Genomic DNA, 526,564 nt, shown 5'->3' on the forward strand with positions numbered 1-526,564 from the left:
CTAAAGGGATAAAATCCAACAAGAGGATCTAACCCTTGGAAATGTATATGTACCCAAATAGGAGCACCTAAGTATATATAGAAAATCTTGGTGAATATAAAGGGAGAGATTGACAGTAATACAGTCATAGTAGGAAATCTTGACACCACACTGAAATCAATGGCTAGATCTTCCAGACAAAAAAATCAACAAGGCAACAGCAATCTTACACAACACACTGGACCTGATGGATTTAGTTGATATTTAGAGAATATTTCATCCCAAAGCAGCAGAATATATATTCTTTTCAAGAGCACATGGAACATTCTTTAGGATAGACCACATGTTAGGAAACAAAACAAGTCTTAATAAATTCAAGAAAATTGAAATCATATCAAGCATCTTCTCTGACCACAATAGTATAAAACTAGAAATCAATTACAATAAAAAAGATGAAAACACTCCAAACACATGGAGGCTAAACAGCATGTTATTAACCAATAAAAATGAACCCCAAATGTATGGGACACAATGAAAGCAGCTCTAAGAGGGAAATTCATAGCATTACAGGCCTACCTCAAGAAGCAAGAAAAATCTCAAATAAACTATCTGACCCTCCACCTAAGAGAACTAGAAAAAGAATAACAGCCTGTTCAAAATAGCTCAGTGGTTGACCATTGACCTATAAACCAGGAGGTCATGGTTCAATTCCTGATCAGGGCACATGCCCAATGTGGGTGTGTAGGAGGCAGCTGATCAATGATTCTCTCTCATCATTCATGTTTCTATCTTTCTCTCCCTCTCCTTTCCTCTCTGAAATCAATTTAAACAAAATTAAAAAGAAAAGAAAAGAATAACAAACAAAGCCCAGAATAAAGTGGGGTGATCAAGGGGTGCTCTGCAATTGTCCCAAAGAGGGAGGCCCAGGCTACCCAGCGGCAGTGCTGTGGTGGGTGGGCGGGGCCTCCTTCTACAGGGCTCCCAGACTGCGAGAAGGCACAGGCTGGGCTGAGGGACCCCCGCCCTTCCCCCCCTCAGTGCAAGAATTTCGTGCACTGGGCCTTTATTGTTGAATAAGAGTAGTGAAAGCAGACATTCCTATCTTGTTCTTGATCTTAAGAGGAACTAACAAACAAAATATAAACAAACTCATAGATACAGAGAATATACAGATAGCTCTCAGAGTGGGGAGGCTTAGGGGGCTAGGTGAAAAAGGTGAAGGGATTAAGGAAAAAAAAACAGGGGAGAAACCAAGATGGCGGCATAGGTAAACACCTGAACTTGCTAACTCTCACAACCACTTCAAAAATACAACTAAAAGACAAAACGGACATCATCCAGAACCACAAGAAGGCTGGTTGAGTGGAAATTCTACAACTAGAAGGAAAGAGAAAAGCACATTGAGACTCAAAAGAGCTGCGGAAGTAAAGTGCAGAGGTATGGAGGCACGCGCACGCGGAAAGGGCTGGCAACTGAGTGCGTGGTTGTCTTTCTCAATCGGGAGGGAGACACAAGCTCCCGACTGCTCTAAACTCCAGTTCCAGGCGAGACTCTGGGGACCCAGACTCATACTGGGAGAAACTGGACTGTCTGGCATCGGGCAAAACTCGAGGGCGGCTTTCTCTCAGAGGTGCCTGCAGGGATTACCAAGGGACACTGAGACCTGGGGCCTCTTAGGGCAGGGCTGATGGGAAGCCATTGCAGTTTGCTCTGCCCTTAGACCCTGCCCCACCCACGCTGAGCGCAGAGACTTTTGCATATGAAAGGCCTGGTCCTTTGAAATCTAAACTTACCTAACAAACTGCTGCTAAGTCAGAGAGAACCAGAACATCCAAAAGAAGGCCCAAGGCCCCACAGCAGCTTGCACTGATTCACAGCTGGGCCTCATCTGGACACCTCCAAAATCCAAACAAAGAAGAGGAATCTTAAGATCTCTCTGTAGCTCGTACTGGGTGGCTTCAGGCAGAGGCTAAATTAGCACCTCCTTGGAGATCCAGGAGCCAGTCTACCCAGGGGTCAGAGTGGGACCATCCAGATTACAACTCCTCAGATCCATAAGGGACACACTCAGAGGTCAGACTCAGTGAGCACCAAAGCCCCACTGAAGCAAGTCTTGTCTCATAAGGGTGTCTCCAGCACAGAAGTTCTCCCATCATAGACACAGCTGATCCTCACAGCCAATTGGCCTGGAGGTCAATTTCTCACAGTCATACCAACAACAATCAAGGCTTAACTACAACAAGACTGTGCACACAGCCCACAAAGGGGTGCACCAAGAGTGTCCACTCAGGTAACTGGGGAGGCTGAGCCACTGGGCCCTATAGGACACCTAGCACACAAAGCCACTCTATCAACACAGGGAAGCAGCCAATATGCAGAGACAAAGAAACAGGTCACAAATGAAAGAAATGGAGGAAAGCAAACTATTGGATATAGAGTTCAAAACCATGGTTATAAGGTTACTCAAGAATTTTCTAGAAACCGCCGATAAATTTAGTGAGACCCTTGAGGATATGAAAAAGGACCATCTAGAAATTAAGCATACACTGACTGAAATAAAGATTAATATACAGAGATCCAACAGCAGACTAGAAGATCGCAAGAATCAAGTCAAAGATTTGAAATACAAAGAAGCAAAAAGAAAAAAGAATCCAAAAATATGAAGATAGTGTAAAGAGCCTCTGGGACAACTTCAAGCGTAGTACCATCCAAATTATGGGGGTGCCAGAAGAAGGGAGAGAGCAAGATATTGAAAACCTATTTGAAGAAATAATGACTGAAAACTTCCCCCACCTGGTGAATGAAATAGACTTACAACTCCAGGAAGCACACTGAACCCCAAACAAGAGGAATCCAAAGAGTACCACACCAAGACACAACATAATTAAAATGCCAAGAGCAAAAGACAAAGAGAGAATATTAAAAGCAGCAAGAGAAAAACAGTTAGTTACCTACAAGGGAGCACCCATACGATTGTCAGCTGATTTCTCAACAGAAACTATGCAAGCCAGAAGGGAGTGGCAAGAAATATTCAAAGTGATGAATAGCAAGAACCTATCACCAAGATTACTCTACCCAGCAAAGCTATCATTCAGAATTGAAGGTCAGATAAAGAGCTTCACAGATAAGAAAAAGCTAAAGGAGTTCATCATCGCCATACCAGTATTATATGAAATGCTGAAAGGTATTCTTTAAGAAGAGGAAGAAGAATAAAAAGGTAAAGATAAAAATTATGAACAACAAATACATATCTATCAACAAGTGAATCTAAAAATCAAGTGAATAAAAAATCTGATGAACAGAATAAACTGGTGAATATAATAGAATCAGGGGCATAGAAAGGGAGTGGACTGACAATCCTTGGGGGGAAAGGGGTGTGGGGGGTGCGAGAAGAGACTGGACAAAAATCATATACCTACGGATGAGGACAGTAGTGGGGGGCGGTAAGGGCATGGGGTGGTGTGGGAACCGAGTGGAGGGGAGCTATGGGGGGGAGGGGAAGAAGAACAACTATAATAATCTGAACAATAAAGATTTATTTTTTTAAAAAAAAACAGACACAGACAACAGTATGATGATTGCCAGTGGGAAAGTGGGGTGGGGAGGAGAAAGAAGGCAAAGTGGGATAAATAGTGGCAAAGAGACTTGACTGAGAAGTGAGTGCACTATGCAGTGTGCAAATGATGTGCTACTGAGTTGTACCCTTGAAACCTGTATGGTTGTATTAACCTATGTCATCCCAATAAATTCAATTTTTAAAGAAGTGTAGTCCATGGAATTGTCACTGGCATGTGATAAAACCAATGCAAATCTTGAGAATAAACACTCAGAAATTTATATAAAAATTTCACAGAGTAATTTTATATCTATCACATCTAATAGTAAAAATTTTTGGCTGGTATTTTATTTTTCTATTAAATAGTTAACATTTCCTTGAAAAGTTTTTTTATTAATATTCCATTCCTCTCATTTTTGTCATATTTTTTTAAAATATCAGTCCACGGAAACCAAGATGGCGGCATAGGTAAGCACCTAAACTGCTGCCCCGCACAACAATTTCAAAACTACAACTAAAAGATAGAACAGACACCATCCAGAACCACAGGAAAGCTGGCTGAGTGGAAATTCTACAACTAGAAGGAAAGAGGAAAGCTCACGGAGAAGGAGCAGCAAAGAGCTGAGGTACGGAGACACGTGCACACAGAGAGGAAGGGCGGCGGAGTGCCTGGCTGGCTTTCTCTGGCAGGAGGGGGAAAGAAGCCCCTGACTGCACTGAACCCCAGTTCCAACTGCACTGAACCTCGGTTCCGGGTGAAACCCTGTGGACCCAGGCTCATACAGGGGGAGTTTGGATTGTCAGGTAGAGAGAAAGGCACCCGGAGACTCGGAAACTCGGAGACTCAGGGGAGCCGCGGCGGCAGGGGTCTGGAGGCGCGAGTGCGCACAAGGACTGACTGCGGAGGTTACCACAGGCTGTCCCTGGTGGAGGGGAGTCAGAGGCTTCTGACTGCACTGAACCGCAGTTCCAGGCGAGCCACTGGGGTCCCATGCTCTTACAGGAGAAATTTGGACTGTAAGGCGGAAACTTGGGAACCGCGGAAGGCAGAGGTCTGGAGACTCACGAGCAAGGGCAGGGCTGATGGGAAGCCAAGACTGTCTGCTCCGCCCTGAGACTCCGCCCCTTCCAAGCTGAGCACAGAGGCCTTTGCAATCTGGCAAGGCTAATCCTATAAGGCTGTCTCCAGCACCGAAAATCTCCCAGTGTAGACACAGCTGATCCTCACAGCCAACTGGCCTGCAGGTCAATTCCTCCCAGTGATACCAACAACAATCAAGACTTAACTACAACAAGGCTGTACACATAGTCCACAAAGGGGTGCACCAAGAGTGTCCACCTCAGGTTAACTGGGGAGGCCGACCCACTGGGCCATATAGGAAACCTAGCACACAAACCTACCCTACCAACTCAGGGAAGCAGTGAAAAATGGGGAGACGAAGAAACAGATCACAAACGAAAGAAATGGAGGAAAACAAATGACTGGATATAGAATTCAAACCCACAGTTATAAGGCTTTTCAAGAATATCCTAGAAAAGGCCAATAAATATAACGAGACCCTCGAAGATATGAAAAAGGACCAACTAGAAATTAAACATACACTGACTGAAATAAAAAATATTATACAGAGACCCAACAGCAGACTAGAGGAACGCAAGAATCAAGTCAAAGATTTGAAATACAAAGAAGCAAAAAACACTCAACCGGGAAAGCAAAAAGAAAAAAGAATCCAAAAAGTTGAAGATAGTATAAGAAGCCTCTGGGACAACTTCAAACGTACCAACATCAGAATTATGGGGGTGCCAGAAGAAGAGAGAGAGCAAGATACTGAAAACCTATTGGAAGACATAATGACAGAAAACTTCCCCCACCTGGTGAAAGAAATAGACTTACAAGTCCAGGAAGTGCACAGAAACCCAAACAAAAGGAATCCAAAGAGGACCACACCAACACACACCATAATTAAAATGCCAAGAGCAAAAGTCAAAGAGAGAATCTTAAAAGCAGCAAGAGAAAAACAGTTAATTACCTACAAGGGAGCACCCATACGATTGTCAGCTGATTTCTCAACAGAAACTATGCAGGCCAGATGGGAGTGGCAAGAAATATTCAAAGTGATGAATAGCAAGAACCTACAACCAAGACTTCTCTACCCAGCAAAGCTATTATTCAGAATGGAAGGTCAGATAAAGAGCTTCACAGATAAGAAAAAGCTAAAGGAGTTCATCACCACCAAACCAGTATTATATGAAATGCTGAAAGGTATTCTTAAAGAAGAGGAAGAAGAAAAAAAAGGTAAAGATAAAAATTATGAACAACAAATACATATCTATCAACAAGTGAACCTAAAAATCAAGTGAATTAAAAATCTGAGGAACAGAATAAACTTGTGAATATAATAGAATCAGGGGCATAGAAAGGGAGTGGACTGATAATTCTCAGGGGGAAAGGGGTTTGTGGGGGGTGCAAGAAGAGACGACAAAAATCGTACACCTATGGATGAGGACAATGTGGGGGGAGGTAAGGGCAAAGGGTGGGGTGGGAACCGGGTGGAGGGGAGCTATGGGGGGAAAAAGGAGAAACAATTGTAATAATCTGAACAATAAAGATTTATTAAATAAATAAATAAATAAATAAATAAATAAATAAATAAATAAAATAAAATAAAATATCAGTCCACAATACAGTGTGGGGAAAAAGTAGGTTTACAGTTGCTCATGTGAAAAATAATACAATGATTAATAATCCATAATATAAGAATAAATTACATCATGAAAAATGGTTAATGCTGTGCAAAAATTATGACCTAAGTAGAAAAAAAAGAATACAGGAAAAAAAATGTAAAGCATAACCCCTGAGTTCGCAAAATGGATTTTTGAATGGCAGGACATAGTTTATCTCTGAGTGGTGCCTAGAGTAGGAGAGTACCAGGTTAATCTCTGAAAAATACATGTTAGAACTATAGGAATTTATTTTCACTCTTTCAGCTTAACTATATTTTCTATAATGAACATGTAATATTTTGAAATGTGAAAATTTAATGAATAGTATCACTTTTTCTTTGGGGGTGGGAGAGGTTATAGGCTTATTGTAAGGAAGAATTAAGCCCATGTTTTGTTCTTTGTCTGCATTGTTCCATTCAGTTTGGATTGTTAGATAATCATTAACATTTCCATAAAGAAAAGGAATAATACATTTTAAAAATCATGTTTAAGTTTTTTTTTAATGTAACAGAATATTTTCATACATTTTACAAATAAAATATCTGAAAAATTTGCAGCAGAACCTCCACTTCTGGGTCATAAATGGTGTTCATTGTACACAGGCAAATTCTAAATAATTAAGTAGTACTAAATAATGAAAACAATAGAGAGAGGCTATACTTATGAGTGACAATGCTATCAGTCAAATTTTCATAATAACTAACATTTTACTGTGAGCTGTGTGCAAATGATGTGAACATAACATTTATGTCTGAAATAAAACTCTTCAATTGTTTTACTGGGGGGAAAAAAAAAAAAAGGCTGGAGGAAGAAAACATCTAATTTTAATGTAACACTAAATCCAAAGGCAGTACAGCTGTTTGGTTGTGGTTGTTTAGCTCAGCTGTTTTATTCTGAGAAAAGCACAGCTGCCTTTTGATGTCTGTTATTCAAGACTGTTCTTCAGAGGAATTAAATGGATGAGTGCTCATAGACCACTGGTGGGTTCAGCTTCCTCTCTTACTACAGTGCCATTTCTTAGTGTGGTTCTTCATGTTTCACCATCGGCTAATGCAAGTTCCTTCCCTTGTACCTTGCCTTTCCCTCCAGAATTCTGCTCCTAAGAGCAGCACTGTTGGTGGAAGAATAAATTCATATATATATATGAACTTATATATACATGTATATATATTTGAATTTATATATATAAATTTCATATATTTTTAAGGACAATTTTTGAAAAGCTATTCAGATTTAAAATGCTCTCTGGATGATATTAAGAAATTATTAATTTTGATGTATGAAATGACATTGCGTGTTTTCTTTTTAATAACTTTTAAGTGCTACGTACTGAAATAGTTACAAATGAAATGATACATCTCATATTTGCTTTAAAATAATCAAGGGGCCCTAGCTGGTTTGGCTCAGTGGATAGAGCGTTGGCCTGCGGACTGAAGGATCTCAGGTTCGATTCTGGTCTAGTGCATGTAACTTGATTGCAGGCACATCCCCAGTGGGAGGTGTGCTGGAGGCAGCTGATCGATGTTTCTCTCTCATCGATGTTTCTAACTCTCTGTACCTCTCAATTCCTCTCTGTAAAAAATCAATAAAGTATATTTTTTTTAAAATAAAAGAAATAATCAAGGGGATTATTCTTTCAAAGGGAGGACGACAGGAAAAGGGTGGGAGTATAGGTAAATTAAGGTTGGCTGTGAGTTGATAATTGTGAAAACTAGATAGAGGGTGAGGGAATGTTCATTACATTGTTCTCTCCACTTTTCTGTGTGTTGGAAAATTTCCATAATAAAAAGGTTTTTAATTTGATAAATTAAAATGACACAAATATAAGCATTAAATTAAATTAAATGACTCTTCAGTTCCACATCCACAGATCTATCCTACAAGAAACACTCGTCCACATGCACACATTTATGTGGAAAGATGTTTCCTTTGACACTGTTTGGAGTAACAAATAATTGGAAACTGCATTCATGTTCAACAATGAGGAATGGTTAAAATTAACTGTAATTTATTCCACTGTCTATTTTTATGCCCTCTTCCCCCAATGTAGAGTTAGTTAATATAGGGTAATGTTAATAAAAGAAGATCCTACTTCCAAGGACCCTGAATGACATTCCAAGGAGGAAATCCCAGATGAATGGAACACTGGCAGTTCCCTGAGTGAGAGTCGCTGAGCACAGTGCTAAGCCCCTAAAAGGGGAGCCTGTATCTACCTGGAAATCATATGGATAGCTATGCTAACAGCCTTGGTGACTCAGAACTAGAGAGTGCTGACGAACACATGGTGATGTCACCATTTCCTGCCTCAGGAAGTCTCCAAAAGGAGGAGTGGACAGCCAGGTAGACAAGATCAAAGGCTGGGAACATCCCCCACCTTCCCGTTATTCTTGTCTCCTTTTAGATATAATCTCAAGGAATGCACTTGTCATTCTGTTCCTACAGTGACCTGTATTCTCCAGCTTGGATGAGATTTTTTTTCAAGTCAGCAGACAAAGCGCTCCTTTGGGGCCTACCCAAGCTCTGGGGTCTGTTCCTACACATGACAGCTCTGATCCTCCACAGTTTTTTCCAAGGCACAGTCAGGATCTGTGCTTCTCTCTAAACAGATTAATCCACTTACCAGCTTCTTATCAGGGCTCACCTGCTGCTCTCAGCAGGCCCAGGCATGCTGCACCCGAAACCACTGACTCCTGCCCCAAGGGGAGGGTGGGAAGCCCTCTAGAAGAGCTGACAGTTACCTCATGTCCAGTTTCCCTAATTCTTTGATTCGGATAGGCTACCCTATGCTTAGAGTGAGTCTCCTGACTTGAGACAGGTATGCTATTGTGGAGTCAAGAACTGAAATCGGAACACCCATCCCTGTGTCTTGCTATGTTTCCATGAGGAAAAACAAGCCAGTTAACCTTCATTTTCCTCATGTAAAAACTGGTATAATAATAAGCACATTATAAGATTAACTAGAGGTGTGTGGGGTGTGTCCCTCAGCCCAGCCTGGGACCCCTTGAGGGATGTCCGACCACCCTCTCACAATACAGGACTGCTGGCTCCCAACCACTCGCCTGCCTGCCTTCCTGATTGCCCGTAACCGCTTCTGCTTGTCAGCCTGATCACCCCCTAACCACTCCCCTGACAGCCTGATCGACACCTAACTGCTCCCTGGGCAGCCCGATTGCCCCTAACTGTCCTCCCCTGACAGTCTGGTCACCCCTAACTGTCCTCCTTTGCAGGCCTGGTCGCCCCCAACTGCCCTCCACTGCTGACCTGGTCTCCCCCAACTGCCCCCTCTGCCAGCCCAGTCACCCCTAACTGCCCTCCCTGCTTGCCTGATTGCCCACAACTGCCATCCCCTACAGGCCTGGTCCCCTCCAACTGCCCTCCCCTGCAGGCCTGGTCGCCCCCAACTGCCCTCCCCTGCAGGCCTGGGTCCCCCCCAATTGCCTTCCCTTGCTGTCCTGATCTCCCCCAACTGCCCTCCCTTGCAGGCCTGGTCTCTCCCAACTGCCCTCCCCTGCTGGCCATCTTGTGGCAGCCATCTTGTGTCCACATGGGGGCATCCATCTTTGATTACATAGGGGTGGCCATCTTGTGTCTTGGAGTGACAGCCAATTTGCATATTACTCTTTTATTAGATAGGATGTGTGTTAAAGGACCGAGGGCAGTACCCTGGCACATAATATATGTTGGTTATGTATGACAAACTGCCTGGTTTTCAACACATTCCCTGGCTGTGGCTGTAACCATCAAACTTACAATATTGTGTCTAATCACCTGACCCCAGGTTAATTTGGGTTCAATTCCCAGTCAAGGGCACATACCTGGGTTGCAGGTTCAATCCCTCTTCAGTCAGGGCATGTATGGGAGGCAATCAATCGATGTTTTTTTCTCAGATGAATGCTTCTCACTCTCTCTCTCTCTCTCTCTCCCTCTCCCTCTCCTCCCTTCTATTTTCTCTTAAAAAATCAATGGAAAAATATTTTTGGGTGAAGATTGACAAAAAAAAAGGGAAAAATGTCTCCTTGTAGCTTCTCAGTCTGTTAACATTTGATGTAACAGTTGACAAGATAGATTTAGGTCCACCATTTTACTATTTGTGTTTTGTCTGTCTCCACTGTTTGTTGTTGTTCCTCTGTTCCTACTTTCCTGCCTTCTTTTTAATTATTTAGGAAAAAATGTTTAGAACTATACTTCAATTTACCTACCATTTTTTTGTTTGTTTTTTAGCTATAGCTCTATTTTCTTACTGGTTACTTTAGAGATTACAACATATATCTTTAACTTTTCACAATCCGAAGTTAATATTGCACTATTCATGTAAAATGCAGAAACCCTGCAGTCATATAAGTTCTTTTTGCTATAATTGTCAAATGTATTACAAGTCCCATAAGACAATGAAATCACCTTTGCTCTAAATACATGAAATTTAAAGGAATTAGCAGGGGGAAAATTACATTTGCAAAATACCTCTAATTTTCTTAAAAGAAAATCTCCTTAGTAAATTGCCTAGAAGATCTAAGCACTTTATACCTAACACTAGATGCTCAGTACACGAAATTCATGCACGGGGCAGGGGGTGTCCCTCAGCCTGGCCTGCACCCTCTCCAATCCAGGACCCCTCAGGGAATGTCTGACTGCTGGTTTAGGCCCGATCCCGGGGACATCCCTCTCACAATCTGGGACCGCTGGCTCCTAACTGCTCACTTGCCTGCCTGCCTGATAACCCCTAACCCCTCTGCCTGCCTGCCTGATCATCCCTAACTGCCTCTGCCTGCCAGCCTGATCGCCCCTAACCGCCCTCCCCTGCCGGCCTGATTGCCCCTAACTGCTTTGTCCGGAAGGAGGACTGGATGACCAGAAGATGTCCGGTCAACCCGGTCTAATTAGCATATTACCCTTTTATTAGTATAGATTATAATATTCAGTTCCTTTTTATTTTCCCCAATAAAGTGGCTTTACTTTTCATTTGGCTCATTTTTCATTTTCAAACCTAGCTTATCTGAAGCCATTCCAGAATTATAAGCAGTTTTTAAAAACATGCTATTAGCCCTAACTGGTTTGGCTTAGTGGGTAGAGCGTCGGCCTGTGAACTGAAAGGTCCCAGGTTCGATTCCAGTCAAGGGCATGTACCTTGGTTGCCGGCACATCCCCAATAGGAGGTGTGCAGGAGGCAGCTGATCGATGTTTCTCTCTAATCAATGTTTCTAACTCTCTATCTCTCTCTCTTCCTCTCTGTAAAAAATCAATAAAATATATATATTTTTAAAAAAAACATGCTATTAAACAAAATCTTTCCATTTGTTTAATGTTTTGGCCAAAACATTAGCATTGCCACTAATTTAATAAGAATCACATTGTCAAGGCAAGAAACTTAACACATCTTTCAACAAATAAATACCTCACATTCTGATATGTATGGGAGATGATCTTTGTGGTTCTATTGGCCCTTTTCATTTTGTAATAATCTGCTCATTTGGTAGATATTTTTATAATGACCAAAACAGCGTTTAAGACACCCAGCATGTATCTCCAAGAATGCTACAGTTATAAATGTAGGTAATTAAAACTTCTATTTCTGTAGAATTTGTGAAGTATTGTGGGGGAATCAGGTTAGTGAACTAGAGACCTTCCTGAGTCGCTATAACAGTGATGACCAAGGTAATCTGGTACTGCAATCCCATAAAACCTCTGGCTGTCCACCACCTCCTATAAGCCTTGTGAAAGGCGAAAGAAGACAGGTGGCTGAGGAACTCCTGGCTAATTCACCTGCAGAATGGTAAGTGCAAGGGAATTCAGAACCCAGAGGCAATTAAAACTCAGAGGAATTGCTAACATTTGCAACAATACTTACATTTGCAACAATACTTACATTTGCAACAATACTTACATTTGCAAAGCCTTTTGTGTTTGACAGAAAATCATTGTGGTTGTGTTAGTTTTTTGTTTATTGTTTTGTGTCATTTTAAAATATATATATTTTATTGATTTTTTACTGAGAGGAAGGGAGAGGGATAGAGAGAAATATCGATGAGAGAGAAACATCGATCAGCTGCAGTTTGATGCTCTATCCATTGAGCCAAACTGGTCAGGGCTGTTTTGTGTCATTTTTAAGAGAGCTCTATAAGCCGTAGAAAATAAAACAAAGACAGATAAAATATATCCACACACACCCTCAAGAATTTACAATATTAGTTATCATGTTTTGTATTTGTGAAAGTCATTTTTTTAAATTTTAAACCTTAAGGTTTGAACAGTGTTTTTAAACAAAAGGTAAATTTTTTTATTGCAATTCAATTGAGCATGCTTTTCTTTAAAAGCAAATTTCCCTATCCCTTTAGACACACAGAAAATTAGAAATACATATCATGTTTTTATTTCAGTGTCTCTACAGGTAGACATAGGACAAGATACTAATCTAATTCACAGTGGTACAGTGATGATGAATTATTGATTATTTTCAAAGAGTTGTGCCTTCTTAGGTAAAATTTCCTATGTAAACACAAAGTGTATTATTTTCTTTGCTCATTTTAAGATGAAAAAGAAATAAATATCACTTTACATTTTTTTAATCTTGTTTCTTTCAAGAACATAAGAAATTGATGTACTTAGCAAAGTAAGTTCCTTTAAATCCAAAAGATTTTGAAGGTGGCCTTGAATCCTATTATGTTGATCCCAGTATATCCATCTTTTTTTAGCAGAGCGATACTGTCAAATATTGCAATTTATAATATTGCAATTGTCAATATTGTAAAATCCTGCAATTTATAATAGCCAAATTTTAAAATGCTCTTATTCTGATTTTAAGACTTTTCCTACTATAACACAGAACAACAGCTTTTTAATAATTTCTGGTGAGAACTCATGACCAGTGTTTTTATTTTTTAATCAGAGTTAGATCATTCTAACTTTCTAACATACCTGAGATTTCTTCTATCTTTATGAGGTAGTTTTACATAGTTCTTTATTTAGTCAACACACATTTATGGAGCATTTGCTATGGCCAAGCCCAAAATTTAGAAACAGAGAAAAATGGTTCATTTGTGCCTTTTTAAAAGATAACATCTTGTTATCACCTTCCTTCTACTATTACAACATATTTCTGTACTATATAAACCATAGACCTTAATACAGCAGGCCAATGAATAAAGTTGTTTTGTTCAATGTCATTTCATTATAACGTTGATGGGGGGCAGGGGGGCAGGGAATTGATTCCCAGGGCCAGGGCCACTGTCTGTTTGCACATTCCTCCCAAGTTCGCTGGGTTTTCTCTGGCTCCTTCCGTTTACTCCCACATCTCAAAGATGTGCACGGTAAGTGAAATGGCTGTCTAACTTGTCCCAGGTTGATTGTGAGTGTGGGTGAGATGCACCCTGAGATGGAAGGGCATCCTGTCCAAGGTGGGTGCCCACCTTGTGCCCTGAGCTTATGGAATAGGCTTTGGCCACTCACAACAATGAACTGGAATAAGCGGGTTGGAAAATAAGGATCTTCTCTATCTTTAATGTCGACACATTTATAGAGTATTTAATAGCTCACATTTATTTCAATGTTTCCTATTAGAAGTGTTTGGGGTCCTTATTTAGAAGTTTTGTGACGATTTTGTGAACAGACATATGCTGCAGGAACTTACCTCTAGTTTGTATCAATTAGCCTCGGGTAAAAATGGTTTCATTGTACCTCATTTCGCTTTAAGTCTATAGAGAACTGTAACACTGAGGACTTACTGCATTAATTCCCAAAGTAGATTGCTTTTAAACCCTAAATATCATTGTACCTAACTCCCAAACCTACACTTCTCCAGTTTTCACTTGTGCTGTATGCTGGTCTTCATGTTAGAAACTGAGCCTGCTCTCAAACAAACTGTCAAAGGTGATATGATGCCAGGGGAGGTACAGAGTTGACCGTGGCAAATTATCCAGCAGTTTCCAAGAGAACTATGGGGATTGCATTTACCTCAAAGCTTATTGGCCTTCTTCCCCTCCTCTTCCTCCTTCTGTTTATTTTTTATTAAAATTATGGACATATGTGGTTTAAAAAGGTAAATACCTCTACAAGGCTTTTTAATGTAAAATCAATAATCTCTCCTTCCTTCTACTATTACTCTATCCCTAGAGACATCCACATTCAACTATTGTAGCTTTTCTTCAGTATTTACCTCCATATTTCTACATAACACCTAGCATTGTCATCTCTTCAGTTGTACAACTTTTTGTTTTACATGGAATAATTTTGAGTTTGTGTGTGTGTGTGTGCATGCACACGTGTGATTGATTTTTTTTGTTTTGGTTGGATTTCCATACATAAATCTATAACACCCCAATATTCACCAGTTGTCTAAATCAGGGGTCAGAAAATTTTTCTATAAAAGAGACAGATTGTGAATATTTTAGGCTTTGTGGGTCACATACAGTTTCTGCTGCATGTTTTTTTCCAACTTTTTAAAAATGTAAAAATCCCTCATAACTCACAAGCAGGAAGTTTCAGGCCTTGGGTTAGTTCTGGACTTTGGGCTACAGTTTGCCAAACTGCAGTCTAAATCGTCTTGAAAGACATTCAGATGTATCAGGTATTCCATCAATTTCATAATCTTAAAGAACATTCTTCTACAGATTAAAATATTTTTTTTTTAATTTCAGAGAGGAAGGGAGAGAGAGAGAGAGATAGAAACATCAATGATTAGAGAGAATCATAAGTTGGTTGCCTCCTGCATGACCTGTACTGGGGATTAAGCCAGCAACACGGGCATGTGCTCTGATGGGGAATCAAACCATGACCTCTTGATTCATAGGCCTATGCTCAACTATTGAGCAACCAGCCAGGCAAAATTCTTCTAGAGGTTTTTAATTTGTTCTTGCCTGAAAAGTTGCCCTTGATGCCTAGTGTACACTGTCTTCTTTATTCTGCTCTGACCATTATCCTGAAGATTCAGCTGTGCAGGGTTCCATCTCCATTAACCAATGTCTTTTTTCTTTTTTTAAAAAAAATATATTTTATTGATATTTTACAGAGAGGAAGAGAGAGGGATAGAGAGCTAGAAACATCGATGAGGGAGAAACATCAATCAGCTGCCTCCTGCACACCTCCCACTGGGGATGTGCCCGCAACCAAGGTACATGCCCTTGACCGGAATCGAACCTGGGACCTTTCAATCCACAGGCCGACGCTCTATCCACTGAGCCAAACCGGTTTCGGCTCAATGTCTTTTTCTTGACTTACTCTCTCATTCTGGTGAAGTGCAGGCTTCAGTAGCTTTCTGAGAGGTAAAAAAGTAAAAATATTGAGACCATGCATGTTAAAAAAAAAAGTCTTATTCTTTCCTCCTCACACTTGGTTGATATACTGTGGCTGGGTATAAAATTACAGATTAAAAGTCATTTTTCTTGAGAATCCTATAGGTATTTCTCCACTGTCTTCTAGATTTCAGTGTCACTGATGAAAAGTCTGAAGCAACTGAGCTTCCTTTATGTATGACTATTTTTTCTCTCTGGGAGTTATTTGAATTTCTTTCAGGTCCCAGGGTTTGAAATTTCATACTGACGTGGGTCTATTTACACTTTTGTGTTTGTTAGGACATCCCAAAACCTTTTTTGAAATTCATGTCCTTTGGTTTGAAAGAATTCTATAAATTATTTTCTTAATTTCTTTTTATACCATCATTTTTTCTATTTTCCTTTCTGGAACTTCTGTTTAAATAATGGACCTCTTCAACTGGAATACTAATTTTCTTTTCTTCTTTTGCACTTCTGTGTTTACTTTTGTTCTTTCATTTCTGCTCATATTTTCAATTTTAATTTTTTTTTGTTTTCTGCATATTTAAAGCATCTTGTTATACCTTTCTGTAATACCTTTCCTATATCTCTGAAGCTATTAATAGGTTAGTTTTGGCCTTGGGTTAATTCTGGACTTTTTACCCACCTTATGTAGTCTTTTTTCTCCAAGTTGCTTTTCTCTGTTTTCTCTGTTTCATTTTAGATGGTTTCCTCAGATATCTGGTAATTCTTGGTTACCTGTTAATATTTAATATTTAGGGGTCACAGACTGGAAGCTCAGAACATATGTGTGAGGTTAATCATCTGTGGGTTTCTATGAGTGTTCTGACTGGGCCATATTATTGGAGGACTTGGGATTTTCAGTATATTTAGATCTTTCCTCTTGGAATGGTCCATCCTGAAGACTTTTCCAGCCTCCCACCAGAATGGGGAACATTAGAGAAATGGGTTCCAGCAACTAATATGCACATTCATTCAATCCTTTTATTTTCTGTTTGGCACTACTGCCCTCAATTGAACCTGTCATCTACTAATTTAGAGACCCTCTGTCTTTACCCTTTCCAAAGAATAAGCGTATCAATTTTTATTCTTCTGTTGGAGTGGGGACTAGCTGATGATTCCCTATTCACAGTGTGTATGTGTTGGTGTGTGTTGGTGGGGTATGTGGCAGGGAGTGGGGGGGAGGAGGAAAACTAAGGTATTAAAAACTTCTTAGACAAATTGTTTTAAAAGATTGTAGTTTAGCTCCACTTCTAGAAGTACTTGATGCTACAAATTCTTGAGATCTTTTGGGATATCTGTGGGAGTTAAAATTAGGTTAGTTCCTGGTTTTCTCCGCTACTATTCTAGGGTTCTGCTTTTTCAGTTCTGCTCAGTTTGTTGCCTCGTCTATCCAGCTCTTTCCAGCTCCCACAAACCTGTTGGTGTTTCTATTTTTCTGTGCTCCTCACAGGTTTATTATGCCTTGGAAGTGGCGGGTGGGGGGGGGCGGGGGGAGAAATCCTTTCATTTCAGTTTGTTTTAGGAAGCTGCAAAATTAGATGCATGTAATCTAACATTTTTACCTAGAAGTTTATATGTGCTTCTTAGTTTTCCATTTTTTTCATATATATCATCATTCAAATGTCTTTGATTTTCAAATAGCATTAACCTTTTTACCTTTATATTCAAGAATATTACCATTTCTATAGCTCCAAATGCTTTCATGGGTGATATTCACTAAGAGGAATAGATAAAGATTGCTGGTTTACAAAAAAAAATTCTGTTTTCATGTAACAAACTCTTCCAATCACACATAGCTCTCATGCGATATATATAATATATCTATCTATATCTATATATATATATATATACACATATATTTTTAATAGTCACTGTGAAGATAATTATTCAATAATTGTCAGGTTTTGTCACCTGAATACTGGTATGAGTTAAAAAAAAAAAGGTTTCATGTTGATTAGTTTAACACTGCAGTGAAGAATCTAACCAAAGACAGAATTTAGTTAACTTCAAAGTAGAGACCAGATTTAGTAATGGAGAGTAAAGCCCTTCTTTGTTACGTTATGGCCCACAAGTTAATCCCAAAAGCTCTGGTGGGCTTAGTTGCAGATAGAAAAAGGAATCTAACTAGATTTTGAGGAACATTTTTATGTAGGCAGGCCAAGTCATGCTTATCTAGGATTCTCTAATTGAATGCCATGAAATGATGCACTTACCACAAGCTGCAACAGCAGAATTAAAATGACAAAATGAAGCAAAACAAAAAACAAGATAACTGGGAAGTGGAGATGAGAACTTAATTGAACGAAACTCAGAGCATTACTTACCTGAAATCAAGCCACAGGATTGCCTTCTGGCCAATTGGAACCTGATGTATTATCAATTTTCATCTAGTTGGAATAGCTTGTTTATCATGAGGCTGGTCAGAATGTGTTTGAAACCAAATATTCATTTAATGGATGTGCTAATAATCAGCAATTACATTATTTGCAGAGTTGAAGGGTATTAGTCATAGTTGTCTAAAATAATTTTCCCTTGAAAACACCCTAATAATGTTTAAAAATTCACAAGGCATTACCTGTTTGCTCACCTTATAATCTGTTTCACACACACCTTATCAACAATCTAACACCAACATTATAGCAACATGCTATAGTGTTGCTATAGCGAAAAGGAAAGTTGGCAATAATTAGGTTGATTCCATTCCTGCTGGGCTTAAGCCATTTCATACAGCACCATAGTTATTTTTTGACATCTACTTTATCAATAAGAGCAAGAAATACAAAGGCAATCTAAGAAGTGATGTTTCTTCCAAGGAGTTGACAATCTGAGGAAGAAAAACACATATATGCATAACCCATGGACACAGATAATAATGCAGTGAAGGTGGTGGGGGGGGGGGCAAAGTGGAGGGGATTAATGGGGGGAGAAGATATCTGTAATACTTTCAACAATAAAGATAAGTTAAAAAGAAGGGGAAAAAAACAAGAAAAACACTTATGGTAGAAAATAATTCAAATGCTAAATTATCATGTCTCCAAATATAAAAGAAGTTCTAATGAGTGTGGTTAATAAAGACAGAGGGTCTGAAGTGAGTTTGAGCAGACAAGGATTTAAGCAGGTAGCAGACAAGAGAGGAGAAAGGGAAGCCTACAAAAGAGAGGGAAAGAGGACTCAAAACATTTGTGCTCTGTAACCTGGAGTAAAATAGTATTTAAGTTTTAGGAAGATTAATACAATTAAGTGCTGGGAACCAAAATAAGAAAGTTTCTACTCACAAGAAAATTTTGTAATTCATAGAATTATCAGTTACAACTGAATACTGATACACCCCTGGTTTGTTACTGGACATATATACGGAGATGCTAAAAAAAAAACTATAGCCTCCTATTTCAATTTCTAGAAATAAATTCAAGCCAAAAAAAAAATTATAAAAATTTTTCTCCCAATGAGAAATTCTGGCTAGGGAGTGATTTGTATTATATTCTCGAGCTGGATAGTAACTTAAAATGACAGGGAAGAATGAGGATTCAAGAGGCTAGATACACAATAGCTAAGATTTGGAAACAGTGAAAGTGCCCATCAGCAGATGGATTTAAAAATTGTGGTACATCTACACAATGGAATACTATGCTCCTATAAAAAAGAAGGAACGCTTACCATTTGCAACAGCATGGATGGTCCTGGAGAGCATTATGCTAAGAGAAATAAGCCAGTTGGAGAAAGATAAATATCACATGATCTCACTCATTTGTGGAATATAATGAATAACATAAACTGATGAAATAAAATAGAGCCAGAGACAAAGAACATCAAACAGACCTTCCAACCTAAGAGGGAAGGTGGCGGGGGCCAGGAAGGAGTAAGAGATCAACCAAAGGACTTGTATGCATGCCTATGAGCATAACCAATGGACACAGACAGTAGGGGAATGAGGGCATGTGCTTGGGCAAGGGAGTGGCCAGGGAGAGGTCAATGGGGGAAAAAGAAGACATATGTACTACTTTAAACAATAAAGAATTTAAATTAAACAAAAAAAAAGAGTCTGGATAAACTTATGATGCCATATTACATAACTGATAATTTCACTTCAGCTCGAACATCAGAGATTTTCCCATTTATTGAAAATATATAAAATATATAATAGTCATACTGATTCTTTGCTTCTAAAAATAGTTCTTGCCCTAGCTGGTTTGGTTCAGTGGATAGAGTGTCGGCCTGGAAGGGTCCTGGGTTCGATTCTAGTCAAGGGCACATGCCTAGGTTTCAGGCTCGATCCCTAGTAGGGGGCATGCACTAGGCAGCCGATCAATGATTCTCTCTCATCACTGATGTTTCTATCTCTCTCTCCCTCTCCCTTCCTCTCTGAAATCAATAAAATATATTTTAAAAAAATAAAAATAAAGTTTATTCTAAAAGTTTAGACATATAGAATTACTGCAAAGATAAAATGGAATTCCTGTTATATCCCTCCCTATTCTCTATTATCTATAATAATAAAAGTGTAATAAGCTAATTAGACCGCCAAGCCGAACAACCTTCTGGATGTCCTTCTGGATGAAGCCGCGGCAGCAGGGGCTGAGGCAGAGGCAGTTAGGAGCAATCAGGCAGGCAGGTGAGCAGTAAGGGGCAATCAGGCAGGCAGGCAGGCAGGCAGAGGGGTTAGGGGTGATGAAGCAGGCAGGCAAGTGGGTAGGGGTGATGAGGCAGGCAGGCAGAGTGGTTAGGGGCGATCAGGCAGGCAGGCAGGTGAGCAGTTAGGAGCCAGTGGTCCTGGATTGCCAGAGGATGCAGGCCAGGCTGAAAGGCCCCCCTTCAGTGCACAAATTTTGTGCACTGGGCCTCTAGTTTGTATTAGTGTGACGCATTTGTCATAAGCAATAAACCAATTATTAAAACATTAAATTCCAGCCCTGGCCTGCATACAGAAGGGTCCTGGGTTCAATTCTAATTAAGGTGTGTACTTCAGTTCCCGGCCCTGGTTGGGCACATGCAGGAAGTAACCAATGTGTCTGTCTTTCCCCCTCCTTTCCACTCTCTAAAAATCAATGAAAAAATATCCTCAGGTGAGGATTAACAAAAAAAATTAAAAATAAACATTAAATTCCATTATTTTATTCAATTTCCTGTTTTTCCCTAAAGTGCTTTTTCTGTGCCAGAATCCCATATAATTTACACATTACATTTAGTTGTCATGTTTCCTTAAGCTTCTCCTGCTGACAGCTTCTTTGATTTTTCGTTTTTCAAGATACTGACAGTTGAGTACTGGGTAGGTTTTTTTTTTATTAAAGAGAGGAAACCTCAATGGTGGAGGGGGGGCACCCTAGGGATCAAACCTGCAAACCAGCCACTTGCTCTGATTGGGAATAGAACCAGACATTTTGGCTCATGGGAACTGAGCTGAAACCAACTGAGCCACACTGGCCAGAGACTGGGTATTTTGTAGAATGTCCCTTAATTGGGATTTGTCTTATGTGTTTCTCATCATTCAACTGGGACAGTGGTCGGCAAACTCATAAGTCAACAGAGCCAAATACCAACAGTACAATGATTGAAATTTCTTTTGAGAGCTGAAAACCGACTTCTGCGCATGGGCCACGAAGTTTCAATCGCATTGTACGTGCACGCCCGCACATGGTATTTTGTAGAAGAGCCACACTCAAGGGGCCAAAGAGCCGCATGTGGCTCGTGAGCTGCGGTTTGCAGACCACTGAACTGGGATTAAATGTTTTTAGGAGGAAGACCAAAGTTCCATTTTCCTCACATCAAATCGAGAGTACTAACAAGAAAAAAAAAATCAGCATTCATGAATTATGCCTCCCTTTATACCTCTAATTATAGATTAGATTTATAGAACAAATTCCTCTCTTTTGCCTTAAACAAAGGTAGGTATTTGTTCAACATAGAAACTTTTTTTATTAACTGCCCTGATAAACAACCCTTTAAACCAGTGGTCGCCAACCTTCCGGACCTCACAGACCACCAGTGGTCCGCGGACCATCGGTTGGCGACTTCTGCTTTAAATAGTTTTGGAAATGTAATTTGCTAGTTTTTGTTTTTCAAAATTTGCCAGTTTTGCTATTGTAGGTGAAGAAGGCACAACATGAATATTTTAGGCACTTTTTATTTTCCAAAAAAAATTGTCATTAATATATAAACATCTCATTCTCTCAAAAAAATTCTACAACTATACAGCTGTTTGCTCCATTATTTGCATAGGAAATGACCACAATACAAAAATAAGAGGGAAAAAGAAGCAAAACAGCAACTGATTTTAGCTTTTTATGTAGATATGTTCCACGTATAAACATTTTGAAGCCGCTTACAAAATATTTACACCACTTGTCATCTATTTACACGTTTTAAGAGCAACTTTTCTAACAAACAAAACTATAATTTAGCAAGTTATGAAAATTTTCTAAAAAAACTTACTATATTACCACAAAATAAATAAAGATAAACAATATTTTAAAAACAAAATTAAAAATTTCATTTCAATTAAGACCCCTTTTGGCATTTTGCTTATTTATTCTGCCCTTTGGTTAATAGCATCAGCATCACATTACTATTTTATATTGCATATATGCAGCACTTGCTTCCTTAAGTTTTCAACATGTCATTTGTAATTAAAGGTAGACACTGAGTCAATATGAACAATAGATTAACTAAACTGCACTGTAATTTAGGTAAAATTACTGTGTCACTGTATATTACATGCAAAATCCACTTAAACTGGCATTTAACCAACAGTACTGCATGAACAAATAACTCAGTATATGAAAACTGCATCATAAATTCAATATTTTCATACATGAAAACTGCATCATAAATTCAACATTGCCATGTGAAAACTATGTAAGTCCTCCTCCTGTAAAATGATACTGCTTAGCTTATTTCAAGAGGTTTAACTTTCATATATTGTAACTATCTTTAAGCTCTTGAGTTCACAATTCATATAAAACTCTTTCATATTTAAAATAAACCCCATTTTAATCAGTGCATTAAATCTGCTTTTTAAGTTCATTTGAATGATGATTATCTTTCCCCCTAAAGAAATGAATTTGATAAGGTTTTAAGAAGTATCTTACAACAAAATTCTAACTGTAAATGTATTCATGGTTATTTTAAAATTACTTATGATTTCTTCCCCCAAAGAATCTTAGAAAACTTGTAATAAACCTATAAAGCTGATTTGCATATTTACAAAATTTTGAATAGCAAATATAGGCAACTCATAAAAAACAAAACAAGACAAACACTTATTTGTTCAATGGCTATTTGTGAATTGCCAGGTACATTGTGTACCTCTAAGGAATTATTCTATTATTGAAAACAACTTGATGTCAAGTAAAATCTTGACATGTAATCCAGCCTTCTTCCTGTGCCTGCCAACTGACTTGTTTACTAAACACTGTCACATTAAATCATGGTGCTTAGGTAAAAACGCTGAAAACACATTGCACCCCCATCTCCCTACCCACGCTGAGATGAGCTGCCTGTCATGAGATGAAATCTGCTTGAGTAAAGCCATATACATTACAGCAAGCATTCCAGATTCCTAAAAGGACCAAACACTTTGGCATTAATACAATGTACTCCGTTTTCTCAAATATACAAAATATACATTTCCAGTTTTTTGCTTTTTCTTTTTATATATATATATAGTTAAGTTTGTAGTTAAAATTTTGCCAAGTGAACTGCAGACCATCAGTGTGATTGCATAGGCAGGCACGCAGGCCCTCGCAGTTCAGTTCTGGTGCCTCTTCATGTGCAAGGCCAGGTGGTCGGAGCGGGAGAAGCTGCGGTTGCACACCCCGCACTGGAACGGCTTGGCCCCGGTATGCTTCCGGTAGTGGCGCGTCAGCTCATCAGAGCGTGCGAACCTCCAGTCACAGCCTTCCCAGGTGCATTTGTATGGCTTCTCACCTGTGACAATGAACAAAGAGAAGAGATGAGGTGCCCTGCTTGTTAAGACAAACATCATAGATCCTGCCTGAAAAGAAATTAAAAAAAAAAAAAGTCATGGTCCAAAGAGAAGGAAAGTTCATGAATTTTGTTATGGAATCACTTCCCTCAAAGTCATCTAGTGAACAGTGTCAGTGCCTCGTAGAAAGCTACTTCACTTGATTATATAAAGAAAAAGTAAAGAATGAAAAACTTGCAATTTTAAATGTGCAAGTTGAATCAGTGCTCCTGTATATGTAAATCCATAAAAATAGCTAGATAGCTTAGGTGGCTTTATCATTACTATGGGAACACAATGTCTACAAACCCACATAAATGAGTATAGGACTAATGGCTATAAGTTGACCAAGAGAGGAAAAAATTAAAGACGGTACTTAAGAGGGAGGGTACTTCTCAGATCACCAATACAATGAATTTAAGGTCCCACAACTGCAACCCTTTACTTTATAGACTGGTCCTCAATGTTTCTCAATGAGCCAGACTAAAACTGCCAGCATATGCAACAGTTCCCTTGAACACAAAGCCTCCAAAATGGGGTATTAGGGCACTTGCTCTTAGAAATCCACAGTGGCACATACACAATGAAGCAGAACAAAGAGAAAAGTTTCAAGTTCAATGATGTTAAAGCTTTATGCAGCATTTGATATTTAATAAACTCCTCAACCAGATCAGTCTTGTACTGACCATTTCACTTAGGTAGTCATGAAACAACCATAATAATTCTAATACTTGCTGATTCATGCATTCTTCTTTCTTTGTAAAGCACTGCCCATTCTTATACATGATTTGCCAAGTTTCTACTATATGGTTGGCACTGCTCTGAATGCTTGGAATACCACAGCCAGCAAAACAAAAATGCCTGGCTTCATGGAGCTTACATGTGTTAATATATACTTTTAAAAGTCCCTAATCATTCAATCTAACTATTCTTTCACAGCTCTCTTTACTTTAATTGATAACTGAGCTGCCGCCCCATGGCAATTTGTGTTACTCTTAATGTTATCTGAAGTTTGCTAATCTTTCAAAACTATTTAGTATTTATAATGCAGTCTTAACTCCCAGTTTTAGAATTAATTAATCCTATTTGAGATTATGTAGTCCCCTAAATAAATCCTAAAACCTAAGAATCTCCCACTGAACATTAACTAGTAGTTCCCATATGGTATGCTTTATTATTATAATTTCCTATGAATGTTAGTTTAACATGAGAACTTGTGAGATAAACTTACATATTAAAGTATTGTTGGTTTATAGCTGAGTTGTATATAGATGCATTTTAAAACTCTGAATAGCCAAGCTCTGAAATTCCTTTTAAAATGTTTTCTTCTAAAAGAGAAGAACCTCAGAGTTGCCTTGAACACTGTCACCATGAAACTCAACCACCTTTCTGCCTGATTTAGCAGTATCATATTCAGGAAGTTGTAAAGATTACTCAACTGTGTCAAATTTTAAAAGACATTGCCCACATCAACTGAGATTTCTACTACAGCTTGTGCTTAATATGGTTTTGCTATTCTGATAACCAGTCTGGTTCTCAAACAAAATTCCATAAGGACAAGAAGAAAAGGCCAGCCTGGCTCTGTGAGATTTGTACCAATTATTTCCCATGAGGTTTCTCTTTCAACTCCTTATGGTATGTATCCCCAAGCCACCTTTCCTGTCTCCTCTCCTCTGGATCTGAACCAAGACACAATTATTTTTATTTTTTAAATTCTCTTTTTGGTTCCTATCACTCTATTTGTAAAATAGACATCACAATTCCTGGATTGTTTTTTCTTCTCATAGTAAATTCTAAGATTTTAAGCTAATACTCTCAAGCCTTTTAAGTAACATAAGAAATAAACTACTTTTCTTTCGTTTATAATCACATTTAATCTGTTTACTTCATAGATATGTTTTAATACTAGCAGTAAAGGGAGCTATCACTCTTGCAGATATAAATCAAATACAAAAAAAATTACCTTTTTGCACACATATTTTTGTTCTTCATGAAAAATAAAGTCACAAAAACAAACGTGTTGGTTAAATACCTTACTGTCATTTAATGGCAAATTATTGCTGCTGTCTGAGGCAAGGAAAAAAAATTCCTCAAGTGCCCCAATTTTAAAAATCATTCTGATTTTTCAGAGTTTAAGAAACAAGGGACACTAGACTCTTTTTGTTCACTATTTTTATTGGCTATAAAGCAATAAACTGTACCAATATTTTTTTTAAAGTTTACTTTACTGATTGGTTAGAAAACGGTAGCTATTAAACTTCCTAAAATATTTGGGATTTTGCTCCCAATTTATGCACATCTATAGGTTGTTCAGCCAAGAATACTACCAGTGTCTGGGACATTAGTTATGGGACCAAGTCTTGACTATAAAAGCAAGGACAACTGTTCCCCACTTGGGGCAATTTCTATGGGATTTGTTCAAGTGTCAACACTGCTCAAGTAAAACACTGTAGAGGAAGCTGGTACCCAATTTCTGGCCAAATAGCCAATTTGTGCCTTTCTTCCTCAGCCAGAAACACTATGCACAGTACTTCTGGGAAACCAAACTGACTTCCTTTAAGTTATTTCAACAGGATAGAACTTTCAAAAGTTTAATTGGATTTTTACAGAATCCTTTTCCAATACCACCAATTTAAAATATTTAGTTAAGCTCTTTCAACATCAATGTTATTTTTAAGTTCTCATGTTGTTAATGTGAAACTTTCCAAAGGCAAAGAGAAAAAAGTGACAAGTTTGTACAGCCTGGAAAACAAGCTCCCACTTTATCTCAAATAAAGTATGCATTCTCTCATTCTATTTTAAAATTACTAGGACTATTTTTTTTTTAAATCGTATAACCTTTTCTTTATTTTTTTATTTATTTTTTTAAAATATATTTTATTGATTTTTTACAGAGAGGAAGGGAGAGGGATAGAGAGTTAGAAACATCGATGAGAGAGAAACATCGATCACTGCCTCCTGCACACCCCCTACTGGGGATGTGCCCGCAGCCAAGGTACATGCCCTTGACAGGAATCGAACCCGGGACCCCTCAGTCCGCAGGCCGATGCTCTATCCACTGAGCCAAACTGGTTTCGGCTAAAATTACTAGGACTATTTTTGTTAGGAATCCCTAATCTTTTTTTTTTTAAGTACAAGTTAAACATATACACTATCCATACTGATAAAGTCAATCAATATATTTTATAAAAAAAGTTAAGCAAAAACAATTCCAGGCACAGGCACAAACATCCGTTGGGCACATATTCCAGAGTTAGGCACTTCTCATAGTTTCACTTAGTCCTCACTATAGCTCCAGAGTTAGAAGCAAAATGATGAGCTCCACATTAAGATTCCTAGCCTGCCACTTATCCCTAATGTCCTTCTTAAACCCTCCATTAGCAAACATTAATACTCTCTATATCAGTGGTTCTCAACCTTTCTAATGCCGCGACCCTTTAATACAGTTCCTCATGTTGTGGTGACTCCCAACCATAAAATTATTTTTGTTGCTACTTCGTAACTGTAATTTTGCTACTGTTAATGAATCGTAATGTAAATTACGGTCGCCTTAGACCATTGGAAAACACAGATATTTACATTACGATTCATTAACAGTAGCAAAATTACAGTTACGTAGCAATGAAAATAATTTTATGGTTGGGGGTCACCACAACATGAGGAACTGTATTAAAGGGTCACGGCATTAGAAAAGGTTGAGAACCACTGCTCTATATGAATGATTTAGAGAACATCTAGTGTTCAAATTTATTTAAAGATTTCAAAGCCACTTCTGAAGGTCGGTTAAGGAACAGTTTAGTTTAAGGGACTCAGAGTAGGCCTTAACCCAGACTATCTGAAGCACTGAGTCCTGAAAACTGACCTGTGCTGGCATTGACAATCCCAGTATTATCTAACAACTAGAGCCCCGGTGCACAAAATTCATGCACAGGGGTCCCCTCAGCCCAGTCTGCACCCTCTCCAATCCAGAACCCCTCAGGAGATGTCCGATTGGGCCTAAACCAGCAGTCGGACATCCCTCTCACAATCCGGGACCGCTGGCTCCTAACTGCTCACCTGCCTGCCGGCCTGATCGCTCCCCTAACTGCCCCCCTGCTGGCCTGGTCATCCCACGCAGCCTGTGTTCAGTCGTCCGTCCAGTTGTTTTGGTTGTGATGGCCCCTGGCTTTTTATATTAGGATGGTTCCCCTTTATCCCAGGCTAAGTGAATTTCAGTGGGTTAGCCACACAATGTTTGTGAAGTATTTGAAAAATCTTTAGTGATGAACTAAAAAATTCTTATTTTTTTCCCTCTGATGAACAGGTAAAAAATGACTTCTGAACCTAGCATAATAGAATGGGAGGTTTCTCTGCTCTGCTGAACATATTCAATAGACTCATACCAAAGCCTTTGCCTAGAATGTTCTACATAGATTCTTCTAACAAAAGAAAAATATCATAGATATTTTTAGTTATTTTGTGACTTTTTAAAGGTTTATTATACCAGCCCAGGTGGCGTGGCTCAGTGGTTGACCACTGACCTATGAACCAGGTGGTCATGGTTCGATTCCCAGTCAGAGCATGTGTCTGGGTTGTGGGCTCCACCCCCAGTGTGGGGCATACAGGAGGCAGTTGATCCATGATTATCTCTCATCATTGATGTTTCTATCTCTCCATCTCCCTTCCTCTCTGAAATCAATAGCATGTGTGTTTTTTTTTAAGTTTATTACAGCAAATCTACACATCTGGTTTTATTTCTGAAAGCTTAAAGATTATCCAAATCAATGACGTCTGATAAAAGCTAAAACCATCCAGAATTAAAGCCAATGTTTAGTAAATAAGAGTGTAACCTGTACTAAATGACTTGCAAAATACACAAATAAGACTTGGACTCCGGCTTTAAGGAACTTAAAATCCATATCCTATTTTGAGACTTAAAGCAAACTGTTAAAGTGGAATAAATCATTTTAATAATTAGTACTTAAAATTTGAGTCTCAAAACAAGCTCATATTTCAGAAGGAAAATATTTTCATGCAATTTAGTAATTAGATTTTTTCCAATAACTAGAAACTTAAGGAATTTTAGAGTCTGAAACAGTCTCTATAGGTTTAAATAAAAGGTAAAGGAATAAAAACCATTAATCCCCAAATTAAAGAAATTCAGAAATATTAGATATTAGATATCTAAAAAAAGATAAAGTAGGATGATTTAGGCTCATTAATTCCTAATTTTATATGTCAATGCCAGTAATTTAAAAAAATCTCTTTATTAATGCTCAATGTAATACATCTATACTTGGAACAGAAGAAGGGCAGGCAGTTCATTTTAAAGATTAGTATTATTATTATTTATAAAATGCATCTAATATTTAATAGATATAGTATCCCTATCAATAATGTCCCCAACTTTAAACAAACTGATTACTTTAAGAGATATATTAAGTAAGAAAATCCCTTCTTTCTCCCTGTTGGCCAATTTGTATTTACTTCTTTCTTTAAAATCTGATTCTCCTTTACCTCTTCAGAAAACCTCTGAACAGTCTAGCAAAGATCTCTTCTGGCCCCCAGCATCAGTTAAATTCTCTTTGAATGACTGATTTCACTTGCATCTATACTGCTCCATGAAGGCTTCAAATAGCTATATTTTGCCTCAACTGGCTTTGAACGTTCCTCAAGGACAAACACTGGCTTCTATTCCGGCTGTAAATGCCACACTTCTCTTAATACTTCTTTAGAACAATCACATATTTGGCTGAAGTCTGACCAACTCTGTTATTTTCATTAATGAAAAGAAGGGAAAGTGTAAGAGACAGGATAGCATCTAGTGTGAGTCTATTGGATTATCCTTTTTTTATGGCCCCACCTGCAATAGGGCTTTTTCTATACTGCCTCAGACCACCGAGGATAATCTGACTAAATGTGCGTTTATGTGAGAATCGTGCTTTTTGCCTCTTCAGGAGGCCATGTTCACAATCAGTTATTATTCATACAACAGTTGTAGAGGAATAAATAAACTCTACATAAACAAGTTTTCTTTTACAGTATTAGATACATTTGATGAAAACTAAGACATTCTCGAGGCCCTACTGCTGGTCAAAGGGAGTGAGGGGACTCCTCCTGGGAACAAAGAACAGTAATCTGCCAAACCTAAAGGGGGCTGGATACAGGGATAAGCTGTCAAAGGTCAGTCTATATCCCAGCAGAATGAATCTCTAGGCTCCTAAGCTACTGCTGCTTCTGAGGGTTCTCAACAAAAACAATGGAAAACAACCTCTATCATTAACAGTGTTCGAATGAAATACCAATTGTTGAGTCTAAAGACAACATTCAGATTCACTTTCTCATAATAAGGGTACAAACTAAAATTTTTTTCAAGTATCGAAATATTTTACCTTTACTTTTTTGACAAAATAGAAAAGTCCATGTTTTCATTTTCCCAGCACTGAATGAGTACTAAATATCCTGTTTTATTTTTTTCTATCACCATTTATCATCCCATCCCCTCCTCCACCTCCAACTATCCCTCTCCCTCCCCAATCACTACACTGTTGTCCATGTCCATGAGTATCTTTTTTTTTCTTTTTTGTCCAATCTCTCCCCTGCCCCACCGACCACACCCAGCAGAGCTGTCTGCCTGCTCTTCATTTAGAATCTGTTTTTATTTTGCTTGTTAGTTCCATTTGTTCACTAGATTCCACATATGAGTGAAATCATATGGTACTTGTCTCTCTCTGGTTTATTCCTTTCTCTCAATTTGAATTGACCAAGAGGATTCCTCCCAACTCAAAGGTTTGCATTCATAAAGTTATTAAAAAAGAAATGTATTCTTTTGCCTATATCAGTGGTTCTCAACCTTTCTAATGCCGAGACCGATGGTCTTAGGCGACCCTGCTAGCAGTTCTAATGTTTTCCAATGGTCTTAGGTGACCCTGCTAGTGGTTCTCAACCCACAGGTTGAGAACCGCTGCTGTAGAGCCTAAGACCATCGGAAAACACAGATATTTACATTACGATTCATTAACAGTAGCAAAATTACAGTTACGAAGTAGCAACGAAAATAATTTTATGGTTGGGGGTCACCACAACATGAGGAACTGTATTAAAGGGTCGCGGCATTAGAAAGGTTGAGAACCACTGGCCTAGATGTTTTTTAATGAATGTTAGTGACAGGGTACTTCTAAAACAATAAGTTACCCTTAATCAGAATTGCTGGAGATCCTTGAATATAAATAACACAGGCTGACAGAATAAGAATGCTGCTACAGAGATACTTTTACTAAAGTAGGACATTACTTTTGTTTCTAAGCTTTCACCAGAAAAGATGTAGGTCATCAAGTAAACAGCTACTACATTCTATAGAACTAAGAATATCTGGCAAAGTAAAAACCTTGGGTGATTAAACTACCTTTACAGCTGATTGTTTCTATTTCAACTTCAGCAATTCTATTTAATCTACTTAGAAATGATCTTCTCCCACTAATTTATAAGAGATCCACTGCAAGATTGGTAAAAAATGCAATCAAATTAAACTTCTTAACCTTTGACAAGCTTTATCATTGCAGGACAAAAATTCCCTATGTAAATGTTTTTCAGATGAAAGAACAAGTCCTAGAAGCAAGGTTTAATCTTCCCAGTGAGAGTCATTAAAAAGAAATTGTTTCTAAGCTTTCAAACTCATAATACCTTTCCAGAGGTCTGAGACCAGCAAGTCTCTTTAAACCACTAATTTTTTTTTTACATAAGCTTGAAATTGTCAATATATAAAGTAAAGCTACAAATGAAAATAATTTATGAGTATTTTAGTAACATCTAACACTATAAGCTAAATGATACTTTTTCCTGCATAGTTTTGAAATATAGACTCAAAAAATCATTGGGCACTAAATTTCAATCTGCAAAACTTTTAACCTCTACCAGTAACACAAATTACACATTTAACCAATATTGATCCCTATATCCAAATTGTATTATTCATCTCCATTAAGTCCAAATATATATATATATATATATATATATATATATATATCCTTATGCTGCTTTTAGTTCTAAATAATTTTCTAAGAAAGTGAAATCCTTTATATTTTTAAAAGCCATTCACACTCTTTTCCACATTTCCACACCAAAAAACTCATTTTCAGAACATTTTTAGTATTTCTTTTAGCGGGAAAATGGCAAAAATAAAAAATGTCTATTGTCAACACTGTCAATATTTTAAAATAAAAATTTATACCTAGCATGTTTAATAGGTAATAATGCAGAGCAAAGAATTATACAGAAACTTATACCTAAGGGTTTTTTAGTACCCAAACTGAGACTAAAATCAATGCTTAGCAACAAATCTCAAGCAGAGATTATGTATTTTAAAACACACAAATAGTAACATTTTAATATAAATGTCATTAGGAAATAGTGTCCTACATAATCATCAATAAGGCAGAACATGGGAATTTACCCGCTTCCCAACGAGGCTTAGGCTGAAAATCTTTCTAAGACTTCCTATGGAATCCCAAACACAGCTCACTGTGCAATACAGCACTGACAGTGAGTCCATTTTGTATTCCCATGTTATTTGTAGGTTTCCATTTTCTTTTGTGGGGTTGTTTCCAACTGTCCTTTCCTGTCAACCCTCAGCAAGCCATTTTGGGATCAGTGTACCTTAATAGCTCGTGCATAGGGATACTTGAGCCAAGTGTGCATGCTGCTCAAAGACTTTTTCTGTACAAGCGCTCATTTTCTGCCCTGTTCCAGATAGCCGAGACTGATAAGTGTTCTAAAAATGTTACTAGACCCTAATTCCCCAACTGCTTTAGGGTTAAGTGCATATTCACACATGTGACTAAAACCACTAGGTTTCAAACATCTGTATTCAGTTCACTATCTACTTTTTCAGAATTTTTTCTTTGGAAAGTACTTTTTTACTAATGTGTGAGCACAAGTTTCAAAGAAATTTCCACATTCAATGTAAAAAAAATATTTTAACTTATGGTACTCATAAGCATACAAAAAAAACCCAGTATAAGTGGTAAGAACAACTTTTCAATTTCTTCCAAATTTTTCTTTGTACTTATACTCTGAGTTATTTTAAATCTTCTTTATGAAATTAAAGATAGTCAGGTATATATGAACAAAAACAACTATATCACCGGTTGCAGTAGATTTTTCAATCTGATTCATGAATTGGTTTAACAGGCACAGTGATTTGCAAGGGCAAAATGGTATGTGAATTTTTAGAAAAAGAAAGGTGCTTGGGAGCAACTTTTAAACAGTGGCAATGAGTATAGTCCCTTGAATAATACATCATGAGGTACACACAAATTTCAATAATGTTCACATTTAAATGCTGTTAAAAGTACAAGTATTTTCATTTGGAAATTTACCACTTCTTGACACTTACCTAGAAGCAGCCAGGATTATGTCTAACCAGAGGCATGACATGGTGTTACAAGTAACACACACAACCACCCACACACCTCTATATAAAGGGGTACCTCTATAGGTCTATAAGTACGCCATCATGTACATAATAAAGACATAACATGCTTTTAAAAGTGAAATATCATTATTTCCTAAAATAAAGTCAGATATTTTGTCTAACCATACAAAGATAGAATTTGGTATTATTCATCTATTCTTGCTGAATAAAAAAAAAGCCTAAGGGTATGAACTTAGAAAAAAAACTTGAATGCTATGAGACTTCTGGTTCAAGAAAGTATCATCTACTCTTTCATCCAAAATTGTTTTTGAAACGTCTTGTTTTGAAAAGACTATTTCCTTATGTTCAATTTGCAAATCAAGTTAAGCATTTACAATCTGAAAATTCGGAATAAGCAATAGAACTCAGATGTAGGTTGTTTTAATTGCTTAAATCATTTTTAAAGCATAAGGTAACTTGACATTTTAAAGCATTTACAATTTCATTCCAAAGAAATGGTAGGGTGCTTCACATTCTGCCTGCAAAATGGCAGTCATTTAAAAAATAACTTTTATATTGTCAAATAGAAGATCAACATTTCCATATAGATTGGGCAGGGAGGACAGAGAGAGAACAAGAAAAGCTATTAAATGAGAGAAGTACTTTAGAAATGCCTGAGCCTTAAAAAGGAGGAGGAAAAAAAAACAAACCCAAACCTTTCTGGCTTCAGATACATTCATTAAAAAACAACAGGCAGGGTAGGGAGGATGCAATGCGAGAGGTAATTTTAAAAGGCATTGTCTAGAAACTAGAAATGAGGAGAAAACAACCTCAATGCTCTATGATTACCCAAGAACGGGTTTAGCCAGATGAACAAGTCTGTTACAAACCCTCCCCAAGGCATCTGAAAGACTATCAAACAAAACTTTATTAAACTGGATTAAATGGTTTCACTCATTACATGTCCATGGCCACACTGTTTACAATCACGTGAAAAAAAAAGTTGATGCAAGGGACCCAAACTAGGCTTCAGTCCTCTTTTCAGTTTGTTTTTATTAGTACAAGCTTTGTTAAGACAACCCACTATTAAATTTCCTTGCCAGCAGGTCAAGTTCCAGAATTGCAGGTATAAGCATTCAGAGCACTAAACCCTGACTTGCAGGGGTTGCAAGGCCATTTAGATATGCTCTGACTACATCCCTGCAATAGCACTTGATTACATCGCTAATATGCAATCGCACCCCTCTTTTATTAGGAGACTTTAACCTCATGAAAAACATGTTCCTCTCCTATCTCTCCTTTCAAGGACTTAAAAAAAAAAAAAACCCACAACACAATAGTTCGAATGTTTCATACTTCTACTTCCTTAATAAAAATTCAGGTAAAAACCCGTTTTCAATGTTTCCTTTCTTAACATATATTGTACACAAAAATATTATTTTAGCATTTCTATATGGAATGTGTTCTTGGCCTTGTCATTTGTATTTTGAAAACTTTAGACTGAGTTTATTCTACATTTAATGGGAGTTTGTTCAACTATAAATGTAATTTCTAGGATCTTTTCCTTTATACAATCTAATTGTTAATATCTGAAAATGGCAGACCAAAACAATCCATTTCATTGATTCATAAAAGAGATGTCTTTTCTTTAAAAGCAGTTTCTCAGAAAGCCCTGGAATCTACCACGTTGTTGCCAACACTATGTAGGTTTTAATAAGTATCAAGCAATACCTAACAGGCATACAAAATGTCTGCAGTCATATTCTTCTCAGTGAGTGCTAAGTCTCAGAACTGACCTTCATTCAAAGGCTTTTACTTTTTAATGCAGCAGTTAGAGATAACTACTTCATTTATCAAAACTCAATTTCCATAGTAACATCTAGCCTGGGGAGATTCAAGTCCTTACACTAATCCAACAACCCATTCAAAGGAACTGTTGAATACTTTGGTTTCCATAGCAATGATGGAATAAAACATTTTGCTAGGTCATTGCTTTTATTAGCAAGCTTATCCTCTGAACTTTAGGTTAGGCTTTGTTTAATGAGAGAAAATAAAACATAATCACTTTATATATAAGTTCTTTCCTTTAGTGCTATCCTTTTAACCAAAATCACAAATACTAACCACCTTTATGTTTGAAAATATTTTGGGTATTTGGAGGTTTGAAAGCATGCCACCTGGTTTCATCCTAAAATGGGTTTTGATATAAAGTTTTAAAATTAAGAAGCATTTAAGTGATTGTATACATCTGACAAAATAAAATGTTTATAAAATTTAAAAGCACATTTTGAAAAAGGATGAAATATAAGGTAGAATCAAGTCTCTCAAATGCATCACATGTGGGCTGGGGTAGGGTGTAGAAAAACTTCTAAACCACGACCCCATCTCTGTTTGATTTTAATACTCTGTAATTTCAGCCCTTCCTTTCATCAAGCACATAAAACATGCTCAACACTGATATTTTAGGCTAATGGTAAAACTAAAGATAATGTATTAAGCAGTTATGCTTTACATGCTAAATGGGCAAGTTTTTAATGTTTAATATAGCTTTATAGAAGCCAACGGATTTGTTAAAGAAAAAAATTAGTTCCATTTTTTCCCTTTATGATAAGAAATAGCAGTGCCATTATAAGCTTTAAAATCCATTAGTAAACATCATTGTTTACATTTTTGGGTAATTAATTCTATGTAAGGTGACAGGGCCAGGCCTTAGTGAGGGAACATCAGCCTTCCTGGAACCAGACTTTTTCACTGTCCTGAATTTTGAGTCAAGCCAGGGCTGAAAAGGTAGGCCATTAAAAAATAAAAGTTGACAGAAGAAAGAAGAGATCAAACAAGTGTTGGCTTTTAAAAGGATGAATACCACTTACACTATTTACACAACTCACGGAATTAACAAGAAAATTACATACCAGTATGAGTCCTCAGGTGAGCTTTTAAATGAGAAGACTTCGTATAAACTTTTGTGCAGCCTAAAATAAAGCAGGAGAGGAACAGCTTGTCATTTTGGAGATCCTTTGAAATCTTTACATTTGATGATTCAGTGTTTAAAATCTGGCTTTAAAGAAGAAATCTCTCATGCTAGATATCTGAAGCTTCAGTTTTTAAAAGCACTCCCCTATTACCTTATTAAAGTGATTTGCTTTATGTATGTATCACTTTAGCAGAAAGAGGATAATAAGCCAAGCTACAAATGGGAAATGTGTTTATATTCCAGTAGGTGCTTTATAGTAAGTAGTAACATATACTTCAGTGATTTAAAAATTTTAATGGCTTCAGAGCTGACAATGTTAATCATTATCCAAGATGACTGCCATTTTCTGTACCCCTAATGTTTCTTGTTTTTTCATTTAGTATGGCATGCCATATCATGTACCATAGCCAATAAGTTATACCTTGCTTTATTTATAAACTAGCTCATGCCAGCAACTTGCAAATATTTTCATTACTATCATCAGTTCATATTTTGGGTCATGTATATCATTCAAGAATGAGCATATATGAACTACCCTTAAATCTACTGTGTAGACAGTCTTCTTATAGCAGCCTTACTCAATCCCCACTTCATTACCACACCATATTTTCTCCTACCTTATTTAAGAAATCTTTTTTCAGGGTACTTAATTTAGAATTAAAAGCTCCAATTTATGATTGGAGATTGTTATGTTAAATAAAATAACTCTGGCATAACTAAAAATTCCAATTTTTATTTAATATTAAAGAAAAAAGTCTAAGTAACTGTTTTCTAGAATTTAGTCTAGCCTTTAAAACAAAACAACAACAACAACAAAAAAAAACCCTCAAATAAGCAGTAGACAACTAAACGGTACATACCAAGGAAAGGCACGGAGATTGGGATATGAAAAGAACAAAGTATGTGATTTTTATTGTCAAGCACTACTGTCCTATGTAATTTTAAAACCTGAGTTTGGAAAAAAGCACATACACACAAACATTAAATAGGTGATGCTTCAACCAGGTAAGATCACATACCAGGGTAATCGCAGTAGTGGATGCGTCGTTTCTCCAAATCGGGGTTACTCCTTCTGTTGTATCTGACAGGTTGGATGTTTTGCGAATTAACTGGTAGGGTGGCAGGTAAATTTGGATTGTGAATTGCCAGTTTAGAAGCAATTGTAGCAGCATAGGATGGAGGTGGGGTTAAATTCTGGAGCATCTCTGCTTGTCTATCTGGACTTCCAGGCTCTGAGCTTGGTGGTGACGGGGGAAAGTAAGTGGCCTGTTGTGGAAGAAACTGACTTGGCATTGTGTATGTGCAAGGGGGCATGCCCTGGAATTGTTTCATCGTAGTCTGCGGAACAGCAGAGGTGTGTGTGTTAAGGCCTGCCATGGCGGCTGACATAGAAACATTAAGAGTGTCCATTACTGCTGTCTGGTTTGTAGAACTGGGCATATCTAGATCCGGGTTATTCAGTAGCTGGTACAGGTGGCCCTGTGGGGGGACAGAGAGATGAAGATCTGGTGTAGGAAGTTCTTGTTTGATGAAAATATTGTTCACCTCTGGAGCTGCGGTCTGGTGTGAGCTGAATATACTGGTGAACTCAGGGAGGGCCTGGGTTGGGGCCGGAGGAGGGGCAGTCGTTTCACTCTGGTGGCTGAAAATGGTAACAGGTTCTGTCTTGATGTGTGTTACGCACGGTCTCTGCGATTTGTAGAGGCCAGTTCTCAGGTGAGTGATGTCAGGGAGGAAGACGTTCATGTTGATACTGTAAGGTAACCCTTCACTGTCAGTGAAGAACTGGTCTACGACTGAGGCACTGTCTCGTCTATACTTTTTATGCTCTGGAATTATAGAAACTGGAGGAAGCTGAGGTGTCAGATACTTCTCCATTTCACATCTTGTCTGAAAAAAAAAATACAAAAATGCATAATCCACCTAATTCATCATCTCAGAAAGGACAAACAAACGGTGCTTACTAAAATTCCCCAACAATCCCTGTGAAAAGTACTTGGGCAAACTCCTTCTAATGTTGCTTATAAACATATCAGGTTTATTTGTCAATTGTGTAATAACTGGTTCATCAAACCTTACGAAACTCTGTAAAACATGTATTTGGTAAAATCGCTCCCACAATCAACTGCGGACAAAAAGTGAATGAGGCAAATCAAGAAAAAAAGGAAGCAAACAACATACTCCTTTCTGATGCAAGAATATAGTACACCTTATCGCTCATATACAAGCAGGATTCCCTGCCCATCACACAGTTAAGTTTGCAACTATAGTACAGTATTGTATGTAATATTGCCAAACTACCTCAATTTTGTTCATATTATACAGGTCTTTAAAGTGTGTGTGCTTTTTAACTAAGCAAACCTTAAATATAATATTGCAAAGTTGTGAGGTTGTGTGGGTTTTTTGTTTGTTTGGATAGATATTGCTTAAATATCTAATATAAAATGTATTCCTTAGCTATTTCGGTGCCCTTTTTTTGGTTTACAATTCAATAGAAAACTAAATACAATGTTTTGATCAAAACACAGTATCCACTGAAAGAACAAGTTCACAGTCAACATTTGTTCTAAACGTTGATTTTAATCAGCAGATTCTGTAATTGGTTAATATGATAATGAAATGTTCCTATTCATATCCCTATCTGAAACAGATCTTTAATTACCTAGGGGAAAATCACTCCCTTGGTAGAGTGGTGCTAAGGCGCCCGTGGGTGGGGAGAGGCTGCTGTATGGCCAGCACAGTCATCAGCAAAACATTTATCATGTCCTCCTCAGTGGGACAACGCTACATTCCCCCTTACTCTGTAAAAAGCTCAGTCAAGCCTTATACTCTTGGTGTCTCCTATGCAAAAAAATTGATAACCTGAAATAACCAAATCGTTTTCAAATGGTGCTTTTTTTTAAGTATATAATCCAACTTGTAACAAGTCTTAAGCCTTTTTACAGCTATCTTCTCTCCTAGTATAACACATAAACTTAACTCCTCTTTCAACACCGAAAAGGAAATTTAAAAAATACATCCTAACTAGATGGCTCACAAAATTATTAGCCGTGACATCTTAATCGGTGAATAGTACAGTCATTTTTTGCTACTACTTAAGTTCAAAAGCATTTCATATCGGACCTCGTATCATTTCGGTGAGGATGCAGACTCGGTTTCCCGGATAAACACGATTTAAAAATAAAATTAACGCTCTAGTCATGTGAGTCATATCTCTGACAAATGCCACTGCCCATTCATAGCACGGCGACACTCGCAGACCCCCCCCCCCCACACCCCAAGTAGGAGCCGAGTAGCAAATATACAATGTAGCAAGGGGCTATTACATGAAGCGCCTCGAAATAAACCTAAGTAAACCCTTTCGTGCACTTCGCTCCCGTGGTGGTTAGTGGTTTCTGATTTTAGCTCTTCCAGCTGTTTGAGTGTGGGTATGTTTCCAATTTTTTTTTTCCTTGGGACAGTCTAAAAGTCCCGGGAAGTTTTTTCTGGGCTATATGACTCCCCTTGCGTGGGCGAAAGAAACAGGCGGTTGCTCTAATTCGGCTGCCGGGCAAGTGTAAAAGCCAACTGCCAGCTTTCAACGCGGCTCCGGGAGGAAATTTACGCGCACGCACATGAAGAAAACAACACCCCAGCTTTCTTTTTAGGTAAAAATAATAATAATAAGCACTCCAATACAACCTTTGCTTTTCCGGCCTCCCAAAGGCAGCTCCCCGATCGCGTCTACAGCAGGGTAAGCCAACAGATAAGAAAATAGGACCCCCCCCCCGGGAAGGGCCCCTCCCAGCACCCCGATGTGCGTTTCCACTTAACACCAGACGACGTGCGACAGGGGGGAACTTCCAAGGCCATTGCACTGAAAGGAGTGGCGGATGAAGGCGCAAGGCGGAATTCAATTTGGGCGTGAGGTACGAGGTCTGATCCTCCAAATGTAAGAAAAAAACAAAGGTGCCCGTGAGCACCCATTTCCCTTTGACCTTTCCCAGACGGACCGGCCAGGACCGATTCATCTAAGGACCCCCCCCCACCCCCCCGCCTCTTCAGATCGACTTTCTCCCTGCGAAATGGGGTGCCCTGGCTAGGAGGGCAGGGCGGGGCTGCCCACCCGGCTCTGGCTCCCGGGGAGCCCCGACGCACGTCCCAGCCTGGAGCGGCCCCTGTCGCCCGCGCGTCGCAGCGGCGGGACACGCCCGAACCCCGGGAGGGAGGGAAGCCGCTCTTCCTACCTGGACCAGCTCCTCGGGGGGCAGCCGCGGGCCCGGCGCGGGCGGCGGCGCGGGCTGCGGAGGCTGCGGGTGCGCGGGCTGCGCCTGCGGGTGGTGGTGCGGATGCTTCAGCTCCTCTCCAGAGAAGAGGGCCGCGTCGCGGGCCGGGTTCGCGGCGCCCAGCACTGGCTTGAGCTGCGCGAACACGGGCTCGTCCTGCGGGGCCGGTGGCTGAGGCACGGGTCCCAGGCGGGCGCTCATGGATAGCACCCGCGTAGCCATGGGCACTCGGGGGGCAGCTCCGGTCGCTGGGCGCGGGTCGAGCGCGCTTCCCACTTCGCGCACGCTGGCTCGGGCCGGCGAGCTCCGCTCGGGGCCGCGGGCAGAGGAGGGGAGGCTCCGGGCGGACCCCTCAGTCTACGGTAGGCAGGGTTTTCGAAGGCGCGCACGAAAAGCAGAACTCTTCCGCTCCGCCACGCGTAAACGCCAACGTCCTCCGGGCGGCCACTTTCTCCCGCCCCGCCCCACCGCGCTCTCACTCGCCGGAGCCCGCTCCCGCCACCGCCGGTCTACGCGAGCAAGCTACGAACGCGCGTACCTGCCCCGCGACTACTGACACTTGACGCCCGCGTCTATTTTACCCAACTCCTGGTGGGCGTGGCCCGCCAGCCAGACTGGCAGCGCGAAGACGAATCCTGAGGCCCCGAGGCCGGCCTGGCCAGAACGGCTAGCCTATGAGAAGGAAGAAGTTCTCCCAGAGCCCCGCCTCCGCCGCGCTGACCGCACCCCTCTCGAGCCACGAGCTTCGCGCTCAGGGCGGCCGCGCAGTTTGTACACAAGTTCTCTGACAGAGTGGGCTGGCGGAGCCGGGGCGGAGGGAAGGGGAGAAGCCGGTGGAATCTAGGAAGAGAGGGAATTAGGGTGGAGACGTGGAGGGAGATCTCTTAGGACTGTTCTCTGCCAGGAATAGGAAGAAAGAGAGTTTTGCACGTCTTAGGTGTTGTGCAAGGACCTGAAACTCAAAAGTTGAAACCCAGGAGGCAGCTGGGAGGGGGCGCTAAGGTTTTGAAAGACTTGTTTAATGAGTGTATATTTTTAAATATACAAAATGTACTTTTCTTTAGCGGAAAACTAGGAACGGTGTGATAAGCAAATTAAAAAGCAGGTCTTGTCTCTGTTTATCAGTGAATATATCCATTTAGCAAAGCAAATTAGAAATGTCCTCGATAAAAGGTTTAATGGCAGGTATTTTTTTAAAGCCCATGCATAAAAGCTTGTCTTTTCTTACAGTATTTAAGTGGTAAGAAGAAGTTTTCACACACATTTCTATCTCGTATCCGTGTATGAAGGAGAGGATGGACCATATAAATTTTTAAGTTTTTAATACACTGTTGATTCCAGCTTAGCATGGAATCTAATTTAAGCACTAACGACTAGATCAAATGTATTTAAATAGACATTACATATTTGACTTATTTTTGCTAGAACTGTATGTTCAAAAATTGGAGTTTAATATTTACAAAGAAGAAACGTAGCACATTTACCCAACACCGTGGCACCTTTTCTTACGAAAAAAGACAACCCAAGAAGCCACAAACATTAGACATGCAGCAGCTCTGAAAACTGGGAATCCAAATCTGTAGGAAAGTAGTAGCCAAATATGTTACTGTCCATTTACTGTTATAATGGGAAGGTGAATTTTTGCCAACAATCACCTAAGGAAACCACTTCCCTTAATCCTTAATGTTCTTGTACATGATTTTATCTGGCTTATTTGGAAGCCCGAACAATAAACTGCAATAAAAATGCCTGGAATATTACTACATATGCATACACACTGTACCAATAGACGATTTTATATATACAATTTTACATATACTGCTCATCACTTAACAGTAAAACAGCTTAAAAAAAAACAAGTTGTAGAAAAATGTTAACTTCAAAGAGTAAATCTATCAAAGGTATGGCTCTCACTGAAGTGTGTAGATTTAAAAAATTAATATACACATTAAGTATTAGAGGTATTTATTTATTATTAAAAAACAAAATTATGCTGTGAATTTTTTTCCTTTTCACTCCCTTTTATTACAGCTGGGATCACTGCCTTCATAGAATGCTGGATGACTATTTTCATGTTACCAAAGTATTATTTTATGTGTTTTTGCAAACATTTTTCTACGAAAACAATCCCATATTACTCACCTTCACCTCATAAAAGCTATCCTAATTTTCTCTAATATTGATCCCAATTATGTAATTACATAATTTAGAAGTTTATAGAATTGGTATGGGATTTAATATAACTTAAAAAAAAATCTTTGAAAGATTTTTAGTTATCTAATGCTGATGACATGATCAAGCCTGAGTGTCATATAGATAACTCTTAATAGAACTTCTGTATTCTTTTTAACTTTAATCTAAAATCTAACTTAGAATTAATACACTTTGGTATCCATTTATATTTTTAATTTGCATTTAAGCCTATCTAGACCTTTCCTTTTGTCTTTCTTTTTACCAATGTCAGTGGCCTGTTATTTCAACCTAAGTTTTCACTGCAATAAAATCCAGGTATTAAACTAGAAATGTTTCTACATCTTACACCATTTTAAAACATGATTTTATTTACAAAAGCTTTCCCAATGCAAACAAAAAACCCCCAGCTATTTGATAAATCTTTAATAAGATATTTTTATAGTCCTGTTCATTTTTTTTCCACATTTCCACTTACTTCCATTAAAGAATATAGATATTTGAACGTAGCTATGGTTGAGCTTGCAGCACATTTACAATAAAAAAGCTAACTACATTTTTTTTTTTGCTCAAATACAGTAGCATTTATTTAAATTTCATTTCTGACATAAGGATTCATGAAATAGGGCTGCTACTTTTAAGTAATGGTTTCTCTGAAATGCTCAGCTCCGCAATCTCACAGAAAATAACTAGCTTACACTGTACAATACTACGGAAATTGGAAAGTAATCCTTTTTTTGTGACATTTGCCATGTGATTCTGAACATATAAAGAACATGTTCAACCAAGCTTACTTGCTGTTGCTGTTAACACAAATGCTACAGCTGCAAACCTTCATCGACTTAGCAAAAAGGGTTAAAACTTGATAAATATTTTTCAAATGTTCCAGGTTCTACACTGGCCTGATGCCAGACAGTGTGAATGGACAGATCCTCAATTACTTTGAACTTTCTAGTTCTTTGCATTCCTTCCTGCTTAGTAGTGCTGTACCATTAAGGAAGATAGGAGAAAACAAAAAACAAATGTCAGGTTTCAGAAATCAATTAGTGGCCTGGCAGTGGTGTGTTAACTGAACTGTGCCAAAACAGAGAATGCTGAGGAAAAGAAATAAAAAAAAGTTGAGTAGTAAGTTAGGTAGGAGGGTAAGCATAGAAGCAGCATGCATACTTAAGTCCTTAGTCACTGGGCAACACAGATTTAGTCTTAGAATAAACCATAAGTGTCACTATCTTTACGGGAATAAGTACGCCTGAATGTGTGGGGGCTGAACAGGCATTCAACGATGGGGGTGGGGGGAGTTTGAAGGAGTGGAAAAAAAAATGGGTAAATAGCTTCTGAATGATGAGATGAGAAAAATATGGAGCTATCACTAGGGCAATGTTCACAGGAGGACAAGGGCAAAGGAAATATCTGTGTTCAGTTGTTTGGCCAAAATGCCAGGGCGAGTTTAAAATTAAAGAATCTAGAGTGTTTTAGATAACATTTTATTCACTTTGATTTGAAAATATTAATGGACTATCCCAGTTATGTAATATCACAATCAAATTACTGAGTGATTTTGGGCCACAGGAAAAACACAAGAATGGGTAAAAAAGAAATAATAATTTATAAGGGCGTAGATTTTTCAATTTAAAGTGACTTTTTAACCAATGTCACTCCAATGCATTTAATTTTAAAAAAAGGAAAAATAAAGTGACTTTTATGGTATTTATTACTTGTCTACCTAATGTTGGAATCTGTATCAATAAAAACATAAAATTATTGTTCACTAAAATATTTCACATTTTAATCTACTTATTTTGTTATTAATGGCAACTGCTTTAAGTTGCACATCCAAAAAAGTCATTGAGAAAAGAACACAATAAATAGAGGCTTAAATGAGATGAATAAAAACTTAAACCATTTTGAATCAGAAGATTGAGATATGAGAAAAGCTGCTCTGTTCATTCCTTTTGTGATGAAAAATTTAAATAGGATTATGTACTTCTTTTTTGTATACATTAATATTTTAAGGGAAAAATATCTATTTTTTCACTATCTTCCATCTCAGTTCTTACATTAAATTTTATATTTAAGTTTGGATTTAAATGTGTTCATGAACTATCTCATAAAACTCCCAATTTGTGCTTATTCCTACACGTAGTGGAGTTTACCTACCTTTCTTTTATTTTTTTTTAGATATATTTTTATTGATTTCAGAGAGGAAGGGAAAGAGAGATAGAAACTTCAATGTTGAGAAAGAATCATTGATCGTCTGCCTCCTGCACGTCCCCTGCTGGGGATCAAGCCCGCAACGTGGGCATGTGCCCTTGACCTGAATCAAACGGGGACCCTTCAGTCTGCAGGCCAATGTTCATCCACTGAGCCAAACCAGCTAAGGCCCTAACATATTTTTAAAACTCTATTAATATACCCCCAAAAAGTAGAGTTTTACCTTTCGGTGAAAGTAGGATTGCTTTTTTTCCACCTTGCTGGTATAATAAGCAGACAAAAATGATATGAATATAAATGCCTTGAGCCAAGTTTATAGGTCAGACATACTGTAGCTTAAACTGTACAGTATTTGAATTCTGACTCCAAACATCAAGGGAAAGGTTAAGAGAAAAATCCTGAACTTATTATACCAAACAGTCTTTTAGAACATTAAGGTGTACACATCAACAGCATCACAATGAGCTCTGTCATCATTGAAGAGGGAATTGCTGTTCGTATGATGGCAAAAGCACTAATGGTACTAGGCTGTGGAGCAAGCGCAGTGAATGCTCAAATGAAAAAGGGATACCCTTCTGGAGGTTGACTTGTAAATGAAATGTGTAAAAAGTAGTGCTAATACCGATGCTGACTCTTCGTGCCTTAATTTCTATCCACTGGTGATGGTTGTGTCAAGTTGTATAAAATTTGAGGAGGACAATTTGACAATAAGTATGAAGAAGGCTGAAAATGTAAACAACCTTTAAAGCAATAGATAATTTTCCCTCTAGAAAATATATATATTTGATATATATAAATTGGAAATAACCCAGGTGTCCAATAATAGAAAAGTAGTTAAATAATACATCTATGCAATGGATACTGTTTTACCACCAAAAATAATATTATTAAAGAATATTTAGTCACATGGGAAAATACTCATGGTATGTTTTCTTTTTAAATATATTTTGATTGATTTCAGAGAGGAAGGGAGAGGTTCATTGGAATAGTAGGTGATGATCAAATGATTTTCCATTTGAAACCAGCAAGTATAACCACAATTTGTCAACACCTGTTGTGGGTAAATTTGTAAATTTTCTTTTATTAATTTTTAAAATTTGTATTTACTGATTTTTATTTTATTCTATTTTTAAAATATTTTTATTGCTTCCATAAAAGGGAGAGGGAGAGAAAGTGAGAGAGAGTCATTGATTGGCTACATCCTGCACGCCCCCTATTAGGGATCGAGCCTGCAACCCGGGCATGTGCCCTGACCTGGAATTGAACCCGTGACCTCCTGGTTCATAGGTTGATGCCACCGAGCCATGCCAGCTGAGCTACTTATTGATTTTGAGAGAGAGAGAGAGAGAGAGAGAGAAACATAGATTTGTTGTTCCATTTATTTATGCATCCATTAGTTGATTCTTGTATGTGCCCTGACTGGTGATCAATCTTAGCATATTGGGATGATGCTCTAAACAACTGAGCTATCCTGCCAGGACTTATAAACTTCCTTAATCTAGCCACTAGATTTTCAGGATTTACTGCAGAGTAAACAAGTTGAAGAGAGAATACAAAATTTAAATAAAGTTGGAAAAGACAATCTGGCAAATGTTTTCAATATAAACATAAATATGCCTTAATTCATTTCCCAAGTAATCAGTGAGACTTCTTTTACAAAGTTTTTTTTTCTTAGTTATTTGGGCACTTTACTTTGTTGCTTTGTTTTTCTCTACTAAGTGACAGGTTATTTACAGTGTTTTGACAAAATGCATAGACTTTTAAAATATATATATATATATATATATATATATATATATATATATATATTAATTTCAGAGAGCAAGGGATAGGGGAGAGAGAGATAGAAACATCAATGATGAGAGAGAATCATTGATAGGCTGCTTCCTGCTCGACCCCTATTGGAGATTGAGCCTGCAACCCAGGCATGTGCCCTTGACTGGAACCTAACTCGGAACCCTTCAGTCCACAGGCCGACGCTCTATCCACTGAGCCAAACCAGCTAGGGCAACACATGGACTCTTAAAGCTAGATGAAGTTTATATGCATCTCTAAAGAGCTATTTGCATTCTTTTTGTTGTTGTTGTTTTTTAATTCTAAAGTATTCACAGGGAAGATATACAATGAAATAGTTTCTAATGGGACATCCACATTATCTTCCTCCTATGAGCCTTGTTCTTCCGGCACCCAAAATTGTTCAAAATTCCCAAACTTGCTTACTGGGGATTGAAAATAAAGTTAGGAATTGGGTTGGTCTAGGAACTTGATACTTAAAATGTTTTCTTTAACCCCATCCTCACCCCATCATGACCAGCACACACACACACACACACACACACACACACACGCACACACACACAAGTTACTATTCTAAATCATCCGGTACATTGGTGGCTCCAAACATTTATGTGCTGAGCACTGTTGCCTTAAAAATACAAAAAAAATGGCCCAGGCAGTGTGGCTCAGTGGTTGGGCATTGACCTATGAGCCAGAAAGAAGGTCATGGTTTGATTCCCAGGTTGCGGGCTCAATCCCCAATGTGGGGCATACAGGAGGCAGCTGATCAATGATTCTCTCTCATCATTGATGTTTCTATCTCTCCCTCCCTTTCCCTTCCTCTATGAAATCAATAAAAATATATTTTAAAAAAGAAATACAAAAATGAATAACAGGGGGGGAGGGGGGCTGTAAGAGATCAACCGAAGGACTTGTACGCATGCATATAAGCATAACCAATGGATAAAAGACACTGGGTGGGGGGGCAGGTAAAGGCATGTACTGTGGGGAAGGGGAGGGTGGGGGGAGGTCAATGGGGGAAAAAAAGAGACATATGTACTACTATTTTTAATACTTCAAACAATTAAAAAAATGTAAAATAAATAAATAAATAAATAAATGAGAAAAAAATAAAATAAATAAATAAATAAAATAAAATGAATGATGCATTCCAAAACAAAAAACAAAAAAAAACAAAAAAAAACAAAAATGAATAAGATATGGTTCCTGCCCTAAGCATTGTCTGATAGGTAGCCCACTCCTCAAATATGTTTCATTCCTTCCCTCAGGAAGTAGCTTGGAATCCACACTCTTTCACCTGGGACTTTGTCTGACTCCAACTAATCTTTCCAACCTGAAATCTCACTGTGCCTCCTGCTATTTCCCTAAGGAACCTTGGCTCTATCCATAGGGCTTATTTGTTATTTCTCAAATGCCCCTGCTGCTCCCTCTAAAATGGCCTTTCTTTGACCACACATACCATATGTTACAAGCCCAACTAAAATCCTACCTCTCTCCCAAGGTCACTCCATATCTCCCAGTAAGAATTACCTTCTCGGTTTCTTCTCCTTCACATTAGCTTTGGATCCCCAGGAAAACCCTTCTTACCATCTGCTTTAAGCCCATCCTGGCACACAGTAGGCAATTGATGTTTGGTGAGCTCAATTTTATTCATTACAGACATAAAGGTAAAATTAAGAATAAAAGTTTGATAGACTGCCATCTAAAAATGTAGAAGAAATAAGAGTTGGAAAATCCCCATTTTATAATCATCATGGTATTACTTGATTCAGGTAAGAATCAATGGAAGCTAAAATGATTGGGTAAAATTTGAATGCGAAACAGAATATTTACATAGTCTCAAAGTATTTCCCTACAGTTGAGGTATTAATTATAATGGGAAAATGGTAACTTACCAATGAAAGCACTTGGCAGACACTATGCAAATGATCAAAATTAACATCATCATAAATGGGACAAACTGACATTGTATCCTCCTTTCTGATGCAATGAACTGAGAAAGAATCAACATTATCATGTAGTCCTACCAAAAATGCATAACCTAAATTCAACCTTGAAGAAAGATCCGACCAATTCAAATTGAGGAAGTTTCTACAAACAACTAGCCTACACTCTTCAAAAATGTAAATGCCGTGAAAGACAAAGAAAGGCTAAGCAATTGTTTCTTTTTCAAGAAATAAATAATCCTGGCTTGATCTACATGAGGGATGGGGGACAGGGGGTGGGGAGAAAGATTGCTATTAATGAACATTAATCAGCAATATTTAAGTATGGACTGTAAATTAGCAAAATATGAGTATGGACTGTAAATAAAATGTTCATACACTTTGAAATTCCACTTTTAGAAATTTATTCCTCAAAATCACTTAAATGTGCACAAAGATAGACAGATGTGCCAGAATGTTTATGGTAACATTGTTTGTAATGAACATTATTGGGGTAATTAGCAAAATTTGAGTATGGACAATGCTACATTTCTGAATTCAATAATGTAGCTGTGGTTACATAAGAGAATATCCTTGTTCCTAAGATGTATACCCTAAATAATATTTATAAATAAAGGGTCATGATGTTTGTAACTAATTCTAGAATTAATCAAGGCCAAACAAGTGTATACTCGTGTGAGCGTGTGTGGAGAGAGAGACAGAGACAGGGAAAAAAGACATGGCAAAATGCTAATGATTGGTGAATCTGGGTAAAAAGTGTACAGAGAAAATTGTTTATTCGAGCTGGCCCTGGACAAGAAGACCAAGGATTCCCCCAAGATGGAAAAGAGATGGCTCCTGATGCCCCTAAGGGTGTGTAATTTTCAGCCCACACTCGAACCCCCACCTCAACACACTCACACACACACAAATCAGATATGAAAGGGAAGCAGATTTGCCCATTTCGGACCCAGCAATTCTTCTAGACCTCTAGCCTATGGAAATTCACACACAAGGTTTGAATGTTTGCTTCTAGGGGAACTCAAACGCAAGCGCAGAACTACCAGAACAAGTGAACTGTGAAAATGGGGCAGAAAACATTTCCAAATAAGTAATGTTTTTAAAATTCCAAGAAGATTGAGAGGGTTCCCTGAGGACATAACAATGGATGAAAATGACCTACACTTGAGGAGTTAATTATTTTCCCCCTGGATCTCTCCCATGTATATATGAAGTATACTTGTTAATAAACTGTGTGTTTTTAAAAAGTGTATGGAAATTCTGTATTTATTCTTGCTACTTTTTGTGTAAGTTTGAAATTATTTTGAAAAAAAAGAATAAAAGCAAAAGTTGGGAACCATTTGATTTACTTCAAAAGACAAGATCCTAGCCCTGGCTGGGTAGCTCAGTTGGTTAGAGTGTCGTCCCCATTTGCCAAGATTGAGGGTTCAGTCTCCCACAGGTTCAATCCCTGGTCAGGGTACCAACAAGAATCAACCAATGAATGTAAAAATAAGTGGAACAACAAACTGATGTGTTTCTCTGTCTCTAAAAATCAATTAAAAAAACCACGTGAATATTTGTCTAAGACAGAACAAAATTGAGGAGAACCCATCACAAACCCACAAATGCAATTCCATCTCAATTGAAAGACATCCCTTTCTTTAGCCTCATGAACCTATCATTTCTCTGTCATGATGGCCCCTGATGCCCTGGGTATCACTACCATTACTGCACTTATCACATTTATTTTTTATTATATTCCATGTTGCATTCATCTTTGTTTTCCCAGCACAGTCTCCACCATGCAGAATACTAAATGAAAATGTATGTTTAAATAAAGAAAATACACACACATATCAAGGACCTCTAGACTCCAGAGCTTTGAACTAAATGTCAGAAAGGACATTATTTTAGCAATGTCTTTCAAAGGTATTAGGAAAATGTTTAAGTATAAAATGATGTTGTTGTTTTGAGATTTGCATCAAAATAACCCAGAGGGGGTGAGCACTGGGTGAAGGTATAAACGCAATCACAATGCCATGATTTAATAGTGGTTGAAGCTGGATCATGAGTACATGAGGGTTCATTCTGACTATTTTTGTATCTTTTTGAAATGACCTATACTTTAAAAAAAGAAATGTTTTGAGGAAATGACCGTAGAAGCAGAAGTAATAACAAGCACAACTTGAACAATCAATGAAATATCAATTTTATTTTACTGTAGTTTAGATTAGGTTTTGACTTTCAACTCTGAAAAACAAACAAATCACCAAAAAGCTGCTATAAAGTCAGTCCATCTTCAGTAGGCCTGTGTTTACATCACAACACCAAGCAGCATTGTGATTGTGTCTGGGAAGACAGAGTTCAGGGAGCATGAAATGAAGACCTATGACAGGGAACAAGTTGAAATGTAGAGATGTGTCTTTCAAATTTGAAAAATACTAGATTCTTCTTTGAGCCGACAGATACTTTTGAGAAATCTGATCATTTACACCATTCACAACTTTATTTTTCAGGTTTAGAACCCCTATATTATTAGCAGGTGTGACCTAATGACAAATGGAAAAGACAAATTACACAGAAAAGATGATTGAAGATATGCAAAGGCAAATTGCCCATAGTGGGTATGTATGGGGGGAGGAGGAAGCTAAAAATTTCCCTATAAAAATAATTTTTTAAACAACAAATATTTACTAGATTGCTACTGTGTGTAAAACACTGGGAGGTAGGGCAATAGCAAGGTCCTTCAGTGGAGTAGCTTCCCATCTGGTTGAAGTTACAATATAGGCACACATAAAATACTAACTACCTTAATCATATGCAAACGAACAAGAACAAGGAAGAGAGATCACTGTGGACTTTGATTCTTAAATTGACCCTTAAGAAAACACTAGTTTCTTCAAAAGGGTAGATAGCAAGGAAAAGGAGAAAATTCCAGTCAAGAACTGGCATGGTGCTTAGTGATTTATCCAAATCACTCACTAATGAATGAATTGGTGAGAGCACTTGGTCCATGGATTGACCAAATCCAATTTTTATGTGCGTATAAAGAATTTATATAACACAGTCTAGTCTAACGCAATTGAGAGCCTCATAAATCAGTGTGACCATAAAGTTAAAAGACAGGTGACCCCTCACCCCTGACACAACAAATGGGTAAGTAACTATCTGGGAGAAATATTTGCAACAAAGTTTTAATATTCACAATCATATCAACTCAATTGTAAAAGAGATCTTTAAAAAAATCGGTAAGACAAAGAGAAACCAACAGAAAACGAGGCAATGGTGGTAAATAGGCAACTCACAAAAGAAGATAAAGTGGCTGATAAACACACGAAAAGATTCTCAACCTCACTACTATCAGGGAAGTGCAAATCAAAATAGCAATGGAATACCATTTGCTCAACTGATGTACAAAAATGAAAAAGATTCAGCAAAGCTGTGGGGAAACTAGAAGTCTCATAACATTAGTAAATATATAACTTTGTATGGACTTTGAAAAATACATATTTGTACAGAGGGCAATCTATAGCAGCTATGAAAAGGTAAAATATTCATACACTTTGAAATCCACTTTTAGGAATTCATTCCTCAAAATCACTTAGTTGTGCACAAAGACAGATGTATCAGAATGGTTATTGCAGGGTTGTTTGTAATAATGAAAAAATTAGAAACTGTCTAAATATCCATCAATAAATAATGTAATGATGAAGTAAATTATTAAAATAGATTCTAGAATACCCACATCATGGAATACTGTCTAGCAATTGTAACAGAATGAAGTAGATCTATCTGTACTAACATAAAATGATTTTGCAAGGCACGATAAGTGAAAAAAAATGTCACTGATTAATGCATAAATTTATGTAAATAATTTGTATGAAATATACATAGTCTAAAACTGTTAATAGTTTACTCTACAAAAGAAAGAGAGATGAGAGGGTTATGGACGGCAGGCAGGGAGGGAGGTTGCTACTTAACCTCAAGAGTAATTAACCTATCAGCATTGCTATTATTATTATTATTTTTTTAATCCTTGCCCAAGGATATATTTTCATTGATTTTAGAGAAAGAAAGGGAGAAACATCCATTGGCTGCCTCCTGTATGTGCCCTGACGGAGGATCAAACCTGCAACCTAGGTATATGCCCTGACTGGGAATTGAACCCACAACCTTTTGGTGTATGGGACGATGCTCCAACCAACTGAGCCACCAGGCCAGGGCATCAGCATTACTATTCTCAAGCCTGATGTTCAAGCTGGATTCAGAAAAGGAAAAGTCACTCGAGATCTAATTGTGAACATTCATTGGGTATTGGAGAGTTCCAAAGAATTTCAGAAAAAGGGCCCCTAGCTGGTTATATATATATCCCTTACTTTGAAAAAAAATAATTTCAGAAAAAGGTTAGTCTATGTTTTATGTAATTTAGTAAAGCTTTTGACTATCCAGATTAGGAAAAGCTGTGGGGTGCTTTGAATTAAATGGGCATGCCTCAACACTTGATTGACCTGATGTGTAACAGTACAGGGGACAGAAAGCCACTGTCAGGACAAAATAGAGAGAGACAATGGTTTCCTATAGGCTAGAGGTGTCAGGCAAGGGGTCATTTTATCTCCCTATTTCTTTAATCTGTGCACAGAACATGACATATGAAAAAACTGGGCTAGATTCAGAGGAAGGAGGCGTGAAAATTGGTGGAAGAAATATTAATAACTTAAGATATGCTTCTCGTTGGTGGGAACTAGGAATGATTTTAAATGACTTCTAAGGAAAGTGAAGGAAGAAAGTGTCAAAGCAGGAGTGTATTGAACATCAAGAAGACAACAATGACTACAGAAGAAATGCACACCTTAAACATAGACAGTAGAGACCCTGAAATTGTTAACTACTTTGCTTACCTTGGTTCAGTCATCAAGTCAAATTGAAACACAGCCAAAAAAAATCAAGAGAAGGCTGAGACACAGAAGGGCAGCAATTGAAGAACTAGGAAAAGATTATCAAGAGCAAAGATGTCTCATTAGAGACCAAGGTTAAGATCATCCACACCCTTGAATTCCTAATTACTAAGTACAGATGAGAAAGCTGAGCAGTGAATAAGGCTGATAGGAAAAAAAGAGATTCATTTGAAATATGGACTTGGAGGAGAGCTCTGTTGATACCCTGGACCACCAGAAAGATGGACAAATGGGTCCTAGAGCAAATTAAGTCTGAAACATTGCTGGAGGCAAAAACAATAAGATTGGAGCTATTCTATCTCGGGTACATCAGGAGAAGCCAGGATTCTTTGGAAAACACAATGATACTGGGAAAAATAGAAGGCAGCAGGAAAAGAGGAAGACCAAATATGAGATGGATTGACTTCAATACAGAAGTCATAGGCATGCGTCGACAGGAGCTGAGCAGGGCTGTTGAAGACAGGACTTTGTGAACATCACTCATTCATAGAGTCACCAGGAGTTGGAGCTGACTAAACGGCAGGTAACACACATATTCTTAAGCGTTTTGCAATTCTACGCACAAAGTAGCCTACTTTCACAAATGTCTACTACCAGGGAGGGAAGCTGGCATTCATGGAATTTATTGGTCTGAAAAGAACCAAAGAATTCATTTATTCTAATACCAGCCAGGGCAGTAAGAGGTAATTAAAAATAATCTCATATTCCTGGAAATAAGTCATTCATAAAAAGAGAAGCCTTGTGTCTACCAGTTACAAAAAATACTAGAGGACCAGTGCACGAAATTCATGCACAGGGGTGTGTGTGTTCTTCAGCCCAGCCTGCACCCTCTCCAATCTGAGACCCCTCGAGGGATGTCTGACTGCCTGTTTAGGCCCGATCTCACTGGGATCAAGCCTAAACGGGCAGTCGGACATCCCTCTCACAATCGAGGACTGGTGGCTCTCAACTGCTCGCCTGCCTGCCTGCCTGATTGCCCCTAACTGCTTCTGCCTACCAGCCTGATCACCCCCTAACCACTCCCCTGCCAGCCTGATCGACACCTAACTACTCCCCTGCTGGCCCGATTGCCTCTAACTGTCCTCCCCTGACAGCCTGGTTGCCCCCAGCTGCCCTCCCCTGCCGGCCTGGTCACCTCCTACTGTCCCCTGCAAGCCTGGTCATGCTCAACTGCCTCCCCTACCAGCCTGGTCACCCCCAACTGCCCTCCCCTGTAGGCCTGGTCGCCCTTACCTGTCCTCCCCTACAGGCCTGGTTGCCCCTAACTGCCCTCCCTGCCGGCCTGGTCACTCCCAACTGTCCTCCCCTGCAGGCCTGGTCACCCCCAACTGCTGTCCCCTGCTGGCCTGGTAACCCCTAGCTGTCCTCCTCTGCAGGCCTGATTGCCCCCAACTGCCCTCCCTTGCAAGCCTGGTCCCTCCCAAATGCCCTCCCCTGCTGGCCTGATCACCCACAACTGCCCTCCCCTGCAGGCCATCTTGTGGTGGTCATCTTGTGTCCACATGGGGTGGCCATCTTTGACCACATGGGGGCGGCCATCTTGTGTGTTGGAGTGATAGTCAATTTGCATATTACCTCTTTATTAGATAGAATTAGAAACTGCCCTAGCCTGTTTGGCTCAGTGGATACAGCGTTGGCCTGCGGACTGAAGGGTCCTGGGTTCTATTCCGGCCAAGGGCACATACCCAGGTTGTGGGCTTGATCCCCAGTGTGGGGCATGTAGGAGGCAGCCAGTCAATGATTCTTTCTCATCATTGATGTTTCTATCTCTCTTTTCCTCTCTGAAATCAATAAAAACACATTAAAAACAATATTAGAAACTTACAATGACTGAGTTTAGTTTCTCAATGTACTGTAAGATATAATGCTATTGGCAGTGGCTCCTGGATAGAAATCAGCAGAATCATCAGTACGATGCTTGCTATATAGCCTATTACTAAGACAGTTTAGGGGAGCCGATCTTTCAATGTTCCTGCCCAATTATTTTAGGTTAGTTATATCCCTGGAAAATCTCTTTTCCTTCTTATTACAGATATTTGATTATGTATAATTGCTTTTTCCCCCTGTAAAGCATTCTATTTTACACTTGTCCTTGTTTATTTGGTAAATTGGTTTAAAGTACTTAATTATATGCCTCTAGTAATATGTCATCATTGGAGTTATACTGTGTTAATTTTTAAGGAATTTACAAAAAATACAGAGGGAATAATGAATGGCAGTGCCACCTCAACCCTGTTACATTTAACATACAAACACACCAGCTATCCTGACATATAGCAGCATGTATGTTGCACTTTATGGGATTTTAAGCCCCAGTTTATTATGTTTAGGGAGGCAAGTCACTTCTTAGGGGCTCATGTTTTGCAAAGATGCAGCCATTTTTATGATAGCTTGGTAAATCTCTTAAAGAAAAGGGAGAGGTTTATGACAGAAACAGTGATAAAGCTTTAACTACATGTGTGTGGTTAACTCTGTTTCAGCCACTCAAGTTAACTTCTACTTATATTTATGGGCTTGATTGCATAATATACGAAGTTTGCAGGAAGTACCCGAAAGATAAGGTTACATAGACAAGTTATTTAAGTTTGAAAGTAAACCACAGCTCATGCTGAGAAACTAGTTTATAGCCAATTTTGTAACAAGTGATACGTCATTCATTTTCTTTTAATTTTTCCCCCTTATCTCCTGGTTAACATTAGGCAATTAATCATTGTTTGAATGTGCAGCATAGTAAGTTCACAAAAGAATGCTGCTTTGGGGATTGATTAGCAGAAAAGCCAGTAAATCACATTATAAAAGTGAAGATAAACATTTGATGATATTCAAACCACCCTAAGCAAATGGATGATTTGCACGTATCAGGTTGTCCTGCCAGACAATGGTTTCCTTCACGAGCTTCATTCAGTAATGAGACTCATTTCATCTGACAAATGTTACTTGATCAATAATCCTTGCATTTGCCACAAGAAATGGCCTCTCATGGTTAATGTGTAACTAATTATTGTTCTTCCTCTAATAGCCCACATTTTACAGTAGAGAAATACACTGTGTACACTAGTCACCCTAAAACACTAACGCATGTCAAATGCTGGCAGCAGATTTTCACAGTATTATTTCATTTGACATTGTACACTGGTTAGGACATGTTTGCATCGTGCTCACCCACCACTTCAGTTCCTGCTGAATACAATAAAACGTTTGTCACAATATTTAGGTACTTAGAAAAATCAAGGACATTCTTCTTATACAGTAAGAAAAAGAGGGAACAGCCCATAATAGTGACAACAGAGTTGTTGAATGATTATGTATGTGGAAGTGAAACTATTCCATTCTAACGAAGGCACAGTACCCTAAAACCTTTGCTGTGGAAAATTAAAACTAATGACATGTTCATGTTGTAAAGCAGATTCATCTGTAAGCTCATTTCCCTGTGTGAGATGAAGTTTATTTTCAAACTTAAATAACTTGTCCATTTTGTAGTTTGCTTTCCCCATTCCTGCAAAAGAGCCCTTCCAGCAGCCACCTCTCTATGCCAGTAGTTGTTACGAACAAGCTAGAGGAGTTCCATTATTTTCCCTGTGATAATTTAACAGATTAGACAATTTATAAGAAGTATTCCTACATCTGAGGGCTCTTTCTTTGAAATAAATGTAGATAAAATGTGCCACTATGCGAAGTCTGAAATGGCCTGTTACCTGTTTTTCCTTGACCTTGTAGAGGTTTTCAGTGACAACAGAGTTAACCAGTGAGGGAAGTTCGTTGAGGGGGTCCCATCGCACTCTATTGTGTGGGATGGCACCTAGCAGAGCGTTTAGATTAGGCTGTGGAGGGAACAAAGCTAGGTACACCCTCTCCAGCTGAGGGTAAACAAGATTATTGTTCTCCATCCCTGCTGCTTGGAATGAATGCAATGCTGCAAAGTTAATTGTCGCCGTAATTAGGTGGGGGGAAACACACGAAATGACTCCGAAGGTGCAAATTCAGTATGGTTTAAACCTCAGAGATATTTCCCTTGTATACAGGTGTGATGGGCTCTATTTATACCTTCTAAGTGATACGTTTAAATGTTAACATAACATTGAAAAACATCCTTATAAGTTGAAAGGTAGCAACCAGTGCCAGGTATAAATGCTTAATGGTCACTAGCATTCTGGCAGGGGAGGAGAAAGTCCCACCTGGAGATTTAATGCAATGCAAAACAAATGCAATCAATTGAAAGGTTCCCCTTCTTAGAGCAGGCCTTGCTTAGCACACAAGCTTTGCCCCACACCATTTCATAAAATGTGCAACTTCCAAACCACCTCCACAGAAGGAGATTTCACTCTGCTGTTGAGAAAGTTCCTTGTATCTAACTAAATCACCCGATCTGCAGTTTAGCAATCCCATTTCCTCATGTCTTCAGCAACATCTAACATGCTACGTTAACATAGTTTCTTACAACCTCAGCCGAATATCACACAATTAAAATAGGAGGAAATAAAAAGAATTTCCTTCTTTCCATACTGTACTCATAAACTCTAATTGGATTAGTTAGTTGGTTTCAAATTTAAAAACAAGCTTTAGGACCCAACCATTGTTTACGTTGTGGATTCCCAGTGATGCTTCTAACAGGAAAGTGTGGGGAAAACAGATTTCTGAACTGCCAGGAGCATTATGGTTAGCAGATTAGCAGATACATCTCATTTAGGGCTTTACCTTTTGTCCCATGCTTTAGAGGGAAACTATGACATCTTAAAGATTGAAATCTTATTCCTCAATAAGATAGTTATTTAGACTCATGTGAACATTAATGAAAACACAAGTAATTATAGCTTTTTGCTGCTTGGCCTAAAGTAATTTTTCTACTATAATTAGATTAAAAGAGGAACTAGAAAAGAGCCTCAATGAAATGCTGCCACAAATGCCCTCCAAAACCGCTTGCCTGTAATTAAGGTGCATTTACAGATCTGATATTCCTTAAAAAGGGCATTAACATTACAAAGACCAATTACGCATGGTCAAACAAAGGCGATCCAGATTCTCTGATCAAAGCAGTAATCTCATTTACAATTGTTATTTTTGAAGTATCTTCAAATAGAACAAACACACATTGACTATGTAAACAGGTATAGCTGTGGGCTAATTTGCTATTTCCAGGGTCCCATCATTTTCCCACAGGGTTCAAACTTAGTATGGCATACACTGGTTTCCACTCCAAACCCCAACCTGCTGATGCTTAGCAATAATAACTATTTATTTATTTATTTATTTAATTGATTTTAGAGAGAGGGGAAGGGAGAGGGAGAGAGAGAGAACATATTTATGTGAGAGAGAAACATCCATTGGTTGCCACCCGGGTGCCACCCCCAGTCTGGAGATTGAACCCACAACCTGGGTATGTGCCCTGAACAAGAATCGAACCCAAGACCTTTCAGAGTACAGGCCGACACTCCAACCAACTGCACTACACTAGCCATGGCAAGAATAAAAACTTTTTAAAAGGAAAAAATTCCAAATATCATCTTTAGTATTAAAACTTACATTTTTAACATAACCTTATTCAATTACCAAAGTTGCTTGCTTTTGAAAAGATCAACAAGCTTTTTGAATATCTCTTCTTGCCACTTCCTTCTATTCAAAGTGATAAATAGCAAGGAGCTACAACCAAGATTATTCTAGCCAGAAAAGCGCTCATTTAGAATTGAAGGTCAGATAAAGAGCATCACAAACAAGAAAAAGCTAAAGGAGCTCACACCACCAAACCAATATTACATGAAATGTTAAAGGGTCTTCTAGAGGAAGAAGAAGGAGGAGGAGGAGCAGGAGGAAGAGGAAGAAATATGAACAATAAAATGGCAACAAATACATATCTATCAACAACTGAATCTAAAAATCAAAATAAACAAACAAGAAATCTAATGAACAAAACAAACTGGTGAATAAAATCGAATCAGAGGCATGGAAGCATGGAACAGACTAATGAATCTCAAAGGGAAGGGGGAGGGGAGCAGGAAGAGATTAACCAAAGATCTTACCTATGGACACAGACAGTAGGATGGTGAAGGCCTGGGGCGGGTTGGGAACTGGGTGGAGGGAGGTAATGGGGGAAAAATGGGGACAGCTGTAATACTCTCAACAATAAAGATTTTTTAAAAAAAGAATCAGGTTATAAAAAGAATAAAATAAATAAATTTTAAAAAGATCAACAAGCTTTTTAAATGATCAAAGGAAAAAAAACAAAGATATTAGTTAGGAGAAAGAGTACTAATTGGGTTTAAGAAAATCTGAATTTGAGAAAAAACTCATGGACATGGACAACAGTGTGGTGATTGCGGTGGGAGGGTGTGGGTGGAGGAGGGTATGGGAGGATAAGTGGTGATGAAAAAAATATTTTTTTAAAATAATAAATAAATAAAAGTGTAAAAAAAAAAAACACAAGAAAAATCTGAATTTGAGTTTGACCTTCCTCTTACTGTAAGGCATTAAGCAAATTCCTTAAACATTCTAGACCTTTCTCTGAGTATGTAAGATAAGAATAGCAGCACATCCCTAAACCAGGTGGTGTTGAGGCCAAATTCACCTCAGGACAGAAAACAATCACAAGGTATGTTCATTTAAATAAGAATATATATTTTTTAACCCTCACTGTATCTCTGGTTAAATGTCCTTGGTGGTCCCAAGGAGTAAAAAGAAAAAAACCTTACTGTAACACCTATAACAACAGCTTATGCCAAATGTGCCTTGTGAAACTAGTTCTGTGGTTGGAAAAAGTTAAATGAGTTTTTTTTCTAAAGGGCTCCTCTGAACCATATGAATCTCCAAGAGAAGCATGGCAGTATGAAACCTATTTGACTGGAGAGCTGCTTTATCCTGAGGCCGTTGGGGGACTAGTGTTGTGAAAAAGTTGGGAATTGTTACCCTCTGATGTGCTAGTGATTTGGTTGGGTAGAGAGCATTTAGATGCTCAAGCAAATGTACTTTTTAGTCGATACTATTTGGTACAAATGAACAGTTATTGGCAGCTGTGCTCTAAAACAAATAATTTGCAAAATTTGCCACTTAGAGACAATATCTTTAGCAGCTTCATCACTTATAACCTGAGTGACATTAGGTAAGTGCCAAGTCTCAGCATTCCCATCTGTAAAACAGAGATAATATTTACTGCATAGGTTATGGTCAAAATAAAATAAATGTAGTTAGCACAGTGAGCTTAATAAATGATAGATTCAATCTTATACTTTTTTGGAAATGTCTAGGCTAAAAGAGTGACCTTCTCTAGGTCACATGGCAACTCTGTGACATTGTTAGAAAGGGACCGGAATATTGAAAACTACTGTTGTTTGAATTCACATCTATCAAAATTCTAGAACAGATTATTAGAGAGGATTTGTAGGAATAAAAGTAATAATTACTATGGACCAATATTTCAAAACGAATAAATTTAGCTAAACTAAAACAAGCCTTCCCCACACCCATCGTGCTAGCAGATTTGTAGTGAAGGGGCATGCCAGAGGCATGAGAAAAAGATGTCTTTAGTTGTTCTTGTGGATAAGATGGTTCTAGGTTAATTAGCTCATAATCCAGGAAGATTTATTTGTAGCTTTTGGGGGGAAAAACTGTCTAGATAGGAGTGATAGATTTCAACCTTCAAGGAAATGGTTAGCAGTTATCACAGGCTTCTCTCTTGAACAACATTGTAATCAATGACTTGGAGGAAGATATGGAGTCGTAAAAGATCCAAGTTGGGAGAAAATGCTAGTGGTAAAGTCAGGAATCCAGCAGGCTACAATGATGCACAGAAATTTAAAATGATACTTGAGGGAGAAAAAAAGACTTTTATTTATGTTGTGAAACCTCAGCTTAAGACTAAATTCCAGCTCTTTCACTTATATAAGTTCTTCTTTGAATCTGTTTTGTCATCTCAAAATGCAAATAATAACTAGCTCATGAAGGTGGGAGAATTATGTAATATAAAGGGCCCATCCAAGGAGGTGCTGAATGCAGAGCGTGGCAAATATAGTTGGTTAGGTCAATAAGTACTAGAACCAGTAATAATTATATCACTGCCACTAATAAAAACAGTTATGCAGAAAAAGCTTTAGAAGTTTTAACTGGGCCTGGACAGCGTGGCTCAGTGGTTAAGCGTTGAACTATGAACCAGGAGGTCACAGTTCGATTCCCAGTCAGGGCATATACCCAGGTTTCGGGTTTGATCCCCAGTGTGGGGCATGCAGGAGGTAGCCAATCAATGATTCTCATCATTGATGTTTCTATCTTCTCTCCCTCTCTCTTCCTCTCTGAAATCCATAAAAATAAATTTTTTAAAAAAGTTTTAACTGACTACAGGTTCAATGAGGCTGATGAGGCTGATAATTATTTAGGTGAGTTGTAAGTAGTTCTGGAACCCCATTTTTATTTTCATTTTTATTTTATTTATTGATTTTAGAAAGAGAGGAAGGGGAAGAGAGAGAGAAAGAAAGAGGGAGACATGGATTTGTTGTTCCACTTATTTATGCATTCATTGGTTGATTCTTTGTTGTTGTGTTTTTACAAATAAAAAGTAACTCTTTGACTATTAATTTTACCATGCAATGTATTGGCTGATTCTTGTATGTGCCTTGACCGGGGAACAAACCTGCAACCTTAGTGTACTGGACGACACTCTAACCAAATGAGCTACTGGGCCAGGGCTGGAACTCCATTTTTACAGACACATGTGCAGACTAGAATGCATTTATGTAAGGGTGGCCAGATGGTGAAGAGTTGAGAGACAAAATCATTTAAAAAGCAAACAACTGTGACATTTGTTGGGTAAATGCCTTTTTTCCCCCTAAACACACACACACACACACACACACACACACACACACACACACACACCACTTCATTGAGGTGTGGCTGACATACAAAACGCTGTGTATATTTCATGTACACAACTTGATGAATTTGGAGGGTAAATTCCTTTAAAATACATCACTTCTTTTAATCCTCTCTATAACTTCTTAGGTAGGTAAAATTACCCTAGTTTTAAAGATGAGGAACTAAGGCTGAGAGAGTTTAAGTGATCACACATCTAATAAGAGGTGGTGCTAGAATATGTAAATAGAATATGACATAGAATGAAAATGAATTGCTTTTATTCATTGTTGCTCCAAGGGACAAATGAATGCAAATGGAATATTTAACTAAAGTCTACAAAATAACTGACATGTATTCTTCAAAAATATCAATGTTATAAAGGACAGAACGATTGAGAAACTACTCTGGATTAAAGGAGAGTTAAAAGGTTCATTCCAACAGATTGGAATGAAGAATCTGGAGATTTTCTTGGCATGAAGGGAATTATGGGGACAATTGGTGAAATCTAAAAAGGAATTTTAGATTAGATAATAGTATTGTGTCAATGTTCATTTCCTGACTTTAATCATTGTACTGTGCTTATGCAAGAGAATGTACTTGTTCTTAGGAAATGCTCATTCAAGTTTGGCCATAGAAGAAAATCATATCTTCAAAGTACCCTCAAAAGGGTCAGAACAACAAGACAAAAAGAGAGGCAGGGAAAAGGATAAAGCAAATGTGATAAAATGTGAACATTTGGAGAATCTTGGTAAGGGCTAAACGAGAATTATTTGCATTAGTATTGCCACTTCTCTGTAAGTGTGCAATTGTGTCAAAATAAAAAGTTGCAAATAATTTAGAAATATATGGGGCAATTAAAAATAAAATTTAAGAAAGAATATTCTGGAGGCAATTGGTAACATAGGATTGGATATAGAAAAGACTAGAGATTATAAGGGCCACAGAGGAAGATTTGTCCTATGTGAAAATGGATAAGAGTAATTGTTTGACTTATTCCTTTCATTCATTTACTCAGAAAAAAAATGTTTTTCATCACAAAGAACTTTAGAAAAATCTGGTTGTATTAACTATTAGATTTTACAACACTTTTTCTCCCCAACGTGATAAAGAGTTTCTGGTGAAATAAATTAGTCTTCACTGACTCTTTTGAGTGGAATAAGTTCTGTATGTTTGAACAGAGATCAGAAGGTATCTCAAGAAGAGAAGGGGTAAAAGGCATTTTACACTATATCATGATATGAGTATCATATCTCTTAAAAAAAAATCTTAACTGTTCGAGAGATGTGAGGGGCTCAATAAATAGTATCTTTATTCCCAGGCAAGTTCTGAACAACTAGATCAGGAAGGCAAAAGTAGTGGGTAGAGATTTAAAATACTGTCCTTCTTATTAGTAAATGCAATATTGAAAGACATCTATAATATCTATAATATTAAAAGCATAATATGCTAGTTAGACCGGATGTTCTTCCGGATGACCTTCCGGACGAAGCTGGGGCTGCGAGGGAAGCCCGGGTCCTGGGTGCCAGAGGGAAGCGGTGCCGGCAGCCGGAGGAAGGAAGGCCTACTCTTGCCTGAATATCGTGCATCGGGCCTCTAGTAGTTTAATATCAAGGCCAAGTGGCCCTTAATCCTGCTCCTCTCCCCATACTGTGCCTTAGACCTACCCTTTCAGTCAAAAGGTGATGATTATGACTTAGAATGAGAGCAGCAAGGAACTGTCCCAGGAATAGAATAGGCTGGTTCTTTTGTAGGGAAAAAAAAAAAAAAGGAAAGGAAGAAGAAAGGCTATAGAAACACAGTTCCTAAATAAAGTGTATATCAACCAGATAGTCAAGAAGTAGAAAGAGGCAGAAGTATTTGGGAAAATCCCTCCTTGTGGAAAATATGGAGGGAGGTTTGGGGGGAGCCAAGGGGAATACATTTATTCCCCTGTAATATTTTCTATGCTTAACGAAAAATAGAGAGCCCAGCCCGTGTTGCTCAGTGGTTGAGCGTCAACCTATAAAACAGGAGGTCACAGTTCGATTCCAAGTCAGGGCACATACCCGGGTTGTGGGTTTGATTCCCGGTAGAAGGCGTGCAGGAAGCAGCTGATCAATGAATGATTCTTATTGATGTTTCTATCTCTCCCTCTCTCTTCCTTTCTGAAATTAATAAAAATGTGTTGTTGTTTTTTTTTTTTTTTTTTTTTAAAAAGAGAGAAAAACCAAACATGGGGCTTATGATTGAACACTGAGGAGTGACTTTTTGCAAGGGGCTAGAGAGAGAAGGGTGTTTATAGACAGGAAGTAGTGAGAAATGGAAGCTTAAATGTTCAGTACTAGAGGGTACATACAACAAGTGCCATTTGGGAGAAGAGTTTTAATTTGTTGGTTTTAGGCACAAACCAGATTGGGATACATGAGAGTGACAGAGGCTCTCCTTTTTTTTTTTTTGTTTGTTTGTTTGTTTGTTTTCTTCTTCCTTTCCACAAATGCTGGTATTTGTTGGGATTTTGGCTCTAGCCCCTTCATTTCTCACTCTCCACTCTTCCTGGATTGTCAATTATCCACCGTGGATTTCAATATAAAGGTAAGGAGTACAAGTCTAATGGGGTTATTCTTGGAAGGGATAAATACCTCTTTTTTGAGATGGGATGCAGAGATGAAAAATGACCTATTTTTTTCTGGGTAACATGGGAGAAAGGCTTATCTAATTAGTTATGAAAATGTTTTCTTTTATAGATTGAATATTTCTCCCCAAATTTGATTTTTTAAAATTTATTTTAGAAAGAGAGAGAGTAAGGGACAGAGAGACGTATTGGTTTGTTGTTCCATTTATGTGTGCATGCATAGCTTGATTCTTGTATGTATGTTGACTGGGGTCGAACTCAAATCTTTGGAATATCTAAACAACGCTCTAACCAACTGAGCTATCCAGCCAAGGCAAAATCCAGGTATTTAAGAAATAGATTTGCCCTAGTTGGTTTGGCTCAGTGGAGAGAGTGTTGGCCTGTGGACCAAAGGGTTCAATTCTGATCAAGGGCATGTACTTCAGTTACAGGCTCCTTCCTGGCCCAGACCCTGGTTGGGGTTCATGCAGGAGGCAACCAGTCTATATGTTTCTCTCACATTGGTATTTCTCTCTCTCTCTTCCACTTTCTTGAAAATCAATGGGAAATCTCCTCGGGTGAGGAGTAATAAAATAAATAAATAAATAAATAAATAAATAAATAAATAATAGTTTCAAGACTATATATGAGGTCAAAGAAAATAATATGAAAATCTGTATAAATCCTATTATTGAAAGACATTATTATAAGGTAATTAAAATGATTTTTTTTACATTTCAATTGTATTGAAATGGCTTAGGTAAAATAAAAGGTACAATCTTTTAAAGAGGGATGTTAAAACATTGGAAGTCTGTTACATTATAAGCAACATTGGAAACAAATAAAATATAATTTGTCTAGATGGTAGGAGTTAGGGCATTGTAACATGAAAGAATAAAGTAGTTCTCTGCCAGTGAAACTAAAATCACCATCTGCTGGATTAGAGCAGAGATGTGCAAAGTCACCTAAAAGGCAGGTTCACTGGTTTCCAGAATAGGACTAGAATGTAACCCTATAGAAAACAATTACAGGATTTAGTTGATGTTTTCAGAGCATTGCATCCCAAAGCAGCAGAATATACATTATTTTCAAATGCACATGGAACATTTTCTAGGATACACCTCATGATAGGAAACAAAACACGTCTCAATAAATTAAGAAGATTGAAATCATATCAAGCATCTTCTCCTACCACAATGGTATGAAACTAGAAACCAAATACAAGAAAAAGAAAAACAAACACATAGAAGTTAAATAACATGTTAATAAATAATGAATGGGTCAACAATGAAATCAAGGAGAGAATCAAAATTTACCTTGAGACAACTGAAAAAAGAACACAGGACAACCCCAACTTTATGGGACACAATGAAAGCAGTCCTAAGAGGAAATTCATAGCAATACAGGCCTACCTCAAGAAGCAAGAAAAATTCAAATAAACAATCTACCCTTACACCTAAAGAAACTAGAAAAAGAACAATAAACAAAGCTAAAAGTGAGTAGAAGGAAGGAAATAATAAAGATTAGAGCAGAAATAAAGGACATAGATACTAAAAAAACAATACAAAGAAATCAATGAAACAAAGAGCTCATTCTTTAAAAAGATAAACAAGATTAATGAAACTTTACCCAGATTCATCTAGAAATAAAGAGAGAGGACTCAAATAAATAAAATCAGAAATAAAAGAGAAGTAACAACCAACACCACAGACATACAAAGAATTGTAAGAAAATATTATGAACAACTATATGCCAACAAATTGGACAATCTGGACAAACTGGATAAATTCCTAGAAACATACAATTTCCCAAAACTCAATCAGGAAGAATCAGAAAAACTGAACAGCCTGCTTATAACTAATGAAATCTAAGTGGTAGTTAAAAAGCTCCCAGCAAAAATAAGTCCTGGACCAGATGGCTTCACAAATGAATTTTACCAACATTCAAAGAACTAACACCTACCATCCTCAAACTACAACAAAAATTTCAAGAGAAAGAAACACTCCCAAGCTCTTTTTACAAGGCCAGCATTACCCTAATTCCAAAATCAGATAAAAACACACAAAGAAATCTACACTAATAAAAGAGAAATATGCAAATTGACCGGCACTTTGTAACACCCACCAACCAATCAGGAGTGCATATGCAAATTAGTGGAACGAAGATGGAGGCAGCCACGGAGCCAGCCAGAGCGAGCAGGAAGCTTGGGTCGCCCCTGGCAATGGAGGAAGCCAAGCTTCCCGACCGCCTGGGCCGGCCGCCAAAGGAGGGGCCTGCGGGCGGCGGCCAAGGAGCTGGCCTGGGTGGGCCCATGGAAGGCTTGGGTCATCCCTGCCAGCCCTGGCCGCCACTGAAAAAGGGGCCTGTGGGCGGCAGCCACAGACCTAGCCTGGGTGTGCGGGAGGCTTGGGTCGCTGGCCCCCTGGGCCGGCCGCCGAGGGAGGGGCCTGCAAAGGGCCCTCAGCCCCAGGCTGGCCATGCCCCCATGGGGTGAGGGTCCCCGCTGGGGGGCGTGGCAAGCCTGCAAACAGCCATCAGCCCCTCACCCAGGCTGGCCAGGCACCCCCATGGGGACCTCCACCCTGAAAGGGGTGTGGCCAGCTTGAAAATGGCCCTCAGCCCTTTAACCAGGCTGGCCATGCCCCACAGCAGGGACCCTCACCCCATGGGGGCGTGGATGGCCTGAAAACTGCCCCAGCCCTTCACCCAGGCTAGCACCATCCCCAGTGGGGACCCCCACCCCAATGGGGGTGTGGCAGGCCTGCAAACCACCACAGGCCCCTTGCCCAGGCCACCCCACCCCCCAAGGGACACCCTTCAGGGCAAACCAGCTGACCCCCACCCATGCACCAGGCTTCTATTTATACTAATAAAAGGGTAATATGCTAATTAGACTGGGAGACCTTCCAGGAGACCTGGACATTCTTCTGGACAAAGCCATGGTGGCGGAGCCGAGGTAGAGGCGATTAGGGGCCAAGAGGGGAGGGCAGTTGTGGGTGATTAGGCCGGTGGTGGGGGGGGGGCTGTTGTGGGTGATCAGGCTGGCGGGGGGGGGCAGTTGGGGGTGAGGCCATTGGGGGGCCAGTTGGGGGAGAGCAGGCCGTCAGTGGGGGTCAATTGGGGGCAATCAGGCCAGCGGGGGGGGGCAGTTGGGGGGGGCAGTTGGGGGTGAGCAGGCCAGCAGGGGGGCAGTTGGGGGTGAGTAGGCCAGTGGGGAGGGCAGTTGGCAATGAGCAGGCTGGCAGGGGGGCAGTTGGGGGTGAGCAGGCCGGCGGGGGGGGGGCAGTTGGGGGCAAGCAGGCCAGCAGGCAGAATGGTTAGGGGCAATCAGGCAGGCAGGCAGGTGAGTGGTTAGAAGCCAGTAGTCCCAGATTGCTAGAGGGATCCCAGATTGGAGAGGGTACAGGCTGGGCTGAGGGCCCCCCCCCCCCCCCATGCATGAATTTTGTGCACCAGGCCACTAGTAAAAGTATAAGCCAATATCCCTTGGGAACATAGAAGCTAAAATCCTCAATAAAATATTAGCAAACCAGATCCAGCAATACATTAAAAGATCAAGTGGGATTTATATTGGGGATGCAAGGTTGGTACAATATTCTCAAATCAGTAAACATGATATACCACATAAACAAAACGAAGGATAAAAACCACATGATCAACCTGGCTGGTGTTGCTCAGTGGTTGAGCATTGAACCATGAACCAAGAGGTCACCATTTTGATTCCTGGTCAGGGCATATGCAGGAAAAGCATTTGATAAAATCCAGCACCCTTTTATGATAAAACTCTCAGGAAAGCAGGAATAGAGGGAACATACCTCAACATACAGTAATAAAGGCCATATAAAATAAATCCATAGCCAGCATCATACTCAATGAACAAAACTACAAGTGTTTTCCTTAAGATCAGGAACAAGACAGGGATGTGTGCTTTCACCACTCTTATTCAACGCAGTACTGGAAGCCACAGTAATTAGACAAAAAGAAGAAATAAAAGGCATTCAAATTGGAAAGGAAGATATAAAACTCATTATTTGCAGATGACATGATATTGTATATAGAGAACCCTAAAGATGCCACCAAAAAGCTACTAGAACTGGTAAGTTCAGTAAAGTACCGGGATACAAAATTAATATTTAGAAATTGGTTGCATTTTTATATGTCAATAACGAACTATCAAAAAGGGAAACTAAGCCCTAGCTGGTTTGGCTCAGTGGATGGAGCATCGGCCTGCGGACTGAAGGGTGACAGGTTCGATTCCAGTCAAGGGCACATGCCTGGGTTGCTGGCTGGGGCATGCAGGAGGCAGCTGATCAGTGATTCTCTCTCATTATTGATGTTTCTATCTTTCTCTCCCTCTCCCTTCTTCTCTGAAATCAATAAAAATATATTTAAAAAAAGGGAAACTAAGAAAATAATCCCATTTATAATTGCACCCCCCAAAATACCTGGGCATAAATTTAACTAAGGATGTAAAAGACCTGTACTTAGAAAATTGTAAGACACTGCAGAAAGAAATTGAAGAGGATACAAAAAAATGGAATATTCCATGCTCATGGATAGGAAGAATTAATATCATTAAAATGTCCATACCACCCAAAGCAACTATAGGTTCAATGCAATGCAATCCCTGTCAAAATACCAATGGCATATTTTTGAGAATTAGAACAAATAAAAAAAAAATTATATAAAACCACAAAAAAACCCGAATAGCCTCAGCAATCTTGAAGAAGAAAAACAAAGTTGGAGATACCATGCTACATGATATCAAACTATGTATACTACAAGGCCATAGTAATCAAAACAGCATGGTACTGGCATAAAAACAGACATATAGACCAATGGAACAGAATAGAGAGCTCAGAAATAAACCCACATCTATGTGGTCAGTTAGTATTTGACAAAGGAAACAAGAGCATACAATGGAGTAAAAACAGTCTCTGCAATAAATGGTGTTGGGAAATTTGGACAGGTACATGCAAAAAAAAAAAAATGCAACTAGACCACTTACTTGCACCATACATAAGAAAAAAACTCGAAATGGAGTAAAGACTTAAATGTCTCAAAACCATAAAAACCCCAGAAGAAAATATAGGCAGTTAAATCACTAACATTTTGAGCCTCCTAGCTAATGGAGAAAGAGAGGCCTCAGTTTCTCCAGCCCTGCCCTTCCACGGAAAGCCCCTCCTCTTGGCCATCTAAATACCACCCCTCAGAGGGCCCGTGCCCCCCTGCCCACCACCTCAGCCTGCCTCTGCTTGAGGTGGCCCCCTGGGGCTCCAGAGCTCTAATGCCAGTCCAAGTGGGTGCACCCCCCCCCCCCCCAATAAATTTACCACACAGGGTGTTAACAGGCCTGGCCCATTATGGTGATCTGGCTACCAGTGCCTGTGGCTGAGGAACCCGTGCAGATCAGTCCTGTCCCATTTGCTGCCACACTTCTTCACTGCCAAGATGTTGGTGGCTTTGGACATGTTATGTCTGCTGCTGGGTGAGCCTCCTTCCCCACAGCTTTGAGACACCCATGAGGCCGTGGAGGGGTCTGTCTGCCTGTCTTTATCCAAAGGTGGCTAGACTGGAGACTGTGGTGTGTCTTCACATCTGTGCATTCATCAGCCTCTTTCTGGGATGTCTGAGTCAACGTGTGTTTGTGTGAAAGGGAGAGAAAGGGATTCTACAGAAAAGTGACTTTTGAGTTTACCTGTCTTCCTGGGTCTGGATGCTGGGGTCAGCAGCTGGCGGTGCATTTTTTTTTCTTTTTTTCAGTCTTTCATGATTTTATCTTCTCCCTTCAACCATTTTTTTTTTTTTGTCTTTCATACTGTTTTATTTATTGTATGTCTTTTTATATTGAATGTATTGGGGTGACATCTATAATAATAAAAGTGTAATATATTAATTAGACCAGACAGCCAAACGACCTTCTGGACGTCATTTTAGCTGTCCTTCTGGACTAAGCCGCGCAGTAGGGGCCGAGGCAGAGGTGGTTAGGGGCGACCAGGCAGGCAGGCAGAGGGGTTAGGGACGATCAGGCAGGTAGGCAGGTGAGCAGTTAGGAGCCAGTGGTCCCGGATTGCGAGAGAGTGCAGGCCAGGCTAAGGGACAACCCCCCTCCTGTGCACGAATTTCATGCACCGGCCCTCTAGTTGGTTAATAACATTATACAGGATTCAGGTGTATAATTCTATAACACACACACATACAAATCACTAACATTTCTCTTAGCAGCATTTTTTTCTGACATACCTCCTCCGGCAAGGGAAACAAAGAAAAAAATAAACAAATGGGACTATATTAAAGGAAAAAGATTTTGCACAGCAAAGAAAACCATTAACAAAGCCGAAACCGGTTTGGCTCAGTGGATAGAGCATCGGCCTGCGGACTGAAGGGTCCTGGGTTCGATTCCAGTCAAGGGCATGTACCTTGGTTGCGGGCACATTCCCAGTGGGAGGTGTGCAGGAGGCAGCTGATCGATGTTTCTCTCTCATCGATGTTTCTAGCTCTCTATCCCTCTCCCTTCCTCTCTGTAAAATATCAATAAAATATATTTAAAAAAAAAAGAAAAAGAAAACCATTAACAAAACAGAGCGACAACCTCCTAAATGGGAGAACATTTTTACCAATGATACATCTGAGAAGGGATTACTATCCAAAACTTATAAAGAACTCATACTACTCAACACCAAAAAACAAAACAAAACAATCCAATTTAAAAATGGGCAGAGAATCCGAATTGACACTTCTTTAAAGAGGACATACAGAAGGTCAATAGACTATAAAAAAATGCTCAAAATCACTAACTGTCAGCGAAATGCAAATTAAAACCACCATGAGATATCACCTCACACCTGTCAGAATGGCTATCATCAATAAATCTACAAATGACAAGTGTTGGTGAGGATGTGGTGTAAAAGGAACCCTTGTGCGCTGTTGGTGGGACTGCAGACTGGTGCAGCTACTGTGGAAAACACTATGGAGTTTCCTCAAGAAACTAAAAATGAATCTGCCTTATGATCCAGCAATTCCACTTCTGGAGATTTACCTGAAGAAACCCAAAACACTAATTTGCAGTGTTATTTACAACAGCTAAGCTGTCGAAGCAACCCAAACGCCCATCAATAAATGAGTGGAAGCTGTGGTACAAATATACAATAGAGTATTAGCCATAAAAAAGAATGGAATATTACCATTTTCCACAGCATGACTGGGCATAGATGATATTATGCTCAGTGAAATAAGTCAGTCAGAGAAAAACAGATATCATATTATTTCACTTACATGTGGAATCTAAAGAACAAAATAAATGAACAAACAATTAAAACAGACTAATAGACACAGGGAATGAACTGGTGGTTTCCAGAGGAGAGGGTAGGTTGAGGCACTGGGTGAAAGTGGTAGTTACTACATAGTCACGGGAATGTAAGTACAGAATAGGGAAGATAGTCAGTAATATTGGGATAACTATGTATGGTGCCAGTGCGATTGTCTAACCACTAAGCTGTACACCTGAAACCAATACTAGAAAGATTGAAAGAAAATAATAATAAGAAATCACACAGGTAAAGACATTTGTAGTTAATGGCATGGATGGGGTCAAGATTGCCCATCTGAAACCTATAAAATAAGAGTCTGGATAGCAATGCCCGTTCTAGTATTGTCTATATGGCAGTGGTTTACCTCACTTTAGTAAAAAGCAAGACTCACCTATCTTCACTTCAAATGCTTGAATCACCCTGGCCAGGGAGCTCAGTTGGTTAGAGTGTCATCCCGATATGCCAAGGTTGTGGGATTGATCTCTGGTCAGAGCACATACAAGAATCAACAAAGCCCTAGCCGGTGTGGCTTAGTTGGTTGGGCATCATCCCGTGCGAGGAAAGGTTGCCGGTTTGATTCCCAGTTAGGGCACATGCCTGGGTTGTGGGCTTGATTCCCGGTAAGGGGCGTGCAAGAGGCAGACGATTGATGTTGCACTCAAATTAATGTTTCTCTCTTCCTCTTCCTTCCTCTTTCTATAAATATGAATAAACTATTTTTTAAAAAAGAATCAATCAATGAATGCATAAACAAGTGGAATAACAAATTGATGTTTCTCTCTCTCAAATCAATATAAAATTTTAAAAAATGTTTGAGTTAAATTTTTTGAAAGATAATATACTGGCATTCTTAGCTTATATCTCAACTAGAGGCTCCTCTCCTAACTGATCATAATAAAACATTCAAATTTCTCAGTTTCTTTTCCCCCTTAAATCCTTTTTCTGTTCTGTACTTATTCTCCTGATAATTTCTACTCCTTGGCTTCAGTTATTATATGCAGATACTCCCAAGTTGATATTAGTCCAAACTGTTCCTTTTAACACCTACCTACTTGACATACAAACTTGGATGTCCCATTGTGAACTGAAAATGTACGAGTTCATTCATCAATTCCTCTCCAGTGTTCTCAGGTTCAACCAATGGTACCTCACCTACTTAGTGGCTCCTAGTACAAACCTAGGAGTCATCCCAGACCCTTCTCTCATTAACCTCCATGCATTCAATCATCAAGCCCTGTTGATGATTTTTCCAAAAGTTAAAACTTTTGGTTATGAAAAGTTCTAAATATACGAAAGGGCAGAATGTCTTGGGGTGAGAGGTTCACTATCTTGATGATGGTGATGTTCTCTTGGGTGCATACATACATCAATGTTTATCAAACTGCACATTTTTTAAATGTCTGGTGTATTGTATGTCAATTGTACCTCAATAAAGATGTTTAAAAATAAGGAAGAGAAAAGAACCCCTAATGAAATCAATGATCCCAGGCATCAATCACCAGTGAATGCCAAAGCAATTAGATACAAGGATAATAGGGAACTTTATAACAGGACATAACTCCCTATATTCCCTAGTCAATTTTAGCTCTCTATTAAGATTGGGACAACCAGCAATCATGTGCCTCTTGACATGATATAACCTGAAGTATAAAACAACACCTATATGGTATCCTTGCCCCCAAAAATGTTAACTTTAATCAAATCAAGTTTTCAGATCTAACATCCAGTCTACAAGCAAAATATGAACTAGATAAAGCTGAATGACACCATGAAGAAGGAATCAACTAAATCCAGAATGTAGAAAATTCTAATTTAAGATTTTAAAAAGATTTCTACTTCTTTGCTTTTATACTTTATATTTTATTCCCTGTATGTGAATTTCTATCACCACCTTAGTTCAAGCCCTCAGGCCCTCTTCCCTAAATTATGTCAATAGTCTCTTCACTGATCTCCCTTCTAAATCACCTTATACCTCTCTCCAAACCATTGTCCATAGCAAAAACAGTCTTTTCTTTTTTACACTATAATTTTTAATCTCCAATTTATACAAGGTAGTTATAAGACATGAACTTGGAAAACAGATCAAAATGCAATCCTATATAATAAAGAGCTAATATGCTAATTAGACCGGACAGCAGAACGACCTTCCGGAATGACCAGTGGGCAGGGCAGCAAGGCAGTGGGGGGGTTGGGGGGATAATTGGGAGATAAGGACACATATGTAATACCTTAATTAATAAAGAAATTTCAAAAATAAATAAATAAAACACATAGATGCCATTTAGCTGGTTCTGAAAAATTAACCGTATACCATGAACATTGGAAGAACTACTAGAGTCACAGAACTCTTTATTTTTATTTTTTAAATTTCTTTATTGATTAAGGTATTACATATGTGTCCTTATCCCTCCATTACCCCCCCACATGCCCTCACCCCCCGGGTGTCTGTGTCCATTGGTTAGGCTTATGTGCATGCATACAAGTCCTTCGGTTGATCTCTTCCCCTTATCCCCACCCTCCCCTCTGAGGTTTGATGGTCTGATCATTGCTTCTCTGTCTCTGGATCTGTTTTTGTTCATCAGTTTATGTTATTCATTATATTCCATAAATGAGTGAGATCATGTGATATTTATATTTCTCCAACTGGCTTATTTCACTTAGCATAAGGCTCTCTCCAGTTCCATCCATGCTGTTGCAAATGGTAGGAGTTCCTTCTTTTTTACCGAAGCATAGTATCCCGTTGTGAGAACTCTTTAACTTTACAATCCTTTATCATTGTAATATTAAAATCTTTAGGAATAGATTTGATATTTATGAACTTATGTTGAACAAAAATTAAACTATGCTAAGTCCTCTCCCCGCCACCCCCTCGCAAGAAAAGCTGATAGAGCAAGATTTTTCCCTTCTTCTTTCCACCCCATGGAAGTGGGAGGTGGAGATATGGTGCACAGTTTGAGAAGCCTGTAGTGTCCTGCAAAAAGCATGGACATTGCAAATCAAACCACCTGAAGGATTCACATCCGTTTCTGCTATTTATCACATGACTGATCTTGGGCCATTAAGTTACTCTTTGAGTTTTTAAAAATGAAGATAATGCTTAATTGGCAAAGTTACTGTGAAGGTTAATTAAGGAGTAGAAAGCATGTAAGATCAACTGCAGAGAATTAGCTTGATAATCCTAGCTATTACTCTTACATTTGGGCATTTTTATTTTTGACATTTAGCAAGAAAAAAAGTGTTATGTTAATTTTGTTTTTACTTATTTATTTTTAAATAAGAAAGGCCAGGAGAGGATTCAGTAATAGATAAGAAGTAAGGCGATTCACAATAGCCAAGATGCCCATTGAGGGATAAATGAATGAATGAACAAAATATGGTGTTCACTTTATACATACAATGGACTATTTATTATTCAGCTTCAAAAAGGAAGGAAATTCTGACACATGTTATAACATCGATGGACCTTGAGGACGTTTCATTTCGTTATGCTAAGTGAAATAAGCTAGTCACAAAAAGACAAATAATCATTTATATGAGATAGAAAGAGAAAGTTCGGTTGCCAGGAACAGGGAAGGGGAAAATAATTGTTTAGTGGGTATAGAGTTTCATATTTGAAAGATTACAAAGTTCTGGAGGTCTGCTGCACAGCAATGTGAATACACTATTGAACTGTAAACTTAAAAATGGGAAAGAAGGTAAATTTTATGTTGTATTTTTTTTTACAGTGTTCAAAAAAAGGAAGGTCTGAAAATTTGGAGGAAAGGCAAGGGTTGTAGTGATATTAAGAAATGAGCTTGCCGTAGGTGGTTTGGCTCAATGGGTAGAGCGTCAGCCTGCGGACAAAGGGCCCCAGGTTCGATTCCAGTCGAGGGCACATGCCGGAGGGGTGGGGGTGGGGGGTTTGCAGGCTCCATCCCCAGTAGGAGGTGTGCAGGAGGCAGACAATCTGATTCTCTCTCATCATTGATGTTTCTATCTCTCTCTCTCCCTCTCCCTTCCTCTCTGAAATCAATAAAAAAATTTTTTTAAAAAAAGAGCTAGAATAGCTTCTATGTACTAGTAAGATACTAAAAAGCTCTTCTTTAATTTTGAAGACATAAGAAAAAGTGACATTGCTATATCTTATCTGCCCAAATTCATCAAATAAACACTTTTTTTTAAAGTTCAAGGCACGATGCTAAAAAACCAAGGGCCAAAAAAAGTATAAGAATTCTTTTCCTAAAGGAAAAGGAAAAGGAAAGTAAATAATTATTATAAAATACAGTATGCAGAATTAAAGAGATAGAGAGTACAGCAAGCATGTCAAACTCAAAGGCTAACATGAGCCAAATAAACAAGATTTAAGTTTATGTGGCCCGAAAAAAACCAAAAGCTTCAATTTTTATAGAAACATAGGTTTATTTCGATAGACATGCTGACTACAAAGGGCTGAAATAAATGAGTAATCGTTAACATAAAATAATAGAACATTTTAATTAAAATTAATATTTTTTTGAACATTAACTTACCAGACACTGAATAACTGCATAAATTAATAAGTGTAATGCAAATAAGCCTATTTTCCTTGTTCTCCAAAAGCAAAATATTTCCTGTTGCGCACACCAAATAAGTCAGTTCAAGACTAATGACATGGTAATCGGCTGCTAAAATACTCGCTGCTAGTATTAGTGGAGAGAAATGGCACGTAAGGTAAACGAATGCAACACCATTATAGTAATCAGTCATTAGTGAACGTTGTAGTTTGTTATTAATAATTATGTATAATAGCCCTGGCCGGTTTGGCTCAGTGGATAGAGCATTGGCCTGGGACTGTAGGATCCCGGTTCGGTTCCGGCGGGGGGGGGGGGGGGGGGGGGGGGCGCATGCCCAGTGGGGGGGGGGTGCAGGAGGCAGCTGATCCATGATTCTCTCTCATCATTGATGTTTCTATCTCTCTCTCCTTCTCCCTTCCTCTCTGAAATCAATAAAAGTGTATTTTTTTAAGTTATGTATAACAGGATATTGTAAAAATTAAGTTACAAAATTTTTATTAAAACGTCTCTTACATACTGTTATATTGGCTGGGCCTCAAAAATATTCATTGTAGGCCAGGAGTTTGACATGTTTGGAGTACAGAGTACATAGTTCAGATTATTATGGTGGAACAATGAAAACTTTTTGGAATGAGTGGCATCTGAATTGAAAATTCACAATGTCTTCCGAAAAGCCAGCTTTCCTTTTTTTTTTTTAAATAAAAAATCTTTATCATTGAAAGTATTACAAATGTCCTCTCCCCGCCCCCCCCCACTCCTTCTAGAGCCCCACCCCGTCCTCCAGGCCTTCACCACACAATCGTCTGTGTCCAGGGGTTACCAATATATGCAAATTCTTTGGTTGATCTCTTCCCACCAACCCACCCCTGCGTTCCCGCTGAGATTCCACAGTCTGTTCCATGCTTTTATTCTCTGGATCATGAAAAGCTTTCATATCATAATCTAACCCTGAGATTTATTAATAGTTATTATGTTAAGAAATATTAAAATAAGCTTTTTTGAAGAGTATTTCTAGAAATAAAAGAGGGAAAAATTAAGAATTTGGAGGAAGACTTCCTCAATTTATCATTGTACTTTCTATTTCTTAAATTAGCTCTATATTTTCCTACATCTATGCCTATCCACACCATTATTCTAACCTGGATAATCAATCATTATTCCCTTGTATTAAAATATATAGATATGACAAATGGGGTTGATTGAATTAACTTATAAAATGCTTTTAGATTAGTAGAGTTGAAAAAATGTTTTTCTTCTAGCATCTTAGGAGAAAATAAATTATGTCTGCAAATTAGATTTTTTAAAAAAGATTTTTTATTGCTTTTTAGAGAAAGAGGAAGGGAGAGGGAGAAACATTGATTGGCTGCTTCTAGCACATAGGGATTGAGCCCGAAATCCAGGCATGTGCCCTGACTAGGAATTGAACCAGCAACTTTTTGGTGCACAGGAGGATGCCCAGCCAACTGAGCCACACCAGCCAGGGCAAGTTAATTTAGTTTTAATGAAAGAATCAGGGTATCCTGGATTTAAGATGCATGCTGGACAAAGGCCATTTTCACAAATCTATGTTGCAGAAAGTCATTTATAGTGTTAGAAGATGTACCCAAATGAAATTGGGGGAAGGGGATTTGGGTTTTCAGGCCATCAACAGATATACAAGTATTTATTATCAAAGGCTTTTTCTGTTTTCTCACATTCACTAATAGCCTATGCTAATGTGACTTTCAAAGAACACATTGTACAGATAGTATTCTCTATTCAAATCTACCAAGATAATCATTGATATGCATATCAGTGGTTCTTCACTAGGTGGGGGTGTTTTGTCCCCAAGGGACAAAAGACATTTTTTAGTTATCACAACTGAGGAGGGGGTGCTACTGTCATCTAGTGGTGGAGGGCAGAGATGCTGCTACATATCCCACAATTCAAAGGACTGACCCCCATTCCCACCTGAATAAAGAATTATCCAGCCATTATGTCAGTAGTAATTGAAAAAAACCTGATAAATATCTCTCCCTCTTCTTCTAACCCTCTTTTCCTTTAAATTGTATCTCTTGGATGAGAAATGGAGCATGTTTTATGACAAGAGAGAAAATCATACTGAGATGTGAGAGAGAAACATCAATTGGTTGCCTTCCGTCTGTGCCTCATCTGGGGATCTAACCTGCAACCTAGATATGTGCCCTGACTGGGAATCAAACCCACAACCTTTGGTCTACGGACAATGGTTTAAGCAACTGAGCCACCCAGCCAGGACCTTTCCACTGAATTTTTATTTGACCAATGAAATAACAAACTTTTTCTTTCTTTAAAACATTTTTTAAATTGATTTTAGAGGAAGAGAGGGAGCAAGACAGAGAGAGAAACATTGATTAAAAAAATATGTATTTTATTGATTTTTTACAGAGAGGGAGAAGAATAGAGAGTTAGAAACATCGATCTGCCTCCTGCACACCCCCTACTGAGGATGTGCCCGGCAACCAAGGAACATGCCCTTGACCAGAATCGAACCTGGGACCCTTGAGTCCGCAGGCCCAGGCTCTATCCACTGAGCCAAACTGGTTAGGGCAAAACATTGATTTTTTTTTTGTTCCATTTATTTGTGCATTCATTGGTTGATTCTGTATGTGCCCTGACTGGAGATCGAATCGCAACCTTGGTGTATTGGGACATGCTCTAACCAGCTGAGCTACCTGACCTGGACAGGGGAAATAACAAAGTTTCTACCAGATTTTATTGGTTAATATAATATCAAATAAATGATATCTGACCACCATTACTGAGCACTTGAAGTGCTTTCCAATAGATTTCATAAGTAATACTTAACTTAAAAAAATGGAAGGTGTTTTGGTATTTGTGTTATGATATTTAAACTTGAAATTTATACTGTTAGAAAATATATTCACCAATATAACAGCTGTATATTTAAAAGCCACACAATTAAAAAACCTTAAAAATGATGAAAGGTACAAATTTTAATCAGTCTATAGTATATTTATTTTGTAACAAAATAGATAAAACCAAATATGAAAGTATACGATTGTTTGCATTTTATACATATTGATTATTATGTTGAAATCTGTTAATTTAACATTCGGTGAAAATAAATTTTATATTAATTATTTTAAAAATGCCAAGCACATGATTAAGATAAACTTCTTGTTCATCGGAAAAAGAACTTCAGGAGTAAATAGGGATATAGCAAGTCCATTCAAAACACTAGGTCTTCATCTTTTGTTTCTTAGACCACTCAGGTGCTTCCTTTTTGGTCTGTTAAAAAGAAAGAGAGAAAATTAAGTAAAATGCTTACTAGGAGGATAAGAAAGGCAATTCATAGAACTAAGAACCAATATACATTGGGGCTTCTTATGTAAGATTACAGTAAATAATCACTTTTCCTAATTCAGAAAGATACTTTAGGGACAAAGGTTTTATGTTTTGTGAGAAATAATCTCCCACCTGGTATGTCTGTAGAAAAAATACACATCTGTGTTTTCTGGCTCAAAGCCTGTATTTAACATATTTTACAGAAGTGAGTATCATATGAATTGTTTCTATTTTCAAAGAGAATTATAAAAAAAAAATCAAGGACACAGCTTCTTTTTTGTCAGTCTCATCTATCTATATATGGACATTCATTCACTCAATAAATATTTATTAAATAATGACTAGATCCAAATCACTGTGCTTTGGATCTCCTGAATTGCTAAGTATTTACCACAGTTCTTGGGTTCACTGCTCAATCATTTCAGTGTACAAAGAGCTTGGCTGTACAGAGTAGTAACAAAAAGGCAAGGGAGGTAGACTTACAGAACAAAGTACTCAGAACTCCTTATATAGGGCCCTACATAGGCAGTCAAAGCAGCCTATTTTATAGATGACAATATGTTAAATATGAAGCTTAATGCTTTTCCACTTCCTTCTGTTTAAAATTATAAAGGACTACATTCCTAAATATCTATATACATATATGTATATAGGCACATAGATAAGTATGATACTTATAAGTTTATGTTTTTCATAATTTTATATGCCATAGTTGATACATAAAATGTTGGAAGTGACATCAGTGGTCAGCTCCTCTTGACCTATCCATGCCCTTGGCCAGCTTCAATGACCACCAAATAAGCCAGCTTCAGTTACCACCAAATACCTCCCCTCCTTCCCGCATTGCCACCTTTATACCGTATCTCTAACCTGAGCTACAAATGCTTTTACATGGTGTTCCCCACAGGCAACTAAAATTCAGTATGTCAAAACGAACCCCCAATCATCCATATTCTCTTTCTTGGTAAAAGGTACTATACTTTGCTCAGTCACTTCAACCAGAAATGTTCTTTTCTTCATCTTAGATTATTCCTTCTTTTCACTTGCTACATCTATTTTAAATAGTCCCTACCTTTTACTGAGTATCTTTTAAAGTCATTCTGTTCCTATCTTGACCCCATTGGCTTACCTTGGGCTCCTATCATTTCTGGCTTAATTCCTGCCAGAGTTTCCTAACTCTGATTTGGCTTTCTCTTCTATTCTGTTCAACTCATAGTCCACGATCGGTCCAAGCTTATCTTTCTAAAATGCAAAACTGCATTAAAACACTTTAGAGTTCTTTCTGGAAAGAAAAGTCCAAAGTCCTTAGTATTAAAGGAGAAAGAAATTTCCATGATAGGGAAAGGCCAGGTGCTGTCTACCAAGAAAATTCAAAGGTGGCTGAGCTGAATGCTAGTTTATTAACGTGATGAGAAATGTAATTGTCCTTTGGCCAGGAATGCCTGTTACTTTTGCCAGTCTTATTTAAAAAAATTTTAAGCTAAGTCACAGATCATAAAGACAAATCACAGTAAAATTGGGAAGTTGCGTACTTGTCTTATAATCAGATTGAGAGGTTTGGGTGACTGAAGAAAGGTGAGTCAGCTGCAAATCTAAGATTCTCACAATCACAGTCACAGAAGAACCAGTGTTTGTGAAATTGTAGGTCTCTTGAATTATATCTCAATAAAACTGGAAGGAAAGAAAACTGTAGCTTTTCAATCCATGGGTAAGGAAATAAATTTAAGACCAGATTTGAGAAAGAAAAAAAATCACACAGACTGGAATACAAAATATCAGAGTATCTTGCCATTGTAGGGGTTAAGTTGTGCTCTGATAAACTGTGATCTTCACTAAGTCATGATGTAAAATGGTTTTCTTAACTGTGGCTCCTGGACAAAAAAAAATTCTAAAAGCCACTTCTACACACCAAGTTACAGATCGTCCAGCTTACAGCAAAGGGTATAGAATTTGTACATTTCCACTTTCTCAGTCAACTGATACTACAAGTATTATTACTACTATGTGTGTTTGGGAAGAAGCTAAATAAAACTTTTGACATTGAAAAGGAACCTTAAGACTCCAAAAGGGCAGTACAAGAATTCAATGGCAGACAGTTCTGATTCCTTTTATCTGTGTTGGTCCCTTGCAGACCACCCTCCCTCCATCCCTTTCCCTCCAGTACATTCTTTCTTCAGATGTGTTAATGAAGTAGATTTGCCACAAGTGTACCTGTGTCCTGAGGATTAACTGCTTTTCTACTTCCTAAATGGACTTTTCCGATCTGTAATTAATTTTATAGCCTGCTCCCACAGGCTAACGCATGCTCCTATCCCTAGGTTACTTCGGGGCACCTCACTTTCACTGTCATGTTCTAAGTACTTCAATTTAGAATACAGGGCCCTTAGCATCTGGCCCATACTTACTTCTCTAATCTTGTCTCCTGTCACTCTCCTACATAAATTAAATTATTTGTAGTTGAGATTAGCTTAATAGCACTTCATTGAGCACCTACTATGTGCCAGTTCCTTGTTTTAGGTGATGGGGATATAAAAATGAATTAAGACCTTGTGACAAAACCTGCTGGCTGCCTGGCCTATATCTACTTTCCCCTTCTTAATAAGAGAACTCTAATTTTATTATGAGAGTAAAGGGCTCACCCAGGTAAAAACTACATTAATCAACCTCCTTTGCTACTAAGTATGGGAGCACACTGACTACCAAGGGGGCAGCTCCTGCGTTGAGTGTCTGCCCCCGGTGGTCAGAGCGCATCATGTGACTAAGTTCTGGCCAATAGGATGTGAGTAGATGTTGGTTAGAACTTATGGAAACGCTTTTAGGAGGGAGATGGTATATTCCCCATTTCTGCTTCCTGCTTACAATGCAGATGTGATGGCTGAGGCTACAGCAAGCATATTGTGAATGTGAGGACAGAAGCCAGATACCAAGGATGGCTGAAGAGAAAGGCAGAAGTAACTTAGTTCCCTGATGACTCCAAAGGGCCAAATATTAGGCCTTTAATGCTTATCCGAGAGACTGAACAATTTGCTTAAGCCACTGAACTAGCAGTGAAAAGCAATTCCTGGATATTGATGCTTAACCTTTAAAAAGTTAGTGTTTATTTTGTTTCATCTTTATCTTAGCACTCAGGAAAGTGTCTGGCCCCAGTAGGTACCCCAATGCCACACTTCCTTTGATGTTTGTGGCTTGAGCACAGTTCAGCACAGTGGTTAAAGAACAAGTTCTGGGATGAAACAGGCTTCATCCATTCATTTGCAAACCTGGGAAAGTTGATGACTTCTCAGTTATCTCTTGTGTAATCTATAATAATAAAAGCATAATATGCTAATTAGACCAGATGTTCTTCTGGACTACCTTCCAGATGAAGCTGGGGCTGTGAGGGAAACCCGGTTCCGGGTGCCAGAGGGAAGCCGGTGCCGGCAGCTGAGGGAAGGAAGGCCTACTCTTGCATGAGTTCCGTGCATCAGGCCTCTAGAATGGAGATAATAAAAAACAACTGTGCTGGATATTCTGGGTACCCTCAGATCTATTCTCCATCCTTGTCCACCCGCTCTGTGCCCGGGAAGCTGTCAGTGGTGTCTTCTACTTTCTGAAGTAGGTTTAGTCAATGGGCTTGTAGGTGGGAGGAGAAAGAAATTGTGATATTTATTCCCGAGCTCCTTCTTTGCCTGGCTGCGGTTTGGTAGTGGCTAAATTCTTCTATAGGAGACCAAAGTTTCCATAAGAAGGCTCCGATCCCTCTCCCTGCGCCTTGAGACCTAGGAGTGACAAAAGCGTCAGCTACTAGTCCTGAAATGTTCCTCATCACTTGGTTTCCACATGCTTGTAAACAGTCCCTTCAGAATGTGACATCTATTTGGTACAAGGACCTTATCTGATACAGTAACCTACATCAGAGGGTGCTGAGGGAATAAAATAGACAATGTATGTAAAAAGCACTAGTCCCTAGTAAGTGCTAACTATGAACAGTATTTCCCACTTGATGTTCTCTCTGCCTGAAGAGCTCATTCCTATTTGTTTTTCAGGACTCAGCTCAAAAATCACCTCCTCTAAGAAGCTTGCCCTGATACATCCAGGCTTCTTTTGGTGTTCCTTTTAAGAACTTAAAGCCTTCGATACTTAACTTGTTATATCATTCTTACAATTGTTTATTTGAATCAGTAACTCAATAAACTGTGTATTCCTTAAAGTCATAAAATATTGTTCAATAAATGTTAGTTAAATCAGTAGATTTATTTTTATTGTCATTTTAAAATATATATTTTATTGATTTTTTACAGAGAGGAAGGGAGAGGGACAGAGAGTTAGAAACATCGATGAGAGAGGAACATCAATGAGAGAGAAACATTAATGAGAGAGAAACATGGATCAGCTGCCTCTTGCACACCCCCCACTGGGGATGTGCCCGCAACCAAAGGTACATGCCCTTGACGGGAATCGAACCTGGGACCTTTCAGTCCGCAGGCCGACGCTCTATCCACTGAGCCAAACCGGTCAGGGCTTTATTGTCATTTTAAAATCTAAATGCTTTATATATTAACTAGAGGCCCAGTGCACGAAATTCGTGCACTTGGGGTGGGGGTCCCTCAGCCTGGCCTGTGCCCTCTCGCAGTCTGGGAGCCCTGGGGGGATGTCAGACTGATGGCTTAGTGGGCCTAAGCCATCAGTCAGACATCCTTAGCATTGCCACAGAGGCAGGAGAGGCTCCCACCACTGCCGCTGTGCTCACCAGCTGTGAGCCCGGCTTCTGGCTGAGCGGCGCTCCCCCTGTGGGAGCACACTGACCACCAGGGGGCAGCTCCTGCGTTGAGTGTCTGCCCCCCTGGTGGTCAGTGTGCATCATAGTAACCGCTCATTCCACCATTCAGTCATTTGCATATTACTCTTTTATTAGATAGGGTACGCTGTAGATGAGGCCCCCTAGAACCATAAGAAATGCAAAAAATTCACTGTTAACTCATTCTCGAATTGCCCCCACTTAAAACCAATCCCCCGCCCCCGCCAGCTGTGGGGCGTGTGCAGCACCTTGGGAACCAGTCAGTGGGCTTGACACTTTTCCTCTCTGAGCTTCATTTCTGAATACATACACATATACCATGGGAACTGTAATCTCTTCTTTGCCTACCTCACTGGGTTGTCATGAGGAGGTTCTGAGCTAATAAACCTGGAACTGTTTCATCAATTTAGTGATGTCTAAACAGGAAGGGATTGTTATTCTTAAGCTCAAGGGTACCTTTGCAGGTAGTAGGTGCTGATTAGGGGAGGAGGGCATGATTGTTCCTGGGACTGTAGCTATGGAAGCTTTGCAGAGGGTTCCACAGGCCTCGGAGGGGCAGGCTCCGGCCAGCAGTCCTGTGGCGTTGGTGGTCCCTAGAGGCGCCGGCGGGGGGCGCGGGGGGGGGGGGGGGCAGGGCATTAGGGGGGAGCAATGGGGGCGGTGAGGCCGAAGGGGGAGTAACTGTCAAACCTTCCCGCTTGACTCCATTCTACATGGCTGATTCGCAGCTGTACCTGCTCACAGTGGGGCTCCAATCTCCTGGAGCGGGGTGGGGGCCGGGCCAGGGCGGAGCCAGGTGGGTTAGGAGGGTGGGTTTAGCCGCGCCCCCAGTGAGGTGTGGCACGGTCCCACTGTGGAGAAGGTACTGCTGCTGTGTGTCGGGGGGAGGGGAGCGGGGAAGGGTCTGACTCTGGGGGGCCGCTCAGGCCTGCCTCCACCCGGGACTGGAGTTGTAGGGATGAGAGGCATGCCTGGCCCCAGGTGCCTCAGGGGTGCTGACAAGTGGTCCCTGGCTATTGTTGTGGGCGGCCCTGGCGGGGATGGTGGGGGAAGAGATCGGGAGTCGGAGGTGCGGGCTGCAGCTACCCACAAGGCTGGGTCTTCTCCCCGTCTGGTCAGCCTCCCTGTCCCCCGGGGGTGGGGGGGGTGGGGGGGTGGGGTAGGGTGTCCATGCAGGGGGATTGGAAGAGCTCCCCGTGGCTGCTTCCTCTTCCTTTTTTGCAGTCCAGGCTCCTGTCAGGCACTCTCCTCAGACCCCTGGGAACTTGGCTCCAGCCTCCAGCCGCCCGCCCGCTGCTGCACGCGCAGCCTCCTGCTGGTCTGTCTATATGCAAATTGGTCGTTACTGGGACACCATAATGGACAATTAGCAAATTACCTCTTTATATGTATAGATGATATACAATAATGAAGTATTTAGTGGCAGATCCCTATATTATCCATAATTTTGACACTGAATACAATTACATTTTTGAATATTCAGTAATTCTTAGCCTTAAAATGTGAGAATGTGGCAGAAATCTTTATATCCTTAATGCCCAGAACAGTGCTTGGCACAAAGGAGGTGCTCGATAAACATTTTTTGAATAAATAAATGAATGAATGCTGTTTTGGTCTGCTATCACAGAAGCCTCTCAGTTCTATTTAAGTTTGGACATAAAGTCTCATGAGAGTCTACATTTAAGAGTTTCCCCTACATAATATGAAAGAAAATGCCTTTACAGTAACACAACAATACGGTTCCAATAATCGGACAACCACCACCCTGCATGGCAGGCAGGATTTACCATTTTCAGTAACACTGGGATTATTCAGTGGTAGTGACAACAACCAGTAAAACAGGGAAGTAGTATAGTCTGTTGTATGAATTAAAGTTCATTCATCTGTTCAATCTTTCTAGGTAAACTTCTGCCTTCAGTCATATGACTGCCTGAAATTCAGGTGACCTGTTAATAGACTATGTCACAGTGGTTTCTCATTTACATCAGTATCTATGTTTAATCACTACTAAATTCAAATATATTCCAATGCAGATAACAGTGATTCTGGAAAGATGATTTCTTATTCTCATGAGATGTATATCCCTCATTTCCAGATATTTTTATCAGTAAGGTACTATCTATCCTAAGTTTCAGATACTGGAAGCTTCTGAGCCTTTACCAGCTCTTGATTAGTACTGAGCAAGGAGCGTAAGTGAGATCACTGATTGGCAAATTATGGCCCCTGGTCTGTCTGTGTTGGGATTGCCTGCTAAGAATGGATTTGACATTTAAAAAAACAACAACAAAAAACAAAGAAACAAACAGGATATGCAACAGAGATTGTATGTAGCTACAAGCCTAAATAGTTACCGTCTAGATCTTTAAAGAAAAATTTGCGGACTCCGAATAGATGACTGTTTAATCAATTGGGCATAATAAATCAATTCATGTACACAATTAACTGGTTTTTATTTTGGTAACTCCACTCTTTAACCTATTTAAACACTAGTGTTTCTTTTATATTAGCATGTTAAAAAGATTATTTATCTTTCACACCCATAAGCTGACACTTCATGTAACAAATTTTGTTATTCCTCTTCAGTTATTTTTTTAGAGAGGGAAGGGAGAGGGATAGGAGAGATGGAAACATCAATGCTGAGAGAGAATCAATGATCAGCTGCCTCCTGCACGCCCCCTACTGGGGATTGAGCCGGCAACCCGGGCATGTGCCCTGATTGGGGAATCGAACCTGTGACCTCTTGGTTTCTGGGTTGACGCACAATCGCTGGGCCATACTGGCTGGGCTAATTTTGCATTATCACCACATAGTCTTGATTTGACAGTATTTTCTCTCAGTTTTCATAAGGACATAGCTGAATTCATACCTCTTTTAAAACTTTTTCTCTTATAAAAGAAAAGTTTATTGTAGAAAAATAGATAAGCACAAAGAAGGAAATAAAAACTACCCAATTAATACTTTATATTTTGAATCTTCTTCATTTCATTCTCACTGCATAACCTTATCTTGAGGTACTGGTGGAATCTTACTACTACTTATGTACCGGTTAGAGTCAGGATTTCAGGATATCATAATCAAGTTACAAAGCTAAAGTCAGAAATGTGGGAGGTCAGGGTCAGAAGGAATAATAGTTCACTGCTTAAAACAGAGAAGGGTCAGCAAAGCAGATCCCAGAGGGTGACAGGCTTTAGGTCTCTGGCCGTATCTTGTGGTTTTCATCCGACCCTATGTTTCCCATTAACATCTATGTGGTCTGTCTGCTTTCTTACTGTAGATTGTAATATAAGGGACACATCAGAGTGTCTGTCATAATCCCAGCCAACTTTCTAAGAAAAACTTGCCTGGCAATGATCCTTCTGAATAAACAGCCCTGGGCAGCTTTATTTGGTGCCATGTGACCCCTGCTCACTATAATGGCAGCCATTCAGTAGGCTGGCTAATACCCGTCACAAGTCTTGCCACAAAGGGTATCACCCAACAAGGATGAGCTGTGCCAATTAGATTCTTGCTCCAGGAAAATACAGGGAGGACTAGGTTTTAAGAGAGTAGATGTGGGAAGGTACACAGAAACATCTCAGGAGAAGGAGCTGTGAGCAAGTTAATGAGGAAGTGGAAAATACGAATAACTAGAAACTGAGAGAGAAGCAAAGAGAAGCTGATGTACCACCAGAGGAGAAGATCCACAGACTCAGCTGCAGAAATTCATATCCAGGCTGCCTTGTATCCAGGCTGGTAAACTGAGGCTTCCTGCTTCCTCCATCCTGTCAGCTTGGTCTCCCATTATTGCCATATAGATTCTCACAACAGTTACCCTTATTTACTCTAGATTGTAACTCTGCTACTTTTTAAAATTTTAATTAAAAAGCGTTTTTATTGATTTCAGAGAGGAAGAGATAGAAACATCAATGTTGAGAGAGAATCATTGATTTGCTGCCTCCTGCATGCCCCCTAAAGCAAACATGTCAAACTCGAGGCCCATGGGCCACATGTGGCCCACAATGAGTATTTTTGCAGCCCAGCCAAGATAATGGTAAGAAACGTTTTAATAAAAATTTCATAACTTAATTTTTACAATATCCTGTTATACTAGAGGCCCAGTGCAGGTATTTGTGCACCAGTGGGGTCCCTCGGCCTGGCCTGCAGGATAGGGCTGAAACCAGCTCTCCAACATCCCCTGAGGGGTCCCGGATTGCGAGAAGGTGCAGGCCAGGCAAAAGGACCCCACTGGTGCACAATCAGGGCTGGGGAGGGAGCGGGAGGTTGGCCAGCCAGGGAGGGACCAAGGGAGGATTCCAGGGCATGTCCAGCCCATCTCACTCAGTCCTGATCAGCCTGACCCCAGCAGCAAGCTAACCTACCAGTCAGAGCATCTGCCCCCTGGTGGTCAGTGCATGTCATAGTGAACGGTTGAGCGGCCTTAGGATATCATTAGCATGTTATGCTTTGATTGGTTGAACAGCCGACCGGACGACTGGACACTTAGCATATTAGGCTTTTATTATATAGGATTATTAATAACGAACTACAATGTTCGTTAACGACTGATTACTATAATCGTGTTGCATTCATTTCCCTTATGTGCCTTACTCTCAGGCACACCATTTCTCTCCACTAATACTGGCAGCGAATATTTTAGCAGCTGATTACCACATCATTAGTCTTGGACTGACTTGTTTGGTGTGTGCAACAGGAAATATGTTGCTTTCGGAGAACAAGAAAAATAGGTATATTTGCATTATGCTTATTAATTTGTGTAGCTTTTCAGTGTCTGGTAAGTTAATGTTTAAGAAAAAATATCAATTTTTATGAAAACGTTCTATTATTTTATGTTAACAATTACTCATTTATTTCAGCCCTTTGTAGTCAGCATGTCTCGAAATAAACCTATGTTTCTATGAAAATTGAAGCTTTTTTTTTTCAGCCCACATAAACTTAAACCTTGTTTATTGGCCTATAATCAGTGATCAGCAAACTCATTAGTCAACAGAGCCAATTATCAACAGTACAACGATTGAAATTTCTTCTAAGAGCCAAATTTTTTAAACTTAAACTTCTTTTAACGCCACTTTTTCAAAATAGACTCGCCCAGGCCGTGGTATTTTGTGGAAGAGCCACACTCAAGGGGCCAAAGAGCCACATGTGGCTCGTGAGCCACAGTTTGCCGACCACTGGCCTATGTTAGCCTTTGAGTTTGACATGCTCACTCTACAAGGATCAAGCCCGCAACCCAGACATATGCCCTGACCAGGAATTGAACCATGACCTCTTGGTTCATAGGTCTATGCTCAATTATTGAGCCACTGTGGCTGGCCACTTCTTTTTTACTTTAAAAGGCTGAACTCTGTAATCACCTCATTGATCTTGAGTAGCATTATCTGAATGTATAATGAAAGAGCTTAGATCAGAAGCTCCCATACTTGACTGATTATTATAATCATCTAGGGAGTTTAAAAATAATAAGATTCTGAGGACTCACTGAATCAGAATATCGCAGTTAAAATCTGGTTTCAAGTCTCTGTTCAGATGGTAAATATATTTCTTCTGAGAAATTAAAGCATGCATGGGAAACCATGTTGAAGTACAGTGAAATATTTAATAATGTTACTCCTATTTTGATTCTATTGCCTTTCTATCGCTATTCCTACTATTTGTTAAAACATCACTTTCAAATTGTTCTAATTTCTTATTCTTTAACTAATTTCTGTGCATACACATTTCTACCTAATATAAGCATTTCATTTAATGTTAATATGATTGATTTCATACTTTATGAGGAAACAGAGCAAACTATACTGTTTTAAAAATAAAAGGGGATGGATGATACTTTGCATCCCTTTTATTCTTTAAAAAATATGTATTTTTTTAAAAAAATTAATTTTAGAGAGTAAGGGAGAGAGAGAGATTAAAAACATCAATGATGAGAGAGAATCATTGATCGGCTGCCTCTTGCAGGTCCCACACTGGAGATGGAGCCCATAACCGGGCCATGTGCCCTGACTGGGAATCGAACTCTAACCTCCTGGTTCATAGGTCAACGCTCAACCACTGACCCACACTGGCTGGGCAATTCTTATATAAAATAAACATTTATAAACATGTCTTCCTGATTCCCCTATAAATTAGTCCCTGGAGACTTAAGGAGGTAAATTAGAGATTAAGGTTAATTTCTGGGCAAGTCCAACATATTAACTAGAAAAATAAAACCCAATTATCAGCTATAATATAGGATATATAAATATCTTACTGAAGCTTCCCTTTTCTGAGTATGTATACGGGGTATACAGATATTTCTAGGCCCTTTCATTAAACTACTAAAATTAGTTTAAAACCAATATGAATAAGAAGCAAAGAGATTTAAGTAAAATGTATTTAGTGAAAAACAGAGATTAAAATTTTAAGTTGTTTTTTCTTTTTGTACTTACAAAGAGTGTTGGTTTGGGTATAAATATATTATCTTCATGTTCTCTAGGCACATTCACAATCTTTGATTTTTGATTTTCTCTCACATTTTTTGATTCCATTTTAGTAAGAAGTAACCTGTCCTCAGAACGCTGACTGCGCATATTAGTGAGAATTTGCTTCATTGCTGCCAATTCCTGTTGATATATGAAAATAGAAGAAAACAGCAAGTAATAATAAAGGCATAATATGCTAATTAGATCAGACGTCCTGTCCTTCTGGACGTCCTTCCAGACGACCTTCCGGACGAAGCTGGGGCTGTGAGGGAAGCCCAGGTCCCAGGTGTCAGAGGAAAGCCACTGGTAACCGGGGGAAGGAAGGCCTACTCTTGCACGAATTTCATGCATCAGGCCTCTTGTAGAATAATAAGGATTGACATTAAACTTATTTTTATTCTTGGACTAGAAGAAACAGTTGAAGCAATTATACTATATAAAATAACATATTAATGAACAATAACAGACATGACACACATGGTCACAGACAGTTTTAGTATGATACACAATAAATGTCATCCCATAGTCTAATGGTTCCTAAGTTTTTCTGCACATTGGAGTCACCCGTGGAGCTTCAAAAACTACTGAACCTGTGTCTCACTCCCAGAGATTGTAAAATAATTGGGTTGGGGAGCGACCTCAGCACTGAACATTTTAAAAGATCTCTAGGTGATTCTAAGGACAGACAAATTTGGAAACCATTGGCATAGTTACATTCCACTATAATTTTTCTACTTGTTTGTTGAGTAAATTATTTAGGCATTTAATTTTTCTACTCGTAAACTATACCATTTCCTTCTGAAATCTTATATGAAGATGGGAGGGATTAAAAGAGTCCAAATTTTTTTTCTTGCTTACTAATCAGCAGCTCAAATAATAAGTTGAAAACATCTTCAGAATGTAACCATGTTATTCCCTATTGTCTTACAAATGAGAAATGGAGTTAACTTTATCCAGTTGCTGTTTGGACTAAGAATTATTATCTGAACTTGTTAAGGAACTCGGGTAAAAATTTTCACTCATTCCCTCTTCCAAGTCTATTTTGTCTTTTATTTTTCTCTATAGTCGAACTTCTAGCACCTAACATTACTTAGTGGATATTTATGATTAATCACTACATTGATTCAATCAAACACAAGCATATGGACAGAGGACAGAATAAACTCTCCTTTATTATATGTAGAACAGTGGGAGGCTGTTTATTTCATCTTCATGCCAAGACACAAACTTCCAGTGATAGAAAGATGTTCTGCTCCCTTTTACTAATCTGTTTATAGACATCAGCTCTGTGTCAGAGCAAGTTCCTACAGGCCTTTTTTTCTTTCTGGCTGTCATTAGTTCTATTTAGAACCATCTAGCTTGAGTGGGTATTTAAAAACAGAGCTGTTGAGTTTAAGCCACAGAGCTTAATAAATCTTAGGGCCAAGTGAGGAGTTGGAAGAAATGGCACTGGAATCTTCTTTCCCCTTTTGCAGTACTGGGGTTGGCTAGACCAATGCAAATGAGAATGGCTACATCTCAGACTTGGCCAATATTTGAGCCTTTTGAAGGTTCTTTTTGCTTTCAAGAGTATGTTATTTCATTTATATGCTCCCATAGAGTGAAGTAAATGACCAATGATTTAATGTTAAACATTCCTGGTATTATGGCAGCTTTCAGCCCCTGTTCTATTTACTACAAGAAGTAGAAGGGAAAGGGAGATGACAGTCTCTCAGCACATCTACCTGAAACCACCTCCCTTTAGTGGCCATAACTTTTTTATCTTGGTATGAAGGTTTAAAAAAAGGAAAAAAAAATGATTCCCCCCTCTACCTACCTCTAGTCCAGGGGTCCTCAAACTTTTTAAACAGGGGGCCAGTTCACTGTCCCTCAGACCGTTGGAGGGCTGGACTATAGTTAAAAAAAATCTATGAACAAATTCCTATGCGCACTGCGGGCCTGGGACGAATCGGCTGCTAAGCAGGACAGGCAGCGGCACCCGGTGGGCCGGATAAATGTCCTCGGCAGGCTGCATATGGCTCGCGGGCCGTGGTTTGAGGACGCCTGCTCTAGTCTATAGATAAATAAGGTAAAGGGGACCATACTTGCAGGGGGGAGGGGGGAGACAAGGAGCATGAGGAGGAAGAAAAGGAAGAAGTTGCATGTGTACTAGGCAAAGGGTTTGGCCCCAGAGGAGACCATTTTTTGTTTCTCTTTGGCTTCCCTCTGCTGCTGGTACAGGAGCAGTTATAGGAAACAGATGATCCCTGAAGTAGGAGACAGAAGAGAAATCAAATGTCTTTATCCAGACGAGGATCACCCAAACGTAGGGTGCTGTCAAAGCACTGCTTTTTTTGAATATATTTTTATTGATTTCAGAGAGGAAGGGAGAGGAAGAGAGAGATGTAAACATTAATGATGAGAGAGAATCATCGATTGGCTACCTTCCGCATGCCACCCACTGGGGATTAAGCCAACAACCTGGGCATGTGCCCTGACCAGGAATCGAACCCTGACCTCCTGGTTCATGGGTCTACGCTGAACCACCGAGCCACCCTAGCCAGGCTCAAGGCACTACTTTTGTTCATTGATAGTATTAAACAGTGTTAGTATGGTTTGTGAAACCCAGGTAAGAAACATTTCAAAAGCAACAAGTTTCTGTAAAATTCCTGTTAGGGTAATACAACGGGTAGGAAAATAAAATGTCAAATAATTTTGTTCAGTTTTACTATGTTTGACCATATAGATGATCCCTTTCATATTATTGGTAAATTTGAGAACAGAAAATTCCACTTTAACATCAAATAGATAAAATAGTATCCAAAATACCATCATCTACTGAACATACTATATATCCTATATAATAAAAGGCTAATATGCAAATTGTCCCCTCAACCATGAGTTCGACCAGCAGGCAGGCTGGCCAACCGCCCATGTCCCCTCCCCCGGCCAGGCTGGCTGGACCCCACCCATGCATGAATTCATGCACCAGGCCTCTAAAATATATATACACACATACTGGCTGTCATTAGTTCTATTTAGAACCATCTAGCACACACACACAAACTGAGTGGCCAGATTATTATGTGTTCAGAGATCATAATCTGGCCACTCAGTGTATTAGTACTAGGTGAGAAGTCAAAGACACAGCCATTCCTGACTCTATTATTAATTGTGTAAATACAGACAATCTACTCTGGTTCAATGAGCTTTAGTTTCCTAATTGCTAAAATGTATGCTTGTGTTACTTTTTTGGATTTTTGCCAATCTGATAAGTTTTTGGGTATGTTTGTTTTGCATTTCTTCTATGGTGAGGTTCAACAGCTTTTCATATATATATAAGGATATTTCCTTTTCTACTGGGTGATTGGTCATTTTCTTATACTTTTCAAGGAGCTCTTTATATGTTAGAGATATCAGCCCTTTGTAACATGAGTGGCACTTTTTTTCAATTAATTTTTATTTGACTTTATTTACACTTTTTGTTTTTTACTATGTACTTTCTGATTCTGATGTAGCTGAATATGTCAGTTTTCAACTTTATAGCCTTCTCCATGGTTCTTCTTTCATTTTCCTCAAGTTACTTTTATGGTTTCTTTTTCTTTTATTTTTCAAACATTTAGATCTTTGATCTGTTTCAAGTTTATCCTGGGCTCTGGTGATAAGTGTGGTGGATTGAACATCTTTTTTCCCATGGCTATTCTATAATAACAACATTATGTACTGCATAGACAAATTTTTCCTCATTGATTTGAGATGCTAACTTTACAATATAATAAACATCCATAAGTGTATGGTTTATTTCTGGACTTTTAAACTCTATTCCAATGGTCTTTTTATTCATTCATGTACCAATGTTCTACTATTTTAATATTTTATGATTAAAGTGTTTTCTGGATATATTCTTAGAGATAGGGGCTCAAAATCATACCATTTATTTTAGCTCCTATTTCAATCTTGACTTTCTTATAGTTATTCACCTTTCTTCTTTGAGTTCTGCCTTTTCCCCCCTTAATGGATAAAACAATATATGCCCTTTAAAAAATATTACCTAAGAATATCTAACTTCTTAATCATAATGTTTGCAGGAATCAATTTTGACTGACTGTTTTTAAGACCGATGCACAGTTGTTATTCTGAAATTTATTTTTATTGCACATCTTGGCAAGTTCCATTATTTCGTGCATCTCTCTTTTTGTTACTTGATGGCATACAGTCTAGTATGTTTTCAAGAGAGGGTACTGTGGAAGAAAGTATTGTGCTTTCTTTCAGAACTTGGATGGGATTACTTCTCTGTTCCAAAGTCAAATTTCTGAGAACTCTGATGTCAAGCTGATTCCTGTATCTTTTGACGTATATTTTTCTCTCTGAAATCTTCTATATTGTTTAGCTATTCCTTGACTTCCATCTTTTTACCTTTTCTAAGTCTTAGGGAGAATTCACTGACTTTTGTTCATATCCTTCTACTGGCATTTTTACTTAATACAATAACTTCATGATTTTTATTTTATCTTATGATTTTAGCAAATTTTTAAAATATCACAAATTTTTTCCCCCACTATTTGTTCATTATTTATTTACTAAAGGCCCGGTGCATGAAAATTCATGCACTGGAGGGGGGGTCCCTCAGCCCGGCCTGCCCCCTCTCACAGTCCAGGAGCCCTCAGGGGCGGGAGGCGACCTGGTGATCAGGAGAAGGCAACACCCCCATCACACCTCTGCTGCTGCCACTGCTGGCAGTGCAAGCCTTGGCTGGCCCTGGTTACCTGAGCCTCAGGCCGGCCCAGGCAGCTAGGCAGCCGCCATCTGAGGCTTGCCTGTGCCTCGGGCTGGCCCTGGGCGCCTGGGGGACTCTGGAGGCAGGCGCGCGGAGTGGCTGGACCCACCTTGGGGGCAGGCCTGGCCGTGCTGAGTGCCTGCCGCCCCAGCGGGGCTGAGGGGACTGGGCGCCACCATCTTGTGGCTGTGGGCACCACCATCTTTGAGGGTGTGGCAGTGAATTAGCATATTCCCTCCTTATTGGCTGTGGGTGCCGCCAGCTTTGTGAGGGTGTGACAGTCAATTAGCATATTCCCTCTTTATTACATAGGATTTCCTTTTTTTTTTTTTTTTTTTTTTTTAAACATGAATTGTGTTTTAATCTTGTTTGGTTATCTTTTGGGGGCTGATAATGCAGGCCTTTTTCTGACTTGACCCAGGGCTCTGAGCACTTCTCCAGATAGGGTTGAATGAAAAGACTGCAGCAACAGATATGATCAGCATCTCCATGAACTTGAGGCTCCTCTGGGGTAAAGCAGACTCTCTATAATCCCAAGTATTTGTAAAAGGGGAAATCACCACTAGCCTCTCCCCCCAAATCTGCATCCCAGCCAAGCCTAAACCTCCTGAAGCCAGAGTGAGCATAAGGCCATACCACCTTTGATACAGCCACTAAACCAACTCTGAGGTTGCTCAAAAGGGAGGTTGCCCAACCCAACCCACACCTCTGTGGTGGTACATCAGGGCTGGGTCCTGAGATATAACACCCCACTCCATCCCCACTAGCTGGAACCCACAGTGCCTAGTACCATTTGAGTCTCCCACTGTTTCTTGTTTTATGAAAAGACTACTTTCCCAAATCTTTCTGAAGAAACTAATTACAATACTTTGTAAGTTCTTTCCTGCTCCAGAATTTTCTTTTGTTTCCTTTGGGGAAGAGGTTCAGTTTCTCTGCATATTCTGATTTTTTTCTTTTGTGCTATTAATTTTCTTGCATTTTCTGATGGTCTTTGGTTGTGTCTTCCAACTTATGAACGAATGAGCAGATTAAATGTTTTCTTTCTGCTGTTATGGGCCATTCATCTGAATGAAAGAGTACAATTTCTGTACATGTGGACAAGCAAATCTGTCTAGCAGACTTTACTCTAGGGTCCTCAGGCAGAATATAGGTTCTCTTCTCCAAAAGGAAAAATGTGGAATGTCTTAATCTGGAGCCTCTTCATTTGGACAGTTCTAGCCTATCCCCAGCAAATCACTCACCAACTTTGAAGCCATTTCTCCAAATACATTTTAAAATTCCTGTGTGTTTTTTTAAATTATAAAGCATTATTTGTTCATTATAAAATTCAGATACTGAAAAAGCACCATGCCCAAGCCTCCTTTTTCTTTTTATCACTTGTTAGACACCTTTAAATACTATTCTATAACACAGTCTGATTTACAATAATATTCATTAATTATTTTTTTATACCATAATTGCCCTTTTATTTTAAAAAATTACAGGAAATAATTTTCAGAAAATCTTATTTTATAAAAGTACTGCTTATATCAAATATTTTATATCACTATCAATTCCATTGAAGAGCTGCCTTTTTTTTTTAAGGTACTAATTCTGATTGATGGGACACTTGCCCCTGAAATAGAAAGTTCCCATTACTTATTCAAATGTCAAAATTAAGATTATTGAGAAGTATATTGCTTTATGGCTGGCTAAAATGCTGCTAGCACATTTTAGGTAAATAATAATCTTTTTTAAAACTATGAGGTCATTCTGTTTAAAACTTTTAGGATAACTCAGAAAATAGATAATATTTATTCAAACTATACTCTAAAAAGCTGGGCTATTATAGACACTTATATGTGAAGCAGCTCTTTAAAGAAATAAGATGCCTATACAGGTCTGTCTGATGTAACACACATAACTGAAATCAATAAAACCTGGAAGACCAATAATGTTATGCTATGTTCTGATTGCCAATTAGACCTGAGAGACTCTGCCAGCTGCAAAGGAGAGTCTGGCTTTAGAAATATCTATGTATAAAACCTAATATGCAAATAGACCAAAAGGTGGAATAACCAAACAACAGGTTGCTATGACGTGCGCTGACCACCCGGGTGTGTTCGGAACATGGCAGGCATTGGCAGCAGGCGCAGAGTGTGGAACATGGCAGGCATCGGCCATGGCGGGGTAGTGGAGCAGGTGAGCGGGAGTGCCAGACCAAGGTGGGGTGCTGGTCACTGTCATGGGGCAAGCCTCTGGTGGTTACTGAAAATTCTTTGCTCCCATGTGCTCACACCTGCTGCTGGTGCTGGCCCCACTCGCACCTGATGCTGGCACCTGGTGCCGGCCCTGATTGCTTGGTGCCGTCAGTGGGTGCGAGCAGTGGCTGCCGGACCCAAATCGCCCGAGGGCTTCTCCATCTCCCCCTGCTCCTGAGGGGCGACTGGGGCCAGCAGCCACCTCTTGCACTGGGTACCGGCGACGGCCCCATTTGCACCCACTGCTGGCACCAGCCCCAATCGCTCTGCGCCAGTGAGTGTGAGAGGGGCTGGTGCCATCAGCGTGTGGGAGCGGTGGCGGCGGGAGTGGGGCTGCCAACAGACAAGGGACTGGGGGCCAGGCGGGAGGGGCTGGGCAGCGGCATGGAGGATAGGCCATGACTCATCCCTATGCCCACTGCAGCCTCATGGCCCACAGTTCCTTTCAAGGTGCACGCATTCGTGCAATGGGCCCTTAGTAACTTAAATAACAGTGAAAATTCAAAAAAATTTATTACTTCCTTTTCATCATCATGTACAGAGGTGTTTTATTTTTTAAGCTTCTCATGCATATGAATAGTTTAAGCACAAATGGTCTACTAAATGTTTGATTTAAAAAACAAATAATAATATTCATTAATTCTGACATGCTTTTATACTCATTTTGAAAAAGCTAATAGTATATGTGTTATAATTCTAGCATATAAATACAGAGGAAAATTACAGTAACTTCAATAATTAATGAACCACTCATTAAAATTAATAAATGTAGACTTACTTTTAATCATATAATTGAAACTTAGGCTAAAACTAAAACAAAACAATAAGAAACACACTGTAGTAAAATAATTACTCTTCAAAATTGAAGAAGTTGAGGAGTAATTATTTATTACAAGAACTTTCTTATGAAACGTCCAGATTATGATAATGATGATGATGATTGTTATTGTACAAATAATCTCCATGAAAGAGATATATTGCTGTCTTGAATCCAAAAGCACATAGCTTGGCCATTTATATAAACTATTTGCATAGAGTGGTGCTTATTAAAACAGCTCAACTGCAGAGCAGCTGCTTAACAGTATTGCATAGTTCATGCCAATAAATTGCTGAAAGTTGTAAACTCTGCAAAGATGTTGGCAAGGGGACACATAGATGGCATTTCTTGATGAAAATAGCTCTGACAAGTATAATGCAAACTATGTGCTCCACTGCAGGTTAAATGTAAGTGCTTTTATATAGCAATACCAAAGTTTCATGACTAACAAGTCAGGTAATTCTGTGTAGCACTTCTACTTGAGGCAACACGAGGTGAAAACTTACCATATTTAATTATTTTTATTTTTTAAAAAATATATTTTTATTGATTTCAGAGAGGAAGGGAGAGGGAGAGAGAAATAGAAACATCAATGATGAGAGTGAATCATTGATGGGCTGCCTCCGGCATGCCCCACACTGGGGATCAAGCCCACAACCTGGGCATGTACCCTGACTGGGAATTGAATGTGACCTCCTGGTTCATAGGTCGAGGAATGCTCAACCATTGAGCCATATTTAAAACAATACATACAACATTTAAACTTCACTTAAAAGGGTATTTGATAAACATTTTATTATGAACATTTTTATTTATTTATTTATTTATTTATTTATTTATTTTATTTTTTAAAATATATTTTATTGATTTTTTACAGAGAGGAAGGGAGAGGGACAGAGAGTTAGAAACATCGATGAGAGAGAAACATCAATCAGCTGCCTCCTGCACACCCCCCACTGGGGATGTGCCTGCAACCAAGGTACATGCCCTTGATTGGAATCGAACCTGGGACCCTTCAGTCCGCAGGCCGACGCTCTATCCACTGAGCCAAACCGGTTAGGGCATGAACATTTTTAAAGAATAAAAAAGGAGAGCCTAGCACGTTGACCCTTTAGTTCTGTTGTTCAACTTTGACAATTATCAACATTTTTCTAATTTTTTTTAAACAGCTTTATTGAGATATAATTAACATACCATACAGCCATCCATTTAAAGTATATCAATCCATGGTTTTTAGTAATGTGCAATCACTACTGTAGTCAATTTTTAAATATTTTATCTCCTCAAAAAAAATCCTGACTCCGGGAGGATCCAAGATGGCGGCGTAGGTAAACACCTAAACTGCTGCCTCACACAACAATTTCAAAACTACAACTAAAAGACAAAACGTCTATCACCCAGAACCACAGGAAAGCTGGCTGAGTGGAAGTTCTACAACTAGAAGGAAAGAGCAAACAGCATTGAGAGGTGCACAAGTGCTGAAAAGCTGAGGTACGGAGGCGCACGAATTGGGCTGGCGACAGGCGTCTGGGAGTGCTGCTTTTTTCAACCCGAAGGGAGACAAGCTCCCAATTACTCCAAACTCCAGTTTCTGGGGAGGCGCAGGGGACCCAAACTCCTACGGGGAGAAGCTGGACTGTCTGCCGTGGGGTCGGAAAGTGAGGGTGGCTTGCTTGCAGGACTGCGCGCAGGAATAATTGTTCACTGTGCTGGGGCACAAGATGCGGGGACACGGTCGGAGATGCAGAGCCGGCTAACTGGCAGCCATTGCTGTTTGCCACGCCTTAGCCTAGTCACGCCCTGAGACCCCGCCCCACACAATCTACAAACCCACCCAAGCTCCAAGCAGCGGCTTTAGCATATGAATGACCTGCCCTATCGCAGCTTAACCTAGCAAACTTGCAGCCCAGGTCAGACAGCTCCAAAACCTCCAAACCCCAAGCAAAGAGGAGAAAACTGTAGTTCTCGCTGTAGTGCCTGCTGGGTGGCCTCAGAGAGTAGCTGACCTACACCCCATTGGAGATCCAGAAGCCAGTGTACCTAGTGGTCAGTGTGAGACATCAGATTTCAACTCCTCACATCCATAAGTGACACATTCAAGAGGCAGACTCAGTGAGCACCAAAGCCCCACCATAAGCGTGTCTCCAGCGCAGCAGTTCTTCCATTATAGACACAGTGGGTCCTCACAGCCAATTGGCCTGTAGGTCAATTCCTCCCAGTGTACCAACAGCAATCAAGACTTAACTACACCAAGACTTTGCACTCAGCCGACAAAGCGGTGTACCAAGAGCGTCCACCTCAGGTGATTGGGGAGGCTGAGCTACTGGCCCCTATAGGTCACCTACCACACAAAGCCACTCCATCAACACAGGGAAGCAGCAAAATGAGGAGACAAAGAAACATGTCATGAATGAAAGAAATGGAGGAAAGCAAACTACTGGACGACATAGAGTTCAGAACCACATTTATAAGGTTACTCAAGAATCTTCTAAAAACTGCTGAGGAACTTAGTGAGACCTTTAAGGATCTTAATGAGAATGCCAAAAAAATGAAAAAGGACCAGTCAGAAATTAAGCATACACTGTCTGAAATAAAGAATATACAGAAACACAACTGTAGATCAATGTACCCCAAGAATCAAACCAAAGGTCTGAAATATGAGGAAACAAAAAACACCCAACCAGAAAAACAAAAAGAAAAAAGAATCCAAAAATACGAAGATAGTGTAAGGAGCCTCTGGGACAACTTTACGCATGCCAACATCCGAATTTTTGGGGTGCCAGAAGAAGAGAGAGAGCAAAATATTGAAAACCTATTAGAAGAAATAATGACAGAAAACTTTCCCTACCTGGTGAAAGAAATAGACTTACAAATTCAGGAAGCTCACAGAACCCCATATAAGAGGAATCCAAAGAGGACCACACCAAGACACATCATAATTAAAATGCCAAGGGCAAAAGACAAAGAGAGAATCTTGAAAGCAGCAAGAGAAAAATGGTTAGTTACCTACAAGGGAGCACCCATATGACTGTCAGCTGATTTCTCGGCAGAAACTAAGCAGGCCAGAAGGGAGTGGCAAGAAATATTCAAAGTGATGAACAGCAAGAACCTACAACCAAGATTACTCTACCCAGCAAAGCTATCATTCAGAGTTGAAGGTCAGATAAAGAGCTTCACAGACAAGAAAAAACTAAAGGAGTTCATCACCACCAAACCAGGATTACATGAAATGCTGAAGGGTATTCTTTAAGAAGAGGAAGAAGAAAAAGGTAAAGATAAAAATTATGAATAATAAAACGACATCAAATACATACCTACCAACAAGTGAATCTAAAAATCAAGTGAATAAAAAATCTGAAGAACAGAATGGACTGGTGAATATAATAGAATCAGGGACATAGAAAGGGAGTGGACTGACAATTCTCAGGGGGGAGGGGGTGTGAGGAGTGCGGGAAGAGATTGGACAAAAATCTTACACCTATGGATGAAGACAGTGGCGGGGGGTAAGGGCATGGGGTGGGGTGGGGAATCAGGTGGAGGGGAGCTATGGGGGGAAAAAAAAAGAGGAACACCTGTAATAATCTGAACAATAAAGATTTATTAAAAAAAAAATCCTGATTCCTTTAGCTATCACTCCTCTATTCCACCTTGCCCCCAACTTCCATGCCCTAAGTAACCACTAATCTACTTTCTGTCTCTGTAGACTTCCCTGTTGTAGTCACCTCATATGAATGGAATCATATAATATGTTGTCTTTTGTGACTGGCTTTGTTCACTTTGCATAATATTTTCCCAAAGTTCATCTATGTTGTAACATATATCAGTATTTCATTCCGTTTTTATGGTTGAGTACCATTCTACTGTATGGCTATCACACATTTTGTTTTCCATTCATCAAATGATGGATATTTGGGTTATATCTACCCTTTGGCTACTGTGAATAATGCTGCTTTAAACATTCGTGCACAAATTTTTGTGTGGATGTTGTCATTTCTCTTGGGTGTACACTTCAGAGTGGAATTGCTGGGTCACATGGCAACTCCATATTTAACTGTTTGAGGAATTGCCAGATTGTTTTGTCAACATTGTTTAATCTGTTTCCTTACCAGTATTTTGGAAAATATTTTAAAGCAGATTTCAGACCTCAGATCACTTCACTTATAAACACTTTGGTAGAGATTTTTAAGAGATAAAGATTTAAAATAATATGAAGATAGCATTATCATATCTAACACAGTGCACAGTTTAAAAGAAAATGTAAATTTAATTCAATCATCTATCCTATAGAGTACTCAATAAGAATTTTATATTATCAAAGCAAATTTCAGCACAGTGTTTAATGTATGATTTTTGATGAAATTAAAATTATACTTTGAATGCCAATGCACTATACTCTAAATACTAGACAAAATAGATTTTGCATGGCAAAACTGTTAGAGAATAGGTTGAGTACCTACAACTGTACACTGCTTTCCACAGTCCCTCAGTCTTTCCATCTAAATACCTGCTCCCATTTGTAGGCTAACCTCATCCTAGGATGTCTCTTTGCCTCAAGGGGAGGATATAAAGTTTTTAGGTGTGGAGAGAGGAATAGAAAGGATAAGAATGAACATTCACTGAGTACCTACTATGTTCCAGGCTTTGAGGTAAGTATTTTACATAATAACTTAAAACTCTCCTAAATACCCAGGAGGTAGATATTAACTCAAGTTTGAAGATGAGAAAACTAAGGTTTAGAAGATTTTTAGAAATTTATCCAAGTTCATTAGCTTAGGTGAAACTAGGATTCAAATGCAGGTCTCTGTGGGTTCAGATCTGTTATTTACACAACGCAGATACCTTCTATCAAGGCTTTTGATGTACACAATTTCAGGTTTAAAAGGGATCTTCAAGTTATTTAACCTAGCATCTATAAAAAACAAGGCAATATAACAACAGTGACAATAATAACAAAACGGAGCAAAATAAAACAAACAAAACAGGTCTTATAATGTTTAACATTAGCTGGCTTTTTTTTTGGGGGGGGTGTGCTAAAGAATTATACATTTATTAGGTCATCTGGAAAACCAGATGGCTGAGCCCCAAAATGGTGCCAGCCTACCATTAGGTTGTAATTCCAACCTTTGGAGACGTGGATACCAAGTCTATTATTGCCTCGTTCATATGCTTATTTTGAATTTCTTATATCTAAGTCTTCTCTCAACACCCCCAGTTCATTCATCTCTCTTGTGACTGAAAAGAATTCTTTCATCATCTTAATTGTTTTTCCTCAGATTACCTGCTAGTGATAAAAAATTTGGGCCTAGAACAGAATAAAGAAAGAAGTCTTGGGTAGAGCAAAGTGGAATAAGGCCAATCTACTCCTTAGTCTGAAACATTTCCGATGACATCAACATTTTTGGAGACATACCCTATGACTGAAAGCTTAGCGAGAGCTCAAGTGTTTAAACAAATGAGAAATAATTATGCTGTCATGGCTTAGGAGACTTAATTAATCACCTGAGACATTCTTCCCTGAACTTGGATATTATCTTAAGGTCATTCTCAACAGTGACCCAGGTAGAGGAAGCTAGTATTAACATGCTGAAGTAGGCCCCTGAGTTGAAATCTACTGCCATTGCAGATTAAAACAGAAGTGTGGGCACCTTGATTCTGTTCTGATTGGTTTGTGTGGACCCTTTAGATCACCTGCTTACTGAACAGTGCCTTAGACTTCTGACTGCTTTGTCTGCTGGTATTCATGTCCTTTTAGTGCCTGGCTTTCCCTTCTGTAACAGAATTCATCTAATTGCTCTCTATTTTCTGGCCTTCACTATTTCAGTATAATCTGGTAGGTTTTAAACTCTATCCTCTGTTTTGAGCACAGGATTCCAGAGTGTGACTCACTCCAGGGCCTATACTTTCTCCACGTTATTCCCCAGTCTTCTCTCAGTGACAACTCCTTGATATGTGATTAGTACCTTGTTAAGTTTATAGCAAAACATGCCAATATGGTACCCAACAGAATAATGGCCATAATTATCTCATATCATTGTCAATATTCTCTCCTGGCCACCACAAGTTCCAGAGACTCATTTTATAGCTCTGCAGTTTGTTTTGTGTCTCCTTATGTCCTAGAATTGTTTGGTTTGTTATAAACTGCTACTATACTAAGAGTCATAAAAACACAGGGTTAGAAATGATAGCAAGAGGTCATTTACTTGCTCGTAACTGATAAAAAAAAAAAAAGAGAAGTGTATTTAACTTTGTAAAAGAAAACATATTAAACTTCTAAAATGTAGTGGGAAAAATACACATTTCATTCTTTTCAAAAAAGAAAAGAAAATGACAGGTCTATACAATACGTAATAGATGTGAAAGAAGTTAAAAGGGCATATATACACAGATAAAATATTTTTATGATGAGACATTATATTGCTTCACACAACACAGAGAGTTACTTACAGTATACAACAAAGATATTTGTAAAGAAGATGATGAAAAGATTAAAGAAGAGCCAAGATACTTATGAAACTCAAAATAATGTGACCTAGTTCTACTAAGTTCTCTGTACAAGTCCATACAAACATAGAGGTCCACAGAGTACAATCTAAAAGAAATTCAAGAGGTTTTTTTTGCAACTCAAAATTGAGTAGTTATGCCCGGCTGGAATGGCTCAGTGGTTGAGCGTTGACCTATGAACCAAGAGGTCATGGTTCGATTCCTGGTCAGGGCACATGCCTGGGTTGCAGGCTTGATCCCCAGTGTGGGGCATGTAGGAGGCAGCCGATCAATAATTCTCTCTCATCATTAATGTTTCTATCTCTCTCTCCCTCTCCTTTCCTCTCTGAAATCAATAAAAATATATTTTTAAAAAATTGAGGAATTAACATTCCAAAGAATGGACAACTGAGATTCAGTTGCTGCTTCTGTGAAATGAGTATAGGACTATCATAAGGCTCTTGTGAGGTTTGAAATAAATGAATATAAAAAGAACTATAACAATATATAAATATTAAATATTCTTATTATGAACTGAACAATACCTATGTTGGGGAAAAGCTTAATGCCCTCGAGACTTCTAGAAGGCATAAGCCAAGGGTCACCTCTCTCATTATGAAGGATAACGTAAAACTTTTCCTTTCTCTGTCTGATTGCTTATTCCCAGACATATATGATTGAAAACAATCTATAACTGATCCTTAAGTGTGTATGGTAGCATAACATACTGATCTAAAAGTGTTTTCAACATTTTGGTAGAAAGAAGTTATATAATAGGTTTGGTTCTGTCTTATTTAAAGTACTAGAGGCCCGGTGCATAAAATTCGTGCACGGGGGTGTGTGTCCCTCAGCCCAGCCTGCACCCTCTCCAATATGGGACCCCTCGAGGGATGTCCGACTGCCCATTTAGGCCCGATCCTACCGGGATCAGGCCTAAATGGGCAGTCGGACATCCCTCTCACAATCCAGGACTGCTGGCTCCCAACCGCTCGCCTGCCTGCCTTCCTGATTGCCCCTAACCGCTTCTGCCTGCCAGTCTCATCACCCCCTAACCACTCCCCTGCCAGCCTGATTGATGCATAACTGCTCCCCTGCCAGCCTGATTGCCCCTAACTGCCCTCCCTGCAGGCCTGGTCACCCTTAACTGCCCTCCCCTGTAGGCCTGGTCACCCTCAACTGCCCTCCCCTGAAGGCCTGTTCCCTCCAACTGCTCTCCCCTGCAGGCCTGGTCACCCCTAACTGCCCTCCCTTGCAGGCCTGTTCCCTACCCCCCAACTGCTCTCCCCTGCAGGCCTGGGTCCCCCACAACTGCCCTTCCCTGCAGGCCCAGTTGCCCCCAACTTCCCTCCTCTGCTGGCCTGGTCACCCCTAACTGCCCTCCCCTGCTGGCCATCTTGTGGCAGCCATCTTGTGTCCACATGGGTGCAGGATCTTTGACCACATAGGGGCAGCCATCTTGTGTGTTGGAGTGATGGTCAATTTGCATATTACTCTTTTATTAGATAGGATAGAGACCTGGTGCACGGGTGGGGGCCGGCTGGTTTGCTCTAAAGGGTGTCCCGGATCAGGGTGGGGGCTCCCTTGGGGCATGGGCAGCCTGGGCGAGGGGCCTGTGGTGGTTTGCAGGCTGGCCACGCCCCCCAGTGACCCAAGAGGAGGCCCTGGGATCTGGGATTTATTTATCTTCTATAATTGAAACTTTGTAGCCTTAAGTGGAGGCCAAGGCAGGCCAGGGCTGGGGAAGCTTGGCTTCCTCCATCGCCGGGGGCAACTCAAGCCTCCTGCTCTCTCCAGCTCCGTGGCTGCCGCCATTTTTGTTGGAATTTATTTATCTTCTATAATTGAAACTTTGTAGCCTTGAGTGGAGGCCTGGGCCTGCCAGGGTGTGTGGAAAGCTTGGCTTCCTCCATTGCCGGAGATACCCAAGCCTCCTGCTCTCTCCGTGGCCACAGCTATCTTGGTTGGGTTAATTTGCATACTCGCTCCTGATTGGCTGGTGGGTGTGGCTTGTAGGTGCAGCGGAGTGATGGTTAATTTGCATATTACTCTTTTATTCGATAGGATATATAAAGTCAACATTTGCTAGAGTATTTTCTGCAATGGTTTTCTCCCTTACTTTCCTCAGACCTGAATACATACACCCTTGGATGAAAAAAAAAAAAAGCATTCTAAAACACTATCAGGAAAATATGACTTATGCTGTATGTGCGCTCTGGGTTTCACTACAGTAGCTGTCTTTCTTTTAAATACTCATTTATTTTCAATTAGAAATAAATTTTAATTTAAAGAGCACCATTATGATGAGAAATGTATGAATCTGAAAATAATTACATCCTCATTTTAAAAAAATTAACTTACCCACTTAGTGGAGTATTTTTTTCCCCCCTAGTCATGCTGACTATAAAATTTAACTACATAGGTGTATGAGAAAAACATGCAAAAAGGTATTCTTAAGAAAATCTCAGAACTGTTAAGTATGAACCAAAAAGAATGACACACATGTGGAAAAATGTAATTTGTTTGAACCATTTATGAAGTACATTGCCTAAGGACACTTGTGATGCTGAAATGTTCTTGAAACTTTCCGAGAAATCACAAAGAACATGTCAGTTAGAATGCTGGAACATAAACATACCATAAAAGAATGATAATTATACTGTGACTTCACTTTTAAGAAACCTGGCTAACTGCAGGGTTTATTTTCTTTTTGTTAAGGGACACACACTGCAGTAAGAGGCAAGTCATCTGGGATAATGGAAGTTAGTCCAACATTCAGGCAATTGTGGGGTCTTGCCCATTCTAGGCATTTAGCAAGCAGTGGTTGGTTATTATGCCTGTGTGGACCCTGAGAGATGTTACTGGAAGGAGTACTGAATGAAAGGGTAGAAGAGTCCCAGGACTTAGAAACATCTTTTATATTTATTTTTAAAAATATATTTTTATTGATTTCAGAAAGAAAGGGAGAGGGAGAGAGAGAAATATCACTGATGAGAATCATTGATCAGCTGCCTCTTGCACAACCCTTACTGAGGATCGAGCCCACAACCTGGGAATGTGCCCTGACAGGGAATCAAACCATGACTTCCTGGTTCATAGGTTGACATTCAACCACCAGGCCACACCAGCTGGGCTAGAAACTTCTTATATTCCACAAATATATATTATTCCTTAGAGGCTTGATACCCAGGTTGCTATGGCTACAACTACCATGTCCAGGGTTTTAGGAACAGCTGTATTCTAGGTAAACTTTTCTGATATGACTTCCTATTACTGCTTTCAGATAGTTCTCTAAAATTGTTCTTTGGTGTAGAAGAGCTTCTATACTTTGTCAGTTAAAATATCAGTTATCAGAGTGAATTTTAATTTTTGAGGGGAAGTGATAAGGATATATTAAAGGCTAGTTTCTAAAGCTTTGTTTGACTATTCTACTTGATAGTTTCAATATATATATTTTATTGATTTTTTACAGAGAGGAAGGGAGAGTGAGAGGGATAAAGAGTTAGAAACATTGATGGGAGAGAAGCATTGATTCAGCTAACCCTCCCGCACACTCCCCACTGGGGATGTGCCCGCAACCCAGGTACATGCCCTCGACTGGAATCGAACCTGGGATCCCTCAGTCTGCAGGCCGACACTCTATCCACTGAACCAAACCGGTCAGGGCTACTTGACAGTTTCTAGTGCACTTATTATTGAAGACTGGAAAGGACCACAATTAGTTTAACAAGCATTCTTGGACAATTTTCCTCAAAACTTTGATCCTATCATCTCTTGCCATTAGAAAAACAGCCATTGGATGGGACTCCCTAAATTCTTACCACCAAATCACAAACTTACTTGTATCTTAACTTAATCTTTATTTCTCCTTTTCAAAATGGAAAAGGTGTCCCTCGTATCTAAAGTTAAATCCCATTGTTTTGCTCTGGATTTCTCCCTTTCCCCACACTTTTGCTCAACTGATTATTCTCTCTCTTTTGTACTTTCAGTGTCTCTCTCTGTTTGGTTTCTTCCTATCACCATTTCAACTGGATACTCTCCAACGTTGAGAGAAAAAAGCTTTGGTCTAATGCACCCTCCCGATCATCCTATATTCTCTTATTCAAATACCTTAAAGGTTATCTATTTTTCCTATGACGTCTTTTCAATTTTTATTCATTCATCAATTCATTGCAATCTGTCTTTTAGCTCCACTGAAACTGCTTCAGCGTCTTGTTAAGTCCAAATCGCACTTTCTTTTTCATCTTTGACCTCTAACTCCATCCCTTCTGAATGGGTCTTTCTGGGTTTCCCTGACTCTGCTCTCTTCCTGACATGCCTGCCATCCATCCTTTTAACCCAATTATTTAAGTTTTATATTTTTAATATTTTATACTTTTACTCCTAAGAGGTCTTAGTATAAGTGAAGACATTTAAGGATAAAGAAAATTATGACCCACTTGAATAACACAGAAAAAGTTATTCTGAGGTATCAAAAGTAAAAGAGGAAAAAAAAAAAGAGATTATAACACCTGAATAAGAAATTCAACTCTGAGTTTTCTGGCAACTAAGTAATAAGGAAATACATAAAATTACATGGTTTTCATTTTCTGACAAAAAGGAAAAAGAAAAAGGATATAACTTCATCTACTCAGGCAAAAATTTTCCTGGAACTAGAGCAAGCTGTTTATCATGAGATTTTTGTCTAAATGGGACTAAGAAGAAAGAACACAAGCTTTTGTTTCAGGTAAAAAAAAAAAAAGTGTTTCTCCTGGTTTTGACTGTAAGTATGGTGGTTGAGTCACTTAACTCTTCCCAGCTTCAGTTTCATCAGTAAAAGTGGAGACGATATTTATCTCAGTGGGCTGTGGTTAAGACTAAATTATGTAACATAAATAGAAGTGCTTAGGAGACTGACTTAGTTTCACAAAACTAAGAGAGATGACACCAGATCTTGTTTTGAACTTTTAAAGGCAGAGGGCATGACATAAACTTGTACCTTAATGGGAGGAATTTTGTCAGGAGAGATATTTTGCCTCCTTCCCCTCTGCTTTATGAAGGTTTCACTGAATTCAGGGACAAAACTTAGAACATTTAACATGGAGAGATGTAAACAGGTACAGTGGTCGGCAAACTGCGGCTCGCGAACCACATGCGGCTCTTTGGCCCCTTGAGTGTGGTTCTTCCACAAAATACCACGGTCTGGGGGAGTCTATTTTGAAGAAGTGGCATTAGAATAAGTTTAAGTTTAAAAAATTTGGCTCTCAAAAGAAATTTCAATCGTTGTACTGTTGATATTTGGCTCTGTTGACTAATGAGTTTGCCGACCACTGAGGTAGGAGATCTCAAATCAATTAATGATCACATCTTTTAGTATTTGCTGTGCAGATCCTTTAAACTAATATATTTACCTATCCCAGTTGAGCTTTGTCGTCTGAAAAGACAACCTAAAAAATGCTATTTTTCTCCATTTTCTTCCCATTTTATTATTATTTTTTAATCCTCACCCGAGGATATTTTTCCATTGATTTTTAGAGAGAGTGGAAGAAAGTGGGAAAGACAGAGAGAAATACCGATGTGAGAAAAACACATTGATTGGCTGCCTTCTGCACAAGTCCCCACTGGGTCCTAGGCTGGGGAGGAGCCTGCAACCTAGGTTCGTGCCCTTGACTGGAATTGAACCCAGGACCCTTCAGTCTGCAGGCTGATGATCTATCCACTGAGCCAAATTGGCTGGGACCATTCTCTTCCCATCTTACCTAATAATAGACAAACATGTAAACTGACAGTACCTCCTCTATGCCACCAGCCAATCAGGAGTGATATGCAAATTAACCCAACAAAGATGGATGTTAATTTGCATACACAGGTGCCGAGTGACGGGGTGGGACGCAGGCATTCTGCCCCATCCCCGGTCTCTCAGGGCCTCTGGGCAGTGTGGGAAGGTGGGGCTGGAGTGGAAAGAGGTGGCTCCTGGAGCAGAAAGAGGCGGCTCCGGGGTCTGAGCAGAAAGAGCCTGGGCCGGAGTGGAAAGGCGGTGCCGGCAGCCAGGGAAAGGAAAGCCCATTATAGCATGAATCTTTGTGCATCGGGCTTCTAGTTTTAATATATTTTGTTATTAACTAGAGGCCTGGTGCACGGATTCGTGCACCAGTGGGGTCTCTTGGCCTGGCCTGTGCCCTCTTGCAATCTGGGACCCCTCAGGGGATGTTGGATTGTGGGTTTTGGCCTGATCCCCGCAGGCCAGGCTGAGAGACCCTACCAGTGCACGAATCTGTGCACCAAGACTCTAGTATGCATATAAGATCTTTGGTTAATCTCTTCCCACCCTTCTTCCTCCCCCTTCCCTCTGAGATTCATCAGTCTGTTCCATGTTTCCATGCCTGTGCGTTGAGCATCTGCCCCCTGGTGGTCAGTGCGTGGCATAGCTACCAGTCGAATGGTTGCTTAGGCTTTTATATATATAGATACATTTTCTCTAAGGAAAAGTTGAGAACAAAGATCACCTAATATGCTAATCATAATTCTAAATACCCACAACCATTTTTTGAAGGAATAAATGCTAAATAATTTGTAGAATTGGAGGCCAATGATAATTTTATCATTTTTAGAAATCTTTAGATCACAAGTGAACCTAACATTAGAGGAGTTACTTTGAAACTAATAATTTTGAGCTAACACTACTAATAAAGAAAATAAAACCCCTCTGTGGCCATGTTCCAAATGTCCTAATATTGTCAACCTAGAATTATCCCACCAGTATTCTTTTTTTAACACATACTTAATAGCTATGTGAATGAGCTGGTGATCATATTACATGACCACATACAGTCTTATAAGAACTAAGTGATACTGGTTAAAAAGTTAGAGCTGTCCAGTGCAAAAGAGAACAATAATTTTAAAATGTTCATTTGGTCTTTTTATGAACCATTAATTTAAACAGAGAAAATTTAGCTGATTAAAAAAATGACTCAGATAATTTTCCCAGGATCTTGACTAGGGCAAGCATGTCAAACTCAAAGGCTAACACGGGCCAAATAAACAAGGTTTAAGTTTATGTGGGCCGCAAAAAAACCAGAAGCTTCAATTTTCATAGAAACGTAGGTTTATTTCAATAGAGACATGCTGAAACAAATGGCTGAAATAAATGAGCAATCCTATATAATAAAGAGGTAATATGCAAATTGACCACCACTCCAACACACAAGATCCCTGCCTCCATGTGGACACAAGATGGCCAGCAGGGGAGGGCAGCTGTGGGTGATCAGGCCAGCAGGGGAGGGCAGTTGGGGGGACCAGGCCTGCAGGGGAGGGCAGCTGGGGGCAACCAGGCCAGCAGGGGAGGGCAGTTAGGGGTGACCAGGCCTGCAGGGGAGGGCAGTAGGGGGCAACAAGGCCTGCAGGGGAGGACAATTGGGGGCGACCAGGCCTTCAGGGGAGGGCAGATGGGGGCGACCAGGCCTGCAGGGGAGGGTAGTTGGGGGCGACCAGGCTTGCAGGGGAGAGCAGTTGGGGGGGGGGGACCAGGCCTTCAGGGGAGGGCTGTTGGGGGCAACCAGGCCAGCAGGGGAGGGCAGTTGGGGATGACCAGGCCTGCAGGGGAGGGCAGTTGGGGGCAACCAGGCTACAAGGGAGGGCAGTTAGGGGCAACCAGGCTGGCAAGGGAAGTTATGGGTTACCAGGCCAGCAGGGGAGGGCAGTTGGGGGGGACCAGGCCCACAGGGGAGGGCTGTTGGGAGCGACTAGGCTGGCAGGGGAGGGCAGTTAGAGGTGACCAGGCCAGCAGGGGAGGGCAGTTGGGGGCGACCAGGCCTGCAGGGGAGGACAGTTAGGGGCAACCAGCTCTTCAGGGGATGGCAGTTGGGGGTGACCAGGCTGGCAGTGGAGGGCAGTTAGGGGTGACCAGGCCAGAAGGGGAGAGCAGTTGGGGCGGGCGACCAGGCCTGCAGGGGAGGGCAGTTAGGGGTGACCAGCCCAGCAGAGGAGAGCAGTTGGGGGCCACCAGGCCTGCAGGGGAGGGCAGTTGGGAGGGACCAGGCCTGCAGGGGAGGGCAGTTGGGAGGGTTAAGGCCTGCAAGGGAGGGCAGTTGGGGGGACCAGGCCTGCAGGGGAGGGCAGTTGGGGGGGGGAAAACAGGCCTGAGAGGGAGGGCAATTGGGGACAACTAGGCCAGCAGGGGAGGGCAGTTAGGGGTGACCCGGCTGCAGAGGATAGTTGGGGGCAAGCAGGCTGCAGGGGAGGGCAGTTGGGGGGAACCAGTCCTGCAGGGGAGGGCAGTTGGGGGTGACCAGGCCTGCTGGGGAGGGCAGTTGGGGGCGACCAGGCCTGCTGGGCAGGGCAGTTAGGGGTGACCTGGCTGGCAAGGGAAGTTAGGGGAGACCAGGCCTTCAGGGGAGGGCAGATGGGGGCGACAAGGCCTGCAGGGGAGGGTAGTTGGGGGCGACCAGGCTTGCAGGGGAGAGCAGTTGGGGGGGGGGGACCAGGCCTTCAGGGGAGGGCTGTTGGGGGCAACCAGGCCAGCAGGGGAGGGCAGTTGGGGATGACCAGCCCAGCAGAGGAGAGCAGTTGGGGGCCACCAGGCCTGCAGGGGAGGGCAGTTGGGAGGGACCAGGCCTGCAGGGGAGGGCAGTTGGGAGGGATAAGGCCTGCAAGGGAGGGCAGTTGGGGGGACCAGGCCTGCAGGGGAGGGCAGTTGGGGGGGGGGAAACAGGCCTGAGAGGGAGGGCAATTGGGGACAACTAGGCCAGCAGGGGAGGGCAGTTAGGGGTGACCCGGCTGCAGAGGATAGTTGGGGGCAAGCAGGCTGCAGGGGAGGGCAGTTGGGGGGAACCAGTCCTGCAGGGGAGGGCAGTTGGGGGTGACCAGGCCTGCTGGGGAGGGCAGTTGGGGGCGACCAGGCCTGCTGGGCAGGGCAGTTAGGGGTGACCTGGCTGGCAAGGGAAGTTAGGGGAGACCAGGCCAGCAGGGGAGGGCACTTGGGGGCGACAAGGCCAGTGGGGTAGGGCGGTTACGGGTGACCAGGCCAGCTGGGGAGGGCAGTTAGGGGCAATGGACCGGCAGGGGAGCAGTTAGGCATTGATCAGGCTGGCAGGGGAATGTTTAGGGGGTGATCAGGATAGCAGGCAGAAGCGGTTAGGGGCAATCAGGCAGGCAGGCAGGCGAGCGGTTGGGAGCCATCAGTCCTGGATTTTGAGAGGGTGTCCCAAATTGGAAAGGGTGCAGGTTGGGCTGAGGGACACCCCCTCTCCCCTCCACCCTGTGCACAAATTTCGTGCACTTGGCCTCTAGTTGTTAACACAAAATAATAGAACATTTTAATTAAAAATTAATATTTTTTCTTGAACATTAATTTACCAGAGACTGAATAACTGCACAAATTAATAAGCGTAATGCAAATAAACCTATTTTTCTTGTTCTCTGAAAGTGAAATATTTCCTGTTGCACACACCAAACAAGTCAGTCCAAGACTAATGACGTGGCAATCGGTGCTAAAATATTTGCTGCTACGGTAGTATTAGTGGAGAGAAATGGTGCGCCTGCGCATAAGGCACGTAAAGGAAATGAATGCAACACGATTATAGTAATCAGTCATGAGCGAACGTTGTAGTTCATTATTAATAATTATGCATAACAGGATATTGTAAAAATTAAGTTAGAAATTTTTATTGAAATGTTTCTACATACCGTTATATTGGGTCGGTCACAAAATTATTTGTTGTGGGCCGCATGCAGCTCATGGGCCTCGAGTTTGACATGCTTGGAGTAAGGTAAGGCAAGCTGTCAGGTGCCAACTCTACATTGTGCACACCTCTGAGACTGGACTTCTTCTCTCTCTGGGGCCCTATTTGCCCTGCTTGCCTCACTTTGGTCTCAGCCCTGCTTTTCACTTTCAAACATTATATTTATCAGAGTTCTTCTTTATTTTTAAAATTTATTTATTTATTTTAAATTTCTCCATTTTAATTTAAATGGTTAACATCAATAAGAATAACATAAACAAAACCTCTTTGGGGTACTCAATAATTTTTAAGACTGTAATAAGGTCCAGAAACAAACACTGACTTAGAAGAATACTTAATGACAAGACAAAATTACCGGAAATACAACGTGAAGGTATTGGAGTTATTCTTATCCAACTGAACCTACTGGCTATTCTGAGCACTTGACCCTCAAGAGCTATGCGATGAATAAATCAATCCTGTAGGCTCTGTTTCAAGTAAACGGTCAAGTGAATAGTCAAGCACTTCCCTGGGTCAATGGCTGTTCTGTTTCCATAAAAGCAATTTGCACTTGCTTTTTGCATCTGCACACACTATGCATGCTGGTAGTTAAACTGTTTCTCAGAAAAAAAGACTGAAAACTTGTCTCAGACTTGTTTTTTTAAACTTTTATTTGCTTTATAAAGAAAAAAAGTGCTCTGACCCGTTTGGCTCAGTGGATAGAGCGTCGGCCTGTGGACTGAAGGGTCCTGGGTTCGATTCCAGTCAAGGGCATGGACCTTGGTTGTGGGCACATCCCCAGTAGGGGGTGTGCAGGAAACAGCTGATCGATGTTTCTCTCTCATTGATGTTTCTAACTCTCTATCCCTCTCCCTTCCTCTCTGTAAAAAATCAATAAAATATATTTTTTAAAAAAAGAAAAGAAAAAAAATGCTACTTTTTCTTTAGATGTCTGGCATTAAGAAAAGTCATAAAGTTGGATTATTAAAATATAATTGCCAAAGTGAAGATATTACTAAATGCATGAATATTAACTGACAATTATTAATTAGATATGTGTTCATGTGAATTTCACTGATTCCATGCCATAGTAGGCAGTTTATGTGAGTAGTTTCATCTTGCTATTATTTAATTTTCATGTTAAAACATTTTGTTCTATACCTACTCAATTTTCAACCCTGTGACTTGTTGAGGAGCATAGGAGACTTGGTTGAAAAGTTGTAAGGAGGACATTCTGATAAAAGGGAAGTGTGTGGAAGGCTGCTTGCCCTGTTTATCAGAATTCTGACTTAGGGGAGTCTTAAGGGAGTGTCAAAGGTGGTGCCCCTGATTATTCCTTGACCTTTCCAAACAAGTCTGTGTACGTGCAGACCCCCTGGTGTTTACTGGAATCCTTATGCTTAATCCCTGGATGCCCTTGCCTAGAGGACAATGTGAACACATGTGTCCTCCTAAGATTACTCACCCTACTGATTGTATCTAAAGACAAAGATTCCAATAAAAGCCTAACAAGACAGGCAATCGAGGCTGCCTGGCTTCTTCAGCCGGGCCGTCCCTTAGCCTCTCTTTCACAGTGAAACTGTGTTGGAGAAATCTGTTCATCCATTGTTCAGGGGCTGGTGGTCAGCCCAGGCAGTGAGTAAAACTTTTAGTATTTGTTTGGGCTCATGAATAATGTGATTTCAAGTGTGATGTACAAAATTTATAAATTAAAGCTGCTCATCTATTCTTCAGAGTCTAGCCTAATTCTCTAAAAATCACATGAGAATTGCCATTCTGAAAAACATACTCCTTATGCAAACTTTATGAAAAAAAAAAGTTGGTATGACTGAATGAAACCTATAGTTATTATCTCTTAAATATTCAATTTAAACACATTTGTGCAAATCCACATAGTGAATGAATCAGGTTTCCACAATGAAGAAACAATTATTTGAAGGCAGAATTCTAGGACATAAGTGACGGTAGATAAGGCCTGGTATGCTGGAGACAGAAAAAAGTATAAATATCTTCAAAGAAGCTTTTCCTAATCTGTAACCTGTATTCAGATCTACTTATCTACCTAAAAGTCATCTCTAAAATCTAGTCCAGAGACACCTTTTTAAAAAATAATATATTTTTATTGCTATCAGAGAGGAAGGGAGAGGGAGAGAGAGTATCACTGACCGACTGCCTCCTGCATGCCCTCTACTGGGAATGAGCCCGCAACCCAGGCATGAGTCCTGACCTGGAATTGAACCATGACCTTCTGGTTCATAGGTTGATGCTCAACCACTGAGCCATACTGGCCAGACTAGGAACACCTTCTTATCTCTTTACCCATTAAATAGAATATACCTCTAAGAGAGCTCACTTCCAAGGCCATTTCTAATATAGAGACAATCCCCCAATTCCCTGACACAATTTCTAAGATATGCACCTTTGAAGTGCTTCCAGTAATATTCACAACTTCATTTCTCTCAATAATATCCTTCCAATAATTTTTTCTCAAATATCTAATATATCTTTCCCAGAATGGAAAAATGTCTTCTGGATACTCATACACCAAAGATCTGTTTTGAGCATTTCTCTATTAGGATAACAAAATGGTAAAAACATGGCTAAAACAAGGCAGTGATAGCTCAGTGGAAAAAAATACATTGGTTTAAAAAATTCGGTTTCTCAATACTAACTGCTGGGGAGAATGCTGAGAAATTGGAACTCCCATTCACTGCTGGTGGGAATGCAAAAGGTACAGTCACTTTGGAAAATAGTTTGGCATTTCCTTATAAAGGTAAACATACAGTTTCCATATGACCCTGTAATTTTGCTCCTGGGTATTTACCAAGGGAAATAAAAACTTATTTTTACACAAACACACACACAATTGTTTACAACAGCGTTATTTACAGACTAGAGGCCTGGTGCATGAAATTCATGCACAAGGGGGATGTCCCTCAGAGACCAGCCTGCACCCTCTCCAATCTGGGACCCCTCGAGGAATGTCCGACTGCCCGTTTAGGCCCGATAGGATCGGGCCTAAACGGGCAGTCGGACATCTCTCTCACAATCCAGGACTGCTGGCTCCCAACTGCTCGCCTGCCTGCCTGCTTGATTGCCCCTAACCGCTTTTGCCTGCCAGCCTGATCACCCTCTAACCATTCCCCTGACAGCCTGATTGATACCTAATCAGCCTGCTTCCCTGCCAGGCTGATTGCCCCCCCTAACTGCCCTCCCCTACTGGCCTGGTCACCCCTAACTGCCCTCCCCTGCAGGCCTGGTGCCTCCCAACTGCTCTCCCCTGCAGGCCTGGGTCCCCCCCAACTGCCCTTCCCTGCAGGCCCAGTCACCCCCAACTTCCCTCCTCTGCCAGCCTGGTCACCCCTAACTGCTCTCCCCTGCAGGCTTGATCGCCCCCAACTGCCCTCCCTTGCAGGCCTGGTCCCTCCCAAATGCCCTCCCTTGCTGGCCATCTTGTGGCGGCCATCTTGTGTCCACATGGGGGCAGCCATCTTGTGTGTTGGAGTGACGGTCAATTTGCATATTACTCTTTTATTAGATAGGATGCCCTTAAATGTCCATCAACTGGTGAATGATTTAAAAACTTTGGTACATCCACACATTGGAATATTACTCAGTAAGGAAAAGGAACACATGACTAAAACAGAGCAGTGGTTACTAGGATTCTATTTGGGGAAAAGGGTAACTACAAAGGAGCATAAGGGAACTTTCTGGGGCGATCAAATTATTTTAAACACCAGTTGTGATAATGGCTGCACAACAACTGTGGGAGTTAGTAAAAAATGATAGAAATGTATGCTTAAAAGAGTAAATTTTATTGTATGTATATTATTCCGCAATAAATCTGACTTAAAAAACTGGGGTTATCTCATAGTTACTAACTGGCTTTGAGCAAGCCACCTAAAACTCATTTCTCCTTTTAAAAAATGGGGATTATATTAACTATAAAAGATTTTTGGTGAGGAACATACGAAAGAAAAAACTTTATAAAATTTAAAGTTCACACAAATATTGTGCACTAGGTTCTAGGCATACCAGGATGAATAAGACAGAGGTAAAGTAAAAAAAAAATTACAATTTAGTGAGAGAAATAAATAATTATTAAATAATGTGGAAATTTAATGACAGATATGAATAAGGCAATAAGGGGTTAAGAAGAAGGGGCATTCCAGGAATAAGACTTAACACATAAAAAAAACAACAAATTAAATCATAAAGAAAGAACTATCCCAAGTTAAATATAAAGGGCCAGATCACAGTGAGATGTAAATGTGAGAATTCATTAATGAATATGGAAAACTGGGATTCAATACTTTTAACCCAACATGAACTTTAAAAAAATCCTAAAGTGGGAAAAATTATAACAAAATGGAAAACGTACCTCACGATGATTTAGAAGTTGCTCTAAATCTAATGCCATTTGATTTTTCATTTGTAGTAAAGCTGACTTTTCTTTATTTAAATTGCTGAAAAAAACACACACCAAGGTTTAAAATCAGAGTATTTGTTTGCATTTAATTAACAAATAGTAAATAACAAAAGACTAAAAAATAATGTGATGTTTTGAATTAAAATAAAAATTTTTAAATTAAAAATATATGTACTTAAAATTATTTATTTTATCCTTTTTATTGAATTTACTGGGGTGATATTGGTTTACAAAATTATACAGATTTCAGGTGTTCAATTTTACAACACATCATCTGTACACCACCCCAAGTCAAGTCTCCTTCCAATAACATTTACCCCCGCTTTACTCCCCCCTGCCCCAATCACCACACTGTTATCTGTGACCATGATTTTTTTTTTCTCTTTTTTCTTTTTGGTCAATCCCTGTATCCATTCCTCAAAGATAAATTTATAACCCATAAAGATATCAGACCAGCCACTGTAATGTTTGATCTAATCAAATACCTAGTAATTTTGTACAAAGACTTTTTCTTTTATAAATATACTAGAGGCCTGGTGCATGACATTTGTGCATGGGGGGGGGGGCGTGTCCCTCAGCCTGGCCTGCACCCTCTCCAATCTGGGACCCGTCAAAGAATGTCCTACTGCCAGTTTACAGGGATAAGGCCTAAACCGGCAGTTGGACATCCCTCTCGCAATCCGGGACTGCTGGCTCCTAACCGCTCACCTGCCTGCCTGATTGCCCCTAACCACTCTGCATGCCAGCCTGCTTGCCCCCAACTGCCTCCCGCTGCCAGCCTGTTCACCCCCAAATGCCCCCCCCACCAGCCTGATCACCTCAAACTGCCCCCTGTGCCAGTGTGCTCGCCCCCAACTGCCCCGCCCTGCCGATCTGCTCACTCCCACTTTCCCTCCTCACTGGCCTGCTTGCCCCCAACTGCCCCCCTCCTGGCCTGCTCACTCTAAACTGCCTCCCCCCACCGCTGTCCTGATCACCTTCAACTGACCCCCACTGACTGCTTGCTTGCCCCAAATTGGCCCCCCTGCTGGTCTGCTTACCCCCAACAGCCCCGCTCCCCACCAACCTGATCACCCACAACTGCCGTACCATCCTGACCTGATCACCCACAACTGCCCTCCCCTCTTGGCCTCTAACCACCTCTACCTTGGCCACGCCACCATGGCTTTGTCCAGAAGAACGTCCGCAAGGTCTCCTGGAAGGTCTCCCAGTCTAATTAGCATATTACCCTTTTATTAGTATAGATAGAGGCCTGGTGTACAGGTGGGGGCCAGCTGGTTTGCCCTGAAGGGTGTCCCGGATCAGGGTGGGGGTTCCCTTGGGGGATGGGGTGACCTGGGCGAGGAGCCTGTGGTGATTTGCAGGCTGGCCACGTCCCCATAGGGTGAGGGTTCCTGCTGGGGGGGCATGGCCAGCCTGGGTGAGGAGCTGAGGGCTATTTTCAAGCTGGCCACAGCCCCTTCAGGGTGGGGGATCCCACTGGGGTGCCTAGCCAGCCTGGGTGAGGGGCCTGATGGCTGTTTGCAGGCTGGTCAAGCCCCCCAGTGGGGACCCTCACCCCATGGGAGTGTGGCCAGCCTGGGTGAGGAGCTGAGGGCTGTTTTCAGGCTGACCACACCCCCTGGCGATCCAGGCTCCCAGCTCCTCCTTTTTTTCTTTTCTTTTCTTTTTTTTTTTTCCAGCACCTCCTTGAGTGGAGGCCAGGGCTGGCTGGAAGCAGGTATCTGGGATTTATTTATCTTCCATAATTGAAACTTTGTAGCCTTGAGCAGAGGACAGGGCTGGCCAGGGCAGGTGGGAAGCTTGGCTTCCTCCATCACCAGGAGCAACCCAAGCCTCCTGCTGGCTCCAGCTCCGTGGCCCCCGCCATCTTTGTTGGGTTAATTTGCATACTTGCTCCTGATTGGCTGGTGGTTGTAGTGGAGTGGTGGTCAATTTGCATGTTTCTCTTTTATTAGTGTAGATTTTATTGATTTTAGAGAGGAAGGGAGAAGGAGATAGAAACATCAATGATGAGAGAGAATCATTGACCGGCTGCCTCCTGCCCACTCCCTACTGAGGAGTAAGCCTGCAACCTGGGCATGTGCCCTGACTGGAAATCCAACCATGAACTCCTGGTTCATAGGTAAATGCTCAACCACTGAACCACACTGGCAGGGTATGAATTTAATATTTTCAAAGATGACTATTTACTCACAAAATGTAAAAAGATGAAGTATGACTTATAGAAAAGGTAAAAAGAAAGTATGTATGGACAAATAGTAACAATCTATATGCCCAGCTGGAGTGGCTCAGTGGTTGAATACCGACCTCTGAACCAGGAGGTCATGGTTTGATTCCCAGTCAGGGCACATGCCCAGGTTACAGGTGCAATCCTCACTAGGGGGTGGGCAGGAGGCAGCCGATCAATGATTTTCATCACTGATGTTTATATCTCTCTCTTCTTCTCTGAAATAAAAAAAAAATACATATTTTAAAATATAAAAAAAACCTCTATAGACACTGGAAATCAAATTAAAACATTTATCCTTAAAACAGAAGTAGTATATATTTTATAATTTACCACATACTAAATTACTAAGTATATGACTGAGTTAGAGAATTGAATCAGATATTTGGTCTGCGGTAAACTTGGGAAAACAATTTTTGTCTCCAAATTCTTAGTTCAAACTTTAATTTCTAAGTCTGCATTGTGCATTTCCATTTGATGTGGCCTATTTTCTGATAGGAAAGGGTGAGGAGTCTAATTGTTAAGGATATACTATTTTAAAAGATAAATATTTGGGGCTTATCTTACACCGTCTGGAGTTTAATTATCTGACATATAAAAATTTATTAGAATCATTAAATAAAACATTATTTGAAAGCCACAGGAATGAATTTATTCAGCCAGCAGTATGAAAGAATTAAGAAAAACAATAATGAATTTAAGCTACATACTAGTAATTCTTTAAATGTCAAAACAATTCCATGAAGGTAAAATTAATGTGAATTGTTTTGCTGAACAGGTTAGATGTTTTAAGTTTAAGAAAATGGAAAGCTACAAATTTTTACAATGCCAGGCAGGAAGTTGTTCTTAAAATCTAAGGCATTAGAGTAGATATTCTGGAAAAACTGGTAATTCCAAGGACTTAAGAGGAAAAAACTCACATTCTTCTCCTTCCTAGTAATTGAGAACTTCTCCTCTGAGAAGAAAGACTAGATACAATTATGTCTCCAACTGTGTGTGCCACTGACTCAACTGTGTGCTATATATAAAGCACAATCCATTTCGCACCGAACCTCAGATTTTACATCTGTAAACGTGGAAAATAATACTGGTGCATGTCAAAGGGATATGTGAACTATCTAATGAATAATTATATAAAGCATTAAACACATAAAACTCTATATAAATGCTATATAGTATTACTAGTTTAGATGAAAAAAAAAACAGGCATCAGAGGAAAACAGTAATTAAATGCCAATAAAGGTAAATGTAGCTCAGTGGAAAAACAAACTGACTTTTGGAGTTAGGCGTCAGAAATCCTACTGAGCCATAGAACTGAAAAGAACTAAATAATATAAAGGAAACTGAGTGGCATGTTCTGGAGAGTCCCCCAAAGCATGGTAAAGATCGGATTATTTCTATAACTGGAATTCTAATCTATTTTTAGCTAGAATCACTTAAAAATATATTTTTTTATTGATTTCAGACAGAAAGGGAGAGAAATAGAAATATCAATAATGAGAGAGAGAGAATCACTGATCTGCTGCCTCCTGCACACCCCCCACTGGGGATTGAGCCACAACTCTGGCATGTGCCCTGATTGGAAATCGAACCATGACCTCCTGGTTTATAGGTCGATACTGGCTGGGCTAGAATCACTTAAAAAATTTTTTTGTTGTTGTTAATCCTCACCTGAGGATATTTTTCCATTGATTTTTAGAGAGAGTGGAAGGGAGGGGGAGAGACAGAGAGAGAAAAACATTGATACGAAAGAGACACATCAATTGGTAGCCTTCCGTATGTTCCCTGACCAGCGCCAGGGATCAAGCCTGTAACCTTTATGTGCCCTTGACCAGAATCAAACCTGGTACCTTTCAGTCCGCAACTGACACTCTATCCACTGAGCCTAACTGGCTAGGTGGATCACTTTTTCTATGGCCTAGTAATTATTTTCCATGGCCAAGTAAAACATTTTTTTTCCTCTAGAAAATATTTTTCAGAATTAAAATAATCCAGTAAATAGAAATAGGATTTTTCAAGGAACAGATATATGTTAATGTTCATATACATGTACACACACATACACACACACAGTACCTGTGTATATACTAGTACACTCACATGCAGTTTATATACACATACACATATGCACACACTTCCAACAATGCCATTAAATAAAATGTAGTGTAACAAAAAAAAATGTAGTGTAACAGGAATGGAATGTTGATGTAATTAAAGGATTTTAACTGGATAATTCATTAGAAATGCTTTATACATAGACTTTAATTTTTTCCAGAATAAATATTCCTTATTTAAATAGCGAAATAACCATGTAACATGGGACAAAAGGTGGGAGGATAAATTGATTTAGAAAGTAACTGTGTTCTATCTGTAGGACGCTAGTTTTATCACAAATAGTATGAACTCCACAGACAATACTTGAATATGTATTTTTAAAGTCTTAGCCTTCTCTATACGTAATATGCCCTTGAACCCAAGGGAGACCACCTTCCACATGTGGGTTTCTAAAACTAAATATGATGATGATTACACTGTGTTCTTTCAGTATGTATGTAATTACTCAAATAGAAGTTCAGTCTCTGTAAGACACATTTTATAACAGTGGCAACTAACATTTACAAATATAAAGCTTCTATGCGTGACTCATAAAGCAACTACAAAACAAATATCCTTGTAAGCACATTTATCATGAATAGTATATTACACCTGTAATTGTTCAATTCACTGTTAATTATTACTCAGGAATTCATGTTTATGGCTCTATTTCACCTGCTATATGAAAACATATTCCTGCTATCTTGTTCCTTAACTTCCTGGATCAATATACCCTGGCTTAGCCATACAAAAGAAGTTGACAATGTACTCTTTTCTTCCTTAAACTGCTAGCTATGAATAAACCAAAAACTGACGACAGGAAACAAAATTTATGCTAATTTTTGTTTCCATGCTTTCTTCAGTCTTGAACTACAAATCAAACCACATAATGCAGACTGTCTCTTGTAGCTTGCTGGAGGAGAATTAACAGTGTTACCTTTAGAACAAATTATTATGTTAGTGATGGGGAATTTAAAGTAGTTAAATGTTAGCTTTGGACATGCTTATGATTCATTTTAGTGTGTATTTACTCTAACCTTTCCGGACGTTGAATATATTGTATAATTAGCTAAATTTGCAAGTTGTGGTGTGGTATAGTGGTATTGTTTTATTTTCTACAAAAATGATAAAATTATTCATTTCTTTAAAGAGTTTTATTGTATAACCTAGAGAAACATTTTTAAAAACAATCAATTAATATAAATATTCTTTATTATTACAATCAACACCCAACAAAAGAGGAACAGAAATTTTCAAGAAACATCATGTCTTTTTTTTTTTTTTTTGGATGGGCCATCTAATGTTTAAATTTTGAATTAATGAAGGACAAATGGAAGTAACATTTACTGAGTTTCTTTCATGTGCCAGATGCTTTATATTTGTTGCTTCATTTAATTTTCACAACTATCCCTTGATGTTCGCATTAATATCTATATTTTACAGACACATTTACCCTGAAAAAAGAAACCAGGTTGATGTATATTAAAAGCCCAGGATAATTCCACTACATTTGAAATGTCATTAGCTCAGAGAAGGGGTGATCAGATAACACTAGGACCTATCTTGCTGTATCTCACTTGTTGACTGGGCTTTTTTATGGCATGACATCATTTCACATTCATGTCATCAGGGTACATATACAGCATCTCAAAGGCCATAATTAAACTATCAAAAGCAACTTAATTTTTCACTTCAGAAGATAGTTGCTTTGGTTAAGAGCAAGCTTTCATATCCTGTGAAATATTAGTTCAGAATCTACTAAAGTATTATATAATACTAGAGGCCTGGTGCACAAAATTCATGCATGGGGGGGGTGTCCCTCAGCCCAGCCTGCACCCTCTCCAATCCAGGACCCCTTGGGGGATGTCTGACTGCCGGGATCGGGCCTAAACCGGCAGTCAGACATCCCTCTCACAATCCTGAACCGCTGGTTCCTAATTGCTCACCTGCCTGCCTGCCTAGTCGCCCCTAACTGCCCCTCCTGCCGGCTTGATTGCCCCCAACTGCCCCCCCCACTGACCTAGTCGCCCCTCACTGCCCCCCCCCCCCCGCCAGCCTATTTGCCCCCAACTGCACCCCCTCTGCCGGCCTGGTTGCCCCCAACTTCCCTCCCTGCTGGCCTGGTCACCCCTCACAGCCCCTCCGCCAGCCTGGTCGCCCATGCAGCCTACTGTTCAGTCTTTTGGTTGTCCCTCACTAACCCCCCTGGCTGGCCTGGTTGCCCCACGCAGCCTGCTTGTTCAGTCCTTTGGTTGTCCCTCACTAATGCCCCTGCCAGCCTGGTCGTAGGCAGCCATCTTTTGAGGGTGTGAGGGTTAATTTGCATATTACCTCTTTATTATATAGGAAGTTTATGAAACACAGATAGCTCTAAAGGAATCAGATGTTTAGCAGAAATTGTTTTTGTAGTAGTAAATTCCATAATTGGCATAGATTTTATGATTACTCTTCCTGATATTAAAGGAGTCTTATCAACATATTTTGAGAAATATTATTTCTCACTTTATTTTTTTAATTTATTGATTTCAGAGAGAGAGCAAGGGAGAGGAAGAGAGATAGAAATATCAATGATGAGAGAAAATTATCGATTGGTTGCCTCCTGCATGCCTCCTACTGGGGATCGAGCCTGAACCCGGGATGTGCCCTGATTGGGAATTGAACCATGACTTCCTGGTTCATGGGTGAATGCTCAACCACTGAGCCACAAAAGCTGGGCTATTTTTCAATTTTAAGATAATTTCAACATGAAAATTTCAAAATAAGCCAGTCAGAGCAAGACAAATATCACATGACCTTGCTTGTATGTGGAATCTAATGAACACAATAAAATGATGAATAAAATATAAACAGAGGCTGGGCAAGGAGAAAAGGGGAGGACATCTGTAATACTCTCAATAATAAAGACTTTTAAAGAAATAAAAAAGTGGGTAATGAACATATAAAAATTTGTTAAATATAAGATAAATACTAACAATATCATACATTTGTGTATGTATAGGCACAGTGCTATTACAAACATTACATCATTTAATCTTCAGAATCATATAAGTTAGGTGCTGTTAGTACCTACCTCATTTTACAAATGAAAAAAAATGGGTGTACTGTCCAATACCATAGCTATTAGCTACAAGTGGAAATTAAAATCAATTTAATTTAAATAAAATAAAAAATTTAGTTTCTCATTAACACTAGCCACATTTCAAATGCTCAACAGCTAGTGGATATCATACTGTATAGCATAGATGTGATGTTTTTATCATTACACAAAGTTCTATTGACAACGGTTTAGAAAGTTCAGTTTACTTGTTCCAATTTAAAACTAAGTACTGGACTTGAGATCATGTAATTTACTTCCCTTTTAAAATCTGTTTTCTTTTAACTTCATTATGAAATATTTTGAAATAAGAGAGAAAATATAACCCAACATATCCATCACCCTTCAACAATTATCAATTCACTTAAGCCCTACTTTTAATAATTTTTCTACACTATTTTTTGGCTTCTCTTCTTTAATTATACTAGTCAATGAAAAATTATCCCTTATTCAGAATAGAACATAAGGAGGCAGTATAACATAATGATTAAGACTATAGAATTAGAAAGCAGACAGATCTGGATTCAAATTTTGGCCCTACAAAAAAATTGTTATGTTCTTGGAAGAAAAGTTGCTTCATTTCCTTAGAACTGAATTTGCTCATCTTTATAATTTTCTCATACAATCATTTATTACTTTTCTCTATAGTCAACATTTTCAGCTATTTTAATTCTTAAATTTTTATCTAAGATAAAAATTCAAATAAAATTATTTGAATGTAATTGTGAAAGGGGCAATATTTTTTCCACAGGCCTTTTATATATCCTCCTCCAAGATTACAAAGGTAAAATGACTCAATACAAAATTTCAACTATAACAGAAACATATAATATAGGAAGAAAAAGTTTTATTAGGGGTTCTTTTCTCAATTCCCCTAAGATAACCAGGTACTCTGTAAATGATAAAACAAAATCTATTGCCCCCAGTAACTATTTATAGAATAATTGTTTAATTAATTTGGTTAATTTATTAATGCTGGCTTATATATAATCTAAATATAATTTTTAACTAAGTTTAATCTAGAAAGAAATTATTATTTATGTTGATGTTTAAAGCATAAATGTGATTTTAAATTATTTCATCAAATCATCAAGAATTATATCAGGAGTAAAGTTCTGGACCAATTATTTTGGTTGGGGTAGAAACGAGAGAAGATAATTATGTGATTCAACAACAATAAAAACACTCATCCTTTGGAGTTAACCCAGAGTTTCATATTTTTGGTTGTATAAAACCAAACTTAGGAAACCTGGATTTAAAAACTATTTTCTCCTTACTGTTTTCCAATTCCTTAATTTAACAATTTCCATTTCCATCTTATTCTCTGCTTTAATATTTATTAATAGGTTAATAATTTGAATATTAGAATAATTAATTCTAATAAGCATAAAATCTATCAACAGGTCAATTAGCCAACCATTTACAAATTAAAACCTCTTTCTTTATGTATAGCATCATTCTTTTATTGCAATTTAAAAAGACTAAAATGATCTATAGATGAACATGTAAAGAATTTGGGTAATTATTAAATGGAGCAAGTCTTTTGGATAAGGTGTTATATAAGAAAACAACTTCAATCTAAGGAAGTGAAACAATTTTATTTACATTTAGGTAATTCATAGGTTACTTAAAGATTCAGAGGAAAAAAAGCCTAAATATTCCTTGGCAAAGTCAAAAGGAATCTAAGTAAATGTATACATTTTATGTTTAAAAAGTAATTTTGACTCTATAAATGGCATCTGGTTGTGTTCCCCTTCTCTCTTTGGTCAATCCACTAGAGATATCTAGGGATCGAAGATATCGAGGATAGTTGTCATGCCAGTAGAGTGCTTTGTTAAAAGTGTAGCATTGTTATGTCCAGGTTAAAACTTCCAACCATAATGTGGAATATGAACACCTAACGTGATATGACCTAGTTTTTCTAATAGAAATTCAATACTCATTACATTTAAGACCACTATCATTATTTAGTTTTTTTCTCCATAATATACAAATCAAATTCCTCTATAGCAGTATTATGTTATAATTCAAATAAAAGATTTATAGATGGTTTACCTGACATCTTTCTCAAGCCGTGTAATACACTCCTTTAGTGAATCAATCTTAGAATCTCTCTGACGTACTGATTCAATTAAATATCTGTAAGGTTGTTGAGCTTGATTTAACAGAGAATTGGCCCTGTCAAGCTAAAGAAAAATAGATTTCATTAAAACCTAAAACATTTTACAAGAAACTAAAAGTATTTAAAATGCTCTAGCACAGATACAGTATACCTATTCTCCCTTACAAGAATTACTCTGAAAAGCTTTCCCTGTATAAATTGTAAAGTTTTAAAAATTATTAATCAATATAGCTATTCTCAACAACAACAATGACTCTCTGTAAAAGTAAAGAAAAATTTAAATAAATTATTATTTCCAATTTTGGGGATGGATTGACTGTATTTTCTTACCATTTGTCAGTCTGAGAAGCTATGTGATGCAAAATTTCTCTTCTTTTAATGAATATCCATTAGCTAAAAAGGAAAATCTTTTATTTGAGCTTTATTTTTATTCAAAATAATATAATCATAAAATTTAGTAATTTTTCCAAACCTTCATATTTCCTTCCATCTCTATTTGTAAAATAGATAATTTATGTACCTAAATCACTATGTATAATTAACATTTTAAAAAACTATGGTTAAAATATTAACAAAATTTACTATTTTAACCATTTCAATAAGCATATTCACACTGTTGTGTAACCATTGTTAGTATCTATTTCCAGAACATTTTCCTCAGCCACAAAAGAAACTCTGTTCCCATTAAGACGGAAACCTCTATCCTACTTTGTGTCTTTGTGAACTTGCCTACTCTAGGTACTTCTTATAAATGAAATCACATAATATTTGACATTTTATATCTCCTTATTTCACTTAACGTAATGTTTTCAAGATTCATCTAGAGAAAACCAAGATGGCGGCATAGGTAAACACCTAAACTGCTGCCTCGCACAACAATTTCAAAACTACAACTAAAAGACAGAACGGACACCATCCAGAACCACAGGAAAGCAGGCTGAGTGAAAATTCTACAACTAGAAGGAAGGAGAAAAGCTCACAGAGAATTGGAGGTACGGCAAAGGGGCTTTGTGCGTGCAGAGAGGAAGGGCGGCTGAGAGCTTGGCTGACTTCCTCTGGCGGAAGGGGGAAGGAAGCCTTGGATCGCGAGCTGGGAAAGGCAGAAGTCTGAAGGCGCACACGGGCCAGTGCGCACAAAGGCTGCGGAGGTAGCCATAGGCTTTCCCTAGTGAAAGGGAGTCAGAGGATCCTGACTGAGCCCCAGTTCTGACTGCAGTGAACCCCGGTTCCAGGCGAGCCCCTGGGGACCCACGCTCTTGTAGGGGGAGTCTGGACTCTCGGGCGGAGACTCAGGAGCCGGGGAAGGCGGAGGACTGAAAGTGCGCACACGCGCCGCGCCGGTGCGCACAAAGGCTGCGGGGGTTGCCACAGGCTTTCCCTAGTGGAGGGGAGTCAGAGGATTCTGACTGCACCGAGCCCCAGTTCTGACTGCAGTGAACCCCAGTTCCAGGCGAGCCCCTGGGGACCCACGCTCTTGTGGGGGGAGTCTGGACTCTCAGGCGGAGACTCGAGCTGGGGAAGGCGGAGGACTGAAAGCGCACATGCGCGCAGGGGCGGGGCTGACAGGAAGCCAAGACTGAGACTCCACCCCATCCAAGCTGAGCACAGAGGCTATTGCAATTTGGCAAGTCTAATCCTATAAGGCTGTCTCCAGCACCGGGCTTCTCCCAGCATAGACACAGCTGATCCTTACAGCCAACTGGCCTGGAGGTCAATTCTTCCCAGTGATACCAACAACAATAAAGACTTAATTACAACAAGGCTGTACACACAGTCCACAAAGGGGTGCACCAAGAGTGTCCACCTCAGGTTAACTGGGGAAGCAGACCCACTGGGCCATATTGGAAACCTAGCACAAATATCTACCTTACCAACTCAGGGATTCAGTGAAAATGCGGGGTCAAAGAATCAGATCACAAACGAAAGAAATGGAGGAAAACAAACGACTGGATATAGAATTCAAAACCACCGTTATAAGACTTTTTAAGAATATCCTAGAAAAGGCCGATAAATATAACGAGACCCTCGAAGATATGAAAAAGGACCAACTAGAAATTAAGCATACACTGACTGAAATAAAAAATATTATACAGAGACCCAGAAACAGAATAGAGGAACACAAGAATCAAGTCAAAGAATTGAAATACAAAGAAGCAAAAAACACTCAACCGAAAAAGCAAAAAGCAAAAAAAAAAATCCAAAAAGTTGAAGATAATGTAAGAAGACTCTGGGACAACTTCAAGCGTACCAACATCAGAATTATGGGGGTGCCAGAAGAAGAGAGAGAGCAAGATACTGAAAACCTATTTGAAGAAATAATGACCGAAAACTTCCCCCACCTGGTGAAAGAAATAGACTTACAAGTCCAGGAAGCCCACAGAACCCCAAACAAAAGGAATCCAAAGAGGACCACACCAAGACACATCATAATTAAAATGCCAAGAGCAAAAGACAAAGAGAGAATATTAAAAGCAGCAAGAGAAAAACAGTTAATTACCTACAAGGGAGCACCCATACGACTGTCAGCTGACTTCTCAACAGAAACTATGCAGGCCAGACGGGAGTGGCAAGAAATTTTCAATGTGATGAATAGCAAGAACCTACAACCAAGATTACTCTACCCAGCAAAGCTATCATTCAGAATTGAAGGGCAGATAAAGAGCTTCACAGATAAGAAAAAGCTGAAGGAGTTCATCACCACCAAACCAGTACTATATGAAATGCTGAAAGGTATTCTTAAAGAAGAGGAAGAAGAAAAAAGTAAAGAGAAAAAATTATGAACAACAAATACATATCTATCAACAAGCCAACCTAAAAATCAAGTGAATTAAAAACCTGAGGAGCAGAATAATCTGGTGAATATAATAGAATCAGGGGCATAGAAAGGGAGTGGGCTGATAATTCTCAGGGGGAAAGGGGTATGGGGGGGTTCATGAAGAGAATGGACAAAAATCATACACCTATGGATGAGGACAGTGGGGGGGAGGTAAGGGCAGAAGGTGGGGTGGGAAAGGGGTGGAGGGGAGCTATGGAGGGAAAAAGGAGAAATAATTGTAATAATCTGAATAAAGATTTATTTAAAAAAAAAAAAAAGAATATATACCTACCAAAAAAAAAAAATACTATAAGGTATTATAGTAACATAATAAAATTTTTGTTTAAGCTTCAAAAAAAAAAAAAAAAGAAAAAAAAAAAAAAAAAAAAAAGAAAAAAAAAAAAAAGATTCATCTATGTTGTACCATGTATCAGAACTGTATTCCCTTCTATGGTTAAACTAGAGGCCCGGCGCACGAAATTTGTGCACGGGTACGGTCCCGTCGCCCTCTGTGTGTGGGGTGACCCATGGGGCAGGGGCCTTCGCCTGGTGCCACCTACGTACGCCACCACACACGCCCATTTCCCCGTTCCCCATTGGGCGACCGGGCCTGTGGGCTGGGGCAGCTCCTGTGTTGCACATCTGACCCCTGGTGGTAAGTGTGCGTCATAGTGACCGGTTGTTCCGCCAATCAGTCAATTTGCATATTACCCTTTTATTATCTTATATAATAAAAGGTTAATATGCAATTTGACCAAACAGCAGAAAAACCAGTCACTATGACACACACTGACCACCAGGGGCAGATGCTCAATGCAGAAGCTGTCCCCTGGTGGTCAGTGCACTCCCATAGGGGGAGTGCCGCTCAGCCAGAAGCCCTGAGCTGGGGTCACAGCTGGCGAGCGCAGCAGCGGTGGCGGGAGCCTCTCCTGCTTCCACAGCAGCACTAAGGATGTCTGACTGCTGGCTTAGGATGTCTAAGCCGGCAGTCGGACATCCCCCAAGGGCTTCTGGACTGTGAGAGGGCACAGACCAGGCTGAGGAACCCCCACGAGTGTACGAATTTCATGCACCGGGCCTCTAGTATAGGATAATATTCCATTGCATGTTTATAGCACATTTTCTTTATTCATTTATCTATTGATGGATATTTCAGTTGTTCCCACTTTTTGAATATTGTGTAAGGCTGCTATGAACAGCGGTGTATAAGTATCTGTTTGAGTACCTATCTTCAATTCCTTTGGATCTAGGTAGGAGTGAAGTGGAATTGCTGGGTCATATGGTAATTCTATAACTTTTTCAGGAACTGCCAATTGTTTTCCACAGTGGACGCATCCTACCAACAATGTACTTGGTTCCAATTTCTTGACTTCCTTGCTGAAATTGCTATTTCATGTGCTTATTGGCTATTTGTATGTCCTCTTTGGAGAAATGTCTTTTGCTCATATTTTAAGTAGGTTGTTTGTTGTTTTTTTGAGTTGTAGGTTTTCTTTATATATTCTGGATATTAAGCCCTTATTAGATATATTATTTGCAAATATTTCTCTGTTTTTGCGATGTCTTTTTCACTGTTTTTCTTTTGGTGCTTGTACTTTTGGTGTCATTTAAAAGAAAAAATTGGCAAATCCAAGGTCATGAAGATTTTCTCCTATGTTTTCTTGTATGGGTTTTATATCCTTAGCTCTGATATTTAGGTCTTCAGTCCATTAATTTTTATATACAGTATGCAATATGGTTCCAATTTCATTCTTTTACATGTAGATATGCAGTTTTACCAGCATCATTTGTTGACAAGACTATCTTTTCTCCATTGAATGGTTTTAGCAACCTTGTGGAGAAACCACTGACCATGTGTAAGGGTTTATTTCTGGGCTTTCTTTGCTGTTCCATCAGTCTATGTCTATCCTATGACAGTACAACACTGTTTTAACCATTGTAGCTTTGTAGTAAGTTTTATAATCACACTAGATGCCTCGTGCATGATATTCGTGCATGGGTGGAGGGGGTCCCTCAGCTCCGCCTGCACCCTTTCGCAATCTGGGACCCCTCGGGGGATGTCCGACTGCCAACTTAGGCAGTCGGACATCCCTCTCGCAATCTAGGACCACTGGCTCCTAACCGCTCACCTGCTTGCCTGCCTAATCGCCCTAACCACTTGCCTACCTGCCTGATCACCCCTAACCACTCTACCTGTCTGCCTGATCACCCCTAGCCCATCTGCCTGCCTGATTACCCCTAACCACTCTACCTGACTGCCTGATGCCCCTAACTGCTTGCCTGCCTGCCTGAACACCCCTAACCACTTGCCTGCCAGTCTGATCGCCCCTACCCACTCACCTGCCTGCCTGATCACCCCTAACCACTCGCCTGCCTGCCTGATCGCCCCTAAATGCTCGCCTGCCTGCCTGATCGACCCTAACCGCTCGCTTGCCTGCCTGATCGACCCTAACCACTATGCCTGCCTGCCTGATCGCCCCTAACCACTCGCCTGCCTGCCTGATCACCTCTAACTGCTCGCCTGCCTGCCTGATCGCCCCTAACTGCCTCTGCCGTGGCCACTGCCACAGCGGATTCATCCGGAAGGACATCTGGAAGGTCATTCAGCTGTCTGGTCTAATTAGCATATTACACTTTTATTATACTATCTAATAAAAGAGTAATATGCAAATTGACCGTACATCTGCCATAACCACAAGCCACAACCACAAGCCAATCAGGAGTGAATATGCAAATAAACCCAACCAAGATGGCTGTGGCCACAGAGAGCAGGAGGGAGGCTGGGTTTCCCCGGCAATGGAGGGAGCCAAGCTTTCCGCACACACTGGCAGGCCCAGGCCTCTGCTTAAGGCTACAAAGTTTCAATTATAGAAGATACATAAACCCAAACAGAAATGGCGGCAGCCACGGAGCTGGAAAGAGCAGGAGGCTAGGGTTGCCCCGGCGATGGAGGAAGCCAAGCTTTCCGCACACCCTGGCCTGCCTTGGCCTCCGCTTAAGGCTACAAAGTTTCAATTACAGAAGATAAATAAATCCCAACAAAAATGGCTGCCGCCACAGAGTGAGCAGAAGGCTTGGCTCTGCTCCAGGCTACAAAGTTTCAATTGTAGAAGATAAATAAATCCCAGATACTAGGGCCTCCGCATGGGTCGCCGGGGGGCATGGCTGGCATGCAAACCACCACAAGCTCCTTGCCCAGGCCACCCCATGCCCCAAGGGAACCCCCACCCTGATCCGGGACACCCTTCAAGGCAAACCAGCTGGCCCCCACCTGTGCGCCAGATCTCTATTCTATCTAATAAAAGAGTAATATGCAGATTGACCAACACACAAGATGGCTGCCCCTATGTGGTCAAAGATCCTGCCCCCATGTGGACACAAGATGGCCACCACAAGATGGCCAGCAGGGGAGGGCAGTTGGGAGGGACCAGGCCTGCAAGGCAGGGCAGTTGTGGGCGATCAGGCCAGCAGGGGAGGGCAGTTGGGAAGGACCAGGCCTCGAAAGGAGGACAGTTGGGGGCGATCAAGCCTACAGGGGAGGGCAGTTGGGGGGGACCCAGGCCTGTAGGGAAGAGCAGTGGGGGAGTACCAGGCCTGCAGGGGAGGGCAGTTAGGAGTGACCAGGCCTGCAGGGGAGGGAAATTAGGGGCAAACAGGCTGGCAGGGGAGCAGTTAGGCATCAATCAGGCTGGCAGGGGAGTGGTTAGGGGGTGATCAGGCTGGCAGGCAGAAGCGGTTAGGGGTAATCAGGAAGGCAGGCACGCGAGCAGTTGGGAGCCAGCAGTCCTGGATTGTGAGAGGGATCCCAGATTGGGGAGGATGCAGGCTGGGCTGAGGGACACACACCCCCGAGCACAAATTTTGTGCACCGGGCCTCTAGTTATAGATAGTTTGAGTCACCCAACTTTGTTTTTCCTTTTCAAGATTATTTTGGTCATTCAGGGTTCTTTGAAATTCCATATAAATTTTAGAATGGATTTTCTACTTCTGTAAACATTGTCATTGGGATTTTGAACGAAATCTGTAAATCACTTTGGGTAGTATTATCATCTTAACAATATTGTCTTCTATGAACATAGGATGTCTGTCCATTTATCAGGTCTTCTTCACTGTATTAATGTTTTGTAGTTTTCCTTGTACAAATCTTTCTCCTGTTTGATTAAATACACTTAAGTATTTTTATTCTTTTTGAGGCTATTGCAAAGGGAATTGTTTTCTTAATTTCCTTGTTGGATTATTCATTTTTTATCTATCTATCCATCTATCTATCATTTACCTACTTTTTAAATATATTTTATTGATTTTTTACAGAGAGGAAGGGAGAGGGAGAGAGAGTTAGAAACATTGATGAGAGAGAAACATCAATCATCTGCCTCCTGCACACCCCCTACTGGGGATGTGCCTGCAACCAAGGTACATGCCCTTGACCGGAATCAAACCTGGGACCCTTGAGTCTCCAGGCCGATGCTCTATCCACTGAGCCAAACCGATTAGGGCCTACCTATCTATTTTTAAAATATCTTTATTGTTAGAAGTATTACATATGTCCCTCCTTTCCCCTCACTGACCTCTTCTAATGGCTGCAAAATGGTCTAGTAAACTAATGTGCTATAATTTAGTTATACTACTTATAGTAATATTTAGGATGTTATCCAATTTTGACTAGTATAAAAAATGCTACAACAAACTTTTTTATATTATAGATGTTTTTTCTTAAATTAATATTTTTTTGTTCAATTTTTTTTTCTCAGAATATAAGATGTACCAGGTAAAGGGTTACAACTATTTAATGATCTTGACATATAGACCAACGTTCTTTTCTAAAGGATCTTATCAAATTATATACCCAAATCAACCTTAGTTTTTCTCCTAATTTGTATTTGCTCTTTTTTCCTAAGCAAATGTAAAGTATATGTCAGCATAGGGCTAAACATAGCACTGTCAGTATTAGCAGGACCCTACTTTGGTGCATAATGAGTCTCAAAAACTGTATTCAAATGTTAGATATGCAAAAACTGAACAATCACAATAAAACTGGTGGGTATAGGGAAGGAAGTATTTTATTATACAGAAAAAAAGATTCCAAACTACTATGACCATAAAATGTTATTTGACAATAAAACTCTAGCATTTCATAGGTTTAAACATTTTTTTTTTTCTTTTCTTCATAACCCTTAAGAAGTTCAATTGAGGCAAGAGACTTGTGGCCTTTCTGGAATAAGAAATGATTTATATATTTTTCTCAAAAGAAGTACATTTATAAGATCAACATTTTAAAAAATTAATATCTAAACATATTTATTTTAACATTGCAATTTTGGGTTTTCTGACCCCCCCCCCCCAAAAAAAAAAAGAGTGACTAGCAGCCTAGGACCTAAAAATGTAGAGAATAGCAGGATGGGTAGAGTGGAAGGTACAGTACAAAGCAGAGAGAATGAGGGGTGGAGGTGGGGAGGGGCGGAAATAATTATTTTAAAATGATCAATCATGAGGTCCAGCAGAAAAGTGAAGCCATGAGGGACAGACCAACTGCTAAGAGGAAATGTGCTTGCAGTATGGGAACTACTTTGTAAAAGTTATTTAAATTATTCATCTGCATTATATTAGCATATTTTCTTTTGGTTACATTAAGTATAGGCCAAGAAGAGATAACTCAAAGAAAAGGAAATGAATAGTGAACAAAAAGACTTTTTTTTTTTTTTGGACACAATTCATTCTACTGAAAGCAGAGCCACAAAGAAAAAAATACCATGAATATTTTCTATAGTTTGGGTTTTAGTGTCTTTTTACTTGCTTTGGTAATCATTCCTTAAAATCTATTACAATGTCACTGGAATTTTATTACTCTACTAAGTTACTTTTTGAACATTCAAATATGTAGCTGGACAAAAATAAAACTAAGTTCCACTTACCTGTATAACCAGTTTCACTAGTCATTTAAATCAAATAATTGCCTTGACGTTGTTTTCTCAGAACTGACCCTAACTGAATAAACTGAACTGACAAGTTGCTTTGTATTTCAAAGTGCAAAAAGACAGAGTGTGTGTGTGTGTGTGTGTGTGTGTGTGTGTGTGTGTGTGTGTATGTGTGTGTGTATGGAGGGGGCAGAGGGAGGTGGGGGAAGAGAAGACAGGTGGGGAAGGGCTAGGGCATTTACAGACTGTAGTTAGCTGTGGTCTAGAATGAGCTATGTTTAAAGTTTATCAAGTCTAATTTCAATTGCATAAAAATAAAAAAGCAGTCGTTAGCCTTAATTATTTTAGTTCAATTTTTTTCATTATAGCAATTACATATATTAGCTGTATTTTTAAAAGGTATCTTTAATATACAACCTACAAACACCTCCCTCTCTGAATAACAGAAACTACTGAAGTGCTGTCAGTTTTAATGATATGTTTCTTTATAAACTTGTTTGTAGGCTTCTAAATCCCCCAAATTTATCTTAATTCCTCAGGAAATTAAAAATATGTTTATGTTGCTCAATAAAAAGTGATAATTTCTATTTTTGAAATAAATATAATTGAATAATTTAATTCTGCCAAATATGGTTTTAAAGTCTTTCTGTAACTATAATTAGTATTAAAAAAGTTTTGTAATCACTCACTTGGCTTATTGTTAGTAATCTTTCCTTATAGGAAAGTTTTAGTAATTAGTGACTCAAGAATCATATACGTAATAAGTGACTCATGACACATTTTATAGAATTGTTATTCCTCCTTTGTTTCAACAAACTGTACCTATGATTCAGAGAAAAGCAATGCCCGATTATAACAAAACTAGAGGCCCGATGCATGAAATTCGTGAAAGGGGCTTGGCCCTCGCCATCCTGGCTGCCTTGCGGCCCCGCAGCCCTGCCCATTGGTTGTTCCAGAAGGTAGTTCTGGAAGGTAGTTCAGCTATCTGGTCTAATTAGCATATTAGCTCTTTATTATATAAAATTATGCATTTTGATTCAAATACTAATTTAACTTATCTATAAACATAAAAGCCTAAGTGACCATTATGACCAGTCAACCAAACAACCGGTCGCTATGACACACACTGACCACCAGGGGGCAGATGCTCAATACAGAAGCTGCCCCCGGTGATTAGTGCGCTCCCACAGCCAACCTCCCACAGCCGGCCAACCTCCCATGGTCCCTCCACCCGGCTGCCCTGATTGGCCGGGATTGGGACTGGGTGAAATGGCCCCGATCAGCCCTAGCTGGCTAGGCTGAGGGACCCCACCTGTGCATGAATTTGTGCACTGGGCCTCTACTTCTTTTATACTTTCTCTTAAAATCTAAAAAACAGAATGGTGACTATATTTTGTTGTGACATTTTTTTCTGCTGGAGTTTATTTTGAAAAAAACTCCTAGAAATAGAACTCTTTCTTGCCAAAGACAAAATACATTCTCTAGAGTGGAATTTAACACTGAGTTGCTTTCTGTGTATAAATATATGCATGTGACATTTTCTAGTAGTGGTGGTAGTTTGTGCTGCAAAATCCACATATCCTTGCCTAATCTTTGTGATTGTGGTGTGGTGTAGAATGAGCTATGTTTAAAGTTTATCAAGTCTAATTTCAATTGCATAAAAATAAAAAAGCAGTCATTATGAAATGTCAAACACCTACTGAGATCCAATATGGGGCAACACTTTGGTGCTACTTCTCTGTTCTCAATCTAAAGCACTAGTTCTCAGACCTAGCTAATCATCAGAACCACTGTGGAAAATGTTAAAAAACAACAACAGTGATTTCTGAGACGCCATCCCAGTCTTACTGAAACAAAATTTCTTAGCTTTCTTAGGTTCTGATGACCAATCAAACTTGGAAAACACAGCTTTTGTGATGTTGGATTGCTGCAGGTCACTTCAACTATTTTATTAAGTTTGACAGTATTGCACATAAATCATCTTATACCCTGAGGTGACCATCCTCCACATTGAAACTGGTTTCTTTCCTAGTGTCCTGTATGGTTAATAATATCATTATCTTTAACAGGGGTAATATTTAACTGATACAATTTAACCAATTAGGATGGCAGTCTTTGCACTGGAGCAGGATCCTGAGAAACTGTGGTGTCAAGTGTTACTTCTTTGTTGCTGGATGGTGGGGAGGTCCAGGGATTTTCAGAAGAGGGACCAGGACAGACAGGACTGTGGTGGGATGATGACACTTAGGGGCTTAGAGCAGCAGCTATTGACCAATATTTTTTGCAAATATTTTATTATTTTAATTACCAGAAGCAAGTGCATACTATGTTATTATCAGCCCTGCTCTGGGCCTCAGATTCTTAGTCTGGTCCAGATAATGAGAAATTAATGAAACTAGTATGTTAAGATAATTAAAAGGAATTAGCATGGCAGTGATGTGTAGATAGATCTGTAGAACTTAATTTTCTTTTTTAAATGTGGCTCTAGATCACGTTTATTAGAGCTTGATAAAAATCCAGATTCTTGGGCTTTCTTCTGGACCTACTTAATTGCAATCTCTGTGGGCTGGATCTAGTAACCTACATCTTGTAGGAACTTACAAGAATCTTAGGTAATTCTCATACTAACATTTGAGAATTACTACTGAGGTGTAAGGAGTAGACATGAGAGAGATATCTATTTTTGAGGGTTAAAGAGACATCTGGGGGAGAATGGGGATCATCATAAAGCAAAGAGAAGAAAGCATTTCTAGAATATCTATAATGCCATGCCACAGATAGAATAGGGGACTATGAAAAGAATACTGGCAATTACGAAGTCATCAGTGACCACTGAGAAGGGAACAGTGGACAAATGATGGGGAAGAGAGCAGAAGGAATTAAGTAAAAAGAGAGGGCTTACCTTCTGAAAAGTTACTTATGTCAATACACACACAGACTTTTAAAATTGAATTTGCTGGGGTGACACTGGTTATAACATTATACAGGTTTCAAGTGTACAATTCCATAACACATCATCTGTATAATGCACCCTGTGTTCACCACCCAAAGTCAAGTCTCCTTCCATTACCATTTATCCCGCCTATACCCTGTTCCCCCATTTCCCTCTGGAAATCACCATACTGTTGTTTGTGTCTGTGAGTTGTTGTTTTTTTTCTTAATCTTTTCACCTTTTCAACCAGCCCCCCAATTCCCTCTCCCCTCTGACAGCTGTCAGTCTCTTCTTGGAATCTATAAGCCTGTTTCTGTTTTGTTAGTTTATTTTGTTCATTAGATTCCACATATATGAGAGATCATATGGTATTTGTCTTTCTCTGACTGGCTTAGTTCACTTAGCATAAGTCCAGGTTCATCCATGCTGTCACAAAAGGTATGATTTCCTTCTTCTTTTCTTCTTCTCCTTCTTGTTTTTTTTTTTTTTACAACTGAGTAGTATTCCATTGTATAAATGTACCACAGCTTTTTTATCCACTCATCTACTAATGGGCACATGGTCTGTTCCCAGATTTTGGCTATTATGAATAATGCTGCAATGAACATAGGGATGCATATATTCTTTTGAATCAGTGTTTTGGGTTTCTTTGGATATATTCCCAGAAATGGAATTGCTGGGTCATAAAGCAGTTCCACTTGTAAGTTTTTGAGGGAATGCCATACTGTTTTCCACAGTGGCTGCACCAATCTGCATTTCCACCAACAGTGCATGAGGGTTCCTTTTTCTCCACATCCTCGCCAATACACACACACACACACACACACACACACACCACACCACACCACACCACACCACACCACACCACACCACACTTTTTTTTTTGAAGAGGAACCAAAAAGCGGGGAGTGGGAGGGTGAAGATTCTAAAAAAATCCTTGGGTGAAAAGGATTAAGGGAAATACATTTAGATGACATAATAAAGACAAGATATAGATGATGGACTGATGATTTTGGGGGTGTGGAAGTGTTCTGCAATATGAAAATGGGAAATATAATAGGTTTAGGAAAATAAAAACACCAGGCAACAGGAATAAGCACCTTGTTAATGTTCAACCACAACATGGATCTATAATGCTTCCAACCAGCAAAAGTAGGAGATTTCCATAAGAATTTTTAGCACATTACCAGAAAACTCAAGATTTTTCTCTCCCTCTTTCCTTCCTTCCATTAAATATTTATAGAGTAACTACCAGGCTGTAAGATGCTATATTAAAGGTGGGGAATTGTCAAAAAAAGCCTGCTGGATGAATCTGGTAACAAAGCAATCTAGAGTGCTAGTGACAGTGCTCCGACAGATAAGGCTCAGACTGGGAAGGAAGAAGAGTGGCTTGACAGAGGAGAAAAATACGAAGCGTTTATGAGTCTAGGGCTTGTAATAAGCCCTAATAAAGCACAAGTTTAGTGGGAATGAAAGAACTGGGAGAGCTGGAAGGACTGAGAAAGCTGGAAGGACAGGAGATAAAGCGTTAAGAATGTAATTTTCGAGTTCTAGTGTTTTAAATTTCTCTCCCCCTCAAAGATACCCTTGAGAAATTCATCTTAATGTGATTCAATTGTATAACAATGCTGATGGGGCGGGGAGTGGGATTTGCAGTGTGATTTATAATATCTCCTAAATGAAAAAATTTTAGACACAGATGCATTATTAAGGCACAATTAGGTAAAAAGTTTAAAAAATGATTTTATTTGTTTGACATGTACACAGGATATGATTTTTAAATAAGTCATTGTTGTACCTACTTCAGTGGTGGTTGGCATTTGGGGGACACACACACAAATATATATATTAAAACAAAATAGAGAAACACAATATATTTTTCTGTAACTTTCCTTTTTTTGAAAAATTATCAATATGGTATGAACCCCTTTTAAAGTTAGCACATATAGATGTACTTTTTTGTAACTATGCATCTTGAAGTCTTTCTTAAATTTAGCAACTTAACATTTGTAACAAATCACCTGGATTCAATTAAGTGCCTTCTACGTAAAAAATTCCAGGCAACTAAACCTTGCCATTTGGTCAGTTGAGATTGTGCATATGCCATTTTCTAGATAAGTTTTTGAAGTAAGTTAGCTGTAACAGATAAATCTGCAAGTGCTTACACTAGAAGACAAGGCCTTTGTGAACAAGGCTGTACATGTTAAGAGGGCAAGTCCATGCCTATTTTGCTATCAGTGGTTGAATATAGTGGGAGTTTGATAAATGTTTACTAAATGACTGGAAAGAACAAAAGCAAGAATCAAGGTTTAATAAAGCTAAGGAAGACCAATTCATGCTGGCAGTAATGTGGCATGCTTTATGATTTAGTCTAGATTTTCTGCTGTTTACTGGTAATAAAACCCACATCAACATTTTTTTTTTTTAAACTATCTCCGGCATCCTTGGCCTATACAAAGAAACTCTTTTTTTAAAAAAATATGTTTTTTATTGATTTCAGAGAGGAAGGGAGAGGGAGAAAGAGAGACAGAAACATCAATGATGAGAGAGAATCAGCGATTGTTGCCTCCTGCAGGCCCCCTACTAGGGATCGAGCCCACAACCTGGGCATGTGCCCTTGACTGGAATCGAACCCAGGACCCTTCAATCTGCAGGCCAACGCTCTATCCACTGAGCCAAACAAGCTAGGGCCACATCAACATTCTTAACTAACTTGGTGGCTTCTTGAAAATAAGGTGGGCAGACACACACAAAAAAGCCAATTCATTTTTTTCTCTTTTATACTGGACCAACTAATGAAGCAATGATCTGAAGACACTGGACATAAAGCAATGAAGGACAATGACGCCTAAGACACGGTTCATGTGGCAGAGTGCTGAAGGAAAGAGAGCTGCAAGAGAGAAAACTCTGAAATTTATAGACAGCCACCCTTGAGTATTTACCTAGGCATTGAACAGTATAGATGTGTAAAGAAACTACCAGAGGCTGAGATAGAACCACTGAACAACCCCTAATGATCACATAGGCCAGGAATAGTACCTATTCCACCAGACAATGTATAAAACCTACTAATTCATATGACATGAGGTAAATACTTAAAGGGCTTTGGTCTCAGTAGTAGTGGAAAAATTAGCCTTATGATAAACCCTTCTTTGCTTATATAAACTTAAAAGCAAGACTTGAAATGACCAAACTTTTTCCAAGAAACTTAGCCATGCTTGAAAACAAAACTCACACCGATGTATAAAAATCCAAAAATTATTTAGTTCTAAGATAAAATTCACAATGTCTGGCACCCAGTAAATAAATTAGTAGGCATGCAAAGAAGCAGGACAATATGATACATAATGAAGTCAATTTAATAGAAACCAATTACGAAATGACAAAATAATAGAATTAGTAGATAAGGATATCAAAGCAGTTGTTGAAACTCTATTTCATATGCTCAAGAAAAGCAAGTTTGAAAAGGTTAAGTAGAGACCTGGAAGATATCAGAAAGACCCAAAATGAACTTCTAGAAATGAAAATTACAATATCTGAGATGAAAAACATACTGAATTGAATTAACATTATATTATACACCAGAGGCCCGGTGCATGAAATTCGTGCATGGGGGTAGGAGGGGTCCTCTCAGCCCAGCCTGCACCCTCTCTAATCCGGGACCCCTTGGGGGACATCCCTTACACAATCCTGGACTGCTGGCTCCTAATCGCTCACCTGCCTGCCTGCCTGGTCACCCCTAACTGCCCCAACCCCGCTGGCCTGATCGCCCCTCACTGTCTTTACATGCCGGCCTGGTTGCCCCTAACTGCCCCCCATTGCAAGCCAGGTCACCCCCAACTGCCCCCTCCCTGCTGGCCTGGTCACTCCTAACTGCCCCTCCCTGCCGGCCTGGTCACCCCTTACTGCCTCCCCTGCCGGACTGGTCACCCCCAACTGCCTGGTTGCCCCCAACTGTACCCCCCTTGCTGGCCTGGTCGCCCCATGCAGTCTGCTGTTCAGTCGTTTGGTCATCCCTCACTAACCCCCCTGCCAGCCTGGTTGCCCCATGCAGCCTGCTGTTCAGTTGTTTGGTTGTCCCTCACTAACCCCCCTGCCGGCCTGGTCATAGGCAGTCATCTTGTGAGGGCAAGAAGGATTAATTTGCATATTACATCTTTATTATATAGGATTGGAAAAGAAAAGGTTAGTGGACTTGAAGACTCAGTAGAAGAATTTATACAAAAGAAAGTAAGAGAGAGAGAGAGAGAGAGAGAGAGAGAGAGAGAGAGAGAGAGAGAGAGAAAGAGACTTAAAAAAACAACAAACCCAAACATTTGAAGAAATAATGGATGAAAAATTTCCAAATTTGATGATATCACATATACAATAAGTTTGACAAAAATGAAGCACAGGAAACATCAAGAAAATCACACCAAGTCACATCATAATCAAATTGCTTAAAGCTAGTGAAAAAAAATCTTAAAAGCAGCTAGAGAAATAAGCTATTACTTATAGAGGAAAAAAGAAAGATGACAGCATATTTCTTGTCAGAAACAATGCAAACTAAAAAAGAAGTAACATCTTTCAAATACTAAAGAATTCTTTACACAGGGAAAATATATTTCAAAAACAAAGGTGAGCCCTGGCCAGTGTTGCTCAGTGGTTAAGAGCGTCAGCCCCAGAGGGTCATGGGCTCAATTCCCAGTCAAGGGCACATACTTGGGTTGTAGGTTCAATCCCCACTTGGGTTGGGGTGTTTGTGGGAGGCAACTGATTGATGTGTCTCACATAGATGTTTCTCTCTCTCTCTCTCTCTCTCCCTCCCTCCCTCCCTTTCACTCTCTCTAAAAGTCAATGGAAAAAATATTCTCGGGTGAGGATACCAAAAACAACAAGAAAGGTTAACTCAGCCCCTAGATGTATATTTAAAAGTATTAAAATAGGTAGTCAAACATATTCTGTACTTGAATGTTCACAACAGCGCTATCACAACAGCCAAAAGGTGGAAATAACCTAACTGTCCATCAGTGAATGCATGAGCTAAAGGTAATATATCTGGAAATCTGCTAAGCGAGTAGATTTCAGGTGCTCTCACGACACATACACAAAAGGTTAAATACTATGTGAGGAGACAGATACGTTGATTAGCTTGACTGCAGCAATCATTTAACTGTGATAAATATATATCAAATCTTCATGTTATCACCTTATATACATTTGTTATTAAAAATAAATAAATAACAAAAAATAAAATTCAAGCTGTAAAACAAAGGCCCTCAAAGGCAAAGCACAAGAAACATAAGAAAAAGACAGATAACTTGGACTTCATCAAAATTAACTTTTGTGATCAAAGGACATTAACAAGAAAACAAAAGACAACCCATAGAATGGGAAAAAATATTTGCATATCATATATCTGATAAAGGTCTATATTCAGAATAAAGAAAGAACTCTTATTTACAACTCAACAACAAAAAGACAGACACCCCAATTAAAAAACGGACAAATGACATGAATAGACATTTCTCCAAAGATAAACAAATGGCCAATAAGCACAGATAATAATGTTCAACATCATTAGTTACAAAGTTAATGCAAATCAAAATTACAATGAGATACTACTTCAAACCCACTAGAGTGGCTAGAATGAAAAAACAAAAACAAAAAACAGCCCTGGCTGGTGTTAGTTGGAGCATCGTCCTGTACACCAAGAGGTGTCGGGTCTGATTCCCAGTAAGGGCAAATACTCTGGTTGTGGGTTTGACACCAGGTTGGAACATTTGGGAAGGCAACTGATAGATGTTTCTCTCTCTCTCCTCCTCCCTTATGCTAAGTATCAGAGAAAGACTAGTACCATATGATTTCACTCATAGGTAGAATTTAATGAACAAACTGAACTAACAAGCAAAATAGAGTCAGACTCATAGATAGAGAGCAGGCAGACAGCTCTGGTGGCAGGAGTCGGGGAGAGAAGGTTATGGGGTGGGGTGGAGGGATTGAACAAAAAAGAAAAATAGAAAGAACTCAACAGTGTAGTGACTGTGGGGAAGGGTTGGGGAGGTGAAGGTAGAAGAGGGTATAGGGTTGATAAATAGTGATGGGCAAAATAAATTAATTAAAAACATTAAAAAAACAAACAAAAAATAAGCATTGGTGAGGATATAAGAAATTGAAACCCTTAACATTGCTGGTGGGAATGTAAAATGGTGAAATTGCTGTGGAAAACAGTTCTGTGGTTCCTCAAAAAGTTAAATACTGAATTACCATGTTACTTAGCAATTCTATTTCTTAGGTACACACCTGTAAGAATTGAAAATAGGTATTCAGACAAAAAACTTGTACACAAGTGTTCATAGCAGCACTATTCACAATAGCCAAATGATGGAAATAACCTAAACATCCATCAGCTGATGAGTAGATAAACAAAATGTGATATATCTGTACAATGGAATACTATTCAGTTATAAAAAGGAATTAAATACTGATAGATGGTGGAACATGAATGAACTTTTAAAATGTTAAGTGAAAAAGGCAAGGGACAAAAGTTCACATATTGCATAATTCCATTTATATGAAAAATCCATAGAGACAGACAGCACATTAGTGGTTGCCAAGGGCTAGAAGTAGGAGAGAATGAGAAGTGAATTCTTAATGGGAATAGGGTTTCCTTATGGGTGATTAAAATGTTCTATAACTTGATAGTGATAATGATTGTACATTATAAACATACCAAAGGCCACTGAATTAAATATTAAAAACATTTTTTTAAATGGTAAACCTTCAAACACATACAATTTATTTGGCCTTAGGGATATAACTGAGAAATACATTGTAATCTTGACTTTTGTTAAGAATATTCAGAAATATAGAAATAAATTTAAAAAAACACAAAAAAGGTGAAATAACTTTTTGTAATATACTGAAGTGAAAAGAATGTATCACCAGCAGACCTGCTCCATAAGTATGTGAGTTAAAGGAAGTACATCAACCAGAAGCAATATGATACCATATGGACATTTGTATCTATACAAAGGAATTAAGAACACCGGGCATGGTAACTATTTGGTTAAATATAATAGCTTTACCTCATATTATTATATCTTTTTAAAAGATTATCAACTGTTTAAAGTAAAAATAATGGCAATGCAGTGTGAGTTTTATTCACGTGTAAGTAAAATATATGACAACAGGAGCACGAATTCTGGGAGAAGTAAATGGAAGGATACTACTGTAAGGTTTTTACGCTATATAGTATACATATAGTATATAGTAAAAAGTCGCATAAATAGGTAGTCAAACATTTCCTGTACTTGAATGTTCACAAATTATATCTATATCTAATCTATATCTCTATACCTATAATTTAAAGTAATCACTGTATAAAGGGTTATAGCCAATAAGTCAACAATGAGATAAAATAGAATGGTAAAAAAATATTCAATTAATCCAAAAGAAGGCAAGAAAAAAGAAAAAAAAAGGAGAGATAGGATAAGTAAAAAACAAATAGCAAGATAGATTTAAAAATAATCATTTCAGTGAACACATTAAAATGTAAATTTTCTGAAAACCCAAAATAAAAGTCCCATTTTGTCAGAATAAATAAAAAAGCAAGATTTAACTGTGTATGTTATCTATAAGACGATTTAGCATAAACAGGTTAAAAGAAGAAAGGGTGGAAAAACATAGCATGTAACACCAGTCAAAAGATGTGAAGCCTCTACACTAAAAACTAAAAATTAAATAAATAAATAACACTGCTAAGAGGAATTAACATCTAAATGGATGGAAAGATATACTGGGTTTACGGGTCAGAATATTCAATATTATTAAGATGTTGATTATCCTCATTTCATCCACAAAGTCAATGTAATTGCAATCAAATCACAGCCAGCTCTTTTTTTTTTTAGTAGAAACATATAGAATTCATGTGGAAATGTAAAAAAGACACAGAATAGCCTAAGAGCTTTGAACTTGAACAGAGATGGATAACCAATACTCTCTAATTTCAAGACATTATGAAATATTGACATAAAGACAGACAGAGATAATTGGTATAGAACAGAGTTTAGAAACAGCCTTTCACATACATCTATATATATAAAACCCTAATATGCAAATAGACCAAACAGCGGAACTGGTCGCTATGACGTGTGCTAACCACCAAGGAGCGTGCACGGAACATGGCGGGCGTCGGCCACGGTGGGATGGTGGAGCAGATGAGTGGGGGCACCAGACCAAGGCTGTCATCAGGGTGAGCCTCTGGTGGTTACTGAAAATTCTTTGCTCCTGCGTGTCACGGTCCCGCCCGGCACTCACACCTGCTGCCGGCGCTGGCCCTGCTCGCACCTGCAGCCGGCACTGATCACTCGGGGCCATCAGCAGGTGTGAGCAGCAGCTGCTGGTCCCAATTACCCCTGAGGGCTTCTCCATCTTCCCCTGCTAGTGAGGGGCGATCAGGGCAGCAGCTGCTGCTCGCACCCGCTGCTGGCGCTGGCCCCAATTGCTCCGTGCTGTCAGCGGGCGCAAGCAAGGACAGTGCTGTCAGTGCATGGGAGCTGCGGTGGCGGGAGTGGGGCTGCCGGTAGACAGGGGGTCGGGGGCTGCGGCAGGAGATGCTGGGCGGGGGTGCAGAGGATGGGACGAGACCCGCCCCTGTGCCCACCACAGCCTCGCGCCCCACAGTTCCTTTCAATGTGCATGAATTCATGCACTGGGCCCCTAGTAACTAATATTCAAAAAGGGTCTTTCCAGCAAATGATCCTAGAATAATTTGGTTTCAATATGCAAATAAACGAATTTCAATCTATATCTTGCACAGTATACAAAAATTAACTAAAAATGAATCACAGGCTTAAACCTATGAGATTTAGAGGAAAACATAGACAAAAACCTTGCAATCCCGATTTAAAAAACGTATTTTAGATACAACACTCAAAACACAAGCCACAGAGAACAAACTGATAAGTGGGAGAAAATATTTGCAAATCATGTATCTGATAAGAGACTTGTATCTAAAATTTTATCTAATAAAAGGGTAATATGCAAATTAACCATCACTCTGTCACAAAGATGGTGGTGCCCAGAGCCACAAGATGGTGGCGCCCAGCTCTCTCAGCCCCACCGAGTCCCCCAGTCCTGGGGGTGGTGGTGGGGGGGGGAGGTAGGCAGCCGCTGAGAGCAGGCAGCGTGAGCGGCCTGGTGGAATACTTACCTCGTTGCCACATATTATCTATACTAATAAAAGGGTAATATGCTAACTAGAATGGACATCTTCCGGATGTCCTTGCAGACAAAGCCATGGTGGCAGGGGCTGAGGCAGAGGTGGTTAGGGGCGATCAGGCTGGCAGAGGAGAGCAGTTAGGGGACGATCAGGCTGGCAGGCAGAGGTGGTTAGGGGTGATCAGACCAGCAGGGGAGCAGTTAGGGGCATCAGGCTGGCAGGCAGAGGCAATTTGGGGCGATCAGGCAGGCAGGTAGGCGAGTGGTTAGGAGCCAGTGGTCCCGTATTGCGAGGGGGATGTCCAACTGCCGGTTTAGGCCTGATTCCTGCAGGCCAGGCTGAGGGACCCCACTGATGCATGAATTCATGCACTGGGCCTCTAGTTCATAATAAGCAAATATTGGAAATAACCCAAATGTCTATCAACAGGTGAATGGATGAAAAACTATGGTATATCTACACAATGGGATGTTACTCAGCAATGTAAAAGGATAAACTATGGACAAATCTTGAAGTATTATACAGAATAAAAGAAGACATAAAAGGTGTGTGTGTGTGTGTGTGTGTGTGTGTGTGTGTGTGTGTGTAAAAAGCACACAGTGATACCATTTATATAAAACTTTAAGAAATGTAAACAAATCTTCAATGACAGAATGGAAATCAGTGGTTACTTGGAGATCAGGATGTGAGGGGGGTCAGTTGGGAGGGGGATAGTCCGAAGGTGCACCAGAAAAAACTTTGGGGGAGATGCATGTGTTCATTATCTTCATTTTGGTGATGGTTTCATGGGTATACATGTGTCAAATGTTAGCCTATATAATTTAAATATGTGGAGTTTAGTGTATGCCCATTATGCCTCAATAAAGCTATTATAAATGGAATATTTGTTTTCATTTTGAGTACTTTTTAACATTTTCATTTTGGCTAGTCAATTATTTATAATCTCAGACATATTCTGAATAGCATATAACTTAATGGTAATTCTAACAAGTTAAATTTTACCTCTATTTTATTCTTAAAAACTCTACGCTGATTTAAATATTAACCTGCTCTAAAGAATACAGATCCTGAGAGCATTCCCTTGATTTTTTTTTTTAACATGTATCATGAATAGTCTATTGTTATAGAAGCAATCTAATACAGGCATATCTCAGAGATATTTTGAGTTTGGTTCCAGATCACCACAATAAAGCAGTTATTGCAATAAAGCAAGTTACACAATTTTTTGGTTTCTAGTGCACATAAAAGTTATGCTTACACTATATTGTACTCTATTAAGTGTGTGACAGCAATATGTCTAAAAAATACAACGCACAAATCTTAATTAAAAATACTTTATTGTGACCAGCCAGCCGGTGTAGCTCAGTGGTTGAGTGTCACCCTATGAACTAGGTCATGGTTCAATTCCCAGTTGGGGCACATGTTCAGGTTGTGAGCTCAATCCCCAGTGTGGGGTGTTTAGGAGGCAGCCAATCAATGATTCTCTCTCATCATTGATGTTTCTATCTCTCCTTTCCCTTCCTCTCTGAAATCAATAAAAATATATTTTAAAAAATACTTTATTGCTAAAAAATGCTAACCATGCCTAGCCAGTATGGCTTAGTGGTTGAGCATCAACCCATGGACCAGGAAGTCAGAGTTGGATTCACAGTTAGGGCACATGCCCGGGTTGTAAGCTCGATCCCCAGTAAAGGGTGTGCAGGAGGCAGCTGATGGATAATTCTCTCTTACCATTGATGTTTCTCTCTCTCTCCCTCTCCCTTTTTCTCTCTCTGAAATCAATAAAAACGTATTTTTAAAAAATGCTAACCACCATCTGAGTCATAATCCTTTTGTTGGTGGAGGGTCGTGCCTCAACTTTGGTGGCTGCTCACTCCTCCAGGTGGTGGCTGCTGTAGATTGGGTAACTATGATGATTTCTTAAAATAAGACACCATGAAGGTTGCCATATCAATGGACTCTTCCTTTCACAAATAATTTCTCTGTAGCATGTGATGCTGTTTGATAGCCTTTTACCCACAGCAGAACTTTTAAAATTGGAGTAAATTCTTTCAAACCCTGCCACTTCTTTATCAACGAAGTTTATATAATATTTTAAATTCCTTTGTCATTTCAACAATCTTCACAGCATCTTCATCAGAAGTAGATTCCATCTCAAGAAACCATTTTCCTTTCTTATCCCCAAAAGCAACTCTTCATCTGTTCAAGTTTCATCATTCAGCCACATCTTCAGGTTCTACTTCTAATTCTAGTTCTCTTGCTAATTTCTACCACATCTGTAGTTAGTTCCTCCAATGAATTCTTGAAACCCATCAAAGTGATCCATGAAAGGTGGAATCAATTTCCTCCAAATGGCTATTAACGTTGATATTTTGACCTCTTCCCAAGAATCACGAATGTTCTTAATGGCATCTAGAAGGTGACTCCTTTCCAGAAGGTTTTCAATTAACTTTGCCTAGATCCATCATAGGAATCACTATCTATGACAGTTACAGCCTTCTGAAATGTATTTCTTAAATATTAAGACTTGAAAGTTGAAATTACTCTGTGCTCCATGGGCTGCAGAAGGAATGTTGTGTTCACAGGCATGAAAACACATGGATCTACTTATACATCTCCATCAGAGCACTTGGGTGACTAGGTGCATTGTCAAGAGCAGTAATAGTTTGAAAGGAATCTTTTTTTCTGAGCAGTCAGTCTCAACAATGGGCTTAAAATATTCAGTCAACCATGTAAACAGATGTGCTGCCATTTAGGCTTTGATGTTCTATTTATAGAACACAGACAGAGGAGATTCAGCAGAATTCCTAAGGGCCTAGGATTTCTGGAATGTTAAATGAGCAATGGCTTCAACCTAAAGTTACCAGCTACATTAGCCCCTAACAAGAGAGTCAGCTTGTCCTTTGAAGCCAGGCAATGACTTCTTTCTAGCTATGAAAAGTCCTAGAAGTATCTTGTATTGCTGTTTCATCTACATTGAAAATCTGTTGTTTAGTGTAGTCACCTTCATTAGTGATCTTAGCTAGTCTTCTAGATAACTTGCTGTAACTTCTACATCAGCACTTGCTGCTTCACCTTGCACTTTTATGTCATGGAGATGGCTTCTTTTCTTACACCTAATGAACCAACTTTGCTAGCTTCAAACTTTCCTTCTGTAGCTTCCTCACCTCTCTTAGCCTTCCGAGAACTGAACAGAATTAGGGCCTTGCTCTGCATTAGGCTTTGGTTTAAGGGAATGCTGTGGCTGCTGTGTCTATCCAGATTACTAAAACTTTATCCACATCAGCAATAAGGCTGTTTCACTTTCTTATCATTTGTGTGTTCACTGAGTGGCACTTTAATTTCCTTCAAGAACTTTTCCTTTGAATTCACAACCTGGCAAACTTAGACACAAGAGGCCTAGCTTTCAATCTAGCTTTCTGGGCTTATGACATGCCTTTCTGACTAAGCTTAATCACTGTTTTTTAATTTAAAGTGAGAGACATGCGACTCCTCCTTTCACTTGAACATTTAGAGGCAATTGTAGGGTTATTAATGGGCCTACTTTCAACACTGGAGTGAATTGGGAGGCTCGGGGATATGGGGGAACTGTAGTAAGTGGAGCAGTCAGAATACACATATTTATCAATTAAGTTCATTGCCTCACATGGGCACGGTTCATGGAGGTCCAAAACAGTTACAATAGTAACATCAAAGATCACCCATCACAGATTACCATAACAGATATAACAATAAAAAAGTTTGAAATATTTCAAGCCCTAACTGGTTTGGCTCAGTGGATAGAGCATCAGCCTGTGGACTGAAGGGTCCCGGGTTTGATTCCAGTCAAGGGTATGTGCCCGGGTTGTGGGCTCGATCCCCAGTAGGGGTGTGCAGGAGGCAGCCAATCAATGATAATCTTTCATCTTTGATGTTTCTATCTCTCTCTCCCTCTCCCTTCCTCTCTGAAATCAGTAAAAATATGTATTTTTTTAAAAATATTTCAAAATTGCCAAAATGTCACAGAGACATAAAGTGAGCAAATGCGGAAAAATGATGCCAAGAAACTTTCTCAATGCAGGGTTGTTATAAACCGTTTATTTGTAAAAAGTGCAAAAGGAGCTATGTCTGTTCATTTTTATGGGGAAGAAAATAGTAAAATTCATGGACTATTTAAAATTATAATACTTTATTTTAAATCTTAAGGTAAGTTATACACTCTGCATACATCTTTTAATATAGGTTTACTGATTCTTTCTCCATATGTCGTACGAAAAATATTTCACTAAAGCACGAAACTGAATAATGACGTATATGTACTCATTACTCAGCTTCAAACATTATCCACATTTTGAGTTTTTTTTGTTAATCCTCACCCGAGGATATTTTTCCATTGATTTTTAGAAAGAGTGGAAAGGAGGGGAGAGATAGAGATAGAGAGAGAAACACTGATGTGAGACACATCTATGGGTTGCCTCCTACATGCACCCCAATTGGGATCAAGCCTGCAATAAAGGTATATGTCCTTGACCGGAATTAAACCATGGACCCTTCAATCCTTGGACCTTCCATCCACTGGGCCAAACTTGCTAGGGCTGTGGGTTTTTATTTTTTAAATCTATTGAACCCTTTCCCTCTCTTCCTTATAGAAAAAAAAATATATATGTATATATATATATGTAGTAATAAAAGTATAATATGCTAATTAGACCTACCATCCTTCTGGACGAAGCCAGGGCTGTGAGGGAAGCCCGGGTCCCAGGTGCCAGAGGGAAGCCAGTACCAGCAGCTGGGGGAAGGAAGGCCTACTCTTGCACGAATTTCGTGCATTAGGCTTCTAATATATATATACATATATATGTATGTATATATATATACACATATATATGTGTATATATATATATATATATTTCTTAATATATTTTTATTGATTTCAGAGAGAAAGGAAGAGGGACAGAGAGAGACAGAAACATCTGTGATGAGAGAAGAATCATTGATTGGTTGCCTCCAGCATGCCCCACACTGGGGATCGAAACTGCAACCTGGGCATGTGCCCAGGAATCGAACCAAGACCTCCTGGTTCATGGGTCAATACTCAACCACTGAGCCATACCATCCAGGCCTTCTGGAATATTTTAAAGCAAATTGCACACACCATACCATTTCAAATCACAAATATTTCAATACTTAAATCTTTTTCTGAATATTGAACAGTTTTTTAAAAAATTTGCTTCATGTAAAGTTGATTATATATATTTTTAATTTAATAAATCTATATTGTTCAGATTATTACAATTGCTCTTCTTCCCCCCCCCATAGCTCCCCTACACCCGGTTCCCACCCCACCCTCTGCCCTTAGCTCCCCCCAACTGCCCTCATCCATAGGTGTACGATTTTTGTCCAGTCTCTTCCCATACCCCCCACACCCCTTTCCCCCTGAGAATTGTCAGGCCACTCCCTTTCTATGCCCCTGATTCTATTATATTCACCAGTTTATTCTGTTCATCAGGTTTTTTATTCACTTGATTTTTAGATTCATTGTTGATAGATATGTATTTGTAGTTCATAATTTTTATCTTTACCTTTTTCTTCTTCTTCCTCTTCTTAAAGAGTACCTTTCAGCATTTCATATAATACTGGTTTGGTGTTGATGAACTCCTTTAGCTTTTTCTTGTCTGTGAAGCTCTTTATCTGACCTTCAATTCTGAATGATAGCTTTGCTGGGTAGAGTAATCTTGGTTGTAGGTTCTTGCTATTCATTGCTTTGAATATTTCTTGCCACTACCATCTGGCCTGCATAGTTTCTGTTGAGAAATCAGCTGACAATCGTATGGGTGCTCCCTTGTAGGTAATTAACTGTTTTTCTCTTGCTGCTTTTAATATTCTCTCTTTGTCTTTTGCTCTTGGCATTTTAATTATGATGTGTCTTGGTGTGGTCCTCTTTGGATTCCTCTTGTTTGGGGTTCTCTGCACTTCCTGGACTTGTAAGTCTATTTCTTTCACCAGGTGGGGGAAGTTTTCGGTCATTATTTCTTCAAATAGGTTTTCAGTATCTTGCTCTCTCTCTTCTTCTGGCACCCAATTAATTCTGATGTTGGCACTTGAAGTTGTCCCAGAGGTTCCTAACACTATCTTCAATTTTTTGGATTCTTTTTTTGCTTTTCTGGTTGAGTGTTTTTTGCTTCTTTGTATTTCAAATCTTTGACTTGATTCTTGCATTCCTCTAGTCTGCTGTTAGGTCTCTGTATAATATTTTTTATTTCAGTCAGTGTATGTTTAATTTCTAGTTGGTCCTTTTTCATATCTTTGAGGGTCTTGCTAAGTTTATCAGCCTTTTCTAGGAAATTCTTGAAAAACCTTATAACCGTGGTTTTGAACTCTATATCCAGTCGTTTGCTTTCCTCCATTTCTTTCGTTTGTGATCTGTTTCTTTGTCTCCATATTTTTGCTGCTTCCCTGAGTTGGTGGAGTAGCTTTGTGTGGTAGGTGTCCTATAGGGCCCAGTGGCTCAGCCTCCCCAGTTACCTGAGGTGGACACTCTTGGTGCACCCCTTTGTGGACTGTGTGTACAGCCTTGTTGTAGTTAAGCCTTGATTGTTGTTGGTATCACTGGGAGGAATTGACCTCCAGGCCAATTGGCTGTGAGGATCAGCTGTGTCTACACCAGAAAATCTTCTGTGCTGGAGACAGCCTTATGAGACAGGACTTGCAAAATTGCAAAAGCCTCTGTGCTCAGCTTGGATGGGGCTGAGTCTCAGGGCTGAGCAGACAGCCTTGGCTTCCCGTCAGCCCTGCCCTATGAGGCCCCTGGGTCTCAGTGTTCCTCGGTAATTGCTGCAAGCACCTCTGAGAGAAAGCCGCCCTCGAGTTTCGCCCACTGCCAGACAGTCCAGTTTCTCGCCCAATGAATCTGGATTCCCAGATTCTTGCCCAGAAATGGAGTTCAGCGCAGTCGGGAGCTTCCGTCTTCCCCCCACTAGAGAAAGCCAGCGGCACACTCAGCAGCCAGTCAGACCTCTGCCTTTCGTGGCTCCCCTGAGTTTCTGTGCACTCCTCTCTTTTCTCAACAGTCCAGACTCCCCCCATATGAGTCTGGGACCCCAGGGTCTCGCCCGGAACTGGGGTTCAGTGCAGTCGGAATTGGGGTTCAGTGCAGTCGGGAGCTTCCGTCTCTCTCCTGCTAGAGAAAGCTAGCCAGGCACTCAGCCGCCGCCCTCTCCCTGCATATGTCTCCATACCTCAGCCTTTTGCAGCTCCTCTGAGTCTCCGTGTGCCCCTCTCTTTCCTTCTAGTTGTAAAATTTCCACTCAGCCAGCTTTCCTGTGGTTCTGGATGATGTCCGTTCTGTCTTTTAGCTATAGTTTTGAAATTGTTGTGCGAGGCAGCAGTTTAGGTGTTCACCTATGCTGCCATCTTGGTTTCTCCTTAATTATATTTCATTGAAATTTAATTTCATTGCTTAATTTAATTTCCTCTATATTTTCCCCTTACAATTTGTATAGGAGTGTGTATCCATTTACAAATTCCTATTTAAATGAACTAAAGAGCTGTAAGGTAGTTTTTTTAAAATTAAAAAACAATTTAATGTTGCTCCAAGGTGTTAATTATATTACTTAAAAAAGTAATATAATGACATAAATACATACAAGTTTATATTAATTTTAATATTTTATTTTTTTAAGAAATGTTTTTGATAGGTTATTCTGAAAATAAAACAAAGATGAGGGATCTATACCATATTAGCAAGGAGAGATTCATTTAGTATTTTAGTCATTTATTTACATAGCCTTCCATGCTTTGACCCTGCAATGTGCTGCAGCTGGCTTGTAGTTTTTAAGAGCTGACTGGTAAATTTTGAGGAATTTGGTGAGCTGGTTGTTGAATGACACCATTGTTAAAACTTTATTTAGACTTAAAACAAAATAAATTTTATTTAAAAAGGAAACAGATACTGAAAAACTCATCAATGTTTAATTATTTTACTATTCTTTACTATTATCTCTGCTCTTGCACTTACATAAGTCCATTGTATTTTCATGGTGGAAGTATATGTAATGGTGTGCTACTGAGCATCTCTTCTCTACTCCATCCATGTTCAGTAACATGTTGGCAGCTTGAAGTTAGTCATGGTGAGAATACTTATACCACAGATATAACCAAATGCTACAAATCAGAGCCATCCCTCCCTCACACCTCTCTCTGGAGAGCTGGCTTTTAATATTTGCCAGCACAGTACTGCTTCCACACTGAACATTAACTATGTGTCCGGCACTGCACTATTATGTGACCTCCTGGTTCACAGGTTGACCCTCAACCACTGAGCCACACCAGCCGTGTTTTGTATTAATACTTTTTAATATACGACTTTAAAAGGGACACTAGTGAAGTGGCTTCTATGGCTTTATTATTTGAATTTCAAAAGTACAGAAAAATGTAATTAGATGTTGATTTAAGTAACAAGAGGATTGAAAATAGTATGTAAAACATATATATGAGCCTTGAACAACACGGGTTTGATGTGCCGGTTCACTTATATGAGGATTTTTTTTTTTCAATAAATATACAGTCAGCCCTCCGTTTCCCTGGGTTTCACATTACAGATTGGGAATCTGTGGTTCCAAGGGGCAACTATATGCATTGTTCTATGTCATTTCATATAGGGAGCTTGAGCACCCAGGGATTTTGGTATCTGCGTGTGCGCGCGCGTGTGTGTGTGTGTGTGTGTGTGTGTGTGTGTGCACGCGCGCGCGCGTGCACACGCTGGACCAAACCCCAGCAGCTACCAAGGGATAACTATCTATAGGAAAGTTCTAGGGGAGTCAAAAGTTACACGGGGATTTTCAACTGGGGTGGGGGGAGGGTGCGTGTGTCTGTACCCCTAACCTCTCCGCTGCTCAAGGTTCAACTATTTCAACTATATATTCTTTAAATGATACAATATAAGGCTAAGGAAAATAAAAATATATGATTTTAAAAATAAATAATTTGGGAACTATCATATACCAAAGAATGTGAGAAGTTAAGGTTATATGAAGTTAAGTATGTTTTTTTACATAAGTGATTTTTTTAATCAATTAAAGAAGCAAAAGAGCAAATCTATTTTAAAAATGAGGCTTTAGTTAAAAACTTTAAATGCCACTAAAATTTGTCAAACTTGTTTTGCCAGTTGATATTCCCAGAAATCAGAGCTCTGTCTGTCTAGCCTGCATTTATATTTAGTCTGGGCATTTAATCTCTCTTTTGATCTTAATTTTGCCATATAGTGTAAGTTGTTTTCTAAGGCTTTAACATTAAAAGTTAGTTTCATAAATTGCAAAACCATTTTGTACTATCAGACAACTTTTTTTTTAAACTTCTCAGAAAATACACAAAGGAATAACAAGGATTTAAAATGAACACTGTGATTCTTTATATATGTGTTTCTTTTAAGTTACTTACCTCTTGTGAAAGCTGTGTTACTTGGTCCTTTTGATGTTCCAGGTCTTTTAAAACCAATGAGTTTTGTTTTTCTAACTGAAGTACTCTTCTTGCCAAGTGGACACTAGGCAAATGAAATAAAAAAAATAATAATGCTTAGAAAAGGGAATGCTATCTAAAATATTCACGAAGTGTTTGTGCGCTTGAAAACCGACTTACCATTTCCTAATAATACTAAAATATTAACAGAAAAAAAAATGTAGTCAAATATTTTCAGATGTCAACAGTAAAGACCAATATTCCAATGCAGAATTTTTAAAGCAGCATTAAACTCTCCTTAATAACATAACTTTGATATATTGATTAGAACAGAGATGGAATGTACCCTTGTACATTATGATGCTTACTTGAAAAGACCACAAGATAGCAATTTACAGCTTTTCTCCATTTTTATAAAAATTCCCCATTTACAAACAAATTAGGTAATTAGTTGAAACAATAAGCTTGCACTTTGAAAAAAGTCAGTGTTTACCTCAGACAACATGATACATTTTATAATACAAAACACAACTAAATAGATTTTCTATTGAAAGTAGAGATGGAAAAGATGTGTAAAAAGTGAAAAATGTCTATTGTACTGAGTGTAACCTTTAAAGTTAGGTTATCTTTAGAATTTAAAATCACATTACATGTGAAATGTTCCAATTCCACTTTTTTAAGACACAATTTTTAAAAAAGTTCAACTATAAATCCTTTCTCCTAACTATTGGGGAGAAAAAGTGGCATAATTCTTTTAAGAATAACTAATTATGTTGAGAAGACATGTTGCTCCAAAGACCCTCTCTGTAGTTCCAAACACTTAAAAATTTCATATTTATCACATATTCATTTTCTGATTTGACCTACTAATGTAAAACCTCTTGGGATCCAAGAAGACAGAATGTTTTACCATGATAAGAAATAAAACGTTTTGTTTCTAAATAAAACTATAGAACAAAAACAATTCCATTGCATTTTTAAAAAATTATTGTTGAAAGTATTACAGATTACCCCCCCCCCCCACACCCCATTGATCCTCTCCTCTTATCCTTGCCCCCTCCCCAGGCCTTCACCACACTATAGTCTGTGCCCATGGAGTTATGCATATCTATAATAATCTATAATAATAAAAGTATAATATGCTAATTAGACCAGATGTCCTTCCAGACGACCTTCCGGATGAAGCCGGGGCTGTGAGGGAAGCCCAGGTCCTGGGTGCCAGAGGGAAGCTGGTGCCAGTAGCCGGGGGAAGGAAGGCCTACTCTTGCACAAATTTTGTGCATCGGGCCTCTAGTATGCATATAAATTCTTTGGTTAATTCCTCCCCACCTCCCACCCACCTTCCCTTTGAGATGTCAGTCTAATATTTTCTAACATCAGATAAAGAAATGCAGACAAACTCTAAAATAATGCTAAGTATCATCTTACACACCTATTTCTAAGAACTTGTTCTTGTTTTTCCAAATAAAAAAGATGAGGTCTGGTAAAAATTCATATAGTAAATTAGGTACATATTTAGATATGCTCACATCTAAGTTTCTATCTTTTCAACTGGCATAAGATTTTGCCTTAGTAATTAGCTGAATTTAGAGATGAAAAAGACATAGTCCCTGTTTTTTTTTAAAAAATCATTTTTTATAAAAAATAGCTTTACTGATATAAAGTTTTATTGATATGTAATTTATATGCCATGAAGTTAAACCATTTAAAGTGTACAGTTCAATGGCATTTAGTATATTTAGAATTGTTCAACTATCACTATAACCTAACTTTAGAACATTTTTATTAGCCCCCAAGAAAATGTGTTCCCATTAGCGTCACTCCCATCCTCCCTGCCCAGACCTAGGGAACCACTACTCTACTTTCTTTCTTTACAGATTTTTAAGGTATTTACAGTTGTTGGATACCCCATTTTCTATCCCCCAATCTAAAATATACCAAGTTCTGCCCTCACTGGTTTGGCTCAGTGGTTAGAGCGTCGGCCTGCTGACTGAAAGGTCTTGGGTGCAATTCTGGTCAACAGGATGTACCTCGGTTGCAGGCTTGCTCCCCGGCCCCAGGTAGGGGCGAGTGAAGGAGGCAACCAATCAATGTATCTTTCTCACATCAATGTTTCTCTCTCTCTGTCTCTCTCCTCCCTTGCACTCTCTCTAAAAGTCAATGGAAAATAACCTTGGGTGAGGATTAACAACATTACCATCACCAACAAAAAAAATACCAATTTCTCTAAAATTTGATCTAAAATAAGATCTCTATAAGCAAAATTAGTCTTAATACTAATTTTATACCACATCTACATTTTAAATCTGTTGATTAGATTATATGTCTGCAAATATCTGTATTTTCTATCATAAGCTTTGTGGGGTTTTTTTGGCTAATTTAAAACCTTGATGGTATCTTATTCATATTTTTATTATCTCTCATCCTTCACAAGTGTTAGGAATAAGTCTTTTCATCTTTGTCTCCCACAAAGCTCAGCATTAGGGTCTTTTTGTACATAGTAATTTCTCAATAAAGTTATCTTGAAGGTATAGACTATATATATATATATATATATATATATATATATATATATTTGTTAATCCTCACCAGAGGATATTTTTCCATTGATTTTTAGAGAGAGTGGAAAGGAGGGGGAGAGACATAAAGAGAGAAACATCAATGTGAGAGAGACACATCAATTGTTTGCCTCCCTGGGCCGGGGATCTAGCCTACAACTGAGGTATATGCCTTTGATTGGAATTGAACCCGGGGCCCTTCAGTCTGTGGCCAATGCTCTATCCACTGAGCAAAACTGGCTAGGGCTAGACCATATTTTTGTAATGTTCAGTACAGAAAAACGAACATAGTCAAATGTTCTTGCATAGAATCAGTTACAGATGAAATGGAAGAAAAGGGAATGCAAGAAAATAATGAGATGCAAAGGGCATTCATTACCAACATTCTGAACTTCTTCAATAACTTGGAGTCATCAAGTTTAAAAATATCAAGTAGCTCATAGGGTTTGGGTGCTTTTTGTTTTGTTTGGAAACTGCATAATGTTCTTATGCAAATATGGTGTGATACCACTTATCAATGCAAAATATCATTGTGACATAAACCACTGAATTCAAGAAATTCTTGGTATGTTGGTACTTAAGTCCTAACATCAGGGCTACCTCCTTCTAACTAAGAATTTCCCTGATTTTGGTTGGAGATTCTGAATGAGAAAAAATTAATTGTAAATAGCAGAAAGATAGCTGATGATTTTAAAAATGGCTTATATATGTGTTCCACAGTGTTCTGATTACTAGCTTATAGTACTATTTTATTGAGAAAAATTTCTAGTAACTGGTGTTGATGGGAATGACTGTTGACTGTGCCTATTGTTATGAATGTTGATGTTATTTATGATGCATAATGGTTATAATGTGAAAGACACTGGTACAATTGGTCTACAATTGATCCATTGATCATGTTTTAAAAATTCACTTCCAAGTCAGTTGTAAGACTAGCAAAACACATCTTATAGATATATCAGAAATGATATTAAGGTTTCAGGTTGCTCTAAATGACCCATTTAGCCCATAATGCTTGATTGGGGACAAAAAAGGAAAGAAAAAAAAAGAAAGAAAAAGAAAACAATAACAAGAATAAAAATTAATATTTTGAAAATTTTTCTTTAAAAATTATATATTTATGCACATAGAACACACAGGAAAAACAAGAAGTATAATTTTTGATCATTGTAATACTTACAATTAAACAAAAATGATAAAAATTAGCAATTTTTTTCTTGATCATGAATATCAATGACTACAGAAAGGCAGGTTGAATTAGAAGAAACATAGTCATTAATTCAATAAGATATTCACAAACACTTCCTTTTACAAACATTTACTAAAAGCCTGTAATCTATACAAGTACTAAGAATACACAATTTCGATCTGGAGGATCTAACATTCTATTGAGGAAGGGGGGCAAATAAAAAAATTATTGTAGTGTGCTAAATGGTTTGAAAGGGCACACAGAAATAAATACCAATGCTCATCAATCTGGTGAAGAAGCATAGAAATAGCATCCTGGGTAGAAGGAAAAGCATAAGTAAAGAATGATATGCTGGAGAAAACTGTAAGCAGTATAGTAGTGATGGATAAAACATATGGCACGTAGTGAGGGATATATGATGAAAGGCCTTGAATGACAAGCCGAGTTTAAATTTTATCCTTCAGTTGTTTAGTCATGACATGATCATCTCTGCACTTGAGAGAGTCCTTTATCAATATTACTAGAGGCCCGGTGCATGAAATTCGTGCACGGGGGGGGGGAGGGGTGTCCCTCAGCCCAGCCTGCACCCTCTCCAATCTGGGACCCCTCGAGGGATGTCCGACTGACTGTTTAGGCCCGATCCCACCGGTCAGTCGGACATCCCCCTCACAATCCAGGACTGCTGGCTTCCAACTGCTCGCCTGCCTGCCTTCCTGATTGCCCCTAACCTCTTCTGCCTGCCAGCCTGATCACCCCCTAACCACTCCCCTGCCAGCCTGATTGATGCCTAACTGCTCCCCTGCCAGCCTGTTTGCCCCTAACTGCCCTCCCATACAGGCCTGGTCACCCCTAACTGCCCTCTCCTGCAGGCCTGGCCACCCCTAACTGCCCTCCCCTGAAGGCCTGGTTCCCCCCAACTGCCCTCCCTGCAAGGCCTGGTCAACCCTAACTGCCCTCCCCTGCAGGCCTAATCCCCCCCAAACTGCTCTCCCCTGCAGGCATAATCTCCCCCAACTTCCCTCCTCAGCCGGCTTGGTCACCCCTAACCGCCCTCCCCTGCAGGCTTGATTGCCCCCAACTGCCCTCCCTTGCAGGCCTGGTCCCTCCCAACTGCCCTCCTCTGCTGGCCTGATCACCCACAACTGCCCTCCCTAGCAGACCTGGTCCCTCCCAAATGCCCTCCATTGCTGGCCATCTTGTGGTGGCCATCTTGTGTCCACATGGGGCAGGATCTTTGACCACATGGGGGCAGCCATCTTGTGTGTTGGAGTGATAGTCAATCTGCATATTACTCTTTTATTAGATAGGATAGAGGCCTGGTGCACAGGTGGGGGCCAGCTGGTTTGCCCTGAAGGGTGTCCCGGATCAGGGTGGGGGTTCCCTCGGGGCGTGGGGTGGCCTGGGCGAGGGCCTGTGGTGGTTTGCAGGCTGGCCACACCCCATGGCGACCCAAGCGGAGGCCCTGGTATCTGGGGTTTATTTATCTTCTACAACTGAAACTTTGAAGCCTGGAGCGGAGCCAAGCCCTCTGCTTGCTCCGTGGTGACAGACATTTTTGGGGGGATTTATGTATCTTCTATAATCGAAACTTTGTAGCCTTAAGCGGAGGCCTGGGCTGGCCAGGGTGTGCGGAAAGCTTGGCTTCCTCCATCGCGGGGCAACCCTAGCCTCCTGCTCTTTCCAGCTCTGTGGCTGCCACCATTTCTGTTTGGATTTATGTATCTTCTATCGTTGAAACTTTGTAGCCTTGAGTGGAGGCCTAGGCCGGCAAGGGCAGGCGGAAAGCTTGGCTTCCTCCATTGCCGGGGAAACCCAAGTCTCCCTCCTGCTCTCTGTGGCCATAGCCATCTTGGTTGGGTTTATTTGCATATTCGCTCCTGATTTGCTGGTGGGCATGGCTTGGGGCGTGGCTTGTGGGTGCAGCGGAGTGATGGTTAATTTGCATATTACTCTTTTATTAGATAGGATGGATGATGGCTTAGAGAAGGAAGAATTGAAGCAGTTAGACCAGTGGTCTCCAAAAGTAGTTATGTGAGAAATAACCCATTGAAGTGTGGAAAATATTATTTACATTTACTTTACTATTATGTATCTCTAAGTTTTAATTTTCTGTGTAGGTTTCATATTATAATGTACACAATATGTTAATTGTAATATATTAATAATTATATTAAGTATGTAATCTATAAATATATATTTATTGGCGGGGGCAATCTCAATTTTTTTCTCCAATAGGGATTCACATAAAAAAGTTTGGAGATCACTGGTCTAGGCCAATTTTGTCCAATAGAAATATAATGTAAGCCACACATATAATACAAAAATTTTCTAGTAGCTACATTAAAAGTAGTACAAAGGCTACAAGATATGAAAAAATTAACTCAAAAGCAAATCAAAGACCTAAATATAAGAGCTAAAACAGAGAAATAAATCCTCATTAACTTGCATTTGGCAGAGGATTCTCAGATATGGCACTAAAAGCACAAGCAACAAAAGAAAAATTAGATACACTGGATTGAATCAAAATTAAAGTTTTGTGCTTCAAAAGACACCATCAAAAAAGTGAAAAGACAACCCATAGAATGGGAGAAAAAATTTCAAAATATATTTCTTTTTTTTAAAAAATATATTTTATTGATATTTTACAGAGAGGAAGGGAGAGGGATAGAGAGCTAGAAACATCGATGAGAGAGAAACATCGATCAGCTGCCTCCTGCACACCCCCCACTGGGGATGTGCCTGCAACCACAGTACATGCCCTTGACCGGAATCGAACCTGGGACCCTTGAGTCCGCAGGCCGACGCTCTATCCACTGAGCCAAACCGGTTTCGGCTCAAAATATATTTCTTAATAAAGGATTTGTACCCATAAAATATAAAGAACTCATCAATGAAAAGACAAATTAGAGCATTCACAACAGTGGCTTGCCTATGGAAAGTTCTAAGTAAATGCATACATACAACTTTCCACTCCCTGTACTGTGATTTCCTCAGAAAGCATTATGACTGAGTTAAAACACATGTGCATTATAATTTTTCAAACATTCCTGTGGAAAGATTGTACAAATTTAAATTCTCATGAACTAGAATAAAATTCTCCAAGTACAGTAATTTTTACTTATTCTGTTCTCTAATGTATTCTAAATGCCTTGAATAATACTTGGTACAATAGTTCAGTAATACACTATTGAATGAATGAACTTTATATAAGACCTCTGTTTTCTTCATACCCTAACCAACACTGGACATCATCAATCTTTAACCCTATAAATAAACAATAGAATATTATTGAAGTTCTTTATTCATGAGGTTAAACATCTTCATATATGTTTGTCAAATATTTGTAATTCTTATTTAATGAGTTGATGTTTATATTCTTTCCCCACCCACTTCAAATCTTACCTACATGGTTAATGCTACTCTCCATCTAAATTATTTAAAAATATCTAGACCTTCTATAATCTCAACTGAGCCAACCTTATTTTCCACTAATGTCTGCTTTACTTAATGCCCCACAAATATGTTTTGTATGTTTCTTCCACTATACTTCTGCTGTTCCTGCAGTCTGAAAGAAGATAGGTTATTCAACTACTTGAAAGCCCACTGTTTCTTAAAGACTCCCTTTAAGTTCCACTTCCTCAATTTCTGACTAGCATCCACTGATCTCTATTCATCTCTGACATAGTGTAGCACTAAATGACATATTTTTGGACATTTCTTGATATTTTTTTCATGTGTGTTCATCTTTTCTCCCCCAATAGATGCAACTTACGTGAAGAGAAGGGTCCTGAAGTATGTAATGAACAGAGTGGACACTCAATACATCTTTCCTAATTGAATTTGTTTTAAGTAAATTTTGTTCAGATGAATATATTTCTAGAAAGCATATTCCAAGGTTACAGAGTGTCAATATTAAAGTACAACTAATGCTCAGCATCTAAGCATTGAACTAGTAATAAGTACCCAAAGTTATTAAGGGAAGGAGGCAAATGTCACAGATACCAATTCACCTCTTCCATGTTCCAACCTTCAAAATCTTTAAATGTGGCATATTGTTCTGGTGAGGGATTTGGTGGATTCTGTTTAGAAATCTTGGATATTAGAAGTTGGACGCGAGGAGGAGGAGTTTAGTTTAATTGAAATTCAAAGCAAGACAAATGAAGAATTGCTCAACTGGAGTTTACGTCTCCTTAACTACAATTCACATACAATAAAAACAAATCCTTTCCTCTTTATAATGCGTAACTATGGATACAGTCAGGGAAAATAAGTAAAGGTTATTTACTTATCTTTTTGTATAGAACTATTGAACTCCTCAAGAAATCACTGCTTTTACAGGCTATCTACTGAGACAATTAAGTAGGTACAACACACAATTCTTCTTTGCACTTATATTAATTACCATGTGATTTTTACCTGTAAAGATTAAGATTCACATAAACTGAATCTAGTACAATAGAGTATGTTTTTGTATATAAATATGAAACCAAAAGTTCACCTGTTATCTGGTAAAATTATTCTGCTAAGAGTTAACTCTTAGCTCTCTCATCACTTCTTAACATATAAGTTATTTTCTTGGATCTGTCAAAAACAGTCAGCACATCCAATTATTACATATAATTTCATAAAATGGCAGACCTCTATTTATATCTAAGATGCCAAAGCACAATGGAGGACTGATGGTCTGTCCCGAGTCCTTCTATGGTTCTTACTATTATCAAAACTCCAAATAAACAAGTATATGTATTTATATGCTTGCTAATTAGTTATATGGTCTGAAAGAACACTTGGCTTTTAAATCTTTTTCAGTTTTAGCAGGTCAGAGTTCTATCCCCATAAGCATGGCATGGATAGAAAGGGTGCATCTGTCTGGCCGGTGTGGCTCAGTGGTTGAACATCAACCTATGAACCAGGAGGTCACATGCTGATTATCTATGTTATATGAGACTTTCCCTAGTTTCTTCTGTAGGTTTGAACTTGCAAGTTGATCATGAATAGACTAGCATCAACTTTTTAAAGATTAGCCCTAAAACCAACTCATATGAAATAAGTGCAGCTTTCCCTAAAGATAAAAATGAAAATTCATACATATGAGAACAAAGGCGAAGAAAACAAATTTTTGTTATGCACCAAAGTTTGCTAGAGGAAATAAAAGTTTCCCAGAGGAAATAAAAGTTTCCCTGGCTTTATTTTTTCCTTTGTTGCAAAGCTCAGGCAACTGTGAAAATTTCAACTTAAAGCTCTTTATTAAATTAGATAGAAACCCAAATAAAATGTCTACAGTATGCATTAATCTTGAAATTCGAAAGGTTTAAAAACCTAAAGAGAAGTCTCCACATTCAGATCTGCGAAAACAAATAGAGAAGCACATACTAAGACCATGTTAGTGCCTGGGTGTTACCCAGGTTAAAGAGCATAACCAAAACATGTAACCAGAAAATCTTGTTTGCTATTTTCAAAGTAATCATGACCGAAACAAAAACATTATTCAGATTTTCAAGTTTAGTCAAGTCAAGAAGTGCCCATTTTATTTTAATCTTCTGTAATTGTATAAGCTCTTTTAACTTTCCACAACCTTGTTCAGAAGAGTTTAACATAATATTTATTGTTCAATCTCTATTGAAACTTCAAAATGCGATTAACCTTATTTACTAATTATGATGTGCTTAACAGACATTTTGGGTAGTTATTTTGCAAACGAATTTTGAAAAGCGAATTTTGCCACTTCTTTATTGCAGATTGGCATTACAGTATGTCTTAAGTTGGGAGGGCGAGGTAAGAGATCAACTGAAGGACTTGTATGCATGCATATAAGCATAACCAATGGATGCAAGAAATGGGGGGTGGGTAAAGGCATGTGCTGGGGAGTAGGGGAGGCCTGTGGAAGGTCAATGGGGAAAAAAAGGAGACATATGTACTACTATTTGTAATACTTTAAACAAGAAAAAAAAAAAAAAGAAACTGACTGATAGCAAAGAAAGTGAATTTCAAAACTAGTTTCATGTCCTGGGTGTGTCTCTACTAATTATTTCAAGAAGTCTCATTAACATTTTAAAACAAAATTGTTATATAAATAAAAACTCAAATTGTGCCTAGTTAACGCTTTTGAACACTGGCTCAAAAATCAACAATGCTATTTACTTTAAGAAACATTAATTGGCATAACAAACTAACATTTACTGAACTCTATGCCAGGCACTCTGTGAACTTTGCATCCATTTCTCATTTTAATTTCATAATATAGCTTGGGTAGCAATAGGCAACTAATGAAAAATTTCAATGGCTATCCAATTTATTAACAGCATATTTGAATAATATCTTTAGACCAGCCGTGGGCAAACTATGGCCCGATCCGGCCCGTTCGGCTGTTCTATCCAGCCCGCGGAGCCAAAAGAGCAGAGGGTTCTCTTGCTCTCCCCTCCGCTCCTTCACCAGCAGCAGTGTTAACATGGCAACGTCGGGAAACAGGGCCGCAGCTCCTTCTTCTGAGTGGGCGGATTTATATCCGCCCATTCAGTAGAAGGAACAACCTCTCAATCTTCCAGAGGCTCCTTGTAATGCCCGCAGACGCGTCCCCGGACATCACCCTGGGAATGCGTAGACACGTTATCGTGGTGATGTAGGGAGACACGCCCCTGGAGAGCACAGTATCAGAGCATTAGCTAAAAAGGAGACCAACAACACTGTTCCCACTGAAGTTGATGTTTTAAAGACCAAAAACCTTTCAACCCAGTCTACATTGCCATCTACATCTACGTCCCGGGCATAATTTGGAAGTTACACTAAAGAAAATGTTTAATTTACTGTTTACACATTTTGTTCTTTTCTATTTGTTTTAGTTTTAAATTATTTTATTATATTTAAGTTTAATTTGAAAGGCTTTTGTACCTTTCCTTTGTTAGGCAATTTTATTTTGCCTTTGCCATCTTCAATATAAGGTATGTTATTGTGCTATGATTCCTCCATTTTTTGAAGTTTCAAATTATAATAATTAGTGTTTACATTCTTCTTGTTAAAATGTTTGAAATGAATAAAACTATTGAAATAAAAAAAAAGACCATACCCTTTTATGTAATGATGTTTACTTTGAATTTATATTAGTTCACACAAACACTCCATCCATACTTTTGTTCCGGCCCTCCGGTCCAGTTTAAGAACCCATTGTGGCCCTTGAGTCAAAAAGTTTGCCCACCCCTGCTTTAGACAGTAGAATTACCAGGATTTTCCTGATTTTCTAAAATAAACATGTATTATTTTTATAATAAGTAATCCCCTCCAATTAGGTATGATACTAAAATACCTAAATTGGTTGTTGAATATATGAGATTGTAAATCCAATTTAGTATGAATAGACTATATTGTGTACTAGTCAGGAAATAAGTTCTTTTGAAATTTTAATATATTTTGGTATAAACTGAGGTATAATAAAAATCTTATTATGCAAATTTGCTGTTCTAACTAAGCTGTTTTATAATATACCTCAAGTTTCTATTGCTTTAATACCAAATGTGAAAAATATAGATTTTCTCAAAGGCTATATTGCTTTTACCTTAATTTAAACAGAGCACAAAGCTATTGACTTCTTCACAAATATCCATTAAGCAATCAAATATGGACTTTGCAAAATTAAAAAATGTACCAGACCCTAAACAGGATCTTCTGTGCCATTGGTCAATTTTGTGCATACAGTACGCACTCAATAAAAGTTGTTGAATGAATGGGCAAAGGAATGCATAAATGTCCTCATTGCATATCTAGACTTACTTTTCCTTCACTCAGTTTAGATGACCTGAGAAGCACTTCCTCAAAATAACCCTCTGGTTCACCATTAGAAGAATGTCTGGCACCAGCTGGTAGGAGATATTAATAGCATGCACATTAGGCACTTGTTCAAGGCACATAGATAGCTCAGTGATAAAATCTTTAGAAATATTTGGACAGTTAAGATTATTGGAATATGAATCAGTTGTGGTTCCTTAAGTCTTCACTCTAAATTTTAAGAAGTTAGTATCTGTTTTGGAAATTTTTAAGAAAATAAGCAATACTTGCTTTCAATTTTGGAGGAACTCAGTATTTGGGCTAAAGAAAGAAAGCTTACAATAGCAACATTTTCTTTTTTCTGTGACAAGATTCTTTTGGAGGATTCAGATGTTAAAATAGAGAAGAAAATGGACTTTTTCCTTCAAATTTCAATATTTAGTATTTTAGCGATCATTTACCACTGATAAAGAAATCACTTGTCCACAAACCTATGTTTTTATTTCTCCCTAGGTAACATAATGCTCAAAAAAGAGAGATATGCTGGAAATTACAAAATATACTAGGTTATCTTTAGTGATCTTTGGAGGGACTTGGGAAAGAAAGGGAATGTGATGGGACTATAACCCACTTTTCAAATAATACATAATTCAGAAATACTTGTATCTTTACCAGACAGAATGAACCAGTCCAGCTATTAATTGATACTTGCTAGTAATCTATACTTGATCTAAATTTTTCAGGTATTTAGTTTAACCAACAAGAGACACAAATTCTAAGCAACTCCTCTCATAAAATGGTCTGTATCTTACATCACTCTAGGTAGCCATAGAGACATTTTATTCTCTGAACCACCTTCAAAGTTTCTATAAAAGTACTGATATTAAGACAGATTGTTTTTCTTACTTAGTGTGTAATGTCTCTAAAGGTTTAAATCAATTCATCCTATATAATAAAAGCCCAGCGACCATAATGGCAGAATGACCAGAATGACTGCTTGACCAGTCACTTTGAGGTGCACTGACCACCTCTTGGTCTCTCCCCCGCAGCAGGCAGGCTCCGATTGCTGGATGGTGAACAGCGAACCGGGGTGGGTGGCGGGGGATGCAGGAGGTGCCAGGCCAAGGCCCCCACCCCACCGGTTGCCCTACACACAGGGGCCAACCCGCGGCAGACGTGGGAACGGCCGGCCTCTTGGTCCCTCCCCCTGGCCATCAGGTTCCCATTGCCTGATGGCGAATGGGGAACCAGGGTAGGTGGTGGCGGGGGGCAGAACTGGCGAGCGGCTAAACAGCTGACCTTTTGGTCCCTCCCCCCGGCCTGCAGGCTCTGATCGCCATATGGCGAATGGGGAACCGGGGTGGGTGGCAGGGGATGCAGGAGGTGCCAGGCCAAGGCCCCCACCCTGCTGGTCGCCCCACACACAGAGGGCAACTTGTGGCAGGGGTGGGGCCATGAGTAGATGGGACGGGCTGACCTCGTGGTCCCTCCCCCCTGGCCATCAGGCTCCCATCGCTCAATGGCAAACTGGGAACCTGGGTGGGTGGTGGCGGGGGGAGAGGCCGGCTGCCGGCAGCTGGGGAAGATGGCTTTGATCGCAGGCTAGGCCAAGGGACGGTACCTGCGCATGATTTTGTGTGCCGGGCCTCTAATATTAAAATAAAAGATAAACAAGCAGCTTTGAGTCCTCAAATACTCAGATGAAGAGACAATTCTACTAGGTATCTACAAGGCAGAGACATAATTAATTAATTTTAACTGAAAATTATTAGTACAAAAGCATTTGTAATTCACTTGAAATTAATGTGCAAATAAAGTTAAAATGGTGTCATTATCACTGAATATAATTATAGAGAAATTCTAGTATGCTTCTATTCTACTGACCATTAAATTCACTTATAAATACATAAAATGCATCATTATTATTTACTATTTATTATTATTTATTATTTAAAATATATTTTTATTGATTTCAGAGAGGAAGGGAGAGGGAGAGAGAGATAGAAATACCAGTGATGAGAGTGAATCATTGATCAGCTGCCTCCTGCATGCCCCCTACTGGGGATTGAGCCCACAACCCTGGCATGTGCCCTGACCAGAATGAAAGCAGGACCCTTCAGCTGCAGGCCAAAACTCTATCCACTGAGCCAAACCAGCTAGGGCATTACTTACTGTGTATTATTTTGTGAGGAATTTAATATTTATGTATACTAAGAATAAAGTAACTACTTTGTCATGCAACTCAGCACACTATCAAAAAGCATAATGTAATTACATTTAGCTCGAATAGGTAAGTAAAACAAATATATATTGATTTTACCTTTGTTTTAGTCGTCTTTTGGCTGTTGTGGGAACATTAGCACCATAGCCATAGGAAAAAAGAACCCTTTCAGCCTCATCTTCATTTTCAACTGGAAAACAGTAAAAGCATATAATGTGAAGTCGTTTTTTTTTCCTTAAGAAGGATGGCAAAATAAAAGAGGTCATAATAATGAATTAGGGAACCTAAGAAGATTTAAAAAGGGCTAATGTGTAATCTCAAACAGGCCATTTGTAAGCAGAAGCATATTTCTTAGAGCATATACTTGCTTAGATTTGTTCCATTTATTTTTAAAAGGTATAAGGGATTACATCATAGGCCATGTTAAGTTTTCTTGTTGTAAAACATAATAATACAGATGTTTTATTCTAAATGATTCAAAGCCTTTTTGCATGAAAATGTTATGTAATTATAAAAATAACATCAATCTTATTACTTCCCTTCTTTAAAAATAAATGACTATTTTTAATTAGAAAAAATGTTCATTATTTTATCAGTAGAACAACTTTACCTTAACTTGTAATAATGAAATTAAGCACTTAAATAGGATACTCTGTGAAGAAAATGTGCAGCACTAAGAATGTATTGATGGACTTTTTTTTTTTAATTATAAAAAAGTTTCAGCAAAACCATTTCCTTCTAAATTCTGCTATTGTCACACCACTTCCCAAAAGGAATTTTAAATAATAGGTTAATATTTTATAGTTAAAAAGTTTAAATGTAATGACAATTTTACTGTAAGTTGGCATTACACATTTAATATGCACTTATTTGTTGATTTGTCCTTCTGTAGTACAGTAAAAACTTCAGGAATACTCCTATGTGTTTTCCTTCAATTTTGTCCCTATTTTTCAAGGTGAACCAAAATTAGTTTTCAGAGGTAGAATTATTAGTTGTGAGGGACATGTGGAAGCAAGAGATGATATATGTCATTGGCAATATATCAGCTATCATGGCTTCAGATAAAAACTGAGCTCTATGCTGGCCAGTGTGACTCAACAGTTGAGCATCAACCCAGGAACCAAGAGGTCACTGGTTCGATTCCTGGACAGGGCAGGTGCCGAGGTTGCTCTCTCATCAATGTTTCTATCTCTATCCCTCTCTCTCTCTCAAAATCAATAAAAATATATTTAAAAAAAACTGAGTTCTCTAATTCAGCTCTATAGGAATTAGAGCTTGCAGTTAGATACCTATCTTATTCTTGTCTCTCGTAAATATGCAGTTCTAAATCCAAAAGGGAAAGGGTAAATTTAGTTAACATCTTAAAAAACCCATCAGCTAGATACTAATGGACATCTTAAATTGGATTTTAATACTTACTGGATTAATAACTTGTGGGATAACTATTCTAGTGATGATTTAATTACAAAAACAATGTACTATACAACATGGTAAATGGTAAAAAGTTATGACTGTAGCCTGGCTGGTGTGGGTCAGTGGTTGAGTGTCGTCCCATGCACCAAGAGGTCACCGGTTCAATTCCTAATCAGGGCACATGCCTGGGTTCCTGGCTCAATCCCCAGTGAAGGGGGTGCAAGAGGCAGCTGATCGATGTTTTTATCTGTCTTCCTTTCCCTTCCTCTCTCTCTAAATAAACACACACACACACACACACACACACACACACACACACACACACACATCTGTTGTTGTTAATTCTCACCCTTCACGAGCCCTGACCAGGGCCCAGGCCGGGGAGGAGCCTGCAACCAAAGTATATGCCCTTGACCAGAATCAAACCTGGGACCCTTTGGTCTGCAGGCCGACGCTCTATCCACTGTCAAACTGGCTAGGGCTAAAAATATATTTTTTGAAAGAGTTATAAGTGTCTTAGGAGATCAGTGCCACTATTTTCCCCATGCTAAAGGAATTAGAAAGGTGTGGGGAGACTGAAATTTGTAGAGAAAGTGCAGGAGGGAATTACATGTGTAAAGTCAGAGCAGTGAAGTTGTAGTAATTGTGAGAAAAGTGGCTGGAGTTAGTCTGGAGTACAAAGGTAGGTTTAGTTCTAATTGTGAACAGGATTTGTTTGCGAGGCTAAGGAGTCCGGAATTTACTTTACAGTCATTAAGAAATTAATACAGGTGGGTGATATGACCAATAGATTTTTGTTGTTGATGCTAACGTTGTAGAAGAAAAATTCCAATAATGGAGAAAAAGGTGGCCTAGATTGGTAGCACAAAGAACTCCTCATAATTTACACTAGTAACCTAGATAGAATAAGGGAGGAATCAAGACTGACAGAAACTAGTTGGAAAATTAGACAGCCTTTAACATTATCCTATCTAATAAAAGAGTAATATGCAAATTGACCATCACTCCAACACACAAGATGGCTGCCCCCATGTGGTCAAAGATGGCTGCCCCCATGTGGACACAAGATGGCCACCACAAGATGGCCAGCAGGGGAGGGCAGTTGGGAGGGACCAGGCCTGCAAGGGAGGGCAGTTGTGGGCGATCAGGCCACAGGGGAGGGCATTTGGGAGGGCAGTTGGGGGCGATCAAGCCTGCAGAGGAGGGTAGTTAGAGGTGACCAGGCCTGCAGGGGAGGGCAGTTGGGGGGGACCAGGCCTGCAGGGGAGGACAGTTAGGGACAATCAGGCTGTCAGGGGAGTGGTTAGAGGGTGATCAGGCTGGCAGGCAGAAGCGGTTAGGGGCAATCAGGAAGGCAGGCAGGCGAGCAGTTGGGAGCCAGCAGTCCTGGATTATGAGAGGGATGTCCTACCGGGATCGGGCCTAAATGGGCAGTCGGACATCCCTCGAGGGGTTCCAGATTGGAGAGGGTGCAGGCTGGGCTGAGGGACACACCCCCCCATGCACCAATTTCATGCACTGGGCTTCTAGTTAATAGAATAATAATACAAGAAAATTAGTAAGGTTCAAGGAGAAAAGAGAAAATATAAATAATAGAAGATATTTAATGACTACAGGAACTCCATACAGAACTGTGGCATCCCTAGCCTATAGACAGTAATTGAAATTGTAGAAAGAGATAAGATTTTCCAGCACTGAAGAAGATGAGGGGAAAAACCCCTGGGAACTATTAGAGTTAGATAGAAGAGGCAATAAAAGCAATGGAGTAGAAACAATTAGAGGCAAGTGAATCAAGAAGCAAAAAGGTTCTGAGAAATGTGACAAATGCCTAGAAAAGGTTTCAAGTAGGACAAGAATGGATAGAATGTCCCTGAATTTGACAACTAGAAATCTGATTTTCATTTTATTTTTGAGTTTACTTAGTTTCTAGACAATATTTGTATTTTTAATAACTCGATGAGATGTTGAAAACTAACCTCAACTATCCAAATAACAGACTTATTTGATTATAAAAAGCAATTTAAGTGTAAATGGGATACTGTAATTTGCCAAGTTTACACATTAATAAAGTCTAACCATCTTTATGTCAACTGAAATTAGCTGAATTAGATGGTAATCCCTTGAATATTGTACACATTGTTGTACTAAAAGAATGTTTTGCTTACATCTTTGAAATTTTGGTTAATCAATAAGAATTCATTAAACAAGGATAAAAATATTCTAACTTCCAATGTGAATGAATAGAGAAGAGCCTAGTTTCTTGATCTTCCAAGTACAAGTAAATATATTTTATTCTAAGATGGTTTAAAATTGGCTTATACAATATCATAGCAAAAAATAATTTCTATATTTCTTCTACAGATTTTATTTAGAATATTTACACAGATAGAAAAGTTGAAAAAGGTGTACAGTGTATACCCATATACACAATATCTGGATTCTAAATTAAAAATTGTACTATATTTATTTATCACACATCTTTTCATCCCCATATCGACCCAAGAATCCATCTTATTTTTTGGGTGCATTTCAAAGTATGTTGCAGACATCTGCCCTTCAAACATCAACAGTTCTACATGCAAATAATCAATTATACTTTAATATTTATGTATAGTTCTTTTGTTAAGAGCTCACCAATTCTTTTTTATTGTTGTTAATCCTCACCCAAGATTATTATAGTTCTTTTGTAAAAAGTGAAATTTGCAAATAGCAAAAGGTATAAATCTTAAGTATACCTATGAAATTTACTTATCAGTATACTGTGATTGTTTTGGAATTTAAAAATAGTTTTACTTTTTCTTTCTGATCTTTATACTTCTTTCTTCCTTGTCTTATATTTCTGTGTAGTAGCTCAATTAGAATGTCTAATATAAGTTATGAAAATATAAATCCTTGCCCTGATGTCTTCTTTAAAGGAAGGTTTAATATTTAATATTTAATTATTAGGTATGATATTAGCTATAGGATTATTTGTAGATATTCTTTTTGGATTGAGGAAGTTCCTTTTATTCCTAATTTGTTTCCACAGAAGGACATATGCAAAATTATAGAGCTAAGAAAGTATGGAACTTTCAAGATGATATGCTATGCTATAAAATGGTAAGGCATGAGAAGTAGAAAAATAAATGAGTCTAATCATACAAAAGTCATGCTGAAAAATTAAGACTTTAGATTGTCTTAAGGTGATAGAGGCATTAAAGCTGATGCATGGTATGATAAAACCTGTATTTTATAAAGATTACTCGGACAGTCTGGCCAGCGTAGCTCAGTGGTTGGGCATCGACCTATGAACCAGGAGGTCACAGTTCGATTCCTGGTCAGGGCACATGCCTGGGTTATGGGCTCCATCCCCAGTGTGGGGCGTGCAGGAGGCAGCTGATCAACTATTCTTTCTCATCACTGATGTTTCTATTTCTCTCTCCCTCTCCCTTCTTCTCTGAAGTCAATAAAGATATATATATGTATATGAAGATTACTTGGACTCCAGTGAAGAAACAGAAGATAAATTTGAAAACTATTGCAATTATCAGACCTTGGAAATGGAAAGCAGATAATGAAGGGAATGAAATAACAGTTTGTCTTAAATTTACCCATAAATATTACAGTCTTTACATAAATGTTCCCCAAATAGATTAAAATTTAATGTCAACTTCATTTGAAGTTTAAACCCATTTTTATAAGAAAGCCACAGTTCTTTCTCACCTTTGAACAAAAATAATGTACTGTAGTACACATTATACTCAATGGTGAAATGTTAATTTAAAATATTTCCTTAGAGTCAGGGACAACATAGGGAAAATAAATTAGAAATTAGGGTCAAAGATTATAACATAGTAGATTCAAAGAATTTCTATCTGCTGTTTAAGACTCATTCAAATGTTGTCTCCTCTCCGGTATTCCTCACCACCAAGATTGAATTAACTCAGGATCTCTTCTGTACTTTCACCAAGGACTGCCTATCTCTTGCTAATAGCACTTAGCTCACCACTTTAATTATCTGTTAATATGTTTGTCTCTCCCAGTAGACTAAACAAGGAACCCCTAACAAGCAAGCGTTATTGTATGAACTCCATATCCCCAGATCCAGGCATATGTAAGCACTTAATAATCGCTGAATGAGTAAACTAAATAAATGAAAAGATAATATCTACCACAGTAAACTTATTTTTTAAATCTCAACTACTAGAATTAAGACTAATTTCTAAAATGTAAAATATTCTTTAAAAAAGCCACCAATTATATTTGAAAGAAATAAAACAGTTTTAGGAACAATACCTGGTTCCTTGTGCTGCCAACAACAAAACAAAAACAAAAAAGCTGTGTGTGTGTGTGTTGGGGGGCGGGCAGGGAGGTGGGGGGGATGTGGGAGGCTTACTTTCTGCAGTTTGCATTATTATTTCATCAAGCTCTTTTTCCAGTTTCTCATAAATGTCTAGCCTCGCCTGATGCTCAGAGTTCTGTGTTTGGAGTTCAGTAATGCGTTTTTCAGAAGAGGACTGGAGACTATAAAATTCTTTAGTTAAAACCTATTAGTGAAAGAAAAAAAAAATTGCAAAGACAGATTAAGTAACAGTTGACAAAAACGCGATACAAAAATATTTTGTTTTTCCCCTTTTTAATGATTTGATATGAAGTGAAAGTAGCTCAATTGAGATGACTGAGTAAGTACAATTATTTCTACAGAAAATAATTCAGTTGTTTTTAACTGAAAATTACAAAGCACTTTATTACATAATTGAATAAAAAACAAATTTAAAAACTGAAATAGTTATAGGAGTAAGGCTAGCATTTGCTTGTTAGGATTAAAAATTGCAATAATGCCATACTTACTTGGAGGTCATTTATCTGGAGATCGCAGCCATTTGGGAAAGGCTTAAAAAGCCATGTGCAAAGTGATACACTCATAATGAGCCCTTCAGTTTTCCATCAGTGCTCATTTATCTACCCTTGCTATGCTTTCAGTACGATTTTTGGTTTCCTGAACAATCATAACTTGAAAGCAGCAAATCAAAATGTAAATGTGAAGTGCTACTTGGGGCAATATCAGGTAATATCTTTCTACAAAAAAGATAAAAACGATAAAAACAATACAAAAGGCATGGAAATGAAGTTATTTTGTTTAAGAACAAAAATCCAGTATTCTTCAGTAATAATTCATTGAAAGAATCACTATGATGATTATAATGAATTCACCAAAAAAGGAGACATTTCTAGTGACAAACGGATGTTTTAATGCTTAAATTAAATTCTAATTATCTAGAAAATTTACAGACTAGTACAAACTAAATAATGAAGTGGTATTACACTTGCTTCCCTTCACAGAATCAGATATATTTCCTGAGAAGCAATATAATAGGATTTGGATTTCAATCCTACCTTTGGCACTTATTAGTTGTGATCTTAGGCAATTACTTATTCTTTCTAGGTTTACCATAAAATCTTGTTGGAGGATTAAAGGAGATGGTAAATTCACAGAGTTTAGCGGAGTGCAGAGAACACAGTAAGCGTTGAAAAATACTATTATTATTGATAACAACTTGTATTAAATGGCTCACAGAAATAGAGGTGTATGAATTTAATTACCCTGAATTCTCTGTAATTAAAACAATTTTGAAAAAAACGTATTTTCTCTATTGACATAAAGTTCACCTTAACAAATGTATGTGATTGAGTGCTATCTATGGGGTGGAAAAAGAATATGCAGAAGACCCTACAGTTTCTAACAAGTAGAAATTACAACTTAATTTTCTTTAATCTATTCTATCTCATTTCCTTCAATGATTTCCATTAAAACTTCTCCCCAAAATAAATTAAACATTATCCCCTATCCTCCAAATATATTCCTTTGGAGGGTGTAGAAAGAATAACATGGGAATAATATTTTTTGGATGATTTCTAATGTCCCTGATTGGGTCAGCAAAAGAAAATTCAAGTTTTAGCATTATTTCTTCTTGCTTGCTGGAAATCTGTTTTTTAGAGACTTATTAACTCACTAGTGTCCCGGTACATGGATTCGTGCACATTGAAAGGAAATTAATTAGAAGGTGGCCGGTGGGGTGGGACTGGGCGAGATGGGGTGGACACACCCTGGAGCCAACCTCCCATGGTCCTGCCCCCGGCCAGCAGCACCTGGGTTGGTGCCAGGGCTCGAAGGGCGTCTGCAGAGTGAGCAGGGTTACTCTGGGAGGTGGGGTCCCTCGGCCTGGCCTGCGGGGATTGGGCCGAAACCAGCAGTCTGACATCCCCCAAAGGGTACCAGAGTGTGAGAGGGCACTCTGCAAAGTTGCTGTCACTCGGCAGCTCCTGCATTGAGCATCTGCCTCCTGGTGGTCAGTGCACATCATACCTACTGGCCGGTCGGCCAGGCACTTAGCCTTTTATATCTATACTAATAATAGCCTAGGTGGCGTCATGCCCTCACATCATCATAAGATGGCCGCATGCACAGCAGAGGTGGGGCCTGGCGGCTGCTCCACGTGGTGAGGCTTGGGGGTCCCACAGCTCTGCTCGGCACAGAGGAGGCTGGTCCTGGCGGAGGAGGTGGGTCGCAGCAGGGAGGGCAGTTGTGGGCAATCAGGCCGGCAGGGGAGGGCAGTTGTGGGTGATCAGGCTGGCAGGGGAGGGCAGTTGGGGGTGATCAGGCTGGCAGGGGAGGGCAGTTGGGGGCAATCAGGTGGGCATGGGAGCAGTAAGGTGTCAATCAGACTGGCAGGAGAGCAGTTAGGGAGTGATCAGGCAGGCAGGCAAGCGGTTAGGAGCCAGTGGTCCCGGATTGTTTAAGGGATGTATTTGGACATCCTCCAAGGGGCCCCAAATTGGAGAGGGTGTAGGCTGGGCTGAGGGACACCCGCCCCCGCCCCCCCCCCTTGCACGAATTTCGTGCACCAGGCCTCTAGTATATAGATAAAGAAATCACGACACAGTGAAACAATCTGGGGCTTTTACATATTTCATTATATTGGGATGTAATTCATTAAGAATCTGGTTGCTGATGGCACCTATTAACTCTACTGATAAATGAGAGGATTAGTAAAGACAGTGTTAAATGAATGTCCCCACAGAACAGCTGATATTTTTCATTTGTATCACACTTCCCCCAACCAAAACAACAAAAATCACACATGAAGAAAAGCTGCAGAAATAATATCTAAAGAGATAAAATAGTTGAAAATAGGATATTTCATAAAATATTATTTTAAGATGAGATTTTAAAAATAGTACTAAATTGAGAGATATAATTTAAAATTCTCTCTTTATGATATAGAGGAGAAATCCCCAGAAACTTCTGATCAGAGATATCTTCCAATACCTCTGTACCCCATGGGGGATAATTCCCTTTCAGTATGGATTTGTCTGAGTGACTGCTCTAAACAAATTCACAACTGTTTCTGAAAAGCTAAAGAACTTTATTATTAGATCTATGAAAGGCTATTCTATTAAAGTTTCTTCAGGAAAAAACAATATATACACATATGAGCTTAAACATTAGTATATAAAATAGGTCAACTGCTTTTAGGACTCCATTAAATACCAAACTCTCAGTGGATAGTTCCTCCCTTTAAATAACTTAATGATAATACAAAGTTACATAAAATTTATACACACACACACACATATATCTGTAATACAAAATTATAGGCCAAAAATTACTTTTAAAAAGATAAAATATAAAAAGCCAGTGTTTTGAGAGCCTTTACCAATTGATAACTAAGACAAAATAAATTGTCCGAAAGTTATAAATTCATGACAGTGTTGGGTAAAAGCCACAGAAAAGTACATAATAATTGTAATATGAAGGGTACTCTTTACCCTTCACAAAATATTTTTCTGTAAATTCATTTTAAATAAGAATTGTCTTAGAAACACCTTCTAGTATTTCAGAACAACAACAACAAAAGATTCAAACAATGGTACTATACTAGCATTTACCAAACCACTCATTCACTCATAAAATATTTGAGCATTCACCATGAGAAAGCACAGTTAGGCATTGGTAATACAATGATAAATGAACAGTCCCTGCCCTCTCAAGGCTCCTAGTTTAACAGAGGAGAAAATGCACAGAAGTTCCCCTAAAACCTCAGTTTTATCAACCAGAGACTTCAGGATCACAATATTTCTTACAAAGGTTTTTCTCCACATGAGACATTTACACAAAGAAACACCATAATTATTATTCAGCTGCACCCATAGACCGAATGGGTATATCTATGGGAGAGCAGTTTTCACACTGCAAGTTGCAACCATAACAAGGTCATGAAATCAATTTGGATTGCAACCAGCTATAAATAAAAAAAAAATACAATGGTTTAGAAAATATCAACACTGTATGTTGTAAAGTGTTGTTTAGTGAAATGTTTGTTTCAGAAGTATCCAGAGAAAAGAAGTATTTCTCTATTTTCCTATACACTCTTGCTCCAAGACACATCCTTAAGCACAGTCATGCAATATGAAAAGGAAAAGAAATTATGAAATTTAAAGCATGGAAAACATAACTTGCAAAAGATGAATTCCAAATCAGTTAGTCTAATACAGTCTTTTCAAAAATGTATGGAAGAATCTCCCATAGTAGATTATGACTGTGGCTTTTCCTGAAGAAGGTATCTGAAAAATGCTGAACACTGGTTTGCTTTAGCAGTGGACACAATCTACAATTTTTACTTATGTTTTCTTAAATATGTATGTATGTAATATTTCATGTTTTCCCTAAGGCTTTATTTTCTAATAAAACCTTTATTTTGTTAATCTTAGTTTTACTTAGCAAAGTACTTTTCAGAAATGTAATCTCTGAGATATTGTAATGAATACCTACACTGCTAGCTAATTAATCATGATAATGACATTACTGAATCTTTCTTTTAAAAAATATATTTTTATTAATTTCAGAGAGGAGGGGAGAGGGAGAGAGAGATAGAAACATCAATGATGAGAGAGAATCATTGATTGGCTGCCTCCTACACACGCTCTACTGGGGATCGAGCCTGCACCCTGGGCATATGCCATTGACTGGAAAAGAGCCCAGGACCCTTCAGTCCATAGGCCCATGCTTTATCCACTGAGTCATAGGGTGACATTACTGAATCTTTCATTCGATATTTTTAATGAGTGTTTCCCTCACATCTAAAATATTCAAAAACATGACTGCATGTAATCATACAATGCATGAATATAGCAAAATACAAACTTACACTAATTGAAAATCTTTTAATTATATATTATTAGACATTTATTTCCAATTTTTACTGTAATAAATAATACTGTGATATATATCATTAATATAAACCTTTAAAAGCACGGCTTATTATTAAATTCCTTTAACTTAAAATTACTGGATCAATTTTTTAAGGACATTAAACAGATTAGCATGTTGTTCTAGCTGCATGAGATTTCCCATTTAAGGATGCTCTTGCCAGCACTTTAAAAACAACAAACAGGCCTATATAAAGGTTAAAAAAAAGGTTAAATTTGCATTTCTTTAAATATTTCTTACCAATTTGCATTTCTTCTTTTGGAAACATTCCATTCCTTCTTTCCACCTATTTATCTAGAAGAGGAACGTAGGTCCTCTTCATAAGAACGCTTTTAAACATAAGGACAAATGCAGAGCAAAAGGAACCTTTGTGTATTGCTGGTAGGAATGGAGACTGGTGCAGCCACTGTGGAGAACAGTATGGAGTTTCCTCAAAAAACTAAAAATGGATCTCACATTTGACCCAATGATCCCACTTCTAAGTTATATCCCAAGAAACTAGAAACACCAATCAGAAAGGATATATGCACCCCTATGTTCATAGCAGCACAATTTACAATAGCTAAGATTTGGAAACAGCTTAAATGTCCATCAGCAGATAAATGGATTAGAAAACTGTGGTACATCTACACAATGGAATACTATGCTGCTATAAAAAGGAAGGAACTTCTACCATTTGCAACAGCATGGATGGACCTGGAGAGCATTATGCTAAGCGAAATAAGTCAGTCAGAGAAAGAAAAATATCACATGATCTCACTCATTTGTGGAAAATAAAGAACAACATAAACTGATGAACAAAAACAGATCTAGAGACTGAGAAGCATCGATTAGACCATCAAACCTCAGAGGGAAGGCAGGGGAGGGTGGGGTAAGGGGGAGAGATCAACCAAAGGACTTGTATGCATGCATATAAGCCTAACCAATGGACACAGACACTAGGGCAGCCGTGGGCAAACTACGGCCCGTGGGCCGGATGCGGCCCGTTCGGCTGTTCTATCCGGCCCGCGGAGCCGAAAGAGCGGAGGGTTCTCTTGCTCTCCCTCCGCTCCTTTACTTTGAATTTATATTAGTTCACACAAACACTCCATCCATGCTTTTGTTCCGGCCCTCCGGTCCAGTTTAAGAACCCGTTGTGGCTCTCGAGTCAAAAAGTTTGCCCACCCCTGCACTAGGGGGTTGAGGGCATGAGCGGGGGTGGGGACGGCAATTGGGGGATAAGGACACATATGTAATACCTTAATCAATAAAGAAAAAAAATAAAAATAAGGACAGGTCCTTTCTCCTACATAACACAAATATTATTTATAAAGCTCAATATGATATAGACCTTTACTTATGGAGCTCACCTGCTATGATAATGAAAGAAAAGTTTGTACATGTACCTCCAGTTTTTTCTGATATTTTTCACATTCCAACTGACACTGCGTGAGATTCCTTGCAGTTTCCTCTTGTATAAGCTGAACACGCTCACTTTCAAAAGATTTTAATTTACTTTGATGGAGAAATTCTGTTACTTTGCTTTCTGTACTAAGTTGTAGTTCTCTGTACCTGAAAGAAGGATGGCTATGAGACTTTAAAGAAATCTTGATGCTTTATGTAAACATAAACATTACTTCTATTTTCCACACCCCCATTTTATTATGCAGTTAATAACATTTGTTCAGCAAAGCTCTTGTAAATAATTTAGACAGGCATATGTATGAAAATATGCTAAATCCAGAGAATAAAATACACCAATTAAAACTTCCTCTAATGCCCCTTATTTTCATTCCTTCCATCCAAAAGTAACATTGCCAGTTTATTATTATTTTGTAAGATTTTAAAAATAAAAAATGGTAAGAGCAAGTTTCAGTTATATTGCTTAAAATGATTTAATTTCTATATATTTTAATGACCTTCTTAAAACTTCAGCATTGCATCCAAGCTTACTATTTCATTCTAAGTCTAATCACAGATGGAGAAGAATGGCATAAAATATGTACATTAAGCTAAAAATTCTTTTTTTTTTAAATGTATTTTATTAATTTATTTTACAGAGAGGAAAGGAGAGGGACAGAGAGCTAGAAACATCGATGAGAGAGAAACATCGATTCAGCTGCCTCCTGCACACTCCCCACTGGGGATGTGCCCGCAACCAAGGTACATGCCCCTGACCGGAATCGAACCTGGGACCCTTCAGTCCGCAGGCCGACGCTCTATCCACTGAGCCAAACCAGTCAGGGCAAAGCTGCAAATTCTTAAGACACTTATGAGATAAAATTTTAAATCAGTAAAGCATATATATATATATACACGTATATAAACATATATATATATACGTATATATGTGTGTGTGTGTGTGTATATATATATATATATTGGATATTATAAGAAAACATAATGTACGAATTACAAAGATAAATATACACATATACACTGAGTGGCCAGATTATTATGATCTTTGAACGCAAAATTATCTGGCCACTCAGTGTATATCCTATCTAATAAAAGAGTAATATGGAAATTAACCATTACTCCGCTACACCACAAGCCACACCCACCAGCCAATCAGGAGCGAGTATGCAAATTAACACACCCAAGATGGCTGCGGCCACGGAGTGAGCAGGAGGCTTGGGTTTCCCCAGCAATGGAGGAAGCCAAGCTTTCCTCACACCCTGGCAGGCCCAGGCCTCCACTCAAGGCTACAAAATTTCAATTATAGAAGATAAATAAATCCCAACAGAAATGGCGGCAGCCACAGAGCTGGAGAGAGCAGGAGGCTTGAGTTGCTCCCGGCAATGGAGGAAGCCAAGTTTCCGCAGACCCGGCCTGCCTTGGTCTTTGCTTAAGGCTACAAAGTTTCAATTATAGAAGATAAATAAATCCCAATAAAAATGGCTGTGGCCACAGAGCAAGCAGGAGGCTTGGCTCTGCTCAAGGCTACAAAGTTTCAATTATAGAAGATAAATAAATCCCAGATACCAGGGCCTCCGCAAAGGTTGCCGGGGGGGGCGTGGCCGGCCTGCAAACCACCACAGGCCCCTCGCCCAGGCCGCCCCACGCCCCAAGGGAACCCCCACCCTGATCCGGGACACCCTTCAAGGCAGACCAGCTGGCCCCCACCCGTGCACCAGGCCTCTATTCTATCTAATAAAAGAGTAATATGCAAATTGACCATCACTCCAACACACAAGATGGCTGCCCCCATGTGGACACAAGATGGCCACCACACAAGATGGTCAGTAGGGGAGGGCAGTTGGGAGGGACCAGGCCTGCAAGAGATGGCAGTTGGGGGTGATCAAGCCTGCAGGGGAGAGCAGGTAGGGGTGACCAGGCCTGCAGAGGAGTGAAGTTGGGAGTGACCAGGCCTGCATTGAAGGGCAGTTATGGGTGACCAGGCCTGCAGGGGAGGGCAGTTAGGGGCAAACAGGCTGGCAGGGGAACAGTTAGGCATCAATCAGGCTGGCAGGGGAGTGGTTAGGGGGTGATGAGGCTGGCAGGCAGAAGCGGTTAGGGGCAATCAGGAAGGCAGGCAGGTGAGCAGTTGGGAGCCAGGAGTCCTGGATTGTGAGAGGGGTCCCAGATTGGAGAGGGTGCAGGCTGGGCTGAGGGACACACACCCCCGTGCACAAATTTTGTGCACCGGGCCTCTAGTGTGTGTGTGTGTGTGTGTGTGTGTGTGTGTGTGTGTGTGTGTATGTATGTGTGTATATATATATATACATACACACACACACACACACACACACACTAGAGGCCCGGTGCATGAATTCGTGCATGGGTGGGTTTTGGCCATCCTGGGAGGGGGAGGGGACATGGGGGGTTGGCGGGCCTGCCTGCTGGTTGAACTCCTGGTCGAGGGGACAATTTGCATATTAGCCTTTTATTATATAGGCTATACACCGAGTGGCCAGATTATTATGCGTTGAGATCATAATAATCTGGCCACTCAGTGTATATGTACAAGTAGTCTACTACAGCACAGATAAGGAACATTCTTCATTTCATAGATAAAATTAGTAATAAAAATATTTCCACTTTACAATATAAATCACCACATATTGTAAATTTAAAAATGCTTTAGGTGAATTATGTTCTAACAGAAAGCAAAACACAGACACATTATACCTTTTTAGAGCTATTCTAACCCAGGATAAGCCTAAATATGTTACTAAAATTCATTTATTCAAATGTTTATTGAGCTAGTCCATATGCCAAGTAAATATGTATACAATGGTAGACAAAAATTTTGCCCCTTAAAGAATCTAGTTTGCTTGGCAAGACGGGCAAATAAACATGAAAATTCAACGGAATATATTAAGTGCTTCATGAAGGTAATTCCTGATTTCAATGGGAACATATAGGAAGGAGGCCTAAATTGGTGTGTATAGGTGTGTGTGTGTGTGTGTGCGTGTGTGTGTGACTGTGTGTGTAAGTCAGGAGGAGGTATGGGGTGGGAAGTATTCTAGGAAGAAACAAGAGAATGGGTATGGTAGGGAAGCAGAGAGCATACTGTTTAATTCATGGTATCTCGCTAAATCCTTACAGCAACAATATTAGGTTTTGCAGATGAGGAACCTGAGGCTCAGAGATATAAAATACTTCTTTAACAGGAAAAAACTGCTAGTATATTTTAGGTTGGGTTTCAAATCCAGCTATATTTGACTTTACAGCAATGACCTTTCCACTATTACATAATATATTTTTTCCTTAAAAAAAAATCTTTATTTTTGAAAATATTACATACTAGGAGCCCAGCGTGCGATTCAAAATCAAGTCACTGGTCCAGCCCTGCCTCGCCCCCCAGGCTCGGCAACAGCCGAGGCCACTGCTGGTCCCGGCCTGCCTCCCATCCCGGGCCCTGCAGCAGCCATGGCAGCTGCCGGTCTGGCCCTGCCTCCCTCTCTGGCCCTTGAAGCAGCTGCGGCTGCTGCTGATCAGGCCCTCCCCCAGCGCAGGCGCGCAGAGGCCCCTGCTGCCCCACCCCTGATGCTGTGTGCGCACCTCCTTCTGTCTGGTCGACCTGTTATGGCATCCTGGTTAATTAGCACATTTCTCTATTATATATATATAGATGTCCCACCTATTGACCCATTCTAGCCCAGAGGCTTCTTACACTATCTTCATATTTTTGGATTCTTTTTGCTCTTCTGATTGGGTGTTTTCTGCTTCCTCATATTCCATATTGTTGATTTGATTCTCAGAATCCTCTACTCTACTGATGAATCCCTATAAATTATTATTATTTCAGTTAGTGTATGCTTCATTTCTGACTGGTCCTTTTTCATATCTTTAATGTTTTCATTAAGGTTCATGAAATTCTAAGATCCTTAAAATTCTCACTACGTCCCCTGAAGCTCTCATTATGTCCTTTGAAGCTCTCATTAAAATCCTTATAACCATGGTTTTGAACTTTGTATCCAGTAGTTTGCTTGCTTCCATTTCATTTCGTTCTTTTCCTGGAGATTTCTCCTGTTCTTTTATTTGTGATATTTCTTTGTCTACGCATATTTGGCTGCTTCCCTGTGTTTGTTTCTATGTATTAGGGAGAGCTGTTGATGTCTCCTGGAATCGGTAGAGTGTCCTTTGTAGTTGGTGTCCTGCAGGGCCCAGTGGCTCAGCCTCTCCACTCACCTGAGCTGGGCATTCTAAGTGTGCCCGTGTGGGCTGTGTGCACTGTCCTGTTGTAGTTGAGCCTGGCTTGCTGTTGGCATCTCTTGGAGGGATTAACCCCCAGGCCAATTGGCTGTGAGGACCAACTGTGACTACAGTGAAAGAGCTGTTGTGCAGGAGATACCCCTATGGAGCAGGACTCTGGGGCTTTAGTGCTCTCTGAGTCTGCCCCTTGAGTGTGCCACTCATAGATGTGGTAGGGTTGTAATCTGGCATGGTCTGAAGCTGATCACAGGGTGCACTGGCTCTGGGGCCTCCAGGGAGGTGCAACGTCAGTTACTTGCTGTGCCCTGCTTGGGGCCACCCCTACAGAGTGATCTGCAGATGGCTGCTACTTGTGTTGGGCTTGGAGATACCCAGGAGAGGCCAGGCTGTGAATCAAGGCAGCCTTCTGCTAGTGCTGGGCCTGGGGCCTCTTATTGAAAGGTATGGGGCATGCTGAGGACAGCTGCTGCTTGTTTGAGAGATTTCAGAAAAGTCTGAAGCCTGAGCCAGGCTATTCACATAGAAAGACCACTGCAAACAGCTTGAGTGGGGATGCAAATTGGAGTCGCCAGAGCCAAGTGAACAGTGTGAGTCATGTTGATGGAAACTCGGATATGGTGCCTGTCAGACGGCTCTGTGGCGGGGGAGGTCTCAGCATAGGAATAATGACCTCTGCCAGAACTTTTGTCTGGGAGAAAGCTGCCTCCCAGTTCTTGCCCTGATGCCAGACAATTTAGTTCCACCCTGAATGTCCCTGAATCCTTTCAAGATGCCGCCCAAGCACTGGAGCTCAGAGGGAATGAATCAAAGTAAGTCCATGCACCGGCTCTTTAAGAGGAACACTTGGGACTCCAGCAGCCTTTATGTCACTCAGACACAATGCCTGCTAGTTTTTACAGCCCGAAGTTATGGGAATTCTCTTTCTGGTACTGGAACCCTGGGCTGGGGGACCTGGTGTGGAGCTGGGACATCTTGTTCCTCACGTAGACCTCTGCAGCCAAGATATCCCTCCTGATTAAGAAAACGCCATATGTGGGTATTGGACCAGCCTTTTCTGCACCTCCACCCTTCCTACCAGTCTCAATGTGGCTTCTTCTTTAAATCTCTAACTATAGGACTTCTGTTCAGCCAGATTTTAGGCATTTCTGAATGATGGTTATTCTGTGGTTTAGTTGTAATTTTGGTCATGAGTTTCCTCAGTTTCAAAGAATGCTCTCCAGGTCCATCCATGCTGTTGCAAATGGTAAGAACTCCTTCTTTTTTACCACAGCGTAGTATTTCATTGTGTAGATGTACCACAGTTTTTTAATACACTCATCTGCTGATGGGCACTTAGGCTGTTTCCAAATCTTAGCTATGGTAAATTGTGCTGCTATGAACATAGGCTTGCATATATCCTTTCTGATTCGTGTTTCTAGTTTCTTGGGATATATTCCTAGAAGCGGGATCACTGGGTCAAATTCAAGTTTCATTTTTAGTTTTTTGAGGAAACTCCATACTGTTCTCCACAGTGGCTGCACCAGTCTGCATTCCCACCAGCAGTGCACGAGGGTTCCTTTTTCTCCACATCCTCCCCAGCACTTGTCATTTGTTGATTTGTTGATAATAGCCATTCTGACAGGTGTGAGATGGTACCTCATTGTTGTTTTGATTTGCATCTCTCAGATGACTAGTGACTTTGAGCACATTTTCATATGCCTCCCCAGTGACCTTTAGTTGGTGAACTGCTAGGCTGTGGATCTTGTAGTATTGATTTGGGTCTAGGCCAGCCGTGGGCAAACTACGGCCTGCGGCTCTTGCTCTCCCCTCCGCTCCTTTACTTTGAATTTATATTAGTTCACACAAACACTCCATCCATGCTTTTGTTCCGGCCCTCCGGTCCAGTTTAAGAACCCATTGTGGCCCTCGAGTCAAAAAGTTTGCCCACCCCTGGTCTAGGCTCTCCTCCTCAGCACTCACATCTTTGTCAGTGGTGTGGTTGGTGGCAGCAGCACTGGCCTGGCTTAATTGTTTCTCACTGAGCTTCTTCTGCTTGGCCTCCTCTGCTTTCTTCTGAGCTTTCAGGCACCTCTTTAGCTCATTTTTGGCTCACTGCTGTCCACATTCACCTTAGACCCTTGCACGATAGCCATCTCTCTGGAGGCCCAAACTGAAAGCTCATTGTCCCATGGGCGAGAAGAAGTAAAAATTATTTCACTCAAAAAGTGTATTAATTCCATATTTTAACTGACAAGAAAATGTCCCTGTATTCTGAGAATAAGTTGTTTTATAAATGTATAAAATGTGTGAAATCAATACCTAATTTGTATGCTAAACTATAGAAAACATTAGACACATTACTAAAATAAATTCTGGATAAGTAATTTAGAATGTGATATTGACCTTTAAAATAATTTGTTTTAAAAAAATTAAACTGCAAAGTTTGCCTTCTTATGGATTCAGGACATTGTGAATAATTCTGAGATCAATGCAAACTCCAAATAAGAAATTAAAGATTTAGCTTTTAGATTCCATCTGTTATTATTCATTACTAGAGGCCCGGTGAATGAAATTCGTGCACAGGGGGTGTGTCCCTCAGCCCAGCCTGCACCCTCTCCAATCTTGGACCCCTACCGGGATCGAGCCTAAACTGGCAGTCGGACATCCCTCTCACAATCCAGGACTGCTGGCTCCCAACAGCTCGCCTGCCTGCCTTCCTGATTGCCCCTAACTGCTTCTGCCTGCCAGCGTGATCACCCCCTAACCACTCCCCTAACAGCCTGATTGATGCCTAACTGCTCCCCAGCCAGCCTGATTGCCCCTAACTGTCCTCCCCTGCAGGCCTGGTCCCCCCCAACTGCCCTTCCCTGCAGGCCCAGTCGCCCAAAACTTCCCTCCTCTGCCGGGTTGGTCACCCCTAACTGCCCTCCCCAGCAGGCCTGATCGCCCCCAACTGCCCTCCCCTGCTGGCCTGATCGCCCACAACTGCCCTCCCTTGCAGGCCTGGTCCCTCCCAACTGCCCTCCCCTGCTCGCCATCTTGTGGTGGCCATCTTGTGTCCACATGGGGGCAGCCATCTTTGACCACATGTGGGCAGCCATCTTGTGTGTTGGAGTGATGGTCAATTTGCATATCACTCTTTTATTAGATAGGATAGAGGCCTGGTGCATGGGTGGGGACCAGCTGGTTTGCCCTGAAGGGTGTCCCGGATCAGGGTGGGGGTTCCCTTGGGGCGTGGGGCGGCCTGGGCGAGGGGCCTGTGGTGGTTTGCAGGCTGGCCACGCCCCCAGGCGACACAAGTGGAGGCCCTGGTATCTGGGGTTTATTTATCTTCTATAATTGAAACTTTGTACTCTTGAGCGGAGCCAAGCCTCCTGCTTGCTCTGTGGCTGCAGCCATTTTTGTTGGGATTTATTTATCTTCTATAATTGAAACTTTGTAGCCTTGAGTGGAGTCCACGGCCAGCCAGGGTGTGAAGGAAACTTGGCTTCCTCCATTGCCTGGGAAACCCAAGCCTCCTGCTTGCTCCATGGCTGCAGCCATCTTGGTTGTGTTAATTTGCATACTCGCTCCTGATTGGCTGGTGGGTGTGGCTTGTGGGTGTAGCGGAGGTATGGTCAATTGCATATTACTCTTTTATTAGATAGGATATGGCACTTGAAAGTCACTTTTAGCACTATTATTTCCTTATATTAAAAAGTTAAGTAACAAAGTTATCATCTAGAAATCTCAGAATACTAAGTTTAATAAACTGAAAAATCTAATGTTAATTCTATAGATCAAATGAAATTTGAAAATACTAAGTTTAATAAATTGACAAAACAAATGACAATTCTATAAATCAAATGATAATTCTAAATGATTAACCTATTCCCACATTGTTTATACCATGAAAAAAATCTCCCGCATGTAATTATGCCTTTGTACTAATTATCATTTTAATTTGTTAAACTGAATTGTGAAAATGCTTAAGAAACATTAGAGCTGCAAAAACAGTTCCAGCAGCAAGGAGTGGACATCAGTAGCATAACTTGAGAGTTTAAAGTAACTCCCTCTTACTTGTTTTGCAAATATAACCAGTCACAGTTTACTGTGTTGACTCATCTTCTCATTTTATTCTCTTAATGTGAACATCTTATTTAAATTAAGTCAATATTATTTACATGTTAACAACTTTATGTTTGATACTGTAATTCACCACAGTAAGAGGTCAAATTTCCTATAAAGTTAAATTATAATCAGAATCTCCAATTATCCTCACAAGCATCTCATCCCAGGCCCCAAATTTGGCTAGATCATTCTTTATGCTACATTTGAAACTGGGTTCTTCTGGTTTTCTTAAGACTCACTCATATGTCACATACTACTGGAAAAATCTATATATACAAAATGCAAAGTGTCCCCTTAGGAGTTCGACCGGAAGACCGGGACTTCGATTGCTTGCTATGACGTGTGCTGACTACCAGGGCACAGAGCGGATTGAAGGAAGGCCCCGACCGGCAGCCAGCAGCCAGGGAAGGAAGGCCCTGGCTGGCAACTGGAAGGCCCCGATCGGCCCTGATTGCTGGCCAGGCCTAGGGACCTTATCCGTGCACAAATTTCTTGCACCAGGCCTCTAGTAGTGATATAAAATCCTAGAATTAAATGCTTGTTCTTAAGGAATATTCACTGCAACAGATTTGGGGGCTGGATGTATAAGAAGAAGACATGTTAAAAGATGAAAATCAGGTATTGGAGAGGGAGCTACAAAGATGTTAATCCTCAAGAAATGCTCGCAGGATATGGTGAATTCAATTTCAGGTAGTATGGCGTGTTTTATGACGCTGAGAAATAACCACAGGAGAGACATCTACATGGCACTGGAATCTCAGGTTTGGGAGAACTCATTCAAACAGAAGCAATAGATAAAACACTAAATAACAATAAGTTTTCATAACAATGTTTAATTCTTCAATCTTTACATATGTATTATGGCAAAGGCTTTGTTCATTAGACTCTAACGTATTAAACCAAGAAATGTATATAGTTTATTCCCAATATCAACTAATTCAGTGGTTGGCAAACTGCGGCTCATGAGCCACATGCAGCTCTTTGGCGCCTTGAGTGTACCTCAATCAGATTGAGGACGTTTTTAGCAAAGGCCAGCTTAGGAGTACCCTAATTAAGTTAATAACAATGTACCTACCTATATAGTTTAAGTTTAAAAAATTTGGCTCTCAAAAGAAATTTCAATCGTTGTACTGTTGATATTTGGCTCTGTTGACTAATGAGTTTGCCGACCACTGACCTAGGTTATCATTGAATAAGAAAGTGAAAGACCCACAGGATTATTAGCCTTTTATTTAATCTTAGTTTTTTATTCCAATGAGATACAATATCTGATCTTTCAATTTTGTCCACAAAATATTAATGGCTTCCCTGATATTAAAACTGGATATTTATTCTGAACCCACTTATTTAATCTCATCTGGTAGATAGGTATGCCAAAGCAAAATACTCAAAATGTATTATATTGAGTGGTGAGGTTCCTGTAATCACCAGGACCAGGAATTGCTCCTTTAGCAAGAAATTTTAAGAGCTGCTCCAGTTTGGAAGTAAGGAAGGGAATGAGGCAAGGCATTTGACTGTGTACAGGAGGACAAGTGTGTGCAGATAAAGAGTACAGAAAGTAAAATCTGGACAAGAAAGACTGGTAAGGGAAGCTAAGCAAAGTAATAGGATTCCAGTTACAGGTAAGGGTTCAGGAAAGGATTTTTCCAGTAGTCATGCATTAGGTAGATGAACTGAGCAGAAACTATTTTTTTTTTAAATTTCTTTATTGATTAAGGTATTACATATATGTCCTTATTCCCCCATTACCCCCCACCTCCCATTTATGCCCCCACCCCCCTATTGTCTCTGTCCATTGATTAGGCTTATATGCATGCATATAAGTCCTTTGGTTGATCTCTCCCTTACCCCCACCCTCCCCTACCTTCCCTGAGGTTTGACGTTCTGACTGATGTTTCTCTGTCTGTGGATCTATTTTTGTTCATTAGTTTATGTTGTTCATTATATTCCACAAATGAGTGAGATCATGTGATATTTATCTTTCTCTGCCTGGCTTATTTCACTTAGCATAATGCTCCCCATCTCCATCCATGTTGTTGCAAATGCTAAGAACTCCTTCTTTTTTACCGCAGCATAGTATTCCATTGTGTAGATGTACCACAGTTTTTTAATACACTCATCTGCTGATGGGCACTTAGGCTGTTTCCAAATCTTAGCTATGGTAAATTGTGCTGCTATGAACATAGGGGTGCATATATCCTTTCTGATTCGTGTTTCTAGTTTCTTGGGATATATTCCTAGAAGTGGGATCACTGGGTCAAATGGGAGTTCCATTTATAGTTTTTTGAGGAAACTCCATACTGTTCTCCACAGTGGCTGCACCAGTCTGCATTCCCACCAGCAGTGCACGAGGGTTCCTTTTTCTCCATATCCTCCCCAGCACTTGTCATTTGTTGATTTGTTGATAATAGCCATTCTGACAGGTGTGAGATGGTACCGCATTGTTGTTTTGATTTGCATCTCTCTGATGATTAGTGACTTTGAGCAGGTTTTCATATGTCTCTTGGCCTTCCTTCTGTCTTCTTTCAAAAAGTGTCTATTTAGATCAGTTTCCCATTTTTTGATTGGGTTGTTTATCTTCTTTTTGTTAAGCTGCATGAGTTCCCTATAAATGTTGGAGATTAAACCCTTATCATTGATATCATTGGCAAATATGTTCTCCCATGCAGTGGGCTTTCTTGTTGTTTTATTGATGGTTTCCTTTGCTGTGCAAAAGCTTTTTATTTTGATATAGTCCCATTTGTTTGTTTTCTCTTTAGATTCCATTGCCCTAGGAGCAATTATCAGTGAAGAAATTGCTTCGGCATATGTCAGAGATTTTTCTGCCTATGGATTCCTCAAGTATTTTTATGGTTTCCCGTCATATGTTTAAGTCCTTGATCCATTTTGAGTTTATTTTTGTGTATGGTGTAAGTTGGTGGTCTAGTTTCATTTTTTTGCATGTATCTGTCCAATTTTCCCAACACCATTTATTGAAGAGACTGTCTTGACTCCATTGTATGTTCATGCCTCCTTTGTCAAATATTAATTGAGCATAGTGATTTGGGTCGATTTCTGGATTCTCTATTCTATTCCATTGATCTATATGTCTGTTCTTGTGCCAATATCAGGCAGTTTTGAGAAAAGTGGCTTTGTAATACAGCTTAATATCGGGTATTGAGATCCCACCTACTTTGTTCTTCTTTCTCAGGGTTGCTGTAGCTATTCGGGGTCTTTTTTTTATTCCAGATGAATTTTTGGAAAGTTCGTTCTAGGTCTGTGAAATATTCTGTTGGTATTTTAATGTGAAGTGCATTGAATTTATAGATTGCTTTAGGTAGTATGGACATTTTGATGATGTTGATTCCACCAATCCATGAACATGGTATGTTTTTCCATCTGTTTATGTCTTCCTCTATCTCTTTTTTCAGCATCATGTAGTTTTCCGCATATAGGTCTTTAACTCCTTAGTTAAGTTTATTCCTAGGTATCTTAATTTTTTTGGTGCGATGGTAAATGGGATTGCTTTTTTTGTCTCTCTTTCTGAAAGTTCATTATTGATGTATAGAAATGCCATAGATTTCTTGGCATTAATTTTGTATCCTGCTACATTGACGAATTCATTTATTAAGTCAAATAATTTTTTGATGGAGTCTTTAGGGTTTTCTATGTACAGTATCATGTCATCTGTGAATAAGGACAGTTTTACTTCTTCTTTTCCAAATTGGATGCCTTTTATTTCTTCTTCTTGCCTGACTGCAATGGCTAGTACTTCCAGCACTATGTTGAACAGGAGTGGTGAGAGTGGGCATCCCTGTCTTGTTCCTGTTCTTAGGGAAAGTGGTTTTAGTTTTGGCCCATTGAGTATGATGTTGGCTGTAGGTTTGTCATATATGGCTTTTATTATGTTGAGGTATGATCCTTCTATTCCCACCTTGCTGAGAGTGTTTATCAAGAAAGGGTGTTGGCTTTTGTCAAACGCTTTTTCTGCATCAATTGATATGACTATGTGATTTTTATCTCTCAATTTGTTTATGTGATGTATCATGTTTATTGATTTGCGAATATTGTACCCTCCTTGCATCCCCAGGATAAATCCTACTTGGTCATGGTGTATGATCTTTCTGATGTACTTCTGGATCTGATTTGCTAGAATTTTGTTGGGATATTGGCCTGTAATTCTCTTTTATTGTGCTGTCTTTATCTGGTTTTGGTATTAGGGTGATGCTGGCTTCATAGAAGGAGCTTGGAAGTGTTCCTTCCTCTTGAATTTTTTGTAATAGTCTGAGGAGGATAGGTTTTAGTTCTTCCTTGAATGTTTGGTAAAACTCCCCTGTGAAGCCATCTGGTCCCGGGCTTTTGTTTGCTGGAAGCTTTTTGATGACTGCTTCAGTTTCTTCCATAGTTATCAGCCTATTGAGATTTTTAGTATCTTCATGAGTGAGTTTTGGAAGGTTGTATTTTTCTAGGAATGTGTCCATTTCCTCCAGGTTTTCTAGTTTGTTAGAATAGAGTTGTTCATAGTATTTTTTAACAATCCTTTGTATTTCGGTGGGTTCTGTAGTTATTTCACCTCTTTCATTTCTGATTTTGTTTATTTGGGTCTTCTCTCTTTGCTTCTTGGTGATCCTGGCTAGAGGTTCATCAATCTTATTTATCCTTTCGAAAACCAGCTCTTGTTTTCATTGATCTTTTGTATTATTTTTTTGGTCTCTATGTCATTCATTTCTGCTCTGATCTTTATTATGTCCTTCCTTCTGCTCACTGTGGGCTTTTCTTGTTGCTCTCTTTCTAATTCTTTGAGTTGTTGAGTTAGATGATTTATTACCATTTTTTCCTATTTTTTGAGGTAGGCCTGTTGAGCTATAAACTTCCCTCTCAGGACTGCTTTCATTTTGTCCCATAGTATTTGCATTGTTGTGTTTTTATTGTCATTAGTCTCCAGGATGTTTTTAATTTCTTCTTTGATCTCACTGATAACCCAATCATTGTTTAATAGCATGCTATTCAGCTTCCAAGTGTTTGAATTTTTTGGAATGTTTTTATTTTAGTTTATTTCTAATGTTATGCCATTGTGGTCTGAGAAAATGCTTGATATGATTTCAATCTTTTTGAATTTGGGGAGACTGTTTGTGACCCAATATGTGGTCTATTTTTGAAAATGTCCCATGTGCACTTGAGAAGAACATATATTCTGTGGCTTTGGGGTGAAATGCTCTGAAGATGTCAATTAGATCCATCTGATCTAGTGAGTCATTTAGAATTGTTGTTTCTTTGCTGATTTTTTGTCTAGAGGATTTATCCAGTGATGTCAGTGGTGTATTAAAGTCCCCTACTATGATTGTATTGTTGTCGATATCTCCCTTGAGATCTTCCAGGAGTTTTTTTTTTTTTATGTATTTGGGTGCTCCTGCATTGGGTGCATATATGTTTATCAGGGTTATATCCTCTTGTTGTATTGATCCCTTTATTATTATGAAGTGGCCTTCCTTATCTCTTAGTATGACCTTTACTTTGAGGTCTATTTTGTCAGAAATAAGTACTGCTACCCCAGCTTTCTTTTCATTTAGATTTTCCTGAAAGATGTTTTTCTATCCCTTCACTTTCAGTCTGTATGAGTCCCTTTTTCTGAGGTGGGTCTCTTGTAGACAGCATATATATGGGTCGTGTTTTTTTTTATCCATTCAGCCACTCTATGTGTTTTGATTGGAGCATTTAGTTCATTTACGTTTAAAGTTATTATTGAAAGGAACTTATCTGTAGCCATTTTTATTGTGTCTGTGTTTCTTCTTACCTTTTTATTTCTTCTTTTTACACCAGTCCCTTTAGCATTTCTTGCATTGAAGGGTTCTCTGGGTCAATACAGAGAAAATACTGTGATTTAGTAGAATACACGGGAGGAGGAAGTCATGGCTGAACCACTAAATCCTTTGTGTGAGGAGGGTAATTTAATTCTAAATTCTGAAGGAAATGGGACAGAGACTGCTGATAAACTTTCAACATGTAAAAAGAGTGCTTTGAAACAGAGTTGGGCCTGAATCTCCAGATGGAATACCTTGGGTGGATGGTGGATTTCGCTGTGGGACATTGGAGGTAACAAGGGCAGAGGATCACATGTCTAATCCACTGAGAATCAATCTTGCTGACAGGTGTTTTAGACTGCTCTTTCACCTTATTTTTTTAATGAGGCCTCCCTGAGTTTGATATTCAATTCCCCTAAATTATTCATTTTGGTTGAGCTAATAACTAATCCACACCTTAACTACTTTGTACCTGCTATTTTAATTTCAGGGGTATACATTCATTTTCATTCTGTTTACAGAATTTTGGTTTTATTTCTAGACCTGTACCACATATTCGAAATGAGTCATGGAATGATAGTTAACCAAATCCTAAGATTCACTTACTCCAATTAAGAACTGAGCAAAAGACTGTTGGTTTGAATTTTCTGCTCCTGTGGCTGAGGAAAGCCAATGGTCTTAGGTTAAAATACTAAAACACTGACTTTGCCAGTGTCTCTAAAGTTTTTTCTTGTTCTCAATAGTGTATCTATATCTATCTATCTACCTACCTATCTATCTTAGATCTACATCTAATATTATATTCACTAATATTCTACCAACTACATAACTGAAGTATAATGAGTATAAGGTACAAGACACAATACTTTTTATAAAAGTACCTAATTATTTCTTCTTAAAAACTACTATTTTATATAGGGCAAACTTTTCATTAATCAGGATATTTCATTACTCTAAAAAGATATCATGAGAGGGAACCAAGATGGCAGCATAGGTAAACGCCGATACTTGCACCTCCCACAACCACATCAAAATTACAACTAAAACACAGAACAACCATCATCCAGAACGGCCTAAAACCTGGCTGAATGAAAGTCCTACAACTAGAGAAGTAAAGAAGAAAGCACATTGAGACTAATAGGAGGGGTGGAGGCTTGGAATGGGCTGGACCGCTTTTTTAGTCACGAGGGAGATTATCTCTGCAGAGGCCTCCCATGAGGAGCAAGAGGTTCCATCCCTACACCAGACCCCCAGCCCAAGCTCCCAGAGCTGGGAAGAGAAGTCCCCACACTATGGGCTGTAAAAACACTGGAGCTCAGTGACCCAGAGGCTGCCAACAACCCAAGTGTCCCTTTTAAAGGGCTGGCAAATGAACTAAAATTATAAGGTCCCACTTCCTCTGAGCTCCAGCACCAGAAGATGTTGGGGGACCCAGACATATACCAGGAGGAACTGGATTGTCTAGCATCGGGCAGGAACTTGGGGGCAGCTTCTCCCAGACTGGGGTGCTCGCAAGGGTCATTGTTCTTGTGTTGGGACCTCCCCTGTTACATGGCTGACTGGCACCCATATCTGAATTTCCATCAGAGTGGCCCACACTGTTTGCTCTGCCCTGGTGACTCCCTGAGACCCCATCCCATCCAATTTCCAGCCCACCCTAGCTTTTTGCAGTGACTTTTCCATATGAATAGTCTGTCCTGGCTCAGGCTTCAGGCTTTGCTAAAATCTCTCAAACAAGCTGCAATTGGCATCAGTGTGCCCAAAACCTATCAATAAACGTCCCAAGACCCGGCACTAGCACCAGCCTGCTTTGCTTCACAGCTGGGCCATGCCTGGGTACCTCTAAGACCAAAACAAATAGCTCCTGCAGGGTGGCCCCAGGCTGACTTTACATCTCCCTGGAGTCCCCAGAACTAGTGTACCTGGTGGACAGTTTCAGACCATAGCAAATTACAACTCTACACATCTACAAGCACATACTCAAGGAGCAGACTCAGTGAGCATCAAAGCCCCACTGAAGCAAGTCCTGTTCCATATAGGTGTTTTCTGCACAACAGCTCTCCCACTGTAGTTTCAGTGGGTCCTCTTCACAACCAATTTGGCCTGGAGTTCAATTCCTCCTAGAGATACCAATAGCAATCAAGGTCCAAATACAAGACTATGCACACAGCCTACACGGGTCCACCTAGAGTTCCCAGCTCAGGTGACTGGAGAGGCTGAGCCTTTGGACCCTATAGAATACCTACTACACAAGGCCACTGTACCAATTCCAGGAGACACAGCAGCTCTACCTAATACGTGGAAAGAAATACAGGGAAGCAGACAAATATGCAGAGACAAAGAAACGTCTCAAATGAAAGAAATGAAACCAAGCAAACTACTGGATACAGAGTTGAAAATCATGGTTATAAGGTTACTCAAAGATCTTCATAAGAGATTCAAGGGACTTAGTGAGCCTTTCAAGGATCTTAGTGAGAATGTCAAAGATATGAAAAAGGACCAGCCAGAATTTAAGCATACAATAACTGAAATACATAATAATTTACAGGAATTCAACAGTAGAGTAGAAAATTGAATTTAGAATTGAAGGTCAGATAAAGATCTTCTTAATCAAGACAAAGCTAAAGCCATTCATCACTACCAAACCAGTATTACATGAAATGTTGAAGGGAGAAGAAGAAAGAAGAAGGAGAAGAAGAAGGAGAAGGATGAGGAGGAGGAGGAAGAGAAATAAAATATATGAACAATCAAATTGCAATAAATACATATCTATCTACAATTGATTCTAAAAATCAAAATAGGAGAGAGGATCCAAGATGGTGGCGTAGGTAAACACCTAAACTGCTACCTCGCACAACAATTTCAAAACTACAACTAAAAGACAAAACGTCTATCACCCAGAACCACAGGAAAGCTGGCTGAGTGGAAGTTCTACAACTAGAAGGAAAGAGCAAACAGCATTGAGAGGTGCACAAGCGCTGAAAAGCTGAGGTACGGAGGCACGCAAATCGGGCTGGCGATGAGCGACTCAAAGCACTGCTTTTTTTCAACCCAAAGGGAGACAAGCTCCAAATTACTCTGAACTCCAGTTTCTGGGGAGATGCGGGGGACCCAAACTCCTATGGGGAGAAGCTGGACTGTCTGCCATCGGGTCGGAAAGTGAGTGAGGCTTGCTAGCAGGGCTGCGCTCAGGAATAATTGTTGACTGTGCTGGGGCGAGGGACACAGAGATGCGGTCGGAGATGCAGAGCGGGCTTACTGGCAGCCATCGCTGTTTGCCACGCCCTAGCCTAGTGACGCCCTGACACCCCGCCCCCCAAAACCTACAAACCCACCCAAGCTCCAAGCATCGGCTTTAGCATATGAATGGCCTGCCCTATCGCAGCTTAACCTAGCAAACTAGCAGCCCAGGTCAGACAGCTCCAAAACCTCCAAACCCCAAGCAAAGAGGAGAAAACTGTAGTTCTCGCTGTAGCGCCTGCTGGGTGGCCTCAGACAGTAGCTGACCTGCACCCCATTGGAGATCCAGAAGCCAGTGTACCTAGTGGTCAGTGTGAGACACCATATTTCAACTCCTCACATCCATAAGTGACACATTCAAGAGGCAGACTCAGTGAGCACCAAAGCCCCACTGAAACAAGTCCTGCACCATAAGCATGTCTCCAGTGCAGCAGTTCTTCCATTATAGACACAGTGGGTCCTCACAGCCAATTGGCCTGTAGGTCAATTCCTCCCAGTGTACCAACAGCAATCAAGGCTTAACTACACCAAGACTTTGCACTCAGCCCACAAAGGGGTGTACCAAGAGCGTCCACCTCAGGTGATTGGGAGGCTGAGCTACTGGCCCCTATAGGTCACCTACCACACAAAGCCACTCCATCAACACAGGAAAAATGCCGAGACAAAGAAACATGTCACGAATGAAAGAAGTGGAGGAAAGCAAACTACTGGACAACATAGAGTTCAGAACCACATTTATAAGGTTACTCAAGAATCTTCTAAAAACCGCTGAGAAACTTGATGAGACCTTCAAGGACCTTAATGAGAATGCCAAAAAAATGGAAAAGGACCAGTCAGAAATTAAGCATACACTGTCTGAAATAAAGAATATACAGAACCTCAACTGCAGATCAACGTACCCCAAGAATCAAACCAAAGATCTGAAATATGAGAAAACATAAAACACCCAACCAGAAAAACAAAAAGAAAAAAGAATCCAAAAATATGAAGATAGTGTAAGGAGCCTCTGGGACAACTTTAAGCTTACCAACATCCGAATTTTTGGGGTGCCAGAAGAAGAGAGAGAGCAAAATATTGAAAACCTATTAGAAGAAATAATGACAGAAAACTTTCCCTACCTGGTGAAAGACATAGACTTACAAGTTCAGGAAGCGCACAGAACCCCGTACAAGAGGAATCCAAAGAGGACCACACCAAGACACATCATAATTAAAATGCCAAGGGCAAAAGACAAAGAGAGAATCTTGAAAGCAGCAAGAGAAAAACGGTTAGTTACCTACAAGGGAGCACCCATACGATTGTCAGCTGATTTCTCAACAGAAACTATGCAGGCCAGAAGGGAGTGGCAAGAAATACTCAAAGTGATGAACAGCAAGAACCTACAACCAAGATTACTCTACCCAGCAAAGCTATCATTCAGAGTTGAAGGTCAGATAAAGAGCTTCACAGACAAGAAAAAGCTAAAGGAGTTCATCACCACCAAACCAGGATTACATGAAATGCTGAAGGGTATTCTTTAAGAAGAGGAAGAAGAAGAAAAAGGTAAAGATAAAAATTATGAACAACAAAATGACATCAAATACATACCTAACAACAAGTGAATCTATAAATCAAGTGAATAAAAAATCTGAAGAACAGAAAGGACTGGTGAATATAATAGAATCAGGGACATAGAAATGAGTGGACTGACAAATCTCAGGGGGAAGGGGGTGTGAGGTGTGCGGGAAGAGACTGGACAAAAATCTTACACCTATGGATGAAGACAGTGGCGGGGGGTAAGGGTATGGGGTGGGGTGGGGAAACAGGTGGAGGGGAACTATGGGGGAAAAAAAAAGAGGAACACCTGTAATAATCTGAACAATAAAGATTTATTTAAAAAAATAAAAAATAAAAATAAACAAGAAATCTAATGAAAAAAATAAACTGATGAATAAAATATAATCAGAGGCATGGAAACATGGAGCAGACTGACGAGTCTCAGAGGGAAGGGGGGTTGGAGGGGGTGGGAAGAGATTAACCAAAGGCAGTACCCATCTGATGCAAAGGGGTATCCTATATAATAAAGAGGTAATATACAAATTGACCATCACGCCCTCGCACAAGATGGCTGCCCCCATGTGGTTCAAGATGGCCTCCACAAGATGGCCGGCAGGGGAGGGCAGTTAGGGGCAACCAGGCCGGCAGGGGAGGGCAGTTCGGCACGACTAGGCAGTCAGGGGAGGGCAGTTGGGGGCTATTGGGCTGGCAGACGAGGGCAGTGGGGGTGATCGGGCCGGCAGGGGAGAAAAGTTGGGGCGATTGGGCCGGCAAGGGAGCGACTGGGCCGGCAAAAGCAGTTGGGGGTGATTGGGCTGGCAGGTGAGGGCAGTTGGGGCGACTGGGCCGGCAAGGGAGCAGTTAGGCATCGATCAGGCTGGCAGGGGAGTGGTTAGGGGGTGATCAAGCTGGCAGGCAGAAGCGGTTAGGGGCAATCAGGCAGGCAGGTAGGTTGGGAGCCAGCACTCCCAGATTGTGAGAGGGATGTCCCAGGTATCGGCCTAAACTGGCAGTCGGACATCCCCTGAGGGGTCCCAGATTCGAGAGGGTGTAGGCTGGGCTGAGGGACACCCTCCTCCCCAAGTGCACGGATTTCGTGCACTGGGCCTCTAGTATTCTTAATAAAGTCAGAATTTCCAAAAAAAAAAAAAAAAATACATCTTTGAAGGAAGAAGACCATTATAATTAAAGGTTGCTCTAAGGAGTGAGATAAAGTAACCATACTGAGCACTGCTGGGATGTGTGTGGAAAAGCACAGAAGTACAACTGTGCCTATTTTGCTGAAAGATATTATTTATATCTCTATATTCTGATGTGTTTTCTTAAAAAAAACACAAAAAACTTGCCCTAACCGGTTTGGCTCAGTGGATAGAGTGTCGGCCTGTGGATTGAAAGGTCCCAGGTTCCATTCCGGTCAAGGGCATGTACCTTGGTTGCAGGCACCTCCCCAGTAGAAGATATGCAGGAGGCAGGTGATCGATGTTTCTCTCTCATCGATGTTTCTAACTCTCTATCCCTCTCCCTTCCTCTCTGTAAAAAATCAATAAAATATATTAAAAAATAAAATAAAATAAACTTGACTCATTACTTACATACATATTTAGTGATGCATCATTGATACATCAAAATCATATAAGGACATTTTCAGTTATATAAAAAGAAAAAAAAATCATACCCTGAAGAAATGATATCACTATAGGTAAAAATATCTGGGAGAAGGGAGATTGGAAAAAGAAGTTAGTTGTTTTTATATTACACAGTTTAACTTAAAAAAGTAATTTTACTAAAGGCAACCAAATTTTTTGATATGAGGAATTTTAAAAAATGAAAAATTAAGTAATTTCCACTTAAATAATTTTGGCTGAGATCTATTTTCCTTCTTACAACACTGTTATTAGCCAAGTAAGAGATGAAGTACTTATCATGACATCATCAATGTCTAGTAAATTAAGTCTTTGGTTGATTACTTTTGTAACATCCTGAAAACATTTAAAAAAAGATCTCTGAACCCAGAAATAAGCACTCCTGCTCTATCATACCCAAGTTATAATTTCTAATCTGTTACTTTAAAAGAGCAAAAAAAAAATTTTATGTAGTTTTAATATATTTCATAAAGTATCAAATTAAAGTACATTTATATAAATACAATTTACAACTGAACTTTGAAGGGTAGATTTGTGAAAATCTACTGATATTTCTTTAAAAAGAACTTTTCATATTGGTATACTGTATCTTTAATATTTAAATATGATGATTATATTATTAAATTATATCAATTTACTAGTATATATCAGTTGGAAAGGAGAGTAGATCAGAACCTTCTGGTATCTAGATAACATACCAGTTTTGTATATTGTAATATTTCCATCTAGGATGTATTTGTTTTCTTTCTAACAGAGAAGCACTGGATGTAATGAAAAAAACTGGTAGATGTATGATGAACATATGAAAGTTCTAAAGGTAGAAAACACATTAAGAACAACTGATGTATATTAGAAAAGACACTTAAAATTGCTTCCTTTCATTGACAAAAAGAGTTCTAGTAACTAGACTTTCTCTTTCAATTGTGAAATTTTCTAAACTGAAAAGAAAGCAGGTAGAGAAACTTATAAAATTACAATCAGTGTTACTACAATGATTACTACAGGACCAGCAAAAGGAATTTAAAAGGCATTTGGTTATTTGTCCAAATGTTTTGGCCATTTAGATGATTCCTTCAACCAGTTCACTTCTCAGCTGTAATACTACATCTGTCATTTTTGGCTTACAAGCAAATTCTTAAATGCATGTGAGAGATCTTTTTTTGCAGAGGTAAAAACGCTGAGTATGCTTAACAACTGTACCATGGATTTATAAGAATTTCAAGCATGTATTTAGAGTAATTCAATGCATCTATCATATCATGATCAAATAAAATATATATTATCAATAATAAAATAAATGATATGTAGTAATATTTGGCCATCCTATAAAGGCAAAAAATACATACTGCAGGTATGTGAAGATAAAATTACTTAAATGAAACAAATATAATGAAAGGAATGTTGCCTTAAAATAAATCAAAGCATGCATGAGATAAAATTAGAGTAAAATATTTTGACAGTGTTTGAATGAGTAGCTCTTTTCCCTTTTGTGGCAACATGACAACAAACACTTAAAATTCAACTTGAACTATCCTTTGAACCGAGAGTATTTATTATATCAGTGCTTCACAGAACTCAAAACTATTTCATGCTGCTTTTAATATATTCCTCAGAGTGTTGGTCTACATTAAAGAAAAAAATTAGAATATATATATAAGTGATTCTAAAAAATTCACAAGACCATTTTATTCCTTTCAATTTTGCTGTGAACCTAAAACTACTCTGAGAAAAATGAAGTCTTTAAAAAAGTCATAAGAAAAAGTATTTTTCTTGGGGGGGGGGGGATGCAGAATGAAGAATAATATTGGCTTTGTCCTATTTTTCTATATTATGTAGATTTTAAAACAGTCAATTTGCTACACACACAAAGTACTGTAAAGGCAAAAAAGGGATGTAAAAGTCATTTATTTAGACCAACTATTAACAGGCAAACACTATAGATCTTAGCTTATACAAATCAGTGTTCTGAAAATGAGTTTTAAAATTCCATGACTCTAGAAAACTCCTAAGTAGGAATATAGAAACCAGAGTCCTGAGTTCAAATTCATAACAGTTTGGTAGCAGAGCAAGACTTCTTTTCTTTGGCAAGGGGGAGGATGACTCCTGAGTTTGATTTTAGCCCAACCAGGGACAGCCATCAGGACCATTTGTGGAGCTTTTGAAAAGTACAGATGCCACGGCTCTACCTTAGATCTATTGAATTGAAATCATAGAAGATATACTTGGAAATGTTGAATTCTGGGTGATTAAATGAGCTAATATAAGTAAAATGCTCTCAAGAGTTTCTTCCATAAGTAAAATATAAGTTACTCAAGTGCATGGATGCCTCTTGGATTCTAGAACCTAGTATTTTACTTGATACATTATAACCTCTTAATAAATCTTTACTGAATGAAATGACTGGAGTCATATTAACCATTTATGGTATTATAAAATTAAAATTACTAAATATTTCAAGCTAAGATAGAAAACAATTAAAATCTTATAAACTAATCTGATGAGGAACACTCTTTTCTGAAAAATGAAAAAATCAGTGAATTAAGATGATTATTTCCAGGTTTATCTGTCAGTTTAAGATGAAAACAAATTACAGGGAATGAAATAAACAAAGAAAGAAACTGAAATGATTATAGGATAGGTATGACAGAGCTACTAGAAAGATTAAAGTTGCTAAAAATGTGCAGTTTGGCTAATGACTAAGATGAAAGAAGCAGACATGACAACATTCTAAATACATTTTAAAAATAGAAACACAAAAGAGGGAGCAAAGTTAGATATATCTTAGATATATCTAAGTTCTGTAATGAGTTAAAGTCATTGCAAAATATATAAACAATTTTAAGAATATAAGTGCAACTCACTAGCTGACCTACAAAACTATAATAAAGTCTATGATGAGGGTATGTAAAACAGAAGCAAAGAAGAAAAACATAATAATGAGAAGAACTAAATCACTTTGTTAGGTCCACTCCCCGATCTCTAAATTTCTCTCATTAGACTTAACAGACTAAATAACTGTTTATGAGGTTTTCTATAATATTAGAGGCCCGGTGCACGAAATTCGTGCACGGGGGAGGGGGGTTGTCCTTCAGCCCAGCCTGCACCGTCTCCAATCTGGGACCCCTAGAGGGCTGTCCGACTGCCCGTTTAGGCCCGATCCCAGTAGGATGGGGCCTAAATGGGCAGTCGGACATCCCTCTCACAATCGAGGACTGCTGGCTCCCAACTGCTCGCCTGCCTGCCTTCCTAAATGCCCCTAACCGCTTCTGCCTGCCAGCCTGATCACCCCCTAACCACTCCCCTGCCAGCCTGTTTGCCTCTAATTGCCCTCCCCTGCAGGCCTGGTCCCCCGCAACTGCTCTCCCCTGCAGGCTCGGTCGCCCCCAACTTCCCTCCTCTGCTGGCCTGGTCCCCCCCAACTGCCCTCCTCTGCCGGCCTGGTCACCCCTAAGTGCCCTCCCTTGCAGGCTTGATTGCCCCCAACTGCCCTCCCTTGCAGTCCTGGTCCCTCCCAACTGCCCTCCCCTGCTGGCCTGATCGCCCACAACTGCCCTCCCCTGCTGGCCTGATCGCCCACAACTGCCCTCCCCTGCTGGCCTGATCGCCCACAACTGTCCTCCCCTGCTGGCCATCTTGTGGTGGCCATCTTGTGTCCACATGGGGGCAGTCATCTTTGAACACATGGGGGCAGCCATCTTGTGTGTTGGGGTGATGGTCAATTTGCGTATTACTCTTTTATTAGATAGTATATTATTTTAGGATTTCTAAACAAGTGGATATAAAAATAATATTAGGCTGGTAGCACAGTGAGATAACACATATTATGATATTTTTATTTCTATAGCCATTTATCAAATGAGAAAGCTTATAAAATTCCAGAAGATATATCTACATACGTAGGTATCTATTTAACCATATATTTATGGCTACAAACATGACAAGATACAAATGAAATACTAAAGTACCCAATATAATAAAAAACTCAACAAACATTAAATGAATAAAAATTTTAAACATTTAAACATCCTACATTATTATTTTGAAGAAATGCCTTCTCTTCTTAAATACTTTCTTGGGCCTTACTTTTCTTCCCACACTTTCCCAAGCCTTCTCATCCTCCTCTAGGCTGGTGGAAAGTTGGCACTTTTGTTATTGCCCTGCTTCCTCCTCCTTTTCATTCACTTGCTACTGTAAACAAGACCCAAAGCAGTGGGTCATGACAGACTTGTGAACAAAGATCAGAGATGAATCATAAAGGCATTTTCTCAGAGAAAATCTGAATTGGCATGACTCTTTGTCAGTATGTGTAGAGATCAATACTAAAGAAAGGAGCCTAACATTTCAGTGCTTTATTTTTATACTAGAGGCCCGGTGCATGAAATTCGTGTGCGGGGGGGGGGGGGGTGTCCCTCAGCCCAGCCTGCACCCTCTCCAATCTGGGGGTTCCCCGCCCACTGGGATCGGGCCTAAATGGGCGGTTGGATATCCCTCTCACAATCCAGGACTGCTGGCTCCCAACTGCCCTCCCATGCAGGCCTGGTCCCCCCAAACTGTCCTCCCCTGCAGGCCTGGTCCCCCCGCAACTGCCCTCCCCTGCAGGCCTGGTCCCCCCCAACTGCCCTCCCCTGCAGGCCTGGTCCCCCCAACTGCCCTCCCCTGCAGACCTGGTCTCCCTCAATGCCCTCCTCTGCCGGCCTGGTCACCCCTAACTGCCCTCCCTGCTTGCCTGATCGTCAACAACTGCCCTCCCCTGCAGGCCTGGTCCCAACTGCCCTCCTCTGCTGGCCTGGTCACCCCTAACTTCCCACAACTGCCCTCCCCTACAGGCCATCTTGTGGTGGCCATCTTATGTCCACATGGGGGCAGCCATCTTTGACCACAAGGGGGCGGCCATCTTGTGTCTTGGTGTGATGGTCAATTTGCATATTACTATTTTATTAGATAGGATTTGCTTTCTGTGTTTGTGTGTGTATTCTTCATTTAATTATCTCTAAAACTCTACCAAAGAATATAGGATTGTTCTCTTTTAGAGGTAAAGAAACTGAAACTCAGAAAAGTTAGCAATTAAGTAGAAAAGCTGGAATTTTTACCCACGACTGCCTCAAATTTCTGGGCTCTTACACTGTAACATCCCATGTCCAAGAGAGAGAAAAATATTAAAAATATTTAAAGCATGTATTAAAAACACAAACACAATCTCTATCAACAACACCCCATGGCAGGTAAGAGCGTACAGACACAACCAAAGAAGAAGGCAGTACAGACAAAGGTCATGACTGAAAGATGAACAAAGAACACAGGTAAGGGGTCTCCACAAAAAGAGTCCAACACACAATGGCTCGGCAAGGGTAGAGGAGACCTGTGTTTTGGGTCAGAGGTTAAGGTGGTTCATGTCATCAGACGTTGTTAACGGATGTCCTAGAAGGAAGTCTAGAGAAAAGGTATTTTGTTTTCGACTAAGTTGGCTCTGTGTCCTACCAATACTTAGAGTATCGGTGTGACTATAAGATAAGGCCTGGGTCCTTTTGAGTACTTATGAAATCTCTCCCATTGAGTATCCTCTCAATTACTTTACTTTAAAATGTATAATACTGTTCAGGAAGACACATTGGCTTAGAAAGACCACAATCAATGAAAATTTTGAGTACTGTTATTGTTCACTGGAAGGAAACAAACATGGAAGCTAAGACATTTAATACAGATTTATAATGATTTCTGGAACGCAGCCACACAACTACACTGAAAACAGGTTTTACAGATTATTTTAATAAGAAATATAATTAATCACATTTTGAAGATCAAAAACACACCAGAAGAACAAATGGGAAAAAATTTTTTTTTAAATTTTAATGGAAGGAACTTGTGACTAAAGATGAAAATACAATGACAATGCCATGTAGGGATTCAAACAGTAAAAAAATAAAATAAAATAAAACAAAAATTTGTATATATATCAGGATGGTAATATGATTTGGAAAACTGTGTTAGACGATTCACAAAGTGCCTCAACTGGCTCAGCCGGTGTGGCTCAGTGGTTGAGCAATGACCTGTGAACCAGGAGGTCATGGTCAGGGCACATGCCTGGGTTGCGGGCTCAATCCCCAGAAGGGGCGTGCAGGAGGCAGCTGATCAATGATTCTCTCTCATTGATGTTTCTGTATCTCTATCCCTTTCCCTTCCTCTCTCTGAAATCAGTAAAAACATAAAAAAACAAGTGCCTCAACGGACCCTGAAGGTTCATGTGATGAGGCTAAAGTACTCTTTAACATAATGTAATTTAAAATATTTACATATAAATTAGGCAAAGATTCTGAAGTCAGACTTTGTCAGCTCAAATTCCATACCTACTCCTTACTATTTGTGTCTCAGTTTCAATAACAGTATTCAAAATGGGATTAATAATGGTAACAATCTAATCATATTATGAGGACTAAATACGTCAATGTTATTAAAATTCTTAAAATTGTGCTGGTACAGTAAGCACTATGTAAGTGTTTGCTGAATAAGATTACATATTCAAGGCAAAGCCTTTTTTTTTTTTTTTTTTAAGCCTGTCACGGGAAAAATAATAGGATACTTCATTTTCTTGGCCAAGCTATTACAAACAGTATTTTAAAAACATTTAATTTCCAATTTTTCAACTGCTTATATCCAGTATATAGAAATACAATTGACTGCCCCTGTATTCTGCAATCTTGGAAAAGTCAGTTATTAGTTTTATTAGGTCGTTTAGATTCCAGCTCTGCCATTTTTAGAAAACAACCTCCTTCAGCCTTTATATCCTCATTTAAATAAACAGCATTTGTTACCACCCTTTTGGTCTATTTCTATGAGTCTGCTTTTGCTTTGTTTTCTTTGTAGATTCCATATATAAGTGAAACCATACGGCACTTATCTTTGTCTGACTTATTTCATTTAGCATAATACCCTCTAGATTCAGAAGGGAGGGGGCGGGAGACAGTTGAAAAGAGGAAGGGGAATAGAGTCAATAATACTGTGATAAGTTTGTATGGTGACAGATGATTACTAGAATTAGTGGGGTGATCAAATTGTAAGGTATGAAAGTTTCAAATCACTGTATTGTACACCTGATGTATATAACTATACTTAAATAAAATTTCAATAGCATTTGTAAGAAATAAAAAATGATAAATCAATTAATGAGAGAAGGAAAGAAACCCTCATAACATTTAGCATAGTGTCTGACCCGCAGCACTTATTAAATCCCTTCGCAAATTTCAGAGTTTTTACTATAAGTTTCAGCAATGTTGATGTGTCCCAAATCTTTACCTCTAGGCCTGACCTTTCTCCTAGGATTGAGATCCTTATTCCCATTTATTTACTACTAGGGGCCCTATGCACGAAATTTGTGCAAGGGGCTCAGCCCTTGCAGCCCCAGCTGCCTCCATCGTTCACTGCCGTCCGGTCTAATTAGCATAACAGCTCTTTATTATGTAGGATATTTTACACATGATTGGTACTTTATTTAAAATTAATTTCTTTTCCAATTATAATTAAAATACAATATTATGTTAGTTTCAGGTATACAACTTAGTGATTAGACATTTATTTATCTTACAAAGTTATGTGATTGGTACTTTAGAAATTCAAGTACAAATCCTAAATCAAATAATAATATTTTGTAAGAATCACTGATAACTTTCCAAGATACTTTCAAATCTAGTCAGTTACTGAAACTTGTAATAAACACAGTAGCTAATATTTAACACTTACTTTTGTGACAAACACTATGTCAAACACTTAATACTCACAATTCTGTAAGTTACTATTATCTTTATTTTATAGACTAGAGGCCCGGTGCATGAAATTTGTGCACGGGGGGAGGTGGTGTCCCTCAGCCCAGCCTGCACCCTCTCCAATCTGGGATCCCTCTCACAATCCAGGACTCCTGGCTCCCAACCACTCGCCTGCCTGCCTGCCTGATGCCCTTAACCGCTTCTGCCTGCCAGCCTGATCACCGCCTAACCACTCCCTGCCAGCCTGATTGATGCCTAACTGCTTCCCTGTGGGCCCGATTGCCCTCCCCTGCTGACCTGGTCACCCCTAACGGCCCTCCCCTGCAGGTCTGGTACCCCCTAACTGCCTTCCCCTGAAGGTCTGGTCCCCCCCAACTGCCCTCCCCTGCAGGCCTGGTCCCCCCCAACTGCCCTCCTCTGCAGGCCTGGTCGCCCCCAACTGCCCTCCTCTGACAGCCCGGTCACCCCCAACTGCCCGCCCCTGCAGGCCTGGGTCCCCCGCAACTGCCCCCCCTGTTGGCCATCTTGTGGTGGCCATATTTGACCACATGGGGGCAGCCATCTTGTGTGTTGGAGTGATGGTCAATTTACATATTACCTCTTTATTATATAGGATTATTATATAGGATGAGGAAACTGAGACATAGAAGTTATATAACTTTCCCCAATAGTAACAATATCATAGCCAAGGCAATCTACTTCTAGAAACAGTACTCTTAAACATAAATTATATTGTCTCTAATGTGTGCAGACTGTAGGATCCACTTAATTGTGGAGAGTGTAGCACTGGATGCTATTAGATGATATGTGGGGAACCTAAGAAATGTCTAATGTTCCATTAAAATAAACATCCCACCCTATGATGTTCTTGAAAACGATAGCTGCAAAGAGGCCAGAGGAAAATGGCAAATAAAATTATGATTTTGTTATTAGCTGAGATAATATTGAACACCTAAATTCACAGGTCTCTGATAGAGAGGGATGAAGAATGTGATAGGTTTAAGGTTTAAGAGAAGCCGTTAAACCTCCAACCCACATTAACACTGGCTGACTCCCAGAGACTTAAACACATTAGAGTGTATACATTTCATTAGACTGAAAAGAAGTATAAGTGAGCTCTAACCCTGTGTTTTCTCGGTCACAGGAAAAGAGGAAGTGGAAGACCCAAGTTGTACTCATGACTGTGACCTTTTAGCTAGAGACCACCTAACTATAATTCCAAACATTAGACATTTATTTTCTTCGGGGAGGGGGTAGTGATGAGTAGAGAGCATGGTACAAAAATGTCCACCAACCACTACACTGCCTCCATTCTTTCTTTCTGTTTTGGGGGGGTTAAACCTCATCCGAGGATATTTTTCCTTTGAGTTTTAGAGAGAGATAAACAGTGATGTGAGAGAAACACATCAATTGGTTGCTTCCTGCACATGCCCTGACCAGGGCTGGGGATCAAGCTTGCAACCAAGGTATGTGCCCTTAACTGGAATCGAATCCGGGACCCTTCAGTCTGCAGGCTGATGCTCTATCCACTGAGTCAAATCCAGCTAGGGCTCCAATGTTATTTCTAAAACCAATTTCTCCATCTATTCCCTATGCCATTATACCATTTTCAGCCATTGTTACCTCTTACCTAGACTACTTCAAGCACGCCTATTCAGGGTATCTTGAGTTACCCTGAATAACTATATATATATTACTGCCAAGTTAATTACCTAAAATGTGGTTTCATCATGCCACCCCACATTGCTCGCTGAAGTAAACATAAGCTCTTTATTCTAACACTAAAGGCCCAGTACACGAAATCATGCACTCGGGGGGGGGGGGAGGGGGGGCGGGGCGGGGAGGGTTCCTCAGCCCAGCTTGCGTCCTCTCGCAATCCAGGAGCTCTCAGGGGATGTGGGCCTAAGCTGGCAGTTGGACATCCTTAGTGCTGCCACGGAGGCAGGAAACGCTCCCACCACCACTGCTGCGCTCCCCAGCCATGAGCCCAGTTTCTGGCTGAGCGGCACTCCCCCTGTGGGAGCGCACTGACCACCAAGGGGCAGCTTCTGCTTTGAGCGTCTGCCCGTTGGTGGTCAGTGCGTGTCATAGCGACTGGTTGTTCCACCATTGAGCTGAAACTGGCTCTCCGACATCCCCCAAGGGGTCCCGGATTGCGAGAGGGTGCAGGCCATGCCGAGGGACCCCACTGGTGCACCATAGGTGCCAGGGAAAGATGCAGGAGGTTGGCCAGCCAGGGAGGGACTGCAGGAGGGCTTCAGGGCTTCTCTGGCCTATCTTGCTCAGTCCCGATTGGCCAGACCCCAGCAGCAAGCTAACCTACCATCAGAGCATCTGTCCCCTGGTGGTCATAGCAAGTGGTTAAAGCGGCCTTAGCATATCGTTAGCATATTAAGCTTTGATTGGTTAAATGGCCGACTGGACGACCAGACACTTAGCATATTAGGCTTTTATTATATAGGATTCCAGGCCTACCAAAATATGAAACTATCTCCTATTACCTGTCCACTCCAAATCTGACTGACTTATCTAGTTTTCCTGAGAATCCTTAAAAAATTTCCCCTTCTATATTTAGAAAGGTTTATGAAATATCTGTAATGCCCTTCTCTCATATCTGCACATCCAAATACACACTTCAAATAAATGCGTGTTTCATATACTACCTCCTGTAAAAGGTTATTCTCAATTCTTTAAAATAGACAGGGACATTTATAAGCCACTATAGAATCCTTAAGATATGTAACATTTTGCTTTAAAATTTAAATATGTATACATATTTATTCTTTTTGCTCTTTGGAAACATAGTTTTACATTTTAAAAATTCTTCTACAGTGTCATGCACAAAGGTTCAATGAATATTGAGCTGAATAATTTCTAGCCCATCATAAGAAAAATTTTACAGATATTTTAGCTTTTTATTAGCCCACATTTTACCAAATAGAAATATGAGCACAACACATATTTTTCTCCACCCTCTCCCCTGAAACCAGGTGGAGAGATAGATTTCACTTTTGCCTTTCAATGTACACAGAGGTCATAATATTGATTCTCATTTAAAATATAAAGAAATAAGGCAAGCAATGTTAAACATTTGGAATTGACAGGAAGAAAAACAAAATACCCTAGGTTCATCCACACGTTAAAGAATTAGGGAAGCAGAAAACAGTTTACAGAATTGGGCTTAAACTTAAACTTCTTCTAACACCACTTCTTCAAAATAGACTCGCCCAGGCCATGATATTTTGTGGAAGAGCCACACTCAAGGGGCCAAAGAGCCGCATGTGGCTCGCGAGCCGTAGTTTGCCGACCACTACACTAACCCAAATCATCTAGAGCTTCATGAACTTTCAATACAAAGATTAGTAATTTAGGTGGTTCATTTGGGTTCATAGATTCAATTCTCACAGGGAAGAAGCACTCAGGGTGGTTAATTTCCATTAGGTTCTATTATGCAATGGTAAAGGAAAATGAGTTTAACTATATGGAATTTTACTTTATGTAAAATAGAGGCCTGGTGCATGAAATTCGTGCACGGGGGAGAGGGGTCCATGCTGCGCCCTCTCGTAATCCGGGACCCCTTGGGAGATGTCTGACCACCAGTTTAGGCCCGATCCCTGCAGTCAGACATCCGGCAGTTGGACATCCCTCTTGCAATCCAGGATCACTCTCCCCTAACCGCTCACCTGCCTGCCTGCCTGCTCACCCCTAACCCCTCGCCTGCCTGCCTGCCTGCCCACCCTTAACCGCTCACCTGCCTGCCTGTTCAGTGTGCATCATAGCAACCAGTCGTTCTGGTAGTTCCGCCGTAACGGTTGCTTAGGCTTTTATATATATAGATTATGTAGGTACAAATTTATAGCATTTATTTGATGGTATTTGCAATTAAAAATTCATAAAAGTGTGTATAAAATGAAATCATTTATTTTTTAAAATAGATTTTTATTGATTTCAGAGAGGAAGGGAGGATAGAGAGAGACAGAAACATCAATGATAAGCAAGAATCATTGCTTGGCTGCCTCCTGCACACCCCCTACTGGGGATTGAGTCTGCAACCCGGGCATGTGCCCTGACCAGGAATTGAACTGTGACCTTCTGGTTTATTGGTTGATGCTAAGCCACTGAGTCACACTGGCTGGGAGAAATCATTTAATTTTTATAAATTTCATAAAAAGAGAAAAAGCTAGATTTTTTTTAATATAGTTCTATCCAAATGAACCCCCTAAATTACTAATCTTTGTATTGAAAGTTCATGAAGCTCTAGATGATTTGGGTTAGTGTAGTGGTCGGCAAACCACGGCTCGCGAGCCACATGCGGCTCTTTGGCCCCTTGAGTGTGGCTCTTCCACAAAATATCATGGCCTGGGCGAGTCTATTTTGAAGAAGTGGTGTTAGAAGAAGTTTAAGTTTAAGAAATTCGGCTCTCAAAAGAAATTTCAATCGTTGTACTGTTGATATTTGGCACTGTTGACTAATGAGTTTGCCGACCACTGGTCTAACTTATTGTTTATAAATACAGTATTACCTAAAATTTGTGGAATGAAAACTGGTACATAAGCCTGCATAAAATCAGTCAGAGCTCACAAATTTCTTATATATGAATGCTTAATATTTATGGGAGCTATTGATAGTAACGGGGAAGAGGTAATTGCTATAATAAAAAGAGGCAGTATTGGCTATATTGGAGACTGAGTGGAAGTATACAGCAGTTAGCAACATGGAAAACTGGCTAACAAATCATTTGCTTTTAGAAACATTCAGTTCATCGTTTTAATTTTCAAAAATCAGAGATCAGCACTTCATTAAAAAACCAACTTAGATTTTATAAGTGCTATTACTTTGGGCTAAAAAATATCTCACAACATACATTTCTCGTTTAAACATCTGTTGACTTATTTCTGGATCAAATGCAGAGTTTAACTATTGGCAAACGATGACAAATAAGAATAGACATGTTTTGTGGCATCAACATACAGAACATTCCATTCTCATAGATGACAGGCTATTAACCATACCTTGATTTTCCTGTAAACTATTTTGAAAAACTATTTCAAAGCTAACATTTCATTGTCATTTACAGGTACATGAGTTGCTTTACAAGTTCATATATGGACAGCCTATCTGACTAGAATGATCTTGGTGCACATTTGCCCTGAGGCAGGGAGATGTATTCTTTTGAGTATATTCTATCTCTATGATTTTGGGCAAAAAGAATTTTAGAAATGCTAGGCATCGTTACATATGGAGTATCTATCAATAATCTAGCTAATAAAAATTTGTATTTGGGGTCCCAATTAATTAAAAGAAAACATCTGAATTGTAATAATAGATATGTGGGTGTCACTTAAGTTTTGCTGATTAAAGGCACACTAACTCATTTCCTACTTTTTACAAATACATAGATTTTTCACTTGTAAAATGAAAACACATGTATATATTTTTTAAAAATTATAAAAAATGCAAGGGAAAGCCCAAATCCCAATAATATAAATTATTAGTAATGAAAATAAATAGTAGGTTGAGGAAAGGGACCGTTTTAGAGCACTTTATAACAGTGAAAGTCATCCATTTACATGAAATAGTTTTACCAGATCTGATCAGAGATTTCTCCTAACCCTTTATCTTTATGGTACTGGAAAGAGAACACAGATATATATTAATTTAAAAATCAACTAATTGGATGATGATAACAGCTAACATGTATTGAGAACTTAAAATTGTGTAATAAATCTCATTTAACTCTATGAAACACATAATTATATATATTGGCTATGTTTCTTCTTTCATTTAGAGTAACACACTTTAATGGCTAAAAGGAATTGAGGATATCTTCACATCTGGTGATAATGACTTCTACCAAAGGAGAAACTAAATGACCACCTTTGTGGCAAATATCATAGGAATATACAGGTTACACAGAAACATTTATTAAGCCAGGAAGGGCTAAAAGTTAGCTCAATGAAAAGAAAAACTAGAATAAAAATAATACATAAAATAGTCATTATTGAAGCATTCAAGATCTTATTTAATGAATCTTAATTGCAGTAAAGAAAAATTTATATTAGCTTCATTCGTCTAAATGAAGCTAATGTAGCTTACTTTAAAGCTAAATATTTAGTGTCTTAAAAATGTCAAACTCTATTCCTTTAACCTTCATGTTACTGTTATGATGTTCTTATTACTAAAAGTCATGTAGGATGACTTTTAGTTCATAATAAATGTCATATGTCATATGATACAGAGTTTCGAATCTCTAAGGTGTCATTTGTTCAAGAGTAAGTAATGTGCTAAATGTCACATTAGTAGGTTGAAAAATAATCCAACTTTATAGAATTTTAATCACTCCTAAAATAGATGACACCTTATAAATTCAGGTTGGAAAATTTAAAAATAAAATGCCACTCTTATTGAAGGACCTGAATAAATACCAATTCAAATGACTTAAAAGGCCCTTCCCCAAAATACATTTCCACATCCTAATCCCTAGAACCTGTGAATATTACCTAATTTGAAAAAGGGTCTTTTGCAGATGTGGTTAAGTTAAACATCTTTAGAGGAAGAGCCTCTCCTGGATTATTTGGTTGGGCCTTACTAGTAAGCAATCACGAGTACCCTTATAAGAGCAAGGCAGAGGAGAAGGCAATGTGAAGCTAGGCAGAGACTGGTCTGGAGAGTGAAGAAGAGACAGAGTGATGTGGCCACAAGACAAGACAAACAATACCTGGATTCCCTATGGAAGAAGCAAGGAACAGACTGGTCCTAGAGCTTTTAAATGGTGTCTTGCCCTACAGACACCAGGGTTTCATACTTCTGGCCTTTAGAACTGTGAGATAATATAAATTTCTGTTGCTTTAAGCCAGTGGTCGGCAAACTCATTAGTCAACAAAGCCAAATATCAAGAGTACAATGATTGAAATTTCTTTTGAGAGCCAAATTTTTTAAACTTAAACTTCTTCTAATGCCACTTCTTCAAAATAGACTCGCCCAGGCCGTGGTATTTTGTGGAAGAGCCATACTCAAGGGGCCAAAGAGCCGCATGAGGCTCGCGAGCCGCAGTTTGCCGACCACTGCTTTAAGCCATCAAAGGTTGTGGTAATTTATTATGGCAACCACAGGAAATTAACATAGTACCATTCTGAATTTTGTTGTTGTTTTTAATATGTATATTGGAGAACAAAAATGTACTTATTGGTGTTAACATAACACCACACATATTGTGCTTCATCTACTGTTTACTAATAGTGTGATATAACTGGTGGCACAATGAACAACTGGGATGGGAACAAAGAGAACAGATGTGTACTTCTAGCTCTGTTCATAATCCTATATAATAAAGAGGTAATATGCAAATTAACCTTCACGCCCTTACAAGATGGCTGCCTATGACCAGGCCGGCAGGGGGGTTAGTGAGGGATGATCAAATGACTGAACAAGCAGGCTGCATGGGGCAACCAGGCTGGCAGGGGGGTTAGTGAGGGACGACCAGGTCGGCAGGGGGGTTAGTGAAGGACGACCAAACAACTGAACAAGCAGGCTGCGTGGGGCGACCAGGCCAGCAGGGGGGCAGTTGGGGGCGACCAGGCTGGCAAGGGAGTTAGTGAGGGATGACCAAATGACTGAACAGTAGGCTGTGTGGGGCGACCAGGACAGCAGGGGTGTTAGTGAGGGATGACCAAATGACTGAACAAGCAGGCTACGTGGGGCGACCAGACCAGCAGGGGGGCAGTAAGGGGTGACTAGGCCGGTACGGGGGAGGGCAGTTAGGAGTGACTAGGCCGGCAGGGAGGGGGCAGTTGGGGGTGACCTGGCCGGCAGCAGGGGGCAGTTAGGGGTGACCAGGCAGGCAAGCAGGTGAGTAATTAGGAGCCAGCGATCCAGGATTGTGAGAGGGATGTCTGACTGTCGGTTTAAGCCTGATCCCCAGGATTGGGCGTAAACCAGCAGTTGGACATCCCCCGAGGGGTCCTGCATTGGAGAGGCTGCAGGCTGGGCTGAGGCCCCCTCCCTCCCTCATGCAAGAATTTCATGCACTGGGCCTCTAGTAAGAGTATAACTGAGGACAAGTCATATAACCTCTTTAGATTTGTTTCCTCATTTGCAATATGAGTAGAATGTTTTCAGTGATATTTAAGTTCTGCCCAACTCTAAACTTTTAAAGTGTTAAAAATAATGAAGCACAGTGTAAAAATCATAATAAAAATAAGGAATATTAAAATTGTAGCAATGGACAGGTTGGCCAACTGAAATCTTCCAGAAAATTCAAGAATTGGCAATAAGTAAAATTCTGCATAAAGTCAATAGCTTTTAAAAACACCCATGTAGCTCTAACTGTATGTCCAGAAATGTGTGAGGCTCCATGTTTTATAATAGAAACAAAGCCGGTTTAATTTATAGAAAATAAACTACTACCTATTACGTGGGCATTAAAAAAGTTAATACATATAAATAGTTTAAATATTGCTAAGCATAGTACAAGATTACTAAATACTAACTTTATTATCTGAGATAAATCATCTTTTCTTCTTTTAAGTATCAGTAAAAATAGCTCATAACTATAGCTTTTTTAAAGATAATGTTAAGAGACTTATTTAGTAACAAAACTTTAAAAAGTGTAACTATCTGACTTTTATTCAGTGGTAACCATTTTTTTGCTCCACTAAAACATACACTTCCAATCAACCCTGTTTCCTTTTTACTGAAAGAACTTTTCATGACGACTGTAATACTGAAGTGTAATTTAGAAGCAGTCTCTAAAACTAGAAGTAATGTTCATCTAAATATGCCTGCCAAATTTAAAAATGTATTAGGAGTTAAATTGAAACATGTTGAAAATGACTCATTGTGGACCAGAATATACACTGTAGGAAATAAGAGCTCATTTACAAGTGGGAGAAATACACTCACACTTCATCTGTGGTAATTCTCTGGACTTTTCTTCCAGTAAACATCATATTTTAAAATAATTGTGGAAAATATCTTACTTTTAACTGAAATTTTTATGAGTTGACTTAATCAGCTGGAATTCCAATTTTTTATACATATCTTTTTTTGGACATGGGTATATTTACCAAATGTAAATCTATGAAAATTTCCCCAAAGCAACAGAACAACAGTTTATTAAAAAAGCTATATAAACACACACACACACATATAATCTCTCTCCCTCTCTTTCTCTGATTCAATTCACATGCAAACTGTCCAATGATGACTCTAGATTTCTAAGAAAGTATTCTAAAAAGTGTGTAGACATGTATGCTCGCCTTCATTTACAGACACGATGTTACTGAGAAGTCACCAGTAGGGCATGTACTTGAGTGTTTTTTCTAGTAATACTAGAAATTTGTACTGATTCTATCTACTCTCTCTACTTGTGACCCAAAATTACACTTATGAGGCTGCTGGCTAGACAGAAAAGACCATGGAACTCACCTGTCCTGTCCCCCTCCAACCCCCTAAAGGAGGTCTATAAGATGAATGAACCTGAAATCTTAGTGTTACTGCCAACATTCTCTCCAAACTAGTTAATGAGCCACACACTTAAATATATCTTGGATCATAACTTTAATGTGGCCTTAAGCTGGAATCAATCAAAAAGTGCTTTCAAATTCTAGTTTGCTTAAAATTTTTGAACTTTTTCTTATTTCATCAATTATTTTTTGATCAGGAACTGTAGTAAACAATTCATTGAAGTGTCTGTTCTGCTCCTCTTTACACAGAAATTTTTTTTGCATTGTGTGTCCACTACACAAAATGAAATTTTATCTAGAAACTATCCCTAACCCCAAACTGTATTTTATAAATGTGACCATCGCCTCTGACAACAATTGAGCAGTGTGGCTGTGGGCTTGTAATCCAAAATAGGACAATAGAACTTTCTGTCTCAAAAATTTGATACAGAAAAGCTCTTGAGCAAATCCTCTTAAAAAATGTGTGTGTATATGTATGTATGCATGTATGTATGTATATGTATTACATTTATTGCGGTAACAATGGTTATAAGTTTCAGGTGTATAACTTCATAACACAACATTTATATACTCCATTGTATGCTCATTGCCCGAAGTCTAGTCTCCTTTCATCACCATATACTTGACCCCCTTTACCCTCTTTGAACTCCCCTACTCCTCTTCTCCTTTAGCATCTCTTCATTGTATACCCATAGTTATTACAGAGGCAGTCTCAAGATTTTGAATTATTATATTATTTTTGTTAATCCTCACTGGAGGATTTTCCATTTATTTTTAGAGCAAGTAGAAGGGAGGGGAAGAAACACAGAGAGAGAAACATCAATATGAGAGAGACACATCGATTGGTTGCCTCCCACACAAGGCGGGGGATCGAGCCTGCAAATGAGGTACATGACCTCGACTGTAATTGAACCCGGGACCCTTCAATTCAAGGGTCTGAGCCAAACCGGCAAGGACCTGAATTATTATTTTAAAACAATTTTTAGTAAACTATTTATTGCAGAACAGTTTTGAATTTTATTTTAGCCTTTTTGTATTTTTCATCTTAAAACATCCTGAGTCACTTATTGATGTGAAAAGAATATAGTATTATTTTTGTCCCAAATATATTATGTATTTCTTTTTACACACACACACACACACACACACACACACACACACACACACTGTCAGAGAGGCCTCTCTTGACTATTTATCAAGGTTAATCCTGCCCAAGCCATTATTCTTTCTTACACAACCCAGTTCATAACAATCATCAAAACATATAATTATAATAATTATATATGTTTATTTATTTTGTCTCCCTCAACTGACTCTCAGCAGGGGCACCCTCCAGTTTATTTACTAATAGATATCAGCACCCAGCACAGTGATTGGCACATGGTAGGTGTCAATAATTATTTGTTGGTTGAATAAATGGGAAAGAGTGGGGAGGAGGAAAAGGTAGTTGTGAATCACATTTCTTGTTTAAGTGCCTGGGTAAATGATGTTAGTCAGAATGCAAAACTATGGGAGGAAGAACAGGTCTGGGCAAGAGGATTAACTGAGTGGGAAGAGATGGAACAACCAATTAAGAGGTATTGTACACAATTACAACATGATCCCAGTCAAGAAATAAGGAGAAGCTGATCCAGGATGATGGCAACAGGAGTGAAGTGGACTTTAGAGATATTATTGGGGTAGAATGTATACAATTTGATAAGTGATTACACATAGGAACAACAGGAAAGGATTATTATTCTAAAGATTCAAACAGAAATAGCTTAAAAATGGTAGTACAATTTATATAAGTGAAATCAGTTGAAGCAACTTTTTGTTTGGGGAGAGGTGATTATAGCAGGAAACAACTTTTGTTTTAGAAATACTGAGTTTAAAGTTCCAGAAAGACATCCACACAAAAATATCAATCCGGAAGCTGGAAATCTCAGTTTATAAGACATAAGAAAAGGTCTGGCTTGAGTTTACGAACACTGCTGGTCATCTCCTAAGCCTAAAGTAACAGTGGAAGTTTAGTAGAAGAGAAAGTCCCAGGGGGGAGATGAACACATACACACACACACACATACACACATGCATGCACATAGGACCAAATGTCACGAAAACAAAACAGAAAAGGAAAATGGAAGAACTGTTTCAGATTGAAAGAGACTGAAGAGGCATGAAAACTAAAAGTAATGCACGATTCTGGACTGGATCTTGTGCCAGAAGAAAAAGTGTTATAAAAAGGTATTGGGACAAATGACAAAATGGGTAAAAGCTCTGCTATCAATGTTGTCCTATTTGAAAGTGCACTGTGGTTACATAAGACAATATTCTTATTCCTAGGAAATAAACTGTTAAGAGGTAAAAGTATATGTATGGTGCATTCAATGTATTACCAGTGGTTGGCAAACTGTGGCTCTCGAGCCACATGCGGCTCTTTGGCCCTTTGAGTGTGGCTCTTCCACAAAATACCACGGCCTGGGCGAGTCTATTTTGAAGAAGTGGCATTAGAAGAAGTTTAAGATTAAAAAATTTGGCTCTCAAAAAGAAATTTCAACCGTTGTACTGTTGATATTTGGCTCTGCTAATGAGTTTGCCGACCACTGTATTATACTACTCAAGAAAAAATAACGTAATGTGTATATGAGTGAGAAAGGGAGGGAGACAATAAGAATAACAAAGTAAATGAAGCAAAACGTTAAAAAAGGGGTGAATATAGCTCTGGCTGGTATGACTCAGTTGGTTGGGCGTCATCCTATACACTAAAAGGTTGCTGGTTCAATTTCTGGTCAGGGCACATGCCCGGGTTACTGGCTCCATCCTGTCTGGGCATTCAAGAGGCCGCCAATAGATATTTCACTTTCACATCAATGTTTTCTCTCTCTCTCTCTCTCTCTCTCTCTCTCTCTCTCTCTCTCTCTCTCTCTTTCCCTCTCCCTTCCTCTCTCTAAAAAGCAATAAAAAATCTTTTAAAAAAAGTATGAATTTAGGTAAAAGATATATAGTACTTCTTTGAACCACTCTTGTAGTTTTTGTGCACATATTTGAAATAGAACTTAAGAATGTGGACCAAGATAGAATGAAAGAGCACAGCTTTGATTTTAGAAGGTAAAAGTGAATTAATCCCTTGAGAGCGACGAACATTCAGAGTAGTTTGGGATTGAGGAATGAAGAGGTTTATGTCAGTAAGTATGCAAAGATGCAAAGAGCACTTTTCCATACCATTTGTTCCATTTACACAACAAAATATGCACAATATATGCTGATAATATTAGTCCGTTTCTATTCTTGTTTTTTTTTCAATCCTCACCTGGGGATATGTTTATTGATTTTATGGAGAGAAGAAGGGGGAGAGACAGAGAGAGAATGTGTGTGTGTGAGAGAGAGGGAGGGAGTGGTGGAAGGAGAGAGAGAAAGAACGATGTGAAAGTGAAACATCAATATGAGAGAGAAATATCAATCAGTTGCCCCCTTCGATCAAACCCACAATGTAGGTTATATGCCCTGACCGGAATCAAATCCGCAACCTTTTGATTGCATGGGACAATGCTCCAACCAACTGAGCCACCCAGCCAGGGATCCATGTCTGTTCTTTTGAGGTGGAGAACAGGTGTATCATTTTAGAACCAGTACCACTTAAGCCCAATTATAAGGAATACATTATCCATGAATAGTTAAAGGACTCACTGGGCCCTTGTTCTTGGTGGGACAAGGAATTTCAGATCAGACCAATCCTATATAATAAAGAGGTAATATGCAAATTGACCTTCACTCCATCATGCCATCACATGAAGGCTACACCCACAGCGGAGGCAGGGTTCCCATAACACAAGATGACTGCACCCACAGCAGAGGCGGGGTTCCTGTAACGAGCCGTAACGAGCAATCAGCAGGGACCTGAGGCTGCGTGGCACCGGGCCGGGATGGGGAAGCTGTGCACCCCATCCTGAGGGGCTTGACAGAGGATCTCAGGGCGCCCCCCACCCCGGTGCTGGGGGACCTGAGGCTGTGCCCCCAACTCCGGCACCGGGCCAGGGGACCTGAGGCCATGCCCCCTGCCTGGCAGAGCTTGACGGGGGGTGGGGCTGGCCGGGTCTGGATCTCGCCCAATGGGAGTGGGGCTGGTTGGGTCTGGGTCTTGAGCGATTTCGAGGTGCATGCAGGTGGGCGGGGACTTGACTCTGGGTCCCGTGGTATGCCCCAGACTCTGACAGGAGAAAGATTTTCATATTCATTTTACTACTTTTCTTTCATCTCTGACACTTCTATTATAGAGAAAAGGCAAATAGCAATATTAAATTATTTCCTCTAATTAATTCCCTTTTAATGTGCATGAATTTTGTTCCCTGGGCAAGTAGTACTTAATAAAGAAAAAGGAGGGCCCAACCGTAGTGGTTCAACGGTTGAGCATCAACCTATGAACCAGGAGGTCACGGTTCAATCTCGTTAGGGCACATACCTGGGTTGTAGGCTCGATCCCCAGTGGGGGGCATGCAGGGGGCAGCCAATCAATGATTCTCTCTCATCATTGATGTTTCTATCTCTCTCTCCCTCTCTCTTCCTCTATGAAATAAAAATATATTAACAATTTTAAAAAAAGAAAAAGGAGGGTTGATGAGAGGTAACATAAAATAAAATCTATAAGCTGTGATCTGAATATTGGAGTTTCTTATTGGTTTCTTTCAGAGTCTTATGTTTAAACTTAAAATGAACAGATATTTTTCATATCAGCAATACATTTCTTAATGCTTTCATGTACATTATATTACTACTAATTCCAAAGCCTTTATTGGAGAAAGGAACGGAATTACTTGTGAGTAATTTAGGAAGTAATGAGTATAGCTTGAGATATAATCCTATACAAGTGAACACATTTACGTCAGATGGAGCAGTAGTTTAAAAGCCAAGAAAAAATTTTAGAATATGGAGTTATAGACTATTTCAATATAAACAAAGAAAACTTATGGAAGAACAGAACATTGCAAGGAATAAGAGAAATCAAATAACAAAGAAACTATAATTTTATAAACTGTGGACATTCATTAGAGTAGCCCATTAATGAGAGTATTTTATCAAACAAAAAATTCAGATACTAAAAGATTTCATCTAAAAAGTATAAATTTATTGTATATTCTTTCTTTCACAAAGGAATATGACAGAATAGTAACTTAATATAGAATTGAGAATTAGGAATTTATGCACTGAAATAACAATTATGATGTAAATTACATTTTGTAAGCATGAAATTTAGAAATACTATGAAAAAATTATCACAGAGTTAAGTAAAATAAAGTTTAAGTACAACACTGTAGCTTTTGTTTTAAATCTCAATATCCTTATTCCATTAAGTTTATAGAACGTTGTAAATGTAGAATATAACACTGTGAATGATGCAAACATTGACCTGCCAGCTGAAGTAACCAGGAGCAGATTGAGACAGATAAAGATAAAGCAATGTAAGACAATGAAAAAAGTGGCAGAATAAAGGCATGTTAAAACTGTTCTAATCTTGGGGATAAAGCACTGACTGGAAATTCAAGACAACTAGCTTCTATATCAAGCTTTAAACTAGCCCAGTATGACATAAAAATCACTTACTCTACTTCTTACTTTTGTCTTCTACATGTAAAAATGAGGACAAAATTCTACTATAATCAGAAAATTTGTAGGGATTGAAAATATAACATAAAATAATTATTTAAAAATATTTACAGACTGTAAAATATTCTAAATACATTTCAAAATATGGAATATATGTTTTAAAGCAGTTAAAACAATCGTAACAAAAAAAATACTATTAAAAATAATTCTAGATGGCAAGCATACTTTAGATTCATATACAGGCCTCTCAAGTAGGTTCCCACAGATGTAACAGTGTATTCACCTTATTCTATTATTCACACTGATCAAGTTTGAAATTTTCCCATTTGACAGAATCCTCAGAGTGCGTGCAGAGATTCAAAGCAACAGAACATGAGGTTCATTTCATGAAAGCTGTATTTGTTACTTATTATTAGATAAATCATTGAACTTGAACCTATGTAAACTTTTTATATGCCTGAGAAAAGTTCATTATTTTATAGAAAATAATTTGATTTGACTTTGGGTGATGGGTACACAATGTAATATACAGATCACGCATCATAGAAATGTACACTTGAAACCTATATGATCCTATTAACCAATGTCACCCCAATAAATTTAATTTAAAAAGTAAAGTCCTTGAGTAAAAAGCCTTTTTCATTCATATATATAAGTGGACTATTACTTTCTTACATTTCTCTTTATAAAAATACTGGTTGTTTAGTCATTAAATGAGGCATATGATAAAGAAAAACAACATCAATGAAAAAGTTGAGACTAATTACACCTGATTAGAAAATTGTGTATGGGCATGTCTGAGGCGGTATTTACTTAACGCATGATTCAGGGAAATCGTAATCCATGTAAAGATTCAAACATATTTGTTTATTCTGATTTTGATACCAAGGAAGCAGAATCACATATGTGAGTATTAAAAACTCAACCTCTAAAAAATAAAAATATTTTTCCTTGGGTTTCACTATATACAAAAGTACACATGATATTTCAAAAATATATGAATTCAAATATTTCTAGGCAATTTAAAGTCAAAAGAATTTCAGTGGATATTAAAAAAATATAGTGTCCTTTTCAAACAGTCCTAAGCACTAAGTTTTTACTTTGAAAACATAGGAAAAGTGAACTGCAGAGATTTAAAAAATAATACACTAAAAAATAGCTTGGGTTCACCATTCATTTTGCATGTTACCTTAGTGTATTAACTCTTCTGAGCTGTTGTCACAGATTATTTCAGTATTTAAAGGGACTTCACATGCATCAAGCTACCCACTTGATGCTTCAATCCTTACAAGCACATTCCTACTGAACACTTGGCCAGCTAATGCCCAGACACTTCTGATGGAGAATGCTAGATGATAAAGCATTCCCATTGGAAAGCCCCATTAGAAAGTTTATCTTTACTCTGTCTAGTAATGTTTACTCAGTGATCCCAGTTCTACTACTTCAAGTCTTACCAAATGAGAAAAACAGTTCATTCATATAGAACAAAAACAGTTCTCCAAATATTTGTTGACAGTTACAATCTAGCATTGTTAGGATATTTTGGAATCTTTCCACAGTTTAGGTCATTTTCCTTTTAAGACCTTGGGTTTAAAGCTTGGGTGCCCAGATCCCAGCATAATTCTATAGATAAGGGAATTACCAACCACATTCTAGACATAACTTCTATTACTGTAGGATAATATCTCCATATTGAAATCTTCCAAGTTCTTTTCACATTTAAATTCTAAGCATTTATTTTCACAGTAGAGACCCGGTGCATGAATCCGTGCAGGGGTGGGGTCCTGCGGCCAGCCCCGATAGGGCCTATGATTGGGCAGGCCAGCTGGGGGAGGGGCCATGAGCAGTTGGCCGGCCGGCCCTGCCCCTGGTCAAAGTCCCGGTCAAGAGGACAATTTGCATATTAGCCTTTTATTATATAGGATTTTAATTCCATTTCAACTCTATTATATTAATAATGCAGGTTTTGTGGAACCAAGTATATGATCTTATATTTATTCATTAGATTTCATTCAGCTCATTAATTCTGCCTAAAAAGATCTATTTGGATCCGCATTCCATAAATCAATTTCTTTATTCTTCTCTGTCTTATATTATATCAAATTTGTAATATAAGGTGTAATCATTTTTACTCAAATCACTGACAAAATGTAGAAATATACCTTTCTAAATGCACTAAATGTAGCAATATAACACTACAGAGTATTAATGATGGCCATTATAAACCTACCTTTTGATTATTAATGATTGTCTAAAATCATCTGGGTCAAACCCTTAAAAAGTTACCTAACCTTGAATTGTGCCCATATATTCCCCTCTTGTTTAGCTTTGTACTTATAATATTTTATTATATCTAAGCCTGAAAACAATGCTGAAAGAAAAGCTGTGTCACAAGTTTCAATAATTAAATAGGACAAAAGAATATATATTAAAAAAAATCTATATCCAACATCTGTCCCCAGCCACCTAATTTTTCGCTCCACAAGCAATAAGTGTTTATATATACATAAGCCAATACACACAAACCTCTCAGTGGTCGTTAGAGTGCTGGCCCTCATTCCAAAGGGTCACGGGTTCAATTCCAGGTCAAGGGCTCATACCTCAGTTGCAGTTTCAATCCCTGGCACAGGTTTAGGGCACGAGTGGGAAGCAACAAATTGATGTGTCTCTTTCACATCGATATTTCTCTCTTTCCCCCACCCCCTTCCCTTCCACTTTCTCTAAAAAAACCAATGGAAAAAATATCCTCACTCTTCAGGCGAGGATTAAAAAAAAAAGGCCAAACCTAATCCAGACAGAAACTTCAGGAGCACAGCCCATCTCACAGGGGATACAGGCCCGACTGTGGCAGTCCGACGCTTTTATCACCAGGGAAAAAAGCTGTAGGCACTCAAGAGAAGCTTTACAGCCCAATTTGATCTACATGTTAGTCTAAAGAGGTCATTTTTCATAACATTCTCACTTTATCCCCCTGCTTTCAGGCCAGCCTGATGAGGTCAAAACAAAGACCCAGACTCTTGAGTCCCCAATCAGATACCTTCCACAGGCCCTGTGGCCAGATGAGGGGCCAGAGCCTCAGAAACCAGAGCGCCCACACACAGCTGATGGAGCTGACCCTGTGCTTGCAGCAGACCACAGAGGACTACACTATGCAGCTGGAGACCAGGTGCCTGCAGCAGGACCTGGAGCAGGAGAAGCAGCAGCAGCAGGCAGACCACCAGGGAGCAGGAAGCCATCCTCGTCCAGATGGTCAACCTCTTACAGTCTGGGGCCACAAAGTCTGGAGCTCCACTGGACTCTAGGGGTGATGTTGGAGTGCACAGCAGGCCCAATGGAGGCAGCCTGACCACTAAGTCATCAACTGAGTGATTTGGAAGCTGCATTCATCAATCATGATCTAAGCAATCATGGGATTGACATCTCTGCCTTACACCACTCCAGCTTCCAGGACTACATGACCTACCAAGGAGACAAATACTACAAGGACAAGAGCATTTCAGGCTTCACTAATCTTGGTATCCGTGAGAACAAGCTCTGCATTGACCTGATGACTGAAAGGTTGAGTTGGAGTGCCGTGAACTACATGGATGATGCCCTTTTGCAATATTTTAACCAGAGAGGACAAGCATTCCTGCAAGAAGAAGTGGCCCAGTTCCTGACCTACTACAGCAAAATACCTGCCCAGCTTGATGCAGAAAATGTGATTGTTCTAAGTGGCTGCTGCTCTGTCTTCTCTGCACTGATCTTGGTTCTGTGTGATACAGGCGAGGCCTTTCCAACCCCCATCCCTTCTATGCTGGTTTCACCTATACTTCCCGCCTTTATGTGAAAGTTGAGCTGATTCACATCCACCTGGTCAGGGAGATCATTGAGGTGAACACCCATCTGTTCCAACTGACTGGACAAGTTGGAGAAAGCCATGCTTAAGGCTAGGCTTCAGGGGAGAAAGGACATAGGCCTGGTGCTTATCAAGGGAGACATCTACTCCAGGGACTCACTGAAGGAATACCTGCAATTTGCCAAGAGGTACAACTTACACGTGATTATAGATGAGATTTACATGCTGTCTGAGTTTGATGAATCCAACACATTCTCCAGTGTTCTGAACATGGAAAGTTGGCCTGACCCCAATAGGACACATGTGATCTGGGACACTGATAAAGATTTTGGGATCTCTGGCTTCCATTTTGGTGCTCTGTACACTCCCAACACAGAGGTGGCCTCTGCTGTGAGTGCTTTTGGCTTCCTCCACAGCATTTCTGGCATCAACCAGCACAAGCTGTGTTGACTGCTCCATGACAGAGAATGGACTGACAAAGTGTACCTGCCCACTAATCGCTCCCACCTCACAGGTACAACATTAACAGGTTGAATGTGTTGAAGATCCCTTTTCTCAATTGTTGTTCTGGCATCTAAGTCTGGACCAACCTGAGAGTACCTAGGCCCATGCACATTTGAGAAAGAGCTGCTCCTTTATTGCTGCTCCCTGGACAAAGAGCTGATACTGCCTCCTGGCAAGTTCTACACATGTAAGGAGCCTGGCTGGTTCCGCTGCCTCATTTTAGAGAAGCCCCTCTGCTTAAAAGTCACCACACATTGGTTCTCTCAGGCACTAGCAGAGCAATAGCAGGATTTGGCAGTGAAGCAACTGAAGGATGCACTGAGGGAGCAAGCAGTCTGTCTCTCAACCAGCAGCTCCAGCCAATCACATGCTCAGGGTGTCCTTGACATAAGCCTCAGGTTCCGAAGGCTGTAGTATTGACCTGCTGTTGTAACAGAGAAAACAGTGGCCTCCTCCAAAAATTGGCTCATCTGACCCAGTCAGCACGCTCAAGCTGAGCATCTGTCACTTTTGGAAGCTTTGCACATTTTAATTCTTTGTTAGCCATTTTGTGGCATGAAATGATTTTAGGAGGGTTTGGATGGGAAAGCCTGTAGGAATAAAGGGACCTCTAAATGGATTTTATTTTGTATCCTATATCTAATAATTTTCATATTACCTACACACGCATACACACACACACACAGACACACACACACACACACACACACACACACAGAAGGCCAACAATGCTTGGTTCCAGTAATGGGCACCTGCAACACATTCTTATCTCTCACCACACATGGTGATCAGGCACAGTAGATAATAAGAGTATTCATGGAAGCCACTGGTACTCAGAAATGGCTAGCAATAATTTAACTATAAAACAGAAATGACTACAAACCACTTATTCCAAATGCATCCCTAACTCACCCCCCTTCCAAAAAGGCCTGTGCTATACCACCCAACACAAGAGGAAATTAGAGTGCAGACTTAAAAAAAAAAATAAATCTTGCTGGTATATTTATATGGATCCCATTAAGTGTATAGTTTAAGTTAAAAAAACTGACATTTTCATTAAAAAGTATACCATTCTCTATGTACACCATTCTCCAAAATGAACTTTGGATGGATGGTAGGCATAATGTGAAAAATCTATATAAAAGCCCTGTGACCATTACAGCAGGACAACTGGAACAACCGGTCGCTGTGACACGCACTGACCGCAGGGGCAGATACTCAATGGAGGAGCTGCCCCCTGGTGGTCAGTGCACTCCCATAGTGGGAGCACCGCTCAGCCGGGCTCATGGCTGGCGAGCACAGGGGCGGTGGCAGGAGCCTCTCCTGCCTCTGCGGCAGTGCTAAGTAGTGGCGAGCCAAGTGGTAAGGAGCGAGCAGGTGGACGGTAAGGAGCGAGCAGGCAGGTGGTTAGGAGCGAGCAGGCGGGTGGTTAGGAACGAGGGGTCCGGATTGTGAGAGGGCCCAGGCCGGGCTGAGGAGACCCCCCCATGCACGAATTTCATGCATCGGGCCCCTAGTATAACTATAAAAACTCATATGGAAGGGTGAAGGTACTATATGCACAAGAATAGCCATAGCAATTCTGAAAAAGAATTTTAGTCAGTTTTCAAGTTTCAGTAAAATTTGAAATTTTTGACATAAATTTTATTGAATTTATAGATTAATTAAAGAATTAAATTGTGGAGACATCTACATCTTACTTTTTTGAAATCATCTAGCAATATTATAGACTTAAAGTAGAGGGATTGTCAATATTATAGCTAAAAAAAAATAGGAAAGTACTTTTAGCTGTTTTAAGCATTTTGTTAAAGCCTACATTTATTCTGAGTTTTAGATTCCCAGATACTACTCTCATTCAGTCATTCAATAAATGCTTGGTCCTATAATGTCCTTTACAGGTGTGAGCATGGATGCTACTTGCTGCTCATAGGTTATCTCTAGTGTGTCTAGAAACACTTTCTTTTTCTCCTATTTGTCTTGACTTAAACCTATCATAAGTATTTAAGGCTGGTTGAAAATCAGGCTCTGAATAAGCAAGGAATTAAGAATAAAGTTCCTGCCCAGCTAGTGTGGCTCAGTGGATTGAGAGCTATCCCATGAACCAAGAGGTCCTGGGTTTGATTCCCAGTCAGGGCACATGCTTGGGTTGTGAGCTTGATACCCAGTAGGGGGTGTGCAGGAGGCAGCCGGTCAATGATTCTCTCTCATCATTGATGTTTCTGTCTCTCCCTCTCTGTTCCTCTCTGAAATCAATAAAAAAATATTTTTTAAAAAAGAATAAAGTTCCTCTTATTCTGTCAATTTAAAAATGAGCTGTACCACTTTATTCAATACTAGAGACCTGGTGCACGAAATTCATGCACTTGTGGGGGGGTTCCTCAGGAGATGTCCAACTGATGGCTGAGGCCCGCTTCCCACGGGGGGCAGGCCTAAGCCTGCAGTCGGACATCCTTAGTACTGCTGAGGAGGTAAGAGAGGCTCCTGCCACTGCCGCTGTGCTAGCCAGCGGTGAGCCCAACTTCTGGCTGAGCGGTGCTCCCCCTGGGGGAGCGTACTGACCACCAGGGGGCAGCTCCTGCGTTGAGCATCTGCCCCCTGGTGGTCAGTGTGCGTCATAGCGACTGGTTGTTTCGCTGTTTGGTCATTTGCATATTAGCCTTTTATTATATAGGATTCTAGTAGAAAATGATTTGGAAATATATCAACTTTTGAATAGCAAAAATTCAGTTAGTAAAACTTAATAACAAAAATAGTTGACATTTCTATAACATTAGCAAATATTTCTAGCCCTGCCAATATGACTCAGTGGTTGAGAGTCGACCTATGAACCAGGAGGTCACAGTTTGATTCCTGGTTGGGGCACATGTCTGGGTTGCAGGCTGGATACCCAGTGTAGGGAATGCAGAAGGCAGCCAATCAATGATTCTCTCTCATCATTGATGTTTCTATCTCTCTCTCCCTCTCCCTTCATCCCTGAAATCAATAAAAATATTTTTAAAAATATTTCTATAGTACTACTTAGGTGCAAGACACCGTTCTCTGTGCTTTATAAACATTAAATAATTGAATTATCGTATTTCAGAAGATACTTCTAGGTACTAAAATATCCCATGGCCTTTAGGATAAATACCTGTCTTTGGATAAGTAGGACAAGAAGAATTTTTGATATCAAGAGTTTAGAAGATACAGAGTTTGGTATAAATATAAAGTAGCTCATTCTAAGGACTGATTTACTATTCTCTTCTCTCCAAATTCATAAAAACATATCAAACTAGCAAGTTATGAAATCCTGCTTGGTTTACTAGCTAAAATCTTATGCTTTCTTTCAGTTTGTTCATAAATATTATTCTAGAGTCATTACTAAATTTATCACGTTCAAAAAACATCAACAAAAAAGCCAAGTAACTCTTTAGTGGAAATCATATTGATTTATAAATAGAAGGATTATACATAATAAAAGATAGTTTAAAGATAGGTTGTAATAGCACTATAACAAAAACAGTTGATTTATAAATTTGTTTCATATTAAGATCTTTGGAATTAGACATACTTTCACATTATAGGAAAGATTTGTTCAACCTATGCTTATTAAAATTCCTCTATGGGTCAAGTTGATAAAGCTGATGTGTATTCACAAGTATAACAATTTGAGCCATTGTAAAAGATTTTGACATTCTAAAGAATTAAAGATAGGTTAATTATATGAAGACTTGCCCCAATTTTTAGTTTGATGTATTGCTAAACCACAAATAAAACTGCAAGTGTACATTTAATTAAAAGATCCATTCAACTTATTTTCAAAGTTTATCGGTATGTGAAGGGTAATGGAAACTTTTTGTACTATCGTTTTTTTTTATTGTTTAAAGTATTACATATGTCTCCTTTTTCCCTAATTGGTCTCCTACCCCCAGCCATTCCCACCCTGTACTATCTTAGCAACTTTTTGTCTGAAGTTATTTCCAAATAAAATGTTTTATGAAAAGGTTAAGCACTGTTTACATATAGTCAAACCATTGACAATTCTGTGTTCAGTGATTACCTAACATTCATTAGTGATTTTCCTTTTAGCTAGGCTATTAAATACCCTTCACTAGTGATAAATGAAAGATTCTCTCTTCTCCTCCCTCCTACACATGAATCAGAACATAAAGATTAAAAAAAAAAAAAAAATGCCCAGCCGGCGTGGCTCAGTGGTTAAGTGTCTACCTATGAACCAGGAGGTCATGGTTTGATTCTGGTCAAGACATGTGCCTGGGGTGTGGGCTTGATCCACAATAGGGGGCATATAAGAGGCAGCCGATCCATGATTCTCTCTCATCACTGATGTTTCTATCTCTCTCTCCCTCTCCCTTCCTCTCTGAAATGAATAAAAATATTTAAAAAATAAAATAAAGAAACAATTTAAAAAACGATTTTTAGAAAATGAATTGGGGGGTGTACAATGGTACAGCTACTTTGGAGTTAACCTTGGCAGCTTCTCTTAAAGTAAAACATTCATCTACTCTGTCATTAGCAAGTCCACTCCTAGGTATTTATCCAAGAGAAATAAAAACATATGCCCACAAAAAGAAGTGTATAAAAAATGTTCATAGCAGCTTTATTCATGATAGCTCCAAACTTGAAACAACCTAAGTGTCCATCAACGGGTGAGTGAATACACAAACTGTGGTATATTCATACTCAGCAATAGTAAGGAATGAACTACTGATAACAAAACAACTGAATGAAACATAAAAGGCTGAGTGAAAGGCTAGACACAAAAGAGTACATACTATAGGATTCCATTTAGTCCAGGAAGATAGAAATCAGTGTTTGTCTCTTGAGGAATAGTGATTGAGATGGACAAAAAGGTATTAGGAGACTCTCTAGGGTGACTGAATTACTCTGTATCTTGTTTTAATGTATGAAAAAGTTACACATTACAAAACCAATGTTTACATGTATATTATATTTCAATTGAAATGAAAATCATACTTCATTAAAAATGTACTTTCTAAGAGAAAAATAACAAGAACAAAAATTGAAGAGTTTTAATATTTCTATTTTCAGGATGCTTACCTGTCTAAGAGCTGATTATGTTTTTCTAAAGCATCTTTTTCAGCCATCACTGCTCGGTCCTTTTCAGCCAAAGCATTATCCCTTGCTTCTCGAAGATTTCTAAAATTTAAACATACATTCAGTTATTATAAATACATAAGTATCCATCTTTTAAAGATTCATAAATGAGCTTCTGTGGAGCTGGACAATCTGACAATCTTAAGGAGCCCTAAAGGATGGCAAACCAAACTGTATATTATCTAAATTTTCCTGGTCTGGTAAATTTCCTGGTCTGGCAGCAGCAGTGTAGATGCAAACATGGTCTATCTCTAAATGTCATGTTATCTTTCTTCACAACTTTTCTCCACATGGGTTGAAGGTAGACTAGAGAGTAACTTGTTTAATACCATAATGTAATGAGGCAGGTATAATTACTTACATGAGACAACTGAGGTTTTGATAGGTTAATAAATGTTCTATAAAATATTTTAAGTTAAAGACAATATAGAGGTCACAGAATCAAAATGGAAATGAAGTTTGGGATATGAGCAAGAGAACAACTGAAATGACAACAGACCTTGGGATCTCATGGCACATAGAAGGGCTGATAGATTAGGCAAAAGCAGAAGGGACAAAGGACATGAAATACTGATGAGGTGACAAACAGATTAAAGTGAAAGTAGTTGTACAAGCAAGATGGAAGACTAGAGATTATTGTTGGAGAATGGTGATTTGGAGATTGAACAGTACTTCCAGTGACAGAATTTTAGCTGTGACCACTGGAGTAGCTAAATGAAGTGGTGCTGAGATGAAGGTCAATATTCATGTAGGGCTCAAGGATGTCTGAGGTCAGAGCATCATTTTCAACCAGTGTGCTAAAAGAATTTTTAAATGTAATATCTGACTATATAGTCAGGGGCACTGACCACTTTTCCCTTAGACCCGTGGTCGGCAAACTGCGGCTCGCGAGCCACATGCGGCTCTTTGGCCCCTTGAGTGTGGCTCTTCCACAAAATACCACGGCCTGGGCGAGTCTGTTTTGAAGAAGTGGCGTTAGAAGAAGTTTAAGTTTAAAAAATTTGGCTCTCAAAAGAAATTTCAATCGTTGTACTGTTGATATTTGGCTCTGTTGACTAATGAGTTTGCCGACCACTGCCTTAGACTGTCAAATGAAAAATGACAACAGCCACCGGGCTGGTGTGACTCACTGATTGAGGATCGACCTATGAACCAGGAGGTCATGGTCCGATTGCTGGTTAAGGCACATGCCCAGGTTGCGTGGGGGGCATGCAGGAGGCAGCCAATCGATGATTCTCTCTCATCATTGATGCTTCTATTTCTCTCTCCCTCTCCCTTCCTCTCTGAAATCAATAAAAACGTATTTTTTTAAAAAAGGTAACAGCCAACACAACAATAGCTGTCTGGTGTGAATGAATCAAAATTATACCTATTTTTTGTTAGATTGGCAAAAAAATTATATTTTTTTGGGTGCCACAGAATTTTAGTAATTAATTTATGTGTACCATGAGATGGAAAAAGTTGAAAACCGCTGGGCCAGAATATTAGATAAACATCCACTGGCAGTACTGATGATAGTACTGTAATTGAAATTGAAGTTGATAGAAAGATACATTTAGTGAAAATTAAGGGAAATGTCCAAAAGTAGAAGATTACAACAGTGAGTAATTAGGAGATGATACAGCCAGACATGAGCCTTTAAACATCCAATCTTGTTTTTATTTTTTATTACAGTAGAATTTTGGATCAAAAATAAAAATACTAACAGTAAGCTTCTTTCAGAGTCAATTTTTTCAAAAATCCTGAAATAAAGATAGAGTGTAACATAAATGATTTTGTTCACTTAATCCTTAAAAATCCCTTATATTGTGTTTTCTAACCTATTTTATAGCTGAGTAACCTGAAATTTAGAGAGTTGAAGCACCTAGCCCCATCACACGGTCCAAGTGTTAAAGCCATAATTTGAGCCTGGCTATGTCTTGCCATAAAGTGAGTATTTTTTTACATCGTATTACCCTATCTCCCATAAAGAACTGGCTGGATATTAAAAGCTGGTTTTTATTATTTGAAGAGAATGTCAGTAGGGAGTCATGAAAACCCACACAATTTTAATAAATCTATCTAATAACAGTTAGAAATTTGTAGTGGTCATATGTGCTGTGCCAGTACTTAATGTCATCTTATGCATAGTGCAAAACATTCAATGAATTTAAAATTTAAAACATATCGAACAATAGAGATTCATCAAAGAAACAGTTTATGAGCCAGAAATGAAATAATTTAAAAGGAACTGGAGTAAAGATAACTCTCATTAAAAAGAAAATAAGTGCATTTAAAGTAGTTATCAGAAAATGGCATGCCATTTGCTGATATCATACTGATCGAAATGACCTTCAAAATATATTCTATTATCTAACTGAAACATGAAAATGTACTTTTATAGACAGAAGAAAAGTCTCGAAGTATATTAGACATTTATATATTTTTCATTCCTAGATGATCTATACATTTTAGTCAGTAAATCATCATAAATTGATTGTAATTTTCATTTTTCAAATAGTCTCATTATTCTATAAGTTATTTCAGTAGCAAAATTCCAAGTAGATCACATTTACAGTACTGATTACTCATGAATGCTTAGTTGGTAGGTACAGGAGCTTCAGTCCCTAGCTATATTACCTTTCCTGTAATAATGGGCATTAAAAATAAAAGTAAGTCACAGGGAACGAAATAAAACCCAGACTAAACTAACAGTAGGGCTTACGAGAGGAGATACAGAGGGTCCTAGAGCCCTCTCCATGCCACAATCTGTATCATCCAGCCAACTAGAATTTGTGCTATATGAAGGTATAAACAACATCCTATGGCCAACAAAGAGGAGGAGATGATTATTTTTTATTGGAGGAAGAGAGGTGATTGAATTAAAGGAACTCATGTAAGTTTGAAATAGAAGGACAAATAAGTAAAGACAATTCAAAAAAAGAAAACTGAAATGAATGAAAGTGCTAAAAGCTGAAGCTTCTACCACTAAGTCCCTCTTAAATGCTTGTGGGTAAGATTTCTGTGTAAACCCAGAAATTCTCCTACTAATCAGGCACCGCACCTTTGATAGCCCTGCTCACAACCTGCATATACCAATAAGAAGTTACATAATTCCTTTCAACATATAGAGCAGAGGTGGGGAATGTCCTGCCCTCAGGCTGTATAAGGACCGTGAAATCATTTGGTCTCGCCTTGCCAAGGCATTAGGGGTGAGTTAATTGAATATTTGGCCAAATATAGCAGGCTAATTTTTTTTTAATATATATTTTTTATTGATTTCAGAGAGGAAGGGGGAGGGAGAGAGATAGAAACATCAATGATGAGAATCTGGCTCATGGATCAGTGGCCTCCTGCACACCCCACACTGGGGATCGAGCCCACAACTCGGGCATATGCCCTGACTGGGAATCAAATCGAGACCTCCTGGTTCATATGTTGATATTCAAACACTGAACCACAACAACCGGGAAAACAGGCTAATTTTTAAGTTGATAATTTTGTATGATCCTAGAATGATGTTATAAATAAACAAATGGCCATTGGCAGAAAAAAGGTTCCCCACCTCTGATATAGAGATACTTCCTTTAATATTATCAATTGACTTTAATGTTTCAAATCATGTCTGAGAGAGGTAAACTGAATTACTCTTCTACTGACAATAATAGTAATAATAAACATACAGTGCTTACCATGCACCAGGAGCTATTCTAGGTACTTTACATATAATAACTCTTTGTAATAATATATTATATGTTATGATAACATTATAATTTAAACTTCACAACAACCCCACAAAGTGTAGGTTGTGTCATTACCTCCATCTTACAAAGGAAAAGACTGAAATACAGAGCAGTTAAGTACGTATTTGCCTCTGGTCCACACAGAAGTAAGCTATGGAGCCCAAATGTGAACCCAAACTGTCATGCTCTTCTTCATACTAACATTTCCTTTGTTTCACAGAAGTTTTCTCCTTGGGAAATTCTGTCATTATGAGATTTATAGGATATAATCATCTCATAGCACAGATAGATGTTAAATGATGACTGTATTCTGGCCATAGATAAAAGCATAACTGCTATATAACTAACAAATTATCCATTTTTAAATATAAAATGAATTGGAAAATATAACAAAATACAGTTAAAGAATATCAAGAATTTAAATGTTTTTCAAAAGACAAAGTTGAAAAATTGATAGAAACTATCTGTGTCATGTATGAGCTATAGAAGCTAAAGTTTGAAAGGTCCAAACTAAACATATATATTATATGTAATTGAAGTAATTATATAATTAATATATATATAATCTATGTATGTAATCAAATATATATATATACACATATATATAATTAAATATAATTATAATAATGAAGAAAGATTTTGGGAGTTGGTCAATTGGTTAACATTATATCAAATGTTTTAAAATACAAAAATTCAAATATTTCAGCCTTAAAAATGCTTTTAGAAAGATACCATTTAATTCCCAAACTGTTTTTCATGATTCTTTCATGTTGTTTCCTAAAAACTCCACCTGCTATACACATAACTTATCTCTCCCACCCATCCTATATTTGTGTGTGGGAGGTGGACTGTGAGGACAGATGACAGAAAAGGGAAATGAAAACTTATTAATCTTATGTAAAATGCAAAAGGAAGGCGAATATGCTAGTATTATAACTAGTGTCCAAATAATTTACTTTTCAATTCGAGTAAAAGAGGGTGCTCTTAATAATAATAATGCCAAAGAAACAGGCATAAACCAGAACTTTCTTGGATAAACAACTGAGAGAAAGCGTCACTCAAATTATAACATTCAAACAAGAATGTTATAATTATTTCTCTAAAAGAGGATTTTAATATTGCAATAAAATCTATGTGTTTCATATGTAATCTAGTATATTTATGCAGAGATGACTTCATACATCTAAGTTTATCCAGAAGTATGTCACAACCAAAGCCTGAAAACCTCAGTATGACACACACAACAGACGTCTGTACAGGATGGAATGCATTTTCTTACTAGAGAATAGATTTCAAGGTGCCAATATGCCAAATCTAAATTTACACTGGAAAAATGGTAAGAAAAGTGTTAGAAGACTGAAAAAAACTTTAGGAACCACCGAAATTCTAATAGGAACAAATCAGAGTTTGGCAATGCCAAGAAAGAGTATGTCTTAGCTTGAATAAATAATCACAAATGCCTCAGAATTTGAAATTTACCAAGAATAATAGTGAAAAAAAACATGGTTGTCAGAAGAACTCAGCTGGCACAACTAAGCAACCCATTCTTCTCCTTCTGCCTTCATGTACTAGTAAAATATTTTTGGTTAATAAAAATGAGGTTTTTCAAGTTGGAAAAAAATAGAATTGAAACAGGCTGCTTATATGAGATTATTTATAGGAAAAACATTTGAATTAGTCACTTCTACCTTCAGATTTTTCTTCCTAAATGAAATATAAAACTGTTCATTTCCATATCTGATGCTTTTGTTTTTAAGATGACATACACTAGAGCAGTGGTCGGCAAACTCATTAGTCATCAGAGCCAAATATCAACAGTACAACGATTGAAATTTCTTTTGAGAGCCAAATTTTTAAAACTTAAACTTCTTCAAAATAGACTCGCCCAGGCCGTGGTATTTTGTGGAAGAGCCACACTCAAGGGGCCAAAGAGCCGCACGTGGCTCGCGAGCCGCAATTTGCCGACCACTGCACTAGAGGGGTTATAAGTGAGCTGGGTCAGAAGGATGGCAGAGCAGGGCTGGATGGACAGAAGTTTGCTTCTGGACATATTAAATTTAAGAATCTTATTAGATACACACGTGGAAATAAGATAAAGGGGCTGCAAAAGATGCCAAGGACATATGTGTTTTCTGGAGTAGGAAGCAATCAACTGTATCAAATATTGCTGATAGGTCAAGTAAGATGAGAACTGAGAACCTGACCATTAGATTTTTGGCAACATGAAGGTCTCTGGGTGCTTATAAGAACAGCTTTATTGGAGAGGTATGGGAGTGGCAGTGGGGCAAAAGCTTGATAAAAAATTTTTAAAAATGGGGAGTGGTAGTAAAGAGTGAATATATAAAATTTTTTGCAGGAATTTGGCCACAAAGAGGAGCAAAGAAATGGGGCAGTGATCAGAGGTGAAAGTGGAAATAAAAAAAGGCTTTTTAATGATGGAAGAAATAACATGTTTGTACATAGTTGAAATTATAAGGTAGAAAGGGGAAAACTGCTAATATAGAAGACAAAGGAGAGGACTGCTGGAGTTGTGTCCTTGAGCAGGAGAGAGGGGACGGCTCTAGTTACAAGTACAGTGTTTGGGCCTTAGAAGAGCATGGTCAGAAAGCTAAGTCCTATCAAAAAATTATACCATTTTATAGAATAATAAAGGCCTTTTCACTAATTTTTCAAAATTAGAAATACTTTTATGAAGTTCTGATGATCCACACTCAGCCCTCAAGTGAAAAGGATAGTTTGCAAACTCTCTTAAGAGACCTTTCTCAGGAATTCTAAATAATTACCACCAAAATTAATTACAGTTTTGATAAGAAATTTTTTGTCAGTTTTTATAGCCTTGACTAGAAAAATGGGAGAGTGAGATTGCATTGCAGAGTGAGATGTATCTAGTTTAATGAAGTAAAAAGTCTGTAATCATAGGCAAATCACACTTTTTCAGTTTCCTCATTTTTAAATGGGGATGCTAACACCTACAACCTCATAAAGTGTCCCATTTAATCCTTTCTACATGTATGTTAAATATTGAGTACAACATGATGCACAATAGGTATTCATTGGGCACTAAATAGTAGCTATTGTTAGTATGCTATCTAAATATGAAAACCTAAAAAAATATAAAGGTATTCATTTAGAGAATAATAATTAGGGCAATGCTTCCCAAGATTTCTTATTGTATAAAAAGAAAATGATGATATTCGTAAGAATTCTACCTGGGAAAAACAGGGAAAGCTGCTGGTACTCTGAGGGCTTAGCAGGGGTGGGCAAACTTTTTGACTCGAGGGCCACAATGGGTTCTTAAACTGGACCGGAGGGCCGGAACAAAAGCATGGATGGAGTGTTTGTGTGAACTAATATAAATTCAAAGTAAAGGAGTGGAGGGGAGAGCAAGAGAACCCTCCACTCTTTCGGCTCCGCGGGCCGGATAGAACAGCCGAATGGGCCGGATCCGGCCCGCGGGCCATAGTTTGCCCACGGCTGGCTAGGGCATAGTGGAGAAGAATTTCCAGTAATAAACTATGTAATCTTAGACAAGTACTTTTGGGCTTGGTCATAGCTGCCAAACCTGTAAAAGATCAGAAATTAATTGTTATCTTCCTTTCTAAATCGTCTCTGCAGCCTTGAGTTAATGGCCATGCCTGATCATCTATGTCTCAGAGATTAGTTAATTAGAGAAGTTGGAGTTGTTCCTGATGTATACTTCCTGTCAATCTCTAGGTCTTCTCAATTCTACTACCTTTTCTTTAAATTCAGCTCTCCTCTTTTCCATTTCTTATCTTCACTTAATCTATCCAATTTGTTTTCTAACCAATCTCCTTGCCTCATTCCCTTTTCAACTATAATCTACCCCACATTAAAACCACAATTAAAAAAATATCTATAACACCTCCCCAAATCCCCAACTGACAATAGGGCCTTTTAAAATCAAATCCTTGCCCAGCCAGCATGGCTCAGTGGTTGAGCTTCAACCTATGAACCAAAAGGTCACGGTTCAATTCCCAGTCAGGGCACATGCCCCAGTTGTAGGCTCGATCCCCAGTGTGGGGTGTGCAGGAGGCAGTCGATCAATGATTCTCTCTTATCAGTGATGTTTGTATCTCTCTCTTCCTCTCTGAAATCAATAAAAATAAAAATATATTAAAATCTGATCCTTTCTTACTTTACCAGCCTCCCCACTACTCTCTATGAACTATTCAATATAGTTAATTCCAAGTTCTTACATAACCTGAACTCAACTTGCTTCATATCTGGAACACCCTATAAATCTTAAAATAATAAAATATTATTAATTAAGGAGTAAACATATGTGGTAATCACTTATAAAATAAAAAATACAGTTAACAATAAAAGACAGCCAACAAAGTTTCATTTACAATTATTTGACAAGTTAAGATATTGAAAGAGTTATACTTTCAGAATAGTCTAACTGAAAAGACAAAGTAAAATATTCTTAAGTTTTCCATTAAAAATTATAAATTTATCTGGTAAGACATGAATGAAAGAAATCTGTTTAAGCACTAATGAGGACATATACTTTTTAAATGATGAATGGAGCCTCTGTACACTAGAGTTCCAATTCACCTATTGTAATTATGTATACTCAACTAACTTTTGTAAATAAACTGAGATTTATGAATCAAAGGTGTTTAATATCACTCCCAGATTCTCCACAAATTTCATTCTTATGCCACTAAAGTTTCTTTTGAGTACAATGATAAATTGTGATCAAGATGGTTTTTATTGAAATGGTGGAAAATAAAAATCACTAAAGCAATACCAATTACACTTAAAAGCATATTTTTTATCTCCTTTTCTTTACTGCTTCTCCCCCTTACAAATAATTGTAAAGCAATGTGAATTTCCATATTCTGTGCAGCATCAAGAACATAATGAATACCTCTAACAAATTCATCATTACCCTTTTTACAGCATCACTATGAGAATAGTTCTATCTGTGTTTACAACAATGAGACTACCTTAGGTAAAGGTAGTTTTACTTTCGGGAAAAACTTAAATAATGAGCTGAATTTATCTCCCCTTACTTTACTATCTCACAATATTCATTAGGAACAGACAGTTAGATATTTTACGCAGAATTTTAGATTTTAAAAATGGCATGCAGACCCTCTATGTCTATGCTGTGTCATTAAAAATGATTCAAATGCTATGGAGACCAATACTTAAGAATAAATATATATTTTGTAATAGTAACTTTTAATGATGATAACTAGTTCCATAATGCTATAAGTTGGCCTTTATAATGCTCATTTTAGTTGTCAACATAATAATAAAAGAATTATTAAGTATTGCACATAGGCAAAAAGTATCAAAACAACTACTATTTATATGTAGCTTTATAATGTAAAATGTACTTTTCACATCTCATTTAGACCTTATAGGTCACCCTGTGAAGTAGTATTATTAGCTCATCTATATATATATATATATATATATATATATATAAAAGCCTAAGTGATCGTTATGACGGAACAACCAGAACAACTGATCGACCAGTCGCTGTGACATGCACTGACCACCAGAGGACAGACGCTCAATGCAGAAGCTGCCCCCTGATGGTCAGTGCACTCCCACAGGGGGAGCGCCGCTCAGCCAGAAGCCTGGGTCACAGCTGGCGAGTGCAGCTGCGGCGGCGGGAGCCTATCCACAGCAGCAGGTGCAGCGGGCCGGGATGAGCATGAGCAGTGTGGTGCCTGGCCCCAGCTTGGGCTCCTCCCTGGCTGCCTGCCGCTTGGTGCACTGCTACATCCCCCGAGGGGTCCCAGATTGCAAGAGGGCACAGGCCAGGCTGAGGGACTCTTTCCCTCCCACACTAATCCGTGCACCAGGCCTCTAGTTTCATATAAGAGGAAATTAAACTTCAGGGATATTAAGTGATATGTTCATTTAGCTAGTAAGTGGTAGAGCCAGAATTTAAGTTTAATCTTTTGCTCTAAATCTCTTTCATAATATACTCTCATTCAAGGAATAATTATTTTCCTCCAAATATCTAAGAGGGTCTGTATGTTCTCATTATATAATACCAATTAAGCAAGAAGTTATTTATGTATCTCACCACCAGAGTGACTTTCACTCATTTTTTCCACAGCTTCAAACTGGCATTTTAAATCAACTATAAAGTACAGAAAAAGACAAGAAATCTAATTCACAGATTGAGTCAAAGCATACATACACACTATAATCTCAATGACAGCAGTCCTTCCTTATCCATGGTTCAGTTACTCACAGTCAACTGTGGTCTGAAAATACTAAATGAAAAATTCCAGAAATAAACTGTTCATAAATTAATTGCATGCCACTCTAAGTAGCAAAATGAAATCTCATGCTGTCCTTCTCCATCTGGCCAGGGATGTAAATCATCCCTTTGTCCAGTGTATTGACACTGTCTATGCTCCCTGCCCATTAGTCACTTACTAGCACTCTTGGTTATCAGATTCACTGTTACAGTATAACAGTGCTTGTGTTCAAGTAACCCTTATTTTACTGACTCATGGCCCCAAAGCACAAGAGTAGTGATGCTGGCAATTTAAATATACCAAAGAAAAGTTGTAAAGTGCTTCCTTTAAGTGAAAAGATATGTATGTATAGAAAAAAAACACATGTATATACTGGGTTTGGCACTATTCATGGTTTCAATAGATCCTGGAGGTCATGGAACATATTCCCTGCGGATAAGGGAGGACTACTATATAGTATATTTACCATACACAAATACTCAAGTTTTTTCTTGGCTTATCTCTGCCCTCTCTAAGTTTTTATCTCTTCTACTTTCTTCCTCTTCCCCCTCAACCCCTTAATTTCACAACTATGATCGACTGCAGGGGCAAATAACAAGATTAGATGGCATGAATTTTATCTTTCCTTTCCACATGTAAGATAAAATGAAAGGCTCTCTCTTAATATCCCTCAATGTATAGACAGCAAACCAAAGGCAAAACATAGTGCTCTAATCTCATCATTTAACTTTCTTCTAAAGATATTTATTGGGGGAGAGGTAAGGAGATTAAGTATAAATATGCAAGATAAATATTTCATGCATTTAATTCATATTGTAATAGCACACTTTGAGAAGAGACAATTGACACAATTATACATCGAAGTCCAAAGCAAGTAATTAATTTGTCCAGATATGAAAATATCTAAATGCATAAACTGTGTTTTTTAAATCTTATGTTTTATAAGGAATACTAAGATCCTTTCCTTAATGATTTGTAAGTTGTAAGATTTCAAAAGAAATACTTTACAATTTATTTTAACCTTGTAAAAGACTAGTGAGACCTAAAATGTAACTATAGTTAAATCCTGCCAAAATAATGAAAATTTGATTCAAAAAGATTCAGCCACATAAAATATTGGGTTGGATTATTGTGACATTAATAAAATGGTAAAGGTGAGCTTATACAACTAGCTGGCTAGGAGTCCCTGTGCAATTCAAAGCCATTTGGACCAGGTTATAGTTTAGCACCACCTGGTGGCAACTATCTATAGTAGTTTTGAAATCCATGAGGTCACTGGTTCCTGTGGCTGACTAGGGTTTCCAGGAAAGCAGCCCCAGTCCCAGCAACCTCCTGATTGGGTAGTGTCCATTTTGACGTAGATATGGAGTCAAAACAGTGGGGAAAGGGAAACCTCCCAGCTTCCAGAAATGGTTCTGTCAGCTATTTCACAACTACCTCTACCAATTATCTTAGAGAAAAGGGGCTAATTTTTCTAAACTTGTATCACCATGGGATGCATTTTAAAGGATTTTAAAAAACCAACAAAAACTAAAAAAGAAGGAATTCTTACCCTTTGCAACAGCATGGATGGAACTGGAGAGCATTATGCTAAGCAAAATAAGCCAGTCAGAGAAAGATAAATATCACATGATCTCACTCATTTATGGAATATAATGAACAACATAAACTGATGAACAAAAACAGATGCAGAGATAGAGAAGCATCAATCAGACCGTCAAACCTCAGAGGGAAGGTAGGGTAGGAAGGGGGAAAGGGGAGGGATCAACCAAAGGACTTGTATGCATGCATATAAGCCCAACCAAAGACACAGACAACAGGGGGTGAGGGCATGAGTGCAGGGTGGGGGTGGGGGGCAATGGAGGGATAAGGACACATATGTAATACCTCAGTTCAACAAAGAAAAAAAAATTAAAAAAAAATACAAAACAACACAACCCCCCGCCCCCAAAAAAAAAGACACAACAAAAACTAAGAAATCAGAAAATTCTCAAAATGATTACATATCAAAGTTTATGTGTATTGTTTGGAAATAATCATGTATGTTATCATCAAAATAATTCCATAAATTTTAAGGTTAGTAAGGCAGTCAATAAAAGCCTACCTATATAATAAAACGTAAGCAACCGTTACGGTGGAACAACCAGAACTACAGGTCACTATGATGGGCACTGACCACCAAAGGGCAGATGCTCAACGCAGGAGCTGTCCCCTGGTGGTCAGTCCGCTCCCACAGGAGTGCTGCTCAGCCAGAAGCTGGGCTCATGGCTGGCGAATGCAGTGGTGGTGGCAGGAGCCTCTCCCACCTCTGTGGCAGTGCTAGGAGCAGCAAGCAGGCGGGTGGTAAGGAGTGAGAGGTCCCAGACTGCGAGAGGGTGCAGGCCAGGCTAAGGCCCCCCCCCCCCCCACGCAGTGCATGAATTTAGTGCACCGGGCCTCTAGTAAAATCCATAACAGAACTGAGCCACAGAACTAAAAGTATGTATTTGTAAAACAGAAATAATATCACCTGTGGATCTATCTCATGTCTAGATCTTTCTTCTGTAATTTAGAACTATATATAGTCAACTTTTCGATTTGCCTATTTCAGATACTTCAAATGAAACTAAGTTTATCCATGTTTATTGATTAAAACCGTGTCTTTTTCTAATGTTTTAAAAAGCACATCACTATCCATGCAGTAGTTCAATCAAGAAATCTGATGATGATAAATAGTAACTTTGTAGTACATACAACATGTCAAATTATGTTGTACACCTGAAACATCCTACATAATAAAAGCCTAGGTGGTGTCACATGCAACGTCATCACAAGATGGCTGCCACAAGATGGCCAGCAGGTGAGGACAGTTGGGGGCAAACAGGCCAGCAGGGGAGGGCAGTTGTGGGCGATCAGGCCGGCAGGGGAGGGCAGTTGTGGGTGAACAGGCTGGCAGAGGAGGGCAGTTGGGGACGATCAGGCTGGCAGGAGAGGGCAGTTGGGGGGGGACCAGGCCTGCAGGGGAGGGCAGTTAGGGGTGACCAGGCCTGCAGGGGAGGGCAGTTGGGGGGGACCAGGCCTGTAGGGGAGGGCAGTTAGGGGCGACCAGGCCGGCAGGCAGAAGCAGTTAGGGGCAATCAGGCAGGCAGGCAGGCAGGGGAGAGGTTAGGAGCTAGCAGTCCCAGATTGTGAGAGGGATGTCTGACTGCTGGTTTAGGCCCAATACCTATGGCAGTCAGATATCCCCCAAGGGGTCCCAGATTGGAGAGGGTGCAGGCCGGGCTGAGGGACATCCCACCCATGCACAAATTTTGTGCACTGGCCCTCTAGTATAAATATAAGAAAAGAACTGGAGAGCATCATGCTAAGCAAAATATGCCAGTAAGAGAAAGATAAATATCACATAATCTCACTCATTGTGAAATATAAAGATCATAAACTGGTGAACAAAAATAAATACAGAGACAAAGAAGCATCAAACAGACTGTCAAACTACAACGGGAAGGCAGGGGAGAGTTGCGGGGGGGCGGGGTAAGAGATCAACTGAAGGACTTGTATGCATGCATATAAGCATAACCAATTGACACAGACACTGAGGGGGAGGGGGTGAGGAATGTGCCGGGGTGTGGGGGAGGTCAATGGGGAAAAAAGAGGAGACATATATACTACTATTTGTAATACTTTAAATGATAAAATAATAATAATAGTAATAATTAAAAAAAGCAAGCAAGCAGCGAGAAACCTGGTGATAACTTTAACTTCTTATCACTCTCCAATCCAAGCCAGACACTGAATCTTGTTAGTTCCACCTCTTGAACATTTTTCCAATCTGGTCCATTTCTCTCCATCCTTGCTGCTACTAATCCAGTTCTATTATCACTTCTCATCTTGATAATGAAAAAAACCTCTAAAAGTGGCCTCTCTGTCTATAGCCTTATATAACACCAATCTATTCTCCACATTACAGAATGGTCTTTTAATATGAAATCAGATCATATCACGTATATTCTTAAAATTTATCAGTAGTTCCCCACTGGTTCCATTTCATCACTTGAAACTCCCTGCTCCTCATTCTATGTTCTAGCCCTACTGAATTATATTGTTTGCTCATAAAGTTTCATGTCTGTCTTGCCTCCAGGTTTTTATACATGCTATACATTCATCTCCCCAATTTCTTTCCCTGTACAGTCTTACTCTTGTCTTCATGTAGGTTGTTAGCCTGGTATTTCTCCCTCCACGAAGTCTTCCCCATTCCTGCCAAGGCCGGGTTAGATACACCTTGAATGCATGTGGTCTCATCCTGCTGTTTTCTCCATTATCATCATACTCATCACCTTTTCTTTATTTGTCTTACTCCTGCATTAGATGACCAGCTTTGTGAAGGCAGAGCCACCACTGTATCTATGGTATCTAGCATGTACCTGGCATATGGTGGGTCTCAATAAATACTGCTAAGTAAGTAAATGTGCTGCTCTGAGAGCATGAATGTAAACTTTCCTAACATCAACCTTAGTCTGATTTAAAGTCTTGCATGTTTGCAAAGAAAAAAATATCATACACCCACATTGTGCTGATAAACTAGTATAACAATTAAGTCAATTTCAAAATAATTTTCCCACTATAATATAAACTTTCAAAAGCCACATGAACTATAATGATGGTATGTAAAAACAACTGTCATTGAAATAAGAAGCATTTATTTTCTCCTAATACTGCCAATCACTAAGGAACCTACTATATACTGATCTGAAAGTAACTGCGTGAATAAAAAATCCTTCTTCAAGATTATTTTACACTAGTGGCCCGGTGCACGAAATTCGTGCACGGGGGGGAGGGGCGGGTTCCTGCAGCCCAGCCTGCACCCTCTGTAATCGGGGACATCCCTCTCGCAATCTGGGACCACTGGCTCCTAACTGCTCACCTGCCTGCCTGCCTTATCACCCCTAACTGCCTCTGCCTGCCTGCCTGATTGCCCCTAACCCCTCTGCCCTCCTGCCTGATTGCCCCTAACCTCTCTGCCTGCCTGCCTGATCACCCCTAATTGCCTCTGCCTGCCTGCCTGCTCGCCCCTGCCATCCCCTGCCGGCCTGAACTTGCCCCCAACTGCCTCTGCCTGCCTGCTCACCCCTAACTGCCCTCCCCTGCTGGCCTAATCTCACCCCCAACTGCCCTCCCCTGCTGGCCTGATCTCACCCCCAACTGCCCTCCCCTGCCAGCCTCATCACCCCTAACTGCCTCTGCCTCAACCCCAACCACCATGGCTTTGTCCAGAAGGAAGTGGGATGTTCAGAAGATGGCCAGTCGACCCAGTCTAATTAGCATATCACCCTTTTATTAGTATAGATAGATTATATAGGATAGGATTGCTTAAATGGGGTGGGGGGGGGGCTTTTTCAGCAGGAGGAGATGCTCTTGGCAGACAAAAATACATAATCCCTGTATCTGGACTGATAGCCAGCCATATGATCTATACTGCCAAACCGGTCATTAAAAAATTGAACCGCTTTCTTACACCTTATACCAAACAGCTGTTGCCCTTAAAACCCCTCCTTAGCCTCCACCTTAGGTTCTGCCTCGCAGTTCACCCAGATTAGGTTCTGATTAGTCAGTTTCTATGCCAGTCAGCATCAAAAGCTCTGCCTCCTAGGCAGACACTGGCTCCTCGTACTTCACCCAGATTTGTCGGTTTCTATGCCAGTCAGCATCTCTGGGCCTGATCAGAGAGGCGGGGCTGATCAGCAGCCCCCGTGGAGGCCCTGAGAGAAAGAGTGGCACGGCTGCTGGCCAGGCCCGGAGAGAAAGAGAGAGGCAAGGACTGATCCACAGTTGTCATGGAGGCTACGGATCAGACCCTGCTTCTCTCTCCAGACCTCTCTCCAGGCCTGACCCACAGCCCCTTGGCAGTCAGTGCTGGGTCGCCACGCCCACAGCAGTGGCAGTCACTGCTGGGTCGCCACGGCAACCCAGCACTGACTGCAGGACTGACTTCTGGTTGGTCGAGCCTTTGGTCGTTTTGGACGTTACAGACCCTAGGTTTTTATATATTAGGAGATGATGTCTTTTAGGACTAGCAGTTAAATGAGGCATATGCAGTATTTCATATTATTATTCTAGTTTTTTAATATTTCCTGAAGATTTTAGGCATGGTTACAAGAACTACTAGCATCTGTTAGTATGCTCTAATTTCCTTCCTTGCCTGTCCTCAATCTGAACTGAGGTAAGGGAAAAAAGAAAAGTTACCAGGGTAATAAAGGGATAAAGGGAATACCAGAGTAAGGAGGCCTAAGGTCTGATAAATCATGTTCTAAACTAGGGGCAAAGATCTTAGAACTTTAATGTTCCATTATATTTATACTTATAATATTTTATTAATGCATTTAAAAAGACATTATGTCACAGAAATAAAGCTTAATTTCAATAAATCTATGTTTCAAATAAAGAGAAAAAAATGTCACACAAATTTCCTACTTTTTTTTTTTTTACCTGTTTTCCCGTTCATACATTTCCTTAGAGGCATTTCGAAGTTGATCAATTTCTTGATTTGTTTTCAATTTGATTTGTTCTAGTTCATCATGTAGTTTATTTTCATATTCGGCTTTATAATGGTCTCTGCAAGAAATCAAAGGAATATCCATGAATTTATTTTTGTATAAGAAATAGGTTTGGCTCAGTGGATAAAGCGCTGGCCTGCGGACTGAAGGGTCCCAGGTTCGATTCTGATCAAGGGCACATGCTTGGGTTTTGGGCTTGATCCCCAGTAGGGGGCCTGCAGGAGGCAGCTAATCAATGATTCTCTTTCATCATTGATGTTTCTCTCTCTCCCTCTTCCTTCCTCTCTGATATCAATAAAAAATATATATATATATATATATGTATATATAAAAAGAAATAGGAATTTACCCTTCATGTAAGATTTTAATAAGTCAAATATGGTCTAAATATAATGTTGCTTGAAAAACATAGCTGTTACATATAAAATTTTATAATTCCTAAAAATATTGTTTCAACTAGTTCCATCTAAGATTTCCTTTTAAACATTCTGTCTTTAAGGCTTAGTTACTACATAAAATGTTAGTTAACTCATTTTGAATAATTCTTCCTCTTAAAGAGCATTTTACTAATAGTTTTTAATGTGCATAGCTAGAGATTTGAAAATGGATGCATATGGAATGTCCTTCATTTAGAAATAAGAACTGGTAAGAGACAAAATGGCGGCGGAATAGACAGACGTGTCCTGAGCCTTGTCCCGGAGCAAATAGAGGGAGCAGCTGAAACGAGTGGAATCCAGCCCGAATTGGCGAAGGAGGCGCAGCTGGTGAGACAGTTTGCAGCTGGGAAGGGCAGAGACCCCCCTGATAAAGGTAAAATCAAAGATATAGGCAGTAGAATCTGCCGGACCTCTGTGCCCAGAAGGTCAGGGAGAAACTACACAGCGCCAAACCACGTCCCTGAGGACAGGCAAAGCGTCTGACTGGAAAAAAAAAAAAAAAAAGGGTCCACGGGACTGCGGGAGGTAGGGGATTTTAGACCTTGGAGTCTGGATTTGGGATCTGAGCTCAAAGGCAGTCCTGAAGAGCTGCCAGACCACGCAGTGCCGGCGAGAGAGGAACTTGCAGAGACGCGGTCCCTCCTCGTGCTGGGGCCTGCGCCTTTCTCCACTGAACCTAGTTTGTAGGACCTTTCGGATACAGACACTTGCCTGTGGCTGAGGTGCAGAAGAAGGGGTGGGGTTGTGGAATCTGGGGAAAGCAGGCAGCAGACGGTCCAGGAGAGGTGGAAGGGAGTCTGGTGCTGAGTCATATCTAAGCCCTGGTCGCCATTTTCTCCTGAGAGATAGCCCCTCCCTCCAGTCTCCAGGCAACCAATATTGCCACATGCAGATCCCACCCTGAATAACATCATGGAATCTGAATACTCCCTGTGGCCATAGGATCTGCCCTAAAGAGAAATCTTTAGAAGCTAGGCACCTCAATTACACGGCTACACTGCCAGGGCCCTTCAGAGTGCTTCAGTGTGCCTCGCTGGCAAACTTACTGCGGGTGCTCCTGTGAGCCGCCACTGGGAGTAAGCACCTATCCACCACAGGTGCAGCAGCAAAAGCTGAGTCTGCCCACCCCATAACTACAGAACTCTGGGCATCACAGTCATACCTTTCCAGAGTGCAGGCCCCTTGAGCCACATCACCCTAACAGACAGTTCCTTGGTGCCACTGTGAGTCCCCACTGGGCAAATGCGATTTCAATTAAGGGTGCAAGACAGCAAAAACTGGGATACTCCCCTCCACGGCTGCTGACTTCTAGACACCGCAGTTGTGCCTCTCAAGCTCGCAGGCCTATATCAAGAGAACCCAAATAGCTCAAGTAGGGAGCTACACTAGATTACCAAGCCCAAAAGAACTGAGAGATTACACCAGTAGCACCATCACCAAAAGAACTTAGGTAGCAAAGCAATTGGATCTACAATTAAAACATTACAGGAAAACATGGGGAGACAAAAAAGCAACTCCCAAAGGAAAGAAAAAGAGGAATCACCAGAAAGGGAGTTAAATGAAATTGAGGCTAGCAGCTTAACAGAGAAAGAATTCAGAGTACTGGTTATAAGGATGTTTAAACGGATGGATGACAAATACACACAACTCAATGACAAATAGACACAACTCAATGAGAACTATAAGGAGCTGAATGAGAATGTCACCAACATGAAAAGAAACCAAGAGGAGATGAAGAACGACATAGCTGCAATAAAGAACATATTGGAAGGCTTAAACCAGGGATCCTCAAACTACGGCCCACGGGCCACATGCGGCCCACCGAGGACATTTATCCAGCCCGCCGGGTGCCGCTGCCTGTCCTGCTTAGCAGCCGACTCATCCTGGGCCCGCAGTGCACATAGGAATTTGTTCATAGTTTTTTTTTTTTAAACTATAGTCCGGCCCTCCAACGGTATGAGGGACAGGGAACTGGCCCCTTGTTTAAAAAGTTTGAGGACTGGAGAAGCCAAGATGGCGGCATAGGTAAGCACCTAAACTGCTGCCTCGCACAACAATTTCAAAACTACAACTAAAAGACAGAACGTCTATCACCCAGAACCACGGGAAAGCTGGCTGAGTGGAAGTTCTACAACTAGAAGGAAAGAGCAAACAGCATTGAGGAGTGCACAAGCGCTGAAAAGCTGAGGTACGGAGACGCGCGAATCGGGCTGGCGACGGGTGACTGAAAGCGCTGCTGTTTTCAACCTGAAGGGAGATAAGCGCCCGATTACTCCGAACTCGTTTCTGGGGAGACACGGGGGACCCAAACTCCTACGGGGAGAAGCTGGACTGTCTGCCGTGGGGTCGGAAAGTGAGGGAGGCTTGCTTGCAGGGCTGCGTGCAGGAACAATTGTTTATTGTGCTGGGGCGCGGGACGCGGGGACACGGTCTGAGATGCAGAGCTGCAGAGCCGGCTTACTGGCAGCCATCGCTGTTTGCCACGCCCTAGCCTAGTCACGCCCTGAGACCCCGCCCTGCACAATCTACGAACCCACCCAAGCTCCAAGCAGCGGCTTTAGCATATGAATGGTCTGCCCTATTGCAGCTTAACGTAGCAAACTTGCAGCCCGCGTCAGACAGCTCCAAAACCTCCAAACCCCAAGCAAAGAGGAGAAAACTGTAGTTCTTGCTGTAGCTCCTGCTGGGTGGCCTCAGAGAGTAGCTGACCTGCACCCCACTGGAGATCCAGAAGCCAGTGTACCTAGTGGTCAGTGTGAGACACCAGATTTCAACTCCTCACATCCATAAGTGATACATTCAAGAGGCAGACTCAGTGAGCACCAAAGCCTCACTGAAACAAGTCCTGCACCATAAGCGTGTCTCCAGCGCAGCAGTTCTTCCATTATAGACACAGTGGGTCCTCACAGCCAATTGGCCTGGAGGTCGATTCCTCCCAGTGTACCAACAGCAATCAAGGCTTAACTACACCAAGACTTTGCACTCAGGCCACAAAGGGGTGTACCAAAGGCGTCCACCTCAGGTGATTGGGGAGGCTGAGCTACTGGCCCCTATAGGTCACCTACCACACAAAGGCACTCCATCAACATAAGGAAGCAGCAAAATGCGGAGACAAAGAAACATGTCACGAATGAGAGAAATGGAGGAAAGCAAACTACTGGACGACATAGAGTTCAGAACCACATTTATAAGGTTACTCAAGAATCTTCTAAAAACCGCTGAGAAACTTGATGAGACCTCCGAGGAGCTTAGTGAGACCTTCAAGGACCTTAATGAGAATGCCAAAAAAATGGAAAAGGACCAGTCAGAAATTAAGCATACACTGTCTGAAATAAAGAATATACAGAAACTCAACTGCAGATCAACGTACCCCAAGAATCAAACAAAGATCTGAAATATGAGGAAACAAAAAACACACAACCAGAAAAACAAAAAGAAAAAATCCAAAAATATGAAGATAGTGTAAGGAGCCTCTGGGACAACTTTAAGCGTGCCAACATCCAAATTTTTGGGGTGCCAGAACAAGAGAGAGAGCAAGATACTCAAAACCTATTGGAAGAAATAATGACAGAAAACTTTCCCTACCTGGTGAAAGAAATAAACTTACAAGTTCAGGAAGCACACAGAACCCCATACAAGAGGAATCCAAAGAGGACCACACCAAGACACATCATAATTAAAATGCCAAAGGCAAAAGACAAAGAGAGAATCTTGAAAGCAGCAAGAGAAAAACGGTTAGTTACCTACAAGGGAGCACCCATATGACTGTCAGCTGATTTCTCAACAGAAACTATGCAGGCCAGAAGGGAGTGGCAAGAAATATTCAAAGTGATGAACAGCAAGAACCTACAACCAAGATTACTCTACCCAGCAAAGCTATCATTCAGAGTTGAGGGTCAGATAAAGAGCTTCACAGACAAGAAAAAGCTAAAGGAGTTCATCACCACCAAACCAGGATTACATGAAATGCTGAAGGGTGTTCTTTAAGAAGAGGAAGAAGAAGAAAAAGGTAAAGATAAAAATTATGAACAACAAAATGACATCAAATACATACCTACCAACAAGTGAATCTAAAAATCAAGTGAATAAAAAATCTGAAGAACAGAATGGACTGGTGAATATAATAGAATCAGGGACATAGAAAGGGAGTGGACTGACAATTCTCAGGGGGGAGGGGGTGTGAGGGGTTCAGGAAGAGACTGGACAAAAAGCTTACACCTATGGATGAAGACAGTTGCGGGGGGTAAGGGCATGGGGTGGGGTGGGGAATCAGGTGGAGGGGAGCTAGGGGGGAAAAAAGAGGAACACCTGTAATAATCTGAACAATAAAGATTTATTAAAAAAATAAATAAATAAATAAAAAGTTTGAGGACTCCTGGCTTAAACAGTAGATTAGAAGAGGCTGAGGACCACATCAGCGAATTAGAAGACAAGGTAGGAAAAAACACACAAACACAGCAGCAACTGGAAAGAAGACTTAAAAAGCAAGAGGAGAGCCTAAGGGAGCTTTGGGACAACACAAAACAAAACAATATTAGAATTATAGGGATACCGGAAGGAGAGGAAGAGAAGCAAGGAATAGAAAACCTGTTTGAAGAAATAATGACAGAAAACTTCCCTGATATTGGCAAGAAAAAAACTATGCAAATCCAGTAAGTACATAGAGTCCCAAACAAGTTGAACCCCAAAAGACCAACACCAAGACACATCATAATTAAATGGGCGAACACTAACGACAAAGTAAGAATCTTAAAGGCTGCCAGAGAGAGACAGAAAGTTACCTACAAGGGATCTCCTATTAGAATATCAACTGATTTCTCAACAGAAACACACCAGGCCAGAAGGGAATGGAATGAAATATACAAAGTGATGCAAAGCAAGGATCTGAATCCAAGAATACTATACCCAGTAAGTCTATCATTCAAAATTGAAGGTGGAATCAGGAGCTTCACAGACAAAAAAGGGCTAGGTGAGTTTATCACTACCAAACCAGCAATGCAAGAAATGCTAAAGGGACTGCTGTAAAAAGAAGAGAAAGGCAAGAAGAAACACTAAGGAAAAATATGACAACAAACATGTACTTGTCAATAATAACATTAAATGTAAATGGATTAAATGCGCCAATCAAAAGACATAGGGTAGCTAAATGGATAAGAAAACATGACCCATATATTTGCTGTCTACAAGAGACCCACCTCAGAACAAAGGATTCACAGAGACTGAGAGTGAAGGGATGGAAAAACATTTTTCAGGCAAATGGAAATGAGAAAAAAGCTGGGGTTGCGATACTTATCTCTGATAAAATAGACCTCAAAGTAAAGGCCATAACAAGAGATAAGGAAGGCCACTACATAATACTAAAGGGAGCAATTCAACAAGATATAACTCTGGTAAACATATATGTACCCAGTGCAGGAGCACCCAAATACATAAAAAAAACTCCTGGAAAATATCAAGGGAGAGATCGACAACAATACAATCATAGTAGGAGACATTAATACACCACTGACATCACTGGATAAATCCTCTAGACAAAAAATCAGCAAAGAAACAACAATTCTAAATGACGCACTAGATCAAATGGACCTAATTGACATCTTCAGAGCATTTCACCCCAAAGCCACGGAATATACGTTCTTCTCAAGTGCACATGGGACATTTTCAAAAATAGACCACATACTGGGTCAAAGCAAAGTCTCCCCAAATTCAAAAAGACTGAAATCATATCAAGCATTTTCTCAGACCACAATGGCATATTAGAAATAAACTATAATAAAAACATTCCAAAAAATTCAAACACTTGGAAGCTGAATAGCATGCTATTAAACAATGATTGGGTGAGCAACGAGATCAAAGAAGAAATTAAAAACATCCTGGAGACGAATGACAATAAAAACACAAAACTGCAAATGCTATGGGACACAATGAAAGCAGTCCTGAGAGGGAAGTTTATAGCTCTACAGGCCTACCTCAAAAAACAGGAAAAAATGGTAATAAATCATCTAACTCAACAACTCAAAGAATTAGAAAGAGAGCAACAAGAAAAGCCCACAGTGAGCAGAAGGAAGGACATAATAAAGATCAGAGCAGAAATGAATGACATAGAGACCAAAAAAACATTACAAAAGATCAACAAAACCAAGAGCTGGTTCTTCGAAAGGATAAACAAGATTGATGAACCTCTAGCCAGGATCACCAAGAAGCAAAGAGAGAGGACCCAAATAAACAAAATCAGAAATGAAAGAGGTGAAATAACAACAGACCCCACCGAAATACAAAGGATTGTTAAAAAATACTATGAACAACTCTATTCTAACAAACTAGACAACTTGGAGGAAATGGACACATTACTAGAAAAATACAACCTTCCAAAACTCACTCAGGAAGATTCTAAAAATCTCAACTGGCTGATAACTATGGAAGAAATTGAAGCAGTCATCAAAAAGCTTCCAGTAAACAAAAGCCCGGGGCCAGATGGCTTCACAGGGGAGTTTTACCAAACATTCCAGGAAGAACTAAAACCTATCATCCTCAAACTATTCCAGAAAATTCAAGAGAAAGGAACACTTCCAAGCTCCTTCTATGAAGCCAGCATCACCCTAATACCAAAACCAGATAAAGATAACACAATGAAAGAGAATTACAGGCCAATATCCCTCATGAATATAGACGCCAAAATCCTCAACAAAATTCTAGCAAATCGAATCCAGCAGTACATCAGAAAGATCATACACCATGACCAAGTAGGATTTATCCCGGGGATGCAAGGATGGTACAATATTCACAAATCAATAAACGTGATACATCACATAAACAAATTTAGAGATAAAAACCACATAGTCATATCAATTGATGCAGAAAAAGCATTTGACAAAATCCAACACCCTTCTTGATAAAAACTCTCAGCAAGGTGGGAATAGAAGGATCATACCTCAACATAATAAAAGCCATATATGACAAACCCACAGCCAACATCATACTCAATGGGTAAAAACTAAAACTATTTCCCCTAAGAACAGGAACAAGACAGGGATGTCCACTCTCACCACTCCTGTTCAATATAGTGCTGGAAGTACTAGCCATTGCAGTCAGGCAAGAAGAAGAAATAAAAGGCATCCAAATTGGAAAAGAAGAAGTAAAACTGTCCTTATTCGCAGATGACATGATACTGTACATAGAAAACCCTAAAGACTCCATCAAATAATTACTAGACTTAATAAATGAATTCAGCAATATAGCAGGATACAAAATTAATGCCAAGAAATCTATGGCATTTCTATACACCAATAATGAACTTACAGAGAGACTAAAAAAGCAATTCCATTTACCATCGCACCAAAAAAATTAAGATACCTAGGAATAAACTTAACTAAGGAGGTAAAAGACCTATATGTGGAAAACTACACGACACTGAAAAGAGAGATAGAGGAAGACATAAACAGATGGAAGAACATACCATGTTCATGGATTGGTAATCAACATCATCAAAATGTCCATACTACCCAAAGCAATCTATGAATTCAATGCACTTCCTATTAAAATACCAACGACATATTTCACAGACCTAGAACGAACTTTCCAAAAATTTGTCTGGAATAAAAAAAGACCCTGAATAGCTGCAGCGATTCTGAGAAAGAAGAACAAAGTAGGTGGGATCTCAATACCAGATATCAAGCTGTATTACAAAGCCACTGTTCTTTGGTACTGGCACAAGAACAGACATATAGATCAATGGAATAGAATAGAGAACCCAGAAATTGACCAAAATCACTATGTTCAATTAATATTTGACAAAGGAGGCAGGAACATACAATGGAGTCAAGACAGTCTCTTCAACAAATGGTGTTGGGAAAATTGGACAGATACATGCAAAAAAATGAAGCTAGATCACCAACTTACACCATACACAAAAATAAACTCAAAATGGATAAAGGACTTAAACATAAGATGGGAAACCATAAAAATACTAGAGGAATCCACAGGCAGAAAAATCTCAGACATATGCTGAAGGAACTTCTTCACTGATACTGCGCCTAGGGCAATGGAAACTAAAGAGAAAATAAACAAATGGGACTACATGAAAATAAAAAGCTTTTGCACAGCAAAGGAAACCATCAATAAAACAACAAGAAAGCCCACTGCATGGGAGAACATATTTGCCAATGATATCAACAGTAAGGGTTTAATCTCCCAACATTTACAGGGATCTCATGCAGCTTAACAAAAAGAAGATAAACAACCCAATCAAAAAATGGGAAACTGATCTAAATAGACACTTTTTGAAACAAGACAGAAGGAAGGCCAAGAGACATATGAAAACCTGCTCAATGTCACTAATCATCAGAGAGATGCAAATCAAAACAACAATGCGGTACCATCTCACACCTGTCAGAATGGCTATTATCAACAAATCAACAAATGACAAGTGCTGGGGAGGATGTGGAGAAAAAGGAACCCTTGTGCACTGCTGGTGGGAATGCAGACTGGTGCAGTCACTGTGGAGAACAGTATGGAGTTTCCTCAAAAAACTAAAAATGTAACTCCCATTTGACCCAGTGATCCCACTTCTAGGAATATATCCCAAGAAACTAGAAACACCAATCAGAAAGGATATATGAATCCCTATGTTTATAGCAGAACAATTCACCATAGCTAAGATTTGGAAACAGCCTAAGTGCCCATCAGCAGATGAGTGAATTAAAAAACTGTGGTATCTACACAATGGAATACTACGCTGCGGTAAAAAAGGAGATCCTACCATTTGCAACAACGTGGATGGAGATGGAGAGTATTATGTTAAGTGAAATAAGCCAGGCAGAGAAAGATAAATATCACATGATCTCACTCATTTGTGGAATATAATGAACGGCATAGACTGATGAACAAGAACAGATCCAGAGACTGAGAAACGTTGAACAGCACGTCATACCTCAGGGCAGGTAGGGGAGGGTGGTGGTAAGGTGGAGATATCAACGAAGGGACTTGTGTGCATGCATATGAGCCTAATCAATGGACACAGACAACAAGGGGGTGGGGCATAAATGGGGGTTGGGGGGTTATGGGGGAATAAGGACACATATGTAAAAAATAACAATTTAAAAAAAATTAAAAAATTATAAAAAAAAAATAAAATAAAATATTAAATCTAATCCATACTAATGGTCACCATAACCTTAAGAGAAATTGTTTCATGTGACAAATATTTTTAAATGAAACTCTCTGTAGCCCGAAAATTATTTTGGAAGGAAACAAAGAGAAGTTTCCTTCAAAAGTCGTAAGGATTGTAATTGAAAGTCAATATCTTTGGCCTCTTGAACTAAAGTAAGTAATTTGTGTTTTTGCCTCCCTGACAAAGTTTATATAAAGTTACAAAAAGAAATTGACAGCCAGTTTGAAATTGAATTGCCATGGCCTAGAGCAAAGAATATCCTTACATGATATTATTCTACAATGTCATTATAATTTTAGATATTTTACAAGAGCATATTGTACAATTATCCCAAACAAACTTACAAACTAATTCTTTGAATGTTTGGCAGCAATTTAAAAAAAAAGGACATGAAAGGTTTAATCCCTTTCAGAAGGAATTAAGGCGCTGGGAAGGCACTTGAGCATTCTATATTGGCCCCTCTTGCCTTTTGTGCCAAGAGGGACCCTCTTCTCACAATCCAATTGCCCTCAGCTGTTGCCTGAGCTTTCTGTTCATGCTGAGCTTGAAGCCTTGTGGTGGCTGGTACCATGGATCTCTCGCCCAATCGTGTGAGTTGGGCCCTCCCTGGAGAAGAAACCTGAGTTCCCCGAGATATGTGATCAGTGCTGGGGCCCCGCCAGCAGGCCAGGGGATCCCAAGGCAGGTACTGGGCGTGGAGGCCATGGGGGCATAGGCTACCAAGGAGACAGAACTGAACCTCACATCACCCTGCTTGGCCCTGGAGGATGACTGGTTAGCCAGAGACGGGTAAGATTCCTCAGGGAAGAAACAACCTAAGACAGGCATAGTCACAGAGGGGCCATCAGGAGAGAACTTGGGGGTCAACAGAGGTGGGGCACAGACCCTCACCCCCCGCAATCTTGCAGGGGCCTGAACCCTCACCCCATCTGAGGGAGGTCTCCTGCCCCCATGGCTGCTTTGCTTCCCACGTCCAGCTCAGATTGGGACACAGGTGACAGACAGTGACTTGGCCCAGCTCAGATTGGGACCCAGGTAACAGACAGAGACTTGGCCGACAGCAGCTGCCCTATATCTAAATCCAGCCTAGCACCAGGAATGCTCAGGGCCTACTCAAGAATGCAAATAATCCTTTCCACTAATATTTACAGGGTAAACTAAGATTGTTGGTAGAGTATTAAATTTGACAGTAAAATAATAATCAAGTTTTCAGATTAATTTAAATAGGCTAATTGAAATAAGTGAATAGTCAAGAAAATTTAATTGTACTGGACAAAAAGCTGTTCCTAAAGTGGTAACTAAAATTTCTATTGGTAGTTCATCTCATGGTAAAATTCCTAAACATGCAATGAAACTAAAGCAGTCATATTTTTGTGCAAAAAATTAAAATTTAAAGTTATCAAGACTGCATTATAAAATTTACAAAAGCCTCCATTAATCAAAAAAAGGGAGGATAGTAGGGTAATATCATGTAAGGAAAAATATCCTATAAGTAAATTACATATAGAAAATTTTTACTTTACAAAATTAATTTTCATTTGTAATGCTAACAGCAAAGCACCCATGAAAAACATACATGGTGTCTAAACAAGACAAAGGAAAATCGTTTGGGCAAAAATGAAAAGGATCCCAAATCAATTATATAGAAAAGATTCCTTTATTAACTTTTGGTCGAGAATATGTTTGTATATTTTCAGAAAACAACTCCAAGACCATGTGGATTCCTGCAACAGAGAGGAATTGACAGGCCTGCTCCAGCCACGAAGACAAAAGGAGGAACAGTCCAAAGATGGAAGACGCTGACGACGCCTTGCCATGCTAGCAGTCAGCAGCTGTGTGTCCCAGCAGGTTGCCTAGGACCAAACCAGAGAGGGTCGGACCTCCATTGCCACCATGTGCCCACCATCCAGATATCATAGCTGACATGTACACATAAGGAACTGTTTGACATTGAAACGGGGACTCAGAACTGTTGGACATTGAAATTGGGACTCAAACATTTTGTTATTATATGTTTATTTCTAGTCTGCAGAGGCAAGATTTTTTAAAGGAAAGAAATGGGGGAAAAATAGATACAGAGGCAAAGAAGCATTGAACAGACTGTCAAACTAGAGTGGGAAGGCAGGGGAGGTTGGCGGGGGCGGGGGGGGGGGGGCTGTAAGAGATCAATCGAAGGACTTGTACGCATGCATATAAGCATAACCAATGGATACAAGACAATGGGGGGGGCCAGGTAAAGGCATGTACTGGGGGGTAGAGGAGGCCAGGGGGGAGGTCAATGGGGGAAAAAAAAAAAGGAGACATATGTACTACTATTTGTAATACTTCAAACAATAAAAAAAAAGAAAAAAAAAAAAAAGAAATAAGAACTGGCATGGTACAGGCTGACAGACAAATAATACAGTGTGGGGCAAAAGTAGGTTTACAGTTGTGTTTATGAAGCACAGTTTATCGTTGAATTATTTATTATTATATTATTTTCCATAAGAACTGTAAATCTACTTTTGCCCCACCCTGTATTAAAAAAAACACCATATAAACAAAATGACTCTGACTCTTTAGAAAACTCTTCCTTCAAAGCACAACTATAGCCACTGTGATCTCTTAGCAAAGTCACAAAGCATTACATAGGGGATTAGCAGGAGTATACACATGAAAAGCAGCACAGGCTACGGGAAAAGGTATGAATGTGTGAAGTCTTAAAGGATAAAACTGAGAATTATTTTAGTTTTTGATGTGCTAAAAACAAATAACTCAAGGATTATAAGGGCTATTGGTACAAAGGAACTCTAATAGCTTGTACATCTAGTTGAAGAGAGAGGACAGATTGAAATAGAGGGGGTCTGAGTCCAGAGCCTGTATCTTCAAACAGTATGCAGTGCTGTCTTCTTGTTCTTTTTGTTTCAGTTAGGAAAGGTCAGCCTAGTTAGATTTTCTTCAAAAAGATATCTCAGTAGAGATACTTATGTGCTTTCTTTCAAAAATACTTATATAGAGATCTTAGTCATAGGGAATCAGAAAGGTTATGTTGTAAGAAATAAAATAAATAAAAGTGGCTACAGTATATGTATACACCTCTACATAAAAGAAATTCGGTGGTTGAAAAAGCCAAAACGTCTTAAGAAAAAAAATCTTTTAAGGAAACAAAATGAACTATTATCTTAACATCATTCTATAGACCTTAAAAAAGATCACTATTCTTCCCTAAGGCAAGAGTTCCCTCCAAGAAGCTGGTGTTACTTTATATCTATTTATATGTGAAGTAATGTAAACCTTGCCTGGATGTTACATATTTTTCATACATCTCTTCTCTAGCTTTTTTGGTTTCTTCCAGTTGAGCTTGAAGTCTTTCAAGGCGGTCCTCTTCATGGGCACAGCGAACACTGAGCTCCATGTTTTGGCGATTGAGATATTCTTTATCCTTCTGCAGTAAAGTAACAGTTTGCTGCAAGGTGGCTACCTACACATACGTAGAGACAGACAGTGTTCAGAGCAATGTCTTACTTTTCAAGGTTTACTGTATTATTTTCTTTCATTTGTGCTTTCACTAACCACATAAAAAGGGCTAATTCTTGCCTTGCCATTTTTCATCCAAACACATCTACTACAGTCCCTTCTTTCTGGCAACTACATCAAAAAGGAAAAATGTCCCTCCCACAATTCTGCCCTATGCCCACATCTCTGTACAATAAATACAAATGACTCTATAAGCTTACCTCTTTTGATAATTCACTTCTTTCTTTAGCTTGAATTGTATGAGAGGCTTCAAGTATTTCATGTTTTCTCCTTATTTCAATTACTTCCTGTTCAAGTGCATCACGTTCACTGAAAAATTCAAATACACATATAAATTTTACATCCCTTTTTATAATGGATATTTTTAAAGTTCTGGAAACTGAACAGAGACGTTAGCAGTGGTGCTTCAGTGTCATTCGATAAACAACAGAGTATCTGCTTTTCATATTTAGAAGGACTCTGTTCAAGACCTTGTTCAGATACATACATATCAATTTATCGTCTTAAAAAATATATAAATTACACCAGTCAGTAAAATAAATAATAGAACTTCCTAAGGTACATTCTGGTATCTTTTCACTATCATCTTCAATCTTACCTTGAAGCCAAAATTAAAAAAAAAAAAATATATATATATATATATATATATATATATATATATATATTTTTTTTTTATTGATTTTAGAGAGAAAGGGAGAGAGAGAGAGAAACATCAATGATGAGAGAGAATCATCGATTGGCTGCCTCCTGCACACTCCCAACTGGGGCTCGAGACTGCAACCTGGGCATGTGCCCTGAAAGGGAATCAAACTGTGACCTCCCGGTTCATATGTGATGCTCAACCACTGAGCACACTGGCCGGGCAAAACCAAAAAAAAATTTTAAATTCTTTATTGTTTAAAGTATTACACAGGTCTCCTTTTTCCCCCATTGACCTTTCCCTAGCCATTCCCTCCTCCCCGCCCAAAGCCAAAATTTTTAAAGAATTTGTACATGGCTACAAGCTTTCAGTTCAGGGTCAAAAAGGCCTTAACTCATCACTCAGATTGCATAGCAAATCCACAGGCAGGTTTCTTATGACGCTTTTATTCACATGTTCTTTATAATTACCCAGAGGTTTTAATTTTCATATTCAGACCACCTCTTTCTCACCAACAGTAAGAGCAAAAATTTGAACTACACCTATAATAGATTTAAAAAAAACGAGCAGAGCCCTAGCTGGTTTGGCTCAGTGGATAGAGCATTGGCCTGTGGACTGAAGGGTCCCAGGTTTGATTCCGGCCAACGGCACATGCCCAGGTTGTAGGCTCGATCCCCAGTAGGGGGTGTGCAGAAGGTAGCTGATCAATGATTCTCTCTCATCATTGATGTTTCTATCTATCCCTCTCCCTTCCTCTCTGAAATCAATAAAAATATTTTTTTTAAAAATGAGCAGAGAAATAAATGTCATACTCTTAACTTACCTTCTCCAGTAAGAATCAGTTCCTTTACACTTTATTTCATCTACCCACCTGGTGTTTTCATGGAGAGGGCTATTAAGAATTGTTTTATTTTTCACTAGATTTTCAATAACTCATTTAGAAAGATTTTTTTCTTCTAGTTAACAAAGTATTATGTTTTTTGAGAAAAGTGAGCAAAGCACAAGTTAAAAAATAACTATCATCCATAAACCCACTAACTAGAGATGGCTATCAGTATTATATTTTGGTACATATTACTTTAAGTATTTTGTGCTTTTACATGTAAATGTTTTTACTGTCACAAGGTATTAAGCATGCTTCCTCTGCTATGTTTTTTTTATGCACAATTATAAAATCATGATATAGTAAAACACCCATGAACTTGCCATCCACAGTTGACAACAGTTAATATCTGTCTATATTTGGATTAAAGGTTTTTTTAAAATATTTTTTTTATTGATTTCAGAGAAGAAGGGAGAGGTAGAGATAGAATCATCAATGATGATTGGCTGCCTCCCACAAGCCCCACATTGGGGATCAAGCCTGAAACCCGGGCATGTGCCCCAATCGGGAATCAAACCTCAACATCCTGGTTCATAGGTCGACGCTCAACCACTGAGCCACGCCTGCTGGGCAGATTAAAGTTTTTTGTTTTTTTAAAAAGATAGAACACTATGAGTAAACTTGAAGTTACCTATATTTTCCTCACTGTTCTTATATCATTCCCTAGATACAATGATGAATTTAGTATTTCTTTGTTTTTTTTCTTAATTCCCTGATATGACAAAACAAAACACAGCTTTAATTACTTTACAGATAACTTTTTTTTATTGTTGACACTATTACAGATGTCCCCCATTTTCTCCCCCTTTGACCACCACCCCCGCCCCTTCACCACACTGTTGTCTGTGTCCATGGGCTATGCATTATGTTCTTTGGCTAATCTCTTCACCTTCTTTTATCAAGTCCCCTCCAACCCCCCCCCATGCTTTTTACATACTTTTACTCAATAATTGGTAACATTTTGTCATTTACTTTGTATTATTTACTAAATATTTGTCATACTTATTCTCTGTTGTTCATATATATGAATAAATGTATACACATCTACATATAAACACGTTTATACATCTACATACGAACACATACATGTGCACCCCCCTCAACTATTTAAGAGTTATATGCAGACGTTAGGTCCCTTTATCCCTAAATAATTCACTGAATTACCTACGATTAACAATATTCTCTTATATAATCAGAATATCATATCAAATTCAGGAGATTTAGAGCTAACATAATTATCTAAATATACAATCCAGTTTCAAATTCTGTCACTTGTCCCAAAAATATCCTCTACGGCAAATTCTCCCTGGTCCAGGATCCAACGTATTACCATGCATTTCATTTGGGTGCCATCGGCCTTTAGTTTCCTTTAACCTTGATCAGTTCCTTAGCCCATCTTTGCCTTTTACAACATTGATTAGATTCACATTAAGCACTTTGGGCGGGAATACTATGTAAGTGATAGATACTGTGTTTTCAGTAGATCACATAAAGAGGCACATGATGTTACTCTATCCATTGATTGGTGATAGTAGCTTTCATCATTTGCCCAAGATGGTATCTGCTAAAGTTCTAAATATAAAGGTACCTTTTTGCCCTTTGCAATGAATACGTAATCTGTGGGAACATACTTTGAAACTGTGTATTCTGTTCCCTAACATACTTTTTTTTTACCCAATGGTTTTAGCTTCCAATATTTCATAGTAGTATTATGAAGCTAGAAAATAGTAATTCTAATACACATATATAATTATTGTTTAGCACTCATCTGTAAGATCCTCTTTATTATTAGCATGTAGTCAGGGATTCTTATTCTATTCAATGACTATTGCTAATATCCATTTTTATATTTAATATTTGACCAGTTGGAGCCTCTTTAAACTAGCTACTGTGGTGTTGAATTGGAAGTAGAGATATCAGTAAGATCTTTCCATAGTGTGGTAAGCCATCCTTCCTATTCTCTCTCCATTGCCTCTGTTTAGTGAAAGGGCCTAGAAACAATGACCAATGTAGCAATGACCAGCACCCAAATCTTAATTTTTGAATAGTAATCCCCACTAAAAGGAACCAGGACTCCTTAGAGAAAGAGCTGAGGCAATGAAATTACAAAATAAAACTGAGAACATTATTTTATGCCAGAAAGTAGGAAACTGCTTTTTGTTTCTTAAAAAAAAAAAAAAAGATAGGCACATGCATTTTGCTTTTCAAAATTCAATAGTTTGTATTTAATTTACCCATATAGATACAGTAAGGTCTTATTTAATGATTTCAACTGCTAGACAGAATTACATTGTAGAAATAAATCACAATTCATTTTCCATTCCACTACTGAAAAGCATTTTAATTCTTTCTAGTAATGATGCAATTAACATCCATATACTGTTTTCTTTTGCACATATGTGAGAATTTATAAAGAACATAAAAGTGATTTTTTACCCCAAAACATTTTTTAAATTTAAATTCTTTATTGTTTATCACCCCAAAAACATTTAAAAAAATTAATTCTTTCTATTGAGTGAACCAAAGGGTTTACAGTTTGAGGCCCTCTTGCTTGTTTTTCTGTTCCATTTTTAGCACATGAATATGTTTATCATATTTTTGTTATACATATGATATAATCACCCCCATGCACATCATCAACCTTCAATAATTATCAACGCAGTTCACTTATCCTTCATTCATATCCAATAGATTATTCTGATGATCATGCTTTTTAATATTCTCTTCCCATATTTTATCTATTATTGCTATCCTATATAATAAAAGCCTAGATGGCATCACGCCCTCAGGCGAAATCCCTTGTGCGATGTCGTCACAAGATGGCCGTGCACACAGCGGAGGCAGGGCCTTGCAGCCGCTCCACACAGTGAGGTGTGGGGGTCCCACGGCTCTGAGTGGCACAGAGAAGGCCAGTCCCAGAGTCTCTGCCACCTCGCGCAGAAGAGGGGGGTCCTGGTGGAGGAGATGGGTTGTGGCAGAGGAGGGCAGTTGTGGGTGATCAGGCTGGCAGGGGAGGGCAGTTGTGGGCAATCAGGCTGGCAGGGGAGGGCAGTTGTGGGCGATCAGGCCGGCAGGGGAGCAGTTAGGCATCAATCAGGCCGGCAGGGGAGCAGTTAGGGGGCGATCAGGCTGGCAGGCAGAAGTGGTTAGGGGCAATCGGGCAGGCAGGCAGGCAGGCGAGCGGTTAGGAGCCAGTGGTCCCGGATTGTGAGAGGGATGTCTGACTGCCAGCAGGTGTAGGCCGGGTTGAGGGACACCCCGCCCCCCACGAATTTCATGCACCGGGCCTCTAGCCTATAATAATAAAAGTGTAATATGATTAACAGACAGCCGAACGACCTTTTGGACCAAGCCAGGGCTGCAAGGGCTGAGGCAAGCTGCTATAGCTGCAAGGGCCAAGCCCCTTGCATGAATTTCATGCATCGGGCCTCTAGTAGATTATATAATAGCTGAGAGGATATCAAAACACCAACTCAAAGTATCATTTTACCATCATAATCTATTTTATTTTTAAATTATTCTTTTGAAATCCAGCTTTATTCAAGAGCCGACTGAGTATAACGCTCATAGATTTCATGTTCCAATAATTACTGTATTTTGACATAACAATACCTACATAATAATACATACTGATGTTAGTCATGGTAGGAGAAGGAGAATCAATGTTATATCCCAAAATCCTTGCAGATTTATTTATGGTGCTATACAATTTATAAAACATTCATTCATTTAAAAAATACTCATTGAGTGACTACTGTATTTCAAGAATTATTTTACCTTCAGGTAGATACAGCAGAAAACAATTAGAATCATCTCTCTCTTTATATATACAAATACTTTCATAAATATTCCTTTATTTGATCTTCTTAGTTTAAATAGCAGATATTTGTATTAGCATCATCTCAGAGATGATAAATCTTTGGCTTAGAATGATAAGAGATTTTCCTAAGGGACATATAGCTAAGTAGTAGTTCATTAATGGACAAACAACAGAAAAGCATATTCCAGTAAAAGGCAAATTATGTGCCAGAGCTACTTAGTAGCAATACATTGGGAAATATATTCACAGAAAACATTATTTTCTGAAAAAAAGAATGCCTTTTGTCTGAAAAAACTTCAAATAAAACTATAAAGTATTTAAATTGATTTTATAAAATGAAAGTAATCAAGTAAAAATTCAAACATGGGATTTTACTGAGTTTCTATCTTCTAAGATATTATATTTAAAAAACAACAACACAGCAGCAACTTCTAAACAAAATAAAAACAACTGATATAAAAATACAATTTAAACCCATCAAACTGCCAAAATGACATGCTTTTAAAATGCAATGAAGAATAAGGTACATGTCAGGAGAATAAAAAGATAAGCCACACTCTGGAAGAAAATATTTGCCAAAGACATATCTGATAAAGAACTGTAATTCAAAACATACAAAGAACTCTTAAAACTCAACAGTATGAAAACAAACAACCCAATTAAAAAATGAGCCAACAACCTTAACAGACAGACACCTCACCAGAGAAGATATACAGATGACAAATAAGCACATGAAAAGATGTTCCAAATCATGTCATCAGAGAAATGCAAATTAAAATAACAATGAGTAACACCTAAAAACCTATTAGAATGGTCAAAATCTAGAATACTGATAACACCAAATACTGACAAAGATGTGGAGCAACAGGAATTCCCATTCATTGTTCACAGAAATGCAAAATGGTATAGCCACTTGGGGACAGACAGTCTGGAAGTTTCTTACAAAACTAAACATACTCTTACCATATGATTGTGTTCCTTGGTTTTTACCCAAAGAAGATGAAAACTGTATCCATGCAAAATCTGGCTCATGGATGTTTATAGCAGTTTTCTTCACAACTGCCACAACTTGGAAGCAACCAAGATGTCCTTCAGTAGGTGAGTGGATAAATAAACTGTGCGATGTCTAGACAATGGAATATTATTCAATGGTATAAGGAAATAGGCTATTAAGCTATGAAAAGATATGGAGGAAATTTAAATGTATCCTATATAATAAAAGCCTAATATGCAAATTGTCCCCTTGGGCGGTCTTTCGACCGGGAGACCAGGAGTTTGCTCGCTATGATGTGTGCTGACTACCAGGGGGTGGCGCAGAACATGGCGGGCTTCGGTGACGCGCTGCGACCTCTCACCGGCTACCTGGGGAAGGGGGTGAAGAGGACGGAGGTGCGGTAAGAATGCAGGATGTCCACCGAGCTTGCTCTCATCCCCCCTGCTACCCTCCCCTGGGACGCCAGGGCTCGCGCCTCTTCTGGGTGAGCCAGGCCATAGCCACTGGGACCGCAGGGGCCAGTCTGGCTCCCCATGGGTTCACACAGGAGCCGGTCTGCAAGGCTAGCTGGGAGAGGGCATGCTGCCAGCCTGGCTTCCATGCGGCACTGCTAGGCAGCCCAGAGGCCCACGCTGTGCCTTGGCCTGTGGTGTCTGGCCGTGCTCACCGCATCTCTGCATGGGGACTTGGGAGCTGTGACTCAGGCAGAGGGGGATGCATGGGGGCCTGGGGGCCCAGGTGCTGCCCAGGGCCCAGAGGTCAGCTGGGACCCGCTCTTCCACGCCAGACGCTTGCGCTCCGATCACTGACCAGACCTAGGGACCGCACCTGTGAATGAATTGCATGCACCGGGCCTCTAGTATTACTATAAGAAGACAATCTGAAAAGGCTCTATACTGCATGATTCCAACTATATTACATTCTGAAAGAGTCAAAACTATGGAGACAGAAAAAGAATAAAGTATAGTCATATGCCACATAATGACTTTTGGTCAAAGATGGACTGCATATATGATGGTGGTCCCACAAGATTATAATGGAGCTGAGAAATTTCTATTGTCTAATGACATCATAGTCACACATCACAGAGCAAGGCATCACATGTTTGTGGTGATACTGATGTAAAAAACCTATTGCACTGCCAGCTGAATGAAAGTAGAGCACACATAATTACAGTAGTAGGCTATACCATCTAGGTTTGTGTAAGTACACTCTAAGATCTTCGCACAATGACTAAATTGCCTAATGATCCAATTCTCCAGAACGTATCCCCATTGTTAAGCAGCACATGACTATACAAAGCAGAATTAACAATGTCAATGGTAAAAATTCAGGCGACTCAAGATCTTGCTCCCCAGTATACATTGTCAGTTTGGCTCAAATAAACTCTTGTAAAAATTGAAAAAGTAAAAAATAAAAAAAATTCAATTGACTTTGAATTCAGGTGCATGCTAAAAATGAGAAAAACTACTGTACCCATCTTCACTCCTTACCTCTTGACTTTGTCATAGTTCTCTTGACGGTAGTCACCTTGCTGAATTAACTGTTTTGTGTCTGCTAATTCTAAAGCCAAACGTTGACATCTATTTTGAAGCTCAGAGTAGTTTCTTCGATCTTCCTCATAAGTCTATAAACCAAAACAATAATAAAACATTTCAAACTAAACACAGTTGACGGAATTCTGTACTGAATTCTTCTGTTAAGTTGTGAATGTCCTTGTAATTTAAAAAATCCTTTATTTTCCTATTTAGTAATTTTTCTCTACTCAAAGACAGGTAATCTTAAACTCACAGAGTAGTTTGTAAGTCCATCTGTTTAAAACTTCAGCTCTATTTTTTTTAAAAAAATAGCACGCCTATGTCTTGGTTACTAGAATAATACATACAATGACTATAAATGTTAAGTGACATCTTTCAAAATTTACCAAGTTACTATTAGATCCTTTAGACAAGGAAATGAATAAAACAGAGCCCCTGTTCTTAAGTTCACAATTTAGAGATGAAGAGCCACATGAATATAAAATATCTACAATGAAATATTGTTACTGAAGAGATTAATATGCAGTTTCAGTGGCAGTATTTAGCAAAAAAGGAATTTTGTGGCACTTGGAATATACTTCTCCCCTAATCTTCCCTCCACTCACCAGACCAGCAGAAATGAACTGTGGAGCTATGGGAGAAAGGTGGAAGTAAAAACCTTAAAGCCATAACCTGGCCCTGCTTACTATGAGCCTCATTTCTCATGATCACACTTCATCTTTCAACTCTAATGAAGATCTGAAGTTCTCTCAATGCACCAAGCTCCTTCTAATGTGTTGTCAATGCCTGAATAACTGCACAGTACTTGAATATTTGCCTCCTACAGAACACCTATCTCACTGTACCATCAAATTAGCATTCTATATACCTCACCAGAATGTAAACATCTTAAGGGTAGAAACTGAGCCTCTATCATTATACACAATACTTGGTATACAGTAAAAGTGAAATAAATGCTTCTGAACAAATTAATTAAGAGTTAAATAAATATGGGAAATGGGAGAAGCATGACACAGGGACAGAGTTCCTACTTATTTTCCCTCTCTGAACTTACAAGGTTTTGCAAGCCACTGTCAACTCTACCCCAGAATCTGTTATGTTAAACACAACTTGTCCCAAGTCACTTCTTAAGTAGCTGACCACCTAAGTGTGGTCACATTCATTCCTCAAATACTGAGTTGTTTCTATGCAAATGGTCCTGGGCGAGACACTGTAGATACAAAGATGAGTAAGATACTGTGTCTTTTTAAAAGTATTTATATATAATTTTAAAATGTCATAACTGCCCCCCCAAAAGAAAATAAAATGTCATCCCCCAAATTTCTATTGAAGGGTTGTTTGAAAATGTAATTATGGGAAAACTATATTCAATGTGTTTTGCTTGGTGTAGTATTAGGATCTTCTCCTACACTGATGTTCCCCATGAGGAAGGAAATTTACTATGGTATCTATCTAATAATAGGATAATATGCAAATTGGTCGGGATGCCGTCACATAACGACTGATCAGCAGGCGCCTCCCTTGGTACATTTCCATCAGAGTTCTTGGTTGATCAAGTACATTGTCAATGAGTAGTAATATTTTCCAAGGAATCTTTCTTTCCTAAGCTGCGAGGCCCGAGGTAGGTAGGATAGGATACATTAGGAGGGGATACGAAAGGAGAGGGAGAGGCCTGCATGCAGACAGGCCGAGAGGAGAAACGGAAATTCAGAAAGGGAACAAGAAAAAGACACAGGAATAGAAAAGGAAAGGAAATGCAGGGTTGAACGCGGGAGAGGGTGGCGACCGTGGGGGGGGGCGAAGCAGGTGCGCCCGGCGAGGGGCAGGGCACAGGCGGTGCAAAGTGGGAAGCCCCGCCCAGACACGGGAGGAGGGCAATGGCCCCCAGCACGGGCCATTGGCAGGGATGCGCCTGTGGGTCCCGGGATGGAGGGAGGGGTGGACGGTCCGAGGCCTTCCGAGCAGAGGTGCTCCTGCTTCGCGGCAGAAGCACCCGGGCCACGTGGGCCTCGGCCACCCTCACTGGGCCCGGCGTCCTGTGATGGGAGGGGTCTGTGTAGCTTAGTTGGGGCAGAATCGGACACTAAGGAGGGTACCCCTTTTGTCCCCGAGGGCTGGACCCCAAAGACACTGGCCAGGGTTGGGTTGGTAGCACATTAAGTATACTTTGTTGACTAGAAGTTGGGGCAGCCTGGGCAGGGAATGGGAGGAGGATGGCGGCGGGGAGGCCGGGGAAGGGGGGGCGGTGAAGGCCTGGACGGGCTGGGCCCTGGACTGGGGGTTAATGCCCCCTGAATGGAAGCTTTAATATTAAAGTGTGCTCAGGTGGGGCTGGAAGCAAGTCCCAGAGAAAAAAGCGGAAAGTTTAAAAGAGAAATAAGTGAACATGGCGGGGGGGTAATAATAGGGAAGGAGGGAGGGAGGCAGGGTTCAGGCTCACAAGGGAAAGGCGAATGGGAGGGGAGGGTGGGAGGAGTAAGAAGGAGACAGACATGGGAATAAAGGGAGAGAAGGGAGGAGGGAGGGAGGGAGAGGGGCCACGGGAGGTTCAAAGGAAGGGAGGGAAAGAAAGCAGGAAAGGGAAGGATGCTAAAATCAGGTGAGGCCAAGAAAATAGTTAAATAAAAAGAAGAAACAGAATGTGAGAGTGAGGGGAGTTTAAAAGGAGTAGTAAGAAAATTAAGTATAGGGTGATTTTTTTAAAATGTAGTCAGACATCCCCTGAGGGCTCCTGGACTGTGAAAGGAGCTCCCCCTCCCCCAGCGTGCACAAATTTCATGCACCAGGCCTCTAGTCTATATAATAAAAGCCTAAGCAACCATTACAGTGGAACGACTGGTCGCTATGATGCGCACTGACCACCAGGTGGCAGACGCTCAACACAAGAGCTGCCCCCTGGTGGTCAATGTGCTCCCACAGGGGGAGCGCCGCTCAGCCAGAAGCCAGGCTCACAGCTGGTGAGCGCAGTGGTGGTGGCAGGAGCCTCTCCTACCTCCACGGCAGCACTAAGGAGCAGTGAGCCGAGCACTAAGGAGCAGCTAGCAGGCGGGCGGTAAGGAGCAAGGCATCCTGGACTGCAAGATGGATCCCGGACTGCGAGAGGGTGAAGGCTGGGCTGAGGGGACTTCCCCTCCCCCAGTGCACTAGACCTCTAGTTTATTATAGGATCACAGCTGAGGATACTCCATCATCATCATCATCATCATCATCTCAAGAAACCATTTTCTTTGCTCATTCATGAGAAGCAGTACCTCATGAGATAGCAGCAATTCAGTCACATCTTTAGGCTTTACTTCTAATTTTAGTTCTCTTGCTATTTCCACATCTGCAATTACTTCCTCCACTGAAGTCTTCCTCCACAAAGTCATCCCTTAGGGTTGGAATAAGCTTCTTCCAAACTCCTGTTATTGTTTGATATTTTAACCTCTTCCTATGAATCACAAATGTTCTTTAAGGGAAAAAAAAAAAAAAAAAAAATATATATATATATATATATATATATATATATATATATATAGACTAGAGGCCTGGTACATGAAATATATATATTGATTTCTGAGAGGAAGGGACACGGAGAGAGAGATACAGCATCCATGATGAGAGAGAATCTTTGATCAGCTGCCTCCTGCATGCCTCACCCTGGGGATTGAACCAACAACCCGGGAATATGCCCTAACCAGGAATCAAACCATGACCTTCTGGTTCATAGGTCAGTGCTCAACTACTGAGCCACACAAGCCGGGCATGAATGTTTTTAATGACATCTAGAATAATGAATCCTTCCCAGGTTTAAAATTTACTTTGTCCAGATCTATCACAGGAATCACTATTTATGGCACCTATAGCCTTAAGAAATGTATATCTTAAATAAAATGAGGCTTGAAAATCGAAATTTCTCCTAGTTCCATGGGCTGCAGAATGAATGTTGTGCTCACAGACATGAAAACAACATTGATCTAGTTGTACATTTCCATCAGAGCTCTTGGTTGATCAAGTACATTGTCAATGAGTAGTAATATTTTCCAAGAAATCTTTCTTTTCTAAGCAATAGGTGTCAATCATGGGCTTACAACACTAGTAAACCATGTTGTAGACAGATATGCTGTCATCCAGGCTTTGTTTTTCCATTTGTAGAGCATATGCAGAGTAGATTTAACATAATTCTTAAGGGCTCTAGGATTTCTGGAATGGTAAATAAGAACTGGTTTCAACTTAAAGTCACCAGCTGCATTAGCCCCTAACAAGAGAGTCAGCCTTTGTTTGTAGCTTTGAAGCCAGGCACTGACTTCTCTATAACTATAAAAATCCTAGATGACATCTTCTTCCAATATAATGCTGTTCCTCCTACATTGAAAATCTGTTTAGTACAGCCACCTTCATTAATTATCTTAGCTATATCTTCTGGATATCTTGCTGCAGCTTCTACATCAGCACTTGCTGATTTACCTTGCACTTTTATTATAGAGGTGGCTTCTTTTCTTAAACCTCATGAACTAGCCTTTTCCAGCTTCAAACACTTTCTTCTGCAGCTTCCTCACCCCTCTCAGCCTTCATACTGAAGAGAGTTAGGGCCTTGCTCTGGATTAGGCTTTGGCTTAAGGGAATGTTGTGGCTGGTTTGATCTTCTAAACTTTATACACGTCTGTGATAAGGCTGTTTCGCTTTCTTATCATTCATATGTTCAGTGAGTGGCACTTTTAATTCCTTCAAGAACTTTTCCTTTGCATTTACAACTTGACTAACTGTTTGATGCATGAGGTCTAGCTTTTGACCTAGCTTTCTTGGCCTATGACATGGTTTCCTGACTAAGTTTAATCATTTCCAGCTTTTGTTTTAAAGTAAGAGACATGAGACTGTTCGTTTCCTTGAAAATTTAGAGGCCGTTGTAGGATTATTAATTGGCCTAATTTCAATATTGTTGCGTCAGGGAAAAGGAGAGAGGCAAGGGACAGAGAGAGAGAAAGAAATGAGAGAGAGAGAGATGAGAGAGATGAGAGAGATGAGAGAGAGAGAGAGAGAGAGAGAGAGAGAGAGAGAGAGAGAGAGAGAGAGAGAGAGAGAGAAACAGGTTGGTGAAGCAGCCAGAACATACATGTTTATCTGTTAAGTTCACTGTCTTATATGGGAGTGGTTCATGGCACCCAAAACAATTACAACAGTAACATCAAAAAGCACTGATCACAGATCACCATAAGAAATATCATATATGAAAAAGTTTGAAATATTGTGAGACTTACCAAAATGTGACAGACACAAAGTGAGCAAATGCTATTGGAAAAATGGCGCCAATAGGCTTGCTCGATACGGGGTTGCCACAAACCAATTTATGAAAAACACAGTATCTACAAAGCATACAGCAAAGCACAATAAAGTGAAGTATTCTGTATTAAAAACAATTTTGAAGCCCTTAGCGTTTACAGAACTACTCCTTACCCTATTGCTTCACACATTTATACTACCCACTTGATTTCTAAAGACATATGATTTTTCCATTCCTTGAAAGCAAACTCTTCCCAGTATAAATAATTATAACAAACAAAACAGAATGAGTACAGATATAAAAATGTTAGTAGGCTTGTGGTAGGCAATTGTGGGAGTTTCATTTGAGGATTTCTATGTTCTCTATGAAATGGAATACTACCAAAATCATCATCTGAGTGAGAAAGTGGTGAATGCTTAAAATAACCTCTGTGAGAAATAAGAGGACTAAAAAAAAAAAAAAAAAAAAAAAGAATTCCAGCACAATTTTGTGGGCCCATTTGAAGTTGGTTACAATAAACTTATAGTGCTTGTTACTACCTAACTGATTCTCTCTAGTAGTGCTTAGTCAGAAAAATGAAGAATAAGGTTTTATCAGGCAGGGTTTGATAAAAACACAGCTGGGGAGGAATTATAGAACACTGGTAAGAGAAAGGTTTAAGATTGATAACATGATGAAGAGGGATGTAAATAAATTTAGGAAGAGACTGATAAATAAATCACATGGACTGTTTCTATTCTGTTAACTATAAATTGGAAGCAGATGACTGAGAAACATGGATATATTGAAAGTAATATGTTTAATGATCAACCTGAATAGATAACTTCAGAAGTAAATCAGTCTGGGTGACAAGGAACAGACTTGTGGGCCAAAAGACTAAGTGCTGAAGTAGAGAAGAGGCAATCACTAAATTTGAGAAAATCAATAAAATGCATGGCCCAGGTTGTGGATGAGTCATAGAAGTAACCAAGGCAGGAATAAGATGAAAAGGAAGACTTAAATCTAGAGCAAGGCTTCCACTTTAAATAAAGAAGAATGTCCCCGTGGTCTGCAAATGAGTAAAGTTATAAGGTAGGGTATCTAGAGGACATGAATGCCCAAGAAACAGGGGTTTTCTAAGTGTGCAAGTGCCAAGATCTAAAATGTAAAGATCTAAGAGGACATCAGAATCTGGTCCTGAAATATAAGGGATATAAAATCCTGGTCCAGAGAGCCACTCTTCAGGAGGTATGACTACACACACACACACACACACACACACACACACACAATACATACATGTTTTCTTTAAATATGAACACCATATAACCAAACATAAGCAGGCACTCAGTATAGGAAGGTATATATATTCTACCAACACTTTCTTTTAGAACTTATTAGGTGAAGAAAAATTTTCCTTAAGTAAAATTACTACTTTTATATTTTGAAAAGATCTACTATTAGCAACTATAATAGATTAAAGCATAACATTGGAAAATAAAAAAAGTAGCATCTTTCTTCAAAATGAACTAAATCCAATGATTGTGGAGAATTTTGAGGTTAAGGCTAAAGAGAGGAGAAAAGGCTATTTTTCTATTATCCTTATGTATTCTTTCCTGTCTTAAACTCAACATCAACTTCTATGGGAAGACTCCAAGCCCCAAATCTGAGTTAGATGTCTGTCTTATATTTTTACACAGTACCTGCTTTTTACTTCTGTCAGAAAATGTATCACATGTGCTGTGAGCAGTCAATACTTGCCTCTCACATCATAAGGAAAGTTTTAAGAAAGTTTTCTATAATCTTAGTACCTATTACTCTCCCTTTTTATTATATAGAAGATTTGCAATTAATATAATTGCAAATCTTCTATATAATACATTTGTTAATAGAATAATATTATTCTATTAATGTAATAATAAATGTATTATATAGAAGCAAAAGAGGACATTAAATAGACTAAAACAAAAGAAGTAAACAACCTTTCAAACATTAAAAAAGGAATACACAAAATTTCCAGTCACCAGCCCTTCCCAATAGAACATTTCTATAAAATAATAAATGGGTTAACAGAAAATCTCCATTTCCTTCTATGATAATAAAAATAAAAATACGCAGAAAAAATAAGGACAATCCAAGTCCAAGAAAAGATTTCAATTGTTCGCCAATTTTCTATATATCTAGAATGGAACTGATTTTGACTGCCAAGGTTAATGTTATCTTTTCCATCTCCTAAATTATTCACACACAAAAATAATAGAAGGCTATCTCTAGCCTAAAAAAGGTAAATCTGTTATTGTAATTGCATGTTTTCTTGTCTTGCACATGACCCTTACCTTTTCTACATTCATCTGAGACCTGGAGTTCCTTGAAGACCTGCTTTATCTTTATATACCCAGTAATATTTGTACAGTAGTTACACTAGAAATGTTTGTAGAATGAACTAATATTAAAATTTCAATGGGCTTTGTGCATTTAAAATAACTAGCTCAAGATGTAGAAAAAGTGACTTTAAAATTAATAATTATCTATAATAATAAAAGAGTAATATGCTAATTAGACCAGACATCCTTTCAGATGACCTTCTGGACGAAGCCGGGACTGCAAAGGAAGCCTGGGTTCCGGGTGCCCGCTTGTGGCCGGAGGGAAGCCCGGGTCCCAGGTGCCAGAGGGAAGCCGGTGCTGGCAGGTGGGGAAGGAAGGCCTACTCTTGCACAAATTTTGTGCATCAGGCCTCTAGTATATTTATATGCAGAAAATTTTGAATATTTCAAGAAAGACAGCATAAAAGGAACTTCCATGGGGGTGGAAGTTAACTTGATGGTGGTGGTGGTGAACTGGGTGTATTCACTTTGTGAAAATTCAATTAAGATTTCTTCTGTATGTAACAAACATTTTTATTTTTTATTTTTTATTTATTTATTTATTTATTTTAAATAAATCTTTATTCAGATTATTGCAATTATTTCTCCTTTTCCCCCCCATAGCTCCCCTCCACCCATTTCCCACCCCACCTTCTGCCCTTACCTCCCCCCCACTGTCCTCATCCATAGGTGTATGATTTTTGTCCATTCTCTTCATGAACCCCCCATACCCCTTTCCCCCTGAGAATTATCAGTCCACTCCCTTTCTATGCCCCTGATTCTATTATATTCACCAGATTATTCTGTTCCTCAGGTTTTTAATTCACTTGATTTTTAGGTTTGCTTGTTGATAGATATGTATTTGTTGTTCATAATTTTTCTCTTTACGTTTTTCTTCTTCCTCTTCTTTAAGAATACCTTTCAGCATTTCATATAATACTGGTTTGGTGGTGATGAACTCCTTCAGCTTTTTCTTATCTGTGAAGCTCTTTATCTGCCCTTCAATTCTGAATGATAGCTTTGCTGGGTAGAGTAATCTTGGTTGTAGGTTCTTGCTATTCATCACATTGAAAATTTCTTGCCACTCCCGTCTGGCCTGCATAGTTTCTGTTGAAAAGTCAGCTGACAGTCGTATGGGTGCTCCCTTGTAGGTAATTAACTGTTTTTCTCTTGCTGCTTTTAAGATTCTCTCTTTGTCTTTTGCTCTTGGCATTTTAATTATGATGTGTCTTGGTGTGGTCCTCTTTGGATTCCTTTTGTTTGGGGTTCTGTGGGCTTCCTGGACTTGTAAGTCTATTTCTTTCACCAGGTGGGGGAAGTTTTCGGTCATTATTTCTTCAAACAGGTTTTCAGTATCTTGCTCTCTCTCTTTTTCTGGCACCCCCATAATTCTGATGTTGGTACGCTTGAAGTTGTCCCAGAGTCTTCTTACATTATCTTCAACTTTTTGGATTTTTTTTTGCTTTTTGCTTTTTCGGTTGAGTGTTTTTTGCTTCTTTGTATTTCAATTCTTTAACTTGATTCTTGTGTTCCTCTATTCTGTTTTTGGGTCTCTGTATAATATTTTTTTATTTCAGTCAGTGTATGTTTAATTTCTAGTTGGTCCTTTTTCATATCTTCGAGGGTCTCGTTATATTTATCGGCCTTTTCTAGGATATTCTTAAAAAGTCTTATAACCGTGGTTTTGAATTCTATATCCAGTCGTTTGTTTTCCTCCATTTCTTTCGTTTGTGATCTGATTCTATGACCCCGCATTTTCACTGATTCCCTGAGTTGGTAAGGTAGATATTTGTGCTAGGTTTCCAATATGGCCCAGTGGGTCTGCTTCCCCAGTTAACCTGAGGTGGACACTCTTGGTGCACCCCTTTGTGGACTGTGTGTACAGCCTTGTTGTAATTAAGTCTTTATTGTTGTTGGGATCACTGGGAAGAATTGACCTCCGGGCCAGTTGGCTGTAAGGATCAGCTGTGTCTATGCTGGGAGAAGTTCGGTGCTGGAGACAGCCTTATAGGATTAGACTTGCCAAATTGCAATAGCCTCTCTGCTCAGCTTGGATGGGGTGGAGTCTCAGTCTTGGCTTCCTGTCAGCCTTGCCCTTGCGCGCATGTGCGCTTTCAGTCCTCCGCCTTCCCCAGCTCGAGTCTCCGCCTGAGAGTCCAGACTCCCCCCACAAGAGCATGGGTCCCCAGGGGCTCGCCTGGAACTGGGGTTCACTGCAGTCAGAACTGGGGCTCAGTGCCGTCAGGAGCCTCTGACTCCCTTCCACTAGGGAAAGCCTGTGGCAACCTCCGCAGCCTTTGTGCGCACTGGCACGCGCACGTGCTTTCGGTCCTCCGCCTTCCCTGGCTCCCGAGTCTCCGCCCGAGAGTCCAGACTCCCCCCACAAGAGCGTGGGTCCCCAGGGGCTCGCCTGGAACTGGGGTTCACTGCAGTCAGAACTGGGGCTCAGTGCAGTCAGGATCCTCTGACTCCCTTCCACTAGGGAAAGCCTGTGGCAACCTCCGCAGCCTTTGTGCGCACTGGCCCGCGTGCGCCTTCAGACTTCTGCCTTTCGCAGCTCGAGTCTCCGCCCGAGAGTCCAGACTCCCCCCGTAAGAGCGTGGGTCCCCAGGGGTTTGCCCGGAACTGGGGTTCAGTGCAGTCAGAACTGGGGTTCAGTGCGGTCGGAGGCTTCCTTCCCCCTTCCGCCAAAGAAAGTCAGCCAGGCTCTCAGCCGCCCTTCCTCTCTGCGCGCACAAAGCCCCTTTGCCGTACCTCCAATTCTCTGTGAGCTTTTCTTTTTCCTTCTAGTTGTAGAATTTTCACTCAGCCAGCTTTCCTGTGGTTCTGGATGGTGTCCGTTCTGTCTTTTAGTTGTAGTTTTGAAATTGTTGTGCGAGGCAGCAGTTTAGGTGTTTACCTATGCCGCCATCTTGGTTTCTCCCCGTAACAAACATTTTTAAAGCAGTGAAATAAGTTCTGCAAGGAGGCTTGTATATGTCCTGGAGAGGAGGACATGTGAGAGTCACATATCAAAGGGGAAAGGGAGCAGGAAGGTGGTAGTGAATAGGTCCTCACTTTTTTTACTTGTAATGTCTCTACTGTTTGACTGTTTGGCTGACACAAAATACTGAAAATTTTATATTATAGTGTTTTGGTTAAGTTATCAACTATTAGACCTTTCATATTTATAATGAGACTAGAGGCCCAGTGCATGAAAATCGTGCACAGGTAGGGTCCCTAGGCCTGGCCGGCGATCAGGGCCAATCTGTGGGACAACTGGTGGGGCGATCGGGAGGCCCCCGCTGGCATCCACCTTGGCTGGCCTGGGGCCTGCGGGCTGGAGACAGCTCCTGCATTGAGCATCTGCTCCCTGGTGGTCAGTGCATGTCATAGTGACTGGTCATTCCACCGGTCGTTCTGCCTTTCCATCAATTTGCATATTAGGCTTTTATTATATAGGATGTCTTTCCGTCCCAAACCTCTGGTTTCTAAACATCAGCAGCTAAGCATTTTAGATTTATAGCATTAGTATTGCAGAGGTAAAAGATACCCTGGAGATAATCTACTACCATCTTCTTATTTTCAAGATAAGAACATTAAGGCCTAGAGGAGTTAAATGATTCATCCAGAATTCCAGAGCTAGCAGAAATAGAACTAGAATATAGTTTTTCGTGAGTTCATGCATAGTTTTTTCTTTTCTTAATTTCAAGTTCCTATTTATTGAGGAATCTGTTCTGTGGAAACTATAAAACTATTGACTAGAAGTAATGTTACTGCTCAAATCCAGGGTGTTAGAGAACTTTAGTTGCAAACTGTATGGGTTCAAATATGGTACATGCATAAATCATACTGATTTTGAACTCCTTTTAAAACAATTACTACAAATATTCCTTAAATACATATTTAAAAATCATTTGGCAAAACAACATCAAGCCTAAAAGTTTTCTACAAAATGTAAAACATTATTCAAATATGCAATTATATAGGTTCATTTTAAACAGTTAGCTGTGTAAACCAAAAGGCACTTACTTTAGATATAATATATTTCTTTAAATCTTTTGTCTCACCCTATGTAAATTGAAAAGAGAGTGGTAACCTATGTGTCAAAATAAATCTTTGATAAATGAAGTGATCTCCTGCCTGCGGGGTGATAGAAACAGCTAAGGCAATCAAACGAGATATAGTGACATTTACCTTAAGGTCAATGGTTCAAATCAGAATTAGTTTACAGTGGTTAGCAGTTGAGTAAATGAGAAGAAATGGTTTGATTAACTATTTTGGGAAAGTGAGAATTCACTCCTCAGAATTCTCACAAGTTGGGCAGGATAAAAAAGAAACTTCAGAAAACAGCTAACATTCCCTGAAATATGAAAACCTGAATAACAAGTATGATTAATGAAATATATCATTTTCATACACAAAGAATTAACTGGATTACTCACATATGACTACTTAAAATGAGACTCAAGGTAATCTTGCAGAATTTTTCTCAATAAATGTAACTATGTTTCTAAACAAGGAAGTTATCTTGAACAAAACACTCTTTTTGCTTCCTAGTTACCAAAGTTCTCATAAAAGAAAATTATTTCACCATTTCCTCATGAAACTTAATAGCTTTATTAAGTACAGACTCATCAATGCCCTCCTTACATAGTATTAATATTTTTTAAATGAAAGAAGCATGATGAAATGAATCTACAATACAAAACAACTGCACATAATTTAACTACATGTACAGATTCAAAATTGTGACTTGTTATAAAGAGATCTCATAATTAGGAAGTAAAAATATAGCACTTATGAAAACACTAAGTATCATACACAAGCACATGTACATTATACAGCTCAAAATATGCTAGAGACTCCTATTGACACTTATAACCAAACTCTAAACTTGAAGTAAAAGATAAACCCTATTTTCCAGTGTTAGTATCTAGCTATTATTTCCAAATGATGAGGGAATAAATTATGAAAGAGGATTTCAGAAATCCAATAACATTGGCATTTCAGGAGGACTGACTTCTTCTTCAAAGGTCAAAAATAACATTCTTGCCCTACCTGGTTTGGCTCAGTGGATAGAGCGTACGCCTGGGGACTCAAGGATCCTAGGTTCGATTCCAGTCAAGGGCACATGCCATGGCTGTGGGCTCGATCCCCTAGTGGGGGCATGCAGGAGGCAGCCAAGCAATGACTCTCTCATCACTGATGTTTCTATCTCTCCCTCTCCCTTTCTCTTTGAAATCAATAAAAATATATTTTTAAAAATCACATTCTATTAAATTTCTAAAACAGTTTCACCTCCTACCTGCCATGAACCAGCAGGTTATATGAACAAAAGCAGAATTAACTGTACTTGGGCTTTCTGTTAGGCATAATTATAAATTCAATGTAATAATTGAGATACCTTTAATCTGAAGAGTACATGTTATGCCAGAAAGGTTTCAGTTTTTATAATACTTTCTCCCAGTTATAAGTCTACTGAATTATATTAGTTTGGTTTAGATAGTTGATATGAAATTTGGGCTCTAAATAAAAATAAGGTAACCTAATGTAATACTTGGGCCTCTAGGTAAAAAGTGGCAAGATTTTCTGAGTAGCTGAAAGCAGCTGAAGAAATAGGTGGATACATGCTGCCACCGTGTGGTAAGAGAGAACTGAGGTCATTTTGGAAAAAGATAATCCAGAAAAAGTGGCAAATTTGTTTTCCTAATCCCCAGTCTCAAAACTCAGAGACCCAGCTAACAAGATCTTAGTTTCTCTTAGTAAACCACTATGGATTTGTGATAGTGGAGCAAATAAAATGGAATGAACAATGCGAAGAAAGTCACTTAAAATAAGAGTCAGGAGGCTACTAAGGAGTGATGCCCATGTTCTGCTCAAAACATCCTGGAGCCATAAACATTCTAGAACTGCTCCATGGACACACATGGACTCTACTTCCTTCCCTGTAGTTTTCACCTCCTCCATTTGCATATTGGGATTAACCAATCCCTGTTAACATAACCAGCAATCCTTCATTTGTAAGAAAGAATTACCTTTTGCGATTTTGCCTTTATAAACCCTGCCTGTCTTTGTTCTCCCAAGAGTAGTTAGTACCTAGGTTTGCATCTCTGGGATTGAAATCCTTTTATTCAGAAAATGCTTCTGACTCTGTATGACAGCCTAAACTTTTTTTCCGGTTGACAGTTGTCATTATCAGGTCATTTTTCAGGCAACTTTATTTGTTGGCTATTGTGCCCTCTTTTAAGTTTCTATTAATTTTGTTCTATGAAATAGTAGTAGTACCTTCTTATATTTGTCTTGAATTTATCCTCTTGCAAGTCAATCCTTAACTCATCTGTACTGTTTATGAACTTCAATTGCTTTTTTCCAGCTGTTGGTTTTTTTCTTTTTTCCTTTGCAGGTATCACCTTTCACCATAGTATGTGATATGCTTATTTACACTTTGTTTCCCTGCATTCCTTTTAAAATATAAACTCATCGTCTTGTTCACTGATGTAGCCCAAGCAGCTAGAACAATGCTTGCCACATAGATATAATAACTATTTAATGAATGATTTTCATTCTCATAATAAATGACCATGTGAGGCAGGTGTTACATATTATCATCCCAATTTTACAGATGGAGAAGTTTTAAGGTTTGGGGAAGAGGAGAGTAGAGAAGACTAAGTTTTTTGTTTTTTAATCTAAGGTCATCATGCCATTGTCAAGTTGCAGCAATGAAACTTGAACGAATATCTTTGAATTCTCCAAATATTATAGCAGTAATTTAATAAACCATTAAAAAAATCAACACAACATATAATTAAGCTAAAATTATTTTAGTATTAAATATTAATATTTATTGTTCATGATCCTATATAATAAAGAGGTAATATGCAAATTGACCATCACTCCAACACACAAGATGGCCACCACAAAATGGCCAGCAGGGGAGGGCAGTTGTGGATAATCAGGCCAGCAGGGGAGGGCAGTTGGGGGCGACGAGGCTGGCAATGGGAGGGCAGTTAGGGGCGACCAGGCCTGCAGGGGAGGGCAGTTGGGGGCGACCAGGCCTGCAGGAGAGGACAGTAAGGGGTGACCAGGCCAGCAGGGGAGGGCAGTTAGGGGTGTCCAGGCCAGCAGGAGAGGGCAGTTGGGGGCAATCGGGCTGGCAGGCAGAAGCAGTTAGGCGTTGATCAGGCTGGCAGGGGAGTGGTTAGGGGGTGATCAGGCTGGCAGGCAGAAGTGGTTAGGGGCAATCAGGCAGACAGGCAGGCAAGCGGTTGGGAGCCAGCAGTCCTGGATTGTGAGAGGGATGTCCAACTGCCCTTGAGTGCTCCCAGATTGGAGAGGGTGCAGGCTGGGCTGAGGGACGGCCCCCCTCCCAATGCACAAATTTTGTGCACCGGGCCTCTAGTATCCTTACAAAAAAGTCTTCACTCGTGAGACTTTAATTTTAAAATAATTATTTTTTTCTCAGTGTTGGGCAAGTTGACCTGTACTAGGCCTTTGACAGAATACAAGAACCAAACTTTAAGGGTGGCTTTAATATAAAAATAATTCTATTGTGTCTAAATCATATTCCCTGAATTTCTAAGACCTTTTATTAAATAGATAAGATAGTACTTAATTATTTTTTTCTAATTGTGATTCAATTCTGTTTATATTATTATTAAATTTAGGAAAAGGATTACATTTTTAGCTGTGAGGTGGTAAACCTTTAACAAACATGCACAAAGAAGAAGTCTGATGGTTAATTTTATGTGTGCTCTGACTACGCCACGGTACCCAAATATTTGGTCAAACATTATTTTAGATGTTTCTGTGAGGTATTATGTAATGAGATTAACATTTAAATTAGCAGACTCTGAATAAAGCAGATTATCCTCCATAATGTGGTGGTCCTAACCCAATCAGCTGAGAGCCTTACTAGAATAAAGACTGACCTCCCCTCAGCAAGAAGGAATTCTGTCAGAAGACTGTTTTTGGATTTGAACTACAACTTTTCCCTGAATCACCACCAGACTATCCTGTCAGATTTTGGACTTGGCAAGCCTCCAAAATGATGTGAACCAATTACTTAAAATCAGTATCTATCTATCTATCTATCTATCTATCTATAGATATCTATACAAACATATATACATATACACTGAGCGGCCAGATTATTATGATCTCTGAACACATAATAATCTGGCCACTCAGTGTATATCCTATATAATAAAAGGCTAATATGCAAATTGTCTCCTCGACCAGGAGTTCGACCAGCAGGCAGGCCGGCCAACAGCCCATGTCCCCTCCCCCTGGCCAGGCTGGCCGGACCCCACCCACGAATTCATGCACTGGGCCTCTAATCTACACTAATAAAAGAGAAACATGCAAATTGACCATACCTCCGCTACACCCACAAGCCATGCCCACCAGCCAATCAGGAGTGAGTATGCAAATTAACCCAACCAAGATGGCTGCAGCCATGGAGCGAGCAGGTTTGGGTTTCCCCGGCAATGGAGGAAGCCAAGCTTCCCACCCTGGCTGGGCCTGGCCTCCGCTCAAGGCTACAAAGTTTCAATTATAGAAGATAAATAAATCCCAACAAAAAATGGCAGCAGCCACGGAGCTGGAGAGAGCAGGAAGCTTGGGTTGCCCCTGGCAATGGAGGAAGCCAAGCTTCCCACCCAGCCTTGCCTGCCCTGGCCTCCCCTCAATGCTGCAAAGTTTCAATTGTAGAAGATAAATAAACCCCAGATACCAGGGCCTCCGCTTGGGTTGCCAGGGGGCGTGGCCGGCCTGCAAACCACCACAGGCCCCTCGCCCAGGCTGCCCCATGCCCCAAGGGAACCCCCACCCTGATCTGGGACACCCTTCAGAGCAAACCAGCCGGCCCCCACCTGTGCACCAGGCCACTATCCTATCTAATAAAAGAGTAATATGCAAATTGACCATCACTCCAACACACAAGATGGCTGCCCCCATGTGGTCAAAGATGGCTGCCCCCATGTGGATACAAGATGGCCACCACAAGATGGCGAGCAGGGGAGGGCAGTTGGGAGGGACCAGGCCTGCAAGGGAGGGCAGTTGTGGGTGATCAGGCCAGCAGGAGAGGGCAGTTGGGAGGGACCAGGCCTGCAGGGAAGGGCAGTTAGGGGTGACCAGGCCTGCAGGGGAGGGCAGTTAGGGGTGACCAGGCTGGCAGGGGAACAGTTAGGCATCAATCAGGCTGGCAGGGGAGTGGTTAGGGGTGATCAGGCTGGCAGGCAGAAGCGGTGCAATCAGGAAGGCAGGCAGGTGAGCAGTTGGGAGCCAGCAGTCCTGGATTGTGAGAGGGATGTCCGACTGCCCGTTTAGGCCCCATCCCGGTAGGATCGGGCCTAAACGGGCAGTCGGACATCCCTCGAGGGATCCCAGATTGGAGAGGGTGCAGGCTGGGCTGAGGGACATACCCACCCCGTGCATGAATTTCATGCACCGGGCCTCTAGTATATATATATATATATATATATATATATATATATATATATATTCAGAGATCATAATAATCTGGCCACTCAGTGTATATATCCTGCTAGTTGTTTCTCTGGGGAACCCTGACTAATACAGGTTCACAAACAAAATTGCTCCTAAGTTCAAGAGTTATTTGTGCATTAAAAACACTCAGAAACACTAAGTGTTAATAATATTTTCTTTCCTTATCAATAAAATACTGAAAGTGTTAGCAAAGTTGAAACAAACTAAAATCTGGGATACAATGTTATTAATGACCCTTAAGAGTAGAGAGACTTGCTTCACCACAAAGTAAAGAAAAAAGATATCACATGCTAACGATAATTCTAGAATTTAAGCCTTTTTGTGTGTGTGTGTCGCCAGGAATCCTTTGTTCAAGAGAAACCACTTTTAGAATCCCCAAATGTTAAAGTGATTAAAAAAGAGACCTGATATAAAAAAGAACAGAAAACTCCTCCAGCTTTTAAAACTAAGAAGTCCTTAGTTATGCTGAGGTACCACAAGGTGTTGCAGAACCAAGTCTGAAAGTTTGTCTAACTGTCTTGTCTCTAAAAAATCCTGTACTGCAAACACCACCACCATCCTGGACATTTTACAGAAATAATAGAGATTAAATGATTTGTCAAGGCCGTAATATTAGTTAGCCAAACTGAGGCCTTCTAACTTTGTTCTTTATTACTTTGACTATACAAGCAAATTTTTTTTTAAATGTAAAAGCTATCTTCTAAATACACAGAATAGTTTACTGCACAATGTGGCAGGTTAGCAGAAGGAAAACAACAACAATATATAGAACCTTATAGTTGTGCTCATAGACACATCTGCCTCTCGGGCATTGCTCCTGAGGACTTCATCACTTCTATAAGAGGAGGAAGCTAGGTCTTTATTTTGCCTGTAATATTGGCTCTATATTAATGACATAAGTCTATTCTGTCCAGCACTAATAGTGCAGCAAATTACAGCATCATAATATAAATTAAATTATAGCTATTTACTTATGAATAATAGATCTTTGGTAAAAGCTGTCCTTGAAGTAAAATACAAAGTAAATATTTATATGCAACTTTGCTAAAAATCACATTTATACTTTGAAACAGAAACACTGGCAATTCAATAAAATAAACAAACAAACAATATTATTTTTTCCATTTGACAGAGCAGGAAACATTAAATAACTTGTTCAAGTCCACACAGAAAATGAGAGTGCCAAGAACATTCCAAATATTAAGGTTCTAACCCTAATCTACTAAAATTTGAACTCTCAAAGGGCAAATCCTTCTCTTTTGTGTTCACTGCTGCCAGCACAGCACAGCACCATGCTCATCACTGGGGCCAATATCTGGGCTCATCACTGGGCTAGTATCAGTCCACATGCTCTGAACAAGTATTAGCAGAGCTAATTGTATTTGATGTAGAGGTAAAGTGACCGATAAGTGGATAGTAGCTCCTTTCATATATTGCAAACAAGGCTAATCTATAATGAAGAACTGAGAATAAAATGAGTTTACAACAAAATGTTCAACCATGATTACAGGTCAATATCATGGACTTATCTTGTCAATCATTAAGATGACTACTTCTTAATGACTTAAATTGCTCCCACCATTTATGAAGAATCACAGCAGTCAGCATCCCCATGTCCTATTTTTCTATCATTGACTTTTCCATTTCTATCATAAATCTTGAGGAATTCCTTATAGAAAAACTTGGTGCCTCTTGTCACCAGTGATCAAAATCATACAAACCTCTGTCAGTTGTTTCAGTTGGCTTTTGTTTTCAGTTAATTCTTCTGATAGGTAATTCTTTTTCACTTGTAGTTCAGAGATTTCCTTCTTTAATGGATCCATTAGTTCATAGAACCGAATCTTTACAAAAAATTAAATAAGCAGGTTTTAAACCCAAAATGAAATTAAAATGTGCTAATTTACAGTACTTTCAATCATTAGTAATAAAAGTAAAATATTAAGATCATAAAAGTAAAGTGTTAAGGAGTTTCAGATTAAGAGCCTGTGTAAAAAAATTTTTATTTGTACAAAACTAACACTTATTTGACTACTAATACTTAAAATCTCAATGTTCAATTCAGTTCTAATCTTATGTTACCACTTACTCCTCATCTCCAATCACTCTTCACTCTATACCAAGCATGTCAAACTCAAAGGCTAACACAGGCCAAATTAAACGAGGCATGCAGCCCGCAGGCCACAAGTTTGACATGCTTGCTCTACACCAGCAGTCGCCAACCTTTCGGACCTCATGGACCACCAGTGTTCTGCAGACCACCGGTTGGCGACTGCTGCTACACTACATGCTTATTATTTCCCGAACACATCAAGTATTCAAGACTTTTGCTCTTGCTGTTTCCTCTGACAAAAAAAGTTTTGTTTTCCCCACATATAAATGCAAGACTCATGCTTTCTTTCCATTCAGGGCTCTGATCAAATGTCACCCTATCAGTAAAGCTCTCCCTGGTTCCCCCAACGTGATTTCAAATAGTATGCCCACCTGGCGGCTGTCCTTAATCTTCACTCTTGCTCTTTTCTCTATAGCATGTATGACAAACATTCCAAATATTTTAATTTATTGCCTGTGTTGCTCCACTAACATGTAAGCTCCATGAGGGCAGACATATTTGTCTGCTTTGGACATTGCTCTATCTCCAATGCCTAAATATACGATAAGCCCACATCTAGGTTCTTGGTGAAACTCTACATACTGCTACCACGGCAATAAAAGGATAATCACAATGAATCAGAAGGTATCTTACAGATCACTACTTCCATTCAGTTCAGACCTTTCTTCCCACTCATAATTCTCTTAGGAGAGTTTGCCTGACATCAATTATGGATAAGGCCTCAAGAACAGCACTTAAGATATTTGTTTTGGATAGTACATGTTGGGCAGAAACATTATATATAAGTTGTTTCAATAAAAAGCTAGACAAAAAAGTAATACATTTTGTAGGATATCATTAATCTAGAAGCCTTATCCAAATGAGAACCAAGAGTAGCAATCACCACTACAGCAAAATAATAGGTAATATTTTATTGTTTACTATGTTCTAAGGACTAAGCTAAGCATTTTACATAATCACAGTTAATCTCCATAATTACCTCAATAGAAAGATGTTATTATTATAATTAACCCTTTTATAAATGAAAAAATTCAAGCCTATTACGGTGAAATGACATCCATCCATCTATCTATCTATCTATCTATCTATCTATCTATCTATCTATCTATCTATCATAAACCAGCAGTTCTCAACGTGTAGTGTGGGGACCGCTGCCCTTACCCCACCACTGTGAGACCCTTTCGGGGAATTTATAAGATCAAATCTATTTTCCTAGTAATACTAAAATTTTTTGCCTGTTTTGCTCTCATTCTCATGCTTGTTCAATGGCATCTGCCAGTGGCTACATGATGTGTGAAGATATCAACGTCCTTAAGTCAAACGTGCTTAAATAGTCTTGAGTTTTAAAATGTCTCCTTTAATTTCTAATATGGTAAATAGTAACAGATATAGCTCATGTAAACAAAAGCTCATTGGTGTATTCAGTAATTTTTAGAGTGTAAAGGGATACCGACACCAAAATATTGAGACTATTGACATAGATCAGTCCTATGTGTAGATTTGTGTAACCAACGCTGTAGTCAAAATCCTGAATTAGATCCACAAAGATCTCCCTCATTCGACCCCTTTATAATCATATGAACTCCCCTCTTCTCTACTATCCCTAACCCCCACAACCACTTATAACTGTTATGTCTATAATTTTTCATGCTGAGAATGTTACAAACCACCAATTTATGATAAAATAATTCATTTCTATAGATGATGCAGCCATTAACTTCAGAGCTCTATTTATTGCTTGCCTTTGGAGATCAATGATCAAGACCCTTTAAAATTTGGTGATCTGAAATGAACACCATTCACCATCTTCAGATCAGGGCCATAAAATAATTGGGTACTTCAGAAGTTATAGCTAACATAAATGGCAAATGTTAGTCTGAAAATACGTGCAGTTCTTTTTTTAAAAAAAAAAATGATATAAGACACTTACAGATACATATTCAGGAATAGAGAGCTGATCTTCAGGAAAACCTTTTAGTTTCATATATTGTTCTTCTGTCAATTCAAAGTCACGCAGGTTTCGACGAATATCTCCAGCTTTCTCTCTTAGCTGATGGTTTGTCTCTTCTAGCTGTTTCTGTCTCAATAAAATAGTTTCCATTTCTTGTTTCATTAGTTCTTGATATTTTCTGTTAAGAGATAATTTTTGGCAAGCTTAAAAAACTTCTCAAGATTTACTTTCTATAGTGACATAAGATTAGAAAATGAGAAGCTCAAATAGTATATTTCGCCCTAGCTAGAATATTATTTACTTAATCAGTTAAACATAAAATGACAATTCTATATCAATTACTAAATGTGTACCCACATTGCCGAGAGGAGATGGAGTGGAGAAAGGTGTACGGAGGATACCAGTAAATGGTGATGGACAGAGACTTGTCTTGGAGTGGTGAACACACAATACAGCATACAGATAATGTGTCGTAGAATTGTGCACCTGAAACCTGTATAATTTTGTTAACCAGTGTCACCCTAAGACAGTGGTCGGCAAACTCATTAGTCAACAGAGTGGCAAACCGCGGCTAGCGAGCCGCATGTGGCTCACGAGCCGCAGTTTGCCGACCACTGCCCTAAGACATTCATTAAAAAGGATAAAAAATGTGTAGCCACATAAATGATTAAATAGAGAATTAATATTCTAATTTCAGCCCTGGCCAGTATGGCTCAGTTGGTTAGTGTCATCCCACGCACAGAAGGGTCGCAGGTTCGATCCCTAGTCAGGGCGCTTACTTGAGGCAACCAATGTTTCTCTTTCACACTGATGTTTCTCTTTCTTTCTCCCTTTCTCCTCCCTCTCTCAAATTTTTTTTCAATAAAAATATTTTTTAAAAAGAATAATTTCAAAAATTCAAATAATAAAACTATAAATCTCTTCTGCTTAAGGTTTAAGTCTTATACATTGGTTTTGAATCCTACTCATTAAAGTATAGTCAAACCTTGGCTCTCGAAAGAATTCTATCTTGAATAATTCAGTTCTTGACCAAGCTGTTCCTAGAAAAAATGTCTTGGCTGTTGAACAAAACTTTGGTTTTCCACCTGACAACCATGTCATGCTGATATATCAGGCTACAAAGGAGAGAATTCAGATCAGTTTACTGCTAAACCCCATGTTGTTAACATCTCAGGAAATTGTGCTGTAAATATTTTTGTGGGTTTTTTTTTTCTTTTGCTTTTGTTGCTGGCAAAATGGATGATTAGCACAATTTTAAAACATAAAGAGGCCATCAAGAGTGCAATGTTGTGAAATTTCTTTCACAAATGATCACAGGCAACTGAAGAGGTAGAAAAATTGTTGTTGATAAACAAAAAGCAGTTAGGTAGTGACAGCATTTCGGAGGCAGTGACATATGAACAAGCAAAGATGCTGTACACTGACCTGAAAGACACTCCTGAAACAAGTACTGAAAGTGATTCATTTAAGGCTACTAGCGGGTGGTTTGATAAATTTAAGAAGTGTTTACAGATTAAACAGTACATTAGACATATACTGTATACAAGAAAGGTTAAAACAGGGAAACATTTGGGGGTCTGGAATGAATTCATTAAATTTACATGATTTCTAATGGGAAGAAATGATCCATTTTGAATTGTTTCTTGAACAGTTTTTCAAAACAAATTAAGTTTGAGAACTGAGGTTCCAAAGTAATTTTCATTTCTCTTTGTCCAGGTACTAAAAGGTATACCTCTTTAAGATGGTAACACAGAACCACCATAAGGTAATAATTCAAACATTATGAGGTAATGAAAACAGTAATCTGTACATAATCATCATTCTCAAAGAATACATGTAGTAGACACTGCTACTGTTAGTTGCCTACCCAAAGATTTTGAGCAGGAAGGGACCATCTGATTTGTTTCCCTCCCTAATACATCACTCCCACCAACTTCAAATATGCTGTTATTTCTGTCTTAAAACAAATGAACAAACAAAACCCACAACTTTTGACCTCATTTCAATGCCCTCTTTGTTTGCTCCCTCATGGAAAAAAACTTCTCAAAAGTTGTATATACTCATTGCCTATGATGCTTTTCTTTTTTCTTTTCTTGACATACTAAAATCACAGATTATTTTATTAAGTTCATATTTTGGAAAAATTCAAAACTACATTTTGTACTACTTTCCATTTTAAACATAAAATTATAACTTGCTCATAACACCAGGCCTCTGGTTATTATTTTTCATATTGTATTTTTAAAATATATTTTTATTGATTTCAGAGAAAGGAAAGGAGGAGGAGAAATAGAAAGATCAATGATGTGAGAGAATCATTGATTGGCTGCTTCCTCCATGCCCCACATTGGGGATCGAGCCTGCAACCTGGGTATGTGCCCTGACTGGGAATTGAACCGTGACCTCCTGGTTCATAGGTCAATGCTCAACCATTGAGCCATGCTGACTGGGCTATATTTTTTCTTTTAAAAAAATATTTTTTAATTTTTCAATTACAGTTGACATAAAATACTGTATTAGTTTCAGGTAGACAACAGTGATTAGACATTTGTATAACTTAGGAGTGATCATCCTGATAAGCCTAGTAGCCAACTTACACCATACATGCTTGTTACAATACTAGAGGCCCGGTGCACAAAATTCATGCACAGGTAGGGTCCCTAGGCCTGGTCGGCAATCAGGGCCAATCGGGGCCTTCCGGCTGCTGGCTAGGGCCTTCCTTTCCCCACTGCTGGCTGCTGGCCGGGGCCTTCCTTCATTCCACGCCGCCCTCTGGTGGTCAGCACATGTCATAGTGAGCGATCGAACGCCCAGTCTCCCGGTCGAACTCCCAAGGGGACACTTTGCATATTAACCTTTTATATATAGATTATTGACTATATTCCCTACATGGTACTTTATATCCCCATGACTGTTTTTATATCGGGGTGGGGTCCCCGCTGGGGGGCGGGGCCAGCCTGGGCGAGGGGCCGTGGGCAGTTTGCAGGATGGCCATGCCCCCGGCTTTGTCAGGAAAGACGTCCAGAATAATGTCTGGAAGACGTCCGGTATATCTGGTCCAAGTAGCATATTACCCTTTTATTAGTATAGATCAGTGGTCGGCAAACTACGGCTCGTGAGCCACGGTTTGCCGCTCTGTTGACTGAGTTTGCCGACCACTGGTATAGATTATTGACTATATTCCCTACGTGGTACTTTACATCCCCATGACTGTTTTTATAACTGGCAATTTTCACATCTTAATCCCTTCCCCCTTTTCACCCATCTATGCCACTTGGCTGAGGACCAGATGTGTCTACAATGGAAGAACAGCTGTGCAGAAGATACCTCTATGGAGCAGGACTTGCTTCAGGGGGGCTTTGGTACTCACTGAGTCTGCCCCTTGAGTGTGTTGCCCATGGATGTGTAAAGTTATAATCTGGTATGGTCTGAAACTGCCCACCAGGTGCACTAGTTCTGGGGCCTCCTGAGAGGTGCAAAGTCAGCCACTGCCTGGGGCCACAGTGCAGGAGCTACAAAGTGATTTGCAGATGGCTATTACTTGTGCTGGGCTTGGAAGTACCCAGGCAAGGCCAAGCTATCTTGGGCCTCTTATTGATAGGTATGGGGCGTGCTGATGCCAGCCACAGTTTATTTGAGAGATTTTAGAAAAGTCTGAAGAAGCCTGAGCCAGGACAGGTCATTCATAAGTAAAAGCTGCTGCAAACAGGTTGGGTGGGGCTGCAAATTGGATGGGGTGGGGTCTCAGGGATCACCAGGGCAGAGCCAAACTCACACATGGCTGCCCATCAGCTCTGTGACTGTGGAGGTCTCAGCATATGAATAATGACTTCTGTGAGCACCCCTATTTGGGAGAAAGCCACCCCTGAGTGCTTGCACCGATGCCAGACAATCCAGTTTTTTCCATATGTCCCTGTATCCTCCTCAAGCCGTTGCCCTAGCATTGGAGCTCAGAGAGAGCTAGTTTGAGTAAGTCCATGCACTGGCCCTTTAAGAGAAACTGCCAGGGTTTCCAGCAGCCTCTGTGTCACTCAGCCACAATCCCTGCTGGTTTTTACAGCCTGATGTTACGGGGGCTTCTCTCCTCAGCACTAGAACCTGGACTGGAGATCTGGTGTGGGGCTTGGACCCCTTGTTCCTCACAGGAGGCTTCTGCAGCCTAGATATCACTCCTGATTAAAAACATGCCCCAAAGAAGAAACCAAGATGGTGGGATAGGTAAACACCTAAATTGCTGCCTTGCACAACAATTTCAAAACTACAACTAAAAGACAAAACGGACATCATCCAGAACCACAGTAAGGCTGGCTGAGTGGAAATTCTACAACTAGAAGGAAAGAGAAAAGCACAAAGACTCTCAGGAGCTGCAGAAGGCAGAGGTACAGAGGCGCGCGCATGCGCGTGCGCATGGAGAGGATTGGCAACTGAGTACGCGGCTGGCTTTCTCAATTGGGAGGGAGACAAAAGTTCCTGACTGCTCTGAACTCCAGTTCCGGGCGAGACTCTGGGGACCCAGACTCATTTGGGGAGAAACTGGACTGTCTGGCAGCGGGCGAAACTCGAGGGCGGCTTTCTCTCAGAGGTACTTGCAGCGATTACCACGGGACACTGAGACCCAGGGGCCTCTTAGGGCAGGGCTGACAGGAAGCCATTGCTGTCTGCTTTGCCCTGAGACTCCGCCCCATCCAAGCTGAGCACAGAGGCTTTTGCAAGTCTTCTCTCATAAGGGTGTCTCCAGCACAGAAGTTCTCCCAGCATAGACACAGCTGATCCTCACAGCCAATTGGCCTGGAGGTCAATTCCTCCCAGAGATACCAACAAAAATCAAGGCTTAACTACAACAAGACTGTGCACACAGCCCACAAAGGGGTGGACCAAGAGTGTCCACCTCAGGTAACTGGGGAGGCTGAGCCACTGGGCCCTATAGGACACCTAGCACACAAAGCCACTCTATCAACTCAGGGAAGCAGCCAAAATGCAGAGACAAAGAAACAGGTCACAAATGAAAGAAATGGAGGAAAGCAAACGACTGGATATAGAGTTCAAAACCACGGTTAAAAGGTTTTTCAAGAATTTTCTAGAAAAGGCCGATAAATTTAGCGAAACCCTCGAGGATATGAAAAAGGACCAACTAAAAATTAAGCATACACTGACTAAAATAAAAAATAATATACAGAGATCCAACAGCAGACTAGAGGATCCCAAGAATCAAGTCAAAGATATGAAATACAAAGGAGTAAAAAACACCCAACTGGAAAAGCAAAAAGAAAAAAGAATCCAAAAATATGAAGATAGTGTAAGGAGCCTTGGGACAACTTCAAGCGTACCAACATCCGAATTATGGGGGTGCGAGAAGAAGAGAGAGAGCAAGATACTGAAACCTATTTGAAGAAATAATGACCGAAAACTTCACCCACCTGGTGAAAGAAATAGACTTATAAGTCCAGGAAGCGCACAGAACCCCAAACCAAAGGAATCCAAAGAGGACCACACCAAGACACATCATAATTAAAATGCCAAGAGCAAAAGACAAAGAGAGAATATTAAAAGCTGCAAGAGAAAAACAGTTAATTACCTACAAGGGAGCCCCCATACGACTGTCAGCTAATTTCTCAACAGAAACTATGCAGGCCAGAAGGGAGTGGCAAGAAATATTCAAAGTGATGAATAGCAAGAACCTACAACCAAGATTACTCTACCCAGCAAAGCTATCATTCAGAATTGAAGGGAAGATAAAGAGCTTCACAGATAAGAAAAAGCTAAAGGAGTTCATCACTGCCAAACCAGTATTATATGAAATGCTGAAAGGTATTCTTTAAGAGGAAGAAGGAGAAAAAGGTAAAGATAAAAATAATGAACTACAAATACGTATCTATCAACAAGTGAATCTAAAAATCAAGTGAATAAAAAATCTGATCAACAGAATAAACTGGTGAATATAATAGAATCAGGGATATAGAAAGGGAGTGGACTGACAATTCTCGGGGGGAAAGGGGTGTCGGGGGTGAGGGAAGAGACTGGACAAAAATCGTACACCTATGGATGTGGACAGTGGTCGGGGGGAAGTAAGGGCAGAGGGTGGGGTGGGCACTGGGTGGAGGGGAGCTATGGGAGGAAAAAAGAGGAACAATTGTAATAATCTGAACAATAAAGATTTATTTAAATAATACAAAAAACATGCCCCACATGGGCGTTTGACCAGTCTGCTCTGTGCCTCTGTTCCTCCTACCAGTTTCAGTGTGCTTTCTTCTTTATTTCTCTAGTTGTAGGACTTTCATTCAGCCAGATTTCAGGTGGTTCTAAATGATGGTTCTTCGGTATTTTAGTTGTAATTTTGATGTGGCTGTGGGAGGCAGCAAGTACCCAAGTTTACCTATGTCGCCATCTTGGTCCTCCTCACCTTTTAGTTATGATGTGTGTTGGTGTGGGCTGCTTTGGGTTCACCATGTTTGGGACTTTCTGTGCTTCCTGGAGTTGTATGTCTGTTTACTTCACCAGGTTAGGTGGGTTTTCTATCATTATTTCTTCAAATAGGTTTTCAATTCTTTGTTCACTCTCTTTTTTCTGATACCCCTATGATGTGAATGTTGGTATGCTTGATGTTGTCCCATAGGCCTCTTAAATTATCCTAAATTTTTTGGATTCTTTTTTCTTTCTGCTGTTTTAATTGGGTGTTTTCTGTTGCCTTACCTTCCAAATTGCTGATTTGATCCTTTGTTTCAGCTAATCTACTGTTGTTTCCCTCTCCTGTATTCTTCATTTCTGACCTGTTATTTTTTATGTTTTCTATCTCCTTTTTTATGTTTCTTACCTCTTTGTTAAAGTTCTCACTCAGTTCATTGAGCATTCTTATAACCAGTGTTTTGAACTCTGCATCTGGCAGATTGCTTGTCTCCATTTTGTTTAGTTATTTTTCTGGAGTTCTGTCTTGTTCTTTCATTTAGTAACATGTGTCTTTGTTTCCTTATTCTGGCTGCCCCCCCCCCCTTTTTTTTTTAAATGTATTAGGTAGAGCTGCTAAGTCTCTTGTCTTGGTTAAAGTGGCCTTATGTAGTAGGTCTCCTGTGGGTGCCAGATGCTCCTGGTGTGTCCCTTGTGTGGGTTGTATGTTCCCTCCTATTCTAGTTGAGCCTTGATTGCTATTGGCATGTCAATGGGAGGGATTGACCTTTAGGCTGATTGGCTGTAAGACTGGCTGTGACTATAGCAGAGGAGCTGTTGTGCAGATGTTAACCCCATGGATTTGCCTTGGCGGGACTCTAGTGCCTGCTAAGTCTGCCCTTTGTGTGTGTTGTGTGGTGGTGGTATGGTGGTGTTCTTATATGGTAAGATCTGAAGCTGGCCACGGGTGTGTTAGTTCTGGAGCCTTGTGGGAGTGCTCTGGTGCAAACCAACATCAACCCCTGCCTTTGCTCTGCCTTGAGACACTTGGTATGAGCTACAAAGTGATCTAGAGATGCTGCTTGTGCTGGGCTTGGAGGTACCTGGGAGAGGCTAAGATGTGAACTGAAACTAGCAGCCACTAGTGTCAGGTTTGCACGCACTGAGCAAGAGGCAGTATCCAACACTTTTCTTATTAAATCCATGCCAATCAGGTTTTCAACTCCCTCCTTCACTCACACCAAAATTTCAATATCATCTACATTACTAATGGTCAATTTTCAGTTCTTTTCATCCCTAACCTAATGATAACACAATACAACTAATCCCTCTTTCCTTATACCCTTTCTATCCCTAACTTCTTAATTTTTCTATTTTACTGATGGTGTTTTCTCAGTCTTCTTGTTTGGTTTGTATTAATTCTGGAGTATCCGGTCCTCCCTTGGGGAATTAATCCAGTCTCATGACTAAAATACTGTCTATATACAAATGACTCCGAGATTTTTACGTCCAGACCAGACTTTTCATACAATTCCAATGGATTTTCTAATTAGGTAATTCTAACTTAACATGTCCAAAATGATCTCCTGCTCTTCACTCACAAACCTATTCCACTGTGGTTTTTTGTTTTTGTTTTTGATCATAACTGATAGCTACTCCATTCTTTCATTTATTGAGGCTAAAGATGTTGGCACAATCCTTGGCTCCATATTTTCTCTTAAATCCTACATCTAATCCATTAGGATATTATATCAGCTTTACCTTCAATATATTCAGAATCCACATACTTTTTATTCTCATCAGTGATCAAGAGGATTATCACAATAGCCTCCTAACTACACTCTCAGCATCATTCAATCTGATAAATTTCTAAAGAATTAGAATAGAAACCCTATTACTGAATGCAGTGGTTTTCAAAGTGTTACCCTGAACCAGCAGCATCACCTGGGAACTTAGCAGAAATGGAAATTTGCTGGATGTCAACCCAAATCAGAACCTGAGGATGGGACCCAACAATGTTTCCTAACAAGACTTCCAGATGGTTCTGATTCATGCTAAAGTTTGAGAGCCACTGATATAACATGATAGTGGCTAATAATTAAGTCAGATAACTTTTTTAAAAGTCAGCTAAAGAGTGAAATGTTATAAAGGGAAAAAACACCTAATTTACACATTTACCTCTAATTAAAATATAGAAATAAACATTCACCTTCAAATTTTTTACATAAATTCCAGATTTTTAAAAATATAGATGTATGTTTTTTGTATGTATGTGTGTAAATCATTGTTCATAATTTCCTAGTTCAATTTCTTTATAGTGGCAAGAGACCTTAAAAGACACTTGGGAAGAAACTGAGAGGATACTTTTTATGGATTTAATTTTTGCCTCCCAATCTCTAAATCTGTTTTTTTACTCTTACTTTGATGATTTTTTTGTTAGTCACATCTTTTTATTGAATCTTTCCAAAGAATTAATTATAGTTTTTATAAAAAAGAAACATCTTTTTTTGTACTCATATTTGTTTACATAATTATAATTAAGTTACATAAGTATAATAAATACAACTGGCATAGGCATATTTCTGAGTAAACACAATGGATTCTTGATAAGTAGATAACTGAGCTGGAGAGAGTATGCAGGCAAAAAGAGACACTATGCCAGAAGAGTTGAAAGGGCCATGAAAATCAATCAGTATGTTTTGCAGAGCAAATGAAAAAAGACAGCAGGTTAAGTGGTGATCAGTTTAGAGAGCTTCCATTGTCACTTATGGTTCACTTACATTGGCAATGTTTGTTGAATAAATGTTGAATTTTTACTTTTTTATTTTGTGGACTGTATCAAATAACCTACTTTTTTGTTGTTCTGGATGTAAAACTGTTATCAATCTTGTTTTAAAAGTTCTCTATTTTAGCTTATAATCACATGCATGAACAGGTAATGACATTACTTTCAACTGCTAAGTAGGTATTGATGCATTTTAAAAACTTACCTGGCATCCTTCTGCTGAAATGTCAATTGGTTGTCTAATCTCAAAGTTAGTAGCTGCTTCTGGTGAAGTGCATCATTAAGTTTCTCCTCCAATTCTTCAATCTTAATAAAGAAGAAAAGGTAAATTATTTGGTAATCTTTCAAATTATTAAAAAGCACTTAAAAGAAAAACGTTTTTAAATAAATAGAGGGTGTTTTTGCAATAGTTGTGTCCATAAACTGTAGTCTGTTCATACAAATTATTTTTAAACTGTGGTTTAAAACTGCTGCCATAAATGTTACTTTTTGCCAGGTGTCATTAAGACTATTTTTCCCCCTTAACCCACTCTGAATAGAAGCCTATTGACAACTGGGATTTTATGTTGATTTCTCACCCAGGTAATTATTTCCAAGTCAGACCCTTCTTTTGTACTTTATATTCATACCAGTGGCCCAGTACACGGATTCGTGCACATTGAAAGGGAATTAATTAGAAGAAATATTTTAACATTGCTATTCACCCTTTCTCTATAATAGAAGTGTCAGAGAAGAAAATTAGTAAAATGTATATGAAAATAATATAGAAATTGATTAATAAACAGTAACATGATATAACATGATATAGAAACATGATATAAAAACAAAAACATGATATAAAAACATTGATAAAAACAATGACTGATAAATTGATTAAACTTATTCTAATATCTCCTTGTATACCACATTAAGAGTAAAAACACTTTCAGAGTGCTTGACTAATTTCTCTTGTGATGTAGTATTTACAACTTTAACATCACACGCTCTTCGAACTCGAGAGAAAGCAACATATAACTGATCATGTCCGAAAACGGGTTCAGGCAGGAATATTCCTACTCTGTCTAGAGTTTGTCCTTGTGATTTATTAAGTCATCACAAATGCTGGCATTATGGGAAACTATCTTCGAATTAATTTAAACGGGAGGCCAGTGTCCGATGGGGACAGTTGTGCCAATAGTTGGTGTTCAGACATATTCTGTCGATGATGCCACTTTCTTTCAGCTTCAGAATGTTAACAAAAACAACCAAATTCACGATCGACAATGACAGATCAAAACACACGTGTGCAATTGGTGCCAGTGAGAGCTTTACTAGATGTACTGGTTAATAATGTGGATTTTGTAATAAAAGAAAACACAATAATTTCAAGAGAAACATCAAAAGTGCTTTATTCAAAGTAATGTCCATCGCTAGCTACACATTTCCACCATCTTTCAGGTAATTTGTGAATACCGTCCCAACAGAACTTTTCTTGTTTTGAGGCAAACCATTCAGAGACCCAATTTTCCACTTCTTCTTACATTTTGAAGTGCTGCTCAGAAAGTGCGTGTGCTATCGAGCGGAACAAGTGGTGCTCTGAAGGAGCAAGGTCTGGTGAGTATGGCAGGTGGGTTAATACTTCTCAGGCAAGATCTTTTAACGTTTTGAAGTATGTGATGGTGCGTTATCATGAAGCAAACTTACTTAGCCGTGTCTTCTGGCCCATTCTGGTGGTTCAAATTGACCTGGACATTCTTTGTCTTTCACATAAAAATCATTACTTTTAAAGCGTTTAAACCAGCATTACAAGTATCTTGAGATGGAGCATGTTCACCATAAGCTTCCCGAAGTATATGATAACTTTCAGCAGCACTTTTCTTTAAAATAAAGTAATGAATTAAAACTTCCCGCAAATGCTCTTTTTTTGGCACGAAATTCGACATTTTTAAGCGTAAAAATATCTATGATGTTAACACCTTCAGAAAATTTGACATATGAAGTTTTGAAGCTTGCTGTCAATTATACAAAATAGCATATATATCAAATCGCATGTATATCAACATATGTGTAACTCAATCTGTTGAAAAAAATCCGCATTATTAACCAGTACACTCAGTATATGTATTGCGCATGCGCCAGTCAACGTTTATTTTTAAATTACCAGTGCGTGTTATATGTACTGGCCGGTTGGTCAGTCGGACAGTCAGATGGACAGACGGTCAGTCACTTAGCCTTTTATATATGTAGATATAGATATATGATTACTACCCATCTTCAATTGACTACTCTAAGCATCCAAAATGAAACTAGTCATTAACCTTACCTAGTCTTATATCCCTCTTGCATTTCCTTAATCTCCAAAGCAAAAAAACATGAGCCACATTTGAAATGGCAAGTTCTCCCTCACTGCTTTTTGTCCCATATTATTCCAGTAAAACTATTCTTGTCAAAATTAGGAATCCCCTCCATAATGCCCAGTCCAATGACTATTTCTACATATTTATCTTTCCTGACAGCATGATTTGACAGAGCTGACTGCTCCATCCTCTTTTGGCTTCTTTGTTAATCCTCTTTGGTTTTCCTCCTAACTCTGTACACTTTCAAGTTTCTCAAGTTCCTTTGCTGCATTTGGAGCCCTTGGCTCTCCCTAGGAAATGTCATCCAATTCCATGACTTTAAGTGTGATCTATATGCTAATGCATACTACATGCATGCATACACACACTCCTAGTCATGGACATTTTCCTAAACTCCAATTGACAATTCCATTTAGGAGTCTAACTGGAATCTAAAGTTTAACATGCTCAAAACAGAACTTATATTTTACCTCCCAGATCCATTTTCTCCCAGGCTTCGATTTCTCAGTAAATGGCATCAGGTGATGAAACCAAAAACTTAGGAGTCTTACATAAGGCAACAGCCTAATTAATTACTATCTTTTGCTTCTATGTTATCTGCCCTTAGTTTATTTATTCAGTGCCATTTTGAATATAAAATCAGGATATGTAACTCCAATTGCCTAAAATCTGCCAATGGCTTCTCTGACTACATAATCTAAAATAAAGCAAGGGCTAAACAATGGTAATGGGCTCATATCCAGTCCATGTCCTGTTTTTGTATAGCCCATGAGCTAAGAATGGGTTTTTAATTTGTAAAGGGTTGTTTAAAAAAAAACAAGAAAAATATGTAATAGACCATATGTGGCATGCAAAGCATAAAATATTTAATTTCTGGCCTTAGCTGGTTTGGCTCAGTGGATAGAGTGTTGGCCCTCGGACTGAAGGGTCCCAGGTTTGAGTCCAGTCAAGGGAACGTGCCTACTTTCAGGTTTGATCCCCTGCCCTGGTCAAGGTGTGTGTGGGAGGCAACCAAACAATGTGTCTCTCTCATATCAATGTTTCTCTCTGTCTCTACCCTTCCCTTCCACTCTCTCTAAAAATCAATGAAAAAATATCCTCGGGTGAGGATTAACAACAACAATTTTATTTGTATACACACACACAGACTTTCTGGTCTTTTACAGAATAGGTTTGTGACTCCTATCTAAAGTAGACATTGCTGCCTTAGCCAGTTTAACTCAATGGTTAGAGCGTCAGCCCTCAGATTGAAGGGTCCCAGGTTTGATTCCCGGTCAAGGGCATATACCTTCTTATTTGGCAAACACCACTTGTTAAAGTCTATGGTAACTAAATTTACACTTGCTACTATAATATAGTAACTATCAAATTAAAAGACAAATGTAGTAGCTATCAAGTAGAACAATACCAAAGAAACCAAATCTCCTCAGTAGAGAACTATATAGAGCCAATAATAATTATGATCTTGATTCTTCCCTACCAAACTAGTCACATCAGGGTTAGTTCTCAATAAAGCAGAAACTTGGCTAGAAAAAAAAACACGTTAGAAAACATATCTCACACATGCTAGATTTAAAAAATGGAGTCTATAGAAGCAATTCATCCCTGCCCACCTTTAAGTCACCACTTCTTTCAGTAGTTTTTGATACACAGAAATATTCACACACACTCCCTTCTAAAACCAGTGATTTATGACAAATTTATAATTTCAAATTCTGAGCATATATATAAAAATTTAATTCTTATTTACCTGCAGCTTGAAAACAACACAAAATTTACACCTGATCTTACCTTTGTGAGATAATCTACTTTCAAATTGTCAATCATCATATTTTTTTGGGATAGCTCTATTTTCAGTAACTGAATATTATGAAGTAGTTCTTTTCGTTCAATTAGTTGCCTGGTGATTTTGATTTTACCATCTCGCTCTTCTGATGAGGAAATGTCATCTGTAGGAACTGTTGTTTCTAAACTAATATCTTCAGATTCCAGAGAGCTAGAAACATTCACTGTTTTTGATGCCTTGGCAATTTTTCGAGACATTATTATGGGTCAGTTTTCTTCTCCAATTCTATTTCAGTTTTCTGTAGGTTAAAAATATTAAGTTAAATGTACTCAAACATTCTCTGTGGAAAGCATAAAGCATATTACAGAGACACGAAGGCATTCTGAGGACCCCAAATCTAGGACACATTAGTAAATTATTGCTCAGATCAAACACATTAAATCAAACTCATTAAATCCTATTATGAACTCAGGCACTTGGATGAATAAGAAACCCAGTTCCTGGGTGCAGGAATACTTGGAGGAGACAAAGAAATATGTATGAGATAAAGGATAAAGCTCTAATGCTACCAATAAAAGCAGCACACGTTCAGTATTAGAGAGATCACTTCTGAGTTGGTCAGGGGAAGGTTATACAAGGATAGAAGATAGAATCTTGGAGGATTTGGGGAGGAGTAGTAACAAGGGAAAAGCATGCAGGTGTTAAGATTGGTGCAGAGGTGGTGAAAGTGTAAAGACAACGGAAGAGAGTGGTGTCAGGCTGGGGCCAAGTCTTTGTGAATCAGAGTAGTTAGTGACTCCCCTTACCCACCAAACACACACACACCCTTAATAATCCAGGCTGTGGAGAGCCTTGAATGTCAAATGTGTTAAAAATATATTCTGCAGGCAATGAGGCATCACTGAAGATTTTTTAAAAGGGGAAGCAGTGACATAAAAGCATTTTTTTATAGGCTTGCAGATAGCAGATGAGAACAAGAGGGTATAAGAGAAAAACTCAAGAATTCTAAATCGAACTTCTTACCCTTCCAAAAGAATTTAACAACTCCTTTATTTTAATACCACACGATATAATGAATTGTTTACGGTATTGCTGATAACAGTTTTTCTAAACCCAAGGATGTGTATGGAGGGGAAATGGCAAGAACTTTGGCTGAATCGGCTTCCCTCCTTTTTTAAAGGGCAAAGGGTAAGAATTGGATGAAATCAAAACAGGCAACACCACCTGGGGATCAGGGCCTGATACTGCCCACACATGCGGGGCAAAGAAAACCCAAACTTAGCAGCATCGGAGGATTCCTTGCCCCACGCGGGAAAGGGACAGCCGAGAGCTACCTCGAAAGCTTCAATTACTCCACGTCGAAGGCTGGACCAGCCGCCCACTGCCAGGAGCTGAAGGTGTCTTCAATCAGCAGCTCAGGTTGCAGCAACTCAAAAATGAATTTCAGGTGGGGGACCGTTGGGACCCGTAACCAAGACAACCATTTGGGTGCCCATAGGAGGACCTTGGAAGCGGCAGTCTGCAAACGCCCAAGCCGCCGGAACTTGGCCGGGATCCGCCCAGGCGCGGGAAGCAACGCATGCTGGGAGCTGGAGTCCAGAAGCGGGCCACGCCCACATCGTGGGCGGAAAAGGCTCCGAGATCCGCCCATCCTCCTTGGCTCCTCGCTTTTGCCCAATCCTCGCAACCCTCGGAGAGCCAACCAGCATCAATATCGACGTTTTCCCGCGAGAAGTGTTTGCTAGTATCTTGGAGCGAGAAGGGCGAACCTCCGGGTAAAGTATAGTTGTGCGACAGGGCTCTGAGCTGACTCTTTTCGCCGGAAGAGCGCGATAGCAGTAGGGTTTCCGCGCCGCGCGGCAAGATGCTGAAGTCTAAGACTTTCTTAAAGAAGACCCGGGCGGGCGGCGTGATGAAGATCGTGCGCGAGCACTACCTGCGGGATGATATCGGCTGCGGGGCGCCGGGGTGCGAGGCCTGCGGCGTGGCGCACGAGGGGCCAGTCCTCGAGCCGCAGCCCCTGGACCCCGCGAGCAGCCTCTGCCCGCAGCCTCACTACCTGCTGCCTGACACCAACGTGCTGCTGCACCAGGTGCGTCGGCGGGCGAACCTGGGTCCACACGGCCGTCAGGAAAAGGGGTGTGACAGATAGGGAAACTGAGCCTAAGGAGGCTGGCCTTGGGCAACATCACGCGCTTGGGGAGAGGCAAACAATTAGGACCCATGCCTCTGACCCCCAGGACGAGTTTCTTGTCCTTGTATGTGGTGTTCTTGAATTCTTGGAATCATAAGGACTTTAGATACGTTATTTTTCTAACTCCTGGTGTCTCTTCTGCCTTAGATTGTAGAGGTCGGGGACGTGGCTTCTGTGGCCTCCAGCCTGCGACCCCCCCCAGGCAGCTTGTAAGTGCCTACTAACGAAAATATGTGGGCCGACGTATTTCTTTATTAATGGACTTAATTCTGCGAAGTTTTAGAATTAGTCTGTTCACATGTGCTTTACATGTCTAAGGGTTTTCTATAGCAAAATATCTCCTTACCTGTATAGTGTGTGTGTGTGTGTGTTAATCCTCACCCGAGGATATGTTTCATTTATTTTTAGAGAAAAAGGGAGAGAGAGAAAGAGGGAAACATTGATGTGAGAGAGAAACATCCATCGGTTGCCTCGCACACGCGCCCGACCAGGATCGAACCGGCAACCTTAGGTATGTTCCCTGACCGGAAATCAGAAACGCAACTTTTTGGTGTACCCGGAGGCTCCAACCAACTGAGCCACCCGGCCAGGCTGTATTTACTGTTTTTTAAACTGATTGCGTTTTATGTTCGACAGAAACAATTTACAAATGAACATAGGAAAATTAATTTTTCTGCTTCTTTTCTTTAAGATTGATGTTCTTGAGGACCCTGCCATCAGGAATGTAATTGTACTACAAACAGTTATGCAAGAAGTGAGAAATCGGAGTGCCCCGGTATATAAACGAATCCGAGATTTGACTAATAACCAGGAGAAGCATTTCTATACGTTCACCAACGAGCACCATAGGTAGGAAGAAAATTAGGATAATTACCAGAAAACCACAGAATTATCTAAATGTAGAGGAGGGCTCCTGTCAGTAATGTGTGATGTCAAGAGCTATCTGATAGGTTTCATACTTACAGGACTTTTACTTGGTTCTCACACAGTTTTACAGAAGATAATGCTAAGTAGACCTAATTAAGGTCACCTAAGCATTGATTGGATCAAACCTAGAACCAAGGTCTCCTGACTCCTTAGTAGGTACTTTTATTTCTAAAATGTTTTCATTTTGAATCGATTTTAGTATGAGTCCAGCAATAGAATCATGGTAAATAAAATTTGCCTAGGTTCCTGGAATACCATATTATATGAATAGACAGCATAGCTTAGAAAAAGTAAGTCTGTGAAGGAGGTTTTAAATATAAAGCAGATTTATTCTTAATGGGCTTTTAAAAGTTAAACTAATACCTTATAACTGATCACATTGAAGAAGATAATGGTTCAAGTATAGAATTCTTTGTTATGTTTCAAATTCATGACCTGTGTTTGAACATAACGTGTGATCTTCGAAAATAGATGTCACGATTTATGTTACATAAATCTATGATTCGTCTTAGTATGCTTCTATTAGATTAGATTAGGGCTTCTGAACCTTGGCATTGCTGACATTTTGAGCTAGATAATTCTTTGCTGTGGGTGGGCTGTTGTCCTGTGTTAGCCTCTACCCATTAGAAGCCAGTAGCAACCTTCCCCCTCATCCACAGAATTGTAACAACCCAAATATTTCCAGACAATGTCAAACGTTCACAGGGGGCAAAATCACCCCCATTTGGACCATTGGATTAGCTGGTATATTTGGTAATGAAATCCCATTGGACTATACAAATTAAAAATGTTAGTTTCTCAATTTTTTCTTTATCCTTATATCCCAAGCTTTAAAAAAAAAAATTGTTCTTGTAAAGAACATCTGCCCAGCCAATGTTCAGTGGTTGAGCTTAGACTCATGAACCTGGAGGTCATGGTTCAATTCCCCGTCAGAGCACAAGTCCAGGTTGCACAAGTCCAGGTTGCAGGCTCAATTCCCAGTAGGGGGCATGCAGGAGGCAGCCGATCAGTGATCTTTTTCATTATTGATGTTTCTATCCCTTTCTCCCTCTCCCTTCCTCTCTCTGAAATCAATTAAAAAATATTTTTAAAAAAGTCAAAATTTCTAAAAAAGAACATCAGTAAAGCACTTGTAGCCATCTTATTCCTAGCTTGAAATCTAGAAGTAGAAATGTTCCTTGGTTTTCAGTGCAGAAAGACCAAGTTTCTGTGGAGCATGGTCATCAGATTCCTAATCAGAGGTTATTTTGTTAGCTTAAGTGCAGTGGATAGAGTTTAGCAATACTGGGGTTAACAGGAAAAATCTTAGATCTTAGGACACTTAGGTAAATATCATCTAAGATTCTTTTCCTCAAATCATGCTAAAACCAGTTCAAAAATTTACGACAGTGTCTTTGATAGTTACATTGAAAGCATTAGTAGGTGTAAATGGTAAAGAATAAAATAATTCTAAAAACTATTATAAATAAGTCTAAAATTTTTAAATTGAATCTATTATCTTTAAGCACTAGAAGTTACTGTACTGAGTTTTGTTATTGTACTTAAATTTGGCTTGTAAAATAGATTCAAGTAAATGATGAGTATGCTGACAAATTTGGGAGTTCCGAGTACATAGTCTTAGAAAGGAGTATGCAGTCATATCTGTATCTGGTCTTTTAGTCTCTAGTTAGCCTCTGGCATTTATAGTGTGTTTACCATAGATAACTTACATGCATTATATATTTATAGAATGATATGATCATAAATTATCTAATTATACTATTTATAGCTTTTAGGAATTACTGTTAACCTACAGTTCAAATGAAATCCACTATCAGACCTGCAAAGTTTTATTATAGTTTTTTCCAACAAACCATTACTTATTTGATGTTCCAGCCTGAGTATAAATTCTGATCTTGATTTTCCTTCTGGTGAAATAAAATTAGCCGTTTTATCGTTCCATTAATAATATGATTTTCTTTTTCTAAGCAAATTGTTGTCTTAGAAACTTAACTGTAAGGATCCTATTTATTTTCTCTCTGAGTTATAAATCTGAATTACATTCAAGAGAAAAAGATATACTCTTGACTTTTAAGTTTAGTACTTATTAAGCATTTATATCCTAAGAGTTTTTACATGTGCTTATTTTTATTGATTTTCATTTCTCTTTTTAAAATAATTTTTCTTTCCTTTACATTTAGAGAAACTTACATAGAACAAAAACAGGGAGAAAATTCTAATGACAGGAATGATAGAGCCATCAGAGTAGCAGCAAAATGGTACAATGAACATTTGAAGAAAATGTCAGCAGAAAATCAGCTACAAGTCATCTTAATAACAAATGATAGGAAAAACAAAGAGAAAGCCATAGAAGAAGGAATACCAGCTTTCACTTGTAAGTCTAAATGTAGAAACTGTTAATTCATGTTTCAAATGTATAAAAAAGTTATCATCAGGCCCATGGTCAGAAATTCACTTGGTTATATTGTATTTTCACTAGTGGCCCGGTGCACAGATTTGTGTACATTGAAAGGAAATTAATTAGAAACCATATTCGGGGCTGACAGTGCCCCAGCAATAACAGCCGAAGGTGGAATCACATGCCCCTGCGAGGAATTGGGCTCCCTCCTCTCTGGTTCCAGGGTGCATCACCTGAGAACCGCCACTGCCAAGTCAACACAGCTCGGCAGCTCCTGCGTTGAGCGTCTGCCCCCTGGTGGTCAGTGCACGTCATATGTCCTGGCCGGTTAGATGGTTGGCCGGTCAGATGGTCACTTAGCCTTATATATATATAGATAGATAGTCTTTAGCACCTCATGTGATATTTTTGCATTTTTAAATTTCTCTGCATTTTTAAGCTCTGTGTTGTGGTGCCCAGGGGCTAATTTCCCCATCACTGTTTGGAATTGGCTTAGCAATAAAAGCTCATAGATAGGCTTGACCCATTGTCTACACTCACCGATGTGGGCATGATCACATCAACAGATATGGACTTGCCCCCCTCAACCCCCCAAAAGATGATTGATGTTCTTTCATATCTAAGAAAAAACAAGCAAAAAACAGTTGAATTTATCAAGAACTATAACTTATTTTTCAGGTGAAGAATATGTAAAGAGCCTAACTGCTAACCCTGAACTCATAGATCGTCTTGCTTGTTTGTCTGAAGAAGGGGTATGTTTGAGTTTGTTTTATTTTGTTTCTGAAAAGTAAAAATATTAAAATAGCCATTTTGTTTATGAAATATAAAAATTGGAATGTTGGTGGGAATTGGAATAGGAGTTGGGGTATAGACAGTAAGAAGGTCTGTACTAGTCTTATGAAAATACCATTTCTAAAAGGCATGACACTTAAAAATAGCATTGTTTGCCAATATATCCTCAGCAACCTGAGTAGGGCCCGGCACTTGTTAGCACTGTTTGATGAATAAATAAAGGAATCTATGGCTGGTTTGTGAATAGGAGTAGCTGTTTGACAAGGAAATGGCAGGCACTGAAGACAGAGCATACTGTAGTGGTAATCCCGAAGGAGGAGAGAAGGGAGTCATAAGAGGTAGAATAGGAAGGGCAGGGGTCTGATAATGAGGCCCTGAATGTCAGTAATTTTTATATAGCCTTACAAAGATCTCCCTAAAGGGCTGCTATGAGGAGACTAGAGACCCAGTGCATGAAATTCGTGCACGGGTAGGGTCCCCAGGCCTGGCCAGCGATCAGGGCCGATCTGTGGGGCGACTGGCGGGGCGATTGAGGGTGGAGGGGCCCACTGGCATCCACCTTGGCTGCTCTGATGCCTCCCACTTGCCGGCCCTGCCCACTGCCACCACCACCGGTTGCCTCCCTCTGTGGGGTGACTGGCGGGATGGTCAGGGGCTCCCGCTGGCACCCACCTTGGCTGGTGACCTGGCACCACCTGCTCGCCAGGCCTGCCCTCCACCACCACCCGCTGGTCGGGGCCTGCGGGCTGGGGGCAGCTCCTGCGTTGAGCGTCTGCCCCTGTGTGGTCAGTGAGCGTCATAGCAACCAGTCGTTCCACCAGTCTTTCTGCGGTTCAGTCAGTTTGCATATTAGGGTTTTATTATATAAGATTATACCATATAGCAGTGGTCGGCAAACTGGCTCGCGAGCCACATGCGGCTCTTTGGCCCCTTGAGTGTGGCTCTTCCACAAAATACCACGGCCTGGGTGAATCTATTTTGAAGAAGTGGCGTTAGAAGAAGTTTAAGTTTAAAAAATTTGGCTCTCAAAAGAAATTTTAATCGTACTGTTGATATTTGGCTCTGTTGATTAATGAGTTTGCTGACCACTGCCATATAGGATTCTGGGCTCCCTACCTTATACTGGGTGGCTAAAAGAAATTAGGGTATATAAGAGTGTGCCTGGGAGGGATGGGGGAGAATGATCAGAAATGTTATTTATTTGAAAGAACACTCTAATATTGTTATGTAAAATGATGCACTGTATCAAGGGCAAGATTAGAGGTAGAGGAATCACTGTAATAGCAGATGTGAGAGGGCATGCTACGGGAATGATTAAACTTCGTGAGACCTCATTTCCTTACATGTAAAGTGTGTTTAGCAATAGTCACTTGATAATGTTGTTATGAGGATTGAATGAGAGAATAACGGTAGTATTAAAATTCTTATCTTAGTGCCTAGCACAGAGTAAGTGTATAAATGGTAGCTATTGTTATTATAGAAATGGGTTTTAATAGAACATTATACATATATCCAGTCTTTACAGTACTTTTCCCATCTCTGTTTGCCTTCAACCAGGTACTTTAGAAAACTAAATGTGAGAAAATAAAAGCTGGGCTTGATTTTTGGAATACAGATTTAGAATTGCCCTGTTTAATATGTAGCCACTAGTTGCATGTAGCTGTTTAAATTTAATTAAAAATTCATTTTCTCAGTTGCAGTATCCACTTCAAATTCTCAAGAGCCACTTGTGCATAGTGGCTTCCATTTTGGACATCACAAAAAGAATATTCCCTTCATCACAAAGTTGTTTTGAATAGCACTGATCTAGGAGAAGAAACAAGTAATCTAACATTGGGAATACATAATATTTGATTAAGTATTATGGTACTAAATGTTGGGTATGGTGAAATTATAGTGAGTTCTGCTGTAATGTAACATGTGTGTTCCTCAAATTCACTGTGCTGTGTAACATCATGTAATAACCACAGAGCTTTTGGGAAAATGTGGTTAGTGGCACATACTCAAAAACTTCAGGAAGTGGTGGAAAGAGGATTATCTAAATTCATACAGGAAGTTGTTAACAGTAGACGAAGATGGTGGGGCTCAGAACATATGGTGATCTGAGGTCATTGTTAAGATGTTTGGGAGGTATGTGTGTGTTCTGTGGATTCCTATGCAGCTTGGTTCACCTGGTACAGTTTTGTTCATTCACCTAGTATTTTCTAATATATCAGTCACATTGGAATAATTTGTGTTTTCAAAACAAGCAGTATAGTAGAATGGACTGTACTTAACAAGGGCACCTACCCCAGATTTGGGATGTCAGGGCTTCTCCATAGAACAATGTCTACGCTGAGATGTGAAGAGTGTTAACTAAGCAAATTTGCTTTGACACAGGGTTACTTTAGCTCAGTTATGTAAAGTTAGCCATGGTGATAACTAGGGGAAGAGCATTTCATGCAGAGGAAACAGCAAGTTCAAAGATTAAAATAAGTTGGTAAGATCAAGAAAGAGAAAATGGGATGGAGTGGGCAAGGGAGAAAATTAGTAATGAAGTTAGAACGGTAGGTGGGGCAAAGTAGTATATAAAACAGTCATGGGGGAAAATATTAGTCTTCTACTGTTGGATAGCTGTTGAGCAGGGGAATAATATGACTTATCCATCTGTTCTAAGAATATATTAGAAACAAGGGTTTCCAGGTAGAAGAATATTTTAGTACTTTTGGGGAGAGAACAAAATTGGACCAAGGTAATAGCAGTTAAGGTAGTGAGAAGTACTCAGATATTGGGTGTATTTTATAGATAAGTATCTTAGGACTTGGTGATGGATTAGATGGGGCAATGAGGGAATATGGATGACTTGAGGTGTTTCACCTAAGCAACTACATAATTAGTATCATTTTATTTACTAGGTGTACTGGTTAATAATGCGGATTTTTTTTCAAAGGATGGAGTTACACATATGTTGATATATATGCGATTTGATATGTATGCTATTTTGTTGTATTGACAAGCTTCAAAACTTCATATGTCAAATTTGCTGAAGGTGTTAACATCATAGATATTTTTACACTTAAAAATATCGAATTTCGCCCTAGCCAGTTTGGCTCAGTGGATAGAGCATCAGCCTGCAGACTGAGGGGTCCCGGGTTCGATTCCGGCCAAGGGCACATGCCTGGGTTGCGGGCTCGATCCCCAGTATAGGGGGGCGTGCAGGAGGCAGCCAATCAGTGATTCTCTCTCATCATTGATGTTTCTATCTCTCTCTCCCTATCCCTTCCTCTCTAAAATCAATAAAAATATATATTTTTAAAAAATGTCGAATTTCATGCTAAAAATAGAGCATTTGTGGGAATTTTTAATTCATTATTTGAAGAAAACTGCTGCTGAATACTTTGGGAGGCTTAAGGTCAACATGCTCCATCTCAAGATACTTGTGAACGCTGGTTTAAACACTTTGAAAGTGATGATTTCGATGTGAAAGACAAAGAACGTCCAGGTCAACCGAAAAAGTTTGAAGACCAATAACTACAAGCATTATTGGATAAAGATGCCTGTCAAACTCAAAAACAACTTGCAGAAAGATTAAACATTGCTCAGCAAACAATTTCTGAGCAATGGGAAAGATTTTAAAGGAAGTAAATGGGTGCCACATCAACTGAACAAAAGACAAATGGAAAACTGAAAAGTCATCAATAAAATATTGCTTCAACAGCATGAAAGAAAGTCTTTTTGGCATCGAATTGTGAGTGGTGATGAAAAGTGGATTTATTTTGAGAATCCCAAATGCACAAAATCATGGTTTGATCTAGCTCAACCATCAACATCGACTGTAAGGCCAAATCACTTCGGAAAGAAGACAATGCTCTGTGTCTGGTGGGATCAGGAAGGTGTGGTGTGTATGAGCTTCTAAAACCCAGTGAAATGGTTAATACTGATTGCTACTGACAACAAATAATCAATTTGAACCAAGCTTTGATCGTGAATCGACCAGAATGTGCCAGAAGACATGGCAAAGTAATTTTGCTTCATGATGACGCACCATCACACACTTCAAAACCGGTTAAAGACAAGTTAAAAGATCTTGCCTGGGAAGTATTAACCCACCCGCCATATTCACCAGACCTTGCTCCTTCAGATTACCACTTGTTCTGATCGATGGCACATGCACTTTCTAAGCAGCACTTCAAAACATACAAAGAAGTAGAAAATTGGGTCTCTGAATGGTTTGCCTCAAAACAAGACAAGTTCTATTGGGACGGTATCCACAGATTACCTGAAAAATGGGGGAAATGTGTAGCTAGCGATGGACATTACCTTGAATAAAGCACTTTTGATGTTTCTCTTGAAATTATTGTGTTTTCTTTGATTACAAAATCCACATTATTAACCGCTACACCTAGTATATAAGATGGAGGAAGCAGGATTAGGTAGAAAATCACAAATATAATTTTAGACATTTTAAGTTTGAGATACCTATCAGAGCTCCAAGTACCTTTATGATATATATATAGTTGGATATACAAATCTGTAGTTCACAAGGGAGGGAAGGTTAGGACTAGACCAGCCCTGGGCAAACTACAGCCCGTGGGCCGGATCCAGCCCCGTCGGCTGTTCTATCCGGCCCGCGGAGCCGAAAGAGCGGAGGGTTCTCTTGCTCTCCCCTCCGCTCCTTTACTTTGAATTTATATTAGTTCACACAAACACTCCATCCATGCTTTTGTTCCGGCCCTCCGGTCCAGTTTAAGAACCCATTGTGGCCCTCGAGTCAAAAAGTTTGCCCACCCCTGGACTAGACAAATTTGGAAGTCATCAATATATAGGTAGCATATAAAGTGTTAAGACCAAATGAGATTATCTAGGGCAGGAATTAGTAGACTTTTTTTTTTAATAAATCTTTATTCAGATTATTACAGTTGTTCCTCTTTTTTTCCCCCTTAGCTCCCCTCCACCAGGTTCCCACCTCACCCCATGCCCTTACCCCTCCCCCCCATTGTCCTCATCCATAGGTGTAAGATTTTTGTCCAGTCTCTTCCCGCACCCCCCACACTCCCTTCTCCCCATGAATTGTCAGTCCACTCCCTTTCTATGCCCCTGATTCTATTATATTCACCAGTTTATTCTGTTTATCAGATTTTTTTATTCACTTGATTTTTAGATGCACTTGTTGATAGATACGTATTGTCACTTTGTTCATAATTTTTATCTTTACCTTTTTCTTCCTTTTCTTAGAGAATACCCTTGAGTATTTCATATAATACTGGTTTGGTGGTGATAAACCCCTTTAGTTTTTTCTTATCTGTGAAGCTCTTTATCTGACCTTCAATTCTGAATGATAGCTTTGCTGAGTAGAGTAATCTTGGTTGTAGGTTCTTGCTATTCATCACTTTGAATATTTCTTGCCACTCCCATCTGGCCTGCATAGTTTCTGTTGAGAAATCAGCTGACAGTTGTATGGGAGTTCCCTTGTAGGTAACTAACTGTTTTTCTCTTGCTGCTTTTAATATTCTCTCTTTGTCTTTTGCCCTTGGCATTTTAATTATGATATGTCTTGGTGTAGTCCTCTTTGGATTCCTTTTGTTTGGGGTTCTGTGCTTCTTGGACTTGTAAGTCTATTTCTTTCACCAGGTAGGGGAAGTTTTCTGTCATTATTTCTTCAAATAGGTTTTCAATATCTTGCTCTCTCTCTCTCTTCTGGCACCTCCATAATTCGGATGTTGGTACGCTTGAAGTTGTCCCAGAGGCTCCTTATACTAGCTTCAAATTTTTGGATTCTATTTTCTTTTTGCTTTTCCGTTTGGGTGGTTTTTGCTCCCTCTTATTTCAAATCTTTGACTTGATTCTTGGGATCCTCTAGTCTGTTGTTGGATCTCTGTATATTATTCTTTATTTCAGTCAGTGTATGCTTAATTTCTGATTGGTCCTTTTTCATATCCTTGAGGGTCTCAGTAAATTTCTTGGAGGTTTCTAAAAGGTTCTTGAGTAACCTTATAACTGTGGTTTTGAACTCTATATCCAGTATTTTGCTTTCATCCATTTCTTTCATTTGTTACTTGTTTCTTTGTCTCGCATTTTAGCTGCTTCCCTGTGTTTGTTTCTATGTACTGGGTAGCTGCTAAGTGTCCTTGAGTTGATAGAGTGGCCTTGTGTGGTTGGTGTCCTATAGGGCCCAGTGGCTCAGTCTCCCCAGTCACCTGAGGTGGATGCTCTTGGTGCACCACTTTGTAGGCTGTTTGCACAGTCTTGTTGTAGTTAACCTTTGATTGCTGTTGGTATCACTGGGAAAAATTGACCTCCAGGCCAATTGGCTGTGATGACCAGCTGTGTCTACACTGGAATATCTGTTGCGCAGGAGACACCTCATGGATCAGGACTTGCTTCAGTAGGGCTCTGGTGCTCACTAAGTCTGCCCCTGGAGTGTGTCTCTTATGGATATGAAGAGTTGTAATCCGGTATGGTCTCACACTGACCACTGGGTACACTAGCTCTTGGATCTCTAAGGAGGAGCAAGGTCAGCCACTGTCTGGGGCCGCCCATCCGTAGCTACAGAGACATCTGCAGATTCCTCCTCTTTGTATGGGGTTTGGAAGTGCCCAGACAAGGCCCAGCTGTGAAGCAAGGCAGGCGCTGCTGCCAGACAGTGGGCCTTCTTTTGGAATATCTGGGGCTCTCTGACCCAGCTGCAGTTTGTTTTAGGTGAAAGGACAGGCCATTCATATGCAAAAGCCGATGCGGACAGCTTGGGTGGGGTTGTAAATTGGGTGGGGCGGGGTCTCTGTGAATCACCAGGGCTGAGCAAACAACAATGGCTGCCCTACACCTGAGAGGTCTTCCCGTCTCTGCTTCCCGCCCCCCCCCCCCCCCCCCCCCCCGTCCAGGAGCAATAATCTCTGCGAGCACCTCTAAGAGTAAGGCGCCCTCGTGTTCCTGTCCTGATGCTAGACAGTCCAGTTTCTCCCCAAATGTGTCTTGCCCAGAGTCTTGCCCGGAACTGGAGTTCAGATCAAGCGGGCGCTTGTATCTCCTTCCCAGTTTAAAAAGCAGCACAGCCCTAACCAGTTTGTGCAGGCGTCCTCAAAGTACGGCCCGTGGGCCACATGTGGCCCGCCGAGGACATTTATCCGGCCCAGGTGCTGCTGCCTGTCCTGCTTAGCAGCCGACTTGTCCCAGGCCCACAGTGCACATCAGAATTTGTTCATAGTTTTTTTTTAAAACTATAGTCCTGCCCTTCAACGGTCCGAGGGACAGTGAACTGGCCCCCTGTTTAAAAAGTTTGAGGACCCCTGGGATAGAGCATTAGCCTGCGGACTCAAGAGTCCCAGGTTCGATTCCGGTCAAGGGCATTTACCTTGGTTGCGGGCACATACCCAGTAAGGAGTGTGCAGGAGGCAGCTGATCAATATTTCTCTCTTATCGATGTTTCTAACTCTCTATCCCTTCCCTTCCTCTCTGTAAAAAATCAATAAAATATATTAAAAAATAAAATAAAATAAAGATAAAAACAGCACATCCAGGTGCCAGCACTTTCTGCACCTCCACACCTCTCACTGATCTCAATGAGCTTTCTTCACCTCTCTAGTTGTGGAACTTCCACTCAGCCAGCTTTCCTGTGGTTCTGGGTGGTAGTTATTCTGCCATTTAGTTGTGGTTTTGATGTGGTTGTGAGAGGCAGCAAGTATAGGTGATTACCTATGTCACCATCTTGGTTTCTCCCTCTCAGTAGACCTTTTTTTTAAAAAAAATGTATTCACAGAATTCTGTAACCAGCACCTCAATCTAATTTTAGAATGTTTTCTTCCTCTGTCAAAGAAACTCCACACCCATTACCACTCTATTCCAGTCTCCTGCTGAAATTTTCATGCTCTTGCTCCAGCCCGAAGCAACCACTGATTTTTCTGTCTATAACTTTATTCTGGACATTTCACATAAATGAAATAATGCAGTATGTGGTCTTTAGTGACTGCCTTTTTTCCCTCTTAGCCTAATATTTTCAGTTTTCTTGTGTTATAGCATATATCAATACTTCATTTATTTTTATTGCCAAATAACATTTTATTTATTCATTTTCCAGTTGATAGATACTGGTATTTTAGTTGTTTTCACTCATTGGCTATTAATGAAGGATGCTGCCATGAACATTTGTGTACAAGTTTTTGTATGGACATGTGTTTTCATTTCTCTTCGATACATACAAGTGGGTTTGCTGGGTCATAGGACAATTTTATGTTTAACTTTTTGAGAGACTGCCAAACTGCTTTTCAAATATTTCAGATATATTTGTGTTTTCCAAAGTGCATTCCCAAAGCAATGTATGAGGTTTCCAATTTATCCATTTTCTCACCAATACATGTTATTGTCTGTGTTTTTTATTATAGCCATTCTAATGGGTTTCAAGTGATACCGAATTGTGGTTTTGATTACATTTTCCTAATGATTGGTGATGAGCATTTTTTCATGAGCTTGTTGGTGTCTGTGTATGTTCATAGATGTGTGTATATACACCTATATACACACCATGTATATGAGTGTCTTTTTGAGAAAATGTTTATTAAAATCCTTTACCGGTTTTGTAGTTGTGTTATTCCTCTTTTTATTGAGTTGTAAGGGTTCTCTACATATTCTTGATACAATTTCTTTATCATAAGATATGCAAATATTTTCTCCCAGGCAAACTTTTTTTTTAAAGGATAAATAGTACTTTTTTTTATAGCCTTGCAAGCTATGATCTCTGTTGTAAGTACTCAACTTACACTATTGTAGTGCAGAAACAGCCATCAACAATCCTATCTAATAAAAGAGTAATATGCAGATTGACTGTCACTCCAACACACAAGATGGCTGCCCCCATGTGGTCAAAGATCCTGCCCCCATGTGGACACAAGATGGCCGCCACAAGATTGCCAGCAGGGGAGGGCAGTTGGGAGGGACCAGGCCTGCAAGGGAGGGCAGTTGGGGCTATCAAGCCTGGAGGGGAGGGCAGTTGGGAGGGACCAGGCCTGCAAGGGAGGCAGTTGGGGCTATCAAGCCTGGAGGGAAGGGCAGATAGGGGTGACCAGGCCGGCAGAGGAGGGAAGTTGGGGTCGACTGGGCCTGCAGGGGAGAGCAGTTGTGGGGGACCAGGCCTACTGGGATCGGGCCTAAACGGGCAGTCAGACATCCCTCGAGGGGTCCCAGATTGGAGAGGGTGCAGGCTGGGCTGAGGGACACACCCCGCGCACCGGGCCTCTAGTAGATAAATAATGGAGCATTGATGTGCTCCAATAAAATTTTATTTGGTGCATGAACTTAGTTTGCTTAGCTCTGATCTAGGGGAATAAGTATGGATAGACAAGAGAAAAGGTCCAAGTGCGGAGTTCTTTGGCATTCTAATGTTTACAAGTCAGAAACATGAGAACCAAACCAGCAAAAGTGATATAAGAGGAAAACCAGGTGAGTGAAATCTGTGGAATCTGAGTACAGAAAATGTTTCAAGGACAAGGGAGTGATCATCTGTGTCAAAGGTTGCTGATAAATCAAATTAATGAGGACTGATGATTGGATTTAGCATTATGACCGTTTGGGGGACCTGTCCAGAGTAGTTTTGATGGGTGGGAGGCAGATGTCTGACTAGTATAGGCGAAAAAATGAGAAAAGAGAAATAACAGTATTGTTAACACTTTCAGTGCTGTAATCGAATGAGAGAAGTATGGTATTTGCAGAGCAAGTGGGATCAAGAGGGGTTTTTTACTATTGTTGTGTTTCTTTTTTTAAGACGGGAGGAAATAAGGGAATAAATGTAGATAAAGAAAGAAAATGGCCTATTGCTGAGCCTTGGGATATGACAACATTTAGAGATCAGGAACAGAAGAATTGACAGAAGAAACTAATCAGTGAAGGAGTACAGAAACCAAAGGAATAATGATTTGGATGCTGATGTGTCTTAGGGAAGACAAAATCTTTTTAAAAAATTTTCATAGGACTGAGAACGGAGCATTTAAGTTGCTAAGATCATATACTAGTGACCTTGGCAGTATAGTTTCAGTTGACTGAGGATGACACTTGATTGTAGTGGATTTGGGAGAAAGTGCAGGTGAGTAAGTAGATACACAGCTATTCTAGAGAATACTGTTGTAGTATTTTGGTATGAAGTGGAACAGATGATCAGGCAAGTATCTGGAAGGAGACCAAAATTTTATGTATGTATGTATGTATGTATGTATGTATGTATTTATTAATATGTTTTTATTGATTTCAGAGAGAGAAAGTTTGAGGGAGATAGAAATATCAAATGAGAGAGAATCATTGATCAGCTGCCTCCAGCACGCCGCCTTCTGGGGATCGAGCTCACAACCTGGGCCCTGACCAGGAGTTGAACCATGACCTCTTGGTTCACTGGTTGATGCTCAGCCATTGAGCCACACTGGCCTGGCTATTTATTTTTAATAGATTATCTTATGTTTATATGATAGTGAAAATGTTTGATTCTAAAGGCAGAAGATAAAGGACTAAGTTCTTGAATAGAGGAGAGGAGATTGTTTGTAGTGTTCAATTGAAAGAACAGAAACAGTCAGTGTAGCTAGCCAGTGTGGTTCAGTTCTTTGGGTGTCATCCTGTGCACCAAAAGGTTGCCGTTTCAACTCCTGGTCAGGGCACATGCCAAGTTATGGGATTGATCCCTGGTAGGGGGCGTGCAGGAGGAAGCTGATTGATGTTTTGCTCTCACATCAATGTTTCTCTCTTCCTTCCTCTCTAAAGAAAAAAAATCAGTAAAAAATGTTTTTAAAAAATGAAAGAACAAATATTGTATTCATTTATACAGGAGAGAAAGCTGAGATTTTGGTGTTGATGCAAGTAAATAGGCAGATTCAGTGGTGGGAAGATGAAGTAGGTCTCTACTGACTGCTTCTGATTCTCAGTATTAATATTGAGGTCCCCCATCTGAGAGTGGGGAAGAAAGATGGGAAGTTACAGAGTTAAGCAAAAAAGAGAAGGTATAAAGTATTTTCCTTGGAAGGTGAAAAATTGTGGGAAATAGAGAAGGAAATGAAAGGAGCCAAGCAGTTAGGATTTTGGATATTGAAGTTGCTAAGAATCTTAATAGGTGTTGTGGTATATCTAAGGCAGTTCCCAACTTAACCTCTATCTGATATCCTTAGCTATTTAAAATAGCCAAAATAAAAATAGCATTTATTATTATTATTTTTTTGCTTTATGGAAATTTATTAATATTATGACTGTGCTATGGATGTGCCATTTACTATGAATGTGTTCTTTTTTTTTATTTTTTTATTTTTATTTTTTTAATTGTTTGAAGTATTACAACTAGTAGTACATATGTCTCCTTTTTTTTTTTTCCTTCCCCACATTTATTATTTTTTAATAGCCATAGCCTTTTCATGAAATTGATGGTTCAGTTTAGCCTCTACATATCTACCCAGCCACTTAAGTATTCACACCTTTGTTTTGGGAGGCCTGGGCTGGGCAGTGGTTTCTTAGTGACATACATCTGTGGATAAAAACCTTAAATGTAATTAAATTGAAATATTTTTGTAAGTTGCCTATGAACTGAAAGCATTTTTTTCTCTCACTGTACTATATTATATTCTCATTCATGGAGTTGTATATACCATGATGTGGAAGGAATTTAAAAGAAATTACTTGATAATGATAATAATTATATACTTAGTGTACAGAAGACTTACATACTAACTGCATTTTTTGGTTTGCTTATTTCACAGAACGAAATAGAAAGTGGAAAAATAATATTTTCAGAGCATCTTCCCTTAAGTAAGTTACAACAAGGCATAAAATCTGGTACATACCTACAAGGAACATTTAGAGCCAGCAGGGAAAATTACTTAGAAGCTACAGTATGGGTTCATGGAGACGCTGAAGAAAATAAAGAGGCAAGTGTGTTAATATATTCCTTATATACTAAAATACTTTTTGTTCATTGTTTTCTTTTATAAGTGTTTAAAATTCTATATGAGAATTTAAATTTGCTTTGTACTCCCAGTTTATCAGCTTGAAAGCAGTTTGTGGGAGGTATAGATACTAGAATTAATCAATTTTTTAGAAAACTACTTATTGAAGAAAATAACTTTCTATTAACCTACTTTTATTGTTTAGTCAATCAAATACTAATGAATAGGATGACTCTTTTTTATATATTAAGACCAGTTATGGGAAATATTATTTACATAACATGTAATTGCTTCAGAGGACTTTATATACTTTAAAGTGAATAGCAATTATTTTGGGATATTTACTGTTTGCCATATACTCTGCTAACTGCTTTGCATGCTGCATTTCATTTAATTTTCAACCCAGCCTATAAAAGTAGGTACTCCTTGTATTTTACCAATCAGGACCCTGAGGTTTAGAGAGGTTAAGAAATTTCCCTAAGGTCTCTTGATACTAATGTAAGAGTTATGGCAGAGCCAGGAACACAACCCATGTTTTCTGGCCATGTTTTTTTCTACTTGATATTGAGAAATTAAGAGGGTGTAGTAAAGGGACACGATAAAGAAGAAAAACATAAAGGAGGACAAATAGAAATACATAGTGACATTCAGAGTATATCTAAACTTCTTTTAGGTAACCTTCCAATTATTGCCATTAAAATATCTGGACACATGCCATTTACTGTTTTACACAGATTATCTTACAAGGGCTTAAAAATTTAAATCGAGCTATTCATGAAGACATTGTGGCTGTGGAGCTACTCCCCAAAAATCAGTGGGTAGCACCATCTTCTGTGGTTTTACATGATGAAGGTCAAAATGAAGATGATGTGGAGAAAGAAGAGGAAACAGAACGCATGGTATGAAACCAAGCAAGTTTTAATTTTTCTCTGTGTAGTTTTGTATAATTAGTCAATGTGTTAATTTGGGAGAATATTACACAAATCTCATTGCTTTTAGATTTATTGAACAAAAGTATAGTTCTACACAGAGTTGATTTTTTCCCCCTATAACTATTTTACTAGTCTTCTTTTAAATAAATATCTTATTTGGCTCAAGTAAATAGGTTTAAGTGCAAAAAGACTGTTAACTTGAGTATGAAACTTGAACCTGTATGACCTGCATAACATGATCTGTCTGAAATTAGTGAGTTTTAAGTAAATAAAATTAAAATTTTTCTGAAATGCTTTTATGTAATGTTAAAATTCCCTTAGTATAATAGATGTTCTACTGGGCCCTTATATTTGGATCTGTTTAATAAGCCCTTCTCTATTACCGTATTTATTATGGAGGAGAATACTTTCGGTTGTTTCTTAGGAGCCAAAGTCTACCTGATATGATCAATTTATTTCCCTATTTTAGAATTACAGGAATAATGTAATTATTCATACATTAGTAGTTCTTTTTCCATGATTTATATTCTGGAGTCTTACTATGACATTGTGCCTGTAGAGTCTAGGCCAGGGGTGGGCAAACTTTTTGACTCGAGAGCCACAATGGGTTCTTAAACTGGACCGGAGGGCCAGAACAAAAGCATGGATGGAGTGTTTGTGTGAACTAATATAAATTCAAAGTAAAGGAGCAGAGGGGAGAGCAAGAGAACCCTCTGCTCTTTCGGCTCCGCGGGCCGGATAGAACAGCTGAACGGGCCGGATCCGGCCTGCGGGCCGTAGTTTGCCCACGGCTGGTCTAGGCCATAGAGGAGTTTTAGAAGTGAAGTACCATAAGGTTCTTCACTGTTTCCAATAAGAAATATTCTTTGGATTTTTATTTTGGATAAAAAAGAACCGTTAAAGATATATCTCTTTTTTTAAGGATTTAATAAATGCCATGCAGCTAATTAGTGCATACTACTACTAAAATCCTAGTCTATTAATTCCTAGACCTCTGTATGTGTTAATAAATGCTGATATTAAAATTGAAAGAGTTGAATTCTGACATACTTATTCAGTTATATTAATTTTTTTCAATTATCTCTTTGTAGTCCCTTATTATTATGGAAAATATCCATGCTTTGGTTTGGCATGCCCTTGCCTAGAATTTTGAAACATCAAGATTCTGTACTTTTATGACATAATTTAGGGCCTGAAAATATTAGTATCCATATTTGTAGTCTAATTATGAAGGGAAATTGTGTCATTGTACTTAAAGGAAAAATAACAATATTTTTATTTTTAAATCCCAGCTTAAGACTGCTGTAAGTGAAAAAATGTTAAAGCCTACAGGTAGAGTTGTAGGAATAATAAAAAGGAATTGGAGACCATATTGTGGCATGCTTTCCAAGTCTGATATTAAGGAGGTGAGTAGAGAGTATATTGCTGTGTAATAAAAAATGGTACAATTTAATAGAACTTAGAGCCTTCATCCTGTGATTTTCTGTGTGTATGTGAAATATTTTTTTCTAATTTTCTCTAGTCAAGAAGACATCTCTTTACACCTGCGGAGAAGAGAATTCCTCGAATTCGGATAGAAACCAGACAGGCGTCTGCATTGGAAGGACGGAGAATTATCGTTGCTATTGATGGATGGCCCAGAAATTCCAGATATCCGAATGTAAGTTTGAATTAGTAATTTTGTTTTAGAATAATTTATTTAAAATTTGGGAATAAAATTGCTTCACTTAGTGAAATTAGAATACAGGCAGTCCTCGGGTTACATCGGACTCGATGTACATCATTTTGTGGTTATGTTGCCATTTATTTATAAAAAATTCATAAATTTTTATTAAAAAAAAAGTTCCATCATTTCGACGTATATACATATGTGCTTTATGTTTTTTATTATTTATTTACCACAAGTAAAGGTCAGGAATTGTTATCTTTCTTTTAAAGTTCTTTTACTGATTCACTTCATTACTGCTGTGTATATGCTCCATGTGAGTGACATAGGTGCTTATGTAGGTGGGTTCTGACTTACAGCGAAAATTGCATTACGTCGCGCCATAGGAACGGATCTCCGACATAACCTGAGGACCTACTGTATGCTTGTTTATAAACTTCATACTGAAATTTAGGAATATTTCACAAAATTACTTGATAAGTAGTGCATCCAATTTGAAAATTAATCTTATGAAATTCCAATGTAAATCATTTGGTTACTTTTTCTCAATTTTTCAAACAAATAGTTTTTGATAGTGACTACAAAAATGGTGTTTAAGACCTAAGTAGATGCCAATAAACAGATTTTAAAGCTACTCTATTTGAAGCACATTTTAAACTGAATGATTATAGTAAATAATCTAGGCCTATGGTCAGCAAATCGTGGCTCATGAGCCACATTCGGCTCTTTGGCCCCTTGAGTGTGGCTCTTCCACAAAATACCACAGCCTGGGCGAGTCTATTTTGAAGAAGTGGCATTAGAAGAAGTTTAAGTTTAAAAAATTTGGCTCTCAAAAGAAATTTCAATCGTTGTACTGTTGATATTTGGCTCTGTTGACTAATGAGTTTGCCGACCACTGATCTAAGCTATCACTAAGTCTCCATCATAAACACTTGAGAATTGTAATCTTTATCAGCTTTAATTTATCAAGGAGTCATTTCTAAGAAGTGGTTATGGGTACATTTAGAAATACTAAGGTTACATATAAATGCTAAAGAGCTCAATGTGATAATCCTATATAATAAACAGCTAATATGCAAATGATCGTCACTCCCTCGCGCCCTTGTGCTGGAACTGTTCAGACACTCAACACTGGGGAGAGAGGAATGGGTACCAGCCAGGTACAAATGAGCTCGTGAGAAAGGAATGGGGACCAGCCAGGCTGCGGCCCAGGAGAGGGACAAGCCGCCCGCCCCGCGGTCCTGGGGCGCCAGTGCCTGCACCTGTGGCCCGGAAGAGGGACAAGCCACCTGCCCCACGGTCCCGGATGCCAGTGCTTGCGGCTGGGACCCGGGAGAGGGACAAGACACCCGCCCTGCGGTCCCAGGCACTATGGCTGTGGCCCGGGCAAAGCCGCCTCCCATGGGTCCCTGCAGCTGCGGCTGGCCCAGGCAAAGCTGGCCTAGGTTCTGGGTGCCTGCGGCCGGCCAGAGGGAGGGAAGCCCGGCTCCTAGGTGCTTGCGACTGGCCGGAGGAGGGAATCCTGGGTCCTGGGTGTGGGGTGAGGCAGAGGCAGTTAGGGGCGATCAGGCAGTAGGGGAGCAGTTAGGGGCGATCAAGCAGGCAGGCAGAGGTGGTTAGGGGTGATCAGGCAGGCAGGTGAGCAGTTAGGAGCCAGCGGTCCTGGATTGCGAGAGGCAGTTGGACATCCCCCGAGGGGTCCCGGATTGGAGAGGGTGCAGGCCAGGCTGAGGGACCTTCCCCCTCCCGTGCATGAATTTCGTGCACCAGGCCTCTAGTAAAATACAAACTACCTAATAAAAAGTGTTAAGATATACTTTTCTAATAATAACTTTTGGTTTTAGGGACACTTTGTGAAAAATTTAGGTGAAGTTGGAGATAAAGAGACTGAAACAGAAGTTTTGTTACTTGAGCATGATGTTCCCCATCAGCCTTTTTCACAGGCTGTCCTTAGCTTTCTACCAAAGATGCCCTGGAGCATTACTGAAAAGGTAAGTTGATAAGAATTTTTAGTGACTTTATAAGTGACTACATCTGGTTTAATTTTGTTTGAATTCTGTATGTGTTTTTAAATATGCAGAAACTGTGGTTTCCCCCTCCCCCACATCTAGTTAGTTAAAGGACTCTTAGTTATTACAGAAATCACTTGCTTTACTAAAAGATAATTTTTCTAGAGGACCCACACAACCTTATGTCAAATTTTTCAAAGGCAAGGAAACCACAAGTTGCAAATCATGTCTGTTAATCATAAAGTCATAAGATGAAGTTATTGGTTTGTTTGTTTTAAATACAGGTGTCCCCTTGTATATTGTTGATTTTATAAGAGCTGTGCTGCATTTGTACTACCAAAACAGTTTTTTATTTCTTAATCATGTGGCATCTTGTAGGACATGAAAAACCGAGAAGACCTGAGACATCTATGTGTTTGTAGTGTGGACCCACCAGGATGTACTGATATAGATGATGCTCTGCATTGTAGAGAGCTTGAAAATGGAAATTTGGAGGTATTCACTTTGTAATTACATTCTTATTTAAATATAGTTTTGTTTTTGAGTTCATTTTCTTTTCACCCATCATAGAATTTATTTGTCAATTATTTGTGCCAAGTATAGTTGTTTGTAGCTGCAGAAACTAATGGGCATGTATCAAAAATTGAAATGGTTAATGTGACAGTCTTTTTTCAATTTAACCAAATTTAGCTAAATTTATTAAAACTCTGTCTAATTAGGCATGTTGATTCCTTTTTATTTTTATCTTTTTAAGGTTGGTGTTCATATTGCTGATGTTAGCCATTTTATTAGGCCAGGAAATGCTTTGGATCAGGAATCAGCCAGAAGGGGAACAACTGTGTATCTTTGTGAAAAGGTAACATCATCTGTTTCTTTTTTTTTTTTTTTTTGGTATTGATTTCAGGGAGGAAGGAAGAAGGAAAGACATAGGAACATCAGTGATGAGAGAGAATAATTGATCAGCTGCCTCCTGCACATCCCCTACTGGGTATCAAGCCTGCAACCAGGCATGTGCCCTGACCAGGAATCAAACTGTAACCTCCTGGTTCATAGGTCGATGCTCAACCACTGAGCCTCACCAGCCAGGCATGTTTCATTCTTAATAATAAAATCATCTGAAGTGTTTGCTTAGGAAAAGTCAGCCGCAGTATTTAGTGAAATTTGATGAATAACTATTATACTAATTGTCCAGTTAATTCTTGAGTAGTCGAAGTTTGGATTAGTACATGAATTAGCTAAAAGACTAATAATATATAGAATAAGGTAACATTAAATCAATGAAAATATTGCAATGTTTTTTGTTATTGAGTGGTCCAAATAACAAGTATGTATAGCTGATGTAATTGTTCAGTAGTATAGATTTTAATTTATACTATTTATGGGTAACTAATTAAAATGTATATTTGTTTTTTATAAAGTCATGAATTTACTCTGTAACAGTTTACTGTTTATTCTTCTTTATGTATAGTCTCATAAAGTTACAGAGAAAAATTGTGATAGCAGAGGGGAAAATTAAGCTTAGTCTGTTATGAATTCATTGTCAAAGTTCTATGTAGTTTTTTTACATAAAAATTTAGTGTGATCGTTTTTAGTATTTTAAGAACACCATATAGTTTGTGGAAAGCCTTAGAGAAAGGTCCAGTCATAGAGCTAGGAGGTCTTGTATCAGTTACCTAATATACATTTCATATCCAGACTAGAGATTTCAGACTCCCAGAGGACAACTAGGTGTTTAGTGTAGAGGACTTACCTTAGATCCACTGATAAGAAGTCTACTTTTCTTTCATTGCTTTCACTTTATAACAATTTTTGTAAGTACTTTTCTAGAAATAGACTTTTTATTTCATGTTTTCTTAATTCTATTCACAGAGATCAGAATATTCCTCCCCTCTTGTTAAATTAATGCTATTTGAGAATAGAACTTCAAATAAATAAATGTAATCTGCAACTCTCTTTTATCTGTTCCAGAGGATTGACATGGTTCCAGAGTTGCTTAGTTCTAACTTATGCTCCTTAAGATGTAATGTTGACAGGTATTTATGCTTGTTTTTTCATAAGAACATAGTAGTTACTACTTTAACTGATTCCCATGAACAATTATTGTCTATTTTCCCCCATAGGCTGGCATTTTCATGTATTTGGGAAATGAATCACAATGCTGAAATCTTAAAAACGAGGTTTACCAAAAGTGCCATTAATTCAAAGGTTAGTTTCATTGTTAATATTTATTGTTTAAAATCTTTGATACTTTTAACAGTGTTCTAGAATGTTTTGAAAAAGTTTAGGCTTATTAAGAATTTTTTCTCCAGTGTTACAACAAAATCTAGATTTTTGAAGTTACCTGCTTAATTCTTGATGTTATTTAGAAATGAGTTTTATGTAGCTACTAGAGGCCTGGTGCACAAAATTCATGCACAGTTAGGGTCCCTAGGCCTGACTGGCAATCAGGGGCTATCGGGGCCTTCCGGCTGTTGGCTGGGGCCTCCCTTCATTCCACACCGCCCCCTGGTGGTCAGCGCACATCATAGCAAACGATTGAACTCCTGGTCGAACTCCTGAGGGGACACTTGGCATGTTAGCCTTTTATATATATAGATTTTTCTGTATTCAGACACTAATAAAGCCTGTATACTTAACATATTGCGGACCAGTAGTTTTATTGCTAGCTTTATCCAGTGGCCAGATAAGTTTCTATTGAACGAGTACAAAAAACGTTTTACATAAATGTTCAAGTCACGCTTTAATATTAAATGCCCATAGCATTTTGAAGTTATTTATTACATGTTCTTACAAGATGATATCTTTGTAAAGTATGATACTCTGTAAAACACTATGTAATAGGAAGTGAGAATTCTCGTGATCTGTCCGCAATGTGTTAAAAAGACCCAATAGATGATTTTTGCCCTGACTTAGGAATCCCATTAATTATCTGAAGCAGTCCCAACTCATGACTGGTTAGCATTTTCAGAGTTGGCCTGTTGGATAGTATCTTCTTATTCCTCATATTTATTCATAGAGATTATCTTATAAATCAGTGTTGGATTGCAGCAGACCTAGCCTGAGATTTGTTTTTTTTTTTTTTTTTTTTTTTTTTTTGTTTGTTTGTTTTTCTTTTTTTTTTTTTTCTTTTTTTTTTTTCAAATTTTTATTAAGGTATTATATGTGTACATATCTTATCATTGCCCCCGACCCCCACCCCACTCCCATATATGCCCTCACCCCCCAATGTTTTGCATCCGTTGGTTACTCTTATATACATGCATATAAGTCCTTCAGTTGATCTCTTATTTCCCCCACCTCTCCCTAACCTTACCACTGTAATTTGACAGTCTGTTTGATGCTTTACTGCCTCTGTAACTATCTTTTTGTTCATCAGTTTATAATGTTTTTCATTATCCCCAAATGAGTGGGATCATGTGGTATTTTTCTTTCATTGACTGGCTTATTTCACTTAGCATAATGTTCTCTAATTCCATCCAAGTGCCTACAAATGGTAGTAATTCCTTCTTTTTTACGGCAGCATAGTATTCCATTGTGTAGATGTACCATAGTTTTCTGATCCAGTCATCTGCTGATGGGCTCCTAGGCTGTTTCCAAATCTTAGCTATTGTAAATTGTGCTGCTATGAACATAGGGGTGCATATATCCTTTCTGATTGGTGTTTCTGGTTTCTTAGGATATATTCCTAGGAGTGGGATTACTGGGTCAAATGGGAGTTCCATTTTCAGTTTTTTGAGGAAACTCCATACTGTTCTCCACAGTGGCTGCACCAGTCTGCATTCCCACCAGCAGTGCACGAGGGTTCCTTTTTCTCCGCATCCTCGCCAACACTTGTCGTTTGTTGATTTGTTGATGATAGCCATTCTGACAGGTGTGAGATGGTATCGCATTGTTGTTTTGATTTGCATCTCTCGGATAATTAGTGACTTTGAGCATGTTTTCATGTGTCTCTTGGCCTTCCTTCTGTCTTCTTTCGAAAAGATTCTATTTAGGTCCGTTGCCCATTTTTTTATTGGATCATTTATCTTCCTTTTATTAAGTTGTATAAGCTGCCTGTAGATGTTGGAAATTAAACCTTTATCAGTGATACCATTTGCAAATATGTTCTCCCATACAGTGGGGTTTCTTGTTGTTTTGTTGATGGTTTCTTTTGCTGTGCAAAAGCTTTTTATTTTGATGTAGTCCCATTTGTTTATTTTCTGTTTGGCTTCCATTACCCTAGGGGCAGTATCACTGAAAAAGTTCTTTTGGCATATGTCTGAGATTTTGCTGCCTGTGGATTCCTCTAGTATTTTTATGGTTTCCCGTCTTATATTTAAGTCCTGTACCCATTTTGAGTTTATTTTTGTGTATGGTGTAAGTTGGTGATCTAGTTTCATTTTTTTGCATGTATCTGTCCAATTTTCCCAACACCATTTATTAAAGAGACTGTCTTGACTCCATTGTATGCTCATGCCTCCTTTGTCAAATATTAAATGCGCATATTGGTTTGGGTCGATATCTGGATTCTCTATTCTGTTCCATTGATCTATATGTCTGTTCTTGTGCCAGTACCAGGCTGTTTTGATGACAGTGGCTTTGTAATACAGCTTGAAATCTGGTATTGAGATCCCTCCTACTTTATTCTTCTTTCTCAGGATTGCTGTGGCTATTCGGGGTCTTTTTTTATTCCAGATGAATTTTTGGAGAGTTCTTTCTAGGTCTGTGAAATACGCCGTTGGTATTTTAATGGGGAGTGCATTGAATCTATAGATTGCTTTGGGTAGTATGGACATTTTAATGATGTTGATTCTACCAATCCATGAACATGGTATGTTCTTCCATCTGTTTACATCTTCCTCTATCTCTTTTTTCAGTGTCCTGTAGTTTTCCGCATATAGGTCTTTTACCTCCTTGGTTAGGTTTATTCCTAAGTATCTTAATTTTTTTGGTGCGATGGAAAATGGGATTGCTTTTTTAGTCTCTCTTTCTGTAAGTTCATTGTTGGTGTATAGAAATGCCATAGATTTCTTGGTGTTAATTTTGTATCCTGCTACATTGCCGAATTCATTTATTAAGTCTGTTAGTTTTTTGATGGAGTCTTTCGGGTTTTTTATGTACAATATCATGTCATCTGCAAATAAGGACAGCTTTACTTCTTCTTTTCCAATTTGGATGCCTTTTATTTCTTCTTCTTGTCTAATTGCAGTGGCTAATACTTCCAGTACTATGTCAAACAGGAGTGGTGAGAGTGGGCATCCCTGTCTTGTTCCTGTTCTTAGGGGGAATGGTTTTAGTTTTTGCCCATTGAGTATGATGTTAGCTGTGGGTTTATCATATATAGCTTTTATGATGTTGAGGTATGATCCTTCTATTCCCACCTTGTTGAGAGTTTTTATCAAGAAAGGGTGTTGGATTTTGTCAAATGCTTTTTCTGCATCAATTGATATGACTATGTGATTTTTATCTCTCAATTTGTTTATGTGATGTATCACATTTATTGATTTGCGGATATTGAACCATCCTTGCATTCCTGGGATAAATCCTACTTGGTCATGGTGTATGATCTTTCTGATGTACTGCTGGATCCTATTTGCTAGAATTTTATTGAGGATTTTGGCATCTACATTCATGAGGGATATTGGCCTGTAATTCTCCTTCATTGTGTTGTCTTTATCTGGTTTTTGTATTAGGGTGATGTTGGCTTCATAGAAGGAGCTGGGAAGTGTTCCTTCCTCTTGAATTTTTTGGAATAGTCTGAGGAGGATAGGTTTTAGTTCTTCCTTGAATGTTTGGTAGAACTCTCCTGTGAAGCCGTCTGGCCCCGGGCTTTTGTTTGCCGGAAGCTCTTTGATGACTGCTTCAATTTCTTCCATAGTTACTGGCATGTTGAGCTGTTTAGATTCTTCCTGATTGAGTTTTGGAAGGTTATATTTTTCTAGGAATATGTCCATTTCCTCCAGGTTGTCCAGTTTGTTGGAATAGAGTTGTTCGTAGTATTTTTTAACAATCCTTTGTATTTCGGCGGGATCTGTTGTTATTTCACCTCTTTCATTTCTGATCTTGTTTATTTGGGTCCTCTCCCTTTGCTTCTTGGTGAGCCTGGCTAGAGGTTCATCAATCTTGTTTATCCTTTCAAAGAACCAGCTCTTGGTTTTGTTGATCTTTTGTATTGTTTCTTTGGTCTCTATGTCGTTTATCTGTGCTCTGATCTTTATTATTTCCTTCCTTCTGCTTACACTGGGCTTTTCTTGTTGCTCTTTTTCTAACTCTTTGAGTTGTTGGGTTAGGTAATTTATTACCCCTGTTTCTTGTTTTTTGCAGTAGGCTTGTAGAGCTATGAACTTCCCTCTCAAGACTGCTTTCGCTGTGTCCCATAGATTTTGGATTGTAGTGTTTTCATTGTCATTTGTTGTCATGATGTTTTTTATTTCTTCTTTGATCTCTCTGGTAACCCAGTCATGGTTTAATAGCATGCTGTTTAGTCTCCATGTGTTTGATTTCTTTGGGTTGTTTTTATTGTAGTTGATTTCCAGTTTTATGCCACTGTGGTCTGAGAAGATGCTTGATATGATTTCTATCTTCTTGAATTTGAAGAGACTTTGCCTATGTCCCAACATATGGTCTATCTTTGAAAATGACCCATGTGCGCTTGAGAAGAATGTATATTCTGTGGCTTTGGGGTGAAATGTTCTGAAGATGTCAATTAATTCCATCTGGTCTAGTGAGTCATTTAGGATTGATGTTTCTTTGCTGATGTTTTGTTTAGAGGATTTGTCCAATGGTGATAGTGGGGTATTAAAGTCTCCTACTATGATTGTATTGCTGTCAATGTCTCCCTTAATATCCTCCAGGAGTTTTTTTATGTATTTGGGTGCTCCTGTATTGGGTGCATATATGTTTACCAGAGTTATTTCTTCTTGTTGGATTGCTCCCTTTAGTATTATGAAATGGCCTTCCTTATCTCTTGTTATGTCCTTCATTTTGAGATCTAATTTGTCAGAAATAAGTATTGCTACCCCAGCTTTTTTTTCAGTTCCATTTGCCTGGAAAACCTTTTTCCATCCCTTCACCCTCAGTCTGTGTGCGTCTTTTTTTCTGAGGTGGGTTTCTTGTAGACAGCAGATATATGGGTCGTGTTTTCTTATCCAATCTGTTACCCTATGTCTTTTGATTGGGGCATTTAATCCATTTACATTTAAAGTTATTATTGATAGGTACTTATTTGTCGCCATTCCTATTCTTTACCCCTGTGTTACTTCTTCGCTTCCTGTTTCTTTCTTTCTTTTTTTTTTTTTTTTTTACAGTAGACCCTTTAGCATTTCTTGCATTGCTGGTTTGGTGGTAATAAATTCCCTTAGTCCTTTTTTGTCTGTGAAGCTCCTGATTTCACCTTCAATTTTGATTGACAGCCTTGCTGGGTACAGTATTCTTGGATTCAGCCCCTTCCTTTGCATGACTTTGTATATTTCATTCCATTCCCTTCTGGCCTGATGAGTTTCTGTTGAGAAATCAGTTGCTAGTCTGATGGGGGTTCCTTTGTATGTAACTTTCTGTCTCTCTCTTGCTGCTTTTAAGATTCTTACTTTGTCGTTGGTGTTTGCCAATTTAATTATAATGTGCCTTGGCGTCGGTCTTTTGGGGTTCATTTTGCTTGGGACTCTGTGAGCTTCTTGGATTTGTGTGGGTTTTTTCTTCCCTATATCTGGGAAATTTTCTGTCATTATTTCTTCAAAGAGGTTTTCTATTCCTTGCTCAGCTTCCTTTCCTTCTGGAACCCCTATTATGCGGATGTTGTTTTGTTTCGTGTTGTCCCAAAGTTCCCTTAGACTCTCCTCCTGCCTTTTAATTTTTTTTTCTAGGAGTTGCTTTTCTTGGGTATTTTTTTCCATCTTGTCTTCTAGCTCACTGATGCGGTCCTCTGCTTCTTCTAGTCTACTCTTGATGCTTTCTATTGAGTTCTTTACAGCAGCGATGTCATTTTTCATTTCTTCTTGGTTCTTCTTCATTTCCTCTTGGTTCTTGCTCATATTGTCGAATTTGTCTTCCATTCTTTTCAGCCACCTTATGACCATTTCTCTGAATTCTTTTTCTGGAAGGTTGCTTGCCTCCATTTCGTTTACTTCCTTTTCTGGTGATGCCTGCTTTTCTTTCATATGCGGGCTGCTTCTTTGTCTCCCCATGGTCTCTCTTCTCTGGGTGTCTGGTTATGTAGTTCTCTCTCTCCTGGGTTGATTTAAAGGCACAAAATACAGCACTACCAGGTACAACTCACAAGGCACTGAACAGGAATGTATTCACGATATTAATAACCTCCAATAAAGGTGACCACCAGAGAAAGGCAAATTAGGTGATAGGAGAGAAAGAAGAAGAGGAAAAAAGAAAGAAAGAAAGAAAAAAAGAAAAAAGGAGTGTGAAAATGGAATTGGGAAAAGGGAAAGTAAAGAGAAAAAAAAAGTAAGAGAGACAAGAAAGTGACTAAGAGAGAAAGGGGAACAGACTATATATATTGGGGATAAAACTCCAATAGAACAATCACTAATCCCAGCAAATGCCAGCAACAAGTGCCTGGGGATTAATACAAACTACAACACCAACTAATATGGATTGAGGCAAGGGAAAGCTGAAGCACAAAACAAACAAAAAAATAAACAAAAGAAGAATAAGCAAAACAATCTCACAAAAACAGCATAAAAATTGGATATAATCTACATTCAAGCAAACAACAACAAAAGGACAGAGAGAAGGACAAGTTTATGGATAGCTCAGACAGCGAAGGGAGAGGTGTATGTGGACTTGGAGCAGGGGATTAGAGATTAGATATGTAAGTAGGGTGAAATTTTAACAAGGGGTAAACAGAAAGAATAGGGAAAATCTAAAGCAGTAAAAGGGTAAGACAAACAGGACACTGAAAAGGGGGAGGTTGGGAAGAGAGTGATGGCCTAAAGGTAGAGTTGAGATAGAGTAAAACGAGGCTAAAGGAAAGATAAAAAATAGAATGTAGAACCCTAATCCCAAAATAAAATGAAGAGAAAATAAAATGACACTTTTAAAAAAAAAAAAGATAAAATAGCAGTAGTAATAATACGGATTGAAAATAAAAATGTAATCATTAAAAAGGTAAAATCAAGTGATGAAAAAAGAAAAAAAAGTTTCTTGATTAAAAGATGCAAAAAATGAAAATAAAAAAAATAAAAAAATAAAAAAATAAAAGGTAAAAATAAAATGTGAAGTAGTGAAGGTCATTCACTTCCTCTGTTTTTCTGTTTGGCACGCCTGTTTCTCAGTCCAGACAGTATTGCAGTTCCCTGCGATCCACTGCTCTTCGGTGTTGTAAGCCAGTCCTGATTTTAAGCAGGCGGTGTGTCTTAATTTCTCGTATTCCTTTATTTTTGATTACACAAGAGTCAATTTGTGATTCAGCCCCTGGGTGGCAGTGTTTCTGGATTGACTTCCGGGTCTATCTATGGCCTCTCTAGGCAGTGTTAGAGCCTTCTTTCCCTGTGGCACTGCCACCGGCCTGTGGGCGTGGTCTGCCTCAGAGCTGACTCTCTGATGGTCACTCCCCGCTCCGATCCCCAGGTTCCAGAAAAACAACTTTCCCCTGCAGTCTCCCAGGGTGTCCCCAACTGGGTGATCCTATGTATTGGGCTTAGTAATCAGAAGCAAGGATTTGAAGAGGAAAAAGCCCAAGTGTGCGAACTCCAGGACTGCGAGTAAACCCAGGCACAAAGGGAGCGCACGGGCTGCGCGTAAGTCTGGACAGCCTGAAATTCTTAGGGTGTCCCTGCACTTCAGATCAAAATGGGTTGCTTTTTAGAGTGCCCTTCTCTTAGCAGCTCTGAGGACCCCTTTCCACAATCACAGATCACGCCAGCCCCTACAGCCACGGACTTTTCTAGGCACAGACTTCCCTGGTCCTCCAGCTCCCGCAAAACGCGCGTTCCTCTCTCCCGACGGGGACCAGAGACCTCACCTTATCCCAGGCGAAATCTGACCTTTCCGTGGTGGAGTGTAGAGCTCCTCTGAACCCGTGTGCTTGCGCCAGTTGGGGAGCGTTGTTCTGGGGCTCGCAGCTGTTCCTGGGGTGCCGCAGTTGTGGATTCTCAGGCTTCAGATAAGCTCCACTTTCCGGATCAAGATGGCGCAGACTCCGCGTCCAAGCCCGCAGCTCCGGGAGGGGACCCAGCCGCAGTTGGTGCTGCCAGGTCAGGGGAACCCCGTTCAGCAGTCCCCCACCTCCTTCTGGAATTCAGCTGTCTCCCAACCAGCCAACAAACACTCCTTGTGCGTCCCTCAGCTGTTCTTTCTTTCTGCTCCGGGACAAGGCTCGGAGCACGTCTGTCTATTCCGCCGCCATTATTCCCTCCGGTCTAGCCTGAGATTTGTATTCAGACAGAATGGAGCCAGATTGTCTTCCTCATCTTTTTCCCTTTTTTGGACTTCTCCCCAATTCTCTTTATTTTTATTTTCCCCTGAGTCTTCCCCTAAGGTTTGCCAAACCCCTTTCCTTCCATTGATCCATTTTTAAAATTTACTTGCTTTTTCTCTGCCTTTAACATCATTCTTTCGGTTGTGATGAACTAGCAGTTGGAAAGAAAGCTGTTTTAGACTGACAGTGCTATGTGAATGATTTCAATCTTCTAGATTTTATATTTAAACTAGAGGCCCGATGCACAAAAATCGTGCAAGAGTAGGCCTGCCTTCCCCCAACTGCTGGTACCGGCTTCCCTCTGGCACCCGGGACCTGGGCTTCCCTTGCAGCCCGGCTTCATCTGGCAGATCACCCAGAAGGACGTCCGGTCTAATTAGCATATTATGCTTTTATTATTATAACTAGAGGTCCGGTGCATGAAATTCATGCACGGGTACAGTCTGTAGGCCTGGCTGGCTATCGAAGCGCAAGCTTCTGGCGTGGAAGGGCAGGTCCCAGCTGACCTCTGGGCCCTGGGCAGCACCTGGGCTTCCAGGCCCCCATGCACCCCCCTCTGCCTGAGTCACCGGGCCCCCGCCCAACTTCCTCAGCACCTGGGAGCTGGGCGGCAGCCCCGTCCCTGCCACTGCTACTGGTCGCACCCGCCTTGGCCTGGCACCACCCGCTCACCTGCTCCACCATCCCGCAGCGATCCGCTCTCCTCAGGGCACATTGGGGCCGGCATTGCCTCCACTGCCGCCCGCTGCCAGCACCCCGTCACCTATGCCCTCCATATTCTGCGCTGCCCCTGATGGTCAGCGCACATTATAGTGAGCAGTCGAACTCCCAGTTGAGGGGACAATTTGCACATTAGGCTTTTATTATATAGGATAGCAATGAACTTACTTTTCTTCCAGACTTTGAAAAAAAAAAAATTAGTGAACATGTAACAGAAAACAGTTTTAGAAGGGGAACTCTTAGCTCCTAGTTGAGTAGTTGGCTATCCTCACAATCTGACCTGGATTGTATCATCTAACACTTATGCTGTTCCTGATTTTTACTTGTGAAATTACAATATGTTTATTGATTTTAGAGAGAGAAGAAGGGGGAGAGAGAGAGAAATACATCCATATGAGAGAGAAACATCAGTGGCTGCCTCCTGTTAATGCCCGTAACTTAGGTATGTGCCCTGAGTGGGAATCAAATCCACAACTTTTTTGGGGTGGGGAGTTGCACGGGACAACGCTCCAACCATCTGACGGGACATGAAGTTATCTTCAAAAAAAGAAAAACAGCTGAAAAATAGTAGTTTTCCATGAGGAGTGAAATAGAAACAGAAGCGGCTATTTGTATATTGGGTTGATATTGGAAATTAAATCTTTTTCTACTATGATTTGTCTCATTTTTAGATACTTAATTTTTGGTATTTTGTAGATTTCTTGCAAAACCTGATGTAGATTACTAAAGTTTTCTTTAATTGTTCGCCATTGTGCAGGGGATTAATAATCTTGTAGAAAGTATTTCACTCCACGGTTATCAAATCAAACCTTCTTATTTCCTCATTACCTCAGTATTTATACATTATTTATATGAAAGTAAGGTGAGTTAAGCAATTTATATAGTAATAGTACTACCATATTACTTTAAGTTTATGTAGCATAATGCATCAGATAAGTTAATGAACCAGAAATCATAGATGTGGAATATAAATATTACACTTAGGAATGTCTCTTTTGTTAATGATATTTAGTTTTTTCAAAATCATGGATTTTATGTAGTGGAAATATAAGAATGTAATAAACTAGTTTTTATAATTTAAAAGGGTTATATTAACATATGGTTTCTTCTTTAGGCTTCCCTTACATATGCTGAAGCTCAGATGAGAATTGATTCAGCAGCCATGAATGATGACATTACCATTAGTCTCCGTGGACTAAATAAGCTAGCTAAAATTTTGAAAAGAAGAAGAATTGAAAAAGGGTATATTTCAAAAATACCTATTAAGATAGTGCTTAATTAATTTATCTTAAGATAACCTGCGAACTCTTCAAAGTGTTTTATCATGGATAATGATGATTCATTTAATAGGATGAATAAGGTCTATTTTGTAGAGCAAGCATATCAAACTGGCGGCCCGCAGCTGCATGCCTCGTTTATTTGACCCCTGTTAGCCTTTGAGTTTGACATGCTCAATGTAGAGACATCCTATTTCTACCTATCTTTTTTTTAAAATATATTTTTATATCAGAGAGGGAGAGGGAGATAGAAACATCAATGATGAGAGAGAATCATTGATCGATTGCTTCCTGCAGGCCCCTTCTGGGGATTGAGCCACAACCAGGGCACGTGCCCTTGACCAGAGTTAAACCTGGGACCCTTCAGTCCCTAGGCCAATGCTCTATCCACTGAGCTAAACCAGCCAGAGCTATTTTCACGGGATATTTTTTTTTTTTTGGCTTTTAAAAAATATATATATTTTTATTGATTTCAGAGAGGAAGGGAGAGAGAGAACATCAATGATGAGAGAGAATCATTGACTGGCTAACTCCTGCAGGCCCCCTACTGGGGAACAAGCCCACAACCCGGGCATGTGCCCTTGACCTGAACCGAACCCAGGACCCTTCAGTCTGGAGGCTGACACTATCCACTGAGCCAAACCAGCTAGGGCTATTTTCATGGTTTTAAAGTAAGATGTAAACTTGGCATTTGTAACATAGCTTCTTAAAATTAGGGTAGAAAAGATATTTTTTAACTTATAAATGGTCTTTAATTTTGTAAATAGAAGGTCATTTATTGGTAGAAGCTGTCATTGAATCTTCTCAGTCTTAGGCAGAATTGATAAAACAATCATTAAAAACAAAATCACATCCTTTGCCTTAAAGGAGAAGTTCTGTCTTACCTTAAATTTTGTCTTAAAAGAATAAATGTTATGTCCTAGAAAGTGGTCTATGAAGAAAAAAGTGATCAAAATATGATTGGTATACCTTGCTTTTTTAAGTAAAGGTATATTAATAAACACATAATAAATTGGATGAAGAATCTTGTAAATACTGCAGGGAAAGAAAGGAATATTTATTGAGATTTTATTGCTAGTATTCCTTTTGTACTTCCTCTAATAAAGGTGAGGAGTTAAGGAAGAAAAAGAATTTGGATCTCATCTCTTACTATTTTTTCCCTTTTCCATGATTGTACAAGGTAACTCAGCCTCATTAAAATTCTCAGTTTTAGGTTGATTTGTAGCTGACCTGATGAAAGTAGTTTCAAGGGACAAAGAAACATTAGACTTACCTGGCTTGTGGGAATTTACTCTTCAGAGGAGAAATTGCCAAGTCATTAAATGAACCAAGCATGTAGAGCATTTAGCATAATGTGTTACCTGACACATAGCACTCTAATATTAATAGCCATCAGTGTTTATAACATAATTAGTAGTTGTAGTTTATCAGTCTCTTTTCCGTTGGTTGAGTTTATGGGGGAAGATACTTTTGAACTGTGGATCTTCTAATGTCAGTGTTCTACCTATAGCAGCTTCCTTTTTGCCTCTCTTCATCATCCCTCACCCCAATATATGGTTTTCCATGGTAAATAATATGCTGCCAATAACTTTCTTTATTTGTAAAGTGATTACAAACCCGTGTAACTAAAATCTCATAGTTTGGGGACAAGAAGATATGGAAAGCCTCAGAAGCACAGGGACTCTTATTTTATTGTGTTGCTATTGCTTTCTTATTAAGTGCATTGTAGATCTGTAAAACTTAACAGGTGGTCCAAAGCCGTCAGAAGAATAACTTGCATGCTTGCTATAATCATTTTCTGTTTTAAAAGAATCACTTCCAGAACTATGTCTGTTATTGGTTCACTTGAGTAATTTACCTCTTTAATTTTTATTTAGGGCTTTAACTCTATCTTCTCCAGAAGTTCGATTTCACATGGACAGTGAAACTCATGATCCTATAGATCTGCAGACCAAGGAACTTAGGTATGCAATTTATTTTGATGGCCACTAGATAAGATTTTGATTTTAAATGTAATGTCTGGTTTGTTAGTAAATAAAACATAATTTAGACCCAAATTAGTATTTGACTAGTAATAGTTATAGTAAGTAAAAGAGGATTGCTCTGATTAATTTCCTAAGTATTTAGTATAGAATGTACTGTGGTTGGATGGAATAGTGGTCACAAGGCTTAGAAGCCAGACTGCCGTGGTTTGGATGCCACTTCTGCCTATACAATGCTGGACAAGTTATTTGACCTCTCAGTGCCTCAGACTAATAATGCTACATAACTCAGAAGGTATTGTCAAGAGTTCTCAGATATTATACTCAGCTACTGTTGTTACTGTTTTACTACAGGCCCGGTGCATGACATTCGTGCATTGTGGGGAGGGAGGGAAGGGCCCTCAGCCCGACCTGTGCCCTTTCACAGTTCAGGAGCCCTTGGGGGATGTCCGACTGACAGTCTGACATCCTTAGTGCCAGCCGTCAGCCCGGCTTCTGGCTGAGCGGCACTCCCCCTGTGGGAGAGCACTGACCACCAGGGGGCAGCTCCTGTGTTGAGCGTCTGCCCCCTGGTGGTCAGTGCACATCATAGCGACTGGTCATTCAGCTCTTCGGTCGATTTGCATATTACCCTTTTATTATATAGGATTGATTTAGTTACGATTTAGGAAGCAGGGAAATTGTTGGTTAAATCAGAATTAAGCCTCTTTTTCATGCCTCTTATATAAGGTAATTCTGAGATTAATTTTGCATTTATACTTTTCTTAGTAGATGACTGAGAATTGAAATGGGAGTATACTTCTTTGTTAGTTAGAATCAGTATGTGCCTCATAGCATTAGAACTAAAATTAAAAAAATACCTTAGTGGGGGGGATCTTCTGTGCAAATAAGTTTTAATGTTAGTATGAACAGTGAGCCCAACACTAGGAGCTTTTTTGAAGGGGAAAATTGAATCTAATGCCAAAATAGAACATTATCCATTTCTTCCTACCAATTAAAAGAAAAGATTTCTAAGAGATTGTCCCCCTAAGTTATAAAGGTATAGGAGATGTTAGTAATATTTTTAAAATTAATAAACTTTAGCAATCTTGTCAAGAAGTTATGCTATTTAAATGGAATCAGGAATGAAAGATTAATAATGAATGTTGAGTGACTTGGGAGAAATAAACTATGTAAACAGAAGGCAGATAATTTATTAAACTAAGTTTTAAGTGGACATAGACTAACTATTTATATTAAAAGGCAATATCAGATTGCTTACCAGTAAGAGTTTTGATGTAACTTATGTGGACTTAGATCCTGTTACTATTTTTTTTTAAATGTATTTTTATTGATTTCAGAGAGGAAGGGAGAGGGGAGAGAGAGATAAAAACATCAATGATGAAAATCATTCATTGGCTGCCTCCTGCACACCTCCTACTGGGGATTGAGCCCACTACCCCAGCATGTGCCCTTGACCGGAATCAAACCCGGGACCCTTTAGTCCACAGGCCGACACTCTATCCACTGAGCCAAACCACCTAGGGCGGATCCTGTTACTATAATAACTTTGACCTTGAGCAGAGAAAAATACTCAAGTCGTCTTATCTGCAGAAGAATAAATTATATATATATATGTGTATGTATATACACATATATATGACACAATACATACAGCACTTATAGCACAATGTCTGACTCATAATAAGCATCCAGAGTAGCTATTGTAAATATGATTTCTTCATTTTGCTGATTAATCAGTGAAAGTTTAAATTTTTAAACCAAAATTTGCATGATTTAAACTGAATTTTTTTTAGTAAACTTTATTTTTATGAATTTATAGTTAAATAAAAATCTACTTTAATTTGGGCTCAGTAAAAGGAGGTAAAATGTTTAAGATTTAGATTTTATATATTACTTAGAGTTAGCAAAACTTTTTTTTAATGCAATTTGTAAAGTCTTCTCTAGCATGAGATTTTCTCACACAGTAGATGCATAGTAAAATATGGTTAGCATAATAGGAGAGAAATGAAAGAGCCCTAAGTTATAAAAATACACATGTGCACACACGTATAAATGTTTATATAGGAAATTTTATTATCTTGTAGGTAGGAAAGGTATCCTGTAAATAAATATGATATATAGAAGTCTCAGATTCTCTTTCTTTATTTAATGATTTTTTTCATCGGTAGAGAAACAAATTCCATGGTGGAAGAATTTATGTTACTTGCCAATATCTCTGTTGCAAAAAAAATTCATGAAGAGTTTTCTGAACATGCTCTGCTTCGAAAACATCCTGCTCCTCCTCCATCAAATTATGAAATTCTTGTTAAGGCAGCTAAATCCAAGGTAAAGTCCTGTAGTTTAAAAAGTTATCTATACTTGTGTTGTGATCTATCCATTATACTGAACAATCTACTTAAATCTCCATAAAAATGTTCTTGTTTCTTAATGCAAAAATATACCAGTAGTTCTTAGTTTTTAATTACTGAAATATACTTCACAAAACACATTGTATACATTTAAGATGTACAACATATTAAATTGATTCATTTATGTAGAATTAAGTTATTTGCAGTACCCTAAACATAATATGCTCTTCCATATCTCTGTGCCGTTATACATGTTCTTCATGCCTGTGTTATTTCATGCCTCCTCTGAACTGCTTAACTTCAGAGACTTACAAATAATTTCTTTCTCTTTAACTCAGTTAAACCCCCTTTATATCATGTCCCTAAGAAGGAAGTCCACTTATTGCATACATCGAAAAAGGAAAAATATAGAAAGGGCAGCATTTCCTCAGCCACATATACTCCCACTGCCTCTAGTTAGTAGATTTTCATTTAAGCATAAATACCCTTAACCCTTGGGGTGACTATGGCTTTTACATTGATTTTCTATCACTTGTTCAGGTCTCATCTTTCCTGTCCAGAAAAGAGCTGGAAGGAGTTGTTTTGAATTATTCTAACAGGATGGCATTGGTTTCTGAATTTTTAGTAGTTTGTCTCTGGCCTTTAATTCTACTTTGAATGGAAGGAAAATGTCTGCAAAGAAAATCCAGACATACAGATCTGTTTTGATTTTTTTTTTCTACCCAGCAATGATTAGGAAGGCACAAATTGGTCTTTGAGAAACAGCACTACTGCTCCCACCATCCTTTCTTGAGAATGTTGATACGTCAGTATATTTAAATGCATTTAGAAAATGTTAAGCTTTGATGTTGCACAGAACAATTACTGCTTTTTATAAATTTACTAGAGGCCCGATACACGAAATTTGTACAAGAAGAGGTCTTCCTTCCCCTGGCTGCCAGCACCGGCTTCCCTCCGGTACCCGGGACCCGGCGCACCCAGGACCCGGACTTCCCTCCGGCTGCTATCAGGCAACCGGGACCTGGGCTTCCCTCTGGCCGCCAGCAGGCACCCAGGACCTGGGCTTCCCTCACAGCCCCAGCGTCATCCGGAAGGATGTCCGGGAGGACATCCGGTCTAATTAGCATATTACATTTTTTATAAATTTATTTTTAGTTTCCTAGGTGAAGGATAAAAGGTATAAACATGTATCTGATCAGAAACAAACACTTATCTGTTCAATTTGTTATATTATGGATACTTGATGGTACTGATTTTAAAATATAGTGCTCTTTCCCTCCTCTTTTTCACAGAATTTGGAAGTTAAAACTGATACTGCCAAGGCTTTGGCTGACTCTTTGGATCGGGCTGATTCTGCTACTTTCCCATATCTAAACACTCTGTTAAGAATATTAGCCACTCGCTGCATGATGCAAGCTGTGTACTTCTGCTCTGGAATGGATAATGATTTTCATCACTACGGCTTAGCATCCCCAATATACACACATTTTACTTCACCCATCAGAAGGTACTTTTTCTCTTTGAAATGAAAGGAAATAGAAAATAGTTAATTTTGACAAGACATTTTAATGCTAATGTCGCATAATTCTTGTTTCTCCTTTATATATCTAGATATGCGGACATCATTGTTCATCGGCTGTTGGCTGTGGCTATCGGGGCTGACTGTACTTATCCAGAGTTGACAGACAAACATAAGCTTGCAGATTTATGTAAAAATCTCAATTTTCGGCACAAAATGGCTCAATATGCCCAACGTGCATCAGTGGCTTTTCATACCCAGGTATTCCCTTCTCTTGATAATAGGAGAGATGAAGTTTTGTTTATTTTTAATTTATTTTCAGAATTGTTTTGTTCACTTAAAAATATTTAAGACAATTCTTAATAAGGTTGTATGTTATTTTATAGCTATTTTTCAAAAGCAAAGGAATAGTAAGTGAAGAGGCCTATATTCTTTTTGTGAAAAAAAATGCTATTGTGGTGTTAATTCCAAAATATGGATTAGAAGGCACAGTCTTTTTTGAAGAAAAGGACAAACCCAAGTCACGGCTTATTTATGATGATGAGGTATAGTATTTCTAATGTTTTTATTTATTTTTTTGATAGGTTACACATGGTACCTATAAAGGGTAAAATTATTTTTTGTACCCTGCAGAATTTAATTGTGCCAAACACTTATACTCAGTTTCTCAATATATTGTCCAGCATACACATGTTGGCCATGGTTTCTTTTATACCATGTAAAGTTTCCCTCTCTAAAGAAAACTTGAATTACACTTTTCCTTAGGTGCAGAGACAGATTAAAGTGAAGGAATAAATAAATGACTGCTTAGAGCTCAGCGAAGGGAATTTTTTAACTTGTTTCCAATGTCGCTTATCTGACACATTCCCTACTTCCCTAACCTTGGTAGAATTACAAAACAATAATCTCTGCCATCAGTACCTTTGTGTATTATTCTCTACAATTTGCTGGTGAGACTCCTGAGAGTAATGAATATATATTGGGACCATTTTTTTTATTCTTTATTTATATTGGGACCATCTTAATGAAAGGAGGAAGTATGGTAGCTTACATTTATGTGAGGTTACTAGATTAGTGTTTTGTTATATTGAACATGTTATTAAATATTGAAGTAAAATTTTTAATTAATATGAAAGGTAAACTATAAAGAAGTGGAAGAAATCCTAAAGTGTATAAAAGTAATTAAACATTGCAAAATGTCTCTTGTTTAGATACCTTCACTTAAAATAGAAAATACTGTGTTCCATATATTTGATAAAGTTAAAGTGAAAATCATGTTAGACTCGTCAAATCTTCAGCATCAGAAAATTCGAATGTCCCTGGTTGAACCACAGGTAAAACGAACTTATACTGCCTATGTTGTAATGGAATATACACTGAGTGGCCAGATTATTATGATCTCTGAACGCATAACTATCTGTTCACTCAGTGTGTGTGCGTGTGTGTGTGTGTGTGTGTGTGTGTGTGTGTGTATATGTATATATATATATATAATATATATTAATTAGAGACCTGGTGCATGGGTGGGGTCTGGCCAGCCTGGCCAGAGGGAGGGGACATGGGCAGTTGGCCGGCCTGCCTGCGGATCGAACTCCTGGTCGAGGGGACAATTTGCATATTAGCCTTTTATTATAATGGCCTAGAGGCCCGATGCATGAAATTCGTGCACGGGGGGGGGGGGGGTGTCCCTCAGCCCAGCCTGCACCCTCTCCAATCTGGGACCCCTCTCACAATCCAGGACTGCTGGCTCCCAACTGCTCGCCTGCCTGCCTTCCTGATTGCCCCTAACCGCTTCTGCCTGCCAGCCTGATCACCTCCTAACCACTCCCCTGCCAGCCTGATTGATGTCTAACTGCTCCCCGCCAGCCTGTTTGCCCCCAACTTCCCTCCTCTGCCAGCCTGGTCACCCCTAACTGCCCTCCCCTGCAGGCTTGATCGCCCCCAACTGCCCTCCCCTGCTGGCCATCTTGTGGTGGCCATCTTGTGTCCACATGGGGGCAGAATCTTTGACCACATGGGGGCAGCCATCTTGTATGTTGGAGTGATGGTCAATCTACATATTACTCTTTTATTAGATAGGATAGAGGCCTGGTGCACGGGTGGGGGCCAGCTGGTTTGCCCTGAAGTGTGTCCCAGATCAGGGTGGGGGTTCCCTTGGGGTGTGGGGTGGCCTGGGCAGGGGTCCTGTGGTGGTTTGCAGGCCGGCCATGCCCCCTGGCGACCCAAGCGGAGGCCCTGGTATCTGGGGTTTATCTTCCTTCTACAATTGAAACTTTGTAGACTGGAGCAGAGCCAAGTCTTCTGCTCCCTTCGTGGCAGCAGCCATTTCTGTTGGGCTTTATTTAACTTCTATAATTGAAACTATGTAGTCTTAAGTGGAGGCCTGGGCCGGACAGGGTGTGCGGAAAGCTTGGCTTCCTCCATTGCTGGGGAAACTCAAGCCTCCCTCCTGCTCTCTCCGTGGCCGCAGCCATCTTGGTTGGGGTTAATTTGCATACTCGCTCTTGATTGGCTAGTGGGCGTGGATGGTGGGTGTAGTGGAGTGGTTAATTTGCATATTACTCTTTTATTAGATAGGATATACACTGAGTGGCCAGATTATTATGCTCAGAGATCATAATAATCTGGCCACTCAGTGTATTTTGTGAAAGACAGATATAGTCATAAGTTATTTCTGTTTAGTGATAGAGGGAATTCTTTAAATGTGGAGGACAAATATTTGCATAGCAATTCCTATTTTCTCACTGATCTCCCTAGGCCATAAGGTCCTAGTTACTTAGGATTCTTCTGAGGTTGTTGGTACCAAAATCAGAGCTCTTTGAGATCTCTCGCCTAGCCAATTTTCAGTTTTATCAGTTTTGAAGTTGCATTTTTGAAGACAAGACATTGATTCTTAACTTTTGTTTTGCCCCAACACACCTGCTCTGATGCTGACAGTCATGGTGGCTCAGCTAGGATAATTGGACGTGTTAAACACACACTTCCCAAATGACTTATTTCTCATGTGTTAACATGTCTAACATTTTTGAACTACTGTTACCTTGTGTGTGAAATATATACTTTGTATGGAAAACCTTTTCCCCCCTCTATCCCTATATCCTTTTGAAATTGAAAGTAGCAGTCGGGAAAGGGGAAATGAGAATGAGATTTATTCCTTATTTTATACTTTTACTCAACCTAATTTTCCCCCATTTGTATTACTTTAGATACCAGGAATAAGTATTCCTACTGATACTTCAAACATGGACATCAGTGAACCAGAGAAAAAGAAGAAGAAGCTTGAAAAGTAGCTATAGCCAGCAAAAAAATTTCAAGGGTTGGTTTCCTTTTAAGAAAATTAAAAACAACAACAAAAAACTTGAGAAGACATTTCTTATCCTAAGAAGTGTGTGAAACAATTTATTATTTTTATAAAGTACATTTTAATTTTAAAAATTTACATTTTTATTGAACTGTTGTCTGTGTCTGTCCCATCATACTATTTTACTTCTGGACTGAACAAAGCTATTTATGCAGGAAAATTCAGTTGAATATCCATCACTTAAACAGTGAGGATAGCAAATTCAGGGATCTGTAAAGATCATTTAAAGGGAGCATTCATCCTCTCATTGAAGAGCAGATTAACTTTGCAAAAGTGATTTAACTATTTAATATTGATAGAAAAAAACTACCATTTCCCTATGGAGAAAAATAGAATGTTTTTAGAAGTAAAGAACAATCTATCTAAATCTTGAAAGCTGTATTGCTTAGTATGGCAGTGTTTGGATTTCAAGACAATTAAGATCTGTTGGGAATTCAGTAATCTATGCTGTCTTTAATTTACCTAACTTACATTATGTGCTGTTAGAAAGCCTCCTGCAGTTCCTAAATGATGCTTGAACAGCTATATGTGTTTGGGAGTTGGATATTGTAGGAAGGCAAGACTGGAAAAATAGTTGCTTCATACTAGGTCAGTGGTCGGCAAACTCATTAGTCAACAGAGCCGCAGTTTGCCGACCACTGTACTAGGTAATAAGAGTGTTCATCATTCTTGACCTTCACCTCAGATATCTCCCCCAAATAAGGTATTGGGAACCAAAGAAAGACTGAAGAGTATTTTAAATGTCACATCATGTTACTTATAAAATAAAAAGTAGGTAATGAATGGCTTTTAAACTATGTATCAGATTACATTGGAAAGGGGGGATTGTGTAAATAAATATTAAAGGGAACAAATTGAAGTTTTACAATTTGATGTGTCAGAGTGACTACTTCCCTTGTTAACCACAAAAATTAGTAATGATAAATTGGTGTTTTCAAAAATATTTTGAGATAGTTACCTTAAAACATTTTACTTGGCTTATTCAATCTCTAAAGTACCTACAATGTACCAGGCTTATCACCAGTTAACTGCCTGTGCCTTGAAGGAACTTGTGGCACAATGAGAGGATTGGCATATATGTCAGAGGTATACTAAGTGGGAATAATTACAGTGTGTACTTTTAAGCACTCAGAAATTGTTAAATGATTTGTTCCAGTGTCCTGTTACTGAGGAAAACATCCATTCACTGAGGCAGAAATTGTTTCAGTTGAAGGAAGATAGCTTTGAGTTGTCTTGGGTCCAAGTAATGGACAAAGACAAGAGCAGAAGTCAACAGCTTTATTGTAAAGGCCAGACATTTAAGGATCTGCTAGCGTGTAGTCTGTTACAACCTTAGTACTCAACTCTTCTGCTCTTAAAATGTGAAAGCAGCCATTGACTATGTAAACAAACGAGCATGGCTATGTTCCAACAAAACCCTATAGACACAAATTTAAATTTCATAATTTTCATGTGTCATCAAATATCCATTTGATTTCTCCCTCCCCAAACTACTTTAAAATTCTTGGCCAATGGACCATAGTTTACCTGCAATAGAGGAAAAGGGAGGCTTCTTGGTAAAGCAAGGAGGCTATAACTGACCTTATGTCCATCTTTCCAAGTTTGTTCTCTTACGTCTCATTTATGAGGAAGGCCTAATTCAGGCATTAGTCCCTATTGAGTAGTTCAAGATGTCCAGAAACCTTTTCAACCTTTCAAAGCCTTTGCCGTGGTTATCTAAAATGCTACTCGTGCCAGTTCTTATGCTAAGTAGCTTACTTGGAATATTTTACTTAAGAAGCCCTGTTAGGTAGGACTATTATCTCTTTAACAGATTAGAAGATTGAGGTTTTTGTGGCCTAGTTCAAGTAGTTAAGTGACAGAGGTGGTATTTGAATCCAAGTTATAGTCACTACTTTGTTCACTGTTTCTTCACTTGTGCTATTAAAAAAACTCACACAAAAACATAGCCAGGGAAGCTCCTACCCCTAGAATTTAGAACTCTTAAGAATAGCAATAGTCTTAAGTTGATATCAATTTAAAACCTATGTGATTAAGGACTCAACTTCCAAATGCAGTATCTTAGCAATGGACCTAGTGGCTAATGACTTTAATGGTTAGTGTGCTGGGTGACAGGAGGAGCTAAGTACTCAGTAAGAATATTTTTTGTTCCTGGGAGCATGTCCATGCAGCATCCACTTACTCTGCTGCCGTTTTTAATTTCCTCAAGAAATATTTTTTGGAAGGTTGTGATAAAAGGTGCAAAAAAAAAAAAATTAAGGCAAAATGACACAAAGTTACTAGGTCTTTATTTCCTAGGGCTGCACATGAATTATTACTCATTTATGAATCAGATAATTTTTAAAAGGCGATTTGTAAATGTGAGTATACATTCTCAAAAGGTAAAGAATATTCCCTGATATAGCCAGTCTACTTCCACTATGAATACAAATTTTTTACAAGTTAGTTAAATATATCTGCCCAGCTATTACTTCCTAGGTCTAAAGCCCTAACAGGAATGCCATTGTCACCCAGTTCCTACCGTTGATCCTGGTTCTACCATGTTCCTATTCCTCTCCCTAGCCAAATTGACTTGGGAAAGGATGTCTTTACCCTAGGGATGGAGAATATTCTGCGCATCCACATTTATCCACTAAAGAAAATAGTAATATATAATATGAAGATGCTGGTAGTTCTACCTTTCTAGTATTTACACTTTTTAAAGTAGTCACTAGGCCAGTTATCACTGGAACTAAGAATTTCTACAAAGAAATGAACAGAGTCCAAAAATGAGAAATTTTAGAAACCTGCCTAACCTCCTTCCTACCTCTTGGATAAATTTGTTTTGTATCTAAATCAGATTTACTTCTTTCACATAGGTTATAAATTTAAATTCATCTGTACTTGCATAGTTCCACATGTTCTCAGAACTAAGTGCAGTAAGTAAGGCTTACTAATAAGCAGTTCATTAACCCTGTAGTGATACCGTTGTAATTAGCTAGTTATTAATGACTAGAGACCCAGTGCATGAAAATTCGTGCACTAGGGGGGAGGGGGTCTCTCAGCCTGGCCTGCACCCTCTCACAGTGGATCCCTTGGGGGGAAATCCTACTGATGGCATAGGCCCGCTCCCCGGGGGAACAGGCCTAAGCTGGCAGTCAGCCCTGTGGCAGCCCAGGAGCCCTCGGGATGTCTGACTAAGGAGAGCAGGCCTAAGCTGTTAGTCGGACATCCTTAGCACTGCCGTGGAGGTGGGAAAGGTTCCTGCCACCGCCACTGCGCTGGCCAGCCATGAGCTGGCTTTTGGCTGAGCGGCGCTCCCCCTGTGGGAGAGCACTGACCATCAGGGGGCAGCTCCTGCGTTGAGCGTCTGCCCCCTGGGGTCAGTGCACGTCATAGCTACCGGTCGTTCTTGGTTCATCTGCCATTAGAGTCAATTTGCATATTACCCTTTTATTATATAAGATAGGAAAGGAGCCAAGGGAAGTCAAGACATTGTAGGCATGTCATTTGCACAGCTTTACCAGGAAGCTGCAGCTTTCACTCCCCAGAAACCACCAGCTTATTTCCTGCAAAACATTGGGGGAAGGGACTGGACAAAGAGAAGATAGCCGCATGTCCAGTAAAGTTGGGTGACACAGGGAAGGTGCTTATCTGTTCATTACACCTGGGAACAGAAATTAACCAGAATGGGTGTGGCCACTGCAAGTGCCTGAAAATTTGGGAATACATAATGGCCTAAACAGGAGTTCTCTCTCTTCTTGCTCTTGGCACATTCTCTTGGCTCCCCTGCATTCGCCTCTATGGCCCAGGGCCATGGGGAGCCCATATACAATGGACAGTGGGGAAATAAGCTAAGCTAGGCAGTTGCTGGGCTGCACCTAGCTCCATCATAGAAAGGACATTGACACTGGCTCTGATTTTAGCTCTACTGAAGTCCTAGCTACACTTCTTTTATGACTGGACTAAGGGAAAGGGGACTTAGGAAACCCAAGGGTGTAATTCCACGGAAATAAAGCTTTCTATCGTATCTCATCCTCCTGTGGGGGCCTCTGGGAATTCTTACTCCAGCAGTACCCCAAGAACCCCACTTCCACAAGCACCAGGAGAGACGAGGCCTTCCCTCCTCCCCGTTATGAGAGTAGGATAGAGCAGTCAACGTTCTTAAGTTTTTTATTGTAAACACGTCACTCAAGGTTAGTACAAAAATATTTATTGACAAAAAATAAACTTGTACTTCAGCAACTTGTTGAAAGCTCCAGGTGCTTTTCTGATGTTCTAGGTCACTAAATTAAGTCCTTGATTTGTCACATTGAGGAGGGAAAGAAAAAAAGCTATGCTTGTTAGTTGAAGCAATTTTCCCCAATAATGATCATAAATAATAAGCGAGAAAAAAAATAAGCAAGGAGCTATTCAACGATAGTCTTTGGTTCTGAGAGAGGTGCTCTGTGGACTGCTGCATTGAGGATTTGCTGCTTTCATCCAACACCTCTGTGTCTTATGGTCTTGCTGTGAATGAAGAAAATACCTTATTTTCAGTTTAAATAGGACTGTTTGAGGATGCAGCTATTAAGAGAACTTTTAAAAACCCAAATGTAGATTCTAAAGGGACAGTGAAGATAGGGTTTTTTACTAATCAATATTTAGTATCAAAAAGTACTTCCTGTATCTCATTTTTAAACGGACTACAATCCCATTGTAGTTGTGGCTCCATGTTAAGTCTTAACTCTCATTTGGAAAGTTCTCTTCAGTAGCACACTTGCTGATATTTACTGTGTTTATTAAACTGGCATACAAAAATTTAAAGATTCTCCTGATAATGCCTGAAATTACGATGGGTTTCTTCAAATGTGAACATACAGTTACAACCATCCTATCTAGAAGGTTCAGTAAATGTCATCAAGGGTATATTTTTGTATAAATTGTAAGTACTTAGAATATATGATACATGTTCTCATTTAGCATCCAAAATCTATATAGGCTTTTGAATTTGAAGAGCCTTTACCTTTGAATGTTCTTAATTTGATGCATAGTCTCTCAATTGTACTATTTCCCTCTCATAATAAAAATTCTTTTTTACATATGGCTTTAAGACAATATTAGAGGCAAAAACCTCTGAGTTTCCTCCTCTTTGGCACCTTCTACTCCTATTCCCAATTAGTTTTAAGGAACTGATTTCAAGGACCAATTCCAAAGTAGGACTAATTCTCCCTTTCCAACCTCTTCTTTAACACTAACAAGCAGAGTTAGGAAAACGAAGTGTTTCCATTTAAAAATCATCTTCACCTGCTATTAAATGACCTGAAGGATTAGGTATAAACATGATAGTCAACAAAATTTTAAGCAAAATAGAGGAGAAAAAGTAGAAAAAAGTCGCATTTAGTGAAAACTTAGGACCTACAACCACATTAAGCTTTCTGTTTTTTTCCATACCTTTATATTAAAAACTTGAGGTCTGGTCTCGACTTCCAAAGTTTGTGCATCGTTTTCTTTGTAGTAACTTTCTGCCCCAACCGTATCTATAATATTGCTTCCATAATTCTGTGTATTATAGCCACTATCCATCTGACAGGAATGAGGAAGGGGAAAAACACACATTAAGAATAACATTGCAAACTAATTCACTTATCCACAAAATTTACTTTGAGGAGCTTTTATGTTTAAGTAAATTTATTTAAAAATATTTAAGTGAATAGTTACACTATCACAACTGTAATAGTTGATCATAGTGAATGAAACCTAAAAGTAATATATAAACATAAAAGATAGTTCTACATAGAACTGGTTCTCCAAAGTAGTCACTTTACTATTTTGCAATTTTCTTTAGAATCAGTGAATACGCCACTAAACATGCTTTCCTGTTACCTTGTGATTACACTCAGTAGACGAAAGTGAGGATTACAATCAATTTCACCTCCAACTCATTTACCAAGCTTGTCTCCAAATGGCTTGGTTGCATCTCTAAATACAATCTACTTTTATGAGTATTTAAACTTCAGTTTTGGTACATATATTTTTATTGAGTGCCTAAAAAAATGCGAGGGCTTCTATATGGCACTCCATATCATACCATTCTTATTTTCTCCTTACTACAACCCTCTTACAGATGAGGAAGCTAAGACTCAGAAAGGTTAACTTTCACAATGTCAGGGAAAATGAGGTAATAAAGACAGGCTCCCAAGTTCCTGTCTACTACACACACTGCATTTACCTGCTGAGCACCAAACAACACAAAACCCCACAAGGATTCACCTTGCACTTAAGCCCGTTTTTGCAAATTAGGATCAGAGGGAAGGGAAAAGTGGGTACTTTCACCCCCATCACAAGCATTAGACTACCTGAGAAAGTGCATTCTATCTTAAGAAAAATGTTTCCAGTTTTCAGGGATGGATGTGTATGTGTTCACTACGGAGTCACGTTCCATTTGAACAAAACCCTTGTGATGTGTAAAATAAAAATCTTGTACTACATCCCAGGGGAAACACCCTGTTCTGCTATCTTCTGCATCTATTTGGTCAAAAATGTAATTATCAGATTGCCACCAGAGACTCTGCCAATAACTCTTCCTTTTATTCATCAGTGCCAAGTAAATAGCTTATAAACTAAAAACTGAATACATAACTGAATATATGAAGGAAAAAGTTAATTGTCCAGTAGAGAGCAACTACGGCACACCAGAGTTTGTCCCACCCTGGAGGAAGGATTAATGATACCCATAAGATGGTGGCTGACCACTGCTCTCATCAAGACTTCTGCTACTGTCATGCCTACTATGCATCAACTAGATCACACAGATCATCTCCTTACTCACCAGACAAAAAGGTAGGCATCAGCATCATCTTAAAGCTCAGAAGATGAGGTGCTCAAAAAAGGTTAACAAGTCATGCTCTACTCATTGTCAAGTGGATCTTGCCTTAAGATCCCACCGGCCATAAATAACTTCCGTTCAAATTTAGTTCTGATTGTAATATTTATATTCTTCCAGTTGGACTGTGCTGCCTATACATGGTGTCTCTACTACCAGTCATGCTACACATTGTTACTAAATTTATTTTTCTCCCACATAAATCAGATGTGGTTTTCTATAAACCTTCAAGGCTCATAACTAACAATAGTTGTGGCTTACCAAGTGTTCCTTGAAATCTGGCCTCAGCACTCTAGCCCTTTCCTCCTCATTCTCATCATTGTCTGTCCCTCTTGCTTGCTTGCTACCTTTCAGGGAGGACTCAGTCTCTCATTACTTATTGAAAACTAATGCTCACATTAAACACAATGATCACAGCATTATCCTATAATCCTACTACCATCCCCATCGATATATATATATAAAGAAGTAATATGCAAATTAGCGGGGATGTCATAACAGTCACGACCAGCTCAGGAAGAGGTTGTACTTGCAGATGGGAGGGAGGGGACTGCTTGCGCTGTGAGGCAAGTCATGGATGGCACAACCCCGGAGTGGAGAGGCAGGGGGGGCGTGCCCAAGCTGCTGCCGCCTGGCCCCAGCAGCCCCGGGAGTGGAGAGGCAAGATGGCGTGCCCAGGCCACCAGCCCCAGAAGCCCCGGGAGCAGGAGCCGAGAGGCAGGGGGGTGTGCCCAGGCTGCCACTGCCGCCAAGCCCCAGCAGGCCCACCTCTGCATGTGAGCTGTAGAGGAAACATCTTTTCTGACCGCTCATTGGCTAAGCTCTCGCAGTGTTCTTGATAACTTGGGGAATAAGAATCCAAGAAGGTGATCTAGGGTTTTTCCACCACACTCCTGGAGGGAAAAACGAAGGTCCACTGCTGGAGGGGCTAAGAAATGTCATACCCTGCCCTAGCCAGTTTGGCTCAGTGGATAGAGCCTCGGCCTGTGAACCACAGGGTCCGGGTTCGATTGTGATCAAGGTCATGTACCTAGGTTGCAGGCTCCTCCCTGGCCGGGGCTCAGCTCAGGATTCATGCAGGAGGCAACCGATCAAAGTGTCCCTCTCACATTGATGTTTCTCTCTATCTTACCCTCTCTCTTCTACACTCTCTAAAAATCAATGGAAGAATATCCTCAAGTGAGAATAAAAAAGAAAGAAAAAGAAATGTCATATCCTATGAAAGACACATCTTGAAAACGCCTAAAGAAAGTTGTCATTTTTTTTGTGGTGAAGGGACTGGAGTCTGTGTTGATGAAAACACCTTGGCGGCCAGCAGTGGCAGCAGCAACGGGGTGATGGGGGTGGCGCCTTACCCTGATCAGCCCACAGAGGGAGGCCAGACTGCGGTTTAGGCCCGCTACCCACTCCAGTAGGACATCCCCTGAGGGCTCCTGGACTGTGAGAGGAGGTAGGGTGGGCTGAGGGACTCCCCCCCACAGTGCACAAATTTCATGCACCAGGCCTCTAGTCCTATATAATAAAAGCCTAATATGCAAATTGTCCCCTCAACCAGGAGTTCAACTGGGAGTTTAGTTTTTTAAATAAGAGGGAACAAGCTCAAAGAAGTTACTTTCTGAAATTGACAGAATAGCTGGGAAAGAAACTGAAATCTGCCATCTGGGTTCCCCAAGCTCATGTTCCCCATGTTCTTTAAAGTCATGTGAACTCTCCCAGCCCCTAGCTCCAAATACTTGCAGTCACACCCATCCTTGCTCTCTGCCCTCTTCCTATAAAAGTGGAAGGTTTACCTCTGCTAATCCTGCTACCAGAGCTCTAGATTCTATCCCATCTTATGCTTCAGCTCCCTCATATATAAAATGATCACTGTTTTACAGATGACATCTATTACATCTGCTGTAAATTATCATGAGGAATAGATTCTGACCATAAAATACTTGAAAAGGACACATAACCGATACCTATTATTAATTATCCTGCCAATTCCTAGTTTTCTTTGTTCTTTTCACTCTTACCATCTCTCATTCATATAAATATGCTAGTTTCTCCCATCTAAAGTAAAAGTGACAAAAAAGAAAAACTACAAAAATGTAGTTTTGGAGTGTAATATTCTCCCTAGCTATCATAACTCTAAGGTCTTCACAGAAGTTATCGACACATATTTTTCATTACCTTCCTTCCATTTACCTTTTACCTCCGACCTTGAGGTTGCTTACTCACCAAATTACTTTTATTAATCCAACAGCCACTTTTCAAGCCTTACAACCCTTGCTTTTGTTTTGAAGGTACAGGTATACCTCAGAAATATTGCAGGTTTGGTTCCAGACCACTGCATAAAAGTGAGTATCACAATAAAGCGATTGTCATCTTTTTGCTGATAGAGGGTCTGGCCTTCAATTTGTAAAAAAATGCAATATCTGAGAAACACAATAAAATGAAGTAGGACCTACTAAGTATTCTTTCCTCCATAAAATATTCCATCACACTTTGCTTTCCTAGAATCCCCCACTTACTCTCTGGCTGGTCTTCAGTCTCTTTCAGGGGCTCTGCTTCCTTTATCCATTCCCTCAATTTTTTCTCAGGATTCTAAACCTTGGCCCATTGTTCTCACTTTATATGTCCTTCTGGTTGAACTTATATATGCACTCATTAGGCTTTCATTCCACAAATATTTAATGAGCAGCTATTACATGCCAAGTTACATGCCAAGTTTTTTTTTTGTTTTGTTTTGTTTTTAGTAACTTCTGGGATAAAGAGAAACACATGATTACTGGATTAATAGTCTGATTGCAAAGAATGCAAAATGTCCATGGAATTAGGAAAGCACATTATGAGACATGGGTCGGCTAGTGTGACCAGGGAAGGCTATTCTGATGACATGACCGTTAAGTTGTAAATTAAAAAATAAATAGGAGTTAAGTAGGTAAAGTGAGATAGGAACAAATTCTATATTGCATGCAAAGGTTCTTCAACAAGAAGGAACATGACTATTCAAAACTCTGGAAAGCCACTGGGACTGAAACAAAGAGACTGAAGGAAACAAAATGAGGCTGGAAAATAAGGCCAAGGCCAGACCATGCACCGCTCTGCTAGCCATGCCATACATTTTAAAAACAATACCAAAACTAAACAACTCCCTCTTTCCCCCCGCCGCCCCAATTCAGAAGGATTATTATATAAAATTGAGGAAACTTCCCAAAAGTTAGAAAATGAGATAAAAAATATAATGAAAAATTTTTCAAAAATTGAAGAATCAATAGGAGTTCCAGAGATAACAGTGACAATAACAGAGAAGAAATCTAAGATATTACAAGAAAAAAGCCAATAAGTGAAGGGCATGAATTTACCATTAAGAGCCCTCTGAGTACCTAGGATAACTGATGAAAAGAAACCCACACCAAAAAATCACTAGAATTTCAGAACACTGGACAAAGTAAAGATCCTATGTTCTAGGGGGTGGTGGGAGGGGGTGGGGGTTGAAAAGATATACTAGTATACAAAAGATAAAAGCATTACAGTGGTTTCAGATCTCTCACCAGCAATACCGAACAGAATCAATGAAACCATGCCTTCAAAGTCTAAAGGACAATTATTTACAAACTAGTGACCCGGTGCACGAAATTCGTGCATGTTAAAAAGGAATTAGAGAAAACATTTTAATATTGCTATTTGCCCTTTCTCTATAATAGAAGTGTCAGATATGAAAGAAAATTAGTAAAGTGTATATGAAAATCTTCCTCCTGTCAGAGTCTGTGGCGCGCCATGGGAACCAGAGTCAAGTCCCCACCCACCCATGTGTGCCTTGAAATTGTGCGAGACCCAGACCCGGCCGGCCCGGGGGGTATGCCTTGAGGTCCCCTGTCAAGCCCTGCAAGGTGGGGGGCACAGCCTCAGGTCCCCCAGACTGGCGTTGGGGCAGGGGGTGCAGCCTCAGATCCTCCAGCCCGGCGCTGGGGTTGGGGGGCGGCCTAAGGTCCCCCAGCCCAGCACAGGGACGGGGGCCACAGCCTGAGGTCCCCTGTCAAACCCTGCTGGGGAGGGGGCACGACCTGAGGTCCCGGCATGGCCTCAGGTCCCACGGCCCGGCACCAGGGGTGGGAGGCGAGGCCTAAGGTTCCCCGGCCTGGCGCTGGGGCAAGGGGTGCAGCCTAAAGTCCCCCGTCAAGCCCTGCCAGGCGGGGGGCATGGCCTGAGGTCCCCTGTCAAGCCCCACCAGGGGCGGGGTGCAGCCTCAGGTCCCCTGCCTCAGCCCAGTGCCATACAGCCTTAGGTCCCTGATGATTGCTCGATAAGGCTTGTTAAGGGAACTCGGCCTCCACTGTGGGTGCAGCCATCTCGTGTTACAGAATCCCTGCCTCTGCTGTGGGCACAGCCATCTTGTTACGGTGTAACAGTCAATTTGCATATTCCCTCTTTATTAGATAGGATTCTCAAATGTGAGACAACAAAGAATACATGATCAGACATGCAATTTAGTATCTTGGAAAATGTACTTTGTCTTTGGAAAGCTACCAGAAAAATGTGTTCCAATAAAGTGAGAAATAAACTAGGAAGGAGAATAGAGGAAAATAGAAAACAGAATACAGAACACAGGAGAGGTTAAGGGGATTCCCAGCATGGTGAAGGGATTTTCCAGGATGGTAGCAGTGTACAATACATGGATGCCAACCTATGCACAATAAAGCAAGTCAAAAGACCCTGGGAAAATATGTCTGTCTTCACATTTGAAAGCTACTCTTTCGTAGGAAAATAAGAATGTATGAAAACATTTTAAAATTACAAAATGATTGATATGGAATAAAGGGTAAAATTGAAACTGTCAACAAAGAACCATATTTTTGCTCAATACAGGAAGAAGCTTATGATGGTACTAGAGGCCCAGTGCACAGGGGCAGGGGTGGGGGGGGGCCCTCAGACCAGCCTGCACCCTCTCCAATCCATGACCCCTTGGGGGATGTCCGACTGTCTCTCACAATCTGGGACCACTGGCTCCTAACCGCTCGCCTGCCTGCCTGCCTGATTGCCCCTAACCACCTCTGCCTCGCCCCACACCTGGGACCCAGGATTCCCTCCACTAGCTGGCCACAGGAACCCAGGACCCAGACGGGCTTCATCCAGGCTGGCCGTAGCCGCAGGCAACTGTGGGCAGACGGCTTTGCCCAGGCCACAACCGCAGGCATCTGGGACCGCGGGCAAGACGGCTTGTTTCTCTCCTGGGCTGCAGCCACAGGCACTGGCACCTGGGACCATGGAGTGGGCAGCTTGTCCCTCTCCTGGGCGCAGTCACAGGCACTGGTGCCCAGGACTGCAGGGCGGGTGGCTTGTCCCTCTCCCAGGCTGCAGGGACAGGTGCAGCCATTGGCTCCCGCGACTGCGGGGCGGGTGGCTTGTCCCTCTCCTGGGCCACAGATGCAAACGCTGGCACCTGGGACTGTGGGGCGGGCGGCTTGTCCCTCTCCCGGGCCACAGCCTGGCTGGTCCCCATTCCTCTCTCCTGAGCTCATTTGTGCCTGGCTGGTCCCCATTCCTCTCTTCCCAGTGTTGAGTGTCTGAGCTGTGAACGTGTGATGGCGTGAGGGCATGACAACCATTTGCATATTAGCTCTTTATTATATAGGATGAGAAGTCCCAAAACGAACTGAAGTATCCCTGCAGGTATTCATCCTCTTCCTAGAGTGGATGAAAATTTAGCAGAGAGAGGCTTCCAATGGCTAGGATGGTATATTTCATGAAAGTATTTTATAATCCTATCTAATAAAGAGGGAATATGCTAATTGACCCTCCAGCATCACAAAGATGGAAGCACCCAAAGCCAATAAGGAGGGAAAATGCTAATTGACTGCCCCGTCCTCAAAGATGGTGGTGCCCACAGCCAACAAGAAAGGAATATACTAATTGACTGCCCCGCCCTCAAAGATGGCAGTGCCCACAGCCAATAAGGAGGGAATATGCTAATTGACTGCCACACCCTCAAAGATGGCAGTGCCCACAGCCACAGGGTGGTGGTGCCCAGTCCCCTCAGCCCCCAAGGGCCGGCCCGAGGTGCAGGCTAGCCTCTGATGGCGGCTACCCAGGCACCCAGGGCCGCCTGGGGCTCAGGTAAACAGGGCCAGCCAAGACTTGTGCTGCCGGCAGTGGCAGCAGCAGAGGTGTGATGGGGCATCTCCTAAAAATAAGGCCAATGGCGGCATAGGTGAACACCTAAACTGCTGCCTCGCGCAACAATTTCAAAACTACAGCTAAAAGACAGCACGGACATCATCCCGGACAACAGGAAAGCTGGCTGAGTGGAAATTCTACAACTAGAAGGAAAGAGAGGAGCACACGGAGACTCAGAGAAGCTGCAAAAGGCTGAGGTATGGAGATACGTGTGCGGAGAGGACAGGCAGCTGAGTGCCTGGCTAGCTTTCTCTAGTGGGAAAGAGACAGAAGCTCCCAACTGCACTGCACCCCAGTTCCGGGCGAGACCCTGGGGACCCAGACTTATACAGGTGGAGTCTGGACTGTCGGGAAAAGAGAGGAGCGCACAGACACTCAGGGGAGCTGTGAAAGGCAGAGGTCTGGAGGCGCGTGCGCAACTGCATGCAGAGAGGACTGACTGCTGAGTGTGCCACTGGCTTTCTCTAGCAGGGGGAAGACGGAAGCTCCCAACTACATTGAACTCCAGTTCTGGGCGAGAATCTGGGAATCCAAATTCATTGGGGGAGAAACTGGACTGTTTGGCAGCTGGCGAAACTCGAGGGCGGCTTTCTCTCAGAGGTGCTTGCAGCAATTACAGAGGGACACTGAGACCCAGGGGCCTCATAGGGCAGGGCTGACAGGAAACCAAGGCTGTCTGCTCAGCCCTGAGACTCCGCCCAATCCAAGCTGAGCACAGAGGCTTTTGCAATTTTGCAAATCTTGTCTCATAAGGCTGTCTCCAGCACAGAAGTTCTCCCGGCGTAGACACAGCTGATCCTCACAGCCAATTGGCCTGGAGGTCAATTCCTCCCAGTGATACCAACAACAATCAAGGCTTAACTACAACAAGTCTGTGCACACAGTCCACAAAGGGGTGCACCAAGAGTGTCCACCTCAGGTAACTGGGGAGGCTGAGCCACTGGGCCCTATAGGACACCTACCACACAAAGTTACTCTACCAACTCAGGGAAGCAGCGAAAATGCAGATACAAAGAAACAGATCACAAATGAAAGAAATGGAGGAAAGCAAATGACTGGATATAGAGTTAAAAACCATGGTTATAAGGTTTTTCAAGAATTTTCTAGAAAAGGCCGATAAATTTAGCGAAACCCTCGAGGATATGAAAAAGAACCAACTAGAAATTAAACATACACTGACTGAAATAAAAAATATTATACAGAGACCTACAGCAGACTAGAGGATCGCAAGAATCAAGTCAAAGATTTGAAATACAAAGAAGCAAAAAACACTCAACCGGAAAAGCTAAAAGAAAAAAGAATCCAAGAATATGAAGATAGTGTAAGGAGCCTCTGGGACAACTTCAAGCGTACCAACATTGGAATTATGGGGGTGCCAGAAGAGAGAGAGCAAGATACTGAAAACCTATTTGAAGAAATAATGACTGAAAACTTCCCCCACTTGGTGAAAGAAAAAGACTTCAAGTCCAGGAAGTGCACAGAACCCCAAACAAAAGGAATCCAAAGAGGACCACACCAAGACACATCATAAGTAAAATGCCAAGAGCAAAAGACAAAGAGAGAATATTAAAATCAGCAAGAGAAAAACAGTTAATTACCTACAAGGGAGCACCCATACGATTGTCAGCTGATTTCTCAACAGAAACTATGAAGGCAAGAAATATTCAAAGTGATGAATAGCAAGAACCTACAACCAAGATTACACTACCCAGCAAAACTATCATTCAGAATTGAAGGTCAGATAAAGAGCTTCACAGATAAGAAAAAACTAAAGGAGTTCATCACCACCAAACCTGTATTATATGAAATGCTGAAAGGTATTCTTTAAGAAGAGGAAGAAGAAGAAAAAGGTAAAGATAAAAATTATGAACTACAAATACAAGATATCAACAAGTGAATCTAAAAATCAAGTGAATAAAAAATCTGATGAACAGAATAAACTGGTGAATATAATAGAATCAGGGGCACAGAAAGGGAGTGGACTGACAATTCTCAGGGGGAAAGGGGTGTGGGGGGTGCGGAAAGAGACTGGACAAAAATCATACACCTATGGATGAGGACAGTGGTGGGGAGGTAAGGGCAGAGGGTGGGGTGGAAACCAGGTGGAGGGGAGCTATGGGGGGGGAAAAAGAGGAACAATTGTAATAATCTGAACAATAAAGATTTATTAAATTAAAAATAAATAAATAAAATTTAAAAAAAAAGAGAAAAATAAGCTCACAATACTTTTAAAACCAGGTTTGTATTTGCTTTTTCATTTAAGAACCAACTTTAGAAGCTAAATTGGTAGAAGTAATTCTAGTGCATTTTATTTTATTTTTTTTAGCAATGATCCTATAAGTCAGGATATATAGTTTAGGCACAAAAATATGAGCAAAAGATTATATTTAATTTGGGGTCATTTAGAATCCCTCCATGAGTTTTAAATTTTAGCATGCCAAAACTGACAGCACTAAAGCATTATAGGGTTGTTGTGAAAATTAAATGAGAGTGCCTGGCATACTGAAACACAGCGTAAGTAGTAGTTATTGCTATGAGTCAGTATAAACTTGGATTAAACTATATGAACTCTAAAGCCAGCGTGTAAGGATTCAAATCTTGGCTCTACCACTTACTAGCTATATGGCAATTTATTTAACCTCCCTGACCCTCTGTTTCCTCATCTGTAAAATGGGGATAATTTTTCACCTATTTCACAAGATTGTTGTGAACATTATAAACAAACTAGAGGCCCGGTGCATGAAATTCGTGCACGGGAGGTGTGTGTCCCTCAGCCCAGCCCAGCCTGCACCCTCTCCAATCTGGGATCCCTCTCACAATCGAGGACTGCTGGCTCCCAACTGCTCGCCTGCCTGCCTTCCTGATTGCCCCTAACTGCTTCTGCCTGCCAGCCTGATCACTCCCTAACCACTCCTCTGACAGCCTGATTGATGCCTAACTGCTCCCCTGCCAGCCTAATTGCCCCTAACTGCCCTCCCCTGCAGGCCTGGTCACCCCTAACAGCCCTCCCCTGCAGGCCTGTGTCCCCCCTGACTGCCCTTCCCTGCAGGCCTGGTCGCCCCCAACTTCCCTCCCTTGCAGGCCTGGTTCCCTCCCAACTGCCCTGCCCTGCTGACCATCTTGTGTGGCGGCCATCTTCTGTCCACATGGGGGCAGCCAACTTGTGTGTTGGAGTGATGTTCAATTTGCATATTACTCTTTTATTAGATAGGATTAGCATATGCAAAGTGCTCAGAATTATATTAGGCATATAGTAAGAATTACCTAAGCATTATTACTATGAAAAGGCAGGTAATAATTGCCTTTCTGATTATTTTAAAGTTCTTTCAAAATTTTTAGCTCAAAGAATATGGCAATTAATGCAACAAGTGGCTTTCTGAAAGTAAGTGCTGGCTATGAAGTCAAATGAATCATATTTTCCTGTTATCAGATATTATAAAATTAAAAATGTTGGTTATGAAATCACATTTTTTTAAAAAGTACCAAAAAATACATAAAAGTGCTCTAAGCTCAACTTTTTTCTCACTAAATAATACAAAGGAAATCCACAACTGCATTTTCAAAATACAAAAATGCTATATAGGAAATTGAAATCCACATGACAGATTAATCCTGAGAAGGTGCCTGACTCCTGCTTCTTTAAAAAAACAGAGCTGCTTGATTTCTTCTCTGCTCTCATCCTTTCCTACTCCAAATAAATGCTATAGTCCTCACATTTAATGCATTTTCTTTCTTACCACAGTCTTAGAAAGGCTTAAAGAACACCAAGGGAGCAAGTAAAGAACTACAAAATATGAATATACTTTACCTGAATATTACTGTTTTCACAAGGAATTACACTGCTTTCTGCAAGAGGTGACATACACATATGAGAGTTTTCAATACTGAAGGCGATCCCACTCAAGGAATCAGTCATGGGTGAACTCCCATTATCCACCGGCTCCTTTATCCAAGTGTTCTCATCTGCTGTCTCTATAGGATCAACCATATCCACAGTGTTATTCTCCCTCTCACTTTCAACATCCTGCATCAGTGCTAGGACTTTTGCAGAAGCACTGGACTGATTTTGTGTAACAGACATCGAAGTCACTACTAAACGTGTGCCATGAGGAGAAGCATCGCTATCCAACTGCCGCAGGTGGATGCCAGTAGTGTCCATGGCAGGTGATGAGGCATCTGTGGAAGGAACATTTGCTTTATCTTCTTCATCTTCATTGTGAGCCTCAAGGGTAAAAGGTATTTGAAGCAGTGAGGTCCGATATTGAGTACCATCTCTATACATCTCAAGTCTCATAGGAGACCAATTTTTAATTGGTGAGCAGCCATCTATGTAAGGACTTCTGATACATGGATTACTAATCCCATTAGAATTTATTCCAGATGAAGCATCAGGAGAATGAAAGGTAAGCTTCCTTTGTTCTAAAAGATTGGGAGGGAAAAATTATATCATAAAATCATAAAAATGGAAAAGCCATTCCTAAATGGTAATCAGGTTTCATGACAGAAAAAATAGATTCCTATTAACAGTTGTGTTGTTTACTGAAGTAAAATTCTGTTGTTAGAAACAGCACATGGCTTGCTTCCATATCTTGGCTATTGTAAATAACACTGCAATGAACACAGGAGTGCATATACACTTTCAAATTAGTATTTGGGGTTTCTTTGGATATAGACCCAGAAGTAGAATTGCTGGGTCATAAGGCAGTTATATTTTTAATTTTTTTGAAGAACTTCCATAGTCACTGTACCAATCTGCATTCCTAGCAACAGTGTTTGTTGATTTATAGCTGATAGCCATTCTGACAGGTGTAAGGTGATATCTCATTATGGTTTTAATTCGTATTTCTCTGATGGTTAGTGATGTGGAGCATATTTTCATATGTCTATTAGTCACCTATAAGGCCTCTTTGGAAAAGTGTCTATTCAGGTCCTTTGCCCATATATTAATTGGATAAAAACATCATCTTTTTGGTGTTGAGTTGTATGAGTTCTTCATAAATTTAGGATATTAACCACTTATTGGATGTATCATTGGCAAATATCTTCTCCCATTAAGTAGGTTATCTTTTTGTTTTGTTATTTACAATAGCTAAGATATAGAAGAAACCCAGGTGCCTATCAACAGACGAGTAAATATATACAGCCATAAACAAAAATGAAACCTTACCATTTGTGACAGCATGGATGGACTTAGAGGGTATTATGCTAAGTGAAGTAAGTCAGACAAATACCATGTGATTTCACTTATATATGGAATGTAGAGAACAATATGAACAAAGAAACATAAAGAACAGTGTGATGGTTACCAGAGGAGAAGGGGTTTGGGGAACTACGTGAAAAAGTGAAGGAATTGATAAGTACAGATTTGTAGTAACAAAATAGTCATGGGGATATAAAGCACACATAGGGAAAGTAGTAATTAATATCTCAATAATGTAATTACTATGTATGGTGCCAGGTGGGTACTGACAATATTGGGGGAAACACTTTTTAAAGTATATGATTGCCTAACCACTATGATATATATCTGAAACTAATATTGAATGTTAACTGTAATTGAAAAACAAACAAACCCAATAGCACAAATGAATGTGTCTCAATAAGACAAGGTTCTACCTGTGGCACTCTCTCTTTTTAAATTAAAGAGTACTCCCTGAGAATTATTTCCTCACAAGCATATTGCTATTATAACAATACTAGTGGCCCAGTGCACAAAATTCGTGCACATTAAAAGGGAATTAAAGGAAATATTTAATATTGCTATTTGCCCTTTCTCTATGATAGAAGTGTCAGAGATGAAAGAAAATTAGTAAAATGTATATGAAAATAATATATAAATTTATTAATAAATAAACAATTACAGCGTCACATCCCTGGCCGGTGCCGGGCAGAGGATGCAGCCTCACATCCCCCGCCATGCACGCAGCCCTGCCCACCCGCACCTGCTGCGCATCCAAACTCCTGCTGATTGGTCATTACGGTGTGAGGGCGTCACCACGATTTGCATATTACCCTTTTATTAGTATAGATAGATTGTCCATATACAAAGAAGGTACTGGACAAATCATGTGACAGCTACAAATTAACAGCTGAATCTGATAAATGAAATACAGTAACCTCTCTTATCCACAGTTTTGCTTTCTGTGCTTTCAGTCACCGGTTGTCAACTGAGGTCCAAAAACATTGACTGGGAAATTTACTAAAATAATAATCTCCTACCCCAAAATTAGTGACCAATAACATTCAGAAAGAATTCAAAGTCATAATAATCAGAGATTAAAAAATTAAAGCAGTAAGGGTACTTTTTGTAATTTACCAAATTAGGAAACTTCAAAAAGAAAGTGCTGCCCTGACCGGTTTGGCTCAGTGGATAGAGCGTCGGCCTGCGGACTGAAAGGTCCCGGGTTCGATTCCAGTTAAGGGCATGTACCTGGGTTGCGGGCACATCCCCAGTGGGAGGTGTGCAGGAGGCAGCTGATCGATGTTTCTCTCTCATCGATGTTTCTAACTATCTATCCCTTCCCTTTCCACTCTGTAAGAAATCAATAAAATATTTAAAAAAAAAAAAAAAAAAAAAAAAAAAAAGAAAGTGCTAGCCAGTTCGGATAAGTGGGTAGCTTGTAGGGCCCCGGGTTCAATTCTGGTCAAGGGCACATATCTCGGTTGCAGGCTCCTCCCTGACCATGCCCTGGTTGGGGCTCGTGCAGGAGGCAACCAATCAATGTGTTTCTCTCACTTCGATATTTCTCTCTCTCTTTCCCTCTCTCTTCCACTCTCTCTAAAAATCAATGGAAAAATATCTTTGGGTGAGGATTTTTTAAAAAAGAATGTTAATGCCAGTGTTTCTGGATGGTGAGAAACTGACTTTCTTATACACTATTGATGAAAATTTCAACTGATGCAACCTTTTATGAAGTAAATTTGATGAAATTCATCAAGCCTTAAAAATATTCAACCCTTTTGACCAAATGACTCCACTTTTGAGAATTAACTAAGGATATAAATATGTACAACATGATGTATAAACAAAGATAATCAATAGTTATGTTATTTAAAAATATTAGAAACAATTTAAATGTTTACCAACAGTTGAAAACAAATACCACATCCATGAAATGGAGTATTACACAGTGATTCAAATTCATGGTTTCAGACAATAAATGACCTATGAAAAAATTCATAATAAAATGCTTTGCAAAGAAAGCAAGATAGAGAATTGTGCATGTGTGACTCTTCACATGGGTACACGCACGCACACGCACACACACAATGGAAAAACTAACAAAATACATCATTTTCAGTTTTCCAATTTTCTTTACTATGAATAGGCTTTTTCTATTGTGAATAATTTTCAAAAAGTGCTATCATCTTTTCCAGAGAAACTGACAAACTGCAAAGAGAAATATTTTCTCTGAAATTTTCCATACTATATTTTCTTTAAAAACCTTACTCAAATATATGTTTGCAAAATATGAATATCCGGTTAACAAAGTGTGAAGCTATATATCAGAAGCAAAATCAAACCCACTTGTATCTGAAACTGCCATCTTTCTTTGATTCCCTTTATAGGAATGTTTGATATAAATACTATTAATCAAATTATCTGAATTTACCAGTTAGAGAAGAACTTTGCCAAGACACTGTTTTGGAAGTTAAATTGTTCTTTTTGTAAAAAAAAAAAAAAAAAAAAAAAAGTTTCTAAATTTTAAAAGCTTAGCAGTCATTTAGAGCCCTATAGTTAGAACAAGCTAAACAGAGCCTCTACAATAACAAAAATTGACAATATAAAAATTTAAATTGCTATTATGAGACATACCTGAGAGTGGTGTCTTTCCTATCTGAAATGTAATTGGTGAGAAAGTGGGTGAAGAAATAGTTGAAGGACTGGTTATACTTCCCAAACTGTATTTTTTTGCACTACCCTGAATAGGGCTGGAAGAAAACTGCCCCTATGATAAAAACAAAAAATTATATGGTTCTCTTCCTCAATTCTATTATGCCATATGCATCTTCATCTTCAAAACACATTTATAAAGTAGATCATGCAAACTCTGGTCATTCCCCAAAGTACAGATACCAAAATCAAGGCATCTTGTAGCAAGGACAGCTAAGAAGATAGCTAGAAAAGTTTTGAAACAGAATATGCTAGTCAAAAAATATAAATATGCCCTGACTGGTTTGGCTCAGTGGATAGAGCGTCAGCCTGCGGACTCAAGGGTCCTGGGTTCGATTCCAGTAGGGGGTGTGCAGGAGGTAGCTGACTGATGTTTCTCTCTCATCGATGTTTCTAACTCTCTATCCCTCTCCCTTCCTCTCTGTAAAAAATAAAAAAATATATTAAAAATATATAATATATAATATATAATATATAATATATAATACACACACACACACACACACACACACACACACACACACACTGGGCTCAAAAAAACCACTATATTTCATACTAATCAGCTGTTTATGAAAAATTTAAATTCAATTACTCCATTAATGCCAATCCAGTTGTGTTGTACTAAAAATCTTACATAATTGAGAAAAAAAGTTACATTGAAATTCTTTGAGATGCATGATAAATTTGGTTATCCTATATACCTCTAAATGCAAAATTTGAAAGTATGACCAAAAACATTCCTGACTAATGACAAAATGTGAACATAATCCTTATGAAATATAGAACCCAAATGGCCATTTTTCAAGTGCAATACAGGCAACCAAGATCCAAGTATATCTATAGCAAAGTTAGCCAACCACATTTTAATACACTTCTTACCGAACTTGGTGTCTGCACAGGGCTCCTACGCTGTACAGGAGATAAATCTATTGAATAAAAAACTTCAAGTGATGTTTGAGCACTACTGTGACGACTTCTGGGAGAAGCTGGAGGTAAGCAGTCAGAGATACTCCCATTGCCATCTAAAAATAGCTTTCTTCTGAGGGATGAAGAACTGAGGTTTCCAGGAGATTGATCTGCAAATTCATCAGCTCTAAAATAGTCACCTACATTTAAGGTTAACAGAATAAAAGGCAAAGCTATAGTTACTTTGAAGAGCAATTAGACTTCAGTTATCTGATTTTTTAAAAACCACCATGTACTACTATATATTTGAATTGTTTTCAAAAAATAGGACAAAGTTTAATGGCATATGTAATGTTTAAAATCTGAAATTATTTCTTCTTTTTTGAGTGCTTATTATTAGTATAAGTAGTACCAATAAGATGCGTCCATAAATAGTTTATGTCTATAGTAAAATTCACTTATTCAGGGCAGGTTAAAAAAAAAAAGAAATTTTAGTATGATTTCCCCACTTCTTTTGAAAGAGGCACTGCCACATATTTCCATTTATAATAACCCATCAAAACAAAACCTTTTGTTCAAGTTATTAAAGGTTTAAATAAGAACAATACATACCTAATACATTTTCTAAATTAAAATCCACAGGAAGAGACAGCAATGTCTGACAAGCAGCTGGAAACAAGCAGATACAAAAATACAAACATGGATAAATCATGCAAGCATATTATATACAATTTACCATGTGGTTCCCAATCAACCATCTCCCCATGATGTTCCAGCTAAACTCAATTCATTTATGCATTCTTTTATGTAATATGTCATTTTCTTGTAAGTGGCTTTCCATACTTGCTAGCACTGATATAAACCTGTTAATAGATCAAGTTAACTCCTGGTTGTTCTCCTGGCATTTGAATAAAAAAGTAAGCCAGCCTATATCTGTGGATAAGTCTCCCAATATTAACAAATTAAAAAAACACAAAGATTTTCAAAATCAGAACTCAATTCCTATGCTTTGAACAAAAAAACAACAACATACTTGCTATTTCTAAAACATGACTGGATGTATCTATTCTGATTAATTTTAAAAGACAGCTCTCATATAGCTCATTCATAAAAAAAATAAGCAATTTCAATGCCAGTGTATTGTTATCAAATGAACTGAATTTAAAATTAAATGTAGCTTAATGTGCAAGGTACTTCTTTTCAGAATATATTCATACTCACCATTGCTTTTCTCAGAATAGATGGTCAGCTTTCTTCCAATTGGAGATTCATTAGTTATGTTAATACCTGTAAAACATTTTAAGTGAAAAATCCTACATTTTATATTCTTCATTTACTTAGTGTTACATTTTCTGGAGTAAAAAAATGAACAAAGTGGAAACTTAAAAAAAAAAAATTTTATTTGTTGCGCAGCAGTTGTGGCTCAGTTGGCTGAGTATCATCCCATGCACCAAGAGGTCACTGGTTTGATTTCGGGTCAAGGCACGATCCCTGGTGGGGGGCATGCAGGAGGCAGCCAATCAATGACTTGCTCATGGATGTTTCTATGTCTCCCTCTCCCTTCCTCTTTCTACATAATCAATAAAAAAATTTTTTTTTTGACTTATTGATTTTTCAGAGAGAGAGAGAGAAAAAAAGAGGAGAGAAACATCACTTTGTTATTTCACCACTTACGCGTTCTTGGCTGATTTATGTATGTGCCCTGACTGGAGATTGAAGCCGCAATCTTGGTGTAGTGGGATGATGCTCCAACCAACTGAGCTACCTGGACAGGGCTATGGAAACTTCTATTTCACATTTAAAAAATAAATGTCTGCATATATAAGTACATACTTTGGTATTTTTGTTATGTTTATCTTTTTTTAATTTTGAGGGAGCACAAGGATAAAACTTGACGGATTATTACTATATAGCAAATAAGGAGGCACCAAGTAATACTTTTTAAGGAAAATGTGGTTGCTCTCCATGATGTCAATCTTAAACGGTTGGGATGTGTGTTAGTCATCCTCAAACAGATCCTCTGTTGCCTAATGTTTCTGAACAATGGGTTTAGATAAATTGTCTGAATTAAAATGTTAGATCATCTTGACAAAACCTAAAATTTGATAAATAAAACCATGCTCAGTTTTTTTCACAGTAGAAGTAAAAAATACGGCTGCAAATAATTTTAAAAAAATTAAAAGTTAATTACTAAATATAAAGTTTCATAATCTGAAAATCACCAGGTAAAAAAAAACTAAAATATTTAATGATAAAAATGACTAATATAAGCAAAAGTAAAAAGCAAGGAGACCAAAAAAACGAACAAAAAAACCTCAGAAAACTTAAAATATAGTAACAGAATAAAGCCCAGTAAAATAACAAACCTAAATAAATGGGTGAATGAGTAAGTGGGTGGGATGGGTGAATAAGTTAAAGCCTCTGATTAAATATTATCAGAATGGGTAAAAAGTAAAATCCTAGATTCAAATGCCTTCTTTACTGTAGGCTGTGTGACCTTCTATAAGGCACATGTGAACAAGGCACTCCATGGAAATCCTATTATGTCCTTGGTCTTTAGGCTACAAACCAAACACTTTAAACATGAAATGTGAATAATGTGACTAGGAATCTAAATTTTTAATTTAAATGTATTTAATTTTAAAAAGCCACATTTGGCTAGGGGCTACCATGTCAAGAACTGTGAAAGGGCTGAGATTGTACCCTACTTGCACAAGTTAACGTGTCAACGTTCCATGGATGCTGGAAGACATGAGGCTTCTGCGTCCAGACACAGAATTTAACTATTCCCAGTACCCAGGCAGCAGAAGCTTCTAGTTCACATCAGTTCCCTTTGCCCCTAAGTCCCAAGCATGAGACCTGAAACACCCAAGGTGGATATGGCACACACTGGATTTTCATCACAGCTGAGGAAAACTGAATTTGGGAAATCACATTCTTTTTTTATTTTTCAATTACAGTTGACATTCAATATTATTAGTATATTAGTTTCAGGTGCACAGCACAGTGGTTAGACATTTATACAGCTTACAAAGTGATCCCCCTGATAAGTCTAGTACCCCCTGATACAACACACAGTTATTACAATATTGTTGACTATATTCCCTATGCTGTACTTTACATCCCCCATGACTATTTTCTAACTGCCAATTTGTGGGAAGTCCCATTCTTTTAAAATAAGCTTCAAGTAAACCTACTCCAGATGAAGATACAAAATCTACTCTATGCTCTGGAGGGACTCACTATCTCTATATTCAACACCAACTATTTCTGCATCTGTGGATCATCTATGACCATCATTATATAACTGATTTTCACAATGGTCATGAGAAAAAGTTAAATTCAGAATACAATGGCCAAAAAAACCAAATTCAGTGAATTTCAGTCAAATTTTGAATTCTAACCCTTAAGTAGTTAAATCCTCAGAAATTTAATTTATAGCAAGTTCCTTACCAAGGCAGGTAAACTAGCACTTCACTATATTTTGTTTTACATTCACTGATTTTTATAATTTTATGCTTTTTATTCATATGATTTTTAGTACACTCACATTTACTGGAATGATATTCTGAAAGCTGTTTCCCTTCATGATCAGTCCAAGGAGAGGGCACAATAACATCCTTAGTGAAAAACTAGTAGGATAAAAGTCATATAATTAGACATAAATTCCCCCCAAAATATAAAAAGGTCCCCATGTTATCCTATCTAATAAAAGAGCAATATGCAAATTGACCCTACCTCTGCTACAACCAAAAGCCACGCCCACCAGCCAATCAGGAGCAAGTATGCAAATTAACCCAACCAAGATGGCTGCAGCCACAGAGCGAGCAGGAGGCTTGGGTTTCCCTGGCAATGGAGGAAGACAAGCTTCCCACACACCCTGGCTGGCCCTGGACTCCACTCAAGGCTACAAAATTTCAATTATAGAAGATAAATAAATCACCAAAAAATGGCAGCAGCCACAGAAATGGAGAGAGCAGGAGGCTTGGGTTGCCCCCGGCGATGGAGGAAGCCAAGCTTTCTGGCCTGCCCTGGCCTCCGCTAAAGGCTACAAAGTTTCAATTATAGAAGATAAATAAATCCCAGATACCAGGGCCACTGCTTGGGTCGCTGGGGGCCATGGCTGGCCTGCAAATCACCACAGGCTCCTCACCCAGGCTGCCCCAAGCCCCAAGGGAGCCCCCACCCTGATCTGGGACACCCTTCAGGGCAAACCAGCCAGCCCCCACCCGTGCACCAGGCCTCTATCCTATCTAATAAAAGAGTAATATGCAAATTGACCATCACTCCAACACACAAGATGGCTGCCCCCATGTGGACACAAGATGGCTGCCACAAGATGTTGAGCAGGGGAGGGCAGTTGGGAGGGACCGGGTCTGCAAGGGAGGGCAGTTGTGGGCGATCAGGCCAGCTGGGAGGGACCAGGCCTGCAAGGGAGGGCAGTTGGGGGTGACCAGGCCGGCAGAGGAGGGAAGTTGGGGGCAAACAGGCTGGCAGGGGAGCACTTAGGCATCAATCAGGCTGTCAGGGGAGTGGTTAGGGGGTGATCAGGCTGGCAGGCAGAAACAGTTAGGGGCAATCAGGAAGGCAGGCAGGCGAGTAGTTGGGAGCCAGCAGTCCTAGATTGTAAGAGGGATGTCCGTCTGCCCATTTAGGCCCGATCCTACCGGGCAGTTGGACATCCCTCAAGGGGTCCCAGATTGGAGAGGGTGCAGGGTGGGCTGAGGGACACACCCCCCCCCCGTGCACAAATTTCATGCACCAGGCCTCCAGTTTTCAAACAATCATAAAAAATATTACATACTGACTTAATAGTTATAATTTAAAAAATTAAGATTTAAAAGCACAAATGACCAAAGGTGAAATGGAAGAAATTTAAAGTATAATAAAAAAAAATCTTATTACTGTAAATCAACCACTTAAATTTGAAACTTGCATATTAAGCTTAAGTATTAAATATAGAAAAAATATTTTTAATTTCTTCCACAACTGTTTTTGGTGGAGAATGTTTACAAAAGTGAGGATAAGAAGAGGAAGGAATAAATGGAGATAGTCATATACAAGTAAGCCAGTATGAGTGGTGTGCTGGAGCTAGTATCTACTGGCTCTCAAAATCTAATTATTAAATTTTCAGGAATTTTGGCAAAGTTAATATTAAAAATAAAATAAGCTGCAAGCAAACCTGAGTTATAGAAATGTACACTTGAAACCTATGTGATCTTATTAACCAACTAGAGGCCCAGTGCATGAAATTCATGCACGGGGGTGTGTGTCCCTCAGCCCACCCTGCACCCTCTCCAATCTGGGACCCCTCGAGGGATGTTCAACTGCCCGTTTAAGCCCTATCTCGGTAGGATCGGGCCTAAACGGGCAGTCACACATCCCTCTCACAATCCAGGACTGCTGGCTCTCAACTGCTCGCCTGCTTGCCTTCCTGATTGCCCTTAACGGCTTCTGCCTGCCAGCCTGATCACCCTGTAACCATTCCCCTGACAGCCTGATTGATGCCTAACTGCTCCCCTGCCAGGCTGATTGCCCATAACTGCCCTCCCCTGCTGGCCTGGTCACCCCTAACTGCCCTCCCCTGCAGACCTGGTCCTCCCCAACTGCTCTCCTCTGCAGAACTGGTCCTCCCCAACTGCTCTCCCCTGCAGGCCTGGGTCCCCCCCAACTGCCCTTCCTTGCAGGCCTGGTCCCTCCCAACTGCCCTCTGCTGCTGGCCATCTTGTGTCCACATGGGGGCAGCCATCTTTCACCACATGGGGGCAGCCATCTTGTGTGTTGGAGTGATGGTCAATTTGCATAGTAGTCTTTTATTAGATAGGCTGTCACCCTAATAAATTTAATTTAAAAAATATTAAATATTACAAAAGAAATCAGGACCAATGTTAATATCCTTGTCATTGGCTAACTCTGGATGGTAATATTTGCTATTAATTTCAGGAGTTTGTCATGTTTTTTTTCCCTAAAATAAAAGAAAATCAAATTGTTATTAAATATTATCAAATTTTAAAAATGGTATAAATTCATAAATTATATTAAATAAATTATGTTAAAGGTAAAGATAATAAATACTCAAAATCATCACTTGCTATTTTACTATATTACCAATATCTATGTCCAAGGTTATGTTTTTTGATCTGTCTGGTGGAACTCCTACATATAATGGTATATCATTGCAATTCTTTTCCCATTCAGTGATACAACATCAGTAACTTAAAATTGGCCGCAGTTGGAACATTTACATCATAATAGCAGCAACCACTAAAACTCATACTCTTCCCATAACCAAATGGCCAGTTGTTACACCAGCACTCCACTGGCTAGTATAATCAAATGGAGATAGAGTATTTGGATATATGTCTTTCCTTTGCCATTCAAGAAATTAAATTAAGCCTAATACTGTATTCCTTTTTCTCTGTTTCTGCAGCAACTCTTTGTATTTTGCTATACCTATAAAAAAGGCCAAGTTTGCTAAACTACCTATAATGCATGAGCAAAAGATGTAAAGGGGAGTGGGGGGAGAATGGGCAGAGATTATGATATAGTTAATTCCCAGAAGAAAAAAAAAATAAAGGACCCCCAAAATTATGAAGCAATGCATAAGTCCACTCAAAATAAAAGACATACAAATCCAAATAACAAGACAAAATTTTAAAGTTATAAGAGTAGCACAAATTAAAAGGTTGGTAATAACCACTATTGCAGATACAAGAAAACAGAAAGTATCATAATATAGTTGGAATGAAAATTGGTACAACCTTTTTGGAGGGCAAGACGGCAAAATATACTGAAAGCGAAAACTCAAAAGCCTTTGATTTAGAAAGTCCATTTCAACTACACAAATATATATATATATATACTAGAGGCCCGGTACACGAAATTTGTGCATGGGGAGGAAGGGTGTCCTTCAGCCCAGCCTACACCCTCTCCAATCTGTGACCCCAGTAGGATCGGGCCTAAACGGGCAGTCAGACATCCCTCTCACAATCCAGGACTGCTGGTTCCCAACTGCTTGCCTGCCTACCTTCCTGATTGCCCCTAACCGCTTCTGCCTGCCAGCCTGATCACCCCCTAACCACTCCCCTGACAGCCTGATTGATGCCTAACTGCTCCCCTGCCAGCCTGTTTGCCCCTAACTGCCCTTCCCCACAGGCCTGGTCCCCCCCAACTGCTCTCCCCTGCAGGGCTGATCCCCGCCAACTGCCCTTCCCTGCAGGCCCGGTCGCCTCCAACTTCCCTCCTCTGCCGGCCTGGTAACCCCTAACTGCCCTCCCCTGCAGGCTTGATCGCCCACAACTGCCCTCTTGCAGGCCTGGTCCCTCCCAACTGCCCTCCCCTGCTGGCCATCTTGTGGCGGCCATCTTGTGTCCAAATGGGGGCAGCCATCTTGTGTGTTGGAGTGACAGTCAATTTGCATATTACTCTTTTACTAGATAGGATAGAGGCCTGGTGCATGGGTGGGGGCCAGCTGGTTTGCCCTGAAGGGTGTCCCAGATCAGGGTGGCGGTTCCCTTGGGGTGTGGGGCAGCCTGGGCGAGGGGCCTGAGGTGGTTTGCAGGCCGGCCACGCCCCGTAGCAACCCAAGCAGTGGCCCTGGTATCTGGGGTTTATTTATCTTCTATAATTGAAACTTTGTAGTCTTGAGCGGAGCCAAGCCTCCTGCTCTCTCCAGCTCTGTGGCCACAGCCATTTTTGCTGGGACTTATTTATCTTCTATAATTGAAACTTTGTAGCCTTAAGCGGAGGCCTGGGCCCGCCAGGGTGTGCAGAAAGCTTGGCTTCCTCCATTGCCAGGGGCAACCCTAGCCTCCTGCTCTCTCCAGCTCCGTGGCTGCCGCCATTTTTGTTGGGATTTATCTATCTTCTATAATTGAAACTTTGTAGCCTTGAGTGGAGTAGCAAGGAAGCCAAGTGGAAAGCTTGGCTTCCTCCATTGCTGGAAAAACCCAAGTCTCCTGCTCTCTCCATGGCCGCAGCCATCTTGGTTAGGTTAATTTGCATACTCGCTCCTGATTGGCTGGTGGGTGTGGCTTGTGGGCATGGCTTGTGGGTGTAGCAGAGTGGTAGTTAATTTGCATATTACTCTTTTATTAGATAGGACAAGGGTGTTCACTGAAGCATTATTTATGATAGAAAAAACACTGAACACAACCTAAATAAATATCAATAGAGGCTGGGTTATGTTATGATACATTCATACAATGGAATACTATGGTATTACTAAAAATTGGTATATGCTGATAATCAAAAAATCTACATTAAGAAAAGAGAAAGAAGCAAATTGACTGTACCTTCGTGATGCCTACCAGCCAATCAGGAGTGAGTGTGCAAATTAACCCAACAAAGATGGCGGGTTAATTTGCATACGTAGGCAATGAGCGGCTGGGGGCCTCTGGGCAGCGTGGAAAGGCGGAAAGGCGGCTCCCGGCCAGAGCAAAGGCAGAAAGTGGTTCCAGGTCGGAGCAAAGGCAGTGCCGGCAGCCAGGGGAAGGATGGCCCATTCTTACACGAATCTTCGTGCATTGGGCCTCTAGTCGCTAATAAAAATTATTAAGAAAAGATGCAAAAAAATATAAGGATGATCCTATATGTGTAAAATACTTAAAGACTACAATCTATTGCATACTAAAATTAATGTGTAAGTATAAATGTTCCAGTAGTTACTTTTTAGGAGGTGGGATGAAAACCTGGTTTTCATCTGGTATTTTTTATTTGCAGTCTGAACTTTATTTTTTTTACAATATGTGTGTATTTATTCTATTTCAAATATGATATATATATATATATATATATATATATATATATATATATATATGAAAAAATTTAAGCTGTTTGATACATTGACCCAATCTTTACTATGACTTTATTTTCTTAAGTCTTCTGATGAATTTCCTTTTAAAGTTGAGGGTTCTAAAAAGAATGCTTATTTTCCAAAATGTTGGGAAATGGGAAAGAATCTGAGAATATTCAACTGGGGAGGAATCAAGGGATTGGATCAGAATGAAAATTTTGAATTACTAGGTAGATTACAAAATAGATATTTTTTGGAGTAAAGCATGTGCAATTATCCTATCTAATAAAAGGGTAATATGCAAATTAACCATTACTCCATCACAAAGATGGCAGCACCCATAGACACAAGATGGCGGTGCCCAGTCCTTTCAGCCCCGCCGGAGTCCCCCAGTCCCCGGGGTGGGGGGGCAGCCACTGAGAGCAGGCAGCGTGAGCAGCCTGGTGGAATGCTTGCTTCATCGCCGTGGTGACGAAGCAAGTGTTCCACCCCAGACGCAGTGAGCCTCTGGGCAGCAGGCACGGAGTGGCTGGGGGTGAGGAGGAACGCTTGTGTCATTGCACCGGTGACAAGGCAAGCATTCTGCGCCTGGCCATGCATGGGCCTGTGGGCTGCGGAGAGCCTCTGGGCAGTGGGTGCAGAGCGGCCAGACCCTGCAGAGAGCTACTAGTGTACGGATTCATGCACAGGGCTACTACTCCTATCTAATAAAAGAGTAATATGCAAATTGACCATCACTCCAAGACACAAGATGGCCGCCCCCATGTGGTCAAAGATGGCTGCCCCCATGTGGACACAAGATGGCCGTCACATGATGGCCTGCAGGGGAGGGCAGTTGTTGGCAGTTAGGGGTGACCAGGCCAGCAGAGGAGGGCAGTTGGGGGTGACCAGGCTGGCAGAGGAGGGCAGTTGTGGGGGGACCAGGTCAGCAGGGGAGGGCAGTTGGGGGAGACCAGGCCTGCAGGGTAGGGCAGTTAGGGGGAACCAGGCCTGCAGGGGAGGGCAGTTGTGGGTGATCAGGCCAGCAGGGAGGGCAGTTAGGAGTGACCAGGCCAGCAGAGGAGGGCAGTTGGCGGGGGGACCAGGCCTGTAGGGGAGGGCAGTTGTGGGCGATCAGGCCAGCAGGGAGGGCAGTTAGGGGTGACCGGGCTGTCAGAGGAAGGCAGTTGGGGGAGACCAGGCCTGCAGGGGAGGGCAGTTGCAGGGGACCAGGCCTGCAGGGGAGGACAGTTAGTGGCAACCAGACTGGCAGGGGAGGGCAGTTAGGGGCAATCGGGCCGAACAGGGAGAAGTTAGGTGTCAATCAGGCTGGCAGGGGAGTGGTTAGGGGGTGATCAGGCTGGCAGGCAGAAGTGGTTAGGGGCAATCAGGCAGAGGCAGGCGAGCGGTTGGGAGCCAGCAGTCCTGGATTGTGAGAGGGATGTCCAACAGGCGGTCGGACATCCCTCAAGGGGTCCCAGATTGGAGAGGGTGCAGGCTGGGCTGAGGGATACCCCCCCATGCACGAATTTTGTGCACTGGGCCTCTAGTTTTTTAATTACAGGCTATATCTGAAATACAAGATGACAACACTGACACTGCAAAAATAAATGCAGGAGGGGCCTGATCTCTGAACAGACCATAGCTGAAGTTTTCTAGGGTACAGAAGAGCCAAGTATAGCCAAGGAATACAAGTGGGTAGAGGAGGCTAACAAGGGGAAAAGGAAAAATAAGAGATGTTGCCATAATATAAAGACTTTGAGGAAATAACTAGATAAATAGCCCTTACTTGCACTCTAAAAGTTTAGCAAACAAGCACAAGTGAAAAACTCATTATTTTTATTTTAAAATACTCTATTAGTAAAACACCTTTTCTACTTATCAGCAAGACATTTTACTTCATTAAATATATTGCCTTAAAAATCCAAGTATTGCCCTGACCGGTTTGGCTCAGTGGATAGAGCGTCGGCCTGCAGACTGAAGGGTCCCGGGTTCGATTCTGGTCAAGGGCATGTACCTTGGTTGCGGGCACATCCCCAGTGGGGGGCGTGTAGGAGGCAGCTGATCGATGTTTCTCTCTCATGGATGTTTCTAACTATCCCTCTCCCTTCCTCTCTGTAAAAAATCAATAAAATATATTAAAAAAAAAAATCCAAGTATTAACAACAACAAAAGATAAAACCAATGCCAATCTAGATTTTCACGGCCTAAAACTTCCTCTATATAAACTCCAACTTGAAACAGAAGTTTGTGCTACTCAATATTCTGAAGGCACAAGGAAGGCACAAACTGTGCTATACTCTGAGAAAGAAAAGATGAATGAACCACAATCTAAGGCAAAATAGAATTCATTCTAGCGGATGAAAGCACTAAATCAACCATCACAATAGCATAGGTAAGTATGAGGTGTTGAAATAGCTGAAAAACATTGGTTTTAGGGGAGAATAGAGGGGCACTAATACAGCTGGGGATGGGCAGGTTGGTATGCCACTAGGACAGTAAAGGATTTGAAGGAAGTCTTCCTAAAAGAGGTGACATGCATGGGAAATTGATGCTTAATTGCTTTAATGATCAGTAACAGTTTTAAGTTACCTCTTCAATGGCTTTTTGTCTTTTGTCTTCCACATCTTTATCTATTCTATACAAAGATAAAGAAGAAAAATAACCAGGCCATTACTTTAGCTGATTGAACATTTAAAATAATAACCTTTAAAATAAATAACTTCTTTCTCTTGAAAATTGGCAAATGTTAAGCTCATTTTTTAAAAAAATTGGAATCATATCACATTTAGTTAATGATATTATTTATATATTCAGCATTGCACTGTTAGGGTTAACTCCCTCTATTTCATTAACAGTTTGAACATTTTCTTTTAAGAGGCTTATATTGATAATACTTTACAAAAGTTGTTATTAACAACATAATGGAAGTTGAATAAACTTTATCTTTCAATCAGAACATATTAAGTATTTCATTCCATAGAAATATAAAAATTGTCCAAACTCATTTTCTTCAATTATAGCAAGTTTATCATAGTCATAATTTTAGAATCAACTCTTATTCTGAAATAGAAACTATCACCCTTAGACAGCTGAATAGGCAAAAATATTAAAAATGAAATAAAATATCAACAAAAAATTTTGTCCAAATGATTTTTTTCACTTTAATACAATATGCAATTACAGTAACACAAATTTATCAGCTGAGATATAATAAAAAATGTCGGGTCTCAAGCACAAGGCATATACTTGCCAAAGGACTCAGCAGTTAGCCTTGTAGGACCACTTCTTTAATCTGTTCTAGGAAAGAATATTTGCTTTCCATCAATAAATTAGTAAGTCACTTTTATCTCTCAAATTTTTTTTCATATTTATATGTTTGTGGCTTAACAAAGCTTATATAATAATGTATACATTTTAGAAAATAAAACCAAGTGGATTTTTTAATAAAGGAGTTATGAGAAAGACTTCAATGATAATCCTCATATCCCAGCTTGAACAACAGCCATATTGAGGATAACTCAATCCCATCATGAACATAACCAGGTCAAAATGACAGTACATAATAGCATATAGTATTAGTAAGCCCTGATCTAGCATAGCTTTCAGAAACCTTTTGCTGTTTCATTAGAGGGACTTTAAGGACCTGAAATATTCAGGTAACTGCTGGAAGCAGAATATCAGTTTGGCTAAATATTGTAGGGCCAGATCAAGGAAGGCTGTAACAAGTCATAGAGGGTACAGTATCCTGACATTATGTGTACGTATATTACAGAACACTGGCATGATGCATATAAATTACAGATATGCCCTGAATGGATTCTTGGAAGAGTTCAGGACTGTTTACCTTCTGTATGGACAGACTCATTTGTTTACACCAGTATGCCTTACAGTTATTTTTTATGTGTAGCAAGGCATGAAAAGGGTGTGAAGCACTGCATTAGGGAACTTGAATTAGACAGAAAGAGACACTGAAAGTCATTGCTAAGAATGAATCAGCCTGTTTTAAAAGTATACTCACTAAATGTGTTGGGAGCCATAAACCATTCATGGAATTACATTAGTAAGTTTAAATTAAAATTAGGGTGTTTTCTCATTCTTTACTCCTATTCTATATCTACTGATATACACCAAGATTCATAAACCTACCCACACAATGCATCATTAATTAGTTAGTATAGAAATGTTGTGTCACAACTTTGGTTAACAGTATTGTTAACTCTAGAGGGCAGGAATAATATACTATACTTCTTCAGTGTTCCTCGCAGTGCCTCAGTGCTCAATAAATATCTCTTGACAGATTACACTTTTCCATGTATACATGTTCCATGTATATATTTTCCATGCATATATAAAGAGAAGAGGCAAAATAAGCATACAGTTTGTGTGAAATAAAAAATTAGTCTTATTTGTGAATCACTTGCCTTTAATTAGTCTTTTCACCTCTTTCAAAGGTATTTAGATTTAAGTTAAAATTCTTTTATGCTCATTCCCCATTCTATTCCTTTCTACAACACTTTAGATGGACATAATTAATTAAGAATGAATGGTCAAGTTACCAAGCCAAGAAATATATTTGCAAGAGCATCTCAATATGTGTACATCTTTGAGTGAGTGAATTTTAATGGAGAAAGAATTACCTATTATTTTGGACTAACAACACATGAATCTTAGGACCAAAAATTAAAAGCTAGTCATACTAGTATTCAAATTTTTCAAATAAAAAAAATTAGACTATGAAACTGACAACAGTCTCTCTAACTCTTAATGAAACTGTTATCTGTCATTTGTAATTACAGATCATTTCAATCTATAGATATAAAAGCCCAGCAACTGGAATGGAGGAACAACCAGAATGACCAGTGACTATGACACGCACTGAGGCAGCCAACCAGGTTGATACGAGCCCCGATCAGCCCCCAACACCCCAATCGGGGGCGGAGCCGGCCGGCTAACTGCCCGCGGCCCCTCCCCACCACTGGCCTGGCCCGTTGGGGCCTCATCAAGGCAGGCTGGTGGGCCCCACCTGTGCACAAATTCGTGCACCGGGCCTCTAGTTTGTAATAAAAAAATAGGTCTGTTCCACCAAAGTGCATGTTCTCATTACATGAGGCACAATTAAGCATCTCAAGTCAGAGGAACCCTAATGCTTGGAAACCTACACAATACATCAACAAAGAAGTTAAGGCTTCTCTGATTACTAGCTTGAATTCAAGACAATATAATTCAGATCCCCAAATATCCTATGTCAAAGTTGGATAATGTCTATAAAAGCTCTCTGTTGCTAAAAGATATTCTTCCAATCCAGTCAATGTGTCTTAACTTGGTAAGGCTTCTCTAAATGCATGTGGCAATGAAACAGCAATGTGCTTTACCCTACACCACCAAAAAAACAAAGCAACAATTCAATGGCAAAAACCACAATCATGTAGAAATGCCCTTCCCTCTTCCAGGTGCCGAGGAGGCAGAGTTGTCCCATAAGTGGCAGAGAGAGAAGTTTACCTCTAAAAGAAAAGGACCCTACCTACATTTGGAACTGTTTTAAGGAGAATCATTCTGGATGTAGTTCTTTGAACTCACTCTTCATTTAGATAATATAATATGTACCACAATTTTTCCATATAAAAATATTCAACTTTGGAATTTCTTTCTCTCTTCATGAGAGAGTATGTTATTACACTTCAGTGTAAGAAGGGAAAACTTACCGAGAATGACTTAAATACAAAGCTTGACGATGAATGTCTTCTGGGTCTATTTCTACAGGATTTATTACAGCTAGTTGATCAATAGACCATCTAAATTTCCCTGGAGTCTTAATAAAAGAAAATGAGATTATGAATAAAAGCAAACTAAAGTAATGCATCAAAGTGCTAACCAATGTCAACTTCAAAAATGAGAATGGTTATAGTATAAAAAATATCTTACACTTTATAAGTATTTATTTATTTTCAATTTATTTTTTCCATCACCTCATATTTTTAAATTTGATTTTATCACTAAATTAAATGACAAGTGGTAATCAAATCACACTAAATATTGACTTGACTCTCTCTCTTTTAAAACTATCAAATCTTCCCTCTGGGTGATTTTTAAAATTACATAATAATAGGAAATTCATAGTAGAATATTAAAGGTATAGAAAATGTACAATTAGCACTCACCAGTGATGTCCAAATAAAAGTAAAAATCTCTTAGTTACCTAAGGTCTTTACTTTCAATAAAAATGAACTGAAATTAAAGTCCTAACCATAGAAGTGCCTGTAAAAGCTCATTAAATGGTTGAGCCATAAAATAATTATGAATGATAACCCGTGCTTCTTTCTATATCCAACTATCTAAATAAACCAAACACTTATTCATTGGTTGATTCTTGTATGTGCCCTGACTGGGGCTTGAACCCGCAACATTAGCATATTGGGATGATGCTGTAACCAACTGAGCTACCTAGCTAGGGCCTAAACTGTAATTCAAAATATATTTTTGACAAATTCAGGCTTAAAAACCTAAGATACCATACATTCTGGCTTTTAGGATGAAGTTGCAGTCATTCCATTATTTTTATTAAGACTAACAGATAACTAATAATTAATGATTCAATTAAAATGAGGTCAGAGTAATGAATCAATATACACTGTATAAATAAAACTTCCCTCTGCATACCTGCTTCAAGCTGATATGAACAAGTAGCATAAACAGCCACACAATTTGCAGTTTTCTAGATAATTTACTATATTTGAAGATCAGACTTCAAAAGAAATTCTCCAGGATAGCCGGTTAACAGTAAAATAAGCTAAAGTGATTAAGCATTCCCTAATCCCCAGAAGAGCACGTTCCCTTCCATATCACCCTTGTGCTTAACCATAGTCAGCACATATATTCTTTTGAAGTTGCTACTTTAGTTGTGCCTATCCCATAATACAATCTGCAAGCTATGAAATGGTTGACAAAAATCCCAAAGAATATTAGTATTTCATGGAAATTACATGAAATTCAAGTTTCAGTGCCCATAAATAAAGCTTTATTGTTTATACGTTTATATATTGCCTATGACCACTTTTGTGATACAAGGCACAGGTGAGTAGTTGTTACAATAACCAGATGATCAGCAAAGCCTAAAATATTTACTGTTTGTAGGAAAAAGTTTGCTGACCCCTGCATTAGAGTATATTTCCTTTGGAATTTGTGTCTAATGACCCCGACTTGTTTGCTGTGTAATCTCTATGCCTAGCACTGTATCTGACACATAGCAGCCTTCAAATAATGTTTGCTGAATAAAGGAGAGTGGATAATTAGATGACACAGCTTCTTCTCAAATATGGTATCTATATTTATATATCACCAACTATAGATAGCACAAAAGCTAATATGTCATTTATTTTAAAAAAGAGAGAGAAATGGTAACTTTAAAAACTCCTAGCTAAGTTATTTTTAGCTCAAACACTAGATTATAATGAATGTTACAATTTAAAAAGTACATTCCAAGTAATATATGCTCCATGGTAAATTTCCCCTTACTTTGTAAAGAAAGATATTTTTTTTAAAATTATTTGTAGCCCTAGCAGGGTTTGGCTCAGTGGATAGAGCATCAGACTGCAGACTGAAAGGTCCGGGGTTCCATTCCGGTCATGGGCACATGCCCAGGTTTTGGGCTCCATCCCCAGTGTGGGGCATGCAGCAGATCAATGATTCTCTCTCATCATCGATGTTTCTATCTCTCTCCCCCTCTTCCTTCCTCTCTGAAATCAATAAAGATGTATTTTAAAATAAATAAATAAAATTATTTGTGAACACTAGTTAAGAATAACTTACTGGTAATTTTGTTGATTTAAAAACAGGACTGGAGACAGTTTGTTCATGGAGATTACAATAATCACCAGGACTTTCAAAAGGATTTAAAATAGGAATCCTTCCTGGAGTTTCCGGTGTTATTTGCATTTTTGGTTCTTTGACATCTCCCATAGCACAGAGAAGAAAACTAAAAAGAAAGCAGAAGTACATACAATAGAACTACAAAGTTCCATAGACGTTCATTTGATAATTAAAATGTATTCAACAGTTCTCAAAATTAACTGAAAATCTGACGCTGTTGGAGCTAGTTTATATAGTTTACCAAAAAAGCATCACATACATTTTCTCAAGTGATCCTCCCAATAACCTTGAAAACCAGAGAAGTAGGGTATTAGTGATATCATTTTATGGAATTAAGCTCAGAGAATTTAAATGGCATCTAAGTAACAGTTAACCAAATGTGAATGAGTTCAGGTCTGCTTTCACCGAGGCAACTAAGTGTTATATATAATAGGCACAAAATTTCTTCCAACTAGAAGTCTTACACCTATATTAAGAGGTCTTATACCATTATATTAAGTCTCTAACCACGCTGAACATCTTTCGGATACCTTAGCAATTCCCCATCAAGCTGCAGTTACGAAACAATAATTATTTACAGCAAGCAAGAGACGACAGAGCTTGTGCAGGTGTGCCTTTCTGGCAAATTAGCCCCGTCAAAGAAGTATGACTGATGAGAGACCAGAAGTTAACTGCCTTTGGTTGTCTCCTCGCCCTCCTTTCGCTAAGAGCCCCAGGGTAGAAGACGAGACTGCATTACTTCAGGCAAAGAGAGCTACGAAGAGAGAAAAAGAAGAGTCCACTTCTTGGAAGGTTGAAGCGCAGCTGGCTTCCCAGGGTGAAGTGCAGAGGACACTCACACCTGTCACCTCCGCGCCACGCTATCATTCTTCCTTGGTGTCCCTCCATTCAGTACCTACTCCCCGCGCTGCTTCCATTCTTCCTGGAGGTAGCGGGCAGGCAGGTCCGCAGCCGGCTAAAGTGAGCTCTCCAATTCGAGAAAGGAGAAAAGCCAGGAACTACAAAGAACATACCTAATGGAGTGTGTAAAAAGGAAGCCCCCCAAAGGCGACTCCAGAGTTCCCGAGGGCCAAGCCTGCTCCCACAACAGGCACAGACTCTTTAACTCCCCGCTTCCGCGCTGTCACAGGCCAACCAGGCACGGGGCTTGTGGGCGATAGGCCAATCGCGTCGCGCCGCTGTCCGCGAACCAGCCAATCGCGTCGAGGCGGCGTAGTAAATTCGAATGGCAACTCCACGCTCCACATTCCGCGCTGAGTAACGACGCTCCAAATTCAAATCTACCCAGCCTCTCGCAAACGACGGGCGCGGGGGCGGAGCCGCCGGCGGGAGCGGGGGACGCGCGGTGCGATTGCCCAGCAGAAAGGAAGGTGCTCCACTTCCGGGTCAGACCCTTCCCCCGCCTCCCTCGGCCTCCGCCATGGCGAGTAGTAGCGGCACCGGGGCCGCGGCGGCGGCGACGGCGAATCTGAATGCGGTGAGGGAAACCATGGACGGTGAGTGCCCGTTTCAGCCCCTTTACCTCGCTTCCGTTTCCCAAAGCCCACGCCCCCAGGCGGGGGTGAGCCCAGGAGGCCTTTAGATCCACTTCCTGCGCCCTACAGCATCCTTGAAGATCCTCCCCAGGACCCCGCCTGGGCCGCTGGGCTGATGGCCCCATCTTTGGAGAGCTGTCTTCGCCAGGGCGTAGTTGGTCGCCTGGCACGGCGTTTCGGGCCCCTACGTCAGTGCGACGCGCGGGGATCCTACCGCGCGGGACCCTGTGCGCCACCGACCTGCCCGCGCTCACCCCGCGCACCACGCCCCCTCCCGCGGCGGGTCCTCGGGTCCTTTTCCTCGCGCGCCAGCTTCGCGCGCCGCGCTCACGTCAATCGTCTTTTCCGCGTCCCACCCGGGTTAAAGCCACACCGCTTCCTACCTCTGGTGGTGAGCTTGGACAGGCTACCTTTGAGCCTGCTTCTTTTTTTCTGTAAAATGAGGTTACCTCCTAGGGTTATAACGGGAATATTTAAGATAACCAGGTAAAGGTGATCGTTGAAAGGTACTGTATTTTTTTTTTTTTAGCTTTTATTTCTGTTGCTAGAGGCCCTGTGCACGAAATTCTTGCACAGGGGGAAAGGGGGCGGGTTGTCCCTCAGCCCACCCTGCACCCTCTCCAATCTGGGACCCTTTGAGGGATGTCCGACTGTCTGACATCCCTCTCACAATCCAGGACTGCTGGCTCCCAACTGCTCGCCTGTCGGCCTGCCTGCCTGCCACCCTGATCACCCCCTAACCACTCCCCTGCCAGCCTGATTGATGCCTAACTGCTCCCCTGCCAGCCTGTTTGCCCCCTAACTGCCCTCCCCTGCAGGCCCGGTTGCCCCCAACTTCCCACCTCTGCCGGCCATCTTGTGGTGGCCATCTTGTGTCCACATGGGGGCAGGATCTTTGACCACATGGGGGCAGCCATCTTGTGTGTTGGAGTGATGGTCAATTTGCATGTTACTCTTTTATTAGATAGGATAGAGGCCTGGTGCATGGGTGGGGGCCAGCTGGTTTGCCCTGAAGGGTGTCCTGGATCAGGGTTGGGGTTCCCTTGGGGCATGGGGCGGCCTGGGTGAGGGGCCTGTGGTGGTTTGCAGGCCAGCCACCCCCCCCGCCCCCCCCGGGCGACCCAAGCGGAGGCCCTGGTATCTGGGATTTATTTATCTTCTATAATTGAAACTTTGTGGCCTTGAGCAGAGGCCTGGGCCCGCCAGGGTGTGCGGAAAGCTTGGCTTCCTCCATTGCTGGGGAAACCCAAGCCTCCTGCTCGCCATCTTGGTTGGGGTTAATTTGCATACTTGTTCCTGATTGGCTGGTGGGCGTGGCTTGTGGGTGTAGTGGAGTGATGGTTAATTTGCATATTACTCTTCTATTAGGATTTTTCCCTTAAAAATTTCATTAGTATTATTTACTCAAATGATTTTTGGCATCTGTTGCTATAATCATATTTTATTCTCTTTATTTGTTGCTGTATTTATTGACTTACAGTGATAAGTGTCCTGATTCTGTATTATTTTTGTATATTAGAAGATGTCATCCCACTTGGAAACGTCTTTGTCTCCATATTATTCGCTTCTCACCAATAAGAATGTTTGATGGATGTTAAACATTGCTTTTTGAATTTTCCAGGGGATACTCACTTCTCTGAAAACATAATCTCATGGAATTATTACTAAGCAGTGTCAGCCTGCATGCCACATCTCTGGCTCCTTCACTGTGGTTACCACTTCCTAAGACATCTCCTTATGGGACTTGCAATAAGACTTCTGGCTTTTTCTGCATCAGCTGCTGCTTTCCTTTTCAAAGAATTATCTATATTATTAGAGCCTTTTCATCTAAGATTTTATTTACAAAATATCTGCCTTTCTGTTTTTCTGAAAAGTAGAATTTTTTTCTTAACACCATATTCATCCTATTTTCCCATCCTTATTGATGTGTCACAGCTTATTTGTTTTATTTTGTAAGTGGATTTATGTACATAGAAACTTCATGTATCTGACATCATAATATCTTTGCTTGGAAGCCAATGTGGTTTTTTGAACAGGTTGGAGAGAATGAAGCCTCACTTCTAGTGAATTTTTTTATTTTAGCTGTGTTTAGGTTCCTTAACTATATGGCCATAGGATCCCATTTGAATACAATACTCGCATTTTATCTGTGGGGGAACTACTTATGTAGAAATGAGAACGGATAGTTTGTATTGTTTACATCAGGATTTTTACTGGGAGAACTTTGTGTGAAATTAAGATTATAGAGAATGGAAGAACATGAAAAAATGAAGAAAGACCAGATTTTAAAAAAAATTGGAGGAGAGAAGGGGTGGATTAGAGAATATTGCTCCTCTCTCTATTCATGGTTTGTCCACAAACCAAAAGGTCCCAGGTTGGCAGTGGATCAACGTTTGTTAAATGTGACAGACACTGCCCAGCCGGTGTGCCTCAGTGGTTGAGCATGGACCTATTATCCAAGAGGTCACTGGTTCCATTCCCAGGCAGGGCATATACCCCGGTTTCTGGTAGATCCTCAGTGTGGGGCATGCAGGAGGCAGCCAATTGATGTTTGTCTCTCATAGATGTTTCTACCTATCTTTTTCTGTTTCTCTCTCTAAAATAATCAATACCAATGTATTTTAATGTTTTTTTTTAAAAAAGTGACAGATACTGTCTTATCCATTAGAACTTTAAACTTACATAAAATCCCTGATATCGTGCCATAATTGGGTCTAAGACAGTCAGTTCCAAAATATGTGAAGTTGAATTATTGTGGTCCATGTATGTTCCATAGATATTTTCCATGCTATCTAGAGGCCCAGTGCACGGATTTGTGCACAGGTACAAAGGAAAGCATAATGATACTTATACTGAAAATAATTGACCATACAATGAACTGAAAAAGTCCTAAATGCAGTCATTTTATAATCTTACTTTCTTCTGCTCACATTTTCAGAAATAAAATTAGTTTGCCCGAGAGGCTGGGCTGACTTACTCAAACATCATTATTATTTGTAATTCTGGTAATATGGGATTTCACTTGTATTTAAATCTATCCATGAGAGCCAAACTGAAGTGGTCAAAACTTTTGGAATCTGACTACCCTCCTTCAAGATGTAGTAGTTCTCCTCATTGTCTTACTCCTTTCCTCCCATCAGTATTAGCTAACAGTGATTTAATTTTTTTAATCTATCTTTATTGTTGAAAGTATTACAGAAGTCCCCTTCCCCCTCTCCCCAGGGACCACCTTCCCCCTGCTCCCATCCCTACCCCAGGCCTTCTCCACACTATTTTCTGTCCTTGGGCTATGCATATATGCATATAAATTCATTAGTTAACCCCGCCCCCCACTTCCCTCTGAATCTTTCTGTTGTTCATCGGTTTATATTGTTCATTGGATTCCACGTATAATGAGATCATGTGATACTTGTCTTTCTCTGACTGGCTTATTTCACTTAGCATAATACTCTCCAAGTCCCCATGCTGTCTCAAAGGGTAAGAAATCCTTTTTTACAGCTGCATAGTATTCCATTATGTAAACACTAGAGGCCCAGTGCACGGATTTGTGCATAGGTGGGGTTCCTTAGCCTGGCCTGTGCCCTCTCAATCTGGGACCCCTTGGGGGGATGTTGGACTGTTGAGTTTTGGCCCAATCCCTGCAGGCTGCAGGATGTCACAGTGCTGGGGCGTCAGGCAGCTGGGGAGGAACCCCAGCCAGGGCCAGGCGCATCCTGGCCCCGCTGCGCCTGTCGCCGCCGCCTGGTAGTGCTGCCACGGAGGCGGGAGAGGCTCTGCCTCTCCAGCTACGCTCGCCAGCCATGAGCCTGGCTTCTGGCTGAGCGGCACTCCTGTGTGGGAGCACACTGACCACCAGGGGGCAGCTCCTGAGCATCTGCTCCCTGGTGGTCAGTGCACATCAGAGGGACCGGTCATTCTGGTCATTTAGTTGTAATGGTCGCTTTGGCTTTTATATATATTGACTAGAGCAGTGGTCAGCAAACTGCGGCTCGTGAGCCACATGCGGCTCTTTGGCCCCTTGAGTGTGGCTCTTCCACAAAATACCACGGCCTGGGCGAGTCTATTTTGAAGAAGTGGCATTAGAAGAAGTTTAAGTTTAAAAAATTTGGCTCTCAAAAGAAATTTCAGTTGTCGTACTGTTGATATGTGGCTCTGTTGACTAATGAGTTTGCCGACCACTGGACTAAAGGATAAGTGCACAGATTTGTGCACATTGAAAGGAAATTAATTAAAAGGTGGCCAGTGGGGCAGGATTGGGCGAGACAGGCTGGACACGCCCTGGACCCAACCTCCTGCGGTCCCACCCCGGCCGGCCGCAGCTGGGGTGGCACCAGGGCTCGAAGGGCGTTTGTGGAGTGAGCGGGGTCACTCTGGCAAGTCGCTTCCCTCGGCCTGGCCTATGGAGATCGGGCCAACACCGGCAGTCCGACATCCCCCCAGGGGTCCCGTAGTGCGAGAGGGCACTCTGCAAAATTGCTGTCGCTCGGCAGCACCTGCATTGAGCATCTGCCCCTGGTGGTCATTGCGCGTCATAACTGTTGGACAGTTGGCCGGTGCCTTAGACTTTTATATATATAGATACTATAGTTTTTTAATTCATTTATCTACTGATGGGCTGTTTCTAGATCTTAGCTATTGTGAAGTGCTGCTGTGAACGTAAGGGTACATACATTCTTTCTGATTTGTGTTTCTGGCTTCTTAGGATATATTCCTAGAAGTAGGATCACTGGGTCAAATGACAGTTCCATTTTTAATTTTTTGAGGAAACTCCACACTGTTTTCATAGTGTTGTACATTCCCACCAACAGTGTAGGGCAACTGAGTACATAGGAGAGAGAGTAGCTCAAAGAGCCTGACACTTAAAAGGGGAATGTAGGAAGAGAATATTGAGCATTTAAGAGTGAGAGTAGATGATCTTATGTAATAGACCTTATACTAAATCAGAGCCAGGATCAGAAAAAGAGATTTAATTTTTAATGGCTGTTAGTGGTTTACAAGGATTGTAGAACTCAGCTATAAATATTTGTAATATTATTGTGAAATGAAAGGACTTTGATAAAGACACCTTAGCAAAGGTTTTTGTCTTTTGTTTTCCACCAAAATTGCAGTAACTTAGCTAGACTCTTTCTCAGTATTATGCAGCAAAAAGTCTTTTAAAAATGGAAATCTGATCTTGTCACGCTCCCATTTTATAATTTCTAATAGCTTCCCAAAGTTCTAAAATCTTCAATTGGGCCTTAGTAGATTTTCATGTCTGCCTTGTCTCATATTTTATAGCTATTTATCTCCTTTAATTACATTGCATTTGCATGAGCCTTTCTCATCATTTTAAATTTATCAAATTCTCCCCATTGCAAGCTGTTTCTTTGTCCCTAGTCTTTGCCTTCCTTTTGCCTTTGCATTAGTTAAGTGCATTTCTGTTTACCCTTTTAAAACTTGTCACTTCCTCAAACAAGTCTTTTTCCTCAAACATGTGTCCTTCAAAACTAGGTAAAATACCCTTGTAACTTATTTTGGAAGTATGGTATTTTCCTTATCATAACTGGAAGCAGCTATTTTAATACCTGTCTATTCTCTTAGACCCGTGGTCAGCAAACTGTGGCTTGTGAGCCACATGCGGCTCTTTGGCCCCTTGAGTGTGGCTCTTCCACAAAATACCACGGCCTGGGCGAGTCTATTTTGAAGAAGTGGTGTTAGAAGAAGTTTAAGTTTAAAAAATTTGTCTCTCAAAGAAATTTTAATTGTTGTACTGTTGATATTTGCCGACCACTGTCTTAGAGTATAATGTTCATGAGAACTGGGACCATAGCCGTGTTGTTTACAACTACATTTTCAGCAGTAGCATGGTAGACACAATATATATAGGTACTAGTTACACGTGAACACTACAAAAATACTTAGTAATTACAGACAGTTTGTAAAGTTAGGAAGTAAAGATCCATGTGAATTGTAAAAGAAAGCTTAAAGAAAGAAATGGAGATACTGAAGTAGAATTATATGGTGGGAAGAGAAAAGGCAGACGTGAAAAGCACAAACAAAGAAGGTATGAAGTTGGGAATAAGTATAGCATCCTATATAATAAAAGGCTAATATGCAAATAGACCGAATGGCGGAATAACTGAAAAACTGGTCGCTATGACATGCACTGACCACCAGGGGGCACATGCGGAACATGGCAGGCATTGGCAGCAGGCGGCAGAGCACGGAACATGGCAGGCGTAGGCCGTGGTGGGATGGTGGAGCAGGTGAACGGGGGCGCCAGACCAAGGCGGCACTCCAGTCACTGTAATCAGTGTGAGCCTCTGGTGGTTACTGAAAATTCTTTGCTCCCGCGCACCACAGTCCCTCCAGGTGCTTGCACCTGCTGCTGGCACCAGTCCCGCTCGCACCTGCTGCTGGCGCCTGGCGCCAGCCCCCATCACTTGACGCCGTCAGTAGGTGCAAGTGGCGGCTGCCGGCCCCGATCGCCCCTGAGGACTTCTCCACCTCCCCCTGCTCCTGAGGGGCAATCGGGACAGCAGCTGCCACTCACACCCACTGCTGGTGCTGGCTCCAATCACTGCGCCGTCAGTGGGTGCAATCGGGGCCGGTGTGGGCAGCACATGGGAGCAGCAGTGGCGGTAGCAGGGCTGCCGGCAGACAGGGAACCACAGGTCGCAGCAGGAGGAACTGAGACCTGCTCCTGTGCCCATTGCAGCCTCGCAGCCCACAGTTCCTTTCAAGGTGCACAAATTCGTGCACTGGGCCCCTACTTTATATAAGGACCTACCATGAAGAAAAGCTGGAGAGAGAGGAGAATTTATCAGGAACAGTTAATGACAATGGTGATGATGATGTTGGAGAGTTGGAATATGGTCAGAATATGTGTTCTGATTATCTGTTGCTCCAAAACCACTCCAAACTTATGGCATAAAACAATAAAAATTAGTTATCTCTTAACGGTTCTGGCTGTTAACCAGGCTCATCTAGATCAGTGGTTGCCAACCAGTGGTTTGTGGACCACTGGTGGTCCGTGAGGTCCAAAAGGTTGGCAACCACTGGTTTAAGGTAACCTTTGGAGCAGCGGTCACCAACCGGTGGTCTGTGGACCACTAGTGGTCGTAAGGTCCGAAAGGTTGGCGACCGCTGATGTAGATAGTTGCACTGAGGGTGTCTCATTCATTGCAGTTGGATAGTACTGAGTCTGGAGTCATCTCAGTGCTTCCTTACTCACATGATTACTAGTTGATGTAGACTGGTAGCTGGGCTGTCAACAGAGCTGTTGTCTGGAACATGTGGGTTTTCTCACACTTGGAGGCTGGGTTCCCAGGGAGAGCGTCTCAAGAGAGAGCAAGGAGGAAGCTCTGTTGCATTTTTAAACCTATCCTCAGAAGTCATGCAGTGACACTATTGGGAGATGCAGTCTTCCAGAGCCTTGAGCATACCTACACATTCTTGCTCTGTATGCCAAGAATACAAAACCCTGGCTCCTCTTTCCTCCAGTTTCTCAGGTTGGTGTTTACAGTGAGTAGCAGTGAGGGATGAGATAACATCTACCTCCAGATAAAGAGCAGGCTTGCTAACCTACTTATTGTAAAACTAGGGTTTTTCCAAGCTCGGTGTTCTTCAGCTATGAATATGGTTTGTCAATATAATGTATTACCTCACTAAGTCAAAGAAGAAAATCCACCTGCTCATTTGAATGGCTGATGGAAAGGTATTGATAATATCAACCTTTTTTTATGATTTTAAAGTCTTAGCAAAAGAAAATAGTACATTTATAACACACTAAAGGATAGCTATATGAAACCAACATCATCCTTAACATTAGTGTTAAATGCGTTCTAAATAAAATTGGAATTACCTGCTAGTTTTACCAGGTGTACCGGTTAATAATGTAGATTTTGTAATCAAAGAAAACACAATAATTTCAAGAGAAACATCAAAAGTGCTTTATTCAAAGTAACGTCCATCGCTAGCTACACATTTTCCCCTACCTTTCAGGTAATTTGTGGATACCATCCCAATAGAACTTTTCTTGTTTTGAGGCAAACCATTCAGAGACCCAATTTTTCACTTCTTCGTATGTTTTGAAGTGCTGCTTAGAAAGTGTGTGTGCCATCGATTGGAAAAGTGGTAATCTGAAGGAGCAAGGTCTGGTGAATATGGCAGGTGGGTTAATACTTCCCAGGCAAGATCTTTTAACGTGTCTTTAACTGGTTTTGAAGTGTGTGATGGTGCAGGGGAGAGCAGTTGGGGGTGACCAGGCCTGCAGGGGAGGGCAGTGGGGGGCTACCAGGCCAGCAGGGGAGGGCAGTTAGGGGCGACCAGGCTGGCAAGGGTGGGCAGTTAGGGGTGACTGGGCCAGCAGAGGAGGGCAGTTGGGTGGGACCAGGCCTGCAGGGGAAGACAGTTAGGGGCGACCAGGCCAGCAGGGGAGGGCAGTTAGTGGTGACCAGGCCAGCAGGAGAGCAGTTAGGCGTCGATCAGGCTGGCAGGGGAGTGGTTAGGGGGTGATCAGGCTAGCAGGCAGAAGCAGTTAGGGGCAATCAGGCAGGCAGGCAGGTGAGCAGTTGGGAGCCAGTAGTCCTGGATTGTGAGAGGTATGTCTGACTGCCCATTTAGGCCTGATCCTGGTGGGTTCCCAGATTGGAGAGGGTGCAAGCTGGGCTGAGGCACACACATCCTCCCCTCCCCCTTGCACGAATTTCGTGCACCGGGCCTCTAGTATTCAAAGAAAAGGAAATCTTAAGAATGGTTTACCAAAAGAATATAACCTTAAATGGATAAGAGCAGAAACAACAGAAAATAAGAACTGGTTATAAATAAGCAGTTAGCTATGAAACAAGAAGTAATTATGGTGGAAAATTAGAAATCTTAAAATGGAGTTATTAACGTAAGTTAAGCAGATAGCATAGATAACAGCCTGAATTCAACTGAAGAGCAAAGTAATTAGTATGTTGGAATATCAAAACTAGAGAAATGAAAGTGGGAAGGGGCTGTCAGCTTTCAGTCAAGATGAAATGACAGGGACTAAACCCTCCTACCTGAAACAACCAAAATACCCAGGCAAAGCATGCAGAATAATGATTTTCATTTCACTGGACATCGGGCAACAAAGGCAGTGACCCCAGAGAGACAGGAAACAAGTGAAGTGAGCCAGATAGTTTACTCTGCTTACTGCCTTCAGAGAAGTTTCCAGACCACAATGCAGTGTGGTTCAGGCAGCAATCCAGATAGAACCCAGTGGACACCTTGAATTTAGCAGAAGGAGCTTAGAGTCCAAGGAGACCACCAAAGGTAGAGCTTGCAGGACAGAGTGCCTAGGAGAAAAGTTGAACCAGAGAGAATTCTGGAGGTCTGCAGAAGGTCTCCCTCAAGTATTCAGCAGAGCATTGAATAGCACATGTATGCAGGGAAAGTACGCCAAAAGCTGAGGCAAGAACCAATAAAAAGAAATAGAGGGAACAATATAGGCTCACACAGGGCTGAGAATAGTGCCTATATTTACCAACTAAAATGGAAAACTTCATAATTCACAAGACTGGGCAGAGTACTTAGGTGGATCTTACCTCAGCAATGGGGAATAATTAGCCTTAAACTTAAGTAGAGCTCCAGTCCTGACTAATAAATCTTAAAAGACCCAAAAGGATTAAACTGTTTCGAGATAACTACCTCATTACAAAAATCAGTATATATAAATAGAAAAATATCCATCAGCCAACAAGATAAAATTTGCAATGTCTGCCATCCAATAAAAAGTTAAGTATGCAAAGCAGGAAAATACAACCCACGATGAGAAAAATTCAGTTGAAACATACCCAAAATTGCCACAAATGTTAGGATTAATTGACAAAGACATTAGAACTACTCCATGTGTTCAAAAGTTAAGGAGAGGAATGGAAGACTTAACAGTTTTTAGGAGGACTTAAATTAATAGGTGATTTAATATTATTAACTTGTCCATTTGTCCCAAAATAATATGTAGATTTCATGCAATTCAAGTCAGTATCCAAATGGAATTTGTTTTTAAAATTAATATTTTTAAGTTCATGGAGAGAATGAAAGGGCTTATGATAATAAAAGGTAACAAAAGTTTTTTTAACCTACAAGCAGTATAAAGTTAATAATTAAAATTGTGGCTCTAACACAAGGTACACATGCAACAAATCCATAGGTATATGGGACTTTATGATAATGGTTACATCATAATTGAGTGGTAAAAGGATAGATTGTTCAATAAATAGTTTTGGGCAACTGACTTATTTCAGGAAGGAAAAGTTAGAGATTCTATTTTCCATCTAAACTCTAGGGAGTTAAATATTTATGGGGGTGGGAGAGTTGGGGATAAGTTTTCCAAGTGCTGGAAGAGAATATTAGTGAATAATTATATAATTTTCTAAGCATAATACCAAGGGAAAATGGTACAGGAAAGCAATAGATAACACATTAACTTAAAAATTCCTAAAAAGAAAGTTTAATGTGGCCAGTGTGTTTACTTCTTGTGGTCCTCTATGATAATGTTTGTCATGTGAAAGACAGATACTTTTATAAACTATAATAAAATGAAGTACTATAAAAATAAAGTTAAAAACATAAGCTTTCATTTTTTTATTCTTAGGCTCAATAAAGATGTATACTCAGTCACATTGGAAAAGTTTCAAAATATTTTTAAAGCCTTAAGTATGTATATTACTGACTGAACAGCTGCACTTCTAGGAATCCTATCTAATAAAGAGGGAATATGCTAATTGACCACCACTCCATCACAAATATGGCTGCACCCACAGCTGAGGCCAAGTTCCCCTAAGGAGCCTTAACAAGCAATCAGCAGGGACCTGAGGCTACGCCCTCCCCCGCCCCCAAGGGGCTTGACAGGGGACCTCAGGCTGTGTCCCCCACCCGGCAGGGCTTGACAGGGGAACTCAAGGTGCGCTTCCCATCCTGGTGCTGGGTTAGGAGACCTCAGGCTGCTCCCCCCGCCCCAACGCCAGGCCGGGGGACCTCAGGCTGCACCCCCCACCCAGCAGGGCTTGACAGGGGACCTCAGGCCGCGCCCCCCACCTGGCGGGGCTTGACGGGACCTCAAGGTGCACCCCCAGTGCTGGGTCGGGAGAACTCAGACCTCGCCTCCCCACCCCCCCCCCCCCGCCCAGCGGGGCTTGACAGGAGACCTGAGGCTGCGCCCCCCCTCCCGGTGCTGGGCTGGGGGACATGAGGCTGCGGCAACCACCCCCTCCGCCTGGAGGGGCTTAACGGGGGACCTCAGGCCATGCCCCCCACCCAGTGGGGCTTGACAGGGGATCTCAGGCCACGCCCCCCACCTGGCGGGGCTTGATGGAGGACCTCAAGGCACGCCCCCCGCCCCCGTCTGGGCTGGGGGACCTCAGGTCACGCCCCCCATCCTGGCGCCGGACCAGGGGATCTGAGGCTACGCCCCCTGCTTAGCAGGGCTTGGCAAGGGTGGGACTGGCCGGGTCTGGATCTAGCCCAATGCTGGGGGGGGGGGGGGGGCGGCCAAGTCTGGGTCTCACGCGATTTTGAGGTGCATGTGGGTGGGCATGGACTTGACTTTGGGTCCCATGGTGTGCCCCAGACTCTGACAGGAGGAAGGTTTTCATATACATTTTACTAATTTTCTTTCATCTCTGACACTTCCATTATAGAGAAAGGGCAAACAGCAATATTAAATTATTTTCTCTAATTAATCCCCTTTTAATGTGCACGAATTTTGTGCACCGGGTCACTAGTTTATCCTAATAAAATAAAGTTAGTATGTACAGATGCTTACCACCATATTATTTTAATGGGGGACAACATGAGAGCTACCTAACTCTTAAAATGGAGTGGTTAAGTAATGTCTGATGTTTCCATAAAATGTAATGTTATGTGAATGACTCAATTGCATTGTAAAAGAATATAAAAAGTGGGGAAATGTTCAGAATAATGATGCATAAATTTTAGATGGATATTAAGTGGATGGTGGAATAAAAAGCAGTTGTGTGGTGGGAGGTTGTAAGTTTATTTTGAAGTTTCTAGAGCTAAGTAAGGGCAAGACAGTATTATCTGTCTGTTTCCAAATGTAAGGATGCCATGCTAGTTCTTTGGTATTTATGGTATACAAATTAAAAACAAAGTATTATATTCATTTTTTAAAATGTAAGGTTTGGGCTTTAAAATTTTTCTTTTTCAGTTCTGCTCGAGATTTCAAGAATTTTGAATACTGGCTTAGATATGGAGACTCTGTCTATTTGTGTACGGCTTTGTGAACAAGGAATTAATCCAGAAGCTTTATCGTCAGTTATTAAGGAACTTCGCAAGGCCACTGAAGCACTAAAGGTAGAAATCCAGTTTTTATTTCATTCTAAATAAAGATGCTTTTGTTTAGAAAATGATTAATGATGAAGTTATGTGAAAGATCTTAAACAAGATTAAAGTAACATCTATCCACCATCAAGAGAAATTCTGAAGAGCAAGAGCTTAGTAGCATATGTTCAGATCACAAAAGTCGCTACTGTCATAGACCATGTTGTTTCTTTCCTAGTAGTCTCCCTTAGAATTTTCCCTGTGTTGTGGGTAAAATTGTGTCTGCCTGAAATAACATATGCTCAGGTCCAGTATCTGTGAATATGACCTTATTTGGAAATAGTATATCTACAGGTATAATCAAGTTAAGATGAGATCATAATGGATTAATGACTGATGTCCTTATAAGATGTGGGAAATTTAGACACAGATACACAAAGTACCATGTGAAGGCACAGACCCAGAGTGGGGAGTGCCATGTAACAACAGAAGTAGAGATTGGAGTGATGACATCTACCGGGCAAAGAATGCCAAGGATTATTGGCAGCCACAAGAAGCAAGGAAGGATCCTTTGCTAGAGCCTTCAGAGAGTAGATGGCCCTGCTGACACCTTCATTTTTGGACTTCTGCCTCCAGAACAGTGAGAGAATAAATTTCTATTGTTTTAAATTACCCAGTTTGTGGTCCTTTATTATGGCAGACTTAGAAATCTAACACAGGTTTACTGCTGGGAAGTGGAGTGCTTCTTTAAGAAATACCTACAAATGTGGAAGTCGCTTTGGAATTGGGTAATGAGTTGAGATTGGATGGTTTTAATGCACTTAATAGAAAAAGCCTAGAGACTGTTGGTAGATTGATGGACATTAAAGACGATTATGGTGAGGGCTCAGAAAAGACAGCAGAGCTGTAGAGAAAGCTTTAATCATCTTAGAGAATACATATAACATTATGAACAGAATATTGCAAGGAATATGGGCATTAGGGCTTCTAGTAAAGTGTCAGAGGGAAATGAAGAGCATATTATTAGGCACTGGAGGAAAGACTATTCTCGCTATAAAGTGAAGGAGCCTTGGCTGAATTATGTTCTACTGTTGGAAGGAAAATAAAGCTTGTAAGTGATGAACTTGGATATTTAGTTGAGGAAATTTCCAACTTGTGGAATGTGCAGCTTAACTATCTTTTTTTTTTTAATTTCTTAATTAATTAAGGTATTACATATGTGTCCTTATTCCCCCATTACCCCCCACCTCCCATTCATGCCCCCACCCCCCTGTTGTCTCTGTCCATTGATTAGGCTTATATGCATGCATATAAGTCCTTTGGTTGATCTTTTCCTCCTACCCCCACCCTCCCCTTCCCTCTGAGGTTTGACATTCTGATTGATGTTTCTGTCTCAGGGTCTATTTTTGTTCATCAGTTTATGTTGTTCATTATATTCCACAAATGAGTGAGATCATGTGATATTTATCTTTCTCTGCCAGGCTTATTTCACTTAGCATAATGCTCTCCATCTCCATCCATGTTGTTGCAAATGGTAAGAACTCCTTTTTTACCGCAGCGTAGTATTCCATTGTGTAGATGTACCACATTTTTTAAATCCACTCATCTGCTGATGGGCACTTAGGCTGTTTCCAAATCTTAGCTATGGTGAATTGTGCTGCTATGAACATAGGGGTGCATATATCCTTTCTGATTCATGTTTCTAGTTTCTTGGGATATATTCCTAGAAATGGTATCACTGGGTAAAATGGGAGTTCCATTTTTAGTTTTTTGAGGAAACTCCATACTGTTCTCCACAGTGGCTGCACCAGTCTGCATTCCCACCAGCAGTGCAAAAGAGTTCCTTTTTCTCCTCATCCTCGCTAACACTTGTCGTTTGTTGATTTCTTGATAATAGCCATTCTGACAGGTGTGAGATGGTGTACCGCATTGTTGTTTTGATTTGCATCTCTCTGATGATTAGTGACTTTGAGCAGGTTTTCATATGTCTCTTGGCCTTTCTTCTGTCTTCTTTCGAAAAGTGTCTGTTTAGATCAGTTGCCCATTTTTTGATTGGGTTGTTTATCTTCTTTTTGTTAAGCTGCATGAGTTCCCTGTAAATGTTGGAGATTAAACCCTTATCGTTGATATCATTGGCAAATATGTTCTCCCATGCAGTGGGCTTTCTTGTTGTTTTATTGATGGTCTCTCTTGCTGTGCAAAAGCTTTTTATTTTGATGTAGTCCCATTTGTTTATTTCCTCTTTAGTTTCCATTGCCCTAGGAGCAGTATCAGTGAAGAAATTGCTTTGGCACATGTCAGAGATTTTTCGGCCTGTGGATTCCTCTAGTATTTTTATGGTTTCTCGTCGTATGTTTAAGTCCTTGATCCATTTTGAGTTTATTTTTGTGTATGGTGTAAGTTGGTGGTCTAGTTTCATATTTTTGCATGTATCTGTCCAATTTTCCCAACACCATTTATTGAAGAGACTGTCTTGACTCCATTGTATGTTCATGCCTCCTTTGTCAAATATTAATTGAATGTAGTTATTTGGATTGATTTCTGTGTTCTCTATTCTATTCCATTGATCTATATGTTTTTTTTTTTTTAATATGTTTTATTGATATTTTACAGAGAGGAAGGGAGAGGGATAGAGAGCTAGAAACATCGATGAGAGAGAAACATCGATCAGCTGCCTCCTGCACACCTCCCACTGGGGATGTGCCCGCAACCAAGGTACATGCCCTTGACCGGAATCAAACCCGGGACCCTTCAGTCCGCAGGCCGACGCTCTATCCACTGAGCCAAACCGGTTTCGGCTTGATCTATATGTTTGTTCTTGTGCCAGTACCAGCAGTTTTGAGAACAGTGGCTTTGTAATACAGCTTGAAATCTGGTATTGAGATCCCACCTACTTTGTTCTTCTTTCTCAGGATTACTGTGGCTATTCGGGGTCCTTTTTTATTCCAGATGAATTTTTGGAGAGTTCTTTGTAGGTCTGTGAAATATGTCGTTGGTATTTTAATGGGGAGTGCATTGAATCTATAGATTGCTTTGGGTAGTATGGACATTGTAATGATGTTGATTCTCCCAATCCATGAACATGGTATGTTCTTCCATCTGTTTACGTCTTCCTGTCTCTATTTTCAGTGTCCTGTAGTTTTCCGCGTATAGGTCTTTTACCTCCTTAGTTAACTTTATTCCTAGGTATCTTAATTTTATTGGTGCGATGGTAAATGGGATTGCTTTTTTAGTCTCTCTTTCTGTACGTTCACTATTGGTGTATAGAAATGCCATAGATTTCTTGGCATTAATTTTGTATCCTGCTACATTGCCGAATTCATTTATTATGTCTATTAGTTTTTTGATGGAGTCTTTTGGGTTTTTTATGTACAATATCATGTCATCTGCAAACAAGGACAGCATTAGTTCTTCTTTTCCAATTTGGATGCCTTTTATTTCTTCTTCTTGTCTAATTGCAATGGCTAATACTTCCAGTACTATGTCGAACAGGAGTGGTGATAGTGGGCATCCCTGTCTTGTTTCTGTTCTTAGGGGAAATGGTTTTAGGTTTTGCCCATTGAGTATGATGTTAGCTGTGGTTTTATCATATATAGCTTTTATTATGTTGAGGTGTGATCCTTCTATTCCCACCTTGTTGAAAGTTTTTATCAAGAAAGGGTGTTGGATTTTGTGAAATGCTTTGTCTACATCAATTGATATGACTATGTGATTTTTATCTCTCAGTTTGTTTATGTGATGTATCGCCTTTATTGATTTGCGGATATTGTACCATCCTTGCATTCCTGGGATAAATCCTACTTGGTCATGGTGTATGATCTTTCTGATGTGGTGCTAGATTCGATTTGCTAGAATTTTGTTGAGGATTTTGGCATCTATGTTCATGAGGGATATTGGCCTGTAATTCTCTTTCATTGTGTTGTCTTTATCTGGTTTTGGTATTAGGGTGATGCTGGCTTCATAGAAGGAGCTTGGAAGTGTTCCTTCCTCTTGAATTTTTTGGAATAGTCTGAGGAGGATAGGTTTTAGTTCTTCCTTGAATGTTTGGTAAAACTCCCCTGTGAAGCCTTCTGGCTCCGGGCTTTTGTTTGCCGGAAGCTTTTTGATGACTGCTTCATTTTCTTCCATAGTTATTGGCCTATTGAGGTGTTTAGATTTTTCCTGATTGAGTTTTGGAAGGTTATATTTTTCTAGGAATATGTCCATTTCCTCCAGGGTGTCCAGTTTGTTGGAATAGAGTTGTTGATAGTATTTTTTAACAATCCTTTGTATTTCAGTGGGTTCTGTATTTCACCTCTTTCATTTCTGATTTTGTTTATTTGGGTCCTTCCTCTCTCTTTGCTTCTTGGTAAGCCTGGCTAGAGGTTCATCAATCTTGTTTATCCTTTCAAAGAACCAGCTCTTGGTTTTGTTGATCTTTTGTATTGTTTCTTTGGGTCTCAATGTCATTTATCTCCACTCTGATCTTTATTATTTCCTTCCTTCTGCTTACACTGGGCTTTTCTTGTTGCTCTCTTTCTAACTCTTTGAGTTGTAGGGTTAGGTAATTTATTACCATTGTTTCTTGTTTTTTGCAGTAGGCTTGTAGAGCTTTGAACTACCCTCTCAAGAGTGCTTTTGCTGTGTCCCATAGATTTTGGATTGTTGTGTTTTCATTGTCATTTGTTGCCATGATGTTTTTTATTTCTTCCTTGATCTCTCTGGTAACCCAGTCATTGTTTAATAGCATGCTGTTTAGTCTCCATGTGTTGGATTTTTTTGGATTGTCTTTATTGTAGTGGATTTCCAGTTTTATTTCACTGTGATCTGAGAGGATGCTTGATATGATTTCTATCTTCTTGAATTTGAAGAGACTTTGCCTATGACCCAACATATGGTCTATCTTTGAAAATGACCCATGTGAACTTGAGAAGAATGTATATTCTGTGGCTTTGGGGTGAAATATTCTGAAGATGTCAATTAATTCCATCTGGTCTGCTGAGTCATTTAGGATTCATGTTTCTTTGCTGATTTTTTGTTTAGAGGATTTGTCCAATGGTGATAGTGGGGTATTAAAGTCTCCTACTATGATTGTATTGCTGTCAGTCTCTCCCTTGATATCCTCCAGGAGTTTTTTTATGTATTTGGGTGCTCCTGTATTGTGTGCGTATATTTACCAGAGTTATTTCTTCTTGTTGGATTGCTCCCTTTAGTATTATGAAGTGGCCTTCCTTATCTCTTGTTATGTCCTTCACTTTGAGATCTAATTTGTCAGATATAAGTATTGCTACCCCAGCTTTTTTTTCATTTCCATTCGCCTGAAAAATCTTTTTCCATCCCTTCACCCTCAGTCTGTGTGCATCTTTTTTTTCTGAGGTGGGTTTCTTGTAGACAGCAGATATATGAGTCGTGTTTTCTTATCTAATCCATTACCCTATGTCTTTTGATTGGGGCATTTAATTCATTTACATTTAAAGTTGTTATTGATAGGTACTCATTTGTCGCCATTTTTATTCTTTACCCCTGTGTTCCTTCTTCACTTCCTATTTCTTTTTTTTTACAGCAGACCCTTTAGCATTTCTTGCAATGCTGGTTTGGTGGTAATAAATTCCCTTAGTCCATTTTTTTTGTCTGTGAAGCTCCTGATTTCACCTTCAATTTTGATTGATAGCCTTGCTGGGTACAGTATTCTTGGATTCAGACCCTTCCTTTGCATGACTTTATATATTTCATTCCATTCCCTTCTGGCCTGATGAGTTTCTGTTGAGAAATCTATTGCTAGTCTGATGGGGGTTCCTTTGTATGTAACTTTCTGTCTCTCTCTGGCAGCTTTTAAGATTCTTACTTTGTCGTTGGTGTTTGCCAATTTAATTATAATGTGCCTAGGCGTTGGTCTTTTGGGGTTCATTTTGCTTGGGACTCTGTGAGCTTCTTGGATTTGTGTGGGTTCTTTCCTTCATATATCAAGGAAGTTTTCTGTCATTCAAACAGGTTTTCTATTCCTTGCTCAGTTTCCTTTCCTTCTGGAACCCCTATTATGCAGATGTTGTTTTGTTTCGTGTTGTCCCAAAGTTCCCTTAGGCTCTCCTCCTGCTTTTTAATTTTTTTTTCTAGAAGCTGCTCTACTTGGGTATTTTTTCGTACCTTGTCTTCTAGCTCACTGATGCGGTCCTCTGCTTATTCTAGTCTACTCTTGATGCTTTCTATTGAGTTCTTTACAGCAGCGATGTCATTTTTCATTTCTTCTTGGTTCTTCTTCATTTCCTCTTGGTTCTTACTCATATTGTCGAATTTGTCTTCCATTCTTTTCAGCCACCTTATGACCATTTCTCTGAATTCTTTCTCTGAAGGTTGCTTGCCTCCATTTCGTTTACTTCCTTTTCTGGTGATGCCTGCTTTTCTTTCATATGCGGGCTGTGTCTTTGTCTCCCCATGGTCTCTCTTCTCCAGTTGTCTGGTTATGTAGTTCTCTCTCTCCTGCGTTGATTTAAAGGCACAAAATACAATACGACCAAGTACAACACACAAGGCACTGAACAGAAATGTATTCAGGATATTAATAACCCCAAATAAAGATGACCACCAGAAAAAGGCAAATTAGAGGGTAGGAGAGAAAGAAGAAGAGAAAAAAAAGGTGTGCCAAAATGAAATTGGGAAAAGGAAAAAAATAGTAAGAGAGAAAAGAAAGAAAAGGGAACAAACTATATATATGGGGAGAAAACTCCAATAGAACAGCCACTAATCCCGGAAAAGCCAGCAACAAGTACCTGGAGATGAATACAAACTACAAACAACAACTAATATCAAGCGAGGCGAGGGAAAACAGAAGCACAAAACAAACAAAAACAAAGCAAACAAAAAAAAGAATAAGCAAAACAGTCTCACAAACAAGCATAAAAAATCGATATAATCAACATTCAAGCAAACAACAACAAAAGGACAGAGAGAAAAACAATTTTTTAGATAGTGAAGACAGTGAGGAGAGAGTTGTGTATGAACTCAGAGCAGGGGATTGGAAATTAGATATATAAATAGCGTGAAATTTTAACGGGGTAAAAAGAAAGAATAGGGAAAATCTAAAGCAGGAAAAGGGGAAGAGAAACAGGACAACAAAAGGGGAAAAGTTAGGAAAGAGTGATGGCATAAAGGTAGAGTTGAGATAGAGTAGAATGATGCTAAAGGAAAGGTGAAAATAGAATGTAGAACACTAATCTCAAAGTCAAATAAAGAGAAAATAAAATGACACTTTTTTTAAAAAAGGTAAAAGAGTAGTAATAATAATACTGATTGAAAATAAAAATGTAATAATTAAAAAGGTAAAATCAAGTGAGGAAAAAAGAAAAAAAATAGTTTCTTAAGTAAAAGATGAAAAATAAAAATAAAATGTGCAGTAGTGAAGGTCATTCACTTCCTCTATTGTTCTGTTTGTCACGCCTGTTTCCCAGTCAGGACATTATTGCAGTTCCCTGCATTCTACTGCTCCTCAGTGTTGTAAGCAAGTCCTGATTTTTAAGCAGGCAGTGTGTCTTACTTTCTTGTATTCCTTTATTTGTGATTACACAAGAGTCAATTTGTGATTCAGCCCCTGGGTGGCAGTGTTTCTGGATTGACCTTTGGGTCTATAGGTCCTCTCTAGCCTGTGCTTACCAGGGGTGGGCAAACTTTTTGACTCGAGGGCCACAATGGGTTCTTAAACTGGACTGGAGGGCCGGAACAAAAGCATGGATGGAGTGTTTGTGTAAACTAATATAAATTCAAAGTAAAGTAGCGGAGGGGAGAGCAAGAGAACCGGATAGAACAGCTGGATCTGGCCCGCGGGCCGTAGTTTGCCCAAGGCTGGCTTAGATCCTGCTTTCCCTATGGCACTCAATACCGGTTTGTGGGAGTGGGCTGCCTCAGAGCTGGTTCTCCGACGGTCACTCCCCGCTCCGATCCCCATGTTCCAGAAAAACAACTTTCCCCTGCAGTCTCCTAGGGTGTCCCCAACTGGGTGATCCTATGTATTGGGCTCAGTAATCAGAAGCAAGGATTCAAAGAGGAAAAAATGCAAGTGTGCGAACTTTGGTGCTGCACGCAAGTCTGTGCAGTCCTTTTTCCCCCTTGTGTCCAAGCAGCCAGCACATTCCCAAAATTTTTAGGCTGTCCTTCTGCGTCAGATCAAAATGGGTTGCTTTTTAGAGATCCCCTCTGTTAGCAGCTCTGAGGACCCCTTTCCACATTCACAGATCACGCTAGCCTCAACAGCCATGGATTTTTCTAAGTGCAGACTTCCCCAGGTCCTCCAGCTCCCACAGTGCGCGTGTTTCTCTGTCCTGCCGGGACCAGAGACCTCACCTTATCCCAGGCGAAATCTGACCTTTCCGTGGTGGAGTGTAGAGCTCCTCTGGATCCGTGTGTTTGCGCCATTTGGGGACCGGTGCTCTGGGGTTCGCAGCTGTTCAGTGGGTGCCACAGTTGTAGATTTTCAGACTTCGATAACATCCACTTTCCCCTTCAAGATGGCACAGTCTCCGCGTCCGAGACATTGGCTCCGCGAGGGAACCCAGCAGCAGTAAGGGCAGCCCCTTCCAGCAGTCCCCCACTTTCTCCTGAAGTATAGCTGTTTTTTAACTCACCAACAGACACTCCCCGTGCAACCCTCAGCTGTTCTTTCTATCTGCTCCGGGCCAAGGCTCAGGACACGGCTGTCTATTCCACAGCCATTTTTTTCTCTTAACTATCTTCTTGTTCCTTATAGTAAAATGGAAAAGGAATGAGAAATTGGGGAGGGACGGTAAGCAAAAAGCAATGACACTTGCTTTGAAAAATTCTGAGCCTATCCAGATAGCACATTCTGGAGACAAGGACAGGAGTGTGGTTGAGGAACCTTTTGGTGAAGAGATTAGGTGTGTTTCATAGATGCAGTCAGCCATCTCAGCACAGAACACTGCCAGCTTGGACTAAAAGGGACCTGTACAGTACAGAATGAAGGAATGCTGTCAGACTTCTGGCATTCCATAGGCAGGAACTTGGTGAGCGAGTTAACCAGCTGTGAACATGAATTTATTCAAGAAAAGGGAAGAATGACTCAGGAGTCTCAAAGACCAGGGAGCTGCTGAGGACAATTGGGCTGCACTGCCAACATGGGCCCCAAGGACCACGTTTTGTACAATTCAAATTTAGCACCTTCAACTGCTGCTGCGATTGGGAACAGGAAAAGCGTTCCTTCTCTTGCTTAGACACACTCTGATTTAAAATCTCAGGTGATTTTTATTTCCATGTTTAGATAGCACCAACTCACCATGCAAGAATACTGAAATTTCCAGTTAGTCCTGTTTAAAGCTTCTAAAGACAAAGTGGCTTTTTTTTAGCCTTATTTCTTTTATTTGAGGAAATAGAACTATGTAAAACACATAGCTTACCCACCTCAGATTGTTATTCTCCAATAAGTTCCAGTGATTTGGGTTGTTGGTTTTGTGTTTTTTAAATAATTTGGTTATTAAAAGAACACAAATGATAAACATTTACAGGGCCAATATTTTTCATAAAGAGGTTATCTATGTAACTCATTGCCAACACTCTAGAAGTCCCCTTATGCTCCCTCCATCACTGACTTCTCTTTCCTGCTTCCCCCTCAAGTAACTACTGTCCTGATTTTTATGGTAGACACTTTTAACGTGATATAAATGTAATCTTTCTTCTTTAAAAAAAAAATATTTTTATTGATTTCAGAGAGAGGAAAGAAGGGAGAGGGATAGAGAGAGAGAGAAACATCGATGAGAGAGAAACATTGATTGGCTGCCTCCTGCATGCCCCCTACCAGGGATTGAGCCACCACAACCCGGACCTGTGCCCTGACCCCACATGGCTCAACACTCAACCACTGAGCAACACCAGCTGGGCAGTACAATCCATTTTTTACTGGGTTCTTTTATTTAACATGTTTGTGAACTTCATTTATGTTGTGTGTAAGTATAATACATTAGAGGCCCGGTGCCTGAAATTCGTGCACTGCGGAGGGGGGGGGGGGTTGTCCCTCAGCCTGGCCTGCAACCTCTCCAATCTGGGATCCTTCTCACAATCTGGGACCACTGGCTCCTAACCGCTCGCCTGCCTGCCTGCCTGATTGCCCCTAACCGTTTCTCCCTGCCGGCCTAATTGCCCCCTAACCTCTCCCCTGCCGGCCTGATTGACACCTAACTGCTCCCCTGCTGGCCTGATCGCCCCCAACTATCCTCCCCTGCTGGCCCAATTGCTCCCAACTGCCCTCCCCTGCAGGCCCCTGCCGATCATATTGCCCCCAATTGCCCTCCCCTGCTGGCCTGATTGCCCACAACTGCCCTCCCCTGCTGGCCTGATCGCCTACAACTGCCCTCCCCTGCCGGCCTCATTGCCCCCAACTGCCCTCCCCTGCCGGCCTCATTGCCCCCAACTGCCTTCCCCTGTTGGCCTGATCGTCTCCAACTGCCCTCGCCTGCTGGCCTGATCGTCCCCAGCTGCCCTCCCGTGACCTGCCTCCTCCGCCAGGACTTGCCTCCTCCACGCGAGGTAGCGGAGACGCTGGGACTGGCTTTCTCTGCGCCACGCAGAGCCTTGGGACCCGCAGGCCTCACTGTGTGGAGCGGCCACTGGGCCCCGCCTCCATTGTGCACGCAGCCATCTTGTGGTGATGTTACGCGAGGGCGTTATGCCACCTAGGTGTTTATTATATAGGATTCCTTTTCACTTTAATAATGTTTAATTGTACAAATACACTAAAATGTATTTTTTCTACTGTGAATGGATATTGGGTTGTTTCCAGGTAGAGATTTTTGTATTGTAATACAATTTGAGTACTATAAAGGAACCAGAAGCAAGTAACCTAGCTGAAAAAAATGTTCAGCCCAGCCACTGTGGCTCAGTGGTTGAGCATTGACCCATGAACCAGGAGGTCACTGGTTGATTCCCGGTCCCAGCACACGCCCGGGTTCTAGGTTTGATCCCCAGTAGGGGGCGTGCAGGAGGCAGTAAAAAAATTATTCTCTCTCATCATTGATGTTTCTATCTCTCCCTCTCTGAAATCAATCACTAAAAATAAAATTTAAAAAAAAGATCATCCAAGAGATTACCAGTGATAATAGTGAACACCATTCTAGATAGTATAATGCTACTTTAAAAGTAAAAGTATTACACTTAATTTTATTGAATGAAATAACCTTCCTCAGGTTGCTTCTCTAGATTAAAGTTTATCCTGTATTTACTGCTACTATTGGGTTGGAGTTGGGATTGGTTGGTAAAGAGTTATAAGCATAAGGTTGTTCTACCTTTTTTGTGTGGTTGCTGCTAATGAATTTTTTTTCTTGTACTTTTTACTTCATTTGGTATGAAAAATAGGGTAAGGAGAATCTGTTCCTGCTGCATTCTATCTTTGCCTAGAAATCCTAGTGATTTGAATTATCTTTCTCTTTCACAGACTGGTATCTTGAGGAATCTGGGTGAGGGAGAAAAGGGCAGGGCAGAGTGGGCCATTTGAATTAACAACAGTGAGCCTTGGCCACTGTGACAAGTGATTATTGTCAACCTGAGCACCGAAGGGTCGTGGGTTCTGTTCCTGGTCAAGGGCACATACCTGGGTTGCTTAGCACTGAATTTTTGTATTGTTTCCTCAGTGCTACTATTAATGGATAAGCAATCATTTACATATTATAATTTCAGAAATTCTAGGCAAAACCTACTTTTCTGTACCTTCTACTTTGTGCCATGGTGTCTTGAATTACACTAAGCCTTGCTCTTTCTCTCGTAGCTATCCTGAACCATCACTAATATCTAAGGGTGAGTGATGTATCTCTCACTGTGTAGCAAGGTCTGCAACACGAGGACATTTTAGTTGAGAGAGAAACGAGGGATTAAGTTCAATGGCCCAACCCATCCTTCCAAAGAAAGGAATAAACTTGCACAGAAAAGAGTTTGGAAATGAAGTCTACTAGCACTGGTTTTTCCCAGGCCCAATGCTTACAAATTTTTGGAGTCTTTAATGGCCATCTGGTGACTATATGGGTTTCTAGGATGCGATTGCTGTCCATTCTAATAGAAAGTAGTTCTGAATTCATCTAACATGAATGCTACACATGGTTGATGGCTTACTTAGTTTAAATGAAAATAGTTGTTTCATTTTTAGTGTATCATAATTGGTACATTATCTCTATCTTGGAGAACTTCTAAAATTAATACGAAAATTGAATGGGACAAGACAGATTACATTGCATTAAAGTTAAGGTGCTTTAATTCTAAAAATCCTAAAATTGTATATATTATTTCAAGTCTTTTTGAAGTATATGATACTGAGAATGGGGTTAGGAAGATGAAAGAGTGAGTAACTAAAGGTTATGTGGCTAAAGCTAGTAGAAGAACCATTAAGGGTTCTTAGAACAAGGGACAATTTTTTTCAAACTGGGTTTTAATTATTGTGAATTTAGTAAACTCAAAGAAGGGCAAGGCTAATTAAGAATAGCTAACTATATAGAAAAACAAGTTCTGTTTCAGATTATGTTATCTGTAGTATTCCTAATATCTTAAGGGATTTTTATGACAGACTTAAGATATTAGACTAAACTTAAAAGCAAGTTTTAATTAAGAAGTGGAAGTATAAATGAATTAAAAACCATGCATATCTGAAATTAAACTTTTTAAAAATCAATATTTTCATATTTGTCATTAATAAATTATTTAAATCCTTTATTTATTTATTTTTAAATATATTTTTATTGATTTCAAAGAGGAAGGGAAAGAGAGAGAAAGATAGAAACATCAATGATGAGAATCACTGATCAGCTGCCTCCTGCACGCCCCCTCCTGGGGATCAAGCCCCCTTACTAGGGATATGCCCTTGACCAGATCGAACCCGGGACCCTTCAGTCCGCAGGCTGATGCTCTATCCACTAAGCCAAACCGGCTAGGGCTATTTTTAACTTTTATTTATTGATATTTAAAGATAGAGAAATATCCATTTGTTTTTCTACCTAGGAGAACCAACCAGCAACCTTGGTGTATTTGGACAGTGCTCTAACCAGCTGAGCTTGCTGGCCAGGGCCTAAATTCTTATTTTTAGAAATATATTTGATGGAATTATATGGTGCCTTGGAATTTCTGCCGAATAATCATGGAAGGTGGTAATAGTTTGGTATAGGTGAAACAGGATTAGCCATGAGTTCATTATTCTTTTGCTCTTTTTTTCTCTAGCTTACAACATAACAGAAAGGTCTTTTTTCATTTTAATCCTCTTTTCGCATTATAATGAAACATGCAGAAACGGACAAACTGTTAAAGACTGTGGATAAGGACTTCTATAGGTTAATTTTTCAAGTAGCAATATACTTTTACTGTATTGTTTAAATAATTTCCTACTGTTAGCCTAGCAATCAGTTTAAAAGCTAGTTCCTAATATACTACAAAATTAAAACCAGTGCATTATCCTGACAAAACTGTTTTGATATATGTTAGGGAGGATTTGTTTGTTAATAACAGTGTGGTATTGACAAATTTATTTCCATGGTGTCTCTTTTTCTATGGTTTTATCATAATGAATCTTACTTTCTTGTTATAGGCTGCTGAAAACGTGACAAGCTGACTTTCTGGAGAATTCCTAATGGGATGACTAACTCTGCAAGAGGATTTGAAGATCGAATTGTACTCAAGAATGTACAAAGAAATTACTGCAAGCAGCAGTGTAGCAACATTTTCCTTTTTAAAAGAATTATAAAACCATAGCTTTATAAATCAATGAAAAGTGGCTTACAGAGAGGACTGTCAAATGTGTTTATATCACATCTTGCTTTTTTAAACAGTGCTAATGCTTTGGCATTGCATTGTTCATATTTATTCCTTATTTATAGATCTGATAGCTTTAATTTTCTAAGCAGTCTATCAGATGTGCACATCTGGTGAGCCTGTTTGTAGTATAGAGGAACCCATTAGTAGTAATATAGTAGTTAGGACTATCTGACATTTCCATTATAAACTTTAATTTTAAATTGTTTATGCAAAATAACTGGATTTATGTTGCATTAGGCTGAAAGTTCACAGAATATCAACCACCATTTGTGAATTTTGATTTATATTCATTATATCAGAATCAAAAACATTTGTTCTAATCTGTTTAACAAAGAATGCTTAATTTTTAAACATAAAATTTGTCTGGCAGTGAATAGTGTGAACTAGATCAATTTTGTATTGGTTGAAAAATAAAACTTTTATAAACTTAGATTTTAAAAGTAATGATACTACTTAGCTTTTACTTTTTATTTGTCAATTGAATCATTTAGTGAGAATATTAATTGAGAATGTTTTTCCCTTAGTTTTACAATGTGAAAATGATGTAACATTTTCAACATGCAAAATTCTTTTTATGTTTATTACATAAAAATAAATTGAGTACTTAGCTAATATATCTTGAGTGGTTATCTAATAACTCAGTAGAAAGCTATTAACAGGAACTGTCATTCAACAAATATGTTACTATTTTCTGAAGAAATAAATATTTCCAGTCATTAAACAAAAACTAAATAATCTAATGTTCTATAATGTCTTTCTAAGATTATTTTTGCCTGTCATTTTTACTATAGAGTTTTAACTAATCAAAATTTGCTTCATAATAAATTTTGATTCTGTTTCTGTAATAGAATCTCAATGGAATATTTTTCTCAAGACTAATACAAATTTAATCTAACTTTATTTTAGAATTTGTTAGCTTCCATTTAAATGGCAGAATAAGACAAACTGAAGTGATTTTAGTAAGGCTTATTAATATTTAAATGACAACCTTCTGTACTATTTTAAAAATCTAGCCTTTTGAGTATTTAGACTTTTTAAATGTATGACATCTTCACCAAGTGCACTGGAAGGTCTATTGGGAGACAAGAACTTGTGATGAGAAGTCATTTATTTGCTCACAGATACTTACTGCATGTTGTTATTTATAAAATTATAGAACACTTGTCACGTTTCAAAATTTTTGTATACTTTTAGGCCATTAGAGTTAATAGTTAAATTGTTTATGACATTATAGATTAAGTTATTTATGAATGAAGCAGCAGGAAAAAATATTGAGGAATTATGTTTACAGAGGACTTCTTTAGTATGTTACGTTTTTTAAATGTAAACATATATTTTTAATGCATATTTAACTAATATTTAAAGAAACCAAAGTAATGATACAGTCATAGTGTTATGCATGTTGTCATTGACAAAAATAAAACCATTTCGGTGGTATTGGATGTACTTTTGATTTAATATATGCTTCCATGAATTCAACTTGTGTTTCTGTAGATATTCTATAAATATTTAGATGCCCATTAGTCATGTATGATTGAAGACTACTTAAAGGTAGGCTGTGTAATTTAAAATATAAAATTAGGATTGAGGTGTAAAATGAAAGACTTGCCCTGGTAGGGAAAGGATGTAGCTATATTAACATTGCTCCAGGCTTGAAAACAAAGTTGGCATATCAAATATGTGTGAGATTATATTTTTCTATACTTCTAAATGGATATTATAAAATTTACATGTTTCAAACTTACAAGTTTTCCAATAACTGAGTCAAGTATCAGTTTTTAAACTTATTTAATTAAAATTAAACATTCCTCACATTAGCCACATTTTTATTGTAAAATACGCACAACATAAAATTTACCATTTTAAGTTGTATTAAGAACATTTACATTATTGTCCAACCATCACTACTATCCAGAACTTTTTAAAAAAATCTTTATTCAGATTATTACAGTTGTTCCTCTTTTTTTCCCCCATAGCTCCCCTCCACCAGGTTACCACCCCACCCCATGCCCTTACCACCCCCCCATCCTCATCATAGGTGTATGATTTTTTTTTTAATTTAATAAATCTTTATTGTTCAAATTATTACAATTGTTCCTCTTTTCTCCTTCCATAGCTCCCCTCCACCCGGTTCCCTCCCCACCCTCTGCCCTTACCTCCCCCAGCACTGTCCTCATCCATAGGTGTACGCTTATTGTCCAGTCTCTTCCCGCACCCCCCCCCCACCCCTTTCCCCGCCGAGGATGGTCAGTCCACTCCCTTTCTATGCCCCTGATTCTATTATATTCACCAGTTTATTCTGTTCATCAGATTTTTTATTCACTTGATTTTTAGATTCACTTGTTGACAGACATGTATTTGTTGTTCATAATTTTTATCTTTACCTTTTTCTTCTTCTTTCTCTTCTTAAAGAGTACCTTTCAGCATTTCATATAATACTGGCTTGGTGGTGATGAACTCCTTTAGCTTTTTCTTGTCTGTGAAGCTCTTTATCTGCCCTTCAATTCTGAATGATAGCTTTGCTGGGTAGAGTAATCTTGGTTGTAGGTTCTTGCTATTCATCACTTTGAATATTTCTTGCCACTCCCATCTGGCCTGCATAGTTTCTGTTGAGAAATTAGCTGACAGTCGTATGGGGGCTCCCTTGTAGGTAATTAACTGTTTTTCTCTTGCAGCTTTTAATATTCTCTCTTTGTCTTTTGCTCTTGGCATTTTAATTATGATGTGTCTTGGTGTGGTCCTCTTTGGATTCCTTTTGTTTTGGGTTCTGTGCGCTTCCTGGACTTGTAAGTCTATTTCTTTCACCAGGTGGGGGAAGTTTTCGGTCATTATTTCTTCAAATAGGTTTTCAGTATCTTGCTCTCTCTCTTCTTCTGGCACCCCCATAATTCTGATGTTGGTACGCTTGAGATTGTCCCAGAGGCTCCTTACACTATCTTCAAATTTTTGGATTCTTTTTTCTTTTTGCTTTTCCAGTTGAGTGTTTTTTGCTTCTTTGTATTTCAAATATTTGACTTGATTCTTGCGGTCCTCTAGTCTGCTGTTAGGTCTCAGTATAATATTTTTTATTTCAGTCAGTGTATGTTTAATTTCTAGTTGGTCCTTTTTCATATCCTCAAGGATCTCGCTAAATTTATTGGCCTTTTCTAGAAAATTCTTGAAAAACCTTATAACCGTGGTTTTGAACTCTATATCCAGTCTTTTGCTTTCTCCATTTCTTTCATTTGTGATCTGTTTCTTTGTCTCTGCATTTTCGTTGCTTCCCTGAGTTGGTAGAGTAGCTTTGTGTGATAGGTGTCCTATAGGGCCTAGTGGCTCAGCCTCCCCAGTTACCTGAGGTGGACACTATTGGTGCACCCCTTTGTGGACTGTATGCTCAGCCTTGTTGTAGTTAAGTCTTGATTGTTGTTGGTATCACTGGGAGGAATTGACCTCCAGGCCAATTGGCTGTGAGGATCAGCTGTGTCTATGCTGGAAGAACTTCTGTGCTGGAGACAGCCTTATGAGACATGACTTGGAAAATTGCAAAAGCCTCTGTGCTCAGCTTGGATGGGCCAGAGTTTCAGGGTGGAGCAGACAGCCTTGGTTTCCTGTCAGCCCTGCCCTATGAGGCCCCTGGGTCTCAGTGTCCCTCGGTAGTCGCTGCAAGCACCTCTGAGAGAAAGCCGCCCTTGAGTTTCGCCCGCTGCCAGATAGTCCAGTTTCTCCCCGAATGAGTCTGGGTTCCCAGAAACTCTCCCAGAACTGGAGTTCAGCGTAGTCGGGAGCTTCTGTCTCCCTCCCGCTTTAGAAAGCCAGCCACGCACTGAGCTGCCCATGCATTCAGCCACCCGTCCTCTCCGCGAGCGCATCTCCATACCTCAGCCTTTTGCAGCTCCTCTGAGTCTCAATGTGCTTTCCTCTTTCCTTCTAGTTGTAGAATTTCCACTCAGCCAGCTTTCCTGTGGTTCTGGATGGTGTCCGTTTTGTCTTTTAGTTGTAGTTTTGATATTGTTGTGCGAGGCAGCAGTTTAGGTGTTTACCTATGACGCCATCTTGGTTTCTCCTCTAGGTTTATGATTTTTGTCCAGTCTCTTCCCGCACCCCCCACACCCTTTTCCCCTTGAGGATTGTCAGTCCACTCCCTTTCTATACCCCTGATTCTATTATATTCACCAGATTATTCTGTTCATCAGATTTTTTTATTCACTTGTTTTTTAGATTCACTTGTTAATAGATATGTATTTGTTGTTCATAATTTTTATCATTACCTTTTTCTTCTTCTTCCTCTTCTTAAAGAATACCTTTCAGCATTTCATATAATACTGGTTTGGCAGTGCAGAACTGTTTCATCATCCAAACAGAAACTATCCATTAAGCCAGGGATGGGGAACCTGTTTTTTGCCAAGGGCCATTTGGATATTTATTATAACACTAGAGGCCTGCTGCATGAAAATTTATGCACTGGAGGTGGGGTCCCTCAGCCTAGCCTGCCCCCTCTCACAGTCCGGGAGCCCTCAGGGGTGGGAAGTGATCAGGGGGAGGCAACACCCCCATCACACTTCTGCTGTTGCCTCGGCCAGCCCTGGTTACCTGAGCCTCAGGCGGCCCTGGGCGGCTGGGTAGCCACCATCCGAGGCTTGCCTGTGCCTCGGGCCGGCCCTGGGCGGCTAAGAGACTGGGTGCTGACATCTTTGAGGGCATGGCAGTCCATTGGCATAGTCCCTCTTTATTGGCTGTGGGTGCCGTCATCTTTGTGAGGGCATGACAGTCAATTAGCATATTCCCTCTTTATTAGGATCATTTGCAGGCCATACAAAATTACCAACTTAAAAATTAGCCTGCTGCCCTAACCGGTTTGGCTCATTGGATGGAGCGTCGGCTTGCGGACTGAAGGGTCCCAGGTTCGATTCCGGTCAAGGGCATGTGCCTTGGTTGCGGGCACATCCCCAGTGGGAGGTGTGCAGGAGGCAGCTGATTGATGTTTCTCTCTCATCGATGTTTCTAGCTCTCTATCCCTCTCCCTCTCTATAAAAAACAATAAAATATATATTTTTAAAAAATAGCCTGCTATATTTGGTCAAACATTTAATTAACTCACCCCTAATGTCTTGGAAGGGCCAGACCAAATGTGTTCTCTGGCCTTATTCAGGCTTTATATGGCTGAGGGCTGGATATTCCCCACTCTTGCATTAAACAATAACTCTCTATTCTCCTCTCCCCCAGCTTCAACATCTGCTTTGTTTCTCTATGAATTTGACTGTTTTAGGTACCTCATATAAGTGGAATCATAGAATATCCTTTTATGTCTCTTATTTTACTTAGCATGATGTCTTCAAATTTCATCTGTGTTGTATCATGTATCAGAATATCATTAGCTTTAAAGGCTGAATAATATTCCATTTTACGTATTTACTACATTTTGTCCATTTATCTGATGATGGATATTTGAATTGTTTCTGTATCTTTTGGCTATGGGGAGTAATGTTGCTGTCAACATTGGTGTGTAATTACTTAGCCCCTGCTTTCAGTTATTTTCAGTAAATATGGAATTGCTGCATTGTATTGTAATTCTATATTTAATTATTTAAGGAACTAATTTTTTTTAAAGAACTGTTTTTGTTCGTTTAAATAATAGCCATCCTAATAGGTGTGACATAGAGTCTAATTTTGTTTTAATTTGTATTTCCCTAGTGATGAGTGATGTTGAGCATCTTTTCATGTACTTAAACATTGGCTATTTGTTTATATTTGGAGGAATATCTGACCCAGTCCTTTGCCAAGTTTTAATTACTTTTTTTTTGTCATTTACTTCTAGTTGTTCTTTATATATCCTGGCATATTAATCACTTATTGGATATTTGATTTGCAACTATTTTCTTTTATTCATGAGTTGCTTTTTTTCACACTCTTGATGGTATTCTTCCATGTACAAATTTTTAAAATTTTGATGAAGTCTCACCTATTTTTTTGCCTGTGCTTTTGGTGTCATAGCAGAGATGCTATGTTAACAGCCATAGCTTGAAGAACCACACATGGCAAAAGCTCTGCAGCTCCCACAATCTCATCTGAGAAAAGGACAGGAATCAGGAAACCACAGACTCACCTAAATTTTGGCTCAGTGGCTTTGGGCAAATTACTTTAGAGATCCAGTTTCCTAATCTGGAAAATGTGGGAAATTATCCCTATCTCAGACTGTGAGGTTGAAATAGAGTTGGTATGTAAAATACTTTGCTAGATGCCTGAAATACATTAAAAGTTTATTTTTACATACACAGGCACACAAACATCCCATTCACTCAAACAAACACAAGCATTTCTTTGGGTGAGGAGCAAAGGGCTGTTTAAGAATTATGCATAAGCCCTAGCTGGTTTAAATGTCAGTGGATAGAGCGTCAGCCTGTGGACTGAAAGGTCCGGGTTTGATTCTGTCAAGGGCACATGCTCAGGTTGCGGGCTAGATCCCCAGTATGGGGTGTGCAGGAGGCAGCCTTTCAATGATTCTCATTGATGTTTCTATCTCCCTCTCCCTCCCTAAAATCAATAAAAATATATTTATAAAAAAGAATTACGCATAAAGCTGGGTGCCCAATGGTGTGGTGAAGGCCTGGGAGGGACAGTGGGGGGTGGAGGGGGTCATTGGGGAAAAAAAGCCCACAAAGGGGACATTTATAATACTTTTATCAATAAAGATACATTTTTAAAAACGGTGCTTTTGATCAAATGTCTGGTCTCTAGGCAAATTGCACTTTCACTCTTCCTATGTGACCTAAGTTTTATTTACTGTTGACGCTACAACACTTTCTCACAGCGATTGAGCCAAAATCTTTCAAGACAGTTTGGATCTCTTTGTTAGGAAACTTAGGGCTGGATAGTGTTTCCCAAACTTTAGTCCTAACCTTAGTACTTCAGAATGTAACTATATTTGGAGAAAGGGCCTTCAAAGAGATGACTGAGTTAAAATGAGGCCGTTAGGGTGAGTCCCACTTCTACTACTATCCTTGTAAGAAGGGGAAACTTGGACACAGACACCAGGCATCCATGCACACAAGAAAGACCATGTGAGGACACATTGAGGTGACCAGAATGTACAAGCCAAGGAAAGAGACTTCAGAAGAAAAGCCTTCCAACACCTTGATCTTGGGCTTCCAGCATGCAGAACTGAGGAAATAAATGTTGGTTTAGCCACTCAGTCCATAGTACTTTGTTATGGCAACTCTAGCAAATATTTATAAAGTGCCTATTATAGACAAGCCTTTGCAATCAGTCCACAGGGAATAGTGAGCAAGAGCTAAACAAATTGGGAAGATGAAACAGGCTGGTTTTTTGTTTGTCTTTTAAAGCTGTGATGGGCTGCCTTAACCCACGTTGGTGAATAGGCACCCTATATTTAGTTCTCAGAAACTCAGCTGAAAAGAAACCACAGACCAGCCAGCCACCTGAAATCTGAAATATTTCTCTAATGCAATAAACTTGAAATAAATATAATTTTGGTTGGTAATTGTGAACTAATTTCTTATTTTTGAGGTACATGGCCCTGTAGTTTTGAACACTGACACAATTGAAGGTTACTATTTAAGTTAATAGAAGTCTTGGTGAAAATCTGCATTACATGTGGCAGAAATGGGTGTCTCACTGCTGTGGAAACCCATATAAAATAATAAAAATTGGTTGAATCATTTAGGTGCAAGCAGCTTGCAGAGTCTCAAATGGACAGTGTCACTGAGAAATCTAGATAGTAGCCCACTGTGGAGTAGGACCATGCAGAAGAAAATGGGTTAATATAAAAATGATATTCAATGGCAAAGAAATTTTTACACAAACTCCATTAAGTGATGTTAGATTATTTTACATAACAAATAGAAAATGTATTTGCTTTTCTAAAGACTTTAATCTCCAGTTATTAAAACAATATATTTTTAAATGTAAATATAAGATAGTTTATGTGCCTATTTCAAAAAACAGGTATTTATTTTTACACAAATTGCTCTCATAACAGGGTCCTTGACTGAGAGAACAAAGGCAAGGACAGGATTTATAGGCAAGGAGAGAAAAGGCAGGCAGTCTAGAAAAAGTAAATCTTGCTTGCACATTTCTGGCAGTAAACTAATTAGCTGGTATTCTGTCCTTGAGGAAAGGACAGTAAAGTTATCAAAACAATTTTAGTTGTTATGGATTCTCCAAGGAATCAGGTGAGTCCTTCCATCAGCACCTCCACTTTGCTGAGGTCAGCTTCACACCATTTTCCTTATGAGTCTAACCTGTGATTCATAAGTCAAATTATTATGTAAAATTTCACATGGAATATTAAGGTTGCAACTTCTAAAGCTTCTACAAAGAAAAAGGGAAAACTAGTAATTGAATGTTAGGAAACTACCTAATGCATTGAATGGGTATAGAAGAAGAATCCACAAAAGTAGATTATTCTGGCTGAAATAAAAACTTACGTTTGTGGGAGAGAGCTAGAAAGACTGGTTGAAATCAGATTGTGAACAACTCTGAAAAAGTTTGATCTTTTTCCATTGGCATCAGAGCAAGGAAGAGACACAATCAAGCTCTGTTATGGACATTGCTTTGCAAGAGAAGTAAGTGCAGAGTGGATTGGCGCAGGGAGAGACTAAAAGCAGAGGCTAATTGAAAGGCTATGACAGTAACCCAGGCCTACATGTTCAAATCAGGGTAGATTCAGAGACATTATGAAAGAAAAACACATGAGATTTAATGGCAGGTTATGGGGAAAATAGTAGACTAAGGTGGGTGAGTTTTTAACCTGGGAAACAAAGAATGATTATCAGTAAATGGGAATCAAGAAGGGAATCAAATTTTCCTGGAAACATCAGTTTTATTTTAGGAACATTATATTGAATGTATGTAATAAATACTAAAGGCCCGGTGCACGAAATTAGTGCAGTGGTGGTGGTGGTGGTGGTGGGGGGGGGGGGGTTGTCACTCAGCCTGGCCACACCCTCTCGCAATCCGGGACTCCTTGGGGGATGTTTGACTGCCAGTTTAGAGGTTAGAAAAAAACCTTGTGAGAGAAAAAACAAAACAAAACAAAAAAACAGGCCACTCAGCAAGAGTGTGTTCTGAGGAGCTAGGTTTACTAGGTGTACCAGTTAATAATGTGGATTTTGTAATCAAAGAAAACACAACAATTTCAAGAGAAATATCAAAAGTGCTTTATTCAAAGTAATATCCATTGCTAGCTACACATTTCCCCTATATTTCAGGTAATTTGTGGATACTGTCCCAACAGAACTTTTCTTGTTTTGAGGCAAACCATTCAGAGGCCCAATTTTCCACTTCTTGGTACGTTTTGAAGTGCTGCTCAGAGAGTGTGTGTGCCATGGATCAGAACAAGTGGTAATCTGAAGGAGCAAGGTCTGGTGAATACGGTGAGTGGGTTAATACTTCCCCGGCAAGATCTTTTATCATGTCTTTAACTGGTTTTGAAGTGTGTGATGGTGAATCATCATGAAATAAAATTACTTTGCCATGTCTTCTGGCCATGATTCAAATTGATTATTTGTTGGCGGTAGTGATCAGTATTAATGGTTTCACCTGGTTTTAGAAGCTCATAATACACCACACCTTCCTGATCCCATCAAACACAGAGCATTGTCTTCTTTCCGAAGTAATGTGGCCTTGCAGTCGATGTTGATGGTAAATATCTATGTTAACACCTTCAGCAAATTTGACATATGAAGTTTTGAATCTTACTGTCAATACAAAAAAATAGCATACATATCAAATCGCATATATATCAACATATGTGTAACTCCATCTATTGAAAAAAAAAGACCGAATTATTAACTGGTACACCTAGTAACTTTCTGCGTGAAGATTCGAGAGGCCAGGGAAGAGGGGAGGAAGGAGTGATTGTGTGCATGTGCGTGTGTGTGTGTGTGTGTGTGTGTGTGTGTGTGTGTGTAAGAGAGAGAGAGAGACACCCACAAAGACTCCAGACTCTTTGGTTCTAAAGCACAAAACTTTGCTTTTCCCACGTTTATCGCATGTCTAAACACAAACCATTGTGTACTTCAAGCAACATGTATTAGGGAAGGAGAATGCAGCCTTAAAGCAAAGGGTGGGGGTGTCAGAAGTGAGTAAAGCCTCTCATCCCCCCAGCTGAAGCACCTTGGGGCCTGCTTCTTTGCGAATCCACCTTTATCTCTTGGCGCATGGGAGGTTAGGGAGCGCAGCGTTATCCTGGGAGGGGAAGGTCACGGGGACTGCACCCGTGGTACTCACCCCAAGTTTCATTTCCTCAACCTCCTGGGTCGTTTTCCACCCAACCACTGATCCAGTTAATGGGGTCGGAGGTCTGCAGCTGGATGCCTCCACGCTGGGGGCCGGTGGTCCAGCTCTGAGGCCCCTGCATCCATGCCCCACCCCCGCCAGCTTCCTGCCTGTGGGCAGCAGCTCAGGGTGTTCCACCCCGCTGCACGCCAGACTCAATCCAACTGGGTCGGGAGAGATTGGGCGGCTCCTTGGCTAGTGCCTTTGAATTGCACGCTGCTGGAGGGAAAAAAAAGCCTCCCCAGAAAGAGGTTTTTCAAAAGCCTTCAGGGACCAGGAGTTTGGCCCTCCAGGGCCTTCCCCTCCCTGGCTGCTGGCTCCACAACCCCCCCCCCCCCACCACCACCACACACACACACACACACACACACACACACACACACACACACACACCCCGGCCTTGGCCTGGCGGCACCTCCCACAGCCAGCGCCACCTACCCCTGGTTCCCTGTTCCCCATAGGCGCTTGCGGGGAGGGACTGGGAGATTGGCTGGCAGGCCCTGATCAGGCTATCAGGGTGGTCAGTTCGAGTCATAGCGACTGGTCGTTCTGGTTGTTCCACCGGAATGGTCACTTAGGCTTTTATATATAGAGATCAACCTTGCCTACCCTCCCAACCTCCTTACCCAACTGTTTTCCCCCATTGCATTTATCACTCTAATGCAATTTGCTTAGTTATTATATTTATTGACTATCATCTGTCTCCATCTATCTGAAAAAAAGCTCCACAAAGACAAGGGTTTTTATTGGTTTGTTCATTGATATGTCTTAAGCATTTTGAACAGTGTCTAAGGGCACATAATAAGTGTTCAATGAAAATATGTTAGCTGAATGCATGGGTAGACTCAGCATCCAAGACAATATCTACCAGTTGAAAAAATAACTAACACATACTTAGACTTGCTACATGCAAGACACTGTTTTGGATACTTTACATATATCAAATTGCTTACAGCTCCCATACGAGATAGATAGCACCTTCCCATTGCATATAAGGAAACTGAGGCACAGAGGAGTAAAAAAATAGCTCAGTCAGGAAGGTGGTACAACCAGGATTTGAAACCAGGTAAACTCACACCATAGTGCCTCTCACCATTTAACATCACCATTTCATGGGGTGAAGAAACAAAATCGGAGAAGGAACTGAAAGAGAAGGAATCATGCTTAAAGTTAATATAGTTAAAACTCTGGAAGCCGATTCTGAGAATATAACAAAAGATGTAATGATAAATGCTTGTCTTTCCCAGGTTGCTCCATTTTTTCCCTAACCAGAATGCTATTGCTAATGCTGGTGAATTTTTGTGGGATATCTGAAGATCTATATTATTTCTTTTACGAAATTCAGTGTTGGGCTCATATAGACCAGGTTGAAGTATTTTAAGTGTTAGAAAATAGATGGTACATTTGATAGCCCCAGGAAGTCTATTTGTTAACAAATAATACTCTATCCATTAGAGCAGAATAATGGAGCATCTCGTAGGGTCCCAGCAGCTAGATGGAAAAGCAGGCGTGTTATATTGGAAGCAGTGCCATTATCACTTGTAGCTGTTAGCAATAAATCACCAGATGTACACTAGGAGAGTTACAGAAAAGCCTTTAAAGAGATTATTCTGATGATTATGCTTTCCAGAGGTAATGTTGGGGAACTGTCTCACTTGTTAAAAGTTTCATAGATTCTACCTGCTCCCTTATGAGCAAAATGGACTTTTTATTGTAACAACTATTTCATACTTGAATTTGCCGACTGCTATACATTGAAATGTCTAAATAAACTAATGTAAATTTTATAAAAACAATATCAAATATCAACTTCTGATTTAATTTGAATACTCAGTTTGTCAAACTAATCTAAAATACCACCTTTCTATTTCACACCATTCAGCACAAAAGAAAACTAGAACTGTCTGACTACTTTGGAAGGAAACAGAATTTCTTGTTTCCTTAATTCTAATCTGTATTTGCTAATCAAAAGATGTCTGACGCCCCCCCCCCCCCCCGCCAGGAAAAACAAGAACAACATTGGGAAATGACCTGCTTGTGGGGAGATGGTTGTATGTTTTAAAAGTAAATGATCATGTTTCAACAATCAGAAAACTTGTATGTCATGGACACTTAACTACATCTTTTTAGACCTCTGTTTCTTCAAATGCATCATATAAATTTCTTCAGTTTTATCATGTGAGTTTTAGCCTAGAATCTCCAGATCCATGTCCCCCAAAATCTAGATTGCCTGTAGCATCTTTATGATTTTTACCACATGTATATGACACTGAACTATTATTTATAAACCCTTTTCTTTAAATAAGCTCATATTTTAAAAATTCAAATACACCCGTAAAAAGGAAGAAGATTTTACCATTTGTGACAGCCTGAATGGACTTGGAGAATATTATGCTAAGTGAAATAAGCCAGTCAGAGAAAGAAAAGTACCATATCATTTCACTTATATGTGGTATTGAGTGAACAAGCTGAAGTAATATACAAAATAGAGACAGACTCATCGATAGAGAGCAGGCAGACAGCTCGGGTGTGGGGGTTGGGGGGGTGGAGGTATTGATCAAGAAAGAACTCATGGACACAGAAAACAGTGTGGTGATTTCGGGGACAGGGGGTAGAAGTGTGGAGGTAGAAGAGGGTGTGGGGGAAATAAGTGGTGATGGGAAAAAAAATAAGCCCTGGGTGGAGAAACCAAGATGGCGGCATAGGTAAACACCTAAACTGCTGCCTCGCACAACAATTTCAAAACTACAACTAAAAGACGGAACGGACACCATCCAGAACCACAGGAAAGCAGGCTGAGTGAAAATTCTACAACTAGAAGGAAGGAGAAAAGCTCACAGAGAATTGGAGGTACGGCAAAGGGGCTTTGTGCGCGCAGAGAGGAAGGGCGGCTGAGAGCTTGGCTGACTTCCTCTGGCGGAAGGGGGAAGGAAGCCTCGGACCACGAGCTGGGAAAGGCAGAAGTCTGAAGGCGTACACGGGCCAGTGCGCACAAAGGCTGCGGAGGTAGCCATAGGCTTTCCCTAGTGAAAGGGAGTCAGAGGATCCTGACTGAGCCCCAGTTCTGACTGCAGTGAACCCCGGTTCCAGGCGAGCCCCTGGGGACCCACGCTCTTGTAGGGGGAGTCTGGACTCTCGGGCGGAGACTCGGGAGCCGGGGAAGGCGGAGGACTGAAAGTGCGCACACGCGCCGCGCCGGTGCGCACAAAGGCTGCGGGGGTTGCCACAGGCTTTCCCTAGTGGAGGGGAGTCAGAGGATTCTGACTGCACCGAGCCCCAGTTCTGACTGCAGTGAACCCCAGTTCCAGGCGAGCCCCTGGGGACCCACGCTCTTATGGGGGGAGTCTGGACTCTCAGGTGGAGACTCGAGCTGGGGAAGGCGGAGGACTGAAAGCGCACATGCGCGCAGGGGCGGGGCTGACAGGAAGCCAAGACTGAGACTCCACCCCATCCAAGCTGAGCACAGAGGCTATTGCAATTTGGCAAGTCTAATCCTATAAGGCTGTCTCCAGCACCGGGCTTCTCCCAGCATAGACACAGCTGATCCTTACAGCCAACTGGCCCGGAGGTCAATTCTTCCCAGTGATACCAACAACAATAAAGACTTAATTACAACAAGGCTGTACACACAGTCCACAAAGGGGTGCACCAAGAGTGTCCACCTCAGGTTAACTGGGGAAGCAGACCCACTGGGCCATATTGGAAACCTAGCACAAATATCTACCTTACCAACTCAGGGATTCAGTGAAAATGCGGGGTCAAAGAATCAGATCACAAACGAAAGAAATGGAGGAAAACAAACGACTGGATATAGAATTCAAAACCACCGTTATAAGACTTTTTAAGAATATCCTAGAAAAGGCCGATAAATATAACGAGACCCTCGAAGATATGAAAAAGGACCAACTAGAAATTAAACATACACTGACTGAAATAAAAAATATTATACAGAGACCCAAAAACAGACTAGAGGAACACAAGAATCAAGTCAAAGAATTGAAATACAAAGAAGCAAAAAACACTCAACCGAAAAAGCAAAAAGCAAAAATAAAAATCCAAAAAGTTGAAGATAATGTAAGAAGACTCTGGGACAACTTCAAGCATACCAACATCAGAATTATGGGGGTGCCAGAAGAAGAGAGAGAGCAAGATACTGAAAACCTATTTGAAGAAATAATGACCAAAAACTTCCCCCACCTGGTGAAAGAAATAGACTTACAAGTCCAGGAAGCCCACAGAACCCCAAACAAAAGGAATCCAAAGAGGACCACACCAAGACACATCATAATTAAAATGCCAAGAGCAAAAGACAAAGAGAGAATATTAAAAGCAGCAAGAGAAAAACAGTTAATTACCTACAAGGGAGCACCCATACGACTGTCAGCTGACTTCTCAACAGAAACTATGCAGGCCAGACGGGAGTGGCAAGAAATTTTCAATGTGATGAATAGCAAGAACCTACAACCAAGATTACTCTACCCAGCAAAGCTATCATTCAGAATTGAAGGGCAGATAAAGAGCTTCACAGATAAGAAAAAGCTGAAGGAGTTCATCACCACCAAACCAGTACTATATGAAATGCTGAAAGGTATTCTTAAAGAAGAGGAAGAAGAAAAAAGTAAAGAGAAAAAATTATGAACAACAAATACATATCTATCAACAAGCCAACCTAAAAATCAAGTGAATTAAAAACCTGAGGAGCAGAATAATCTGGTGAATATAATAGAATCAGGGGCATAGAAAGGGAGTGGACTGATAATTCTCAGGGGGAAAGGGGTATGGGGGGGTTCATGAAGAGAATGGACAAAAATCATACACCTATGGATGAGGACAGTGGGGGGGAGGTAAGGGCAGAAGGTGGGGTGGGAAAGGGGTGGAGGGGAGCTATGGGGGGAAAAAGGAGAAATAATTGTAATAATCTGAATAAAGATTTATTTAAAAAAAAAAAATAAAAAATAAGCCCTGGCTGGTGTGGCTAAGTTAGTTGAGCATTGTCCCATGCACCAAAAGGTCGCCGGTTTGATTCCTGGTCAAGGTACATGCCCAGGTGCTTGCAGGAGACAATTGATGGATGTTTTTCTCTCCCTCTCCTTTCCTCTCTCTCTAAAAAAAAATCAATAAAAAACATTTTAAAAAAATAAACATTGATTTGTTGTTCCACTTATTTTATTAAATAAAAGAAAGAAAAACAATAAATAAAAATCCAAATAAATTTATTTTCAAAATAAAAATTTACATGCCACAAAAATAGCACTGCTAAAATGGAAACCCAGAATCATTTGTCATAGCTAGAAAGTAGCTATAAAATAATTACAATGAACCTGGCCAGTGTGGCTCAGTGGTTGAGTGTCACTCCATGAACCAAGTGGTCACAGTTTTATTCCTGGTCAGGGCACATGCCTGGGCTGAGAGCTTGATCCCCAGTAGGGGGCATGCAGGAGGCAGCCAACCAATGATTGCTATGATTGATGTTTCCATTTCTTCCTCTCCCTTTCTCTCTGAACTCAGTTAAAAATATAATTACAATAAAAAATAAACAAACATATATCTTATCTAGATATTGTATTTAAAATCTGTAATCCTAATACCTGTTCTTTCTTTGATGGAAATGAAGATGAGCAAGTGTTAGAGACATACAGAATTAAGTTATCAGAAGGATCAGAAGAACATTGAAAAGAAATGAACTTTATTGTGGCATTTATTGCCTTTTAAATGTAATGTCCTATGTACCACCCCCTTTGGTACCCATCTTACATTTTGGAAAACCACTATTCTAGATAATTCCTAAGATTCATTTTGGCTCTAATATTCATATACCTGTACTAGTTTAGTAGAAATCTCAGGCTTTCAGATCAAACAGTCTTAATCCATGTGCCCTCTCCAAGTCTCAGTTTTCTTGTCTGTAGGATGAGAACAATATATAGCTCACAGTGTTGCCAAGATTAAATGGAAATATGTAAAATCCATAGCGTACCATCTGGCACATAGTAGGAACTTTATAAATGTTAAACTTCACTTTATATTTTATATTAATTGTATTTATGTAGCAACTTAATTTCAGGAGTGGCCCAATGATTTTGAATGGACAAATTCAAAATGCACTTTTTTTCACCAATAGGATCAGACCTCATGTTCTCATAAATTTATATTCTCCATTTGGAAACATAGAAAAATGTATTTAAATATAAGCATATACTGTGTTTGTATAGGGATAAAGATCAAGACCAATAAAACCAGCTTAGCTGGTGTTACTCAGTGGTTGAGCATCAACCTATGAACCAGGAGGTTATGATTCGATTCCCAGTCAGGACACATGCTTGGGTTATGGGCTCCATCCCCAGTGGGGGACATGCAGGAGACAGCCGATCAATGATTCTCTCTCATCATTGATGTTTCTTTCTCTCTCTCCCACTCCTTTCCTCTCTAAAATAAATAAAAATATATATATATTTTGAAAAGTGAAATAAAGAAAAGACCACTAAAACTAAAGGATTAATACGTAGCTAACTTTTAGTATAAAGACTTAGCTAATTAATGAAAGGACCTCATGAGGATGAGAATGTGCTGGGAGAAGAAGTAAAGATTATGAACAATTTAAAAATCTCTATTTAAACATAAAAAGAGATCTTTCTCAATTGCTTCTGACAAACTCAGTGGGAATATCAGTGATCTTTGTTCCTGCTAACAACACTGAGAAATGTCATGTAAAATAGGAGCAAACAGCTGGCTAAAGGAAAACTCTTTTTGGAAGCCTACTGCCAGAAAATTGTGGGGAGGAGGGACAGACAAGGAGAGAGAGGTTTAATTTCAGCCCTGGGTAAACACCATACTAGCTTCCACCTCTGTACCTAATAGAAACGGTTAAGGACTTTATCAATCAGGGCCAAGTTCAGAGAGAAAAGCATTTTGTGTGGAACAAAGACAAAGTGCTTTGATTTCACAAAAATAGCACTCTATATACTGAGTTGTCCTTACATTGAAATGCTACTGCACAAGGACTTCCGGGCCCCGCAATCTCAGGAAAAACTGGTGTCGATCTGACCTTTCAGGCGGCAGCCACTAGCATGACTTAGATAGAAAGAAAGTTGTTGTGATGGATTATTATGACTCCCGCACTGTCACTTTCATCAGTTCAGAAAGGTTTTAGAATCTATGTTGGGATTTAGCAGTAAATCTGGTTAACAAGAGGCCCCCCTGGGAAAATAACGTGTGGAAGAGAGAAGATGCTTTTTCACCTGGGATTTCTACAGTCTTTTCTTCTCTCACTTTCAACATTCTGTGCCAAGCTTTCTTGTTTCTCTCACAAACTCAGGTCAGAACAAAGCAATCCATACTAAGATGTTACTAATAATGTATCTCCTCTCCCTGGAGGGAAGCTGAGTCCTGAAAGTACAATTAATTTGAAGAAATGAAGCAGCACAAGGCTGTGGGGGCAAGGAAGAAACTGAGATTGACAGCCAGGGATTTGAAGGTCCCGTGCCTTCAAATCATTTGACTGCTGCACCCAACATTTCCCTAAGCCATCCAATACAAGGCCACTTCTCAGCATTGGTTATAGCCCATCTCATGATCCATGAGTAATAAAAACTGAAGATGGAGTGCCACTCCCTTTGGCTTAGCTTGCATACCCATGTCCTCAGCTTCTCATTTCAAATTATTCATTCCTCCTCCAATTACTCAGCTGTCAAATAGTATGTGCCATTTCCCACAATCTAGTCCAGTAGGTAGAATCTAGACAAATAAATGGAATCCAGTCTGCCCTGCACAGGAACAAAGTACTATTACCACAATTCTTCTAGAAAAACCAGCTGGAGATGCCTTTTCATATACTATTCTAATAATGCATCAAACAAGCTTAACATAGTGGTAAATTATCAAGGCTCATCCCCCAAAGTAAAAATACTTTTTCATAACTCTTTTCTCTCCCCCCTACACACAAATTATTTTATTACTATTAAATATTTCAGGTGTCTACATATATAAAAGCCAAGCAACCTGAACAATGGAATGACTGGAATGACTGGTCACTATGACGCACACTGCAATGGACAACCTGGCCAATAGGGGTCCTGATCAGCTCCCCCAACCTCCTATGGCCCCTCCCTCCTGCCAGCCTGGCCCCTCATTAGCCCCCACCACCCTGATCCAGGGGGGGGACTGGCCAACCTCCCACATCCCCTCCCCCTTGCCAGCTCGGTTCCGATTGGCCCACCCTGATGGGGGCTGGCCGGCAGGACCCCACCAGTGCACAAATTTGTGCATCAGGCCTCTAGTATATTCTATAACAAATAATTGTGCATCTTCACAGATAAAGATATTTAAAAAACTTCCTTCTCTCCTATTCAAGTTCTAATTAAAGATTATTTAATGAATCAATAACCTAATCATCTTCAAATTGAATACCTTATTCATAGTATCTCCCAGTTTCTCACATTCTCTCCATAAATAGATGAATCTTGACACCAACTTGTGAAAAGTCACCCCCTTGTATCTTGGGGGCCATCTCACTCTCAAGGATATTCCTGCTCTTGATCCTCGAATTCTAGCACCTAACACTATACATACCATGTAGGGAATGATCAATAAATATCTATTAAGTGAATGATTTAACAATCAAGCATAGGTGGCAATGACATTCACATGAGGTCTTCCTGCTATGATTATTAGTATTCTCTTATTATTTATTTATATACTAGTGGCCTAGTGCATGAAATTCGTGAATGGGGGAGGGTTCCCTCAGCCCAGCCTGCACCCTCTCCAATCAGGGACCCCTTGGGGGATGTCTGACTGACTGGCAGTCAGACATCCTCTCATAATCTGGGACTGCTGGCTCCTAACTGCTCACCTGCCTGCCTGCCTGATTGCCCCTAACTGCCTCTGCCTGCCTACCTGATTGCCCCTAACCCCTCTGCCTGCCTGCCTGATTGCCCCTAACTGCTCTCTCCTGTCAGCCTGATCACCCCTAACTTCCTCTGCCTGCATGATTGCCCCTAACTGCACTCCCCTGCTGGCCTGGTTGCCCCCAACTGCCCTCCCCTGCCAGCCTGATATCACCCCCAACTGCCCTTTCCTGTCAGCCTTATCTTGCCCCTAACTGCTCTCCCCTGCTGGCCTGATTGCCCTTAACTGCCTCTGCCCTGCAGGCCTGATCTTGCCCCCAACGGCCCTCCCCTGCTGGCCTGATCTCACCCCCAATGGCCCTCCCCAGCTGGCCTGATCTTGCTCCCAATTGCCCTCCCCTGCTGGCCTGATCTCACCCCCAACTGCCCTCCCCTGCCAGCCTGATCGCCCCTAACTGCCTCTTCCTCAGCCCCCACCACCATGGCTTTGTCCGGAGGGAAGTTGGATGTCCGGAAGATGGCCGGTCAACCCGGATAATTAGCATATTACCCTTTTATTAGTATAGATAGATTATATAGGATAGGATTGTTTAAATGGGGGGGGGGGGAGCCTTTTTCAGCAGAAGGAGATGCTCTTGGCAGACAAAAATACATAATCCCTATATCTGGACTGATAGCCAGCCATATGCCTTATACTGCCAAACTGGTCATTAAAAAAATGAACCTCTTGGAGGAGAAACCAAGATGGCAGCATAGGTAAACACCTAAACTACTGCCTCACACAACAATTTCAAAACTACAACTAAAAGACAAAACTGGCATCATCCAGAACCACAGGAAGGTTGGCTGAGTGGAAATTCTACAACTAGAAGGAAAGAGAAAAGCACACTGAGACTCAGAGGAGCTGCAGGAGGCAGAGATACTGAGACGTGCGTGCGGAGAGGACAGGCAACTGAATGCGTGGCTGGCTTTCTCAAGTGGGAAGGACACAAAAGCTCCCAACTGCGCTGAACTCCAGTTTCAGGTGAGACTCTGGGGACCCAGACTCATACAGGGTGAAACTGGACTGTCAGGAAAGAGAAAAGCACACTGAAACTCAGAGGAGCTGCGGAAGGCAGAGGTACCGAGAGGCGTGCATGGAGAGGGCGGGCAACTGAGTACACGGCTGGCTTTCTCAAGCAGGAGGGAGACAAAAGCTCCTGACTGCACTGAACTTCAGTTCCAGGTGATACTCTGGGGACCCAAACTCATTGGGGAGAAACTGGACTGTCTGGCAGTGGGCGAAACTTGAGGGCGGCTTCCTCTCAGAGGTGCTTGCAGTGCTTACCACGGGACACTGAGACCCAGGGGTCTCTTAGGGCAGGGCTGACGGGAAGCCACTGCTATCTGCTCCGCACTGAGACTCTGCCCCATCCAAGCTGAGCACAGAGGCTTTTGCAAGTCTTGTCTCATAAGGGTGTCTCAAGCACAGAAGTTCTCCCAGCGTAGACACAGCTGATCTTCACAGCCAATTGGCCTGGAGGTCAATTCCTCCCAGTGATACCAACAACAATCAAGGCTTAACTACAACAAGACTGTGCACACAGCCCACAAAGGGGTGCACCAAGAGTGTCCACTTCAGGTAACTGGGGAGGTTGAGCCATTGGGCCCTATAGGACACCTAGCACACAAAGCTACTCTACCAAGTCAGGGAAGCAACAAAAATGTGGAGACAAAGAAACAGATCACAAATGAAAGAAATGGAGGAAAGCAAATGACTGGATATAGAGTTCAAAACCACAGTTATAAAGTTTTTCAAGAATTTCCTAACAAAGGCCAATAAATTTAGTGAGACCCTCGAGGATATGAAAAAGGACCAACTAAAAATTAAACATACACTGACTGAAATAAAAAATATTATACAGAGACCTAACAGCAGACTAGAGGACCACAAGAATCAAGTCAAAAATTTGAAATACAAAGAAGCAAAAAACACCCAACCGGAAAAGCAAAAAGAAAAAAGAATCCAAAAATATGAAGATATTGTAAGGAGCCTCTGGGACAACTTCAAGTGTACCAACATCAGAATTATGGGGGTGCCAGAAGAAGAGAGAGAGCAAGATACTGAAAACCTATTTGAAGAGATAATGACTGAAAACTTCCCCCACCTGGTGAAAGAAATAGACTTACAAGTCCAGGAAGTGCACAGAACCTCAAACAAAAGGAATCCAAAGAGGACCACACCAAGACACATCATAATTAAAATGCCAAGAGCAAAAAACAAAGAGAGAATATTAAAAGCAGCAAGAGAAAAACAGTTAGTTACCTACAAGGGAGTACCCATACAACTGTTAGCTGATTTCTCAACAGAAACTATGCAGGCCAGATGGGAGTGGCAAGAAATATTCAAAGTAATGAATAGCAAGAACCTACAACCAAGATTACTCTACCCAGCAAAGCTATCATTCAGAATTGAAGGGCAGATAAAGAGCTTCACAGATAAGAAAAAGCTAAAGGAGTTCATCACTGCCAAACCAGTATTATATGAAATGCTGAAAGGTATTCTTTAAGAAGAGGAACAAGAAGAAAAAGGTAAAGATAAAAATTATGAACAACAAATACATATCTATCAACAAGTGAATCTAAAAATCAAGTGAATAAAAAATCTGATGAACAGAATAAACTGGTGAATATAATAGAATCAGGGGCATAGAAAGGGAGTGGACTGACAATTCTCGGGGGGGGAAAGGGGTGCGGGGGGTGTGGGAAGAGACTGGACAAAAATCATACACCTATGGATGAGTACAGTGGTGGGGGGTAAGGGCAGATGGTGGGGTGGGAACCGGGTGGAGGGGTGCTATGGAGGAAAAGAGAGGAACAATTGTAATAATCTGAACAATAAAGATTTATTAAATTAAAAAATAAATAAAAATTTTGTAACTTAATTTTTTAAAAATATATATTTTATTAATTTTTTACAGAGAGGAAGGGAGAGGGATAGAGAGTTAGAAACATCGATGAGAGAGAAATATCGACCAGCTGCCTCCTGCACACCCCCTACTGGGGATGTGCCTGCAACCAAGGAACATGCCCTTGACTGGAATCAAACCTGGAACCCTTGAGTCCACAGGCTTATGCTCTATTCACTGAGCCAAACCGGTTAGGGCTGTAACTTAATTTTTTCAATATCCTGTTATACATAATTATTAATAACAAACTACAACGTTCGCTAATGATTGATTACTATAATCGTGTTGCATTCATTTCCCTTACTTGCCTTATGCGCAAGCGCACCATTTCTATCCACTAATACTAGCAGCGAATATTTTAGCAGATGATTGCCACATCATTAGTCTTGGACTGACTTGGTTGATGTGCACAACAGGAAATATTTCGCTTTCGGAGAACAAGAAAAATAGGTTTATTTGCGTCACACTTATTAATTGTGCAGTTATTCAGTGTCTGGTAAGTTAATGTTCAAGAAAAATATTAATTTTTATTAAAATGTTCTATTATTTTATGTTAAAAAAAATTGAACCTCTTTCTTACACCATACACCAAACACCTGTTGCCCTTAAAACCCTTCCTCAGCCCCCACCTTAGGTTCTGCCTTAGCAGTTCACCAGATTAGGTTCTGATTGGTTGGTTTCTATGCCAGTCAGTATAAAAAGCTCTGCCTCCTAGGCAGCCATTGGCTCCTTGCAGTTCACCCAGATTTGGTTCTGATTGGTCGGTTTCTATGCCAATCAGTCTCTCCGGGCCTATCTCCTGGTCTGATTCGAGAGGCGGGACTGATCAGCAGCCCCCGCGGCTACTGGCGAGGCTCAGAGAGAACGAGAGGCAAGGGCTGATCAACAGCTGCCACAGAGGCTGCAGATCAGACCCTGCCTCTCTCTCTGGGCCTTTCTCTGGGCCTGTACCATAGCCCCCTTGGCAGTCAGTGCTAGGTCATTGCAACAACCCAACACTGTCTGCAGGACTGACTTCCGCGGTGCTGACCCAGCACTGACTGCCACAGGGGCTGTGGATCAGACCCTGCTTCTCTTCTCCAGGCCTCTCTCTGGACCTGATCTGCAGCCCCCTTGGCAGTCAGTGCTGGCTCACCGTGGCAACTGAAGTGTGGCAGTCAGTGCTGGGTCGCCACGGCGACCCAGCACTGACTGCATGACTGACTTCTGGTGTTTGGTCATCCATTTGGTCATTTTGGACATTTCAGACCCTGGCTCTTTATATATATAGGTATTTTGAATCATATGTGAGCGTTTATTCTAATAATGCCAGCGGTAGGGGAGAGCAATAAGTCATTCACAAAAACCTGCTCTGCAACCCCACATAAGCCAGCTGCTTATACTGGGTAAGGCAAAGATTACATGGGGAAGTAGCAAAAGGAATGAGAATAGGTATAATGGTTACAGGTTACTGGCAATATGAATGGGACTCCATTATTTGGACAACAAGGCCGTTAATCTTTCCATGATAATGGAATGCATTCCACGGTTGATTCCCAGCTCCAAGGTTGACTCCTAGAACCTGGGGGTGTACAACTCCCAACCAGGTTAGAATATCCTTTCTTTAATCAGAACAAGGCAATCACAGTTAGTAGAGTATGATTAATATTTCTTATAACTATAGCTAGCCCCCAATATTCTATATTTGCCCCTAACATTCCCCACTGCTATTTCTATCATCTTATGTCTATGAGATTAGTTATAGGTAAAAAGTCTCATCCTGCTGGACTGCATTTACTTCTGCCTTGAAAGCAGTTGGTGGGGATGGAATACAGCAAATTCAGGATCTAAAAAGAGGGAGACATTGAATTCAGCAGCAAGCAATCAGACTACAAAAATAAACAGGAGAAAAATAAAAAAAGAATTCCCGCAACCCAGACAGCTCGATAAGTCAAATCCAAAAAAAAAAAAAAAAAAAAAAAAAAAAAATCCTTCTGGTTGTTTTACGTTGGAGATAGTTTCCCTAATTTGTTGAATGTTGTTTTCTATCAATTGAGAATTGTCAGAAAAATTAAAACAACACATTTCTTTGAATTCCTCAAGTATACTTAAGTATAAAAGTTTCCTTCATAAGGAGAGAAAAAAAATCCTTGAAGCATTCCAGGGCCTATTGAAATGACCTAAAGCCAATTCTAGGTCAAGAAAAAGCTTCTTAAAATTCAAACACTGGGAAGGTTGTCAAACTTATTTTACCAAAAGATTATATATTATTATGATTATGAAACAGTATTGACTATTTACTCATTCAAAGTGACAACAAAAGGGTATTAAACACAAACATAGGCTAGCAAAACTTCAGTTCCCATGATTCAGAAGATCGCTTTAAAAAAAGTAATCATGTAACTGATTAATATAACATAATATATAACCAATAATTTATAGAACTTTTGCTTCCTGGGAAAATACAGGAAAGACTTTTTCCCTTTTAACAGACAGGAAAAGGACTAAACAAATTCTGTATTAGCTTTAGATTCATTTATCTTAAAAAATTTGTTATTCAGATTACCTATAATTTTTCTTAAGATTTCTCTTCACAATCCTTCTATAACTTTCACAAACCTTCCTACAACTCCCACAAACCTTCTTAACCAATCAGAACAACTCACTCAGGAGTACTGCCATTATTTTTTTTAAATATATTTTTATTGATTTCAGAGAAGAAGGGAGAGGGATAGAGATATAGAAACATAAATGATGAGAGAGAATCATTGATTGGCTGCTACCTGCATATCCTCTACTGGGGATCAGGCCCAAAACCCGGGCATGTACCCTGAAGGGGAATTACACTGTGACCCCCTGGTTCATGGGTCAACGTGCAACCACTGAGCAACACCGGCCAGGCTATTAGTATCCATTTTTCAACATGATCCTGAAAACGCATGTTGTTGACTAATGCATGTGAACTTTGACATTTCTCTGCTCTTATTTTAGGTTTATGCTCCTCTTATGTTTCAATAATTTCCTGGATCCCTGGTCAGATGACATTGCTATAACACTTTGGAGGTGTACCTTCTACAAACATATTTGGTGGAAGCAACATAATTTTACTTCCCTCTATTTTCCCCAGGAAGCAGACTATTAGCTTTAAGAGGGCAGGCATGGTGTCTAGCCTGGCACCTGGAACATAGTATATGCTCAATAAAAATGTTTGCAAATGGATTGCCTAAATACCTCTTTCTCCTCCTTTCTTAATGTCAGGGCAGTCTAGAGAGTCACATCCTATACATTCCTGGGAGAATGGAAAAGAACTAATAGTTTAGCACCTGGCTGAATGCCAGACATACATTACCTCAAGTAATTTTTACAGCAATCTTGTGAAGTAGATATTATTCTGATGTTACAGGCAAAGAAACTGAGGCCCAGAGAGGTCTGTCATGAAACTACTATGTGTACATGAAACTCTTCTTTCTTTTAGAACATCTGTTCTTTTCCAATTGCTTGCCAAATCAAAACCTACTCCAAGAACCAAATTAAGACTGTTGAAAGGACATTTTCCAAGGTCTCTTGTGCTTCTGTTCATCTTCTGAAGAAGGGCACTGACAGCTTTTGTGCTGGGTTATTTTTGTAAGGATGCTTGTGACATAGTCTCTCCTTCTGGGAGAGGACAGATTTGTTTTCTGACCACCGTAATAAGATAATGCCTCCTTCCAAGACAAAGATTGGTAGGTTTGCTGGCAGCCCCTTTAGAGGGTGGGGTTTCCTTAGCTCAGGGTTGCTCAGCTGTGATGCAGACCCACAGTGCGTGCAGCACCCCCCTGGCTGCTCTGTAGCACCCTATGGGATATACAGGCCAAGGAGAAACACTGTGAACACAAAGCTGTGCTGCACGCTGTGCTGTGAGTGCTAAAATCCCTTGCCTCTGACCCAGGAGTTTGGTGTCCTCTGCCAGTGAAAATGTGGCAGACTAACTTTCTCAGACTTTTTGCAGTTCTTGACAGGGACCCCTTTCCTTTGGGAAGCCTTGTCTAACCACTCCAGCTTACAATGACATCTCTAAGACCCATTTGGCAGGAAACCCACCTGCTGAGTAATATTTTTGTGAATGTTTTTATTATCTCAAACTTGATTATGCTCTCCTAGAGGATATGGGCAGCCATTTATATTTCTTGGTAAGTATTTAAAATTTTTCCTACACATAGAAATTGGTTCTCATGTTATTAAGTATAATTCATTAAAATGTATTGAATATCTAAGAAGTATAGGACATTATGGTCAAAATACACTGAGTGGCCAGATTATTATGATCTCTGAACGTGTAATAATCTGGCCTCTCTCTCTCTCTCTCTCTCTCTCTCTCTCTCTCTCTCTCTCTCTCTCTATATATATATATATATATATATATATATATATATATATATATATATTAGAGGCCTGGTACATGAATTCATGCATGGGTGGGTGGGGTCCGGCCAGCCTGGCCAGGGGGAGGGGACATGGATGGTTGGCCAGTCTGCCTGCTGGTTGAACTCCTGGTTGAAGGGACAATTTGCATATTAGCCTTTTATTATATAGGATATATACTGAGTGGCCAGATTATTATGCGTTCAGAGATCATAATACTCCTGCCACTCAGTGTATTTAGGTAATTATTTTCCTAACTAGCATATAAGCCCCTTGAAGATGGGAATAGTATCTAATACTTCTTTCTTATCCATTATAATTCTTTGTGTCTCTTATTCTCTCATTCAAGAAATATTTATTGAGCATCTGCTATGTTCAAGTGGTATGTTAGTTGCTGAGTACACAAATGAATAAGAGAGATTCCCTACCTTCAAGGAGTTCATGGAAACAGATACATACAGTATTAAGAGGAAGTCCAGTGACTGAAGAGAGTCCAGATCATTACTGGACCACGGAGAAGGACCACCCAACAAGGCCTTCATTACATGAGGGTACAGCTGGTTTTTCCATTTCTTGATATTTTCACCAGCATATAGTGCTCAATAGACACTGAAAGTAAGCTGGTGTGTGGACTGATAATTTTATCTAGAAGGTCTGGTCAAATCCCTTCTCTGAGACTTATGTGTACACTCCAAAATAGCCCACCTAAGACTCTGCTGGCCTATACTAAAAATGATTGCCAAGTGCCAGCTCTACTTACTTTAAAAAAAATTTATACAGTAAGTTTGTTGAAGTAAACAAGCATGCACCTAGATAGCACTAAAGATTAGAAAGATGCACAAGGCATATTCCCTGCCCTCAAGATGTTCACAATCAAGTGAAACAGAAATAGAGGAACATAATCTAAAATGGGACAGAAATAGTGTAAGCATTGAATAAAAACTGGAATTACTATTAACAAGCTGTGGATATTCACTTTATGGAGGGCCACAGGAGCTTCTTTGCATGGGAGGTGGGGTTTACAGGGTGGAAAGGATTTCCACAGGCAGAAAGCAGAGAGGAAGGCAGTCCAGGAAAAAGCTCAAGCAAATGCACATTCTTTAAAAAAGAGTAAACAAATAAATGAATTAATCAATACGAGGAGAGTTCAGGGAGTGGTCAGTAGAACGTTTGGAATGTAGGGCACAAAGAGAACTGAAGGTCAGAAAGGAAGTTTCGTTCAGTGCTTTCCACAAATATTCATCAAGAACCTGCAGGGACAACTAAGCGGGAGGGTCTCGAATGCCACCCTAAGGTGCTCAGGTGTTACTCATTAGGCAGAGGTTGCAGTGAATGATGTCATCTGACTTGTGAGCTGTGTGCAGGATAGTTCAGAGGGGTGACAGATGGAGTCCGAGAGGGCAGTGTGGGAGCTTCTGTGACCATCCAGAGAGAGATGGGAAGGGTCTAAACCAGATGAAGATGAAAAGAGAACAAGGATACAAGACTCGTGAGGTTAGAAACCATAGAACTTCATGACTGATTCAACAAGAGATGGTTATGAAGATGAACCCAAGCCTTCTATTCTGGTAGATAGAGAGCATGATGTTAGTAACCATAGCGAGCATTCATTAAATAAAATATCCTGAATTGGGAAGATCTCAAAGGTCTTTGTATTAATTAACAAATCTGTATCATATCTGTTGCTTTAACTTGTCATTTTGTCATAATTTCATACTTAGTGTCATATACTTTTAAAGCAGCGGAAGCAAACACTTATCACTTCTCAGGAAATACTCTTATCAGTGTTTTTATTTATTTTTATTTATATACTAGTGGCCCGGTGCACAAGATTTGTGCACATTAAAAGGGAATTAATTAGAGGAAATATTTTAATATTGCTATTTGTCCTTTCTCTATAATAGAAGTGTCAGAGGTGAAAGAAAATTAGTAAAATGCATATGAAAATCTCCCTCCTGTCAGAGTCTGGGGCATGTTGTGGGACCTAGAGTCAAGTCCCTGCCCACCACTCGCATGCGCTTTGAAATCACAGGAGACCCAGACCTGGCTGGCCCACCCCTGTCAAGCCCCTTTGGGTGGAGGGGGGGCGCACAGCCTCAGGTCCCCTGGCTCAGCGCTGGTGGGGGAGGGTGTGGCATGGCCTGAGGTCCCCCGGCCTGGTGTTGGGGCGAGAGGAGCGGCCTGAGGTCCCTCGCCCCAGTCAGGCTCCATGCAGCCTCAGGTCCCTGCTGTTCGGTCGTGATGTTAGGCATCCCAGCTAATTTGTATATTCCTCTATTATATAGGTAGATAGATATATTTATTGGTTTTGGAGAGGAAGGAAGAGAGAGAAAGAGACAGAGAGAGGGAGAGAGAGAATCATCAATGATGAAAGAGAACCATTGATCAACTGCCTCCTTCATGACCCACACCGAGGATCTAGCCCACAACCCAGGCATGTGCTCTGACTGGGAATTGAACCATGACCTTCTGGGTCATAGATCAACACTCAACCACTGATTCAGGCCCGCTAGGCTTTTACCAGTGCTTTTCAAACTTCAGGACCATTAGTGGATCATTAAATCAATAAAAAAAGTTATAAAATAATGTAAAAAAACAAAATCGAATAAAGCAGAACAGAATATGAAATGTCATGGTGATCACCCATAAAAAGGTCATTTGTGAAACTTTGCCTTCTGTTTTTCATACACGCACTGGGTTGCAATGTGGTCAGCTACCTGTCTTGGTGTGAGGTGCAGTTTAGAAAGTTTGAAAGCCACTGATTTAGATAATGCCCAACAAGCCTCCTCTATGTCTAAACCTCCCTCCTCCAGTTTACCGGATTAAACTATTGACAGGACCAGAAAAGGGTGTAGGGGCTTGAGGCACCTTTCAATACTTTGGCAATGAATGACAATCCAATTATGTAAAGCAATGGGTGCTAGTATCTTGTTTGACTTCTGTGATTTTTCTAGAGAGTCCAAAGCACCCTCTCATTTTCTGTTTGTAGTCCCTTGGCAACATGGGGAATACTCAGGCTTACCCACATCTGGTTCACCTATACATCATAGCAAAAACAGAAAGATAATACATTGTTTTTTTCCCAGAGATTTCAAATAAGACCTTGCTAAATATTTTAAGACAAAAGAATTAAAAATATAAATTGTAAATTCTCATAGATTTCATTTTTCCACTAGATGGCAGAAAAAGCACTTGTAATAGAAATCACATTGTCATCTATTCAATCAATTCTGTAGACTTTTTAAATAAAGGAGGCATATCTCATTTCAGTTTGGACAGAAGAATATTATTATAAGATATCTGATTATTTTATAACCAATTTAATTATGTTAAGCTTAAAATTAAAGAGAAAACTTTAGTTTGTATTTATATATACACATATATGTCCATACATCTCAATTAAGATATACACGATGAAATTTCATCAGTCTTAAAATACTGCCATGCTTTCTCTTAATACAAATTTCTTAATAAAAGGTAGTTTCAAATTATTTTTATGTTAAATATAATTCAGTATACAATTGAGATCTACTTAATCATGATGTATTATGGACAATGATAATAAAAGTAAAAGGATTGATGGTACATTCATGGTTATAAACTCAAAATATGTTTGTTTTATAAAGAAAGCATAAAAACTATGTTAGTTAGGTAACTATAATATAGAAGTTAAACATGGTATATACCTTTTTCTGTGCTAATAGTTTTAATGTGACTTTTTTTTTTTTTTTTTTACCACGCATTTATGTGTCACATTGCCATTTATCAACAATAATCTTCAGGAGCATTTGTAATTAGAACAATTTACTAAGCAATTGAGAAGAGTTTCACAGACAGTTGTACCCTTGCTCTGGTTCATTTCCCATCAAAGAGAAAATTATTTTATGAGTTACAAAGAGCAAAATGGTTAATAAAGTGAGTTCTACAAAAGAGAATGTTTTAGAAAACACAGATATAATTGGATAATGTCAAACTTCAAATAAAAACTAGTTCAAAGAAACGAAGTATTCTGTTCCTATTTCAGTCATTGCTTTTGCTACTGTTTACCTTACAATTAATTTTCAAAAGGGTGAAGAGTGGACCATCAGCAAAAAAGGAGGGGAAAAAAAGGATGGAAAATTGGAGGTGATGAAAAGAAGTGATGAAAAGTTGCAGCCTACAAACGTCTTTTGAGAGCTTGCTCTGGGTCAGGCACTGGAGTAGGAATGGAGACATGGTTTTTTCTCTCAAAATGAGAGTATAAAAGAGAGTAGGGAGATGTTAGTGAGCAAATGAGAAGTAAAAGAGTGGATGAGGTTACATAATAGGTGCTGTGGCGTTACCGAGTTACCTCAATTCTCTCTCCTAGCTTTTGCCAACTGTCTCTTCCTAGCTAAACAACAGCAAAAAGAGCACACTCTGGAGCAGGCTGGTGATGCCCACAGTCCTCAGGAACCTGGACAGGGTCTTCTAGTGGCTGAGAGGGGCAGAGGTGAGAATCACATCTGCAGTGACCCCCAGGCAACTTGCTATCTGTATCAAGTAAGTTACGCCCAGTCCTAGAGTCTGTAGCTTAGAAAACCCGTGCTGTGCTATGAATGGCAAAGATGCCTGATCTTGTTTTGAGTCAAAATGGGTAAGTGACTCTGGGAAATAGCAACTCACATGGTGCAATACATTTGTTTCTAGGACAAACCATGTTTGTCAGAGTAAATGATCTTCCCTGGTATATTGACAGCAAGACTATTTTGATGTCTGTTTCTTTGTAAAGGCAAATGTGGGTTAAAAACAAACAAAATAAAGTTTAAATGAAAGAGAATATGATTTGGGGCACTCCTTTTAAAAATCAAGAAAACTTACATTAGGTTTGTAGGAGAATTCCCTTGCAGAACCAACTTTTGTAAACTTTATTGTTAATGTTGACACTATTACAGATGTCCCCATATCTCCCCTCTTTGCCCACTCCCACCCCCGCCCTTCCCTCGGGCGATCACCACACTGTGTCTGTGTCTATGAGTTATGCATATATGTTCTTTGGCTAATCTCTTCACCTTCTTTCATCCAGTCCCCCCACCCCTGTCCCTTCTGACAGTTGCCGGTCTGTTGCATGTATCCATGCCTCTGTTTCTATTTGGTCCTAATCCAGGCACCCTGGGTCCCGCTGCCTGCTAAATGCCCAGCCCTCTTCAGTCATTTTACATCTCTGGGCCCCAGTTTCTTGAATTATATATCATCTGGGAGTTAGACTTCCAGCTCTCACATTCTCTGAATGAGAAGATTAGATATTGTAACAGCTTACTGTTTAATGGTAACAAACTGAGAAGAACTCTGGTCCAAGGTCCCAAGGCCGACCTCCTACCCGAACTTTTTAGGTCTTCAGCTCCCCCCATGCTCTCCAATTAAAGAAAGAGAAATCTGGGCTCTCGGTGTACCCTCTTTCTTATGTTTTGCCCTTCCCGATGGTGTCACTGCAAATGTCTTTATAAATCTACAGCCTGAGCCACAGAGTAACCTCTTCAGGGCTGCATGAATGGCTCTTTTGCTAAGCTCTAAGGGGCCTCTGCCCCAAGATGTTGAGTGGTTTTTGTTTTCCAGCGTAAACCCAGGAAGAACGTGCGGTGGGAGCTCTCAGGGATCACAACCCCGTGGATCTACACTCAGCACATCTCTAATGGGCTCAGCGCAGTGACAGCTGTGACGAATACCATGGCCGTTTCCCAGATAAGATTGTATCCGAGTAGGGACTACATTTCCTTCAAAGCTGCAGAGGCCATTATTATTCTTTGGAGAGGAATTCTGAGGAGGAAATAGCTGATTTAAATGCCTGCTGTCAGTTGCCAAAGAAATTGTTACAAAATACTGCTATAATGAGGTGGAAAACTGCCCATTGCTTTGAATTCCACGTTTTTTTGGGCTCCCTCCCATTCATCACCCACGATTTCCCCTTTAGCCAACCAGGTGCGTGAAGACTGTGTGCCGTAAAAGCTTCCTAACTTGGTCTCAGCTTTGTGTCCTTCGGTATTTCACATTATGGCTGCTCCACCATTTGTTGTGACCTTTTAAACTCTTACCAGGATTTCTAAGAAACTGTGTACAGCCCAGAAATAGCAATCCACTTTGCCTACGTATTAAATTTCATCCACTCAGCAAGTACTCGTTGAGTGCCCATTACTTTTCAGTACGTGAGAAGCAGCATGGTGGTAGTGGTTCTGAACGGTTTCTAGATTCTAATCCTGACTCCATCCAGATTACTAGCTGTGTGACCTTATTGTGTGATAATTGTGTTACCTTGGATAAGTTACCTTAATTTCCACGTCCGTATAAGGGTTTTAATAGTAATGCTAACCTCATGAGTTTGAAATTAGAATGAAATTAATATTCGGAAGGTGCTAAAAACAATAGTAGTGCATAGTAAATGTTCATTAATATGTTTATTACATTTATAAAGTTGATCACATTACTACCATGAAGAATTTATAGCCTATAGCACAGGAATAACATGCCGCATTTTTCCGTGTATAAGATGCCCCCATGTATCAGACGCCCCCCACTTTTCCAACCCAAAACTAAGAAATCAATATTTTAAACACAAAGCAGAACACATTTTTAGTTAGTAATTACCGCAGGTAATGTTTACATACCAGTACTATGATATTATGCAGCATATCACTTTACTCAGCCTCTGTTGCATTAGTGCTCTCTTTTTCATCACTATTAGTTCCAGACATACCAATTTCTTCACCTTCTATTGTAGCACTGCTGTCTTCTGAGTCACTGTATATGTATGTGAGATCATCCTCATAAACTGGTGCCATTTTCTGAGCTAACTTTGCTTGTGTTCTCATGGCCAGCTCTTCTCTCCTCATGAAATTGAAGCACCATTTTGCCTTCCCTGTAAAATCAACAATGTTCATTTCTCTTGCAAACATTCTTGCCTGACATTGAATAAGCTTGGTTGACACACATAAGCCACTCTGGCACTGCTCCATAATCCAATTCTTAAGCCTCTGCTCCAAGTTTGCCCATTTTGCTGGTTTTCCTCTTAAGGCCTTCTTCTTTTTTGGCATTAAGGAGTTGTTCTTCCTGTTTTCTCCACTGTCTGATCATATACTCAGTGGGAGGAGGTCCAAATTGTCTCTCTGCAGCTCCATTTCCATGGTCTTTTGCATAACTGATTACATTCAGTTTGAATTTTGCAGAGTAAGACAATCATTTACTGATATTTATCTTTTTATTTTTTGACATCCTTATGGGCTCAGAATGCTCTGGTCCCTGCTGCATCTGTGCACTCTCCACCTCCACCTCCAATTATGGCATCAACTGACATCAGTAACAATAAGGCTCGTGATTGGAGGAAGCCTGTTTGACAAGGCGTGGGCAGCTATGTACCCTCAAGGTTCCCTCCTCAGCTGACTTCCATGTATAAGATGCCCCTTGATTTCCAGTCTAACAATTTTAGAAAAAAATAGCGTTTTATACATGGAAAAATATGGTAAATCAAAATAGAGGGTGCCCTAGAGTGACTCATAAAAACCTTGAGCAAACAAACAAACAAACAAAAAGCTTGAAGCAAAAAAATAAAAAATAAAGGCTGCCAAATTTGACAATATAACAGCTTCAAACTTTTGGTCACACATAAAAATATCATAAAATGCATAGGCAAAAAAAAAAAAAAAAATACAGAGGGAAAAATACTTGGCACAACTGCTCTAGCCGGTTTGGCTCAGTGAATGGAGCATGGGCTTGTGGACTAAAGGGTCCTAGATTCAATTCCGGTCAAGGGCACATGTCTGGGTTGCAGGCTGGGTCCCCAGTGGGGTGTGTGCAGGAGGCAGCCAATCAATGATTCTCTTTCATCATTGATGTTTCTATCTCTCTCTTCCTCTCTGAAAGGAATAAAAATATATTTAAAAAAATACTCGGCACAGCTTTGGTTGAAAAAGGATTGTCTTCCTCCCTCCCTCTTTTTCATCCATTTACCTCTTCTAGCCCTACCTTCTATTGAGGACAATTGAGAAGAGGATGTATACGTGTGAAAAGGTTAGAGAGGAACTTCAGAGCCTCAGTAGAGCATGTGGATTGCAAACTAAAATGTTTGAATCAAATTGGTTAAAAGAAAAAAGAGTCATCAAAGTTTTCTAGAAACAGAATTGTTCCTAAGGATGGTTGATCCCGAAGCAGCAGGTTGGGAGAGCAGACGAGTTAGAATGCTGACCTAATCAGGTGGAAAGGAGCATCAGCTTCCTCTGGGGATACAAAGGAGAGGATGGGCATGGATGTCCACCTGGGCCAATATGTGCTTGACATATTTTCTTTTTAAAAAATATATTTTTATTGATTTCAGAGAGGAAATGAGAGGGAGAGAGAGAGAGAGAGAGAGAGAGAGAGAGAGATAAACATCAATGATAAGAGAGGATCATTGATTGGCTGCCTTCTGCATGCCCCCTACTGGGGATTGAGCCTGCAACCCAGGCATGTGCCCTTGACCAGAATTGAACCTGAGACCCTTCAGTCCGCAGGCCAACACTCTATCCACTGAGCCAAACCAGCTAGGGCTTAACAAAAGTTTTCTGAGGTTCTCAAGCCCACATAATTGGGAAAATTGTAGTTAGTAAAGTTAAGACAGAAGACAGCCAGGAGTAAAAACAGGTATGTGGGGAAACTACTGGGTTTGTTTCTGAGACTACATAAGTGTGAGGAATCAGCTTTAAAATTAGAGAGAGTAAACAATTGGTTGGAAATGCAAGTTTAGAGCTCTAAAGAAAATGTAAACCAAGAAATATACAATTAAGATTCATCCTAATAGAAGCTCAGGCCACGGACATAGAGAAGATTGCAGAGTATTTTCCCTGAATGGATTTGAGGCTTGATGGCCATGCAGGAAGTGGCCTGTTGAAATTACAGATTCTTAGGCCCATTCACATATACTTAATCAGAATTTGGGGATAACATTAAGGACTCTATATTTTTAATAAGTTGTCAATGTTTTTCTCATAAACATTGAAGTTGAGACACTATGCCTCGGGGGGTGAAGCTTTTAAAGGCCTCTGTGTTTGAGGCATGTGGCCTCTTCCTCCATCTTCAAAGGGCATCTCCAGTCTCTGTTTCTGTCATCACATCACCTTTCTTCTGATTCTGCTTTCTCCTGTGTCCCTTTTATGGGGGAATTGTGATTATATTGGGCACACCTGCATAATACAGGGTAATCCCCCATCCAAAGTCCTTAACTTGTTTGCAGCTGCAAAGCTCTTGTAGTCATGTAAGGTAAGATGTTTATAGGTTCTAGGGATAAAGACAAGGAAACCTTACTCTGTCTCTCTTAGTGGCTCAGGTAAAGTTGAGAATGCAGCCTCTACTATGAGGGACCCCTGTCAATGCTCTGTGCCCTAGATCTCCCTCTCTTCTTCTCAGAGGACACCTGAAATGTCAGTCATGGCATGTCAGTCAAACATATAGACTGAAAGGTGCTGCTGTAAATTCATGCATTAAATACTGGTGAAAATTATTATTTTTTTTAATAAAAATAACATGAAAAGAAGTTCTGTTTTTCTTCTCACATACCATTTGATTGTTTAGAGCATCTACTGAAATACATAGTCATTGGACTTTGGTGATCAATGAATGTGATGGTTAATTTTATGTGTCAACTGGGTTAGGTTATGGTACCCAGTTATTTGGTCAAACACTAGTAAAGATATTGCTGTGAAAGTATTTTTTAGATGTGATAAACATTTGAATCAGTAGACTTTGAGTAAGGCGATTTACCCTCCATAATGTATATGCATCTCGCCCAATCAGTTGAAGTCCTCTAGAGAAAAGACTGAGACCCCCTGAAGAGGAAAGAATTCTACCCCTAGACAGCCTTTGGACTCAAGATTCCAAAATCAACTCCTGCCAGAATTTCCAGTCTGCTAGCCTGCCCTGAGGATTTCAGACTTCCAAACCCCCTCAATTGCGTGAGCCAATGAGCCAATTCCTTAAAATATCTCTCTCTCTCTCTCTCTCTCTCTCTCTCTCTCTGAAGAAGATAGATAGATATAGGTAAAGATAGGTGGATTTAGATAGGTATATAGATATATAGATATAGATGGATAGATAGATATAGATATATAAACACACATACATTCTTTTGGTGGTGTTTCTCTGGAGAACTCTGATTAACACAATGAGTTAGAGAAGCACTTTTAACCTGTGGGAAAGAATGATTTGAAGCATTATAATAAATCCCAGGTTCAAGGTAATATTAATAAATTTAGAATCCTAAAGTAGAATAAAATCTAGGCTCACTTATACTTGCTCTAAAAGTAGTTCTGTCTTTTATCAAGTGAACCTGAAATATTGATTTGGCAGAAAGTGTTGTTAGAGGGGCCTCAATTCTTGCAAAAACTAGCTAGAAGGTATTAGGAATGAAAAAGATATCAGAGATTTTCTAATTTATCTCTCATAATGTCCTTATAAAACCAGTTGATAACAATGTTATAAACATCATATTTCCTTGCATATAATTGCTTTGTAATAATTAGTCAATTGAAACTATGAAAGCTCTGATATTAAGAAAAGAGAAACCATGGCTCACTGGCTACTGGAATCAGATTAGACACTCACAGTGACATCACATTGTTTTAGGAAAATAGCAAGAATGACATTTGAAATCATGGGAGGAGTACAAACAGGTATAATAGAATTTCTTGGCTTGAGATTTTGCCAAAAGACAAGTGCTAATAATTTTTGCCATAAAAAACGCCAAGGGTGCTCTTAAGTAAAAACCACTATTGTGAATTTCTGGGACTCCATCCCATGAGAGAGTGATATTGCTATCAAAATATCCATTTATATTTGAGCATTTGTTAAATAATAACTCATAACTGATTTTCTGGATCTTTGCAAGCAGTGAAAATATGGGCAGAAGTGTTCTCTAATCCTTTAAAATGAAAGATGAGAAAAGTATATGTAAAACAGACTCTTCAGAAGTCTTCTAGAGCAGTTTGCTTTCTTTGGCCCAGCACATTTATTGATTCTATTTTCTCTGAGGTGTCCAGAGGTGAGAGCTGGGGCAGGAGGATAAAAGAGGGGGTGTGGGTATGGGGAATGAACAGATGGAAGAAAATGACTTTAGTCACATAGATTATTTCCTCCCTTAGGAACTTCTGAGGCTCACATCTTCTCTATTCATTGTCTTGTTTTCCCTTTCTTCTGCCTTTTTCAACCCTTTAGCCTAGAATCCTCAGACTTTGCAGTTTTACATCTTATGTTGTTTCCTATTCTGCCATTTCACAGCCAGGCAGTATTGAGTAAGAAGTGAGTGCTCCAGTGGTAGTAACTGATATATATGGATTTGAATCCCAGCTCTACAACTTACCATCTATATTATCTCAGTATTATCTGCACAACAAATATCTTAGTCAGCTTGGGCTGCTATAACGAAATTCTCCCGGTTCTGGAGGCTGGAAAGTCCAAGATCAAGGTGCTGATGAAAGCCCTTTTCCGGGTTTGCAGATGGATGCCTTCTTACTGTATCCTCCCATGGCAGAGGGAGTGGGAGTGTAAAGGACTTTTCTCTGTATCCTTTCTTATAAGGCCACTAACTCCATACATGAGGGCTTCACTCTCATAAGCTAATTACCTCCCCAAGGCCCCACTACCAAATACCACCCCATTGGGGTTTAGATTTCAACATGTAAATTTTGGGGAACCACAAATATTCAGTCTATAGCTACAAACTGGCCCTAAATGTAGTGGCCAAAAAAAAAAAAAAAAGCAATAACTGAATCTCTTGCTCTCAGGTCTGCAAGTCAGTGGCTCAGTTAGGTTACGGGCTGCAGCCCCAGGTTTAACTCAGGTTTATACTATGTGTGCTGCTGTTCTCAGGATTAATGGCTTCCTAGGGTAGGGGTTCTGTCATGTGTACTTCATTCTGTGGCCAGGCTAAAAGGCAGCATCCATCTGGAGCATGCATTCTCATGGCAGACGACCAGAATGCAAGAGGCAACCTAAACTCATGAAGCACACTTGACTTCCGCTCACATCACGTCTGCTAACATTCCATGGACCCAGCAAGTTGGATGGCCAAGTCCAATATTAAAAATGCAGGTAAGTCTACTCTGCACAGAGTGGGAAGGGGAGAGAGTATTTTCTGAACAATAATCTAAACACCTTACCTGTACTTGAATAAATAGCTTACTCTCAATCAGTCCCAGTGTTCTTGTGTCTTATATTGAGATGATAAGAATAGCAGCTACCTTTAGGGTTAATGAAAAACAAATATGGTCTATAAAGAAAATGGCACAGTTTCTAGAACATAAAGAACAGTCAACAAATGTTATCTCTTATTATTAATTCGCACGTGTGTAGGGAAGTAAGAAACTAAAAAAAAAAGCAAGATGGTGAGGACTAGAGAAGAAATTAAGGCTTAACATCAAAGGCAGGAAGATTAATTTGAATTATAAATTCATAAAAAGGGCATAGGAAGAGGGATCGTTTGTATCTAATTGGACAATTTACTATTATGGTCACCCATATTATTATTAGTCATTGGACATTTGCTCCTAGTGTTATGCTATGTGTAAAAAATGTATGCATTCATGGCTATATAAAAGATGGATAAAATGTAGCAAAAACCCAACATCTTGCTTATTAAGCAATTTGGCAAACATGATAAAACTATATACTTGAAAAAAATACATAATAAGGGAAAGTGTCAGTAATTAAAACAAAAATATGAACCATAATAAATATGTTTAAATAAGCAGTAATTTCTAGGAAGCATCTGTGGTTTGCAGAAATCCTACATTTCAAATACTTTTTTAATCTTTGAGAGATGATTTGGTTATTTTAATTGAATTGTATTGCTTTATAAAATTTTAAGGGAAGACTAGAGGTTCTAAATTTAAGATTATAATCTAACTCACTGGATTGGTGCAGAACAGATTGGGTTATTCCTAACACACCGAGTTAGATCACCCCACAGTTGACATGGTTGATCACTGCACAACTTCATGATGGAGGCAACAAAGTATTTTGGGTTCACTCCACTTTGGCTGATGTGATTGCTATATGTAGATATGGCCTTACTCTTGACATTTAATCTCCCAATTCTCCAATTGTACTTCCTTCCATCTGATAAAACTGAGTTTAAAAGCTAAGAATTTCTTAATTCTATTGAGCTAGAAAATAGTCTCTTTGCATGACATTTAACTTCTCAGCTTTGATATCCATAATTAAAATATGGTGTATTTGCTTATCTCTAATTCTGAGACCAACTCCTCCCATTAATATGCGAAATGACCTAAAATTATTTTAACAGCAACTTGCATATTTCCATAAGCAGCCTTCAATGGCTCACCTAGCAGATGAGAAGAAGATTTACCCAGAGTGCCCAGTTTTCTTCCTGTAACTGGGCTCGTTCCTTATTCCCAATTCACACTTACCTAATGTGTCAATAGATGACAGATCTGCCCTCTGTATAAGTGAACTTGGAGTGTGTACCTGTTGGAGTTCTCATTCCTTTATTTGATGGGTACTTATTCATCTGCCTAGTTTTATGCTTGCATTTCTTAAAGACACAGAAGGCAGAGCTTACTGTAATTGGATGTCAGCTCTTTCCCAGTTAGGGATTTTGCTTGGACATTTCTGACTTCTTGCTCTGGTCACCTGCCTAGATAGCACAGAAATCACAAGATCCTCATCATTCCTTTTCTTTACAGCATGGACCAGAACTGGCTCTTATCAGCCAGTTTCTTGCATGCTTTTTCTCCAGACCTCATCTTATATTACAGGGACAAGGGTCTCTGTAATATAGGATGTGCACTCAGATCCAAGTCAAAGCAAAACAAAGAGAACAGAAAGGACTGAGAAATTGTCTTCCTACTTCCTTGAAATCCTTGCTTTTGTTTATTCATTCATTTAACCAGTATTTATTGAGTACCTCTTATGTGAAAGTCATGACATCTGGCATTGCAGATATAAAGATGAGTAGGACACTTTCTCTGTTTTCGAGGAGCTAACAGATTAATAAAGACTAACAAGTCCTTTCGATTCAGTATACACGTGCCATAATGGAGGTAAACAGTGCCTAGTTTAGGGAGATCAGGAAAGTTGTTTTCTGAAACAAGAGATTTCTCAATAAATCTTAAAGCCCAGTTTGGCCAGGTACATAGCGGTTTGTTTGGAAAAAAGAGTCAGGCAGAGGAAACCACATGTGCAAAAGTCCAGATGCCTTTTTACATCCATGATGCATTGCATGTTTTTCTGGTCTGTCTAGGCTCCTTCCTGAAAAAGGCTGAAGAGAAATGGAGGAGGCAAAGTGTGACCAATAGTTATGGTGCTCAGGACACATCGACTTGTGATCTAAGGAGGCAGGGTGCTGAACCCAGAAGCTGATGGACTCTTCCTCCTTTTTTTCCATTTAGATCACTGTTTCAAGACTTGCTACCTTCAGAGAGAAAATGCTCCCTCTACTATTATTCATGCAGATCCACCTTTTAACCAGAATGGAAGTGTGGGCCTTTGTTACTTATTTTTTCTCATTTTTGAAAAGTATAATGCTGGCACACAGTTTAGTAAATCACATCTAAAAATCATTACATATGCTACTATACTTGGAAAATGGGATCATTCCTTGCAACTGACATCCTTGGAGTCTTGGGCCTTGAGCCTTCCTTCCGCAAGTATCAGAGGGAAGAGTCCTCCCATTCCTTGTTGGAATCATGTTGACCCTCACCGCCCCCCGCCCCTTCACATCTCCCCCAGAACCCCTTGGTGTTCTCTGTTGCAGCTGGAAACACCCACAATTCCTACAACACTTTGTAACTTGTCCCCCAGAACTGAGAAGGGCTCAGAGAGTGCAGGGGTTGGAAGGACTGCCAGTACTATATCAATCACACCATGGGTGAAAGGGACATTTGTGGACTTCCCTGAATTCCTATCCTCCACTGGCAGTACTGTTTCTTTGAGGCAGTGCTTCTGATTTGTAAACAAATTTTGGAAACCTTCATGGTTTTCAGGTTCAATCTGCTTAACCTTCTTCATAAGTTAGATACAAAGAATAGCTATACTGATAATGTCTGATAACTATTGAGGGACTACCACATGTAAGGTATTATTCTGAGTTTTGTGGGTGTTACTAGTAAATCATTTAATCCTTACATAAACTTTATGAGGATATATACTGTTATCACTCCCATGTTATGAATGAGAAAACTGATACAGAGAGGTATAATAACTTGCCTAAGGTAAATGGCTGGGCTGGGATTTGAACCCAGGCAATCTGCAGGTCAGAATCTATGCTCTTAAGCACCACACTGAATCACCTCTTCCGAAAATCCATCACACATGATTTTAAAGAGTAGTATTTAATAAAATATTATAAAAACACTAAGCAAAAAGAGAAACCTGCAGTACAAAAAGGGAGGGTTAGATATTAACTATTTCTAAATTCTGAGAAAGATGAAAACTTCTATTTGTGTGTTAGTATAGCCCTGATAATAATCACTAATAATATTATAAATTTCTTGCTGTAGTTAAAATGATTTCGAAATCTCTCCCAATTTGATTTATGCATATATATCATTCATTACTTACTAGATGTTCATTCATCTCAATTTGCCCTGTAGTAATAGAAACTGCTTACTAAAAATATTATCAATCTAACTATTTTGGAATTACACAAAATATTTGCATAAGATATATTTCAATTGGTGTAGAATTTTAAAAAGCCCTGTATAAGTAGAGAAGACTATTGCCATCACTTGCTTTTTTGTTTTTTATTTTTTATTATATTTTAAATATATTTTTATTGATTTCAGAGAGGAAGGGAGAAGGAGAGAGAGATAGAAACACCAATGATGAGAGAGAATCATTGATTGGCTGCCTTCTGCATGCCCCATACTGGGGATCAAGCCCTCAACCCGGGCATGGGCCCTGACTGGGAATCGTACTATAACCTCCTGATTCATGGGTCCACGCTCAACCACTGAGCCATGCTAGCTGGGCGCTATTTGTGTTTTAAATATGCACTATGGTATATGTAACTGTACTTGTTTTTTCACTGTAAAATGGAACAAATAATGACCACCACATTGTGAGGTTAGTGTGAGCATGGAAGTGGTTTATAAATGCCATAAGGCATTATAAGATGCTGAATATTCTTACTCAAAGGCTTGAAAAATAGTTTTTGTTTTTGATATTTGAAAATAATCTTCTCTCAAACACAATTAAAATGAAAACACATTCACAATTTTCAATATCTGACAATTTCTAAACCTTTTTCATTAGTTGACTTCCACATGTAGGCAGCAGAGACATGCTTAAGTTACTTTGGATTTAGGCTTTTGTGGCAAAGATATGTGGAGAGGGACAAAAAACAGTCCCATGTTTATTGAAATGTCATGCAGAACCCAGAAGTGGTCCTAGTTATTCAGCTGCTGCCCTGGTGACTCCATGACTCATCTACCTGGTGGTTGTTTCCTGGGCAATGAGTTCCTCTTCTTTCTTCCTCTGGGGTTCACCACTTTGGTGAGGCAGTGACTCTGTCTTTTGCAGCAACTAATTATCTGACTGGTTCTTTTCTCTATCTTATGGTTTCTTATGCAGATTGGATACTGCCTTAGATTTCTTTTTAAAAAATATTTTTATTGATGTCAGGAAGAAGGGAGAGGGAGGGAGGGAGAGACAGATAGAAACATCAATGATGAGAGAGAATCACTGGGGATTGAGCTGGCAACCTGGGCATGAGCCCTGACTGGGAATCCATTTGTGACCTTCTGGTTTATAGGTTGATGCTCTACCACTGAGCCACACTGGCCAGGCTGTCTTAGACTTCTGCTTGCTGTCTTTTCTTTGTCTTTCTCTGCACTTTCTTGTTCTCAAACACCAGGAACGGTGGTGAGCTGGTTGGTCAGCTGCCTGGGGGCACAAATCTTTTAAGGGTTACTACTACATCTCTTGAATAAATCATAAGAGTGGTATCAGTTAATTCAGCTTTTCACAAGAGATTTCTTATATAACTAGTGAAATATTTGGCTCTGATCTCTCTGAAGAAGATACTGGCACTTGTGTGGAAATTAGCAACTATGCTCCTCTCCAGTGCTGACCTAACTCTGTTGTCTGTTTTTGCAGCACAAGTGGCAGGTGGTAAGGTGCAACTACAGGCTGAGCCACCAGTTCTGGAGACAGCTCAGTGAGTCATCAAAAGTTGGTACATCCAATTTGGATGAACTCTTATGAAGCGGTTGAAATTCTGGTGTCAAATAAAGTTGGCGTAGTACCATTTACCAGGAAGTAATTTTTTTAAAATCATAAATTTGAAATCTTTTACTGCCTCTAGAAAATTGGTTCAAAACTTTGCAAAGAAAAACTGAAGTAAGAACAATAGACAAACGGAAAATAGCTGACATGAAGCCCTATGAAATAAGAAAGGCAGAAAATAACTGTCATTTTTACATTAATTCTGGTTTTAAAACTTTACTACACTTTTTTTTATATTATAAAAAATGGAGTTAGTCATTGCAAAAAATTTCAAGCAATACAGAAATGTAAATGTAAAAACTCAATCTCTCTGTAGCAGCCTCCAAGATGGCCCCCAATGACGCCACCTGGTATTTATGTCTGTGTGTAGATCCCTACCTTTGAGTGTGGGCTCTATTCTAATGAATAGCCTATGGCAGAAGTGCTGTTATGTCACCATGAGATTAGGTTATAAAAAACTGGGGCTTCCATCTTGTTTGGGCACTTCCTAGATCTCTCTCGGGTATGCTCTCTCATGCTTGGTAGCTGTGTCTCTCAGGGCTTAGGCCCAATGCAAAGAAGTTCCAGCGATCCTCCTGTAGAGCCCATTTGGGGAGAGAGGGGCTAGAAGATGAGGGGCCATGAGGAGAAGAGCTGAGGCAGCCCTGGGGATGAGTGAGCTGGCAAGCAGCCTTTCTGAATCTAACCAACAGTGAGTCCTCCCCAAGCTGAGCCTTCAGATGACTCAGCCAGTAGCTTGGTTGCACCCTGTGAGCAACTCTGAGTTAGAATCCTCTTATGTAGGTTGCTCCCTGATTTCTGATCCATAGAAACTGAGATAATCAATGTTTGTTGTTTTTAGATGCAGTGTTTTGGCATAATTTGTTTACAGCAATAGTTAACAAATGTACTCTCTAATTTCAATCCCCAGAGGTAATCAGTATTAACAACCAGGTGCTTATAATTCTACCATTGTGTCTATTCATATGTCATAATTAAATATATATGTGTGTACATAAACACATATTTTTTCTCACAAAAATAGGACCATATGATACATATTGTTAAGTAAGTTATGTTTAGTCATGGGATGAACCATGGTCATCTCTCCATGTCCATATATATATATATATGTATATATATATATATATATATATATAATTATTTCTAAACTGCTAAATAATATTCTATTCACTTTGACAAACATTTAGGTTGATCCCAATTTTTCTACATTTGTTTTCTTATGCATATTTCTGTTTGTTCTTCTTTATCTTGTCAAATGTTGCTATTTTCCATATCTAAAATAGTTTCATTAAATATTCATAAATTTCACCCCCTTATGAAACCATTACATACTTATAGAAAAAAAGAAGAAATTAAGCAAAAGCAAAACTGAGACACTATGGAAAATCATTAATCCCACCCCCACCAGTATGACTTTCTTTTGTAAAATCTGCTTTGAAACTATCTCATGATATGCTCTCATTATATTCTTATTTGGGACAGAATTTACTTAAGGAGTGTTTTAGAATTTTCTACTTATTGAGCATTTACGTAAATTTTGTTACTAATTTCTAATATTACTATATTTTTTTTTACCAGGTAAGATATATAAAATTTTGTCTGATTTTATGACTTTACAGAGATTTACTTCATTGTCTAATTCATGAAACATTTTTGTGAAGTGCAGGGTGAAATGGAAAAGTTTATTTTTTTGTTTTTAGGGTAAAAATATTGATGTTTACATAGTAACTTATTGTATCATTTAAATTCTATATAATTTTTTATATTTTAGAAGGATTTGAATGTAGAAAAAATGTGAGTATCTCTGATAAACATAAATATTAATATTCTATGTAATAGAAAATGCCAAACATAACTTCTTCCTAATTATATTTTAGGCAGAAATACATACTTTGAAAATACAATTTGTAAATGAAACTCAATGCATTTTTAATTATATAGATTTCAAGACTCTGAAATCTACAAATTTAAGAATTTTTATGCTGCCTCCAAAGATTTCTAAAAAAGAATCCCACATAACTTAAGTCAAAATACATCTTTTGTTATATCTATACACAATCCTGATTGTCCTCTGTTGGTTTTCTTCATTTCACTGCACTTAGCATGTTCTGGATACTTAGTGGGTGAAAGAAAGAAGTAAATCTGTAAGCACATGGACTAATGTGGTTATTTGCAGTGGAATATTCTAAAAGAATGGTTGACTTTTTTTTTTCCTGTACTTTTTTCCTCCCCCACTAAAATATCTCAAGAGAATTGGATTTAAAGTATGTTTTTTTTTCTTTTAAAATTTTTAATTGTACAAGTATATACTATTTCTTTTTCTGAAAATGAGTTTCTTGTAGGTAGCATATAGTTGGGTCTTGGTTTTTCTTTCAATCTGACAATTTCCCTCATTGGGCTGATTAGTCCATTCACATTTAATTTTTTCATTAATACTGCTGGGTTCACCTCAGCAGCTTTGCTCTTTTCTCTCTGTCTGTCCCATCTGCTCTTTGTATCATTTTTATTCTTTTTCTCTTTTTTATTAATCAGTTTTTATATGATTCATTTTATCTCCATGCTAATTAACCATATCTCTTTGTTTTATTTTTTTGCTCTGGGAAATCAAGCATTTCCAATATATATCTTTAACTTATTACAATCTGCCTTCAAGCTATATTATACTGTTTCACGTAGAATAAGAACTTTACAACCATACACTTCTATTTTCCTGCTCTAATCCTTTTTTACTATTATTTCACACTTTTGTACTTTAAAATGTTAGTGGATGTTCCTGAAGAGAGTGAATCTCTATGAAAGGCTATCACCTTTCATGATAAATTAACATGAAAAACTAAATTGTGAAGATGCATTATTAAGAGCCATATTTATTTCAAAATGGGCATTATTTTATAGTTTTGGAAATTGTGTAAGTCAAAATTAAAGTAAAGATAGAAACTGATGAGTTTTTAAGGGTTAATGTCATCTGAAGGCTTATCTTTGCTAACTACCATGACACACTGAAGTTTCTTAACTGTTTTTTTTTTTTTTAAATCTGAATTAGGCCATCTGTATTCTAACACACACACACACAATCTGTACCAATTAAATACAATAAAGTTGAAAGGGGATATATAATAGTTGACTTAGAGTCTTAAATAAAAAGGAAATCACCAATCTAGACAATGATTTAAAACTGAGGCTATGTAGACCTTGTAATGGAAACAGCACTAAAACTCAATTTGCTTTTATTGGATTTCTTCCCAGTTTTATTTTGTTTGAGAGGAAATAACATTTTTCTTAATCCTAACAAAACCATTTTTTTACTAACAAAGATAATTATAAATAAATGTTAGAACAGTTTGTTGATTTAAAAATATCATTGGATAGGAAACATGTGGATTCCTACAATGCTTACTTTGTATCTCAGATACATTTAGATCCTTAAAATGTTCTTGCTTATGAACCTCTTCAGAGAGTTCATATATTTTTTATAAGTTGAAATATATCATGATGTTTTAGCTTATAAAAATAATTTCAGCTTAGTTCTTTTGTATTAAACTTTTATTTTAAATTTTGATTTGTTTATTGAAGTGGGAAAATAAAAGCCCTTGTGTTTGTCTCCCCAAATAAAAATTGTGTTTGTAAATTATGGAAACAACTTAATCTCCTGGGCTTTTCTTCCTAAAATATCACATTTGGAAATAAAAAAAGAAAAATTAGAAATGAAAACAAATTTAAAATCCCTCTTTGCACAGAGAAACAGAACAAAAGAGCCCAAACTACCTCATCATTCAGTCAACGTTCCAAGTTAAATTAAATATGTTATATGAAAAAGAATGCGGAAATGTGCCTAGAAAACGAGGGAAATGATACCAAAAAGTTTAAAGATAAAGTAACACGGAAACTGTGCTGTTGGTTTTGTTTCTGCGTGTTGTAAATAAGGAGTTACGCAACTCTGTTTTTCTAGCCTTCTCCCCTTTCCTCTGATCTTTGAAGTGTGTCACTCTTTCATTTTGCCATTCAACAGTCTGACATGCAAAAGCTTTGTTCAGACAGTTTAATTTAATCACTGCCACTGGTTCAACAAGATGATAAAATCCTCTGCGCTGTACAACAGCCAACATCCAGCTCACGGTTATCTGATACTGTTTGAAGCTTCTCTCATGAATGCAAGCTGATAACACAAGAACTCCAAACATGTCATAAACAATATATTAATGCCCCAGTTGGAATTCCATTAGAATAAGAAGTATATGAAGTTTAGGCCATTCAAGTGGGCCAATGTAATAAAATGTAATTTGGACTAATCTTCCCAAAGAATGTCCTGTGTTTGAAGCTGACAGTCTCCTATCACAGGCAAAAGTAATTGCTTGTTGACTGCACTGCAGACTTTTGAATCATGGCCTTTGTACTTCAAGCACCTTCCAGGTGTCTCAGCTAAAAGACAATCTGTCTCTTTGTTTGAATGGAAAGGCATTGAAACTATAAATAATAAAACAAGCCATGGTTATTTTAATGAATATTGCTCATCTAGATTGGAATTTGTGGAAATCTGAGGCAGGAGTAGTTTAAAGTCAGAACACAACAGAGCACTTATTCTTCCACAAAATGAAAGTGTTAGTTTCAATGATCATGTCTTTAAATTTTACTAATTTAAAAATATGAAAATGCTACAAATATATATAAGGCTTATTCAATTTAAAAAATGCAAAAATATTGGAGGAAAGATAAAATTATAGTTTTGCAATTTAATAAAGTATCTATGAAATATTTTTATTCTTTTAGTATTACTGACCTGATTAAATTAAATGCTGCTTATTCAAGAAACTATTGAGAAAATAAAAACTTTGCACATGGTCATTGCACAGTAATTTACAATGTTAGAACACACATATGGTGCTTCTATGTCCAGGCACTGTTCAAAGTGTTTTACTTTTTCCAACTCTTTAAACCCCACCACAACCCATCTATTTTACAGATGAGGCAAAAAGAGACTGAGTAATTCGCTCAAGATCCTAGAACTATTGGTGGAAATTGGATTTAAACCCAGGCAGTCTGTTCCAGAGTTTGTGCTCTAAACAATTACACTTCTGATATACTCCGGAAGGGCCATGTTTATGACAGCATAAAAAAAAACTTTAAAATTTTATTTTGGTGAACATTGAAAGTTGGAGATGGCTGATCCAACTATTGTAAGAGTGATCTAATATGAAAATATAATCATGTTAATTCCACATGTAAATCTAATTCGCGGTTCCCCATTTGTCCACACTCTTTAGCTGGGCATGGAAGAACTTTCTACAACTTGAATTTCACCTTCTGCATTTCTAGTGCAGAAATACCTGCTAGCAATAGGCATCATAGATAAATAAATTGTAGCTTGAGATAAAGTGATATGTATTATGGGGAAAAGGTTAGAGCAAGGTAAGGGGAACTGAGAATGTAAAGTGGTAGTTTGCTTGGAAAGGTAAGATACCATTTCATATAGAGCATTTGGGATAGGTGACCTGTGAGTAAGACTTGAAGAAGGTGAGGGAATTAGTAATTCAGAGATCTGGAAGAAGAGAGTTCCAGTAGAAGAAACAGCTGGTGCAAAGACCCTGATATGAACATTTGCCTGTTCTGTTCTGGGAAGAGCAAGGAGGCCAGTGTGACTGGAGAGCAGTGGGTAGGAGGAAGGAATCAGAGAGATAACGATGCTGGGTAAAGGAGAGAGAGAGGTTGAGGGGCTAAATGGTGAAGGTCTTTTAGACCACATTAAGACTAGCTTTTACTCTGAGTGAGATGGGAGGTCATTGTATTAGTAGAGGACTACCATGATCTGACTTCCTTTGAAAACAATAATGATGAATGCTTTGCTAAGAATGAACTATAGAGGGTGGCAAAGTTAAAAGCAGCAAGATTAGCTAGTCTATTGCAGGTGAGAGATGTCAGTAGTTTGGAAGAGCAGAGGTGGGTGAAAAGTTGACAGTTTATGGATATGTTTTGAAGGCAGAGACAACAGCCTTTTCTGATGGGTTGGATAGAGTACGAGAGAAAGAGAGGAGTCAAGAATGAGTCTGAAGTTTTCTCTTCTGAGCAACTGGAAAGATGGACTGACTTGGGGAGAGCCACTGGTGAGCAGATTTGGGGGGAAGAACCAGAGTTCATTTTGGGGTATGTTAATTTTGCACATTCTGAAATATTCTTTCCAGTTTTTGTTGTCTTGAAAGCTTCTATTTGTCTTTTAAGAACCATTTCAGGCTCTCCTTGATCATCAATCTCTTTCCTGAGTGTAGTAATTGTTATCTTATGAACTCAGTAACATTCTATGTAAATCTCTATTAAGGCCCCTTTTACCTTTTTAGACTTGATGGACATTGCCATTTGTCTATTTTGACCCTGTATTTCCAGTAGCCAGCACTATTCCAGGCATATACTATAATACAGGGCTCAATTAGTGTTTATAGAATAAGTGAAAGAATGAAGTCACTGTATGTCCAAATAGTAATCTTATAATGTGTGAAAATCAGTGACTGTAAATAAAACTAGGGCTCTGATTTAAGTGAGGAAAGTTGAACAAGATGCAGTCTTTTCCTAAGAATTCCCAAATAGCTAATTGGTTGTAAGGCCATTCTTATACTTTTGTGGATCCATAAGAGGCTCTAACAATGTTCAAGAGAAGGGATTTGCTCATTGGTATCTGGAAAATCTCATAATTTTCCCACATCCTTTAGCTCTACTTCCAGTTACCTCCTGTTTTATGTTATGTTCCCCAAATAGAAATACTGAAGTCCTAACCTCTCTGTACCAGAAAGTGACCCTGTTTGGAAATGGAATCTTTACAGAGGTAATCAAGTTAAAATGACATCATTAGGGTGGGCTTATCTAATATGACTGGTGGCCTTATACAATGAAGAAATTTGGTCACAGAAAGAGGCATTGCATAGAAGATGAGGTGAAGAGGCACAATATAACTGTATGACATGAATAATGCATCTGCAAGCTGAGGAATGCCAAGAATTGTGGGTAAACACCAAAAAGATTGAATAGGTAAGGAAGGACTCCCCTAGAGCCATCAGAGAGAGCATGACCCTGCCAACACCTTAAATTTGAACTTCTAGCTTCCAGAATTATGAGACAATCCATTTCTGTTTTTTAAGCTACCTAGTTTTTGATACTCTGTTGTAGCAATCCTAGAAAACAAATATACCTTTACTTCTTACCAGTGGCAGATAAATTTCCCATATATATTTTTTCCTACAATATAGCATATGTTTAGGCACAGGTTCTCTTGTCTCTGACTATTTTAAGTTCAAATACTGACTCTAGGACTTACTTAATTGTGATCTTGAACAATTTACTCAACCCATTTGAGTCTGAATTTCCTCTCTTATAAAATGGGAATAATAATAACATCTACCTTAATAATACCTTAAGGCATTATTATGAGAATTTAATGAAATAGTGCATATCAAGTATTTGGAGTGTGCATGGTATGTATTTCACACACATTAAAGATTAGCCTGCTAAGGTTCCTAAATGCAAAATAAGTACTGTAAAATTCACCTGGGGATGTGGGATCAATAACGGGAGTGCCCCAGCCACAACAATGTTTGAAAGTAAAATGTTGGGAACACAGATTCCATTAAAAGACTGAACTCAATAGTTTATGATGAAAATATTTTTTACTTATTTGTATTTTTCTTTGCCTAGAAGATTCCAGTAAAACAAAAAAGGGGTTATGCTTTCATTTAAAAAGTAACTATATTAAGGTATGATTAACATACAAAAAACTACATATACAGTATTTAAAGTGCACTATTTGAAAAGTTTGAACCCATGAAACTTTTAACCTCAATCAAGATGAACATGTCAATCATGCCCAAACATTTCTTCATCCCTCTTTGTAATCCCTTCTCACACCTTCCCTCCCAACTCTCCCACTGTCCCCACCCTCCCACCCACCCCCATCCCAGGCAATCACTGATCTGCTTTCTGTTGCTACAACTTAGTTTGCATTTTCTGGAGTTTTATATAAATGGAATTATACAGCATGTACTAATTTTTGTGTGTCATCTTTTACTCATCATAATTATTTTGAGATTCATCCATGTTGTTCCGTGTATCAGTATTTTTTGTCGCTGGTTAATATTACACTATATGGATGGATATACTACAATTTGTTGAGCAGTATGTGGATTGTTTTGAGTTTTGACTATTACAAATAAAGCTACTATGAACACTCATGTATGAGTTTTTGTGTGGACATATGCTTTTCATTTATCATGGGTAAATATCTTGACATGGAATACCTGGATCATATGCCAGATATTCTATTTAACATTTTAAGAAACTGACAACCTGTTTTCTAATGTGGCTGCACCATTTCATACTCCTATCAGCAGTGGATGCAAGTTCCTGTTATTCCTGTCAATGCTTGGTATGGTCAGTTCTAAAAATTTTAGCCATTCGAATAGGTATATAGTGATATCTCATTGTGGTTTTAGTTTGCATTTCCCTAATGCATAATAATGTTTAGCATCTTTTCATGTGCTTATTTTCAATCAATATACCTTCTCTGGTGAAGTGTTTATTCAAAACTTTTGCCCATTAAAAAGTGTTTTTTAAAAAAATTATTGTTTTTTTTTTTTTAATCCTCACCTGAGGATTTTTTTTTTTTTTAGAGAGAGTGGAAGGGAGAGAGGTGGGAGTTGTGAGAGAGAAACATTGATGTGAGAGAGACATATTGATTGGTTGCCTTCTGTTCACAACAAGACCAAGGCTGGGGAGCGAGCCTGCAACCAAGGTACATTCCTTTGGGAATCGAACCTGAGACCCTTCAGTCTGTGGTTCAACACTCTAACCACTTAGCAAAAACAAGCCAGGGGCTAAATTATTGTTTTAAGAGTTCTCTACATATTCTAGATACAAATCCTTTATCAAATATATACTTTGCATATATTTTCTCCAGATTTATGATTTGTCCAATCTCTTATTAATGTCTTTCAAAGAGCAGATTTAAATGTTGATGAAGTTCAATTTATCAATTTTTTAAAATTAATCTTTATTTTTCAGATTGTTACAATTGTTCCTCTTTTTTACCCCCATAGCTTCCCTCCACCCGGTTCCCACCCCACCCTATGCCCTTACCCCACTCCCACACTGTCCTCATTCATAGGTGTACAATTTTTGTCCAGTCTCTTCCCACACCCTTCACACCCCTTTCCCCCGAGAATTGTCAGTCCACTCTCTTTCTATGACCCTGATTCTATTATATTCACCAGTTTATTCTGTTCATCAGGTTTTTTATTCACTTGATTTTTAGATTCACTTGTTGATAGATAAGTATTTGTTGTTCATAATTTTTTCTTTACCTTTTTCTTCTTCTTCCTCTTCTTAAAGAATACCTTTCAGCATTTCATATAATACTGGTTTGGCGGAGATGAACTCCTTTAGCTTTTTCTTATCTGTGAAACTCTTTATCTGACCTTTAATTCTGAATGATAGCTTTGCTGGGTAGAGTAATCTTGGTTGTAGGTTCTTGCTATTCATCACTTTGAATATTTCTTGCCACTCCCATCTGGCCTGCATAGTTTCTGTTGAGAAATCAGCTGACAATCATATGGGTACTCCCTTGTAGGTGACTAACTGTTTTTCTCTTGCTGCTTTCAAGATTCTCTCTTTGTCTTTTGCTCTTGGCATTTTAATTATGATGTGTCTTGGTGTGGTCCTCTTTGGATTCCTTTTGTTTGGGGTTCTCTGCGCTTCCTGGACTTGTAAGTCTATTTCTTTCACCGGGTGGGAGAAGTTTTCTGTCATTATTTCTTCAAATAGGTTTTCAGTATCTTACTCTTTCTCTTCTTCTGGCACTCCCATAATTCTGATGTTGGTATGCTTGTCCCAGAGGCTCCTTACAGTATCTTCATATTTTTGGATTCTTTTTTCTTTTTTCTTTTCCAGTTGGGTGTTTTTGCTCCTTTGTATTTCAAATCTTTGACTTGATTCTTGGGATCCTCTAGTTTGCTGTTGAATCTCTGTATATTATTTTTTATTTCAGTCAGTGTATGCTTAATTTCTAGTTGGTCCTTTTTCATATCCTTGAGGGTCTCACTAAATTTATTGGCCTTTTTTAGAAAATTCTTGAAAAACCCTATAACTGTGGTTTTGAACTCTATATCCAATATTTTGCTTTCATCTATTTCTTTCATTTGTGACCTGTTTCTTTGTCTCTGCATTTTGGCTGCTTCCCTGAGTTGGTAGAGTAGCTTTGTGTGCTAGGTGTCGTATAGGGCCCAGTGGCTCATCCTTCCCAATTACCTGAGGTGGACACTCTTGGTGCACCCCTTTGTGGGCTGTGTGCACTGTCTTGTTTTAGTTAAGCCTTGATTGTTGTTGGTATCACTGGGAGGAATTGACCTCCAGGCCAATTGGCTATGAGGATCAGCTGTGTCTACAATGGGAGAACTTCTGTGCTGGAGACACCCTTATGAGGCAAGACTTGCTTCAGTGGGGCTTTGGTGCTCACTGAGGTTGCCTCCTCAGTGTCTCCCTTATGGATCTGAGGAGTTGTAATCTGGATAGTCCTACTGTGACCCCTGGGTACATTTGCTCTGGGATCTCCAAGGAGGTGCTAATTTAGCCTCTGCCCGAGGCCACCCAGCAGGAGCTACGGAGAAATCTGCAGATTCCTCTTCTTTGTTTGGGTTTTGTAGGTGCCCAGTTGAGGCCCAGCTGTGAAGCAATGCAAGCTGCTATGGGGCCTTGGGCTTTCTTTTGGAAGTTCTGGGTCTCACTGACTCAGCTGCAGTTTGTTAGGTAAGTTTAGGTTTCAAATGACCAGGCCAATATGCAAAAGCCTCTGTGCACAGCTGGGGTGGGGCAGAGTCTCAGGGTAGAGCAAACAGCAATGGCTTCCGGTCAGCCCTGCCCTAAGAGGCCCCCAGGTCTCAGTGTCCCTTGGTAATCACTGCAAGCACCTCTGAGAGAAAGCCGCCCTGAGTTCCGCCCGCTGCCAGACAGTCCAGTTTCTCCCCATATGAGTCTGGGTCCCCAGAGTCTCGCCCAGAACTGGAGTTCAGAGCAGTTGGGAGCTTTCGTCTCCCTTCTGCTTGTAAAAGCCAGCCGTGTCCTCAGTTGCCAGCCCTCTCCGTGCTCCGTTCCTCTGCCTTTACTTCAGCAGCTCCTCTGAGTCTCAGTGTGCTTTTTTCTTTCCCTCTAGTTGTAGAATTTTCACTCAGCCAGTCTTCTTGTGGTTCTGGATGATGTCCGTTTTGTCTTTTAGTTGTAGTTTTGAAGTTGTTGTGCGAGGCAGCAGTTCAGGTGTTTACCTATGCCTCCATCTTGATTTCTCCTATCAATTTTTTTTTTTTTATAAATCATGTTTTTGGTGTCATATCTATGAAAATTTTTGCCTAACTTAAAAGAATAAAGTTTTTTTTTTCCTAAATGTTCTTTTGGAGGTTTTATAGTTTTTGTTTGCACAAAAATCTATGATCCATTTTGAGTAACTTTTTCATGATGATAAAAAGTTTACTAATTGGGAAAACTAATTTACTAATTAGAATTATCTTCTTTGTCTGTAAGACCCAGTAAAGTGAGAAAGGACAGGAACTTCCTTTCATTTTTAGGTCCTATTGTTATATAAGTAAGCCAATTTTAAGAATTTTTTTCAACAATTGCACTTAAGTTACCATTCTGTTTAACATTGCAGTTCTGTACACATCATGACCAAACTCATACGGTGGTCAAACAGTATTTTCTCCAGAGAAAGCCCACTTCAGAGAAATTTTCATGGCCCAGGCACTCCTGGGCTGTACATTTTGGGGTTTAAGTGGTACCTTAACTGTTACTGGAATGCTCCTACCATGATCTAAATGGATTACTAGTGCTTGAAAGAATTCAAGTGCCTTTCCAAGTGTCTGAATGATGGCTATGAAATAACCAGAAAGAATCAGACTCAGATTTATTTTCTTAAGATATATTGTTTGTATTTTCTTCTACAAAATTTGTTACTACAAATTTCATTGGTGTACAGAATAGACCTAAATCTTTAATTCAATGCCTTCTCATAATGAATGAATGGCAAAATTGGATTAGATGTAAAATATTTCTTACTTGCTTTGTATTTCTCCTTGAATCTAAGACTTCACTTGACTATCTCACTATTGAGTTATTTTTTCCCTAACTAGTGTCCCTTTAGTATGAGAAAACAGCTTTTGTGTTACCAATTTGAGCAATTTTGAGTAAATAGAATTAGTAGTGTTACATATAAAGTCATTATAATGGCACTGTTTTGCATATTTTTCTCTTCCTTAGGCTTTATTGGCAACATTGTTATTCTATTTTATCTTAGTGAATAAAACAAGCTACCTAATAATATATGTAGTTTCAGTCTTGTGAAATTCATAACATATATCAACAGTTATAAAAATACTTTTCAGGAAAGAATTCCAAGCAATTGGTTATTTTACTTTCTCTCTTAGGAAAGTAACAACAACAACAAAAAAATCAGTCACAATTGTTTTATAAATATGCCTACTATGCACCAAGTTCTTGCTTCCACTTTTAACAAAATTTATCCATCAATTAAGTCATAGACAAGTAAACAAAAATGAATTGTCATTTGTGTTATTTTATTAGTGTCATGTGAAATTATGACATACTAGAGGCCCGGTGCATGAAATTTGTGCACGGAGGGGGTTTCCTCAGCTTGGCCTGCATCCTCTCCAATCTGGGACCCCTCAGGGGAAGTCCGAATGCCGGTTTAGGCCCCATCCCACAGGGATCGGGCCTAAACCGGCAGTCGGACATCCCTCTTGCAATCTGGGATGACTGGCTCCTAACCACTCACCTGCCTGCTTGCCTGATTGCCCCTAACCCCTCTGCCTGCCAGCCCGATCGCCCCTACCTTGCCCCCCTGCTTGCCTGATAGCCCCTAACCTCTCTGCCTGCCTACCTGATCGCCCCTAACTGCCTCTGCTTGTCTATCTGATTGCCCCTAACTTCCCTCCCCTGCCAGCCTGATCTCACTCCTAACTGCTCTCCCCTGCCAGCCTGATCTCCCCTAACTGCCTCTGCCTGCCTTGAGCGCCCCTAACTGCCCTCTCTTGCCAGCCTCATCTCACCCCCAGCTTCCCTCCCCTGCCGGCCTGATTTCGCCCCCAACTGTCCTTCCCTGCTGGCCTGATTGCCCCTAACTGCCTCTGCTTTGGTCTGAACCACCATGACTTTGTCCGGAAGGAAGTCAGACGTCTGGAAGATGGCCGGTTGACCCGGTCTAATTAGCATATTTCCCTTTTATTAGTATAGATAGATTATATAGGATAGGATTGCTTAAATGGGGGTTGTGGAAAGCCTTTTTCAGCAGGAGGAGATGCTCTTGGCAGACAAAAACACATAACCCCTAATTCTGGACTGATAGCCAGCCACATGCACTATACTGCCAAACCAGTCATTAAAAAATTGAATCACTTTCCTACACCTTATACCAAACAGCTGTTGCCCTTAAAACCCCTCTTCATGCCCCACCTTAGTTCTGCCTTCGCAGTTCACCTAAGAGTATGTTCTAATTGGTCGGTTTCTATGCCAGTCAGCATCAAAAGCTCTGCCTCCTAGGCAGCCATGGGCTCCTTGCAATTCACCCAGATTTGGTTCTGATTGATCCATTTCTATGCCAGTCAGCATCTCCGGGCCTATCTCCAGGTCTGATCATACAGGCGGGGCTGATCAGCAGCTGCCCCAGGCTGCTGGTGAGCGGGTTGAACTGCTGACCTCTGGGAGAGGCTTGGCTGTTGGTGAGGCCCGGAGAGAGAAGCAGGGTGATCAGATCCTGCTTCTCTCTCCGGGCCTCACCAGCAGCTGTTGCTGCTCCTGATTAGTCCCACCTCTCTCCCTCTCTGAGAGGTCACCAGTTCAGCCCACTTGCCTGCTGCACGCACAGCCTGGCGTTTGGTCAAGCCTTCGGTCATTTTGGATGTTACGACCCTGGCTCTTTATATATATAGTTTATTGACTTCTTCAAGAATATTTTACTTGAGGAGGAGGCATAATTTAACATGCACAAATCAAGATCAATATTAGATATGCATTAATTTAAAAAAAATGCTACAAGGCAATTTTCTCTACAAATCCCCTGTTGATATTTATAGTTCTACAAAAAGTTATTATTGTGGCCAAATGATAGTTTAGCTAAGTTTTAATTATAAAAAACGGGTTGTTATTTGCTTTGCTATTTTGTATCCTAGACGTACTTACTGACCATTTAATTTATTTTCTTACCCTTTCCCAAAGTAAGTCTGGAGAGTTTGAAACACTTCTGCTGAATCAATTTATTTTAATATTGTAATATTTTTTCATTAGGGATCCCTAATAGTTTTGCAGTTGTTCCTTTTTACCTTCAGTGGACATGTGAGATTCATGAATACATTCTAAAATCTGGTCAATTGTATATAATATGAACAGTCATTGCTAGTTTTTAGGGTCTTTAAATCATTTCAGAGGATTATATTTTAAATATAGAGATCCTAAATTACCAACTCATATTCTGGGTTTAATGATTCCATGCAGCTCAATGTTCAATTAATTAATTGGTTTCTATGTCTCAGATATCAAGTGCTCTAATGATAGTAGGAGCTCATGATATTGTTTATGCTGTTAATGATGAAAATATGAGAATATGTTAAGTCAAGTTAACATATACATACTTTAAAACTTTTTGTGTGTCTCATCTGGCTCAGGTAACCATTTTAATATCCTGGCTGGGTCGCTCAGTTGGTTGGAATATTGTCCCATGCACCAGAAGGTTGCGTGCTTGATTCCAGGTCAGGGCACATATCTGGGTAAGGGGTTGGATCCCTGGTTGGAGCATGTGTGGGAGGCAGCCTATCAGTGTTTCTCTGTCACATTGATGTTTGTCTCTCTCTCTCCCTTATCTCTTTAAAGTCAATGAATGTATCCTTGGGTGAGGATACAAAAAAAAAGTAACCTTTTTTAAAAGGGGTCTACTCTATTCTCAACTTTATCTCAAATGTATTCCTTCTACTTGGATAATAATTTTTTAAAAATCTATTTTTTCTTTGATTCAATTTCTGTCAGTTTAAAGTTTCTGAATCTTATTTAAAGGTCTTTCATTTTTCTAATTATAAACACATTCTTTCCCTAATTAGATGATGAATTCCCCAAGGGCACAGACCCCCCTTTTTATTTATATTTAGAAAACTCCACTTCAGTGAGGTATGATTGACATATAAAAAGATGTACATATTTAATGTATACAACTTGAATTTGGAGATAATTATACACTACAACATAAGCAAAACCATCAACATGATCAATGCCATAAACATACCTATCACCTCCAAAAGTTTCTTCCTGATCTCTATTTATTTTTATGGTAAAAACACTTAATATAATACCTATTCTTTAAGTAAATGTTTTAAGTATACAATATAGTATTATTAACCATAGGCCTATGGTGTATAGTAGATCTCTAGGACTTATTCACCTTCCATAACTAAAACTTGTACCCTTTGACCAATACTTCACAGTTCTTCCAACCCAACCTAGGCCTGTCCGAACTCTCAACCCTTGGTAACCACCATTCTAATCTTCACTGCTATGAGTTTGACGTGTTCAGATGACTCATATAAGTGTGATCATGTAGTATTTGTCCTTTGTCTAACTATTTAACTTAGCATGATGTCTTCCAGATTCATCTAAGTTGTTGCAAATAACAGAATCTCTTTCTTTTTTAAGACTGAATAACATTTCATTACATGTAAATATCATAGTTTCTTTATCCACACAGATCTGTCCATGGACATTTAGGTTGCTTCCATATCTTGGCTATTGTGAATAATGCTGCAATGAAGATGGAGATACTTAAGTTATATGTCTTCAATATCCTGATTTCAATTCCTTAGGATATATATCCAGAAGTGGGATTGCTAAACAATGTGGTGGTTCTATTTTTAATTTTTTTGAGGAACTTCCATACTGTTTTCCATAGTGGTTGCACCAATTTATATTTCCAACAATAGTGTATAAAGATCCCATTTTCTCCATATCCTCACCAACATTTGCTATCTTTTTTTTTCTTCAAATAATAGCTATTCTAACAGGTGTGAGGTGATATGCCATTTTGGTTTTGATTTGCATTTCTTGATGATTAGTGATGTTGAGCACCTTTTTATGTTTCTATTGGCCATTTGTAAGTCTTCTTTGGAGAAATGTTTATTCAGGTCTGTGGGGACCCTATCTAGAGTGTGCCAGATGTTCAAGGCCACTCTGATTATGGGAATCCTAACCAGGGTTGTTCAAGGTTACTTTGCTATATGCTATGCAAGAAGCAAGGACACAGCTATCTTACTGTATGTACACTGCACAAGCATGGCCTTCTACAACCTCTTTTGTCTAAGTTAGTATTAAAGTATGTTACTGACCAGCAGGCAGTCAGCTTGGAGGCAGCTGTTTAGTGAGGCTGTAGTTCTAAGGATGGCTCCTGTATAGCTCCTATGTAGGAAAGATGTATTGTTAACGAGCTGGTGTGCAGCTGCCTGTTTATAGAGTTGCTTGGTCTAATAGCTCCTGTCATAGCAATGGTTACTTGGGCTACAATGAAGACTCTCTTATATACCCACAACTTCTCATGGCTTCCCTGTCGAATACCCGGCATCCCAGGAGGTCCAGTCCCTGGCAGGAGAACTGAGACCCTACAGGGTCTTTTATCCATTTTTAAATCAGGTTATGTAGTTCACTGAGTATATTACACTTTGCTAAGGCATCACAGGGATATGCAATTAGGATCAAATGCAATATGTGAAAACCCTCTTATCTCTCTCAAATGCTCTCATAGCCTAAATATAGGTTGTTTTTATTCTTCCCACTCTTGTTAGTTTGTTTGAAAGTATAGGCATCAACGTAAAACATAATCTTCTTTAAAATACTCTACTATAAGATGACTTTGAGTTGGAAAACAGTCTTCATGTCCTGTTTTCACTAGTTGTGTGACCTTAAATAAATTATTTAATCTCAAGGTACCTCAGTATCCATATATATCAAATGAAAATAATAATAATATCAACCTCATAGGGTTGATGTGAAGAATACATGAGCTACTTCATATAAAATGTGAAAACAGAGATTATAACTTATAATGGGTTTAATATTTTTAAACTATATTTTTATTATTTTTTTCAGTTGACTATTGTATCCTTAGGAAACTGCAAGAGAAAAAGGAAAGATTGGAACTATCACCTTTTTTTAAAAAAAATTCAGAAACAGATATGCCTTTATTTTAGAAAACTACTCTTTTTTTCAGTATTCCTTATAGTTTATTTTATACAATTATATACATCTTATTACATAGTAATTGTATATACCCACATCATATGTTAATCCCTGATTTTTTTTCATTCTTTGTTGTTTAAAGTATTACATATGTCTCCTTTTCTCCCATTAACCCCTCCCTGGCCACTTCCACCCCGCCCCCCCAGCACATGCTCTTGTGTCTGTGTCCATTGGTTATGCTTATATGCATATATACAAGTCCTTTGGTTGATCTCTTAACCCTCAACTCTCCTGCCTTCCCTCTGAGGTTTGACTGTCTGTTCAATGCTTCTCTGTCTCTGGATCTATTTTTGTTCATCAGTTTATGTTGTTCATTATATTCCACAAATGAGTGAGATCATGTGATATTTATCTTTCTCTTACTGGCTTATTTCACTTAGCATAATGCTCTTCATGTCCATTCATGCTATTGTGAATGATAAGAGTTCTTTCTTTTTTACAGCAGCATAGTATTCCATTGTGTAGATGCACCACAGTTTTTTTTTTATTTCAGTTCAATAAGATATATTTTTATTGTTTAAAGTATTACAAATAGTAGTACAATATCTTCTTTTCCACCCCCCCATTGACCTTCCCCCAGCCTCCCCTACCCCCCCGCACATGCCCTTACCGCCTCCCCCAGTGTCTTGCATCAATTGGTTATTCTTATATGCATGCATACAAGTCCTTCGGTTGATCTATTACCTCCACCCCCCAACCCTCCTCAGCCTTCCCTCTGTAATTTGACAGTCTGTTCAATGCTTCTCTGCCTCTGTATCTATTTTTGTTCATCAGATTATAATGTTTTTTATTATCCATAAATGAGTGAGATAATGTGGTATTTTTCTTTCACTGACTGGCTTATTTCACTTAGCATAATGCTCTCCAGTTCCATCCATGCTGCTGCAAATGGTAAGAATTCCTTCTTTTTTTATAGCAGTGTAGTATTCCATTGTGTAGATGTACCACAGTTTTCTAATCCACTAATCTGCTGATGGTCATTTAGGCTGTTTCCAAATCTTAGCTATTGTAAATTATGCTGCTATGAACATAAGAGTGCAGATATTATTTCTGATTTGTGTTTCTGAAATGTCACCTTTTAAGACTAAGTTTTGAAACAAAAAGTTTAGAAGAAAATATCACTTTATCTCTCACTTTAGAGCTTTGACTTTCATATATATATATATATATATATATTTATATATATATCTGCTGATACATATATGAGAGAAATAAATAATAAATTAAGAAATAGAATATGAATGGGATTGCATAACTCACAAATTGAGTCTTTTATTAGAAAGTTACTAAGAAGGGACAAAATATCCTTCATTCAAAAATAAAAAGTTACTAATTTTGGGGACCAACTTTTTAATAGTGATAAAATGTGAATGCTAAAACCTAAATCATTCATTCAATCATTCTTTTAAAAAACATTTGTTGAGCATTTACTATGTGCTAGGCAGTTAGCTAGGTGCTGGAGATGGGAAATAAGAGTAAAGTTGGCTTTCAAGCAGCTCTTTGGGGGAGAGAGAGAGAGAGACCGATCAACAGTTATAACTGTCCAACTGTTAGGGCACTGTGTGCAGGGAGCTGTGAGTGCTGAGGGAGTCTTTCACATAGGGAAGTGATGCTAGGGCTAACAGGTGAAAAGCAAGCAAAAGTGAAATGGACAAATTAAATGAGGAAGGCTCTTTAAAGATGAGGGGATAACATGCTAAACATATGTTTGCCTAATATAGCTAGGTTAGTTGGTATATAGGGGAAACAAGAAAAAAAGCTAGGGTTTAAGACAGTGTGCAGGACCAAGGAATTTTTAACATGAATGGGGATCAAGAAGCATAGTGGATAAGTGTACAAATCTGAAATACAGCTGTTCAACTGTGATAGGTTCTTATGCTGGTTCTATCACTGAGAAGCTGTGTAAAAACTTGTGCTGCTATGAACATCCAAGCTGCTACTTCACCCAAGCCTTAGTTTCCTCAGTTGCAAAAGGAACATTGATAATGGTAGCTGCTTCATAGGCTTTTGTGAGAATTGAATGGAACAATTGATGTAGAAAGTGCTTAAATGCCTGACAAAAAGGCAGTTCTTAATAAATACTGTTTGTTATTATTATTGCAGATAGATTTGCAGAGTTCAGGCAGCAGGTGTGATTCGTTCTGCCAGATTTGCACCAGGAAGTGCTTTATCATAGGAGTTTGCACTGGCAGAGAAGGGAAGGAGAGGTGGGCCATCAAGTCAGAGGGAACAACAAACATTCTACAATGAAGTGTGCAAGTTTGGGGTGTTTAAGAAAAGATGAGGAGTTTTCTGTGGTGAGCACAAGGCAGGTGTTGTAGGAGATGAAATGGAAAGAGAAACTGTAGAATGCTTTTATGTAGGTGAATGGCCTGTATAGTTTTGAGTTTTAGAAAGTAACCTAGTTGGCATTTGGGAGGACTAACGTGTAGGGTAGTGAGGGGCAGAAGTCTGAAGGTAGGGAGACTAATTAGACTCAAGGTTGAGAAATTGCCTGGCTAAGCAGGAACTGTGGGAATGATGAATTTTTATTTATCTTTTTGGACACCGCTTGGACATTTTTCTGCTCTGGTTTGCCTCACCAGATTCATGGAAATTATGATGTCTCCTTTTTTTAGCACTGCTGTACCAACTTCTATTACTACACCCAATCTCATTGTGTTCAAATAATTTGTCTTTATATCTGCCTTACTCACAAAAAGTAAGCATCTATCTCATCTATTTGTGTACCCTTGTGCTTAGAATAGTAATAGATATTAGAGGAACAGTAGAACACAGAGGTGGCTGGAAGGCTAAATCAATGTGTGGACTGATTTGATGTGGTGAGGGTACAAGGGGGTGGTGAGTTAAGGGTGGCTCTGCATTATATAAGACAAAATATTGTCAAAATAAGCTAGGCTGCAGTAACAAATGAATCCTGAAATATTAGTGACTGGAACACAAAAAGGTTTATTTATTCCTCTTGTAAATTCCAAGGCAGGTCAGGTGATGCACCAGAGCAGTTCCTGTCCATGCAGTCACCCAAGGATCCAGGGTTTTCACACTTGGTGGCTTTGCCATATCAACTGTGGTTTCTAAAGTCACTGTTGATGGAGAAGGACAGGTTGGAGATCTCATACCTGCTTCTGTTACTTCCAAGTGGAGTAACATGTCTCATGTCCATCATATCCATAATTTTAAAGTCTAGTGGCACAGAAAGCCGGAGACATATAAAAATGTCCTGAAAAGAAATGTATGTAATACTGAAATATTAAAATATGATTTTTAGAAAACATTGCTGGTTTGGAAACATTTTGTTTCTCAAAAAGTTAGATTTGGCCCTAGCCGGTTTGACTCAGTGGATAGAGCGTCAGCCTGAGAACTGAAAGGTCCCAGGTTCGATTCCAGTCAAGGGCACATGCCCAGGTTGTGGGCTCGATCACCAGTGGGGGACTTGCAGGAGGCAGCAGATCCATGATTCTCTCTCATCATGGATGTTTCTATCTCTCTCTCCCTCTTCCTTCCTCTCTGAATCATTAAAAATATATTAAAAAAAAAGTTAGATTTGTTTTCTGTTTCTTAGATTACTCATTCTTCTTTCTAAATTAGCAATGTTTGCTGGCTCTAAAAATATCTTAAATATTTTTTTATTTTATGTATTTTTATTTTTAAATTTTATTGATTTCAGAGAGGAAGGGAAAGGGAGAGAGAGATGGAAAAATCAATGATGAGAATCGTTGATTGGCTGTTTCCGGCAGGCCCCCAACTGGGGATTGAGCCCGAAACTTGAGCATGTGCCCTTGACTGGGAATTGAACTGTGACCTCCTGGTTCATAGGTCGATGCTCAACCACTGAGCCATGCTGGCCAGGTAAAATGTCTTAAATATTGACTATACTTATAAAGGCTTTTCTTTCCATCCCTTTCTCTTACTCAGATTTCTATCCATGTACCTCCAAAGCTTCTCTCCCTTTGGATAGATATCTCATGCTTTTTTGAGTGTTAGGCAGAATTTTTGCTCATTAGCTCTTGGCTTTAGTGGACTAAGTATTTTGTATTTTGCATTCATCTCTAGGGTAATAGATAGGCAAGTAATATTCAAAGATTAGATAGTACAGAAATTATTTGGCAATTTAGTAAAAATTTATTAATTTAGAATACATAAGAGAAAAGCAAAACTTTCTAAATGAATGGTTTTAACACAGATTATTCTAGCTTAAATGCAGTTTTAATATCTTACAGCCACCATATATATAATAAACTTAGCTTCAAATGGATAATACATAAATCAAGGGAATTAAAGAAAAAATAACTTGCACTATGTCTTTAATGCGCTATATAGTAATGCATCAAAAATACGTGTTCCAGAGGAGAGAACCAAGATGGCGGCATAGGTAAACACCTATACTTGCTGCCTCTCACAACCACATCAAGATTACAACTAAAAGGCAGAACAGCTACCACCCAGAACCCCAGGAAAGCTGGCTGAGTGGAAGTTCCACAACTAGAGAGGTGAAGAAAGCACATTGAGACCAGTAAGAGGTGCGGAGGTGCGGAAAGTGCTGGCACCTGGAGGTGTGGCTCTTTTAATAGGGAGGGAGATACAAGCTCCCGCTTGCTCTGAACTCCAGTTTCGGGCAAGACTCTGGAGGACCCAGACACATATGGGGAGAAACTGGACTGTCTGGCATCGGGACAGGAACGCGAGGGTGGCTTTCTCTCAGAGGTGCTCTCAGAGATCCGGGGACCTCTCCTGTGCAGGGCTGACTGGCAGCCATTGCTGTTTGCTCCACCCTGGTGATTCCCAGAGACCCTGCCCCACCCAATTTACAACCCCACCCAAGCTGTGCGCATCGGCTTTTGCATGAATGGCCTGTCCTTTCTCTGCCTAAAACCTGTCAAACTGCAGCTGGGTCAGAAAGCCCCAGAGCTTCCAAAAGAAGGCCCAAGGCCCAGCAGCAGCAGCCTGCCTTACTTCACAACTGGGCATCATCTGGATACTTCCAAACCCAATACAAAGAGAAGGAATCTGCAGATGTCTCTGTAGCTCTTGCTGGGCAACTCCAGACAGTGGTTGACCTTGCACCTCCTTGGAGATCCAAGAGCCAGTGTACCCAGTGGTCAGAGTGAGACCATACCAGATTACAACTCTTCACATTCATAAGAGACACACTCAGGGGGCAGAATCAGTGAGCACCAAAGTCCCACTGAAGCAAGTCTTGCCTCATAAGGGTGTCTCCTGCACAACAGATCTTCCAGTGTAGACACAGTTGGTCATCACAGCCAATTGGCCTGGAGGTCAATTCCTCCCAGTGATACCAATAGCAATCAAGGCTTAACTACAACAAGACTGTGCAAACAGCCCACAAAGGGGTGCACTAAGAGCATCCACCTCAGGTGACTGGGGAGGCTGAGCCACTGGGCCCTATAGGACACCAACCACACAAGGCCACTCTATCAACTCAAGGAGACTTAGCAGCTACCCAGTACATAGAAACAAACACAGGGAAGCAGCTAAAATGCGGAGACAAAGAAACAAGTCACAAATGAAAGAAATGGAAAAAGCAAAATACTGGATATAGAGTTCAAAACCACAGTTATAAGTTTACTCATGAATCTTCTAGAAACCTCTGAGAAATTTAGTGAGACCCCCAAGGATATGAAAAAGGACCAATCAGAAATTAAGCATACACTGACTGAAATAAAGAATAATATACAGAGATTCAACAGCAGACTAGAGGATCCCAAGAATCAAGTCAAAGATTTGAAATAAGAGGGAACAAAAAACACACAACCAGAAAAGCAAAAAGAAAAAAGAATCCAAAAATATGAAGATACTCTAAGGAACCTCTGGGACAACTTCAAGTGTACCAACATCAGAATTATGGAAGTGCCAGAAGAAGAAAGAGAGCAAGATATTGAAAACCTATTTGAAGAAATAATGACAGAAAACTTCCCCTACCTGGTGAAAGAAATAGACTTACAAGTCCAGGAAGCGCAGAGAACCCCAAACAAGAGGAATCCAAAGAGGACCACACCAAGACACATCATAATTAAAATGCCAAGAGCAAAAGACAAAGAGAGAATCTTGAAAGCAGCAAGAGAAAAACAGTTAGTCACCTACAAGGGAGTACCCATACAACTGTTAGCTGATTTCTGAACAGACACTATGCAGGCCAGAAGGGAGTGCCAAGAAATATTCAAAGTGATGAATAGCAAGAACCTACAACCAAGATTACTCTACCCAGCAAAGCTATCATTTAGAATTGAAAGTCAGATAAAGAGCTTCACAGATAAGAAAAAGCTAAAGGAATTCATCACCACCAAGCCAGTATTATATGAAATGCTGAAAGGTATTCTTTAAGAAGAGGAACAAGAAGAAAAAGGTAAAGATAAAAATTATGAACAACAAAGTGACAACAAATACATATCTATCAACAAGTAAACCTAAAAAATCAAATGAATAAAAAACCTGATGAACAGAACAGACTGGTGAATGTAATAGAATCAGGGGCATGGAAAGGGAGCAGACTGACAATTCTTGGGGGGAAGGGGTTGTGGAGGATGCAGGAAGAGATTGGACAAAGAGCTTATACGTATGGACGAGGTCAGTGGGGGTGGGGGAAAGCCTGGAGTGGGGTGGGAACCGGGTGGAGGGAAGTTATGGGGGGAAAGAAGAGGAACAACTATAATAATTTGAACAATAAAGATTTAAAAAAATTATTATTCAGGAAAGAGAAAAAAGTTTCTGTACAAAACTTTCCTAAATAAAGAAATGATTAACATAAATGATTAATATATATATATGCCTTCCAATAATTTCTGAAGTACACTAAAATTATTGAAAAATTCGTGAGCCAAGGAGAGAACCAAGATGGCGGCATAGGTAAACACCTAAACTGCTGCCTCGCACAACAATTTCAAAACTACAACTAAAAGACAAAATGTCTATCACCCAGAACGACGGGAAAGCTGGCTGAGTGGAAGTTCTACAACTAGAAGGAAAGAGAAAAGAGCATTGAGACGTGCACAAGCGCTGAAAAGCTGAGGTATAGAGGTGCGCGAATCAGGCTGGGGGCAGGTGACTGGGTGCTCTGCTTTTTTCAACCCAAAGGGTGACAAGTTCCCGATTACTCTGAACTCTTGTTTCTGGGGAGACGCTGGGGACCCAAACTCCTATGGGGAGAAGCTGGACTGTCTGCCATCAGGTGGGAAAGTGAAGGTGGCTTTCTTGCAGAGGTGCGTGCAGCAATCATTGTTTATTGCGCTGGGGCGCGGGATGCAGGGACTTGGAAACGCAGAGATGCAGAGACAGCTGACTGGCAGCCATTGCTATTTGCCACTCCCTAGCCTAGTGACTCCCTGAGACCCTGCCCCACACAATCTACAAACCCACCCAGGCTCCACACAGCAGCTTTTGCATATAAATGGTCTGCCCTATCACAGCTTAACCTAACAAACTGCAGCTCTGGTCAGACAGCTCCAAAATCTCCAAACCCCAAGCAAAGTGGAGAAAACTGTAGTTCTCACTGTAGCTTCTGCTGGGTGGCCTCAGACAGTAGCTGACCTGCACCCCATTGGAGATCCAGAAGCTAGTGTATCTAGTGGTCAGTGTGAGATGACACCAGATTTCAACTCCTCACATCCATAAGTGACACATTCAAGAGGCAGACTCAGTTAGCACCAAGCCCCACTGAAACAAGTCTTGCCCCATAAGTGTGTCTCCAGCACAGCAGTTCTTCCATTATAGACACAGCGGGTCCTCACAGCCAATTGGCCTGGAGGTCAATTCCTCCCAGTGTACCAACAGCAATCAAGGCTTAACTACACCAAGACTTTGCACTCAGCCCACAAAGGGGTGCACCAAGAGTGTCCACCACAGGTAATAGGCTGAACCACTGGTCACCTACCACAGAAAACCACTCCATCAACACAGGGAAGCAGCAAAATGCGGAGACAATGAAACATGTCACGAATGAAAGAAATGGAGGAAAGCAAGCTACTGGACATAGAGTTCAAAACCACATTTATAAGGTTACTAAGAATCTTCTAAAAACCACCGAGAAACTTGATGAGACCTCCAAGGAGCTTAGTGAGACCTTCAAGGACCTTAATGAGAATGCCAAAAAAAAAAAAAAAAAAAAAAAAAAGGAAAAGGACCAGTCAGAAATTAAGCATACACTGTCTGAAATAAAGAATATACAGAAATTTAACTGTAGATCAAAGGACCCTGAGAATCAAACCAAAGATCTGAAATATGAGGAAACAAAAGACACCCAACCAGAAAAACAAAAAGAAAAAAGAATCCAAAAATATGAAGATAGTGTAAGGAGCCTCTGGGACAACTTTAAGCATGCCAACATCCGAATTATTGGGGTGCCAGAAGAAGAGAAAGAGCAAAATATTGAAAACCTATTAGAAGAAATAATGACAGAAAACTTTCCCTACCTGGTGAAAGAAATAGACTTACAAGTCCAGGAAATGCAAGAACCCCAAACAAGAGGAATCCAAAGAGGACCACACCAAGATACATCATAATTAAAATGCCAAGGGCAAAAGACAAAGACAGAATCTTGAAAGCAGCAACAGAAAAACAGTTAGTTACCTACAAGGGAGTACCCATACAACTGTCAGCTGATTACTCAACAGAAACTATGCAAGCCAGGAGGGAGTGGCAAGAAATATTCAAAGTGATGAATAGCAAGAACCTACAACCAAGATTACTCTACCCAGCAAAGCTATCATTCAGAATTGAAGGTCAGATAAAGAGCTTCACTGAAGAGAAAATGCTAAAGGAGTTCAAACCAGTATTATATGAAATGCTGAAAGTTATTCTTTAAGAAGAGGAAGAACAAGGAAAAGGTAAAGATAAAAAGTATGAACAACAAAATGACAACAAATACATACCTACCAACAAGTGAATCTAAAAATCAAGTGAATAAAAAATCTGATGAACAGAATGGACTGATGAATATAATAGAATCAGGGACATAGAAAGGGAGTGGACTGACAATTCTCAGGGGGAAGCGGGTGTGAGGGGTGTGGGAAGAGATTGGACAAAAATCTTACACCTATGGATGAAGACAGTGGCGGGGGGTAAAGGCATGGGGTGGGGTGGGGAATCAGGTGGAGGGGAGATATGGTGGGAAAAAAAGAGGAACACCTGTAATAATCTGAACAATAAAGATTTATTTAAAAAAAAGAAAAAAAAGAAAAATTTGTGAGCCTTGTTTTAAAATATGTGGTGCTGAGATGTATAGAGAAAGAAATTATTTTATAAATTAGAACCATATGTTTCATATTAGAAACATCACAGATTACAAGGGAGTAGACATTTTTACTATATTTTGGTTACATCCAGCATATTAAGTTATGACTCATGTTGAGAAATTCCATGTCTAATCCCTTTCATATTAAAATAATTTTGAAATAAGAAAGATATTTTTTTAAATTAAAACAAACAGATGAATCATGAGTATCATATATGGCACAGATATTTTATTTCAGCCTTTTAGAGTACCATTGATGATTTCTAATGCAGCTGACATATGTGTGGAATAGTTATTCAACACCATACATTTTTTTATTCTTTTCTATAAGTTCAAGTATTTTTGTAAGTGATTTCACAGTACAATTTCAACAGATAGAAACTGAAACTTTGATTCCTCTAGGAAATGAACCAATAAGAACAGAGCCTACATATACAAAATAATGTGTTATGTTGAGGAAGTACTTAAGATAATTTAAGTTGAGTGTATTACTCTGAAGTCTAATGTAAATTACCCAGATTGACTTCTTATAATTGACCCAGTTTATCACATATTGCTCTACTCTCCTCTTCATATAAACCACCACTGTGGTTTTGAAACATATTAAAATTAATGTAAGCCATATGAAATTGAAGGTTTCAATAGTTTTAACTTACAAAAATGGCAACTTAATATGGTAATTTCAAATACTAGAAATTAACAAAAAAATAGTGAATCTGTCTTCTGTACTGGGTTCAGGTCAGCACCTCGACTCAAAATTCCCCAAAGTGAATTTATATCCGTTATTTTAATGGGACAGACAGCAATATTGGTTCTGTAGTTCACCAAGACAACATTACAATTATAGCAGTAAATGCTGTACAATATTAAAGAAACAGGATTAAGGAATAGTCATCCTTCATACTGCATATATACCAGTGGTAATCTAGGGGCCCTCCCCAACATTAATACTGAATTTAGGTGGGAGGGACTCTATCAAGCAGGCTCACTCCTCTGTTCTAAGAAAGCAAGTGAATGTGAATCCGCTGTGGGCGGGGTGGGTCCTAGAGCAAACCTTTCATGGCCACTGGGAACTCATCTAGAAAGTGAGCCCAGGCAGTTCCAGCCTGATTCCTTTTAATGTCACAGTTCATTTGCAGAACCATAACTGGAATCAAGAATTAAAAAGCCTTGTATAAAAGTCAGTAACATTAAACCTTTAAGACTCATGTTTCATGTGTCATAAAAAGTCTATGAAAGGATTTTATATTCTGTACAGTGTTTTAGCACTTTCAATCACTTTTTTTCAACATAACTTTTGTGAACACTTTTATAGCCTCTAAATGAAAAACTAAACTATGTGTCATTCAAAAAAAAAAAAACACGTTTTATGGATCACAGAATTTAATAAAAGTTCTGCACCACAACAAGGGCCTGATAAACCTTTATTAAAATTCATTAAAAATATTGAAAAATATTTTAACAGAAATTAGCCCTCACTTTTTGGTAAACATGACAAATCGCTCTTCAAGGAGTCTGCTGTTTAATCATACATATGCATATTCTTTGGTGGTGAAATAATGAATTTTAGGGATAAATACTCTGCTATTCATCATTAGGAAAATATTTCTTTGTATGTGAAGAGACTAATTCTCTTAGTTTCTTGTTGTCAAATATCTTTACTAATTATGATACAAGTAATAGAGTTTATTATATAGAAATAAAAATAAAAACAATGGAAAATATTTCTGAAAATATATTGTATTATATTTTTCTTATATTAGATCACATCAGAGGCATTGGTCTATTGCACTTCTCAGGGTCCAGAGGACAGATAAGACCAGGACTTTCAAATACATTTAGTACTTCATGCTCTTAGAGGCATTTTATTTGTATTATTTATTTATATTTTTATTTTATTTTTTAATTTAAATTCTTTATTGTTGAAACTATTGCATATGTCTCCTTTTCCCCCATTGACCTCTCCCTGCCTGCTCCCACCCCCCAGCACATGCCCTCATCCCCCTACTGTCTGTCCATTGGTTATGCTTATACACATGCATACAAGTCCTTTGGTTGATCTTTTACCCCCCCTCCCAACCTCCCCTAGTTGTATTATTTTTAATATTAATTTTATAATGGCTGCATAATATTTCATATAGTTCTATAATTATATGAAATTATACAATTGTAATTTTTATATAGTAATAACACTGCAATGAAAATATTTATGCCTATAAGTTCTTCTTATATTTTATTTTTTCCTTAGGATATTCCAATGAATAATTTTACTGGGTCAAATCATAAGATTTTTTTTTAAACCTCAGAAAATATATTGCTTATTGCCTTTCAGTAGGATTGAACATTTAAATTGCCTTCACCTCAGTGTATCAGATACTAGTTTAAAACTATTTTGTCCACAATCAGAGGTTTTCAATTGAATATTTGTTAATTTACCATGTGAAAAACAATACGGTTTTTATTTGACATATAGAAGCCTATGTTTAATGTATATACAATGAGTTTATAGATAAGTATCACCATGAAAACATCATCACAATCTATGTCAAAAAGTTTCCTCCCCTCTTCTTATTTATTATTATTACTCTTCATTGTGATAAGATATACCATTTTATTATTTCTATATGATTATGTGTGTAGAAAGGCTCTAAGACATTGGAGAATCAATGTGCATAATTTTATTTTATATAACTACCTTATTTTATTTACTTGGAGGCCCAGTGCACGAAATTCGTGCACAGGTGGGGGTGTCCCTCAGCCCAGCCTGCACCCTCTCCAATCTGGGACCCCTTGAGGGATGTCCGACTGCCCGTTTAGGCCCGATCCCACTGTGATCGGGCTTAAACGAGGGGTCGGACATCCCTCTCACAATCCAGGACTGCTGGCTCCCAACTGCCCTCCCCTGCAGGCCTGGGCCCCGCCAACTGCCCTCCCCTGCAGGCCTGGTCCCCCCCCCCCCCAACTGCCCTCCCCTGCTGGCCTGGTCCCCCCCAACTGCCCTCCCCTGCAGGCCTGGGTCCCCCTCAACTGCCCTCCCCTGTAGGCCTGGACCCCCCCCCCCCAACTGTTCTGCCCTGCTGGCCTGGTCTCACCCAACTGCCCTCCCCTGCAGGCCTGGACCCCCCCCAACTGCTCTCCCCTGCAGGCCTGGTCTCACCCAACTGCCCTCCCCTGCAGGCCTGGTCACCCCTAACTTCCCACAACTGCCCTCCCCTACAGGCCATCTTGTGTCCACATGGGGGCAGCCATCTTTGACCACATGAGGGTGGCCATCTTGTGTCTTGGTGTGATGGTCAATTTGCATATTACTCTTTTATTAGATAGGATTGTTTGTTTATAGCACAGAATTCTTTAATAGTTACTTTAAGCTAACTTAAAATCCAACAAGGGGGATATAGTTGAATAAATTAAGAGATCCACACTATGCAGTCAGTAAAATTAAGAATAGGCCTTAGGAAAATATAACAATATTTTATGAGAAAAAGCATATTCAACTGCCACCATCTATGTATGATCTTTGTGTAAAAAATGTGCATACACCCATAAGTAGAGAAAAAAGACTCAAGTAATGCTCCAGTGTTAACTGGTTATCTTTAAGGGTTAGGATTACAGTAATATTCATGTTATTTATACATTTAGGTTTTCTAAAAGAAGTACACAAATTATCAGAGAATAAGAGTATTTTAAAACAGAGTTCCAGATGACAGAGGGTTCTGCCAGACTTGCTAACCCATTTAAGCTCAGAGCCCTCTAAGTCTGGAGCAGCCATAATAAATAACATATGCAGTCATTTAAAAACAAAATTGGTTTATTTGGATTTGGGACTATGAATAGTTCTGTCTCTACTGCCTGACCTCCTCCCACTGCGGCTCCTGGACCTAGAGGGGCTCAGGCTCTTGCTCTAGCTCCTGCTCCCACTGCCCCAGCCCGGCTGTGGTCCCTTTTTCTTTCTCTACTTCGTGAACTGTGCCTTTCACGACCTTTTGCTGTGTGTCTGTGAGATTTCCTACCCCCGTGTCTACTCCTTTTCCTCTCAGCTTCTCCATTCCTTTTGCAGAAAAGGGCTAGACCAGGCTTCCTCCTGGGCCTGGCGTGGAGCTGGTGGTGGCTGCCCATCCTCTCCCCTCTCTGAGCTCTTCCCGAAGGAAGAGCCATACCAATCTGGAGACAGGTTCCTATTAGCTTTCAATATGAATTGTTGGGATTTCCGAACCCGTGAAGAAAGTTGCAGTGTTTCCCATTGGGCATTGCTGTATTTCACATAAACCACGCATTGCCATTTTCCACCGGGTCACCCGGCAGAATTCGCACCGAGCTGCCGGCCTGCAGACCATCCTCCCTTAGACAGAGACAGGGCCGCTCGGCATTCTTCCCACAGGTACTGAACATACACATTACCCTTCAGATGAGGTTCCATGTTGCAGCTGACCGCGAACTGGGTCACCTTCCATGCGTTCTTGACCTTGGGGAGCACATCCTCGGGTGGGCCTCCTCCTCGCTGCACTCAGGGCTGGCGTGGGGTGGCGGGCACCCCTTGGGCGCTGCTCCATTCCAAATGTACTGAACACGCCTCTGACAGGCAGGGTGGGACTTGACACTGGGAAATTGTGTTTCCTTGAACACCAGTCACCGAAACTGCAAGCTTCCGTTTTACTGCAGAACAGACAGTTGGCTCGCTCTTCCCCATCATTCTCAGATCCGTGGCTGGTTCTGGGATTTGCCAAGTGGTGCTATTTTCCAGCTCATTTTCCACCCACTCCAGCCTCTTCTGCGCAGCCTCCTCTCATCCTAGCTTCTCCTACAGCTTCTGCTCCTCCTCCTCCTTCTGTTTTCACTGCGGTTCTTCCCATTCTTCCTCTAACTTGCTCTCCTGTTCTTCCTGCCGACTTCTCGCTGCCTCTTCCTTTTCCTGCTTGGTTCTGCATTCTTCATGTGTCTTCTGCTCCCACAGCAACCACTCCTCTTGTAACTGCTGCCTCTCTATCTCCAACAGTCTCTCTTCTTCTTGTTCAATAAAAGCTTCCTCCCTTTCCTCCTTCTTCTGTGAGGATCCCGAGTCTCTGAAGCCAGCGAGTTCCTGCCCACGATTCCTTCGTCTCTCCTTCTTCAGCGCCGCCCTGTAATGTTTGGGGCTCAGTTTGTCCGGGAGCATCACTGTCTCTGGGGTCGCCACGTTGCCAGTGCCACCATACCCACCTATGTTATTTTATTTTATATACCTATATGTAAATACCTAGAATCATATAGATATATACATCTACATAACTATATATATATATCTATATGTACATATACCAACCTATATATATCTATATACAAAAAGATCTAGAAGTAGGACATGGAAGGACATAGACATGGAAGCATGGAACAGACTGACAGATCTCAGAGGGAAGTGGGGTGGGGCAGGAAGGGAAGGGATTAACCAAAGAATTCATATGCATATATGGACGCAGACAATAGTGTAGTGAAGGCCTGGGGAGGGGGTGGGAGCCAGGTGGAGGAGGGCAAAGGGGGAAAGATGGGGGATATCTGTAATACTCTCAACAATAAAATAAATTTTAAAACATATATCTATCTAAATAGGCATATAGAAATGTATATGTAGATACACAAACAAAGGAAAACATTAAAGATTTTTGGAGAAGGGTTGTTTGCTATTTTTCAGTGTCGAAGTTTTCAAGGTGTGTGTGTGTGTGTGTGTGTGTGTGTGTGTGTGTGTGTGTATTCATGTAGATTTGAAAACCTCTGAGTGGTAGGTAATTGTAGAGCTCATCTATTCTAACCCCTTGAAAAAAATTATAGATTTCCTCAGTAACACCCCCAATAAAGTGGCTAAGTGCCCTCTATTTGTACATAGTCCTTTGTTGTGGGTCTCTGTTTATAAGGCCTACCATTCTAGATAAAAACATGTCTGGTAAAAATTCCCAGGACTAAAATTGTACTCAAACTTCTCTTCTCTAAGCACAGTGTCTTTGAGTGCCTATATTGACATATTGGTCTCTGTTTTGAAGTCTTGAAGCACACTGGCAATGGGGGAATGGCTTTCTGAACCTCATTATTAGGCTAGCTTGAGAGGACAATGTGTAATGAAAGCATGTCCCTCCATCTTAGACTTTTAAGAATTGATACAGCTGAGATTTTAATTATCAGATAGTAGTTAAAACATCATATATTTTTTTAGATGTTGGATAAATTTCCTTGGATTTTATACAAGACTAAAGATCTTTGTTAGTGCCTATCTTCATAACTTCTTTGGTTTTTTTAAATGACATCTACTTTACACTAATAGCTCTTTCAGTGGCCTTTAATACATTCTCATAACACCTTGTAATATCAGTGTAGCATGTATGAAGAGGAGAAAAGACCTAGAGAAGAGGCAATATAGGGTGATTCACCGAGTTTCCTTGTTCAAAAAAACATAATAACTTTTGGGTCCATTATTTGTAGAGAAAACACTCAAGGTTCACAATGATTTCAGGTAGCATAAACCTAACCTATTTCTGCATTATGCTCTGAGTTTCAGTCTTAATGTCTGTTGTCTTGACAGCAGCCATAATTTATGCTTTTAATTATACTTTTTTCAGCTCTAAACTCACATTGTTTCTTTACAGTAATGAAGTCACTATGCAGCAATGTCTTTGTCATAAAGTGATAGGGCATAATGAAAACATTATTGGAAAAAATTCCTGGGCAGAGAATGATAGCATATTTAAAGGTGCGTAGGGAACATTCTGTAAGTAACTAAAAACAGTATAAGAAGATGTGTATGATTAAAGCCTTACAAATACTATATATTATATCTACACTGTAATGTCTGCTTTTTGGTTTTCCATTAAAATCATAGTATCAAAAGAGTGGATCAACTCTTGACCAAGCTCAAGCCTTCAGCTACCAAACAGTGGTGTCTCCATCCCATTTTTAAAGATCTCCAGAAAAGGGGTATTATGATCTCTGGTAAGTCACTTATAAACCTATTTGTAAGAAATTCTCTCTTAAGCCAGAATTCTCTCTCATGCTGCATTTTCTTTCACTTAAGTTTTTTCTTTTTCTTAAATTCCTTAACAACAGCCAATTTTACCTCACAAATACCTTTCCAATCGGTTACCTCCTTTTGATTGTTCTGACGTTTCAAAATTCCACTCTATTCTGTTGTTCACACTGCTATGAAATAAATCTCTTTAAAATATAACTCATACGGCCCTAACCGGTGTGGCTCAGTGGATAGAGCGTTGGCCTGCGGACTGAAGGGTCCCAGGTTCGATTCTGGTCAAGGGCATGTACCTTGGTTGCGGGCACATCCCCCCAGTAGGGGGTGTGCAGGAGGCAGCCGATCGATGTTTCTAACTTTCTCTCCCTCTCCCTTCCTCTCTGTAAAAAATCAGTAAAATATATAAAAAAATAAAAATAAAATATAATTCATACGATTTATTCCTTTGCTTAAAATTCTCTGAAGTTTTACCTTGCCTTTAGATAAAATTTAAACTTCTCATATGGCACAGAAGCCCTTCATAATCTAGTCCCTAAATGCCTAGCTACTTATTTTTTTTTCTGGAAAGTTAATTTGTTTCTTTTATTTTTCTTTATATAAATAATGACAGCTGACATATGCTGACCACTAACTATGTGCCAGGCACTCTGTAAGCAATTTTACATCTTCCTGGGCTTCCCTATTACCATACAAGTTGTTATTGATCTCCAAAATAATAGGAAACTGAGATAACTTTCTTTCCTTTAGCAACATATTTTGTTTGCTCAATCTCTGTGAAGCACCAGGGGTGAAATAGTGAACAACAGAGAAAAAATTCCTGCCTTGATGGAGCTTACATTCTGCTTCTGTTTCCAATTAAACAGGTTTGCTAATTATTGGTCTGCAAATGGATATGGACATTTTCTCTGGAAAGAAGCATCTACAAAAGGGAGACAAATTTGTGGTTGAAAGGACATGGGGAATAATGGGTAGAGGGAGATGGAAAGAAGAATCATTGTGGGTCAGTGATTCGGTCTGAAAAGGTTTCAATCTGAAAAGATCTGTGAACCTGGAGAAGCTGTGATTCCCTCTTTACCTTCACCCCACAAATATTTCATGCTCAAGTTGCATGGAATTATAGGCAGTTGCCCAAATTCCAAAGATCTCTTGAGCCTCTCTGCCTCTGCATCACACTGCGCTTATGTCCATGAAAACAGGTGTCACAGAGTACTGACACCAGTGTTTCCTCAGCCTATGCATACTAACAGGGTCAGAGTAGCATTAACCCAACCCTAACCCATAGAAAACCGTGCACAGGTGCACCAGTTATTCTGAAGATTCTCTAGGTATGTCTGACATCTATGTGCAGCAACCTCCCATCCAGCCTCGCCCATGTCCATTGCTCCAACACTCTTAGATACTCATTTGAGGCTCTCCCACACTACTTGGAGATGCAGAGTACTGCTTCCTAGACCTACTTTAGCTATAAAGCCTGAAGGTCTAAAAGTGGCGTACAAGTCCTTGGAGGCCTTGGCTGAAGCCAGGCTACTCTCCCCATTCATTGTCACACTGCCCCCTCTCATTAAAGCAGCACGGGTGCTCCTGAAGGTCACAGAATGCCTTACAAAGACAAATCTTTCCACTTGGCCTGCTGCACTGGATCAGGGATGAGGCATTAAGGCTCCTTGCTGTCCTTTACAGCTCCTCCCCTACCACAGCCCCCGCCTCCCCCCCACCCCCCATCAATCTACCCTCCTCATCAAGCTAAACTCTAAGGCCAGTTCCAGGCTGCCTGTCCACCTGTTGACAACCCATGCTTAGATGTGTCCAAATCCTATTTAGAGTCCAGGCATGAGGCCGTCCATCACTGACTTTTCTGTTGGCTTGTCTGTTTCTCCTGCTAGACTGTAAACAACCTGAGGGAGGAAGAGCACGTGCTCCTCTCCAGAATCCCCCCTCATGCTACGGTGTGTACCTTAGTCCTCGCTTCCTTCTTTTATTTTCCCTCTCATTAAGTTACTCAGATGTGATCATTCCCTTTATGTGTCAGCTTGGCTAAGCTACATTGCCCAGATATTTGGTCCAGCACCAGTCTAGATGCTTCTGTGAAGTTGTTTTTAAAGATAAGATTTAACATTTATTTTTTATTTTTGTTAATCTTCACTGGAGAATATTTTTTTATATTGATTTTTTAGAGAGAGTGAAAGGAAGGGAGTGAGGGGGTAGAGAGAGAGAAAGAGAGAGAGAGTGAGAAAGAGAGAGAGAGGGAGAGAGAGAAACATCAATGTGAGAGAGACTCATCGATTGGTTGCCTCTTGCACGTGTGGGAATCAAACCCTCGACCATTTGGTGCAAGGGCCGATGCTCTAACCACTGGGAACACTGGCTAGAGCATAAAGATGAGATTAACATTTACATCAGTAGACTTTGAATAAAGAAAATTACTTTCCATAATGCAGGTGAGCCTCATCCAATAACAAAAACCTTAAGAGAAAAAAAAATAGGTCCCCCAAGAAAGAAGGAATTCTGCCTCCAGACTCAAGCTGCAACATCAGTTCTTCCCTGGGTCTGCCTCTAGCCAGCTTGCCTGCTCCGTAGAATTCAGAATTGCCATACTCCACTTGTTTGAGCCAATTCCTTAAAATAAATCTGTCCCCACCTCACCATACTTGCATCCACACACATACACATACAAACACACTCTATTGGTTTTGTTTCTCTGGAGAACCCTGACTAATACACCAGATCCCTTTCCATGAATGCCCTTTTTAATATAGTCTGGACTATAAAAATTCAACTAACCACATCTATCCCTTTTTTCCTCTCTCCCACCTACCACTTTCCTCTTTCAGTCTCTGCAAAAGTTTTTAGACTTTGAGTATTAACTTGAGAGAACTAATTTTTGCCATGGACAAAGTACATTTTTCTTCTATGCAGGCAGTACAAGAATTAAATAATCACAAGGAGGCAGCACAGTCTCGGATTTGGAATATAAAGCCTGACTCCACACACCTTGGATTTGATTCTGGCTCCAGTGTACAAACGTGTGACGTGGGATGAATTATTTAACTCCTTTGTCTTACACTTTCCTAATCTGTGAAAAGGGATAATAATAATTCCTGTCTCATAGAATTATTATGAAGATTGGGAATTAGTAGTTGCAAAGTGCTTACAGTGGTGCCTGAAAGGCAATATGTGCAAGCAACAAATGTTTGGTAATGTTATAGCCCACATTATAAGCTATGTAACTAGGGCTGAGGATCAAACTGGGTTTGATAATAACCATTCATAATTTTATAGTATATTTTCAAACAATAAAAAAGAACAAAATTACAAATAGTAATGCCCCTCATAATGACGTTTTGGTCAATAACAAACCACATGCATAAAGCTGGTCCCATCAGATTACAATGGAGCTGAAAAGGTCCTATCACCTAGTGACTGGTAGCTGTGATATTTGGGAGTGCTCACATGTTTGTGGTAATACTGGTGTAAACAAACCTACTGCATTGCAGTGGTATAGAAGTCTAGCACATACAGTAATGTACAGTATATAACAGCTGATAATGACAATGAATATGTTGCTGGTTTATGTATTTACTATACTATACCTTTTAATTATTGTTTTAGAGCGTATTCTTTCTACTTATAAAAAAAAGTGTGCTGTATTGCCCTGGCAGAAGCCTCATACATCTCATTTACTGCGTCTCTTGATTGCATCATTTTCTCTGGTGCTTGATTTAATCCCATGTTGTTTTGTTCATCATGGTCTCTAGGTGTACAAAATCGACTGTTAATGTTACTACATCAAGTAATTGACCTGGAAACAGAACTAAAAGTGATTAAGGACTATGAAGGTGGAAAATCAGTGATGGTTATTGCTCAGCAGTCAGGCATGTCCCATTCCACCATAGCTATGGTCTTAAAGAATAAAAACAATGTGACAGAAGCTGTTAAAGGAATTCATGGAAGGCAGCAAGACTAGTGAAAGTTTGAGAAGGGTCATTGTCAGACTAGGAGAAACTTCTAGTGACCTGGATTGAAGACCAGACACAGAAGTATGCACCTCTCAGCACCATGACAATCACATCCAAAGCAAAGCGAATGAGATGTTGAAAGAAAAGGTGGGGCCTTACTGTGATGTTGAATTTACTGCTAGCACTGGGTGGTTTAAACAATTTAAGAATTGTTATTTATTACATAATGTGAAAGTGAGTGATGAGTCCATGAGAGCTGATGTGAAGGCAGTTGAAGAAATTTTGGAAATCCTAGATAAGCTGGTTGTGGAGAAAAATTACTTGCAGACCAAATATTGAGTATGGATGAAACCTCTCCAATTCTGCAAACTATGCCCAAAAGGACTTTCATGTATAAGGAGGCCAAGTCAATGCCAGGCTTCAAGGCTTTTAAGGACTGGAGAACAGTCTTGCTTGGGAGCAATGTCGCAGGCTACAAATTGAAACCCTTGTGATCTGGCACAGTGAGAACCCCAGGGTCTACAAGCATGTCAATAAGCACACACTGCACTGTACAATAGGGACCGTAAGAAGTCCTGGATGATCCAACTCCACTTCCACGATAGCCTCCTGAATTGCTGTCTCAGTAAAATGGAGAAATACTGTTTGGATAATAACAGACCTTTCAATATTTTGATTATTGTTAATAATGCTCCTGGACATGCTCCTTTTATTGGTGATCTTCATCCCAATATCAAAGTGGTGTTTCTCTTTCCAAACATCACCTAAAAGGAGTTATAGCAGCTTTTAAGGCCTAGTACCTGAGGAAGACCTTTGTCCAGCAATTGCTGCAACTGAGGAAGACACTGATACAATTCTGGAATAATTACAACTTCTGTGATTGCTTCAAGAACCTTGCTTGGGCTTGGGGTAATGCCACCAAGAGTATATGAATGGCATTTGGAAGAAGACACTCAAGAGGTTTGTCTATGATGGCAAAGGATTTGCCAGGGATGAAGAGGTTGTAAAAGTCAACAAAGCTGTGGTCAAGATGGCAAAAAACTTTAACCTGGGTGTGGAGGAGGACAACATTCAGAAACTCCTAGAGGTGGTTCCTGAGGAAGTGACCAATAAGAAATTATTGGAACTGGAATAGAAATGAAAAGCTGAAGAAGAGGCAAGAGAAAAGGGAACTGAAGGAGAAGAAAAAGAAGAACCCCAAAGAAGTGAAGGGGCATTAGCAGAAGCTTTTGCAGAACTCAACAAGCTCCTTAAAAAGCTCTGATAAAGAGAAACCAAGATGGCGGCATAGGTAAACACCTGAAATTGCTGCCTCGCACAACCACTTCAAAACTACAACTAAAAGACAAAACGGACATCATCCAGAACCACAGGAAGACTGGCTGAGTGGAAATTCTACAACTAGAAGGAAAGAGAAAAGCACACTGAAACTCAGAGGAGCTGTGGAAATAAAGTGCAGAGGTACGGAGGCACGCACGTGGAAAGGGCAGGCAACTGAGTACGCGGCTATCTTTTTCAATCCAGAGGGAGACACAAGCTCCTGACTGCTCTGAACTCCAGTTCTGGGTGAGACTCTGGGGACCCAGATTCATTCGGGGAGAAACTGGACTGTCTGGCATCGGCCGGAACTTGAGGGCGGCTTTCTCTCAGAGGGACACTGAGGGACACTGAGACCCAGGGGCCTCTTAGGGCAGGGCCGATGGTGAGCCATTGCTGTTTGCTCCGTGCTGAGACCCCGCCCCAGCCAAGCTGTGTGCAGAGGTTTTTGCATATGAATGGCCTGGTCCTTTGAAACCTAAAATTACCTAACAAACTGCAGCTGAATCAGAGAGACCCAAAATATCCAAAAGAAAGCCCAAAGCCCCACAGCAGCTTGCATTGCTTCACAGCTGGGCCTCATCTGGGCACCTCCAAAACCCAAACAAAGAAGAGGAATCTACAGATCTCTCCATAGCTCCTGCTGGGTGGCTTCAGGCAGAGGCTAAATTAGCACCTCCTTGGAGATCCAAGAGTCAGTGTACCCAGGGGTCAGAGTGGGACCATCCAGATTACAACTCCTCATATCCATAAGGGACACACTCAGCAGGCAGCCTCAGTGAGCACCAAAGTCACACTGAAGCAAGTCTTGCCTCATAAGGGTATCTCCAGCACAGAAGTTCTCCCACTGTAGACACAGCTGATCCTCACAGCCAATTGGCCTGGAGGTCAATTCCTCCCAGTGATACCAACAACAATCAATGCTTAACTACAACAAGACTGTGCACACAGTCCACAAAGGGGTGCACCAAGAGTGTCTACCTCAGGTAACTAGGGAGGCTGAGCCACTGGGCCCTATAGGACACCTAGCACACAAAGCCACTCTATCAACTCAGGGAAGCAGCCAAAATGTGGAGACAAAGAAACAGGTCACAAATGAAAGAAATGGAGGAAAGCAAACTACTGGATATAGAGTTCAAAACCACGGTTATAAGCTTTTTCAAAAATTTTCTAGAAAAGGCCAATAAATTTAGTGAGACCCTCGAGGATATGAAAAAGGACCAACTAGAAATTAAGCATACACTGACTGAAATAAAGAATAATGTACAGAGATCCAACAATAGACTAGAGCCATGGTCGGCAAACTGTGGCTTGTGAGCCACATGTGGCTCTTTGGCCCCTTGAGTGTGGCTCTTCCACACAATACCATAGCCTGGGCGAGTCTATTTTGAAGAAGTGGCATTAGAAGAAGTTTAAGTTTAAAAAATTTGGCTCTCAAAAGAAATTTCAATCATTGTACTGTTGATATTTGGCTCTGTTTGCCGACCACTGGACTAGAGGATCGCAACGATCAAGTCAAAGATTTGAAATACAAAGAAGCAAAAAACACCCAACCGGAAAAGCAAAAAGAAAAAAGAATCCAAAAATATGAAGATACTGTAAGGAACCTCTGGGACAACTTCAGGCATACCAACATTTGAATTATGGGGGTTCCAGAAGAAGAGAGAGAGCAAGATATTGAAAACCAATTTGAAGAAATAATGACAGAAAACTTCCCCCACCTGGTGAAAGAAATAGACTTACAAGTCCAGGAAGCACACAGAACCCCAAACAAGAGGAATCCAAAGAGGACCACACCAAGACACATCATAATTAAAATGCTAAGAGCAAAAGACAAAGAGAGAATCTTGAAAGCAGCAACAGAAAAACAGTTAGTTACCTACAAGGGAGTACCCATACAACTGTCAGCTGATTTCTCAACAGAAACTATGCAGGCCAGAAGAGAGTGGCAAGAAATATTCAAAGTAATGAATAGCAAGAACCTACAACCAAGATTACTCTACCCAGCAAAGCTATCATTCAGAATTGAAGGTCAGATAAAGAGTTTCACAGATAAGAAAAAGCTAAAGGAGTTCATCACTGCCAAACCAGTATTATATGAAATGCTGAAAGGTATTCTTTAAGAAGAGGAAGAAGAAGAAAAAGGTAAAGATAAAAATTATGAACAACAAATACATATCTATCAAAAAGTGAATTTAAAAATCAAGTGAATAAAAAATCTGATGAACAGAATAAACTGGCGAATATAATAGAATCAGTGGCATAGAAAGGGAGTGGACTGACCATCCTTGGGGGGGAAAGGGGTGTGCGGGATGCAGGAAGAGAATGGACAAAAATCGTTCACCTATGAATGAGGACAGTGTGTGGGGGGGGGGTAAGGTGGGCTGGGAACTGGATGGAGGGGAGCTATAGGGGGAAAAAAGAGGAATAACTGTAATAATCTGAACAATAAAGATTTATTAAAAAATAAAAAAATAAAAGCTTAAAAAAAGCTCTGATTAAAGTTTTCATTTTATATTTACTAAAAAAAATTTGAAAACATGGACACCAAGATCTAAAGGTTCTCATTATTAGAGAAGAATGTCCATGGTGCAGTATATGTTTACAAGCAAATCTATAATAATAAAAGCATAATATGCTAATTAGACCAGACATCCTTCCAGACGTCCTTCTGGACAAAGCCGCAGTGGGCGGGTGCCAAGGTAGAGGCAGCAGAGGCCCCCTGCCATGGCGGTGGCGGGCGGGGTCCAAGGCTCTTTCACGAAGTTTGTGCATCAGGCCTCTAAAAAAAATGAAACAAACCAAGCAAACCACCATGAACATATTTCTGAAAAGAGTGACACCTCTTCAAGGACCTCAGGTAGGTCCTGTAGGAGGTATTTCAGAAGAAGGCATTGTCATTATAGGAAATGACAGCTCCATGTGTGCTTTTGCCACTGAAAACCTTGTGTGATGGTGAAAGAAAGTGATATTGAGATCTTGACCCTGTGTAGGCCTAGGCTAATGTATGTGTCTTGGTTTTTAACAAAAGCTAAAGCAGTAAAAAATATTTTTTTTGAAGAGAAAAATGTGTATGAAATAAGGATATAAAGAAAGAAATTATTTTTGTACATCTATATGATGTGTTAGTGTTTAAAAGTCAAAATGTTAAAAAATTAAAAAGTTTATGAAGTAAAATGGTTACAGTAAACTAAGGTTAATTTATTTTTGAAGAAAAATTTTACATATGTATTTTAAAATTTAGTGTAGCCTAGGTGTACAGCATTTGTAAAGTCTACAATAGTTTAGAGTAATGTCCTAGACCAGTGGTCGGCAAACTATGGCTCGAGAGCCACATGCAGCTCTTTGGCCCCTTGAGTGTGGCTCTTCCACAAAATACCATGGCCTGAGCGAGTCTATTTTGAAGAAGTGGCGTTAGAAGAAGTTTAAGTTTAAAAAATTTGGCTCTCAAAAGAAATTTCAATCGTTGTACTGTTGATATTTGGCTCTGTTGACTAATGAGTTTGCCGACCACTGACCTAGACCTTCTCATTTACTCATCACTTACTCACTGACTCATCTAGAGCCACGTCCTGTCCTGCAAGCTCCATTCATGGTAAGTGCCCCATACAAGTGTACCATTCTTTATCTTTTATATCTTATTTTTACTCTACCCTTTCCGTGTTTAGTTATATTTAGATGTTATAAAAATACTTATTGTATTATAATTGCCTACAGTATTCAGGTTTAGAGCCTCAGACAATAGACTATACCATACAGCCTGCTGTGTAGTGAGCTATACCCTATAAGTTTGTGTAAGTGCACTCTATGATTTCCTCACAATGACAAAAGTACCTAACGATACATTTCTCAGAATGTATCCTCCTTGTTAAGGGATGCATGACTGTGTTTATCTTTTTTCTGACTATAACCATCATGTATTGTTATCTTTAGAAAAGATAAAATATACAGAGACAGGGAGAAAATCAAAACCTTTGTAACTGAGCTTTGTAGAGCAAGGGCAAGTAACCTTTTCTGTCAAGGCTCAGAAAGTCAGTGGTTTAGGTTTGTATGCCGTATAATCTCTGCTTTAACTCCTCAGCTCTGTTGTATTTCAAAAGAGGCCACACAAGTGTGCATGACTGTGTTCCAGTAAAATTTTACAAAAACAAGCCTTGGGTCAGATTTGGTACCTTGTGCCGTAATTTGCTGATACCTGCTCTATAACAATGGCTGTGACATTAATTAATTTCTTTTCTGTCTTTTTTCTATGCACACAAATATCTAATTTATTGTGAATATAAGTTACAATTCTGCTTTTTACTGGCTATTTCTATTTTAAATAACTGATGAATAACTAGATATATACCTGGTTTTGATTTCTGCTAATTTCATAAGATAGATGAAAAGTACCAATATGAGTTTCCTCAGAGAACACTCAGAACTGGGACAGGAAAGGGAGAAGTAGGAAAAGTGCTCATGAGGGTGTTATAATGGGCTGGGCTCCCCCTGCTTTGAGGCTAGCAAGCAAGACACTAGCCCCGTCCTGTTGGTGTTCTAGTGCCTTGGCCCAGCAGCCTGTCAGCACAGAGAACAGCTCCTCAGGGGCCCTGGGCATCCTTGGTTGCTGGGTGCCTGCATGATTGCCCAGACAGGGTTGGGTTCTGTAGTACAGGGCTATCCAGGCCGCAGGTCTGCCACATAGTCACCACAGGAGAGAGCATTTTGGGAGGTGGGCTTTCCCCCAACTTTGTTGCTGGCAGTAAACCAATCTGATGGCATGGAGCTTGGTCTAGGTAGAATTCTGGGATGAAACATGGCTGCGTGCCTCCCCTTGATAACCTTTACTTCTTTCTGGCCTTTGCTCAAATGCCACCTTCTCAATAAAGCTACTCTTAACCATTCTACTAAAGTAACCACATAATGCTGCTCCCTTCCCTGCAAATTAAAACAATTTCTCCATCACTCTTACCAACATGTGACATGCTAGCTATTTAATTATTTGCTTGCTCATTGTCTATCTTCCCCCACCAGAATATCAGCTCCATGAAAGCAGGGATTTTTTTGTGTTTGTTCACTGTCAGGCACAAGCTAAGCACTCCATAAACATTGGTTAAATGAAAGAATGGATGGGCCAAATTGTTTACCAGAGTCCTACTTTCTGGAATTGTTTTCCAGAAAACAAAGGAAATTTACACTTCTGCCAGTGGAGTATAGCATGTTCTTCTTACTACACCTTCATGAGCATTAAGTTATGTTCTAAAACATTCTTTTGTGGTCAATTTACTTTAAGTTGTTTTCCTTAGATTACTGTACATGTCTTTTCTTTAAATAGTTTCCTTATGCTCATTGCCCATTTTGAACAAATTAATTTAAACACTGAGAGGTTGAGTTTTGATCTCCTTACGCCCCTCGGTTTGTCTACTGAGCTCTGCATTGGATTGGTGGGGAGCCAGAACACAGTGCTCAGCTGCTGTGTGTGTGTAGCGGTGGGGGGTGGGAGTGGGGGTGGGGTGGGGGAGGATGGGGGTGGAGTTCATTCTCCTCAGCTTAGAAAGTTCACGTTAGATCTGGCTATAAAGGTTATGAATAGTTTGGTTAACTTGGTGTATATGTATTAAAAAGGGGGGGATTTTGGCAATTTTCCAGAACTTTCAAAGACTAAAACTACGGTGGCTTTAATTTTTTTTTACTCATGGGGTGCCTCTTAATGATCTGGACAAAATTGCCACTTCACTTTGCAACTATTGACTGATGCCATATGTATGTGCTAACAGAACCATTATAGAAAATGTTAGAAAAAATACAATGGGTTGTTTACTAGTAAGTGATCAGTCTTTCTTTAAGTGTATTCCAGTTTAAAATACAATTACTACTTATATGGATAAATTCATTCAGGTATTTCTCAAATACAGTCTCAATTTCTATCTGAATATTCATTGCCATGCTAGCTATTTAATTATTTCTTGCTCATTGTCTATCTTCCCCCTACCAGAATATCAACTCCAGGGGGTGTATGTAAAGTAACCACTTAAATATATACACTGAGTGGCCAGATTATTATGATCTCTAAACGCATAATAATCTGGCCACTCAGTGTATATCCTATATAATAAAAGGCTAATATGCAAATTGTCCCCTGGACCAGGAGTTCTACCAGCAGGCAGGCTGGCCAACCACCCATGTCCCTTCCCCCTGGCCAGGCTGGCAGGACCCCACCATGCATGAATTCAAGCACCGGGCCTCATATATATACACTGAGTGGCCAGATTATTATGCGTTCAGAGATCATAATAATCTGGCCACTCAGTGTATTTTAAGGGCATGCCTTCAATAGCATTGCCCTATCAGGGACCTGTCTGGATCAACATTGAAAACTCTAAAGGTGAACATTTCTGACTATCTGTTCATTTCACTGTATCTTTTTTTCAAATTTATCTTTATTGTTGAAAGTATTACAGATGTCCCCTTCCCTCCCCACATTCACCCTCCTTCACCAAGGAGTGTATGAATGGTTATGCTTATATGCATACTAGTAGCCCTGTGCATGAATCCATGTGCTAGTAGCTCTCTGCGGGGCCTGGCCACTCCACACCCGCTGCCCAGAGGCTCTCCGCGACGCAGAGGCCCATCCGTGGCCGGGCGCGGAACACTTGCCTTGTCGCAGGGGTGACGACGCAAGCATTCCCCACCCTGCCCCGGCCGCTCTGTGTCCACTGCCCTGAGGCCCTCTGTGGCCAGGGTGGACTCCGGTGGGGCTGAGACGACTGGGCGCCACCATCTTGTGGCTATGGGCGCCACCATATTTGTGATGGAGTGACAGTTAATTTGCATATTACCCTTTTATTAGCTAGGATAAGTTCATTGGTTAATCTCTTCCCCACCTCCGCTCTGATATTTGTCAGTCTGTTTCATGTTTCTATGTCTCTGGATCTATTTTGTTCATCAGTTTATTTTGTTCATTAAATTCCACATATGAGTGAGACCATATAATAGTTGTATTTCTCTGACTGGCTTATTGCATTTAGCATAATACTCTCTAGGTCCCTCCATGCTGTATCTTATGTTAAAAAAATACACCTTAGGAGAATAGGGACACGGGGTAGATGGGAATGGGAGCAAGTACTTATGTGGGTTTACATATTTTAATCCCCAAAGTCTGCTTTATTCGCAGGCAAATCTCTTTTCCTTCCTTTGCTAACAGAAATGTTCCTATAATAGAGACTTGTAATTGAAACTTGCAAATAGCATTATAAAAGAAATAAATATTTTTATTTTAATAGCAACTATAAAATTTCTATAACTCAGCTATACATTTTTATAACAGCCCATTCACTCATCCATGCTTAAATTTCCATGCCTGTTGAATTTTTCCTTAAAGATAAGCAAATAAGGCTTTTTGCTTATAAATTACACATTATCCTGTATCTAATTAAAATTATTTTTATCATATATCCTAGAATTAGTTGTTTCTTTCTTATTCTTTTTACATATCAGGAGATGCTATTGGTCAAGCATTAATGTGTTTTTTCTTTGTTTAACCACAAAATATTCATTTGGAAAGCTATTTCTAACCTGAGCATTACTGTTAAAGTGACTTGTACACATGCCAGTTTTTCTGCATGTTTTGACAAATGACACATTTCCTTTGGTGCTTCCTTGTGGGTAACAGTGTGTGAGGATGTGGTGTTGGAAAAATTTATTACAGTTATTTTGCAGTTGATATTAAAAAATGTGATGTATTATACCAGGTGTCTGACCTTTAAAGATCTTAGGACCTAATTCATTACAACATAAAATTTACATATTATTCAACTTTGCTGCAGATCTTTTATGAACAAGTCATGGTGTGTATGTATATCAGGAGAGAGAGGAAAAGTCAGCGCTATGCAAGGAACCGAGGTCCGAAGCCCAAGCTCGGATCTATTTGTGTGAGAGAGGCAACCACCTAACAATTAAACTGGGAAGGAAAAAGCATGGAGTACAAAGCGGAAATTTTGTGAAATAGTGAAGCACATCTTTTCATATTCCTAACCTGGTCTGCCCTCATCTGTGGTGCAATGAAAACCACATCTAAGAGAGACTGAGGAAAGACAGCTTTAGAAAATATCTTTAAGTACTGAAGTCTGTGATACAACCAACAAAATAATACTTAAACAATGGTGGTCCATGTCTGATTTAAAAATACAAGAAGAGATTTTAAAATGAAAATTATGAAATACTTTAGAGATAAAATAAATGTATTTGGAATAGTGTATATCTAACAGTTTTTTTAAACAACCAGAATTTGTAGCACATTGTAACAAATTATATCTGAACATTAAAAGATTATGTGTTATTAGTAATCAGTTATGTTATTTTAATTCTTTTAAATATGTTCAATATTTCCTTTTCAATAGCTGCTAGAATGTCCTTTTCCTCATATTTTACTTTCATCTGATTTGGGTTTTGGATCAAATAAACATCCATTAAGTCAGAAAGACCTACTTTTAAAAATGCATGTATTTACATGATGACAGTAGGAATATTTGTTTGTAAGGTCCTGGTCCACAGTGATTTCACATCACTCAAGGACCCACAAAGCTCTGATTGAGAATAATATCTTTCCCTGAGGAGACCATGATATTATGGCAGAAAAATAAGTCTAAATCCTTCTTTTTATAGAGACTATAAAATAATTTGAGTTAATGCAGATGGGTTATTAATATCAATATAATCCAAACACTATTTAAAGATTCAGTTTGCTATCAAAGATAATGTTTCCTTATTCTGCAGTTTAATTAGCAAGGAGGAAGCATTTTATCTGAAATACTGATTTTGTAAATTAATTTGCTGGAAGGTATAGAAATATGCTTGAAGTTTTTTTATTTTAATAATTTTTAATAAACGTGTAGGAGCAATTGATACAGGACAAAACTTAAAAAGCTGTAATTATCATAAGGGTGAGCTGCTTCCAGCAAATGCAAACCACTAGCTTAGATTAATGGCACACTAAGAGGAAGAGCTGTGTATTTGCAGTAGAGGGCGCTGTCTTCCAGTTCTACCACCAGCTAAAACAGAAGGTCACTCAGTCTATTGATAAATCACACTGCCGTGATTCCTAACTGACAGCTCAAACTAACATCAAGCTGGATGAGGGAGAACAAAAGGCCATCAAGCAGCCATTTTCTTGACACTTTTATTCAATCACCAGCAGATTGCTTACGACAGCAATAGCAGCTGTTTTGTCTTCATCTTTCCACATTTGATAAAAGGTGTCAACTCAAATTTTTGTAAATAATTCACTTACCCCTACTGCATACACCAGCACTGTTCAGCATATGTATTTTGTGTGAGCAGATCACTGAGGCAGGTCAGAGCGCAATGATATCAACTGAAGGTCATCTGTGATCTAAAAGTAAGCTTCGATAAAGCTATATAGTTCCTCAAGGTCAGAGATAAGAACTACGTGTAGATATTTGTGGTGAGAACAAAAGGTTAAACAATAGGGAGAAAAAGTATGAAAGTGCTTCCTTTAATATACCAGTGATTTTCTTTGTTTAAGAAACCTCATTCACAGGCTCCTTGGTCAATTATCAATGTAAGGTGTTTGTAAACCCACCTAAGAGATTAAACATCTAAATTGGTCTTTCCAAAGTTTGAAAAAATATTATTTGTAGCATGCTATTCATCATGACTGTACAGCAGCCAGACTTGCAATTCATTTCTATGTTCTTTTTAAAAGAATCATAAAAAGAGTGTCAAAAATTAATACAGTTAGATAGAATTTCATTTATCTCATTCATTTAAAATTCTACCCTGAAATGCATTTAGGCTTGAGAGCTGAAAAAAAAAAATAGAGAAAGAAGGTGTTTTATATCATAAGAGCTTCATTTGCTTTAAGGGCTTAGAGAAACTAATAGAGAAATCCTTGAATTATTGCAATAAGATACTCTATCTGGTGTTGGCAGTTGCTAAAAGTGCTGAGATTAAAAATGATACATCCTTCAATGCTGGGTTGTTTTTTCAGTTACATTACTCACAAAATAAATCTAAACAACAAATAGTCACTATTTGGTTTATATTTTCTAATAGGAAAAGTCCATGTGCTTTGGAGATCCTGTCTTAGCTCCAGTGCAGGAGGATTTATTACCTGTAATTGATGTGCACGGAGATCAAAGAGCAGCTTCCTTACATTTTCTCCTATTCTTCTTACCTCAGAAATCGGGGGGAGGGGGGTAATAACTCTTGCAGTCCCTTTGGAATAGGTGTAGAAGAAGGAAATGAACCTGGGCAAGGTACCTCCACAGTAATACAGGGCATTAACACATTTTTTTAAGAATCCAAATAGCTAATTCAATTTCTGGTTAAAAGTTAATTCCCACAAGAAGAATGAATATTTTCACAATTTAAACATTAATAAAGTAGGGGACAAACTAAGATTTGGAATAATGTTTAAATCTTCTGAGTTTAAAAGTACACTGCTACCTTCTCATGTTCTCTCTAGGTTATTATACATTTGCACTTTCTGCCTCTTAGCACATGCCATTTTATATTGTAACTTGTCTTCTTACATACATTTTTGGTGTGTTTGTTTTCTCAACTGGATTGTGGGACTACAAGGGCAAGAACCATCTCTTAATTGCATAACATGGATACTTTTATGTTTTCATTAAGCAAACAAAGCACTTGCATACCTTATTTGATCTTCATAATTGTCCTGTGAGGTGGTCAGCTAAGAGATTATCTCCATTTTGTAGGTGAGGAAACTGATGTTCAGAAATGTACAAGATAACTCTACACGTCTGTTACAGAAGCAGTACTCGAATCTAGGACATGTGGCATGTAACCCAGCACTTGTTCACGTAACTTTAATATAGCATACTAACAAAAAGGCGCCTGGCTTGGTATCTCAAAACAGAGCACGGTGCCAGCATACAGCAAACATTCAATATTCCATTAAATACATACATGGTAACCATATGTATCAGAAGTGTTGGATAGTTTTGTTGATAACAATGATTTGGGCAGTAGATCTATTCCAGAATAAATATGTCTTGTGGACAAGAAAACTAAGAAATGCAATGTCTTTGGTCTGGAGGAGCTAGCATTCTAGGCAGGGACTGGATGTGTTTTCATGATAAATTTCTTTGATGGTAAAATGCAGATAATAATCACAGCTTTATTATCTTATCAGATTGTTGTGTGGATCAAAGGACACTTTGAAAGGCGTTTTGTAGGCGGTGAAGTGCCCTATATGCACGTGATGGTCTTTACTGTGATTAAGGCAGTGCATGATGACTAGCAAGGGAGGGCGACAATGAGTTCCGAAGTGAGAGCAAGCTCTACCTGGAGGGGTGTGGGAAATTTTGAAAGCATGCTAGGAGAAGGCATTTCAAGAAGACAGGGAAATCTAAGCCCAAAGCCAGAGGTAGAAATGGACATGTTTAAATGAGAATGAGTATTGCTTGATAGGACTGCTTATAGAAGTGAGCAGACGGATTTAGGTTTGGAAAGATAGGTTAGGGTGTACTTGAGGACACTTGGCTGTCTTGGTACCAGTGAGAGAGTCTGACCTCAAATGGAAACACGCGGCTTATTTGAGAATGGCCATAACTTTCCATTTAACTAATTGCATATGAGGAAGTCAGAGAAGATTTAAAGGGAGCTAACCAAATTCCTCAAGAAAAAAGACCCCCAGTTACAAAGGGGAACAGTAATTACTGTGAGAGAAAAGGCTCTCCAGATAGTGTGTAATAATAACAGTAACTTACTTTATTGGAGGCATGCTATGTCTCACGTTATTCTAAGTAAATTATTTACATTGACTCATTTAACCTTCATAATCGAGGAAATTGTTACCAGTGGGCAATGAGATAACTGATACTAGAAGGGTTAAATAAGTTATCCCAGGTGACTCACTGGGAAACCGTGGAGCTGGATCCACCCTCGGCAATCTGTCTGCACAGCCTGGCTCCAGCACTGTCAAGGTCCTGATTTACTGTTAAGTCCAAAAACATATCAAAAAGTAATGATATTAGGTGTGTTCACTTTGTGAAAATTCATTGAATTATGCATTTTTGTGTTTCACTTCAATAATGAGTTACGTTAATTAAAGAAAATTAAGTATTCTATGTGCTTATAGAAGAAAAGATCGGAAAGATCTGTACAAACTGTTAACCTAATTATCTTTGGTTGTAAGGAATATTACTAATCTAAACTTTCTTCATTTTAGTTATCTCTATTTCCACATTTTTGATAATTGCTGGGGCTTCTCACATGGGGCACGCACCACCTTGCAGGGGCTGACCAGCAGCCCCTGAACGACGGTTGGACAGATTACTCTGACACAGTTTCACTGTGAAGGAGAGGGCTAAGGGACGGCCTGGCTGAAGAAGCCAGGCAGCCTCGATTGCCTGCTTTTATTGGAATTTTTTTTAAAATATATTTTATTGATATTTTACAGAGAGGAAGGGAGAGGGATAGAGAGCTAGAAACATCGATGAGAGAGAAACATCGATCAGCTGCCTCCTGCACACCCCCTACTGGGGATGTGCCTGCAACCAAGGTACATGCCCTTGACCGGAATCGAACCCGGGACCCTTCAGTCCGCAGGCCAACGCTCTATCCACTGAGCCAAACCGGTTTCGGCTTATATTGGAATTTTTATCTTTAGATGCAATCAATTGGGTGAGTAATCTTGGGAGGACACACGTGTTTACCTTGTCCTCTAGTCAAGGGCATCCAGGGATTAAGCATAAGGATTCCAGTAGACACCCAGGGGTCTGCGTATGCACAGACTTGTTTGGGAAGGTCAAGAATAATTAGGGGCGCCGCCTTCAACACTCCCCTAATTCTCCCCTAAGTCAGAATTCAGATAAAGAGCGCAGATGGCCTTCCACACGCTTCCCTTTTACCAGAATGTCCTCCTTACAACTTTCCAACCAAGTCTCCTATGCTCCCCAACAGGATAATAACCCTATAAAACTTTTGTAATAAGAAATATCATTTTAAGCAAACAGAAAATTTTTGATGAGGAAGAAATGAAACTAACATTGATTTAACAATGACTATATTATACTTATTACTTATCTAATTATCAAAATAACCATTTGAAGAGATTTTGTACTTTTTGTTGCCATTTGAGCATAATGTGAATTTTAGCACAGTAAATAACTGGCTCAATTCACGTATACCACTTAGCACATAATTAAAAGAGACAGAATTTGAATCCAGGACTGATTCTAAAGCCCAGGAAACAATTAAGGAGAGAATTCAGGGATGGAGAAAGAATTCTAGGAGGTTAAGTTCTAATTTGGTATAGTGAGACAATTAGAGCCAGAAGAAATCATCTTGAAAAACTACTAAATGGAAAGAAAGTAAAAATGATTTTTCATTACACAAAAGCATAGTTTGAAGCTTAATTAGCAACCCATAGATTCTTTAATATAGCTTATCTGGAAGAGCTTATATAGCTCAATTTTTTGTCTCATCACTGGATATCTTCTTCAAACAAAACTGAATAAATCATCAGATTTTGTGCATAATCATGCGAAGTCAGATTCAAAGATATTATTTACTCTATATAAAGTTTTTTGTTTGTTTTGTTTTTGTTTTGTTTTGCTTTATCCAGTATCCCCAGAGCATTCCCCGCTCCCCCCTTGTTTTTCTAACAAGGATGCCGCATATTTCTGGTCATTTTATAGTCACTAATGATATTGGACATGAAAAAATTTGTTAAAGCATTTAAAGAGTTTAAGTGTTTTCTGCAGAATTGGGCAGAGAAGTTAAGAAAGAGACAATGGATTCTGGCGTGTAGAATAAGAAGGGGGAAACCATTGTTTTCTACTTTTAAAATAAACAAGAACAGAATCTCTTGGCATGTGACTTTGGCTAAATTACTTGGTTCCTGTGTGAACCAAGTATAAAGTGACATAAAAAAACATCCACCAGACAACACAGACTCTGTATCTGACTTAAGGTGCTTTGGTAAATAAGTTATGTCTTTATTAGCTCAGGCTGGGACAAAAGATGATTACAGTTCTCTACAAAAGATGTTTTAAAGGTTCATCCTTTTTTTTTACTCCCACAAGTTTTCTTTGCTATTCAGGTGTCTATTTCACCATTTATTGCTGAGTTCTAGGAGCTTGTGAAGCTGCCTGTAACAACAGCAACAACAACAACAGACACTGATATTTTTATTTCAGTGGGTAAGGGCACAGAAGAAAAAATAACCTGTTTTTTAAATAGTATCTTCCATGGTATTTTGTGTGTGTGCGTGTGTGTGTGTGTGTGTGTGTGTGTGTGTGTGTGTATTGGGAAACAAATAGTTCTGCCAGTGTCTGATGTGGCATTGTTTTCTATCTATTTTTATATATACCAGTATTTGTTGTTTTCTTACTGGTATCTCTGAAATGACTGATTCTGGGAAATCACAGGGCAAATTCAGGAAAATGAAACTTAATAAGGTTGATGTTAACTCCTAGAGAAATCCAGAATGTATGGTTAAACAAATGGTTTTCGGTAATTCTTAAAAACCAACAGGACATCTAACAGTTAATCATGTCAAACACATGTTTTAGCAAAACATATGGGAGTTCCCAAGATATTCAAATATTCCCTTCTTAATGATTACCATATCTAAAATTTTAGCCTTTGTATTCTCCACTTCTGCTTTGTTTCTTTCCTTAGCATTTACTGTCATCTAATAAACTATTTTATAACTTATTTTATGCATTCCACTAGAATCTAAGCTCCATGAGGAAAAGGTTCCCCTACCTGATTCTCTTACCTGCTGTATCTTCAGCACCTAGAATAGTCCATGACACATACTAAATGTTGAAAGAAGAAATATATTTGTAAAGATACTGAAATACAGACTAAATAATAATAATATTATTTGGATTAAGCCATCAGAACCAATGTCGATAACTTCAAGTAAGGTTTCAGGCAAACTTAGTTCTCTAGGACTCTATTCTCAAGAATCGCTCATTGAAAATATAAAAGGTAGGCTTAGGAAATTTTTTGATGAACCTAAGCTAGGAAGAATTTAACTTGGTTTTGAGAGGCTAAAAACTGGACTCAGGCAAGAAAGCTAAGAATATATGCACCTCTATGTTCATTGCAGCCTTAATTATAACAACCAAGATTTAGAAGCAGCCCAAGTGTCCATCAGCAGATGAGTGGATAAAAAAAGCTGTGGTACATTTCACAATGGAATGTTACTGGACCATAGAAAAAGAAGGAAATTCCATCCTTTGCGACAGCAGGGATGGACCTGGAGAGCATTATGCTAAGTGAAATAAACCAGTTAGAGAAAGACAAATACCATATTACTTCACTCATATGTGGAATCTAATGAACAAAATGAACTATTAAGCAAAATAGAGACACACCCATAGATAGAGAGCAGGCTGACAGTTGTCAGGGGAGGATGGTTGGGAGGCTGGGTGAGGGGGGTGGAAGGATTGAAAAAAATGTTATGACATGTATTCCTTAAAAAGAGATACATACTGTAACCATATTAAAAAAAGACATAATAGAAAAAAATATAACCTTATTGATCTCATTGAAAAAGCTGTAGAACAGTGAATAATTTATTTAGCTTTCCTATTCCTGAGTTTTTTCTTTTTCATATTAGATGGATCCAACTAGACTTTAAGTCTCTTATAGGTACTGATATTACTCAATCTTTGGAAGCTAAGGAACCAGGCAGTCAAACTGACAGACAAAGTGGAGGTAATGGCAGATAAAGAGAGTGGAAGGAAAGCAAGAAGAGGTGGCAGTTATGGGAGCTGAAGGGACAGGGGTCATATAGGCAACATTCAGTGGAGTCAAGGCCAAGAGTGGTTGAAGTGATGGTTGTGGCTGAGCACGATGAGAGAGACTACAAAAGGAAGAGGAAGAGAGGGCAATGGAGATGTCTCTTGTCTACTCTCTGTGCTCCTGAAAGTGTTCCTCCTCTCTTTTGATCATTTCCACATTGATAGAAACACTCATTATAAATAATAAAGCAAAAGCAAACAAAACAAAAACACAACATTTCAAATAGAGGTATGGATGGACTCCCACTAGCAAATTGAAACAATTGCTATCAGGAAAGTTTTGGGCTATGCTTCCAAAGTTATGTAAGAAAACACATTCACCAAGTGAGTTGGCATTTCTAAATATGATAAAGAATCATTTCAGAGTCTGTTAAGGTGGTCATTGTGTTGATTGTGAAGATCAGTGGTTCTTAAATTTTAGTGTGCCTCAGAATCACCAGAATGGCTTGTTGAATACATTGTTTTAGGCTCCACTCTCAGAACTTCTTATCCAGTAGGTCTGGCATAAGACCCAAGAATGTGCATTTCTAACAAGTTCTCGGTTGATGTTGATGCTGCATGTCAGAGACCACACTTTGAGAACCATTGTGTAGGCTTTGTTTTGTATTAGGTTGCCTGGGCATGGGGGTGAGTAGAAGATGAAATCTATAAGCTGCCCAGGCTGGAAGTCACACAAAGGAGTCCCTGAAGCCCTCCTTTGAGGATTTAAGACTCTGTTGTGTTTCAGTATGGAAAACAATATTAAACTCACTGTTGATGTACCCTACTATTCCTTTATAAGTGGGAGAAATAGGCTCAATGAGGAAAACCTGGGGTGAAATAGGCCTTGATTGACAGTCTTTGGTAACTCTGCTACCATTTCTCAGTGAAGAGAAAGGAGAGAATGTGACTGGTTCTCAAGTCAGGAGACTTAGATTCTAGACCTTGTGTTGACTCTAACCAGTTATATTATCTTGTTCAAGTCAATACCCTGGATTCTTTCTCCTCATCTGTAACTTGAGAATGCCAAGCTAGATGGTGTTTAAGATCTTTTCCTGCTCTAAAATTCATTTTGTACGGTACTAAGTCAAAGCTGGCATTTATATATCACAATGGCAAATTGAACACTTTATCTTTGTGGCAACTGAATGTCTCTGGAGAGTTCTTTTTTGGTGAAGAAAGGTCTTAGTGATCTAAATTTTCTCTGAAAGTGAATGTGAGATCCCTAATAGTACCTGGCACACAGTATTTAATGGTAGTATATTCTTTCCCTTTCTTGTCTTTATCTCTAACTAGAGACTCAGTGCACAAATTTGTGCATGGGTGGGATCTGGCTGGCCCACCCCGATTGGCCGATTGGGCTGGAGAGAGGGGCCAAGGGCGGTTGGCCGGCTGGCCCCGCCCCCTAGTCGAACTCCCAATTGAGGGGACAATTTGCATATTAGCCTTTTATTATATAGGATGTTAATGATACTTTGACAAAATTTAACTAATTTGCTTTTAGTTCAGATTAGAAATTCTGTTATTTAAAAAAAATGTAATGAAAACTTAGACCCATTTTGGAACTTATAATCCCATTCCATGCTCTTGTTGTTTATGTGTTTTGCCACCAGATAGCAGAATTACTCTTGTTATAATCTTTTTATGATTTAGATGGGTTTACTTTTTGGAAACTCTTTGATAGAGAAATGTGGGAGAGGAAGTCCTCCTAACCTCCTATTTTTAGGATAATTGGTACTGGAGAAAAAACTTTGTCCAAATGAAGCCAGTTAAAAATGCTGGCCAAAATGGGCTAAAAAAAAAAAATGGCTTGAGTGGACTTTATCTTGAAAAATAAAGAGTTATAAAAAATGTTTAATTGCTCTTATAGTTAACCAAATGCAGTTTTTATTTTCAACTATGTGCCCAGAAAAATGAATCAAGTTTTTTGTTGTGGTTTTGCCTTTTTTTTTTTTTTTTTTGCTTTTTTGCCTTTTTTTTTTGCTTTTGAACTTACATTCTGCTCATTCAGCTCTATCTCTTAGGGGAAAAGTTGCTGTCTTGGCTTGTTAGCATAGTACAATCATAAAAGAAATGATTTCTGTAAAATTATTCAAGGACTTTAAGAATTTTCACAAGGTCATTTTTTAATTTTTGACACGAATCAATTTTTTTGCAAATACTTATTGTGTTATTACTCTTGTTGATATTGCTTTTCTTCGAGTGTTAACCAGTTTAACTCTTTTTCATTTGTTTTAGTTAATGTCCTATGAACAGTCTGATGACAGCACTTCCTTTGAGTTTATTGAAGCCTGGATTTTTGGTAAGATTTGCAATTTCATTTTGTTGTTGTTACAAAAGCATGTTAACCTGAAATATGGGAATAGACATTAGTATTAGGGAGAAAATAATTGTTTTTCTAGGAGAAGTTTTATTTATGTTGAATTTAAACAATCAGCCTAAAATCAGTGTGTGTGTGTGTATTTGTCAAAGAAATACATAGGATTTCAATGTTTCTTCATTTCATAGTTTTTAAAAAATTTATTGATTGCTTTTTAGAGAGAAAGAGGAAGAGAGAGAGAGAGAGAGAGAGAGAGAGAGAGAGAGAGAGAGAGAGAGAAAGATCAACTTGCTATTCCACTTATTTATGTATTTATTGCTTGATTCTTGTATGTGTCCTGACTGGGGATCAAACCTTCAAATCTTGCCATATCTGGACAACTCTCTAATCAACTGAACTATCTGGCCAGGGCCTGTTTCATTATTTTATAGTATTTTCAAATTTGGTTTTATTTCAATTTATTGAAAGAATACAAAAGCCCCTATCAGTGAGCTCTCACTGTAAACATGCTGAGAAAGAAAGCTATCCCAAAATTCAGTAGCTTAAAACAACAATCATTAATTTTCATGAATTTGCAAGTTGCCTGGTATTATCTAGGGTAGGAGGAATTTTTAAGCTAAGATTAGTTTGAAAAGAGGTCAGTTCATTAGGAAATTTTTTTTGTGGTATGATATATTTTCTTTCTGTGATGAAAAGCCCAATACTGTCCAGATTCTAATCCTGGTTCTGTTCCATACTACGTTATCTTGGACAATTTACTTAATCTTTCAGTGCCTTTTTTCTTCATCTGTTAAATGGGGATAACAATGACATTTATTTTACTGTTTTATTTTACTTATTTATTTATTTTTTAATGAGGACTGAATGAGATAATTTACCTAGCACATATGGAGTATTTACTAAATGTTAACTTTTCTTGCTATTAAGATAAAAAGTATCTCTGATTATGATTAAAGGGTTAATGAATGGGGCAGAGAAGAGGGAAAAAACATGGAGTTGGAGAAAGATGGAAGGTTTAAATTTATCTCTAGTTCTCCAATCAAATACATCACAAAAGCTGGTAGAACCGATGTTTGTTTATGAAACACTTATAAAGTGCCATTTACTGTGTGCCAGACTCTTTCCAAGAACTTAACAAATATGAACTTATTTGATTCTCATTATCAACCATAGGAGATAGATATTGTTATCTCCATTTTATAGATGAGGAAATCTAGACAGAGAGGTTATATAACTTCCCCAAGGTCACACAGCCTGTAAGTGGCACAACTGGGATTCAAGTGCATGGGAGTCTGGCTGTAGAATCTGTGGTCTTAAGACTGTGGTGCTTTTCTATTATAGGGAGCAGCACAAAGGAGGTCAGGCCGAGGTGGTACATGGCCATGAATATAGATATTTAATTTTGTGCTATGTTTTGAGGATTTGTCTATTCTTTCTTTATAAACCTGAAGGTTTGAAGCAGTTCTGTTTTCCATGTGTGTTTTGTCTTAATGTTTTCTTCTCTACCCAGTTTATTCCAGGATGGGAAAGAGATTCCATGAGAATCAATCAACTGCTGGCTGTTGGAGAATCATTTCACCAGGGCTTGAAGTGTTCTTGAACTTTCTGACATCTCATTCTCCTTTATATGGAGGTGGTGGTGTGTCAGTATCACTACATCAGGTTGTGTTTGCTCTTCAGCAATAAGATTTTTATTGCTAACTTAAAGAATATGAGATGGATGGAAACAAAATAGGTTTTACATCTAACTCTATCCTTACAAAGGAGAACACATCATGCTAATAAATCTTCCATACTAAAATATACCCACACAGGGAAGGTATGATGCTTCAAATCTAATTGAACTGAATTTTAATTTTGTGCCTTTTTGGGGGCATAGTTCAGGCACAAAAAGTACAGTATGGAGTTCTGAAAGTCTGTCCCATGGATCAGTATTACAGTTCATTGTCCATTTTAGCTCTAAGATTATGATTTATAATAAATTTAGTTGAAGCTCTCAAATGCCCAGCCACATAAAAGTGCAATTGTCATGAGCAAGCTGGTCAACATGTGCAGTGACGCCCAGTATTTGGAATTACGTGTTTTTATTTGGTTTTGTTTGTGTGGCAGCTGAAGCAGCTCTCTTTGATCCAACAAAGATAGGGTGGTTTCTTATTAAAAATTTAACACGTATCTCATAGCAATATTTACTTTAATGTGGTAAATCAAGAGATTCTTCCTTTTCTGAATGAGATATGTTGGTAAGATAAACTCAATGCTATAAGGTAAATATTAAATTTCTAATGAAAACTATGGAACACCGTTCTGGCTCACTGTTTGTATTTCTCTAAGGAGATGGAAACTGTCCTTGCTTCTCGCTCTACCTTGTGTGAGAGGTAATGGTTTAGATTTTAATCCTTAATTACCGTCCTAGCTTCCTTTATAGTAACATCTCATCCTGTGTGTTCTTCACTTTCTAATTTTAAAAATATTGAGTATGTTTGCTCATGCAAAAGACTAGCTGCGTTGAGAGCCACAAAAGTACAAACTGGCACTTTTACATGCAGGCATCCAAGGAGGAAACGCAAACTTTATTTAGTAGGCTAAATTTATTAGTGAAAATGAGATTTCGAAAGTTTTGAAGTTAACAAAAAATCTCATAGGAACTCTGGCGAACACAACCTAAAATCCAGTTAGAAAATGTTTGAGTGGAGTTCAAAGGTCACCGGTTATAGTTTTGATAAAGTTACTGCTCTAGAAAGAACTGAGATATACTACTTTTCGCCACAGTGATTGTCCATGTCTGGGTACCTTCACACAGTGGCACCAGTCATGAATCCTGTAAGTGACCTATTAATAACCGCAATATGAATGAAATGTGCTGCCTAGAAAATGAGGCTGCCTGGCTCTCGTAAAATATCATTTTCTTTTCATAATTTACAGGATGTGTTGTCCAAGGAGATGAAGTATTTCATGTTGGTCATTTTGGCTCTGCATAGGCCTAATACTCTGTGGAATGTTTTTAATGGTTGACTGATAAAACATTGTTTCCTGCAACTCAGCCCTTTCTTTGATTATAAACATCAAGGCTACAAACACAATTTTTTACTTGGTTTCTCTCTCAGGTAGTTACAATTATTATCAGACCTAAATAAAGCAACCAAGCAACTATATTTTTATTGTGTGCTTTTTAATCTGTGAAAAATTCAGAATTAAAGATGTGGTTCTTGCTTTCAAGAGGCTGACAGTTGTGAAAGCAATAGATGAATTCTCTGTGAAAATTATGTTAATCAACCGATGCCATCAATTTTCTCATACTGAGCACATGTAGGGAATCTCATACTTAGAGATAAATACATTTATAATCTTCCCTGGAGGCTCATACATGTTGAGTTACTATCAGGAAACTTGAGGTGCAAACGGTAGAGGTGAAATGCTCTGAGTATTTAGAGCTCATCCAATGTGTACCATAAAAGATAAAAAGTTCCTGTCTTTTAAAAAATAATGTGTATTTTCAAAGCATATGGGTGCTTAAATTATATCCACCCTTTGAGATTGGCAATGTGTTTTATGAAACATGAGTCATGTAATGGTTTGTAAATAATCTGTGTAAAAGAATGTTGCAAAATTTCTATTTGACATCCTACATGTGCTTGGCCTTGGTCTCCTTTGACAAGTCCCATGTTCTCTCTGTCCAGGCTGTTCGTCCAGGGTAAATATCAGCGTCTTTTTATGCATTTCCATTCCACACCTAGAAAAGCTATGACAAAAATGGTTGGGGGTCTTAGAATAAGATGCAGAAAGACATACTCATATTGTACCTGTGCTGGATTTTCGGTGGGGACAGCAAGTGAGGAGATGTGGACTTCCAGAGAAGGCTACAGAATGGTGGCTGGAATGTTGGCAGGGAGCTGGGAACACTCACAGGTGGTGTGCAGGCTCCTCACACTGCTTATCATCCTTCATTGTGGTCTTTGTTTATGTTTATGGTTCTGCCTTCCCCACCATACCCTGAGCTCTTCTCAGGGAAAACCTGTTTGTCATTTTATATGTCAAAAAATGGTCCAATAGCAACAATTTCCAATGAGCTGGAGACATTGAATCTTCCCCACATCTTTGCTTCCTTCCCTCCAGTAGCAGGACCTTGGGCAAGTCTCTTAATCTGGATGAGCCTTACTTTCTGCACTTGTAAAATGGGTCAAAACATACACTTACTTCCTCATAGGACTGCTGGGGATATTAAATTATTAATAACTAATACATGTGTGTTTGTGCCTGGCGTGTAATAAATACACTCTAAGTGGTGTCTATGATGTTTCTGATTTATTGTTTCCATTTCTGAGTCTAGCACTGTCCATGCTTATACTAGGCACTCACTAACAATTATTGAATGAAAACCAGCCACGTTGAAGCCTATGGTTATGGTAAGTGCCCAACAAATACTTGCTGCATGAGCGAGAGGTTTCTTGTCTCAGATCAAATGGCCCAGAGAACCACCTGCGAATCACTCCTCTCAGAGTTAGCTCTGAGAAATCTAGCCTGCGGGAGCTCCACTTCAAACACGGATTCTCAGGAAAAGCAAATCAAAAGTGAATTTGAAGGAGAGGCAAAATACATTGTTTCTTATTAGTCCTGCTGTTTGATTTTCATTAGGCATCCTGCCTGATTCTTATTAGGACTGCCCTGATTTCCTTTTAGGTCCTGGTCAGTTAGGGTCAGTGTTCATGTGCGATATAATGATGTCATTATTTGCCTTTATTACATACATGATATAGGTAATGATTCAGGGTTTATTCCCAAAAATAATCGTAAGCACCTAATGCTGATTGGTTTAATGATACAAAAACTAATTTGGAAAGAATGGAAGGTTTCCTGGGGCACAGCTGATGATGTGCATGTGAAAAGGCTTCATTTCCCACATTTAAAGACTGGAAACAACATGCAATTACGTGTTCTTCGATGAGGTGTTTTCTTTGAAATGGTAGAACTTGGAAACTTTCCATATGAGAAAGGTGGAAAAATTCAAGTAACTGTGCCAAGATCAGTTTTCCTTTTTTATTTCCTTTATTATTGTTGTATTTATTCTTGGCTATAAACATATGCCTTTTCTTTTTCCCCCCTCATTCTTTTAATATGAAAACCTAATGGGGAGACTGATGAGATTGGCCAAGTCTGTGAAATTAAAATGAACTTTGTAATTTTGTTTATCAGCTTGGGGTCAATGACATAGAAGCTCTGTAAGTTATAAATGTAAATATGAACATGAATTCCATGTGCTGAATTCATTCATGCAGAAGGCAGGCCCATTCCCACTCCCTGCCCTCACCCACCTCCCACCAGTTAACAATTAGCTAGTGAAATAAGCCACCTTGGGGTTCTTTCTGTCGGTTTCCTTGGCACCCTGTGGTGCTTATCCAAGCTGTTTAAGAGAGATTTGTGCTTGAATCTGATCCTTGGGATACATTAAGGAAGGTGAGAAACTGGTCTTTCTTCCTTTTAATGCTTTTCCTTCAGATGGGATGGACTAGGAGAGCCCATGAAATGACCCCAGCCACTCACAATAAACATCATTTCAAATACCAACTTCACTGACTTGTTTAAACTGACCTTAATTAGGTGAGTAAATTACCCACTATTTCTATTATTTTGATTTTCTGAATTATCTCACAATGCCTGATTTCTACCCACTCATTTATCCACTGTTTGCAGTAACATACTCTCGTTTGTTTTGCTGGATGTCGTTTTATTCTCATCATTTCTTT

General features: G+C 39.6%; 5 protein-coding genes and 2 pseudogenes across 10 annotated transcripts; 3 read left to right on the forward strand and 4 right to left on the reverse strand.

Moving 5' to 3' along the window:
* Nucleotides 1-21,628: 21,628 nt before the first annotated feature.
* On the reverse strand, nt 21,629-40,669 carry KLF5 (KLF transcription factor 5). 2 transcript variants are annotated; one of them, XM_080660690.1, is made up of 4 exons: nt 40,077-40,669; nt 36,870-37,740; nt 35,789-35,848; nt 21,629-23,448 (listed from the first exon to the last, which is right to left on the reverse strand). In XM_080660690.1, the coding sequence occupies exons 1-4, from the start codon at nt 40,335-40,337 to the stop codon at nt 23,270-23,272; spliced, it is 1,371 nt and encodes a 456-aa protein (XP_080516816.1). In that variant the 5' UTR covers nt 40,338-40,669; the 3' UTR covers nt 21,629-23,269. The 2 variants fall into 2 exon arrangements, with proteins under 2 accessions (XP_080516816.1, XP_080516817.1); XM_080660691.1 differs by lacking the exon at nt 40,077-40,669 and adding an exon at nt 39,532-39,580.
* A 38,774-nt stretch (nt 40,670-79,443) lies between these two features.
* Nucleotides 79,444-311,358, reverse strand: PIBF1 (progesterone immunomodulatory binding factor 1). Its single transcript, XM_080659354.1, has 18 exons — nt 311,131-311,358; nt 309,802-310,094; nt 305,880-305,980; nt 296,488-296,686; nt 294,169-294,288; nt 275,312-275,445; nt 267,682-267,790; nt 267,244-267,425; nt 254,292-254,417; nt 237,800-237,898; nt 185,053-185,218; nt 178,793-178,943; nt 173,104-173,194; nt 159,261-159,363; nt 128,916-129,046; nt 119,395-119,479; nt 90,993-91,166; nt 79,444-79,736 (listed from the first exon to the last, which is right to left on the reverse strand). The coding sequence occupies exons 2-18, from the start codon at nt 310,051-310,053 to the stop codon at nt 79,686-79,688; spliced, it is 2,274 nt and encodes a 757-aa protein (XP_080515480.1). The 5' UTR covers nt 310,054-310,094; nt 311,131-311,358; the 3' UTR covers nt 79,444-79,685.
* On the forward strand, nt 231,459-232,771 carry LOC308243275 (putative inactive 1-aminocyclopropane-1-carboxylate synthase-like protein 2; annotated as a pseudogene). Its single transcript has one exon. The product of its transcript is annotated as a putative inactive 1-aminocyclopropane-1-carboxylate synthase-like protein 2 (transcript).
* A 165-nt stretch (nt 311,359-311,523) lies between the features above and the next one.
* Nucleotides 311,524-356,462, forward strand: DIS3 (DIS3 homolog, exosome endoribonuclease and 3'-5' exoribonuclease). Of its 3 annotated transcripts, XM_080658611.1 has the most exons (22): nt 311,824-311,888; nt 312,138-312,199; nt 312,682-312,839; nt 315,098-315,291; nt 315,994-316,067; nt 327,807-327,974; nt 328,727-328,891; nt 330,217-330,330; nt 330,447-330,584; nt 332,435-332,581; nt 332,978-333,094; nt 333,354-333,455; nt 334,568-334,632; nt 334,720-334,804; nt 344,845-344,972; nt 346,885-346,971; nt 349,161-349,317; nt 350,633-350,847; nt 350,952-351,120; nt 351,246-351,404; nt 352,071-352,193; nt 354,066-356,462. In XM_080658611.1, the coding sequence occupies exons 3-22, from the start codon at nt 312,736-312,738 to the stop codon at nt 354,147-354,149; spliced, it is 2,595 nt and encodes an 864-aa protein (XP_080514737.1). In that variant the 5' UTR covers nt 311,824-311,888; nt 312,138-312,199; nt 312,682-312,735; the 3' UTR covers nt 354,150-356,462. The 3 variants fall into 3 exon arrangements, with proteins under 3 accessions (XP_080514736.1, XP_080514738.1, XP_080514737.1); XM_080658610.1 differs by lacking the exon at nt 312,138-312,199 and having other exon boundaries at nt 311,524-311,888; XM_080658612.1 differs by lacking the exon at nt 312,682-312,839 and having other exon boundaries at nt 311,598-311,888.
* Nucleotides 356,463-358,355: 1,893 nt separating this feature from the next.
* On the reverse strand, nt 358,356-393,998 carry BORA (BORA aurora kinase A activator). Its single transcript, XM_080662743.1, has 12 exons — nt 393,679-393,998; nt 392,606-392,771; nt 390,502-390,608; nt 387,389-387,434; nt 379,574-379,655; nt 377,245-377,310; nt 376,636-376,692; nt 375,997-376,223; nt 375,040-375,172; nt 371,032-371,642; nt 359,633-359,764; nt 358,356-358,708 (listed from the first exon to the last, which is right to left on the reverse strand). Exons 2-12 carry the CDS (start codon nt 392,753-392,755, stop codon nt 358,613-358,615), a joined length of 1,707 nt encoding a protein of 568 aa, XP_080518869.1. The 5' UTR covers nt 392,756-392,771; nt 393,679-393,998; the 3' UTR covers nt 358,356-358,612.
* On the forward strand, nt 393,861-422,331 carry MZT1 (mitotic spindle organizing protein 1). The gene is made up of 3 exons (XM_080662747.1): nt 393,861-394,161; nt 406,373-406,518; nt 420,026-422,331. Exons 1-3 carry the CDS (start codon nt 394,086-394,088, stop codon nt 420,047-420,049), a joined length of 246 nt encoding a protein of 81 aa, XP_080518873.1. The 5' UTR covers nt 393,861-394,085; the 3' UTR covers nt 420,050-422,331.
* A 71,958-nt stretch (nt 422,332-494,289) lies between these two features.
* LOC308244062 (U2 small nuclear ribonucleoprotein auxiliary factor 35 kDa subunit-related protein 2-like) lies at nt 494,290-495,633 on the reverse strand (annotated as a pseudogene). Its single transcript has one exon. The product of its transcript is annotated as a U2 small nuclear ribonucleoprotein auxiliary factor 35 kDa subunit-related protein 2-like (transcript).
* Nucleotides 495,634-526,564: the final 30,931 nt, after the last annotated feature.

Source organism: Plecotus auritus, assembly GCF_963455305.1.
Source record: "Plecotus auritus genome assembly, chromosome: 3".
NCBI lineage: Eukaryota > Metazoa > Chordata > Mammalia > Chiroptera > Vespertilionidae > Plecotus > Plecotus auritus.

Coding starts and splice junctions, on each gene's coding strand:
- KLF5 (XM_080660690.1), bottom strand. CDS start 40,337: ATGGCTACGCGGGTGCTATCCATGAGCGCCCGCCTGGGACCCGTGCCT. Junction 37,741..40,076: donor CCCCCGAGGAGCTGGTCCAG/GTAGGAAGAGCG, acceptor TTTTTTTTTCAG/ACAAGATGTGAAATGGAGAA. Junction 23,449..35,788: donor TCACCTGAGGACTCATACTG/GTATGTAATTTT, acceptor TCATTGTCACAG/GTGAGAAGCCATACAAATGC.
- PIBF1 (XM_080659354.1), bottom strand. CDS start 310,053: ATGTCTCGAAAAATTGCCAAGGCATCAAAAACAGTGAATGTTTCTAGC. Junction 173,195..178,792: donor AATAATGCAAACTGCAGAAA/GTAAGCCTCCCA, acceptor ACTGTTTTCCAG/TTGAAAATGAAGATGAGGCT. Junction 91,167..119,394: donor AACTTCTAAATCATCGTGAG/GTACGTTTTCCA, acceptor ATATATCAACAG/GAATTGGCAGCAATGAAGCA.
- DIS3 (XM_080658610.1), top strand. CDS start 311,661: ATGCTGAAGTCTAAGACTTTCTTAAAGAAGACCCGGGCGGGCGGCGTG. Junction 311,889..312,681: donor CCAACGTGCTGCTGCACCAG/GTGCGTCGGCGG, acceptor CTTTTCTTTAAG/ATTGATGTTCTTGAGGACCC. Junction 352,194..354,065: donor TGTCCCTGGTTGAACCACAG/GTAAAACGAACT, acceptor GTATTACTTTAG/ATACCAGGAATAAGTATTCC.
- BORA (XM_080662743.1), bottom strand. CDS start 392,755: ATGGGAGATGTCAAAGAACCAAAAATGCAAATAACACCGGAAACTCCA. Junction 387,435..390,501: donor TTGTATTTAAGTCATTCTCG/GTAAGTTTTCCC, acceptor ATCTTTGTATAG/AATAGATAAAGATGTGGAAG. Junction 358,709..359,632: donor CTCAAGTTTTTAATATAAAG/GTATGGAAAAAA, acceptor CTTCATTCACAG/CAAGACCATAAGACACAGAG.
- MZT1 (XM_080662747.1), top strand. CDS start 394,086: ATGGCGAGTAGTAGCGGCACCGGGGCCGCGGCGGCGGCGACGGCGAAT. Junction 394,162..406,372: donor GGTGAGGGAAACCATGGACG/GTGAGTGCCCGT, acceptor TTTCTTTTTCAG/TTCTGCTCGAGATTTCAAGA. Junction 406,519..420,025: donor AGGCCACTGAAGCACTAAAG/GTAGAAATCCAG, acceptor TTCTTGTTATAG/GCTGCTGAAAACGTGACAAG.